Source organism: Malus sylvestris, chromosome 9, assembly GCF_916048215.2.
Source record: "Malus sylvestris chromosome 9, drMalSylv7.2, whole genome shotgun sequence".
NCBI classification, from domain to species: Eukaryota; Viridiplantae; Streptophyta; class Magnoliopsida; order Rosales; family Rosaceae; genus Malus; species Malus sylvestris.
In genome coordinates, this window is record NC_062268.1 from 9,194,551 (window position 1) to 9,771,266 (window position 576,716).

The window sequence follows — 576,716 nt, forward strand, 5'->3', positions numbered from 1 at the left end:
TTGCCTGTTAGTATGTCTGACGAATTACCTTCTGATGATCGGTTGCCTGCTGCTGATATGTCTAACGAGTTACCTAATGATAATGATTCTTCTAACAGTTTGGTACAAGATAGTGGCATACCTAACGTAAATTCTGACGATTCTTCTACTTATCAGTTGCTTCTACGAGCTAATCGTGGAAAACCTAAAGTACAATATGAGCATGATATGCATGCCAAAGCCAAATATCCTATTAATAATTATGTGTCTACTCATCGCTTGTCCAAACCATATGCATCTTACATATGTCAGCTGTCTAGTGTATCAATTCCAACAAAAGTGCAAGATGCTTTGTCTGACCCTAAGTGAGTTAATGTCATAATAGTTGAGATGGAAGCTTTGGAAAAGAATTCTACTTGGGATTTAGTTCCTTTACCAAACGGGAAAAAAATTGTTGGATGTAGATGGGTGTTTACTATTAAGCACAAAGCAGATAATTCTATTGACCGATATAAAGCCAGATTAGTTGCCAAGGGTTATACTCAAACCTATGGGATGGACTATATCAGGAGACTTTTGCTCATGTTGCCAAACTTAATACTGTGCGTGTTCTTCTGTCCTTAGCAGTAAACCAGGATTGGCCTTTGTTGCAATTTGATGTTAAGAATGCTTTCCTTCATGGTGATCTTAAGGAGGAAGTTTATATGGATCTCCCACATGGTATTGGAACATCTCCTGAAAAAGGTGTATGCAAGTTACGAAAGGTTTTGTATGGTTTGAAACAATTTCCTAGAGCGTGGTTTGAGAGGTTTACAAGTTCAATGAAGAAGTTTGGGTATATCCAGAGTCATTCAGATCATACTTTGTTTCTAAAGCGACAAAATGGTAAGCTAACTACATTGATTATTTATGTTGATGACATGATAGTGACTGGTGATGATCAGAAGGAGATACAACGCCTTCAAAGTACCTAGCTACTAAATTTGAGATGAAAGAATTAGGTGAATTGAAGTATTTTCTGGGAATCGAGGTTGCACGATCCAAACATGGTATTTTTCTATCTCAACGGAAGTATGTTCTTGATTTGTTAGTTGAAACATGTATGTTAGATTGCAAACATGTTGATACTCCGATTAAGCAGAATCATCGTCTATGCTTATTTCCAGATCAAGTTTCTACTCATAAGGAATGGTATTAGAGGCATGTGGGGAGATTAATTTATTTGTCACACATCGCCTTGACATTGCTTATGCAATTAGTGTGGTAAGTCAGTTTATGCACTCACCTAGTGAAGCTCATATGGATGCAGTAACTCGTATTTTGAGGTACTTAAAGATGGCTTCTGGCAGATGCTTGGTTTTCTCCAAGAATGGTCATTTGAACGTCGAAGGGTATACAGATATAGATTGGGCAGGTTCTATCACTGATCGGTGATCTACATTTGGATACTTTACGTTTATGGGTGGTAATTTAGTTACTTGTAGAAGCAAGAAACAAAAAGTGGTGGCTAGGTCAAGTGCAGAAGCTGAGTTTCGTGGTATGTCTCATGGTGTATATGAGTTGTTATGGTTGAAAAAATTGTTGAGAGATCTTGGGTTTAAACCCAAGGGTGCTATGAAACTTCATTGTGATAACAATGCTGCTATTGAGATTGCTCATAATCCAGTTCAACATGATCAGGCAAAATATGTGGAGATTGATCGACATTTTGGATGCTGGAATTATTATGTTTCCATTTGTGGGATATGAAGATCAACTTGCTGATGTTCTTACTAAGGCTGTGTCCACTGTTCTAAAAATCTTCGCCTAGCGCCGCCTAGGCGCTAGGCCCCAGCCCACTGCCCCGATTAATGCCTAGGCCCTAGCCCACCGCCTAGACCACCTAGGCACCCGTCTAGACCCGCCTAGGTTGCAACTCACTTAGACAGAAAATACATAACTTTCATTTTGCATTTTGTTTTTTTTCCAATAAATTGTAAGAGACTTGTTGCATACTTGAATGAACAAACATTATATCCTTATTTCACATGTTTTCATTATATTCCAATACTTCATGATATATATGCATTCTATTTTGTAGTTTATGATGAAATTATATATATTTCAAGTAGAAGCAGACACTTATTTACATGAAATATGATAGATTTACTTAAATCCGCCTAGTCCGCCTAGGCGCCCGTCCAGGCCCTGCCTAGCCGCCTAGGCGCTAAGCCCCAGCCCGCCGTCCGACTAGCGCCTAGCGACTTTTAGAACCTTGGATGTGTCTAATAGTGTGTTTTCCAACTCGCTAGACAAGTTGGGCATGCGTGACATCTTTGCACCAACTTGAGGGGGAGTGGTACGAGTTATATATTAGTTAAAGTGTAAATAGTAGTTTATTGTCCCATGTTGGTGAAGAACATATGTAATACCAATTGTAACTCCTACATATACTCCACTTTGGAAATTAATGAATAAATAAGAAATTACCAAATATTGTCATATATATTTTTGGTATTTACCATGTTTCAATTCACATTTATTTCCTTTAAAAATATGGTTTAAACCGAACAAAACCAAATTCAATCCAGTAGTTAACTCTTTTTGTAATAGCTAAATGATTGTGTATATTTAGCTCAAAATCATCTTGATAAGTGGTTCAATTCACTCATGTTTACAATCACTCATGTTTTTGTCCCTCGTTTGAGTAAGAAGTAACAGGGGGTAGAACGAGAAATTCTTATATATAAATGTTGTATAGTAATTGGTTTCTTGGACTACAATGTGAGAGGTCGATGGGAAAGTGGATTGTGTTACCTATATTAGTAGCTTAAAGTTGGAGGTTCAAGTTTCGCTAACAAGACATTGTACGATAATTATATAACTAACTTATTGATTATGAAACAAAGGACATGGTGGACGAGAGGAGGGAGAAACGAAGGAATGTATGAACTATGAAACAAAAGCTAGAACCAAAACCTACTAAAAATTGTTTTTTAGTTCTTAATTTTTATTTTGTGTACCATTCTCCACACTTTTTATTTCTCATTATTCTTCCCACCATCCTTCCTCAATCCTCGATCAACCTTCATCTTTCGTTGTATGTTCTCTCTGTTTGAAACGAAATAGTTATCGAACGACCTTTTAGAGTTTTGTTTGTTTCCGGTTTTCAAATTCCTAAAGAACAACTTATTCTAATCTCTCTCAAAGGCAGCAATAACTTTTATTCCTTGTACTTAACGTATCCATCAAAATTAAGCTTCATCACAAAGATTGATTATCTATAGAGATTTATGTTTATTGTACTCATCACCAATCATCATAAGCTCAAAATAATGATCTGAAAAACATGTGTTGATATGTTAAATTTTTGAAGCAAAAACCAGCAAAAAAAAGGAGGGAAGATGAAGGAGAAGAGAAGCTCGCATGTTGCTCCTCCATTCCTTCTTTTTATTTATTTCATTATTTGGATTAATAAACATTCAGTGATATAATTAATTACATACTCTTCTGATATTACACAAAGAAAGTGAAGGCAGTAGGATTTGTCTACAGATGAAGAGAGGTGTCAATAAGGTCTGAGTTGTCAAAACTTTTTGCAGAAGCACTTGCTGCGGCAGAAGCTGCTTTTGTGTTGTTGGGCCATGAGTTTGTGGAATATGGCTGCAAATTAAGCCCGAGAGAGAGCGAGTGATCTGCAGGAGCACTTGGCCTAACCGGAACGACGATATCGGATTCGAATGAGAACTTTGCAGGCTGATGATCAAAATGCCTTGTTGTACAAACAACCCGTTGGTAATTAGTCTCTGATAACTTCTCCAGAAGCTGCTGCTCCTCCCTCCTCTCCTTCACTTTCTGCAGCTGCCTGAACCTTTCTTGCAGTAGAGCAATGGAGGAAACTGAAACCAAGGTTGGATCAGAAGCACTTTGCCTGCCCATTGAAAAGCAGCTTTTGAGCTTTTGATCTCTGAAGCTTTGTAGGTGTAGGGTTTGGTGGTTTTTTTTTTTTTTTTGGTTTTGGCTATAATTGGTGCTGAAGGGCCAAAACGCAATGAATGTGTTTATATAGCAGATGGATTATATATATGAAGATTGGGTTTTTTTTATTTAAATTTTAAGACTTTGGATGATGTAATATAAATAAGAATCGGCTGCTTTTCTGCAAAAATCCAATGGGAAAGGTTTAAGATACTGGTCTAGAGAAGGCTGGGTTGGTGGAAGGGTAGGCAAAAGCACTTTTGGAAAAGCTAGAGTGCAAGAAAATAGTCCAAAATCAAATGGAAGTAAGCATTTGGAAGGGAGTTTTGGAGAATCCACTGTTAGGTCATGCTTTGTGTCCTCTTGTCTTTTAAGACACTGTTGGCATCGATGACTCCGATTTTATCTCTGGCTTGCATTTGGGGAAATATTGATTCTTTTTTGTACCTGCTTGTTTTAAAAATTCAGCATTTTAATTTTTTATTAGGGTTGCCACTAATCTATGATTTAGTGTTATTGCTCTTCACTTGTAAATAAGAGAGACTCGATTTACTTGAATGACGAGTTTATACATATTATAGATGACTCATTGTGTGGAGTATTCTCAAAATTATACTGGTACTACTGTATAGTGATATTCATCTCTAAAGAAATCTCAAGTTAACTCATTTAGATGACGAATTTGATACTAAGTTATTTTGGCTAACTCATTACGTGGGTAATTTCCCGAATGTCTACCCCTTAAAATATAATTTCGTTTCATAAAAAAACTGTTTTTGGTGGGGTTTTGAAGGTGAAGTTCATGGAATGAAGATGGGGATGTATATAAAAGACAATGATTAGAAGGAATATATATATTTGGAGTCATGGTGTTTTTGATGGGGACCCATTTCATGCACTTTGTATATGCAGATGAGGAGGGCTGGCATTCACTATATAATTAACAAAGCTCTAAATCAAGGTTTACATTTCTGTTTGTCTTTTATATTTATGGTCAAATATTTCACCGAAATTGAAAGAAGTAATTTGGTCAGTGAAGAGATTTTTTAGTGCATCGGTAACATGATTTGGTATACTTTTTGTAGTAATAAAATTAGTTTGAAACTTAAAAAAGAATTTTCAACCAATATAGTATGACACTTCGGACCATGTTCCCGGCACAACAAAAAATTTCTCTAGTTAGTGTTATAATATTAATCACATTCTTGCTTCTTTATAGAGTCTATGGGACTACGAGACCATATAGGTCATAAGTTCGGATTTATACAATCTTATATTTATCTTTCTCAACACATAATTGGTTGTCTTAATCTCTCTTATTATGTGACTAATCACGTGATGAGGAGGTTATCCAAAAAAACAAAAAAAATCACGAGATGAAGAGTATGTTTAAACTAAACTTAAATATAAACACGTAATTGTGTATAACGGGTGACACCTAAAAATCTCTCGAGATATGGGTATGTTTGAAGAGGATATGAAAATCAGGAAAGTTTCGCTTCTAGCATTTATCCTTGCTAGATTTGGAGGAATCTGGAGAATTTGTATTGTAAAATCACTAGCAGGTGGCATGTGATAGAGAAAACAGGTACTAAAAATACTATTTGGTCCAGCACCAAAACTAACCAAACAGGAACTAAAAGTGATAATTTCACTCTTTTACTATCGCTATACGTTTTTGTTTAACCATATTTGTTGTTTATGTTTGATTTATTTAGTCCAATAATCAGAAATAAGAATGATGCGTAGGAGAAAAATAATGTGCGGTTATCATCTTTCTGATTTTAAACTAAATTGCGAGAAAGAATATTTGAACCTGAATGTAGATAATAAAACACACTGCTTTAGCCAACTTGACTACACTCGAGTTTGCAAAGATTATAATAGGTTTGATTGTATAGTTTCAAAAGGTAAAAACAAAGTTGAGAGATGCATGTGTTGTAGGAAATGATGAATAGTGTAGTGTGGGTGGTTATGTTGCTTGGGATTGAAGGTTTGGTAATGCATGGAATAATTGAGATTGAAAAGATCCAAGCCATATAAATGGAGGACATGTGGGGGTCCAAAGCCAAAGCAAACCTCAGGGATTTTGATTTCCGTGAAGAATCAACTTTTGCCATAGAGGGGATGCCCTTCTTTGTTTTCTTCCCTTGAAACAACCAAGCACTTGAACCCAAAAACTAACTAATCATTATTATTCTTCGTTTTGAGAGACTTTTTAATATGTTCAGAATACAAGCAATACATCGTATGTTCTTAAACAAGTGGAGGGAAGTTATTGTGTTCCAACACTTGTATAATGATATATGATATATGTATCTATGTTCTGGACATTCTGAAAAATCTATCATTCCTTTTATTGAGAAAAAAATTAATTCAAGTATATCACAATTCTTTCATGAAAGATGGGTTTCTTAAATTAATGACACGATTATTTACTAGGAATTTGAATTAATCTGATTTTGAGTAAAATATAGATATTGAAATTATATACTATTTGGTCCAGCACCAAATCTAACCCAGCATGTGGAATATAAGGCTTCTATTATTGCGAAAAATAATAGGTTTTTAATTCAAGTGATATTTTAACTTAATTAAGAAAAGTGATCATTTCACTCTTTTACTATCACTATACGTTTTTGTTTAACCATATTTGTTATTTATGTTTAATTTATTCAGTTCAAATAACCAGAAATAAGAATGGTGTGTAGAAGGAGAAAAATGATGTGCGGTTATCATCTTTCTGATTTAAACTAAATTGCGAGAAAGAAGATTTGAATTTAAATGTAGATAATAAAACACATTACTTTAGCCAACTTGACTACGCTCAAGTTTGGAAAGATTGTAATAGGTTTGATTGTGTAGTTTCAAAAGGAAAAACCAAAGTTGAGAAAGGCTTGCGTTTGTAGGAAATGATAAGAATAGTGTAGTGTGGGTGGTTATGTTGCTTTGGGATTGAAGGTTTAGTAATGTATGGAATAATTGAGATTGAAAAGATCAAGTCTCTTTTTACCAAAAAGGAAAAGATCAAGTCTAATAAATGGAGGACATGTGGGGGTCCAAAGCCAAAACAAATCTCAGGCATTTTGATTTCTGTGAAGAATCAACTTTTCCCATAGAGTGGATGCCCTTCTTTGTTTTCTTCCCTTGAAACAACCAAACACTTGAAGCCAAAAACTAACTAATCATTATTATTCTTCGTTTTGAGATACTTTTCAATGTGTCCAGAACACAGGCTAAGTCACATGTTCTTATACAAATAGAGGAAAGTTTTTTTCTTTTTTCAAGTGTCCCTAGACTTGTATAATGACATAATATATGTGCCTGTGTTCCGAACACCATGAAAAACCTATCCTTCCTTTTATTGAAAAAAAAAGTAATTCAAGTATACCACAATTCTTTCATGAAAGATGGTGTTATTAAAGTAATGACACGTTTATTTACTTAAAATTTAAATTAATCTGATTTTGAGTAAAATATAGATATTGAAATTATATACATTTACTATTTACTAATACATACAATACAAAATACCAAAAACATGTTATATGATTGTCACACTACAATCCAAAATCTAATACTTAAAAGACTAGGAATCAATTTATTATGTGATATTAGAGGAATATTTTTGTTCACCATCATCAATTGATGACAATGCTCACAAACCCTATTTATCACCATTGAACAAGTTTGAATTTCGAGATCCGTGTAATAGATAAATACAAAACTCAAAATTTAAACTAATCAAACAATAAAAAGTAGAGTAGTGAACATGATCACCACTTGAAGGTAGTGAACAAAAATGCACCCGTATTCCAGATATTGATATATAACTCATAAAATGAATCATAAAAAAGTAGAAACTCACATCTCATAATTACAAATGCATCTTAATTACAAATGCAACTGAATAGATCATGGTTTCTTGTTGATATGGGCTACCAAGCAATAATTTCAACCACCCTGGTTTCTTCTTCTTGTTTTGAGCTATTTTAGTCTCCTTGTTCCTTTTGGTGCAATCCATAACTCCAACTATCTCCCTCTAAACTAACTAATTTTTTTATAAGTGATATTCCAACTCTAAACTGGATTAAGGAGAGAGGAGAGGCTCTGAACCAGGAACGCAGTGAGTTGAAGAGAAATGGCATAATCTCCAGGACAGTCCACCACTTGCTAATAACTCGCTTGAAAATACTTTTAAAATGATTGAAAACACTTTTAAAATGATTGAAAACACTTTTGATGAAAATGTTTTAGAAACCAATCCTTAGTAAAAATTCAAGTAGATCCTGAAAAAACACTTTAAGTGCTTCCTGCATGAATCACATATTTGGTGCTTCTTCCAAAAAGCACTTACAATGCTTTTGGAATCCAAAACCAATTTTATCAAAAAGTTTTCCGTCATTTTAAAAGCACTTCCAAATAAGACCTTAACTAACTCATTCATTCCTTCATGATATTAGTTCCGAGCTAGGCATATGTCAATTTTGGAGGAAGGATGACATGAACTTGTAAAACCTTATTCTCAGAGGAGCTTGCCTGAACTTCAATAGAGGAGTTGGGAAGAAACTTAAAAATTCATTCCAAATTGGACAATAGCAATCAGATTGCTGACACTTGATTCTGATTTCAGCCACTGCAGATTCAATTAGACTTATACAAACTGTTTCTCTGTTGCATGATACGATTGGCAACTCGGATTGAACTGTAGTACATTTGGGAACCAAAGTCGCCTAGTACAAGGCCGAAAGTACAAAGCTCAGCCTCCGAGCCATTTGTAGGAGTGGGGCGGGTTTCTGCCTCATATAGCTGGTGCCGGAGACTGGGGGAAGTTTAGGAGAGATGAGGAGACCCAGCAGCTGCATAACCTTCCCATCCTCGCATCAAACATAAGATGCCGGAAATTCTTCCACAACCGCCAGAAGTAGTAGGGAGGTAGGAGCTAATTCTTCCACTATACAAAATGATGGAATTACAAGAAATTCTTTATTGACAGTACTATGAAATACCAATCCACAAAGTATCTATGAGTTACAAAAAATCTCACGAAAAATGACTGCCGGGAAGGAAATACCAAAAAAGAATCCCTTTTACGGTTCTTTTTTGTATTTTGTCGGAATCCACAATACAGTTCATACCAATAAAATCAAAGGAAATACTAGGCAAAAGATCAGCAAAACACAACCGAAGGGGATAAAGCTTATTTTGTCCCTTATCGGAACCAAAATCAAGGAGTAAAAGATGAAAGGAAACGCTCAAGAACAAATATTTACAGTGCAATTATCGTTTGGGAAAACTAAAACGTTGAAGCTACACGGAGTCACAAAGATTCAAGAGATCAATGATACAGAAAGTGATCACACACCAACATTTTAGCATACTAGCACAATTAGAGGAAAATTAAAAAAGTGTTTAACTGGAGCAAAATGGGCTCAATTTTAGAAGGGCCTGAGTAATCCCTACACTAAATATTCCTAATCATATTAAAATGGTTAGGTCAAATTTAAATGATCATTTATCCTGAAAGTTAGGTAAAATCAGGTGGCACCTATAGATAACTTCTTGTTGATAATTCAGAAATAAAATGGTTCCACTCGCAGACCGTCCAAGTGATGATCCAAGGGATCATTTGGTTAGGTTTTTGCTTTTAGTTTCTTTTTCTTTTTCTTAAGATAAATAAAGAAGAGAGAATGAAAATAAAGCGGAGAGAGAGAGAGATAAAGGAAAAGACATCAAATGAGTTTTTAAAATAAAAAATAAACTATAACAGAAAACCAAAATGTTACCAAAAGGGCCTCAACGTATGTTATTGTAAAACTGAGGTATACATGTAAACGACTGTTGGTGTATGATGTTACGGCAGCAAAACAATGCAACATTGGTATCAAACAAGGTGTACCTTAAAATCTTCTTGCCCAGTATTTCTGAGGAAAGAGGAAACTTTCCACTATGGAACATTGAAGCTGCATCACCTGCAAGTACATATGCCAAGAATGTCTAGCTCTGAAATCCATTTTATAAACACTATGATAGCATGAATATTTTCTAGGCAAGTCAAACCAGCCAAATGAGCACCATAAAAAAGATATCAAGATAATCCATGTAATTAGGAAGCCTGCTATGCAGAAACACTCTAAACCCTAAACCAACTAACGCACTATACAGACGGTAAACCAATCATACCTATCCACACAAAAAGATAAATTAAAATAAATGGTAGATATCTTTCATGAATACTTTAGCTTGACTAACCTATGTCTTCCTAAGGAATCTGCTTCATGCAGACCAGAATTCAGTTTATCTTCTGAAAATGACTTGTCACTTCTACATATATAGAATAACAAGGCAATCGTCAAACTTATTTTTTTGGTGATTTTAGACAAATGATGCCACCAACCAAGCACCAAAAAATGTAATAGAAATCAACGAATGCTAATGAAGTTGAAGGCAAAGTGCCATCTACTTACCATGAATTGCATGGTCAAGCTGCAAAGTGGTCACAACATAGGAATATATACACCTCAGGCCAAAAACAGTGCCATTTCTTATTATTTGATAAATGAATCTAGATAATGAATTTTCTTTGCCTCCATGTGTATAAAGAAACCATGATCAATGTACATCCTTCAAATCTTTGTTAACAATTTGAGAAGTCACCACAGTCTCGTTTATTTTAGAAAGTTCTCTGGCCAAAATAACATACGTCTGGGTACTGATACTGCATTTTTCAGATTCAATAACATGAAGAAACTTCATGCATAAATCTGAATTCCCTTCCTTCAGTAACCCATCAATTAACACAGTCCAAACAATCTCATCAGTATTCCATTGTTTCTCTAGCATCCTTCTGAATAATGTTTCAGCTTCTTCCACTCGACTCACCCTGCAGAGGACACTAATAAGTGCCTTATAAGATGATAAGTGTACCTCAAATCCCCTATCTGCCATCAAACCAAAAATTTCCAGCGCAGAATCCACTTTCAAATTCATACAATAAACAAAGAACAGAGACAGATAAATCTTATTAGTGGGGCAGAACCCTTTATCTTTCATATGCTGCAGCAACTGATCCGCCTCATAATATCTACCATCTCTGCACAAGCCTCTCACTAAAATGTCATAGGTATGAACAGTTGGTTCACATCCATACTCTGACATCCTAGCTAAGAGATTACACAACACCTCAATAGAGGTATAGCTCTCCTCAGAGCTGCAACCATACATTTCTTCATGTTGGGACTCAAGGCCCACAACATTCTCTGTCAGCAACTGGCTTTCCCTTTGCAACCCCTTGACCAACACAGAATAAGTTCGGTAGTTGGGCTTGCAGCCAACATCAACCATTCGCCTAAGGAGCAGAAACGCATGATCTAGCTTGCCAAGTATAACAAATCCATCAATGAGTGTGGTATATGTTACCTCATCAGGAACCAATCCTTTCTGATCCATTTCTTTAAGTAACCTCTCAGCATCATCAGCCTTACCCTCACGACATAACCCAAAAATGAGTGAACTATATGTATACAAGTTCGGCAAGCAACCCTGCTTTCCCATTTCATGGTAGATTTGGAATGCAACGTCAGTACTGCCATTCCCACAGAAGCACCTAATTAGAGACGTGAAGGTAATGACATTTGGAGCCAGTCCTTGCTCCCCCATCTTTGTACATAATTTTTTAGCTTTTTCAATCTGATTATCATTGCACAAACCACTTATAATGGTATTGTAGGTTTCAATACCCGGACAGCAACCATCCTCCTCCATCCGCTCAAATAATGCCAATGCAGCATCTACCTTCCCCTCCTCACAATATCCAGCAATCAAAGCAGTGTAAGTGACCTGATTGGGACGAATGCCTTGTTCTACCATCTCATGGAAAATAGTAGATGCCTCTTCAGACTTACCTGCCTTGCATAACCCAGAAATAAGTTCAGTATAAGTCCATTCATCTGGTTCACATCCACTCCATTTCATCAAATCCAATAACCTCACTGCATTGTTTAATTTACCCCCATCAAGGTATGCATTGATAAGTGTGTTATAAGTAATCACATTTGGAGAGGGTCCCACCTTCAGCATTTTGCTTAAAAGCGTCATTGCCTTATTAACGTTACCTATCAAACAGAAAACCTTGATGATTCCATTGTGTGTTTGGGTATTTGACAAGGTACCATGTCTTTCCATCCAATAAAAAATCTTCTGAGCCATGCCATATCTTCCTGTCTCACATAATTCATTTATCAATGTATTGAAGGTAACCGTGTTTGGGACCAAACCGTCCTTCACAAGTTTGTGATAGAGTCCAACAGCAACATTGAGTTTTCCTGTCTGAGACAACCCGCTGATCAATGCTGTATACGTATGAACGTTAGGATGGCAACCCCTGCTCCTCATACTTTTGAAAAGCCCAATTGCTTCCACCAGTCGATTGGCCTCACATAGTGAAGTAATTGGGACAGTGTAAGTAAATACTGTGGGTTCAATCCCTTTCTCTACCATTTCATCAAGCATATCCAGTGCCTCATCCACCTTTCCCTCATTGCATAGCCCATTGATAAGAGTTGAATACGTAACCGAATTGGGGTCACAACCTGCCTTCACCATCTGATCATAAACGTCAAATGCCAAATTCACCTTACGATTTCTACAATGCCCAAGAATCAACGATGTATAAGTAAAAACATCCGGGAACATATCGAACTGAAAAATCCGGCTCAAAATCACCTCTGCTTCCTGAACCCTGCCTTTCTTACACAATATATTGATCATTGTATTAAATGTCAACAAACTTGGTCTAATCCCACTATTAAGCATCTGAGTATAAACATTTCGAGCTACACTAACCATCTCGAACTTTCCCAATTGTATCAAAAGCGTATTAAAACTAAACAATGTAAACTGAAAACCAAGTCTATTCAAATCATTCAAATACTCAATTACCCATTTGAGCTCTTCCTCCTTCCTACAAGCCTTGATCATTAAAATCCTCACACGATCCGCAGGCGCAAAAAGCCGCTCCCTCACAAGCCGATTAAGCATTGACGAGAAGCAGCCCATATCGTGTTTGTAAAAATGCCTCTTAGAAACCCAGTAGAAGAATCTCAACGCCGAGTCAGTGTTACGGTGGGACTCGATGATCTTCGACACGTGATGGGTTCTGAGCTCGGGTCCCAGCCAGCTGAGCTCCGAGCTCCGTTCCCATTGGGGGTCGCTCAAAATGTCGCAGATTCTGGCGACCAAGTCCGGGAAAGGTTTGGAGGGTTGAGCGGGTTCGGAGAAAAGCCTGGTTCTTGTTGAGAATTTGAGAAAATGGTTGGAACCCAATAGAGAGCGGAGGGTTTGGAGGGGCTTTAACATTTCGAGCTATGGGGAGGTCATGTGGGATTGCAGAAGAAGAGGATGGTAAAGTTTGGGACTTTTGCCGGTTTTCAGAGATATGGGGATTGAAGGGGGTTGATTGGTAGGGGGGAAGCGTGAGTCGACTCGGCGAGTTGGTGAACGTGGTCATTGGAGAGCCATAACCAGCAGCTTACTGGAGGTGGAGGGAAGTGGAGAGAAAGGTTACGCTGTTGAGTAAAAACTAGGGTTATTTCACTCGGAGACGGAAAAAGAGGGAAATATAACAGAAAGGCCAAATTGCAGTAATAGTTTCATAGTTTACATGAGCTTTCACTTTCATCCCTATACAAATTCTTACATTTTCATCTTTGTTGTTTTGATCTATTTTGACCTTAGTTTGGCCCCGCTAATTAAATTAGTTTTTCGGTCTAAGTTTGTGCACATCTTCTCATTTAACAAAAAATTTATCATTTGACAAACTAGTGTACGATGATGTCGAAAATGAAAAACATAAATATCTAGCATATATCAACCTATTACGAACGATTATTGCGATAATATTTTTCTTGAATATTAAGAATAAAAAAGAAGATTAACAGGCATATGACAAAAAACATTGTCGAAAATATTTGGGTCCCTCAATTCTCTAATAGGTAGTCTTGTAATCATGTATAGTAACTCTAGATATTATCTTCACTTGCTACTAATGAGAGAACATGAGGAGTGTACCTGCGAAAGACACTCTAACACTCAAGTTAGTGAGTCTTTAAGATGATTGTCGTAAGATTTAGAATAATTGGTACCTTTTCCCTTTTAATAGGTGAGTGACCTTTACATTTGAAGTATTGAGCTCCAAGTTCATGTTCGTTAATTTTCTTTATAATCCACTAATAACTCTATCATAAACACAAAGTGGTCACATAACAAATTACTGACTTGATCGTAGCTCCACTTCCCTATAGAGTGCACATGCCTTATTTGGTTGAGTAAAATATGCTCCCATGTTCCTTAACCCACAAACACGTAATCCATCATGAGTAGGTAGCAATTAACAAAAGAAAAGAAATAACAATAGGCATTTGACGGATTTGACCAACGGTGTTAACTTAATGAAATTACATAGGATGAAAATGTAAGAAAAAAAATACAAGGACGAAATTAAAAACCGAGATAAACTACAGGACTATTAGTGCAATTTAGTTGTGGTTATACATGGGCCACTCAGACGGTCAGACCCCTTGGTTGTGGTTATCATCTGATCCACCAACGCCATTGCAGGTTGCAGCAATGCTTCAGCTCACACCATCTCTCTCTCTCCTCCACAAACCATTTCTCTCTCCTCAAACCCTAAACCCCTTCTCGCTTCTCCAAACATGCAAAACCCTACAAGAAGCAGAGCAGCACCACGCCCTGTTCCTCAAGACCGGAACTTTCAGCCACCCTTCAGTCGCCTCCTGCTTCCTTTCTCTCTACGCCGACCCCAAAATCAACAACCTCGACTACGCCCGCTCCGTCTTCGACCAAATCGAACAACCCTCGTTGGTGTCTTGGAACGTCCTCATCAAATGCTACGTCGGAAACCAGCGGTCGCATGATGCCATTGTTTTGTTCTATGAATTGGTTCATGAGCTTGTTCCCGATCATTTCACTGTGCCGTGCGTGATTAAGGGTTGCGCTCGGTTGAATGCGATTGAGGAAGGGAAGCAGATTCATGGATTGGTGTTGAAAATTGGGCTGGGGTTGGATAAGTTTGTGCAGAGCAGTTTGGTGAGTTTGTACTCGAAATGTGGTGAGATTGGTTTGGCTCGGAAGGTGTTTGATGAAATGCGTGACCGAGATTTGGTAACTTGGAATTCGTTGGTGGATGGGTATGCGAGGTGTGGAGAAGTAGAAGTGGCAATGGAGTTGTTTGATCAAATGCAGGAGAGGGATTTGTTTTCTTGGACTGTTTTGGTCGATGGGTTGTCGAAATGCGGGAAGGTGGAGATGGCTAGGGAGGTGTTTGATAGGATGCCAAATAGAAATTCGGTTTCTTGGAATGCCATGATTAATGGGTACATGAAAGCTGGAGAGGTTGAGACGGCTCGTCAATTATTTAGTGGGATGCCGGCAAGAGATGTGATAACTTGGAATTCAATGATTGCAGGTTATGAATTTAATGGGAGGTTTATGGAAGCATTGGAGTTGTTTCAAGAAATTTTGAAAGAAGATGTCATGCCTAGTCATGCTACATTGGTCAGTGCTCTTTCAGCCGTTTCGGGATTAGCTATCCTGAGTAAGGGGAGATGGATTCATTCTTTCATGGTAAAACATGGATTTGAGTTAGATGGCGTGCTTGGTACATCCTTGATTGATATGTATTCCAAGTGTGGGAGCATTGAGAATGCTCTGACCGTATTTCGAGCTATACACAGGAAGAAATTAGGGCATTGGACTTCTATAATTGTCGGTTTAGGAATGCATGGTATGGCTGACCAAGTTCTTGAGCTATTTCTCGAGATGCGGAAGAATGGAATGCAGCCTCATGCTATAACTTTTATTGGAGTCTTGAATGCATGTAGTCATGCCGGATTGGTCGATCTTGGCCGTTTCTATTTCAATCTGATGACAAATGATTATGGAATTGAACCCACAATTGAACACTACGGTTGCTTTGTAGACATTTTATGTCGGGCTGGCTGTCTGGATGAGGCGAAGAATGTCATTGAAAGTATGCCCATGAAACCAAACAAAGTAATCTGGATGAGTTTGCTCAGTGGTGCTCGGAATCATGGAAATGTTGAACTTGGCGATTATGCTGCTCGTCACCTGATTGAAGTGTCTCCCGACACTATTGGATGCTATGTTGTTCTTTCTAACATGTATGCTGCTGCTGATCAGTGGGAGAAAGTTTCACAGGTAAGAGAAATGATGAGAATGAGAGGAGTCAAAAAGGACCCGGGATGCAGTTCCATAGAGCACAGAGGTGTGCTTCATGAGTTTATTGTGGGTGATAAATCACACCCTCGGACAGAAGAGATATATTCGAAGTTGAGTGAGATGAGAGAGAAACTGAAATCTGTAGGACATGTTCCTGACACAAGCCAAGTTCTGTTGTGTCTTGAAGAGGAAAAAGAGAAGGAAGCTGAACTGGAAAACCATAGTGAAAGATTGGCTATTGCATTTGGTCTCATTAATTCGGAAGCTGGGAGTCCTATTCGCATTATAAAGAATCTTCGTGTCTGTAGCGATTGCCACTCTGTCACTAAACACCTATCCAGTATCTATAATCGTGAGATTATTGTGAGAGATAATAGTCGTTTCCATCATTTCAGAAATGGCTCATGTTCTTGCAAAGATTTTTGGTGACTAACTTGTTTGTCTGCTGCATTGACGGCTGTGTTCAGCTGCTCACAGCCTTAAAGCAAGAAGCATCAGAATGCATCTACCTCTATGCTTGCGCTCTTAACATTGGAGCAGCTATCGGTATCATTTCTTCTGATTCAGGCATATTTTTACATGTTCATTTGATGTATTTTAGCATTATAGGCAGTCATGAATGTGCGCATTCATTTAATGATGCGACTTGTCCCTCACAAAAGCTGCCCCTCCTGTAACAGGGATATGACTCATAGGTCTTGCTTTCCCAAAATTCTGCATTGGCAAGAGACTCGCACTAACAAGATAGGGAATCTTCATTATACAGAGTCTGAGTTTATAATGAGAGATAATAGTTGTTCCCATCATTTCTTTCACCCTCCATTGGAGAAAGGCGTGTATACTAGGTGCCCTTGGTATTAGAGGCAATCTTCATTGTATACTGATTACCCCCGTAGTAAATGTAAACTTATAACGACAGTGATGTAAAAAATTCTGATTTTTCTCAAATTGACTGTTTCATACGTTCTCTTTGTGCTTTGATTGAACTGAATTTTTTTCTACTTTCCCCAACCTAAGTTGAAGAAACCTATGCCTGCACTCTTGAATTGGAATGGCCATTGTTGTCGGTTCTTTTGATTGTGGGAACTTCTTGTGTGTTTATTTAATATATAGCAGTACAGGCAGTCTTGATGCATGTCCGGATGCTGAAACTCTTGAAATTAGAATGCAACTGCAGTCCCTGTATTGGCTAGAAACTTGTGCACCCCTTAGATATATATTGGCTAGAGACTTGTGCACCCCTTAGATATATGGGCAGTCTACGTTATGCTGACGTTATAGTGAAAGGTAATAGCCATTCCCATTGTGCAAATCTTCATTATACTAAGATAATAGTGAAAGATGATCGCTCTTCCCATCATTTCTTTCACCCTAAGTTGACAGAATTCGTATACTTGGTGTCCATATAGATATAGTGTAGGCAATCATCATTGCAGAAATTTTATGCCCTAATTAAACTTAATTTGCCTGATGGTGACGGATTGATGAAGAAACCTGAGATCAATCTATGAGCTTATGGTTTCGGCATTGACTTTCTCTTGTATTTCGCTAGTTCGAAGCATCCTCCATTTGTTTCCTAGTTTAGATTTACTATATTGCCACAAAGCATGCATCTATTGATAGGAATTCTTGAATGTGCAGCACAATTAGACAAATAAAACGAAGGAGCTTGGGAGTTTTTTACTGCATACAGCGGTTTCAATACAAGCAGTTTCTAGTAAAATTGCATCAGAACTAATGGAGTCCACAACAAGAGAACCTCAACAAAAGCAGTAAGTTCGGGTAATGTTACAGATGAACGGCCATGACTTGAGGTTTCTTCACTTTCCAGGGACGAAGTTGGTGGCGTAAGCCCATGCGTTGTTGGCCACTGGGTCAGCGATGTGGTCGAAGAGGTTCTCCACCGGTCCCTTTCCAGTTACAATAGCCTGAACAAAGAATCCGAACATTGAGGTCATAGCCAGACGCCCGTTCTTAAGTTCCTTCACCTTCAGTTCAGCAAAAGCTTCGGGATCATCAGCAAGTCCAAGGGGGTCAAAGGCCCCTCCTGGGTAAAGTGGGTCTAGTCCTTCACCGAGTGGTCCTCCTCCAACTCTGTATCCCTCAATGAATCCCATGAGCACGACCTGGACAGCCCAGATTGCCAAGATGCTCTGAGCATGGATAAGGTTTGGGTTGCCAAGGTAGTCAAGGCCGCCCTCAGAGAAGATTTGCGATCCAGCCTTGAACCAGACAGCCTCGCCGAACTTGACGCCATTCCTTGACAAGATTTCTGGGAAGACGCATCCCAGTGCACCAAGCATGGCCCATCTGGAGTGGATCACCTCAAGCTCACGGTTCTTGGCAAATGTCTCGGGGTCTGCAGATAGTCCAGCAGTGTCCCATCCGTAGTCTCCGGGGAATTCACCGGTCAAGTATGACGGAGTTTGCTCGGAGAATGGTCCCAAGTACTTGGGGCGGTCTGGGCCGTACCTGTTTTGTCAGTTACAATGTAAACTTCTCAATGGTATATGATCATGTTGTTCTTGTAACAATGTTGCTATACATTGAGCTAAAATTTATCGTGTATATCATAAGCATGTCCGCTCATAAGCGCTTCTGTTAGAAGTGCTTTTATTATAAACATGTACAAGTCTTTGTTTAAAATCCAAGTGCTTTCCTACGAAGCACATAGCAGGTACTTCTCCAGAAAGCATTTATATTCACGCATGGGAATTTTAGTAGAGTTGCTTGGAAAGAAAGATAGGTTATGCTGACATACTAGAGCCAAGGTACTTACCATATGCTCTGGGGGGCACTTTTGACGGTGCGCCGCATGGAGAAGCGGCCGCCGCCAAGGCCGCCGATCTTTCGGACGAGCTCATTGGACTGCTTCAAAGCAGTCTGGCCAGCAAATGCTGATTGTTGGATTGCAGAGGTTGCCATTGCTTGCTGCTTTTTTTCTGTTTGAAGTTTTGGTGGTGTTGAGCAAGCCTGCCGAGATGCTTTCAACCAGGGAGAGGTCAGGGATGTTATAACGGGGAGTTGAAGATGATGTGGATTAGGATATGTACACGTCAGCGGCATCCTATTGGTTATCAAATAGATTTGGATTTCCGATCTGATTGTCGTAGAGAGTGAGAGGTTCTCTCTTTGCCACGTGGCAGACAGATGCTGCAATGTTTGTGGTTGGTGAACACAGGCCACAAGTTGACCAAAAGACAAATGTTTCGCAGGTCCACGGGTAAAATCATAAAATTACCTTGTGTTTTTGCTGGCTTGAGGTGAAAAAAATGGGAAAGGGATTCTCTTCGGATCCCTTCCACCTAATCTTTCTCATCAAATAATCCGGATTTTTAAAATTTGATTTAATGGCTAAAATTATTATAACTTTTAAAGTGAATCCTGTTTTTAACTGTTGAATCAAATTTCAAGGACCATGATTGTCTGACAAAGACAATTAGATGAAAAGGATCAAGAGAGGATCCTTAAAAAAAAATCTACCTTTAATTCGGACAGCGAAAATTATAAAATACGTTAATTTATAAATACGATGTGAAATTTAACTGGATGATGTGATCCACTTAAAAGGCGATGTGTTGTAAGACTCTTCAAACTATTTATTGGCTGCTATGAAAGAGTTGTATAGCTGCAGTAGTTTTTGACAAAACAGTAAAAATAGTGGCAGGCCAGAAATAGGTTGCCGTGGAAGAGGAGCATTCAAATTTACTTGACCTATGTAACTCAAATGGTTAAAAACATTTACGTTACTTCTAAGGTCCTATGTTGAAATTCACCCTCACTAATATCGCTTGTAACGAAAAACAACACATGATCTGATGAACTGCAAGCATTCTAGTCGATCGAATCGAAGGTTGATAAAAACTTAAGCAACCAAACTAGTAAATTAGAAGGGACAAGGGGGAGCAACGTGCGAAGAGAGTAAGAATTTGCTACCTTGGAAATATAGAATCAACTATTTCACATTGTAGAGATGGCAGACACGGTTTGTTGTTGTAAACTAAACCAAAAACCAATCAAGCAATAAACAAAATACAACGATTTCAAAGTCTCTCCAATATAGGAGTACCTCTTTAACAATGGAAGTTTTATTGATTACCAACACATACAAGAGAACTCCCAAACACAAGTGTTCTCAAGTATACATACTTATGCTTCCCACAACTTTCACACACAAAACTCTATCACACATTCATCTATTTATACTAATAGATGTCATAGGTTTACATAAAGTCCATAGAATATAGGAAACCAAATCCTATAGTAAAATCAAATCCGAAACCAACTAGGAAACACAAATCCAAATATCTTGCGTCCAAGATAACCTAATCCTTTTTAGATTAGGCATGTTGATTTAATGCCAAATCCAATAGTTTGTTTACTGTATTTAGTATTTGCAGCTCAACGGATATACAGCGCGAGAGGAGAAATTTCTGGGCGGAAACAGTATGATGATACAAACAAGATGAGGAACAAACAAATGGGAACGTATAATCTGCGCTGCAGATGTGAGAATCCAGCGTGTGAGCTCACCATCAGTGTCGAAGTTGTTCTTTGAAGGTGTGCTGAAAGGAATTTGAAGGCCCGAACAGAACCCCACGAAAGAGCAGCAAGAACGCAACAGATTAGCCACTGCAGTGCATTCAACCTCACACAGCTGGCTAGTCATTTTCCAAACTTAACAATGATCACCTGGATGATCAAAACAGCCGCCAACGCCATCAGAAACCAATGGCTGCGGAGGACAACAACTAGCACTTCCTTTTTTATTATGTCTATGGCACTGAACAGATTAAGGACCTGGCATAAGGTGAAAGTATTGAAAATCATGGTATTCCGGACACCTTCGTTCATGCTCGGTACTACATTTCCCATGAAATGTAAGATCAGCAAGATGGAAGCCTGGTACAAAACTTGAACTGCTATGTTTCCCCAGATGACTTTGGTTATAAGCGACTCGGTCCTCTTAACAGGTCTTTGAGTGTGTCGTTCAGTGCCTTGTAACTCCATCACCATCATTAGGCCACCAAGAAGGCACATGATCAAGTTCACCCAAATCAAGTGAACTGTTGTTAGTAGGGACTCTCCCCGAATGCATTGTTACGACTAGGGTCACTAGTAGCCCGGATATGCAAGTGGTGAGTTGAAGTTGAGAGAACTGCTGAATGTTATGGTAAGCACAAGCACCGGACTTCATATTCATGCTTAAGAAATATCCATTTTTGATTATAAGATCGGCGTTCTCTCTGGCCATCTCGGTGCTCTAGAGATCCTCTACAATTCATACATCAGCTTCTTTTAAGGTCAGAGCGTCACTGCTGGTTTGCCCTCCATAAAATCCAACTATGTGACCTTTTTTCTTTAACTGCTCCACCATGAGAAATTTGTCCTTGGGGAGAGAACTTCCCATCACATAGATCAAATCCACCTTATCCCACCTTTCCACGGAATTGAGCCTTCGGAAATCTTGACCTTCAATTTCCGTGAAATCTGAGTCAGGGGAGATCCCAAGCTCCAAAGCTCTAGCTCTCACTTTCGAGAGCTCATCCTCCGACACCAATTTGATGCTTACTCCAGCTTCTCTAAGAGCCTCCACGTCCAATTTAAGTTCTTTTTGATATGGACATCTAAGACCGACAAGTGCCAACAAAATCAAACCATCTTCTGTAGGATATTTGGCTTCTGTTTTCTTGTACGCGTATGCAATCGGTCTAAGACCCTTCTTTTCCATCTTCTCGATCACCTGCTTGAATTTTCTCTTCTGGTATCCAATATTATGACTTTCCCCTCTGTTATTATAGTAATGTGAACACATGCCTAGTATTGTTGATGCTTCACCGTCACAGTGAAGTTGCATAATCTGTTCATCATTCTCGATTTTCCTCAATACAACTCCTCTATACTTCTCATTAGAGCTCCATTGTTCAACAATTTCAAATTTTCGATCCAATAACTTTGCGTTACTACCCCATCTGGTGTTCAGCCAAGAAATGAGCCGATCATTTTCTGGTGACGTGGTAGCTGAAATCCCCTGATGGAAAGCCTCAAGAACTTGGTCAGTTTCCGAGTCCACTTCACCACTGCTTAAATCTTTTTCGCCGATCCGAAATTCCTCGACCTCCGTCCGGTTGCACATTAGATCTGTCGTTGTTTCAATGCAGATGAAATTTATGAGTCCCATGGTGACAGAAGCTGATAGATTCCGTGGATCTGCCTGATTTTTTGCCGCCTTCTCCTTCCATTGAAAAAGGGCAACTGCAATCACAAAAGGCATCCCATGTTGTATCCCTATTACCACGGTTGTGAGAACGCTTGCTAAGATGGAAACTTTTCTTTGAGGTTCCAATGAGATATTCTCAAAGATCCTCATCACAAAATTCATTGAAACTTTCCCTTTCAACTCTGGCCTCTCATTGTAGTTTTCATGCTTCCTGAAGAATAGTAGGCGTATCAACATCCCAACTGCAATCAGTATCGAGACACCACATGCAAGATAATCCATACAATCAATTGGTTTGTCCATCAAATCTTGTAGCAGTGTCTTTTCCTTTGGATTATGATCAGACAACGAGCTCAGCACCTCAGCAAAAGCTGTATTAGCACCAATGGATGTCACAATCATGCGGCCATGGCCCTTCACAACCTTTGAACCCGAAAAAAACAAATGGGTTCGCAATCAATTTTTGGGCTCAATACCTCATCCAGAACCAGTACCTCACCGTGATCTATGAACAAACCATCAGCAGGAACATAGTCTCCTTCCTTCAAATGAACTATATCACCCACCACAATGCCAGATATGGTAATTGGTGTAGGTTATGTGCTACTTCTTTCAACATTCACCGTCAATTTGCTCCTATCCAGCAAGTGCTTTGCCAGCTTTCTCTGACGGAGGTAGTTCCCCACAGAACGGAAAGCAATAAGTAAGAACGCGGCAATGAGTATGGCAACACCGTCATGCCAGCCATCCTTGACTCCTTGATTCATGAATTCGATGGTGAACGATAACCCAGCTGAGAGCAAGAGGAAAAAAATTGTGTACTGATTGAACGCCTCAAACAAAAAGTACAAGAAACCTTTGGCATCAACAGGGGACTTGGTAATGTTCCATCCTTCTGGATTTTGACCACCATCAATGGCACCTTCCTGAGATCAAATCTTGAATATAATCAACTGAAGTACAATCATTCTCGACCATGTACAAGATTATAGAAAAAGTGGTTATTTTCTACAGGGTTGCTTGCTACCTCAAAATGAGACCTGAGAAGTGGCAAGATGCCTTCAACACCACCAAGTTTGTGGAGTGAGTTCAAGTCATTCTCCCTCACTATTTCAGCAACCTTTTTCGAAAACCGTTCCTGGAGAGGGATGTCAATCACATGGTCAGAGGCAGTGGCTGGCGGTGCTGGTGCTGCTGCTAAAGGTTCAAAACTAGCTTCAAGCAGACGTCTGGTTTTCTTAATGTGTGATGAGAACAAAATGCCTAGAACAACATATCTCAGCGAGGTTCCCCTGCGTCTGATGGTCTGAATAATCAAGCCGACAGTAAGAGTGGCACCTTCAGCAGCTTTGATCCTCTGTATTTATCTCGAAGGCCATGTTTCCTTGTGCCACAAGAAAATTAGAGAGATGATCAGACAAGAAATTGAGAAAATTTGATCCGTTGGCGCGGATTTGCAGTTAATGAGACGTTTAAAACAAGATTGGTAAGACTCATTCCCTTATGTTAGATCTTGTAAGTAATGAGCATAGCTAATAGGAGGATTATGTACATCTCTCTTTTTTCCTTCATATTCACGCTTTATAAGCAAACAAATTTAACTCAAGTGGCTAAAAGTTTTGCCAATCAACTACTCAGTACCAGGTCTGATGGTATTCCTCTTCACTTGTAAGTGAGAGATTTTAGGTTCGAATCTCGTGAATGGCGAATTCGATACCAAATTAAGTTGGCTTAGCTGAACTCCCACTTCCCTTAGTATAAAATTATATCGATGTATTAAAAAAAAACTAAAAGTATTTATTATGTACCGAAAGTTTTTTATCAAAAAAATGGCATCACATACAGAGATCCCTATTTCTTTATGTTCTTTATTTGGTGTTTTACATCTAGGTCCAAAAATAGGTTGACATGGTAGATAGATAATTACACAGATATTATACCTATAAACGAGATATGAAATTCAAGTACAAAATACAAAAATATAATACCTACAAGTAAGATACATTAAGCATTGATACATGTTAATCATAAATATAAATCTTTCATATAGATAGATTAATACAATTAACCAGTGATCTAGATTGATTAAAAAAAATTATAAATGGGATTTGGAACAGAAGAACAAAAAATAACGAAAACAATAAATAATTAAGGAGATAATTACAAGAAATTAATTTTTATAATAAATCTTATCAATAAATAAGATAATGAAATAATCATAAATTTAAGAGATTTGACTTATTTTAAGAAACTGGATAATTTTTAATATTGGTTGAAAAAATTGGACAGACAAAAATACAAATGAGTAGCTAAGGAAGGATAGACAGATTCGTGTATGTTTATTTTGCCGTAAACAATATAACGGGAGTAGCGGTGGTTGCGCGCGGGATCCAAACCGAAAATGGAATCCCGAATTCCGAACCCGGAAAGGACAGAATTTTGAAGATTGAAATCAAAACAAATTTTTGAGATTCTCAAAACTTTATCGGGATTTCGGTACAGTTTGGGATATTTTACAATAAAACACAGATTTGTGCTCAATGTTTCAGTGAACAAATTTAGGGTACGTTCAATTGGAAAGTTAAGATATTTTAATGAATTTATAAATCTATAGATTTTTTATAGAGTTTAATTGATTTGTAGAAATTTTATGTAAAATTTTGATTCAATTCCCTCAAAATCTTATAGAAAATCTTATGGGAATAGATGAAATTTGTGAATGTTTAAAATACACTACAAAATCTCTCAAATTCCCTTAAATTCCTCAATTTTTTCATATTCTTTAAATTCAAATTCTAATTAAATACACTTAAAATGTTATAAACTTATTTAAAATTCTAATTGAATACACACAAATTTTTAAGTATTTTAATAAACTATCTTAAAATACTAATTGAATAAACATTAAATTTCAAATAATCATCTAACATCTTCATTACCCTAAATTCATTAAAAAAATTAAAATGACTCAAAATCTCAATTGCATACACTCCTTGTACTTACAGCAGCCAATAAATGCTTCCTTAATAAAAAAAATATTTACTTTTTCAGGGAAAAGATACCCAAATTCTTGTGTTCAATAACCCAGAAATCTTACGGCCCTTGAATAAATATAGTGAGTGAAAGATCAAAAACAGAAAGAGAAAAAAGAAAACCAAATTAAATAAAACCAGAAATCCAAATCCATATATATTAAAACCCTAGAAATCTCCAAGGCCAGAAATCCATACCCTAGATTTCGGAAGCTCGAGAGCCGGTCGATCGAAAAGGAGAGAGAATGGGAGAGAGAGAGAGAGCAGTGTTTCAGTGTGTGCGTGTACGGTTCGTCTGTGGTGTGGTCGAGATAGGGTATGGTGGCTGGCCGGAGTCGAGATTCAGAGAATGTGGGCGGAGGAGAGCCAGAGTCGAGACTGAGAGGGTTGAGATGGAGTTGACAGGGTTCGAGAATGTGCGAGTCTGTGAGAGAAAAGAATGATGAGATATGCTGGTTTGGTATCGCTGTGTTTGAAAAAAAATTAATAAAGTAGCGAAGTGTTTAGCAACGGTGAAATAAAGTAGTAAAGTGTTTGGTAAATCTTTTTATAAAAGTGTTTTTGAAAAAAAAAAGTAGTATTATAGTGTTTGGTAAACTTTTATGTAAAACAGATTGTGAAAAAAAATCAGTTTTTCAAAGCTGGGTTTTGCAGTTTGGTGTTTTTTGTTTTTTTCAACTAAAACTATGAAAAAAAGTTGAAGCTGAATGTTTAACAAACACAAAAAAAATCCCAACTTTTTTTTATACCCATGCTTTTTCAGAATCATCTCAGTACCAAACCTGTCTTGGAAAAACTTAAGAGAGCACATAAAATACAACAGGAAAATGCATGAATTTAACAGAAAAAAAAAGAAGTGATGAAAGAAATATAATATATCTAAATTACGAGTTAATGAATTTTTTTTGTCAAGTAAAAGAATGTGAAAATACATTTTTGTTTTGTATTACAACAAAAAGGTTAAGGATAATAACGTAATTTTATTTATACCCATCTAATCTATTTCTACATCCAACTTACTCTTTGCACCAATTTGATTTTTAACTAAACTATTAATATCTCTTTAAATCCAAATTTAATACCATATATATTCCAATAAACCCAATTCAATATGTGGATTTATTTTTACATCCATTTGATTTTTAGAAGCTAAATTTGATGTGTTTAGACCTAAGTTCTTTGCATGGTTTTCCACAACACAAAAGCTGATAATCCAATTGTTACCTGCAGGAACTTAAAGATGGTTATTAAGAAGTGGATCGATGAACTTAAAGATCAACCATGGTCCAGAGAGAAAAAAGCAAATGATCAACCTGCTTTTAACTGGGCATTAGACAACAAACTCGTTAACAAAATCCAAGATCAATATTTGTTTCCATAGAAGCTCTGTATCAATGCCCGTAGGAAATGCTTCCTTATGAATTCGTATGACCTTCGAGCCCGGTGGGTTTTCGTAACAAACTTGAAAAGGGAAGGAAATGTGGTTTTCGCTTTAGAACCGCAAGAAAGGAACATAGAGTTTGACTTCTCTCAGTTGTTTGCCAATTCAAACAGTTAATGGGTCCTTTCACACCGGACATTGTTCATCGTTGGCTGCTTTCGTTGTTGTTTTAGCGGAAGGTAGGATGCTTTCGTTGTATTTGTTGAAAAAAATTACAGTAAATAACTTCTACTCTCTAAAAAATTGAAATCAAATGAACAAAATATTCATAAATTGAGTTATACCTTGGTTGGAGGATTCAAAACTTCAAAATCACTATCCATCAATAAAAAAACTTAATTTTCTCTATAAAAGCTATTAGGGGGTGTTTGTTTTCCCTCACTAAAGTTCACTGGACTGGACTGGACTAAGGGTTAGTCCAGTCCCGTGTTTGTTTCCCATAGGGCTTAGAGTTAATGAGACTAGCTCTCACTCGTCCCGACTAAAACAGGGCCTAGCCGGTCTTTGCTAAGCTCCCCAAAAACCATGGGATTGCTAATCCCGTCTCCAGAACTTGCATAGGACGATCGCATGCAGCAAGTCTTGTGAACTACAAATCTGCAAGAATGCTTCTGGGCGACTCCGTTTGCCAACCCATGTCTAGATCTAAAACACAGCCTTACCCACTGCCTAAATCTCAACACCAAAATTCAAAAACACATATGCAAAACGATAACAACAACAATCCCAATAGCAAATTCTTCCTTATTCCCGAATATTCCCAGAAAATTTCCAAATTTTTTTCCTTTGCCCCAGAAAATTTCGGGAAGAATGGATAGAGAAGGGGAGAGAGTAGCTTTGGGACAAAGAGAAATGGAGAGACAGAGAGGGAGGGGAGAGTAGCACGGGGGACGATTTGCAAGAAAAATGATTTGAAGGATGTTGTCTTGCAGGAAAAAAGACGGAGAAAAGAAGTGATGGGGGACGAAACAAGAGGAAGAAAAGGGAAGAACTCTCCAGAGAGAGCAGTGGAGTGTCTGGCTGTGGACGAAACAAGAGGCTGAAAAGTGATGTGTATTATAAAATATTATTGAATTAATAATAAAATATTATTAGATGTGTATTATATAATATAATATTATAGTTATTAATTATCCTGTTTTTTAGTCCGACACTGCACCAAACGCTTCACTAAACTAGTCCAGCTTAGTCTAGTCTAAGCCAGTCCAGCTTAGTCCTTGAATCTAGTCCAGTCCGAGACAGTCCGGTGCAACAAACGCACCCTTAGGGTTTTAGCCAGAATAAACGTAGGTAAACAAAGAGTGATCGTATGGTTTAATTATAGTGTTTGGGTTTATTGATAAATTTGAGTTTTATTATTAATTTTATTTTGTACTTAATAGTAATTATGTAATAGGGTAAAATAGACAATGAATATTTAAAATTTAAGTTGGGTGTAAAAAGAGGTTAAATGAGTTTAAATAAAATTTCCCATAAAATTTTGCTTTTTTTTATTTAAGCCTCATTACAAGTGATTGTATCATGTCTAATTAAAAAAATAAAATAAAATAAACCTCTCCCTCCCTCCCCACTCCACGTTCTCTCTCACTTTCTTCCTCTCTGCTCCAAGTTTAAAAACAAAGTAAAATATTTCACACACACTTTGTGTGTGGGCATGTACTAGTATATATATATAAAAGAAGCATGCGTTTATTTTTTAAGTTGCATCTCATAAATCATTCTTATAAAATATTAGCCAAATCGAAAATATTTGAAGCATCTAATTGAGTTCAAAGAAATTAATGAATATATTTTTTTTAAACATATTGAAATTTTATCGTGATAATTAAATAGACAAACGGTTTTGGGGTGAATTGAATTTTACAAGAATGATATATGAATTGAAACTTATAAAATAAATGATTCATATTATTGAAGTTCAATATGGAGTGGGTTCTACAATTAATCTTGATTTTTATTTCGGTTCAGGATTACCAAACTAAACCATATGTGAGACTAATTCCCACACAGAAAAGTTCAGGATCGATTCGATTTAGAGTACTGAATGTTTTGGAATTTTCGGATCAGAACTTTTTCGATTCAGTTTCCGTACAGAATTAGGACGGTTTAGGAAAGGAAATGAGTTTTCTCTAGATCCCTTCCACCAAATCCACTCAATCAATCAATCAATCTAGACCCTTGAAATTTGATCAAACGATTATAAATAAGGATTTCTTCAAAAATTATAATAATTTTAACTGGTGGATCAAATTTCAAAATTCCAAATTAGATGATTGGTTAGATCTGGTGGTATGGACCCAAGAGATCCCTTTCCTTTAGGAAATTTGCTATTTTTTCCACCCCGCCCGAGGACGCGCTTGGCACGCGGTAGCTGTGGAAAATTGACCAGAGGAAAACAGTTATTGCCACGTTGCGGGTTTTGCTGAGATTTGAGATTTGTTGTAATATGTGCATAAATAAGACCAAAATTATTATCAATATTTTTTTCTTTTTTAATAAACAATATAGAAAAGTGGATTAAGTTTTATAGTGGTGTGGTTTAAATTTATTTTTTACGATAATTGAATTTAAGATCTTTAATTTATAAATGAAGAAAAATATCATCAAACCGTGATGTTAATGGTTAATAAATTTTTTTTAAAATAAAATAATAACTTAGAGGATGTGTTTTTTGGTCCAAATAAGAGAGAGGGGCTATGGCTATGTCTTCTCTCCTATTTGGTAAAAAGGCAAACGACCATTCTAACCATATTAAAACTAAAGAAAAATAACTAAAGTAAAAGTTATGGGTTAAACACACACAAAACAATTTTGTTTTGTTTTTTCTCTCCCTCCTTTCTATAACTTCCAACCAGTTAAAAACAAATCACTACTCTCATTAAAAAATAAAAACATATATTTCTCTCACACACAGTGTATGGTTTTTACTAGTATATTATTACACAAAATATGTTTGGTCACTCAAAGGTAAGTAGGAATTCTTACTGAAAAATTTTCGTGTTCGAATCACAAAGTTTTGTGTTTATGATCAAAACCGTTTATATTATGAATCATTTTATAAAGACAATATATGCAAAAAAATGAATTAAATTTAAGATCGTTTAGTCAATCTATTTTAGCAAATACAAAGACAGCTCGTAATGCTTCTATTAATTTTGTTCATTTATTTTTATACATTTCGATGACCAAACAACCTTATATTTAATTGATTTTTTGTAGAGGCAATCTTTATATTGTGTTTTATAATATGAACGGTTTTGATTATAAATACAAAATTCTATAAATTGGAAACAAATAATTTTGAGTAAGAACTCATACTCATCTTTTAAGTAACCAAATTTTGTTCTTCTACTATTCAACAACACATTATGTTACCTCATTAGTAACCGCTAATAAAACGCCATTGTTTATATTTTTGTTCTTGGGTCGTCAAGTAAATAACAAAGTTTCCTATTCTATTCTTTGTAAAAGTAAAATGAGTAGACGGTTGGGCGAACACGTTGTAATAATTTTCATTCGATGAAACACCAGGTGTCATATGTGATCGGAACGTGGAAAAAAATTATCGTCGCACACGTGGCAGGCAAATGGTGCTAGGTATGGGCAACGGTGATGACAGACAGGTAATCACGATTATTTATCCATAACTGTTTATAAACGGTTAATTACATCCATAACCGCGTACCCATTTAACCATAACCATTTACCCATCTTATTTATGCCTCTTTTTACCCGTTTACATGTTTTTTAATAACTTGAAAATTAAAAAAGAAAAAAATTTCATAACTGACAAAGAAACTCTAGCATATAAATTGGATTAGAGCGTGAGAAATTAAACTTTCATTTCAATTGGGCATGAAGCTCTAACCAAGAATAATAAAATATTAACAAAAACTAAACAAAAGTAGTTTTATGCCGAGAATCGAAGGGTATTGGAGAAGGAAGAAGATTAAGAAGAAGAAGGGAGGAATTTGCAGAGAGTTTTCCTTCATTTCATTTGCAATCATAATCTTGCTGATTATGCATCTTTGTAAAGTCAGTACAAAGCATCCAAAATCACCAATTCTGATTAAAAATCAAACAATATCCTAAAAAATTGAATTCAGTCATCACAACCCATAAAAATAAGAGATTTTTATATATTGTTTCATAAAAAAAAAAAATATATATATATATATATATATATATATATGTGTGTGTATATATATTAAAATAAACGGGTATCCGTTATAACTGTAGTTAATACCTATAATTATCAATTTAATTTTACAAGTAAACGATTATATCCATAATCGTTTATTTATCTAAACGATTACCTATACCTACTATAACTGCAGGTATTTTGCCTGCCTGTCCCTATAAGCTGCAATGTTTGTGGTTGGTGAACATAGGCCACAAGTTGACCAAAAGACAAATACTTGACAGGTCCACGGCAATGTATAATGGAAAATGATCCTTGTTAGATCTTTTTCTAGGAGATTTTGAGGATTTCATGATGGTGATCGTTCATCGTATATCGTTTCGTCAATTTTTGTTAAGTACTATTTATATTTAATTTAAAATTTAAAATTTAAAATTTAAAATAATTTATGATCGCACAATATTCGATAAACAATCATGATGACAGAATCGCAGATCCCCAAGAAAAGGATCCTTCAATTTATAATACACGTTGTGGAATGTAAAAGGCGAATGTGGTCCACTTAAAAAGGAAATGTGTCGTCGGACTCTTTGAACTCTTCATTCCTTGCTGTAAACCAGTTTGTAATGCTGCAGTAGTTTTTGACAAAACAGTAAAAATAATAGCAGGCCAGAAGTAGGTTGCAGTGGAAGAAGAGCATTCAAATTTACTTGACCTATGTAACTCAAATGGTTAAAGGGGTTTACTTTACACCTGTGGTCCTGTGTTCGAATTCACCCTCACTAATATCGCTTGTATCAAAAAACAACATATGATCTGATGAATTGCAAGCATTCTGGTCGATCGAATCGAAGGTTGATAAAACCCTAAGCAACCGAACTAGTAAATTAGAAGTGACATGGGGGAGCAGCATGCGAAGAGAGTAAGAATTTGCTATACCCTTGATATACAGAATCAACTATTACATAGTGGAGATGGCAGACATGGTTTATTTACTGTATTTAGTATTTGCATATTAACGGATATACAACGCGAGTGGAGAAATTTCCGAGCGGATACAGTATAATGATACAGAGAAGATGAGGAACAACCAAGTGGGAACGTAAAACCAAATGGGAATGTATAATCTGCGCTGCCGATGTGAGAATCCAACGTGTGAGCTCACCATCAGTGCCGAAGTTGTTCTTTGGAGGTGTGCTGAAAGGAATTTGAAGGCCCGAACAGAACCCCACGAAAGAGCTGCAAGAACGCAACATAATAGCCACTGCAGTGCATTCAACCTCACACAGCTGGCTAGTCCTTTTCCAAACTCAACAATGATCACCTGGATGATCAAAACAGCCGCCAACGCCATCAGAAACCAATGGCTTCGGAGGACAACAACTAGCACTTCCTTTTTTAATATGTCCATGGTATTGAACATATTAAGGACCTGGCATAAGGTGAAAGTATTGAAAATCATGGTATTCCGGACGCCTTCATTCATGCTCGGTACTGTGTTTCCCATGCAATGTAAGATCAGCAAGACGGAAGCCTGATATGAAACCTGAACTGCTATGTTTTTCCAGATGACTTTGGTTATAAGTGACTCAGTCCTCTTAGCAGGTCTTTGAGTGTGTCGTTCGGTACCTTGTAACTCTATCGCCATCATTGGGCCACCAAGAAGGCACATTATCAAGTTCACCCAAATCAAGTGAACTGCTGTTAACGGGGACTCTCCCAAATGCATCGTTGCGACTAGGGTTACCAGTAACCCCGATATGCAAGCGGTGAGCTGAAGTTGAGAGAACTGCTGAATGTTGTGGTAAGCACAAGCACCAGACTTCATATTCATGCTTAAGAAACATCCGTTTCTAATTATAAGATCGGCGTTCTCTCTGGCCATCTCGGTGCTCCAGAGATCCTCAACAATTCCTATATCAGCTTCTTTTAAGGTCAAGGTGTCACTGATGGTTAGCCCTCCATAGAATGCAACTATGTGACCTTTTTTCTTTAACCGCTCCACCATGAGAAACTTGTCCTTGGGGAGGGAACTTCCCATCACAGAGATCAAATCCACCTTATCCAGCCTTTCCATGGAATTGAGCCTTCGGAAAGCTTCACCTTCAATCTCTGTGTCATCTGAGCCAGGGGAGATCCCAAGCTCCGAAGCTCTAGCTTTCACTTTAGAGAGCTCATCCTCCGACACCAGTTTGATGCTTACTCCAGCTTTTCTAAGAGCCTCCACTGCCAATTTAAGCTTTTCTTGATATGGACATCTAAGACCGACAAGTGCCAACAAAATCAACCCATCTTCTGTAGGATCTTCGGCTTCTGTTTTCTTGTATGCGTATGCAATCGGTGTAAGACCCTTCTTCTCCATTTTCTTGATCACCTCTTCAAATTTTCTCTTCTGGTTTCCAATATTGTGACTTTCCCCTCTGTTATCATAGTAATGTGAACACATGCCTAATATTGTTGATGCTTTTCCGTCGCAGTGAAGTTGCATAATCTGCTCATCATTCTCGATTTTCCTCACTAAGACCCCTCTATATTTCTCATTAGAGCTCCATTGTCTCTGCTCAACAGTTTCAAATCTTTGGTTAACTAACACGGCATTACTACCCCATCTGGTGTTCAGCCAAGAAATGAGCCGATCATTTGCTGGTGATGCGGTAGCTGAGATCCCCTGATGGAGAGCCTCAAGAACTTGGTCAGTTTCCGAGTCCACTTCACCACTGCTTAAATCCTTTTCGCCGATCCAAAATTCCTTGACCTCCGTCTGGTTGCACATTAGATCTGCCGTTGTTTCAATGCAGATAACTGTTATGAGTCCCATGGTGACAGAAGTTGATAAATCCTGTGGATCTGCCTGATTTTCGGCCGCCTTCTCCTTCCATTGAAAAAGGGCAACTGTAATTACAACATGCATCCCATGCTGTATCCCTATTACCACAGTTGCGAGAACGCTTGCTAAGATGGAAATCTTTCCTTGAGGTTTCAAGAAGATATTCTCAAAGATCCTCATCACAAAATTCATTGAAACTTCACCTTTCAGGTCTGGCCTCTCGTTGTAGTTTTCGTACTTCTTGAAGAATAATAGGCGTATCAACATCACAAGCGCAATCAGTATCGAGACACAACATGCAAGAAAATCCATACAAGCATTCGGTTTGTCCATCAAAGCTTGTAGCAGTGTTTTTTCCATTGGATTATGATCAGACACCAAGCTCAGCATCTCGGCAATAGCTGTATTAGCACCAACTGATGTCACAATCATGCGGCCGTGGCCCTTAACAACCTTTGAACCCGAAAAAACAAATGGATTTTGCTCACAATCAATTTTCGAGCTCAATAACTCATCCACCACCAGTTCCTCACCGTGATCTATGAACAAACCGTCAACAAGAACACGGTCTCCTTCCTTCAAATGAACTATATCACCCACCATAACGCCAGATATGGTAATCGGTGTAGGTTCTGTGGTACTTCTTTCGACATTCACCATCAGTTTGCTCCTATCCAGCAAGTGCTTCTGCGCTGACTTTCTCTGATTGCGGTAGTTCTGCACTGAAGGGAAAACAATAAGTAAGAACGTGGTGATGAGTATGGCAACACCGTCATGCCAGCCATCCTTGACTCCTTGCTTCATGAATTCGATGGCGAACGAAAACCCGGCTGAGAGCAAGAGGAAAAAAAATGTGTACTGATTGCACGCCTCAAACAAAAAGTACAAGAAACCTTTTGCTTCAACTGGGGACTTGGTAATGTTCCATCCTTCTGGATTTTGACCACCATCAACGGCACCTTCCTGTGATTAAATATTCGAATATAATCAAATGAAGTACAATATTCTCGATCAAGTACAAGATTATGGAAAAAGCGGTTATTTTCTACAGGGTTGCATGCTACCTCAAAGTGAGACCTGAGAAGTGGCAAGATGCCCTCAACACCACCATGTCCCCGGAGTGAGTTCAAGTCCTTCTCTCTCACAATTCGAGCAACCTTGTTCGAAAACCGTTCCTGAAGAGGGATGTCAATCACATGGTCAGAGGCAGTGGTTGGTGGCACTGGTGCTGCTGCTAAAGGTTCATAACTAGCTTCACGCAGACGTCTGGTTTTCTTAATGCGTGATGAGAACAAAATGCCTAGAACAACATATCTCAGCGAGGTTCCCCTTCGTCCGATGGTCTGCATAATCAAGCCGGCAGTAAGAGAGGCACCTTCAGCAGCTTGATCCTCCGTATTTATCTCGAGGGCCATGTTTCCTTGTGCCACAAGAAAATTAGAGAGATGATCCGACAAGAAATTGAGAAAATTTGATCTCTTGCCGCAGATATGCAGCGAATGAGACGTTTAAGACAAGATTGGTATGACTTTTTCCTCCATGTTATCTGACACGCCCCGACCCTGATACTCCCCGAATACCAGGATAGACATGTGCTGGCCGACACCTGAGGGTGACGAAAGCCATTAATTGATACAAAAGCTAAGAATAAGAAATAAATAAGGGTTATGAATTTAAAATACAATGAATTAATAATTTAGGAACGTGTTCAGAGCATACAACTAAACCTAATCACTAAAAAGAATTTAGATAAAATTTAATGAATAAAGAAGTGAGTCCTACATCGAAAGGATTCGAAGATGCTGCTGCGGAAGTGCCTTCACGCCGGGATTAGGTGCCTTGATTCTAAGTCCTGAATGGGGGCGCAAAACAAAGATGAGTGGACCAAGTTCGTATATATATAATAATAATAAAACAGTTATCAAGATACTAACCCCCACAGTTTATATAATGAAAACTACTAGCATAATAAGTGATGGATTTAATAAAAATCCTAGCATGCCAAATATCTCAAAAGTCATATCGCGGAAACGCATCGTGGAAATCAAAATAGTAAACGTATCATAAATCGTCTCGTAAACGCGGTGTGCTGCTAGAAAGATCACTGAATAAATAATAACTCCCGGCCCAATGCCTGCACCTCAGTCTCTGTGCCCGTAGCTAGAGATAACTCCCTCCCGGCCCAATGCCTGTCTCCGTGTCCCTCAGCCTTTCGTTAGGGATTATTTCTCCCGGCCTACATGCCAACACCAGATCCTCGCCCCAAGTGGCATAGTGTCTACTAGGTACGCACAAATATTTACGCATCTCATAAATAACCACTTCATAGTATAAAGTCATCCATCGTCTATACTATAAAGAGGGGTTTCTAAAACATGTTCTAGCATCCTATCGTCATCCATCGGATAGTCTATCAGTTCATGGTTTTTATAAAAAATACGATATATTAAAATATAGCACAAACTAGGCTAACAGTTTATTTCCTCACCAAAACACGAGACGAAATCAATAAATTTCTTAAACAGGCTTAACATAAATCAATTCATAAATTTGTAGGCATGCTAATCATTTATGCATTTACTATAAAATCATGTAATTTTAGAAGGGGTCCACTCACAGTACTTAGTTGCCAAAAGCTGCGCCACTAGCGAAGACGGAAACGTCACAATAATTGCCCCTAAGCACATAAAGAGTCCAATAAATAAAACTATATAATAGCAATTGAATTTTGGAAAACGGACATTGGAACCGGATTCAGAACGTCGAATTACCCTAAGAAGGGTTCCGGACAAAAACCCGAAAAGTCAACCCTAAAGTCAACGTTGACCGGAGGTCAATGGTCAATTTAGGTCTAATGGGTTTTAGGCTTGAAATCCGGATTAGGGTTTAGGTTAAATAGGATTAGGATTTATTGGGTTTTAGAAACCTAGGGTTTTTGGGTTAAAAGGGTTTTAGGGTGAAAAGGCTTTAGGGTGAAGAAATGGGGTTTGGGCTTAAACCCAAACACACACACAGAGCACAAGGCCTTAGGCCTCACAAAAACAAACAGGGCTTTAGGCCCTTTGAATTAAACCGGCCCAAGGCCATTTTAAATAAGGCCCTAAACCTTTTGGGTCTTTAAAACAAATAACTAAAAATAAAAATCAAACGGGCTGGGATTTTGGGCTGAGGCAAAACGGGCTTAAGGCCCGTGGGGTTTTCTAAACGGCCTGAGAGGCCTGGTTTTGCCGAAGAAGAAGGCCGGAAAATTCGGCCGGAAAACTACCCAACTTTAAACGGCCATAACTTTATCACTACTCAACGAAATCAAGCGAGACAAAAACGAAAGTTGTAGCCCTAGAAGAGACGAAGAGAATGGTACCTTAAAAGACGTCTAAATCGCCTTTTTTGGGCAGAAAAATGCCTCGAAAGCCTCGGAGGTAGCCGGAAACTGGGTAAAATTCAAATGAGTATAACTTCTTCAATACTCAACGAAATTGAGTGAAACAAAAAAGAAACTTGTAGTACTCAGGGAGACGAAGAGATTAATACCTTTCAAGCAGGCCAAATCGCCGTGGTTTGGCCGGAAATGGCCTCGAAAGTCAGCGGAGTCGTCGGGGGGAACTTGGGTGTTCTCTGGGTGTCCCGGAGCTTCGCCGAGACGGGGGAGAGAGAAGAAAGTTCCAGAGATGATGGTGGTGTCGTCTTCGTTGATGTGGTGTGGAAGTGAGGGTGTGTGGTTTTGGTTCACGGGGAGAAGGAGAGAGTGCTGAGAAAGAGCACAGGAGAGATAGAGAAAAGAAGAGAGAGAGAGAGCGGGAAAACACACAAAAAAAAAAACAAGATGGGCCTCACGGGCTCACCAATTAAGAATTAAAACTATTTTTAAAATAAAATGGGGTTAGGGTGTTTCATGTTAGATCTTGAGAAAATGAGTACGTACGAAATTAGACTCCTCCTCCTAACTGGTTGTGAGTAACGAGCATAGCTAGCTCGCAGTACTAGCACGAGATCATGACTGACAAAAACTAACTATGAAATGGTACTGAAAGCGATTTAGTGAGAGGGAGGGGGGGGGTTTGGAAACAGGACATTGGGTGCAAGGGTAAGCGCTCTTAACAACTCGAGTTATAATGACTATGACTGCAATGCAAAGTTAGCTAGTGATCAAAGAAGGTTGAGGACTTGTGCAGTTGTTATGTGAAGTGGACGGTTTCAGTCTTATTTATAGAGGTGATGGCCCGGGTGAATTCACAGCAATACCCTCTTGCAAGGGAAGCTTCTAGGAAGGTAGACTCTAAATTACCTGGAAAACTCATCTACTTAGTTTTTATAAACTTAATGTGATGTCATAGGAGGCTTACGTACGTCATTTTTATTTATTCCTATCTATGAATCATGATACGATTATAGATATAGTGATCGATACGACACAACATGGTGATATGTAAAATTTTTGAAAACTAAGTATGATATGTCATGGATGTATTCTAAAAGCTGAATACTGGTATCTGATAAGTATCGTATCCGACAAAGTATTGGATACGAATTCGCAACCAAACTACTGTATTCATGTTTCATAGCTTTCTATTCGCGCTATATACGTAAGAGGTTTGTAACTTAAGTAGTTAAGAGCGTTTATTATATACTATAAGTCTGATATTAAGGGTAATGCTTATTTCTCTATGTTTTGTTTAGTAGTAAACGTTGTGATGGGAGTAGTGGTCGTTCGCCATTGAGGACGCGTTTGGGACGCGGTAGCTGTGGAAAATTGGCAAATGGGGAGACTCGTTCCATCTTCCATGCGCTCAAAACTCAGAAATACAAATGGATGTGTTGACAATTCTTGCCACATTGTGGGATTTTGCTCAGATTTGACGTTGTTTTTCTTGTAAAATATGTTCACGAATAATGCCAAAATTATTATTCTCACTTCATTTGATAAATCTTAAAAAAAGTTAAAAAAATAGAGAATCCAAGAGGAGGTTAGGAACGAGATTAAAAACAATTATTTCGCGTTAGATAAGTGATTTAGAATTTGTGAGATAAAACATGATGCTCGAAATGGGTTCTGGCCTTATATTTTATCTGGTAACATAGAAATTAGTTGATTCTTTTGCAATTTTTTTTAAATAAATGATTAATTAAAAAAAAAACGATTTTGATTACGAAATTATCTAAAATTACATTAAAATGGACGAGTATTTTTGTGTTTTTAAAAGTCTTCCATGTTCAGTTGGGAATATTAAGAAGTCAATACAAATCTTTGATTTGCTTACGTTTATTTGCTACCCTCGTTTAAACTTTAAAGTATTGAGCCGGCCATGTTTTTGTTTTTCTTTTAGAGTAATGTTAGGGAAATTAAATTTGTAAATTAAATTTTTTAAACTAAATGATATGGAAGTTGATGATTAGATTATTACTTAATCGTTGATAAATGTGCTTATTTTTTATTAGTGACACCTTATTTAGTTTGCTAATTTAGTTTACAAATTTAACCTTCCTAACATTATTCTTTATTTCTTTCACGGTGGAAAGGTAAAATTTATCACCAACAACACAAACTTACCAACCAAAAGTTGAGGCAAAGCAAAAAGAAAGTTAAAAAAACCAAGAATTCCACTGCAACCACCGCCGCAACAATACATCTCGGCCCGCACAATTCCACACCCCCAACCGAGCATCACCTCGCCGATCGCATCATCCAACCCTAATCATCTCTCCGAGCACAACCAAAAAGTGAAGAGAACCAGTGACCAAATGAAAGAAGCCCGTGGGATTCCACGACCAACACTGCAAACAAAGACAGACAGAGAGAAGTTGGTCGTGTTAGGAACACCTGAGTCAGTGGAAACACCGGAGCTCTACTCACCATCTCGATGGACCGCAACAAAACGACGTGAAGCATGACTGCAAATCGGAGCTTGGATGAACAAGGAGGAGGGACACCTGTGGGGTAAGAAGAAGAGGACAAATGGAATGGAGAGCAGGGGAAAAAGCAACGGAATAGAAGAAAGCAGGAGACGAAGAATGAGAGGAAAGAACGGCCGCCAAACTCGACCGCAGCTATGGTCGGTACCACTCGAGTTGAACGCAATTGAAACTACTCACACGAACGTTGAGATTGCCATCAAAGGGAGAGGTCTCTCACAGTGAGAACCGGCCATGTTTTAGTTCTACTAAACCACTAAACAAACGTCATTGCTTATATTTTTGTTTTGGGGTCGTCAAGTACATAACAAAGTTCTACATTTTATTCTCTATAAAAGTAAATAAACAGACACAGTACGCTATGATATCATAAAGAAAGTTGACTTTCCAACTTCAAAATTAACTAACAATTGGACGGAAAGGCTCGATCAATAAACTATTATGCAAGTCTTTGATTCCCCGACATGGATTCATACTCAAAACAGGTTAACTAACAAATTTTGGTAAGTGCATTGTTCTTCCTTTTTGTACAAGGGAAGAAAGTAGCATTCTGCTCCAAAATGCACAATGCAAAATGTATGATTGCTCAAGAACGTCTTGGCCTTGGCTGGGCATTTCTCAGTCTCAATGAACGCCTTCACCTCGCGATCTGTCAGCTTGTTCAAGGCTAAAGGCTCGACCATCTCTAGCTGTGTAATCATCCTCCTACAGCTCGAACAACCTCCACAAACGGCTCAGCATCTCGATCAGTTGTGTTTGAATTCTCAACCGGCATCTTGAAAGATCACTCTGATGAGGAACAAATCAGTTAAAGCTTGAAACAGCTGTGTAGTGTCTGCCCTGCCCTCCATATGCAATGCTCAGTAGTCGGATATTACTTTTTTACTTTGGATAAAAGATCTAGTGGTTAAATTACGAAATAACGTGTAAAATAATATTAATACAAATATTGTAAAGATATGGAGACAGGGACATACCTCCTCTTTTTTTCTTTGCTTAATATTGACTTGACAAATGATTCGATAGGAACAAATCATTACCTCCTTATTTGTTTCTTTATATATATATGGCAGATACGAGCGTCATCTGTTCGTAGGGTTTCTAAATTCTAGACATGGCGTTCTAATTCTAGGGTAACACGATATGCTACAATATCATAGAGATAGTTGACTTTCCAACCTCAAAACTAACTAACAATTGGATAGAAGGGCTCGACCGTTTAAACTATTATGGAAGCCTTTGATTCCCCGAGATGGATTCTTACTCAATACAGGTTAGTAAGTACATTGTTCTTTCTTTTTGTGTAGGAAGAAAGTAGCTTTCTGCTCTAAAATGCACATTGCAAAATATATGATCGCTCAAACTCAACATGTCATAAAGAGTTTGTTACTCAAGTAACTAGGAGTGTTTATTATGTAACGGAAGTCCGTTATTAAAAAATGACATCACAATTCACATATGGGGATGCCTATATTTCTCTATGTTTTGTTTAGTAGTAAACGCTGTGATGGGTTGAGAGTAGTGGTGCTTGGCCCTTGAGGACGCGCTTGGCACCGCGTTTGGCATGCTGTGGAAAATTGGCAAAAGGGCAGACTCGTTCTGTGCACTCAAAACTCAGGAGAGAAAAATACAAATGGATGCGTTGACAATTCTTGTTATTGTTATTGTTATTGTTATTGTTGAAATCAGCAATGAAACTACTTGGTGACAATTGGAGAAGATGAACAAATTACTCCGCAGCAATCAGCAATGTTGAGGATATCCACTAACCAATTTCCTGAAGCAAAGGTAGTATCTTTGCCAATTGATTGAATTTGTGAACCCCGAATTTGATACAAACGATAGGATTTTGAAACGAGTCATTGTTTATTACTGCAGATTACATCGTTCTTAGTGAATTGCGTTGGAATCTTGAGAAGCGGTTTGCTTCCAAAGATCATACCACTCTTCTACTGAATTGCAACAGCAAATTGAAAGATGTTGGCAAGCTAAAAAACTAATCTGAGGAACTTTAAAATAGAAAATAAGGTTTAAACAACGGAAATTTCCGAACATATTTGGTAGGAAAATAGTTGCTTATACATGTTACCCCAGTAAGTGAAGCTGAGTCTTTGTCATGAAAGATACATTCGGATACATGATGGTGCTCTTCATGATTTCTGATGAGAATATTACTTTGTGTGTGGGTTTGTGTATGTCAATAACTAAAATCTGCAGGACAAAAATACACTTGACGCCCTTGTTTCAATCCAAACTGTGTGGATGTGGGCGTGTTTGTGAGAGAGGTTATCTAATGAATCCTTTAATTGTTCAGGAAACCACATCTGCAATGAGAAACGAAATTCAGGAGCTTAGGACAAATGCCAGAATCTTTCAGCTCAGCCAGTGCACTGCATGTGTTGTGTTTGGCTCATACATTTGTGAGTAATTATGAGTTATGTGTTAACAATAATGAAGTGACATGTGTTTGCTTTCGGTGGAAATATCACATGGTGTGGGTTGCATGAAAGTTGCAGACAAAGTAAAAGCAAAAGTTTGGTAGACATCATCATGAGTAAAGATATAATGATTATGCTTGCTTTTACTTTAATGATGATGTTTGTTTTTTGCTTTAATGATGATGCAAGACACAATGATGATGGCTATGATGGCTTGGCCTTATATTGAGAAGGCTTGCCGAGTTAGGGAGAGAGAGAGAGCATTCGGCTCTCTCCTGAGAAGGCATCAGAGAGCATCCAAATGGGGAGATCATTCGGCTCTCCCATGGGAAAGCATGGGCACGGGTGAGAGAAAATCAAGAGAGTTAGAGTGAAAAGTATTCTAGTGAAAGAACTCTTGGGGTAGAGTGAGGCTATTGGAAAAATTCTATGAGTGGGTGTGCAAGGGATTTGGGATTGGGTTATGTTGATTTAACTCATGTGTACTTGTACTGTTATTCTCATAGTGAAGAGCAATATCTCTCCGGGGACGTAGGCAGGTTTTTGCCGAACCTCGTAAATTTCTCGGTGTTTTTATTTCTTGTATTTTATTCTGTTCAACTGAGTGTGATTTTGGTGAGGTTGTAATCTGAATCTCGTTTCCGCACTAATGAACGGACCAAGGCACAACAGCATGCACTTTCACCCTCGATCTCCCAGTTGTGCATTTATGTGTATCCACTCGTTCCATTAGTGTTGCCTTGGGGATAATGAGAAGGAGTGTCTTGTATGTGCTAATGAATACAAACACACAAGTAGTTAAAAAAAATCTTTGTAAGTGCATTTGTTTTTGTATAAGGGAAGAAAGTAGCATTGTGCTCCAAAATTCACAATACAAATTTGCAAGATGTACGATTGCTAAGTACTCAACAGTCTTGGCCTTATCTGGGCAATGGATTTCTCAGTCACAATGAATGACTTTACCTCCCGATCTGGGTGAAGAAATTCAAATGCGAGGATGAGGGGTTCACTAAGAAAATGAACTCTAAACGTAACAAAACTGACACATGTACATTCGTAAATCGATACCAGTACTTGACACAAAGAAATTAGCTAAAGATTTAGAAACTTCAAGAATCATGATTCTAATCTTTGATTCATTTCGGTTTTTTTGGGACTACAAAGCTCGATTTGTTTGAACTACAAAACCACGATTTCAAATTCATAGTTTTCTTATCTCACTACACAAACACAATCATGCATGCAAAACACAAAAGACAGAACTATGCATGTAGAGCACAAAAGACACAACTCGAGCAAAGAACAAAACAAAATTGAAAAACAGGTCCGATTACTACAAAAAAAGTTAAGCACTAGTTTCTGAAGTAGCAAATCAAATAAAACCGAACTTGTTAAAGGTGAATTGTAATCAGTTGGATGAGCAGAGCATTATGATGGCTAGGTCCTAGGTTTTTTGGACAATGGAGCAGAGAAGGTGGAAATATGACCATCAGTGCCCATGGTGATGGCGGGAGAAGGTTGGGGTTCTAGGATGGCTCCAACTGGTCCAACATGAGGAGCAGAAGGGGGACTTGGGGAGGGGCTTTCAGTGTTTGCTGCGATATAGTCGACTAGTGGAGCGACTAATCCTCTGGATCCAATGTCGGCATCGGCGGGCAAAACTATCTAGTGTTCTCCACCAATAACCAGAGACGGTGCCACAAAACATCTCTTGATCTTTTCCAGTCCCCTATCTTCGGACGTGATTGTTACTAACGTGTAGAGTTGGAGCTAAAACAAATAGACAAGCAAAGCAACAAAAATCAATTAATTATTCAATCATTACCAATCATAACTAAACTAATCAATCAATTGTTTAAGTTAGATGATTGAATAATTGATTGATTTTTGTTGCTTTGCTTGTTTATTTGTTTTAGCTCCAACTCTACACGTTAGTAGCAATCACGTCCGAAGATGAGTAACTGAAAAAGATCAAGAGATGTATTGTGGCACCGCCTCTGGTTATTGGTGGAGGACGCTAGATAGTTTTGCCCGCCAATGCCGACATTGGAGCCTGGGCATAAGTCACTCCGCTAGTCGACTATATCGCAGCAAACCCTGAAAGCCCCACCCTAAATCCCCATTCTGTTGGACCATTTAGAGCCATCATAGACCCCCAATCTGCTCCTACCCCAACTCCCCCTTCTGCTCGTCGTGTTGGACCATTTGGAGCCATCCCAGAAACCCAACTGGCTGTCGCCATCACAATGGGCACCAATGGTCATATTTCCACCTCTTCTGCTCCGCCGTCCAAAAGACTTAGGACCTAGTCATCGTAATGCTCTGCTCCTCCAACTGATTCCAATTCACCTTCAACAACTTCGGTTTTATTTGCTACTTCAGAGTGCTTAACTTTTTTGTAATGATCGGACCTGTTTTTCAATTTTGTTTTGTTGTTTGCTAGAGTTGTGTTTTTTGTGTTCTGCATGCATGATTGTGTTTGTGTAGTGAGATAAGAAAACTATGAATTTGAAACCATGGTTTTGTAGTTCAAACGAATCGAGCTTTGTAGCTGTTGACCCTAGAAACTACAAAGCCTACGTGGCGCGCAGGCCGAGTAATTAATGAGCTAACTACGTCATTCGGTGAATGCGGGGCGTGCCAACTCGTCGGCCGAGCTCGGCCGAGGAGTAAATTTGTTGATGTTGCGTTGGGTCGCGCTACTGACTTCTGCGTCTTGCGATTGCGGCCGAGAAAGGAACACGTCTCGGCCTCTTGAGCTCTCGAACCTGAAGACAAGGTTACTATTCTTACGAAGTTCGATATCAAATTCGGCTTTCAATGTGCCGAATGTAATAACTGTAACACCTCACTTTGCCGAGAAGGCTGATGAGATGACCTCGACCAATAAGGATTTAGAAACCCTTCTCGACCGAGACTTGGATAGGTAATCAATCGTTCTCGCCGCAGTGCTGTTGATGCCAACGGAAGATACTGCGAGACCGACTTACTCTACGGTGACAGAGCTATCTATGCCGACTTAAGATATCACCGGTTGCTTCCACAGTGCTGTTGATGCCAACGGAAGATGTGTCAGCGAAAAAGGAAAAAGAAAAATCACAAGTTGTGAGAGTTTGCGTAGGGCAATTTTGTATTGATTTGCAGGGCTCTTTCCGTTGCTGAATGTCTTGTATTTATAGTAGCAGAACACCGAGTCCGAATTCCAATCCTATTCGAACTAGGTTCCCTTCTCCGGATTAACATTACCTCGATCAGCCCTATCTCTGCTAGGACTACGAATCTAGTCCTTAACTGAGCCGGATTCGCCTTCTAGTTTACTGATCTCGTCGAGAGTCCCTATTGTATTAGGACTCGACTTGCATTCTGATTTAACCGACCTAGGCTTGGAAGCCCATGAGCTGAACGCTCCATGACCCTTTCGCCGTACGGCTTCCCGGGCCGAGAGTGATTCCTCCCTCGGCCCAAACTGTTATTTTGGGCCCAAACAGTAGCCCAAAAAAAAACCGAAATTAAACAAATATTAGAATCATGATTCTTGAATTTTCCAAATCTTTTGCTAATTTATTTGTTTCAAGTGCTGGTATCGATATACAATTGTATGTGTGTCGGTTTTATTATGTTTATAGTTAATTTTCTTAGTGGACCCTTGTCCTCGCATTTGAATTTCTTCACCCAGATCGGGAGGCGAAGGCATTCATCGTGACTATCCATCGCCCAGCTGAGGCCAAGACTGTTGAGTTCTTGAGCAATCGTACATTTTGGAAATTTGTATTGTGCATTTTGGAGCAAAATTCTACTTTATTCCCTCATACAAAAACAAATGCACTTACAATTTTTTTTTAAGTACTTGTGTGTTTGTGAATTAATAGACGAGGACTCGGAGTTGAGATTGAAACAGAAGGGCGAGGTAGCCTCATCAGCTGTAAGCTGAGGTGCTCCTCTCCGCTGTTTATCTTGCCGGGACATATGCCTGCCGGCCCTGGACTAATATGCGCACTGCTAATAATAATAGAGAAACATCCAAAAAACCAGATAAGACCAAGATGGGCGGAGGGAATAAATGCACAAAAATTCTTGAGCGGTTAGATATTTTGAGCGTTTAAACCGCTAGATTATCACTTTTGCATTTTTAAATAAGGAGATTTAAAATAACAATAATTAAAGATAGGGTAAGATGGAGATACCTCCTTTTCCTCGCCTTCATCGGTTGACACTGACTCCTCCATAAGTGCTTCTTCGATACGAACAAATCAACCATTACCTCTCCTTTATTTATACACCAGCATATACTTGCTAAGGTTTCTAAATTCTAGGTCTACCCTTCTAGGGGAGCACTGGAATTAATCAGCACCGTTGATTTCACATCGTGCGTCCAGTATCAAATGCCTCTTGGTTTGCCTTTATACGTTAGGACAACTAGACGAATTTATTTACAAAAGAACCGAGCCAATGGTCAATCCGCATGACCAATTCCTCCCTCTTCGTCATCGTCGCATGTTTAAATGTTAATTAATTTCTTCAGTGATGAAAGTGATACGGGATTAAGCTTACTGGAGCGGACGCCCAACTCCTCCCTCTACGCCGTCGTTTCCTGTTTTCTTCGTCTTCTTTTGACAGTAAACCAGGTTATCAGAGTCGACTGTTGCTCCAGCGGCTGAGGGAAGGTGGTGATCGGCTGCGACGACGGCACCGTCGCCTTTCTCCACCGCGGCCTCGCTTCGGTTTTGGATTCCAAGCTCACTCCACCTCCGTGCTCTTCCTTCGGCAGCTCAAGGTCAGCTTCCTCCCGTACCTATTTTGTCTTGATTTTACCGATTTTCTGTTTGTTTCTCGGGAAAATGTGTGTTCATTTTGCTCTTGTTATTGTTAGAATCAGCAACGAAACGGTTTGGTGACAATTGGAGAAGATGAACAGATTACTCCGCAGCAATCGGCAACGTGCCTCAAGGTTTTCGACGGCACGAGCTCAAGCACAACGAGCCCTGATTGCGTTGGAATCTTGAGGATATTCACCAACCAATTTCCTGAAGCAAAGGTAGTGTCTTTGCCATTGATTGAATTTGTGACCCCCGAATTTGATAGAAACGATAGGGTATTGAATCGAGTCATTGTTTATTACTGCAGATTGCATCGTTTTCTTTATTTACTTTTTGGTGACTTTTGTGCAATTGATGGGCGTGGATCTTGTTGGGCTTTCAAAGTAGAAAAGAGATTTTTACGGTAATTTTTAGGCTTAAAAAAAAAAAAAAAAAAAAAAGGGAATTTTGACGAAAAGTTCGCGGTACTGTTTACTTTAATGAAAAATTATATTTTTACACTAAAAGGTTAAATCTGGTTTATTTACTTTACCTTTTATTATATCTTTATCGTTAAAACTTAAAGTTTTCAAGTTATTTTTATTAATTTTTCTAAAAAAATAGCAGCAGCACTTTCAAAATTTATAACCTGAATAACTGTTTAAATTGCTCACAGCCTATTGGTTAAATGGAGAGCAAAGTTGTTTAAGAAGAACATTGCATGAGAAGGGCCTTGCTTCCAAAGTTCATACCGCTCTTCCACGGAATTGCTACACCAAATTGAATGATGTTGGCAGGCTAAATGTGTTCATTAAAAGTGAGGATGGTTTTGGGGGACATATATTTGATGTGGAGACTGCAATAAGAGGTCTGACTCTTCTTGTGGAGTTATCTGTCTCCTGCAGCGGCAACGAATTGCAAAGTTCTTGAAATTCCTTCGAATGTCTTTGAAGGTGGATGTTGGCAGGAGTGGCGGGAACCGTTGGTTGCTTTGTGTTGTCAATTGGGATAGCACGTCTGCAAGAACAAAGAAAGTTGTAAAACATTGTAGCACGGCTGGTATTGTACGTACTGTGTAGCAAGAAAACTTGAGCCTGAAATTTATCAATCTACCATCCAACCTATATTACATACAATACAAGTAACGTAACTTAAATCGACGGAAATTGAACAAGTAGCTTCAAATACAATATTAGGGATGTAATTGGTAGATTATTATAATTTAAGGACAGATTTTTCTGAAAAAATATTTGAAGGATCTAATTTTCAGATAGATGATAATTCAGGAACTAAATTAGCAAGTTCACCATATACAGCTAGATAGTACGGTAACTATTAAAGTCGCCGAAGAAGGGTAGTTGGCTAGTTGCTAACAATTAAAGTAACTAGTGCAGTTCATCAGAAAAATTGCAGCTAGCTAGCACAGTAACTATAAAAGTAACTAGCAGCTTCAATCGGACTTCGATATCTTTTGGTGGGCTCTACGTTCCGTACGTCTTTTCTGCAGAAGGGTAAAAGGATAGGGAGTTAAGAAACTTGGCGAGCTAACAGGGTATTGGTTTGGTTCTGGGCAAAATAATGGTACAGACGTCATCATCCCCCTTCTCCTATCTTGACGAGCAAGAGCGAGTTTCTTGCATCCCTTCCCCTAAACAAATTCTAATTTCAAAATTTACATTAACAGCAAAATATACATTCATATTTTTCTCGTGCAAACGATAAAACGGTGAATCATCTCACTATAAATGCGTTCTCTTGGGTGCGTTTGGTACGTGGGACGGGACGGGACGGAACGGGACGAGGCGTTCCGTCCCGCGTTTGGTGCGCCAAAAATGGATGGAACGGGCTGTTCCACGGGACAGATTTTGGGTGTTTTTGCGTTCCACCTCTCCCCCTGGAACGGGTTTGTTCCACGTCTATGGAACACAATGTTTTACCATTTTAAGACAAATATACCCCATGTCTTTTTCAAAAATTACACCTTCGTTCCGTCCCGTCCCGTCTGCGTACCAAACGCACCCTTATTTCCTTGTTTTTACACTTAGGTAGAAAATGAACCATCTTGGTTATCTTTTGTAGTGTATATTAATGTAACACATTCAAACTCGAATAAGGAAGTATTTATAGTGCCATCTACCAAAGTTATGACTCTTGTAAATAAACATGAAATTAGGTTGTGGCACGATTTGGCTCTTTTGTAAGTACAAGTCATGACGTTGTTTCTCTTTGTCAATTGACTGCTACCAAGTTATGACTTGAATGTAAGCAAGTTGGTTGGCAGAGTTAAATTATTATGGTCACTTTTGCAAGACGTATATCCTTCAGCCTTTACCAAACATTACCCCTCCTTCATACCACTACTGTCTCTTATCAGTATATTTATTGTATTTCAGACTTTTCAATCTTGTACATGGTTCAATAATTTGGACCCGGCTTCTCCGCCCTCCCACTTCCCATACACTCTCATCCCCTATTATTTTGTACGGTCACGGTTAAGCCACATTAACATTTTATATTGATTTTTTTATAGAGATAATAAAACAAAAAACAATAGTAATATAAAATATTTACGTGACTTAACCGCATAAATAGAAAGAGATGAGAGTGTATGGGAAGTGGAAGGGCAGAGAAGCCAGGTCCCAATAATTTACCAAGTACAATTATTTTTAGGTTATACTGTAATCAACAACTATTTTCCTCAGTCAATAAATTTTTTAGTTCACTCGTTCTTAAGTTAAATTTTAATGCAATGAGTTTGCAGTGCCACAATACCTCTCTTGATCTTTTCCCCATCTTCGGATGTTATTGCTACTAATGAGTAGAGTTAGAGCTAAAACAAATAGACAAGCGAAGCAACAAAAAGCAATCAATTATTCAATCATAACTAAACTAATCAATCAATTATTCAATCATCTAACTTAAACAATTACTAGTGTTGAGCAAAAATTGTACATAATATGTAAACAAATAATTCACTCGACACAATTTCACCCTCATTCAGTTTTCCGAAGAGGGTTTTATTAATTCGAGTTCGACCCATTCTAGGCTACACGCCTATTAATTACAATCTTTCTTTTGGGAAAGAAATACCCTTTGATTCCAATTCGAATAAAAATGTAACTTGAGGAATTTGATGTTTGTTTGATTTTGTGACTGCACATAGGTTGAACCCTAGATTGCCTACGTACCCTCTTGAGGGATCAAGTCACTCGTAGTTCATGGATTTGGTATTTATTTGGATTTGATGCCTTGTGCAGTTTTAGCTCATGCGGGCGAGGAGCATTTGAAAATTTGATATGGCTTCATGCCATTTGAAATTTTGATACAGCTTCGGGCCCTTTGAAACTTTTCTTTGGCTTCGTGCCATTTTGGTATTTGATGGTAGGAGTGAATTTAGTTTATATAAACCAGGGATTCGTTTCGACTTCACGGTTGCGTCTAAAACTTGATATTAGACTGCCTACGTATCCTTAACAGAATCAAACCGACGTAGTTCGTTAATATTTACGAATGAATGAACCACGTGAATAACATGGGGTGTGTTTTTCCCACTTGTAACTTACTTTTTGTCCACACTTTCCTTTATCTACTCTGCTTTTATTTGGCACAAACTAGTGATCAATGCATGCAAAGTCACTTAATAGCTCGCCAACTTTACCAGGTACTAGAGCACCATTGCTATTTTTCATCTCTCATGTTTTTGTTGGATTGCCTACTGTGATCAGTAGCTGTGAGAAGAGACCAAACTGAGTTTGAGACGAATTTAGCATCCAAGAACTGCATGAGTTTTGTACCCAAATACTTTGCGGGATTTAACACTTACGAAACGTTCATGGAGGTTAATGACCTGAGTTTTGCCGTTGTGGGATTTAATATCCAAGCTTTGCTCTTTGTAGAACAAACAAAACCTGAGAACTTGATCGTGGGTTAAGTATCCGATTCTTCATCGCAGGTGAAATGCTCTTTTGTTTTGTAGCATTTGTCAATTTTACTTACTTTTCCTTTGCAAACCATCTTTTCCTTTGCAAACCTTCTAGATGCCTGAGGAACCCTTTGTGTTCTCTCTTCCGTTAGTGACCTGAGAGCAATCTTTATTCCCGCTGGTGCTTGAAGTCGACGTCATTCTGGCACACTTTGTAACGCAGGAAGACTTAGGCTGATTTCGTTGCCGCCGGTCCATGCTTCTTGTTGCTTTTCCATGTCCGTGTTTGTTGCTGCAGTGTTCGACATCTTCAACTTTGAGAAGACAAAGCATGGCGTCGGGACTCTCATAGAGCTTTCAGGTTTGATTGGAACTTCACGGGGTGGTTTAGACCACTCCGAAGAAATTCATGGGACTAACTACAACGGCACGGAGCACTTAGATTTGATTGGAACTTCACGGGATGGTTTAAACCACCCCGAAGAAATTCATGGGATTGACGGCAGCGGCACGGACGAACTTGCTGGGCATAGAAATCACTGCATGGCCGCTGTTGGTGGCAGAGACGATGGTTTCTTTGCGGCTATTGGCGAAGAAGACAGCAAATGTCTCCGTTGGTGGAGAAGAAGAAGAAACGAGGACAGGTTTGGGGGGGGTCGGTGCGATTTGTTGGTGGTGCATGTTCCCACCAACATCTTCTTTGCTTCAGTCAAACAAGAAAAAAAAGAAAACCTCCCCCTTTTTTTTCTGCAAAAGACGACAACAACCTCTCTAATAAAAATCATGAATCCATTAAGAGAATGAAAAATACATTTTTAATCTTTCTTCTTTATATTTGGCTTCTTGTTGCTATTCCTTTTCGCTTTCTTTTGCTGCCTGTCTTTTTTTTTTGTCGATTTCCTTCCTCTTGTGCTTCTCAGTTTCTGCAACGTTTTCTTGTCACTCTACCCCGCTTCCGTTTTCTCTCCTCTTTTTTCCTCTTGCACTGCAACTATTATTTATAGGCATGGTTGGGAGGCTCTGGAGTTTTTACGTGGGGGAGTAGAGGCCTCCACTTTCCCTTAACTTCTCCCATTATCTGTGCAGCAATCTTCCACAACTGCAACCCCCCCACGTTTTGCAGAAAAATGAGGAGTTTTTTTTTTTGCTCACGTTTCTTCCTCTTCTGTAGGGAGATATATGTGTTTTGCTTTATATATTATTATTATTATTTTTTTTTTTTTGTTCAACAACCAGATCACTGAACGGAGATTCTTTTACCATCCTTGCATCAATACCAAGCACTTGCGGGTTCAACAACTTGTATTCTATCATCTAGTAAACGCCAGGCACTGCCCCGTAGTTTGTGAACTTCCAATACTTAAACGTCTTTGTAGTTCCAATGTGAATTTCTTGCCCGTTGTGGACATGCTTCACATCATCCTCCTTTTCAAGCTTCCAGTAGTTCCCCGTGGCTGTCATCCTCACTGAAGTGTCATTAGCGTTCTCCTCAAATAGAACATAAAAGAAGCTTTGTTGTATTTTTTTCCATAAGCAAAGTGTTCTAAGAAAAAAACACGAACAATTAATTGTATAAATAAACAAGAGGTAGTAAAAATTAGAGTATATATGCTGATATAAAGTTAGGATCTGGAAACTCTCTTCGCGCTGCGAGACGAGCTACTTGACAATCTCTTTCGTTGGTTGTGGCTTTCCGATGAGCTTGTTGAACAGATGGAAAATCAATAAAATGCTAAGCCCAACTTTTCCAGGTCGGCCACTGTGTATGACTTAGGGATACTTGTGGCCTTCCCAAGTAGAACGAAGCTGCGCCGCCGCCGCCGCCGCCATTATAACCTATAGAAAACCCTTTATTTACCCAAATTCAACACAATTAATTGAGAGCATATAAACTAGTTCAAATTTGACCTACACAACCTCATCATAATTCAATCCCAAAAACAAATGTAGTCTGGAAAAACCAAATCTTAATAAAAAGAAAAGAGAGCACTGAGCTCTTCTTAAACAGAGGAAAAACAACGGAAAGGTTAAATTGTAAATTTACTGTGACATCTGGCAAGCTGAAATGAATCCCTTTATTTTAGTGGGAATTTTTCATTACGTTAATATACCAAGTATCATAATAATAGTAACTAAACACATAAAAAGAAAAAAATCAACTACTTATATCTATAATGATTTGTGTATCGAACAGTGTTGGAAGGAGTAGGAGTTGGTGTGCCATTCGAAGTTCGGTTCTTCTCTTTGTCTAGGGATTTCTCTGAACTTCTTTTACATAGATTTTTTTTCAATAGATGGTGAGAGTGATTTTCCTAAATCACCGTCTCCGAATACACAAATTTTTATTTTTTATTTTTGAAAAAAATTCATTTTTTTTAGAAACTGAGGGTCCGTGAAAAACTAAATACTGCTAATTTATCATACAAGTTAGATCATGAAATTCAAAGTAAAAAGGCAAGAATTAATAGTCATATAAATTCAAATACTAATGGAGAAACATCCAAAAACCAAATAAAAATCTGCGTGTTTGGAGACGGTGAATTGGGGAAATCACTCTCACCATCTATTGAAAAAAATATGTGTAAAGAAGTTCAGAGAAATCGAAGAACCGAACTTCGAATGGCACACCAACTCCTACTCCTTCCAACACTGTTTGATACACAAATCATTATAAATATAAGTAGTTGATTTTTTTTATGTATTTAATTACTATTATTATGATACTCTTGCTAGATGTCACAGTAAATTTACAATTTAACCTTTCCATTGTTTTTCCTCTGTTTAAGAAGAGCTCAGTGCTCTCTTTTCTTTTTATTAAGATTTGGTTTTTCCAGACTACATTTGTTTTTGGGATTGAATTATGATGAGGTTGTGTAGGTCAAATTTGAACTAGTTTATATGCTCTCAATTAATTGTGTTGAATTTGGGTAAATAAAGGGTTTTCTATAGGTTATAATGGCGGCGGCGGCGGCGCAGCTTCGTTCTACTTGGGAAGGCCACAAGTATCCCTAAGTCATACACAGTGGCCGACCTGGAAAGGTTGGGCTTAGCATTTTATTGATTTTCCATCTGTTCAACAAGCTCATCGGAAAGCTACAACCAACGAAAGAGATTGTCAAGTAGCTCGTCTCGCGGCGCGAAGAGAGTTTCCAGATCCTAACTTCATATCAGCATGTATACTCTAATTTTTACTACCTCTTGTTTATTTATACAATTAATTGTTCGTGTTATTTTCTTAGAACACTTTGCTTATGGAAAAAAAAATACAACAAAGCGTTCTTTTACGTTAGGAGAATGCTAATGACACTTTAGTGAGGATGACAGCGACGGGGAACTACTGGAAGCTTGAAAAGGAGGATGATGTGAAGCATGTCCACAACGGGCAAGAAATTCACATTGGAACAACAAAGACGTTTAAGTATTGGAAGTTCACAAACTACGGGGCAATGCCGGGCATTTACGAGATGACATAATACAAGTTGTTGAACCCGCAAACGCTTGGTATTGATGCAAGGAAGGTAAAAGAATCTCCGTTCAGTGATCTGGTAATTGTTTAAGTTAGATGATTGAATAATTGATTGATTAGTTTAGTTATGATTGAATAATTGATTGCTTTTTGTTGCTTCGCTTGTCTATTTGTTTTAGCTCGAACTCTACACATTAGTAGCAATCCCGTCCGAAGATGGGGGAACTGGAAAAGATCAAGAGAGATATTGTGGCACCACTTCTGGTTATTGGTGGAGGGCACCAAATAGTTTTGCCCGCCAATGCTGACATTGGAGCTAGGGGATAAGTTGTTCTGCTAGTCGACTATATCGTAGCAAACCCTGAAAGCCCCAACCCAAGTCCCCTTTCTACTCCTCGTGTTGGACCAGTTGGAGCCATCCCAGACCCTAATCTGTTCCCACCCCAACTCCTTCTTCTGCTCGTTGTGTTGGACTATTTGGAGCCATGCCAGAACCTCGAACCTGCTTCCGCCATCACCATGGGCACCGATGGTCATATTTCCACCTCCTCTGCTCCACCGTCCAAAAGACCTAAGACCTAGTCATCGTGCTCTGCTCCTCCAACTGATTCCAATTCACCTCCAACAACTTCGGTTTTATTTGCTACTTCAGAAACTAGTGCTTAACTTTTTTGTAGTAATCGAACCTATTTTTCAATTTTGTTTTGTTGTTTGCTCGAGTTGTGTCTTTTGTGTTTTGCATGTATAGTGGTGTCTTTTATGTTTTGCATGCATGATTATGTTTGTGTAGTGAGATAAGAAAACTAGGAATTTTGTTTGTTGGGTCATCGTCTTGACTCTTTAGCTTGTTTTTGGATTTACCATTTTGTCTGCTGGGTCATCGTCTTGACTCTTTAGCTTATCTTGGCTTTATGTCTTTATCTTCCACACAACCAGTGTTATTTGAATATCTTCATCATTGCCTTTTTCCGACACATCTGAAACAATTTTTCATTATCATCCTCTTCTTGTTGTTGAACGTTAAACATTTTATCATCAGCATCACCTTTTTGACGTTTAGGTGCTACTACAGTTTCATCTTTCTTGGATACTTGCTCAGGTCCCACTACTGTTTCATCTTCTTCAGGATCTTTGTGTTTAAGCACTAATTTTTTTTTTTACGCTTTCGCTTTCTTGTTTTTGGTCCCTTCTTAGCTACTTGTTTTTCCATTTTCCTCTTTTTTGATGCAGGTGGAGGATCGACAAAGTCATTATCATCTTCTGAGCACTGTTCAACTGGCTCCTTAATATCTATGAAAGGTTAAAGAGTCATGTTTTTTTATACTTTGTTTGAAAATAACACACAACAGGCACATGCAAAATCACACATGTAGAATATATTTTCATATAAAGTACATGTAGAATCATGTTTTACATAAAAGTATATGCAGTATCAGCTTTACCTTCAAATTTTCATTTGCTTCTTTATAGATTTTTTCATGTAGAATTGTCAAATCCCACTTCATTGTTGTTGGCAAGCGTTCCTCCTTTCCTTATATTGGTTTGATGATTGTCGTGTGATCACAAATCCAATACTGTAGACAAAATAAAAGTGATAGATTTGTATATTTTTGTAAAATAAGACAAAAACTGACTTTTTTTTATTAGTTTTTGTTTGTTTATCAGTAAAAGTACAACAGCGCCACTAACGGTTGGTTGTTTGTCTCTTTTTCTCTGTTGTGTTCCATCGATTGATTCCACCAAGTATCTAGTTGTTTCTTTGGCCCAATTGTACTGATTTATGTTATCAATGGAGTTGCAATTCTTGGTCAAACTCCAAGGGAGTTTCCCTATTAAGCTCCCAAGCAGATTTGTGTGGAGCAAATATAGAATTATAAGGTAGGCTGCATCTTGATCGTCCTAGTATCAAATGCAACTTAAATTGCTTGTGCAATTTCTCTTTTACCAATTGTAGTCATTTCCGAGAAGTATTTATCAACAAATCTGTTTTCTTTCAGCTTTGGGATTCTTGAGTCTCTTGTTGACTGATGGGTTTCTCTGCCTTGGTTTGGAATACCAAATATGTGTTGGACATCATCAGCATTTACTTTGCAATATTCATTTTTGAATTTCAACATTCTGTTTTCAATGTCATACCAGTTCACTATATGTATTACATCCCAATCTGATTTCTTCATTTGTAATTCACCTTTTATGTAAGTTCACTAGTTTGCCAAAAAGTGACTTATATATGAATGCCAAGACTTTTGGTTTTTCTTCAAGTTTTAGCTTGAACTCTTGTATTAATTCTGCAAATGTCAAGAGATTCAGTCTTATTTGAGCATAGTAATCATCTGTTGCTCGACGCTTTACAGTAGGATATTTTGGAGCTGATTTCTTTTTGCTTACAAAATGTTTTACTTTTGACATCATCTTCATAAAAGAAAAATGAAACGATCATGAGGATAATACATTTGCCATTTGCATCTAGTTTGTCATTTATTTAACTTCATATTTTTTGATAATTTATTATACTTATAATTGTTTCATTTTTTATGAAGATGACGCCAAAAGTAAAACATTTTGCAAGTAAAAAGAAATCAGCTCCAAAATTTCCTGCTATAAAGCATCGGGCAACATATGAGAACTTAGCCTCTGCAGAACTAATACAAGCTCAAGCCAAAACTTGAAGAAAAACCAAAAGTCTTGGCATTCATATATAAGTCACATTTTGACAGACTTGTGAAAGCTTACATAAAAGGTGAATTACAAATGAATCAGATTGAGATGTCATACATATAATGAACTGGCATGACACTAAAAAAGGAATGTTCAAATTCAAAAATGGATATTCCAAAGTAAATGCTGGTGATGTCCAATGCATATTTGGGATCCCAAACCAAGGTAGATAATTCCCTTAGAAAACAATAGACTTAAGGATCTCAAAGCCAAAAGAAAACAGATTTGTTGATAAATATTTCTTGGAAATGACAAGAATTGATAGAAGAAAAATTGCACAAACAATTCAAATTGCATTTGATACTAGGATAATAAAAGGGGATTAAGATGTAGCATGTCTTATAATTCTATATTTGCTCAACACAAATCTGCTTAGGAGCTCAGCAGGGAAACTTCATTAGAGTTTGGCCAAAATTTGCAACTCCATCGATAACATAAATTAGTACAACTGGGCCAAGGAAACAGCAAAATACTTGATAAAATCAATCGATAAAAGACAGAAGAGAAAAAAAGACAAACAACTAACCGTCAGTGGCGCTGTTGTACTTTTACTGGTAAGCAAACAAAAACTAATATAAAAAAAATCAGTTTTTGTCTTATTTTACAAAAATATACAAATCTCTAACTTTTATTTTGTCTACAGTATTAGATTTGTGATCACACCACAATCATCAAACCAATAAAAGGAAAGGAGAAACGCTTACCAACATCAGTGAAGTGAGATTTAACAATTCTACATGAAAAATTTATAAACAAGCAAGTGAAAATTTGGAGGTAAAGCTGATATTGCATATACTTTTATGTAAAACATGATTCTACATGTACTTTGTGTGAAAATATATTATGCATGTGTCTGTTATGTGTTGTTTTCAAACAAAGTATAAAAAAAATATAACTCTTTAACTTTTCACAAATGGATAATGCAAAACAAATTGAGGAGTCAGTTGAACATCGCTCAGAAGATGATGATGATGACTTTGTCGATGCTTCACCTGCATAAAAAAAAGGAAAATGGAAAATCAAGTAGTTAAGAAGTGACCAAAAGCCAAGAAAGCTAAAGTGTAAAAAAAATTAGTGCTTCAACATGAAGATCCTAAATAAGATGGAACAGTAATGGGACCTGAGTAAGTAGCCAAGAAGGATGAAACTGTAGTGGCACCAAAACGTCAAAAAGGTGATGTTGATGATAAGATGATTGACTTTCAACATCAAGAAGATAATGATGATGAAATAACTGTTTCAGATGTGCCGGAGAAAGGCAATGATCATACAAATAATAAGGATGTTCAAATGACATTGGCTGCGTGGTAGATAAAAACACAAAGCCAAGATAAACTAAAAAGTCAAGACGATAACCCAGCAGACAAAATGGTAAATCCAAAAACAAGCTAATTCTACTTAAAATTTGTGTTTATATTTTATATAAAATCATGAGTTTGCCGTAAAAAAATATTAAAATACCATCAACTTAATGATTCTGATATAACTGATGCTACATACTAAGTCTGATATAACTCATGCTGCATATTAAGTCTGGTATAATTGATGTTGCATATTAAGTCTGGTATAACTGATGTTGCATACTAAGTCTGGTATAACTGATGCTACATACTAAGTTTGGTGTAACTGATGTTGGATACTAAGTCTGGTATAACTGATGTTGCATACTAAGTCTGTTATAATCGATACTGCATAACTGATATTGCATATTAATTTTTTGTATCATTGATGCTAGATACTAATTCTTGTATAAGTAATAATGCATGCTAAATTTTTTATATAAATCTATATAACTGATGTTGCATATTAAGTCTGGTATAACTGATGTTGCATACTAAGCCTCGTATAACTGATACAACAACAACAACAACAACAAAGCCTTTTCCCACTAAGTGGGGTCGGCTATATGAATCCTAGAACGCCATTGCGCTCGGTTTTGTGTCATGTCCTCCGTTAGATCCAAGTACTCTAAGTCTTTTCTTAGAGTCTCTTCCAAAGTTTTCCTAGGTCTTCCTCTACCCCTTTGGCCCTGAACCTCTGTCCCGTAGTCACATCTTCGAACCGGAGCGTCAGTCGGCCTTCTTTGCACATGTCCAAATCATCGGAGCCGATTTTCTCTCATCTTTCCTACAATTTCGGCTACTCCTACTTTACCTCGGATATCCTCATTCCCAATCTTATCCTTTCTCGTGTGCCCACACATCCCACGAAGCATCCTCATCTCCGCTACACCCATTTTGTGTACGTGTTGATGCTTCACCGCCCAACATTCTGTGCCATACAACATCGCTGGCCTTATTGCCGTCCTATAAAATTTTCCCTTGAGCTTCAGTGGCCTACGACGGTCACACAACACGCCGGATGCACTCTTACACTTCATCCATCCAGCTCGTATTCTATGGTTGAGATCTCCATCTAATTCTACGTTCTCTTGCAAGATAGATCCTAGGTAGCGAAAACGGTCGCTTTTTGTGATCTTCGCTAGATTGCTCCGGTCATTAGTGTGGATAAGTATATAAATGGATAGAGATAGGAAAGCAAACACAAGATGTACGTGGTTCACCCAGATTGGCTACGTCCACGGAATAGAAGAGTTCTCATTAATTGTGAAGGGTTTACACAAGTACATAGGTTCAAGCTCTCCTTTAGTGAGTACAAGTGAATGATTTAGTACAAATGACATTAGGAAATATTGTGGGAGAATGATCTCGTAATCACGAAACTTCTAAGTATCGGAGTGTGGTGTCGTCTTGACTTGCCTTATCTGTCTCATAGGTAGATGTGGCATCTTCTCTGGAAGTACTCTTCCTCCATCCAGGGGTGGTATCTTTAACTGGTGGAGATGCACAAGGTAATGTATCAATTTCACTTGAAGCTTACTTGTAGTCTCAGGCTTGGTCAATCGCGATACAAACCATGTAGTAGGAGTCCCCCAAGTCGCCGAGCTAGGGGGTCTGCTGAAAGAGGTGACAGACAAGGTAAGCAATCAGAGCTCCGACTGATTGTTCACCTTCTCCCCATCTTGCAGCAGCATGAAGGATAAAGAGAAGAAAAATGAGAAGAGATGATATGAGATACTTTTGCTTTTGAAGAAGTAACTTTCCACAGGCTTATTCTTGAACTGAGCTGGATGGTTTTCTGGTTTCCTCCAGAGTATAAGGCCGACTGAAGAATTTGAGGGTCAAAACAAGTCCATCAAATCTAGAGTACGTTCCACCCTGCTGATATGGGATACTTTTGCTTTTGACAGAGTAATGGGTGTATCGGCACGTGTGCTGTTACGCTTGTCTCCACATGCTTCCTTGTATCCTTCGCACTTGCCCTATCTGTTCCTCAAGCAGATGCGGAATCTTCCCTGGAAACATAAGATGTTGAAGATGAGTACTCGAGAGCAATGCCAGGTAAGTAATCAGGTAAGGGGTTCCAGGCAGTCAGTTCCTGGCTGGAAGCTTGATCCAAGTGCTGACTGATTGCTCTCTTTCTCCTTGTCTTGCAGGTAAAAACAAGGCCAAAGGAAAAGACAGGGCAAAAGCATGATATGGGATACTCTTGCTTTTAACCCTGATGATATGAGATATTCTTGCTCTAGTATAGCTTGTTTGCAGAGGTATTATCGGGGGGAAAGAAAGCTGAATATTTCGAAAGGCTTCGTTGGGAGTGCCCTCTCAGATATGATGAAGGGTTGAGCATTTTTGCAGGTCTGCCTGTCCGTTGGGGATGGAGGTCGACATATATAGGAGTCTCCCTAACAACAGGTAGTAATGCTATTCATTTACCCTGCTTGGTCATAGCACGGTAGTGGGAGCTGCCAGTTTCACATGTTTTAACTCTGTCAGAGCACTTTGAAAAAGTGGTCTGTGGTATCTGGCTCTCGAGATTCGGAGAACGATGCCTCTTTGATTTTTGAGAAAGCAATCATGCTGGGGGTCTGGCTCTCGAGATTCGTAGAGCAGTGTCTCTTCGATTTTTGAGGAAGTAATCATGTTGGGAGTCTGGCTCTCGAGATTCGGAGGGCGGTGCCTCTTCGATTTTGGAGTAAGCAATCCTGTTGGGAGTGTTGTCTCGAATGTGAGTAAAGGTTGGGCATGTTTGCTAGTCTACCTTGCCACGAAGCACAAAGGTTGACACACAGAGACTTTCCAATTATCCAGCAATGGTACTGTTCCTTTACCCTCTCTTCGCTTTTGAGAAAGTAGTCATGTTGGGAGTCTGGCTCTCGAGATTCGGAGGACGGTGCCTCTTCGATTTTGGAGCAAGCAATCTTGTTGGGAGTGTTTTCTCGAAAGTGAGTAAAGGTTGGGCATGTTTGCTAGTCTACCTTGCCACGAAGCACAGAGGTTGACACACAGGGACTTTCCAATTATCCAGCAGTGGTACTGTTCCTTTACCCTTGTGGGTAATAATATGGTAGCTAGACCTTCAAAATTTATGTGTCTAAACTTTGTTAGTGATGTTTCTTTGCTATTCTTTTACCTTTCTTGGTCAGAGCGATGTAGTGGGAGCTGCAAGCTTCACGTGCTCAACTTTGGCAAAGTTATCTGTGGTACCCATGAGCTATTGTTGCGTGTGGGAAGTGGGTGATTGAACAGTAAGATTCATGTGCTTTCTACTTCACCAGAAGTCTTCGACAGAATGCCCATAATTTCTGCAAAGCTGAGTGTGCGTGTGACAGGTGCTGACAAGGCTAGAAAAGTAGGTGCCTCTTCGATTTCTGAGATCGGCCCTCGTGGTCTCTGAGCAGCCCAGCTTTTGAGAAAGCAAGCGCCTCTTCGATTGATTCGGATAACGATGCCTCATCGATTTTTGAGAAAGCAATCATGCTGGGGGTCTGGCTCTCGAAGATTCGGGGAGCAGTGTCTCTTCGATTTTTGAGAAAGTAATCACGTTGGGAGTCTGGCTCTCGAGATTCGGAAGGCGGTGCCTCTTCGATTTTGGAGCAAGCAATCTTGTTGGGAGTGTTTTCTCGAATGTGAGTAAAGGTTGGGCATGTTTGCTAGTCTACCTTGCCACGAAGCACAGAGGTTGACACACAGGGACTTTCCAATTATCCAGCAATGGTACTGTTCCTTTACCCTCTCTTCGATTTTTAAGAAAGTAGTCATGTTGGGAGTCTGGCTCTCGAGATTCGGAGGACGGTGCCTCTTCGATTTTGGAGCAAGCAATCTTATTGGGAGTGTTTTCTCGAATGTGAGTAAAGGTTGGGCATGTTTGCTAGTCTACCTTGCCACGAAGCACAGAGGTTGACACACAGGGACTTTCCAATTATCCAGCAGTGGTACTGTTCCTTTACCCTTGTGGGTAATAATATGGTAGCTAGACCTTCAAAATTTATGGGTCTAAACTTTGTTAGTGCTGTTTCTTTGCTATTCTTTTACCCTTCTTGGTCAGAGCGATGTAGTGGGAGCTGCAAGCTTCACGTGCTCAACTTTGGCAGAGAACTTTGGCAAAGTTATCTGTGGTACCCATGAGCTATTGTTGCGTGTGAGAAGTGGGTGATTGAACAGTAAGATTCATGTGTTTTCTACTTCCCCAGAAGTCTTCGACAGAATGCCCATAATTTCTGCAAAGCTGAGTGTGCGTGTGACGGGTGCTGACAAGGCTGGAAAAGTAGGTGCCTCTTCGATTTCTGAGATCGGCCCTCGTGGTCTCTGGGGAGCCCAGCTTTTGAGAAAACGAGCGCCTCTTCGATTTCTGAGATCGGCCTTCGTGGTCTTTGAGCAGCCCAACTTTTGAGAAAGCAATCGCCTCTTCGATTTTTGAGATCAACCCTCGTGATCTCTAAGCAGCCCAGCTTTTGAGAAAGCAAACGCCTCTTCGATTTCTGAGCAGGCGCCTCTTCGATTTCCGAAGCTCCGTCGAGTGCAGATTTTTATAGAGGCTGACATTAAGTTCCAAAGCACACTTGAATCTCCACCAGTAGAAGCTTAATTCTTGCACTTCTAAGATCTTGATTTGTCAAACCTCTTCTCTCTTCAACACCTTTGAAAATGTCTGGCCCCTCCGACCGTCGTTTTGACTTGAACCTTGTTGAAGAGGCAGCCCCGCCTTCTCCAGACAACATATGGCGCCCATCCTTCGTCTCCCCTACTGGTCCTCTTACCGTTGGGGATTCCGTGATGAAGAATGATATGACCGCTGCGGTGGTGGCCAGGAACCTTCTCACTCCCAAAGATAACAGACTACTTTCCAAACGGTCTGATGAGTTAGCTGTTAAGGATTCGCTGGCTCTCAGTGTTCAGTGTGCAGGTTCTGTGTCTAATATGGCCCAACGCCTATTTGCTCGAACCCGCCAAGTTGAATCCTTGGCGGCTGAAGTGATGAGTCTCAAACAGGAGATTAGAGGGCTCAAGCATGAGAATAAACAGTTGCACCGGCTCGCACATGACTATGCTACAAACATGAAGAGGAAGCTTGACCAGATGAAGGAAACTGATGGTCAGGTTTTACTTGATCATCAGAGATTTGTGGGTTTGTTCCAAAGGCATTTATTGCCTTCGTCTTCTGGGGCTGTACCGCGTAATGAAGCTCCGAATGATCAACCTCTGATGCCTCCTCCTTCTAGGGTTCTGTCCAGTACTGAGGCTCCAAATGATCCCCCTCCGGTGCCTTCTCTTTCTGGGGCTCTACCGACTGCTGAGACTTCTCCTAAGCAACCTTTGTGAAGGCTCCGTGTTGTGTGTTTATTTTGACTCATGTATATGTACATATTTGTAGCTGATCGGGGATATCAATAAATAAGCTTTCCTTCATTTCAACGTATTGTGTTAAATACACCAAAGCCTTCTTCGCTAAGTTCTTTGAATTTTCTTTTGTTGAAGCTTGTATGTTGAAGCTTTCTGAGTGGAGCATGTAGGTTGGGGTAGTGTTCCCTTAATTTCCCGAGTGAGGAAAACTTCTCGATTGAAGACTTGGAAAATCCAAGTCACTGAGTGGGATCGGCTGTATGAATCTTAGAACGCCATTGTGCTCGATCCTGTGTCATGTCCTCCGTTAGATCCAAGTACTCTAAGTCTTTTCTTAGAGTCTCTTCCAAAGTTTTCCTAGGTCTTCCTCTACCCCTTCGGCCCTGAACCTCTGTCCCATAGTCGCATCTTCTAATCGGAGCGTCAGTAGGCCTTCTTTGCACATGTCCAAACCACCGTAACCGATTTTCTCTCATCTTTCCTTCAATTTCGGCTACTCCTACTTTACCCCGGATATCCTCATTCCTAATCTTATCCTTTCTCGTGTGCCCACACATCCAACGAAGCATCTTCATCTCCGCTACACCCATTTTGTGTACGTGTTGATGTTTCACCGCCCAACATTCTGTACCATACAGCATCGCCGGCCTTATTGCCGTCCTATAAAATTTTCCCTTGAGCTTCAATGGCATTCGGCGGTCACACAACACCCCGGATGCACTCTTCCACTTCATCCATCCAGCTTGTATTCTATGGTTGAGATCTCCATCTAATTCTCCGTTCTTTTGCAAGATAGATCCTAGATAACGAAAACGGTCGCTTTTTGGTATTTCTTGATCTCCGATCCTCACCCCTAACTCGTTTTGGCCTCCATTTGCACTGAACTTGCACTCCATATATTCTGTCTTTGATCGGCTTAGGCGAAGACCTTTAGATTCCAACGCTTCTCTCCAAAGGTTAAGCTTTGCATTTACCCCTTCCTGAGTTTCATCTATCAACACTATATCGTCTGCGAAAAGCATACACCAAGGAATATCATCTTGAATATGTCCTGTTAACTCATCCATTACCAACGCAAAAAGGTAAGGACTTAAGGATGAGCCTTGATGTAATCCTACAGTTATGGGGAAGCTTTCGGTTTGTCCTTCATGAGTTCTTACGGCAGTCTTTGCTCCTTCATACATATCCTTTATAGCTTGGATATATGCTACTCGTACTCCTTTCTTCTCTAAAATCCTCCAAAGAATGTCTCTTGGGACCCTATCATACGCTTTTTCCAAATCTATAAAGACCATGTGTAAATCCTTTTTCCCATCTCTATATCTTTCCATCAATCTTCGTAAGAGATAGATTGCCTCCATGGTTGAGCGCCCTGGCATGAACCCGAATTGGTTGTCCGAAACCCGTGTCTCTTGCCTCAATCTATGCTCAATGACTCTCTCCCAGAGCTTCATTGTATGACTCATTAGCTTAATACCCCTATAGTTCATGCAATTTTGTACGTCGCCCTTGTTCTTGTAGATAGGCACCAAAGTGCTCGTTCGCCACTCATTTGGCATCTTCTTCGTTTTCAAAATCCTATTGAAAAGGTCAGTGAGCCATGTTATACCTGTCTCTCCCAAAAGTTTCCACACTTCGATTGGTATATTGTCTGGGCCTATTGCTTTTTTATGCTTCATCTTCTTCAAAGCTACAACCACTTCTTCCTTCCGGATTCGACGATAAAAAGAGTAGTTTCTACACTCTTCTGAGTTACTCAACTCCCCTAAAGAATCACTCATTTCATGTCCTTCATTGAAAAGATTATGAAAATAACCTCTCCATCTGTCTTTAACCGCGTTCTCTGTAGCAAGAACCTTTCCATCCTCATCCTTGATGCACCTCACTTGGTTTAGGTCCCTTGTCTTCTTTTCCCTTGCTCTAGATAGTTTATAGATATCCAACTCTCCTTCTTTGGTATCTAGTCGTTTATACATATCGTCGTAAGCCGCTAACTTAGCTTCTCTGACAGCTTTTTTCGCCTCTTGCTTCGCTTTTCTATACTTTTCACCATTTTCATCGGTCCTCTCCTTGTATAAGGCTTTACAACATTCCTTCTTAGCCTTCACCTTTGTTTGTACCTCCTCATTCCACCACCAAGATTCCTTTTGGTGTGGGGCAAAGCCCTTGGACTCTCCTAATACCTCTTTTGCTACTTTTCGGATACAACTAGCCATGGAATCCCACATTTGGCTAGCTTCCCCCTCTCTATCCCACACACATTGGGTGATTACCTTCTCTTTGAAAATGACTTGTTTTTCTTCTTTTAGATTCCACCATCTAGTCCTTGGGCACTTCCAAGTCTTGTTCTTTTGTCTTACTCTTTTGATATGTACATCCATCACCAACAAGCGATGTTGATTAGCCACGCTCTCTCCTGGTATAACTTTGCAATCCTTACAAGTTATACGATCCCCTTTCCTCATTAGAAGAAAATCTATAACTGATGCTGGATATTAATTATTGTATAAGTAATAATGCATGCTAAAAACTTATATAAGTTTGGTATAACTAATACTGCATCATAAGTTTGGTATAACTGATGATGCATCATAAGTCTGGTATAACTGATGTTGCATACTAAGTTTAAGATAACTGATGCTGCATACTAAATCTGATATAACTTATGCTGCATACTAAGTCTGGTATAACTTATGTTGTATACTAAGTCTAGTGTAATTGATGTTGCATACTAACTTTTGTATAACTGATGCTGCATACTAATTTTTTATCACTGATACTGGATACTAATTCTTATATAAGTAATATGCATGCTAAAAACTTATATATGTAAGGCTTTTTAGCTAAAATGATCCTTCAGATTTTCATAACACATAAATTTAGTCCCTAAGATTTGAAATCAATAGAAGTGGTTTTTGAGATTGTCTACCATCAATCATTTTGGTCATTCCGTGCAATATTATGTTAAATAAGAATCAAAATAACAAATATACTCTCAATTTAATAAACAATAGGCCAAAATGATTTGACAAAATTAAGGGTATTTTGGTCATTCTATTCTTATTTAATGAAGATTTTTCAAGGAATGACCAAAATGATTGATGGTAGGCAAACTCAGGGACCAATTCTATTAATTTCAAATCTTAGGGACCAAAGTGAGAAGTTATGTAAATTTCAGAGACCATTTTGACTAAAAAGCCTATATGTGATAATGCACACCAACCCCCTCCCAAAACTTATGACAACTGATTCTGCATGATTCTATGAACTGATGCTGCATAAATAATCTTCGCCAAATACTAAACTAACTCATAATCCATTCCAATTCTAACAGATATATATTATAACTATACTGCAAAAAACAAAAGAAACTTCAATGAAAAATAAAAGCAACACAACAAAAAATCTTCGCCAAATCAAAATCGAATCAAAATCTTTTAAACTAAAAAACCGTGATTGTAAAAACAAAAAAAACTCAATGCGACCAATAAAAAACTGAAAAATTAGAGACTCTTTCAAAATCTAAATCGAAATAAATTCAAAAGCACAACACTTTGAAAAATCTAAATCGGAACACATAAAATTTAGAGAGATGAACTTGAGAGAAACACTTACCTTCGAAAAAAACTTGAATGATTCGAATAGAAATTATGACGAAAGATAATTGAGGGATAAACTTCAAAAACTTGTTATCTACAAGGTTCGCCACCATCATGAAGCATTAAAGAGAGCACTGAGCTATTATTTATTTATTTATTTATTTTGAGGAAAGCAAAATTGAAGATTTAAATTGGAAATTTACACCACACCAATTTCTTAACAAGAAAACAAGCGGAGCAGTGCCCGCTGCATTATGTTTGAGGGCTTGGTGCAAAGTGCAAACCGTTAGATTTTGTCCATGGATCGTGAGAGTAATTGGACTAGATTCACGGTAGAAAACGAAATATTTATTCTTACATTATATTTAGATAAGAAAAATAAACTTCAAATGTTGATAAAAATCAGAATTTATAAATTAACATACATGATACATCTTTGAATTTATAAATATAGAAATTTAAATTTCTGGGTGAAAAAAAACTTGTAATTTGTGACCTCAAATCCCAAGTTTAAATCCACATAAATATGCGTTCTTTATAATTAAAAGTTTAAAAATAACAAATCTTGTATTAAAAAATTATTGTCTTTTAAGCTAATCAAACAAAAAAACATAACAAATGATTACATAACAGTCAATCACCAATATAAAATCTCTAGCTATAATATCGCTATATATTTTCTAAATTAAGGGGGCAAATATTGGCTATATTTGCTGAAAACTCATTAAAATTCTATTTAGATGAAAATTACAGGTTCTTCCTCTTGGTAGTGGTGGTGGGTGGGCGATGGCGGCTCAGCTGCTGTAGTGAAGGCAACAATCTTTCAAATTTAGGGTTTCTGTTGTTGTGTACTTACTCTTTTTGAACTTTTTTTGTTGTATTTTTATTTGGACTTGGACTGCCTTTGGGCTAGTTTTGATGGCAAAAACCTTTCGCGAGGAGGAGAAACACTTAAAGGAGGACTTGAAGTTGGAGTGCTCTTGGAAAGCTCGTTGTTGGTCCACATTGGATTGGTGCAAATGACCCAATAACCGGGGAGATGGGTTGGGTTCATTGGATTACATAAGAAATGGGTTGGTTGGTTGGGTGTACGCTAAAACTATTTTATCGTATATTTAAGGATACCCTAATATTTAAGAAACTTTAACGAAAAACTTATGATACTGTTCATTTTAACAAAAAATCATATTTTGTACACTAAAAAGTCAATCCTGGTACTATTCACTTTACCCTTTATTTTGTCTTTATCATTAAAACTCAAAGTTTTTAAGCTTTTTTCATTAGTTTTCCTTAATATTTAATATATGGCATGAAATATTATTAATCTGATTGAAATTAACTTAACCGCTCTATGAAATGTGCATATAATGATTCTTAAACACTAATAATTTTTTTTCCTTTTAAAATAGGGGATAACTGGTGGCAAATCACGGTTAAGGTTATGAGAGATTTCACCTTAATGATGCCCACAGTCAAGCAAAATCCATCCCTTCCGGGTCAGGAGAGGCTATGAGAAATTTCATCATGACGATGTCCACAGTCAAGCAGACTCACCAGCTCGGAGCATCGAACCTGGAACTTCTCACATTTTTTTGTTTGTTGGGGAACCGCAGTTCGCGTCCTTACCACGGGCCATTTGTTGTGGTTGCCAACACTAATAATTGACCTTATATATTCTCATGTGTTAAATGTTCGTTGGAAGAGAAAAGAAAACTAAGAAAAATTAATTTCATAATATTATCATTTAAGTAGTGTCATTAAATTTGCACGCGGTCAAACATCTTAGTGGTTAGTGTTGGTTTTCCATCTATGCGTCTTGGGTTAAAAACTCTTACTTCTCACTTTTCTGAATTAATGTAATAGTTTCGAATTCTCCCTCTTCCATTTTATAGTAGTAAATTTTTTTATTAAAAAAACAGTAATGTCATCAAATTTGTAATGTGAAATTCAGTAGAAAGTGGGTGTAAGTTGAAAAGGGTGACAACTGACAATATAAACACATAAAATAATAACTTAATTAGTGGATTTAGGAGGAATTATTTCCTATGTGGTCCACAGACAATGATAGCGCAACGTAAGCAACGGTGCTGACACGTGCTGCACATGTAGCTGTTCACCTTGTGGCTCCGAAAAAATCACCATCTCCACCGTCGATTCTGATGACCACCAAATTCATCGACGGCCCAGGTGGTTTTGATTGGTCGGTCCAACTTGTCGCCGTCGTAGTCTTCCACCTGAATGAAATATTTCAATTGAGCCGTCCATTTCAGTCCATCGAAGCACCAAACATAGAACTTGAGAGTAACGTTTGCCTCTCCAATTCAGTCTCACCCCATAATCCACTCAAACTTCAGTCACAAAAAACATGACCAAAAGTAGGCTTAGCAAACTTGTGACGTTTATCGTGTTTGTATCGTTTTCGTGTCACATTTGTTATTTTAACGGTCGTGTTGTGTTAAATTTGTTATTTTAATGAGTTTTTAACAGGTGATTCAGTAACGATCTAATTCGTTAATAGGTTGTGTCATTTTGTATGGGGTTAACAAGTCATGCAAAAAATAGATCGTGTCATTTTGTATGGGGTTAACATGTCATGCAAGAAATTATCATGTATAATGTTTAGATCTGGCAAATAATATATTATTAGGTTCTTAACGTGTGATCCAATAACGATCCAACTCGTTAACAAGTTTTGACGAGCAACCCGATGACGACACAACTTGTTAGCAAGTTGACCCAAAATCTATTATTTTCTTATTATTTCGTATTAAATTAAAACATCATGCAAGAAATTGTTGAACCAAACAAAACGGAATTGCAGTGCAATTAGATAAATCTATATGATAAATATTTACATGTTTTTTTTGAAAATTAGCAATTATAATAAATTAAAAGGAAAATGAAAAAAATTAGAGGGTGTGGAATAATGATCCATCAAATCCATTAAGACTAAGAGACAGAAAAATAAAAGAGTGGGCAAGATTCAAGAAAGAAGGAAAAGATTCCCTAAAAAAAAAAAGGCTAAATCGCGAAAATAATTCCTGAAATTTGTATAACACATCACTTTGGTCCATGAGGTTTCAAATCAATAGAAGTGGTCCTTGAGATTGTCCACCATCCATCATTTTCGTCATTCCGTTAAAAACTCTGTTAAGTGTCCCCGGAGCTCTTGGCCGGAAGTTTGGGCAATTTTCAAAACTTTGTAATTCAATCGTTTCTTAACCAAATTTGACCCATAATATATCAAAATAAAGATAGAAAAGTGTAGAATAAGATTATACATATTTAGAAGCCCAATGGTTGCCGAAGATGGCCAGAAAATAGCCTCAAAGTTGACTGATCTGAGGGAAAACTGGAAAACTCACCAAAAATTGGGTAAAATTTAAACGTTCATAACTTCTTCAATACTGAACGAAATCAAGTGATTCAAAATCGAAAATCATACTTCTCGAAATCGAAAATCATACTTCTCGACGAGACAAAGAGAATGGTATATTTTTTAGCGGCTAACTCACCGTGGTTTGGGCGGAAAACGGCTCGAAAGTGACTGTCTTAGTCTCGAGTTAGCTACTTTCGAGCCGTTTTTCGGCCAAACCACAACGAGTTAGCCGTCAAAAAGGTATCATTCTCTTCGTCTCTTTGAGAAGTATAATTTTTGTTTTTGAATCACTTGATTTCGTTGAGTATTGAAGAAGTTATGAATGTTTAAAGTTTACCCAGTTTCTAGTGAGTTTTCCAGTTTTCCGTCGGACCAGTCAACTTTGAGGCTATTTTCCTACCATCAACAGCAACCATTGGGCTTCCAAATATGTATAATCTTATTTTACACTTTTCTATCTTCATTTTGATACATTATGGGTTGAATTTGGTTTAGAAACGATTGAATTATGAAGCTTTGAAAATTGTCCAAACTTTCGGCCAAGAGCTCTGGGACACTTAATGGAGTTTTTAACTGAATGATCAAAATGATGGATAGTGGACAATTTCAGAGATCACTTCTATTGATTTGAAATCTCAGGGACCAAAATGAGGAATTATGCAAATCTTAAGGACCATTTTCGTAATTTAGCCAAAAAAAAAAAAAAAAAAAAAAAAAAAAGGAAAAGCAAATGAGTCATCAGCTTCGAACTTTCTCTCACATTATTCTTTACTCTCTGTCTCTCTCACTCCTCTTTCTTTCTCTTTATTTTTTTCTCTAAGCAGCTCTGAAACAAATGCAGAGAAGAATTTATACCCCTCAAAATTCTCATTCAACTTCCGCACGGTAAGTCCCTCAATCCAATCCAGCTTTCTCTCTTACTTTCTGTTTGGTCTCCCAGAAAATACACACAAAACAAAAATCAATAAATATCGGATCTTACCGTCACTAGTCTTGCAAACCGAACTTGTATTTATTTTATTATTATTTTTTGTTTATTTTTGTGGAGTTTTATGCTAAAGTTCTTGAATTTTTGTATAATCTGTGTGTTTTTGTGAATGATTGAAGGTGTTAAAAGGGAAATGATTAGGGAGATGAGCAAAGAGCACCCACCCGAGCCTCTTGATTTCTTCATTTGGACTGTTGAGGTAAACCAATTTCCAAACGTTTTTCCATTTTATTTGTTCCCTTGTTTGGAATTTGGACATATCTCATTCAATTAAGTAGATCTTGTTTCATTGGTGTTGGATATTTGTTGTTTAATTGTTGTTTAATTTTCATATTCTGTCAATTTTGTTTTTTGTTCATACATTTTGATGGGGTTCTGTTGAATTACATGTGACAATTGTAAAGTGGTAGGTTTTGGTTTTGGTGATTGTAGAACTGAGCATTTTAATCTGCTAATCATCTTTAATACTCGAAATATTAGGAAAATTTTGGGTTAGTTATGTAATAGTATGATTTGAGACAGAGGCTCAGGGGAAAAAGGGTAGAGGAACCTAGGAAGACTTGGAAAGAGACTAAAAAAAGACATGGAGTACTTGGTGCTAGCGGAAGACTTGACAAAACCAAGCGAAGTGGCGTTCTAGGATTCATACTGCCGGCCTCACTTAGTGGGATAAGGTTTTGTTGTTGTTGTATGTAATAGAATGATTTGCCAGCAAGAAGTGACCTTTTGAAATTCATCGATTTTTATTTGAGTCCATCTCATGTTGTTACTACTGCGAATAAGTGCCTTCCTTCACTCATCGGTTCATCCTTCTCTAGCTACTACTCTTCTTTAGACTACACACGATTTTCTTTTTCCAGTGTATGGCTCTTTGGGGTGTCAAACCTTTGACTCCTTTGTAAGTTTATAAATTTGTATATAACTATCCCAAAAGTGATACAGAGCAAAATTTGGTTGCTGGTACAAGACCTTATTATCCTTTTCTGTTCACTTTAGTCAGTACCCTCCTCGCATTGGGTTATGGAAATTGGTTTTTCTGGTTGTAGAATGATGGGCTAAGTTTCTGTTTGCGCTGTACTATGTGAAGCAATGTCTGGTGATATGGATCAAGTCTGATAAATTGAAAAGAGGAAAATAAGTCTAGTTGCTCTAAGCTTTGTGCCCCGATCAATGCCTTATATACATCCTTCTTGGCCATCAATAAACAAGAAGATGTGTATGGCCGAGTCACATGCATTCTCATGTCTTTTTCCTATTGTGTACAGGATGTTGGTTTGTGGTTGGAAGAAATAAAACTGGGCAGTTACCGGCAAACTTTTAAAGAAAATGGTGTCAATGGAGAATACCTGGAAGGCATGTCAATGTTTACTACCGAGCAGATCCTTCGGTTTATAAGACGTTGCCACATGAAATGGGGAGATTTTATCACGCTGTGTAAGGAACTAAGGCGAATTAAAGGTTTGTACTTGCTCTCCTTTCTGTTTATGTATTCCCCAATCTGAACAAGGTTTAGGATAATCTCTCTGTCATATAGGGTTATCCAAAAGTAATACGGAGAAGCATGTATTTATTTTGATTGGGGACGTAGGTTGACTATGCATGCTTTGTTCATCTCATGCATTCATTCGGTCTACTGATAGCAATGACAATCTAACAGTACAAAAGTGGTATTGCGTGCCCCATTCAATAGCATTGCCAAACTCACTCTTGATATTGTTATCCTAGCAAGTTCAGAAGTTCAACCTATCCAGAGTCTCATTCCCTTGAGCTACATTTGTATTCCTTTTTCCTCTTAAATTTGATTGCACCTAGATTCCATCTCTGTGCTGAAACCATTTGTATGTCCAGTGGCTTGCCTAAAAGGGGAGCAAAAGGTCCGCAGGCCATGGTGGGCGCCGTCTTGCCTCTCAGTAGTATTCGTCAAGGTGGCAAAGCGTAACAGACAATCACGGGTTGTTTCCTTGAAGCTGGAACCGTAAAGAAAGATCTTCTTATATGTACCTATTTAAATTTTCATTTTTGCTTAGAGAACAGAAAAGTAGGACAGTACTTTTTTTTTCTTTTTTCGAATATGTCACGTTTACCTGTTCTTCTCTGGAGAACTCTGTTTATTATAGCTTTTTATGTATCTATCCCTGGTCTTTCGATCTTTATATGATTGTTTTGCTTTGAGAACCATGAGTCATTCAAGTTCTTGTTGCAGATTATTCTAATGCTACTGCTTCCCGCAAAACTAATGAAACAGAAAGTGGAGTTGGTAGTCTGATAATTTGTTAGTAACGAGTTTACCAACGAGAAACAGGGGATGCATGTGTGGATTCCACCCACTGTGAGAGAGGGCTGTATAGCAGCGACCGTAAATAATAACTGTCCTTCATACCTCCTCAAGTTTACCTTTTTGAGATCTTGGAAGTTGTGGGCGATCAAGGTTCAGGGTATGTTGAGGTGGATTTTGTGATAGGGAGCATATTAATTAAGAATCCTAAGAGTTCTTGGAATCCCTATTTATCAGTTAAGACATTAATTAAACTCAGATTAGGTGAGACATGGAAGACAAAGACAACATGGTTTGGTTCTGCTGTCTCTCCATTACCAAAAAAGGGGATGTTGAGAGATTTGGTCCACTGCTGAGTTGGATGTGGACTCACATCATCAACACATTGCCTAAGAGATTATGTCCACGTATGGAGAACTTGCATATCATGATGTATACCTGACGTGAAAAATAGCGAAAGGTAGGTGTACACCTGCAAGTTTTTCTTGTAAAGGGTGAGCACGGAAATAGTCGGCTGCTAGAATGCTTCGCTTGTGTTTGTTTTTGTCTAAGTTGTAAAAGTTATATCATTTCGAGCAATGGTGGTGTATGTGTCGACCGTGATGGTCTACCATGAAACTACTACAGTGATATGGGATAGTGGCTAAACATCATCAACTATCTAACATGCTAACAGATGTCGTCTTTTTCGACATATGAATAAGATGTGACTTAAAAGTGGGGGCTTCTCAACTCTTTTTGTGGAGAGCACTACTGAATTAAAAGGTACCAAATATTGATCTATTTCATGTAAATCATCAAAATTAAAAACATATCTCAATTTTTTTGTATTAGTTCGGACGTGTGAGCTCGCACATCACTGATTTTTGATAATGAACATGTGGTGAATTTTATTGCGAGGCATTTAACACGAGTGATTGACACCTAATATTCTCTAATCAGGTAATTATTTGGATTAGAATCATCTTTTATGGAAATAGCTAGTTAGGGTGAACTATTTTTGTAGGTGTAGATTCTGAGATAATATATAGACAAGGACCACATTCAAAGTGGTAGGTTAAAGATGAAAATCATAGCTAGAAGCCTAGAAGAGGGAGACCCTAGGATTCTCTTTTGGAAAGAATCCAGTCACAACTGATTACATAAGAAACGGTAGTTTCCAGTTAATCTGTGTCAATTCGTCCACTTCCAGTCAAACAGTTTGGAATATATCATTCATTGGTGTACTTGAGGTTAATGGAAAAGTATCCTCGCCGGATTTTTTTCCTAGAAATTTTGAGGATCTCATAATCGTGATTGTTCAATGTATATTGTGCGGTTAATATTTGTTAAGTACTATTTATAGTTAATTTTAAATTTTAAATTTTAAATAATTTTTAATCATACGATATACAATAAACAATCACAATTACGGGATTTTCAGGATCCTCATAAAAAAGATCCGGCAGGATCGTTTTTGGAGGTTAATTATATATTATGATTAGATGTTGGCGACAACAATACCATCTAATCCAGGTCAGCTGAATAGTGTAAAGCACATTCATTGTTCATTAAGACACCTTGTTAATTAATCACTCGTCTTTAGAGAAAAAATTTCGACATAATTGTCGTGTCGTACCCAAGTAATTTTCTATGGCCTAATCGGATAAATGGTTTCCGTGGTCATAACGTATTCGGATGATAGCCCCTGTGGTAAAAAAATTCGGATTTAAATCTCTGTGGTCTAAGTCTGTTAGAATTTATGCCCTTCTGTTAAATAATGTTGACGTGGCTACCACATATATGCCACGTGGCTGCCAAATGTTTGCCACGTGGAAAAAATAATAATTTTTAAATTTTTTTAAAAAACCTGAATTTTTACAAAAAAAAAAAACCCAAAAGCTCCCCCCGCCGGACTTCTTCTTCTTCTTCTTCCCGCCGGTCTCCCCGCGCGACCCCTCCCTTTCCCTCTTCCTTCTTCTTCTTCTTCCGGCCGGAGACCAGCTCCCCCCCCTCGCCGGAGCCCTCTCCCCGCGCGACCCTCCTCCCTCTCCCTTTTCCTTCTTCTTTTTCTTCTTCTTGCAGATCTGGGTTTTTTTTTTTTTGTAAAAATTCAGATTTTTTTTTAAAAAAATTAAAAATTATTATTTTTGCCACTTGGCAGACATTTGGCAGCCACGTGGCATATATGTGGCAGCCACGTCAGCATTATTTAACAGAAGGGCATAAATCCTAACAGATTTAGACCACAGGGGTTTAAATCCGAATTTTTTTACCACAGAGGCTATCATCCGAATACCTTATGATCACAGGGACCATTTATCCGATTAGGCCATTTTCTATATCGTGTGCGATCAACCTTGTGGGACACAAGGTTGGGCTTTAGATGCTTAGGCATTTTGGCGGATTTTGCTTGGACCACCATTTGCGCTTGCATCTCTAGACCGGTGGAGGAGGAATTTTGGGTCGGAGGGCAAGTTTCAGCTCTTCCCCTTGCCTTACACCAACTAGTAGCATGGTCTCATGATTAAATATCGAGTGATACATACTAAAAATGGATACAACAATATAAGTTTTTTCCTATTAAGTGTGGTCCTTTTTGTGAATCCTAAAACGTCAATGTGCTCAATTTTACACCAAGTCTTCAATCGTAGAACGCCAGTGTGCTAAATTTTGCGCTAAGTCTTCCGTTAGCTTCAAGTGCTCCATATATTTTTTATGATTTCTTTCACAATCTTCCTCTACCCCTTTTGTCTTGAGTCTGTCTCACAATCACATCTTTTAACCGGAGCATATAGGTCTTCAATTCACGTGTCCAAACTATCTTAACTGATTTTCTCTCATTTTATCTTCAATTACGGCCAATTCTACTTTACCTCAGATAGTCTCTTTCCTAATCCTATCATTTCTCGTGTGTCCATACATCCAATGAAGCATTCTCATCTCCGCTACACTCATTTTTTTCTCTTGTTGTTTTTTGACCGCCTATCAGTCCATGCCATAAAGCATCATTGGCCTTATTGCTATCCTATAAAAAAATTCTGTGAGCTTTAGTGGCATACAACGATCGCACAACACATCTGATGTACTCTTCCACCTCATCCATCTAGCTTGTATTCTATGGTTGAGATCTCCATCTAATTTTTTGTTATTTTGCAAGATAGATCTAAGATAACGAAAACATTCACTCTTTAGTACTTCTTGATCTCCAATGCTCATCCCTATCTCATTTGGCCGCCATTCCTACTAGAAATGGATTATTTCATTAATTGGAATTAGGAAAATAATCATTTTTACTAAATTTGGAAAACGTTTATGTTTTTAATTAAGATACTTTATCTCTACTAATTAATGAAACTCTCTTTGTCAACCAAAAGAGGGAGAAAAGACAATTTAGTCTTATAGCACACCAAAAAAAAATGATGGGCAATAATGTAATTTTACAAGTCCAAATTTTACTGTTTTTTATTGAAGCCTACATGTGATGTTAAAATATCTTTAATATTTAAAATTAAATTAAATTAAATTAAAAAAAAAAACCAGAAACAAAAACCTCCCACTCCCCCCACATCTTTCTCTCTCTCTCTCTCTCTCTCTTCCTCTCTTCTTCTCATTTTCTAAAAAAAATGTGTTCATACACACAAAGTGTGTAGGCAAATGCTAGTGTTTAATTAAGATATCTTATGTCTCACTTATTATTTAGGGTTGGTTGTTTAATTTATTAATAAAAAAAATGCCAATTTGGTTTCGTTTCCTAATCAACCTTTGTTAGATTGAAACCTCTTTTGTTTAAATATTTTGATCGAGATCCTTAACATCGTTTAAGAGATTTAACTCATAAATTTATGCATTTAAAGTCCCACAAAATATGAAATTTAAACAATTCAAATAATATTTTTAAAATAGAATAAATACTTAAAAATAAATATCAGAGTAATATTGGTCTTCACAAAATTATGGCAAGAAAATAATGAACCCACGTAATTATTAACATATTTTAAGAAATAACTACTGATATATTTTAAAACATAAAATAAATACATGTAATTAGCATGGGTACATTCAGTAAAATAAAAAATGGGTACAAATAAGTTAAAAAATATGGGTACAAATCCAAATAAAAATTTGAAAAATATGGGCACAAAAAGAAATTAATATATGGGTACACATTAAAACTGAAAAGAAATTGGTACAAATTAAAAAATGCTTGCAAATTAAAAATGGATACAAATTAAAAATAAAATATATGATAAAAATTTAGCCATAAATATAAATATACCAAATATAACATTTCTAACACTAAATGAATATGTTTAAAAATAAAAAATATTTTATTATTGAAATAATTAATGACATTTGTGTTTAGATGATGAGAATAAACTTGGAATTTGAATAAAAGTTAGAATTTGTAAATTAACATGCACGAATTCCCTTGTTTGGATTCATAAACATAGGAGTTTAGAATTTCCGCATGGAAAAAAAAATTGGAATTTGGGACCTCCAATTCCCAAGTTTAAATTTCATGTAAATAACACTATGTTTGGATGAGAGAAATAAACTTGGAATTTGGATTAAAGTCAAAATTTATAAATTGACAAGCACCAATTCTCTTGTTTGGATTCATAAACATAGAAATTTAGAATTTTTGCGTGAAAAAAAAAACTTGGAATTTGGGACCTCCAATTCTCAGGTTTAAATTCCACGTAAATAAATGTCATTTCTCAATTTCTATGATTGAAAGTTTAAAAATAACAAATTTCGTATTCAATTCCATTGTTTTTTTAGGTTAACCAAACAAGAAAATTCACAAATTCTTGAAAATAAAATCCTGTCATTTCAATTACCGTCATTTTAATCAATGGAGTAACAAAAAGAGGGATGTGAACCTAATTTCTCCTTTTATTTATGTGCCCAAGTTCTTGGTGATGTTAAAACAAGGCCAATTTCTAATGGGCACTGGAAGCAGCTTAGTAACGAACAAGTGCACGTTCAAACGTCCGGCGATGGTGACAGTGCTGTAACTATCGTTATGGAAGGAACGTCAGAATGCCGATGAGGGCTTCATCTGAGACGTGTTTTAAAATTCAGCAATGCTACCTGAATCCAGAGCTGGAGCCTACAAGGCTGATTCTGACAGGACTATATCTCGGATGTTCTTCTTTGTGAATTCATAGACGAGGAGTCGGAGTTGAGAATGAAACCGAAGGGCGAGGTAGCCTCATCAGCTAAGTTATCTTGTCGGGAAATCTGCATGTCAACCCCAGACCAACATGTGCACTGTTAGATACTCCGGCCGGGTTGTTGGAGTGGAAAAATTCGGGTCCTTTCAATTTTTCAACTAGTAAATCTTGTAATCCCACATCGAGAAGCCAAACACCATCTTCGCTTGCCATCAATGAGGGAGAAGGGACCTGCAATAAACACTCTAAAACTCAAGTTAGCCTTTGTTCAAAATGATTACATTACATTGTAAAGCGATCTCATACTTTCCTCATTTTCTCCACGTTTTGGTGGGATTCTAGGCCTTTTATAGGCATAAAAAGCTTGGGCTCCAATTCCCATTATCCTCCATGTTCTTTAGTAGTGGTTTGATTCATGTTGGTTTATTTTAGCCTCACTTCCCTATTTTTAGGATGCATGAAAAATGGCTAGTTACTTGACCTTAATATTGGCACCCACAGTTGCCCCTTTTTCTCTAGAAACACATATCATCTTGGTTTGTAGAGGAAAAATATTTCTTTTGCAAAAATTCACGTGATTTGAAATTTCATCATGAGTTTAGCCTTCGACTATGATTAAGTTTAGCCTTTGGCTATACGATCACATAGTCATATATTATCATTCGGCTATGATCACTTGGTCATAATTTAGCCTTTGGTTATGATCACTAATTTAACCTTCGGTTACGATCTCATGGTCATAATTTAACTTTCGGCTATGATCATACAGTCATAATTTTACCTTCAACTACGATTATACATTTATAGTTTAACCTTCGGTTACTATCATACAGTCATAATTTGGCATTCGGCTACGATCATACGGTTATAGTTTAGCATTTGGCTACGATCATAAGGTCGAACTTTAGCCCTTGACTACAATCATACGGTCAAAATTTAGCCTTCGGCTATGATCATAAGGTCAAAGTTTAGCCTTCGGCTACAATCATAAGGTCGAAGTCTAGCCCTTGGCTACGATCATAGGGTCAAAGTTTAACCTTCGGCTACGATCATAAGATCAAAGTTTAGCTTTCAGCTACGATCATAAGGTCGAAGTTTAGCCCTTGGCTATGGTCATAGGGTCAAAGTTTAGCCTTCAGCTACGATCGTATGGTATTTGACCATGGGTTTTGGGTTTTCAACCCTCAGTCTTAGGTTTTGGCCATAATTCGGTCTTGGGTCTTCGACACTCGGTCAAACGATCACCGATCATGAGGTTTGGAATTCGACCATACATTTGTGTATGACTAGCATGCCCCCAGAGTAATTGTATTTCAAATTAGTGGTAGTCTTAACAATGAGCATATATAAGATAGAAATTCTTGTCTAGCAGGCAACTTCCTTACTATCAGAGTGAATTTACACTGCAATTTCTTTGCTTAGAAGCTTTGTGTTCAGGCAATTGGTTCCCCTAGCGCTTGAGTATTTATATTGCTCCACAATTCATGTCTGGCCTTGCACGAGTTGCCAATTCCATACTTTTCTCAATGTCATAGCCATATAGAGAATAATAAATTAACTAGAGAAATTCAGGTTGTGGAGACCACAAACTGGTGTATAAATGTTAGCTAAATTGAAGATGTCAATTTCTGTTTCCTCCAGCAATGATATTGAAGCTTTGTTGAGAAGCACACGTGACACCATCTTCACTTAGCCCGCATAAGTGGCTTTTCAATATTCTCCGTAGCCAATGTCTTGACCATGCGAATGCTTTCAACAAATTTTTTGCTAGACTCAACTTGGTCAAGGAAAAGTTTTGTCCCTTCATGAGAATCATGCATACTCGTCCATATAAGAGTAATTCAACTCTGCATATTCACATATAAATTTTTGATAGGATCGTTCCAAGGTGATGAAATACACGAACATGCAGTGAAAAAAGATATTACATCAAATGTGATGGTGTTCAAATGAGGCATGAGGGCTTATCTTCCATGTGTATTCACATAAGAGCTTTGAATCCCACAAGGAAAAGCACAGCTGGGCACTCCAATTCCAATTAAGCATCAATCTCGAATTAATTGATATACACTGCACCTTCATATTTAGCATTATTGAGTCTGTAGCCTCTATACTAACAATACTCGCAGTCTAACACCAATTTTCATACGTACCTCTACATTGTGCATTATCTTTTAGCCAATTTTGCCAAATATGGATCATGAGCGAACATTACCTTGATAAATCTAACATTTTAAACCGTGGCTTGTCCCACCATTCAAACTTTTGGTATGCAGCCAAGAGATGCACACTAACACTAGCCACCACGCAATGACGATAATTCCATGTAGGTTGAAATTTCCTCTCGTCCAACCTTGTCACGGGACGATTCGGAATGGCCTAAGGTCTGCAACTTCAAACCCTCCTCCCAGTGTAGTTTGACCAGTGTAAATCCATTCCATTTGAATGCAAGGTCTCATCGCCAATAATACAGATCGAGAATAGGGGTCTCCAAACCCAACTTTCGGTGTGCATATTCTGCATGATTCACTTATCATGGAACTCACTTCGGAATAAAAGCACTTGAAAAGGTTTAGATTGTATTGCATCCAAGTATGGAAAGATAGTCGAGCCAACATAAGCTAGATATATATTCAATCCTTTGACAAGCTCCAAAAATCTAATTCAATAATGACCGACAAGTAATTTCTTTCCTAGCCAATTCATGAAACAGAAAGAGTTTAGAAGTTCCATACAAAACGTAATATGGACTACACACATTCTATTATGAACTAGATAAGAATATTCTTCATGTAGAATTTAAACGCGCTGAAAGATTTTTCTTTGTAAAATTGTAAAGCGATCGAGGATTGGTATGCACAATCTCTTTAACTTGTTATGACGAAAATATGTACCGAGAGAATTTGTATTTCATGCAAAATCGTAAAAGAGATACAGGAAATAAACTCTTCTCTATATTTGGGGTATGAATTCGTGCCCCCACTGCATAACCGGAAATATTTGCTCCTCGCTTTGTATAAATGTTTTTCAACCAGTGACTGAAAGCTTCAGTACAATCCCTCTGCAATTATAAGTGCGCCGGTCACCGTGGTTTGGTCTTGGCAGCCACAATGAGCATGTCGAGCATCCGACTTTGGGCTCTTTCTGGTGTTACATGACGATGCGGTAGCTTGGCTTCGTATGACCCTACCCCCTAATACAATAGAACCTTGTGCGTCACAGTTTGGGATCGTTTCCCCAAGCTAGAAGTGAAACTACATCAGTACCTCCAAAATTCAAGTGGTAAATATTTTTGACATAATAAAAGCGAGATAATTGGAGTCCAAGATTTCGACACAAAGTGCTTTCATGAACCTCCAAAGCCCAAAGTATTGCAACAATCATTTCCCACATTGTGCTATTGCAAGATTATATCATATACGTTGTGCTGCTATCAGTGAAATAATAGAGAGAGTGAATAAAAAGCTTCCCTGTTTTGGGTTTTTGGCCCGTGCCCCCATTGTGGCTTGGGTGGAAACCATGACTTCTCGATATGGCTTTTTTGTACGAATTCTCACATACGGTGCTAACTGTTGGAGCGGAAAATTTTGGATCCTTTCAATCCTCCAAATAGTAAATCTTGTAATCACATTGATAAGCCAAACACCATCTTCGCTTGCCATCAATGAGGGAAAGAGGGACTTGCAATAAACACTCGGACGCTCAAGTTAGCCTTTGTTCAAAATGATTACATTACATTGTAAAGTGATCTCATACTTCTTTTCTCCACGTTTTGGTGGGATTCTAGGCCCCCAAGTCCCATTATCCTCCACATTCTTTAGTAGTGGTTTGATTCATGTTGCTTTATTTTAGCCTCATTTCCCTATTTTTAGGATGCATGGAAAATGGCTAGTTACTTGACCTTAATATTTGCACCCACACGGGTGATCCTCTTGATATACTTTGTTCATCGGTGCTCTGGGAGCACTGCTCATCCCCCTCTCCTTCTCCTCATGTGATCAGGAGATAACTAACTGTTAGTTAATTTTGCATTAATACTTCCCTAATTTTCTCTGATAATCGGGTTGGGTTCTACGGCCGTTGCAGAAGAAGATTTATGATCAAAACAAACGACGCCGTAGAGGATTTAGTGAGCTTAATTCCGTGTCAGTGAGCTTAATATCAAAACATTTCACGATGAGTCCTAGTTTTAAATAGGGCTGGGCATTTAATAATAAAAAAAAAAAACCGAGGGAATCGCCCGAATCGCACTGATGGTTTATTTATTTATTTATTTTTTATTTTCGGTGGTTAAATCGAACCGCACCGACCATAATTGGTTTGGTAATCAGTTCTCAAAATTCCTATGGTGCGGTTAACCAAACCGACCCACATATATTTAATTTAATTTTTTTAATTATAATTATTTCGTGTAGTAATATAAATGGTTAATTATTTACAAGTTACTGTGTTTTCACCACATAAAAACAAAACCTTATTAGTTTAAGAGTCCATTTGGAGAATATTAGGGAGGACTATTTGAGCTCACTCATATTGGTACTACGTTATGTAGCTTTTGAAAGAAAAATTTGTTATGTATTTTCGTCTTCACACAAATCGAAAACCGACCAAAACCAACCTGCCACAGTTAGTTAACCGACCAGATCGGTTTTAGACCGACTTAGTCGATTTCGGTTTGCAATTTTAATCGAACCGACTAGCTCGATTTGACTTCGATTTTGGCCCAAAACCGACCCAAATTAACCCACACCCACCCCTAGTTTTAAAGATTGCAAATTGACCATTGACTGGTTCTTTTGTAAATAAATTGTTTTGGTTGTTCTAACATTAAAAGGGAAACAAAAGGACATTTGATTGTGGCCACAAGATTTACATTCAACGGTCACGATTAGTTTCAATCTTAACCTAGAAATCTACACCTAGAATTTGGAAACCCTAGGGACTGACGGCGCTCTTCTCCGCACTATATATATAAGGCAAAACGAGGTTTCTTTCAAAGCAGGCGTCCAGTCTATGAAAGAAAGGAGGTGTGCCTCTATTTTCCAGGATTTGTGTTTTTGGATGCTTTTTATTGGTGCATTTTTATTACTTTACTTCCTTGCTTGAATTAATTTTGGCTAAGATTATAGTTTTTAATTTTTTGATTTATGTTGCTTGGTGTATGTCTTGGTTCCAATTATATTCAATGGTTCTTAGTTCCAATTGTTCGCAATTACCTGCGAAGATGTACTTGATGGAGAACATCAGCTAATTCTACTTGCAGAGGCTAACATTAGAGCAAAGGGGTCGATCGCCCCACTGGTGGACTAGATCATGCTAATCCAGACAGCGATCTTCGAATTGAACTATTTTTGGACAAGAAACAACATTGGTTGTGTTACTTCCACCTCTTACGATCCGGCGACCTTGGTATTAAGATCTCTAAAATGAACTTACTGTTATGTGCTACTGCTAGCTATCTTATTACTATCATCATGACACTTACGAGGCATAAAACATAAAATTAAAAAAAAAAATAATTGTGAATAGTAATAGCTCTTGTCCTTAGCTACTATGCTCAAACTGGTGGACTTGCACAAATACAATTATTATTCAAAGTGAATAATAAAGGCAATTTTGTTGCCCCCTCCTAAAATAGGTAGAGATAGTATAAGAATACTCTCAAAAATATGACTTTTAATGAACTCTCCACCACCATATGTTTTTAAAACAATATTTTATAATATTGACACATTCATGATATTAATTATGATGTGACAGATAGAAAACCCATTTTAGAGAGGCTCTTTATAATTTCTCTACTTTAATTTCTTATCTTTCTTTTTTGAATTTCGTGCCCGCTAACTTCTAAGAAACTTCCAATAATTGAGTAATAATTTATTTTTTAACAGACTTTTAGCTTCTAAGAAATAACGATTTTTTTTTACAAATAAAATAAAAAAGCAACATTATTTCGTTAAAATATTAATGGTTTGAGAATCACCACGTACTGCCTTGAATCTAATTATAAATAAATAGATTTATTTTGTTTTCTATGTAGATATTATTTGAGTATTGCATATTTTAAGTTTCTTTTTTTTTTTTTTTGCCAAATTAGTCTTATCACTCTCACCATTTATCTACAAAAATCTATGCCCCTTGACAAAGAGAAAGAATCCACCATTCTCCCGATTAAGCTTTATTTGCCGTTGTGACAACTATGAGATAAATATGAAGTTTTTTTATAGTGTTCAACATCCAATGTGTCAAATATGAGAGAGTTTATAGGTTGTAATGCTAGTAGCAGCTTTTAACATGCTTTAGAAAGCTTTAAGTATTGACAACGCCAACACATTGACTTATTTAGAAATGTGAAATTTACCATTGTGTGGTACACATTCTACTCCTTGTAAAACCGCCAAAAGCTCTCCCTCAGTGAACCTCATGTCAGAATCAACTTCATCATCCACTAATAGAACAAAAAAGAATGTTTTGTTGTTTTCGGATTCATAACAGAAGTATTTTGTTATGAACACTTATGTTATTTTCATCAGAACACTTTTGTTATGACTCCGAAAACAAACATTCTTTTTTGTTCCATTTGTGGATGATGAGGTTGACTCTGACTTACTGAGAGGAGGAGCTTCTGGCAATTTTATAAGAAGTAGAACGTGAACCATCTGCACCATGGTAAATTTTACATTTTCAGATCAGTCAATGTGTAGGACTTGTCGATACTTAAAAACTTTTTAAAGCATGTTGAAAGCTGCTACTGACATTATAACCTTTAAAACATTCCTCAAATTCAAAACCTTTGGTCGTTAAACACTATAAAAAAAAACCTCATATTTATCTCATAATTGTCACAAGTTTTGTAAATTAAGCTGAGTCGAGAGAACGGTGAGTTATTTCTCTTTGTCAAAGGGCGTTTTAATCGTTAGATGTTTGTATATATATAGTGAGAGTGATAAGACTATTTTGCAAAAAAAAAATAAAAACTTAAATTATGCAATGCTCAAATAAGATATCCCTAGAAAACAAAATAAATAACTGTTTATTTATGATTAGGTTCAATGGAATATGTGGTTGTTCTCAAACCATTACTATTTCATCGAAACAAGGTTTTTTTTTTTTTTTTTTTTTGGTAAAAAAATTCGTTACTTTATAGAAATTGAGAGTCTATCCGAAAAATAAATGACTACTTATTTATTGGGAGTTTCTTTTGAAATTATAAAACATGAAATTCAAAAAATAAAGATAAGGAATTAAAATAGAGAAATTATAAAAAGACTCTCTTAAAATGAGACTCTCTATGAACTTTCTATCGCCTTACAATTAATGTTACTTAATGTGCCAACATTATGTCAAAAACATAAGGTGGTGAAAAGTTATATACGGAGAGTCACACTTTTGAGAGAGTTTTTCTAGAGCATCTCATCACTCTGAATAGTATATTTCTAGAGCAGCTTGTCTCTTGCAAGGAGTTTTTGGATACCAGTAAATTTATTTTATTTTATATAATTAACTTTTCATTTATTTTTAATTATAAATCTTATATGTATAAATATATTTTTATTGTTATTTTCGTCGGAAAACTTTTGTTATGAATCTGAGAATAATAAAGCATTCTTTTTTTTTTTTTTGTTCCATTAGAGATTCATATTATAACAAAATGACCTTTTAAGTATTTTAAGAATACAAAAGAGGAGGGCACTTACAAGATAAACTCTTGAATGCAGAATCCCTTGAATCGATCCAAGGCTGATACAATCACCTTATTTGATTGAACAATTAATGACATAAGTGTGAGACATACCGAGCGATCGCTCATTGCAACACTGTTTATATTACTTCCAATCTGATCTAGGGTCTGCCGCCTTGTGTTTGAGGTTTGATTCTGCAAGATGAACAAGCTCACAGAGGACGGAGTCACAGCAAACAACTGAAGGGCTTGACCGTCCACTCTGAACCCCAGTCCCGTAATTGAAGACTGGCTCTTGTCAGAATGGATTTCCACCTGAAGCTTGAACCGGGTGATTCGTTCTCGAGCAATATCCTCTTTAACGCAGTAAATTGAACCATTATGCAAGCCAATAGCTATAAGCAGTATCGGAGGTGCTTCCTCTAGTACTAAAAACGATGTAATCTGCTGTAATAAACAATGACTCGATTCAAAACCCTATCGTCTCTATCAAATTCAGGGGTTCACAAATTCCAATGGGCACAAATACTACCTTTGCTTGAGGAAATTGGTTAGTGAATATCCTCAATATTCCAATGCAATCAGGGCTTGTTGTGCTTGAGCTCGTGCCCTCGGACCGCATCCTATCCAGTTCGAAAACCTTGAGGCACATTGCCGATTGCTGCCGAGTAATTTGTTCATCTTCTCCAATTGTCACCAAATAGTTGCGTTGCTGATTTCACAACAACAAGAGCAAAATTAACACACTTTTTGTAGAAAGCCAAGACTCACAGTTTCTAAATATCTCTCATATATTGATTCAATGTAATAATCTTACAGTATGCAGCAGTGTATATATAGACAGTACACTGCTCTTGCAATTACAATTATATCCTTGTCTAATCTATCTATTTACATAAGAAACTTAACACACATCTAACTAATTTTACTTGACTCTTTACACCCCCTCAAGCTGAACTTGGAGGCATCGAAAGGTCCAAGAGCAAGCTTGGATTGCAAATACAGAAATCTGGATTTAGACAGAGATTTAGTATGAATATCAGCTAACTGATCATGAGAACACACATACTGGACTTTGAGAAGATTAGCAAGGACCAACTCTCGGATATAATGGTAATCAAGTTCAATATGCTTGGTTCGAGCATGAAAGACTGGATTAGACGCAAGAGATATGGCAGACAGATTGTCACACCAGAGAGAAGGGACTTGAGGAAGATGAAGGCCAAGATCTTTGAACACTTTACAAATCCATGTGATTTCAGCAGCGGTGTGCGCTAACGATCTGTATTCGGCTTCAGTTGATGAACGAGCAACCGTAGGTTGCTTCTTAGCACTCCAGCTAATAAGATTGGATCCCAGAAATATGCAATAGCCACTAGTAGATCGGCGATCAAAAGGGCAGCCAGCCCAATCAGCATCAGAATAGGCAGTAAGATGAACAGTCCCTTTCTTGAACCACAAACCATGACTCACAGTGGCTTTGAGGAATCGGAGAATACGTTTGGCGGCTTGAAGATGGGGTTCTCGGGGAGCATGCATAAATTGACAGACTTGATTGACAGCAAAAGATAAATCAGGTCGTGTCCAAGTTAGGTATTGCAATGCACCGACAATAGATCTGTATTCTGTGGGATCATGCAACAATGGACCGGTGTGATCAAGTTTATGAGAGCCAAGAGGAGTGAGACATGGCTTAGCACCAGCCATGCGGGTCTTGTGAAGTAAGTCAGAAATATACTTGCTTTGATGTAAGAAAAGACCATCAGCAGATCGCTGAACCTCAAGACCCAAAAAATAATGCAAGGGGCCTAAATCCTTCACAGGGAAAACAGTACTGAGTTTCTGAATGAAACGTTGACAAGCTGCAGTATTAGGACCTGTGACAAGTATGTCATCAACATACACCAAGACAATAACAGGAACACCGTCTTGGAGCACAAATAAAGAAGCATCAGATTGAGATTGATGGAAGCCCAAGGACTTAAGGACTGCAAATAATTTTTCAAACCAGGCCCGAGGGGCTTGCTTCAAGCCATACAAGGATTTGCGAAGCTTGCAGACATGATGGGGATAAGTGGGATCACTGAATCCAGGAGGTTGCTGCATGTAGACATCTTCTTGAAGGTCACCGTGCAGAAAAGCATTACTGATATCCAATTGATTGAGAAACCAGTCATGTTGAACTGCAAGAGAGAGAAGAATGCGAATGGTGACTGGTTTTGCAACAGGACTGAATGTTTCCTTGTAATCCAAACCAGCTTGCTGATGAAATCCTTTGGCCACAAGCCGAGCTTTGTATCGATCTATAGTGCCATCAGGATGTTTCTTGACCCGAAACACCCACTTACATCCAACAATATTTTGTTGGGAGGTAAAAGGAACGAGAGACCAAGTGCCAGTGGACTGCAGGGCATTGATTTCATCCTGCATAGCAGACCGCCAATGGATATGTTTAGAGGCCTGAAGATAAGTAGTGGGGATAATATCAACCGTATCAGGTAAAGGGTGTTTGGTGGCTGAGTAGGCCTTGGGTTTAGAGATACCAGCTTTAGACCTAGTGATCATAGGATGGGTATTAGGGACGGAAGAAGACTCATGAGTAACAGGAAGATCCTCTGGAGGTACTGAAACATCAACAGGTACTGGAAGATTTACTTGAGGTACTGGAACATCAACAGGTGCAGGAAGATGCACTTGAGGGACTGTAGAGGAACCAGATTGAGCAGCAGGTATGGTAAATTGTAAATTGACAGATGAATTCACTGGAGAATGATCAGTAAGAACAGGAGATGCACCAGGAAAGGCAGAAGATATACTCTGAAATGGAAAGGTAGTCTCATCAAAAAGGACATGCCGAGAGATATAGACACGTTGTGTGACTGGATCAAGACAACGATACCCCTTGTGTTGAAGACTATACCCAAGGAAAACACAGGATGTACTTCTGCTGGCCAACTTGGATGTAGTATAAGGTATGAGCCATGGATAACAACAACAACCAAAAATTCTGAGCCGAGAATAATCTGGAGAAGTGCCGAAGAGAAGTTCCCAAGGGGATTGCAGTACACCACCAAGGGGAAGTCGATTAATCAGATAAGTAGCAGTGGAAAAGGCTTCAACCCAAAACCTATGAGGCACTTGAGATTGCACCAAGAGTGTACGAGCAGTTTCAACCAAATGACGATGTTTCCGTTCAACACATCCATTCTGCTGAGGAGTATGAGGACAACTAAATTGTTGGAAAATGCCATGAAGTTTAAGAAAATGCTGAAATTGATGACTAGTAAACTCACCCCCTGAATCAGAGCGAACAACCTTTATTTTATTACCAATAGCGTTCTCTACATAGGACTTGAAGTCCACAAAGGTTGAAAATACAGAGGACTTGGACTTTAAAGGAAAATACCAGCTATACTTGCTGTAATCATCAACAATAAGCAAGTAATATCTATAGCCACTCACTGATACAACAGGAGATGGGCCCCAGACATCACAGTGCAACAGTTCTAGACTTGCAGTAGATACAGATTGAGGAGAACCAAAAGGAAGCTTGTGATTCTTTGCTAAAGCACAGTCTTTGCAGAAGAAGGCCAGAGAGGATGTGCCATGGACAACAACTTTATTGGTAGACAAAACTTTACGAAAAATAGCAGAAGATGGATGACCAAGTCTGTTGTGCCATATGCGAACATTAGCAGCAGTACTTACAAGGGCAGTAGGAGAATGAGAGACAGTGGAGAGAGCAGGTGAACCATGAAGCGGAAAGAATCCATCTTTAACTTGGCCCCGCAAAAGCGTCCTCCCCGTAAAACGATCCTTGACAGAGGATCCATTAATATCAAGAGTCAAAGAACAATCATTATCTTTAATAAACTGATAAGCAGAGAGAAGACTATGCTGCATTTGAGGCACATGAAGAACATTGTGCAGTTTAAAAGAGTGAGCAGGAGTATGTAAAATAGATGTGCCAATATGATCTATAGACAGACCTTTACCATCTCCGATGTACACCTTGTCTTCACCATGATAGGGAGTAGGAGATTGGATATTGGATATATCATTTGTAATGTGAGAGGTAGCACCCGAGTCGATGAGCCAAGAATTGGAGGACTTTGCAGTATAATGAGCACACATGGCAGCAAGTTTAGCTGGAGAAAACTTGCCTGAGATTTCTGGATTCATTCGGTCGAAGCAATCAAGAGCTTCATGACTGGTAGAACCACAAATTTGACAAGAAGTTTTGTGACCTGAAGAAGAAGCAGGACGATTGAATCCAGAATTATAAGATCCTCGATTGAAACCAGAGTTGAAATTACCACGATTGGAACCACGATTGTAGTTGCGATTAGAACCACGGGAAAATCCTCGGTTAGAGCCACGAGTGTAGCTTCTGGTAGAATTATACCGAAAAGAATTCTGAAGTGGTGATGCGCCAGGATTTGGAGCAACCAGAGCGTGTGGTGGTGGTGTAGGAAGGAGAGGCGCTTGGCTTTGCACAGAGAATGCATGAAAAGGCTCAGAATAAGAAGATTTCTTGCGACGCTCCATGGATAACTCCTTAGTGAGCAACAAGCCATGTAATTCATCCAACGAGGTAGAAGAAAGACGAAGTAAGATAGAATCAGTGAAAGATTCAAAATCATCAGTGAGACCGGCAAGAGTCGCAGCAATGAGATCACGATCGGTGACAGAGGCACCAGCGGCAGTGAGAGAATCTGAGATCTCCTTGATTTGTTGAAGATAGTCAGCCATGGATTGAGAGCCTTTCTGAATATTTTGAAGCTTCGAACGCAATTGATGAATGTGTGCATCCGAGACACCACCAAAACGCTGCTCAAGTTTGAGCCAGAGATCACGAGCGGAGGAAACACCGACGGTGAACGGAATGATTTCCTCAGAAAGCGTCGAATTGAACCAGATAAGCAGATTCTGATCTTTCTCATACCATTGCTCAAAATGTGGATTGATGGAGCGATCTGGAAGAAAGGGAGATGGACAGGGCTCAGTGCCATCAACAATCCCTAGAAGCTTGTAGCGACGAAGAATCGGAGCAAACAAGGCCCGCCACGGCAGATAATTGGATCGCCGGAGCTTGATCGGAACCATACTGCCAATGTTCTGAATCGTGAGAGAATGATACATCTGAGAGGTATTGAGATTTGGGGAAGAAGAATTAGGGTTTGAAGGAGGCACCGACTCAATTGGAGAAGAAGAATCAGAGGGAGACGCCATCAAGATGCAAGAAAAAGAAATCAAGAATCTGAATCAGACGCAAACAATCACGTCGGAGAAGACGATCAGAGAGGAGCGGAAGAGCGAAGAAGAAAATTGCAGGATCGAAGAGAGGCCGTGAGGCGGTTTGGCGATGGTACCATGTAGAAAGCCAAGACTCACAGTTTCTAAATATCTCTCATATATTGATTCAATGTAATAATCTTACAGTATGCAGCAGTGTATATATAGACAGTACACTGCTCTTGCAATTACAATTATATCCTTGTCTAATCTATCTATTTACATAAGAAACTTAACACACATCTAACTAATTTTACTTGACTCTTTACTTTTCACCTCCTAATCAGTCTCTAAACAAATTAAAATCCTAATATTAAAACATCAAAAGTTTAATAAAAAATTGCTAATTTTATCCGTACTATTATATTCAAAGCTATTTTATCCAATTTCTCATCAACTTAAGTCACTTGACACATTTTAGACTGTAATACCGTCATTTTCTTGCCTATAAGCCCTTAACATTTCATATGGGTTGCGAATTTAACTTCTAATTTACCCTCCAAAGTTAACTCCATACACTGTTTATTTATGAAAAAATTTCAATCGACCCTATAACGTGCAAGTAACGTGATTTGAATTGACAAAAAAATTGAATATAGTAGCTTTGAATCTTATATTAGGGATGTAATTGACAGATTTTTATAATTCAAGAATTGATTTTTCTGAAAAAATAGTTTAGGGTCATAATTTTCACTCAAGTGATAATTCAGGGACTAAATTGGTAGTTCACTCTTTTTTTAAATTATAATTTGGATTTTTTTTGGTAAAATATAATGTAGATTGTTGTTCACTTGATGCTTATACTCTCAATTATGATGCTATATTAGAAAAATCAGTTTCTTAGTATTTTTCAAAAAACGTAATAGGTTATTTGTATATGATAATGTTTGGACATCTATGGAAATAGCAAAGTTTGTAAAAAAAAATAACACGAGGCCTTATATGTATATTCTCATCTCTACCTAGCACGAGGCCTTTTGGGAGCTCACTGGCTTCGGATTCCATAGTTAAGATAGTTCACGCGAGAGCAATCCCATGATGGGTGACCCACTGGAAAGTTCTCGTGTGAGTTTCCAGAAACAAAATCGTGAAGGTGTGGTCGGGGCCCAAAATGGACAATATCGTGCTACAACGGAGTCGAGCTCGGGCCGGCATACGACAATTTCGGTACTAACATTTAGGTACATTAATTAGACTTTCAAGATTGAAGAATGTTAAATAAAATTAATAAATTAAAAAACTTTTTTTTGGTAATTTTTTTTTTTAATTTGTATATTAATATATTTAAATATTTAATGGGAGACATTAAATAAAGTGCATATTAATTATTTTGAATTAAGGACACATCAAGTGATTATAATCAATATGTAATCTAACACTAAGGTTATTTTAAATTTCAATCTTCTTAAATGATTAAAGTTAAAAAATCCCGATCGTTGGAATTTAGGTATAAGGTCCCTCTCTTGTATATGTTTTTTTTATCAAGTAGTGTAATATAGAGGTGAGGGCCTATCCCCATCTTAATTACGTGGAGAGCTGTCAGCTAATTTATAGAACCGAACGCTTAGGTGGCTTGACATTATTGGCTCCCATCGCAACAGGTGGTGGGTCAGGAGTCTACCTCTCCAATCCCCTACGTGTATAGATAGAAACTGCCAGAGGGTTAGGGTTTGCAGGAGGACATTACAATTTTCGTGTTTCAGGGAGGAAACAAATGAGGAACACTGATCACTCATTTGATATAATTGCTGCTTCCACAGTGACCGAGTCATGTACGGAGGCCGATCTCAATGAGCGAGGTGAATCGTTCAATCCGAATCCAGAAACGATCTTGATCAAGTATTTATTTAACAAGTTGGCCGGACGGGCAACGCCTGTGGAAGATGTGATCAGACACATTGACTCGCAAAAGGGCATGCCTCCAGATGCTAATCAAATTCCTCCAAGTAAGATTAACCCTCCCAAATGCAATTAAATAAAAGAAGAACCACATCATACATCGACCTTGACATACTAAAAACTGATTATTTCATTAATTTGGATTTGGAACATGATCATTTTGACTAATTTTTTCATTAATTTTTTTAGAACAAACGATATTATCTATATCACAATATGTTAGTAATAATGTGGTTCAAATTCATTTTTACGAGAATCGAATATTTAGAGTTGGTTGTTTAATTATTTTTGTTTCTAGGTCTTTTCTGTCATGGAGGAGAAAACCGATCAGCATATTTCTACATATGTGCCGAGGTAGTTCTTGGTGATGTTAAAACAGAAAGGCCAACTTCTAATGGGTACTGGAAGCTGCTTAGTAACGAACAAGTGCACATTCAAACGTCCAGTGACAGTGATGACGATGCTGTAACTGTCGTTCATGTTGGTAATGTACGGACGTGGAGGTATTATGGAAGGGAACTTAGGAGGCCCATGAGAACAGCGTCTGAGACGTGCTTTAAAATTCGGGAATACTACCTGAATCCAGAGCTTGAGCCTACAACGCTGATTGTGACGGGAGTATATCTTGGATGTTTTTTCAAAAAATTGTGTGTTTGTGAATTCATAGATGAGGACTCAGAGTTGAGACTGAAACAGAAGTGCAAGGTAGCCTCATTGGCTATAAGCGGAGGTGATCCGCTGTTTATCTTGCCGGGACATCTCCCTATCGGCCCTAGACTAATATGTGCACTGTTAGATGCTCCGAAGCCCCGAGTTGATCCTTTCGATACTTTGTTTGTCAGAGCACCTCCTCCCTCTCCTTCTTCTCCATGGAAGGAGGAGAGTGACGATGAATGGTGACTGACTTTTAGTTAATTTTGCACTCTAGTTTCTGTTATCATTATTTATTTTTTTATGGATTTTTACATTTCAGTTTGGATATCATTTTTAATCTATTAAGTTTGCATTCTAGAATGGATCAAAGTCGCCCTTCACGTTTGATACCAAAAATTAGTTTTGTCCTTGTCCTCTTGAGATTTGAGAACACAGTGCCATTTAAAAAGGAAATGACTATAAACGAGGACTGAGGACTAAAGAAATCACTAGCCTTTCCAATTTCCATAATCACAATGCCATTTACACTCTGTTTGGATAAAGAAATTTAAGATTACTAAAAAATTTTAAAATGACGGAATTTTATTTTATAGAAATTGTGAATTTTTTTGTTTGGTTAACTTAAAAAAACATGAAAATGAATATGAAATTTGTTATTTTCAAACTCCCAATCATAGAAATTAAGAAACGACGCCTATTTATGTCACAGCCTGTCCCGGATGTACTTTTGACGGGAATGTGAAATGACGGAATTACCCTTGACGGGTATTAAGGTATGTGTGTGTGGCTTGTTATTTGGACTAAGTAAATACTTCCTAAACTATTGGATTAAAAGTTACATGTATTTTTGTGGTTAGGGAGTTAAATAAAATGGATGGTGATGACTTGGGATGAACCACACATGTCAAACCTCTCTCTCTCTTCCTTCGAAACCGTACGGACCAAAGCACCAAATCCCTCAAAACTTCATGGATCGAAGTGGAGATTAGCACCATTGTATTCGTGAGTGTCCTACGAACTCAAATATACCATTTTCAGGTAAGAAACCCTTCGTTTTCACGTTGAAAACTTGAGTTCCGATTTGGGTACTATTCATGAACTTTTTTTTGGTTGATTTTTAGGACAATCCAAGCTCACAGTGAGCTTAGTGAGGTCCTAAGGAAGCTCGGAGTGCTTCGTTTGAAGGTTTTGGACGTCGGGATCACTGGGTTCGACTTTGGCCGGTTTTCTTGGAATTTCTACAGTGAGATTTCGTGATATTTAGAGCCTTAAAGTAGTATAGCGTGAAACTACATGTTTAGGGCTTCATTTTGATATAAAATTCGAAGAAAATTGTTGAGAAACGAGGGAGAACAAGGCAATTGAAAATTGCCCAGTTTTCCGGCCACCGGAAAACACAGTCCGGCGAGCTCGCGAGGAAGAAGACGCGCGTGGGCGCGCGTGTACCCGTGCTTGTCCTTGGCGCGTGGGGGCGCGTGACAAGCCCAAAATTAATTCTAAAAATTTTTCGACGTTCGTGACGTCGAGTAGGTCACTTTGGTATATTCATATACCCAATTTGAGCACCGTATGAGAAGTTATTGAGAATTGTTGGTTATATGCTTTAAATACGTTTTTATAGTATTCACCGCGGCGGCCCGCGCGGCGGCGCTTGGCCAATGGCCGCCAATGTCATTCTTAGCATGTGTTTAAGGTTCTAGGTTCAGTTTTGATAATTAATGGACGTAAATTGAGTAATTGAACCTAAGTTGGTTACGATTCGTGGTTAGGTGAAAACGTGAATTGACGATCCGACCGTTGGATCGTCACCAAACTTTGATACGTTGTAATACGTAATATTTCAGGATTATAGGAACTTACGGATTGGGAATCCGAGTTACGGATCTTCCGGAATTGGAGTTGTAAGTTCATAAAATAGAATGTTAACCGTCACTTAGTTTTGGACATTGACGGAGATCCGACCGTTGGATGGTAATGAAATTTTAGGAAGTTGTCCTAGAGGTATATTATGGACCTCTGGAAGTTATGGATTTGAAATTTGAGTTGCAGATCTTCCGGATCGAACTGCGTAGTGACGTGTTTTATATAAGTTATATATTCTATTGATATGATTTCTGAGATTGGATTTGATTATTGTTTTAGGCGCCGATCATCATGATGCCTTGACGTATTGTACTAGGGAGTTGTAGGGCGAACTCCAGGTAAGTGGGCAGTATTTTCTGTTTATACCTATATGCTATTGAAATTCCCAGAAATTGAGTTTTTAATGGAAATATGTTTCTAAAATGCCATGCATGCATAATATGAATGATATGAATGATATGAGTTATACGAATTGATAATTGATGCATATATATATGTGAATTGGTGTTGTGGACGCACAGGTAAGTATCAGGTGAGTTTTATGTTATTCATGTGAATCATTGATGATGTATATTATGTTGATAGCTCATAACCTGCAATCATGGTGTTAGTGCTTATATTATTCACCTCGCACCGCACACTCACCTTGGATCCAAGTAGGTGCATGTCGTACAAACCATGAGAGGGTTCCAACATGTCGTACAGACCATGAAAGGGTTCCGACTGATAGGTGACCTTAGATTGTGTACACAGATGATTGATGAGAGAAGCAGTAGAGCGTATTATTACACCATTCATGTTGTTTATACCATATTTAGGGCCTCGTATTTAGATCTCGTACAAATACTCAGGGGACTTAAATGTAATTATGGGATAAAGGAAGGGGCAGATATGTAATAAGTGAGGAGTCCTTATTCTATAAAAGGACCCCTCACCCTCACAATTAGGGAGAGGCCTCACTCTCACTCTCAGAGGCCATTTCTGAAGCCTCTCACCCCCTCTCAAAGCTTCCTCACACCCCCTAAGCTCTAAGCTCTCTCTCTCCCTCTTCAACAGAGAAATACAATACAATCAGTGTGGACGTAGCCCAAACCTTGGGGTGAACCACGATACATCTTGTGTCATTTACATTTCATGCAGATTCACGGTCGGATTTACGTTGTACCAAGACCATCCGGTTTTGTGCATCAACACATGTTGTACAAACTACTTCAGGTAGTTCCGACTTATCTGCAGTGTAGTGCCGTACAGGTCACCGAGGTGACTCCGGTTGGATTGGATGTTGAGCTATGGAATTAACCGTACAGGACCAACTGCAAGGTCTCCGGTTAATTCATCATTTCACCTGTTATATTGATGCATCTTTATTCTGTTGTTGACGCTTATAGCATGACATACTTTCTGGTTTGATAAAGATTTGTGAATTGAGATATTTGAAGATTTATATGCCTATTATATACTATTTTTTTCTGGGAAAGTATATAGGTTTTACAGTGAGGGGTTAGAAATGTTATTAACTGAAAGGTTTTCGAAAAACTTTGTTTTACTGACCCACTCAATTTTGTTTTGCGCCCCTCCAGGTTCTATATAGCAGAGCTTTGGTGGCCACGAGGAATCCAACGGTGTTCTGACAAAATTCACAAAAGTAGGACTCACCCTCGGGTGTTTCATCTTAGTAATTGTATTTTTAAAGCTTCCGAACTGTGTAAATGGTTACGTCACTCTCACGTGACGGCCAGCATGCCCTCCTTCAGGACGGGGTGTGTCAGTTGGTATCAGAGCCTAGGTTGCAGTCCTGGACATCTTGAGAATTCCCTAGTGTCTTCTGTCAGAACTTTACCGCCTCGTGGATAGCCACTTTGTTCATATGAGCTTAGCTTCCCCGATTTAACTTAGTTATGGGAACTACTAATGTGATTCAGTCTATTACCCAAAGGATTCCTCTTGAGATTGTGTATAAGTTGAATTTGAATTACTTTATGGAAATGAAAGACCGGAGGGAACAGATCGATGGCTTAATCGTTTGGGAAAAGGTGTTTCGAATTATGCAAAGTCAAGGAAATCTTCCTCCCGTCAGGTGGGTCGAGATGACTACCTAGTTTTTGAGTGTTGAAATGGCGTCCTGGTGGAGATAGGAGTCTTATACGATGTCACCGGAGGAAATAGCTGAATGAGAATTGTTTAAAGAATTGTTTAAGAAAAGGTTTATTCCTCCGGCATATATGGACGGTAAGAAACAAGAGTTTATAATTTGAAATAACGGCAAGAATGAGAATCAAAGGAAAGATGACCAAGGTAAAGGTCATGTGTCTTAAGATACTCAGAATCTTTCGGGCTTGATCATGGGCACGTTAAACATTCTTGGTTACTTTGCTAGAATTTTAATTAATTGGGATGTAGAAATTTTATGTTATTGACGATGTTGCCAAAGAAAGTAGAGAATGAGCACAATCGAGGAGTGTATATGTATTTCTGATGAAGAACAAGATGATAATATTGCACCCTTAAGAATTGTTGCTTACTTATCGAGACGACAGTGAGTTATCGTTATTGCGGGCTGCAGACCGTAATATCCATAACTTATTTGTTGGATTCGTTAAGCAAGTAAACAGGTAGGCCATTCTATGTTGGTTATGATTATTCAGGGTGTTCAGTGATGGTGGAAGATATAGTTATGCCTGTGAATCTTATCCCGTTAGACATTAAGGATTTTGACATGATTTTAGACGCAGATTGGATGCATTATAATCGTGCCAATATGGATTGCTACGGGAAATCAGTTACTTCCCAATGTTTTGGATTATCCGAGGTTACTTTTGTGAGTGAGCAAAGTGGAGTGAGGCGTACCGTTATTTCTGTTGTGAGAGCAAAGAGATTGTTATCAAAAGGTTGCCAAGGATACCTAGCTCATGTAGTGTTGCAAGATCGTACTCCTAGTATTGTGGATGACGTACGAGTGGTAGACATTTTCCTAATGTGTTCCCGGAATGATTTACATGGATTGCCATCAGACAGAGATGTGGTGTTCACTATTGAATTGTCTCCAAGTACAGACTTTATGTTCTAGATTGGTTCCCACAGAGTTAAAGGAATTGAAAATTCAGTCACCGGAATTGGTTGATAAAGGTTTCAGTCAACCTAGTACGTTACCTTGGAAAAACCCCAGCTTTGTTTATAAGGAAGAAAGACGGGACCTTAAGAATATATATGGCTATTAGGTAATTGAATCGGGTAACGAGTAAGAACCGTTATCCATTGCCACGCATTGATGATTGTTTGATCAGTTTAGAGATGCCTATGTGTTTTCTAGGAAAGAGTTGAAGTTTGATATACTCTTAAGTGAAAGTAAAGCATGCTAGTCAGTTTGAGTTGGTGTTGCAATGTTTGAGGGAACATCGGTTGTATGCAAAGTTTGACAAATGCCAATTTTGGACGAATCAAGTGACATTTCTGGGACATGTTATATCCACTTAAGGTATTTAAGAGGATTCTTAAAAAGGTAGCAGCGGTTAAGAATTTGGAACAACCACGAACCGTGACTGAGGTTTGGAGTTTTCTTAGCTTAACAGGTTATTGCAGATGGTATGTTAAGGATTTTTCAGTCGTTACCTTGCCATTGACGAGATTGACGAGAAAAAAGGTTAAGTGAGTGGGATGATAATTTTGAGCAAAGTTTTTAGCAATTGAAGTATGTCCTTACTCCTACACCTGTGTTAACAGTCCCAGATGATAGCGGAAATTATGAGGTCTAGATGATGCCTCTTTGAGTGGTCTTAGATGCGTGTTGATGCAATCGGGTAAGGTGATTGCCTATGCTTCACGGCAATTGAAACCATACGAAATGAATTACCCTACTTATGTTTTGGAGTTAGCAGTTACCACATTTACTTTGAAGATTGGGAGACATTGTCTTTATGGGAAGAAAAGTGCAAGATTTTTACGAATCAAAAGAGTTCCCAATATCTGTTTATTTAGAGGTATCTTAATCTTAGGCAACGAAGGTGGATTGAGTTGCTTAGTGATTATAATTGCACGATCAGGGTGATCATGCAATGTTGTGGCCAATGCTTTTAGTAGGAAGACCCCAGCGAGAATTAATGCTTGGTACGATTGCCATGTTCATCTTCTTGTGGATTTGAGATCTTCTGGAGTAAAGTTGGGAATGGAAGATCGAAAAGAAAATGTACTTGCTAATTTTCAAGTTAAGCCTATTTGGTAGGTCGTACTCGAGACTCAAGCGTTTGACGACGAAATTCAAGAATTTATTTAAAGCAAGGAATAACGGGAAAAAGGAAGACCTCAGAGTTAGAGAATCAGATGGCAAGCTTATGCAAGAGAACAAGGTGTTTATACCTAATGTTATGGAATTAAAGGAAGCAATTTTGGAATTTGCGTATCATTCAACTTATACAATGCATCCTGGAGGTACCAAGATGTACCATACCATTCGACCATTTTATTATTGGCCGGGTATGAAGAGGGAAATTGCAGAGTATGTAAGTAGGTGTATTGTTGTCAGCAAGTCAAAGCTGAAAGAAAGAAGCCTTTGATCCGATACAACCACTTACTGTTCCTCAGTGGAAATGGGAAAATATAATTATGGATTTTGGGTATAAGTTTCCACGTACTCAGAATGGATTTGATGGCGTTGGGTGATTGTAGATCGGCTTACCAAGTCAGCACACTTCACTCCAGTGAGAGAAAAGTATCCTCTAAATAAATTGGCTAAGTTGTTCATCACAAAGATTGGGAAGTATTATGGAGTTCCAGTGAACATTATTTCTGATCGAGATCCAAGGTTTACTTCTAAGTTTTGGATAGCTTTTTTAGGAAACCCTTGGTATGAAATTGCTTTACGGCACTGCTTATCATCCTCAGACAGATGGACAATCAGAGAGGACTATTCAGACGTTTGAGGATATGTTGAAATCTTAAGTGTTGCAGTTTGGTGATTCTGGGCACGATCGCCTAGATTTGATGGAATTTGCCTACAACAATAGTTTTCATTCGAGCATTGGTATGTCACCATTTTAGGCACTTTATAGTAGAGCTTGTCGTACGCCATTGTGTTGGTCAAAGGTTGGCGAAAGAGTGTTAGAGAGTCCAGAGATTTTGGATGAGACTACTCAGAATGTTCAAGTGATTGAGGTTAACCTGAAAGCGGCCCAAGATCGACAAAAGATTTTAGCAGATAGACATACTACTAATCGAGTTTATGATGTGGGTAACTTGGTATTCTTGAAATTGTCACCTTGGAGAGGTGTAGTACGGTTTGGAAAGAGAGGCAAGCTAAGTCCTAGATATATAGAACCTTATGAGATCACAGAGAGGATTGGTGAAGTTGCTTACAGATTGGAATTGCCTCGGGAGCATCTAAGGTTCATAATGTGTTTCATGTCTCGATGCTTCGACATTATGTTTCAGATCCTTCACATGTGATTCCTCCTCAACCTTTGGAAATTAATCCGGATTTGACGTATGATGAGGAACCAGTCACTATATTGGATTGGAAAGACAATGTTCTACGAAATAAGGCAGTGAGCTTAGTAAAAGAATTGTGGAGGAACCACTCAGCGGAAGAATCTACTTGGGAAACGGAAGATCGAATGAGAGAGAGATACGTATCCAAGGTTATTTTATGAGTATTATGTGGATTGGTTGGTTGTATGAATTTTGGGGACGAAATTCTATAAGGAGGGAAGATTGTCACAGCCCGTCCCGGAGGTACTTTTGACGGGAATGTGAAATGACAGAATTACCCTTGACGGGTATTAAGGTATGTGTGTGTGGCTTGTTATTTGGACTAAGTAAATACTTCCTAAACTATTGGATTAAAAGTTACATGTATTTTTGTGGTTAGGGAGTTAAATAAAATGGATGGTGATGACTTGGGATGAACCACACATGTCAAACCTCTCTCTCTCTTCCTTCGAAACCGTACGGACCAAAGCACCAAATCCCTCAAAACTTCATGGATCGAAGTGGAGATTAGCACCATTGTATTCGTGAGTGTCCTACGAACTCAAATATACCATTTTCAGGTAAGAAACCCTTCGTTTTCACGTTGAAAACTCGAGTTCCGATTTGGGTACTATTCATGAAATTTTTGTTGGTTGATTTTTAGGACAATCCAAGCTCACAGTGAGTTTAGTGAGGTCCTAAGGAAGCTCGGAGTGCTTCGTTTGAAGGTTTTGGACGTCGGGATCACTGGGTTCGACTTTGGCCGGTTTTCTTGGAATTTCTACGGTGAGATTTCGTGATTTTTAGAGCCTTAAAGTAGTATAGCGTGAAACTACATGTTTAGGGCTTCATTTGATATAAAATTCGAAGAAAATGGTTGAGAAACGAGGGAGAACAAGGCAATTGAAAATTGCCCAGTTTTCCGGCCATCGGAAAACACAGTCCGGCGAGCTCGCGAGGAAGAAGACGTGCGTGGGCGCGCGTGTACCCGTGCTTGTCCTTGGCGCGTGGGGGTGCATGACAAGCCCAAAATTAATTCTAAAAATTTGTCGACGTTCGTGACGTCAAGTAGGTCACTGTGGTATATTCATATACCCAATTTGAGCACCGTATGAGAAGTTATTGAGAATTGTTGGTTATATGCTTTAAATAACGTTTTTATAGTATTCACCGCAGCGGCCCGCGAGGCGGCGCGTGGCCAATGGCCGCCAATGTCATTCTTAGCATGTGTTTAAGGTTCTAGGTTCAGTTTTGATAATTAATGGACGTAAATTGAGTAATTGAACCTAAGTTGGTTACGATTCGTGGTTAGGTGAAAACGTGAATTGACGATCCGACCGTTGGATCGTCACCAAACTTTGATACGTTGTAATACGTAATATTTAAGGATTATAGGAACTTACGGATTGGGAATCCGAGTTACGGATCTTCCGGAATTGGAGTTGTAAGTTCATAAAATAGAATGTTAACCGTCACTTAGTTTTGGAAATTGACGGAGATCCGACCGTTGGATGGTAATGAAATTTTAGGAAGTTATCCTAGAGGTATATTATGGACCTCTGGAAGTTATGGATTTGAAATTTGAGTTGCAGATCTTCCGGATCGAACTGCGTAGTGACGTGTTTTATATAAGTTATATATTCTATCGATATGATTTCTGAGATTGGATTTGATTATTGTTTTAGGCGCCGATCATCATGACGCCTTGACGTATTGTACTAGGGAGTTGTAGGGCGAACTCCAGGTAAGTGGGCAGTATTTTCTGTTTATACCTATATGCTATTGAAATTCCCAGAAATTGAGTTTTTAATGGAAATATGTTTCTAAAATGCCATGCATGCATAATATGAATGATATGAATGATATGAGTTATACGAATTGATAATTGATGCATATATATATATATGTGAATTGGTGTTGTGGATGCACAGGTAAGTATCAGGTGAGTTTTATGTTATTCATGTGAATCATTGATGATGTATATTATGTTGATAGCTCATAACCTGCAATCATGGTGTTAGTACTTATATTATTCACCTCGCACCGCACACTCACCTTGGATCCAAGTAGGTGCATGTCGTACAGACCATGAGAGGGTTCCGACTGATAGGTGACCTTAGATTATGTACACAGATGATTGATGAGAGAAGCACTAGAGCGTATTATTACACCATTCATGTCGTACAGACTACTTTAGGTAGTTCCGACTTATCTGCAGTGTAGTGCCGTACAGGTCACCAAGGTGACTCTGGTTGGATTGGATGTTGAGCTATGGAATTAACCGTACAGGACCAACTGCAGGGTCTTCGGTTAATTCATCATTTCACCTGTTATATTGATGCATCTTTATTCTGTTGTTGACGCTTATAGCATGACATACTTTCTAGTTTGATAAAGATTTGTGAATTGAGATATTTGAAGATTTATATGCATATTATATACTATTTTTTTTATGGGAAAGTATACAGGTTTTACAGTGAGGGGTTAGAAATGTTATTAACTGAAAGGTTTTCGAAAAAATTTGTTTTACTGACTCACTCAATTTTGTTTTGCGCCCCTCCAGGTTCTATATAGCAGAGCTTTGGTGGCCACGAGGAATCCAACGGTGTTCTGATAGAATTCACAAAAGTAGGACTCACCCTCGGATGTTTCATCTTAGTGATTGTATTTTTAAAGCTTCCAAACTGTGTAAATGGTTACGTCACTCTCACGTGACGGCCAGCATGCCGTCCTTCGGGACGGGGTGTGTCAATTTACATGAAGTTTAAACTTAGGGATTGGATGTCTCAAATTCCTAGTTTTTTTCTACGCAGAAATTCTAAATTTTTATGCTTATGAAACCAAACAAGGAAATTGATGCATATCAATTCATAAATTCTGACTTTTATTCAAATTTCAAGTTTATTTTCTTTATGCAAACACAGTGTCCATTTAGAAATAAGAAATTTCTGTTTATTTTTCAAGTTAATGCAACAACAACAACAACAAAGCCTTTTCCCACTAAGTGGGGTCGGCTGTATGAATCTTAGAACGACATTGCGCTCGGTTTTGTGTCATGTCCTCCGTTAGATCCAATTTTTCAAGTTAATGCAAATCCATAAAATTGATTCTGCTGGATATGTCATTTTGATCTGCAAAATATATACATGACTTACTTCGAACTTTGGGAAACAAATCAACAGCGGCAACCCCTGCCCAGTCGAAAATATGCCTCATCCAAAGTTGCTCAGTTCCATCCCATTTTTCTATAGTTCCAAGCCCTCATAAGTCACAGATGGAAGAACTGCTGCTGATCAAGAAGCACATGTGGCCCATTGGTGGTTTTGCGGATCACTCCCTTCCCGAAATACTCGGCGATCACAGAAACCCCATCCTTTGAACTTTGAACTTGCTGAAGAACAAATCCTGAATCGTGTAAATCGAAAAAGGAAAAGAAAAGGAGGTATCTCCATCTTTCCCCATCTTTAATTATTGTTATTTTAAACCAACGACGATATATTTTACACTAAAAATAGATGGGAGTTACACCAAGCAATATAATGAAAAATCTAATTTGTTATAGAATTCGTCGAAATTCAAATCTAAGAAGTGAGAGGAAAACCCTTTCATTTGCTTTTTCCTCGGTTAAGAAGAACTCAGTGCCCTTTTTTCTTTTCTTATTTTCAGATTGGGTTTTTCAGACTGCAGTTGTTTTGGGTAAATATGGTTGAATTCTGATGAATTTGTGCAGGTCAAGTTTGAATTAGTTTTTATACTTCCAACCGTGTTGAATTTGGGTAAATATGGGGTTCTTTATAATGTTCAACGAAATCGACCAAGGGTTTAAATACGAGGGATGTTTTATAGGTTTTAATGGCAGTATCATCAGATTTCAACATGCTCGAGAAGGCCTTGAGTGTCCAGGAGTTCTACACTGCTGCTGATCTCGAAATGTGGGGTTTAGAATTTGAACCCAAGCCTGACTCTCTCCTGATTTACTATTTGTTCAACAAGCTCATCGGAAAGCCACTTCCAACGGTAGAGATGATCAAACACCTTGTCTCCGGGAAGAAGAATTTTCCGGATCCCACTTTTATACCGCCGGGTAATTTGTTCTATTTTTTGTTGTATACAGTTAGCTTCTTTATAATTTGAAATCTTGTATGTATGCATATATATATTTATTGTATTTTAACCGTTATTTAATCAGAAAACTTCTCTTTTGGATCGGAAAAGAACAAAGCGTTCTTTTTTGTTCCATTCGTGGATGAAGAGGCTGATTCTTCCCTGAGGTTCACTGTTCGGGGGAGCTTTTGGCGGTTTTCTAGTGAGAAGAGTATTAACCATCTTCCCAATGGTGAAGAGGTTCGTATCGGGACTGCAAGAACCTTTATCTTTTTTAAGAATATACAAGAGGAGGGTGGTTATGAGATGGTTGAATATAAGCTTCTGAACTCTAAGGCCCTTGGAATCGATCCAAGGCTGATACAATCAAGATCGTTCAATGATCTGGTATATTGAACACTTAATTAATTTCAATTTCAGTTATAATTATTATGTTTGAACAGATAATAATTATTATTAATGTTAGTTTATAGTTCTTAATTGTTTTATTGATATTGCTTCTCTTCTCTGTCTTATAGCTCCAACTCTACTCCATCGTTGCCATTACATGCCATGACGGCAATTTGGAGAAGATCAAGAAGGGTATCGTGGCCCCTGCGCTGCTTACTGGTGGAGGTCATCAGATTATTCTGCCTCCCGATGCCGACATTGGAGCCAAGGGATCCATTGCTCCGCTTATCGACCACATCTCAGGCAACCCAGACAGCCCAGCTCCAAGTCCCGCTCCTCAACTTGGATTATTTGGACTAGAAACGGTTTCCATTCTTGCACGCACCACGGGGGCTGCTGGGGAAGCTTCCACCTCCTAAGTCAGCAAAATTTTTTGTAGTTATCAGACATGTTTTTCAATTTTGTTTAGCTGTTTGGTCGAGTTGTGCCTTTTGTGTTCTGCATGCATGATTGTGTTTGTGCAGCGAGACAAGAAAACTATGAATTTGAAACCGTGGTTCTGTAGTTTTGTTATGTTCAGATGTTCATTTTCTCGGTGAACCTTCGTCCTGCCATTTGAAATTCTTCACCCGGATCTTTCTTTATCCGATGTTCAGTTTTGTTAATTAGTTCTAACATTGAGCGCATTGGAGAATTCGGAATCGGATCATTAGGGTGAATTGTGTTATGGTTGGGAGTCCCCATATGGAGGGCAGGGCACACACCACACAGTTGTTTCAAGCTGTTACTGGTATGTTCCTCATCAGAGTGACCTTTGGAGGTGAATATGTGCACTGTTAATTTTGTACTTGCCATCTTTAGATTTGAGAATATTGTAATCTCAATTCTCTGATGGCATGCATGTATAGGGTTAAAAACGAAATGGTTATCTGAACCCAAAAATGAAAACTAAAGGTTAAAAATGAAATGATCGTCAAACGGAACCTAATATGGTCATTCTACAAAGATAGCAATTCGGAGAACAAGGGTCACTAGCCTTTCCATAATCACAATGCCATTTACTCCCGACTTAGAAATAAAATATCAAAGAACAATGCCATCTACTCACAAATTTCGGTTTCTTTTTGGAGTTAATGCAGATCCACAAAATTGTTTCAGGATATACCATTTTGATCTGCAAAAAATATCACTAACTAGAAAATTTTAGGAAACAGAACAACGGCAGCAATCCCAGTCGAAAAATGCCGATTGAAGAAAAACCAAAGTTGCTCAGCTCCATCCCATGTTTCTATAGTTCCCAGCCCTCATAATTCACAGCTTGAAGAACTGCTGCCGATCAAGAAGCACCTGTGGGTCCATTAGTGGTTTTGCTGATCACCCCCTTCCCAAAATACTCGGCGATCACAGAAAAACCATCCTTTGAACTTTTAACTTGCTGGAAGAACCGATCCTGATCTTTGGAGTTCTGCTCTAGACTTCTTTTTGTTTCGAGAACAGATTTGTATTCAGGAGCACATACAGGACACTCCTTCTCATTATCCCCGAGGCAACGCTGATGGAACGAGTGGATACACATAAAATGCACAGCTGGGAGATCGAGGGTGAAAGTGCATGCAGTGCACTTGCTGAGCTGAAAGATTCTGGCATTTGTCCTAAGATCCTGAATTTCGTTTCTCATTGCAGATGTGGTTTCCTGAACAATGAAAGGATTCATTAGATAACCTCTCTCACACGCACACAACCACACATTGTTTGGATTGAAACCTAAAAGGGCATGAAGTATAATTTTGTTCGGCAGATTTTATTTATTGACAAAGATTCAGATTTTATTTATTAACCCACACACAAAGTAATATTCTTATCAGAAATCATGAAGAGCACCATCATGTATCTGAATGTATCTTTCGTGACAAAGACTCAGCTTCACTTTCTGGGTTAACATGTAAAGAACTATTTTCATACCAAACATGTTTGGTAATTTCCGTTGTTTAAACCTTATTTTCTATTTTAAATTTCCTCAGATTAGTTTTTTACTCGCTAAATACTATGCCAATTTCCTACAAAGAACATTGGTTACAAGAACGTTGAAAGATCAAGTCCTACTATCCCTAGATTTGTGATGCACATGTCATAGCTATTTAAATTACTAAGCATTTTTCCCTTTTTTCTGTGCAGTTTCAGACCTAACTAGAATCCCATGCAACATTATCTGATACACTGCTTTGACAAGATTACACTCGTCATTCGTGCCATTACAAAAGTTTCCAAGGAACACGTAAATAAGAAACATAAAATGTTAACCAACTTTTACTGGAAGCAAGCGAAATGAACAAAAGAGGTACAATAAATAAATTCACAATGACAGCTGCAGTAAGGACTAACCTGATACTTTTCAATTGCTCGACGGTCCTCTTCGATCAGCTTTGATTCTTGTTCAAGCTTTCTGGCAATGTAATCCTTAATGACAGAGAGTGTGAGACATGGATTTCTGGACAAAGTTTGAAGAACAATAATAGGAGGCAATATGTCATCCCTTTCTATATATGTCAAAACTTCCTTCACTTCTTTGGAGCAATCTTCTCCAAGTTCACCAAAATATTTTAGCAGATCTGCCCAAAGAGTGGGGTCCCCACCCTTCCCTGAATCCCCTAGTCGTTTGCAGCAATCAATCAAACCCTCATGGTCATGAGCTTGCATGTAGCAAGCAATCACCTCTTTATACAGTTTCAATTTTTCATAGAGATACAACAGGCCTTCCTTAAATGCATTCATTTCACAAAGAATTACGGCAAGGTCAACATCATAAAGTGGAAATTCCAGGTCAGATGGCCATGCACTCTTAAGAAGTCGTAGCCCTTTCTGTTGCTTTTCAAAACGGTCCTTTTCCTTGTTTGAATCTTTGGTATCAGCAATCAATTTCCCATTGGACTGGCTTCTTGATGTTGCAGCTGCACCTGATCTAGCCCTGAGATTAAGATCTTCACCATTGCTAGCTTGTGATATTGATGGGAAGCTCAAGTCAGTGGACAAGTACAACTCCAAGAGCGTGTTATGGATTTCTACTTGTGCAGGAGAGTCCTTGACCTTGTCGGTATATTTTTCAAGAAAATCCATAAGCCAGGGAAGATGATGGGTGAAGATGTTGAGAAAATCAACCGGAGATGGCAACATTGTCAGGTATGAACCATTAGCGGCTCCTCTCTTGGATGATTCACCATCCTCAGTGCACAGCCTCATGAGTATCTCAATTGTTTCCACAGGCTTGTGCTCTATAAGAATCTTACCATACTCTTTCACTGTCACTCCAGCTTGGCTTGGTTCAAGGCTTGAAATATATTGCAAAGCTTCCTCATATCGGCCAAGATCTTCAAGTAAGATCTTTAAGTACCATTCGTGCTTCCCAGCCTTTTTAGCAACATACATTGCATGCTCATGGTAGTTGGTGGCACGGCAGACTCTTATTGCAGTCTCCACATCAAATTTATGTTCCCCAACACCATCCTCACTTTTAATGAACACATTTAGTTTGTCAACATCTTTCAATTTGGTATAGCAATTCAGTAGAAGAGTGGTATGATCTTTGGAAGCAAGCCCCTTCTCATGCAATTTTTCCAAGTAATTTGTAAGGTTGTAGATTCGTTGTGCATCTAGAAACTTCTGTATCACATAAGAAGGCTCGAGGTGACCAATGGTATGGATATACTGTGCCATTGCCTCATCATAATCTTGCTTGCTATATAGATGATCCCCATACTTTCTCAGCACTTCTGCAGTTGCGGCAGCATCCGCTTGCTGACTTTGAACAAGGTTGATGGCAACAGTATAAAGATTCTTCTTAAAGAGCATATCTAACTTGCTCTCCATATCCTTCTCCCCAATGCACAAAGCTGATTTGTCAGCCATGATAAGTATTATGTTACCCCATTCACAAAGCATGTGAGAAACCTCTTTGACCGCTAGGCTGTGAGCGATTAAACGGTTCTTCAAGTCATAAATGTTGAAAGTGTTGCTGTTATTTCTTTGATCTGCAATAACACAAAGAAGGTATCCACGAAACCACCCTAAAAATTTCTTTTCTCCTTCAAAAGCCCAACATGGTCCACGCCCATCAACTTCATAAAAATACACGGCCTCAGGTCGACCAATTATCAACTCCTGTCACAATAAGTAAATAAATAAAATGCTAAGGCATACAAAAACATACACCAACGGAAAAAGGAAGTAGAATTGCGTACCAAGCGATCACTCATTGCAACACTGTTCATATTACTTCCAATCTGATCTAGGGTTTGCCGCCTTGTGTTTGAGGGTTGATTCTGCAAGATGAACAAGCTCACAGAGGAAGGAGTTACAGCAAACAACTGAAGAGCTTGACCGTCCACTCTGAACCCCAGTCCCGTAATTGAGGACTGGCTCTTGTCAGAATGGATTTCCACCTGAAGCTTAAACCGGGTGATTCGTTCTCGAGCAATATCCCCTTTAATGCAGTAAATCGAACCATTATCCAAGCCAATAGCTATAAGCAGTATCGGAGGTGCCTCCTCTAGTACTAAAAATGATGTAATCTGCAGTAATAAACAATGACTCGATTCAAAACCCTATTGTCTCTATCAAATTCGGGGGTTCACAAATTCCAATGGGCAGAAATACTACCTTTGCTTCAGGAAATTGGTTGGTGAATATCCGCAATATTCCAATGCAATCAGGGCTCGTTGTGCTTGAGCTCGTGCCCTCGGACTGCATTCTATCCAGGTCGAAAACCTTGAGGCACATTGCCGATTGCTGCGGAGTAATTTGTTCATCTTCTCCAATTGTCACCAAATAGTTGCGTTGCTGATTTCACAACAAGAAGAGCAAAATTAACACACTTTTCACCTCCTAATCACTCTCTAAACAAATTAAAAACTAATCCTAATATTAAACATCAAAAGTTCAACAAAATTCCAATTTTCTCTTTTCCTGTTTTTCCGTTTGTCACATTTTCCCGAGAAACAAACAGAAAATGACCAAATCCAGACAAAATGTTGCGAGAGGAGGCTGACCTTGAGCTGCTGAAGGAAGAGCGCGGAGGAGGAGTGAGCTTGGAATCCGTAGCTGAAGTTGAGGCCGCGGTCCAGGAAGCTGACGGTGCCGTCGTCGCAGCCGATCACCACCTTCCCTCTGCCGCTCGAGCAACACTCGATCTTCCCTTCCACCTCCTCGGGAATCGCGCACTTTCCCGCCAATTTCTCCTCGAAGAACTCGAATTTCCTCCACTGGTACATTTCGAGAAGCTCTTTTCGGTTTTTTCAGCAAATTTAACGAGCTCCCCGGATCGGACGGCGCTGATTTCTCGAGCTGAGATCGGCGGCCAAAAGCCGAATACTTGGCGCCAAAAACTCAGAAAGACAATACCTTTCTCTCTCTTCTCTCTCTTCTCTCTCTCTCTCTCTCTCTCTCTCTTACCCTGAAATTCGTCTTCCTCCTTTTCTCAGGTAATCGGGTCGGGTTGTACGGCCGTCCCAGAAGAATAACGGTATTTCGGATGAGCAAGAAAGCGTAAACGACGCCGTATGTGTAAAATTATTCAGTTTTCTTAATTTGGGCACATTCTTGTAGAAGCCCAATTTCCTTCAGACATGGGTGAGAAGTAAGGCCCGTACTGAAACTACTAAAACCCAGTGTAAAGTGATTTTCGCATATCGATTTTCTCATGACAAGATATTATAAACCTTGTTGTTTTTTTTACTAATAATTGTTTGATATGAAATTTTGATTTAGTATCTATTTCGACTAAATAGAAATTAGGTATCACTAGACCAAATAATGTTGAAGAACTCTTTAATTTCCAGTTCACCTCCTTTGTACCAAGCAAAACTTCGAACTTATATATGAAATTCTAATTTTCAAAATAAAACTATTATTAACACTCTAAATAAGTCATTTTACATCCTCTTTTTCTCTTAATTTTTATGAAGAATGAGTGCTTGACATTAATTTTTTTTTTTAAAGTGCTTAGTAATAATTATAAAGTGACGATAACAAATTTTTTTTATAAAAAAAATAATATATAATTTACACCATAAAAAGAAATAAATATACGATAATTGCCGAAAAGAAACTTAAGAAAATAAATGATGTCCTGCATGGGAAATAAATGGGTCTTTTGACCCAGCATCACATGCACATGACGCGAGCCTATAGGGACTGTCCTACCACCTGGAGTCGTTGCTTTGCAATAGATGAAGAAGCCCGACACAGGGTGGACGCGTTTTGGTTTTAAGGGACATTGATAAAACACTCTACCAAATTGTTGCTAAACCTTCCATATTAGGAATTTTAATCACTTAATTTTAATCTAATTAGGGTAATAATCTTTCAACTAAAAATTCATTACCATCTGTCCCTCAACTCATTAAAACGTGCAATTATGGTCCTTTTTGTCTACTTTGTTAGAACTTTCGTCACAATTGGTCATGTGTCATGCACGTAAAGCTAAATCAAGGGGCAAATATGAAAAATCAAATAAGAAAAATTGTATCAATGGTCCCTGAACTTTACTTCAACTGAAGAAATGGTCCATCAACTTTAACCTAATTGGAGCAATGATCCCTCAACTTGAACTTGATTGTAGCAATGGTTATTCCAACATAACTCATTTTGATATAATTATGACAGAGTTAACGAAAATGATCATAGCTACACGTTTTCGATGAGTTGAAAGACCAATTCTGATGACGTTGATGAAAGGACTATAGCTACATGTTCTGATGAATTGAGAGACCATAGTAATGAATTTTTAGTTGAGGAATCATTGCTCCAATTTGATTAAAATCGAGGGACCATTACTACAATTTACTCTTAATTTCTAATCCCCAACTTAAACTTGTTACGTCTCATCTCGTGTTCTCGTGTTGGTTTGTGCCGTGCTAAGAATCTTGACAACCTAACAATGGTAGTTATAATGCTTTTATTGGAGCTAGTTAACCTTAGTGTTTGAAATTTTCTTTAAAGTGACAAGCAAGATGTTTGATGAAATGACTTGTGAAGTTCATTATAGGAGCCTCTTTACACGCCCTCGTTATCACAAATGCATGCCTCCACCACCACAATTAAACAAGTTATATATGGTCTAGGGTTTACACTAATCTCGTATCGTGTAAAAAATTACCACACAATCACGGTCCATTACAAATATCGTCGATATTGTTTCAACTTAACCACCTATTACTAGGTGTTGAGTTTTATCACTAAATGTCTTGATAATATTAAGGGTGAAAACTCTCATATATTAGTCGTATATTATTTTGTCATAACTAATGTTGGATCCTATTCTTCAACACGTCGGCCTCCTCATGAGCGGTCTCACAGGAGGTCACAAGGGAAACCAATTCGCACATCTAGAACTGGTCAAGTCATTATACCGAAGCTGACACAACTTTTTGAGAGCTTAGTCATCATTTAGGGACTAGAGTTAATGCAACTTTTTGAAGGCCTAGTCATTTAATATCTTAAGCAGTTAAGCTGGAGCTAGCGCAACTTTTATAAAGCCAACTTAAGGAGGCAAATTCGAGCCCAATAAATCAGACTAGGAAGTGTCGAAAGAATAGCCTGCTTTAATACATGATAAACTTTTTAGGCTCAGCATGGTTCATCACCAATATCACTGATATTGTCCAAACTTAACCACCTATTAGTAGGTATTGGGTTTTATCATAAAAGGTCTTGATGATATTAAAGGTGAAAACTCTCATATATTAATTGTATATTGCTTTGTCATATGACTGATATAAGATCTTATTCTCCAACAACTTCACGCTTTACAATTACGAGTACCAGCGCAACCATATACCATTCTATATCTTACAACAAAATCACAAAAAACACATCCAGGTCAGATTGCAACATGCATTACAAGTGGATTTTACCACATCCAGATCAGATTGCAACATGCATTACAATTGGAATTTATCGATCTGTCGGGTCCTTGCGGCTAGCTCAGATTAAAACCCTGAAACCAGTCATGTTTCAGTTTCAGCCAGTACCATCCTGATAAGGTTGCCCTAGACTGCCACTCAATTACTTGATGCTACAAAACATGAGCCATGCAAATAGCTAACAAGGCCAAAAAACATCAAAGTCAGCCGCCATCCATATATATATATGTATATTTACATATGTAATGCAGTAAATAACAAAGGTTGATCAAGTTGAGTGGAAGATATACAGATAGATATGATATAGTTGTTGTTGTGATCTTATCAAAAGTGGGCCAAACTTTTTCTGCTTTCTGCATATAAAGCTTTCACATCCCTTTTGCCTCTGTGTTGTGTATTTCTGTAGTCCTGTGTTGCCTGGAAAATAACACAAGTTAAAAAAAGCTAGAGATGATTAGTTGAACGCATGTGAAGAAACCATAATTTTTTAGTCCTTTCATCTTCTTTTTCTTTAATTATTATGGTATCCCAAACATTTCTACAAGAGCAGGCAAAAAGTTAAATGGTAGACTTGTTTTCCGGTTTTAAAACAGTACTTTAAGTTTATAGGTTGAGTGATTGAGTACACGTAAGTCTATGACGCTCAAATCTTCACTTTCTGATGATCAAAAGAAAACAAAATTATATCTCCCTGAAACTATTTAAGTATTGTGTAAGTTGATTATGGTGTTGTCATGTTGGTATAATTATTTATGTAATTGTGACATTAAGACTAATAAGTATGCTGTGCCGTTTAAATAATCATGATAGGCATGATTATCCTGATTATTTTAATTATTTTAATTATTTTAATGGGATTAATGGATTAGAACAAGCAAGTCCCAAATAAAGCCAGAAGGGCATCGGCTTCGTTCAATTTAATTATGTTGGCTGATACCGACTAGGGTGTCGATATCACATACCTCAATCATATTAAGGGTACCATGTACTTATCATATTCTCTTTGATAAATTAACATATTAGCCAGTCCTAATCAGTATTATTCATAAGTCAAATATGTTGGCTATAAGCTTCACCAAATATATCCTATGTGAAGGGGTTTTCTGTGCATATTTTCAAGTCTCAAACTTAAAAGTTGGTGTAAAACACATCATCAACTTAATACCAGAAGAATGTTATGATCAACCCACTCACTTATGTATCTTATTCCTAATTTTAATGATATTCTATTACAAAAAGGAAGGGGGATATTATACTCTAAGAGCAGCTCCAGTGGTGACCTAAAAGTATAGAGAATTGGGTTGCATTGCCTCCAACCTCCAAAACCCACGTCCAACGGCCCAAAAAAATGAAGGCCTATTGCTGGGCTCCACCAAGCTTATTGAGTTGCCTAGCCAACGCATGCAAGGCCTTGGGCCTGTTGGCAAGAAGCGATGTCATCATCACATCAAAGAGCAGACATAGGGCCCACCAAGTGTTTCACTACAGAGCCCAATGGTTCTTTATAGCTGCCTTTCTCCGCTGTTGGATTTCCAACAGTTTTCACATCTTGATCGTTTGATTTCGAACGATATTTTTTTTTTTTGGAAATTATAGATTTGTGTCACGTGACACCTGACGCATTTGAATTAAAAAAAATAAAAAAATAGAAATCGACAATCAAGATTAATCCAAAGGTAAAACAATCCAACAAAATACCAAAAAATTTCATTTTTTTTTAACAACACACTTAACAAACTTACAAAGATCAACCATTTCCTTCATTCGCCTTTCATTTTTTTAATTAATTATGCTTGTTTGTAATGCTATGCTTTGTATTTAAAATTAAATTATCAATGTTAAATTGGGAGTTTTATTTTCAAAGAAAAAAACTTACTAAGTAGTAAGTATACACTTACAAGGCATAACAAAAAATATATATATACATATATTTGTAAATAGTAGCCACCCTTGCCCTTGCCCTTCCTCTTCTCAAACGGGTGGACTTGCCCAAACACAATTACTGTTCAGAGGAATTTTACTGCCCTTGCCCTTGCACTCCTAAAACGGGTGGACTTGCTCTAAAAAGATGGGGGTTGGGTTAGGCCGCACAACTTGATATCAAATTCAACATAAATACAATATGCACCGTTATTCATGTGAATCGAACTTGAGACCTTTTACTTACAAGTGAAGATAATTATCAATAGACCATAATACTAGTTAGTTAATTCCAACTATTAAACCAACTTGTGTGCATATGTGACTGACCTCGACACTACTATAGTAGTGTTAACTTTTTATACAATTAGTTAAACCAAACCCCATAAAGTTTAAGAAAAACTAATGAAAATGGCTTGAAAACTTTGAGTTTTAATGATAAGGACAAAATAAAGGGTAAAGTGAATAGTACCAGGATTGACTTTTTAGTGTAAAAATGTGGTTTTTCGTTAAAGTGAACAGTACCAGGTGCTTTTCGTTAAAGTTCCCGTAAGTTTATTGTGTTTTTACAAAACCTCTTCATGTTTAAGATATCACACTATGAACTTATGAGTTCATAATAATTTCTCATACATGTCTATAATAACTATAAAAAGTTGACAAAGCACCAACGATCAGAACCAGCTCATGCACACTTGTATAGAGTGGTTAACACTCATCTATCAGCTCATGCACACTTGTATAGAGTGGTTAACACTCATCTATTAGCACAACTATCTTAGTAGTAATTGCCTTTGGATTGCTCTTACTATTCACTCTATACAATAATTAACACTCTATACTCACTTTCCTTGTCCTTGTCCTCACCGTCGCCCTTGCCCTCGCCTGCATATGTCAACATTCATTATATCACTCGCCCTTAGTAGTTATGAATGTTCTACAATTGTAATTAGTATTTTAAAATAAAAGAACAATATTTGAAATTACTAAAAACTCATTAGGCAACTTAATTAACAGAAAGTTCCCATTCAAACGGAAAAAAAAAACCTCCCATGAATTTCTCCATTTCTGAATCTAGATTAGATTCACAGGATCACTTTTTTTAGTTTTGTTTTTCACTCAAACAACAATATTTTGTGTATCCTCCTTTTGAATAGGTCGCACCCGATCAACAAAACTTTTTGTTACTATTTTACCCCTGCTCTTGTTTTACTACCCAACTAATTTTTCTTAGTTAATTTTAATCTCAAATTAAAAAACATATATCAAAACATATTGATATGCAGTCCAACATCTCGTTTTTCACACGTTACTATTTTACCCTTGCTCTTGTTTTACTACCCAACTAATTTTTCTTAGTTAATTTTAATCTCAAATTAAAAAACATATTGATATGCAGTCCAACATCTCGTTTTTCACACGATACTATTTCAGATTTCTATTATACGCTGCATGTTTTGGATTCAATTTTTGACACTTATGATTTATACCATAGTGATCATGAGAGGTTATCGACTCTCAAAATAATATACTATCATGACGAAACCATTGGTTAATCTACGTATAAGAAAAAAAAAAGTTTTCCCACTTGATGTTGTATCATTGCCGTAATAAATTGGATTATTGGAGTAATACAAATTGGCTTTTGTGCTGATTTTAATATTACAAGGTACAGTTACAAATTCATTACTTTTTGTAAAAAAAGTTTCTTCGAAAAGAAAATAAAAAAGGGAAAAAACTCAACCACTAATCACGGAGAAGTGAACTGGGTCTTTAAATAGGGACCCACGTATCGCCACATAGGATTTCTGCACATGATGACGCATGTCCCACATCAAGTTAGTAATTTAGGGTGCGTTTGTTGCGCCGGACTATCTTGGATTAGACTAGTTTCAAGGACTAAACTGGATTGGTTTAGACTAGACTAAGCTGGATTAACTTAGTGAAGCATTTGGTGCAATGTTGGACTAAGAAGCTAGATAATAACAAATTCTAATATTATATTATTTAATCTATAAATTATTAATATTTTATTATGATCTTATCTTTTTCTCCATCTTTTCCTACCATTTTCGTCCCACACTCTCCCTCTTTTTTTCCTCCCAGACCTCTCGATTCCTGTCTCTCTCTCATTCTCGGTCTCTCAGTTCTTCGTCCCACCTTCTCCCTCTTTTTTTCCTCCCAGACCTCTCGATTCCTGTCTCTCTCTCATTCCCGGTCAAGCTCCTTATCGATTCCAGTCTCTATTTCTCTATCCTCCCTCCCTCTCTAGCTATGCGCTGTTCGAACAAAAACCTCATGGCTCCATTTTTCCCGACGAGTTGCAGGTTTCCCGACGTGTTTTCAGGCCAACCCTAGTTGAATTGGATGAAGTTAGCACCGCCAAAAAATTCCTCACCATCCCTGGACCGAGATCTTAGCTTTGCATGCTCGAATCTGTCATGGATTCGAAGAAGCCCAAATAGGCCGAGACTTTCAGACCATTTTCCAGCCACATTCGACCACCTTTTGGCCTCGATTCAGGTAGAATCGTAATCTTGTCACTACCAGCTTTAATTTGGTATATTTTATATGAATCTGCTTTCGGTTTCTGGGTTTTTGGCTTTTTTGGGTTTTCTGGGTCTCTGACTTGGAGATCTTATGGACAGATGATAGGGAGGTGGGGAGAAAGACAGTGGGAGGGCAAGTTCTCAGGCGTGGGGTGAGGCAAAGTGAGGGGAAGCGGGGAAACGGGACTAGCAATCCCCTCCTTTTTGGGGGCTCTCGCTAAGCCCAGCTAACGAAGGATTTAGTCGGCACGAGTCCGCCTTTATCCCACTAAACTCAATCACGGCTTGCACCAAACATGGGTTATTAGTCTTAGCCAGTCCAGTCCTAGCTAAGGAGGTCAAATAAACGAGGCACTAAAGTGCACTCAGTCCTACGGTTACGATTTCACTATTTATCCACAAACACCAACGCCTGGAGAAAAACAAACTGTAACTAGCTGCCACATGCCACGTGGCGAGCATGCATATGGAGATTAGATTTTCGCACCCCAAACACCAACGGCGAGATTAAATCTAGACCGCTGATAGCACTTCACCTCACAGAAGTCCAGCGTTTATTGTGAAAAAGTGGAACGAGAAAAGAGACTTCAAAAGACCAATCAGATGTTTCAAGTGTGGAAAAGAAGGACATCTAAGTAGCGGATGTGACAATAGAGCCGCTTCAGGATATAGATGTGATATTTTTAGTCAAACTAAAATTGACTTAATGGATATTAAAACTGCTGAAGATTTAGAGGATGATCCCTCTATATACTCGATAGTATCAGAAGAATTCGTTGATTTGAGTAAGATTAATCCAGAATATGAACCTGATGACAGTAACGATGAAGCAGACTCAAGATTAATATCGGAAATGACACCAGACACTACTCTAATGAATACCGACCATATGGATATTCAACAAATGAAAGTACTCATAAGACCAGATACAGATATACCATTAGACACTAGACTTTTAAAATATCCTTGTAGACATGAATGGAAAATAGGACCAGGAGACATTAATAATGTGTGCAAAGCATGCATGATATCAGTACAACTGAAAGAAAGAGCAAAATGTTTTAAATGTGGGACAGAAGCATGCATGCTGCATAGTATGTATAGAAACTTTATTCGAAATCACATTACGAGAAGAAGGCCCAAAAACTGAAAGGACGTACGATACAATACTGGAACAGAGGTTGCATGATATGGATAAAAAATGGACATTAACCCAGACAGTAATCCAAACCTTAAAAGAATGGAAAGAGACTTGCAAGAATTTGCGGGAATAGAAACCGTCGGGATTAAAAGATAAAGAATACGAAGCTCGTTTATTAGAATTCCAAAAGGAGATTCAAGCTAGACAGAATAAAGGAGTATCATTGAATATGAGTTCATTAGAGTCACCATTAAGTTGTAACAACCCAAATACGCTATCAGCACCTCAAGTTAAATAAAAAAATTTGGTCGATGGACAACGGGAAGTAAGTGTGATGGGATTAGTAGATACTGGAGCTACCAGTTGTGTACTTGATATGTCTCTAGTACCAGAAAAATACAGGAAAAGGGCAAAATATCCAGTACAAAATCAAGGAATCGATGGGAACTTTTTAACATATGAATACTTACTTAAACCTTTCACTGTAAGATTCTTCACAGGAAATTGTGGATGGAGTGAACCGTATGGATTGCCAATACACAACGTTTGGCTTAGAGATCTTAGAAGCATAGGACTACCAACCCACTTTATTATCGGAACCCAGTTTATCTTCCGTCATGGAGGAGGAATGACTGTAACAAAAGACTATGCCTTATTCCATAAATACACGACATCAGCTTTACTAGAAGCCAAATTTGATACCAATAGTTCAGCGGAATTACTACCAACCAAACTTGCAGAAGAACTTGAAAAACTACCACTAACATCAGAGTTGCGAGAGAAGCATGGTGGAACCCTTAAGAAACAATACCACAAAACTCAAAAAACCAAATTACTAAAGGATTGTAAATGCGAAGTGAAAGGAAGTTGTATGAAACAACAAAAACCAGACACAGTATATTTTGACACAATTGGATGTATACCTAAATTAGTAGAACTAGAATCGCCAGAATGGACTACCGAGATAAAAATTAAACCAGACGCATGGTTTATACCAAGAGCCTTATGTTACTCAGCTACTCTAGATCCAGATGATTTTGAAATTTCAAGTATTATAAAGAATTTGGAAAACCAGCACTTGTTATCAGATGATCTGAAAGAATATGTTCATGACAAATCAGTGATATGTAAATTAGAGATAAAGAATCCTAACTACTTGATTTCCGGAGGAAAGATAGAATTCACTAACATAGACATACAAGACATGGATCAACACTTGAAAGAGCTACTTGACTTAAAATTTATATCAGAAAGCACTTCACCTCACAGAAGTCCAGCGTTTATTGTAAGAAATACTGCGGAAGAACGAAGAGGAAGGTCCAGAATGGTAATTAATTACAAAAGATTGAATGACAATACCGAAAGAGATGCTTATGATTTACCAGATAAATCCATGTTAATAAACTCGATTCAACATTCAGAAATTTTTAGTAAATTTGACTGTAAATCAGCTTATTGGCAAATTCAAATGCATCCAGAAAGCAAATCATGGACAGCCTTTACCTGCCCTTCAGGATTATATGAATGGAATGTAATGCCATTTGGTCTCAAAAATGCACCATCAGTTTACCAAAGAAAAATGGACCAGATATTTAAACGTCTGAAAAAGTTTTGTTTAGTTTGTATAGATGATATTCTAATTCACAGTAAATCCAGAAGGGAACATTATTCTCACTTGAAAACCTTTTTCGCGACAGTTAAAAGTTCGAACGTATTAATCTCCAAGAAGAAGATAGAATTATACAAACCCAGGATAAGTTTCTTAGGATCGGAAATAGGCAAAGGAACTATCACCCTACAACCTCATATTACCAAAAAGATATTGGAATTCCCAAATAAGATTGAAGATACAAAGAAACTACAAAGCTTTTTAGGACTAGTAAATTACGCCAGAATTTACATTAAAAACTTATCTCAATTACTTGGACCCTTATGGGCTAAGTTATCTAAAAATGGACAAAAACACTTTAATAAACAAGATGAACAACTGGTACAGGAAATTAAAGAAAGATGTAAAAATCTGCCAGAGCTTTATCTGCCACTTGACTCAGATTACTTAACCGTTCAGACAGATGGATGTGAAGGTGGATGGGGAGCAGAACTAATTGCTAAACCCACTAAGATAAGTCATAAGAAAAATGAAAGAATTGCCAGATATGGATCAGGTAAATTTGCAGAAACCGACAAGTTATCTTCGGTAGATGCGGAGATATTAGCTATTGTATACGCACTCGATAACTTTAGGCTTTATACTTTAGGAAAAGAAGAAATCACGATAAGAACAGACTGTATAGCAATTGTAAAAGCATATCACTCTTTACAGGATGCTAAGCGAACGGGAAAAAGAAGATGGGTTAACTTCTACACTAAGTTAATTGAAGCAGGACCACGCTCGATCAAATTCGAACATGTGAAAGGCTATAAATACAGACCAAAATTCTTCATTCAAACTCACCAAGCAATCAAACCATATCTTTACTCTTAAACCATCAACAATCTTTATGAGCATTATTCAGTCTTTTCTACTCCTTGCAATTTTTATTTTATCACTTGAACTTCTATACCAGAAAAACCAGTAAAAATATCCAAGCATCTGAAGATCTTAACCTGAAATACTACCAAGCCCTTGAAGATATCGAAACCCTTCAAACAGAAATCTCAAGGCTCAGATACCAGAATCGCAGAAGAGCTGCAATCGGAAAGTATATGATATGACAGGTAAAAGAAAGAGATCGTGCACAGAAGAAATAATTACCAGAAGAATCATACAAGAAGAAGATAATTACAACAGATACCAGGAATACCAGATTCAGCAAAATACAAGAAGTAGACCCAACTAGGGGTGGGCAAACGGGTACAGGAACCGCGGGTAGGGGCGGGTAATTCAGGTTCGGGACGGGTCCAATATTTCTAAACACAAAACGGGGCGGGGCGGTTCGGGTATATGAAATTATCGGGGCGGGGCGGGTCTTAAAATAGAAGGGAACGGGCCCCCGGCCCGGCCCGTTTCTTTTCCTCATCCCTAGTCTTCTCGATCTCTATTCCCCGACACTTTACATTTCACTCATACCCGGCCCATTTCTTTTCCTCATCAGTCATCCTTAGGCTTCTCGATCTTTCTTTTCCTCATCAGTCATCCCATACCTCGAGACCTCCTCCTAACTCGCTCCCAGCCTCCCACCGTCCCAGCTCCATACCCCGCCACCATCATCGTCAGACCTCCATCTCTCCTAATTTGCTCCTCTCTTCCTCGATGCGTCCGCCGCCATGTCTCTCTCTCTCTGTGTGACGAACTCAAAGGGACGGACGAAGTTGAACAACTCGAAACGACGCCTCCTCCGTCTGAATTAGACCCATATTTGCAGCGCACGACTCTGCTCATAGTCCTCTTCAGTTTTAAGGTATTACGTTTTAGGGATTTAGGATTGAAAATTAAATTAGGGTTTTCTAGATCTAGGGGTTTTGTTGGGTTCTTGAATGGCTGCTCACTTGACACCACATTCCTCACAATTCTACTTGTGATTGTTATTAATGTGAATTTCTGCTTGTAATTTTGAATTAGGGTTTCAGGGATTTTAGGGATTTTGAATTTGGGTTTTAGGGATTTTAGGGCATTTCATCCAAATTTACTTTCAAATATATCATCTCATTTCATCCAAATTTTCAAATTTGACTGCAGAAGATAGGGAAGGTTTTGCAGTCATCCCGTGGCTGGTATTGATGATGCCTTCACTTCATCTCGTGGCTCCACCAAGACCCTTTTATTGATACAAAATTGTGTTCAATTATTTATTTCATCTTGTTTGCATTGATTGATATATATATCGTTGTGCTAATTTGAAATGTTTGACAAACTGTTTATTCATACCGTTGACAGAGCTCTTTACTCTGAGAATTAGGCTTGTTGTAGTGTGTTGGCTCATGTATGATCACACTGTTTATATCCCTAAAATTGTACTTGTGAAGATTTGCAACCTCTGAGAATTAGGCTTGTTGCAGTGTGTTGTAGCAAGCTATTTGTATTGTTTAAAATGTGGATTGCTTTGTTTTTAAAGGTTGAAATCTTTGTTGAAACCCTTCCTGCAATACTTTTAGTTGAAGTGATACATTATCTTTGATATATTGTATTGGGATATGATGAGATGTTTTCTATAGTCTTCTACTTTGGAACCCAACTGATGTAAGTACTAGTCTTCCTCTTTTTAGCATATAGTTTATTTCTCTTGTTTTCAGTTGGTTTCATATCATATTTAAACCTTAAAAATAAGAATGATTCAACATATATCAATAGAATAGGGATGGATTTAGTTGTTGGTTTTATTCGTGATCTGATGTGAATCTGTGCAGGTGAATTTGTGCAAAATCTGCACACTGCATGCAGTGTCACTGTGATTGTGCAGTTGCAAATTGCAATCTGAGCAGTTTGCAATTTGTGCTGTTAAAAAAAAAAAAAAAAAAAAGGGTACCCGTGGACCCGGCCTGAATAGGCCCGTTTCAACCGGGCCGGGTAATGTGCGGTTCCTATACTAGAAAATCCAATCCCCGCCCCGTCCCGGCCCGTTTCGTTTAAGCTCCGGTTCCTACAAACTTAGGTTCGGCCCGGCCCGCCCCGGCCCGTGCCCAGCCCTAGACCCAACAACAGTCATAAGATATAAGAAATTGCGGAGATAATCGCAGATCACCGGAGCTTCACTAAAAAAGGTTTAGTTGAAGCAATCCAGAGCATTTTATACAGCTGAAAATGTTTCCAGGAGCACCAACTCCAAGAAGGGGCCGAGCGCCACTTCAACCGGCTCTACCTATGTTGAAGTGTATTTTCGCCTCTAGAGTCAGCTAACATGTTCTTTATGATAGCTCTAAGCATTAGAGTAATTAGTCTTCTTTCTTTGATTTAAGGGATGTGATTAATTGGTAAGCTACCATGTTCTCTAGGAATAGCTCTAGGCACTAGAGTAATTAGTCTTCTTTCCTTGATTTAAGGGATGTGATTGATTGGTGCAAGTTGTTTTTTTGTAAGGTGTAGATTAGGCTAGCTTCTCTTTCTTCCCTCTCTTTCTTCTCACATATATCTGGACCCCTTGTACATTAAACTCATTAAATACATTACAAATTAAAGCCATAATTTCTATATGGTATCAGAGTAGGTTCTTTTGTAACCTGTCTCTGCCATTCTTGCTACTGCGATTTTTTTCTTTCAAAGTCTAAGTCATGGCTGAAGAAAGTTCTGTGAACCATGATGAGGAAACTCATCATAGTCTCTCTCCAAACTTCTCAGATGTTGAGGTTGACACCAATCAACGTTTATGTTCAGTTCTCTTAAACGAGTTCAATTATCTTCCTTGGTCCCGAGCTGTTTCACTAGCTCTTGGAGCCAAAGGGAAGTTAGGGTTTGTAAATGGAAGTGTGGAAGCTTCAGACCGTTCTTCCTCTACATACGATGCATGGCTTTGCAAAGATCAACTTGTCATGTCCTTGCTACTCAACACCATGGAGAAACATGTTGCTGAAATTTTTAGCTACTCCAATTCTGCACATGATCTTGGAAAGCTTTGCAGGATATGTATGGAAATCAAAACAACTATGCGCGGGTCTTCCAATTAAAGAAGGACATTGCCAGTGCTCAACAAGAAGGGAACGCGTTTGTTCAACACCTTGGGAGTCTCAAAGCTATGTGGAATAAGTTGGATGTATATCTCCCACATACCACAGATCCTACCATTCTCTTAAAATGAGCTGAGGAAGACAAAATTTATCAGCTGTTAGGGAGTTTGAGCTCTGAGTACGAGGACCTAAAGAGTCACATCTTGATGAGTCAAGACCCTACCTACCTTCAACAATGTTTGTGCAACTATCCAATGAAAAGAAGCAAGGAAGAAGGTTATGAATGCTGATTATAACCCCATATTGACTGAGACTCGGGCATATGCATCAAATTACAAGAATTTAGAAGCCAAGGTATACAAGGGAAGAAACACACATCTAAAATTGGAAAGATGATACAAGGTCCTCACAGCAATTTCAACCTCATTTCAAGGCACAACTTGCTAATGCTCACCCTCTTACTATTTCACAAGGATCCATGGAGTTCATTGCCAATCCATTATCATTGATCAATGAATTTGCAGCTTACCTACAAAGTAAGGGACACGAAGGAGGCTCACATGGTCAAGGCAATGAAGAGGGTAGTCACACATCTATGTTAGGACAATTTGCCAGCTTTCTTGCTGGAAATGAGAAAGTTCCAAAGGGAGAAGCATCAGGTATACTCAAAGCCTTCACTACTGCCCTATTAACTAGTACTGAAACTGATTGTTAGATAATTGATTCAGGCGCCACATATCATATGACAAACAAAGTTACAAATTTACATCATTTAAAAAAAATTTCAAGTCCCTCGCATGTGTCTATTGCAAATGGAAAAAATGTCTTAGTTTTGGGAAAAGGAGAAATAAACTTACTCTCTCAAAAAATACCTTCAACTGCCCTCTATGTACCAACCTTTCCTTTCCAACTTTTGTGAATTGGAAAGATCACCAACACTCTAAACTGCCATGCTATTTTCTCACCAAATAATGTGATGTTTCAGGATGTTCTCACCATGAAGATGATTGGTGAAGGGGTCTTCATAAATGGACTTGACTACCTGTGCAAGAATGCCTGTTTCACTCAAGCTCTTCAAGCCAAATCGAAGTCCATAGATGAAAACCAACTTTGGCATAGGAGATTAGCTCACCCCTCTGAAGTTGTCTTGTCTAAACTGTTTCCAAATTTTTGTTACCCTTATCCTACTTGTGATACTTGTCAATTTTCTAAGTTTACTAGGCTACCTTTTGGTAATTCAATGTCTAGGACAAGTAAACCTTTTGAAATGGTACACATCGATGTATGGGGACCTGCAACTGAATCAATGGAAGGGTTTAAGTACTTTGTTCTATTTGTTGATGATTTCTCTCGATCAAGTTTTCTATATCTTATGAAATCAAAGAGTGAAGTCCCAACCATTTTCAAAGATTTTCACATGCATGTTAAAAAACAATTTCAATCAAACATTAAGGTTTTAAGGTCAGATAATGGCACTGAATTTCTATCCAACAACATGCTTTAATACATAAGTTCTCAGGGTATCATACATCAAACCAGCTGTGTAGGGACTCCTCAAGAAAATAGAGTAGCCGAGAGGAAAAATAGAGATCTCTTGGATAAGACTCATGCTCTCATGATCCATATGCATGTTCCAAAGAAATTTTGGTCATTTGCCATACTTACTGCCACTTATCTCATCAATCGACTTCCAAGTCGTGTGCTAGGGTTTAAATCTCTTTATGAAGTTCTCAAGGGGAGGAAAATAGATTTGACACACTTCAAGGTGTTTGGTTGTGTTTGTTTTGTTCACATCCAAACCTTGAACTGTGACAAACTAGATGCTAGGGCAACCAAGTGTGTGTTTATGGGATACTCGGCCACCCAAAAGGGATACAAGTGTTTCAATCCAGTCACTAAGAAGTGCACAGTTTCAAGAGATATGAAGTTTAAAGAAGATTGTCCCTATTTTACAAGTCAGGATGAGGATTTAGTTGACATGTTCCCACTCCCTCAAAACTTTAATCATCCGATGTTGGAAGAAAGATCAGTCACTGTGAGTCCAGATTGTGAAGAGGTACAAACTGACCAAATTATTGCCAGTGAGAGTGAAGAAGAGCCCTACTCTAATCATTCTCAGTCCACTACAGAGTCTCAGGTGATTAAGAGAAACCCTTCTCGAATCAGAAAACCTCCAGCTAGGTTGCAAGACTATGTTACATATGCCTCACGGCATCCTATCACTGAATGTATCAGCTTTAGTAAGTTCTCAACATGTCATGCTGCATTTCTTAGTGAAATTGATAAACACTGTGAACCAAGAAGCTTTCAAGAAGCTTCTCTTCTCCCACAATGGAAACAAGCCATGACAGAAGAGCTTCGTGCACTGGAAGAGAATCACACATGGAGTCTAGTTCAATTACCACTAGAAAAAAGGCTGTTGGAAGTTGTTGGATCTACAAGACAAAATTCAAAGCTGATAGATCTATTGAGAGACACAAGGCTAGACTTGTTGCTCGAGGTTTCACACAAACCTTTAGAGTAGATTATAAGGAAACATTTGCACCGGTGGCCAAGATGAACTTAGTCAGGGTTTTACTTTCAGTTGCAATCAATTGTGGGTGGTCACTCTACCAAATGGACGTGAAGAATGCTTTCCTTCACGGAGAGTTGCAGGAAGAATTGTATATGCAGCCTCCTCCAGGCTATGATGGTATCAAAGGTAGCATGGTTTGCAAATTGCACAAGGCAATATACGGATTGAAACAATCACCAAGAGCTTGGTATGCCAAGCTTAGTTCTAGTCTGGAAAAGGCTAGATTCGTGCGAAGTAATGCTGATTCTTCGTTACTTGTAGCACCAGTGGGAAGTTGGTGGTCTTCATCTACGTTGATGATCTTATCATCATTGGAGATAGTACCGTGGAGATTGAAGCACTAAAACTCTCACTACATCAAACTTTTGCTATCAAAGATTTGGGAAGGTTAAAGTATTTATTGGGGATCGAAATGGCAACATCTTCAAAAAGACTGTTTCTACATCAACGGAAATATGTATTGGACCTTCTTTAAGAAGCAAAAATGCTTGACTGCAAGCCTGCTATCACTCTCGTTGATTGTAAACTGAACCTCAGCATAGATGGAGAAACCATGCATGATGTAACCTACTATCAATGATTAGTAGACAAACTCATAAACCTCACAATCACTCGTCCAGATATCACTTATGCTGAGAGCTTGGCTAGTCAGTTTATGCACTCTCCCATTGTTGATCACCTTAACATTGTTAAGAGAATCATTCGTTATCTCAAAGGTTCAATAGGGCAAGGAATTACAATGCACAACAATCAATCTACTGTCATTAGTGGCTACACAGATGCAGACTGGGCAGGTAATGCAATTGATAGGAAATCAACCACAAGCTATTGTACATTTGTTGGTGGAAACCTTGTCACATGGAAGAGCAAGAAGCAACATGTAATTGCTCGTTCCAGCGTAGAGGCTGAGTATCGAGCCATGGCAGCCACTGCTTGTGAACTCATTTGGCTTAAAGGGCTTCTTTCAGACTTAGGGTTTTCTAGTTCTACTCATATGTCACTTATGTGTGATAATTAGGTAGCCATGCATATTGCTGCCAACCCTGTGTTCCATGAAAGAACCAAACATATTGAAGTGGATTGTCATTTCATCAGAGCTCAAGTTCAAACTTAAATCATCCGGACCATGTTCACACAAAGCCATGATCAATTGGCAGATCTCTTTACAAAGGCATTGGCATCCACTCAGTTCCATCGATTATTAGGCAAGCTTGGCTCAGTTGACCTCCTCGATCCAGCTTGAGGGGGAGTGTTGAAGTGTTGAAGTGTTGAAGTGTATTTTGGCCTCTAGAGTCAGCTACCATGTTCTCTTGGGATAGCTCTAGGCACTAGAGTAATTAGTCTTCTTTCCTTGATTTAAGGGATGTGGTTGATTGGTGAGCTACCATGTTCTCTAGGGATAACTCTAGGCACTAGAGTAATTAGTCTTCTTTCCTTGATTTAAGGGATGTGATTGATTGGTGCAAGTTGTTTTTTGTAAGGTGTAGATTAGGCTAGCATTAGGCTAGCTTCTCTTTCTTCCCCCTCTTTCTTCTCATATATATCTAGACCCCTTGTACATTAAACTCATGAAATACATTACAAATTAAAGCCATAATTTCTATAACCTACCAGACAACAAAGAGCCAGATTTCCTCAAACCCAAACCAGAATTCCTCTATCTACCCAAAGTATCAGCAACCCAACCAGACTTGCACCACAAACACCCGAAGTCTAAGCTGCAGCAGTTAGGCAGTCTTCACCAGAAGCCCAAGGAGATGAATGGCAGAATCTTGACAACCTAACAATAGTAGAGTTATAATGCTTTTATTGGAGCTAGCTAACCATACTGTTTGAAATTTTCTTTAAAGTAACAAGCAAGATGTTTGATGAAATGATCCGTGAAGTTCGTTATAGGAGCCTCTTCACACGCCCTCGTTATCACAAATTCATGCCTTCACCACCACAACTAAGCAAGTTATATATGGTCTAGGGTTTACATTAAACCCTGAACACTTTTGACAAACCTTTTAGGCCCATCACGGTCCATCACAAATATTGTCAATATTGTCTCAACCAAACCACCTATTACTAGGTGTTGGGTTTTATCACAAAAAGTTTCGGTGATATTAAGGGTGAAACCTCTCATATATTACTCGTATATTATTTTGTCATGATCAATGTTGGATCCTATTCTCCAACATGCCGGCCTCCTCATAAGCAGCCTCACACAAGGTCACAAGGGAAACCAATTCGCACATCTGGAACTGGTCAAGTCATTATACCGAAGCTAACACAATTTTTTGAGAGCCTAGACATCATTAAGGGACTAAAGCCAATGCAACTTTTTGAAGGCCTAGTCATTTAATATCCTTAAGTAGTTAAGCTAGAGCTAGCGCAACTTTTCGAAAGCCAACTTAAGGAGGCAAATTCGAACCCAGTAAATCAGGCTAAGAAGTGTCAAAAGAATAACCTCCTCTGATACATGATAAATTTTTTAGGCCCATCATGGTCCACCACCAATATCACTAATATTGTCCAAACTTAACCACCTATTAGTAGGTATTAGGTTTTATCATAAAATGTCTCGATGATATTAGGGGTGAAAACTCTCATATATTAATTGTATATTATTTTGTCATATGACCGATATAAGATCTTATTCTCCAACAACTTCACACTTACAATTACGAGTACCAGCGCAACCATATACCATTATATACCTTACAACAAAATCACAAAAAACACATCCAGGTCAGATTGCAACATGCATTACAATTGGATTTTATCGATCTGTCGGGTCCTTGCAGCTAGCTCAGATTGAAACCCTGAAACCAGTCATGTTTCAGTTTCAGCCAGTACCATCCTGATAAGGTTGCCCTAGACTGCCACTCAATTACTTGATGCTACAAAACATGATCCATGCAAATAGCTAACAAGGCCAAAAAACATCAAAGTCAGCCACTATATATATATGTAATACAGTAAATAATTCAAAGGTTGATCAAGTTGAGTGGAAGATATACAGATAGATATGATATAGTTGTTGTTGTGATCTGATCAAAAGTGGGCCAAACTTTTTCTACTTTCTGCATATAATGCTTTCACATCCCTTTTGCCTCTGTGTTGTGTATTTCTGTAGTCCTACACCACATGTTGCCTGGAAAATAACACAAGGGAAATAAAGCCAGAGATGATTAGTTGAACGCATGTGAAGAAACCATAATTTTTGTGTCCTTTTCATCTTCTATTTCTTTAATCATTATGGTATCCCAAACATTTCTACAAGAGCAGGCGAAAAGTTAAATGGTAGACTTGTTTTCCGGTTTTAAAACAGTACATTAAGTTTATAGGTTGAGTGATTGAGTACACGCCTCAAGTCTATAACGCTCAAATCTTCACTTTCTGATGATCAAAGGAAAACAAAATTATATCTCCCTGAAACTATTTAAGTATTGTGTAAGTTGATGATGGTTATGTCATGTTGGTATAATTATTTATGTAATTGTGACATTAAGACTAATAAGTACGCTGTGCCGTTTAAATATTCATGATAAGCATGATTATTTTGATTATTTTAATTACTTTAATGGGATTAATGGATTAGAACAAGCAAGTGCCATATAAAGCCAGAAGAGCATCGGCTTCATTCAATTTAATTACGTTGGCTGATACCGACTAGGGTGTCGATATCACATACCTCAATCATATTAAGGGTACCATGTACTTATCATATTCTCTTTGATAAATTAACATATTAGCTAGTCCTAATCTGTATTATTCATTAGTCAAATGTGTTGGCTATAAGCTTCACCAAATATATCCTATGTGAAGTGGTTTTCTGTGCAAATTTTTAAGTCTCAAACTTAAAGGATTGGTGTAAAACACATCGTCAACTTAATACCAGAAGAATGTTACGATCAACCCACTCACTTATGTGTCTTATTATTCCTAATTTTAATGATATTCTATTATAAAAAGGAAGGGGATATTTTACTTTGAGAGCAGCTTCAATTGTGACCTAAAAGCTCAGAGAATTGGGTTGCTTTGCCTCCAACCTCCAAAACCCACGTCCAACGGCCCAAAAAATGAAGGGCTATTGCTGGGCTCCACCAAGCTTACGGAGCTGCCCAACCATCTCATGTTAAGCCTTGGGCTTGTTGGCAAGAAGTGACATCATCAAGACATCAAAGAGCAAACATGGGGCCCACCATGTGTTTCTCCGCTGTTGGATTTCCAACAGTTTTCACATCTTGATTGTTTGATTTCGAACGATAATCTTTTTTTCTTGGAAATTATAGATTTGTGTCACCTAACACAATCTAGCCCATCTGAATTAAAAAAAAAATAGAAATCGACAATCATGATTAATCTAAAGGTAAAACAATCCAACAAAATACCAAAAAATTTCATTTTTTTAACAACACACTTAACAAACTTACAAAGATCAACCATTTTCTTCATTCACCTTTCATTTTTAATTACTTATGTTTGTTTGTAATGCTATGCTTTGTATTTAAAATTAAATTATCAAAGTTAAATTGAGAGTTTTATTTTCAAAGAAAAAACTTACTAAGTAGTAAGTATAAACTTACAAGGCATAACAAAAAAAAAAATATATATATATATATATATACACACATATATTTGTAAGTAGTAGTCACCTTTGCCCTTGCTCTTCTCAAATGGGTGGACTTGCCCAAACACAATTACTGTTCAGAGCAATTTTACTGCCCTTGCACTCCTAAAATGGGTGGACTTGCTCTAAGAAGATGGGGGTTGGGTTAGGCCACACAACTTGATATCAAATTCAACATAAATACAATATGCACCGTTATTCTTGTGAATCGAACTTGAGACATTTTACTTACAAATGAAGATAATTATCAATAGACCATAATACTAGCTAGTTAGTTAATTCTAACTATTAAATCAACTTGTGCGCATATGTGACTGACCTCGACACTACTATAGTAGTGTTAACTTTTTATACAATTAGTTAAACCAAACCCCATAAAGTTTATGGTGTTTTTACAAAACCTCTTCATGTTTAAGAAATCACACTATCAACTCATGAGTTCAGAATAATTTCTCAAACATGTCTATAATAACTATAAAAAGTTGACAAAGCACCAACGATCAGAATCAGCTCATGCACACTTGTATAGAGTGGTTAACACTCATCGATTAGCATAACTGTCTTAGTAGCAATTGCCTTTGGATTGCTCTTACTATTCACTCTATATAGTGATTAACACTCTATACTCACTTTCCTTGTCCTTGTCCTCACCCTCGCCCTCGCATGCATATGTCAACACTCATTATATCACTCGCCCTTAGTAGTTATGAATGTTCTACAATTGTAATTAGTATTTTAAAATAAAAGAACAATAATTGAAATTACTAAAAGCTCATTAGGCGACTTAATTAACAGAAAGTTCCCATTCAAACGGAAAAAAAATAACCTCCCATGAATTTCTCCATTTCTGAATCTAGATTAGATTCACAAGATCACTTTTTTTTGTTTTGTTTTTCACTCAAACAACAATATTTTGTGTATCCTCCTTTTGAACAGGTCGTACCCGATCAACAAAACTTTATGTTACTATTTTACCCCTGTTCTTTGTTTTACTATCCAACTAATTTTTCTTTGTTAATTTTAATCTCAAATAAAAAAACATATTGATATGCAATCCAACATCTCTTATTTCACACGACACTATTTCAGATTTCTATTCTATGCTACATGTTTTGGATTCAATTTTAGCACTTATGAATTACACGATAGTGATTAGAAGAAGTTATCAACTTTCAAAATAATGAATTATCATGACGAAATCACTGGTTAAATTGCATTATTGGAGTAATACAAATTGGCTTTTGTGCTGATTTTAATATTACAAAGTACAGTTACAAATTCATTACTTTTTGTAAAAAAAGTTTCTTCAAAAAGAAAATAAAAAAGGGAAAAAACCCAACCACCAATCACGGAGAGGTGAACTGGGTCTTTAAATAGGGACCCACGTATCGCCACATAGGATTTCTGCACATGATGACGCAGGTCCCACATCAAGTTAGTAATCTAAAGTGCACTCAGTCCTGCGGTTACGATTTCACTATTTATCCACAAACACCAACGCCTGGAGAAAAACAAACTGTAACTAGCTGCCACATGCCACGTGGCGAGCATGCATACGGAGATTAGATTTTCGCACCCCAAACTCCAACGCCGAGATGAAATCTAGACCGCTGATTGTCCACAAGGTGGGGCCCATTTCTACTTGCATGTCAGCCACCTACTCTGGCGACAGGACAAGAAGACAAAACAGAACGTACGGGGTCCCACGTGGGTCTTCTGTACACCCACATCGGTATTTCCGAAAATTTGTTTTTAATTTTTAAAAAATTAGTTGGGGAAACAAAAAGAAAAAAAAATTAACTGAATGGACTATTTCAATATACATGGAGGACAATTTGGGGATTTCAGTTGGAGTCTGTTTCGAAAATCCAGGCTCATTTTCCATAAATTCCCGCAAATTTCTGTAACGACATGTTCCACTACACCCTGTAATTTTAAAAAAAAATTAAATTAAACATATTTTTTTTATAAAAATTCAGCAAAACAGAGAAGAAGAAGAAGACACCATTAGGATAAGAGTGAGATGCAGTAAGAGAGAGAGAGTACAGATACAGAGTGGTGGTGTTTTATATTTTTTTAATTAATTATTAAAAAAATGAAATTGTAGTGTTTTTTTTTTTTTGTTGTGTATATATTTATATAGTTTGCTGATTTTGAACCAAAGACAAGGCCCCTCTCTCTTGTATTCTATCCCTTCTGTCAGTTTGCTTTTCTTAAGAATGTGTCCTTTCTGTTTCAGAGAAGAACTGGAACATAATTGCAGAAGAAGAAGATAAAAATAGCAAGAGAAAACACCACCTAGAGAGAGAAAGAGAGGAGAGAGAGAGGAGGAGGAGGAGGAGGAGGGAGTGAGCAGAAGAATCAAATAATCTATGGCTGCTATGGAGGAGGAGGTGGATTACTGGTGGTGGTTCCTTTGACTTCGGTGGTTTCATCTTCTTCTCAAAAGGTTTGGTGGGTTTGTTTGTTTAGATCTTTTTTTTTTTTGCTCATTAATGGCTGCATACTTACCATTTCTTGCTGTTTTTGCTCCTTTTGTATGCTTAATTATGGCCAAAGTTTTGGCCTTTTGACTTGGGTTTTTCTATAACTGCATATCAAAATAAAAAATGATCCTGTAATTTTATTTTATTTTTTTTGAATTTCTGTGTTGCTTCAACTTCTGGTATGGTTTTTATGTTTCTGAAAATTTTGATGCAGGCAAAGGGTGTTGGTTTTTACTTGAGTTCTGTGATTTTTGCTTGGAAATTAAGAACCTATTTTTTGCCTATTTTTATTATTTATTTTAGAATAAAATTGAAATGGTCGGGTTCTCTTCTGGCTGCAAAGCATATGAAAATTTGACAAAAGATGTTTTCTGGGTTTTATTTGACCTTCAAATCTGAACAAAATTCACAACCACTGCAGTTTTTTTTTTTCAAAAGTTGAAACCTTCACCTTCTTCTCCTTCATGTTTTTTTTTTTTTTTTTGTCAAGAGAAAAAATTGAAGTAAAAATACTAGACTTGGTCAGGAAAATAATTTACTGCCTTTTTTTTTAAATCCTGGCTTGGTGGTTAATAATAATGATGATAAATAATTTAATAACAATAATAAATAAATAAATAATACGTATGCTGGTAATTAGAGAAATAAATGTTTGTTTTTGGTGTTGATTTTCTTGGGTTAAATTCACCATCCTCATTTTCTGTTGAAATGTTGCCTGCAGCTTGTCCTGTTTTCGAATTTGAGGTCGATATTTTCGTGTTGTGTTGGTATAAAATATGGATGGGGGGCAATTTGTGGTGACTGAATATGGTGACTAACAAATATAGAAGCTGCTTATGGTTGAACCAGCTAGATGACCTTTTTATTGGTCTCCCTTAATAAAGAGGTTTCTTACCCGAAATAGCGTTTTGGAATGCCGCTTGAAGGTTACATAAATCTACTCAGAGGCTTGTTTCTTTTGTTCACTAGCTTTGCATCATTTTCTGGTGTATGCTGACGAAGAAATCGATTTCTTCTATCGTCCATTAATTATTTTTGGGGTATATTTGGATTAATGACTAACTTTCTATATGCGTTAATCTGCCGTTGTTATTCCTATCTGTTTGCGCATTTTCGGCCTTTATAACAATATGTACTTGTATTTTACTTGTCTTATGCAGTGTTGCAATCTGAGATGGATTTTTCTGAGTCCACAAAAGTTGTGTACAATAGGATCCAGAAGATAGAGCCTGAAAATGTGTCCAAGATTATCGGGTATCTTCTGCTGCAAGATCATGGTGAGCGTGACATGATCCGACTGGCTTTCAGCCCTGATAATTTGATCCAGTCTTTGATTAACAAAGCGAAAGCTGAGCTCGGGTTATGCAAACTGGCAGTGTCTGCTTCAATCTCACCTCAGGTGAACCAAGTTCCTGTTTCCGACTTACCTTTACAATTCACTCCATACAGTCCACGACCGGTTTCATCTCCCACAACCATCGGAGCAGCAAATCCATATAGGGAACTGTCTGGTGATCAGCAACCACTGCAAGCCATAGAGTTTGTTCCACCAGGGTACTCAGATTCAGCGATTGAAGATTATCGCCTCCAAAATCAAATGCAGTTTCTGCCCGAGTTTTCAAGCAATTACTGTTATCATGAACCTGCATTGAGTGTGAGAACCAGTCGAAGGTCTCCAAGCTTGCCTGAATTTCCCCTTAAGGTATGCCATTACTTCAATAAGGGGTTCTGTAAGCATGGAAGCAACTGCAGGTACTTCCATGGCCATCCCATGCCAGAAAGCTTTTCACAGTTTTGCAGCCAAAACTCAAATGAGCTTTCAAACGATGATCACGTTGTCTCCCCTGGCTCCCTTGAAAAGCTAGAGATTGAAATAATTGAGCTTTTGAAATCTAGAAGAGGGTTCCCAATATCAATTGCCTCTTTGCCGATGATGTACTATGAGAAATATGGGAGAACTCTTCAGGCCGAGGGATACCTCACTGAGAGCCAGAGACATGGTAAAGCTGGCTACAGCCTGACAAAGCTTCTTGCTCGATTGAAGAACAGCATTCGCCTTATTGACAGGTAACTCTTTGTTAATTGCTAAAGTTTTTTCTCACATCATTTTTTTTGCTTGCTAGAAGTGCTTGACTCGAGTGGTTGTGCAGACCTCACGGACAGCACTCAGTTATATTGGCAGAAGATATCCCAAAATACTTAGAGTATGCTGGTGAGAAAACAGAACCTGGTGGGATTATTGCTGGTTCTCGACAGATATATCTGACCTTTCCAGCCGAGAGTAATTTCACGGAGCAAGATGTTTCCAACTACTTCAAGTAAGGACACCAAAGAAATTTCCCTTTCAATTTCTTAACTGTTCATTTGAATTTGCTTATACTTTGAATATTGGTTGACAAACTTCTGGTTGATTTTTAAGTTTATCTGTATTTTGTAGCAAATATGGGCCAGTTCAAGATGTACGCATCCCGTGTCAACAGAAGAGGATGTTTGGTTTTGTCACCTTTGTTTATGCAGAGACGGTGAGGCATATTTTGTCAAAAGGGAATCCTCATTTTGTATGCGGGGCTCGTGTGCTGGTGAAACCTTACAGGGAAAAGTCTAGGCTTGTTGACAGGTAAAACATTTTTATTCGTTCAAAGTCAAAGTGATTGTCATTTTTGCTGTTCTTAGTTATATTTTACTCAAACCAAAGTGGTTATTTTCGTCTGTCCTTAGAAACCAATGAACATCTCTGAGCCTTATTTCTGCTTGTAGTTACAATTATGTTTATGTAAGTCTTGATGTTGTTGTGGTCTGCATTGAACTTAGCCTCTGATTTTGTTCTGTTTTTCCTCTATAGCATGACTTACTTATGCATCGTATTGTATAAGCGTTGTATAAGACGCTTCCTCATATACATTTTTTTATAGGTGGGAACCGGGTGCTACTTGTAGTTGGTTTCCATTAAGTGTGTCTGAACTTTTCCAGCAGAGTTTCTCTTACTTATGAATTACTTACCAGCATTCTTAGCTTTCAAACTTATCTATACACCTATCGCTTCATTTCTCTCCTAACTAAAAGCAAATATAGCTTTTGTTCTCTAAAAGCAGAAATTATATCCACTAAAATTAGTTAAGACTAATTCATACCCTTAATTTCTTGTAATAGTCAACATTGTAGGTTTGGCCAGCTGGCACTTCTCCCTCGAAGAAAGTTGAAACTGCTTGCCTCCATTTTATACTAATCTGCTTTCGAAAATTGTTTTTCGTTTTCTTTTTCCCCTCAATTGCAGCCTAGCTTTTAATGCTTTATTAACGGTTTCTGAAGTATCTGCTTATGTGTTCCATGTCTTCTCCCCTATGGTTTTCTACTAATGTTTAAACTTCTGAAGTTTATGTCACATGTGCAGGAAGTTTTCGGAGAAGATGCAGCACTCCACATGCTACAATTCACATTTCATGGATGGAGATTCAGAGCTTCACCCAAGTAAGCAAATTCTTCAGATAAATGCAGTAAGTGTCTATTTTAACCTTTTTGGTTTTTGAAAGCACGTCTTAACTAATAGAATCTATGGTGTGCTTAATATAGTGCCCAGAGTTTGTGATAGCGCAAGATTTCTAAGGAAGCAGTTCATAGAGGAAAATGAGCAAGCACTCGAACTTGAGAGAAGGCGCCTCTCGGAGATGCATTTAGCAGCTAAGCCCTTATCCCATCATTTCTATTATGGCTACTCGATGGATGAGCTTAAGCATCCAGAAGGTATACTAAATGCAACTTTTCAATTCATGATTTGTCTTTGCCTAGCTTATTTCTTGTTTTTTTTCGCCCATTTTCGAGCTAATATTCTTCCGGGATATGTCACTGTAGCCCATGCAGAGCAAGTGGAATTCCCATCCTCAAAGGAATTTAATTATTTTCTGGATGTTTTGAATAATGGTTCCACCAGTGAGGACAAAATCAGGCACATTAATACTAATTACAGTGGTCAGGATAGGTATACACACCATTGCTTGTTCACGTTGAACTTGTAATACTTTAACCAATTTCTTTTTCATCTCGGTTATTTTCTTAACATTCTCTTCTTTGTTTACGCTTGCCATGCAGCGGTCAAGGAATTAACCTTCCAGAGAGCCCATTCGCGACTCAAATGGCGAGTGGCATATCAACAGTTATATAGGGGATTCAAACAAACAGTAAATTATAGAGAGGTAGAGCACCGGATTCCTAGACTAAGACTAATTCGTGGTTTCGATACAGCAGGAGAGGCCTTCATATTCTTCTATTTTCATTATACTTTTACCTCAATTTCATCGGTCCGTCAGCTAAGTAGAGAGAGAGTTCATACCAACTGAAGAAGAAGAGAGAGACACAGTAGACAAGTTATGTTCTTCCCCAATGTTACACCGGGCGAAGGAGATCGCAGAGAAGAAAAGACATAAAAGCTAATATGTGACAGGTTTTTTAAGCCTTTTTTTTTCTTTTTCTTCTTTGTTTTAATATAATCACAGAGGATGCAGCAAGGAAGAGATGGGTTTTTAGAAGTGACTGAGATATAGTTTGGTTTAGTTGAAGAAGAAGAAGAAGAAAGTAAGTAGTAGTAAAAATATGCAGGTGTGTGCAGAGTAAAGAAGAAAAGGTGTAGAGATCTCTGCGACATAAACAAATTCTAATAATTTATACAAAGTTTCTATTTACCTTAGTAAATATGTTTCAAAATTCCATGCACTATATGGATGATGAGATTTATACATCTAGAATTTTTCTACAGTGCTGTTAACTGCACTTTTAAAATGCGGATATGTTGTCAATATTGTTGATACTTCGACCATACAAGATGGTTAACCGCACTATAGAAAAACTATACTTAGCGTTGATATTATGATACTTTATTTTATTTTGGACTGAAGGGTAGGCCATATTTTGGTCCACCAACCTTGTATTCATAATTCATTCTCTTCCCATGATTAGGGGAATCAAAAGGTGGCATAATTAAATTATGGTAATTATGCTTAGTGGTTCTTGCATCATTTTGTTTTTCCTGCAATTAGTTTAACTTTTCTTCAGAATAAACATCTTTGTCTTGGTGTAGTTGTTATAAAGCAATGGAATTTATTGGTAGATTAAGCTTTTGTTAATGATCATTATTTTAATGAGTGATTAGGGTTTTGAAATTGCATGTCCTAAAAGTTGAGGGGATGTGATAGGAGGATTTTGAGGCTGGTGGTTGATAAATATGCAATGGCACCTTTCTCTTTCTTTCTGGCTTGAAGACAGAAATGGGACCTGGTTTTGATTTGTTTGATATTTGTAGGACCCTGTAATTATATGACCCTTCAATGTTAAGCTAGGGCACCAAAAGATATTGAGCTGTAAATTTGATATTTTATGTGAAGTCATGTAATATACAGCTAATCTTCATGAATCTCTAGTCCAAAATTGCTTAAAAATCCCAAGTGAAACAAAATTTCAAGGTTGTGAAAAGCTGTGTAGTTGTAACTTGCAAGTGATACTATAGGCTTATCACCTCCTTTTTCACACAGAAAAAGATCGATTTTCTATGGTGCTTCGGAGTATTAGATACTTCAGATTTTTTAGTTGTTAGATCTTTGGTCAGAAACACAAAAGTCAATATCTAATGGTTAAAAAGCTTGGAGTATCTTATAATTTAGAGCACTCTAGAATGGGTATCTTCTAAAATCGAATTTTCCTCGACAAGGCGCATGTAACTCAAATGGAGTGTTCACCGTTGCAATTGAGGTTGCGTTCTGTTCCCAAATGCCCCTTCCACAAATATTCCTCGGTCACGAAATCAGTCCCTCTTTTCATGTGGTACTTGTCATGCGATGCCTACTCTAGAAAAAAACGAGGATATAGCACAGTTACAAGACAGATTCTCTCGACAACAAAGATGGTGCTGCCTTGGCACATTAAATTCAAAGGTGGTCCATGATGTAAGCCCAAGACAAATTAGGGTTTTTAGGTGGCACTGATTATTTTGTCACATGATTGTGCTTGCTTGTTGGGAAACATTTACATTGAAACTATCGGATTGGTGAAACAGAGAATTTGTTAATCAACAAGAAAGCAGTCACGGCACTTCGTCTCCGCTGTTTACTGTCTACGGATTCTGCTCTGTTTCTCGTCTTGTACTTGGTTCTTCTTCCAAAGCTTTCTGTCAATTGGGACAACCGAGCAGAAAATTGTGCACACCGATGGTCCAACGTTTAACCTAAAAAAACATAAGGGTCTTGATCTTGTTTTTCACTCAACGGGCGGAATGATTCGAAATTAGATTCTCTTTTAATATCGAGAAGAGAAGTTAACGTGTTTGAACATACATCCATGGATATAAAATTTGTCAATCTGCGCAACAAATCTTTTTAATTTTCACAACATTGAAAAAACAGGAAAACTACTGCTAGAGTAGAAATTAGGAAGTGGGGTTTTTTTCTAATGTACTTTCATGCAACGGGGGTGTCAGTGTTTGAAAATTGTAATAAACGATAAAGCGTGATTAACTTGAAATACTGTCACGATACTCTTTATCATAAATGGTTTTGTACCGCTGAAGTGGCACAATCAGTACATTGCTATACATCATACATCATTAGGCAATTACTTGGTCCTTGGGCAACTTTGAAATTCAACAAAGGCGCAGTCGGATCTATTTGAGAAGATGAAAGTGTTGATCATAAATAGTGAATCTGAAAACATAAGTTGTACAGGGATCCATAGAAGTTGAAGTTCTTAGAATAGCAAGCTACCCCAAGCAGCGATGAAAGCAAAGCCACCGAAAGGAGCCAATGTCGAGTACTTTCTATCCTCAAGGAATGCCACAGTATAACACCTGCAAAATCACAATATTTCAATCAGTATTAACTTCTGAGAATGAGAATACAGTGCAAGCACTGCCATGAATATTGTTTCCTCGCAGAAAAGCAACCGGAAAAGGTCCCCTGGAAAGATGCATAGACTCCGCACTCAAGGCAGAACCCTCAACGTGCAGTTTGCCAAATGCCAAGCCTTGAGCGACTAGCAAACGAGGATTTCTTGAGTCCAGAAACGAAATATTGACACCCTGACCCTACACATCGCTACCATTGCAATAAGCACGTACGTAATGTCACTGTGCCAATTAACCGTTTGATACATTTTTCCATCCAGAACCCCCATTACTCATAGAGTATAGGATTATGCCATGCCGACAAACAAAAACGATTCTCAATCTTGCATATATCATACATAAAGATGTCCCTCTCTGGAAAAGTAAAATACACAAAGCCAACTGCATTTGTAGTTATATTAACCGTAGGCTAGTTCTGTGACTTCATTTGCATCCTAACAAATAACAAGGCAAGTGATTTTACTCGAATTTCAGATTCAACTAGCTTCATTTAGCAAAGAAACCTTGAAATGCGAATGAATGTTTTAACACGATAAACATAGTGTTTCAGTATAAACTTAACCAAGCAATTAGATAAAAAAGAAGAAGTGCAGAGGCATGGAACTTACGTCCCGGAGAATGCGAGTATTCCAGTAGTCAAAAGGCCTCCAAACTGCAAAACAAAGATGAAATTAGAATATGTACTCACAGACGAATTCGCAGACGAGCAACTGATTAACAAATATCACAAAACTTGAAATTGAGCAATCACCACACATGCCCGAATGTTAAGATTCAGACCCGCAGACGATGGTTTGAATTCAACTCAAAGTAAATTGATAAAGTTTTAAACTTTTTAACTCACAATGGTGGGGCGTTTCGTGATGGGGGCAGCAAGGAGAGCTGCTGTGTGAACCAAATGGTACAGAGACGCCGTCTGCCAAACCTAACCCATTATTTGCAACACAATCAAATCCCAGAAAATTCAAAAACTGAACATAAAACCATGAAAAATATGAGTTAAAATCAAATGGGAAATAGAGTATGAACCTCTTTGTAAGTTGGGTTTTGGGGTTTGAAGCCATGGGCGCCATATGTGCCCAACCCCAGTGCTGCCATTCCTGTTTTCATAAAATTCACAAATTGGGTTTTCTCAGATTTGATAGAAATAACAAAAAGGAGATTGAATTTATACAAATTAAGGGTTTATATATATATATATATATACATGCGAATAAATATTGCGATTTCATGGAGACTGTGGATCCCAAAAAACAGCAAAGATTAAAACTTTTCGAGTGTGGGATAGTAAAAGCGTAAATTAGAAATACCAGAGAGCGCGGCTACTTTATGCCACAGCTGAGGATCCATTGTTGTTTCTTCTCTTGCTTCTGTTTCAGTGCCTCTCTCACTTTCTCGTGTATGGGGATTGGCGGTGGTTCTGGAAACTGGAAAGAGGTTTGCCAGTAAGAGTCCCTGTTCCTAAACGGCGTCGTATTTAACTTTTTGTCCTTTTAGTTATTGAAATTAGAAGATCAGAAAAGGTAATGATTTTCGAGCTCTCGTTTTTTTATTCCTTCTTAAGCTCCTTCACTTATTTCCTTCCTAAGCCCCTTCACTTATTATTTCTATCTCGTAACTTTATTTAATCAATCTGATGACGAGAAAAATAGAGATGAAATCAATACAGAAAAACTCGAGTGACAAAATCAACTCCCCTGGAACACTTGGATGAGTGCGGGACATCTTTTGATCTAAAGCTTCACCCTCTCTCACCACTTGAGCTAACTCTGAGCACTCGAAAACAAACAAAATTTAAAGTCTGTTATCGACATGCTAATTTTTTCTCCGACTATATGGTCGGAAAAGCGAAAACAACGAAGCAACCATCACATCCCAGACCGAGATTTGCCAGCCTTGTCATCCTGCAAACTGAAAGAGCACTACAAGGAGCTCAGTCCAAAGTGGAAACCCTATCAGCAATATTGTTTAAGCGTTCAAAAATATAAACACAGAAAATATGATAAGATAAATGCAACAGATTGGCAAGAAAATTCAGATTAAAAGTAAAAAATTGCACCAATTAAATAACTGTTGATTTCCCAATCTGTCCTGAATAAGGTGTTACAACTCTCCTGGATAAGTCACAACTATGAGGGTAATTATGTAAAACAAAGCAGTCATTAGACTCTGAAACTGTTGTCACAAGTTTTACTGGGTAAAACATAGCACCCCGTAAAATCATTTGGGGTTTATGTTTCTCTGGCCACTTGCCAAAGGGTGACATATTTGTACAGTTAAAACCTACATGTTGTCTAAAGAATGCTAGAACGTAACAACTCCCGAGCAACTCTTGCTTCCCTGCTTTTAGCATGTCGCGCTTAAGCCTCAGGTTCCACTGCAGCGTGAAGAAGCTCGTCGGGAGTTGCAGCTGGATCAAGATCCCAGCACTTACCCGGCAGCTTACTCTGTTCTCCCATGAGTAGCCACGATGGCACCTGGTGCGAGAAGCGTAGCATCTCTCTTTTTGGAATCCATTGAATGGCTGCTTTGTCTGTATTGCTTTGGTATACTGTCTTGAATCCAGACAGTTTCACAAGGGGGGATACACAGACACCAAGATCTTCGGAGTAATCATCAAGAACTTCCACCATTACGTACTGGTGCCTCACTTCACCTGGAGTTGATCTGTCCCAATTTTTTGACCAGTTTCGATACATAGCCCAAATGTCTCCGCTTCTGGGGTATATCCGAACACAGCCTCCTCTGCCTGCTTTCTCCCGGCTCAAAACATGAGAGAAAATGTTAACTTGCTCAATGACATCAAGATTCCGTGCCCTAAAATTTCCACAGGATTTGGTAAACCCACAATCTAGCCAGTTCACGAACCCGAATTCACTATCAGTTTTAGAGTTCAAGTAAGTAATGACCAACTTGAATGGTTTTACAGAAACCACTTCACGAATCAGACAGTACAGGCGAGGCATACCATCTTCTTCATCATACAAAGCCCAAATTTGCTTTGGCTTGAAAGATTCTTCTGACCTATCTTTATCAAAATCATGGAAGTCGGGGTCAGGGACAGTTATGCAGAGAGGCTCAGTATTCTTTATCTCTAATTTATGTGCTTGTGCAACTTCTGGTTGACGCACTTCAGCCTCTCTTTTTGTGTTCTTTACAGCAGCAGCAGCAGCTGCCGCTTCTGATGCCAACTTAAACTCGTCTAATTTCTTCAAAATTTCAGTTCTTGCCTTTTCAAGCAATAACCTCTTAGTATCAAAAGCCGGTGCCATGGAGCAACGTCTAATTGGAAGTTCCCCTGAACTAGGAATTTTCTGATCATTTCCAATGCTCCCATTTCCATTGGCTAGTTTTGCTTCTAAAGCAGATTTTGATACTTTTTCGTCGAGCCCATTTCTAAAACTCGCTCCCACAGTAAGCTTCCTTTTCTTATCCCGTCCATTGCTCTTAGATTCAGGCGGCTCATTAAAGCTAGCAGGCACGTTCAGCTCCACTTTAGTCACAGCAGTTGTAACGGAACGTTTTCCATTCACTCTTGATTTCACCTTCTCTCTAGCTTTCTTAACATTTCCATTTGACTGATAAACAGTACCAGGGGATATAGCTGATGACCCATGAGGAGCTGCAACACCAGCAGAGGTTCCAGAATATGAGTTCCACTGAAACGACATGTTTGAAGTATATTCATACCCATGTCCAGAATGCAAACTTGAGACCCCGTTTCCTGGGAAAAAGGTGCCATTGCTTGGAACATACGTAACCCCATCAAATCCATGATTCGCATACCCATTGCTAGGCATATACGACCAAGGACAAGGAGTATAAGGAAAAGAACCATTTGCTGGGGCTGCCCCAGATTCCACAGCAATGAAAATACCTCGGCAGTTTTTACATGAAAGTCTTTTGTTCACATACTTACGGAGATACTCATACTGAACCTTGCAAGAAGTGCAGACGGTCCAGAAAGTGTCAAGCCTACCATGAGATGCTGATGAACTGGAACAATTGTTGAAACCTGGAACCCCACCAGCGTGAACTGAAGACAAATTGGGCTGATTAACTGCGGCTGCCAAGTGTTTATTTCTCTGAAGATCATACAATCTTTTCTTAGCAGTGTCGGACAACACAGTAACTGCTTCAGAAACAAGTTTGAAAGCCCCATCAGCTCCCACACATTTGTTCTTATCAGGGTGGAGCAAAACAGCCATCTTTTTGTACTGCTTCTTCACTGCATATTTACTTGCAGAAGGCTTCAGTCCAAGAATTTTATAATGATCCATTTCACCATAATATTTTGCCTCAGACGCAACATAAACATCAAATGTGGCCAGCATATGAGATATGCCCTCCAGTTCCGGGTACAGTGATTTAGCTTTTACTGCATAAGTGATGGCACCTGCAAAATCTTTCTCAAAAAATCGCTTCTCAGCGATCTCTTTCGCTTTAAGAGCCTCCTCCATGTTAACTTCCATGTAGGAGTAGAGATCACTTGAAAACCAAAAATCTCGAAACAAAATCTACAACCAACCCAATGTGCTTAACTGTAGAAATAGCTGAATTCTCATATGTAACCACATTTTCATTTCTGCAAAAGATAAAATCAAGAATCTTTATGAGTATCAAACTTCAATTTTCTACTTAGCACTGTGACTGGCTAAGCCATTCAAATTTCTCTCATTAAGACATTAATACACATAAATGCCGAAATCATTTACCAGGCTAAAACCAAATTAAATTTCAAATCTCAACCCAGAAGCAATGCTAATCAATTCAAAATTAATCCAATCACCAAAACGGCTTATAATTATCAGATTAACCCTATTTTACAGCGAAAAATTACGATCCATGCAACATAAATGCGAAGAAAATCGAGTTTAACTTTCCATCATTTTCCTCAGTTTTTTTTCTCGGCAGCCAAACACCCTAAACCAGCTATCAAAACAAAGAATCTAGCACTTCAAACCCACTAACAAGCATGCAAATCATCTCAATTTTCCAAATCAAGCCCCAAATTCCACTAAATTCCACAGCTTCACAACTATGCACAGAGATCGCAAACCAAAATCTAAAATCCAAAATATTATTAACCCAGATTAAAAATTCAGCACGAAACCAAAGTAAAAAGTAAAAAAAATTGACTCACTGAAACTCGAGCCGAATGAAGGTGAAGAAGAAAACCCAGATCGCCACGTGTGCTTGGGAGCTCGAGCAAAATCAATCAAGCTCAGCTAATTGCAAATCTCACTGTATCTAAAGCACAAATCACTGAGAGAGAAACTCATTTTTAACAACCCCAGAGTGGAAAGAAGGTTTACCAAACGGTAAAGTTTCTATTTTTAGGGTTTTTGCTGCGAAATCGGGTGGTTGGGTCGGCGGATTTGGTGCTGGCGATGGCCGAGTGCGGCGATCGACGGCGTGGAATTGGCGATTCCGTCGATATAGGTGTCGGAGATTTGGACAGGATTTATTTTTTGGTAAAAAGTTGGTTTGAATTTTTTTTTTTAATTTTCAGTGGGAGTAAACAGTGTGTTAATAGTATTTAATGGTGAGGGTTGCTATTCTGCGCTGCCATGTGTTAACGGCGTTACTTTTTTTCCGTTTGGATTAGGGGAGTGTTTGGTAGTGGGCAGAAGAAGTGGACTTGGATTAAGCTAATTGTTTAATCAATTTATTTGGCTGAGATTTGGTAAATAGCTTCATTTGATTATTACTAATTAATATGCTAAGGATATCATGTTTTTAGATCATATTTTGTATCACAGATTTTGACGTTAAAATTCAATTTTTATTTTATGATTTAATGAAAAAATTCAACATCAATCGTCTCATCGTGTAGTCTATAAATAGTATAACTTAAGTAGTTGGATTTTCTAGAATTATGAATAATCTTACAACAATCATATATGAAAAGGGAATTGTTATTGACACTCCAAAAATCTAATTGTGCACTCCAAAATTTCTATATTTAGTAAGAAAAATACTTTTATAAAAAGTCCCCAATTAAATTTTTGGAGTGCCAATAATAGTTCTCTGAAATTGTGCAAAATTATCTAATTTATGTAAGTATTGGGCTTTCCATTTCCGAAGCCTTATTGGGCTTTTATCTGGATCTACATTGTAGTTCTTTCCTTACCCTTGTTGTTATAATTACTTTTAATAATTACTTTTAATTCAAATCACTGAGCACCAAGTATTGTTTTTGACCCCGAATGACATGTTTTCTTAAATGAAAATTTCGAAAATTTCAAGTATTTTTCATCACTCTAATAATTTATAAAGATAAGTGTTAAGAAGATTATCAAAAGTGTTAACTTTTTATAGACTTTTTGTCACCTCATGTTTATGGCACAATATTTTATTAGGTTGACGTATAAATTGATGTTAAAATGCAAGGTGACAAAGAGAGTCCATGAAAAGGGTTTTCTTTTTCGAAGCCCTATTCAATTTTTTTCGACTTGCTTTCTAGTTATTTTTCCTTGATTTCAAAGTCCTGTCTTATTCTGATTCTTGACTACCTTGCATTTACTACAACGTGAGTATTAAAAGTAAAACAAGTTTTGATTACACAATAAAATTTATAATCAAGAACCTCAAAAATCAAGAATCATATCAATCACTTTCCAAATACACAACTTTCTTATGTAAGTAGAAAATGCCTAACCACATTCCATTGTTGGTGTTCCATTTGTTATTTGTAGCATCCACAGCCATCACATATCATGTTAGTTAGCATATCAAGTAGCTCCTGGTAACGTTTTCTTTACTTGTCTCTTTGGACAAGATTGCCACCCGTGTGTGGATGTGACATATACTACTTTAACTTCATCACTTTTACCTTACATGCTGGGTTAAAATTGGAATTATGCTATAAATAACATTTTTTACTACCTATCTCCCTTGTGTGTTCTAGGGAGAGATTTTTCAATGTGTCTGAAGAACAGGCAGTACGCCTTATGTTATTATACAAGTAGATGAAAGCTCTTGAAGAGTGTATAGTGTGAGTTTTGTGGATCATGCGCTCATATTTTTTAAGACTTACATCAAACAGATTTATTATTACCGTAACGTTTTAGTTCAATGATACAACATATAAAAATTTATCTTCACATGATATTTCATTATTGTACTGAAAAGTCACATGATGATAAACCGTTCCATACAACTTTCAGTATTCTTCAACATTTCACCTTTGTATGGGAAGACAAAATAAATAATGAATTACTGGTGCTCTTTTTCTTTTCTTTTTTCCAATTGGTATTATATTCTTCTTCTTTTGGCCCGTAAGTTTTGTCTGGTATTAAATTGAAATCTTCTAGGACAGATACCCAATCTCATCAAATACTATTATATCTTCTATAAAAAAAATAAAAAGAAAATTCATGAAAAATGTTTGAAAACTTTGAATTTTAATTAAAAAGACAAAAAAATGTTGTAAGTGAATAGTATCAAAAATGATTTTTTAAAGTAAAAATATTTTTTTCGTATACCAAGAGTGTTTTGTTAAAACTCCAAAATACAAAAGCTTTAAATATTTTGGTTTTTTACTTTCCGTGGATGATCATGATACAGCTCATTCACCATACCAAAGAGCAAAGACCCTATTCTTTCATTAAATAGTTTGATGATGGGTAGATTAGTAACGCAACATAGAGACAAACTTGGTTTAGACCGACTAACTGGCTGGTCCGACCAATTAAAATCAAAAGCTTATCAATAGTTTATCGACATGTCAATATTGATAAATTTTATCAATACATCAATTCACTAATAGAAATTCACACGATAAGTAACTAACAATATGACATCATTTTTTTAATTGACTAGACTGTCTAACTAGCAAGCTGGTCATTTGATCTATAACCTGCATTTTTCTCTACAACATGACTATTACAATGACACTAAAATAGACCCCACACCACTAACCTATGACAAGAAAATTTTCAGTTTGTCGAAAATATAAATCCGATACACCAAATATCATAATACAAGAAGTTGTATTTTTTTTTCTTTTAAATATTCAATCATTTGTATCATAACACTTAGTAAATTAAGTTGTATTCCTAATACACTGAAAAATTTCTCGCCCATTAATTTAAAGAAAAACTAAGGAAAAAGTTTTTGTGGAATGTCATCTTCGGATTTGAAAATGTGGTTAGGATGGTTGGAACCTGGAGTGAGTCAATGATCGCCTATTTGTTGGACCACCCAGTAGATTAGGCTCTGTTAAGTCCCAATCAACCATTTTTGTGGCCCATATCTCACTTTATAAGAGACACACGCTCTAAAACAATTGAATCACAATGCCCAATTGCCATTGGGAGAACTGGGTCTTTGTGGCCTACCATGCTAAAACTTAATGTTTTCTCACAAGGTTGTCTTTTGAACTCAAAGGGACTTCAACACTTTTTAGCATTCCGTTGCACAACTAGGGTTTTCTTTAAATATTTTTATGGTTATGTTGGACGCTTTCAAACTCTGAATTTGATTGATCTTACTCATCGTTCTACTTACTCTTACTACTGCGCTGATTCTAGTGACTTAACGTTTGATAAAATACCATATAAAGAAAAAACTAAAGAACAATCGTTTCCATATTGAGTTTCCATTTGGAAATGCATCTTTTCCATTTTTTTTCTTTTTCATAAATGGAATTGAATTTCCAGAGCAAAAAAAAAAAAAAAAAAAAACTGGAATTAAAAAATGGGCTTTGTACTATGGTTTAGTAGTATTTTTTTTTCACTTATACGTGAGAGATCTCAAGTTCAACTCCGCCAAAGGTGAATTTGAACCAAATTATTACTAGGCTATTGTGAAAATTAGTCCACACCCTTACCTTCTTAGTATAAATATTATTGTTTGTTGAAAAAAAAATGGCTTTGATTTAGGAATCTCTTTGTCAATAGGAATAAGAGGAAAAAGAGGATCCACTAAATTTTGGCATTAGCCCTTTTTTTTGTCAAGGCGTGCTTAGCCTCCCAAAGATTCTGAGTCCAATTTTGTTTGAATAAAATTACAACAAATATGTTGATAAACATAAAAATTAGGTACTACCAATGCCAAAAATTAAGCAATTAAAAATTAAAAATAAATAAGTAGGTAGGTTTCTACCATCTCGCTTTTTCCCCTTCCAAAATTATTAGTAGGAATAATCCAATTTAATAAAATCAGTCCAATTCCTTAAATTTAATTATTTTATTATCAATAATTATCTCTTCAATGATGTAAAAATCAAATTTATTCCTAATTATCTCTTTGATTATTTCTTTTTATTTTTATTTTTTGTTATTTCTTGTTCTTCCTCTTGCTTTATCCTATTTATAGATTTTATTTTAATTTTTATAATCAACTTATATTACAAGTTAATTGTATTTATCTACCTATATGACAAAAAAAATTTCATAGTCAACCTACCACAGATTAATGTGTGACAGCCCGTCCCAAATTATTTTTTTATTGACAGTGTGAAATGTCTATTTTACCCTTGGACGTTGTGACACACCCCAACCCGGAATGTCCACTAGGACTCCGAATTGAGCTGTGTTGGTCGACACCTGGAAGGTGACGAAGCTATAAAGTGTGATGATGTGGAAATATTGTGAATAAATTTAAACCTAAGAGTGCCTAAATACCAGAGTGCACTGGTGAGCGAGAATGAACCCACTTCACACGTGATGTTAGAGCATAAGCAAGTACAGAAGAGTGAATTAAGAATCGTAGCCTTGAATAATCTTCAATACTAAGAATCACCACGATTCCTCAACGATAAGAAAGCTCAGCTAAGAAGACCTGGGGGTGAAGACAAGACAAAGGTGAGTGGCCTAGTAATTAAAATTTTAATAGAAATCATATAAATTGCTATAACCCATCGCTACGACACCTGTATAATTTCCAGACTTAGAATATAAAAATATACATTTTTATACACATATATTGATACAAGTCATGCTTCACATATTTAATCATATGTTAACTTATCACATATTCATTACGTCTACTAGCTCATCACGTATTCACCACATATGTTAACTCATCACATATATTCATTATATATACTAGCATGTAAGTCGGAGTCACCTATAGTGACATATACGACATATTCATAACTCATCACATATCTCATCAATCATGGCTATCATATAAGTCGGAGTCACCTCTAGTGACCTATACAACATATTGATATCTCCTCACATATCTCATCAGTTATGGCTAGCATATAATAGTCGGAGTCACCTCTAGTGACATATACGACATATTCATATCTCATCACATATCTCATCAGTTATGGTTAGCATATAATAGTCGGAGTCACCTCTAGTGACCTATACGACATATTGATATCTCATCACATATCTCATCAGTTATGACTAGCATATAATAGTCGGAGTCACCTCTAGTGACCTATACGACATATTCATATCTCATCACATATCTCATCAGTTATGGCTAACATATAATGGTCGGAGTCACCTCTAGTCACATATACGACATATTGATATCTCATCAATTATGGCTAGCATATAATAGTCGGAGTCACCTCTAGTGACCTATACGACATATTGATTTCTCATCACATATATCATCAGTTATGGCTAGCATATAATAGTCGGAGTCACCTCTAGTGACCTACACGACATATTGATATCTCATCACATATCTCATCAATTAACTAATATAGTAAACTTACTTGAATTTACCTAAACTTACCTGAACTTACATGTGTGTCATGCGTACCTTTGCACTTCAGAGCGTTCACAGCACCACAATTATATATATGCAAACAATCCAACTCATTGTTTAAGTATTATTCAAAAGGCATGGCATTTTTAAAGCATAAATCATTTAATTGCGTTTTTCGGGAAAAATCATTTAAGGCATGGTATTATTCCAAACAACAGTTAAGTTTCCGTCAGGGTTGGCCGCTCGTGGGGGCGCGTCTGGCGATGCCCTTGCCGGCGCGTGGGTGCTCAGAATTTTTTTCTAAAAATATGGGGATGTTCCTGGGGTTGAGTAGGTATCGATGATATATTCAAATACCCCAATTTAGCACTGTATGAGAAGTTTTTACCTAGTTTTGTGTATGTGCTTTAAATAATATTTATATAGTTGTTTCGCATATAAGTGAGACTTATCTTGAGGACGAGCGCAGTCAAGAAAGGCTCGGGGGTTACGACCCTTCCACATATCAGTGAGTGGGCTTTTGGTTTTCAGTATATACTTATATAGTTGGTATTTTTCCCAGAAAATGAGTTTAAATGAAATTTATGTTTTGAAATGTCATGCATATGGTATCATGCTTAGACTATGAATTAGTTTAGTATGCATAAATGTGATTTAACGTTGTGGGCGCTCAGGTAAGTATGAGGTAAGTTGTAGACTGTTTATATGAAATGATGATTATGTGAGATGTGTTGAGAGCTCATAACCTGCACTCCGGTGTTAGTGCTCCCGCCCATGGTTAGGGCCATAGTCCTTCACGTGATGTTCACCTCCCGCACCATACGCTCACCTTGGATCCAAGTTAGGTGCGCAGTCTTGTCATACAGACCACTTTAGGTGGTTCCGACTCGTAGGTGACCTGCGATTATTCGCACAGTCTTCACGTGATCGTAGCAATAGAGCGTATTTATTTACATCTAGTCATGTCGTACATACCACTTTAGGTGGTTCCGACTCGTGTGTAGGCATACTTGTTGAGCTATAGATTCAGCCGTACATGCCACTTTAGGTGGATCCGGCTGATATGTTATTTCACCTGAGTTACTTATTATGTTATTTTGAGATATTTGACATGTCATACTTTTGAATATTACTATTCTGAGCATGGTTTTGAGATTTGTATATATATATATATATATATATGCATTCTATCTTCTAGGAAATTATACAGGTTTTACGGCGAGGGGTTAGAATTTTTGTTAAATGAAATGGTTTTGAAAAGCTTTGTTTTTGTCCACTCACACTTTCTGTTTTGTGCCCCTATAGGTTCTAGTTAGGTGTGCTTGTTGGTGGCTTACGAGGAATTCACGACAGCTCTAACAGATTATTGCCAACATAGGATTATCTTTGTTGTTGTATAATTAGTATTCGTCCAGCTGGACTGCACTTAGACTACTTATGCTCTAATTGTGAATTTGCACATTACCTTATCTAGTGCTTTATTCGCATTTCCGTTTATCAATATTGCTTCCGAACTGTGCACATGGTTACGTCGTTCTCACGTGACGACCAACATGCCCTGATCTAGGTCGGGGTGTGTCAAATGTGTCTTACTTGTAGGTATATTATGTTTTTTCTACATTTTAGTTAGGTTTCATATCTCACTTACAGGTATAATATACATTCATAAATTTGTCACTTGAGTTAGGGTAGAATGCTTCTTATATTAGTTTTTTTGTTATAAGATATTAATTAGATATTTTAGAGTTGAAAAATGCATAATATTAAAAGATTTTAATTGATTTTTAATATTTTTAGAAAACATTAAATGAGTATAAAAGAAATAAATACATATAATTAAATAACTGGACACATTCCTAAAAACACTCTATGATTTTAGACCTCGATCTAAAAGTCCCAATTAATAAATCAAATCACAATTATTTAGTAACCCTAGCAGGCTAGTAGTAAAAATATATAAAATAAAAAAATCACCTTTTTACGATATGAATACTACTATTACTCATTGGGACCCACTAAAGTTAAAAGCGCTAAAAAGTCAACGAATCACACATTCACAGTGTTGCAGAGGAACATGAGAGACGATGCGGACGCATCCCCGCCACCACCGGCGCCGAGCCTCCCGCTTCTCTCGTAGTAATCAACACAGAACAACGACAGCGAGAGCTGGACCTCGTCCCGCGTCCAGACTCGCTTGACCATTTCCGAGTCACTGAGTCGACTCAGGACAGGGCGCATGCAGACCCTGTAGAGCCTCTTGTAGCCGCCGAGGGCGACGACTACGGGTCTCACGGAGCAGGGTGGGGGAGATGACACGTGTCGGAAGCAAAGGTGTTCCCAGATGGTGTCGTTTCTGGCGACTGTGGACCAGAGGTGGCAGACGCAGGCGGCGACGCCAAGGGAGGGGCCGTCGAGGCGTTTGAGGATCTCGACGAGGATGTCAATGTGGTCGTTGATGAAGAACTTGGGTCTTTTCTCTTTACTGTCTTGTGATGATGTGTTTTGGTTTTGATGCATGGTGGTTTTTGGTGGTGGTATATGGTGTCGCTAACTAGCTAGCTGATGCAAAGTTGCAAACTACACTTGCACTACAGAGAGAGAGTGAGAGAGAGGAGATAAATAATGAAGAGAGACTAAAGGGTTTATATATTTATATAGGCTTATGCATGAAGGTGTAATTTGTAGTCATAAAGTGAGGTTTAGCCGTTACGGGGGTTTGACTTGTGCACGAGAGAGAGAGAGAGAGAGAGAGAGAGAGTTTTATTTTGGTTTTTGGTTAGGGTTGAGATTGTTTGATCAACCTGTCGTTAATACTGGTCAATATTCACAAGTTACTGTAAATTATTACTATATATCGACAACATATGATTTTAAAAATGGATGTTTATCTTAGCAAATGTTTTAAGTTATCAAATTTGTATTACTATATATCGACAACATATGATTTTAATAGTTCACTTATTAATAATATAGGACACAAACTTTGAACATCACGTCATTTGATGAATAAGTTGGATAAATATATTTAGGTATCGTTTGGTATGCAGACGGGACGAGACGGGATAAGACGGGACATAATGAAGAGGGAGCAAAGATGCTCTTGGATGGAAACAAGGAAGAAGAAGGAGACGGAGAGGTTATAATTTTGTGTTCCATTAATATGGAACGAGTCGTTCCAGGAGGTGAGGCGGAAAGAAAATTTATCCAAAATTCGTCCCGTGGAACAATGCGTTCCACCCGTTTTAGGCGCACCAAACGTGGGACGGAACATCTCGTCCCACTTCGTTCCGTCCCGTCTCATGTATCAAACGGTGCCTTAAGTCCCTCCCTAATAGCTAGTACTCTTAGCTATACTGTTCTGTTAACGAGTAAGTTTAATTAATAAAGAAAAGAAAAATGAAGGTTTGGGTTGGAGAAGGAGGAGGGATGCCTAGTAGAGTCTGTGTATCTTGCGTGGGTATCGAGGGAAGGGAGAAGGGGCCAAAGGAAAAGTTCCAAGGCACAGATAACTGGAACCGATGCTGAATATTGCTCGTCTCTTTTTTTTTTCTTTCATTTTCTGCTTTTGAATATTGTTTTTTGGGGTTAAGTAGCTAGATTTGTTGTTTGTTGTTTTTGTTGTTTTGTATATTGTTATTGTGTGTGCAGCTGTGAATACTTCAAGACTTTGGTTTTAAGCCCGTGTGAAAGTCTATGGTTATTGCTTCGCTGCGTGTCTTCGTCTACGTTAAGCCAAGTTGTGGACCATCTAGTAAGTATGGTAGCAGCTAGGGTTTTGTAGCGTGCGTGTGTGTGAATAATTCTAAGGACAAATAACTTCCTAGCCTCTAAATATAAAAAACAAACCCTATGAAGGGATCCGTACAATTATCAACGATCACTAATTCTTTGCATACTCGCGTACGATTGCCAATGATATATATTTTATAGTTTTTATTAAAATAAAGGCAGCAATATGCGATTAGCGGTGGCATTATGCCATTATGTAACATCCCACATTATCTAGGGAAGTGGATCCTATAAGCCTTATATGTATATTCTTATCCCTACCTAGCATGAGATCTTTTTGGAGCTCACTGGCTTCTGGTTTCATCGAAACTCCGAAGTTAAGCGAGTAGCGCGCGAGAGCACTCCTATGATGGATGACCCATTAGGAAGTTCTCGTGTGAGTTCCCAGAAATAAAACCGTAAGGGTGTGGTCGGGGCTCAAAGCAGACAATATCGTGCTACGGGGGAGTTGAGCCCGAGATGTGATGGGGGGCCGGGCTGGGATATGACAATTATCTTAACAAGATATATATATATATATATATATATATGTATGTATGTATGTATGTATGTATGTATTTCATAGTTGTAGTAAAAATAATCCACTCTCACTAAATTGAGCTCTAATAAGTTCATGACTCAACTACTTATAATTTGCTTAAGTGGTGGAGGCCAAATGGAAGGATAAAAGGAACTGCATGCTGCATCAGATTCAGATGATGGGTTTCTTCTTCTTCTTCCATGTAACACAGAAAAGTGATATTATATCACATAGGAGGATGTGTTTACAAGTTTCCTCTGCAGGAAAAATAATTGAGACGAGGGGCATTGGATACCAACCACAGCAAGAGCAGACTTTTTAGATGTGAGTCAGCAACTATCTGCTTGTCCTCATGAGGTTGGAATTTGGCTCAGAAAGGAAGCCCCCCCCAAAGTCCTCTTAGACAGGAAGCATATAACAAACGAAAGAAAAAAAATACCAATAAAATAAAAGGCTTTGAGATTTGACATTGGATTTTATAAAGATAGGAGGAGGACTACTACCCCACACAATTTCCTGCATTTTAGAGAGCTGCGTGTTTTGTATTGTGTTGTTGGACTCACTTGAAAGAGAGAGCACTGTTTTCTATTCTCTTGCAGTGAAGAAAGAATTTGATAAATAATTGCAAAACTACAAGCAGATCAAACCTTTAAGGCACATGAAATTTTCACAGTTTTTCACTCACTCCCCTGAAGTCTGTCATTTGTACTTTGTTGTTTGTAAAGTATGTGCCACATAAATAGGTCAACATTACTCTATTCTAAACTTGGAGAGGGGTGGCACTGTAGCTAAGCTACATTGCAATTGAGCCATGCATGTAAATGTAATTAGCTAGGGCCTATTTAAACGTATATGGTTTCTTTTTAAGGTTAACGGTTTTATTAGTGGAGCAAGTTCATTTTCATCAAATAGATAGTGGGTTGAATGCTATAATATGTAAGTACACTTAGTTGTATTGTTGTTGAAAACAAATGTATCCTTTTCTAATATTGCTTTAATTTCATTTTGTGGACAGAAATCAAAATTTTTTTTCTTGCACAAATATATGGTATTAAAAAACTTGAGTATAATTCTTTATTTACATGAAAAATTTCTCGACCTGTTATAACGCGCGAGCATGAATACTTGTGTATATTATTATTAGAAGAAAGGTTTTCCCCTATGGTTTGATCAAATCTTGCATTTCCCTACTATTTGACCAAATATTGCATTGGCACTCAGATCTATGACCCAATAAGTCGAGCATATCATAGTTGGAAAGTTAAATCAGAATGAGAAATGAAATTCATGCACCTTATATGTTTTTTACGAAAAATTAACAAAAATATTTCGAAACTTTAAATCTTAACCATAAGTATTTTAATAGCTTTATTTAATGATTAGAATAAGATCAAACATTAAACAGCCCAATTAGATTGCCCAACCAAAATAATTGACCGAGTTTCGATTTTGCTCTTTGACAATTTTCGTTCTACCGGTTTTCTTATTTTCAATTTTAAATTCTTCATAAGTTTCTCATACGGTAACGAAATCACGCAAAGACACATATTACGATTTTGTGTTGATGCCTTCTTTCTTCTAATACAAGACCCCACACCTTGAAATTTAATGTCTATGGAAATCAAGCTCTTCAAAGGTGACGTTTTTCCAGTGATTTTTGCCAATTTTCGACCAAACCTGATGAAATTAGTCCTCAACCCAAGAGAGAAGATCCTGTCCTCATAGGCTTCCTGTGAAGCAACAGAGTTATAGACTAAGAAAACACTCAAACAAACTTATAAAATAATATGTAATCTATTGGCATGTGGCACTACATCATCTATTGATCCTATACTGTTATCACTTTCTTTTTGTGTACGTGCCTCCTCAAAACTGATACTTTCAGATTTGGTTCTAGAAATAGTAGCGGCATTTAGTTCTGGAAATAATCGCAGTATTTAGTTCTAAAAATAGCGGTAATGTTTAGTTCTAGAAATAGTTGTAGTGGTAGTTTTCGGTTCTAAAAATAGTAGCAGTGACAATGTTCACTTCTAGAAATAGTTGCAGTGTTCAGTTTGAGAATAATGGCAGTACAATGTTCAGTTCGAGAAATAGTGGCACTACAATGTTCAGCTCTAAAAATAGTTGCAATAGTTTAACGGATTTACTAGGGTAACGCCCATTAAGGGCAAGGGCAAGGGCAAGAAGAAAAAAATGGGAGGGTTGCATTTGCTTCCAAGCCTTGAGTTTTAATATTTAGAGTTTGATATATGTAATTTGTGTTTTTTTTATTAAATAGAGTTATTAGGGCGTCAGGTAGTCGACAACCCGGATAAAGGAGGAGGGGGAGGGCGTCAGGTAGTCGACAGCCGGCACTCCATGATCACGTCGAATCCTTATTAGGGTATTTTCAGTTAAGAAATTTTTTTTAGAAAAGTCCTTTCCATTAAATCTCTTTTTTTATGCACACCTTTGTTAATTTATATTCATTAGATTGGTTTTAATTTATTCAATTGGAATGCGTTGTGTATGTAGTTGGAAAAATGAGTTGTGAAAATCATATTTTCCAATTTGAATCTCTCTGTCCCTCCCATCTTCAATGAAAGATTTTCTAAACAATGGCAAATGCTTTTCCAACAAAAAAGAGAAAAAAAAGAAGAAAAAAGGCAAATGCATGCACTTCACGTAATGACTATTGAGATTTTACACAATATGTACCGATGATGTTGGAGCTTATAACTTTTTGCTTTCTGTATAGATTGAAATAGGGGTGTGCTATCCACACACCCCAAATTACTTCTCACACACCCTTGTTAATTTCTGTCCGTTGATCTTTTTTAATTCATCCGATCCGACGGCCGAAAATTAAAAAGGTGTGTGAGAAGTAAAATGAGGTGTGTAGATATCACACCATTTGAAATATTATCGATTCTAAAGTTGAGGAGCAACGTGGCAATAGCTTAGCTACAGTCAATTATTTGCCCCTTGATTTTGCTTCATTTACACAATGGCCCATCAAATCTGTGTTGGGCTAGGGTTTGGGCTCCCCCTTTCTCTTCATGAGCTTTGTGTTGGGTTTCGGTAAGAAGCTCGGCCCTCAGTCAGGCCCTTAATGATTTAATTACATTTCTGCCCATCAAAGATTACAATCCGATATGGGGAGGATGGTGTATTTGGAAGGGCAATTTTGTCCTCTAGGTTTTGAGCGAATTAGGGGGTAGCCGGGTAGGCTTTCATTTGTTGTCGTTCAATGAGGGTTTCGGGGAGGCTATGAGAGAGAGAGAGAGAGAGAGAGAGAGAGAGGGAGGGAGGAAGGGAACAGAGACGGAGGTAGATGGCGATGGAAAGAGAGCGAGGGGGAGGGGTAGGGGTGATGGATTTCACAAGTGGGAGAGTGGGGATGGTCAGAGAAAACCATAGGGGTCGTCCGGATCTCGCGCTGCATGCTTGGATTTCCAAAGATAAGTTCGTTTTTTTTTTAATTCGATTCTTTACCATTAGCTTAGATTGTCATCATTTCTGCCTTTTTGTTGTGAATTATTTTCGAATTTTTTAGTACGTTAGGTCAGGTTTTGGGGGATTCCTCTCTCTGTTATGTCTGTTTGTTCTTTGTTCTAAGGTCAGTTGCTTTTTTTTTTTTTTTGTGGGTTTTCAGTTTGTTAATCTGTGATTCTGTGTTTAGATTTTTCTTTCGTATATGATTAAATCGGTATTGGGTTTTGGTTGTTGAATTTTTTTTTTTGGGGAGAATTTGTGTTTGGTTGTCGGATTTAATTTGGTTTTTGCTTTCAGGAAAAACTGGGGTTCGAATTTTGGGGTTTTTGATGTGGGTTTGGTTTCTTTTTCGTGGAATTTGTTGTATTTGTACCCTTTGGGTTTAGGTTTCATCAGATGGCGTTTGTAGTGTTTATATTGAACTGTCGACTCTTTTATTCTTTGTAGGTGAAATTGAAGGTCAGTAATCTCTTAAATTGATGAGGGGGCCACAATTCGTGCAAGGAAAAAGCCAGAGATATGCTACTATTTTGGAAGAGAACAGATAAAGAGATGGTATCCTTCCCTTCTCCTCTGGAAATGCATTGAGTACAAGAAGTGTGTGCTTGAAAATATAAAGATGCATGTCTTTTTATTTAAACTTAGTCCTCTCTAATGATGTGCAGGAGGCCTCAAATTCATATCTTGAAATATTCATGTCTAAAGTTCTGTAGATCTTCTGTTTTGGGTTTTTTTTTCCCCTATTTTAGGCCAAATAAAAAAATTAGTATGAAGTCTGGATAGTCATTTAGAATTTGGTGATATTGAGAGTTGATGAAGTAGGTGTTGAAGGAGGAGGGGATGGAGAAGGTGAAGGTACTGATGGAGTATGAAATTGGTGAATTTAAGTCTGAAGGCACTATCACCTTGATAATTTGCACCACTGATATGTAATAATTTTCATCAGAAGCAATATGTCGAACTACTGCTGCATTGTCAGAATGAGCAGTTGAAACAATCGAGTTTATTTAATTATGATTTTCCTTATTAATTTGACCATGAAAATTGTCAATTATTTTCTAAATATTATATGCTTTAAGTCATAAATTGAGCAGTTTGTGTTACCCCTGTTGTCATTTTCATGCTCATTATTTAATTGCGGACATTACACTAAACGTGTTCAATCTGTTTCATAATTTCTGATAAGTTCATGCCCATTGAACGCATCAACTTATTATACATATATATATATATGTATATGTATATGATATATGTGACTGCTTTAATCAAGACTTATTGAATGAAGACAGCAGCAAGGAAATTTGAGCCTTGGCCTGTAGAGATACAATTTTGCAAGGAAGCTAAGCTAGGTACCTTCTAAACTTATTGGATGTGAAGATTTGTATGATCAAATTTGTGATTAATGTAATTGGATTCTATTAAAGTTTTCATGATTTTATAGAATTTTTGGTTTAAATTTGTGGGTTTTTTCATTTAAATTGTAGGGTTTGGAGAATTCTTAGTCAAATTTATGGGTTCTTTTGATGCGAATTTATGTGAGATTAATCAACTGCAATGTCAGATATGATAATAGGTGGGCATGTTCATATGTTTTCCAATGTTGTTATTTACTCTCCTATCCAACTCTGAATGTTGAATTAGTCAACTATTAATGTCAGATTAATCAAAAGTTGGGCATCAGTTCATATGTTTTTCAATGTTTTATAAAAACGACGCAATTTTCACTTGGTTTTGAGTATGTGGTTTTTTAAGTAGAATAGTGGGAGATTCATTTGTAAAAATTCCTCAATGATCATCTTAAAGCGCTCTAATACATGCATAATCTGAATGAATATGTAAAGACTACTTGAGAAACTAACCGTATACAAAATATGAATGATTTTATTTGTTTCTGTCTTTTTATGGGTTTGTCTACTATGGCTATTATGAGTTTCTGGCTATTATGAAATTCTCAATTTTCATCTTATCGCTATGTCATCAATCCTCAATTGTTGCGTCGTCGAAATTTATTGTTTGATCAATTTAATAATTTGAAAATGACATTTGACAATTCGGTTGGAGAAGTATAAAATTTGACATAAGGCTTCAAATTGTCACTTCAACCATGAATTGTAATTTAACATTTCCTTTGAAGATGGTCTAACGGTCCATTTTTTTTTTTCAAGTCCAACAATAAAAAAAATCCAACAATTGAAATTTAAATCTAATGATCATAATAAAATAACAAATTTAAAATAGATCCACTTTAAAAAATTATTCCAATCCCATCACCCGGACAAGGCGTATAGTTTTAGCTTATATGAACTATCATTTATGTTTTTAATTACTATTCAAGTTTTCAATTTATCTTATGAACTATCATTTATATTGAAGTTTAGTTGATTGAATGGTTGGTTGGCGTGATACGTTTGGTTTTAAAAAAAAAAAATCAAAATATAATTTTTTTAGGTTAAAACATCTGTAAAATTAAATTATGATAACATAAAAAGTTATTGAAAATGTTCACAAAGCTAAATTTTATCTCTTAGTGAACCTGAATATTTGAGTTTGGGTCTAAAAGTTTGAGTTGGCCTTATCATGGACTTACACGTAAAAAGCCTAATAAATTTTGACCTAGAAACAAATGGATATTGAAAATGTAATGCCAACTACTTTATTGATAACATTGAATTTTTTTTAGTACATTGATAACACTGAATTTGATCAAGTAGAAATACAATACAAAGCAAACTTAGAACCTCACTATTGTACGTAACAACATATACTGAAGCACCAGAAATCTTCGACAAAAAAAAAAAAAAAAAAAAAAAAAAAAAATGGAAGCACCAGAAGAAATCATATAAAAACAAGACATTGGCCTTCAAGGCCCAAACACTTTTTTAACCGCTAGATGCATCAAGCTAGGTTCTGCGTCCCCTCCTCGCCCTTGTGGTTGTTGGCTTCCTCCTGCTGAATTTCTCCGCAAACCATTCATGCTTCTTGTCTGCCAACGTGTTTCCAGCAACCACTCCCACTATTAGTCCGCTAACAACTCCCGGCAAGACTACATACCAGTCAAACTCAAATGGAAATCCAGCCTCTTCATCTTCTTCAAAGCTTGATGGTGGCGCCAGCCTCGAGCTCTCATAACCCTCACATTTCTTGGACAAAGGCTTTCCACACAAACCTGAGTTTCCTTGGTATGAATCTTCTAGAAATGTACCGAATTGTTGGCCAAGTGGTATAGGTCCCCAAAGATGGTTATGCGACACATTGAAGTACTCAAGGAAAGTGAGTTGTGCCAAGCTACTGGGGATCCTTCCGGAGAGCTTGTTTTGAGAGAGATCCAACGATTCAAGAGCAGTCAAGTTCCCTAAAGATGAGGGGATGTGACCAGAGAAAGCGTTGTTGGAGAGGTTTAGCAACTGAAGTTCTCTTAGACTCCCAATGATACTTGCTGGAATCTCTCCTTCAAATCTATTACTTGAGAAATCTATGAGTCTCAAATCATAAGGGGTCCGATAATATGTCAACTTAACACCTTTTACAGGAATTATCATATCGTATGAAAATTGATAGTAATTTCCATATTTATTTGTGCTGACGTTCGATGAGACTTCAAAGTACCGGCTTCCATCGTTTACGACAACATATTTCATGAAATTCCAGTTCTCTATGTACTTAGAAGGGAACATACCTGAAAACAGATTGTTGGATAAATCAATGATGCACAAGTTTGGGAACTCATGATTAGTTGGAGGCTTCCTAATTATCCCATGAAATGCATTCGACCCCAAAATGAGACCCCTCAATACTGGAAGTACCCCTAACCAAGAAGGGAAGATGTCACTGATCTGATTGTTGCCAATGTCAAGAAACTCTAACCGAGTGCAATCGGCCATTGATCTTGGTAGCTTCCCCTGTAACCGATTGTAACCCAACAAAACCAATTTCAAACTATTTTTGTTAGCACAAAATGGAGGAATATTGCCATGGAAAGAATTATAAGTCAAGGCCAGCATTTCCAAGCTACTGGACTTCCCCAAACATCGTGGAAGCATGCCACTCAGGTTGTTGTTGCCCAAATTAAGAACTTGAAGATAATTCAAGTTGCAGAACAATGGTGAAACTTCTCCACTATAATTATTGTTGCCGACACTGTAAGATATGATAGATTGTGGTGGAATTGGCAATGACCCTTGTAACCGATTAGTGTCAAGACTAAAAAGCTGCAGATTTTTCCATGGAAGAGTGACTGGATTTTCTTCAAGGCATGTTAAGAAGTTATAATCGAGGTTGAGATTGACCAGAGTTTCTCTAGTTGCATTCCAGAGCCATTTTGGTATTTGGCCATGAATATTGTTATCATAAAGGTCTAGGGCTCCCAATTCGTATTGATTTTTCAAAAATTCTGGAAACTCTGTCAAGTTGCATTCAGCCAACTTTAGAACTTCAAACTTTGGAAGAGTAGCACTCGAACCAGATTTGACACGCACGAATAACTTGTTGTCCGATAAACCAAGTTTCTTCAACTTTTTGAGGTTGGAAAACTCATCAAACTCAACTAATCCACTCAAATTATTAGAGGAAAGGCCAAGAAATTCAAGATTTTTGAGGTGGAAAAGCGATTTAGGAATTACTCCTTGCAAATCGTTGAAGGTGAGTCGCAGAAAAGTTAATTGAGTCAACTCTAATGCGAGCCAAGATGGGATTTCACCAGTTATTGAATTGTCAAACAAGTCTAGAAACGCAAGTTGGGTCAGGTTAGCCACAAAATGTGGGAAATTCCCCTGTAAGTTAATATCCGAAAGATCCAAGTAGTTGAGCTTGGTTAATTTTCCAAAACAAGACAAGGAATCAGGAACTAAGAATTGGCCTGCGGAAACGTCATGAAATGAAGCCATCTCAAGGAAACTGAGCTGGGTAAGGTTTCCAAATGAAGATGGAACATGAGAATCAAAACCACAGTATGAGATATCAAAGTAATTTAAGGAATGAAGGTTTCCGATAGAACTAGGAAGTTCACCAGAGAAATTCGTCCATGAAACATCCAATGTTTTGAAGGAATTGGTCCTGTTAAAAGTAGGAAAATAACCATTTAGGTCTGTATTCGAGTATAATATAAGCTCTTCTAGGTTTGGTAGGTGGAAAATGCCAACTGGGAATTCCCCATTCAACCCACAGTAGCTTAGATTGAGAGATGTGAGAGAAGATGCATTGACCAAGATATCAGGCACAATGGAGTATATGCCTACATCATTAAGATGAAGTTGTTTTATGCTGGTCAAGTTTTGGACTAGGATTCTCATGTTGGACTTCCTAAGCTCCAAACCATTATTTTGAGACAGATCAAGGGTAGACAGTTTGGATAGCTTTGAAATTTCAGATGGAATTTGGCCAGAAAATGCAGACAGTGAAAGGTTAAGATAGGATATACTCGAAAGGTCATGGCCCAATCTTGATGGTACTTCAGAGGAATTGAAGTTGTTATCTGAGAGGTCAAGCATCTGCAAGTGAACAAGTCGGAAAAGGGTGCTGTTGGAATTGATAGAACCATAGAGACAACTGCTCTTGAGGTCAAGGTCAATGACACGGCCAGACTCCGCATGGCACTTAACACCATCCCACAAACAACAGTTACTCTGATTCTGATCTCCTTCTTGAGCCCAAGATGCAACCTTCGGATAAGCAAAAGGAGATGAAGAAGCTGACTTGTCTATCGTAAAGCTTTCCTTGAATTGTAACAAGAATGATTGCTCGTCAACATGGCAAAGTGTCTGTGTCTGAGTCTGCACAAATGAAAAATAGTGAGTAGCATTGAGTAATAGCAAAAGAAGACAATGCAAACAGGTAAACTTGGACAACCAAGATTCCATTTTCATGGCAGTGTGTTTTTCTGGTTATAGGAAATATTGTTTTATGGCTCTCGAATAATTAAGAGTGGAGAAGTTAACTCCTTTTATAGACACAACCCATGCAAAGCTTAAATAAATAAAAAAGCATGAGTCGATTGATGAATGGGTGGTGAATTGATGTCTCGATCAATTGAAGACTTGGAAGTCATGAATTCTTTTTCAAGATTCTTGGAAACGTTTGTTTTGACTCGAAGTAAGTACTGGTTTGGTACTGAGGTGCTTGTATAAAAAGTGGGTATAAAAAAAAGCTGAGCTCAAAAAGGTGTTTGGTAAACACTTAAAAACAGCTTATTTTCACAGTTTTGGGTGAAAAAAAAAGCTGAAAACGTGAAACAGCAAAAATGAGCTTATTCTCACATCACAACAAAAAATGTTTTTTTTTAAAGCACATCAATACCAAACCAACTTTGAGTCATTTGGATGTAACAACTCTAGCTAGCCTAGCCACTATAGGAAAGTTTTGAGAATGGGAGAATTAGTGCCACGCTAGAACATGTAACTCTTGAAGGTAGAATATATATTACTCATTAAAGAAACTTATCCATTTCAATCAATCCGCCCAAAAAATGGGAGAATTAGTGCCACGCCCTGATCTTGAGAATCCTCTAGAAACATGCTAACATTTGGAACATCAAAACATGATGGGAAAATCAATAAACAAGGCACCACAAAGTCCACATTAGATAATAGTCAAGGGAGTCTAATTTGGTTGAAGCTTCGTCCAACTTGTGTCTCAATTGTTCATGAATGTGACTATAACAAACACCGTCAAACACTTTGTGGTAATAGTCATAGGCGTATAATTTGGTTCAAGACTATAAGCCTTAATCAATTAGTAGCAAAAATATGGTTTCACACTAATCTGATGACGAGAATGTTTACGATGACAGTGAAAGAGTGTAATTTGGTTCAAGACTTTAAGCCTTAAAAGTGGATCCATGCATAAGACTAGAAGGGAGATGGAAGAGGCGGGGGAAAGGAGGTAGTAGGGACCCGCTGACTGGTGAGAGCTTCGACTACTGTTTTAATTTATAATTTTTTTTATTATAAAAAAATTTCAGTAAGCCCATATCAATTCCAGAACATTTTAAGTTTAAAACCGAAATTAGGCATAATCAAAGATGGACCATTTCATCAGCATATGTGAAAGGTCTCAAGACATACCAAGAAAAAGGTAGGCAACAAAAAGAAATTAAACGCAGAAACTCAACAAAATAAACAATTTAGAGGTTAAGCATCTAAGGTACAAGCTTAAAGATCATAGAAAATAAGAACTTACAGAGATTATCAGGCAATTTCTGGTTATTGAATTTGGGATTAAATGATTCAAATAAGCACTTGAAAGAGTGATTGATAACAAAAATCTGAAGTCAACACAACATGCATTCATCTACAGAGCTCAAATACACATTCACTAAACATAGTCCACCATCAATCCACACACATATTTGGTTAAAGGATAAAAGCAAGTTTAACCTGTTGTGCCACCACAGCATCTTGAGGATCATCCGTGAGGAGCAGAAAGCAAAGTTTGTACAAAAAGAAGTGTTGTTTAACATGTTAGGGTGCCTTCAACATATGAGATACATGCACCCAAAAAACATTATTAGTGATCCTTATGGATATTGTTTCTCTGAGTATTCCAATTCAGCGGCACTTGGCTGTTTCTCTTACTCTATGAACTGTTTTTTCTTTAAAGCAAATTCTGCTGATAAATAGATTATTCACAAAAATTATGAAATACAATTGTACATTAAGTGCTAATAATTTTCATAAATTGGCTAGTTAAATTTCCTCGCAACTTGAGTGATGTCTAAAATGAATGATGGATGAGGTTATAGTTTATAAGTTTCACATTTACATTTACCCACAATTTAAGTGGTATATTTAAATTTCAAATGATGCATAGGTTATCAAGTAGTTACATCATTATTTTAAAAATTCACATCCAATAAGAGTATAAATACACCTAATTGGTAATATCTTGAGAAAGAGATACCTAGCAATGGGTCGACTTGCAATGAACTAAAGAACTCGACTTTTTCTTATGATTACATCACCACCTTCAAGAAATACATTAATCAGTAAAATCAGAAGCGACAACACAAAAGAAAATCCCAAGTAAAGTTCTCATTAGCAGTGAAATTATTAGTATTGCACTAAACGATTTAGAGATAAGGAGATAATGATTTAAACAATATTATCTCAATCATCGTTTTGATAAAGAGAATATATTACTTGTCCAAAACTACCAATTAGACCACGGATCAAAACTAACTGTCAAAACCTTTCATAATAGTAAATTATTGTTCTTTCTTAAGATTCCAAATACTTGGATACACAATCTTTTTATAGTTTATATGGATACTTGACCCTCATCAGTCTTGTATACTCCCCTCGTGGCCATGAGACTTTTTTATGAGAGCATTAGACAGAAGGGCATGCTTTGAGTATTCAAAATTTTTCAATTTCTCAGTTTTCTCTAAACCTCATGATATGCTGATAATAGTTAAAGATGAATGAACAAAATTAAAAAAAAAGGTTAAGACCAAAGGAGAACTGAAATAGAGAAACGAAGAAAGAAAACCATAAATGGAACCCAAACGCAAAGAGAGAGAGAGTTAAACCCAAAAGCTTAACACAATCTCATTTGCATACCATTTGACCATATTAAGAAAAATATGAAATTTGCACCCCATTTGACCATATTAAGGATGCAGGGCACTCACATCGTTGTAGTAGTAGTCTTCTTTGTTATGCTTTTCCTCAAAACTGCCATAAAAGAACCCAGAAAGCATAACAATTTAGAAGCAGAAAAGAAAAGGTTCGAAATTGCCATTGGAAATGCAGAATGTACAGATGGAAACCAAATTGAATTATTATGCCCTCTCTCCTCCTCTCTCCTCCTTCCTCCATATACTGGTAGTTACAGTCATCTATTTAATTTATTCCCAACTTCATCAAAACAACCAAGAAGTATAAAACAACAAGGTTAATTCTCACTTTCTTTAAACAAAATGAATTCTACTTCTTCCCATCTATTTGCACATCCCTTCAACACTCTCAATTGATATTAAAATAGAAAACAAATTGTTGCAAGAAAGAAGAGGTTGGGGCAAGGTTTGCAGCCTTGTTGAGCACTTCTTCTTTTGTTTACAATGTAAGTTTTTTCTTCAAGGGAAATGGTACTGAATGTTTACAAGGGGAGTCGATACTACACAAGAACATGTAGCAGAGCTTCTAAAAATTACAAAGGATAGCGTTGTTGCAAAAGGAATGTAAAGGAATGACAGGAAATAATAGAGCATTTTGGGAAGTCTTGCTGTTTTGTTCAGAGAGTTGAGTGTCCTTTTCACTTGCTTTTCTTGCTGCTTTTATAGACTTCTTAGCCCGATTGTCCGAGTTTCCCTTTCTATCAAAATTTCAATCCCGCGTGATTGTCTTCGAATGGGATGAATCACCTTAAATCCTTCATTATTTACCAATTTTGCCATTGAAAAGGTTCCTTTTTGCTAAGGCCTTACTGCCCCATACCTCTTGTCAGCCAAAGTGTAGGGTTGTTGCCTATTAGCTGCCCCAACATGATCCTCTCCTCCGAATCCTTTTAGTGAGGATTTGAAGATCTATGAATCGTGTCCATTCATCGTACATCGTGCAATCATTTTTTGTAAGATACTGTTTGTATTTAATTTTAAATAAAAATATTTAAAATGATTTCTGACTACATGTATAATGAACGAACACTATTAACGGATACCCGAATCCTCGCACCATCATTTTAATATTATGTGGGCCGCCGCTTCACCAAAGCAGTTACTAGCCCAAAACAAATGCATTAAGGCCAAGATTAATTATAAACCCAAACACCGCCAGAGAGAAGGACACAGTAGGGACTGAGAGAGAGCGTGCGCAGAGACAGGAAGGCCGGAAATTGAGAAAGAAGGCCATGCTTGCAGAGAGCGACTGAGATTTGAAATCCATGCCTGCCTCAGCTGATTAAAAAGGTGAGAAGTCGTTTTCAAATCTTTGTGCTTCAGGGTTATGTTTACGAACTCTATTTATTTCATAGAGCTTCAGATTCGAAATTGTAATTGTGGTCAGCAAGAATTCGAAAAATACTTGAGCGATGCAGATGTCTAAGAAGTAGCCATGGATGCAGATGCATATGGCCATTCCGTGGCTGCTGCTGGAAAGAAACAAATGGGAAGTTAAAAAAATATTTTGTTCCCAACCCCAAGATCAAGTTTGATTGGCCAAGACAGCTTGGTCCGACGGATCCTGAGAGAACGATCCGTAAAGGTGTTTCAGGATTAGCGCTGTAGGGTTGTGTTGGGCCGGTGAGTTCATTTTCCTATGTCAAGGACCATTGTTTTTTGTTGGGATTTCTTTGTTCGCTTGAAAAGAGTCATAATCTAACCATTTGTAATGTGTGTACATCACTCAATTAAAAAAATGTCGTATCCAGTGCACAAGGCTCCCGCTTTACGCAGGGTCTGGGAGAGGTGAATGTCGGCTAGCCTTACCCCATTTATGGAGAGGCTGCTCCCAAGTCTCGGACCTACCGCTCATGGGCGAAGGCACTTGCCATCGCACCAAGTGCGACCTCTTTGTGTACATCAATCAATTAATGGAAAATAATCTATCTTCTAAGTTTCTTAAACATTGCCTCGGAAATTTACATTCGCATCCACGTTTAATGTAGTTATATGGGATACAATGTCTCCATCTACAACCTCCCGAGCTTCTATTCTCTCTCTCTCTCTCTCTCTCTCTCTCATGTCATATGCCCGCCATAGTTATCAACTTTCTTGCTTACAACTAAATTGTCAAATGCTCTGAAATCATACTATATTTCAGAGCCTTAAACTCCATAGATCAAAATTCCAACATCAGAAAAAAAAAATCACACGTAAAGATGGAGGAAGGCAAAGACAGGACAGAAGGGGGTTTGGGGCACAAAAGGGATCTTTATACACATCACATACACGTATCCACACAGAGTACACACACTTACCTACACTTACACATTTTATATACATACAGAGTACACACACGTGCAGTGTCACACAAACACTGTCATGCACTTATACACACACAACACATACAATATATACTCACACGTTTATACCTTTTTTTATCGCATGGAAAATATTGTTGTTTTTCCTCGGCAATACAATATACACTCACACATGTAGTACACACATTGTTGTTTTTCCTTATTTGATTATTGGGATGCCAAACTTTAAGAATTTGTGTATAATTTGATTCTTTGGTATACTCAGTTAATTAGCTAAGAATTGGTTTACATATATATATATATATATATATATATGATTTTGGACTGTGGTTTTTCTCTAACTGAATTTGTTTTGATTCAATGGGTTAGTGAGTTAAAACTACAAGAGGGTTTCTTTTGGTTTTTGGGCTGTTCTTAACTTTCTGTTTCCTGATTGAATTTGGTTTGATTCAATTGGGTTAGTGACCTAAATTGCAAAGGGGGTTTGTTTTGGTTTTTGAATGGCTCTTATTGGTTGTGTGCGAGGCTGGAGGAATTGAACTAAACCACGCAATGGACATTCATAATATGTGCAAGTAGGTATTACATATATAAATTGCTTATGTGCTTAATGGTTTGCATTGCTTGCTGTTTTTGCATAATGGTTTGAATTTGTGCTTAGGTTGGTTTAAAACCCAGGTTGTGTGAGTTATTGAAGATGCTCAAGCAATTGGAGTTTGTTTATTAGAAGGATGGTTAAACATTCTGTTTTATTGGGTACATGCACACATAGAATTCATCTAAAGGAAGGTTTAGGTTCTTTGAGGCTTTTTATCTGGTTATGTCAATTTGGAATAAAGGAAAGAGAAAAAAAAAACAAAGGGATTTTATTTGGGGGTTAATACTAAGATTGGGGTAATCAACATTTTATGTTTTCAAGTCGAAGTCATTCATTTTCGACAGGAAGTTTTCATTAGGATTGGGGAGAAATTCTGATGTACTACTTAATCTCACAAATTTGTAAAGCTAATCAAAAGTAGATTGAACCTGACTGTTTAATCAGTTTATAATAATTGAAGTTTTATTTATTAGAATTTTAGCCATTTTTATCAAGCCTCATGTGGAATTAAGGGTACTTTTGGAAAGGAAACTTCTTCATTAAGGTTGCCAAAAACCTTCTGGTGGGATTAGGGTGCATGCGCAGTAAAATTTTAGATTAAAATTCGTTTTTCTTTGGCATTTTTTATTTTTATTTTGATCTAAGAGTCTATATTTTTTAATTTTTCAAATCCAAAGATATAGAATAAAGATCCAATGGATGAAATTTAAATTCAACGTCAAAATAATAAAATAAAAATTTTAAGACGATCTACTTAAAAAAATTATTTTCCAATCCCATCACCAGGACAAGGTAAATACTTTTAGCTTATATGATCATTTATATGTTCAATTAGGGTTTAAGTTTTTAGTTTATGTTATGATTATCATCTATATTGAAGTTTTGGTTGGTTGAGTGGTTGATTGGTGTGATTTGTTCGATATAATTTTTTTTGTCGAAATTTAATTTTTTTTATATTAAAATATTTGTAAAATTAAATTAAGATAACATAACTCAAAGTTACAAAAAATCATTTCCGAAAAAAATAGGGTTAAAACAATTCCACCATAGTTAATATATTTTAAGTCATGAAATTTAGGTCTTGAGGGTTGAGTAATGTTTACTGTTCATAGACTTCAATTTTGTATTTTGGTAAACCTAAATATTTGAGTTTGGGCCCCTTCATTACTACGGTTTGATGGTATTACTCTTCACTTGAAAGTGAGATGTCTGAAGTTCGAATCTCATGGATAACGAATTTGATACCAAATTAGGTTGCTTATTGTGTAGCTTAACCAAACTCCCTCTCTTCCAAGTGTAAAAATATCGATGTACTAAAAAAAAAAATTTGAGTTTAGGTCCAAAAATTGAAGTTGGTCTTATGGAGGGTTTACATGTGAAAAGCCCTAATAAATTGTCTATACTAAAGCTCAATAAGGGAAAAAAACACTATTCTTAAGCACAATGAATGGACAGAAAAGCCCTTGTATCTCTATTACTTTTCAATGCTATTTTTTTTATGGGAATTGTTATTAGCACTTTAAAAATCACATTCTACACTTCAAACTTTTTATATTTGGAAAGAAAAATACACTGAGCACAAGGAAAAATTTATGGACAAATTGAGGAGGCAGGGCCTTTTTGGCCATTTTACTATGCTGATAAAAAAAGGAAGTGTTATTGGCACTTCAAAAATCTCATTCTATACTCCTCACAAGTGTATTTATCTGCATAGTAAAATGGCCAAAAAGGCCCTGCATCTTCAATTTGTCCAGAAATTTTTCCTTGTGCTCGTAAAACAAGTGATGCATTACATGTTATTATATAGGTGATAGAAAATTTTATTTTTTATGTTATTAATTTTTTAATATAAGAATCTTATGATTTATATAGAGACATGTAATTAATCACCTTGTGTTGCAGGTCATTGAAAAATCTCTCCAATTTATCGACTCACCGTTTTTCTAGATACTTCCCAGTTCCCACATCGTTTTTCTCACCGCTAAAACCCTCACATCGCTGCTTGCCTCTACTCTCCCTGTTTTTCTTCTTGCCTCAACTGCTAAAATCTCTTCGATTCTACCAACCGCCGCAACCGTTCAGACTTTCCCAAAGGTAAATTCTTTTCTCATCCTTACAAAATTTGATATTGATTTTGAAAATAATGAAAACCCCATAAAACAAACTGACTTTCTCAACCGAAGATTATGATATATGTTTCGCATTTGATTATTTAGGATAATTACATGCGTGAGGATTATTAAATGATATATTTGATAAATCCGTCTAATTTTTAGGTACGAGCCTTTAGATTATAACTCACTTTATGGTTTTGCATTAGCAGACATCTGTACTCACCTTCTTAAGCAAGTCTGGAGGAAATCTGCTCTTAGTTGATGCTTTGTCTCCGCCTTTTTTGCCTGCTTTAATTTGCTTTCTTCTGATTTCTAACTTAAAAAAATATTATGGTGAGGAGAAGGATAAATATTATGTGCCTACAAGAAACTAAGTGGGTTGGTAGTAAGGCAAAGGATCTAGAAAACTCAGGGTTTAAACTTTGGTATTCGGGCACAAATAGAACGAGAAACGGTGTTGGCATCATCGTGGACAAGACCTTGGTACAAGATGTTGTAGATGTCAAGAGGGTAGGAGATAGAATCATGGCAATCAAGATTGTAATAGGACAAGAACTTATCAATGTGATTAGTGCGTACGCACCTCAAGTAGGGTTGGATACGAGTTCGAAGGAGAAATTTTGGGAAGATCTTGGAGACTTGGTGCAAGGAATTGCTCAGACGGAGAAATTATTTATAGGAGGAGATTTAAATGGACACGTGGGCAGGGAGACAGGCAACTATGGAGGTTTTCATGGTGGCCATGGTTTTGGGGAGAGAAACGAGGATGGGGAAGCTATCTTGGATTTTGCAATGGCATATGATCTCTTCTTAGCCAACACCTTCTTTAAGAAGAGAGAAGAACATGTGATCACCTACAAGAGTGGGTCGTCAAAAACACAAATAGATTTTCTTCTAATGAGGAAAGGGGATCGTATAACTTGTAAGGATTGCAAAGTTATACCAGGAGAGAGCGTGGCTAATCAACATCGCTTGTTGGTGATGGATGTACATATCAAAAGAGTAAGACAAAAGAACAAGACTTGGAAGTGCCCAAGGACTAGATGGTGGAATCTAAAAGAAGAAAAACAAGCCATTTTCAAAGAGAAGGTAATCACCCAATGTGTGTGGGATAGAGATGGGGAAGCTAGCCAAATGTGGGATTCCATGGCTAGTTGTATCCGAAAAGTAGCAAAAGAGGTATTAGGAGAGTCCAAGGGCTTTGCCCCACACCAAAAGGAATCTTGGTGGTGGAATGAGGAGGTACAAACAAAGATGAAGGATAAGAAGGAATGTTGTAAAGCCTTATACAAGGAGAGGACCGATGAAAATGGTGAAAGGTATAGAAAAGCGAAGCAAGAGGCGAAGAAAGCTGTCAGAGAAGCTAAGTTAGCGGCTTACGACGATATGTATAAACGACTAGATACCAAAGAAGGAGAGTTGGATATCTATAAACTATCTAGAGCAAGAGAAAAGAAGACAAGGGACCTAAACCAAGTGAGGTGCATCAAGGATGAGGATGGAAATGTTCTTGCTACAGAGAACGCGGTTAAAGACAGATGGAGAGGTTATTTTCATAATCTTTTCAATGAAGGACATGAAATGAGTGCTTCTTTAGGGGAGTTGAGTAACTCAGAAGAGTGTAGAAACTACTCTTTTTATCGTCGAATCCGGAAGGAAGAAGTGGTTGTAGCTTTGAAGAAGATGAAGCATAAAAAAGCAATAGGCCCAGACGATATACCAATCGAAGTGTGGAAACTTTTGGGAGAGACATGTATAACATGGCTCACTGACTTTTTCAATAGGATTTTGAAAACGAAGAAGATGCCAAATGAGTGGCGAACGAGCACTTTGGTGTCTATCTACAAGAATAAGGGCGACGTACAAAATTGCATGAACTATAGGGGTATTAAGCTAATGAGTCATACAATGAAGCTCTGGGAGAGAGTCATTGTAGATTGAGGCAAGAGACACGGGTTTCGGACAACCAATTCGGGTTCATGCCAGGGCGCTCAACCATGGAGGCAATCTATCTCTTACGAAGATTAATGGAAAGATATAGAGATGGGAAAAAGGATTTACACATGGTCTTTATAGATTTGGAAAAAGCGTATGATAGGGTCCCAAGAGACATTCTTTGGAGGATTTTAGAGAAGAAAGGAGTACGAGTAGCATATATCCAAGCTATAAAGGATATGTATGAAGGAGCAAAGACTGCCGTAAGAACTCATGAAGGACAAACCGAAAGCTTTCCCATAACTGTAGGATTACATCAAGGCTCATCCTTAAGTCCTTACCTTTTTGCGTTGGTAATGGATGAGTTAACATGACATATTCAAGATGATATTCCTTGGTGTATGCTTTTCGCAGACGATATAGTGTTGATAGATGAAACTCAAGAAGGGGTAAATGCAAAGCTTAACCTTTGGAGAGAAGTGTTGGAATCTAAAGGTCTTCGCCTAAGCCGATCAAAGATAGAATATATGGAGTGCAAATTCAGTGCAAATGGAGGCCAAAACGAGTTAGGGGTGAGGATCGGAGATCAAGAAATACCAAAGAGCGACCGTTTTCCTTACCTAGGATCTATCTTGCAAAAGAACGGAGAATTAGATGGAGATCTCAACCATAGAATACAAGCTGGATGGATGAAGTGGAAGAGTGCATCCAGCATGTTGTGTGACCGCCGTATGACACTGAAGCTCAAGGGAAAATTTTATAGGACGGCAATAAGGCCAGCGATGCTGTATGGCACAAAATGTTGGGCGGTGAAACATCAACACGTACACAAAATGGGTGTAGCGGAGATGAGGATGCTTCGTTGGATGTGTGGGCACACGAGAAAGGATAAGATTAGGAATGAGGATATCCGGGGTAAAGTAGGAGTAGCCGAAATTGAAGGAAAGATGAGAGAAAATCGGTTTCGGTGGTTTGGACATGTGCAAAGAAGGCCTACTGACGCTCCGATTAGAAGATGCGACTATGGGACAGAGGTTCAGGGCCGAAGGGGTAGAGGAAGACCTAGGAAAACTTTGGAAGAGACTCTAAGAAAAGACTTAGAGTACTTGGATCTAACGAAGGACATGACACAGGATCGAGCACAATGGCGTTCTAAGATTCATATAGCCGATCCCACTCAATGACTTGGATTTTCCAAGTCTCCAACCGAGAAGTTTTCCTCACTCGGGAAATTAAGGGAACACTACCCCAACCTACATGCTCCACTCAGAAAGCTTCAACATACAAGCTTCAACAAAAGAAAATTCAAAGAACTTAGCGAAGAAGGCTTTGGTGTATTTAACACAATACGTTGAAATGAAGAAAAGCTTATTTATTTATATCCCCGATAAGCTACAAATATGTACATATACATGAGTCAAAATAAACACACAAGAGGGAGCATTCACAAAGGTTGCTTAGGAGAAGTCTCAGCAGTCGGTAGAGCCCTAGAAAGAGAAGGCACCGGAGGGGGATCATTTGGAGCCTCAGTACTGGACAGAACCTTAGAAGGAGGAGGCATCAGAGGTTGATCATTTGGAGCTTCATTACGCGGTACAGCCCCAGAAGACGAAGGCAATAAATGCCTTTGGAACAAACCCACAAATCTCTGATGATCAAGTAAAACCTGACCATCAGTTTCCTTCATCTGGTCAAGCTTCCTCTTCATGTTTGTAGCATAGTCATGTGCGAGCCGGTGCAACTGTTTATTCTCATGCTTGAGCCCTCTAATCTCCTGTTTAAGACTCATCACTTCCGCCGCCAATGATTCAACTTGGCGGGTTCGAGCAAATAGGCGTTGGGCCATATTAGACACAGAACCTGCACACTGAACACTGAGAGCCAGCGAATCCTTAACAGCTAACTCATCAGACCGTTTGGAAAGTAGTCTGTTATCTTTGGGAGTAAGAAGGTTCCTGGCCACCACCGCAGCGGTCATATCATTCTTCATCACGGAATCTCCAACGGTAAGAGGACCAGTAGGGGAGACGAAGGATGGGCGCCATATGTTGTCTGGAGAAGGCGGGGCTGCCTCTTCAACAAGGTTCAAGTCAAAACGACGGTCGGAGGGGCCAGACATTTTCAAAGGTGTTAAAGCGAGAAAAGATCGGACAAATCAAGATCTTAGAAGTGCAAGAATGAAGCTTCTACTGGTGGAGATTCAAGTGTGCTTTGGAACTTAATGCCAGCCCCTATAAAAATCTGCACTCGGCGGAGCTTCAGAAATCGAAGAGGCGCCTGCTCAGAAACCGAAGAGGCGTTTGCTTTCTCAAAAGCTGGGCTGCTTAGAGATCACAAGGGTTGATCTCAGAAATCGAAGAGGCGTTTGCTTTCTCAAAAGTTGGGCTGCTCAAAGACCACGAAGGCCGATCTCAGAAATCGAAGAGGCGCTCGCTTTCTCAAAAGCTGGGCTCCCCAGAGACCACGAGGGCCGATCTCAGAAATCGAAGAGGCACCTACTTTTCCAGCCTTGTCAGCACATGTCACACGCACACTCAGCTTTGCGGAAATTATGGGCATTCTGTCAAAGACTTCTGGGGAGGTAGAAAACACATGAATCTTACTGTTCAATCACCCACTTCCCACACGCAACAATAGCTCATGGGTACCACAGATAACTTTGCCAAAGTTCTCTGCCAAAGTTGAGCACGTGAAGCCTGCAGCTCCCACTACATTGCTCTGACCAAGAAGGGTAAAAGAATAGCAAAGAAACAGAACTAACAAAGTTTAGACCCATAAATTTTGAAGGTCTAGCTACTATATTATTACTCACAAGGGTAAAGGAACAGTACCACTGATGGATAATTGGAAAGTCTCTGTGTGTCAACCTCTGTGCTTCGTGGCAAGGTAGACTAGCAAACATGCCCAACCTTTACTCACATTCGAGAAAACACTCCCAACAAGATTGCTTGCTCCAAAATCGAAGAGGCACCGTCCTCCGAATCTCGAGAGCCAAACTCCCAACATGACTACTTTCTTAAAAATCGAAGAGAGGGTAAATGAACAGTACCATTGCTGGATAATTGGAAAGTCCCTGTGTGTCAACCTCTGTGCTTCGTGGCAAGGTAGACTAGCAAACATGCCCAACCTTTACTCACATTCGAGAAAACACTCCCAACAAGATTGCTTGCTCCAAAATCGAAGAGGCACCGCCCTCCGAATCTCGAGAGCCAGACTCCCAACATGATTACTTTCTCAAAAATCGAAGAGACACTGCTCCCCGAATCTCGAGAGCCAAACCCCTAGCATGATTGCTTTCTCAAAAATCGATGAGGCATCGTTCTCCGAATCAATCGAAGAGGCGCTCGCTTTCTCAAAAGCTGGGCTGCTCAGAGACCACGAGGGCCGATCTCAGAAACCGAAGAGGCACCTACTTTTCTAGCCTTGTCAGCACCTGTCACACGCACACTCAGCTTTGTAGAAATTATGGGCATTCTGTCGAAGACTTCTGGTGAAGTAGAAAGCACATGAATCTTACTGTTCAATCACCCACTTCCCACACGCAACAATAGCTCATGGGTACCACAGATAACTTTGCCAAAGTTCTCTGCCAAAGTTGAGCACGTGAAGCTTGCAGCTCCCACTACATCGCTCTGACCAAGAAAGGTAAAAGAATAGCAAAGAAACAGCACTAACAAAGTTTAGACACATAAATTGTGAAGGTCTAGCTACCATATTATTACCCATAAGGGTAAAGGAACAGTACCACTGCTAGATAATTGGAAAGTCCCTGTGTGTCAACCTCTGTGCTTCGTGGCAAAGTAGACTAGCAAACATGCCCAACCTTTACTCACATTCGAGAAAACACTCCCAACAAGATTGCTTGCTCCAAAATCGAAGAGGCACCGTCCTCCGAATCTCGAGAGCCAGACTCCCAACATGACTACTTTCTCAAAATCGAAGAGAGGGTAAAGGAACAGTACCATTGCTGGATAATTGGAAAGTCCCTGTGTGTCAACCTTTGTGCTTCGTGGCAAGGTAGACTAGCAAACATGCCCAACCTTTACTCACATTCGAGACAACACTCCCAACAAGATTGCTTGCTCCAAAATCGAAGAGGCACCGCCCTCCGAATCTCGAGAGCCAGACTCCCAACATGATTACTTCCTCAAAAATCGAAGAGACACTGCTCTCCGAATCTCGAGAGTCAGACCCCCAGCATGATTGCTTTCTCAAAAATCGAAGAGGCATCGTTCTCCGAATCTCGAGAGCCAGATACCACAGACCATTTTTTCAAAGTGCTCTGACAGAGTTAAAACATGTGAAACTGGCAGCTCCCACTACCGTGCTATGACCAAGCAGGGTAAAGGAATAGCATTACTACTTGTTGTTAGGGAGACTCCTATATATGTCGACCTCCATCCCCAACGGACAGGCAGACCTGCAAAAATGCTCAACCCTTCATCATATCTGAGAGGGCACTCCCAACGAAGCCTTTCGAAATATTCAGCTTTCTTTCCCCCCGATAATACCTCTGCAAACAAGCTATACTAGAGCAAGAATATCTCATATCATCAGGGTTAAAAGCAAGAGTATCCCATATCATGCTTTTTCCCTGTCTTTTCTTTTGGCCTTGTTTTTACCTGCAAGATAAGGAGAAAGAGAGCAATCAGTCAGCACTTGGAATCAAGCTTCCAGCTAGGAACTGACTGCCCGGAACCCCTTACCTGATTACTTACCTGGCATTACTCTCGAGTACTCATCTTCAACATCTTATGTTTCCAGGGAAGATTCCGCATCTGCTTGAAGAACAGATAGGGCAAGTGCGAAGGATACAAGGAAGCATGTTGAGACAAGCGTAACAGCACACGTGCCGATACATCCATTACTCTGTCAAAAGCAAAAGTATCCCATATCAGCAGGGTGGAACGTACTCTAGATTTGATGGACTTGTTTTGACCCTCAAATTCTTCAGTCGGCCTTATACTCTGGAGGAAACCAGAAAACCCTCCAGCTCAGTTCAAGAATAAGCCTGTGGAAAGTTACTTCTTCAAAAGCAAAAGTATCTCATATCATCTCTTCTCAGTTTTCTTCTCTTTATCCTTCATGCTGCTGCAAGATGGGGAGAAGGTGAACAATCAGTCGAAGCTCTGATTCTTACCTTGTCTGTAACCTCTTTCAGCAGACCCTCTAGCTCGGCGACTTGGGGGACTCCTACTACATGGTTTGTATCGCGCTTGACCAAACCTGAAACTACAAGTAAGGTTCAAGTGAAATTGATACATTACCTTGTGCATCTCCACCAGTTAAAGATACCACCCCTGGATAGAGGAATAATACTTCCAGAGAAGATGACACATCTACCTATGAGACAGATAAGGCAAGTCAAGACGACACCACACTCTGATACTTAGAAGTTTCGTGATTACGAGATCATTCTCCCACAATATTTCCTAATGTCATTTGTACTAAATCATTCACTTGTACTCACTAAAGGAGAGCTTGAACCTATGTACTTGTGTAAACCCTTCACAATTAATGAGAACTCTTTTATTCCGTGGACGTAGCCAATCTGGGTGAACCACGTACATCTTGTGTTTGCTTTCCTATCTCTATCCATTTATATACTTATCCACACTAATGACCGGAGCAATCTAGCGAAGATCACAAAAAAGCGACCGTTTTCGCTACCTAGGATCTATCTTGCAAGAGAACGGAGAATTAGATGGAGATTTCAACCATAGAATACGAGCTGGATGGAAAGAGTGCATCCGGCGTGTTGTGTGACCGTCGTAAGCCACTGAAGCTCAAGGGAAAATTTTATAGGACGACAATAAGGCCAGCGATGTTGTATGGCACAGAATGTTGGGTGGTGAAGCATCAACACGTACACAAAATGGGTGTAGCGGAGATGAGGATGCTTCGTGGGATGTGTGGGCACACGAGAAAGGATAAGATTGGGAATGAGGATATCCGAGGTAAAGTAGGAGTAGCCGAAATTGTAGGAAAGATGAGAGAAAATCGGCTCCGGTGATTTGGACATGTGCAAAGAAGGCCGACTGACGCTCCGGTTCGAAGATGTGACTACGGGACAAAGGTTCAGGGCCGAAGGGGTAGAGGAAGACCTATGAAAACTTTGGAAGAGACTCTAAGAAAAGACTTAGAGTACTTGGATCTAACGGAGGACATGACACAAAACCGAGCGCAATGGCGTTCTAAGATTCATATAGCCGACCCCACTTAGTGGGAAAAGGCTTTGTTGTTGTTGTTGTTGTTGTTCTGATTTGGATTTTGAAATTGAGACTCCTAGCTTTGCCCTCGTCAAGAAAATTTTAACGTATCATTAGTAAAATGCAGGTGCAGAATGAACGACTAATCAATGTGGGAAAATGTATATAACTGTAGCTTAGAAATCTTTCCTTTCGATTGCACATATGCTCTTGATGCAAAGTAAATAAAATGTAATGTAACTTGAAGACTTATTTTACCATGTTGGTATTGCTGTTTTGTTAATTTTTGAAATATTTAGAAATGAATGGGTTGATTTGTGATTTTATGGAATTTTTAGAAGTATCTATTATGTGTATAGTGATATATGTGTTTGTGATATATGGAATTTTCATAAATGATTCGTATTTGCTATAAACTACGAATTTAAAACCCACAGCGGAGCACGACACTTTTGCTAGTTTTGACCTAGAAGCAAATGGAAACGGGAAATGTAGTTCCAACTACTTAGTTGATAACACTCAATTTGATCTAGTAGAAATATTATAGAAAGCAAACTTATAGAACCTCATTATTGTATTACAACATAACAACATATGCTGAACCACCAGAAATCATAAAAAACATGACAGTGGCCTTGAAGGCCCAAACATTTCTCTAGCCGGTAGACACATTAAGCTAAGTTCGGCATCCCCTCGTAGCCCTTGCAATTGTTGGCTTCCTCCTCCTGCTGAATGTCTCCACAAACCATTCATGCTTCTTGTCTGCCAATGTGTTTCCAGCAACCACTCCCACTATTAGTCCGCTGACAACTCCCGGCAAGACTACATACCAGTCAAACTTAAATGGAAATCTAGCCTCTTCATCTTCTTCAAAGCTTGATGGTGGCGGTCGCCTCGAGCTCTCAGAACCCTCGCATTTCTTGGACAAAAGCTCTCCACACAGACCTGAGTTTCCTTGGTATGAATCTTCTAGGAATGTACCAAATTGTTGGCCAAGTGGTATAGGCCCCCAAAGATGGTTATACGACACATTGAAGTACCCAAGGAAATTGAGTTGTGTCAAACTACCGGGGATCATTCCTGAGACCTTGTTTTGAGAGAGATCCAGCGATTCAAGAGCAGTCAAGTTCCCTAGAGATGATGGGATGTGACCAGAGAGAGCATTGTTGAAGAGGTTTAGCAACTGAAGTTCTCTTAGACTCCCAATGATACTTGCTGGAATCTCTCCTTCAAATCTATTACTTGAGAAATCTATGAATCTCAGATCATAGGGGGTCTTATCATATGTCAACTTAACACCTTTTACATGAATTATCATCCCGTAAGAAACTTTATAGAAAGTTCCATATTTATTTGTGCCGTCGTTGGATGAGACTTCAAAGTACCGGCCTCCGTCGTTTTCGATAACATATTTCATGAAATTCCAGTTCTCCATGTACTTAGAAGGCAACATACCTGAAAACAGATTGTTGGATAAATCAATGATGCACAAGTTTGGGAACTCATGATTAGTTGGAGGCTTCCCAATTATCCCATGAAATGCATTCGACCCCAAAATGAGACCCCTCAATACTGGAAGTACCCCTAACCAAGAAGGGAAGATGTCACTGATCTGATTGTTGCCAATGTCAAGAAACTCTAAACGAGTGCAATTGACCATTGATCTTGGTAGCTTCCCCTGTAACCGATTGTAACCCAACAAAACCAATTTCAACATGAATGACGTTGATTTCTCTAAAATTATGGGAGAGCCATAGACTTCCCTTTAATTATAAACCAAATTGCCATGATAATGGAGTGACGGTGATAGAAGGGTTTTTTTTTTTGTGCATTATTTAACAGTTTATTTTTAGTTACGGTTCTGGAACTCGATTTCATCTCACTTTGCTCCATATAACTCAAAAGTAGCCATTTTATTCCCTGAAACTCAAAGTCACTCCACTTTGCCCCTGGAACTTGATTTTGATTCCATTTTGCCCCCTGAAACTTGAAAGTCGTTTCCATAAAACTCAAAATTCACTTTACATTGTCTTAGATCTATTAAGTTCTTATGTGGTTGATTTGTGTGCACTAGGCTAATCAATTTCATTTTTATTTTTTTCATCTCTTTAATTTCTTTTAAACTTAATATTGTCTGATTGTTGAATATATGTTAACGCATAGTGGAGATTTATAATCAAATTTATTGTACATGTGGCATAGACTTATTGAGTGTTGGGTCTCACATATGTTTTAGGAAGCAACCTATAAGTTTAAAAGGAAGAAAGAGTCCACAAGTCAAAGTGTAACGAATTTTGAGATTTAAAGAGTAAAGTGGCAATTTTTTTGTTACAAGGGGCAAAATAACATCAAAATAAAGTTTCAGGAGGCATAGTAAAAAATAAGCTTATTTATTTTTGCTATTTCTCGATGCTACTCAATTATTTTTTTTCTTTGTATAGATACAGACACTTTGCCACGATGACGAAAAACATTATTATCTTTCAAAGTTAATCATTCATCGAGTTGAGCAAAAATATTGTTCAAAAGTGTAAGTCTTAATTAATAGTGGGACAAACACTAATCCTTTGACGAGAATGTTTGTGATGATAGTCAAAGGCGTGTAATTTGGTTCAAGCCTTAAAGCTGGTACAAAACAAAGGTAAATAATTATTAATGTTATTGAGGAGAATGTTTCTGGTGACAGTCAAAGGTGTGTAATTTGGTTCCAACAAAGACTTTAAGCCTGAAAAGTGGGAGTAACCAAATGTAGATGGATTAGCATTTTAGCAACATGAATTAATGGAAAAGTATGAGTGGAACATGAATTCACCTTGATAAACACCAAATAAACTAATGGAAGAGGGTCCATGCATTATGCATACGACCAGAATGGAGATGGAAGAGGAGGGGAAATCAAATATATTTTCAACAAATTTTGTTCAATATAGATTGCATGTTTGGTTAATAAGATCCAAATGGTAATTTATACATCCCTTCCAAGAGGCGCATATCGATAGATTGCCTTTCTTACTTTGAAAATCTTTCTTCAGTTGCAAAATATTTCAAGTTCGACCAACATGAATGACATTGATTCTCCACAATTATTTTGGTGTGGGGGGGAAATGCTAAAGAGATTCTCTAAAAAATGAGACTTTTAATGGACTGTTTGTCACCTCACAGTTTAGTCAATTTTCATGCTAACATTATAAAACATTGTGCTAAAAATATAAGGTGGTAGACAGTTCATGAAGAGCCATAGACTTCCCATAGCATTTCTCGTATGTGAGAGCCATAGACTTCCCTTTAAACATAAAACAAAATTGCCATGGTAATGGAGTGGCAGTGGTCGAAGTTTACTTTTTGTATATTGTTTAATTTTTCTGTTACTCGATACTACTCAATTATTTTTTTCTTTGTACAGAATCAGAAACTTCCCCACGATGCGAAAAAAGTTGTCATTTTTCAAAATTTCATCATTCATCGAGAAAATATGATTCAAGACTATAAGACTTAATTAATCAATAGGACTAACACTCTCAAGGGATTAGTGTTTGTGGTAATAGTCAAGGGTGTGTAATTTGGTTCAAGACTTTACCAAAGGTTAGCAATATGAATTAGTGGAAAAGTAGTAGTGGAACATGAGTTCAGCGTAGAGTCAGAAGGGAGATGGCATTGAAGAGGTGGAAAGGAACCGACTCCGGTGAGAGCTCCAACTACCGTTTTAATTATTTTTTTTTACAACTTTGAAATTTGCTAGGTAAGAATAGATAATTATTAAGTGCAAATAGTAATTTTTGAAAATTCTTTTTTATTATCACTAACCTCTCCGCACGCACGACATTTTTGTATAACGGGCGCTACGCGCCACTAAAGATGTATTTTGTTAATTTTTTTTTTTACATTGAAATTGTCAAGATATAAATGTATTGTGCAAAAGAAACTTTTTCTTTACCATGCACGTTCTAAAAAGTTGTCATGTTTTTCGTTTTCACTTTGTGTAAAGTAATTATTTAAATGTTATTCATGCAAGTGTCAAACAACATGAGATTTTGGATGCAAGTTTCTACCTAAAGTCCATGAACAATAGTGATTGTCATTCACCATTTTAAATACAAAGAATGAAAGAAAATTCATGAAAACCGAATAAACAGTGTATATGCAAGTGATCAAGAAAAATAGAATTTAATATAAATTATTCTTTCTTTTGGTCAATTTGAACATATGAAGACAATAAACAATGTTGTTCTATAAAAGAGAAATTAAGAGAAAACAGTCAATAGTGAGAGCCAGAACTAAAATTTAATAGAATCCCACGTTGCCTCATAGTCGATCAAACTTTTCTAATTCGCCGCGAAGTGAAGTGAACATAATCCTGATTCTTGAGAAAACCAAATTCAATTAAATGACAGTTAATATGTAGCCACAATGGATTGTTGTTATCAAATTATTAACTTGACTAAACAACCAAGTCATCTCCTTTTTGCCTCACAAACATAAGCTGATGAAGCTAGCAAGCAAGTACAATTTGTCAAGCTTAATAGCCTTTACGCACATAAAATACCTTTTCCAAAACGCCTTAATATATATTTTTTTTAAATTGAATAACTTCAATGCTTAAGCCATAGGAAGCTTATAGAACAAAATTAACATGAACAATGAATAAAATGAGAGGCATATTTATGAACAGTAGGAAAAAAAGGAAATCATCAGCGCTAAATTCCTCAACTTAACTATGTCGAGAGTTATTGGACTGAAATAATACCAACCATATGACAAGGAAACAAATAAAAACCTGTAAATTCATAAATCACAATTTTATCAAATATTATTCCAATGAAAGTTGTAAAATGCAAATAAATCCATTTAACAATGTTTGTACCATATTTGACCAATCCCGAAACTACTGAGTACCACGGTCAACGTTATACCGTCAAGGACCTAGAAGAGTTTCCCTCCAACCAGGAGGCCAATCACAGCGCGACACGTGTCGACATCAGAAGCCAATCATAGCGCGACACGTGTTAACATCAGAAGTCAATCACAACACGACACGTGTCACTGTTAGAATGAAACTAGAAACTCATTTCTATAAATAGAGATCATTTTCTCACAATATTTCCTAATGTCATTTGTACTAAATCATTCACTAGTACTCACTAAATGAGAGCTTGAACCTATGTACTTGTGTAAACCCTTCACAATTAATGAGAACTCCTCTACTCCGTGGACGTAGCCAATCTGGGTGAACCACGTACATCTTGTATTTGCTTCCCCATCTCTATCCATTTACATACTTATCCACACTAGTGACCGGAGCAATCTAAAGAAAGGTCACAAACTTAACACTTTTTGTTGTACCAAAGTCCTCACTGATTTTCCGTATCAACATTTGGCGTCGTCTGTGGGAAACGACACTTATTCCCACTCTCTTCAGCTTTGTCAAGCTGGTTTCCACCATTCGTACACTCTTTTTTGACCAGGCATCCCTCTCCAGCATAGGAAGCAAAGGAAGCCACAGCATACAGAATGACACCCCTCTTGCACCTAGTGCGAAGCAACGAAAGAATGAAGGAAAGAGGGTTACTCTTCAAGCTAAAGTCATGAGCTAGAAGCTCAGAACAACAAGATAGCAATGAAGAATGAGGTTCTCCAGGAGCAGTATGAGAAGCTCTTTGAGACGTTCCACGAAACTAGGCGTACTCAAACATGCGAGCTCGTTACCCCTGTGGATATCAATCATCACCTAGGTGCCCCCCAATCCTTCGACATGGGTATCCCTGATGAGGAGCGAGCTAATTGTCAAAACATTGATCAACATGAGACTTCTCTCAACCCAGCTGCTTCGACCCGAAGCAAGAGAAGTGGAGGAGACTTCCTAAAGCAACGTCGAGAGAATCCCCTCCACATATGCTCGAAGATCAATGACCTAAGGGTTCCTGAAAGACTCGGTCCCCTTCTACGACCCAGGCCAGCTGCTAATCTAGGGAAGGAACGACAGGTCCTAGAGGAACATGAAGGTACAGGAGACTCTGAGGTATTCCGACAAACTTGCCCTAGAAGTCAGTATGGCGAGTCCAAGGAAAAATCACATGCCCTTGCTCAAACTTTCCTACTTCCAAGAGGCGATGGAGACTTACGAAAGAAAATCCCAGTGGTACATGACTCCACTTAGGACCCTCTTGTCCTATAGCTCTTTGAGGAAGTAAACAAGTTGAAGGCCGAACGTCAGGCCGAGATACCTGACTGGAACCAACCCAGGCCTGGCCCTCTCACAAGGAGGATCATCGACACCCCCTTCAAGCGAAGACAAAACAAAAGCTTGGTTTACAACTCTATACTGGAAGGGAAGACCCAATTGAACACCTTAACCTCTTTGAGTCCACCATGGCATATCGGATGCACACCGATGAAGAACGATGTCTTCTTTTCCCCTCCACCTTTTCTGGTGGAGCTTTAAACTGGTATTGCCGTCTTCCACCTAAGACAATAGACTCATTTGAGGAACTGAGGAAACTGTTTGTCTCTCAACACATCTTCCAGACCGATCGCTTGCATTCTGCAGATGACTTGTACACTATTCACCAGAAGCCAGACGAGTCATTACGTATGTATGCTGGCCGCTTCAGCCATGAGTATTCCCGTTGTGCCGAGGCAGACGACAAGACTGCCCTCAAAGCCTTCACGACAGGCCTACGTGACTGTTTCTTTAAGTACATGATCAATGCCAACACTTGGAAGACTTACTCTGAGGTGATGACACATGCTTACAACCATGCCTCCGCCGAGGCAAGGACATATCAAGGGAAACCCCCCACAGCCACCCCTTATCAGCAAGTAGGCAGTGGAAGTCAGATCTAACCAAATGAGAAGACCTCGTCCTTCCAAACGGCAACGGTGCCTCCCCCTGCCTTACTTAATACTTTGCCAAGTCAACAGACATATTAATCTTAGGGCAAAAGGAAAGATTTCCATCCTCATCAGTCTCATTTTAGTAAAATGAGTAAGGGACACTACCGCGATAACCAAGAGTATCGCCATGATAATCCCCGACCCCAGGCAGTCAACACAGTGGGTCAAACACGTGTCAGGACAGCCCCTACGCCGAGGTATGAGGCATACACACCCTTGAACGCCACATGCGTGGCCATTTACCCCATCATAGCACATTTGATATCGAAGCCAAAGCTGAGGCACCCAGATTACAAGCCCACGAAGAACACGGGCATGTTTTGCTGCTACCACGAGCATAACAGCCATGACGGCAAGAAATGTATCACCATTCGCGATCATGTTGAAACTTTAGCACATGAAGGAAAAATTGATCAATTCCTCATTCACCCTCCAAGGGGTAACCGTAATCAACGCCAGATGGATGTGATATATTCCATAAGTGGTGGCATACCCATATCTAAATCTTCCAACAGGGTCATGAAAAATAGTGAACGAGCTTCAAGGTCTGGCCACCAAGTGTTTTACGTGGAAGACATCAGGGGAGGTAAGTATCAAAAGCCTAACTGGGATTTAATATGTTTATACCATGAGGAAGAAAGAGGTATCATCTACCCTCACAACGACCCATTGATTATGGAAGCTCACATAGCCAACTTTGAAGTTCAATGAATCTTGGTAGACACGGGGGCTTCGGTCAATATCATGTTTGCTGAAGCTTTCAGGGCACTTAATGTAGCTTAACACTTGCTCGATCGCTCGATTTCCCCTTTAATAAGCTTCTTCGGTGATATCGTGCAACCTTTGGGGAGCATACACTTACCTTTCACCATTGGTACATGCCCTTACACAGCTACCATTACCACTAACTTCCTGGTGGTTGATTGCCCAACGACATACAATGTCATCTTGGGACGCACATGCATCAATGATCTCAAGGCCATGGTATCCACACATATGTTGTTGATGAAATTTCCAACCCCCTATGGCAATGGTTACATCAGAGGAGATCAACTTAGTGCATGATCATGTTACAACACTTCGGTCAAGCAACATCACATGCCTGTGCCCAAGGAAACCCTTTCTATACATGACCAAGTCATAAAGACCAGCCTAGACGAAGCCAACTTGGATCTTCACGGTGGCAATAGTCAACCCGACGATCCTCGAGATAACTCTTTCACCCAACAAGCACAACCCGTTGAAGAGTTGGAGAATGTCTCTATCTCAAAAGATTATCCGGATTGCATGGTGAAGATTGTCACCACCTTGTCACCACCCATTCGGTTGGCATTGATCTCTTTTTTACAAGAGAACACTGAGGTCTTCGCCTGGTCATACGAGGACATGCCAAGCACCTCTCCCGATATCATCTGTCATCGCTTAAGTATTGACCCCAAGACTAAGCCAGTGAGACAGAAATGAAGATCCTATGACGCTGAACGGTATGAGGCAATGAAGGCAGAAGTTGAAAAACTCAAAAGCATAGGCTTCGTCCGCGAAGTCAATTATCCAACGTGGGTTGCAAATGTTGTCCTTGTTAAAAAGAATCTGACCAAGGAAAGTTTCTTGCTCCAAAAGGTCTTGTGGAAAATGTGTGTCGATTACACCGACCTAAACAAAGGATGCCCGAAGGATAGCTTTTCTCTTCCTCTCATAGACAGACTTATAGACTCTACGACAGGGTGTGAACTCCTAAGCTTCATGGATGCATACTCAGGATACAACCAAATCCTCATGAACCCTCCAGACCAAGAACACACAACCTTCACTACTGACAAGGGACTATATTGCTATAAAGTCATGCCCTTCGGCCTAAAGAATGCAGGAGCAACTTATCAGAGACTGGTCAATTCAATGTTCGCCGAACAGATTGGGAAGAGCATGGAAGTTTACGTTGATGATATGCTAGTTAAGAGCAAACATGCTGACCAACACATCACCAACCTATCTGAAACTTTCACCATTCTGAAGAGGTATCGAATGAGGCTGAACCCCAACAAATGTGCCTTTGGCGTAGACTCTGGTAAATTCTTAGGCTTCATGATAAGCCAACGAGGCATTGAGGCTAATCCCGAGAAGATCAAAGCAATCCTCGACATGAAGGAACTGGTAACTTCAAAAGACATCCAAAGCCTTACTGGCAGGGTGGCAGCGATAACTAGGTTCATCTCTAAGGCCATAGACAAATGTGCTCATTTCTTCAAAGCACTTAAAGGAAGTAAGAAATACATTACATGAACTGATGAATGTGCTGAGGCATTCAAGAACCTCAAAGACTACATGAGTAAAACCCATTTGCTCTCCAAACCTGACGTTGGTGACACTCTCATTATCTATTTGTCAGTATCGGCTTCAGCAGTAAGTTCCGTTCTCATTCGAAAGAATGGTAATGTCGAACGGCCTGTCTACTACGCTAGCAAGGCCTTACAAGATGCGAAGACACGATACTCTAAAATTGAGAAATTGGCTCTAGCATTGGTCTTGTCTGCTTGAAAACTTCGCCCTTACTTCTAAGCACACTCCATCATCGTGCTTACCAATCATCCTCTTCGACAAATACTCCAAAGTCCTGACACTTCTGGGTGAATGATCAAATGAGCGATAGCATTGGGTGAGTTTGACATCTCCTACCAACCAAAGCCAGCTAAGAAGGGCCAAGCAGTGGCAGACTTCATCGCCGACTTCACATATCATGTTGACATTGTTTCTACACCTAAAGAAGTGGTTTCATTACCCTCGGGAGCTCAGAAAATAGAACCAATAGCCCCAGCATGGAGTCTATATGTTGATGGCTCGTCCAACCAACATGGTTGTGAAGCAGGACTAGTCCTTACGACCCCTGACAAAGTGGCGATGGAGTATGCTCTTCGTTTCAAATTCAAGGCGTCGAACAATGAGGCCGAATATGAAGCCCTCCTAGTAGGTTTACGTTTGGCCAAACACCTTGCGGTTAAACGAATTGATATCTTCAGTGACTCCCAATTGGTGGTTAACCAGGTCACCAATAACTTTGACGCTAAGGATAGCTTCATGGCTGCATATCTGGCACAAACACAATTGTTGCTTAAGCACTTCCACTACCAGATCACCCAAATTCCTCAAGCGGCAAACAGTCATACAGATGTTTTGGCTCGCCTCGCCTTAGTGGTGGAAGACAAGATTGGGAGAAAAATTCAGGTCGAATTGTTGGCAGCACCAAGCACCATGGCTGCGGAAGTGTGCAACTTACAACAGAGGGATAATTGGATTACCCCAATTTATAGATTCCTTGCTCATGGCACCCTTCCAAATGACAAAGTCCAAACTAAGCAGATTCGATACAAGGCTACTCGTTACTTGATCATTAATGACCAACTCTACAAGCGGGATTTTAACCTACCATACCTAAGATGTCTTACGCCCGCAGAGGCGGAAACTGTCATTCGGGAAATACATGAAGAAGTCTGCAGAGATCATGTTGGATCTTGATCCCTAGCACACAAGGCTTTTCGCCAAGGATATTATTGGCCAACACCCCACCAAGATGCCATCAGAATATCCCGCTCATGTGATAAGTGTCAACGTTACGTAACTATTCTTCACTCCCCTCCTGAGCCGTTCACTTCTATGATCAGCCATTGGCCTTTCGCCCAATGGGGACTTGATTTGATCGGCCCAATACCTGCAGGGAAGGGCAAGGTTCGCTATGCAATCGTTGCAGTTGACTGCTTCACAAAGTGGGCCGAAGTAGAACCCTTGACAACCATTACTGAGGTAAAAATAGAAGACTTTGTATGGAAGAACATCCTTTGCAGATTCGGCATTCCCAATGCGATAGTCACTGACAACGGGAGACTGTTTGACAACATAAGTTCAGGATGTTCTGCTCTAAGTTCAACATCAACTTATGTTTTTCCTCTCCAGCTCATCCCCAGTCTAATGGACAAGTTGAAACCATCAACAAAATAATCAAGCGAACTTTGAAAACCAGCTTGGACAAGGTTAAAGGTTGTTGGCCAGAATTTGTACCCCAAGTTCTTTGGTCATACCGCACTTCATATCGGACATCATCAGGAGAAACCCCATTCTCACTTGCCTTTGGTACAGAGGCAGTTGTCCCAGTTGAGCTTGAGCAAGCAACGTTCCGAGTTCAGAACTACGTGTAAAGCGAAAATGACAAACAACTTACCCTCAACTTAGATCTAGTCAAGGAACACAGAAACCATGCTCACTTGAGGAATGTCGCCTACAAGCATCGCATCTTCAACTACTATGACTCGAGGGTCAAACCTCGTTCTTTCAAAGTGGGGGACTGGGTATTGAAGAAAAGATTACTCTGCGACAGAGTCCCGAGTGAATGAACACTTAGTCCAAACTGGGATGGACCGTTTGAAGTTGTTGGCATCAGTCGCCCTGGCTCCTACAAGCTTAGAAGCTCCGATGGCAAGACCATTGGCCATCTATGGAACGTTGATCACTTGAAGTACTATTACAAGTAAACTCGCATTGTACAAGTGTTAAGCTTCAGCTGTTCAGCATCTTATGTAACGAAGACTATTTGACATGAATTCAATAAAGAGGTGATTTAGACAACTCGGTCATAATCCTCTTACATTCCTAGCAATGAAACACTTGGGTTCAAAGCTTCAACATGAATGCTTCCAACATGAAACAAATTCTAAGTATATGTCAACAAGACTATACAAATAAACGAACAGCTTCACAATATATTCGTTCAATCATACATTCCAACACATTTGTACATAAGCCAACTGTGCTTTGAAAAGGTTCAACATACTTTGTATCATTCGACACATGCTACAATATGCCTAGACACCTTGCCTTTATTCTCACCAGGTGATGAAATGTGAAGAAGGAACTCATCTTCATGCCACCAACCAGGTGATGAAATGTACAACCCGTACTATAATATCATTTGGCAACTTGCCACTCATGCCACCAACCAGGTGAAGAAGGAACTCATCTTCATGCCACCAACCAGGTGATGAAATGTACAACCCGTACTCTAATATCATTTGGCAACTTGCCACTCATGCCACCAACCAGGTGAAGAAGGAACTCATCTTCATGCCACCAACCAGGTGATGAAATGTACAACCCGTACTCTCCCTCATGCCACAAACCAGGTGATGAAATGTACAACCCGTACTCTAATATCATTTGGCAACTTGCCATTCATGCCACCAACCAGGGGAAGAAGGAACTCATCCTCGTGCCACCAACCAGCTGATGAAATATGATGAAAGGTGATGAAGGAACTCACCTTCGTACTACCAACCAAGTGATGAAAGCAACTCACCATTCATTCCACCTACCAGAAGACGAGTGGTACAACTTGTACATGTGAACTCCTAGCATTCACAAATAATAAAAAACCCTCAAGCTTGACAACTTAACTAGGGGAGCACTTATGCCCAACAAGAGTTATAGTCACCAACAAAGCCTTATTGCAAGCCAACAACAACTTCAGTGCATGGCATATGAAGATCAAGCTATTCAGCACTCTTGCATCTGCTTCAAACATTTCCCCACTGTAACAATGCAAACACTACAACTCGTAGAAAGCTTCACACACTCTTGATGAAGACAGTGTGAAGCAAAATTAATTTATGGTGCCAACAAGAGCTTCATCAATGGAGGGCAACCACAATTCTTAAAAACTTCACACACTCTTGATCAAGACAGTGTGAAGCAAAATTAATTTATGGTGCCAACAAGAGCTTCATCAAAGGAAGGCAACCACAATTCTCAAAAACTTCACACACTCTTGATCAAGACAATGTGAAGCAAAACCAATTCAGGGTGCCAACAAGAGCTTCATCAATGGAGGGCAACCACAATTCTCAAAAGCTTCACACACTTTTGATCAAAACAGTGTAAAGCAAAATCAATTTATGGTGCCAACAAAAGCTTCATCAATGAAGGGCAACTACAATTCTCAAAAGCTTCACACACTCTTGATCAAGACAATGTGAAGCAAAATCAATTTATGGTGCCAACAAGAGCTTCATCAATGGAAGGCAACCACAATTCTCAAAAGCTTCACACACTCTTGATCAAGACAGTGTGAAGCAAAACCAATTTATGGTGCCAACAAAAGCTTCATCAAAGGAGTTCAATCACAATTCTCAAAAGCTTCACACGCTCTTGATCAAGACAGTGTGAAGCAAAACCAATTTATGGTGCCAAGAAAAGCTTCATCAAAGGAGCTCAACCACAATTCTCAAAGCTTCACACATTCTTGATCAAGACAATGTGAAGCAAAACCAATTTATGGTGCCAACAAAAGCTTCATCAATGGAGAACAACTACAAATTCTCAAAAGCTTCACACTATGTTGATCAAGATAGTGTGAAGCAAAATCAATTCATGGTACCCAACAAAAGCTTCAACTCCAAAGCTTCACCAACAAAAGCTTCACCCATAAAAGCTTCAACACAAAAGCTTCACCCATAAAAACTTCAACACAAAAGCTTCACCCACAGAAGCTTCAACACAAAAGCTTCAACACAAAAGCTTCACCAACAAAAGCTTCATCAACGGAGGACAACTACAAATTCTCAAAAGCTTCACACTATCTTAATCAAGATAGTCTGAAGCAAAATCAATTCATGGTACCCAACAAAAGCTTCAACTCCAAAGCTTCACCTACAAAGTTTCAACTCCAAAGCTTCACCTACAAAAGCTTCAACACAAAAGCTTCACCCACAAAAACTTCACCCATAAAAGCTTGACCCACAAAAGCTTGACCCACAAAAGCTTGACCTATAAAAGCTTCACCCACAAAAGCTTGACCCACAAAAGCTTGACCCACAAAAGCTTGACCTACAAAAGCTTCACCCACAAAAACTTCACCCATAAAAGCTTCACCCACAAAAGCTTTACCTACAAAAGCTTGACCCACAAAACTTGACCCACAAAAGCTTCACCTACAAAGCTTCACCTACAAAGCTTCAACACAAAAGCTTCATCTACAAAAGCTTCACATTATCTTGATCAAGATGGTGTGAAGCAAAATCAATTCATGGTGCCTAACAAAGCTTCAACCTCAAAGTTTCACCTACAAAGCTTCAACACCAAAGCTTCACCTACAAAGCTTTAAATTTTTTTTTTCCAGAAATTCGAAAATTCAAAAATTCAAAAATTCGAAAAAAAAAATTGCCTAGGCCTCCTCTTCTTTGGGCCTAACAAATTTCATAACAAATATATATGAAGAAGGAGTTTTGGGCTACCACTTAGAAAGGAAATGCCTCATTCGTCAACTCCCTCGATCGGAGACTTAGGGGACACCTACCATATGCTACTGCACCTTGATACTCAAAAGTCTCACGACCATTCAATGACTTGGATTTTTCAAGTCTCCAACCGAGAAGTTTTCCTTACTCGGGAAATTAAGGGAGCACTACCTCAACATACATGCTTCACTCTCAAAGCTTCAACATACAAGCTTCAACAAAAGAAAAATTCAAAGAACTTAGTGAAGAAGGCCTTGGTGTATTTAACACAATACGTTGAAATGAAGTAAAGCTTGTTTATTGATATCTCCGATAAGTTACAAATATGTACATATACATGAATCAAAATAAACAAACAAGAGGGAGCCTGCATAAAGGTTGCTCATGAGAAGATTCAGCAGTCGGCAGAGCCCCATAAAGAGTAGTCACCAGAGGGTGATTATTCAAAGCCTCAGTACTAGACAGAACCCTAGAAGGAGGAGGCACCGAAGGTTGATCATTTGGAGCTTCATTACGCGGTACAGCCCCAGAAGACGAAGGTAATAAATGTCTTTGGAACAAACCCACAAACCTCTGATGATCAAGCAAAATCTAACCATCAGATTCCTGCAGTTGGTCAAACTTCCTCTTCATGTTTGTAGCATAGTCATGTGCAAGCCTATGCAACTGTTTATTCTCATGCTTGAGTCATCTGATCTCCTGTTTGAGACTTATCACTTCAGCCGCCAATGATTCAACTTGGCGGGTTTGAGAAAATAGGCGTTGGGCCATATTAGACACAGAACCCCACACTGAACACTGAGAGCCAGAGAATCCTTAACAACCAACTCATCAGACCGTTTGGAAAGCAGTCTGTTATCTTTGGGAGTGAGAAGGTTCATGGCCACCACCGCAGCGGTCATATCATTCTTCATCACAGAGTCCCAAACAGTAAGAGGACCAGTAGGGGATAAGAATGATGGGCGCCATATGTTGTCTTGAGAAGGCATGGCTGCCTCTTCACCAAAGTTCAAGTCAAAACGATGGTCAGATGGGCCAGACATTCTCAAAAATGATAAAGGAGAAATGAGGTGCAATAAATCTCTAAAGTAAGGGGAAAATTCCTACAAGCAATAACTCTCTGAATGTACTTCTTGCACACAATTGGTGCCCTTATAAAAAAAAGGGCAACATGGTCGTTGGTTCAAAAATCGAAGAGGCACCACTCTCCGGATTCCGAAGAGGCACCACTTTCCACACACATCAGCTTCTCGGGTATTACAGATAACTTTGCCAAAGATCTCTGACAAAGTTTAGACACATAAATTTTGAAGGTCCAGCTACCCTACTATTACCCACAAGGGTAAAGGAACAACACCACTGCTTGATAACTAGAAAGTCCCAATGTGTGTTAACCTCCGTGCTCCGTGGCAAGGCAGACTGGCAAAAATGCCCAACCTTTACTCACATTCGAGAAAACACTCCCAACAAGATTGATTGCTCAAAAATCGAAGAGGCACCGCCCTCCAAATCTCGAGAGCCAGATTCCCAATAGGATTACTTTATCAAAAATCAAAGAGACACTGCTATCCGAATCTCAAGAGTCAAGACTCCTAACATGATTGCTTTCTCAAAAATTGAAGAGGTACCGCTCTCCGAATCTCGAGAGCCATACTCCCAACAGGATTACGTGCTCAAAAATCGAAGAAGCACCGCACTCCGAATCTCGAGAGCCAAACTCCCAACATGATTGCTTTCTCAAAAATTGAATAGGCATCCCTCTCCGAATCTTGAGAGCCAAACTCCCAACAAGATTACATGCTTAAAAATCGAAAAGGCACCAACCTCCAAATCTCTAGAGCCAGACTCCCAACATGATTACTTTCTCAAAAATCGAAGGGACACTGCTCTCCAAATTTCGAGAGCCAGACTCCCAACAAGATTGCTTTCTCAAAAATTGAAGAGGCACAATTCTCTGAATCTCGAGAGCCAGATCCCCGACAGGATTGCTTGTTCAAAAACCGAAGAGGAACCACTTTCCGAACTTCGAGAGCCAGATTTCCTTGGATAAAGTTTATCTGCAATTTTCACACACAACATCAACTTTCCAGATAACACAGACCACTTTTTCAAATTGCTCTGACAAAGTTAAAACACGTGAAGCTTGCAGCTCTCACTACATTGTTATGACCAAGAAGGGTAAAGGAATAACACTACTACTTGTTGTTAGGGAGACTCCTATATATGTCGACCTCCATCCTTCATAGCTAGGCAAACCTGCAAATAAAAAAATGCTCAACTTTTCTTCACATCCGAAAGGGCACTCTCAGCAGAGTCTCTCGAAATACTCAACTTATTTTCCTCCTGATAATACCTTTGCAAACAAGCCACACCAGAGCAAGAGTATCTCATATCATCAACGTCAAAAGCAAGAGTATCTCATATCATGCTTTTTCCTTGTCTTTTCCTTTGGCCTTGTTTTTACCTACAAGACAATGAGAAAGAGAGTAATCAGTCAGCACTTGGAATCAAGCTTCTAGTCAGGAACTGACTACCTGGAACCCCTTGCCTGATTACTTACATGGCATTGCTCTTGAGTACTTATCTTCAACATCTTATGCTTCCAGAGAAGATACCACATCTTCCTGAGGAACAGATAGGGCAAGTGAGAAGGATACAAGGAAGCATGTGGAGACAAGCGTAACAGAACACGTGCCGATACATCCACTACTTTGTCAACAGCAAAAGTATCCCATATCATCATGATCGAACGTACTCTAGATTTGATGGACTTCTTTTGACCTTCAAATTCTTGAGTCGGCCTTATACTTTGGAGGAAACCAGAAAACCCTCCAGCCCAGTTCAAGAATAAGCCTGTGGAAAGTTACTTCTTCAAAAGCAAAAGTATCTCATATAATCTCTTCTTCATTTGCTTCTCTTTATCCTTGGTGCTATTTACGACACAAGAAGAAGGAGAACAATCAACCGGAAGCCGAAGTCGAACCTCTGATCCAGGTTGCTTGCTTGGAAGTCTGATTGCTTACTTTGTCTGTTACCTTATTCGGCAAATCTCCTAGCTCGGAGACTTGGGGGACTCCTACTATAGGGTTTGTATCGCACTTGACCAAGCCCGAAACTACAAGTAAGCTTCAAGTGAAATTGATACATTACCTTGTGCATCTTCATCAGTTAAAGATACCATCCCTGGATGGAGGAAAAGTACTTCCTGATAAGATACCACATCTACATATGAGACAGATAAGGCAAGTGAAAATGATACCACACTTCGGTACTTAGAAGTTTCGTGATTACTCAATGGCTTGGATCTTGCAAGTCCCCAACCGAGGAGCTTCCCTCACTCGGGAACTTAGAGGAGCACTGTTTGTACCATACTTGACCAATCCCGAAACTACTGAGCACCGGTCAACATTATACCGTCAAGGACCTAGAAGAGTTTCCCTCCAACCAGGAGGCCAATCACAACGCGACACGTGTCGACATTAGAAGCCAATCATAGCGCGACACTTGTTAACATCAGAAGCCAATCAAACACGACACGTGTCAATGTCAGAATGAAACTAGAAACTCTTTTATAAATAGAGATCATTCTCTCACAATATTACCTAATGTCATTTGTACTAAATCATTCACTAGTACTCACTAAAGGAGAGCTTGAACTTATGTACTTGTGTAAACCCTTCACAATTGATGAGAACTCCTCTACTCCGTGGACGTAGCCAATCTGGATGAACCACGTACATCTTGTATTAGCTTCCCTGTCTCTATCCATTTACATACTTATCCACACTAGTGACTGGAGCAATCTAGCAAAGGTCACAAACTTAACACTTTCTGTTGTGTCAAAGTCCTCACTGATTTTGTGCATTGACAAACAACAAATTGTTTCAACCATTTGACTACCCGCAATGTAGACGAAGAAATCTGATACTCATATGATTTTTAATATTATGTGGGCCGCCGCCTTCACCAAAGGAGTCACTAGCCCAAAACAAATGCTTTGCACAACTGGGCTTCCTAAGTAAGCCCAAGATTAATTATCAACCCAAATACTTGCCAGAGAGGAGGAGAAAGGAGAGAGAGAGAGAGAGAGAGAGAGAGAGAGAGAGAGAGAGAGCGCAGAGACAGGAAGGCCGGAAATTGAGAAAGAAGGCCATGCTTGCAGAGAGTGAGATTTGAAACTCATGCCTGCCTCAGTTGATTAAAAAGGTGAGAAGTCGTTTTCAATCTTTTGTGTTTACAAACTCTATTTATTTCATAGAGCTTCAGATTCGAAATTGTAACTGTGGTCAGCAAGAATTCGAAAAATACTTGAGCGATGCAGATGTCTAGGAAGTAGCCATGGATGCAGATGCATATGGCCATTCCATGGCTGCTGATGGAAAGAATCAAATGGAAAGAATCAAACTCTATTTTTTTCCTGAATGATTGTTGTTTTTTGTTTGTTTGTTTGCTTGAAAAGAGTCATAATCTAACCATTTGTAATGTGTGTACATCAATCAATTAATGGATAATAATCTATCTTCTAAGTTTCTTAAGCATTGCCTCGGAAATTTACGTTCGCATCCACGTTTAATGTGGTTATATGGGATACATTGGCTCCACCTACAACCTCACGAGCTTCTACTCTCTCTCCCTCTCTCTCTCTCTCTCTCTCATAGTTATTAACTTTCTTGCTTACAACTAAATTGTCAAATGCTCTGAAATCATACTATATTTCTGAGCCTTAAACTCCATAGATCAAAATTCCAACATCAGAAACAAAAAATCACACGTAAAGATGGAGGAAGGCAAAGACAGGACAGACGGGGGTTTGGGGCATAAAGGGGATCTTTATATTTTCGCAAAAATATTTTGTGCTTTTTAGCTATAGATTATGAGTTTTCATGAATGTATATGCTTTAATATAGCTGTTATAGGAGGAGTTTTCGACTTACAAATTCGTCTCATCTTCTTGATATATGTTTTATTTTTCTAACTATTAGTTTTTGGTGTTTTGCAAGCTATTACCTATTACAGAATCTTTATTGTTTGGATAGGTTTGTGTTCCTCATTCTTTATATATACTTTTTCTCTCTCTTTTTATGAGTAAAGTTTATGCATATTCCGACTAAGTGCTTTGGTATATGCCTTACCCTACTGTAACTTTTTATACACGCTGCATATACTTACCTTTTTTGATATGCACACACACACTGCATACGCATACAATATACACTCACACACATCACATACACTTATCCACACAGAGTACACACACTTACCTACACTTACACATTTTATATACATACACAGTACACACACATGCAGTGTCACACAAACACTGTCATGCACTTATATACACACAACACATACAATATATACTCAGATGCTTATACCTTTTTCTATCGCTTGGAAGATGTTGTTTTTCCTCGGCAATACAATATACACTCACACACGCAGTACACACATTGTTGTTTTTCCTTATTTGATTATTGGGATGCCAAACTTTAAGAATTTGTGTTTAATTTGATTCTTTGGTATACTCAGTTAATTAACTAAGAATTGGTTTACATTTAGATAACATACATATATGATTTTGGACTGTAGTTTTTCTCTAACCGAATTTGTTTTGATTCAATGGGTTAGTGAGTTAAAACTACAAGTGGGTTTCTTTTGGTTTTTGGGCTACTGATTGAATTTGTTTTGATTCAATAGCCAGTGAGTTAAAACTACAAGTGGGTTTCTTTTGGTTTTTGGGCTACTGATTGAATTTGTTTTGATTCAATAGGCAGTGAGTTAAAACTACAAGTGGGTTTCTTTTGGTTTTTGGGCTACTGATTGAATTTGTTTTGATTCAATTGGGTTAGTGAGCTAAATTGCAAGGGGGGTTTGTTTTGGTTTCCGAATGGTTCTTATGGGTTGTGTATGAGGCTGGAGGATTTGAACTAAACCACGCAATGGACATTCATAATAATGTGCAAGTAGGTAGTACATATATAAATTGCATATGCGCTTAATGGTTTGCATTGCTTGCTGTTTTTGCATAATGGTTTGAATCTGTGCTTAGGTTGGTTTAAAACCCAGGTTGTGTGAGTTTATCGGTTTAATTGGGGGAATGAAAAAATAAAGTTAGCCTTTCATTGAAGATGCTCAAGCAATTGGAGTTTGTTTATTAGAAAGATGGTTAAACATTTTGTTTTATTGGGAACATGCACACATAGAATTCATCTAAAGGAAGGTTTAGGTTCTTTGAGGCTTTTTATCTGGTTATGTCAATTTGGAATAAAGGAAAGAGAACAAAAAAACAAAGGGATTTGATTTGGGGGTTAATACTAAGATTGGGTCAAATGTCAATCAACATTTTATGTTTTCAAGTTGAAGTCATTCATTTTCAACAGGAAGTTTTCATTAGAATTGGGGAGAAATTCTGATGAACTACTTAATCTCACAAATTTGTAAAGCTAATCAAAAGTAGATTAACACTATATAATTTGGTTTGAAACTCAGGTTTGAATCTGTGCTTAATGATTTGCATTGGTTGCTGTTTTTGCATAATGGTTTGAATCTGTGCTGAGGTTGGTTTGAAACTCAAGTTGTGTGAATTAGTTTATCAGTCTAATTGGGGGAATGAAATTCTAATATGATATGCTAACGCCACTCAGGTTGTGTGAATTAGATATCTATTTAACTACGACATTCTAAGAAAGAATATTTTTGAGATATTTTTAGTTGTCCGGTCGTAGCCAAACAGTAATATTGAAATGCACCTAAGATCAAAATAATAACTCTTTAACAGCTTAATGATACTAATCTTGGTTAAACGGTGCCAAATATGCGTACTACCAATCAAAAGTTTTCAACAGCTGTGTAGGTGGAATTACAAGTTTCATATGACTAGGACCTGCTCGAACCATACTTAGATATATCACAAGATTCTCGTGTTTATCAGCTGCTCACTTACTGTTTTTGCCACAGATACCATGTCCAGAATGATGCTTGGATCTAGGCCTGCACCACCCCGTTTGGTCAACCCGCAGATGTGCCCTTGCCTATTGACGGAAATCGAAACAGCCGAGTTCATTTGTGATTCCTCTTCTGAAGTGGCATCCACAGTATAGTGCCTTACCTCTGAAAAACATATCCACATGATTCAGTACAGGGCAACAAAGCATTTGCAATTCGCTAAGGGACAGAAGAGATGGTTAAATTTTGTCACCTTTGTTAATGTAACTATGACAGGGACCTTAGATGCGTCAAATTGCAGAAATTCCTCATCGCTTACATCAACCTCTGGTTGCTCATCGCCTGATGCACCAGCTGCAACATTTACTCTTGGGATGCCTGTATCGCCCAGAGCGGCCTTTGGGAACATCAATTTCTTTTCCTTTCGTTTTTTCACTTTATTTGGAAACAACAATTAAGTGCACCTTAACTGTTTATCAATTGCCACCACCTCCTCATCTGGGACGCAGGCAGAAGCTCTGCTAACCTGGAAGAACAGCTTCGACTTCGGTGATTGACCTTCTTCTCTCGATTCATGGTCCCTCACCAACCTCAACAACCTCTGCAACTGGACTGCCATTGTTTGAAACCGGCGACCGCAATACCAAAACAGTTTCCAAAATAGATCTCTCCAACTTGCAGATCACAGCCACACTAACCCACTTCAACTTCACCCCATTTCTTAATCTCACTCAGTTCTACCTCCATCAAAACAGTTTCCGAGGGCATATGCCATCTGCCATTGGCAACCTCTCTAGGCTGACAATCTTGGACTTGGGCAACAATTTATATTCGTTCGTGGTTTTTTTTTTTATTGGAGTGAAAAGCTATTAACAGAAAAATGTATGTAGTTGGAATTCTTTTCGATTTTGTTTTCGGTGTATGAGTTATGAATTTCCATGTTTTCGGTACTTATATGCAGCTGATTGCTTTCCTCGCTTTTTATCCGTACCGTTTGGTTCAAAGAATGAAAACACGCATTCCTGCTTTGTGAACTCTGTTTCGTTATCTCTTCAATCCCTGCTTTGCAATCTCCGTTGTTCACCCCGCCTTCTCATCTCCGTTGGTATTTCCACCAACCAATGAAGTGGCCGGAGTTTGAACATGAAATGCCCAGGAGGCCGCCCACTGCAAGGTAACTTTTCTGGGTGAAATGTCAATGTGGGTTTGACCTAATTACTGCAATTGATAAATTATTGGTTTTGGTTGATGGTTTACCTTGCGCTGGGTTTTAGTTGATGGGTTTTTCTTATGGGTTTTGCTTGCATTTGGTTTTGGTTGACGGCAGTTATATTTGATCTCCGTTGCACACCTCGCCTTCTCATCACTGTCGCACACCTTACCAGAACTTGAATCAATGGTAACGTATAAATTGTATGGATTTCGCGCCTATTTTAATCTTCGTTAACAAAATTAGTGCTTAAGTTGAATAATTCATACTCTTTTGATATTGGGAATCATGATCTGATTTCTCAGTCCTATGCTTCTTTGCTGTATAAGATGAGTTTGGTTATATTACTCAAAAACGGGATTTTTTTTTCTTTTCAGTGAGAGAGTGAAAATCCCTAGCCTTTAGATTTTCAAGTATTTTGTCAGCAATAATAATTTGTTTTTGCAGCTTTATATGTGTGTCTGTCTCGGGGATCTCTTAATTTGCTTATGTAGCTTTTGTAATATGATGATCTCTTAATTTACTTTTGCATATCTTCTTTGCTTCCTCTGCTAGCTCTATATGTGATTCTATCTCCAAATAATTATTCCATATTTCCTATTTTTTATAGGAACCAAATCATTGAATACACATGTAAAATTAAAAGGGTTTTAGGTTTTGGATTGGTTTAAATTTTTTATTGTTATTGGTTGTATTGATGTCAAATATTTGATGGGAAGTTTGAAATGGAGAACTTGGTTGATTGGGACCAAGAGAATCCGACAGCTGCAGACTCTGATTTACTGGCTTAGAAATAGAGAAGTTATTTCTCGGTTCACTTCCGCAGCGTAAACCAACTTCTCAGTTCAGTTGTCAGATATGAGGTTTCTTAGCTACCTCTTTTCTGTAATGAAACATTTGAATAGTACTCGCCGGGATATCCAATTAATTAGGTCATTTTTTGTTTAATTGGGATTCTTAAATTTGATATAGGGATTTTAATTTGATTGGGTTTTGGATGGCATTGTAAATTGTTTCAGGTATCTTTAGCAAAATAGGATTTTTTTTTGGGGATTCTAGAAGTTTAGTTGAACGCTAATATTAAATTTCTAACCCTTGTGGTGTCTCTCTCTATTTGAGTTTGAGTTGGGGATGGTGAACAATGAGCAATTCAGAGATTTATTGCAGTGCAATTTGTCATTTCCACGGACCACCTATAATACTGGCTTACATTTTTCTTTGCCTATAGTAGTATTATTTTTATTTCCAAGATCTGAGTTTGTCATTCAGAAGAGATGCTTCATTCAGAAAATTGAAATTTCCCAAATCTTTGTTAATAGTTGTATCCCTTGTAGAAGGATTTAATTTTCTTGGATGTCTACTTTTGAGCTTTAAGTTTTCCATGCATGCAGCATTACTAGACCAAAAAAAGCGCAGTGTCGTGGAGTAATTAGGACTGTTTCTGTTCCTTTTTTTTTTTTTTTATGTTGAATTGACAAGTGGTTTTAAAAAATGGATAATTTTTTTACTAGGTTTAGCTTCTGTGTTTGGTTTGAGAGTAAATTCAGAGAGCTAAAAGGCAGTAAAGTTTGAATATTTACGTTAAATGTTGTTTTGGGTTTGGATTAATTTTGTTTGTTTGATATTAGAAATTGAGTGATTGGGAATTCACACTTTTCTCCCTTTTGAATAGCGTTTAACTCATTTCTCATTTTCTATTCGGTTTCTGAGAAAATCGAGGGAAAAAAGGATAGAAGATTAATGAATTCATTGAATTGAGTGCTTTAAGTCCATTTATGATTGAAGTTATTCCCTTTGCTTTCATTTCTGTTTTTGTTCTTTTGGGTTTCGAGCACGTTGAGGATGGTAAAATCAATTATTTTGATTTTGGAAGTCTACTTTGTTTTTCAGCTTTAGTGCTTGAGAGAAGCGAAAATGTGATTTCATGTATGGTGGTTGTGGTTGTATTTTTCTGTTATTTGAAAGGAATTCAGACAGAAAGAGAAGGGAGAGGGTAGGTTTGTTGTCATTCTCAATCACTCCAAGACTTGAAGTCAAGTCGTCTCCCTCTGCAGTAAAATCTAAGTTTTGAGAGTTGAACCAGATGATGGGAATTGATCATTACCACACATTGCTGCATTCAAAATTATCCATCGTGCGTGCTGGCAAAATTTAGGTTTCAACATTTGATATCTAAACTAAACTATTGCTTCTCTATGAAGTCTTGATAAATTTTTAAGCCATGAACTTCATTAGAAAAGTTCAGTGAAAAATATGAGTTGAATTACAAATAAGCCTTCTGAACATAAATGTGCACTCAAATGTGTTGTGTTACACATAATTTACCGAATATTATCTCATGCCTTGTGACTTTCTTGTTTCTCCTTCTATCGTCTCTTATTATTTAGCTATGCAATGTTGCTTGACGATCTATTTTCAATGTTATTAAACGGTTCATATTATTAAGCAATTATATCGTACTTTGAATTTGAACACATGTTAGGGTAAAATTGGCAATCCCTGACAAAATGGCTGAGTCTGTAATAGCTTAGACTTGTTACATATTTACAATTGTAATAGTTTTAGTCTAGGGAGGTTTCTCACACTTTCAATGCGAAGATGTTACCAAAACGTGATACTCATTCAGGTACGTTTGCATGCATGCATCCAACTACATTCATCTATATCCATATATTATTGTATTTGGGTTAGGACTTTTATTCTTGTGTGGTTTATCTTTTTAGAATGACTTATCCCATCTATATTAATTATTAAATCATGTTTTCAAACTTATCTGATTGTGTGTTTGGTGAGAGTCATTGAACTACATGGATTGCTATCTTTATCAGATAGTGTAGTCCGTATCAATTGAAAAGGTGTGCCGCATATTTATGTATTTATAAGGGAGGTCAGGAACTGCTTTTAAAAAAAGAGCGATATATGCATAAAAAATTGTTTTTTATTCAAAAGATTTTTTCAGAAGCACTAGCTTGGGTTTTGTTTGCATGGAAAATCAATTTAAATATTGTTGTTAGCTTGTGGTTCGAATAGCATGAGGTTTTAAGAGAAAATATTATTTTTCATGCTGTTTTCTTTGAGGTTTTAAATTGAATATCAATTATGAAAACGAGCTTTGTGTTTTTCGTAATTGATTGTTTTTCAAACAATCACTTCATCATATAAACATTCTGCATGATCGAGTTAGCATCCTGAAAAGTTCGAGGGAAAAGTGATTGACGACTGCGTTAGGGTTGTGCCACTTCAACTCGAAGATTGAAGAAAGATCGAGTAGCAAAGCTCGGAGACAAAGCTGCCAACTGGTATGAGTGTCTAGTTGATGAGTTTTGTAAGTCTTTATGTATTCTTTATTTCTTAGTGCTTCCTGGCTTGGTAGCCCGAGGATTTTCCCAGTGGTGGGTTTTGCCTCGTTAAATCCTACATCATGTGCGCACTTTTTATTTATCGTTTTAATTCCATATGAGTATGATAGTTTGATATGTGATATGAATGTGGATTTAATTTGAGAACTGAAAATTAAATTGAAAATTAAATTGGATTTTTAAATTGGAACCTATTCACCCCCTCTAGGTTAAACTAGTACCCATCTTAGAACTTTCAATTGGCACCAGAGCAGGTCACTAAAAATACCTAGTGAGATCCGTGGGTAGTCTAGGATGAATCGTACTATGGGTTCAGTTTCTCATCCACCACATTTTGATGGTGACAACTATGCTGCGTGGAAGGCAAAAATGAAATCGTTTTTGTGGGCACAAGATGACAAGGTGTGGCTTGCTGTTGAAGAAGGTTGGGAACCTCCGACGATTGAAGAAACCAAAGGTAAAGGAGAGTCCTCTGTGTCTATATCTAAGCTTAAGCCTAGGAAAGAATGGAGCAATGATGAGCGTAGCTCTATCACTTTTAACCAAAGGGCTTTGAATACTTTATTCACAGCCGTTTCGCCTAAACAATTCAATTACATAAGTAAGTGTACAACGACGAAAGAAGCTTGGGACATTCTTGAAGTTACTCATGAGGGTAACTCAACTGTTAAAGAATCCAAACTTCAACATCTCATCACAAAATTCGAAAATATCACAATGTCTGATGATGAAAGTTTCTCTGACTTTTATGCTAAGCTTAGCGTAATTGTCAATGGCTGTCACAATCTTGGTGACAGTATTCCTGAGCATAGGATTGTGAAAAAGATCTTAAGATCACTTCCTATGAGGTTTCATGCTAAGAGGACAGCGATTGAGGAATCGAAAGATCTAAACACCTACAAGCTTGAGCAACTAATTGGGTCTCTGCAAACATACGAGTTAGAGCTTCCTGATTCCAAGAAGATGAAAAGCATTGCTCTCAAAGCTGTCAAAGAAGAAGAAAGTGATGGCTCAATTGAAGACTTGTCCGAAGATGAATTGGTTGAATTAACCATGCAAATTAGAAGGTTTCTCAAGTCTCAAAATTCCAAAGGTCGTGAGCAACGAACCAACTCAGGTTCGAACTCAAAAAACTTTCGTTCTCTAGATGTCTCACATGACAAAGCCTCTAGATCATCTAGAACTAGTGAACATAGGAGTTCTAACAATAGGGTTCAGTGCCATGAGTGTCAAGGCTATGGACACATTGCTTCTGAGTGTGCAAACACTATCAAGAGAAAAGAGAAGAAGAATAGGGCAATGAAGGTCACTTGGAGTGATAGTGATTCAGGGGATGCATCTACGTCGGAATCTGAGAAGGATACGATTGCGTTTATAGGAACTGTTGATGGATATGACACAGAAGGTTCATTTGTTGAAGAACCTGACTTGGAAGAAGTATTGAGAAAATATTCTAATCTCTATGACATCAGTGTGCAAGTAAAGAAGGATAACTCTAACTTGAAGAAGAAACTTGCATTTGTTGAAAGTGAAAAGAAAGAAGCTGAAGTTGAGCATCAATCGCAATTGGACAATGGAGAGAAACTGCGAGAGTCGCTGTTAGAGAAGATTCACATTTTACAAACCACAATTAACACTCTCTTGTCTGATAAGAAAGCTCTTGAGGACGAAGTGGTTGAGATGAGAAGAAAAGTTCAGGAGTTGAGCATAGGTTCGGGGAAAATTGACAAGATGCTTAGCTATGGAAAACATTTTGGAGACAAAGGAGGTCTAGGATTCGAGTCTACAAAGACTACAAGTTCTTCTTCTGTCACCAGATTTGTCAAAGCCTCTGATATTCCTAGGTTGAAAGTAGGTGACGATAAATGTTTAGGTCTTACTCCCGAAACATCTACAATCTTTGCACATGTGTCAAATCCTGTCAAGACTTCAATTAATCTTAACAAAACCAAGCAATCTAGGAAGTTCATTCCTATATGTCATCTTTGTGGGATTCCTGGTCACATCAGGCCTAAGTGCAATAAGCTTAGAAAGAAAAATTCTTATTAAGAAAAAGTTTCAAGGAACTTTGAAAAAGAAAATCTTAAGGAACAATTTGTGACTTATTTGAAAGAGATTAATTGGATTGCAAGAATTATATCTGTTCCAAGTATGGTAGTTCCAAAAGTGAGATAAGTTTGGAGAAGAAAAGAGAATCAAAGTGGTGTACTTGTCAATTTATCTCCACCTTCAAGTTGTTTATATTGATTAAGCTCTCTCTTTGCAAATGTTTTCATTAATGTATGCTTGCATGTTCATATAGTAGAAATACTGCATTTTTTTGTCTTTCTTCTTGTTAAAAAAAATAAAAAATAACAAATAAATAAATAAAAAAAATAAATGTACAAGGAAAAATGGAAAAGTATGATTTCATATGAGTTCTAGCTTTGTTCACTTGATAACATGACCCTAGCATGATATGTTTGACTCTGTTGTGGACAATAGCCTCTTGTTGATAATATATCAATGTTAATGAGTTGAACATGTTTAACTTGAGTAAAACCCGCACCCATGTGAGCTTTTGTGCCTAAATATAGTGTGTGCATTTTTCATACACTCTTATTTTTTTATGTGTGTGATCTTATGTGTTTTGCTGCTCTAGAACTTGCTTTGAGACCTCTCAAAACTTTGTATCATATATTATTCTATTTTGGAGATGATAGTAGGCATTAGGACTTACCATCATTGCCATATATGCCAGTGCCTTACATATTTTCCCCTAGTTAGCCCTTTTGAGCCTATATGTAAGCCTTTTGTTCTTAAACCTACATTTCTTACCTAGCCTCTTATATTAAAAATTCCCTACCCTACTAAGAAGATAGTAGAGTACGTTTTTCAAAAGAGAGAGTTCAAGGTTATTTAAAGGTTGAAGATGCAAATTTTGTGAAGAAAGCCAACTACAAATGAAGAGCAAAAGAAGAAAAGGTGAAAAGAAGTCACTATGAATCACAAGTGAGCTGCCAACATTATAAGAAATCAAGTGTGTCATTGTAAATGAAAATGAAGAATCATCATAAATCAACTGTGCAGTTATAAGTCGTTCATCCAACCACTCAATTTACTGCCAAGTTGCTTGGTTAACTGTTGCATGCTTCTCTCGGTTTCATTTCCAACTACTCTATTAGTTTCTTAGACTTTGTGTTTCCTATATCCTTCATTTCTTTAACCGAGTACCTGAAGCCCCATTACACCTTTAACAAAGACCTACTTGATCCAAAGAAGTTAATTTTTGATGTGTGGAGATGAGATCAATCTGCAAGCCTATGGTAAAGCATTCACGTAATGATCTTTTGAGCGTATACACTTACCCCAAAACACTTTGAATGAAAATTTGAGCGTATATCTTGTGAGCTTAAGGGTTAAAGTTAAGTTGGTCCTGTAAGACTTAATTACATTTGTGTAGTATCAACTTTTGGCTATACTTGCAACTACACTCATACATATTATGTTTTAGGGACAATGTTAGATTGTGAATGAGGATTCAGAACCACATGTGTTTTTGCACCATTTCATTCTTGTTGGAACAATTATATGCTTCTCATACAAATGTTTTTTTTTAAAAAAAAAAAAAAAAAAAAAAAATCTTATCATTTGTGTGTTGCATTTCATTATTTTTTTAAAGCATTTGTTTAGGGGGAGCTTAACAATATGAAAGATGCATTTCTTTTCATGTTTATCTTTTCGACTATTGCACCCGTATTCTTTTCCCTCTTGATTTCGTCCCCACTTTTATTCTTCCGAAGAGGTTCTAGTTCACAGAAAGGAAATCTTTCTCCATCACATTTTGTTATGTTCCACTTATCTTCCGCTGATTGCACTTGATGGTTACCTCTACGGCCTTTGACCTTTCTAGACAAAAAGGGGGAGAAGTAGGAAGTTTATATTTAGGGGGAGAAGTAGAATTTCGAAAACCTTTATATTTAGGGGGAGAAGTAGAATTTCGAAAACCTGGTTGTTTTTTTGTTGCTTGCTTTTATAGATAAATGCTTTCATTTTCAGCAACGTATATCTTTTGTACGTCACATGTTTTGTTGTTTGAGTGTGTGCAGGTTATAGACTTCAACGGTATGCATGGTTATTAATTTTGTTAGTTGTCTGTAATATTGTGATTGAGAGTTTTGTCTAGGAAATGCCAAAGGGAGAGTTAGACGAGATATTTTAGTTAGGGGGAGAGTTAGATGAGATAGGTTTTAGCTAGAAGTTTTTAGATTTTAGTTGTGAGGGTTCTATTATGTTCTTTTTATATTTCTTAATAAAGTCTTCCTTTTATTAACGTTGTGAAAAGTTGATATGGTTAAATGATTATCCTAATATCCTTGCAACATCTATCTTTTGTACGTCACGGGTGTTTCGTTTAACTGTGTGCAGATTACAGACTTAAGTGCAAAAGGTTTAAGATTTCTAAAATATCGTAATTAAGGGTTTTGTCAAGGAAATGCCAAAGGGGGAGATTGTTAGGGTAAAATTGACAATCCCTGACAAAATGGCTGAGTCTGTAATAGCTTAGACTTGTTACATATTTACAATTATAATAGTTTTAATCTAGGGAGGTTTCTCACACTTTCAATGCGAAGATGTTACCAAAACGTGATACTCATTCAGGTACGTTTGCATGCATGCATCCAACTACATTAATCTATATCCATATATTATTGTATTTGGGTTAGGACTTTTATTCTTGTGTGGTTTATCTTTTTAGAATGACTTATCCCATCTATATTAATTATTAAATCATGTTTTCAAACTTATCTGATTGTGTGTTTGGTGAGAGTCATTGAACTACATGGATTGCTATCTTTATCAGATATTGTAGTCCGTATCAATTGAAAAGGTGTGCCGCATATTTATGTATTTATAAGGGAGGTCAGGAACTGCTTTTAAAAAAAGAGCGATATATGCATAAAAATTGTTTTTTATTCAAAAGATTTTTTCAGAAGCACTAGCTTGGGTTTTGTGTGCATGGAAAATCAATTTAAATATTGTTGTTAGCTTGTGGTTCGAATAACATGAGGTTTTAAGAGAAAATATTATTTTTCATGCTGTTTTCTTTGAGGTTTTAAATTGAATATCAATTATGAAAACGAGCTTTGTGTTTTTCGTAATTGATTGTTTTTCAAACAATCACTTCATCATATAAACATTCTGCATGATCGAGTTAGCATCCTGAAAAGTTCGAGGGAAAAGTGATTGACGACTGCGTTAGGGTTGTGCCACTTCAACTCGAAGATTGAAGAAAGATCGAGTAGCAAAGCTCGGAGACAAAGCTGCCAACTGGTATGAGTGTCTAGTTGATGAGTTTTGTAAGTCTTTATGTATTCTTTCTTTCTTAGTGCTTCCTGGCTTGGTAGCCCGAGGATTTTCCCAGTGGTGGGTTTTGCCTCGTTAAATCCTACATCATATGTGCACTTTTTATTTATCGTTTTAATTCCATATGAGTATGATAGTTTGATATGTGATATGAATGTGGATTTAATTTGAGAACTGAAAATTAAATTGAAAATTGAATTGGATTTTTAAATTGGAACCTATTCACCCCCTCTAGGTTAAACTAGTACCCATCCTAGAACTTTCAACACAAGAGAGCAAATGTGTCCTTAACAAACTTAGAAATAACCCACATCTCCATCCCTATTGCAGAAGGAGAGTCCAATGGAAAAAGTTGCTTAGCTTCCTCAAACCCTTAACAATTAATTTACAGTCATATCATAGTTGTAAAATCAGTGCAATATATGACATATATACTTGGCCAATTGCTCTCTTAGCTAGAAGTGAACCATTGCGTAATATGTGGTCTGATATAGGCTGGGAAACTTAGCAACAAATGCTTGGTAGGTTTTCCTTATGACATTATGAAATTATCAATTTTCATCTTATGCTATGCCATCAATCTTCAATCGTTGTATCGTCTAAATTTAACGTTTAATCAGTTTATAATAGTTGAAATTTTATTTATGACAATTTTAGCCATTTTTATCAAGCCTCATGTGGAATTAAGGGTACTTTCGGAAAGGAAACTTCCTCGTTAAGGTTGCCAAAAACCTTCTGGTGGGATTTGGGTGCATGCGCAGTAAAATTTTAGATTAAAATTCGTTTTTTTGGCATTTTTTATTTTTATTTTGATCTAATGGTCCATATTTTTTAGTTTTTAAAAAACAACGATATAGAATAAAGATCCAACGGATGAAATTTAAATTCAACGTCAAAATAATAAAATAAAAATTTTAAGATGATCCACTTTAATAAATTATTTTCTAATCCCATCACCAGGACAAGGCGAATACTTTTAGCTTATATGAACTATCATTTATATTTTCAATTAGTGTTTAAGTTTTTAGTTTATGTTATGAATTATCATGGATATTTTGGTTGGTTGAGTGGTTGATTGGTGTGATTTGTTTGGTTTTAAATTTTTTTTTGAAATTTAAATTTTTTTATATTAATATATTTGTAAAATTAAATTAAGATAACATAACTCAAAGTTACAAAAAATCCTTTCCGAAAAAATAGGGTTAAAACAATTTCACAACAGTTAACATATTTTAAGTCATGAAATTTAGGTCTTGAGGTTTGAGTAACATTCATTGTTCATAGACTTAAATTTTGTCTTTTAGTAAACTTAAATATTTGAGTTTAGGGTCACTCAGTACTATGGTCTGGTGATATTCCTATTCACATAGAAGTGAGATGTCTTAAGTTCGAATCTCGTAGATGGCGAATTTGATACCAAATTAGGTTGTTCATTGTGTGACTTAGCCGAACTTTCCATCCTCCTAATGTAAAATATCGATGTCCTAAAAAAAAAAAATTGAATTTGGGTCCAAAATTTGAAGTTGGTCTTATCGAGAGTTTACACGTGAAAATCCATAATAAATTATCTATACTAAGGCTCAATAAGGAAAATAAACAATATTTCTAAGTACAGTGAAAGGACAAAAAAAGCCCCTGTTTCACTATCATTTTTCAGTGCTATTTTTTTAGCTGCATAGTAAGATGTCCAAAAAGGATCCCTTCCACCTAATCCTACTCATCAAATAATCCGAACCCTTAAAATTTGATCTAACGGTTAAAATTATTATAACTTTTAAAGTGGGCATGTGTTTTTAGCCGTTGGATCAAATTTCAAGTGCTTGGATTGTTTAATGAGGATGATTAGGTGGAAGAGATCTGGAGAGGATCCCTTTCCTTTCAATTTGTTGAGAAATTTTTTCTTGTCCTCGTAACACAAATGGTACACTACGTGTTATTAAATAAGTTATTTTTTATGTTATTAAATTTTTAATACAAAAATCTTACTACTTATATAGAAACACATGATGAATCATCTCGTGTTCCAGGCATATTAAAAAATCTTCCCAATTTGTTAACCCGCCGTTTCTCTAGATACTTCCCAGTTCCCACATTGTTTTTCTCACCGCTAAAACCCTCACCGCGCTGCTTGCCTCTACTCTCCTCGTCTTCCTCCTCGCCTCATCTGCTAAAATCTCTTCGATTCTACCAACCGCCGCAACCGCTCAGACTTTCCCAAAGGTAAATTCTTTTCTCTTCCTTACAAAATTTGATATTGATTTTGAAAATAGTGAAAACCCCATAAAACTGATGAAATTGAGGTTCCACCATAAAACCAATTGGCAATATAGGGAGTAGCCCAAGATCATATAAGTACATAACAAACCTTGTCCCTCACCAATGTGGGACAACTCTCAACACGCTCCGCACGTGTGACGGATTTTCAAGCCTACACGTGGACAACAATTGGGTGACGTGGAACGCGTGTGGCCGTTGGGCTTCACACGTGGACAACCTTACTCTGATACCATGATGAAATTGGAGTTCCACCATAAAACCAATTGGCAATATAGGGAGTAGTCCAAGATCATATAAGCACATAGCAAACTTTGTCCCTCACAACTCTCATAAAAAACAAACTGACATTCTCAACCGAAGATTATGATATATGTTTCGCATTTGATGAATACGTCTAATTTTAGGGAACTTTAACGAAAAGCACTCGGTACTGTTCACTTTAACGAAAAACCATATTTTTACACTAAAAAGTCAATCCTGGTACTATTCACTTTACCCTTTATTTTGTCTTTATCATTAAAACTCAAAGTTTTCAAGCCCTTTTCATTAGTTTTCCTCTAATTTTAAGGTAGGAGCCTTTAGATTAGAACTCACTTTATGGTTTTGCATTAGAACTCAACTTCTTAAGCAAGTCTCGAGGAAATCTGCACTTAGTTGATGCTCCGTCTCCGTCTTTTTTGCCTGCTTTAATATGCTTTCTTCTGATCTCTAACTTTTTAAATTTTTTATTTTTGTTTTATTAATTTGATTCGGAAGATTTGCAGAGAATAGCTTCAATTGATTTGGTTTTGTTCAATTTAATCTCATTAGTTTCATTCCAATTCAATGATTTTGTGTAGCGCTGAGTTTTCTGTTGGAGTTTAAATTTTCTTCATAGTTCATTCAATTTTGTTTTATTTTCTGATTTGGATTTTGAAATTGAGACTCCTAGCTTTGCCCTCATCAAGAATTTTTTATTGATTCCAATTGATAAATGTTACCAGGATGAGAAGGGGATCACCAATTTGAAATCAGCTCTTCAGGTATGCATTCATTCCAGATTTAAAACATCACTTCCATTTAGTATGTTGTTTATCGTTTTTTTTTATCAAAACATCCGTTCGTTTAGTTGTTAAAATCTGCTTTTTTGAGTTGTACATAGAACTCTTAACGTAGAATTAGTAAAATGCAAGTGTATAATGAATGACTAATCAATGTGGGAAACTTTTGGAAATGTATATAACTTTAACTTAGAAATCTCCCATTTGGATTGCACATATGCTCTTGATGCAAAGTAAATAAAATCTAATGTAACTAAGACTTATTTTACCATGATGGTTTAGATGTTCGGTTAATTTTTGAAATATTTAGAAATGAATGGGTTGATTTGTAATTTTATGGAATTTTCAGAAGTATCTATTATGTGTATAGTGATATTTGTGTTTGTGAATGCAGTTAAGCTGTTGGTAGCTTTTGAGTATCAATTGATTATTATGTACTATTATTCAAACTCTCTCTCTTTATTTGGGAAATGATTCATATTTGCTATAAACTACGAATTTAAAACCCACAGAGAGCGCGACACTTTTGCTAGTTTTGACCTAGAAGCAAATGGAAACGGGAAATATAATTCCAACTACTTTGTTGATAACACTGATTTCGATCAAGTAGAAAGATTATGCAAAGCAAGCTTATAGAACCCCATTATTGTAATATAACATAACAACATATGCTGAAGCACCATAAATCATAAAAAACATGACATTGGCCTTGAAGGCCCAAACATTTCTCTAACCGGTAGACACATCAAGCTAAGTTCAACGTCCTCTCGTCGCCGTTGCGGTTGTTGGCTTCCTCTTCCTGCTGAATGTCTCCACAAACCATTCATGCTTCTTGTCTGCCAATGTGTTTCCAGCAACCACTCCCACTATTAGTCCGCTAACAACTCCCGACAAGACTACATACCAGTCAAACTCAAATGGAAATCCAGCCTCTTCATTTTCTTCAAAGCTTGATGGTGGCGGCAGCCTCGAGCTTTGAGAACCTTCACATTTCTTGGACAAAGGCTTTCCACACAAACCTGAGTTTCCTTGGTATGAATCTTTTATGAATGTACCAAATTGTTGGCCAAGTGGTATAGGCCCCCAAAGATGGTTATGCGACACATTGAAGTACTCAAGGAAAGTTAGTTGTGCCAAACTACTGGGGATCCTTCCTAAGAGCTTGTTTTGAGAGAGATCCAACGATTCAAGAGCAGTCAAGTTCCCTAGAGATGAGGGGATGTGACCAGAGAGAGCGTTGTTGGAGAGGTTTAGAAAATGAAGTGCTCTTAGACTCCCAATGATACTTGCTGGAATCTCTCCTTCAAATCTATTACTTGAGAAATCTATGAGTCTCAGAACATAGGGGGTCTTATAATATGTCAACTTAACACCTTTTCCGAAAATTATCATCGGGTACGAAATTTGATTGTAAAATCCATAATTATTTGTGCTGAAGTTCGATGAGACTTCAAAGTACCAGCTTATCTTGTTTGTGACAACATATTTCATGAAATTCCAGTTCTCCATGTACTTAGAAGGCAACATACCTGAAAACAGATTGTTGGATAAATCAATGATGCACAAGTTTGGGAACTCATGATTAGTTGGAGGCTTCCCAATTATCCCATGAAATGCATTCGACCCCAAAATGAGACCCCTCAATACTGGAAGTACCCCTAACCAAGAAGGGAAGATGTCACGCATCTGATTGTTGCCAATGTCAAGAAACTCTAACCAAGTGCAATCGGCCATTGATCTTGGTAGCTTCCCCTGTAACCGATTGTGACCCAACAGAACCAATTTCAAACTATTTCTGTTAGCACAAAATGGAGGAATATCACCGTGGAAAGAATTATACATCAAGATCAATATTTCCAAGCCGCTGGACCTCCCCAAACACCGTGGAAGCATGCCACTCAGGCTGTTTCTGGCTAAATCAAGAACTTGAAGATAATTCAAGTCGCAGAACAATGGTGATACTTCTCCACTATAATTATTGTTGCCGACCAAGTAAGACATGATAGATTGTGGTGGAATTGGCAATGACCCTTGTAACCGATTATTCCGAAGATTAAAATACTGCAGATTTTTCCATGGAAACGTGACTGGATTTTCCTCAAAGCCTGTTAAGAAGTTCATATCGAGGTCCAGATTGACCAAAGTTTCTCTAGTTGCATTCCAGACCCATTTTGGTATTTGGCCATGAATATTGTTACTAGAAAGGTTTAGGGCTTCCAATTCGTATTGATTTTTCAAAAATTCAGGAAACTCTGTCAAGTTGCATTCAGCCAACTCTAGAATTTCGAACTTTGGTAAAGTAGCACTCAAACCAAATTTGACACGCACGGATAACTTGTTGAACGATAAACCAAGTTTTTTCAACTTTTTGAGGTTGGAAAACTCATCAAACTCAACTAATCCACTCAAATTATTATCGGTAAGGCTAAGAGATTCAAGATTTCTGAGGTGGAAAAGCGATTTAGGAACTGCTCCTTGCAAATCGTTGAAGGTGAGCTGTAGAAAAGTTAATTGGGTCAAGTCTACTGCAAGCCAAGATGGGATTTCACCAGTTATTAAATTGCCACGCAAGTTTAGATATGCAAGTTGGGTCAGGTTAGCCACAAAACGTGGGAAATTTCCCCTTAAGTTAATTTGCCGAAGATTCAAGTAGTTGAGCTTGGTTAGTTTTCCAAAACAAGACAAGGAATCAGGAACTAAGAATGGGCCTGCAGAAACGTTATAAAATGAATACATCCTAAGGAAACTGAGCTGGGTAAGGTTTCCAAATGAAGATGGAACATGGGAATCAAAACCACAGAATGAGATATCAAAGTAATTTAAGGAATGAAGGTTTCCGATAGAACTAGGAAGTTCACCAGAGAAATTTATCCCTGAAACAACCAATATTTTGAGGGAATTGGTCCTGTTAAAATTAGGAAAAGAACCATTTAGGTCTATGTTTGATTGCAATCTAAGCTCCTCTAGGTTTGGTAGGTGGAAAATGCCTACTGGGAATTCCCCATACAACCCACAGTTGCTTAGATCGAGAGATGTGAGAAAAGATGCATTGACCAAGATATCAGGCACAGTGGAGTATATGCCTACATCACTAAGATGAAGTTGTTTTATGCTGGTCAAGTTTTGGACTAGGATTCTCATATTGGACTGCCTAAGCGCCAAACCATTATTGTAAGACAGAACAAGAGTGGACAATTTGGATAGCTTTGAAATTACATATGGAATTTGGCCAGAAAATGCAGACCGTGAAAGGTTGAGATAGGATAGACTGGAAAGGTCATGGCCCAATCTCGATGGTATTTCAGAGGAATTGAAGTTGTTATCTGAGAGGTCAAGCATTTGCAAGTGAACAAGTCGGAAAAGGGTGCTGTTGGAATTGATAGAACCATAGAGACAACTGCTCTTGAGGTCAAGGCCAATGACACGACCAGACTTCGCATAGCACTCAACACCATCCCACAAACAACAGTTACTCTGATTCTGATCTCCTTCTCGAGCCCAAGATGCAACCTTCGAATAAGCAAAAGGAGATGAAGACGCTAACTTGTCTATCGTAAAGCTTTCCTTGAATTGTAACAAGAAGGAGTGCTCGTCAGTGTGCAAAGTGTCTATGTCTGTGTCTGCGCAAATGAAAAACAATGAGTAGCATTGAGTAATAGCAAAAGAAGACAATGGAAACAGGTAAACTTGGACAACCAAGATTCCATTTTCATGGCAGGTTGTTTTTTTCTGGTTATAGGAAATATTGTTTTATGACTCTCGGATATTTAAGAGTGGAGAAGTTAACCCCTTTTATAGACACAACTCATGCAAAAGCATAAATAAATAAAAAAGCATGAGTCGATTGATGAGTGGGTGGTGAACTGATGTCTCGATCAATTGAAGACTTGGAAGTCATGAATTAATTTTCAAGATTCTTCTTCTTTACCTGGCCGCCAGGAAACGTTTGTTTTGGCTCAAAGTAAGTCATTTGGATGTAACAGCTCTAGCTAGCCTAGCTAATATAGGGAAGCTTTGCGTATCTATTAGGCAACCTCAGCTGAAGTCAAGTCATCATTTGATAAAATCAGGCCATCCCCATCACTTGAAGACTTGAAGTCATTCATCGTATGCATGTAATAACTTGCAAACTCGATCGTTTAGTTTTATTTGTACGCTCTTATGATCTTAAAGAATGTGAACATAATATACTTTGAGCAGATAAAATCAGGTGATCATCATCACTTAAAGACTTGAAGTCAAGTCGTTGTTTGCATATGTGACTCATCACAACACTTATTGAAGACTTGAAGTCAATTCATCGTTTGCATGTAATAATTATTATGTTCACCTTTGAACAAAAGAAAAAAAAACCGTCTCACTGTAAGACTGAAAATTTATGTACTCATATCTAAAAACAAAATCTTAACATATACAAGTAAAAATTTTCTAAGCTAGTTACAAATACCATACCATTATTCATCCGACCCTCTTAATTATATACTAATCAGAAGGATCTAATGGGCGTTTCGATCACCATGGCACGTAAGTTACAGAAATAAAAAGAAGGGGTGTGATATTCACACACCTCTTTTTACTTCTCATACACCCTTTTAATTTTTGACCGTTGGATCGGATGAATTGAAGAAGATCAAATGATAGAAATCAACAAGAGGTGAGTGAAAAGTAAAAAGGGATGTGTGGATAGCACACCCCTAAAAAAATGCAAATATGATGAGGAGAGCTACTTTCCAACAGAAAGAAGTAAAGCAAGAAGCAAAAGAAGACGGCTGTGGAGATAGTCTTTATGGCAAGTGAAACATTTTATCTTTGTCAGAAGCACAATTTGAGAATGAATCCGTCATTAATTACTCTTGTTACTATTCTCCAATAGGCTTTTTCATGTTTTCACTCAATCTTCAAGAAGATGTATTACGTCAGGTTGAGTCCTCTCCATGTTAGGAATATAATAGAACCTATATGTAATTAAAGGTTTTACTTTACTTAGCTGTTAAGCTAATTGTACCTATTTATATGATATTGTATTCTTTCGGATAGTAAGATGAATTCATTCAATCAATACACTTCTCTTTCTAGAATCCTCTCTCTCTCTCTCTACCTTTACCCTTTCTCTCACAGAATCATAAGTTTCTACATGGTATCTTCGCCGATGTCTAACGACCTCGATCCACCGCTTCCGTCTTCTTGAATTTTCTCACCCTTTCTCTTCTCCCAAACAGATCTTATCTGCCTGAACTTCTTCAATTTCTTAAAATTTCTTCTCCAATCTTGCTTCTCTGATGGCGACTGGTGTGAATTCTGCGAATCTTTCTTCTTCGGCTGGTTCTTCTGGCTCTAATGTCGCGCCCAATGCGTCCAATCCGTCTCTTTCTTTGATCACTGTTCAGAATATCACTGGCATGGTTGCAACGAAGCTCACTCGCCACAACTACATTACTTGGCGTAGTCTCTTTCTTCCTGTTCTGAAACGATTCAAGCTTTTAGGGCTTGTTAATGGAACTGATGTGTGTCCTCCTCTCTTTGTGACTGATTCGTCCGGATCTCAAGTTTCTAATCCCGCATTTGAGACTTGGTGCGATCGTGATCAAATCTTGATGATTTGGATTAATTCAACATTATTTGAAGATCTCCTTCCATTGACGGTTGGCATGGACGATTCCAGATCTCTCTGGCAATCTCTCGAACGTCGGTTTTCTGGTGCATCTCGTACTCACATTCACAGCCTTCGTTCGAAGATTCAGACTATCCAAAAAGGAGACTCTTCCATGACTAATTACCTCAACTCTCTTAAGGAAATCTCTGCTAAACTTGCCGCGGCTGGCGAACCGATTTCTGACTCAGATCTTGTGGCTTACATTCTTTCTAGTCTCTCCACTGAGTATGAATCATTTATTAATTCTATTGAAACACGATCTGACTTTGTCAATCCTGATGAGCTGCATGGATTACTCCTGAGTAAAGAGATTTCTCTTCTGAAACGCAAAACCAGAGAACCGTCTTCTTCTTCAGCACCGTTTCATGCTTATACGGCTCAACCTGGTTCCAACAATTTCAGAGGCCGTGGTCGATTTCAGAATAAAAATCGCTACAATTCGAATCGCAATTTTGGAGGCAATCGTCATTACAACAACACTTTTGGAAGTCTTCTTGGTCCTGGTCCTAATTCCAGATCCACATTCTCTGGTCAGAATTTCAACAATTCCTTTTCTAGCCGCTCTCTTCAGTGCCAATTATGTCTCAAATTTGGTCATGAAGCTCTCAACTGTGAGAAGCTCCTTCAGTTTGCATCTCAAAGATCAAATCATGGACCTCCTGTTGGCATGACGGCTGCGACTTCTCCTCCACCGAGCTATTGGTTGATTGATAGTGGAGCCTCTCATCATGTGACACCTGATCAATCCTCTCTTAATTCTGCAATTCCCTACAATGGCAGTGATCAGCTGTTTGTTGGTAATGGTAAAGGTCTGTACATTTCTCATACTGGATCTGCCTTAATTCGTACTTCCAATGCTACATTTAAGCTCAATGATGTGTTGTTGGTTCCCAAAGCATCCCATAATCTGTTATCCGTTTACAAATTTGTCTATGACAATTGGGCTTATTTGACTTTTGATTCTTTTGGTTATATCAAGGACCTAAGAACTGGGAAGATGCTTTTCCAGGGCCTCTGTGAAGGTGGCTTATATCCTTTCTACTGGACTGCATCCAATAAAACCTCAGGCATTGCTCTCTCACCTACGGCATTGATGATAGCTAAGGCAGATGTTCATCTCTGGCATAAAAGACTCGGTCACCCATCGAGCTTAGTTTTACATAATGTTGTCAATAAACATCAGCTACCTGTTATTGGTTCTGTCAATTCAGGATCCATTTGTACTGATTGTAAGATGGGGAAGGCATCTAGATTACCATTTTCTACTTTGCCTTGTACTTCCACTAGGCCTTTTCACTTACTGCATACAGATGTTTGGGGTCCTTCTCCCTCTCTTTCATGTACTGGTTTCAAGTATTACCTCATTTTGGTAGATGACTACACTAAATACAACTGGCTTTATCCTATGGTTTATAAGTCTGATGTTTACTCCACTTTCAAGACTTTTGTTCTCAAAGTTACAAATTTCTTTTCTTGCAAGATTCAATGTCTCAGGTCAGATTCAGGGGGTGAATTCTTAAGCAAGAATTTTCAGACTTTTCTCAATGAACAGGGTATTACACATCAGTTAAGTTGTCCGCATACACTTGAACAAAATGGCTGCGCAGAGAGGAAGCACCGACATGTTGTTGAAATGGGTCGGACTCTTCTCTTTCAGAGTGGAATGGCACCAAAATTCTGGGTTGAGGCTTTTCAGACTGCTGTCTACATTATAAATAGACTGCCTCATCAAGCATCTCCTACTAGCCCTTGGGAAAAACTTTTCAATGCTATCCCTCAGTATCACACTCTCAAAGCCTTTGGCTATGCGTGCTACCCATGGCTGCAGCCCTATTCGTCAACTAAACTTGATCCGAAGAGCAAGTTGTGTGTTTTCCTCGGCTATAGTCTCAATCATTGTGGCTATCATTGCTTTGATCCTGTGGCTAACAAAGTGTACATCTCACGGCATGTTACTTTTGATGAACACCTGTTCCCGTTTAAGCATGGCTTGTTCTCTGTCTCTACTTTACCCCAGCATACTTCACCTCTCAGCTCTTCTCCTATTACTGTCACTATTCCTGTCTCCTTTTCACCAAGGCCTTCACCGAGTACTTCGCAGCTTGTTAGTCCTACTGGTTCATCACCCCATCAAGCATCTTCTGTACCTGACAGTAATCCACATCAAGCATCTTCAGTACCTGACAGTAATGCATCCACAGCTGCTCAGTCCACTCCCTGTTTACCATCTGCTACTGTACCTGCCCCTGCTCTACCTAATTCGCACCCTATGATTACGAGAGCTAAGGCTGGAATTCATAAACCAAAGGTCTTCATAGCAACCAAACATTCCCTTCCAGTCTCTGTTGATTCTATTGCTTGTCTTCCTTCCACACCTACAACCTTTTTCCAAGCTTCAAAAAATCCCAACTGGATGCAAGCTATGAAGGATGAGTTTCAAGCATTGAAATCCACGGGCACTTGGGACTTGGTTCCATTTCAGTCTCATTTGAACTTGGTTGGTTGCAAATGGGTCTTTCGACTCAAACATAAATCTGATGGCTCTATTGAACGGTATAAGGCTCGTCTTGTCGCCAAAGGTTTCCATCAACAAGAGGGTCTTGACTTCTCTGAGACATTCAGTCCCGTTGCAAAGCCTACTACTATCCGAATTCTCTTATCCATTGCTGTTTCCTATGACTGGTTTGTCCATTAGCTTGATGTAAGTAATGCTTTTTTGCATGGTACATTAAAGGATGATGTCTACATGGTCCAGCCTCCTGGTTTTGTTGATCCGTCCAAACCTACACATGTCTGCAAACTCCAACAGTCACTCTATGGTTTAAAACAGGCACCTCGTGCCTGGTATGATGCTTTTCACAAGGCTATCCTCTCTTTAGGTTTCTCCTCTTCACATTCTGACTCCAGTCTGTTTATCAAAAAGGATTCTACCATTACTTTCATCTTAGTCTATGTTGATGATATCATCATCACTGGTAGTTCTACCACAGTTTGTCAATCCATTATTACTCAGTTACAAACTATGTTTCCTGTGAAAGACTTGGGTGATATTCACTACTTTCTCGGTATTGAGGTTCACCGATCCGCCAAAGGTTTATTTCTGCATCAGTCCAAATATGCTCTTGATTTGCTGAAGAAATCTGATATGATTGGTGTCAAGCCTTGCTCCACTCCTGTTGGTTCTGCGAAACTGGATCACTCTGGTTCTCCTATTTCTGATCCTTCCTTTTATCGCTCTACTGTTGGAGCCTTACAGTATCTAACATGGACTCGGCCTGATTTGGCTTTTGCTGTTAACCAAGTATGTCAACATATGCATTCTCCTAGGACAGTCCACTTACAGGCAGTTAAACGGATCCTTCGATATTTGAAGGGTACCCTTCATTTCGGTCTTTGGCTAACAAAAGGTCCTCAATACCTCATTGCGTGGTCTGATGCTGACTGGGCTGGTTGTCCTGTTGACAGAAGATCCACTAGTGGCTACTGTGTTTTTCTTGGACCGAATCTCATTTCCTGGAGTGCAAAGAAGCAATGCACTGTTGCTCGATCGTCTACTGAAGCTGAGTACAGGTCTCTCGCTCATACAACTGCTGAACTCAGTTGGGTTTGTCAAGTATTGCAGGATCTTTCCTTTCCTCTTCTCAAAACTCCTGCGATTTTCTGTGATAATAAAAGTGCCATTGCACTAGCCTTCAATCCTGTCTTTCATGCTCGGACGAAGCATGTTGAAATCGACTATCACTATATTCGTGAGAAGGTTCTCTGTGGCAAAGTCAGTGTGCATCATGTTGCTTCTCTTCTTCAAATTGAAGATATTTTCACTAAATCTTTGCCCTCTGATAGATTTGCCGAATTGGCTTCCAAGCTTTCAGTTCGTCCTCCTCCCTTCACCTTGAGGGGGTGTGTTAGGAATATAATAGAACCTATATGTAATTAAAGGTTTTACTTTACTTAGCTGTTAAGCTAATTGTACCTATTTATATGATATTGTATTCTTTCGGATAGTAAGATGAATTCATTCAATCAATACACTTCTCTTTCTAGAATCCTCTCTCTCTCTCTCTCTCTCTCTCTCTCTCTCTCTCTCTCTCTCTCTCTCTCTCTCTCTCTCTCTCTCTCTCTCTCTCTCTCTCTCTACCTTTACCCTTTCTCTCACAGAATCATAAGTTTCTACACTCCAAACCGCAGGAGATAGTTGCCCATCATGCAAAGTGACTTTTTCTTCTTCTCACCAATCTGTTCATTTTCTTTCCACCATACTAGTCATCCACTAGCGTTGTCTCCAAAAGGGAAGCATTTGATGATATGAGAGATAGAGATGGAAAATTACATGAGTCTATAGGCTAGGGTTTAATATTTTTATTTTTCTTTAATCATCAAGAAAAAAAAGGTCATTGGATCATCGTGGTTTAACTTGTTTTCTATACCTTGTATTGTTTTGTTTTTCATCAAAGTCACTCATTGATTTAACCAGGGTTTAAAATTTCTTCGATACAGTCGATATTTCCATGGAAATATCTAAAAAATCATATAAAGATATGGAGATGGGGGGGTGAAGTCTAAACTTCACCTTGTATTGGAGAAACTCTTAACTTTATGATAAAATCGACATATATTGTCGATATTTTTTATACATCTATTAAATATCGAAAAAAATCTTATATTTCGTCTAAACCAATGTTTAAGAATTCCCAATATTTCATTTTAAATTTTCATTATTTCCATAGAAAGCAACCGATTCGATATGTCTATCAATATTTCCACAAATTTGCTTATCAATATTTCAACCGATTCAATATGTCTGTCAATATTTCCACAAATTTGCTTATCAATATTTCCACAGTTACTGATATTTTAAGCAATGAGGAGTTGATTAGCATATCTTTGTGCTAAGAATCTAGAATTAAGCCAAGAAACTTTTTCATCTCTAGCACAAACATACTCCAACTCAAGTGTTTTGATCTGGAAGGTTGCCGATTTATGCAACCTTGCACCATAAATGACAAAAGGGCAATCTTCTTGACAAACAGCCCTAATTCTAACCTTGTCATTTCTTTTAAACCACACACGTCTCCCATTAATTACACTGTAATTAATGATAGCCTCCTTCAATTGTGGTTTATTAGGAAAAAGCATACCATTTTAAAAGTCAGGATTTTTCAAGTCTGTACCTCTATGCCACTCTCTAAACTTTGGTGTAGGCTTATTCTGCTGCCTCTTTCTCTTTCTACTGGTTACCTCATCAATTTCATCTAAGCATTGGTTTTAACAGATACAACAAAAATACCTTTGGTTGAAGCTTCCTCCAGCTTGTGTCTCAATTGTTCAGGAATGTGACTATAACAAACACCTCCAAACACTTTGTGGTAATAGTCAAAGACGTATAATTTGGTTCAAGACTATAAGCCTTAATCAATTAGTAGCAAAATTATGGTTTCAGACTAATCCCATGACGAGAATGTTTGCGGTGACAGTGAAAGGCGTGTAATTTGGTTCACGACTTTTAAGCCTTAAAAGTGGATCCATGCATACTACTAGAAAGGAGATGGAAGAGGCGGGGAAAGGAGGTAGTTGGGAGCCGTCGACTCCGGTCAGAGCTTCGACTACTGTTTTATTTATTTTTATTTTTTTACAACTTTATTCTTTAAAAGGGTAAAATGAAACCTTTGAATTTTGCTAAGTAATAACAGATAATTATTAAGTGTGTTGTAAGCATAATTTACTGAACAATTATGGCGGCTATAAAGAGAGGGGTGCGGCAATTGTAGAGAGAAAGAGAGAGACGTGTAATTGTGGGGTGTATTCTATTCCACTCCATTGTGCCTTTATTTATAATAGTAGGGAAGGTTAATTCCTTACCCTTTTAGGATTACAACTCTTAATAGGTAATCAACTCCTAACAAGAATATAAGAGATATTCCTAGATACACTAAGATTTACACAGTCACATTCCTAATCTAATAGAACTCTCCCTCTTGAGTGTGTAAATACTCAAGTAAATGTCGCATCAGGTCTTTAGTGATGGAGTAAGTACAATTGATGAAGTCGTCAGCACAATGAGCGAATGCGAGTCTCAGATCAACGGAAGAATGCATAAAAAGTAAAACTCACAAAACCTTGCTATGATAAAACTCAAAGTGGGGGAAAACCCATAGTCTAAGGAGAAAAGTGAGAAGTTGCATTAAGTCAAAACTATATGTCTTTTAGACGCAAGTAGAAGAACTCACAAGGGTATGATCAACTCGGGATGGGTGCCTCATTAAAACCTAGTTAGGTAGCAAAAACCCAGTGGGAAAAATGCTCCTAATCGTAGGAAAAAATAGTACATTAAGATCAAGTAAGTATACTTCTGGATACTCCCCCTGAGTTTGACATAACTTCCAAATGAGAACTACAAGCATCGCATATAAATAGTTAGGCATACCAATCCCTCGGACAAACTTCTGGAAGGTTAACTTCAGCAGTGACATCGTGTAGAAGTCGACAAGGTTGTTTGGGATCGGCTTGCATGACTTCAATCTCCTGATGCTTTGCTAATGTAGATGTAGACGCAATATGTCTTGACGTTGACTTCGTTGATGTATTATGTCTTGGTCGGGTGGATACATACAACATAATCTTCATGGATCATCGTTGGGACTTAACAATGGATGAAAACAACAAGTACTTCAAATATGCTCAACAAGAACTCCTAACCATGTCTCACTTGTGGCGTAGTGAAGTAAGGTGAGTCTTGGAATGATTATAAGATTTCGCAACTAAGGTCATATTGTGGACCTCCAAGATATTGCGATATCCCTAACGGTAAAGACATAACCATTCAAGGATTTTGCTTTGTGCAGGTTTGATAAGTAACCTGTGTGAGCATAACAACAAGGCAAGCATTATTTCAAGGATCAGGAGGGATGGATCAGCTAGAGATGTGTTGGGATTTGCCCTCATAGTACCTTTAGGGTACGTCTTTAATACCAATTCAGTGGTTGCATGTAAGCGCGGTGCTGCATCTCAACAGCGAAGGAGATGTCCTGTCTAATATAATGAGCTAAGTACAATGAAGCGCAAATTTGAACTTTAGATATGGAATTTCGGATTCCATAACCTCTTCAAGGGTCTCATTTGCATATAACGTATGGACGATCATAGGTATACTCAAAAGTAACAAATTGGGGTGTAGTTTGATTGGTAAACCAAAATACTGTCAGAACAACACTTGAACTTCAAGTCAAGGCATAAATGAGTTTTCCTAAGATCTTTCATCTCAAATTCCATCTTCAGGTGCAAGGCAGTTTTCTTAGTGAGATTTGTGTCAACGACATAAACTATAACTCTAGCAATTCGGAATAAGACTTCACGCAAGAGCATTCATTCATATCCCTGACTGATCAAATAATCACGTAGACGGGTATACCATATCCGTCAGATTGTAAGTGAACGCCTCAAACTATTTAAGAGGGTGTTCCGTGGTTTTGGAACTATTTGAACTAGTCCATGTAATTCTTTGGGAACTTACATGTAAATCTCTATATCTATATCCCCATGGAGAAAACACTAACCACATTTCATAATGCTGCTATCAATCATAGGACGTTTGAGAGAAACCTTGCACCGTAAAGCATGCATCACATCGCACTATTTGATTCATCTCATAACGCTTCATTTCCCACTTGTAACATAACAGGGTTACCTTGGGTAGTGTAGGAATGATAGGTCCAATACATATTTTGGTAAAGAATTTGACCTGGATTGTAATTTCGGTTGTCCAATTAGTTCTACGTTGTCACTTAATCAACGGAATACAGTTCAATAATATCCTCGTTTTTCATTTATGTCGGTAGCTACCATATAAATGAAAACATCATTGATGGTAATCTCATTTCAATTCCATTTAGCTCATCCAAACTAGTATACTGGACCAAGAACTTCATGTATCGGGAGTAATCTGGATTAATCTCATGAGATGAAAATGATTTGAGACATCGATCAAGTATGGATTCATTTTGTGCCATATCTTCACGTTCTAGGGAAGTGAATCTTATGAACCGAGTGATTTGTCGTGCTCTAGGTCAGGACAGATTGATTGGCTATCCATCTGTGTACCAGACCGTCCAACATGAGCGTTCAAACAGTCCAACAAAGATGACACACCTTCCAGGGATGTTGACTTAACGTCCGTTAAGTATGTATATCCTTGCAGGCATGTTGACAGCTGGTATTTGATCTCGTCACTTTAGCTAGATCAGAGGAATGTGTCTGGAGCAACATTCTGAAAGCTAGAATTCATCGCACATCCTTATCACACTTGTGCGGTACGAGGATCGAGATGTGACATAGTGGGCAACATCCCCGCAACTTCACGTCATTATACTGGAACGTTGACGTTCTTACCTCCCCCTAACGGTGGGAAAACTGTCTCATTAAAGTGACAACCCACAAATAAGCGGTAAAGAGATCGCATGCAAGGGCTCGAAGAGAGCTAGTGTGAATGAGAATCATAATCGACAAAGATTCACATTATTCGTTGAGGACCCATGTTGGTACGTTGAGACAACCCAACTTGGCACATGGAATGCACACCCAAATGCATGAATACGAAAATCGTCAGGTTCGTACTCAGTAACAAACTATAACGTCAAATATGTTTGGTGGCAATGGGCCTCAAAGCGGACCAACATAGCTGCGTTCAAGATTGCATAGCCCTAGGCAGAAACCGAAAAATTGGTACGTTTACCAAAATCCAAGCGATCATTTAAATTGCGCTTTATGATCGCTAGGCGAGGTTATTTGGGGGTGAACATAGGAATTCGATGTTCAATTATAAACCCAAAATACATTTAATACTTTATTGAAAACCGTCGATATAAACTCTCCGGCATTATCCAGTCTCCCGGACTTTAAGGGATAAGTATGGTGGTGAACCCTTAATCAACTAGAAGGTTTAGCAGCAATGTGTGTGGACAAACATGTGACCAGTTTGTCGATTCATCAACCAAAGCCATAAGTATTTATATGGTCCGTATTTTAGTTGGATTAGTCCACATATATTCCCTTGAATCCACTGTGAAAAGAGAGTCGTTTCGGATCTTTGCGATGGATGAAATTAATTTCCCTAATGAGCATGCTTGGCAAAGTGTGCTTGTAGGCACAAGATCCTTACTTCGGGTAAAGAGATGCGTCGTAGCATCATTGTTTGACCTAAGTGTCCCAAATGGTCGTGCCAAAATAAGTAAACTTCTCAATCACCCAACTCCAGGTCGGCCACATGTGGAGTGTGCCCCAGTTGGGAGACAGCCCATTGGCCCCAAATCAAAACTTCAGGCTCATTTTTAGAGGTGGTGCAAAGATATTTCACTCTATTTTCCATCAGTGGTTTCATTCATGATCATTGTGATCTCGAATATCCTTAAAAACGCAACGACATGGAAAATTTAAGGTCCTTTAAATGGTAATTCAGTACCATTCATACAACGAGGAGTGTGCCAATGCTCTTAATCAGGTTGGATAGACCTAAAGTCGTTGTTAAAGATGTGATTTAGGTGTAAAGTTAGTCTGCTTATAGTATCACACTCATCCAGACAACTAACTTCCCCACATTCCTACCTAAACACGTGTTTAATTGAATTGGTCACGTGTATTAAGAAACATGATTCAATTAACTCATATTCGAGGATAATATCAATAAGATTATCGATAACTAAAACATACATCAAACTTGAATCCAAGAGCATGGAAAAATGTTCACAAAGTAAACCAAAATTACTAGGATGGATTCAGCCAATAAGGCCATTCATGTCAAAATTCTTTTTTTCCAACGATATTTGGTGAAGCAAAATTATTCTCACATATTAACTACGAGAATAGTACTTCTCAACGACATTGGTAGGGGCACGAATATGTGCATAACCAATGATCTATTCCATCGAGATAGAAGTAGATTCTGTAGGGTTAAGGTTTGGAAATATTATCCCTTATTCTTGAAGTTTTAGGTTTTAGGTGCCAAGGATCATGCTTTTGGCATGATGCCACACCTTGGCATGCCCTAATTCTACCATATGTTTGTGGTAGTAATTAGATTCGAGAATTTGGTAAACTTTTGCTTTCTATACTTCTGCTTCAGGAGTGAGTTAGAAACATGGAAGGATGAGAAAAATATTCTCTAGTCAAAATTTGATCAGATTTATAAACTTCATAATTGTACTCATTCATGGACGTAATCATGGTATGCTTCAAGCAATGTCTTTCATGATTAGACGGTCCGTAGGAGCGAGCCAAAGAGCCATGGAATCCACGTTTAGGAAGTACTTCCGTTGGTAGTGCTTTGGGCATAGGTCTTCAAATAAAGATCATGGCGGAGGCTTATTCAGCTCTTCCATTCCATTGTTAGCTAAGATGGTTTCTTAGCTTTTTGATAGTCAAGTGGAGATTCACGTCTTGTACATCACATAAAGTGGTTTCTATTAGAAACATCCAATAAGGGAAATCGAATTTGTGACGGTTCGACAAACTATTGAATTGGAGGGAACAAGATTGTGATTGGTGTTATGGGAATAAATCATCCATAAGCATCAAAGTTAGAACATTCGAGTTCTAAGACATGGTTTTCATGAAAAACGTCGGGTTTTCATGGATGTATTGTTTTGTGAAAACTTCAGGTTTCAAAGGCACTAAATTTGAAACTACAGGTTCAATTTAGTTTATGAACATTTAGTTCATAAAAGAGAGGTTCATTCAAGAACACATAATGCAATATGCTTATTTAAGTGTAGTGGATTTGAGGTTCTTCAGGAACTAAAGTGTGAGCGCTTTGGGACTAGGGCTGGGCACGGGCCGGGCCGGGCCCATTTTTGAAGGGACCGGACCAGACCCGGAATTAAAGGAGACGGGGCGGGCCGGGCCGGGTATTAAAATTCTGAAAACAGGAACCGGACCTTACCCGGCCCGGTTGAAACGGGCCGGTTCGGTCCGGGTACACGGGTCCATTATTTTTTTCCTGTTTAAAAATGTTTGCTGCACACAAATTGCAGTTTGAAAAAACTGCACAGATTGCAGTTTTTACACAGAACATATTTCACATATTGCAGTTTGAAAAAACTGCACAAATTCCACAAATTTCACAGATTCCATAAATTTCACAGATTCCACAAATTGCAATTTGAAAAAACTGCACAGATTGCAGTTTCTCAAACTGCACAGATTGCAATTAAAAAATGCACAAATTACAGTTTGCATTTTGCAGTGCACAGATTGAAAAAAACTGCACAAATTCCACAAATTTCACAGATTCCATAAATTTCACAGATTTCCACAGATTTCACAGATTCCACATTCCAGAAATTGCAGTTTGAAAAAACTGCACAGATTGCAGTTTGCATTTTGCAGTGCACATATTGAAAAAAAAGAGCACATATTGCAGTTTGAAAAAAATTGCACAGAATACAGATTGCAGTTTGCACAGACACAGATTTCACAGATTGCACAGATTGCACACATCCGCAATAAATTTCAAATTCCAACGCCCAAGTTCCGACAACAATTCTCATTGAATCTGTAAGCAAAAATACAATATAAACATGACATTTTTAAAGTCCAACATCATATTATCCTCATTGAAATTTAAAGTTCATTCATTTGAGTTTAAAATATTACCGCAATTCCTTTTCCTTTATTCGTTTAAGGAGCTTTAGGAACACTTGGTGAGATGGTTGAACTTGTAGAGATAGTATTTGCTCTTTTTCTTTTATATTCTACAATAAAGAACAAACGTTAATTGTGAACCAATTAATATAAAGTTATAAACCAAACTATTAAAAACAAAATAGTTACATTCTTCACACTCTTGATAAATTTCAAGCTCCGCAGGACTTGCTTCATACTCAATGCTGCCCATTGGTTCACTTCTTATCCAGTTTCGGAGGCACATCAATGACTCCACTGTTTGAGGAAGGAGACATGATCTACAAGGGTGAATTACTCTTTTTCCTACACTAAATGCACTCTTACTGGCAACTGTTGACACTTGAATTGGCAAGACATCTTTCGCTATCAAAGCAAGTGTGGGATATGTGCTCCTCCCCTTCAACTTCCACCATTTCAAAACGTCAAATTGTGAACCTTGTGGTACTTTCTCTACAGTGTCAAGGAGATACCTATCCACCTCATGTGCAAACACAATATCCTCGGTGTCTTCTAGTTCCTTCTCCCAATCATCCATGATTTGACTAAATATTATTGGATTTTCCGTTGGCACACTAGAAGATGATTGTTTTACCCTTGAAGAAGAAATGTCAAGAACTAAATCTTTTCTACCCTTTTGTTGTGTTTGTGAACCGAAAGCTTGGAAAGCATATTCATCACACATCGCCTTCAACAATGTCTTCACTTCATTACTTTTCTGTTCAATCTCTTATTCAGGAAGTTGTAACTGCTTTCGGCACAAGTGCATGTAGTGCCTCAATTTGAACCTTGGGTCTAAGACAAGGGCAACTACAAGTATTTGATTAAGGGACTCAATTGAACCAAAATACTTTCGATATTTGGCTCTCATGTTGAATGCCATATCACGTAGCACCAACTCTACAGGTTTTCCAGTTTGCATATATTCAGGTAAAAAAAGCTTGTCAATCTCGTTTTCCACAACAATGACATCATGAACAGCTGTATTAGATGTGTGATACTTACTTGCACTAATTTTCAAAGTTATAAGATAGAAGGCCTTCAAAAATTTCACAAACACTTCTGCACTATCCCAATCTTCCTCCTTAGGTGGTTCAACCCTCCTTTTACCCGCCACTTCTTCTCCTTCATCATTAAGCACCTTTTCACTGAAATAGGTGGTGTATATATTGGCTTCATCATCTTCGATCATCCTTTCAAATGCTTTTTGAAACTTCAAGCAAGATTCTAGCATCATGTATGTGCTATTCCACCTAGTAGGCACATCCATAACAACTAGACCCCTACTATCCAACTTCTCACTCTCCACACATTTCTTGAAATAACTTAACCTTCGGGGACTTGACCTCACAAACTGCACAGCATTTCTAAAAGCATCCACACTTGTATCTAACCTTTTCAACCCATGTTTCACTACTAAATTGATAATATGAGCTAAGCACCTCACATGCATAAACTTGCCATTCATAATCATTTTACTATTAGGCCATTTCTGCATTTTACGAACAACATACTCAACTGCCACCTTATTAGCCGATGCATTGTCAACTGAGATACACATTACCTTTTCAATCCCCCACTCAACCAAACATTGCTCAATCATCTTCCCTATTTCTTTGCCTTGATGACTTGAAATCAAACAAAAGTTTAGAATCCTTTTGTGCATATTCCAATCATCATCCACAAAATGAGCAGTTAGCACCATGTAGTTCAAGTTTTGCACACTTGTCCATGTATCAGTAGTCAAGCTCACTCTATGATTGTGTATCTCCTTTTTTAACTGATCTTTCATGCTATCATACATATTGAATAACTCCCTCATCATAGTTCTCCGAGATGGAACATGCAATCTAGGCTGGACTTTGCACATCATCCGCCTAAACCCTTCACTCTCCACAATACTAAAAGGTATCTTCTCGAGCACAATAAATTTAATAATACCTTCCACACTTTCTTCTTGGCTCCACCCTTTAGCAACAAGCATGTTTTTGACATTGCCATCCCCAGAAGGTCCAGAACTGCCTATAACCTTTTGCAACTCATCAGTTGGTTTATATGACTTGCAATGTTTATTGAGATGTTTAATGTAAGTACTAGTTCCACCCCCACTAGTATCACATGCAAAAAAAGAGTTACAATGGTTACACGTAGCCTTCAATACTTATACCTCCCCCTTCTCTTTCTTTCCATCCTTTTCTACTTCTTGCATTTCCCAGACCGTACACTTAGTGAAATGATCCCAAACCCAAGATCTCTCAGAAGAAGATCTCTCTAGTGAAGCTATTATAGTTGGTTGTTTTGTCTTTGGAATAGGTGGTGCTTTTCTTTTTCTAGAGGATGAGGGGTTTGGGGGAGGCATTGATGGTTTTGACTGTATGGGTTGTGCTTGTGTTGGTTGTGGAGGACATGGTGATGTAGCCGTAGATGATGCTACATTAGTACTACTAGGGGTACTTTGACTTTGAGATTGAGACATTATGTAAAAATCTGTAAAAATCAAATAATGGAACTATATTCATTAATCAAATAAAGATATTTCGAAATAATTACTCTCTGGGATGGGAAACAGAAGCAGGAAGCACAATTAAACAGAGTGAACACACAACACACAGATTGTTGACCGACAAAAGACCAAAAAGGTTGAGAAGTATCATCATGTTATTAATTTGTGCAGTGTGTGACTGTGCAGTTACAATCTGTGCAAATTTGTGCAGTGCAGTTTGCAATCTGTGCAGATTGTGCAGTTTGCAATCTGTGCAGTGCAGTTTGTGCAGATTGCAATCTGTGCAGTGCAGTGCAGATTGTGCAGTGCAGTAAGTTTGTGCAGATTGTGCAGATTGCAATATGTGCAGTGCAGTTTGTGCAGATTGCAATCTGTGCAGTGCAATGCAGTTTGTGCAGATTGCAATCTGTGCAGTGCAGTTTGCAATCTGTGCAGATTGCAATCTGTTTTTACTAACAAAAAGGACTTGAGTCCTCATATGTGCAAACTCCAGCAAAGAAACACTTAAGAAATGCCCTGCACTCAGGTAAAAACGTGTCATTCCCAAGTCAATCCAAGCAAATACCAACAAAAAGTACAATGAAATTATGAACTAACCAAGGTCCCCGCTAGAAAAGCCGTTGGATTTCTCACTCCAAGCGAAAATCGTTCAACTGAAAACCAAAATGCACTGAAACATCACTATCCAATACCAGAATTCAAGCTTAATGGATGTGCTATTGAATGTGTTAACGGTTGAAAGTATAAAAATAAACTATTGAATTGTTAATGTCCAAAAGTGGTCTTCAGGTCAATAATTTTGGATTCATTATGTGACAGCCCGTCCCAGAAATAAATTACGGATGGCGTGAAAATATGATGTTGCCCTTGGACGTTGAATTTTTCGTGGTAAGTGTGTGTGGTTAAAATTATGGAAGTGGACCAAATAGGTAAGTTTTTATTAATTTGGAACCATTTGCAAGTGAGGAGGTAATTGGTTTTGATTGGGTGTACAATTTTGGACCACACAACCCTATCATTTCTCTCTCACTCCCGTACTTTCTCTCTCTCATAGAACTCTCTCTCTCCTCCCTCTCGGTTTCTCTCTCTCCTTCGAACCGTACGGACAAAGAACAAAACCCTTGCAAACTTTGCAGATCGAGGATTATAAAGTCACCATTGTTTCGTGAGGACCCTACGAGCACATCCATACCCAATTTAGGTAAGAACTCGTTTGATATCACGTCGAAATCACGAGCACCGAATTAAGCACTGTTCACGAACTTTTTATTGGGTGGTTTTTAGAACGATCCAAGTTCACAGCGAGTTCTAGGAGGTTCCCACGAAGCTCGGAGTGCTTCGTTGCGTCGATTTGGACGTCGGGATCACGAAGTCCCAAGGTGACCAGTTTTTGGGAAATTGCTCCGTCGAGATTCAGACTATTTTAAAGGTTTTTTTAGGTATGGACTTCTTCCTCTCTTGATTTAGAGCAAGTAGAAAGAAATTTGGGTCAAAATGGTGAAGAAATGGCCAAGAAAACCCGAGTTGCAGGTTTACCCAGTTTCCGGCGCCGGTGGCACTGTTCTGGCATCGCGAGGTTGAAGGTGATGCGCGTGGGCGCACATAGGTCCGTGCCACCCACGACGCGTAGGGGCGCGTGCGACGCTAAAAAAATTATTTTAAAAATTCCTCGACGTTCATGACGTCGAGTAGGTCACTGTGGTATATTCATATACCTAACTTGAGCACCGTATGAGAAGTTGTTAAGAATTGTTGGTTAGGTGCTTTAAATAGCGTTTTATAGTTATTTCGCATATAGGTGAAAATGTGAATTGACGATCCGACCGTTGGATCGTCACCAAACTTTGATACGTTGTAATACGTAATATTTGAGGATTATAGGAACTTACGGATTGGGAATCCGATTTACGGATCTTCCGGAATTGGAGTTGTAAGTTCATAAAATAGAATGTTAATCGTCACTTGGTTTTGGAAATTGACGGAGATCCGACCGTTGGATGGTAATGAAATTTTAGGATGTTGTCCTAGAGATATATTGTGGACCTCTAGAAGTTATGGATTTAAAATATGAGTTGCAGATCTTCCGGATCGAACTACGTAGTGACGTATTTTATATAAGTTATATATTCTATCGACGTGAATTCTGAGGTTGAATTTGATTATTGTTTTAGGCGCCGATCGTCATGACGCCTTGACGTATTGTGCTAGGGAGTTGTAGGGCGAACTCCAGGTGAGTGGGTAGTATTTATGTTTATACCTATATGCTATTGAAATTACCAGAAATTGAGTTTTTAATGAAAATATATTTCTAAAATGCCATGCATGCATAATATGAATGATATGAGTTATACGAATTGATAATTGATGCATATATATATGTGTGAATTGGTGCTGTGGATGCACAGGTAAGTATCAGGTGAGTTTTACGTATTCATGTGAATCATTGATGATGTATATTATGTTGATAGCTCATAACCTGCAATCATGGTGTTAGTGCTTATAGTATTCACCGCACCGTACGCTCACCTTGGATCCAAGTAGGTGCATGTCGTACAGACCATGAAAGGGTTCCTACATGCTAGTCGTACAGATCACTGAGGTAATTCTGACTGGTAGGTGACTTAGGTTATGTGCATAGATGATTGATGAGAGAAGCACTAGAGCGTATTATTACACCATTCATGTCGTACAGACTACTTCAGGTAGTTCCGACTTATCTGCAGTGTAGTGCCGTACAGGTCACCGAGGTGACTCCGGTTGGATTGGATGTTGAGCTATGGAATTAACCGTATAGGATCAACTGCAGGGTCTCCGGTTAATTCACTATTTCACCTGTTACATTGATGCATCATTCAATCTGTTTTTGAAAGTTTTTAACATGGCATAATTTCTGGTTTAAGAAAGATTGATGATTGAGATTTATGAAAAGTATTATGCTATTTTATGGGAAAGTATATAGGTTTTACAGCGAGGGGTTAGAAATGTTTTAAATGAAAGGTTTTTGAAAAACTTTGTTTTACTGACCCACTCAATTTTGTTTTGCGCCCCTCCAGGTTCTAGATTGCAGAGCTTTGGTGGCCACGAGGAAAATCCAGCGATGTTCTGACATAATTCACAAATGTAGGACTCACCTTCGGGTGTTTCATCTTAGTAATTGTATTTTTAAAGCTTCCGAACTGTGTAAATGGTTACGTCACTCTCACGTGACGGCCAGCATGCCCTCTTTCGGGACGGGGTGTGTCACATTATCTTATTCATGGACTGCAGGTCACTTTTAATTAATTCAGTAGATTGGGGCCAAACAGGGTCGATCGTAAAAGCAAAATAATGCTAAAATAATAGCGTTGGGTCGAAAATACCATAGCCCAAAAAATTGGGTTGGATGCCGTGAGCAAAGGGGTCGGGTACGGTTGCAAAAGCAACCCATGAGGTGGTTTTCAGGCCACGGGTCGAATGGGTAAGCCCAGCGACAACAGTTGATGGCTTTGGGCTGGACAGGGGGTAGGGGGCACGGATTAGGCCTAGTAAATTGCTAGCCATAGGTTTGCATAGGAAGCAAGCCCAGCGAAGCTAGCTTGCGGGTTTGGGTCACATGAAGCCCAGCTGAGGCTGGGGCCTAGTCCAATGGGCTGTGGCACAAGCCCAGCAACCAAGAAGGTTGCGGCATGCAATTCGAGGCAAGTGGGACGAAAGCCCAGTATAGCTGTAGGTATACGGGTCAGATCTAGGGTCTTCGAGCCCACGGTGTAGTCCAATCCAGGCCAAAGCCTGGCAGTGGTGCAAGGACACGAGCCTAATGGGAAGTGTTCCGTCGGAGGTGGTGCGGTGGGTGCACCACACCATGTCCAATTTCCCTTTTTTTTCCGACATGGGTAGGGTTTTACAAACCTTAGATTTGCTTCTAATTTATTTTAGGGTTTTTATCACAAATAGTCCCTGAAATTGACCCATCCCATCAAGATGGTCCCTGAAATTGAAAATCGATCAATATAGTCCCTGAAATTGAATGCAACAAATCAATGTGGTCATTCCGTCATAATTCCGTAAAAAAATTTGTTAAGTGCTGATGTGTCAAGTAATTGGGTCCCACAAATCTAATTAAATATTATTACATAAATTAAAAATATTTAAATAATACACAATAATTTTTATTTCTATATAATTATAAACTAAAAAAAAAAACAAAAGAAGATTACTGTTTATCTTCTTCCCCACCCCATCCGAGCAACACCCAACTCCCACCCCACCCCCACCCCACCCCACCCCCACCCCACCCCGTCGCATCGACAACACTAGAGAGGTTTCAATTTGGATTATCGGCGCCGATGAGTGTAGTTGTTTCAATTCGGATTATCAAGCTCTCCCTCCATATCGTTTTCTTTTGGGAAATATTTGAGAGAGTAGTTGTTTCAGAATTTTCTTTTCATAAGTAGGCGACGTGGTGAGGTGAGGTGGGTGGTGAAGCTCGCCGGATTAGAGGAATCACCGTCGAGTACCTCCGGTGCTCCGTGAGGTTTTTTCACGATTTTGGTCCTTAAACCCTTCAATCTTGGGTGGAAATGGCAGATGGAGGGTTGTCGAATAGATTACAACTTGTGGGACCCAATTACTTGACACATCAACACTTAACATAAATTTTGACGAAATGATCACATTGATTTGCAGCATTTAATTTCAGGGACTACATTGATTGATTTTCAATTTCAGGGACCATCTTGATGAGATGAGTCAATTTTAGGGTCCATTTGTGATAAAACCCTTTATTTTATATACATTGACTCACAAATTTCACATAGCCATATAATTGTGTAATGCATGAAATAAATATATATATTGACAAATATACGAACATATACAATATATATATATATCGTAAGGAAAATATAAACATAGAGGGGTTCATGCATCATGGAAAATGTGTTCATGCTTCACGGTCGTTTCAAATATCTTACTTTATTTTAAGCGTACTTGATTGGCAGAAAACAACAAAAGCCTTTGAATTTGTAGAAGATCATTCTCTGAAAGCTAGAATTTCATCTCCAATGCGTTGTATCACGTGCAACACAAAAAAAAATTAAATTGAATCAATAGCATGTAGATCAATTCAATAAAATAATAAAATAATCATAAAAAGAATGACTAAAACGTAATACTCCCCTGATTGAAGAATAAACTCTCTTTAGTGTAGTGTCAACAGCGTGCTGATAATGTGTTGTAAGCATAATTTACTGAACAATTATGGAGGCCATAGAGAGAGGGGTGCGGCAATAGTAGAGAGAGAGACATGTGTAATAGTGGGGTGTGCTCTATTCCACTCCATTGTGCCTCTATTTATAGTAGTAGGAAAGGTTAATTTCTTACCCTTTTAGGATTACAACTCTTAATAGGTAATAAACTCCTAATAGTAATATAAGAGATATTTCTAGATACATTAAGATTTACACAATCACATTCCTAATCTAATAGGACTGCAACAAAGTGTAAATAATAATAAAAATTATTATTAAGGAGAGGAGGGTTTGAAACTATTTCAATAATTTGGGAATTGAGAGTTTTAAACTCGGAATGCATGGGTAGAGACCAAACACCCTATCCAATAGGATATTTGAGCACTTGCAAGTGCAGATGGTAAATCCCAAGTCTTATAGTGGTAATAATACCTTCTTTAGCATTTGTTTTTCACTCTTTAGTTGACAAAAAAGAATTTTTATAGTATCGATATGGATAAACATTACTCTTCTAATATATGCATAATTCATTAAAATTCACTGAGAATAAAGGAAAGGAAATAACCATTTCAACCCACTCCCTCAGTTATATACTAATTAGAAGGGTATCTTTGGCGTTTCATTCACCACCATGGCAAGTGAAACACGACTCCACCTACAGGAATAAAAAAAATTGCTAGTGTGATGAAAAGTGACAACTTTTTTTCTTACCAATGTGAAACTTTAATTTTTCTTTTTCAAGATTTGAAACATTTTATTTTATTTTTATCTTTTATAGTTAAAATTGATCCATATTTGGTCTTACATCAGTCTCCTCCACTAGAAAAATCTCACCCTTCATCTTAAAAACAACTAGGATTGATATGAATCTTGACGAGTCAATAATTGCTTCAATTAGAGGAACCCATTATTCTTGGTATTTAGTTGGAATCACAATGGCACCTTACTTGAAAACAACTAGGGTTGATATACATGTTTATTGAGCTTCTAGATGATACAAATGATATATATGATTACTAGTATGAATATGAGCCTTAAACCTTATTAGAAGTATTATATAGAACTTGTATGTTTGTATGTCAATATATTTAGTTGTCATGTGAAATTGATAGTGTGTGCGCTCACATTGTAAATCATAGGTGTTGAGGTAGACGATAAGATGTGTGGTGATCGGTTGCACTCAATGGTACAAAGATGGTCTTGGTTGGTATATCTACAATAGGGAATCATATGTTTTCAAGGGTGATCATGATTGGTACATCCGCGATGGGTGATCACTGCCGCACGATTAGACTATACATTTGGTTCTACTTGGTATATTTGCAATGGGGGACCACATACACGTTCTAAGAGTGATCATGTTTGGTACATCCGCGATGCCTGATCACTACCTAAAGTTAGGATACGGTTCTGCTTGGTATATCCATGAAGGGGCCCGTACATATGATAGTGATCATGCTTGGCATATCCGTGATGGGTGATCATTGTCTGCACAATTAGACTATGCCTATGGTTTTGCTTGGTGTATCCGCAATAAGGGACCATACGCATTCTAGGAGTGATCATGCTTGTTATATCCGTGATGGGTGATCACTGCCTAGAATTAGGATACGGTTCTGCTTGGTAGGTCCGCAATGGGGGATTGTACATATAATAGGGGTGATCATGCTTGGTATATCCGTAATGGGTGATCATTGCCTGGACGATTAGACTATGCCTATGGTTCTGCTTGGTATATCCGCAATGGGGGACCATACGCATTCTATGAGTGACCATGCTTGGTATATCCGTGATGGGTGATCACTACCTATAGTTAGAATCCGGTTCTGCTTGTTATATCCACAATTGAGGATCATACATATGATGGGGGTGATCATGCTTAGTGTAAATGCGATGGGTGATCACTGCCTACCTAGGGTTGTGAGGATTAGTTGTACTTGGTTAATTTCGATAGGAGGGCATATTTTAGTTGGATTCCGTGGAGTGGTCCAGAATCCCAGTTCTTGTTTGTCTCCATTAAGTTAGTCTGAAAACCTAGATTCAAGTGCATAGGAATTGCTCATAGTGGATATTATGTTTGTAAATTAAAGTTATCATGTTATTGCTTGGAATCCAGGTAGGGAATTATGGTTCCTTTATTAAATTCGTGGAATGATATATGATTTTGTTCACTGATTAACGTAGTTAAATGTTAATATTTTGCATCTTTGATTCATTGGATCGCTTAATTGTTGTGATTGTGGATTGTCTTGGAAAATATTGTGATATGGGTGAATAACAATCTTGTTTCACATATGATTTCGTTATGTAGACGAAAATCTAGCAAGGCATACTCAATTATTGGCTCCCTTGTGTGATTTTGGAACTCTATGTTCTTGCCAGTTAATGCCTTGAGAATTTTAGAGCTTAAAAGAAGGGTGAATTACGAATGGTTTGATCCCGTTCTAGGGTATGTAGGCAGTCTAACATAGATGTTCGATGATCAAGTACGTGGTGACGTCGCGTGTCGATCCTTGATGTAGCTCGAGATCAGAGGGTGACATATAGACTCTTGCATTTGATCCCCTATAAACACTCATGCACATCACCATCTAAAAAGGAAACAACCATCTTCACCATATTCCTTTCCGGAATTGGCTGTGTCTTAAAAAGTTTCTCTCAGTCCTAAAAATTAGGATACGAATCGTTGTATTGTTTGCAATAGCACTAAGCTCAAACTAGGAAATATCAGAATAGAATTATTTTTACTTTCTAATTTATTTATGTTCAATGACTTCAATCTCGACAAGTCTTTAATAGAAAAACCATGCCTTATCTTATTTACCTACAGAAATACTTTGTGCACAAAAGGGATCTTTATATTTCCGTAAAAATACTTTCTGCTTTTTAGCTATAGATTTTGAGTTTTCATGAATGTTTATCCTTTAATATAGCTGTTATAGGGGGAGTTTTCATGAATCTTTATTGTTTGGATAGGTTGGTGTTCCTCATTCTTTATTTGTACTTTTTTTCTCTCATTGTATGAGGAGTAAAGTTTATGTATATTCTGACTAAGTGATTTGGTATATGCCTTACCCTACTGTAATGTTGCATCTCTTTAGGAAGTCATTGACACATTAGATACACAGGTGTTTTGAGTCCATTTTTTGATACACAAAGATTGCATCTCTTTAGGAAATCATTCTTAACTTCAATAATGATTTTGGTATATGCCTTACCCTACTGTAACTTTTTATACACGCTGCATACACTTACTTTTTTTGATATGCACACGCACACTGCATACGCATACAATATACACTCACACACATCACATACATTTATCCACACAGAGTACACACACTTACCTACACTTGCCACTGTTCTAAAAATCCCCGCCTAGGCGCTAGGCCCCAGCTCACCTCCTCGATTAATGCCTAGGCCCCAGCCCACCGCCTAGACCACCTAGGCACCCGTCTAGCCCGCCTAGACACCCGCCCTAGACCCGCCTAGGTTTCAACTCACTTAGACAGAAAATACATAACTTTCATTTTGCATTTTGTTTTTTTTCCAATAAATTGTAAGAGATTTGTTGCATACTTGAATGAACAAACAGTATATCCTTATTTCACATGTTTTCATTATGTTCCAATATTTCATGATATATATGCATTCTATTTTTTAGTTTATGATGAAATTATATATATTTCAAGTAGAAGCAGACACTTATTTACCTGAAATATGATAGATTTACTTAAATCCGCCTAGTCTGCCTAGGCGCCCTCCTAGCCGCCTAGGCGCTAGGCCCCAGCCCGCCGCCCGACTAGCGCCTAGCGACTTTTAGAACCTTGACACTTGCACACACATTTTATATACATACACAGTACACACACATGCAGTGTCACACAAACACTGTCATGCACTTATACACACACAACACATACAACATATACTCACACGCTTATACCTTTTTTTATCACTTGGAAGATATTGTTGTTTTTCCTCGGCAATACAATATACACTCACACACTTGTGCAGCACATACACTCACACACGCAGTACACACATTGTTGTTTTTCTTTAATTGATTATTGGGATGCCAAACTTTAAGAATTTGTGTTTAATTTGATTCTTTGGTATACTCAGTTAATTAGCTAAGAATTGGTTTACATTTAGATAATATATATATATATATATATATGATTTTGGACTCTAGTTTTTCTCTAACTGAATTTGTTTTGATTCAATGGGTTAGTGAGTTAAAACTACAAGTGGGTTTCTTTTGGTTTTTGAGTTGTTCTTAACTTTCTGTTTCCTGATTGAATTTGTTTCGATTCAATTGGGTTAGTGAGCTAAATTGCAAGCGGGGTTTGTTTTGGTTTCCGAATGGCTCTTATGGGTTGTGTACGAGGCTGGAGGATTTGAACTAAACCACACAATGGACATTCATAATAATGTGCAAGTAGGTATTACATATATAAATTGCATATGCGCTTAATGGTTTGCATTGCTTGCTGTTTTTGCATAATGGTTTGAATATGTGCTTAGGTTGGTTTAAAACCCAGGTTGTGTGAGTCTCAAGCAATTGGAGTTTGTTTTATTAGAAAGATGTGTTGTGCCTTGGCCCGTTCATTAGTGCGAAAACGAGATTCAGATTACAACCTCACCAAAATCACACTCAGTTGAACAGAATAAATTACAAGAAATAAAGACACCGAGAAATTTACGAGGTTCGGCAAAAACCTGCCTACGTCCCCGGAGAGATATTGCTCTTCACTATGAGAATAACAGTACAAGTACACATGAGTTAAATCAACATAACCCAATACCGAATCCCTTGCACACCCACTCATAGAATTTTCCCAAGAGCCTCACTCTACCCCAAGAGTTCTTTCACTAGAATACTTTTCACTCTAGCTCTCTTGATTTTCTCTCACCCGTGCCCATGCTTTCCCATGGGAGAGCCGAATGCTCTCCCTCTTGGATGCTCTCTGATGCCTTCTCAGGAGAGAGCCGAATTCTCTCTCTCACTTGTGTTCTCCTCTGGATGCTCCCTCACTTCTCACGGCAAGCTCACTCATTTTATCTCCAATGCAAGCAATTCCTTGCATTTAAATAAAGGCCATCATCAACCACCACAAAACAAAGTTTACGGGGTCATGTTTCCAAAGTCCACAAAACATGCTTCCACAAAACATGCTTCCCCAAAACATGCTTCCACAAAACATGCTTCCCCAAAACATGCTTCCAAAGTCCACAAAGTTGAGAGGAAATGGTTGCCAACTCATAATTATATGAGCCAAACACAACAAGATGGTTAAACATTCTGTTTTATTGGGAACATGCACACATAGAATTCATCTAGAGGAAGGTTTAGGTTCTTTGAGGCTTTTTATCTGGTTATGTCAATTTGGAATAAAGGAAAGAGAACAAAAAAAAAAAAAAAAACAAAGGGATTTGATTTGGGGGTTAATACTAAGATTGGGTCAATCAACATTTTATGTTTTCATGTCGAAGTCATTCATTTTCGACAGGAAGTTTTCATTAGAATTGGGGAGAAATTCTGATGAACTACTTAATCTCACAAATTTGTAAAGCTAATCAAAAGTAGATTAACATTATAATTTGGTTTGAAACTCAGGATTGAATCTGTGCTTAATGGTTTGCGTTGGTTGCTGTTTTTGCATAATGGTTTGAATTTGTGCTTAGGTTGGTTTGAAACTCAGGTTGTGTGAATTAGTTTCTCAGTTTAATTGGGGGACTGAAATTCTAATATGATATGCTAACGCCACTAAGGTTGTGTGAATTAGATATCTATTTAACAACGACATTCTAAAAAAAGGATATTTTTGAGATATTTTTAGTTGTCTGGTCGTTGCCAAACAGTAATATTGAAATGCACCTAAGATCAAAATAATAACTCTTTAACTCTTTAACAGCTTAATGATACTAATCTTGGTTAAACGGTGCCAAATATGCGTACTACCAATCAAACGTTTTCATCAGCTGTGTAGGTATCGGAATTACAATTTTCATATAATTAGGACCTGCTCGAACCACCTACTTAGTTGGAATTCATTTTTCCAACTGGAATCTCTCTCTCCCTCACATCTTCCAATGCAAGATTTTCTTAACAGTAGCGAAGAACAATACTTGTTACTTAAAGATGAGTAGCAACTTCTACTCGAAACTCACAGAATTTTATGCTTATGATTAGAACCGTTCATATTATGAATCACACTGTAAAGATCATCTTTGCAAAAAATAAATTAAAACTAAGGTCGTTTAGTCAATCTATTCTAGCAAATACATAGACAGTCCGTAATGCTGTTACCAATACCGTTCATTTGTTTTTAAACAGTTTGATGACTAAACGACCTTAGTTTTAATTGATTTTTTTTGCAGATGCGATCTTTATAGAGTGATTTATAATATGAACGGTTCTGATTATAAACATGGAGTTCTATAAATTGACAACGAACAATTTTGAGAAATTTTGAGTATGAGTTCTTACTCATCTTTGAGTAACAAAATATTGTTCAATAGCGAATGCATGCAGGTCATGTAATCACTTTTGAGATTTTAGACGGTGATGTTAGATCCTTTAACTTTTGGCTTTCTGTTATCTAAAATTGAGGAAGGATTTGACTGCTTTGCCCTTTGATTTTGCTTTATTTACACACTGCTGCCACCAAATATGTGTTGGGCTAGGGTAATTACTAAAAGTTAGGAGGGTAATATTGTTCGTAGGTCTGGGTGCCCTAGGCCTGATTTAGGCCTATTTTGAGTTGCTGGTTTTGGACCATGTGTGGGCTTCGGAAGTGGGTTGTCCAATGTGTTGGGCTGCGTTGCACAGAAGGAGTCGAAATGACTCATTTGCCCGCTTCAATCCAGATCCAACGGACAGGATCTGGAGGCATTTTAATTATTCTACGTTGAGGGGTGGTTGCTATCGACGTCTTCGGAGGCATGGTTGTCAGAGGGTTGATGGGTTACAGGTAGAGAGAGGGTTGACGAGAGGGGTTCCAGGTGGACAGAGTGGGGTTTGGGTGTGGGATTACAAGGAGAGAAGGTGAGAGGGTGGGTGCGGTCATGATCGATTTAGGGGTAAGGTTCTGGGATAGGGACGCATGTTTGCTGCACACAGAGATGGGGGGAGGTATGATTGCCCGGGGGTGTAGGGTTGGTTATTTCCACACCAAAAATCATCATCCTTTTTTCCGTAAATAGAATTAGTACTAGCTGAACAGAGTTCATCTCTGCAACTCCTTCTCCATTACTGCATTCGAATTTTCGACAATGCTGAGTAATTCAAACGTTTCTTCTGTTCGACCATGTTTATTTAATTTAATTTGAATTCTTTCCGGTTTTGTTTTCGGTGTATGGGTTATGAATTTCCATGTTTTGGGTACTTATATGCAACTGATTGCTTTCCTCACTTTTTATCCATACTGTTTGGTTTAAAGAATGAAAACACGCATTGACCTGACAAAACTTACACTATGTTTGGATGAAGAAATTTAAGATTACTAAGGAATTTTAAAATGACGGAAATTGAAATGACGGGATTTTATTTTCTAGAATTTGTGAATTTTCTTGTTTGGTTAACCTAAAAGAACAATGGAATTGAGAATGGAATTTGTTAATTTTAAACTCTCAATCATAGAAATTGGGAAATGACACCTATTTACATGGAATTTAAACTTGGAAATTGGAGGCCCCAAATTCCAAGTTTTTTTTTCACGCGAAAATTCGAAATTTCTATGTTTATAAATCCAAATAAGGGAATTGATGCATGTCAATTTATAAATTCTGTCTTTTATCTAAATTCCAAGTTTATTTCCTTCATCCAAACATAGTGTTAAGAGTTGTGTACAAATTAGTAATTAACTTTGCAATGTGGATGGCTGGTGTTTTGTTGTACTCTATACAAGGGCTCTTGATTGTTCCTAATGGTTTTCTCTTGCCTAATAATCAGGTGAACATAAAGGTTCATGTGGATTTACGTGTTAGTGATTGGTAGGTTCCAGAAGCACCAAAGAGAGAATTGTAGAGAAAATGAAAATAACAGAGGAAAGATAATGCAGTTTTCATTCATATCCCAAAAGGGTATCACAATGGGGATTGTATACCCACATCAGACACTACAGACAAAGGAGTTAGGTACACAAGTGTTGAGTCACTATTTTCAATTACTCCACTACTAGATAAGGAATTAATAGAAGGAAATTGGCATGGTGGGTTAGAATCCTAACAGGGCACCCCCTCTAAGATAAAGCATGTCCTTAGGCGTTGAAGTATGAAAAACGGCTCACAATGGAATCAGCATCTTCCCAAGTAGCGTCGTGTTCTGGTAAACCCTGCCACTTGATTAACCAGTAAGTGACAGCCGTGTTGCCTCGTTTGAACATTATGCGTTGTAGGATTAGCTTTGGAAATCACAGGAATGAGCCATCTGCGGTGACGGGTGGCAGTGTTGCTGAAGCAACAGCATGTGTACCGATTTTAGGCTTGAGCAGTGACACGTGAAAATTGGGATGAATGCGAGACTGAGGGGGTAGGTCCATAGTGTAGGCAACCTGTTTGACGCGAGCTATCACCTGGAAGGGTCCGTAATAGTGAGGAGCGAGTTTGTGGCAATGATTCTTGGACACAGAGGTTTGCCGATAAGGCTGGAGTTTGAGAAAAACCCAATCACCTATGTTGAAGGTCCTTTCCGATTGATGTTTGTCAGCTTGTTGCCTCATTCGATGTTGTGCCACGATCATATTCTCACACAGGTGCTTGAGGAGAGTGTCTATGTCTCATAGAGTGACGTTGACTAAGTGGACCAGAGAAAAACCTGGGAAATAGGACGACACCGATGGTGGAGGGTAGCCATAGACGGCCTGTAATGGCGTCATCTTGATTGTCGATTGAAAGGTTGTGTTATACCACCATTCAGCCCATGGAAACCATTTAATCTAAGTGTTTGGTTTGTCCATCACAAAGCTCCGCAGATAGTGCTCCAATGTTCTGTTAAGGACCTCTGTTTGCCCATTGGATTGAGGATGATAGGCCAAGCTTTTGCAAAGAGCGGTTTGTTAGTGTTTGAAGAAAGCAATCCAAAATTCATAAAGGAAAATTAGGTCACGGTCACTTACAATGGGTGTCGGCATCCTGTGCAACCAAAAATCTTGAATGAACACCTCCGCAATGTAGGGAGCTGAATATGCGTGCTCGATAAGGATGAAGTGCTCGTATTTGGAGAGACGATCAACCATAACCAAGATAGCATTCCGGCCATGTGTCGAGGGAAGACCTTCCACGAAGTCCATGGCGATATATATCCATATTTGTTTCGGAATGGATAGTGGCTGCAAGGGACCTGGTGGCTTAATGGTTTCATAATGAGTGCGTTGGAACACATCACAGGCAGCCACAAAGCTCTTGACATCCTTTTTTAGTTCGTGCCAATTGAAGTTATTAGTAAGGAGCTTGTAGGTGCGCAAGAACCCGGAGTGCCCCGAAGAAGGAGAAGCGTGGAATTCCTTGAGAAGTTGGAAACGCCATGGGGATGTAGCTGGAACAAAGAGACCAGATTTGTAATATAGGAGGTTGTCTTGTAGCCGAAAGGAACCGTTACCGTGAGGATCTTGTTGCAAGGTCGTAATGATGTTGAATGCATGAGGGTCTGCTACATATGAGGCTTGAATTTTAGCCACACAATCAAAGATCGGTTGCGAGAGTCCCATCAAGGATAGAAGTTCGAGTTGGCAGGACAAGGCATCAGTGTGGCGTTCGAAACCCCAGAGCGATAAGCTAAAGTGTAGTTGTACCCAAGGAGTTTCAGCAGCCATTTTTGTTGTGCGGGAGTGGTGATGCGTTGGTCTAAGAAGTATTTGAGTGTTTGATGGTCCGTGAGGATGGTGAAAGGGTGGCCAATTAAATAGGAACACCACTTTTGGACAGCATACACCACGGCCATCATTTCCTTGTCATAAACCGAGAATGAGTGGTGTTTGGGCGCCAATGGTTTGCTTAGAAACTCGATCAGGTGGGTATCTTGGGATAGCAAGGCCCTAATGCCGACATTGGATGCGTCACACTCCAAGGTGAAAGATTTGGTGAAGTCGGGAAGAGCCAGAACTGGGGTGGTTGACAGAGCTTCATTGAGGGTCGAGAAGGCTGTTTCTGCTGCCGGAGACCATAGGAAGTTGTCCTTCTTGAGTAAGTTCGTGAGGGGCTTTGCAATGAACCTAAAGTGGCAGACGAAATTACGGTAATAGCCGGTAAGGCCCAAGAATCCACGCAAAGCTCGAACGGTCGAAGGAGTTGGCCACTCAATAACAGCTGCTATTTTGGTGGGGTCCATCGTAACTCCAGAAGCATAAATTATATGACCCAAGTAAGCAATGACATTCTGTCCAAACATGCACCTAGGTGGTTTCAACAGAAGTTGGTGCACTTGGAGAATGTCAAAGATAGAGGCTAAATGTGAAACATGGTGGTTCAATGAGTCACTGAAGACCAATATATCATAAAAAAAACACAAGAACAAATTTCAAGAGCAGAGGCTTCAAGATTGAGTTCATTAGTGCTTGGAATGTGGCAGGGGCGTTTGTAAGGCTGAACGTCATGATGGTGAATTCGTAATGGCCCTCATGGGTGCTGAATGCGGTCTTGTGTATGTCCGGTTTGTACATATAGATTTGGTGGTAACCGAAACAGAGATCCAATTTGGAAAATATGACCGCACCGTGCAACTCAGCCAAGAGCTCATCAATAATGGGAACGGGGAAGGAATCCTTAATGGTTGCTGCATTAACCTCGCGATAATCCATACAAAAATGCCAAGAAGAGTCGCCTTTAGCCACCAATAAAGCCGGGGAAGAAAATGGACTCATGCTGGGATGGATGAGACCTACAGAGAGCATCTCTTCTACTTAGCGCTCAAGTTCCGCCTTTTGGGTATGCACGTAGCGGTAATGTCGGACATTAATCAGTTATGTGCCCGGCAACAAGAGGATCTGATGATTAACAGCATAGTGTGGGGGCAAGGAGCTTGGTGGTTGAAAGAGATCTGGGTACTAGTTGATGAAAGCTTGAATGTGTTTTGGGGTTAGTGAAGGAAGTTGGTCCGCTATGATGAGGCTGGAAATGTAAGTGAGTGCACAGAAGGCAGATGCCTCAGAAACAGGGTTTGCAAGGGCGAGCGAGGTGGAAGTCCTAACCAACCGATAATTCGTTTCGTGGATGGAGAATTCCATGACTTTAAGCAGAAAGTTCCAGCCAATGAAGCCCAAGGTTTCGAGCCAATCCATTCCTAACACCATGTCGCAACCTGTCATTGCGAGCAGGTGGAAGTCACTAGTGAAATTGTAGCCTTTAAGGCGAACAGAAACATGGGAAACCACCTATTTTGTGAGAAAGCAGCGGCCGGAGGCCACCATGACCGGCTCGGTGTGCAAAGTATCAATCTGGAGTCCCAAACGAGTCGCCACTTGGGGATTGAGGAAACTCTGATCGGCGCCAGAATCAATAAACACCTGGATTGGTGTATGACCGATGAATCCCTCTAGTCTCATAGCCTGACCATGGGCACGTTTCGTGGGTGAAATGGCATTAAGAGCTATAGGTTGCTCCAAGGTTGTTCCACAACAGTGGTAGGTGGTAGAATCTGGTATTCAGGGACCGGGGTAAGATCCAAACATTCATCATCCGCCAACAACATGAAAATATGGGATTGTTTACACTGATGACCCGACCGGTATTGTTCATCACAGTTGAAGCAGAGACCTTGCTCCCGAATATTTCGTATTTCTGGTTGGGTGAGCCGTAGAATCGGTTTAGCGGGGTTGGGTTTGTTGGTGGTGGAAGGAGGTCGTGGTTGAACTGGTGGGGTAGTGGGGTTGGGTGAGGGGGAAAATGGTGGTTTAGAGTAGTAAGTGGATGAACGGTTGTTCCCGGAACGTACCACGGATCAACGACCTTGTTTGTGCTCATAGATACGAGCTAGTTCAATGATGCGTGCAAGGGAGGACAGGCTCAGAGTAACAACATCATCCTGTAACTCGTCCTTGAGGCCCCTTGAGAACGCCCCGAGGAGCTGCGCATCGGTCTAGTCTAGAGTACGACATGAGAGGTGGTTGAACTAGTCTAGAGTACGACATGCGTGCAAGGGAGGGTTAGTTCTGGTGAATGGTGGTGGAAGATAGCGGGAGGTGGAAGGACGATTCATAGGTTGAGTGGTGGTGTGAATGGGAAGGATGAGGGTCCCGCGGTCATGTAGGATCCGGAAGGTTGGGATGTGGTTAAGGGCTCGAGACCCCAGGTCGGTGGTGGGATAGGAGTGTAGATAGTGTAAAAGGGGGTGAGACCGAGAGAAATGGGAATAGAGTCGATCGGAATTTGTGGGTTGGGTTAGGTTGGGATTCGGAGAGCACGAACTTCATCTAGGATCGTCTGTTGCAGTTGGTCCTGGCGGATCCGGTGGAGCAAAAGATCGGCGATGGAGTGCTAAAGTTCATCATAGCGGCCGTTCAGTGACAAGATGGACTCATGAAATTCCTATAACTGGTCGATGATCTATTAGTGCTGAAACTCACGGTCCAGCTCGTCCTCCGTCACCTCAGCTACCGTGCCTAAGGCTTTACTTTTGCCCGTGGATGCACATCTGGGCTCTGGATACCAAATGGTAGGTTCCAGAAGCACCAAAGAGAGAATTGCAGAGAAAATGAAAATAACAGAGGAAATATAAAGCAGTTTTCATTCATATCCCAAAAGGTTATCATGATAGGGATTGTGTACCCACATCAGACACTACAGACAAAGGAGTTAGGTACACAAGTGCTAAGTCATTATTTTCAATTACTCCACTACTAGATAAGGAATTAACAAAAGGAAATTGGCATGGTGGGTTAGAATCCTAACAGTGATGTCATCCGTTTTGGGATGTGAGTATCTTCTTATCTTAACTCTCACTTTGCAACGCGATTGACCATCTCTTCAATCTCTGTTTCGTTATCTCTTCAATCCCTACTTTGTGAACTCTTCAATCTCTGCTTTGCCATCTCCGTTGTTCACCCCGCCTTCTCATCTCCGTTGGTATTTCCACCAACCAATGAAGTGCCCAGAGTTTGAACATAAGATGCCCAGGAGGCCGCCCAGTGGAAGGTAGCTTTTCTTTTTTTACTTTTCTAGGTGAAATGTTAATGTGGGTTTGACCTAATTACTGCAATTGATAAATTATTGGTTTTGGTTGATGGTTTACCTTGCGCTAGGTTTTAGTTGATGGATTTTTCTTATGGATTTTGCTTGCATTTGGTTTTGGTTGATGGCATGTATATTTGATCTCTGTTGCACACCTCGCATTCTCATCGTCGTCGCACACCTTACCAGAACTTGAATCAATGGTAACATATAAATTGTATGGATTCCGCGCCTATTTTAATCTTCGTTAACGAAATTAGCGTTTAAGTTGAATAATTCATACTCTTTTGATATTGGAAATTAGGATCTGATTTCTCAATCCTATGCTTCTTTGCTGTATAAGATGAGTTTGGTTATATTAGTCAGAAATGGGTTTTTTGTTTTGGGTTAAACTTTGTTTACTACCCTCATGTTTCATGGTTTTCAACATTTAGTACATCAAGTTTTTTTTCATCCCAAAGTCATATTAAAGTGTTAATTTTGGGACAGTCTCATACATCCGTTAGTCAAACTGTTAGTTCTCCCGTTAAGTGATGACGTGGCGCCCAGGTGGACAATGATTGGGCGCCATGTGTCATTAAAAATATTAAAACAATTAATTAAATAAAATTAAAAAAAAAAAAAAAACCATCCCTCCCCCTTCCAAACCCAGAAGAAGAAGAAGAAGAAGAAGAAGAAGAAAAAAAACGAATCTACAACCCAGAAGAAGGAGGAAGAAGAAGAAGAAGAAAAAGGAAGAAGGATAAGAAAAAGAAGAAAAAAAAAACCGAATCTGCAACCCAGAAGAAGAAGAAGGAAGAAACTAAGTTGTTTACTAAAATGTTCAGGAATCGGAATAGGAATGAAACTCGCGGGTGACAAATTCGATACCAAATTATGTTGCTCATTGTGTGGCTTAGCCGAACTCCCCCTCCCTTAGTGTAAAATATCGATGTACTAAAAAAAAAAAATGAGTTTGGGTCCAAAAATTGAAGTTAGTCTTATGGAGGGTTTACACGTGAAAAGTCCTAATAAATTATCTATACTTAAGCTCAATAAGGAAAAAAACCATTGTTCCTAAGCACAATGATATGATAGAAAAGCCCCTTCTTCACTATTATTTTGGGGATTGTTATTAACACTCCAAAAATCTCATTTAGCATTCCAAACTTTCTATAATCAGAACGAAAAATACATTTGTGAGGAGTGTAGAATGAGATTTTTGGAATGCTAATAACAATTCCCATTATTTTTCAGTGCTATGTTTTTTAGCTGCACAGTAAATTGGCCAAAAAGGCCCTGCCTCTTCAATTTGTCGAGAAATTTTTCCTTGTGCTTGTAACACAAGTGGTACACCACATGTTGTTATATAAGTGGTGAACAATTTTATTTTTTATGTTATTAATTTTTTGATACAAAAATCTTACTATTTATATAAGGGAATTGTTATTGACACTTCAAAAATCTCATTCTACACTCCAAACTTTCTATATTTGGAAAGAAAACTACACTTGTAAGGAGTGTATAATGATATTTTTGAAGTGTCAATAACACTTCCCTTATATAAAACACATGATGAATCACCTCATGTTTCTGTCACTTTAAAAAATCTTTCCAATTTGTTAACCCATTGTTTCTCTAGAGACTTCCCAATTCCCACATCGTTTTTCTCACCACTAAAACCATCACCGCGCTGCTTGCCTTTACTCTCCCCGTCTTCCTCCTCGCCTCATCTGCTAAAATCTCTTCGATTCTACCAACCGCCACAACCGTTCAGACTTTCCTAAAGGTAAATTCTTTTCTCTTCCTTACAAAATTTGATATTGATTTTGAAAATAGTGAAAACCCCATAAAACAAACAGACTTTCTCAACCGAAGATTATGATATTGTTTCTAAGTGGCTTGCCTTTGGAAAGCAAAAAACAAACTGAGCAATTATTGTTGGTATTCAAAGTTTACTAACTCAATACCAAAATATGTGGGTGATAAGTCTACAAACTCTATCACACCTCTCACTTTGCACTCTCAATAAAATTGGACAAAGAAATAAAGAAATGAGGGAAGCTACAAGCTTTGGCAAAACACTTGGACTTTGATATATGAAAAGAGAGTTTACAAACTCAATAGCTTACAAGCTGAAAATGAGAAAGGAATTGGAATGGAATTGATTGATATTCTAAAGCCTAGCAAGAAGGCCTATTTATACAAACCAAAAATTGATAAACAATACAACAACATGCAATGAATGATGGTGTTTACCATCTTTACACCCTTACACACACATGCAACAACTTTGGATAGTCTAGCACACATATGCAACTATCTTTCCAGCTTGCAAACACAACCTTTCGGCTAGCACACAGCAGCTCACATCTCTGCTGTCTTTCAACACACTTTCAGCTAGCACATGGAGGAAACTTTAGTCTTTGTAGTTGCAGCAAGTGTGAGTACAACCTGTAAAGAAACTAACAGCTAGCAGCTGTCATTTACAACCTGTTTTGATTTGAATTTCCAACACACCTCCTCAAATCAAAACGCCTTCATGCCTAGCATTTCACGCAGCAACTGGAATGGCTCAATTGGCAGGGGCTTTGTGAAGATGTCAGCCACTTGTTCTTTGGTGTGACAATAAACAAGTTCGATTGTCTTTTGCTTCACATGGTCCCTCAGAAAATGGAACCTGGTATCAATATGTTTGCTCCTTTCATGTTGAACAGGATTCTTTGCAAGCTTGATTGCAGACATGTTATCCACATGAATCACAGTCGATTCCACTTGTGGATGACACACTGACTTTAATAGATTTCTTAACCAAATTGCCTCACACATTGTTGAGGCTACAACAACATACTCGGCTTCACATGATGACAAAGCAACAATTGATTGCTTCTTTGAAGTCCATGAGAAAGTTGTTGATCCTAGAAAAAACACATAGCCAGTTGTGTTTTTCCTTTCATCTTGGTCACCTCCCCAATCACTATCTGAATAACCAAATAATTTTGTATCTTCACCAAAATTATAAAATAGACCATAGTTCAGAGTACCTCTTATGTACCTCAAAATTCTCTTGGCAGCCAGCCAATGAGACTCCATTGGTGTTTCCATGTATCGACTCACGAGTCCAACTCCATAAACTATATCAGGTCTTGTGATTGTAAGGTACCTTAGGCTTCCAACCAAGCTTTTGTACACGGTTGAGTTTACAAACTCACCTTCTCATTCCTTAGACAACTTCAATCCAGTTGCAACTGGAGTGTTGACAATATTGCACTTATCCATATTGAATTTCTCCAATATATCTCTCATGTACTTTTGTTGAGAGATGTAGATACCGTCACTTTCTTGCTTCACCTCTATGCCAAGAAAGTATGACATTAATCCATTGTCAGTCATCTCGAATTCACTGAACATGGATTGCTTGAACTCACAGAACATTGCTTCATTGTTTCCTGTAAACAACAAGTCATCTACATAGAGACAAATAATTAAGAACTCCCCTTTTGCACCATTCTTCATGTAAACTGAATGCTCGTATGGACATTTCTGAAATCCATTTTGGTGAAGGTAGTTGTCAATCCTTGAGTTCCAAGCTCGTGGTGCTTGCTTCAGGCCATACAAAGCCTTCTTCAAACGATACACCTTATCTTCTTTTCCTTGTACTTGAAAGCCTTCTGGTTGTTCCACGTACACTTCTTCCTCAAGTACTTCATTAAGGAAGGCTGACTTGACATCTAGTTGATAAATTTTCCATTTATGATGAGCGGCAAGAGAGATTAGCAATCTTACCGTGTCAAGTCTTGCAACTGGAGCATAGACTTCATCATAGTCCACTCTATACTTCTGTTTGTAGCCCTTTGCTACAAGCCTTAATTTGTACCGATCCACACTCCCGTCTGCAGTGCGTTTGATCTTGTACACCCACTTGACACCAAAAGCCTTTTGATTTGGTGGGAGCTTTGTCAACTCCCAAGTGTCATTCTTCTCGATGGCATAGATCTCTTCTTCCATGGCTTTCTTCCAACAATCTTCGTCCATAGCTTCATTGAATGAGAGAGGCTCGTGGTCTGCATACAAGCAGAAAAAGTTGGTTAACATGTGGTACAACTTCTGGTTCTTCAAAATCAGTGGAGACGATCTTCTCTTTACTGACTTCTTTGTTGTTCCACTTCCATGCCTCTTCCTCACTAAAGATGACATCTCTACTAACCACTAGTTTGCCAGTTAGTGGGTTGTAGAGCTTGTATGCCTTGGACTCTTCACTATAGCCCACAAACACACATTTCTCACCTCGATCATCGAGCTTTCTCCTCTTGGCTTCTGGAACTTGAGCATATGCAACACACCCAAAAACTCTTAGGTGTGCAACACTCGGGTTGTATCCACTCAAAGCTTCTTGTGGTGTCATCCTCTTGACACTCTTTGTTGGACATCGATTCAACAAATAAATTGAACAAGCTACAGCTTCTGCCCACAATTATTTTGGCAAATTCTTCTCCTTAAGCATGGACCTTGTCATGTCAAGTATGGTTCGATTCTTTCTTTCGGCTATCCCATTTTGCTGTGGGGTATAGGCAGCAGTCAATTGATGCCTAATTCCTTGCTCCTTGCAGTATGCTTGGAAAGCATTGGAAATGTACTCTCCACCTCTATCTGATCTCACAGCCACAAGCTTGTGGTTGCTTTCAGCTTCTGTGAGTGCCTTGAACTCCTTGAAGATTCTTAGGGCAGCCAACTTCTCCTTGAGAAATAAACCCAAGTCTTCCTACTAAAATCATCAATGAAAGTAATAAAATACCTATTGCCTCCATAAGACATGGGATCCAATGGACCACATATATCTGTGTGCACCAACTGCAGTGGTGCCTTTGCTCTCCATGTATCACCAACGGGGAACGATAGTCGTGCTTGCTTGCCAAGCACACAACCTTCACATACTTGGCGTGTGGCTTCAATCTGGGGTAGACCACGAACCATTCCTCCACTTGACTTTAGGCCATTGAAATGAAGATGACCAAACCGAAGATGCCATTTCCATGACTCATCTTCCATTACACCGATGTTGCAACTCCCAATCTTTGTGTTCAACTTCAACGGGAACATTCGATTCTTTGACATTTGAACACGTGCAATAAGTTTTCTCCTTGCATTCCTGAGAGTGAGAAACATATCCTCCATATGTATAATATACCCTTTCTGGAGCAGTTGACCAATGCTCAGAATGTTGCTCTTCATACCTGGTATGTAGTAGGTATCAGAGATGTATTCTTCTCTACCATCCTTCTGGATAATTTTGATCTTTCCTTTGCCTTCAACTGGCAACTTTGAGGAGTCACCAAGACTCACAGATCCATAATGCCCATCTTTGAGTTTGGCAAAAAACTCTTTCTTTCCACACATGTGGTTGCTTGCACCAGAGTCCAAATACCAAACATCTTGTTGGCTACTGATATCATGGTGTGCTAGTAAGACTGTAAATTCCTCACCAGCATTTCCACTTGATTCTGCCATGTTGACACGTTCACCATTTTTATATGAACATTCATTGGTATAATGTCCATATTGCTTACAACTGTGACACTGGATATGCGCCTTTCCTCGAGTAGATCTCCACTCCTAAGACTGACCTCGATTTTGTGCATAGCCTCGACCTCGTCCTCGGGCTCGTCCTCGGCTACGGTTGGATGAACTCCCACGACGTGAGTTCCACTGTCCACGACTTCCATTTGGTTTGTCAATATTCAACTTTGACTCCAAAGCTTGCTCTAGCGTCATGGGGCTTGCATTCTTCTGAATACGTTGCTCGTGAACTAGGAGGGATCCTAGTAGCTCATCTGTGCTCATCGCCTCCAAATCCTTGGATTCCTCAATGGCAGTCACCACATGCTCAAACTTAGATGTGAGTGACCGGAGTATCTTCTCCACAACTCGTACTTCATCAAGTCTCTCGCCATTTCTCCTCATCTGATTTACTATCACAATGAGCCTTGAGTGATAGTCAGAGATGCTCTCCCCTTCATTCATGTGAGCAGTTTCAAAATCTGCTCGAAGTGACTGTAACCTCACTTTCTTGACTCGATCTACTCTTTTGTAGATTGTACTGAGTGTGTCCCATACTTGCTTGCTCGTTGTTGCTTCTGCAACCTTCTCGAATGTTGAATCTTCTAGGCCTTGGTATAGAAAATACAGCGCCTTCTGGTCCTTCTTTCGTAAGTCCTTGAGAGTGTTCCTTTGTTCTGCAGTATATGCAGCTTCTTGCTCATCAGTGGGTACAACATACCCATTACTGACAACTTCCCATAGCTCCTGTGATCCAAACAATGCCTTGAATTGGATGCACCATCTTTCATAATTTTCTTTCTTCAATGTGGGAACCTGGAGCTGCACTAAGTTGGACGCCATAATTGCTGCACTTGCCAGAATGGTATTCCGGCTCTGATACCAATTGTTGGTATTCAAAGTTTACTAACTCAATACCAAAATATGTGGGTGATAAGTTTGCAAACTCTATCACACCTCTCACTTTGCACTCTCAATAAAATTGGACAAAGAAATAAAGAAATGAGGGAAGCTACAAGCTTTGGCAAACACTTGGACTTTGATATATGAAAAGAGAGTTTACAAACTCAATAGCTTACAAGCTGAAAATGAGAAAGGAATTGGAATGGAATTGATTGATATTCTAAAGCCTAGCAAGAAGGCCTATTTATACAAAACAAAAATTGATAAACAATACAACAACATGCAATGAATGATGGTGTTTACCATCTTTACACCCTTACACACACATGCAACAACTTTGGATAGTCTAGCACACATATGCAGCTATCTTTCCAGCTTGCAAACACAACCTTTCGGCTAGCACACAGCAGCTCACATCTCTGCTGTCTTTCAACACACTTTCAGCTAGCACATGGAGGAAACTTTAGTCTTTGTAGTTGCAGCAAGTGTGAGTACAACCTATAAATAAACTAACAGCTAGCAGCTGTCATTTACAACCTGTTTTGATTTGAATTTCCAACAATTATAAGATTTGACCAAGTAAATGGTTTGGCATTTGATTATTTAGGATAATTACATGCATGAGGATTATTAATGATATATTTGATAAATACGTCTAATTTTAAGGTAGGAGCCTTTAGATTAGAACTCACTTTATGGTTTTGCATTAGAAGACAATTTGTACTCAACTTCTTAAGCAAGTCTGGAGGAAAATGCTCTTAATTGATGCTCTGTCTCCGTCTTTTTTGCTTCCTTTAATATGCTTTCTTATGATCTCTAACTTTTTAAATTTTTTATTTTTGTTTTATTAATTTTCGGAGAATAGCTTCAATTGAGTTTGGTTTTGTTCAATTTAATCTCATTAGTTTCATTCCAATTCAATGATCTTGTGTAGTGCTGAGTTTTCTGTTGGAGAATATATTTTCTTCCTAGTTCATTCAATTTTGTTTTATTTTCTGATTTGGATTTTGAAATTGAGACTCCCAGCTTTGCCTTCATCAAGAAAATTTTATTGATTCCAATTGATAAATGTTACCAGGATGGGAAGGGGATCACCAATTTGAATTCAGCTCTTCAGGTATGCACATTCGATTGCACATATGCTCTTGATGTAAAGTAAATAAAATGTAATGTAACTTAAAGACTTATTTGACCATGTTGGTTTAGTTGTTCTGTTAAATTTTGAAATATTTAGAAATGAATGTGTTGATTTGTGATTTTATGGATTTTTCAGAAGTATGTATTATGTGTATAGTGATATATGTGTTTATGAATGCAATTAAGTTGTTGGTAGCTTTTGAGTATCAATTGATTATCATATACTATTATTCAAACTTTCTCTTCTTTTTTTTGGGGGGAAATGATTCATATTTGTTATAAACTACAAATTGAAACCCCACTTTTGCTAGTTTTGACCCAGAAGCAAATGGAAACGGGAAACGTAATTCCAACTACTTAGTTGATAACTAAATTTGATCAAGTAGAAATATTATACAAAGCAAACTTATAGAACCCCATTATTGTAATATAACATAACAACATATGCTGAAGCACCATAAATCATAAAAAACATGACATTGGCCTTGAAGACCTAAACATTTCTCTAGCCGATAGACACATCAAGCTAAGTTCGGCGTCCCCTCGTTGGCTTTGCGGTTGTTGACTTCCTCCTCCTACTGAATGTCTCCGCAAACCATTCATGCTTCTTGTCTGCCAATATGTTTCCAGCAACCACTCCCACTATTAGTCCGCTAACAACTCCCGGCAAGACTACATACCAGTCAAACTCAAATGGAAATCCAACATTTTCATCTTCTTCAAATCTTGATGGTGGCGGCAGCCTCGAGCTCTCAGAACCCTTGCATTTCTTGGACAAAGGCTTTCCACACAGACCTGAGTTTCCTTGGTACGAATCTTCTAGGAATGTACCAAATTGTTGGCCAATTGGTATAGGCCCCCAAAGATGGTTATGCGACACATTGAAGTACTCAAGGAAAGTGAGTTGTGCCAAACTACTGGGGATCCTTCCTGAGAGCTTGTTTTGAGAGAGATCCAACGATTCAAGTGCAGTCAAGTTCCCTAGAGATGAGGGGATTTGACCAGAGAGAGCGTTGTTGGAGAGGTTTAGAAAATGAAGTGCTCTTAGACTCCCAATGGTACTTGCTGGAATATCTCCTTCAAATCTATTACTTGATAAATCTATGAGTCTCAGATTATAAGGGGTCTGAGCATATTTCAACTCAACACCTTTTATAGGAATTATCATCGAGTATGACATTTGAAAGAATTCTCCATATTTATTTATGTTGTTGTTCGATTGGACTTCAAAGTACTGGCTTCCCTTGTTTGCGACAACATATTTCATGAAATTCCAGTTCTCCATGTACTTAGAAGGCAACATACCTGAAAATAGATTGTTGGATAAATCAATGATGCACAAGTTTGGGAACTCATGATTAGTTGGTGGCTTCCCAATTACCCCATGAAATGCGTTCGACCGCAAAATGAGACTCCTCAATACTGGAAGTACCCCTAACCAAGAAGGGAAGATGTCACTGAGCTGATTGTTGCCAACGTGAAGAAACTTTAACTGGTTGCAATCGGCCATTGATCTTGGTAGCTTCCCCTGTAACCGATTATAACCCAAGAAAACCAATTTCAAACTATTTTGGTTACCACAAAATGGAGGAATATCGCCATGGAAAGAATTAAAACCCAATACTAGCATTTCCAAGGTACTGGACTTCCCCAAACACTGTGGAACCATGCCACTCAGGCTGTTGTTGTTCAAATTAAGAACATGAAGATAATTCAAATTGCAGAACAATGGTGAAACTTCTCCACTATAATTATTGTGGCTGACCATGTATGACGTGATAGATTGTGGTGGAATTGGCAAGGACCCTTGTAACCAATTAGTCTGAAGATTAAAAAGCTGCAGATTTTTCCATGGAAGAGTGACTGGATTTTCCTCAATGCCTGTTAAGAAGTTAAAAGTGAGGTCGAGATTGACCAAAGTTTCTTTAGTTGCATTCCAAACCCATTTTGGTATTTGGCCATGAATATTGTTCCAAGAAAGGTCTAGGGCTCCCAATTCGTATTGATTTTTCAAAAATTCTGGAAACTCTGTCAAATTGCAATCAGCCAACCTCAGAATTTCGAACTTTGGAAGAGTAGCACTCAAACCAGACTTGACATGCACGGATAACTTGTTGTAAGATAAATCAAGTCTTTTCAACCTTTTGAGGTTGGAAAACTGATCAAACTCAACTAATCCACTCAAATTATTAGAGGAAAGGTCAAGAAATTCAAGATTTCTCAAGTGGAAAAGCGACTTAGGAACTGCTCCTTGCAAATTGTTGAAGGCGAGCTGCAGATGAGTTAATTGGGTCGACTCTAGTGCTAGCCAAGATGGGATTTCACCAGTAATTGAATTGGCACCCAAGTTTAGATACGCAAGTTGGGTCAGGTTAGCCACAAAACGTGGGAAATTTCCCCATAAGTTATTAAACTTAAGATCCAAATAGTTGAGCTTGGTTAGTTTTCCAAGACAAGACAAGGAATCAGGAACTAAGAATGGGCCTGCGGAAACGTTATAAAATGAATACATCCCAAGGAAACTGAGCTGGGTAAGGTTTCCAAATGAAGATGGAACATGGGAATCAAAACCACAGTTTGAGATGTCAAAGAAATTTAAGGAATGAAGGTTTTCGATAGAACTAGGAAGTTCACCAGAGAAATTTGTCCCTGAAACAACCAACGTTTTGAAGGAATTGGTCTTGTTAAAAGTAGGAAAATAACCATTTAGCTCTATGTTCGAGTCTAAACTAAGCTCTTCTAGGTTTGGTAGGTGGAAAATGCCGATTGGGAATTCCCCATACAACCCACAGTAGCTTAGATTGAGAGATGTGAGAGAAGATGCATTGACCAAGATATCAGGCACAGTGGAGTATATGCCTACATCACTAAGATGAAGTTGTTTTATGCTGGTAAAGTTTTGGACTAGGATTCTCATGTTGGACTTCCTAAGCTCCAAACCATTATTTTGAGACAGATCAAGGGTAGACAGTTTGGATAGCTTTGAAATTTCAGATGGAATTTGGCCAGAAAATGTAGACAATGAAAGGTTGAGATAGGATAGACTTGAAAGGTCATGGCCCAATCTCGATGGTATTTCAGAGGAATTGAAGTCATTATCTGAAAGGTCAAGCATCTGCAAGTGAACAAGTCGGAAAAGGGTGCTGTTTGAATTGATAGAACCATAGAGACAGCTGCTCTTGAGGTCAAGGCCAATGACATGGCCAGATTCTGCATGGCACTCAACACCATCCCACGAACAACAGTTACTCTGATTTTGATCTCCTTCTCGAGCCCAAGATGCAACCTTCGGATAAGCAAAAGGAGATGAAGAAGCTGACTTGTTTATCGTAAAGCTTTCCTTGAATTGTAACAAGAACGAGTGTTCGTCAGCATGGCAAAGTGTCTGTGTCTGAGTCTGCACAAATGAAAAACAGTGAGTAGCATCGAGTAATAGCAAAAGAAGACAATGCAAACAGGTAAACTTGGAGAACCAAGATTCCATTTTCATGGCAGTGTGTTTTTCTAGTTATAGGAAATATTGTTTTATGGCTCTCGGATAATTAAGAGTGGAGAAGTTAACTCCTTTTATAGACACAACTCATGCAATGTATAAATAAATAAAAAGTAAGAGTCGATCGATGAGTGGGTGGTGAATTGATGTCTCGATCAATTGAAGACTTGAAGTCCTTCATTGTTTGCATGTAATAATTGCAAACTCGATCGTTTAGTTTTATCTGTACACTCTTTTGATCTTAAAGAATGTGAATGTAATACTTTGAGCAAATAAAATCAGTGATCGCCATCACTTGAAGACTTGAAGTCAAGTCGTCGTTTGCATATGTGACTCATCTCAATGGCAGTGGGAAAACGACTTGAGCTTCGACAAATTCCAGCGACGACTCCGCCGAGCTAACCTACAAGAGTCTGCCATTAAATGTTGTTGTTACTTATTGGCATTGGGTATCAGGCAATTGTCTCAGTTGAAGTCAAGCTATTAAGGCCAAATTTGCCTTGTCCCACATGATAAGTCATCGTTAATTAGTAATTACCATTCATGTTCTTGTCATGATAAATATTAAAAGTGACATCAAGAAAAAATAGAAATTGCATTTATAATTCAGTAATACAAAAGATCAACACAAGGGTTACATCAATAGCATCTTAAAATCTATAGTTCCTCCGGCCACGGTAACAAAGGGCCAACAAAAGGGCCGAAATTACTCGTCCCATCTCCTTCTTGCGTCTAAGATGCAACATGTTCTGATACCATGAAGAAAGTTGAGGTTCTAACATAAAATCAATTGGCAATATGAGGAGTAACCCAATCTCTTATAGCCCTTGCAAGGTTTCTCTTTCACTAATGCATGACTCTTTTACCTAAGCAAAAGAATCTGCAGAAGTAGACTTGTTAATCGCAAACCATTCCTTGGATTGCAACATCGCAGAGCACTCATCAATAGAGTCAAGTCGATTATTGTACATCTGTATGATTGAATCGATCGAGTTAGCTAGCGGGTTTAATTCCGTGTTTATCACGCTAGCATCTATCTGAGTAAACAAATTTTTATTTTTAGATACGATACAAACGCCCCTAATTTGTCTATAATATTTTACAGACACTAAGCCATCTATAAAGTTCGGAAGAAAAAAAAAGTTACATTGTATATGTCTAATTTCAATCATATATGTAGTGCTCACATATGTACATGTGTTATATATTACAGATACGTGTTATATTATTTTGCTTAGGGTGAAGCGCCGATTTAAGTTCCTGAACTATCACTTCAGTGAAAATTAAGTTCCTAAATTATTCTTTTGGTAAAATAAGTCCTTAAATTCATTGCAAAGCTATTTTATCCAAATTTTCGTTAACTTAAGTAACTTGACACACTTTGAGTGTAATACCTTTTTTTTTCTCGCCTATAAGCCCTTAACATTTCATATAGGTTACGAATCTAACGTCTAATTTACCTACCAAAGTTAACTTCATACATTACTTCTTTATGAAAAATTACCAATCTACCCTCCAATGTGTATCACATGCAAGTAATGTGACTTCAATTGATGGAAAATTGAATATAGTAGTTTTGAAAGTAATATTATGATGTAATTGGCAGATTTTTATAAGTCAATGACTGATTTTTCTGAAGAATACGTTAGGGACCTAATTTTCACTCAGGTAACAATTTAAGGACTAAATTGCCAATTCATCCTTTTGCTTACCTATAAGGGTTTTTTGTCACAAATGGTCCCTGAAATTGACTCTTACCATCAAGATGGTCCCTGAAATTGAAAATCAGGCAATGTAGTCCTTCCGTCATAATAGGTGTCGCAAATCAATGTAGTCATTCCGTCATAATAGACATCAAAATAGGTGTCGCAAATCAATGTAGTCCTTCCGTCACAATTCCGTTAAAAGTTATGTTAAGTGTTGATGTGGCACATAAATGAGCCCCACAAGATTTACAGATTTTTATCACAAAAGGTCTCTGAAATTGACTCACACCATCAAGATGGTCCCTGAAATTGACCCACATTATCAAGATGGCCCCTGAAATTGAAAATCAATCAATGTAGTCCTTGATATTAGATGTCGCAAATCAATATGATCTTTCTGCCACAATTCTGTAATAATTTTTGTTATGTGCTGATGTGGGTTTAATAATTAATTAAAATAGTTGTCTAAATACATTTTTGCACAATGAATTTTTTTTTATTATAGTAAGGCGTACTCCGAAGAGAGATATCTTCCATAAATTCTCAAAGGCACAAGGCTTAACCAAGGCCTAAGAGGGGGCGTGGAAATAGTTTAATAGACGCACCTCGGGTATAACCTCATTATCTCAAGGCAGACCTCCCTGTTCTTTGCATCACCATACCACCAGGGAAGCGCCAAACAAGCTCTCCAAGATTAAGGTTGTAAGGATGTTGATCGCCTAAATGTTAATGGTGATGTCCCAGAAGTCGTTGCCAATCGCCCAAGCCGTCACCAAAGGTGATCTCTCAATTTGATGAAGGGTGTTGAAATGTGTAAAGATCGGTATATTGAGATTAAATATATATATATATATATATATAATATAATAGAGAGTGAGAGAGGTAGAGAAATGTGGACTGGGATCGAAGGTGATTGCAAGACTGAGTATTTGGGTTGACAACTTTTTTATTAACTATTAAATTATTAAGACTCTTTGTAATTTTTTAAATTTAATTAGACTTGTATAACCCATTTATGTGTCACATCAGCACATATAGAATTTTTGACAAAATTGTGACCGAAGGACTACAATGAATTGAGACACTTAGGGACTATATTGATCAATTTTCAATTTCAAATACCATTTCGATGTTCCGGGTCAATTTCAATGACTATTTGTAAGGAAAAAAATGACCTATAGGGCCCATTTATATGTCACATTAGCACTTAACAAACTTTTTAACAGAATTGTGACGGAAAGACTACATTGATTTGCAACACCTATTTTCAGGGACTACATTTATTGATTTTCAATTTCAAAAACCATCTTGATGGTGAAGGTCAATTTCAAAGACCATTTGTAATAAAAACCCTATAATATATTACAAACACGCGGGTGATTTTGGAGACTCGCAACTTTTATTGCATCTATGGATTGGATAGAGCACGACAAAACAATACCACACTACACAAAGGATGTATATCAGAATCCACCAGATTCAAGTTCAACTCCATAATAACTTAAACAACTTAAATATGGAGATCAGATTTACAAGGACTAAAAAGAACTTTATTCCCTCCTCCTCGTGCGTCTTGGCTGCCTCTATTGGATTTTTTTTTTTATCAAGCTAGAACATACACTCAAGACTTCACAAGAGATATGCAAGATTTGGATAAAAATGAAGAATAAAAGAAAGCTTAAGTTTTTGTGGAAGATGGTCTTGAACCAAAAAAACCCGAAAGTTGGTCTTTGGCTTTTTTGTTGATTTCAACGGAGAGATATTTTTCCCAAGAGAGAGTTTCTCACTTTTCAATACAATCTTAACTTCCTCTACACACTAACACCTTTATGGTTCGAGCCATATTGACTTCCTAGGCACAGAAGCAAAACACCAACATGACCTTCACAAAGCCACAAAGTCACACTGAAATATTACACAAAAGGATATATGATGTTCTTATAAATTTATAATTACAACTAAACATTAATTAGTATATTTAACACTTCCCCTTAATGTGAAGTTGTTGAACTTCCAAGAGTGTTCTCAAGTATTGAAATCTGATCTTTGACAATGTTTTGGTAAAGATGTTAACAACTTGCTCCTTTGTTCTGCAATAGACTAGATTGACTTCTTTTTCTTCAACATCGTTCAAATGTTAGATTTAGAAAATGTAACTGGAAAAGTTTAAGTTATATACACCTTAAAAGTTTTTGTTTGTTTGATGCATTCTCTTTCATTTATCTTCCTTCCCTCCCCTCGATCCCCTCTACCCTTCTAATGCAAATAGTAGTAAACTTGAAAACAGATCCAAAACAAAATCAAATGTTGGGTGTAGTCCCCTCTATCCGCTTTTTACATTTTAAAGTAACCTATTCAACCAAATGTAAAATAACCGGATGTGGACCTTCTTTGTGTAATATTTCGCGCTCAATATGCATCAGTGTGTCCCTCCACAAGCAAATGATTATGTTTCGTTAACATAAACCCTTGCAATCGAGGATTTTAGTTTCTTTCAACAAGTATAATCGATATGTTCTTTGGAATAGGAATAGACTCTGCTTAGATCAAGCCACATCTTCCTCATATATATCTTAAGTTTAATGAAAATTTTAGTTTTTTATTATAAAAAAGAATTGTATAATGCTTGTTTTTTCCCCATAAAGGAACCTACTTGTCTTCCCATTTACTGTTAACATATATTTACCATACAAATATCATAATCGAAATTGTTTATTCTCTTTATTATCATTTCAAAATTATTCAATTTGGAAATCTTTTAACCATTAATTGTTGGAATTTAGGATTATTTTATTGTTTGAATTTGGGCTTAGCCCGTTAGTATTAGGGTTAGGTTAGTTCTCTACATATATGATGTTTTGTAGCTTGTAGAATAAGAAGTCAGCCACAATGTAGCCTCATAGGGTTTTGTAGCCGTTTTGGCATTCTCGTTCGTTTAATAATATTCTTATTTTATAGTTTTGTTCATCGCACACTCTGATATTCAACTTTTATATGGATAAAACAAATAAACAGTTCACTATGAATATGCTACTTGTTACTAAAACCGTTGATTGACTTGGCATGAATGGGTGACTAAAAGATCTCTGAATTGAAGGATTTTTTTGCAGATGTGATTATGATAAAGAGAATAAACAATTTTGATTATGATGTTTGTACGGTGAAGATACGTTAATCGTAAGTAAGGGGACAAGCATTATCTAAAAAAGTGTATGATAATACTTGTATCTCTTGGGAGATGAGCTCATTCTCCCATTTTCAAATAAAGTATCTTTACTATAGAAGTTTCATAATGAGAATCATTCAATTTCTTAACCTTCATTTGGTACTGTTGATTTGTTTGATACATTTGGATCTAAACAATCTCTGATTCAAATTATTTTTTTGTGGAGATGATTTTCTAATGAAGTTTATAATATTGAAAGGTTCCATTTATAAAATTTATACGGTAAAGATTCATTATTTGTAAGTGAGAAAATAAGCTCATCCCAAAAAGAGAACACAAGTATTATTCTTCACAAAACATACGCAAAAAAATATGGGGATGAGTGACGAGTCATTGAAGGGTGACAAAAAAGAAATGAAAAAGAAAACCAAACAAGGAAACGATGAAGTCAATAAAATGCCGATCTTGACCACTTGAAGGTTTGGAAGTCATATGAGTCGTTTGCAAGTAAACATCTCAAGCTAACCTACAAGAGTCTGCCATCAATGTTGCTGTTACTTATTGGCATTGGGTATCAGGCAATTGTCTCAGTTGAAGTCAAGCTATTATGGCCAAATTTTCCTTGTCCCACATGGTAAGGCATCACTAATTAGTAATTACCACTCATGTTCTTATCATGATAAATACTAAAAGCGACATCAAGAAAAAATAGAAATTGCATTTGTAATTCAGTAATACAAAAGACCAACACAAGGGTTACATCAATAGCATCTTAAAAATCTAGAGTTCCTCCAGCCACAGTAACAAAGGGCCAACACAAGGGTTGCATCAATAGCATCGAAACCCAAAATTGCGTACTCCTTTGATGACAACAATTACTCGTCCCATCTCCTTCTTGCGTCCAAGATGCAACCTTTGGATAAGCAAAGGACCTGCAGAAGTAGACTTGTTAATCGCAAACCATTCCTTGGATTGCAACAAGGCAGAGCACTCATCAATAGAGTCAAGTTGATTATTGTACATACGTATGATTGAATCAGTCGAGTTAGGTAGTAGGTTTAATTCCGTGTTTATCACGCTAGCATCTATCTTAATAAGCAAATTTTAATTTTGAGATATGATACAAACATCCCTAATTTGGCTATAATATTTTGCAGACACCAAGCCATCTATAAAGTTCGGAAGAAAAAAAAAGTTACATTATACATGTCTAATTTCAATTATATATGTAGTGCTCACATCTGTACATGTGTTAAATGGTACAAACACGTGTTATATTATTTTGCCCATAATATATTATAAACACATGGGTGATTTCGGAGACCTGCGTTAATATATATTACATCTATGGATTGAAATATAGCAAGACAAAACAACACCACACTACACAAAGGATATATAACAGAATCCACCAGATTCAAGCCATAATAATTTAAAGGGTCATTTTGGTTCCGATCCCTAATCAACCTAGTTGATAGAATGAAATTTTATTTGTTTCAATAGTTTGATCAAGGTCCCTATCATCATTTAAGGGATTTAACTCATGCATTTATGTTTGACAAAAAAAAAAAAAAAAACTTCATGCATTTATGCATTCAATATCCCACAAATTATGAAATTTAAACAAATCCAAATAATATTGTTACAAATATAACAATTACTTAAAAATCAAGAATAAAGTAATTTGTTCTTCACATAGTTCTAGCAAAAAAAAAAACGTACCTGCATAATTATTAATATAGTGCAAGAAATAACTTTTGATATATTTTAAAACATAAAATAAACACATATAATTAGCATGGGTACGTTCATAAAAAAAGTATTGGTACAAATTAAATTAAAAATATGGGTACTTATTAAAAATCAAAACTATGGGTACAAATTAAATTGAAAAGATGGATACATATTAAAATTCAAAATTATGGGTACAAATTAAAACTAAAAAGAATATTGGTATAAATTAAAAAAAGGATACAAATTACAAATAGAAATATATGAAAAAAAATACTAAAAAGATTATATTTGAAAATGATTACTAATTTTAATTTTTAAATTGACATATAATGACTTGTAAATAAGTTAAGTTAATATTCAAATAATGACATGAAGAAAAGTCAATGACCCTTGATAAAAAAGAAAAAGGAATAAGGTTTCGATTAATGAGAATGAAAAATGAGGGATGAGAACCTAATTTATCCTAACTTAAACAACATAAACATGGAGATTAGATTAACATGGACTAAAAAGCACTTTATCCTCTCCTCCTCGTACGTCTTGGCTGCCTCTGTTGGATTTTTTTATCAAGCTAGAATATACCCTCAAGATTTCACAAGAGATGTGCAAGATTTGAATAAAAAAAGGAGAAGAGAAGAATAAGCTAAGCTTCTGTAAAAAATGGTCTTGAGCCCAAAACTAGAAAGTTGGTCTTTGGCTTCTTTGTTGATTTCAGCGGGAGAAATATTTTCCCCAAGAGAGTTCCTCACTTTTCAATACAATCTTTACTTCCTCTACACACTAACACCTTTATGGTTCGAGCCATATTGAATTCCTAGACACAAAAGCCACAAAGTCACAATGGAATATTACACAAAAGGACATATGATGTTCTTACAAGTTACAATTACAACTGAACATTAATATATTTAACACTTCCCCTTAATGTGAAGTTGTTGAACTCCCAAGAGTGTTCTCAAGAATTGAAACCTAATCTTTGACAATGCTTTTGTGAAGATGTTAGCAACTTGCTCCTCTGTTATGCAATAGACTAGGTTTTCTTTTTCTTCAACATCATTCAAAATGTTAGACATAGAAAATGTAACTGGAAAATATTAATTATACACCTTAAAGTTTTTGTTTGTTTGATGACCCCCTCTACCCTTCTAATACAAATAGTAGTTAAACTTGAAAACAAATCCAAAACAAAACCAAATGTTGTGTGTAGTTTCCGCGTGTGATGTTGAAAGTCCTTTCATTATTTCAAAGTCGATCTTATACCATCTGTTTTTTACATTTTAAAGTAACCTAATTATCATCTCAACCAAATGTTAAATAACCGGACGCGGACCTTCTTTCTGTAATATGTCGTGCACAATATGCATCCGTGTGTCCCTCCACAAGCAAATGATTATGTTTCGTGAGCATAAACCCTTGCATTTGGAGTTGTCTTCAAGTGTCGAAGAATTCAAATTAGGACATTTATCTGATCTTCACTAGGAGCATGCTCAACATGCTCAACATGCTCACCACACTCACATCACAAATCTCATGTCTCATATGCAATGTCAGGTCATGTGTGTGACAAAGTAAATTAACTACCCTCCAACTTATAGTACCGCTCTTTGTTTGTTGGAACGTGATCGGGATATTCTCCTATATGTTTATTCTACAGAATTGGAACATTTGCAGGCTTGCAATCGAGGATTTTAGTTTCTTTTAACAAGTCTACTAGATATTTCCTTTGGCATAGAAATAGACCCTGCTTAGATCGAGTGACATCTTCCTCATACATATCTTAAATTTAATGAAAATTTTAGTTTCTGATTAAAAATAAAAAATAAATAAAATAAGTTGGAACTGCTTGTGTTTTCTCATGAAGAAACCTACTTGTCTTCCTACGTACTATTAACGTATCTTCACTTTACAAACATCATAATCGACACTGTTCATTCTCTTTATTATCATCTAAAAATCATACATGCAAAACATCATTCAATTCGGAGAATTTTTAACTATTCATAAGCATAAAATAAATAATAAACAGTTCACTATGAGGATGTTACTTGTTACCAAAACCGTTAATTGGTTTGCCATGAATGGATGATTAAAAGATCTCTGAATTGAAGGACTTTTTGCATATATGATTATGATAAAGAAAATGAACGGTTCCGATTATAATGTTCGTACGGTGAAGATGTGAAGATATGTTAATCATAAATGGAGGGACAAGTAAGTTCTTCCATGGGGCAAACACAAATATTATCCAAAATGTTGGAATTTTGTTGAGTATTTCATAATACATATTCATTGCAACCGTTTCTTTTCCTCCCATTCACTATGCCATATTATAGTTTTTTATTTGATATTATTGCATGGTCGTTTCATCACTTATAGCCTTATTTCTAGCTAGGCAACTCATTTCATTCATATTATAATTGAGAGTTAAATGGGGGAGTGATACATTGTGAATTGCCATCTTGATTAACCCATTAATTGGGTAATTATATAGTCTAACGTTTTAGACCATTTTGTTTTCATATAAATATATTCTCATCTATTCCTTTCCAAAAAAAAAAAAACACTGAAGCCATCCTTTTGAATCATCACTCTTCAAAGTGATATATCCTTCAAGTTTAACATACCAAGGGAAAGAATCGAGTTGTTCATTCGATCCAAGTATTGCGAATGTACGCTTACGAGGATCATAGGTTGTTGTTGTTGAATTCCATATCGACCGTAGAAAAAGAAAAGTAACAGTTTAAATAACCTAACACCACTCTAACTAATATTGAGGTATTTTGTGATAAAACCCCACACCTGACGGATTGTGCATGTGGTAATTACCAAGTTGGAGACAATATCAGTGTTGTTGGAAGTGGAATTTCGGCCTGTCTATCTACTAATTCTACATCCTATCAGAGTCAAGGAGCGGGCTCATACTATACTTCCACAAGATGGGTGGGTCCCCTTGGCCCCGTGCGATGATGGTGAGTCTCGTAGCCCCGCATGTAGGGTGAGTCCCCTTGACTTCACGTGGTTGTCGATGTGTTGTGACCCACTAATTGGGTCCCACGTGATGGAGCAAGTTGAATCCCACATCGGCCATAGAAAAAGAAAAGTAATAGTTTAAATAACGGAAAAATTAGTTTTCGGTCCTTAGTTTCTAATGTCCATTAACTAAGACTTTATCAATTTTTTAGATTTGATCAAAGTCCCTATCATTAATATATTAATGAATTACATGTAAGTTACATAATTTTTATAAAAAAAAAATAGTAATTGATTTATAGTTTTAATACTCACGCCCTTATTAAACTCCTAATTAATTTTCAATTCAAACATTTCCCAAATAAAAATAAATAAATTAGAATAAGTTTGTACCCATTAAATTTTTATAAAAAAATTTCAATTTTTTAAGCTTATATGTATCAATTCTTAAATATATCAATTTGTTAAAAATGTACCCTTTTTTTAATTTAAAATGTACCCATTTTTTTTATATAAAATTTCATTCAATCTTTTCTCTAATCCATTTTTAAACTTATATGGATACATTCTATTTTCGTTAATTTGAGAATGTATCAATGTCAAGTTTAATAGAAGAAATTTAATAATGTTATTAAGGCTTTTTTTTTTTGGTGCTTTTGAAAAATGTACCCATGCTTTGGTACAATAATTTTTTGGTTAGTTTTGATGAACGTACCCATGTACACACACACACACACACACACACATACATAAATACACATACACAATATATTGGAGAGTATAAGTCATCTTTAATATTTTTAATCCCATAAAATATGGGTTTCATTTAAAATCTCATTAATATAAATAACTACAAATTTTATTTTTAATTTAAAAATATAATAACCTACATAAAAATACATTATTACATTAATGTCAGGGACTTCAATCAAAAGTTAAAAACCACCAAGGTTTCAATCAAAGAACATTAGTAGTTAAGGACTGCATCCAAAATGTCCCTTTAAATAACCTAACACCACTCTAACTAACACCGAGGCCTTTTGTGATAATACTTCACACCTGACGAAATGTGCAGGTGGTAATTACCAAGTTGGAGACAATATCGGTGTTATTGGAAGTGGGACTTCGGGCCGTCTCTCTGATAATTCTACAGTTGCATCCTGGAGGGTAGGGTGTCATAACCTGTTACACCGTGACATTGTCTTAGAGGGGTGAAATAGACTCTTAAGGATGGTGAATTTACACGTCTCAACCTAAAATCTTGTTCTAATCAAGGATCAATGAAGAGCGTTCTCTACCTCAGAAGATAAGTATCTTTTCATATTTGGTTTCTTATATTTAATAAATTGTGGTGAGAAAGTTGTGATATACTATATTAATCTTATGTGATTTAATTGTAGGAGAAGTAACATCCGAATCCCCAATATTTCCAACACAAAAAAACCTTTATGGCAACACTTATGTCCCCCATTTGAGAGATGAACTCATTCTCCCACTTAAAAATAAACTATCTTTCACTGTAGAAATTTCATAATCAGAATCGTTCAATTTCTTAATCTTCATTTGAAGATCATCCCTACAAATATCATTCGAATTAGATATTGTTTAGTTATCTAAATATAACAAACAAATCAACAGTTTATCATGAATATGTTACTTGGTACCTACACCGTTGATTTATTTGATACATTTGGATTTAAACGATATCCAATTCGATTGATTTTTTTGTGGAGATGTTTGCAAATGAAGATTAAGAAATTGAAATATTCTAATTATAATATTTCTTTTGAAAGTGGAAAAATGAGCTCATCTCAAAAGAGAGAACACAAGTACTATTCTTCACAAAACAAACCCAAAAAAATATGGGGATGAGTGATGAGTCATTGAGTAGTGACAAAAAAGAAATGAAAAAGAAAAACCAAATAAGGAGACGATGAAGCCAATAAAATGCCGATCTCGATCACTGGAAAACTTAGAAGTCATATGTGTCGTTTGCAAGTAAACATCTCTAGCTAGCCAACAAGAGTCTACCATTAGTTAGTCTATAAGAGTTTACCATTAGCTAGCCTACAAGTAAACATCTCTAGTTGTTGTTACTTGTTGGCGTTACGTCTCAGCCAATTGTACTAAGTTGAAGTCAAGCTATTAAGGCCAAATTTGCCTTGTCCCACATGATAAGGCATCGCCAATTAGTAATTACCACTCATGTTCTTGTCAAGATAAATACTAAAAATGACATTAAGAAATCTAGAAATTGCATTCATAATTCAATAATACAGAGGACCAACACAAGGGTTACATCAATAGCATCCAAAAATCTAGAGTTCCTCCGGCCACAGTAACAAAGGGCTAAAGCCCCATCGAAACCCGAAATTACGTACTCCTTTGATGGACAACAATTACTCGTCCCTTCTCCTTCTTCCAAGATGCAACCGTTGGATAAACAAAAGAATCTACAGGAGCAGACTTGTTGATCGCAAAACTATTCCTTGGATCGCACCAAGGCAGAGCACTTATCCATCATGTGTGGTGCTCCCATATTTACATGTATTATATATGTTGTGCGGAAGCGTCAAATATGAAACCAATAGGCTAATACGGTAAAATATGACAAGACAAATAATCCAAAAGACACAAGGATTTATACTGGTTCGGCGTAAGCCTACATCCAGTTCCGAGACGGCGAGGAAATTCCACTAATATCAAAAGGAGATTACAAATAGAGTTTTAACTCTCAAACCCAAATCCCACATACACCCAATAGCTCTCACTAAAACAAAGAACAAATGGAGAAAATGGAAACATATACCAAATTCCTTCTCTCCCAAAAGCCACAACATGTAGCACAAATATCTTTGATTGAGTTATCACTAACCAAGGGGGAAAGCAGCAACTCTATTTCAAATGGGAGAGCCGAATGCTCTCTCCTCTGCTCACTGATTAGAGCTGTCAACAAACAACTCCCTTTTTTCTCCTCTACTGCCGCTCCCACTTCACCAAAGGCATAACCAAAAACATATAATAAACAAAAGGAACAAAACCATAATTGCCACATATTCTTTGCCTTTGTAAAAGCCACAAATCAAGGGCTAGACATCATAATGATGTCCCCCTTTTCCTTATTCTATTTTATTAGCCGAAAGGTATTTTGGCTTGTTGTCCACTTGGTCACAAATCCAACAATCTCCACCTTGACCAAGTTCCGAAAGCATCACAGAGAATCGAATCAACAATCACCATAAGCACCCAAAGTACAAACTAAAGACAACGGAAACTAAATCAAATTCCCCAAACTTACCAGTGCTCATAACAATTTCCACCTCGACTCAAACTGTACCAAAGCCAACGAAAGTGAACATTTCTCTACCGTCTTCTCCAAATTTGCAAACCATAAGTGCCTTGATTAAAAAACAAAAGTGATTCAAACGAAGAACTGAAATTCTTCAATATCACCGACAAAAGATCAAGCACACCATACCAAAGTTGGACACACAACGAACTCCACCTGCTCACAAACACCATGGTCTTAAACTGCACCAATAGACTCATTCACATAGCATGGCACATTCTCCAAGTCAAAACTGATTACAAATTTGGCAACAAGGTCTCATATACCACATACAAAAATAAGCCCTTCACTCAAGTTTACCATCATCACATGAGCACCAACAGGACAACCAAATTTTAAATTCAAATAATCAGCAGGAGATCCAAAACCATACCTCAACTGGAGTCTTCAAGAAAACTAATTGCAGATGATGGAGACCAACAGACCAAATAGCAGTGGCAAACAAATCCAACCAAATGTCCATAGACCAAGGTTAGAAAGCATATGACTTGCCTTCTACAAGAGGGTTCCACACAAATGTTCCGCATTAGGTGTCTCACTATCAAAACCTTGCAGAACTCAACAAATTGGTCCTCACTGAATACAATTTTACCAAAAGGCAAAACCATACCAATATCCAAAACAAACAAAAAACAATGAAGAGGCAACTGACAAAACACAAGCACAACATAACAAAAGAATCCTTACAAACTCTTAAATCTCCATATGTAGCGAAGAGATTCAAGAGTACCCACAACACCAGATTCCTTTTTTTTTTTTTTTTTTTAATATTTCAGATCTGGTGTAGCCAACTGTCATCATAGAACAAAGTCGAAGTCGTCATCGACGACATTCGCACTCGCACCAGCATTATCTTTCAGTTTTGGGCAATCAACTTTCCAATGCCCTTCCTTGCGACAATAGTTGCATGTGTTGTTTCTGATCTTAGACTTCGATCTCAAATTTCCTTTATTACTACCTGAACCATATTCCCTATCTCTGTCTCTTGCTATCAAAGCCTCAGAATGAGAATCATTCAAATTTCCAAATACTTTGTTCTTTAACTCTCTTGAATTCAAAGCGGCTTTTACATTCTCCATACAAATAGAATCTCTCCCATATAACAAAGTTTCAACAAAATTCGCATACGAAGGAGGTAAAGAACACAACAAAATCAAAGATTGATCCTCATCATCAATTTTATTATCCATACTTTTCAAATCCATAATAACCTTATTAAACTCATCAAGATGGTTTTGAATAGGTGTACCTTCAGTCATATGGAGAGTGTACAAACGTTGCTTCAAATACAAACGATTGGTGAGGGATTTGGTCATGTATATACTCTCCAACTTAAGCCACAAACCAGCTGCAGTAGTTTCATTTTCCATCTCACGAAGAACTTCATCAGATAGTGATAACATAATTGCACTATGTGCTCGATTCAAAGCGTCTTCTTTTTCTTCAGCAGACCAATCTTGTGGCAAGGCTTCCACACCCTGTAGCGCCTTAAGCAACCCTTGTTGAACTAGCACAGCTCGCATCTTAACCCGCCACAGGCTAAAATCATTCCTCCCATTGAATTTTTCAATATCATATTTCACCGACATATTCGAAGGTTTCATAGACATATTAGTACAAAGCCCCAAGTCGAAACTCAGAGCTCTGATACCACTTGTTGTGCGGAAGCGTCAAATATGAAACCAATAGGCTAATACGGTAAAATATGACAAGACAAATAATCCAAAAGACACAAGGATTTATACTGGTTCGGCGTAAGCCTACATCCAGTTCCGAGACGGCGAGGAAATTCCACTAATATCAAAAGGAGATTACAAATAGAGTTTTAACTCTCAAACCCAAATCCCACATACACCCAATAGCTCTCACTAAAACAAAGAACAAATGGAGAAAATGGAAACATATACCAAATTCCTTCTCTCCCAAAAGCCACAACATGTAGCACAAATATCTTTGATTGAGTTATCACTAACCAAGGGGGAAAGCAGCAACTCTATTTCAAATGGGAGAGCCGAATGCTCTCTCCTCTGCTCACTGATTAGAGTTGTCAACAAACAACTCCTTTTTTTCTCCTCTACTGCCGCTCCCACTTCACCAAAGGCATAACCAAAAACATATAATAAACAAAAGGAACAAAACCATAATTGCCACATATTCTTTGCCTTTGTAAAAGCCACAAATCAAGGGCTAGACATCATAATGATGTCCCCCTTTTCCTTATTCTATTTTATTAGCCGAAAGGTATTTTGGCTTGTTGTCCACTTGGTCACAAATCCAACAATATACATATACATATATATATACATACATATATATATACATACATATATATATATACATATATATATATATATTGCCTATAATATATTACAAACGCACGGGTCATTTCACAGACCCGCGTTAACTTATATTACAGATATGGGTTAGATATAACAAGACTAAACAACATCACACTACATAAAGGCTAACAGAATGCAACAGACTCAACCCCATAACTGTTTGAGAAAATGTAGAAATATAGATAATAATCCGAATGATGACTTTGAGGTACGACTTGAATCGTTTCCTTAAAGTGTTATTTGCCCCCACTCGAATGAATTTGCTAAAGGGTTCTTGGCAAATCACTTCCAGGATACAACAAAGTATGGAATATTCGATTAGCAAAACCGAATTGTATTCCCTTAGAAATAACTAGAAAGAAATTGTATGAATGTGATAAAGAGAGAAAAGAGAGCAAAGAAATTATGTAGACAACAAATTTCTGAATGAATCTCTTCTACTAATGTTACCAATATATATAGAGAGAATTGCACCTTTAGACATATCCTTTGATTTTGGGTGTGTCCTCTCACCATGAGATACAACTGAACATTGCAGCAATGTTTCTAATGGATATGTATTGGAAGAAGCATCAATCATGTTCCAAGTCATATCTTTTGTTAAAATGCATGCATGAAATAAACATGTTGGATGACTAGTGAAGTTAGGCTAGTCAACATTCTTTGTGTAAATTAGGCAAGTTAGGCAAGTTAGGAAATTAGGCAAGTTAGGCAAGTTAGGAAATTAGGCAAGTTAGGCAAGTTAGGCAAGTTAGGCTTATGTTCTCTTTCTTTCCCTATATATATGTTTCATCTTGTAATTGTTTTGATATGAAATATACATCCAAAATTCAACATGGTATCAGAGCAGGAATTCTAAAATCCTGACTCTGGATTTTTTTCCGTTGCATTTTTTTCTTCACGCTGCGATGGCGGAAGACAATTCCTTTGAAGCTGACAGTTCTTTGGCTACTGCAGCAGGTTCCGACGTTGAGGTTAATCCAAACCAACGTCTCAGTTCTGTCTTGTTGAATGAATTCAACTATCTTCCATGGGCTAGAGCCATATCTCTTGCACTGGGAGGAAGATCTAAGCTTGGATATATCAATGGTGCTATAAAGGCGCCTGCAGCCACGTCTCCTACATTTGATTCATGGCTGTGTAAAGATCAATTGGTTATGTCATGGTTACTTAATTCTATGGAGCGTAGAATTGCTGAAATTTTCAGTTATTCAGAATCATCCATGCATCTATGGGCTCAAGTCAAGGAAATGTATGGGAATCAAAACAACGCTACTCATGTTTTTCAGCTTAAGAAAGACATTGCAAATCTGCAACAAGAAGGCAAGTCGTTTGTTCAACACCTTGGCAGCTTGACAAGTATGTGGAACGAACTTGATGTTTATCGACCTCATACCACAGATGCTACTGTCCTAATAAAGAGAGCTGAGGAGGATAAGATCTTTCAACTTTTGGCAAGCTTGGGCACAGAGTTTGAAGATCTTAGAAGCCATGTACTTATGAATTCCGAGCTGCCATCTTTCACAGGTGTATGTGCTATCATTCAAAGAGAAGAAGTAAGGAAAAAAGTGATGAATCAAATATGCCTGAAACTAGGGCTTATGTTTCTAATCATAGTCGCACTAAAGGAAGGCCTTATAAAGGTAAAAGGCCTGACTTGAAATGCAACTATTATGATGCTGTTAGACACACTTGAGATAGATGCTGGATTCTTCATCCAGAACTGAAGCCAAGCTCATTAAAGGATAACAAGGGCCCCCAGAAAAGCTTGAATCATTCATCTCACCGAGCCAACCATGCAGCTGGTTCTTCAATTGAGGGCATGATAAACTTTACAGAAAATCCTGCCGTATTGATCAACGAGTTCGCAGCCTATCTCCACAAGAAACAGTTGCACAATGACTGTTTGGAAACCTCTATGTCTGAAAGCAAAAATCACACTGCTTTATTGGGAAAGTTCGCTGGATTTCTTGCAGAGACTGACCGTGTTCCACAAAATGATATGCCAGGGAATGACACTCCAAGGTCACATACAGAATCCTTATCTCAAGTTTCCTAGCCACTACCTCCACCAAAAGTTTCAACTCAAAGAAATCCCACAAGAGATTGCCATCCTCCATCTAGGCTTGTTGATTATGTTACCTATACTACAAGATATCCCCTTGCAGATTTTGTCACTTCCAAAAAATGTCCAGCCTCTCATGCTATTTTTCTCAGTGCCCTAGACGGTACTCATGATCCACAAAGCTTTCAAGAAGCAAATGAACATGATATTTGGAAAACTGCTATGAAAAATGAACTTCAAGCTCTCCATGACAATGGAACCTGGAGTGTTATTAAGCTTCCTCAAGGAAAAAAGGCAGTGGGCAGTCGTTGGGTATATAAAACAAAGTTCAACTCTAATGGAACTATTGAGAGACATAAAGCTCGCTTGGTGGCTCGTGGTTTTACTCAGACATATGGAGTGGATTATAAAGAAACTTTTGCTCCAGTTGCCAAGATGAACACTATGAGAGTATTGTTGTCCGTTGCAGTTAATCCATCTTGGCCTTTATATCAAATGGATGTGAAGAATGCATTTTTGCATGGTGAGCTAGAAGATGAAGTATACATGAAGTTGCCCCCAGGTCACCCTCAATTCCATGATCCTGACATGGTGTGCAAACTTCATAAATCTATCTATGGTTTAAAACAATCTCCACGAGCATGGTATACAAAACTTAGCTCAGTACTTGAAGAAGTTGGCTTTCACAAAAGCAATGCTGATTCCTCACTGTTTGTTCGAATTGGTTTAGTAGGCAAATTGGTTGTTTTGATTTATGTTGATGACATCATAGTGACAGGTGATAATATTGAGGAAATTAATTCTCTTAAGCATGCCCTCCGAGTTCGGTTTGCTCTCAAAGATTTGGGAACTCTCAAGTATTTTCTTGGCATTGAAATGGCCACATCTCAAAAATGACTCTTTCTAAATCAAAGGAAGTACGTTCTTGACCTTCTAAAAGATGCTGATATGGTGGATTGTAAGCCTGCTCGGACTCCCCTTGACCGTAAACTCCAGCTCGACATGCAAAGTAAGGCACCCACCAATCTCATTGATTATCAAAAGTTAGTTGGGAAGTTGATTTACCTCACAATTACACGTCCTGACATTTCCTATGCCGTAAGCATTGCCAGTCAGTTCATGCATGCACCCACTATTGGTCATTTATGCGTTGTTAAAAGAATACTTCGTTATCTCAAAGGCTCGTTTGGTCGAGGTATATTGATGAAAAGGAATGGTAACACTACCATCATGGGGTACACAGACGCTGATTGGGCTGGCAACTCTCTTGATCGTAAGTCAACCACTAGATTTGCACATTTGTGGGTGGAAACTTGGTTACATGGAGAAGCAAAAAACAAAGCGTCATAGCTCGATCAAGTGCTGAGGCTGAGTATCGAGCAATGGCATCCATTGTGTGTGAGCTCATTTGGCTAAAAGGTCTTCTATCAGATTTAGGGTTTCCAAGCAATCAGCCTATGTCCTTGTTTTGTGACAACCAAGCTGCTATGCACATTATTTCCAATCCAGTTTTTCACGAGAGAACTAAACATATCGAGGTTGATTGTCATTACATTCGAGCACAAGTTCAATCGAAGGTTATTAACACTCATTACACATGTAGCCATGATCAATTGGCTGATATTTTTAAGAAAAACCTCCCTACTACTCAATTTCAGTGTTTATTGTTCAAGCTTGGCTCAACGGACCCCATTGATCCAGCTTGAGGGGGAGTATTGGAAGAAGCATCAATCATGTTCCAAGTCATATCTTTTGTTAAAATGCATGCATGAAATAAACATATTGGATGACTAGTGAAGTTAGGCTAGTCAACATTCTTTGTGTAAATTAGGCAAGTTAGGCAAGTTAGGAAATTAGGCAAGTTAGGCAAGTTAGGCAAGTTAGGCTTATGTTCTCTTTCTTTCCCTATATATATGTTTCATCTTGTAATTGTTTTGATATGAAATATACATCCAAAATTCAACAATATGTCTGATGCAAAAGGCGTAAAAAGAATGCATATGTACGGGATGCATTATGTCTTTTTGCTAATTATAAAAAGGTGTACCGTTTCATTTCAAAGGGTGAGATTATTGGGTTGAATCCCATCCCATCCCGTCAAACATTGCTGGTGCACTGCACCAATATATATATATATATATTAATTATTGAAATCTCTAACAATCCTTCCCAATTTCAATAATATATAATAAATGATATTACAATACTTCTCTATTTTAAATTAATCACAAGCATACCAATATAACCATGCATACAATAAAGGTGTCTTTCGAATTAAACCTTTAATTAGTGTAAGTAATTCAAAGCTATAACGAATGCGATGGTGACCTAAGTTTAAACCAACTATTCTTATGTTAAAACCAGAATCACTACACACATGACCATGTCTTATTTCCTTAAAGAAATTCCTGAACCAATTAAGCATTATTATGGCCTTGTGCTTCATCCTGGTTTCATAAACATTTACAAGAGAAAACCCAACTCTTGGCAGAAGTGGCACCACTTCTTATGTTTATATAGGTGAGGTTCCTTCCCATGTCCCTGCTACTATAGACATAACTGCAAATAACCTCATTAAGAGATAAAACTCATCCTCCTAAACGTAGCAGTCTTGCACTAATCCTCTTGGAATGAGCTATATATTAATTTTCAGTGCTTTCACAACCACTTAACAATAACTTGTTATTACCAATTAAACTTTTAAACTAGTGATGTTCTAGACAAAGTCGGGTTACCATTATTGCTGGCTAATTTTCAATAAAGGGTTTTAGCCCCATTCCACTAGATGTACTAACTACCAAAACTCTTGAAAGTGCTTTCGTTAACGGATCCGCCAAGTTATTACTTGATTTAACATAAATAATATTAATAACTCCATCAGTTATTAATTGCTTGACATATTCATGTCTCAAGCTAATATGTCTAGACTTTCCATTGTATACCTTATTGTATACTCTAGACAAAGTAGCTTCACTATCACAGTATAAAGAAATGGATGGCATTGGTTGTGGCCACAACTCTATTTCCAATAACAAATTTCTAATCCATTTCGCTTCTTTACCTACTGTTGTTAATGTTATAAATTCAGATTGCATAGTTCAATGTGCTATACATGTTTGCTTCTTCGAAGCCCAAGAAATTGCTCATCCGGCAATTGTAAAAATCTACCCTAATGTAGACTTATTATCATTAGCACTTGTTATCCAACTTGCATTTGAATATCCTTCAAGTACTGCTAGAAACTCAGAGTAAGTTAAACTCAGGTTAATAGTTCTTTTAAGATAACCAAAAATTCTATTTATTGCTTTCCAATGAGCAGTACATGGATGACTAGTGTATCTAGAAAGTTTACTTACTGCAAATGTGATATCTGGCCTGGTACAATGCATGACATATATTAAACTTCCAATTACACTAGCATACTCAAGCTGTGCAACGGACCTACCAGAATTATTAAGCAAAGTTTCAATAGGGTCATAAGGGGTATTTGCTTCTTTTATTTGTAGATGCTTAAACTTACGAAGCAATTTTTCTATATAATGTGACTGACATAAAGCATAACCCCTATTATGCTTCTTTACTTTAATTCCCAAGATAGTATCCACTTCATTCAAGTCCTTCATTTTGAATTTTGAATTTAGATACTCTTTAGTTTCAGATACACCTTGCATGTTTGTACCAAAAATTAGCAAGTCGTCAACATATAAACATATAACAACACCATAATCGTTTGTGAATTTAGAGTATATGCATTTATCAGCATTATTATGTCTAAATCCATATGATTAAATGACAATATCAAACTTTTCATGCCATTGTTTTGGTGCTTGCGTCAATCCATATAACGACTTGACTAATTTACAAACTTTCTTTTCATTCCCAAGGAGAACAAACCTTCTGGTTGTTCCATATAGACTTCTTCATCTAAATCACCATTAAAAAAGCCGTTTTCACATCCATTTGATGCACATGCAAATTATATAAAGATGACAATGCAAACAATATTCTAATTGATGTAAGCCTAGCTACTGGTGCATATGTATCGAAATAGTTTATTCCTTTTTTCTGCTTAAAACCTTTGGCAACCAGTCTGGCTTTAAATGTCTGAATAAACCCGTTTGTATTGTATTTTGTTCTAAATACCCATTTACAACGTATTGCTTTTGATCCTTGGGGCAAGTATGCTAAAACCCATGTTTGATTAGATATTAATGATTCAAATTCATCATCTATAGCCTCTTTCCAAAATGTTGCATCTCTTGAAGTCAATGCTTCGCTTAGACTTTTAGGATCATCCTCAACATTCAACAATATGGGTATTTTCTTATGAACCTTTGTTCTATTTCCTTCGACTAAAAATACAATAGATTGAGATGAAATAAAATCAGAGCCTAGAGTCTTTTCTTTTCTTACCCTTTGGCTTTTCCTTGGTTCATTAACAGTTTCAAACTGTTTTCTTTTCTCACCTTCAGAATGACTAGTAGACGGATTAGAGAAAGATGTTTGATCATTCTCCTTTCCAGACACTGAGTAGTCATTATAGAATTTATTTTCTATAAATTCGACATCTCTAGACTCAACTATTGTGTTCGAGTCTAAATTAAGCAACCTATATGCCTTTGAATTTTCTGCATATCCTACAAATATGCTTTTAATTCCTCTTGGACCCAACTTGGATCTCTTAGGATGGAGTGCCTTATAAAAAGCTACACAACCCCATACTCTCAAATATGACAAATTTGGTTTTCTTCCTTTCCAAATTTCATATGGTGGCACATATGTCTTCATAGATGTAATTCTATTGTGTATATGGTATGCAGTAAACAATGCTTCACTCCATAAATATTTTGGAGTATTAGTATTAATCATCATAGAATTAATCATTTCAGTGCGTGTCCTATTTTTTCTTTCTGCCAAACTATTTTGTTGTGGTGTATAGGGTGCAGTTATTTGATGTACAACACCATGCTCTTCACAAAAATTATCAAATTCATGTGAAAAATATTCACCACCTCTATCACTACGAAGGCATTTAATTTTCCTTCCCTTTTGATTTTCAACTTCAGCCTTATAGCGCTTAAAACACTCAAAAGCTTCATCTTTATTAGACAATAAATAAACATAAGTAAACTTAGAACAATCATCTATAAATGTGATAGAATATCTTTTTCCTGCTCTTGTTAAAACATCATTAAATTCACATATGTCAGAATGTATTAAGTCTAATAAATTTGTATTTCTTTCGGCAGTTGGAAAAGGTTTCTTAGTCATTTTTACTTGAATACATGTTTCACATTTATCATTATAATCATCATTGCAAGCAATTAAACCAAGTGTGCGCATGTATTTTAAAGATCTAAAATTTTTATGTGCTAAACGTAAATGTCATAAATGAGAGGAAGATTTAACAATATAAGCAGAAGAATTCACTTTATTATTAATATTTAGTTTGAACATCTCATCACAAGAATACATCTTCCCAACAAACATCCTATTTTTCGACATTATTAACTTGTTGGACTCTAGAACGGTCTTTATACTGTTCTTACATAATAAATTTGCAGACACAAGATTCTTTCTAATTTCTGGAACATGTAGTACATTAAGCAACGTCAATTTCTTCCCAGAAGTAAATTGAAGTTCAACGGTTCCTTTTCCTACAACTTTGGCGGAATTATGATTCCCCATTAAACTTCTTGATTGTCCGTTGTTGCTTCATATGTCTTGAATTGTGCCTTGTCATTGCACACATGTATAGTAGCCTCTGAGTCGAGCCACCAATCAGAGGATTTTATTGCCACTGCCATATTCAGTTCGGTAATCATACCAATATGCATCATTGATACCATTTCAACAATGTTATCAATTCCAGAGTTTTCCACCATATTTGCGCTATTGGTCTTATTGGCATATTCCTCACTTGCTTTTCCGTGTCTACAATCACGAATGTAATGGTCTTTCTTTCCACAATGGTAACAGACACCATTTGCATTCTTTTTATTGTTGTTGGAATTGGTCTTCTTAAACTTCCCTTTGTCAATTTTGGCTTTGAAGTTCTTTTTATATTTGTTTCCTTCGACAATGTGAACTTTAGAGAAATCTTGATTTGCAAAATTTTTATCACGATTTCGAGTTTCCTCTTCAATTTGAATACCCTTTTGCAAATCCTCCAAACTAATATCTTTCATCATGTGTAGAAGTTTCTTTCTATAGTTATTCCATGTTTGGGGTAATTTTGCCATAATGGCCCCAATTATCATAGGATCCGGAATAACTATTTTAAGTTCACGAAGCTTTGAGACTAAGACCAATAATTCGTGAACTTGGTCTTGGATGGGTTTGTTATCAAACATAGTGAATTCATAATATTTGAACATTAAAAATTTATCGGTACCTCTTTTTTCCGTTGTGTACTTGTGTTCAAGTGTTTCCCAAATTTTCTTTGGATATTGAATGTGTGCATACAGGTCATATAAGCGATCAGATAAAGTGCCTAAGATGTGTCCTCGACATACCAATTCATCTTCTTCACGCTTCTTTCGATCGGCAACTATATTGTCCGAGTCTTTGTCACTTGGTTCACAAATAGGCTCCAATTTCGGGTCCAACACATATATGACATTTAGAACAGTAAGCATGAAATGCATCTTGTCCTTCCATCGGGTGAAATTTGATCCATCAAATTTGTCTAACTTGTAGACATCTTGATTGATAATCTTCAAAACCATGTTATCAAATTTGTTCTCCAAGATGAAAATAACACTTTAAGATTGTTTGAGAAAATGTAGAAATATAGAGAATAATCCGAATGATGACTTTGAGGTTTGACTTGAATCATTTCCTTAAGTGTTATTTGCCCCCATTCGAATGAGTTTGCTAAAGGGTTCTTAGCAAATCACTTCCAGGATACAACAAAGTATGGAATATTCGATTAGCAAAACCGAATTGTATTCCCTTAGAAATAACTAAAAAGAAATTGTATGAATGTAATGAAGAGAGAAAAGAGAGCAAAGAAATTATGTAGATAACAAATTTCTGAATGAATCTCTTCTACTAATGTTACCAATATATATAGAGAGAATTGCACCTTTAGACATATCCTTTGATTTTGGGTGTGTCCTCTCACCATGAGATACAACTAAACATTGCAACAATGTTTCTAATGGATATGTCTGATGCAAAAGGCGTAAAAGAATGCATATGTACGGGATGCATTATGTCTTTTCGCTAATTATAAAAAGGTGTACTGTTTCATTTCAAAGGGTGAGATTATTGGGTCGAATCCCATCCCATCCCATCAAACATTGCTGGTGCACTGCACCAATATATATATATATATTATTGAAATCTCTAACAATAACAACTTAGACAACAACTAAACATGGAGATCAAATAAATTACTATAGTCTAAAGTTAAGGGGATTTTGGCACTGTTCCTAAGCTATAGTGAATATCCTCTGATTTCGCAATATTTACATCTCTACCACGGACCAGAATTTGGATCTTTTTAGGGCTGTTGGTTTTGGGCCCAAAGTGGGCTTCGATGGTGTATTGATTGGGTTAAAGCCCAAAACGTCAAATGCCTATTTTACCTTGTCTACATTCCAAATTCGATGGCCGGATTGGAAATTGCTTGTCTATTTTGGTCATTCTTGATTTGGGAGGGTAGGTGGGATTGAGGGAGTAGGTGAGGGATATGCCAGTATTGCAGGGAACGAGGATCCTCTTTGTGAGGATCTCGATGATCCTCCAATCACATACATTCATTGTACATCGTACAGTAAAAAATCATTGTAATTTTTTTATATTTAAAATTGAATATAAATATACCTGATGAAAACTAACTGTACGATGTACGATGAACGGACGTGATTGAAGGATCCCCAGGGTCCTCACAAAGAGGATCTGAAGAGGATCTTCATTCTATTGCAGGGAGTGAAGGAGGAAATTGAGGGAGGTTTTCACTGACCCGATTGAGTGAGGGATTTTGTGAGGATTCCACTGATTTGATTGACTGAGAGAGAGAGAGAGAGAGAGAGAGAGAGAGAGAGAGAGAGAGAGAGAGAGAGATGGCGGGATTTAAGGAGCAAGGCCATGCCTATAGAGACTCAACCATAACTATGGTCAACAAAAATCATTTCCAAATTGTAAGTGGTCATTTACAACAGTGGTAGAAAGGTATTGAGTCATTTACAACAATAACACCTAATTTAACAAAATTTATCGTTTGACAAAAAAGAAATCATTTCCAAATTGAAAGGTAATTTTACAGTGTCATTGTTTATTACCGAGCAGCCGCTGCAAAGATTATCACTTCCCTCCCTAACATTGTGTAATTATTTGAATGCCTTAATCTCTTGAATGCTTCTTCTTTGCTTTTTCATCCATTTTTGGTTTGGAACACATTTTGTAATAGTGAAACAGGTATTGGATTGATTTTAGTAGTTAGGATTATTTTGTTAATGTTGATCAGACCCAAACCTTTGTGCCGATCGAAGTCATTGCTGCTGGGTTAGCTAAGGTATGATTGCTAGCTTTGTCTTGGAGCTTTAGTTTGCATTGACCAATCTACCTAATTTCCTGTATTGTTTTTTGTTTTGGTTTTTACCAAGGTTGAATGCTGGATTTGGGGACTCAAAAAGTGAGAGAGGACAAAAGCCAGTAGCTCGGTAATTAAGTGTTCTTTTTATTCCTAGCTTTTTTTACTGAGTAGAGGCTTTCTTTTCCTGAAAAAAAACCCTGAATCCGTTCAATTTCAAACCTTGAATCCATTCACTGAAACACAAAATATAAGAATTAGTCGTTGAAGTTGTAAAGGGGTTGTGATGGTGCAATAGGATTATTTATCATGTTTCGCGATTAATTGGAAAAAAAGGCCGACTGAAATTAACTTCGCAGCAATTTGTTTTGCCCTGATTGAAATTGAATTGGTTGAATTATGAATAATTGGTTTGGCTGTGTATTTGATTTATTAACAAGGCGTGCAGTTTATTCAAATTGCTTATTTGTAGAAGAATTTGACAAGGTCTGTGGAGCTGCGGGTTGTGTTATGCACTGTAATCCGTTAAAGGTGACTGGACATGATTAGAAGAATATGTTATGTAGTATCGTTTGAGAAAGGAATAATGGATCATAGCTAGCTGAGAGTATTGTCGAATATAATTTTAGGCAAGTGCTCAAATTATGAGAGAGATTAGTGAACATTGGTTTCTATGGTTATGAAGTATTGAGGGGAGGGTTAATATTTTTGTAGCTTAACATTCCTTAATCAGCAAAGGAGACTTCTTTCTGGGAAATTTAAACCCCCGTGATCTCAGGTTTACATAAAATAGGACTTATGGAATAGACTTCATAGTTGTACATCAATGGTATCATGACACTATGAAATAGGACTTTAAATTTGTTGCTCTAACTTTGATGGTCTTCTAGATTAGTGTTATTATTACATTTTGGTCACTATCATCTCTCCCAGTCATGACTTGGGTACTACCGAATAGGTTTTTGTGTATCTGTTTATTTGTTATTGTCCAAATAGCAATGTAACTGTTGAATAGGTTTTTGTGTATCTTTGCTACTCCGTATGAATTAGCTTGAGGTTGCTTGACAGCGACGATGAATTACCTTGTGGTACCTTACAAATAAACCTCTCTCAGTCATGACATATTTTGTGATTTTTTTTTCTTTCTTCTATTTGTTTGTTGATATAATACTTTAGGTAGAGCATGTTATGATGTTTCCAATTTGATAAATAACATTAAGTCATAATGAATTCAACCATTGTATGAAAGCATATATCATTTGCATGTATTTAGAATTCATAGATGTAGGAGAAGGTACATAGGAACTTAAAATGTCTAGAACAATGATGAGATTAAGGAGTTCTTCTCAACATACTTTGTTACTGATTTACGAAACTTCGCACATCTCGTTGAAACCGTTCATATTATAAATCACACTATAAAGATCTCATGGGGAGTTTTAACGAAAAGCCCACGGTATTGTTCACTATAACGAAAAACCACATTTTTACACTAAAAAGTCAAACCTGGTACTATTCACTTTACCCTTTATTTTGTCTTTATCATTAAAACTCAAAATTTTTAAACCATTTTCATTAGTTTTCCTTTTATAATATGCATAACTTTGATTATATACACGAAGTTTCATAAATCAGTAACAATACAGTTTAAGGAAGTATTCCTTCCCAATCTTAAGGAGTCAAGCTTTCGTCTTTAATGTGATTCAAATGCCATACGTAAAACATGTGGATACCACCAAAGAAGAAAATTTGAAATTTTAGAGGGCAATAACAATTCTCTGTTAATAATCTTATTTATCATTTCTCCGGAAAAAATTAATCAAAATCATCCATTACTCTGGCAAATGTCCAACCATCCCCCCAAACTTCAAAGCAATCCCAAATGGTTCACCACTCTCAAAAGCTCTACGTGGGATTCAATGCACGACGGTGCTCGCTTGTTGCTCGACGATTGTAATTGCCGCAGTGAATCAGAGAGTCAGAGCTCATTGCCCGCCATTTTCTTCATCCTCTGCCCCTCCATCAAGGTTAGTCGGTCAGAAGTTGATTTGAACTGTCGAATCAATCCAAGAATTTAACTCCAGAAAGCCCAATTCATCAGCTTTCGAGTTTGCCCACTTCGATTCCGAAAGAACCCACCGTTACAAACCCCACAATTTCTGGGAAATTGGGGAAAAGGAATCGGAATCCAATTCATATACCCCACAGAACGATCCCTTTACCCAAAGGGCAGGACCTTGATTTGCGTAGAGCTGATGTTGCTCTGGCGTTCTATAGAGAAATGCGGCGTTGTAGGATTTCGCCAAATGTTTATACTCCTAATATGGTTATGGCTGCTTACTGTAAATTGGGAAAACTAGAGGACGCTGTTGAGGTGCTGGAGGAGATGGAGAGCATGGATTGTAGCCCGAGTGTGGTGTCATACAATACACTGATTGCAGGGCACCGTGATAAGGGCCTTCTGAGTTCATCTTTGAAGTTCAAAAACTTGATGGCGAAGAATGGATTGCATCCGACTGTGGTAACTTTTAACACACTTATTGATGGGTTTTGCAAGGCAGGAAAACTACAAGAAGAAAATAGAGTTTTTAGTGAGTCAAAGCCGCGAATGTGGCTCCTAACACGGTAACTTACAATAGTTTGATAAACGAGCACAGCCGGGCAGGTAATAGTGAGATGGGCAATAGGCTTTCCGAGGAGATGTCAAGGGACCTAGCGAATGCTGATATACTGACTTATAATCAAGGTCTAAAATATCGATGTTATCGGTGAAATATCGCCGATAATATCGTTTTTTTTAGAGAGCGATATTTTCACACTTATCCACTTAATTATCGTCAATATAACGCGATATTATCGATAATATCGCCGAGGTTCCGTCGTCGCAATTGCAGCCGAGGCTCCATCATCGTAGTTGCCAAGATTCGCGCCTTTCTCTGCAATCCACGCTCAGACCCATCAAAATGAGCAATCCCTTTTTTCTGGATCCCAAAACCCACTCGGGTTTGATGGATCCTCCGCCTCGTACGGCCTAAACAAGGCCTCCCCTTGCCTGATGGTGCTCGTCAGGAGATGAGAAAGGGAGGAAGAACAGTCCACAGGTGGTGATGGTGCTCGCCGAAGTGTGCGCCACTATGGTGGAAGTCACGGTGGGGTGTGGGTGTGGTGTGTCTGTGCTCCGGGAAGGAGAGTTGCAGAGATGGGGGAGAAGAAACAAGGAGAGGAATGATGGAGAAGGTTCGAGGGATTGGGGAAGGGGGAAACAAGAGGAAGTGGGGTGTGTGTGTGTCTATATGCTCTGGGAAGGAGAGTTGCAGATAAGAGATGGGGGGAGAACCGGAGAAGAAACAAGGAGAGGAATGAGGGAAAAGGATCGAGAGATTGTGGGTCTGTGTGTGTGTGTGTTATCCGAGAGAAAAAAAAACATCCAAATAGTTCATATAACATTTATAACCCTATATATAAATCTAAACGCTATATATATATATTATATGTATAAATCTCAAACTTTTGACAACTTTTGAAAAGACAAAAAGTAGTGGTGGTTTCATACTCAAAACCGTGTGCCACTTCCAACTCTTTCACTTTCCCAGAGGTGGAGTATCAGATCATCGCACCTTTTTTGATCCTTCAAAAATTGAAAAACCTTTATTACACCTTTTCGTTTCTTTTTCTTCCCTTAGCCCTTTCAAAGCCTTTCCAGAGCCCTTTCAGAGCTTTAAACTGAATAAATGGATCTGCAGCTCGCGCCACTTCAAATTAAATGTTAAATACCTTCTTTCTCTCTCATTTATTCATAGACGGCAAGTTGCAGATGATTGTCGAGGTTTTGCTGCTACGTACGACATTGAAAGTTCCAGATTTGTTACATTTGTGTAATTATTATTTTATTGTTGGTCCACGCAGATTCTATTTGGCCTTTACACAAAGGGTTCCATATTTAAGGTAAGTTTACAAACTTATATTTATATTATTGTAATTTATATAACAACAAAAAAAATTGTGTGGACCCGTGCATGTGATCTAAGAACCAAATAATACTTGCATGTTAATTTTTTGAAGTAATTAAGTAATGTTGTATAATTATTCCCTAGGATAATTTTAATATGTTTAATGTTATTTATTATTTTATTATCAAATTGGATTATTATTCATTAATATTAGGTTTTATTATTCCATATTATTTTTATAATTACTTAAATTCTTACAATCATTTTCTTTACTTCCTATTTAATTCTTCTGTAGAATAACTTTATTATTTAGGTTCTCTTATATAACCGTCACAATTATATTTTTTGGCCAAAAAATAATTGCCTAATTTCCATGAAAAATAAATACAGGTACGTTTAAGATGTCTAGTGGAGTTACTAAACGTGATCCAGCTTGGGAACATGGAGACCTAATAGATGGAAACAAACATGGCACAATTTGCAAATATTGTGGTCGGGTAATGAAGAGTGGCGGAGTGACACGACTTAAGTACCATCTTAGTGGATTAGATCCAGGAAATAATGTCCAACGATGCGATAATGTCCCCCCAGAAGTGAAGGCATTCATCACCACATTATTAAAAAATAAAAAACACTAGAAGGAAAAGAAAACACATGGAATGGAAAATATTCGAGCTGGGCTACGAGGATAACTCATTGGCCATGCGGTTGATAGTGATGATGATGACAATGAGGACGAATGTGATGATGACATGGGACCTGAAGAACGACGCAATTTCAAACAAGCATTACGTGCCTCCAAACAATCAGCATGGGAAAGAGAACACCTTCATAAAATTCCTAATAGAGCACAAGGTTCCGGGACAAGTGGTGGTGCACAAATGAGACGGGGAGCAAGTGTTAGAGAATCACAACCAACACCACCAATAGCCCCAAGTTTATATAAGTCATCCAAAGCACGTCAAAAGAGTGTTTGGAGTTATTTCACTGGAGATAATGTGAAGGAGGGAATGGGGCGTCTAATTAGCAAGTTCTTTATCTATGAAAATGTCCCTGCTGAGAATGCATCATCACATCATTTCAAAAATATGGTATTGGGATGTCAACAGGTCGGTGTTGGAGTACAACCTCCCACTCCCTATGAGGTAAGAAACAAATATTTGGAAATTGAGTATAAAGACATTGGCGAGTATGTTAACAAGTTGAGGTCAAAGTGGGAAACTAATGGTTGCATAATCATGTGTGACGGATGGACTGGCCCGACCAGATTGTCTATCATAAACTTCATGGTATACTCCAAGGGAAAGACAATTTTTTTTAAGTCCGTTGATACTTCAGACCATATAAAGAACTACAAGTATATTTACAAATTATTGAGGGATGTAATCATGGAGGTGGGAGAGCGTAATGTTGTCCAAGTCGTGACCGACAACGGTTCTACATTTGTCAAAGCTGGAAAAAAGTTAATGAAGCATCATAATATGTTTTGGACATCATGTGCAACACATTGTATTGATCTCATGTTTGAGGCAATGGGGAAGAGAGAGAATATTGCTAATGTCGTAAAAAGAGTTAGAACGATCACAAATTATATTTACAATCACGGTTGGTTGTTGGTAAAGATGCGTGAATTTTGTAAAGGAGAAATTATTCGTTTATCTACCACTCTATTCGCCACCAACTATATTGCATTAGACAGCCTACTTAAGAAGAAAGCAGAGTTGAAGCAAGTATTCACTAGTGACGATTGGGCCAACCACAATTTCAGCCGCTCAAATGCAGGTCGTATGGTGGAAACTATAGTGCTTGATCATGCTTTTTGGACTCAATCAGAACATGTGTGCCAAGTGTTTGAACCTCTTTACAAAGTTTTACGGATCGTTGACACAGAAGTGTATCCTACTATGGGGGCAATATATGAGTTGATGCGTGTAGTGAAGGAAGACTTGGAAAGAAAACATGGTGCAAGGTGGGTCATAAAGATAATTGATGACCAATGGTATAAAACATTATACCACGATTTGCATGCGGCAGGTATAAATTATGTCATAATTTGCAATTCATTTCTTTAGTTGCATAAGTATTATTTCTCTTATTAGAGTATGTGTTTCTTTGAATAGCATATTATTTGAATCCTCGATACCAATACAGACCCGGTGTTAGAGATGATGGTACCCTTATATGTGTTGTACATAATGTATACTCTAAATTAGACACTGCATCACCAGCAGTTGACCAATTTGGAAATGAGGTACACAATTACTTAAATTATAATAATTACATTGTTGGATTAAACTAACACGATTTATTGAATTCAGCTAACATGGTTTAAAGATGCAAGAAGAACTTTTGGAGAACCAATATCAGTTGCTGCTCGAACAAAAATGTCTCCTAGTGAGTGTAAACATATTTCACTATCAGTTTATAATAGAATTTGTTGGAGTTATTAGGCTTATCAACATTGTCTTTCATTATAGCTGAATGGTGGATCATGTATGAGACTGATGCACCAACTGCGAGAAAGTTAGCAATCAAAGTATTATCACAAACAGCTTCCTCATTTGCTTGTGAAAGAAATTGAAGTACATTTGCACTCATACACACAAAGCAAAGAAATAGATTGGCTTATAGTAGGTTGGAAAAATTAGTTTATTGCTACTACAACATAAAGCTTCAAATTCGAGATAAGGAAGCAGAAATAGATCATGTCGACCGTGGTGACCCACTAGATGTGTTTGATATTGTTGCTGAAGATGATGATACAGAGGATAACCAACTTTATCAATGGATTAGACCTCTTTATTTAGATGATGATGAAGGCAACCCAGCTCTAAGAGTTGCTGAAGAAACACGTAATGAAGGGATAAATGTAGAATGAGTATTAGAGGAGGAGGTATGATCTAGCAGCGCTGACTCTTTGGAAGAACTTTTGCGCTCAAGACCACGAAACACTGGAATTCCACCTTCTTCCAATCCTACACAACCACAAGATCATGCTGATACTAATGATAGTTCTAGTACAAGATCAGGAGACTCACCTACCATCGAAGGTGTGAATGATGAAGGATATAGTGGAGCTGAAGGTAGTGGTGGATATGGAAACTATGTTGGAGCACCTCCCGGATTTATGAGCCCCTTCATTGGTGAGACAAACTTCACGCATGCAACACAGGATGAGGACCATGGCAGTAGGCGGGCAGGACCAAGAATTGGTGTCATAGAGAAGGACTATACTCGTAAAGAAAGAGGCAAGGGGACTTTATCAAGTCAAGAAGATGACTCGTTATCTATAACTTCGGACTCTGTTGGAGTGGGAAGTAGTAACTATGGTTATACTCATAACCAACCATTTCCCTACCCTTCATATCTCATTCCTGTTGGGATGGAATCGAGCGACTCATGGAAAGAATCCAAGACTCAATCTTCAAATAATTTTGCCTATGGACAACGTCAACCAATCTCTGATCCATATGGGTGGCATGTTAACAATTACATGCAAAACTATTTTGGGGATTTATCATTTGATGACTACTCTTCACAATACACTTACTCTGCACATAGAAATGATGAAGATAGTGAAAATTTTGTACCTCATAGGAACTCTATGTGGTACTAAGTCACTCATGTATCTTACCATGCAATGTATAAAGTGTAAAATATTGTACTAATTTATTATATATAAATGATTATGGTGTGTTTAAACTTATTTCATTAATTACTACATATTTTCTACACTCACAATGTTTGTCAGCTCGCTATATAATCAACTTAAATTAGTTAAATCTATCATGCAATGCATTTCCTTCCAATTTTTTGTGATAAAGGAATAGATAATTGACTAAATAAACATCCTGCAAAGTTTCAATAAAAATTTCCAAGTTTTTCTTACAATTTCCGTGGTTTTTATTCAATTTTTATCAATATCGATAATATCCCGATATTTCCATCGAAATTTCCATGTTTTTGGACTACCGATATTTCCGATATCATCGATATTTTAGACCTTGTTCATAATTCACTGATATTGGGACTCTGCAAAGAGGGTAAAACAAAGAAAGCTGCGTATCTGGTTAAAGAACTCGATACAAAGCACTTTGTCCCAAATGCATCAACCTTTTCTGCCCTTATTGTCGGGCAGTGTGTGCGAAAGGATGCAGATCGTGCCTTTGAGTTATGTAAAAGCATGATAAGAAGTGGTTATCATCCTGATGAGCAAACTTTAAAGTCGCTTATATCAGGCTTCTGCAATAACAGGGATTTTGACGGGGCAATCCAAGTCTTGAAGGAAATGTTCGAGAGATGTATTGCTCTTGATTCAGGTATCTTATCTGATTTATGTCTAGGACTTCATGGATGTGGGAGAGAAGAATTGGTAAAGTCGTTATGTGGTGAGATGGAAGATAGACAGCTCATGCCTCAAGGTTGTGATATGGTGAAAATTAGGGACACTTTAGATGCGATCCCTATCTATTAATATTATTTTATTGAAACCTTGTTAGTTTTTAGTTTTTGATTGAGGTCCCTGGTATTAATGTAATAATGTAAATTACTATATTTTTTTAATTAAAAATTAAAAATTGAAATTTGTAATTGTTTATATTAATGAGATTTTAAATAAAACCCATAATTTATGGGATTTATAAATTATTCTCTATTATATTGTGTGTGTGTATACACATATATGTATGGGTACATTAACCAAAATTAACAAAAAAAGTTATTGTACCAAAACATGGATACATTCTCTCAACGAAAAAGAATGTACTCATATAAGTTTAAACATGGATTAAAAAATTTGAATGGATTTTATATTAAAAAAGGGTACATTTTACATATAACAAATTGATATATTTGAGAATGGGTACGTTTAAGATTAAAAAAATTGAAAAATTATATGAATGGGTAAATTTAAGATTAAAAAATTAAGAATCTTTTTATATATAAAAAAAACTAATAGGTACAAACTTAATTTAATTTAATTTTTTATTATTTTGGAAATGTTTGAATTGAAAATTAATTAGAAGTTTAATAAAGGTGTGAGTATTAAACCCTAAATTAATTACTAATTTTTATATTAAAAAAATTATATAATAAACATGTAAATTCATTATCACATTAATACTAGGGGTTTGAATCAAAATTTGAGAACTAATAAGGTGTTAGTCAATAAACAGTAAAAACTAGGGACCGGATACTAATTTTTCCTGAAAATTATCTACTCTGGAGTAGAGGGTTTGGACTGAACATTCTTCTTTTCCGAAAACATGTAAACTTGTTTACTGTTTGTAAGGTCTGCAGTGTTTCTATTAGACATGTTGATTGTAAAATTTGTTGATCCGGTACTCAACCACAATATATGGTATACTGTTGAGTTTGAAAGGCACCACGGAAATCGAAACAGCCGAGTTCGTTTGTGATTCCTCTTCTGAAGTGGCATCCACAATATAGTGCTTACCTACCTGAAAAACATATGCACATGATTCAGTACAGGGCAAAAAAGCATTTGCAATTCGCTAAGGGACAGAAGAGATGGTTAAATTTTGTCACCTTTGTTAATGTAACTATGACAGGGACCTTAGATGTGTCAAATTGCAGAAATTCGTCATCGCTTACATCAACCTCTGGTTGCTCATCGCCTGATGCACCAGCTGCAACATTTACTCTTGGGATGCCTGTATTGCTCGAAGCAGCCTTTGGGAACATCAGTTTCTTTTCCTTTCGTTTTTTCACTTTATTTGGAAACAACAACTAAGTGCACTTTAACTCTTATCAATTGCCACCACCTCCTCATCGGGGACGCAGGCAGAAGCTCTGCTAACCTGGAAGAACAGCTTCGACTTCGGTGATTGACCTTTGCAACCTCTCTAGGCTGACAATCAATTTATATTCGTTAGTGTTTTGTCTTTTTCTTTTTTTTTAATTTTTTTTATTCGAGTGAAAAGCTAAAAACAGAAAAATGTATGTAGTTGGAATTCATTTTTCCAACTGGAATCTCTCTCTCCCTCACATCTTCCAATGCAAGATTTTCTCAACAATAGCGAATGCATGCAGGTCACGTAGGGCTGGTTTGGTATTGCTGTGCTTTGAAAAAAAACTGCTGTGAGAATAAGCGGCTGTGCTGTGAGAATAAGCGGCTGTGAAATAAAGCAATAGAGTGTTTGGTAAACTTTTTTGTAAAAGTGCTTTTGGAAAAAAAAAAAAGCAGTCTGATAGTGGGTCTTTTCATTAAAGGAGCACTGTAGCTCCGTGTGCTTTGAAAAAAAAGCCAGTTTTCCAAAGCTGCAAATAGCAGCTTCAGCTTTTTCCTTTGATTTCAGCTTATTCTCACAGTAGCTTCCAAAATAAGCCCTTTTTTTTACAGTTTACCAAACACCTAAAACCCTTACAGCTTTTTTTCATGGGTGTTTTTTTTTTAAGCACCTCACTCTCAAACTAGGTCGTAATCACTTTTGAGATTTTAGTCGGTGATGTTAAATCCTTTAGCTTTTGGATTTCCGTATAGGTTGGAATATTATAACCTAAATATAAGCTTTTGTCAAATTCGAACCCAAATATAAGTTTCAATATAATACAAAAGTTATATTGTGGCGCATCAATGTAACAACGAAATATAAAATTTTCCTTCTACAATGCAGGGTTTGAACTTTGAACTTAAAATTCAAACTTGAGCGTACAAATTGGAGGAGAAAATGTGAAAACTCAATCATTTTTCGATCCACATATGAGAATATAGGCACGTGAATACGAATTTTAGGATTAATCTGTAGGAGTATACATCCATGTGTTTTATAACCATTTCTCTTTTTAATATAATACAAGCAGCTAAACCTGCACGATGCCGCGGGTACAAAACTATGTTACACATGTAGAAAATTTTGAAAAAGTATGTGCTAAAGAATAGTGTTTATATATATATATATATATTACATGAGAAAATTGAGAATGCTGATATACCCTAGCTAGGGAGTGCTATTTACAAAATGTATAGAGATTACCTTCAACCCTCTGTAACCATATAGAGGTATTGAACGATTGATAACCATGAAAACTCATTTGTATTCTATAAACAACATAAATGTACCAGGTTAATGAATTCCATTAAAAAAATCTACCAAATGAAAAATTCACTTGGTATTTACTATAAAGCCAAACCACCAAGGAATTGGAACTTATTTTGTAAAAAAAAATTAACCCTTCCTCGGGTTGAACCAGCTACAACTCTTGCCATTGGCAACCTCAAGCATTGTGGCAACTCTTTCTGTTCTCATCATAAACATCTGATTCTTCCAAATCCTTCCACCTCCATCCTAGAATTCGTCCCCCGTCACCACAAATACCAAGGATAAGCTAAAATTGGAAAATATTCAAACCCCAGAAGCTCTAGTTTCCTAAACGCCACATACATCTGCATTAGAAAACATTGGAGTAACGTAATACTTAATTCGGTATAAAAGTGAAAAATTTAAGTCTTCGGTATAATGCAAGTGGTAGACATGGCAAAATTACAATTTGAGGGCAAAAAAATAAAAATCTCGTAGGATTGCTACAGATACTATCAATTGTAGTCAACCAATTTACTAATATTACGATTTATCTTATGATATTTATCTTGTTTTGTTAGATATGAAATTTAATCAGTAATCAGTAATATAATTTCATATTTATTTTATTAAAGCAGATGTAAACTCCTGTAAAACCACCCTTCTCTTAAACCCCTGAAGACTAACTCTTACATCATTTATAGTGCAAAATTTCATGAATCAAATAAAGATTGTCAAAATTTAAGAATTTTAACATCAATTACAACATGAAGACCCAAAATTTAATCCAAATCAAAGTTGAAGAATCTATTAACCCAAAATTTGACAATATATAGACCCAAGAGGCGTAGAATCAAAATATACCTAAGATTTGGTGATTGGATGACTGTGAAGGCCTCAAACAATACAGGGAAGCTAGCAGATTCGCCGGAAAACCTCGCCGGAATCTGGGTTACGGATTGAGCTTCAATCTTCTTCAAACCTTCACCAAATCGTACATGAAAGCCATGAAATCTTGACCTAGAAAGTAAGAATGGGCTCAGACTTGAGTTCGTGAGGTCGAAAGGATGAGAATGGTGATTGTTTTGGGTGTACCTGGGTTCAGTGGGGCGGGGGGGGGGGGGGTGGTGTTGGGGGTTGGGGGTTATCGGGATGTTGAGGGAGCGAGAGAAAGAATGATGATCAGCAGAGAGAAGAAGATTCAAAAATATGGATGGACTGATTTCTTATCACACTGCCCAAAAAAAATGAACGGTCCCAGATCCAATCAGATATAAATTTGACTAATATTGAAATTACACAATTACAGCAAGGGCGTTTCCGGAAGTACACTGTTCGTATGAACAGCTCAGCTTTAGTATATATTAAATAAATTTGCTTGAGGTTTTTTTTTTTTTTTTTTTTTTTTTTGAAGCAAGGATTCATTACCAAGGCACAAAGGTCAGCCAGGAACAAAGAAAGCCAAAGAAGGCTAACACAACTGGGAAACCAACATACCACAACATAACAAGAGGCACGGGATTAAACAAGACGCTGCCAACACTTAATCCCCAAAAAATAAGAACCTAAACTAACCACTCGGAGGGCAAGGCAAACCATCCTTGTTTAAAATTCTAACAAGTGAAGATGGGGCCTGTCTGCCCACACAGAGTTGCACATCTCTGGAGTAAAATTCTTTACAACGAAGTCCATCGCATAATTTGCTAATCTTAGAATCCAAGACCAAGAGCAAGCTTGGAAAGTTTTCCCAACCACCCATATACGATTTCGGATTAGGAAGATTTCCGAAGCGCAGCTCAAAGAACTATCATGCAGACATGAAATAACCTGTTTCGAATCTGATTCTATCACCACCCGGGGGATATTTAGACCCTTCGCCAAATGGCACCCCTCCAGAACCGCCAAGTACTCAGCCACCACATCAGAAGAAGCCGGAACCCCCACCCTTTTGACCTCCAAACATCTGCACCTCGAGTCTCGGACCACCAAGCCAACCCAAGCCGAAGAAGCACCCTGCCTCCAACTCGCATCCACATTAATCTTCAACAAGGGACAAGGAGGAGGACACCACGAAACCGTACCTTCTCGGCTGGGCAAAGGCTGGGGAACAAGACCAGAGTCCCTGTACTTAGCAACAGCAAAAGCCTCCCATGCGCTGGAAAGATTGAAAATGGTTTGTGATGGAGATGGGGTACTGCTGTTGAACACCGCATCGCATCTGACTTTCCAAATAAACCAACAGGAGAAGGCCACCTGAGACAAAAATCGAGACTTAGACTCATTGGACTCCAGCTGGAGCGCAAACAGGTGATAGAGCTAGCCATCAAAGGAGGTAATTGAGGCGCCTTTAATACGAATACAGAGGGGACCACCGAACCACACTGGCTCAACAGATTCCGAATGATCTAGACAAATAGGACAAAACGGATTATCAGCACACCTCCTCCTAAACAGGTTTTCCCGACTAGCAATGGCACCCCTTATGCAGCGCCACACCAAGATTTTCACTTTTGGAGGAACCTGAAGCTTCCATATACCAGCCCACACCGCAGACTCAACAGAACGGGAGGAAGAAGGACTATCAATCCGCCTGCCAGGAGTTGGATAGTCCAGAAGAATAAACTGAACATTTCTTTGCCCAAACACATAGTGATAAGGACTTGGAAACAATGTGATCCAAACAAACAGCCAGCCGAGAAAAGGTGAACAAAAAAAGACTCGAAAGACAAACAATTAATTTACAGCCATAGTTGTAAAATCAGTGCAATATATGACATATATACTTGGCCAACTGCTCTCTTAGCTAGAAGTGAACCATTGCGGAATATGCGGTCTGATATAGGCTGGGAAACTTAGCAACAAATGCTTGGTAGGTTTTCTCTATGGCATTATGAAATTATCAATTTTCATCTTATAACTATGTCATCAATCTTCAATCGTTGTGTCGTCTAAATTTAACGTTAAATCAATTTATAATCATTGAAATTTTATTTATGAGAATTTTAGCCATTTTTATCAAGCCTCATGTTGAATTAAGGGTACTTTTGGAAAGGAAACCTCCTCATTAAGGTTGCCAAAAACCTTCTGGTGGGATTAGGGTGCATGAGCAGTAAAATTTTAGATTAAAATTCGTTTTTTTTTTGGAAGTTTTTATTTTTATTTTGATCTAATGGTCCATATTTTTTAATTCTTCAAATCCAACAATATAGAATAAAGATCCAAGGGATAAAATTTACATTTAACGTATAAATAATAAAATAAAAATTTAAAGATGATCCACTTAAAAAAATTATTTTCCAATCCCATCACCAGGACAATTATTTTCCCTTAGCTTATATGAACTATCATTTATATTTTCAATTAGTGTTTAAGTTTTTAGTTTATGTTATGAATTATCATCTATATTAAAGTTTTGGTTGGTTGAGTGGTTGATTGATGTGATTTGTTCTGTTTTAAGTTTTTTTTATGTTACAATATTTGTAAAATTAAATTAAGATAGCATAACTCAAAGTTACAAAAAATCTTTTCCAAAAAAGTAGGGTTAAAACAATTCCACACCAGTTAATATATTTTAAGTCATGAAAATTTTTCTTGTGCTCGTAAAACAAACGGTACACCACGTGTTATTATATAAATGGTGAAATTTTTTTTTTATGTTATTAATTTTTTAATACAAAAAATTTACTATTTATATAGAAATAACCTTCGGGCACATTAAAAAATCATTCCAATTTGTTGACCCCCCATTTCTCCTGATACTTCCCAGTTCCCATATCGCTAAAACCCTCACCATGCTGCTTGCCTCTACTCTCCCCGTCTTCCTCCTCGCCTCATCTGCTAAAATCTCTTCGAATCTACCAAACACCGCAACCGTTCAGACTTTCCCAAAGGTAAATTCTTTTGTCTTCCTTACAAAATTTGATATTGATTTTGAAAATAGTGAAAACCCCATAAAACAAACTGACTTTGTCAACCGAAGATTATGTTATATGTTTCTAAGCGGTTTGCCTTTGGAAAGTACAAAACAAACTGAGCAATTATAAGATTTGACCAAGTAAATGGTTTCGCATTTGATTATTTAGGATAATTACATGCATGAGGATTACTGAATGATATATTTGATAAATACGTCTAATTTTAAGGTAGGAGCCTTTAGATTAGAACTCACTTTATGGTTTTGCATTAGAAGACCATCTGTACTCAACTTCTTAAGCAAGTCTGGAGAAAATCTGCTCTTAGTTGATGCTCTGTCTCCGTCTTTTTTGCCTGCTTTAATATGCTTTCTTCCGATCTCTAACTTTTTAAATTTTTTATTTTTGTTTTATTAATTTGATTCGGAAGATTTTCAGAGAATAGCTTCAATTGAGTTAGGTTTTGTTCAATTTAATCTCATTAGTTTCATTCCAATTCAATGATTTTGTGTGGCGCTGAGTTTTCTGTTGGAGAATAAATTTTCTTCATAGTTCATTCAATTTTGTTTTATTTTCTTATTTGGATTTTGAAATTGAGACTCCTAGCTTTGCCCTCATCAAGAAAAAATTATTGATTCCAATTGATAAAGGTTACCAGGATGGGAAAGGGATTACCAATTTGAAATCAACTCTTCAGGTATGCATTCATTCCAGATTTAAAACATCACTTCCGTTTGGTATGTTGTTTATCATTTTTTATCATAACACTGTCATGCGGTGTTACTGTCCGTCCTTTTAGTTGTTAAAATCTGCTTTTTTGAGTTGTACATAGAACTCTTAACGTAGAATTAGTAAAATGCAGGTGCATAATGAATGACTAATCAATGTGGGAAACTTTTGGAAATGTATATAATTGTAACTTATAAATCTCCCCTTTGAATTGCACATATGCTCTTGATGCAAAGTAAATAAAATGTAATGTAACTTAAAGACTTATTTTACCATGTTGGTTTAGCTATTATGTTAATTTGTGAAATATTTAGAAATGAATGGGTTGATTTGTGATTTTATGGAATTTTCAGAAGTATCTATTATGTGTAGTGATGTATGTGTTTGTGAATGCAGTTACGCTATTGGTAGCTTTTGAGTATCAATTGATTATTATGTACTGTTATTCAAACTCTCTCTCTTTATTTGAGAAATGATTCATATTTGCTATAAACTACGAATTTAAAACCCACAACAGAGCGCGGCACTTTTGCTAGTTTTGACCTAGAAGCAAATGGAAACGGGAAACGTAATTCCAACTACTTAGTTGATGACACTAAATTTGATCAAGTAGAAATATTATGCAAAGCAAACTTATAGAACCCCATTATTGTAATATAACATAACAACATACGTACGTTGAAGCACCAGGAAAAAAAAAACATGACATTGGCCTTGAAGGCCCAAACATTTCTCCAGCCGGTAGACACATCAAGCTAGGTTCGGCTTCCCCTCGTCGCCCTTGCGGTTGTTGGCTTTCTACTCCTGCTGAATGTCTCCACAAACCATTCATGCTTCTTATCTGCCAATGCGTTTCTAGCAACCACTCCCACTATTAGTCCGCTAACAACTCCTGGCAAGACTACATACCAGTCAAACTCAAATGGAAATCCAGACTCTTCATCTTCTTCAAATCTTGATGGTGGCGGCAGCCTCGAGCTCTCAGAACCCTCGCATTTCTTGGACAAAGGCTTTCCACACAGACCTGAGTTTCCTTGGTACGAATCTTCTAGGAATGTACCAAATTGTTGGCCAAGTGGTATAGGCCCCCAAAGATGGTTATGATACACATTGAAGTACTCAAGGAAATTGAGTTTTGCCAAGCTACTAGGGATCCTTCCTGAGAGCTTGTTTTGAGAAAGATCCAACGATTCAAGAGCAGTTAAGTTCTCTAAAGATGAGGGGATGTGACCGGAGAGAACGTTGTTGGAGAGGTTTAGCAAATGAAGTGCTCTTATGCTCCCAATGATACTTCCTGAAATCTCTCATTTAAATCTATTACTTGAGAAATCTACGAGTCTCAGATCATAGGGGGTCTTCTGATATGTTAACTCAACACCTTTTACAGGAATTATCATACTGTATGAAATTTCATAGTAATTTCCATATTTATTTGTGCTGACGTTCGATGAGACTTCAAAGTACTGACTTCCATCGTTTGCAACAACATATTTCATGAAATTCCAGTTCTCCATGTACTTAGAAGGCAACATACCTGAAAACAGATTGTTGGATAAATCAATGATGCACAAGTTTGGGAACCCATGATTAGTTGGAGGCTTCCCAATTATCCCATGAAATGCATTCGACCCCAAAATGAGAGCCCTCAATACTGGAAGTACCCCTAACCAAGAAGGGAAGATGTCACTGATTTGATTGTGGCCAATGTTAAGAAACTCTAGCCGAGTGCAATCGGCCATTGATCTTGGTAGCTTCCCCTGTATCCGATTGTAACTCAACCCAACGAATTTCAAACTATTGTTGTTAGCACAAAATGGAGGAATATCGCCATGGAAAGAATTAAACTTCAATTGCAGTATTTCCAAGCTACTGGACTTCCCCAAACATCGTGGAAGCATGCCACTCAGGCTGTTGTTGCTCAAACTAAGAACTTGAAGATAATTCAAGTTGCAGAACAATGGTGCAACTTCTCTACTATAATTATTGTAGCTAACAATGTAAGACGTGATAGATTGTGGTGGACAATGGCGGATCCACAGTGGGGTCAATGGGGTCGCACGACCCCTTGGAAGCCATGGAAACAACCTTAGAGACCCCTTGGAGTTGCTGGTGCGACCCCTTGGCTGCACACCAAGTGTTCGACGAAAGGTCCTCAGCTGGGCTAGTTGAAGAAGACAAAGGCGCTCGCGCGCCTATTTTTTTTTTCAAACAACCTGGGCAAAACGACGTCGTTTTGCCCCAGGAAATTTTTTTAAATGACCTGGCCAAAACAACGTCGTTTTGGGCCAGGTCTGAACAAAAAAAAATGCCCAGCATGTCCTGGGCAGGTTTGAACAAAAAAAAAATACCAAGCGTGTCCTTTTCAGCCATATTTTGCACAGATCCGACGCCCTTCTTTCCAAAACCCCCAAATTTCTTTTGTTTTCTCCTCCTCCAACCCTAAGTTCCAAACTCAATCCCCCCCCCCCAAACCCTCAACTCCATCTCCTCCCTTGCTACCGCCATTAAGGTGCCTTTGTGTTGCCGTCGTCGTCACTGTGGTGGTGGTGCCACCAGCTTTGCTCTTTGTATTTGCTCATTGTTATTGTGAAATTTCACAATTCAAGTAAGTTATAAACCCTATGTATGATAGATTTAATTTAATTGAAACCTAATTCATATTTATTTTTATTATATTGGTGGTTTGGTTATATTGTGAGTATTTATTTTGAATATTTTGTATATGTAGAATATATTTAATTTAATTGAAATTCAATTCATATTTATTTTGATTATATTGATGGTTTGTTTATATTGTGAGTTTTTATTTTCATTATTTTGTATATGTAGAATGCAAGATGAGATATTTAATTTAATTGAAATCCAATTCATACTTATTTTGATTATGTTGATGGTTTGTTTATATTGTGAGTATTTATTTTGAATATTTTGTATATGTAGAATATATTTAATTTAATTGAAATTCAATTCATATTTATTTTGATTATATTGATGGTTTGTTTATATTGTGAGTTTTTATTTTCATTATTTTGTATATGTAGAATGCAAGATGAGATATTTAATTTAATTGAAATCCAATTCATATTTATTTTGATTATGTTGATGGTTTGTTTTCATTGTGAGTATTTATTTTGAATATTTTGTATATGTAGAATTATTATGGAACGGTTTTTTAAGAGAAAGTCGTTATCTGGTTCGGGTAGTTCGAATAATGTTGATAGTTCAAATACTGTTGGTAGTTCAAGACAAAGTCAGTTAGATGGTGTTTTGGGTAATCTTGAAGCGGATCCTGGATTGAGAACTCGAATAATAGATTATGATGCTAATATGAGATATGAGGTCCGAAGATCATATCTACAAAAAGGACCTTGTCAACCTAGAGGTCATAATTTCCCAATAACTAATATGTCGGGAATTAATCGACACTTCATTCCCCAATGGTTTGATGAGTTTGATTGGTTGAAGTATAGTATATCTAAAGATGCGGCATTTTGTCTCTATTGCTATCTCTTTAAAACCAATTTTGCACAAGTGGGTAGTGAAGCTTTCAGTGGAGATGGATTTAAGACTTGGAAGAAAGGGAGAGAAAGATTTAAGATGCATGTTGGACCGGTTGGGAGTGTTCATAATAAGGCTAGAGAAGCTGCTACAAATTTGATGAATCAAGCTACACATATTGAAACGGCAGTGAGCAAACACTCCAACCAAGCTCGTAAGGCTTATCGCACATGCTTGAATGCATCAATCAAGTGCACTAAGTTTTTATTGCGACAAAGTCTTCCTTTTCGTGGCCATGATGAAAGTGCCACTTCAAGCAATAGGGGAAATTACTCGGGAGCTATTGCAATTCCTTGCAGATAATAATGATAAAGTTAGAGAAGTTGTGATGGAAAATGCTCCGGGGAATCTCAGATTAGTAGCTCCTAGCATTCAAAAAGAAATTGTGAATTCATGTGCCCTTGAAACACTTGATGCTATCATGGATGGTCTAAAAAGATAGATTCTTTTCAATATTGGTGGATGAAGCACGTGATGTGTCGGTGAAAGAGCAAATGGCTATGGTGTTGCGTTATGTGGATGACAACAGGCATGTAATTGAAAGATTTGTGAGTATCCAACATGTTACCAACACTACTTCAAGTTCACTAAAGGATGCTATTGACACATTATTTTCTCGCAACGGTTTGAGCATTTCCAAGCTACGAGGACAAGGTTATGATGGTGCTAGCAATATGAGAGGTGAGTTGAATGGCCTTAAAACAAAGATATTGAGAGAACAACCTTGTGCATATTATGTTCATTGCTTTGCTCATCAACTTCAACTAGCTCTTGTTGTCGTAGCAAAGAAGAATATAGACATTGCCTCTTTTTTTGCAACGGCTAATAGTGTGGTTAATCATGTTGGAGCATCTTGTAAGCGGCGTGATTTACTTAGAGGGCAACTTCAAGAAGAGCTTGTGATAGCTTTTGAAAATGATTGTCTTATAACGAAGCGAGGCTTAAATCAAGAAACTGGTCTCAAACATGCCGGTGACACACGATGGAACTCACACTATGGTACCTTGATTAGCATCATTTCCATGTTTTCATCCGTGGTTCATGTGCTTCAAATGGTTATTGATGATAATCCCAATGAAAGTGCGGGTGAAGCAAATAAGTTAATGAGAGATATACGTACTTTTGAGTTTGTGTTTCACCTTTTCTTGATGAAAGTCATATTGGGACTCACAAATGATTTGTCACAAGCATTGCAAAGGAAAGATCAAGAAATTGTGAATGCAATGGCTTTAGTGAAGTCATGCAAGGAAAAGCTACATTGGATGAGGAATAATGAGTTCGATGCATTGGTTGATGAAGTATCTTCTTTTTGTGAAAAACATTATTGATGTTCCTAACATGGAAGAGGCATTTATACTTCCAAGGAGGTCAAGGCGTAATGCTCCAATAAAGACAAATCGTCATCATTATCGTGTGGAGCTCTTTATTTATGTCATTGATGAGCAAATTACGGAGTTAAAGGATCGCTTTAATGAGGTAAATACCGAGTTGCTTATTTGTTTGGCATATTTGAGTCTGAAAGATTCATTTGTAGCTTTTGATAAACCAAAGTTACTTCGTCTTGCTCAATTTTATCCTCGAGACTTTTCGGATGAGGATCGTTTGGCACTTGAAGATCAACTTGAGATTTATATTCATTATGTGCGTTCCAGTAGTGATTTCTCTCAATTGGAAGGGATTGGTGATCTTGCAAAAAAAATGGTGGAGACAAGGATGCATCAAGTATTCAATTATGTATATTTGCTCATTACATTGTCTTTAGTTTTATCAGTTGCAACTGCTTCAGTGGAGAGAGCATTTTTTGTCATGAATATTGTTAAGGGTCCACTTAGGAACAAAATGGGAGATCAATGGTTGAGTGATAGCTTGCTTGTTTATATTGAGAGAGATATTTTTGCTTGTATTGAAAATGAAACTATAATGCTTCGTTTTCAAAATATGAAACCTCGTCGTGGACAATTATAGCTTGTAATATTGTTTCTGTTATGAATTATGAATGAAAGTACTATGATTTCATTTTCAACATGTTTTCCATCCTAAATTTTTTTTTTGGACTTTTACACTACGACCCCTTGTGGTAAGATTCCGGGCTCCGCCACTGGTGGTGGAATTGGCAATGACCCTTGTAGCCGATTATTCTTAAGATTAAAAAGCTGTAGATTTTTCCATGGAAGAGTGACTGGATTTTCCTCAAAGCCTGTTAAGAAGTTAAAATCGAGGTCGAGATTGACCAAAGTTTCTCTAGTTGCATTCCAAAGCCATTTTGGTATTTGGCCATGAATATTGTTACCAGAAAGTTCTAGGGCTCCCAATTCGTATTGATTTTTCAAAAATTCAGGAAACTCTGTCAAGTTGCATTCAGCCAACCTTAGAACTTCGAACTTTGGAAGAGTAGCACTCAAACTAAATTTGACACGCACAGATAACCGATTGTACGATAAATCAAGTCCCTTCAACTTTCTGAGGTGGAAAAACGACTTAGGAACTGCTCCTTGCAAATCGATGTAGGCGAGCAGCAGATGAGTTAATTGGGTCGACTCTAATCCGAGCCAAGATGGGATTTCACCAGTTATTGAATTGTCACCCAAGTCTAGATACGCAAGATGGGTCAGGTTAGCCACAAAACGTGGGAAATTTCCACCTAGGTTATTATACGAAAAATCAAGTAGCTTAGCTTGGTTAGTTTTCCAAAACAAGACAAGGAATCAAGAACTAAGAATTGGCATGCGAAAACGTCATGAAATGAAGCCATCTCAAGGAAACTGAGCTGGGTAAGGTTTCTGAATGAAGATGGAACATGGGAATCAAAAAAACATGATGAGATGTCAAAGTAATTTAAGGAATGAAGGTTTCCGTTAGAACTAGGAAGTTCACCAGAGAAATTTGTCCATGAAACATCCAATGTTTTGAAGGAATTGGTCCTGTTAAAAGTAGGAAAATAACCATTTAGGTCTATGTTTGAGCCTAAACTAAGCTCCTCTAGGTTTGGTAGGTGGAAAATGCCAACTGGGAATTCCCCATTCAACCCACAGTAGCTTAGATTGAGAGATGTGAAAGAAGATGCATTGACCAAGATATCAGGCATAGTGGAGTATATGCCTACATCACTAAGATGAAGTTGTTTAATGCTGGTCAAATTTTGGACTAGGATTCTCATGTTGGACTTCTTAAGCTCCAAACCATTATTGTGAAATAGATCAAGGGTAGACAGTTTGGTTAGCTTTGAAATTTCAGATGGAATTTGGCCAGAAAATTCAGACCATGAAAGGTTAAGATAGGATAGACTCAAAAGGTCATAGCCCAATCTCGATGGTACTTCAGAGGAATTGAAGTTGTTATCTAAGAGGTCAAGCATATTCAAGTGAACAAGTCGGAAGAGGGTGTTGTTGGAATTGATCGAACCATAGAGACAGCTGCTCTTGAGGTCAAGGCCAACGACACGGCTAGACTCCGCATGGCACTCAACACCATCCCACGAACAACAGTTACCCTGATTCTGATCTCCTTCTCGAGTCCAAGATGCAACCTTCAGATAAGCAAAAGGAGATGAAGAAGCTAACTTGTCTATCGTAAAGCTCTCCTTGAATTTTAACAAAAAGGAGTGCTTGTCAGCGTGGCAAAGTGTTAGCGTTTGTTTCTACACAAATGAAAATTTGTGAGTAGCATTGAGTAATAGCAAAAGAAGACAATGAAAACAGGTAAACTTGGACAACCAAGATTCCATTTTCATGGCAGTGTGTTTTTCTGGTTATAGGAAATATTGTTTTTATGGCTCTCGGATAATTAAGAGTAGAGAAGTTAACTCCTTTTATAGACACAATCATGCAAAGCATAAATAAATAAAAAAGCATGAGTTGATTGATGAGTGGGTGGTAAATTGATGTCTTCATCAATTGAAGACTTGGAAGTCATGAATTCTTTTTCAAGATTCTTCTTCTTTACCTGGCGGCCAGGAGACATTTGTTTTGGCTCAGTTACTCAAAAGTAGTCAATTTACTTTTTGAAACTCAAAGTTGCTCCACTTTGTCCTCTGGAACTCGATTTTGATTCCATTTTGCCCTCTGAAACTTGAAAGTCGTTTCCATAAAACTCAAAATTCGCTTCACATTGTCTTAGATCTGTTAATTTCTTATGTGGTTGATTTGTGTACCAAGCTAATCAATTTCATTTTTATTTTTTTCATCTCTTCAATTTCTTTTAAACTTAATATTGTCTGATTGTTGAATATATGTTAACGCATAGTGAAGATTTATAATCAAATTTATTGCACATGTGGCAGACTTATTGGGTGTTGGGTCCCACATATGTTTTAGGAGGCATCCTATAAGTTTCAAGAAGAAGAAAGAGTCCACAAGTTAAAGTGGAACGAATTTTGAGATTCTGAGAGTAAACTGATAATTTTTTGGTTACAAGGGGCAAAACGAAATCAAAATGAAGTTCCAAGAGGCATAGTTAAAACTAAGCTTATTTAATTTTTCTATTTCTTGATGCTACTCAATTGTGTTTTTTCTTTGTATAGATACAGACATTTTGTCACGATGAGGTAAAAAATTATTTTTCAAATTCCATCATTCATCGAGTTGAGCAAAAATATGGTTCAAGACTATAAGTCTTAATTAATAGTGGGACAAACACTAATCCCTTGACGAGAATGTTTGTGATGATTGTCAAAGGCGTGTAATTTGGTTCAAACCTTAAAACTGGTACAAAACCAAGGTAAATAATTATTAATGTTATTGAGGAGAATGTTTGTGGTGACCGTCAGGCCTGTAATTTGGTTCAAGCCTGAAAAGTGGGAGAAACCAAAGGTAGATGGATTAGCATTTTAGCAATATGAACTAATGGAAAAGTATGAGTGGAACATGAGTTCAGCTTGATAAACACCAAAGAAATTAATGGAAGAGGTCCATGCATTATGCATACGACTAGAAGGGAGATGGAAGAGGAGGGGAAATCAAATATACTTTCAACAAATTTTGTTAAATATAGATCGCCTATTTGGTTAATAAGATCCAAATGATTTATACATCCATTCCAAGGGGTGCAAATCGATAGATTGCCTTTCTTACTTTGAAAATCTTTCTTCACTTGTAAAATATTTCAAGTTCAAGTAACATGAATGACGTTGATTCTCCACAATTATGGGAGAGAAATGTTAAGGAGACTCTCAAAAGTGGGACTTTTAATGGATTTTCTGCCACCTCACATTTTTATGTCAATTCATGTGCCAACATTATAAAACATTATGCTAAAAACATAAGGTGACAGAAATTTCATGAAGAGCCATAGACTTCCCTTAGCATTTCTCTTATGTGAGAGCCATAGACTTCCCTTTAAACATAAAACAAAATTGCCATGGTAATGGAGTGGCAGTGGTCGAAGTTTACTTTTTGTATGTTGTTTAATTTTGCTGTTACTTGATGCTACTCAATTATTTTTCCTTTGTACGGACTCAGAAACTTGCCCACGATGACGAAAAAAGTTGTCATTTTTCAAAACTTCATCATTAGTTGTCATTTTTCAAAATTTCATCATTCATCGAGAAAATATTATTCAAGACTATAAGACTTAATTAATCAGTAGGACTAACACTCTCAAGGGATTAGTGTTTGTGGTGATAGTCAAGGGCGTGTAATTTGGTTCAAGACTTTACCAAAGGTAGATAGATTAGCATTTTAGCAATATGAATTAGTGGAAAAGTATTAGTGGAACATGAGTTCAGCGTCGAGTCAGAAGGGAGATGATATGGAAGAAGTGGGGAAAGGAACCGATTCCGGTGAGAGCTCCAACTACCGTTTTTATTTTTTATTTTTTTTACAACTTTACAATGGAAACTTTGAAATTTGCTAGGTATGAATAGATCATTATTAAGTGCAAATAGTAATTTTTTAAAATTATTTTTTATTATCATTAAGGTAAGAAGAAAGTTCGAAATTATTACAATAATTTGAGTAAAAAAGTTGTCATTTTCTAAATTTCATCATTCATCATAGTAACTGTTGTTCGTGGGATGGTGTTGAGTGCGATGAAGAGTCTGGCCCTTGAACTTGGCAGCAGCTGTCTCTATGGTTCTATCAACTCCAACAGCAGCCTCTTCCGACTTGTGCACTTGCAGAGGCTTGATCTCTCAGATAACCTCTTCAATTTGTCTCAAATACCATCAAGATTAGGCTGTGACCTTACGAGTTTAACCTATATCAACCTTTCACATTCCTTATTTTCTGGCCAAGTTCCATCTGAAATTTCGAAGCTATCAAAGCTATCTTCCCTTGATTTGTCATTCAATGATAAATTTTTCGCTGAATATGGTGTCTATATATCTCTGACAAAAGCCAAACTAAGAAGCCTAGTCTAAAACATGACCAACTTAAAACAACTTCATCCTGGTTGGGTAGAAATATTCTCCACTTTTCCTGATAACTTTGTCAATGCATCATCCCTTACATCTCTCTTTCTTGCCAACTGTGGGTTCTACGGGGAGTTCCCTGTTGGTGTTTTCCACCTACCAAACTTAGAGGTTCTTTATGTTTACAAGAACTTAGAGCTAATAGGTTATTTTCCTAACTTTAACAGGACCAATTCCTTCAAGAAATTGGACATTGGGGAAACAAGTTTCTCCGGTCCAATGCCTACACCCGTCGGAAATCTTCGTTTCTTAACTATATTTGGCATCTACTATTGTAATTTTGATCCCAATGTTCCATCTTCACTCAGAAACCTTACTCAATTTTCTCTGCAAATTAAACCCAATTTGAATGTTACTCTTCCAAAGTTTCAACTTTTGTGGTTGGATTCATGCAACTTAACAGAGTTTCCTGAGTTTTTAAAAAACCAGGACGAGTTGTACAATCTTCACCTTTCTGGCAACAATATTTATGGCCATATACCAAAATGGTTCTGGAATGCATCTAGAGAATGTTGAATTTGGGTCTATCAAATAACTTCTTAACGGGCATCGAGTCATTTGACCAGAATCCACTCATTCTTCCATGGAAACATATGTTGTTTTTTGAAATGACGTCCAACTTGTTACAAGGTTCACTGCCAATTCCACCCCAATCAATCATAATTTATGATGTTGTAAACAATGATTATAATGGAGAGATTTCACCACTATTCTGCAGCATGAATCTACAAGTTCTTGATTTGGCTAACAGCCACCTAAGTGGTATGCTTCCACAGTGTTTGGGGAACTCCAGTTCTTTGAAAGTACTCAACTTGCCGAACAATTCTTTTGACGGAGATATTCCTCAACTATGTCCAAACAAAAATAGTTTGAGGATGGTAGATTTAAGTTACAATCATTTACGGGGGAAGCTACCAAGATCTTTGGCCCGTTGCACTCAGTTGGAGTTTCTTAACCTACGAAACAATTGCATCAGAGACATCTTCCTGTCTTGGTTAGGGGAATTACCAGCGTTAAAGGCTCTCATTTTGGGTCATAATGAATTTCATGGAATAATTGGGAAGCCTGCAACTAACCATGAGTTTCCAAACTTGTGCATCATTGATTTATCTCACAACGGTTTTTCCGGTATGTTGCCCTCTAACTACTTGGAGAATTGGAATTTCATGAAATTTGTTAATGAAACCAATCAAACTTATTTTGAAGTCTCTTCGACCAACCCAAGTGATGTCTCTTATATATATGAATACAAGATCACAATTTTTGCAAAAGGGGTTGAGTTGAAATATTTGAAGACCTCTTAATCTTCTGAGACTCATAGATTTGTCAAGCAATAAATTTGAAGAGATTCGAGCAGGTATCATTGGGAAACTAAGAGGCCTTCATTTGCTAAACCTCTCCAACAACACCCTCGGTGGTCTCATACCCTCATCTCTTGGGAACTTGAGAGCTCTTGAATCATTGGATCTCTCTGGAAACCAGCTCTTAAGAAGTAACCCCAGTAATTTGGCTCAACTCAACTTCTTTGCGTATTTCAACATATCCCATAACCATCTTTGGGGGCCAATTCAATGATTTTGTGTAGCGCTGAGTTTTCTGTTGGAGAATAAATTTTCTTCATAGTTCATTCAATTTTGTTTTATTTTCTTATTTGGATTTTGAAATTGAGACTCGTAGCTTTGCCCTCGTCAAGAAAATTTTATTGATTCCAGGATGGGAAAGTGATCACCAATTTGAAATCAGCTCTTCAGGTACGCATTCATTCCAGATTTAAAACATTACTTCCGTTTAGTATGTTGTTTATCATTTTTTATCATAACACCGTCATGCGGTGTTACTATCCGTCCTTTTAGTTGTTAAAATCTGCTTTTTTGAGCTTTACATAGAACTCTTAACGTAGAATTAGTAAAATGCTAGTGCAAAATGAATGACTAATCAATGTCGGAAACTTCTAGAAATGTATATAATTGTAACTTAGAAATCTCCCATTTGGATTGCACATATGCTCTAGATGCAAAGTAAATAAAATGTAATATAACTTAAAGACTTATTTTACCATGTTGGTTTAGATGTTCTGTGAATTTTCGAAACATTTAGAAATGAATGGGTTGATTTGTGATTTTATGGAATTTTCAGAAGTATCTATTATGTGTATAGTGATATATGTGTTTGTGAATGCAGTTAAGCTGTTGGTAGCTTATGAGTATCAATTGATTATTATGTACTGCTATTCAAACTCTCTCTCTTTTTTGGGAAATGATTCATATTTGCTATAAACTACGATTGAAACTCACAGCGGAGCGTGATACTTTTGCTAGTTTTGACCTAGAAGCAAATGGAAACGGGAAACGTAATTCCAACTACTTTGTTGATAACACTGAATTTGATCAGGTAGAAATATTATACAAAGCAAACTTATAGAACCCCATTATTGTAATATAACATAACAACATATGTTGAAGCACCAAAAATCATAAAAAACATGACATTAGCCTTGAAGGCCCAAACATTTCTCTAGCCGGTAGACACATCAAGCTAAGTTCGGCGTCCCCTCATCGCCCTTGCGGTTGTTGGCTTTCTCCTCCTGCTGAATGTCTCCACAAACCATTCCTGATTCTTGTCTGCCAATGTGTTTCCAACAACCACTCCCACTATTAGTCCGCTAACAACTCCTGGCAGGACTACATACCAGTCAAACTCAAAAGGAAATCCAGCTTCTTCAACTTCTTCAAAGCCTGATGGCGGCAGCCTCAAGCTCTCAGAACCCTCACATTTCTTGGACAAATGCTTTCCACACACACCTGAGTTTCCTTGGTATGAATCTTCTAGGAATGTACCGAATTGTTGGCCAAGTGGTATAGGCCCCCAAAGATGGTTATGCGACACATTGAAGTACTCAAGGAAAGTGAGTTGTGCCAAACTACTGGGGATCCTTCCTGAAAGCTTGTTTTGAGAGAGATCCAACGATTCAAGAGCAGTCAAGTTCCCTAGAGATGAAGGGATGTGACCAGAGAGAGCATTTTTGGATAGGTTTAGCAAATGAAGTGCTCTTAGACTCCCAATGATACTTGCTGGAATCTCTCCTTCAAATCTATCACTTGAGAAATCTATGAGTCTCAGATCATATGGGGTCTTATCATATGTTAACTCAACACCTTTTACGGGAATTATCATATTGTATGAAGATTCATAGAAATTTCTATATTTATTTGTGCTAATGTTCGATGAGATTATAAAGTACCGGCTTCCCTTGTTTGCAACAACATATTTCATGAAATTCCAGTTCTCCATGTACTTAGAAGGCAACATACCTGAAAACAGATTGTTGGATAAATCAATGATGCACAACTTTAGGAACTCATGATTAGTTGGAGGCTTCCCAATTATCCCATGAAATGCATTCAACCCCAGAATCAGACCACTCAATAGTGGAAGTACCCCTAACCAAGAAGGGAAGATGTCACTAATCTGATTGTTGCCAATGTTAAGAAACTCTAACCGAGTGCAATCGGCCATTGATCTTGGTAGCATCCCCTGTAACCTATTGTAACCCAACCCAACCAATTTCAAACTATTTTTGTTAGAACAAAATGGAGGAATATCACCGTGGAAAGAATTAAACATCAAATGCAGTATTTTCAAGCTATTAGACTTCCCCAAACACCGTGGAAGCATGCCACTCAGGCTGTTGTTGCCCAAATTAAGAACTTGAAGATAATTCAAGTCGCAAAACAATGGTGAAACTTCTCCACTATAATTATTGTTGCGGACACTGTAAGACATGATAGATTGTGGTGGAATTGGCAATGACCCTTATAACCGATTATTCTCAAGATTAAAAAGTTGTAGATTTTTCCATGGAAGAGTGACTGGATTTTCCTCGAAACCTGTTAAGAAGTTAACATCGAGGTAGAGATTGACCAAAGTTTCTCTAGTTGCATTCCAGAACCATTTTGGTATTAGGCCATGAATATTGTTACCAGCAAGGTCTAGGACTCCCAATTCGTATTGATTTTTCAAAAATTCTAGAAACTCTGTCAAGTTGCATCCAGCCAACCTTAGAATTTTGAACTTTGGAAGAGTAGCACTCAAACCAGATTTGGCATGCACGGATAACCTATTGTACGATAAACCAAGTGCCTTCAACTTTTTGAGGTTGGAAAACTCATCAAACTCAACTAATCCACTCAAATTATTACCGGAAAGGCCAAGAAGTTCAAGATTTCTGAGGTGGAAAAGCGACTTAGGAACTGCTCCTTGCAAATCGTTGAAGGAAAGCAGCAGAAAAGTTAATTGGGTCAGGTTAGCCACAAAACTTGGGAAATTTCCCCTTAAGTTAATATTTGAAAGACCCAAGTAGTTGAGCTTGGTTAATTTTCCAAAACAAGACAAGGAATCAGGAACTAAGAATTGGCCTGTAGAAACGTCATGAAATGTATTCATCTTAAGGAAACTAAGCTGGGTAAGGTTTCTGAAGGAAAATGGAACATGGGAATCAAAACCACAGTTTGAGATATCAAAGTAATTTATGGAATGAAGGTTTCCAATAGAACTAGGAAGTTCACCAGAGAAATTTGTCCCTGAAACATCCAATGTTTTAAGGGAACCGTTAAAAATGGGAAAATAACCATTTAGCTTTATGTTCGAGTATTAAATAAGCTCCTCTAGGTTTGGTAGGTGGAAAATGCCTACTGGGAATTCCCCATACAACCCACAGTAGCTTAGGTTGAGAGATGTGAGAAAAGATGCATTGACAAAGATATCAGGCATAATGGAGTATATGCCTACATCACTAAGATGAAGTTGTTTTATGCTGGTCAAGTTTTGGACTAGGATTCTCATGTTGGACTTCCCAAGCTCCAAACCATTATTTTGAGACAGATCAAGAGTAGACAGTTTGGATAGCTTTGAAACTTCAGATGGAATTTGTCTAGAAAATGCAAACAGTGAAAGGTTGAGATAGGATATACTCGAAAGGTCATGACCCAATCTCAATGGTATTTCAGAGGAATTGAAGTTGTTATCTGAGAGGTCAAGCATCTGCAAGTGAACAAGTCGGAAGATGGTGCTGTTGGAATTGATAGAACCATAGAGACAGCTACTCTTGAGCTCAAGGCCAATGACACGGCCAGACTCCGCATGGCACTGAACACCATCCCACGAACAACAGTTACTCTGATTCTGATCTCCTTCTCGAGTCCAAGATGCAACCTTCGGATAAGCAAAAGCAGATGAAGAAGCTGATTTGTCTATCGTAAAACTTTCCTTGAATTGTAACAAGAACGATTGCTCTTCGGCGTGACAGAGTGTCTGTGTCTGCGTCATCACAAATGAAAAACAATGAGTAGCATTGAGTAGTAGCAAAAGAAGACAATGCAAACAGGTAAACTTGACCAAGATTCCATTTTCATGGCAGTGTGATTTTTTGGTTATAGGAAATATTGTTTTATGGCTTTAGGATAATTAAGAGCAGAGAAGTTGACTCCTTTTATAGACATTTGGAACATCAAAACGTGACGGGAAAATCAATAAACAAGGCACCACAAAGTCCACATTAGATAATCAGCGGAAAGATAGTTTATAATAAATACTAGTTCACTGTTGAAAACTAAAAACAATTAACAATTAAATTTCATTTATTCAATCATTCAAAAGAAATTTAAAAATTGAAAACTAAAAATCAAAGTGAAATAATGTAAACACTCCATTTTTCTAACCATACACACATCTGTTTAATTTTGGATCCTCTCTGAGGCAATTGGTCGGGATCCTTCTGACCGGTGTTTGTGAGCCGTTAGATTTTTATCCAACGGCTACAATTATTATAATTTTTAGAGAGCCCCCTGTTTGTAACCGTTGGATAAAAATCCAATGGCCCACAAACACCGATCAGGAGGATCCCGACCAATTGCCTCAGAGAGGATCCAAATCCCTATTGTCAATGATAATTACTCCTCACAATCAAGTAAAGAGAAACTTGTAATTAATGGTATTAGACATTACTTGTATAGTTTGTAATATAAAAGATCTCCTTACGGAGCCAATTGAAGATAATGAGAATCAGAAACTTTACAGAAAGGAAAAAACCATCCCAACCGACCACGGTAAAGTGAAACACGACTACAAGTCTCCACCTACAGAACAACGTATTGGAGCATTGTTGTGCTAGGATAGCACCAAAACTTGTGGAACCAACTCAAGCTAACCCACAGGAAATTTATCAAATGAAAATGCAAGAACAAAATATAAAAGACACAAAGATTTTAACGAGGTTCCTCCACAGTCAGTGTAGCTGGAGTACGTCCTCGGAGCAGTAGGAGCTCACCCAATAATCCACTATCAACCAAATGGGAGTTTACAAAGTGTTGGCAATCTCACAACCCAAAAGCCCAATACACCCAATAGCTCTCACACACCAAAGAAACAAATAGAGAAAGAAATATCGTGATTAATTTCTTCTCTATACAAAGCTCAAAGCTATTACAACAATAACACTTTGATGGAGTGAGAACTATCCAATGAAAGGAACAACAACTCCTTCTCTCAAAATGGTACTGCAGCAGTACCTTCTTTCTCTCCCTCTCTTCTCTTCGGCTCACCAATTTTCTGCTCACTTAAAAAACTAAAGGGCAGCAACTTCCTTATCATAACATAGTCATTCATTCAAGTCACCCCGTGACTTCCCATGGACCAAGAAAACTTTAGACAAAGTGCTTTTCTTTTCCCCAAAACAAGGAAGAAACATCATAATGTTGTCCCTTTTGGTTTGTTTATTCTAAAGTATATGGCCACTTGGCCACATAATCCAACAAGCATATCTAAAGGTGATGTCAAATTCTAAACATAAAATTTAAATTTGACATCCTATGTAACACTTTGATATCTTTTAAAGTTTTTCTCTATACCAAATATGTCAAATTCAATTATTATTTTTTTACGTTATTTTCTTTTTATATTCTAAATTTTACTATAGAAATAATTCACGATAAAAATTCACATTAATTTAATACAAATACAAATATTGGCCTGAAAGTAGTAGGATGTGTAGAAATGCAGTTAACTAAGCTCCAAGGTCATCAATGGTGACAGTATGATCGAAGAAGTAAAGAGAAGTTTAGAGAGAGAGAGCAAGAAATGAGATAATTCTTTGACATATTTCTTCACTACTAAGAATACAAGAGTAATCTTTCCTTTTATACTAGTTACATTGCTTATTCCCTAAGCAACCTATTTCACAACAAACACAACTAACTTAACAGCTACATTGCCTAATCTACTGACACATGGCAGCATCTTGATCCTTGCTTGAAGCTCGATCTTTGTCATCCTTACATCCCCCCTCAATCTCATGCTTGTTAGAATCGAGCATGAGATTGGAACAGTGTTCTTGAAACAATGAAATAGACAAGCCTTTGGTGAGTATTTCAGCAAATTGTTCTTTAGAGGACACATGCTGCACAACCAAATCACCTCGAATCACCCTTTCGAACAAAATAATAATCTATTTCAGTATGTTTAACTCTAGAATGTAACACTGGATTGGATGACAAAGCTATTGCACTGATATTATCACAAAACATCAATGGATGAGCATAAAGAGGCACATGAAGATCACATAGTAGTTGTTTGATCCATGACAATTATGTAGCTGCTATAGCTTAAGCTAGATATTCAGTCTCAGTAGAGGATCAAGAGACTGTATGTTGCTTCTTGGAAGCCCAAGAGATAGAACTAGAGCCAAGATAAACAATGTAACCAGATGTAGACCTTCGATCATTGGGATCTCTTGCCCAATCTGCATCACTATAAGCTTGCGGAGATAGTTTTCCAGGTTGAAAATGAATACCACAGTGAAGTGTACCACTCAGATACCTAAGAATTATCTTAACAGCTACAACATTGCAATATCAAGTTTTCCAAATTGACTGTAAATGCAATATCAGGTTTTCCAGATAGTTTTCAGATTGACTGTAAATGCAATATCAGGTATTGTGAAGGTCAAATATTGCAAGGTACCAACTATGCTCCTATATTGATATGGAATGTGATATGGTTCTCCATCTCCTTTAACAGGCTGTGATATGGAAGGCAAGGTGTAGCACAGGGTTTGGAGTTGCTCATGTCCACTTTAGCTAACAAATCTCTGATATACTTTTGCTGAGAAATAAATAAGCCATTAGAATGATATGAAATCTGCATTCCCATAAAATAGTTTAACTGGCCCAAATCCTTCATGTCAAATGCTTTGGTCAATTCCAAAATGACTTCAGTAATATCAGAAAAGCTACTCCCAGTAAGAATAATATCATCAACATAGAGCAACAGAACTACAATGCCAAGAGAGATGTGTTTGACAAACAAAGATGTATCTGCAAGTGAGGCCTGAAACCCTAAACCTGGTAGAAAACTGGTAAAGTTTTCATTCTAGACTTTTGGAGCATGTTTAAGGCCATACAAAGACTTATTAAGTTTGCAAACAAAGTGAGAAGGATGGTGAGAACTAATAAATCAAATCGCCATGCAAGAAGGCCATACATATAGACTTCCTCAATCAAATCGCCATGCAAGAAGGCATTTTTAACATCAATTTGCCTTAAAGACCAATTGAATTGAGATGCAAGGGCTAAGATAAGTCTAACAATAGTTGGCTTTACAACTGGACTAAATGTTTCACTGTAATCAATTCCTTCCTCTTGACTGTACCCTTTGAACCAAGCCTAGCTTTATACTTTGCTATAGAGCCATCTGGATGCTTCTTGATCCTATAAACCCACTTACAACCAACCAAGTTCTTATTAGGTGGAAGAGGAACCAAATCCCCAGTGTGTTGAGTATGCAAAACATCAATTTCATCTTGCATAGCTGCCTTCCATTTTGCAACCTTATTAGCAGCTTTGAATTGATAAAGGTTCTCCAACTGAATTCTCAGAAGTTGAAACATAAGCTACAAAAGCTTTCTTCTTGATAATGCCACTTTTGGATCTTATCTGCATTGGATGTAAATTCACAGATGGTACTGGAAGAACAACTGTAATATTTTTTGGTTGAAAATCAGGATCCACAAGGACTGAAGACTGTGTAGGTGCTGAAGAACTGGAGATAGTATTATGTGATGAACTCAAAGACTCTGAGGCACTAGGTATAGGGTCTAGGATAAGGGAAGGAGAATGAGATAACTCTAAGGCTCGCATTGGTGAATCCAAAAACTCTGAGGCATTGGTTGGTTCAGAAAAAGACTCTGGAGTTCTCGTGGGTTGAGTGTATGGGAAAGATGCATGAGATGCAGGAGTGACATGAGAAACAATAACATTTTGATTTGTATTAGTGGTGCAACAGATGGTGGTGTGACAGATACAGAAGTAAAAGATTGTGAGGATTTTGAAACTAAGATTTTGTAAGGAAAATTAGTTTCATAAAAAATAACATGTCTTGAGACATAAAACCTGCCTAAAAATGGGTTGAAACAAATATATCCTTTGCATTGACCTCTGTCAAAGAAATGCAAGGATTTGGAGAGCTCAACACTTCAGTTTTTGAAGAAGATGAAGACCCTGAAATTGCATTTAAGTTTGATTGGTACATGGTTCTTCCTTGAGTTTTTTGTGGTCTAATTGTTGGATTCATTGCCGGGAACGCTTTTGCAGACAAGAAGCATGAATGGTTTGTAGAGACATTTAGCAAGAGGAGGAGGTAGTCAATAGCCAAAAGAGGGAGGAGGGGCAAATGACTTAGTCCTTATTGTAATTCATGTTGCAGTTGTTGGTAGTGTCTGTTGTACTATTATGTGTGGTCTAGTTCATGCTGGTATCTTACAATAAGTGGGTTAGAATAAGTTTGTTTAACTTGCTTGGTTTAGACCTTTTTGGGTTAGCTTTAAAGGGGTTAGGTTTCATGTCTCATCCTCTTTTACTTGTATCTTTTGTGTTTTCATTTCTGAAGGGGGTAAGGTTTATGTTCCTCGTTCTTTTTCATGTTCTTTTTCTCCTTTTCTTTGTATTATGAGGGGTAAGGTTTATATTCCCCCTAACTAGATGTAACTTTTTTTTTTCATTACCAATACAATTTCCCTCATACCGCCGAGGATTTTTTTTTTTTTTTTTAACTTGCTTGGATTTTTAGTCTTTCTTAATTTACATTTTTTTTTTTGGGGAAATCAAAATTAACTTTTTGACAAATTTTGTTCAATACAGATCGCCTGTTTGGTTAAAGAGATCCAAATGGTTTATGCATATGTCACGGGTTGATAGATGGCCCTTTTTTTCTTGATAACATATATGGCCCTTACTACTTTGAAAATCTTTCTTCACTCATAAAATTAACAATGTTGTTTGTACCATACTTAGGGCATCCTTATTTAGATCTCGTATAAATACTCGAATGACTCAAATGTAATTATGTAATAAATGAATGGGTAAATATGTAAAAAGGGGAGGAGCCCTTAGTCTATAAAAGGGTCTCCTCACCATCACAATCGAAAGGGCTCTCTCACCCTCAGAAGCTCATCCTCACATACAAAGCTCTGACCCTCACAATCCTCTCACAAACAGATAAATACAATATCAGTGTAGACGTAGCCCAAACATTGGGGTGAACCACTATACATCTTGTGTTCTTTACTTTCTTGCAGATTCACGGTCGGATTTACGTTGTTCCAAGACCTCCGGTTTTGTGCATCAACAAATGTACAAAAAATAAACTTCGATCACTGCCACTCTATTATTTTACTTTAATCTAAAGTAGTTTTCCAAAATGGCATTATTCATCCTGTTTATGAAAATGTGCTTTGATGTTGACTGAATTACGATCGTGCCATTGCGTGTGTGCTCGTTGTGCTTCAGCTGGGTTAGGGCTTTATTTTTTGGCTGACACATGCCATTGAAAAGGTGTAAGCCCTGAAAGATCAAATGTTCTTCTTGCCCTCTCTACATTCCAAATCCAATGGATAGATTGGAAAATGACATGGGTCTTTGGTCATTCACGATTGGGGGTGTTTGGGTGCGATGGGATTGAGGGAGTGGGTGAGGATTGTGGTGGTGTTGCAGAGGGTGAGGGTTTATCAATGGTATGGCCTTGCACAGCTTCAAGGATAGAGAAAGCGAGAGAGAGAATAAGAGAGTGCTTGCTGTTCGGGCTAGAATGTCCCTCGCATTACTCCCTTTGTCTTGCCTGTCAGCCAAGGTTTGCTACTTGTTTTTCTGCATCATGAGTTTGGAATTAATTTGAAATGTGCTTTTATGGGGCCTTTGGTAGGCTTTCAAGCTCACAATCAAAACTAAGGAAGATCTGAGCATGCCACTATTATCTTTGTTTAACAGATTGTCTTTTTAGTCTTTAGATAAGTTGATTACTTGCGCCACAATTTACTTAGACTTCTGAGTTCAAAATGATTGTTTACAGATGGGTTAAGTCCATAAAAAGTTCTTTTCTATGCCTTGTAAACAAGGGCTTGTTGATCATGTATCATATACCTAGAGAAAATAATATTTAATAAACAACTGATTGAATCACATTATTGCTAGCTCATTATGAAGTTAAGCCCACCCCTCCCCCTTAGTGTAGATAATATTGTTTGTTAAAAAAAAAAATTTAAACAACTGATTGAATCACATTATTGCTGGCCCATTGTAAGGCTAAGCCCACCCCATCTCCCTTAATGTAGATAATATCATTTGTTCAAAAAAAAATTCATTTGACAAATAATTTAATCACATTATTATCCGCGTGCGAAAGATCTTTTTTATAATCGGCATTACAACCTTTTAAGATGAAAATTGCATTATTCCAACTTGGAACTTGCCACTCTTGTTCCTTAAAGACTTAAAAAGTAAACTGTATGATTTTTCCTCTATTTTAGGTCATGTGTCAATGAGTACCCCACCATTTAGACAACCCTTTTTTCAATTATTACAGTTTTCTGTTAATTTTAATTAAATGTCTCACTCCATAACTTCAAGACCGTTCTTCAAATCAACGTAACACATCAATCAGGATCCTCATATATATAAATAGTTGATTTTTCAAACTTGTTTAAATTTGATTAGTTCAACCTTCTCATCTTTTGAGATTTCTATGGAAGAATAATCCTCCGAATGCCAAAAAATCTTTTGGTATAGCCAACTGATACGACAATCTTCATTCCTAACTTATATTATATGCATGTTGACTGTTGGGTAACCCATATCCATGAAGTTTATTGATTCACCAAGCACCCACGCACGTCCAACTACAACCAAACTATTGTGTTTAGTTTATGATTCACTAGTCTTCATGCACGCGCTCACGCGCATGCAGAAGGCATTTTTTGAATCATGGCATGTTGCGCGTGACTTACACGTTTTAAATGTATTTATATGTGTAAATTGACAAAAGAAAAGTCAAATATATGAAGTATATGAATAATCTTAGATCATGCTAGAACAAACCCCTCATAAATCAATTAAAGCAGTTGAATCCACATAATAAAATCGGTCTCTATTAAATTTATATTAAGAATAGAGAAAATAATATTTAATAAACAACTGATTGAATCACATTATTGCTAGCCCATTGTGAGGCTAAGTCCACCCCATCCCCTTTAGTGTAGATAATATTGTTTGCTCAAAAAAAAAAACAAATAAACAACTGATTGAATCACATTATTGCTAGCTCATTGTGAGGCTAAGCCCACCCCCTCTCCCTTAGTGTAGATAATATCGTTTGTTAAAAAAAAAATCATTTGACAACTAATTTAATCACATTATTATCTGCGTGCGAAAGACCTTTTTTATAAACGGCATTACAGCCTCTTAAGATGTTTTGAACGTGTTTAAAAATAGAGAAAATAATATTTAATGAACAACTGATTGAATCACATTATTGCTAGCCTATTGTGAGGTACTAATTATAAAGAATAGAGAAAATAATATTTAATAAATAACTTATTGATTCACATTATTGCTAGCTCATTGTGATACTAAACCCAGCCCCCTTCCCCCTTAGTGTAAATAATATCGTTTGTTCAAAAAAATATATATATCATTTGACAACTAATTTAATCACATTATTATCCGCGTGCAAAAGATCTTTTTTATAACTGGCATTACAACCTATTAAAATGTTTTGAACGTATTTAAAAATAGAGAAAATAATATTTAATGAACAACTGATTGAATCACATTATTATTAGCCTATTGTGAGGTACTAATTATTTGAAAGAAAAAAAAATTGTACAAAAAAATTTAATTATTAAAAAAACACTGTTAAAATGACGAAAACATCACTACCACATTTGATGCATTATTTTGGGTTGATTTTGAACTTTTTTATTTTGGGGGTATTTTTGTCCACTTATTTTTTGTGAAGCTTGTGACCCCAAAAACACTATTCACTTTAGGCTTGGCATTATATATAGAGATGAAACTGGAATTTGAATACAAGAGAGCAAACGTGTCCTTAACAAACTTAGAAATAACCCACATCTCCATCCCCATTGCAGAAGGAGAGTCCAATGGAAAAAGTTGCTTAGCTTCCTCAAATTCTTTTCCTCGAGTTTGGTTGTGCCATTTGATTATTATTTTTATTTAGGTAAGAAATTAACTTAATTAGCTCCTCAATAGATGAGATTAAGGAGGGGTTTCTTCTCAGCATAATTTGTTACTGATTTACGAAACTTCGCACATTTGATGGAAACTGTTTATATTATAAATCACACTATAAAAATTTCATATTTTATTATTATTATTATTATTATTGTAGATATGACCTTTATAATGTTATTTACAATATGCATGAAGTTTCGTAAATCGGTAACAAAACATTTTAAGGAAGTACTCCTCAATCTTAAGGGTCAAGCTTTCCTCTTTAGGACGTGTTTACTAATCCGTAATCAAATTGAGATGAATTGAATTGAGGAAGAATTGGATTGAGGAAGAATTGGATTGAGGATGAAATGAAATGAGGCGGAATCAGAATCAGATTCCTGTTGAAGTTGTTTACTAAAACTATCTGGAATTGGAATAAAGTTTCATAAAGCTATTTACTAATTCAGCAAAATCGGAATATAAACCAGTATGATTACTAAAATGCCCTTGTCCCAAATCAAATATTTTATATACTTTTTTTTTAATAAAATTTGATATAGTATATAATATTAAGAAAAAATTAAATTGCTTTTTTATTTCATAGACACAGTAAAATGATTTTTTTTTAATTTTTTTTTTATAAATTTAAGTATTTACTTTAATATCTAAATTTTCTCGTTGAAGTTATAGTTTCTTCTCTTCGACATATGTATGGAGTTGTGCATAATGTGAGTCTAGGGTTAAGGATAATCTTGGAAATAATGAAAGTAAGTGAGGGCATAAGGGGAAAAAATCATTCCGATTGCTTGAAATTGGATTCCATTTTTTGTGTGGGCCCCACACACTTTTGATTCCTCTAAATTTTAGTAAACACATGTATAATCCGTAATTAGAATTAGATTCTTTATTATCATTCAAATGCCATACAAAAAACATGTGGATACCACCAAAGAAGAAAATTTGAAATTTTAGAGGGCAATAACATTTCTCTGTTAATAATCCTATTTATCATTTCTCCGGCGAATGCCATACATTTCCCGTTGCTTTTGCTCGACATGGGATTCAATGCACGACGGTGCTCGCTTGTTGCTCGACGATTGTAATTGCCGCAGTGAATCAGAGAGTCAGAACTCATTGCCCGCCATTTTCTTCATCCTCTGCCCCTCCATCAAGGTTAGTCGGTCAGAAGTTGATTTGAACTCTCGAATCAATCCAAGAATTTAACTCCAGAAAACCCAATTCGATGAACAAATTCGCAATTCGTCAGTTTTCGAGTTTGCTCAATTCGATTCCGAAAGAACCCACCGTTACAAACCCCACAATTTCTGGGAAATTGGGGAAAAGGAATCGGAATCCAATTCATATACCCCACAGAACGATCCCTTTACCCAAGGGGCTGGACCTTGATTTGCGTAGAGCTGATGTTGCTTTGGCGTTGTATAGAGAAATGCGGGGTTGTAGGATTTCGCCAAATGTTTACACTCTTAATAGGGTGATGGCTGCTTCCTGTAAATTGGGAAAATTGGAGAACGCTGTTAAGGTGCTCGAGGAGATGGAGTGCATGGGTTGTAGCCCTAGTGTGGTGTCCTACCATACACTTATTGCAGGGCACCGTGATAAGGGCCTTCTGAGTTCGTCTTTGAAGTTCAGAAACTTGATGGCGAAGACTGGATAGCACCCTACTGTGGTAACTTTTAACACACTTTCTGCCCTTATTGTCGGGCAGTATGTGCGAAAGAATGCGGATCGTGCCCTTGAGTTATGTTTGTCACATCCTTACGTTGTAAAGTCAATTGAATTTCATCACTTCCAATCTCAATCATTATGTCCTGGTACTGGAGGAAATAAGGAATGGCAATTAAGTTCAGGCCATTCCTTCTTGTTTTGTTGCTCCAAAAATCCGGCTCAAACTCTTCCGATTAGACCCGATTCTCGGGTTTCTGCTCCAGGTGGCACGGCACTTGTGTAACTGCAAGTCGAGCGTTTGCAAATACCAACTATGGAGAGAGATCATATCATACAATAGAGACCTAGAATGCAAAAGACACCAAAATAATAACTCTTTAACAGCGTAATGATACTAATCTTGGTTAAACGGTGCCAAATATGCGTACAACAAATCAAATGTTTTCGTCAGCTGTGTGTTAAAAGTATCGGAATTACAATTTCCATCTAGCTAGGACCTGCTCGAACCACCTATTTAGATATAATCAGAGATTCTCACTGCGTCATTATTCATCTTCACCAGCTTCAGCAGCAGCTATCTGGGAATCCAATGTGTTTTATCAGCTGCTCGCTTACTGTTTTTGCCACCGATACCATGTCAAGAATGATTCTTGGATCTAGGCCTGCACCACCCCGTTTGGTCAACCCGCAGATGTGCCCCTGCCTATTGACGGAAATAGAAACAGCCGAGCTCATTTGTGATTCCTCTTCTGAAGTGGCATCCACAATATAGTGCTTACCTACCTGAAAAATATATGCACATGACTCAGTACAGGGCTAAAAAGCATTTGCAATTTGCCAAGGACAGAAGGGATGGTTAAATTTTGTCACCTTTGTTAATGTAACTATGACAGGGACCTTAGATGTGTCAAACCGCAGAAATTCCTCGTCACTTACATCAACCTCTGGTTGCTCATCGCCTGATGCACCAGCTGCAACATTTACTCTTGGGATGCCTGTATCGCTCAAAGCAGCCTTTGGGAACATCAGTTCTTTTTCCTTTCGTTTTTTCACTTTATTGGAAACAACAATTAAGTGCACTTTAACACTTGTTCCTTGCTAGCCACACTAAATTTAATGTGTAAAAATTAAGATCGACAAAGAAATTATGAAAACACTTTAGAGACTCTGAGTTGTCAAATATACCTGCTGCCATCACAAGATACAAATCGTTATAAAGACTGGTTTGCAAGAGCACTAAGCTCAAACTAGGAAATATCAGGATAGAATTATTTTTACTTTATAATTTATTTATGTTCAATGACATTATATAAGTAATGTATAAAGAAAATCAAGTACCTTTATAGCAGCACCTAGGGCATCTAGAAGATTCCCATCTGAACTGACAACAAGGCCGTCAATGTAAAGATCCCAACAGATCTTTCCTTCCACAACTACCAGAGAGGAGAGATCAATTCCAGCACCTGAGACAAACAAAGGCACCTATATTTTCAACTGCGCAATTGGATGAGAATCCATTGCCAAAAGAGAAAACAGACCAGATCCACTTTCACCACCCAAGAGGCAACATCGAAGAGCCACCGAGAGTTCTGCTGACAGCTCCTCACCCCCTCTACCCTGCAGAAGTAAAAAAACAACAGCTTTACAATAAGTATAAATGCATTGGTCCTACAAAAGCAAAATAGATATTCATTCTCTGCAGTGGACCAGCTATTCGTACCAAAAGGAGAAGTTCAGATTCTCTAATGAACAACGAACAATAAACTGAGATATAGTGCCTTCGTATTTTATCAGAGCGTGAATTCAACAAAAACAGAGTAGTAAACCGTCTACAGGATCGTGAAGAAAGCAAGATGTCTATATAACCTCAATTCACAAAGTAGAACATGAGAAGGAAGCAGATAATAAAAGTGTTAACCTCAAACATTGGTGCTGCAGTTGGACTGCAATCAACATTTATAAAGACCTTTCCTTTGTCGGGTTGCAGTGCAGTTGGCCTTCCAAGTTCAGCCTGCACTCGGTCAACATTACCAGCAAATATGATAGTATGAACAACAGGGGCAGCTCAAATAATTAGACTAACAAATTACCTAAATTTGATCAAGGACATTCCAATAGCATGTAAGAGTAAGTATGCGCTTAAGATCAAGACCGCAGTTATACCTTCACACTGGCAATGACATCTGTAGCACCCATCCTGACCCTTGCCGAGCCATTTGGCTGGGCAACGGCCACAAAGAACGGAAATTATAACGAAATACGTAAAATTTCATGTCACACCAAAAAATAAAATCCATTATTTTTAGTGAAACATATGACAGATATTAACCTGGGAAATGACTCCAGTTTTGACATTGATGGGCCGAGGCGTCAGTCTTTTTCGGCCATCAGAACGAATGTCCTGAGCAATGCCACCCTCTATAAAATGATTTTCTTTCTCCTATGGATAATCCCACCATTTCTGAACACATGATATGGAAAAACATTTCTCATCTAATTAACTTCATAAATATCAAGAAAAAATAATTATTACAGCAACATAATACGTATATAAAAATAATAAAAGCAATAAATTCAAAACTAAAAATAAAGGCGGCAAACGTAAACAAATAGCTCAAAGTAAAGGGCAGCCACTTGGAGTGAAAAATTGTGAACTTTTCAACGATTACTAACAAGCAATGAGGACTAATTACGGGGCAGAGACGATGCTAATGAGTGAGAGTCGGAGTCGGCGACGGCGGCGGCGATGCTGCGGCTGAGAGGAGATGCAGAGGGAAAGACTGTTAGCGGGAACTGCATCTCTAAAAACGACGAGGTTTTAATGGAAGGAATGTTCCCCCATCTTTTATTCTGTGAGACGCTCTAGTTAAACGCCTCGTGTCCTGAACTAAATCCAACGGACGATATATGCTCTACGTATTACTTTTCTCAACCATCAGATTAGTGGACGATGACGTGGCGCGCGCACATCGCCGGTGAGGGGATGAGACCCGTACCCGTTTCATCCAGAACATCAACTGGCCCTAACCGAAATTTCCCAAATCTTCACCTGCTGAAAAATTAGGGTTTTTCATTTTCTAGGGTTTTGCATTCGGTTCGGTGGTGAAATTGAACCGATGGGTCGGTCCCGCGCGGTCTCTCAGGCCGCCGTCGACAATCACAATCAGATGTCAGTGCAATTTTCACCAATTCGCTGCAAATTTTCAGGCTTTATCAGATAATTAAGCAATTCAAATTTCCCAATTATGTCTCACAGAAAGTTGTTTATTTGTTGGATAATTTGCAGTAGGGGAAAAAGAAAGAGAACGGCTTCGGGGGCGGAGGTGGCGGAGAACAGCAGCACAGCTCAGAAACCTGTGGCCCAAGAAATCAGCGAACCCAAAGGTGCTTTCTACCTTTGCAATTACTGCAACAAGGATATTTCTGGGAAAATTTGGATAAAGTGTGTGGTGTGTCCAGATTTTGACCTTTGCATTGAGTGCTTCTCTGTTGGAGCTGAGCTTACACCTCACAAATGCAATCACTCTTACAGGGTTATGGTCAGTCCCCCTGTACATTTTCAAAGTTGCTTTCTTTCTGATATCTTAGGCTAGTTGAAATTGCTTGAAGAAATTTTGAATTTTTAAGCTTTGAGTATAGCTAGAGCGGAATTTAGAATCCGGAAATGGAAAAAAAGGCGAGACTGGGATGACCTTAGAGTAAAATGCATTAAAAGGGAAAAGATTGATTCGGTTTTCTGACCCGAATTGAGGCTCTATATACTGCCTGCAAATAAGAATGTTTTCCTTAGAATGCAAGCAACAGCCCCATTTAGATTCACCTGAAATCTGTATGTAGTAATTTTTCGAGCTTGTTATTTCATTTGACTATATAGGAGATGCTTTCAATAAAGCATGGACTATTAATTAAGCATGCATTTGCGGACTTTTTGGTTTTTAAACAGGACAATTTGGCTTTTCCACTTATTTGTCCAGACTGGAATGTAGATGAAGAGATGCTACTGCTCGAGGTATTGAATAAACTGATTTCTTCTTTCAGTTATTATGATAAACCCGAATTGGTTGAGCGCCCTGGCATGAACCCGAATTGGTTGTCCGAAACCCGTGTCTCTTGCCTCAATCTATGCTCAATGACTCTCTCCCAGAGCTTCATTGTATGACTCATTAGCTTAATACCCCTATAGTTCATGCAATTTTGTACGTCGCCCTTATTCTTGTAGATAGGCACCAAAGTGCTCGTTCGCCAAATGAGTGGCGAACGAGCACTTTGGTGCCTATCTACAAGAATAAGGGCGACGTACAAAATTGCATGAACTATAGGGGTATTAAGCTAATGAGTCATACAATGAAGCTCTGGGAGAGAGTCATTGAGCATAGATTGAGGCAAGAGACACGGGTTTCGGACAACCAATTCGGGTTCATGCCAGGGCGCTCAACCATGGAGGCAATCTATCTCTTACGAAGATTGATGGAAAGATATAAAGATGGGAAAAAGGATTTACACATGGTCTTTATAGATTTGGAAAAAGCGTATGATAGGGTCCCAAGAGACATTCTTTGGAGGATTTTAGAGAAGAAAGGAGTACGAGTAGCATATATCCAAGCTATAAAGGATATGTATGAAGGAGCAAAGACTGCCGTAAGAACTCATGAAGGACAAACCGAAAGCTTTCCCATAACTGTAGGATTACATCAAGGCTCATCCTTAAGTCCTTACCTTTTTGCGTTGGTAATGGATGAGTTAACAAGACATATTCAAGATGATATTCCTTGGTGTATGCTTTTCGCAGACGATATAGTGTTGATAGATGAAACTCAGGAAGGGGTAAATGCAAAGCTTAACCTTTGGAGAGAAGTGTTGGAATCTAAAGGTCTTCGCCTAAGCCGATCAAAGACAGAATATATGGAGTGCAAGTTCAGTGCAAATGGAGGCCAAAACGAGTTAGGGGTGAGGATCGGAGATCAAGAAATACCAAAGAGCGACCGTTTTCGTTACCTAGGATCTATCTTGCAAAAGAACGGAGAATTAGATGGAGATCTCAACCATAGAATACAAGCTGGATGGATGAAGTGGAAGAGTGCATCCGGCGTGTTATGTGACCGCCGGATGCCACTGAAGCTCAAGGGAAAATTTTATAGGACGGCAATAAGGCCGGCGATGCTGTATGGCACAGAATGTTGGGCGGTGAAACATCAACACGTACACAAAATGGGTGTAGCGGAGATGAGGATGCTTCGTTGGATGTGTGGGCACACAAGAAAGGATAAGATTAGGAATGAGGATATCCGGGGTAAAGTAGGAGTAGCCGAAATTGAAGGAAAGATGAGAGAAAATCGGTTACGGTGGTTTGGACATGTGCAAAGAAGGCCTACTGACGCTCCGATTAGAAGATGCGACGATGGGACAGAGGTTCAGGGCCGAAGGGGTAGAGGAAGACCTAGGAAAACTTTGGAAGAGACTCTAAGAAAAGACTTAGAGTACTTGGATCTAACGAAGGACATGACACAGGATCGAGCACAATGGCGTTCTAAGATTCATATAGCCGATCCCACTCAGTGACTTGGATTTTCCAAGTCTCCAACCGAGAAGTTTTCCTCACTCGGAAAATTAAGGGAACACTACCCCAACCTACATGCTCCACTCAGAAAGCTCCAACATACAAGCTTCAACAAAAGAAAATTCAAAGAACTTAGCGAAGAAGGCTTTGGTGTATTTAACACAATACGTTGAAATGAAGGAAAGCTTATTTATTGATATCCCCGATAAGCTACAAATATGTACATATACATGAGTCAAAATAAACACACAAGAGGGAGCTTTCACAAAGGTTGCTTAGGAGAAGTCTCAGCAGTCGGTAGAGCCCCAGAAAGAGAAGGCACCGGAGGGGGATCATTTGGAGCCTCAGTACTGGACAGAACCCTAGAAGGAGGAGGCATCAGAGGTTGATCATTTGGAGCTTCATTACGCGGTACAGCCCCAGAAGACGAAGGCAATAAATGCCTTTGGAACAAACCTACAAATCTCTGATGATCAAGTAAAACCTGACCATCAGTTTCCTTCATCTGGTCAAGCTTCCTCTTCATGTTTGTAGCATAGTCATGTGCGAGCCGGTGCAACTGTTTATTCTCATGCTTGAGCCCTCTAATCTCCTGTTTGAGACTCATCACTTCAGCCGCCAATGATTCAACTTGGCGGGTTCGAGCAAATAGGCGTTGGGCCATATTAGACACAGAACCTGCACACTGAACACTGAGAGCCAGCGAATCCTTAACAGCTAACTCATCAGACCGTTTGGAAAGTAGTCTGTTATCTTTGGGAGTGAGAAGGTTCCTGGCCACCACCGCAGCGGTCATATCATTCTTCATCACGGAATCCCCAACGGTAAGAGGACCAGTAGGGGAGACGAAGGATGGGCGCCATATGTTGTCTGGAGAAGGCGGGGCTGCCTCTTCAACAAGGTTCAAGTCAAAACGACGGTCGGAGGGGCCAGACATTTTCAAAGGTGTTGAAGAGAGAAGAGGTCGGACAAATCAAGATCTTAGAAGTGCAAGAATGAAGCTTCTACTGGTGGAGATTCAAGTGTGCTTTGGAACTTAATGCCAGCCCTTATAAAAATCTGCACTCGACGGAGCTTCAGAAATCGAAGAGGCGCCTGCTCAGAAATCGAAGAGGCGTTTGCTTTCTCAAAAGCTGGGCTGCTTAGAGATCACGAGGGTTGATCTCAGAAATCTAAGAGGCGTTTGCTTTCTCAAAAGTTGGGCTGCTCAAAGACCACGAAGGCTGGTCTCAGAAATTGAAGAGGCGCTCGCTTTCTCAAAAGCTGGGCTCCCCAGAGACCACGAGGGCCGATCTCAGAAATCGAAGAGGCACCTACTTTTCCAGCCTTGTCAGCACCTGTCACACGCACACTCAGCTTTGCGGAAATTATGGGCATTCTGTCGAAGACTTCTGGGGAAGTAGAAAACACATGAATCTTACTGTTCAATCACCCACTTCCCACACGCAACAATAGCTCATGGGTACCACAGAAAACTTTGCCAAAGTTCTCTGCCAAAGTTGAGCACGTGAAGCTTGCAGCTCCCACTACATCGCTCTGACCAAGAAGGGTAAAAGAATAGCAAAGAAACAGCACTAACAAAGTTTAGACCCATAAATTTTGAAGGTCTAGCTACCATATTATTACCCACAAGGGTAAAGGAACAGTACCACTGCTGGATAATTGGACAGTCCCTGTGTGTCAACCTCTGTGCTTCGTGGCAAGGTAGACTAGCAAACATGCCCAACCTTTACTCACATTCGAGAAAACACTCCCAATAAGATTGCTTGCTCCAAAATCGAAGAGGCACCGTCCTCCGAATCTCGAGAGCCAGAATCCCAACATGACTACTTTCTTAAAAATCGAAGAGAGGGTAAAGGAACAGTACCATTGCTGGATAATTGGAAAGTCCCTGTGTGTCAACCTCTGTGCTTCGTGGCAAGGTAGACTAGCAAACATGCCCAACCTTTACTCACATTCGAGAAAACACTCCCAACAAGATTGCTTGCTCCAAAATCGAAGAGGCACCGCCCTCCGAATCTCGAGAGCCAGACTCCCAACATGATTACTTTCTAAAAAATTGAAGAGACACTGCTCCCCGAATCTTCGAGAGCCAGACCCCCAGCGTGACTGCTTTCTCAAAAATCGATGAGGCATCGTTCTTCGAATCAATCGAAGAGGCGCTCGCTTTCTCAAAAGCTGGGCTGCTCAGAGACCACGAGGGCCGATCTCAGAAATCGAAGAGGCACCTACTTTTCTAGCCTTGTCAGCACCTGTCACACGCACACTCAGCTTTGCAGAAATTATGGGCATTCTGTCGAAGACTTCTGGTGAAGTAGAAAGCACATGAATCTTACTGTTCAATCACCCACTTCCCACACGCAACAATAGCTCATGGGTACCACAGATAACTTTGCCAAAGTTCTCTGCCAAAGTTGAGCACGTGAAGCTTGCAGCTCCCACTACATCGCTCTGACCAAGAAAGGTAAAAGAATAGCAAAGAAACAACACTAACAAAGTTTAGACACATAAATTTTTGAAGGTCTAGCTACCATATTATTACCCACAAGGGTAAAGGAACAGTACCACTGCTGGATAATTGGAAACTCCCTGTGTGTCAACCTCTGTGCTTCGTGGCAAGGTAGACTAGCAAACATGCCCAACCTTTACTCACATTCGAGAAAACACTCCCAACAAGATTGCTTGCTCCAAAATCGAAGAGGCACCGTCCTCCGAATCTCAAGAGCCAGACTCCCAACATGACTACTTTCTCAAAATCGAAGAGAGGGTAAAGGAACAGTACGATTGCTGGATAATTGGAAAGTCCCTGTGTATCAACCTTTGTGCTTCGTGGCAAGGTAGACTAGCAAACATGCCCAACCTTTACTCACATTCGAGACAACACTCCCAACAAGATTGCTTGCTCCAAAATCGAAGAGGCACCGCCCTCCGAATCTCGAGAGCCAGACTCCCAACATGATTACTTCCTCAAAAATCGAAGAGACACTGCTCTCCGAATCTCAAGAGCCAGACCCCCAGCATGATTGCTTTCTCAAAAATCGAAGAGGCATCGTTCTCCGAATCTCGAGAGCCAGATACCACAGACCACTTTTTCAAAGTGCTCTGACAGAGTTAAAACATGTGAAACTGACAGCTCCCACTACCGTGCTATGACCAAGCAGGGTAAAGGAATAGCATTACTACTTGTTAGGGAGACTCCTATATATGTCAACCTCCATCCCCAACGGACAGGCAGACCTGCAAAAATGCTCAACCCTTCATCATATCTAAGAGGGCACTCCCAACGAAGCCTTTCGAAATATTCAGCTTTCTTTCCCCCCGATAATACCTCTGCAAACAAGCTATACTAGAGCAAGAATATCTCATATCATCAGGGTTAAAAGCAAGAGTATCCCATATCATGCTTTTTCCCTGTCTTTTCCTTTGGCCTTGTTTTTACCTGCAAGACAAGGAGAAAGAGAGCAATCAGTCAGCACTTGGAATCAAGCTTCCAGCCAAGAACTGACTGCCTGGAACCCCTTACCTGATTACTTACCTGGCATTGCTCTCGAGTACTCATCTTCAACATCTTATGTTTCCAGGGAAGATTCTGCATCTGCTTGAGGAACAGATAGGGCAAGTGCGAAGGATACAAGGAAGCATGTGGAGACAAGCGTAACAGCACACGTGCCGATACATCCATTACTCTGTCAAAAGCAAAAGTATCCCATATCAGCAGGGTGGAACGTACTCTAGATTTGATGGACTTGTTTTGACCCTCAAATTCTTCAGTCGGCCTTATACTCTGGAGGAAACCAGAAAACCCTCCAGCTCAGTTCAAGAATAAGCCTGTGGAAAGTTACTTCTTCAAAAGCAAAAGTATCTCATATCATCTCTTCTCATTTTTCTTCTCTTTATCCTTCATGCTGCTGCAAGATGGGGAGAAGGTGAACAATCAGTCGGAGCTCTGATTGCTTACCTTGTCTGTCACCTCTTTCAGCAGACCCCCTAGCTCGGCGACTTGGGGGACTCCTACTACATGGTTTGTATCGCGCTTGACCAAGCCTGAAACTACAAGTAAGCTTCAAGTGAAATTGATACATTACCTTGTGCATCTCCACCAGTTAAAGATACCACCCCTGGATGGAGGAAGAGTACTTCCAGAGAAAATGCCACATCTACCTATGAGACAGATAAGGCAAGTCAAGACGACTCCACACTCCGATACTTAGAAGTTTCGTGATTACGAGATCATTCTCCCACAATATTTCTTAATGTCATTTGTACTAAATCATTCACTTGTACTCACTAAAGGAGAGCTTGAACCTATGTACTTGTGTAAACCCTTCACAATTAATGAGAACTCTTCTATTCCGTGGACGTAGCCAATATGGGTGAACCACGTACATCTTGTGTTTGCTTTCCTATCTCTATCCATTTATATACTTATCCACACTAATGACCGGAGCAATCTAGCGAAGATCACAAAAAGCGACCGTTTTCGCTACCTAGGATCTATCTTGCAAGAGAACGGAGAATTAGATGGAGATCTCAACCATAGAATACGAGTTGGATGGATGAAGTGTTAGAATGCATCCGGCGTGTTGTGTGACCGTCGTAGGCCACTGAAGCTCAAGGGAAAATTTTATAGGACGGCAATAAGGCCAGCGATGTTGTATGGCACAGAATGTTGGGCGGTGAAGCATCAACACGTACACAAAATGGGTGTAGCGGAGATGAGGATGCTTCGTGGGATGTGTGGGCACACGAGAAAGGATAAGATTGGGAATGAGGATATCCGAGGTAAAGTAGGAGTAGCCGAAATTGTAGGAAAGATGAGAGAAAATCGGCTCCGGTGATTTGGACATGTGCAAAGAAGGCCGAATGACGCTCCGGTTCGAAGATGTGACTACGGGACAGAGGTTCAGGGCCGAAGGGGTAGAGGAAGACCTAGGAAAACTTTGGAAGAGACTCTAAGAAAAGACTTAGAGTACTTGGATCTAACGGAGGACATGACACAAAACCGAGCGCAATGGCGTTCTAGGATTCATATAGCCGACCCCACTTAGTGGGAAAAGGCTTTGTTGTTGTTGTTGTTGTAGTTATTATGATAAACTTAATTTATTTTTCCCCTGTGAAACTAATAAATTTTGTCTACTATCACTTTTTCTTTGATCATGCTGTTTAGGGTATTGAAATGTATGGATTTGGGAATTGGACTGAAGTTTCTGAACATGTTGGAACGAAAACCAGACAACAATGTATTGATCATTATAAAGCTATATATATGAACTCTCCATACTTTCCTCTCCGAGTAAGACTAGTGTTCTAATTAATGCATGTCCACACGCCACACGTGATACACACATAAATTATATAAAAAGCAAAAATTCTTACAATAGTTTTCATGATATCCCCTTAGGACATGTCTCATGTTATGGGAAAGAGCAGAGAGGAGCTTCTTGCTTTGGCTAAGGGGTCTGATGAAATCAAGAAAGGTTAGTTCACATTGAGTCCATATTAGGTGAGGCCTGAAAGCGGTTATGCTTTGGTGTATGATTTATGATTTAAGATGCCTCAATAGTTTAAGATCAAACCATTCAGTAGCTTAAGTGATCTTATAATAAGCAATTTATATTCAAAGGATCCACGAATTGTTTTCCAATGCTCTGTTTCATCTGTTTGTCATAGATAGTGATAATCCTTTGAATTAATTAGAATGTCTGTCTCATCTTTTTCTTCTTTATCTGCAGAAGTTCCCATGCTTGTGGAGATTACATTGAAAGAAGTGTCCCTTTTCTGCAGGAATCAAGTATGGTTATTTTTTATTATATTCTGTATCTACGTTAGTATCAAGCGCTTGTTCCGTATCTTCTTGTCTAATTTTGTTTCTTAATTTTCTTGATCAGATGTGAAGAATCAAAGAAGAATCCAACTTCCAAATCATCGTCCCACTCAACTGCTGGTACACCAACTAACATTCTTGAGGCAGTTTTTAGCTCTTGAGCAATCTCATTTTTGTCATATGTGATTACACATGACTGGAAATGTCTGATCTTCTGTTTTGCATCAGATGTTGCCAAAGGGTTGGTCCCAGGTGCTGTAAAGAAGGCATACAATAAAAAGCAGATTAAGGACGAGACTAAAGTCAGTAAAGTGGAAGGTATGATTTTATGGTTACTTTCTGTTTCACGATTATTGCATATGTTAACGTACGCATATCTACTTTTACATGTCTTTAGAATTTCAGTGACTTTCTTTAAGCATTGGTAATGTATCTCTGTAAACTTTATTGCCCAGAAGTTTTTTCCACACAGATTATTTGTTGTCACTTAAATATTCATGTTGTACATGATATATATTTATATACTTATGTATTTATCATGTAGTTGGTTTAAAGCTCAATTTTATGTTATGTTATCAGCAGAAACTCAGGTTGACCGAAGCGTTGGATAAAAAAAACTAAGGAGTTTAGTGGAAGAGGGACCTTCTATGACAGAACTAAGTGGCTATAATTTCAAGAGGCAAGAGTTTGAAATTGAATATGACAATGATGCTGAGCAGATTCTGGCAGATATGGAATTCAAGGATACTGACACTAATGCTGACCGTGAATTGAAACTACGAGTTTTGCATGTCTACGCAAACCGGTATTTATATGGCTACTATGATAGATTAAGGCTGATGGGTCTATTTTCAAATTCAAAGCAATTATGAGGAGGGGAACAGTTTAAAGTTTTAACAAAATGAAGTGATTATTTTCTTTACGTTCAGAAAATTTATACAGAACTTTATTTCGTTGTCATAATTATTGCAAATGCTAGGCAGCAAATGTCACAAAAACTTTCATACAAGTAATACTGTTATCTCATCACTAAAACGAGTTAGCCTTGCTGTCTGATTTTCTTTTTTTTTTTTTTTTTTTACCCTTGATATGCACAAATAATATGTGGGAATTTGGCAGGCTTGATGAGAGGAAACGTAGGAAGAATTTCATACTTGAAAGAAATCTGCTTTACCCCGACCCTTTTGAGAAGGGCCTCGCACCCGAAGAAAGAGAAATATACAAGCGCTTCAAAGTTTTCATGCGGTTCCACTCAAGTGAAGAGCACAAGGAATTGCTTAAGAATATCATTGAGGAACAACAGATTGTCAAAAGAATACTGGATCTTCAGGTCTGATGCATGCCTCACACCTCGCTTCTTTTTCCTATTACTTTATTTCCCTCTATACAGTGGGTTGCTCTCGTTGAGTAAATAACGGGAACAAGACTACATTATGTTTGTCACATGCTTTTACATGATTCTAAGTAAAAGATACCATGGCTTCCCACGGTTAATACGACTAGCTTAAATTACCCCATAATCAGCCATTCAAACTCAGTTATACTTTCCCATCACCACACCCAAAAAAAGGTCCCAACCCTCCAGTTTGGCCACTTGCTCATTTTGTTCGTTCTCTAGGGCATATAATAATAAGTGATCATGTTGCATGGCGTATGCTCAAATTATCGGCATTAACTATGCAGGAAGCTCGAACTGCTGGCTGTAGGACAGCTTCTGAGGCCAGTAGATACCTTGAAGAGAAGAGGAAGAAGGAAGCGGAAGAAAGTGCCCTAAGGACTAAGGAAAGCTCTCAGGCTGGTAAAGGTTTGCTGATCAGCCCTCGGGGATCTTTTAAGGGATCCACCGTTCTGCATCCTGTCAGCAAGGACACATACTTAACCACGCAAGCTATTTCAAGCTCCGTGGATTATTGGGATATCACTGGGCTAGTCGGGGCTGATTTACTGTCCGAAACTGTAAGAATGCCAGACTCAACGTGATTTTGTATTTATCCTTTATACGTGAATTGTTCTTTATGATACGATCAATGTGGCGTAATACATGCAGGAACAAAGACTTTGCAGTGAAATCAGAATCCTACCTTCACATTACCTGAACATGCTGCAGACCATCTCCACAGAGATTGTGAATGGCAATGTTAAGAAGCAAGCGGATGCCCATCGCCTGTTCAAGGTTCAACCAAGCAAAGTCGATAGGGTTTACGACATGCTTGTGAAAAAGGGAATGGCTGAAGCATAGTTATGTCTCCGGTCTCGTTCTTGTAAACCTGTACAGTTCTGTTTGTTAATTGAAAGGGAAAATCCCATTCGTATCATCTCGGGATTCCTGAGAGAAAATTAATCCTTAATGCTCATAAGAATTCGGCGCATGAGAGACTATACCGTGCCCAAAAATGATTTAGATATTTTTATACAAGCGATAATAGAGACGGGATATCAAACATTGCCCTTTATTACGCTGGTTTTAACGCGATAATAGGGACGAGATGTCAAACATTGCCCTTAAATATGCTGGTTTTAACGCAGCCTTTTAACTTTTTACATATTTTATTTATTTATTTACCATCGTATTGAATAAATTAACAGAAGTAACATATATGATTAAACAGAAATGTGTTTTAGAAGAAAAAACAATGCCGAAAGAACCAGAAACAGAAAGGCAAGCCTGCAAATATTACAAGAGCAAGCAACTAGAACCTGAACAAAACTAAACTAGACTAGACTAGAAAAGAAAGCTCTCCTCGTTTGTTTTGTGTGTGGGGCCAGGTCAACATAATCTCTCTCCCTCTCTCTCTCTCTCTCTCTCTCTCTCATAAATCATTCTGCAGCATATCTGATGATATCACTAGCCAAGTCAAAAGTACACTTCTTATGTCAGTTTCCTTCCTCCATTACATTACGTTACATAAACCCACGGCCTACAGGCCATGGACATCACAACACAATCTCCATTTTGCTTTCCTCCCTCCCTACTCTGCGGATCTGCCTGCCTTGTTTCGTCATTCTCATCATCTCCCTATTTATTTAACCATTAACTATGTTTTGTTTTGTTTTTAAATACCACGTATCATTCTGAATTATTTTAACGTAAAAACTATTCAACTAGTCAAAATGTCAGAAAGTAACTCGATAAATTGTATCAATCAACCTTCCTTAATATGCATCTACCTACACATTTAATCAAAAAAATAAGCTTAATGGATTGTTCATATCAACCTGATTCAATACACGTCAACTTACTCCTTTGGTAAGAAAAAGGCATGATGGACTGTTTAGGAACCTAAACTAATACATATTTGATTAACGCATAGTGTGGCAGCTGATCTGTAAGTACCGCACCAATCAATGACTCTATCTCATTCAATTTTAATCAAATACATTATCACATTTCATATGTGATACTCTAATGTCTGATAAATCTAACATTTACTCTATACCAAAGTTACGTTTAACCCCCTACACTAATCAATCTGCTGCACCAAAGTCCCAAAGGTGCAGCGTCGTACCCCCGGAACACGCTGCGACATGTCGTTCATCGCATACGAAAGCGTTGACTTCCTCAATCATCTCCATGAAACTGTACAGATAGGCCCCTCTCTCCCCCTCCCACACCCTCACCACCCCACCGCCGCACATTAGCGCGTACCCTTCGTTCATGCACCCCATCACCGCCATCTGCGACGCCCTACTCACGCTAAACCTACAGACCTCCTCCAGCGTGTCAGTCCGGCGCACGCTAGCCAAACCCCTCCTCCCCACTATAACGAACGCCGTCCGGCTCACATCAGCCGCAGTCACAATTATCCCTCTCCTGTACTCCTCCTCGCTCAACACAAACCCTTGATTCCTCAGATCGAAGACAATCACGCGCACGCTCGTGCACGCCACGGCCGTTTCGTGACTCGTGACTCGGACTCGGCCTACGAACTCGGTCATCTCCGTTAGCATGTGCCACCCCATCACGGCCTCCGGATCCGTCAATGTCCCGCCGACGAAAGTCAACTGTTCAGTCAAACAATCCCAAATGTGAAACGCCCGACCCGGAACACCCGCATAGAGCCCGACCCACCATCTTTCGGATCCAGTGAAATCAACCAAAACCCCATCATTTACCACGTCGCCCAAGTGGGCCCTACGAGTGATCTGCGGGCCGTTGATGATCGCTACGTGGATGTCTCCGTCCAGCAATGCGAAGGTGAGAGTGGTGTCTGTTATGACGATGCCGGTAACGGCGCGGGAGAATCGGCCGAGGCGGTCGCGGGGATGGGGCCGGAAGGTGCTGACATGCAGGCGAGTGGCAAGGTTGAATAGGCGGACGGTGCCGTCGGCGAAGCCGCAGGCGAGATGGGCGTCGGAGAGGGTGAGGCATCGGCAGGTGAGGCCGTCGGGGTCTTCGACGTCGGACGGATCGAAGTGGAGGGTCGTGTGGGTGGACCTCCGGGTTCGGAAGTTTGTGGCCGTCCGATGCCAGTAGACGTACTCGTCTCGCCACCTGTCGCGAAGGAGAATTGTCCGGCCCCAGATACGGCGGCTAAGGCGACGCCAGAGAAGGTCGGAGCGCGAGACGGCGCGCCACGTCGAACAAACCTGCACTCGGAAAGATGTCACGTACGCGATCAGTTTCAGTAAGAGTAGGTTACAGCTCGTTCATGCATGCACGTTATATTGAATGGAAAACATGAAAACTAAAACGCATATGAATTCTCTATTTTTTGTGCATGCAATAAAAATAAAAAAAATTAATAAAATATATGCTTTCTAATTATATGTGGAGAGATGGGAATGCATGCATGAGTAGGTAGTGTTATTATGGGTATTTAACAGAGGTTTCAGATTTGATGGGTATGTGTTTTAACCAGTTAAAGGAATGACTGTAATAATACAATACATGAAGGAGAAACCGACTAATTCAACTTTGAGCATCTCCGAAGAAGCCATAAAACCACTAAAATTTTATTAAAAAAAAAAAAAAAAACTCCATAAAATCATCTCCAGGATAAAATTTTAATTTTTTGTTAAAATAGCAAGAGAACAGTGTCAAACTCTTTAAATGTAGTTAGGGTTCTTGTATTAAATGTTAAAAATTTAATAAAACTCAATGATAGACTCGTGACCAAAGAGTAAAGAAAGAGAAAATGTGATTTTAGAAAATGAGTGAATTAGATTTGAATTGTTAATAATAAATATTTAAAGTCTGTTAAAATAGAGTGTTATTGACATAAAAAATTAATTGAGTAGCTACAATAATTTTATGACACTATTCACTCGCTAGTTTAACAAGGATTAAAACTAGTAACCAACTTGGAACGTAAAGTATCATTCATTTTGTTTAACCAATTATAGAGATAGGATTCAAAATTCTTCCAAAGTGCAAAAGAAATTTCACTGAACTAATATTTTAGTTATAATAGCTAGGGAACAATGCCAAAAAGCTATTTTAACCAGTTAATGTAACTTAACATCTTAAACAACACTTTGTATTTTAACATATCTTTGATATTTTATTAGTTCTTCAGGTTAAAAATTCTCTAATAGTTGGTAAAATTTCGTCGTGCCAGGAAGTGGGGAAAATATAGCGATTAAAGATTTAGATCTCTTAGTATTTGTACGTGGGTTGAGGTTTTTGGGCTGTTTGCACATATTAGGGCAAATTAACTACGGGTAGAAAGTATCACCATGGACTGAAGAGAAGCAAATGCAAAACCCTAGCCCCACGGAGGAGACAGTTGAAGCCATGCGCGTAAACCCTAGAGAGAGAGAGAGAGAGAGAGAGAGAGAGGGAGAGAGTGAGCGGGCCTAAAAGGTGGAGCCCGATGGAGAGTATGTAATAGTAGAATAGGAGCCGGGGAGTGTAAGAGAAGAGTGACGAGGAAAAGACATCAGTCAGAGAAGGTCTAAATAAAGAAGTGGCAGCTGTGTGGTGTACAATTTTCGTCTGCAAATCTCTCATCTCCCTCCCTCCTTCGGAGGATTCTCTCATTTTTCTTTCCTTCTCGTTACAAATCACGTCATAAGAATAGGAGCCAGGGAGTGTAAGAGATGAGTAAGGAGGAAAAGACATCAGTCAGAGAAGGTCTAAATAAAAGTAGCAGCAGCTGTGTGGTGTACAATTTTCGTCTGCAAATCTCTCATCTCCCTCCCTCCTTCGGAGGATTCTCTCATTTTTCTTCCCTTCTCGTTACAGATCACGTCAACATTTTATATTAATTTTTTTATAAAATTAATAAGATAAAAAACAAAATGTAAGAGGAGGAGGATGAAAGAGAATAGGAATAGAGAATCCTATTTCCTCTCCTTCTATATCTGTGTGGATTGTTGCTACCTGCTTGCCTGCTGGATGAGCTTTTTATTAGACTTGGATTCTCTGCCCTCCAATTTCAGTGCCCTCTTCGTGCCTTTTTGTTTTTGTGATCAACCACGTCAACATTTTATATTATTTTTTTTTTTATAAAAAAATAATATAAAATATTAACGTGGCTTAACCGTGACCACACAAAACAGAAAGGCACGAAGAGGGCACCTAAATAGGAGGGCAGACAATCCAAGTCCCTTTTTATTTGATGTCATGGATACTGGAGACTAACACCTCTCTCTCTGCTCTCTACATTTTTATTACCCAATCCAACGTCTTACAACATATAATATATATATATATATATATAATACATATATGGCACCTCCAGTTACAAGACTGCTCTATCAATTTGCATTCCACAAGATTATATGTGATTTTCTAGTTTTACTAGTTACAATAAATACATCTAATTTCGGTTATAGAAATTCGAACTTTGACTTAGCAGGTAATCAGACTATTGTTCTAACTAATTTAATTAAACTCAGCAGGACGATTTTATACTAGAACTTTTGATTCCATGGGAAACAATTTGTGTACCTAGCTAGAGACCATGAAATGGACAAAGATCGACCACCTAGAAAACTATGAACAAACATATACATATATCTTGACATAATAAAAAAAATAGGATTGCAAATTTTGCGTGCTTCCCCACACATAGTTGCCTTTCAATTCCAAGAAACGTGTAGCCAAAGCCTGTCTTGTCAAAAAGCAGAGAACTTTTCACCCCTTACCCCTACTTTCTTTGACTCCTCTAAATCCCACCCGTGCGTGTACCACTCACGTTTTCCCGCTCTAATTGGATCTTCTTTCCTTTTCTATTTTCTTTTTTGGTTTTTCTTGCTCTTGGAGACCCCATCATGTTCTTGTTCTTGGGTAATGGTTTCATGCTTATTATGTAATTTGTGATATTATTTTATGTTCACAAAAATATTGATCTAAATCACATCGAAATCTATCATGAGCGAGATTCTGTTTTGCAAAATCAAGAAATATGTTAACGCTCATTGTTTGCCACTGACATGCACAAAACGAGATTGCGCTCTTAAATAAAAACACAACTTAATATAATATGTAAATTTAAATATATCAGCAGACATGTCAAATTGTGAGACAAAAGAATACAAACTTCGTTACAATGGTTGTAACTTCCTTCTTAATCTTAGAAGATTATACTTATTCAAGCATATTTACCCATTCACACAATATGTTTAGCAATAAGGGTGAAATTACTTTAAATTTAACATACTATAGGTTAATCAATTTCATCACTCTAGCTAGGCTCCAAAACAATTTTCAAACGTTCAAGAAAGGACAAAGCAAATAAGAGTCACCAGAAGCAAACATAGAGAAATAGAAGTCACCAGAAGGTATTGCATTGGAAGTAGCAAGAGACATGCACACCTCTGGAGTTGACCAGTAGACATCACCTTGTAAACCAAACAAGCATTGGGCTCCAAGTACTCTTTCTGTTTTTTTTTTTTTTTTTTTTTGGGAAACTTGGTCTCCATATACTTTATGACATATGCAGTTGCATCAGTTGCATGCAAGGTTTTTTTTGACATGGCCCTTCAAAACCCATCATCTGTCAGGATCTCGACATCTCAACCCGCTACTCAATCTAAAGCTTCTTCGAACTTTTTGCATTTTCTAGGGCATGAAGTTCTGACTTGAAATTCCTTTTTAAGATTCTAAATCATTTTCATCCATAATTTGAAAGAGTATTAGAGTAGAGAATTTCTTTGATGGATGTGGTTTTTCATTAACCCACTAGTCTTTCGAGTTCAAATTTTTCATCTTACATTTTATTCAGGTTAGAAAAGTGGTAATATTAGATGGTAATACTGTTTTTATCCAGTACCATTCTGTTTTGTTACTTTTTAAATGTCAAAAACATAATCTTGTAAATTCCAAAAACATAAAATAATCTAAAAAAAGACCCAGCGGTAATAGATCCCTGGAATCTTGTTCTTGTGGACTTGCATAACAGATTTATAATATTAATTATAGAAAAAGATAGAAACAGAAGATGAATTTTTGTACGTTACTGGCATGACTATTGTTGTACTTTGAACTCCAATTTAGTCTGAATTAAAGTGGGCTATAATATTCTTGCATATAGTACTAAAAAACACCAAAACAAAAAAGAACATTAATGGCTATGGCAGCGAAAATATAACTGCAAGACAAACGTTAGCTAGATATAGAAACGTAAAGTTTTATGTACAATCCAATCCATCCAGTCTATCAGCTCCCCAAATTTTGCTATATAATTCCAATTTCCAAACACTGCTAAGTGATAAAACCAAGCTTTAAAGGTCCTTATCCGAGAGAAAAAGAGGAAGAAAGGCATCCCAATAAAAATTTGTAGAAAAGTTCAGTCAAAAAAGTAGAGAGAGGGAGAGGGATTGCTAGAGCTCATAAGGGCAAAAAAAGGGGAATTTAAAGCCAAAATAACTCTTTTTCGTTAGATTTGGAAAGGGAAAGAAGTGAAAGGCCAAAGAAGCCAAACACAAACCTCCTACTAGTGAAAGGGACATTAAATTATTTTTGCATAGAAGAGCATTGAGAGCATGACCCTTCAAAAAAGCAATTACTTTCTGAAGCAAAAGAGTTTCTTCTCTCGAATGTAGCTGAACCAACTAGTATACCAGAACAGTGTGTTTTCCTCTCGGCGCTCATGCTCGAATCCTTCGCTCTGTAAAAAGGTGCCACTATACTATCTAGAGGACTAGAACAAAACCCAGAACCCGTTATACTCGTTTATTGGTAAATTCTCATGTTTTCACAAATAAAGGGAAAAATAAACCCATAACCTTTTTTTTTAAATATATTTAATTTTTAGGGGAATCATCAATTGAATTAATTTTGGTCTGGCAGGTTTTTCTAGTGTATTTATGCATATGATGCTCTTTGACTAGACTAATATTTTCTCCATTTTGGAATAAGAACCATCAGTTTCTCAGTAAGACCTAGCCGGATTCTAACGCTGCGTACCATGCCAAAGATCTCCCAAAATAATCAGAATTATATAACAAGCACACAATTTTTCACATATTTCACATTGCAACACAACTAGTTAATCAAAAGATTTCATGTGTTAATAGTTAATTAGCCAGAAGAACAAAAAGTATGAGTAGAGTATTAAAGATTGTTTAAGCTTATCAGAAAACGTACCTGAAACACATTAGCAAGGGCTGGAGCAGCCGCAAGTCGTCCGACGGAGCGAGAGGCTTCAATGGCAACTTGGGCAGCGAGGGCTTCCACAAAAGGCTCAGGCCAGACCTCGTTTACGGAACGTCGTCTGGAGGAGGATGGCCCTTCGAGATCACCACCTCTTCGTACACTGCTAGGACCAGCTGCATTGGCACTGTCGTTTCCATTTCCGTCATGGGATGAGGAGGAAGACGAAGATGATGAAGTTGATGATGGAGCCGAACTGTAAGAGGTAGACATGAAAATGACAAAGAAAGAGGTGGGAGAAGAAGACACAAGGACAAAAAGGTAAAGGTATGGATAAAGACACAATTCAAGCGAGGGACCCAAAAGAAGGTCTGTGTGATTATTGGATATTTATATGCAATTTCACACTCTCTCACCCTCTCTCACTCAATAAAATAATTTAAAACATAATCAATGTTTGCATCCACCTCGTATATGGGAGACCATATTTCATGACGGGGGACATTATTGTGTGGGCGTATTCGATCGGTGCAATATAAATCATTTTAGGTGCACCTATTTTTCCAATCAAATGTGATTAATATATTTTTATGTTAATAATTTTATAATCAATGATCATAATCATTCTTTTTTTAATCAACATTTAAAGATCATTCAGCAAAAAACAAAAAAACGAGTTAAAGATAGTTAATCAAAAATACAGAAAAAAAAAATGAATTCGCTTGAAAAATAATAAAGTTGTTATTTTATAGTGCAAATTAATGGATTGAGAGTGTACATTTTCTTTAACAACCAAAAAAAACTAATGTTAGACAATAAAAATAATGTATCATTTTAATTTTCCCTTTCCGCACTTATCTTCTTGTTTTTGTCATATATTCAATCTTCGTTAGGAAAGATTTTTCAGTGTAATCGTCACACGGGATGGTACACCACTGTCATTACATAAAAACACATGGTGTATCACCTGTATTCCCGTCACAATAAAAAATTTCTCCTTCGTTAGGGGGAGAAAATTGCATCGGGAATATAGGAATGCTAAATTCACTTCACATTCACAGTAATAAATTGATAGTGAAGATAATCAATTTATGACATAATATTATGGAAAATGAAGAACATTTTCTTGTTTATTTTTGTGAGTTAATAAGGGGGCCGGGTCCAACCTAATTAGAGAGGGGGTGGGAGGTTGATTTAATTTCCCGGCCTGCAAAGAGGGCGGTGGGGAAGGGGTGGGGGTTTCTGAAACCGCAGGGCTTATTAAGGATTAGCCCTGGATTTTTCAGTAGATTTTTTTGCCCTAGCTCCCCTTGGTCCCTTTTGGTCACTCTGCATCCTGTTCAAGTAAGATCGTGTCTCCCTGTATCTGTATCAATTGCAGATGATTGTCAAGAAAATGGGCATTGAATAAAAAAAAATTATTTTGTTTTTGGCTCCTGAGGATGATTTTGCAAGGAGTGCATGGTAAATACCATTGTTATTAGGGAGTAGTAAGTAGCAACTGGCGCTGCTGTACTGGAAACCGCTGTTCATATATTAATAACTAGTAGGTCAAGTTAGTTACAACTCCGATGAACTTTATTATGCAAATTGTTGAATTCATATTAAAAGTAGTAACTGTTTATCATTTTGAAACACGTAATAACTAATAAAAGTGATAGAACCATCGACCAGTATTCAACCGATGCGTGGAAGTTATTTTGTTATTCAGATTGTAAAATATATAAAAATCTGTTTGTGCTTCATCAAATTAAACTTTAATTACGATTTCACACCCATCCTTCAAGGTGTTGCTATTTATGCTCACATATTTCTTCCTTTGATTAATTATGGTAACAACCAAATCATTAACAAACTTAGAGAGGCAAAAAAAGCATAGAAAAACATAAGATATAAAATAAAAGATTAGGTGACAATGATTAAACATCTAAATTGTGGGAGTTGAAAACTTAGAGCCTTCGAATCAATAGAGATTATGGACAAGGACTCGAGGTTTGATGTTGTGAGCCTGTCAGTTGTGAACTTGTGAGGGGCCAAGAGAGGAAGGAAGATATAAGAAATTTTGGTTTTGGATGGATTATTGTTTTGTTTGTGTTGTAGAAAAATGAATGTTAATTAGTTTTGTACAACAAACAAACTATCTCTTCATATTATTGAAATGTGTTTCATTGTTTCAAGTTTAAATATTTCTTTTTTTACACGGTTAATTTTGTCAAATACATTCTCAAATATATGGTTTTTTTTTTGTCGAAATATGGTAATTAGATTAGTTCATAAAGTAAAGTGCTACCTTTTAATTCATAATGATTCTTTTACGTATAAAATTACATTACTTTTTTAGTTTAAATTAATTACATAAATTACCATGATCAACGGTATATTAGTATAGTTTTCTCTCAGACCATTTTGTAATCAAATCTATTTCTTCGATCAAAGAAAACTTTTTATCCCATAGTCAAGCCTTTATTTTAAAATCCGTTGAATAGTTTGATTGCAATATTTGTAGAATAAATGATAGGAGAAGGTAATCAACACTCGAGTACGAGTTGAAAACTTGAAAAAGATTTTTAGATTCGAGGAAGTTGGTGCTATGATGATACAAAGTTTTATAGATTCCAAAAAATTAAGGGAAGCGTGACATTTTGTCCGCCATTCTCGTACTACGACCACTGCACCTCTCCTGCTCTGCATGTGCATATAATAGGAGATGATTAACATCAACGTGCCATGCACAACTTGCTTACTAACTCTTTGTAATTTTGGATATAAAAGCCATATTAATAACGTAGATCTCAAATCTCACAGCATCAACAATAAAGTAGTCAAATAAATATTCAAACTCGTAACTAAACTCTTGTGATGAGCTATATAGGCAAAATTAAGCTCCAATAAAGTTGTCAATTAAGTAGGTAAACTTTGCCTACTCCCTCAATCTAGGCAATATTGCATATTTCTATATATGGATAAATTTTTTAGTGTGTCAGGAACACAGCCTGGTACATCAAATATCACAGTACAAGTGGTTGGATTTTTTTTCTTCACATATTCAACCACTTGTATTATGACATATTTATTTATAATAAAGTATTCCATGTGAGGCGGAAAAGACAAAAAAAAAAAATATATATATATATATATATATGTAAATATCAAAGGTGAAAGAAAATAATAAAATAAAATTTTGCTTGCTTAGTTTGTCTATTCTATTGAAGTGATACATTTTGTTTATAAACAACTTATCACGTCAATCATTATAATATAATTTTGTCTATTATATTTATTTACATTATTGGAAATGCTCTAACAATAATGATAACAAACTAAATCGAAACCGAACATAAATTAAATAGATTTTGGCAGTATATCTTTAACTTAATTTCACCTCATAAGCAAATTTCACAAATGTCATTTACACATTTTCCAGAAAGTTAATATGACGGCATGCAGTGGCGAAACTTGGACATGATTATAACTATAATTGTATTCGGTCCTCACAATCTCCTAGCGAGATCAGTCAACTTCTTAATCTCCTTTGTTCAAATCACTCAACAAAGCACGCTTTTAGATGTTTCAAAACTATAAAATTTCTCATATAACCATTTACCTCAAATTAGCTCAATTAATCAAAAAGACAACATGCTCCGTTTTCTAACTACGCCCCGAGGCACATCAAACAACTATATTTGCCAAAGACAAATTATATATCGATTGAGAAGATTTTTTTTTAATTTTTATTTGAGTAAACAAAAAGAAAAGATGGGCGTGCAAAGACGCAGAGGATAAGAGCGTGGGGAAGAAGAAGAAGGAGGAGGGAAGGGTTGGGTCGAGGGGAAAGACAGGAGAGTGCTTTTTGACTAGAATGGCATGCTTATGTCTAATCATCTGGCGCAGTCTCGATGGAATATAACTGAAAGATCTTTTTTAGCAAAGTACAACTGTCTATGTCACTTGCTTCCCCATCTGTCTGTGTCTTTCTCTCTCTCAACTTTTTTGGGAAGAAAAATACAGATTAAAAACAGCTGGAGTAGGAGAGTACGCTGCTACTGCTATTAATTTCTAGGTACTAGATACTAGGGTTATAGTAGGGTTCCTGCCACAGTCAGTCTTTAACTATCATAACCATATATCCTCACCTCTCTCTCTCAATCCTCAGCCACAGGTAGAGAGAGAAAGAGAGAAAGAGAGAGAGAGAAGGAGGGAGGGAGAGAGAGGGGGGAGGGGGGGAGAGCGAGACAGCCCATATCACTGGCTGGCCTGGCTTCTGCTACCTTCTGCATGCCCATCTGCAAGCCCTTGTGCTTTCACATTTCAGAAAATTTATGAGGAGGATTAAGTCCTCTCCTTTTTTCCTTTTCCATCGTTCCCTTCTTATATGAACTGTTATAATTAAATTACGTTAATATTTTATATTAATATTTTTTTTTTAAAAGACGAAATAAAAAATGTAAGAGGAGAAGATGAAAGGGGATGAAAAGAGAAGGTGAGAGAATCCAAGTCCAATTTAGAGCAAGTCCAACAGGGGCTTAAACCCGATGGACAATGGATTGCACAGTGCCCAATTGTTGGGGCGATCAAGTCCAGCGCATGCGGGTTTCAGCGTCGAAGGGGGCCCAAGCGAAGGGACCCGGCGTGAATCGCTGGTCCGAGAGCTCGAGGTGGGGGTGATGCAACGCTGACGTCAGGGTGACATTACTCATAATATAAAATTAATAAAAAATTAATAAAAATCTGAAGAAAAAAAATTGATTTAATTTTTCAATAAATATGTTATCATTATCTTCTAACTTACACCATACTTTTATATTTTCTCAAATACTTTGGGTTGTAATTGTAAACCAAGTTGTAACCACAAGGAAGAATATGCAATATTACGCTTGAGAGAGAGAAGAGAAGATAGAGAGAGAAGTAAAACTTTCATATATTGTATTTTTTGAATGAATACAATCTAATCTGTTCTAAGACTATATATTCTCTATATAAAACTTGATGTTTAAGTCACAATATAACTAACTCTAACAGCGTTGCTAATCTCTTGACAAGTGTCTTATTATATCACCATTAATACTATCCTTAACAGTAATTTCTTATTTAATGACACGTGGTACAACTAGACAGATTAAAAATCATATCTAAAATTACAAAAAAAATTATTTTTTATTATTTTATAAAATAAAAAATATTAATATTTTATTGCCTATTGCCATGACTATTCAGTGTAGATATGAAGATGCAAAAGACAATTACTGTTCATCGAAGGTTATTCAATAGTGACTTATCCTAAGGGCCTTTGCAACGATGAAGTTGCTCATGCATCCTTCTATCAACCTCATTATAAATATGGACTTTCCATGGTTGGACCCATGTCCCTTCCTCCTTTTTCAACCGGAGTAGGATTTTCTTTCCTCCTCTCCTCTCACACTTTGTTTTCTATTTTATTGTCTTTATAAAAAAAATCAATATAAAATGTTAACGTGGCTTAATCGTAACCATTCAAATAAGAAGGAAGGAAAGGAAAGGAAAGATAAATTAGGAAAAGAGAGAATCCCCTCCTTTTCAGCCATGTCCCTCCTCCTTTTATTATCCCTTTGGTTATACAAACTACCCATCATTCGTTCATCATCAATCGCTACAAGAACAGTGACTATTAGAGCAAGTCCAACCATGGTAGATTCAATATTCACCTCCCATCCATTTCTTCAGGCCATGGCTCATGGAGTCTTTTGCAGTAGCCATGTTGATTGTAGCCTCAAGTTTAGATCTATGACAGTTACTATTCATGACGGATTGAAGTACCATAACCATAGTATCTATTTTAAATTAATTTTATCCGTTGAATAATTAGTGAAAAGCATTGTCATAGTAGTTACTATTCACAATAGGTGAAAAGTAGTAAAGCGAAGTCAAGACAATTAAAGAAAAATTAATGAAAACATTTTCGTTAAAGTTCATTTTAAATAAAATAAGTCTTAATGAAACACTTTTGTTATTGGTCAATTTTAAAGTTAAAGACATTTTTTACCTAAAAAATCATTCATGGTACTATTTATTAACATTTTTATTTTGTCATTTTAATTAAAACTAAAAAATTTTAGAACTTTTCGTTAGTTTTTCTTTAAATAAATAAATATTAATTGTCACACAAGTTCACTCCTAAACTCAAGTCTACCAATTGGGTGAAAATTGTTCTTAGTACCTACAAATTAGAGGTGGATATATAAATTGCCCCAATTAATTTTTATTAGAGGCAGAAATACAGATGTACCTCTTTTAAAAAGTTATTAGATTAGATGAAGTCCACACATTAGTAAGGAACTCTCACAAAACGTATATATCTAACCAAGTCCCAATATTTTGCTTCTGAGCACGCAAATTAAAAACAAACATCTTTCCTCCCATACTGTGAATGTCTATGTCGCCCTTTTTATCATCATTTGCAATAAAAATAGAAAATTAATTAAAAAAATCAGTAAAATAAAAATAACTAATTAATCCAGAAATAAATCACACATAAACAAACACTCATAAACCCTACAAATGAAAATCAATGGCTGGTAGAGAGAATTACTATAGATATATGAACCAAGTCTTGAATCTCTTCAAAACTATATTTGTTTTGGGCATACAGAATGAATGATTTCACATGAAAGTAGGAACTAGACTTGGGTTCTTCAAATGTTCTCGTATGTTCTCGAGATGATAGTTGAGCCGACTATGGTGGTGAGAGTAATTAAAAAAATGAATGCAAATGAAAAAGGGGGATATGAAGTATATGTTCAGACGTAGAAGAGTGCGACGATACGTATAAGTGGGTGTGTGAGTTATTGGAGAATTAGGATTTAGATTAATGCTTTTATTTTTTTCACACCACCTCTAAAAGAAAAGAAAAAAATACAGATGTTCCCCCCTAATGGAAACTATTAAATTAAAAAAAAAATATTAAGGATGCATTTTTTCACCTCTACACGACTTTAGTTTTAATTAATTTTTTGCGGACGATCCATATAGAGTGATTTAATATGAATAGTATAGATTATAAAGACGATGTTTTATGAATAAACAACGAACAATTTTGAATAGGAACTCCTACTCATTCTTTAAGTATTCAAATATTATTCTTCCTATTTAGTCTAAAAGATAAAAAATAAAACACAAAAACAGTAAAGATAACAAAGCATCTTGAGGAGGAACGCCTCCTCGTTCGATGCTCATTTGTAATTTTATTTTGTTAATTTTAATAATGGTAGAATTTTTCCTTTAAACTCGATGTAGGCTATATAAAGCCGAACCAACATATATCTTTGTTTCTCTCTTGGTTTTTTTTTATTTTTTTTATTTTTTGACAAATAATAAGATAATTTACACTAAATTCATTTAATTACGCAGAGTGAGAATGAACACGAAATCTTAAGTGCATAAACAAATGTTTGTAACTAACTAAGCTATAAACCACTTGTAAGGATCTTATTATTTTGAATTTCTAGTTTTTGTCATTTCTTTTTTGCCTTGCTTGATATTGACCTCATATCCGTCTCCTAGCACTATTCTTTTTCAACTTTGTTTTTAATCATCAGCAACAAGAAGAGCAAGAACTATGATTTTACTTAACTTTCATACAAACTTTTCAAGGTGCGGTTTATTATCATGTTATTTGTTGATGCTCAAATATAGGAGGTGCAGTCAATTTGGATTTAAGAGGATTTTAAAATATTTTTTTTTAAGTAACAGATTTCAATGGATTTTAATAGATTTTATAATTTTATATGAATTTTAACAGATTTGTGTGGATTTTCATTATAGATTTGTATTATCTTCTTTCATGGGTTTTTTAGGATTTTTTAGGATTTCAAAAGATTAACACCTGAAACTCTTGTCAACTATTGTTGCAGTCACCTTGTTTGTCTCTCCACATGTCCATAGTAACAATTACTGGCTTTCAGATGATAGTTGGAGACTAGTTTTCTAAAACACGTCCTACTGTTTAGGTCTCTATACATTTTGTTACATGAACTTAGAGCAATTTGCATACATTTGCATAGCCTTTTTCTTTATTTGGGGTTCAAGTAATCCATTATTTGGGGTTAATTTGTCTTATTTCAATATGATTCGCTGCTCTATACAAATCAAAATGACCAAATCACAGTACCAAATCAAAATCATCTATTAGCTGTACAAAACGAAATGAAAGAAATAAGAATCCAATTCTGTAACAGGAAATGGGTAATTTCCAAAGGAGTCAAATTCACCTTAGCAGCCAAGCAAAACTCCAAATTCCACCGGTTAGTTATTGGAAAAGCCACCAAATTAACAAATGGGTTTTTGCAGAAAAGCTTCCAGCTTTCAAACAATGGGTGAAGACATTCCAATTCCTTGGCTCGCTGTCGGCACTGTCAAACAACAGATATGGTTTTCCTCAAAGCTTGGGTTTATCAGTCTCGGAGGTTTTAGCACTACGTTTGCAGACTGAGTACAACTATACAGAAGAGAAAAGCAATACCTCGAGGGATTGAGGACTTTAAGCTGAGAGAGGAAGTCTAATGAATGTGAAAAGAAATACGAGGGGGGAGGGTTGGATTCTTGATGGCATTGGTATTTATAAAATCCACTCTCAAATCCATCAAAATTCTCTATTTATTAAAATCCTAGCAAATTTTCATTGGGATATGTTATCTACACATATTTTTTTACTTTTTACACACTGTTTGTTAATTTCTGTCGTTGATTTTCTTCAATTAATCTGATTCAACGATCAAAAATTAAAAAAATATGTAAGAAGTAAAAAAGAGTGTGTGGATATCACATCTCATTTTTATATTCTCACTACACTTAGATTTGGTAGACATTTTTAAAAACATAATTGACTATCCATGAATTTGATTGTATTCTTTAAAATCTTCTTAAATCCTAATTTGACTACACAATGATTTCAAATTCCTTTAAAATCATCTTTCAAAATCATAATTGACTACACTCTAATTTTAGAATTGATTAAAATCCTATCAAATCATAATTTGACTATACCATCTTTAGTTCAAGATAGATTATATTCACACATCTTAAATTACTTTTTCTATATTTTTTTAATTTTTTAATATTTTCTACACATCACTAGCATTTGATAAATAAATATTAAAAAATTAAAAAAATATAGAAAAAGTAATTTAAGATGTGTGAATATAATCTCTTGGGTCAATTACCAGGATTTAAGAGAAAGGACAGACGGAGTAGAAGGGGAGGAGGAGCCACTATTTGTGGTGCAAGAAGAGGGGAGAGGAGAGGAGGTTCATGTGTGCGGCAGCTCTCTCGCAAAGGGCAAGCCCTGTGCGTGAAGGGAGAGTCGAGAAAGTTCCCTACACTTTCTGGAATGCAACCATGTGTCGTATGGTTGTAAGTCCTTCCTCTGGGCATAGGAAAACATCCCGGCCCGGCGGCCCCTCCTATCTGTGAGAGAGTTTCCGGTAGCCCTAAACAATAATTTATGAGAAGAGGGAGGGAGACTTGGGTGGCTTCATTTTAGACCAAAAAATTGGAAGCTCAGAGTCTAGAGAGCATTGCCATAGTCAGATTCCTGCTATGTCTGGTGTTTTTTTGGGTTTTTATGCGAGTACAAGATACAACTATTCGATTTCTTAAACGTGAGACACGTCTTAGATTTTGAGTATGAAATTGATTTTTAGAACCGATTGTAGCGAAAAAAAATCGATCTACTTTCGTTGGATATTTTGGCTTAAATTTTTTGATTCCCAACACTCAATTAAATGATTCTAATTGTTATGGAAAAGTCTTGTTGGAAAGTGGTAAGTTGTCTTTTTTGTTGGATTAGAACTTTGTTTTGAAATTGTAATACAATCGTGATATAATATGGATCCGTTGTTGGTTTCTTATGATGATTCTAATAAGAGTCATTGAGATTGATCTATTATAAATAGCGACCGTTACTCTCATAATATGTTATTGATCCAAAGACTTATTGTTAGGAAGAGTGTTGATTTTTTTCAAGAGAAGAAAATGTGCACCGTTTAGAGGATGCAATGGCTTCTTCTGTTACAAATTCTGCAGGTATGTTTGTCTTTCGAATTGCAAAAACGCATTTCTAGTTTGTTGATCATGTCTGGTAGTTCTATGGCTTAATCTTTGATCTTGGTTGCGGTTGGATTAATCTTACATGTGGTATTTGAGCCATAGGTTATGGCCATTGAATTCGAAGGTTATTGAAACAAATAGAGAGAAAAACATGCATGGGAAAAACTGCTGGGATTCGAACCTACTACCTGAAATCAATTTTAGGGTTCCGTTAACATAAATTAAAATTATAAAGAGACAATTAAGTTTTCAAATTGTTGATGGATTTGTAACATGAAACTTATGAACCAAGATTTAAGAGAAAGGACAAGCGGATTACGAGGAGGGAACGAGGAGTCACTATTGTTGGTGCAAGAAGTCGGGAGGAGGTTCTTGTGTGCGGCTACTCTCGCACAAAGGGCAAGCCTTGTGCGTGGAGAGAGACTTCCCTACACCTCCTGGAATGCCACCATGTCGTCCATGACCAATGATACAATGTAATTGGTTGTAAACCCTTCTTTGGGGCATGGGACCAACATGCTAGCCCGACCTATTTGTGAGAGTTTCCGGCAGGCCGAATCTAGAATTTCCGAGAAGAGGGAGGGAAAGTTGGAGGCTCTGTGTCTAGAGCGCATGTTTGGTGTCCATAGAAAGATTTCCACCATTGCGGTCCAATATTACACATTCAACAATCTCACCAATACTGTTCACAATTGAGAGTTGTTAAAATTGTTTTACCGTGAGTAAAATCCACAAAGTCATGTGATGATTCAATGATTCACCAGAATAACCACGACATAACAGAAACATTTTAGTATTTCAATATCTGCATTGACGAGAATCAATGGCTAAACCGGGGAACAAGAACAAGACATGAGCATGCAAAAACCGCGGAGCAAAATTTATGTAACTTTACCAAGTGTCAATCATCACTGAGATCACCCCACCTGACATTGTGCTTCGCAGCAAGATAATGCGGTCCTACAGGTCCTCTACTGCCATAGGGGTAGAGCTCGGGAACAATCTTCTTCTGTTCAAGCTCCTTCAACAATGGCGTGAATAGTGACCAAGCAGCATCCAGCTCGTCACTTCTAATGAACAACCTTCGTTCCCCTTCAATTGCATCTAGGAGTAGCCTCTCATATGCATCTGGTATTTCTTTTGGATACCTTCACAAAGCAGTCATACTCTTAATAATGTGTTAATTATGCAAGTGATTATCATGCAGAAAAGTTAATGAATTAGGGAAAAAACTTTTACTAGTATAAGCATCACCATTTGGTTAAGCGTTTACTAAAGTTTAGTGGAGATTTAAGACCATTTCGTACAGCCTAATGCCTACAAGAGTATTGTACCTTGATCGGTAAAGCAAATTCAGGTCACTTCGATCCAGTCTCATGCCAAGACCAGGGACTTTGTTGTTGATCTTCAGATATATGGCTTCATCAGGTTGTACACGAAGCACTAGCTCATTTGTAGCCTTATCTAAATCGGTTCCAAAGTTCCTCTTATACAAGTTTCCCGGAACATGTCTGAATTGGACTCTGATCTCTGCTCTGGTTAAGTAATCATAGCGAAGAAATAAGGTTGTTCAACTATTTGCATCTCACAATATGAGGGAATACAAAAATAAATGATCCTTAGGGAGATTAGACATTTCGACATACCGCTTAGTATGGAGAGCCTTTCCTGCTTTCATCAAGAAAGGAACTCCATCCCATCTGGCATTGTCAATAAAGAGAGCTGCTGCGGCAAATGTAGGGGTGAGGCTGTCTTTTGGCACAGTTGGGTCATCTATATAAGCAGGATACAATTTACTGCCCTTGCTGTGACCCTTGTATTGACCAATGACTACGTCTTCAAGCAGCAGTGGCCTCATTGACCGTAGAACCTTAACCTGAGTTCAGATCATCTCCCCCAATCAAATATATCATGATCAACTCAAAGGTGAGAACATTAAGGTAGGATCTCCATAACATTCTGGGATAGAATTTCTTAAAAAACAGAATTTTGACATAAATGAGATCGGAAACAGAGAAATTTACCTTTTCGTTCCTAATGTCTTCAGCATCTAGGCTGACTGGTGTTTCCATAGCAAACAGTGCTAATATTTGCAGAAGATGGTTTTGCATTATGTCCCGTATGATCCCATACTTGTCAAAATATCTGGAAACGAGGGTAATCACGGTCAGGTGATTGAATAATTTAATGCCATACAACATTGTAGACGAAGAAACTCACCCTCCTCTTCCCTCTGTGCCAAAATCTTCAGAAAAGATCAGTTGCACATTACGAATGTAGTTACGAGACCAGACAGGCTCAAAAACAAGATTTGAGAAGCGAAGCACTGATAGATTCTCGACAAGTTCCTTGCCCAAGTAATGGTCAATCCTGAAAAGTATTACTTATAAGCTCAAACTTCGTTCGTTAAAATCAAATAAATCTGAGTATTCATAAAGCATGAGATTTATTCACCTAAATATTTGGTCTTCAGCAAGGTATTGCTTTAAACATTTAGTTAGCTCCGCAGATGATTCCGAATCACGGCCGAATGGCTTTTCAACAATTACCCTCGTCCACCCATTTGCTGAAGAAGCTTTAACGCTAGCACATCTGACCACATCCACAAATATGTTTGGAGGTATTGATAAGTAAAACAACCTATTTGACTTGCTTCCGGCCTGCAAATGAGCACCATCCAAGATATCAAGCCGTTTGTAAGAAAATGTTAGTTATTGTCAATGTACATCAATATCTGTCAGAAAGATGGTTGTTCATGCCATCTACCAGACCACCATTATATATATGTATATATATTCAGATTAGTATTTCATCTAGGAGTTCCTTGTCAAAGGTCGGTTCTCGGATATAAACTTTTATTGATAGTCTTAATAGATTTGAAATCTATTTAAAGACAATTAATCTGTACATTCAAATAATAATAAGGTTTCCTGCAAGATTTAATTTTCCGCCATCTGTCTTAAATCCCAATTTACATCAACTTATCTAGTATTCGATGAGTTTTCTGCATGTACAAAAGTAGCTCATATTAAACATACAAGAGAAAAAGATCTAGTACGCATTACCTCCTTCTCAATCATCTTGCTGTCCAATTCTGCGAAATCTTCCTCGGAATTATATTGACCAGCATGGTAGAAGCATCTTTTCAAGAACTGATCCATTTTGTCCTCACAATTTTCCCTGCAAGTCATTTATGCACGCCAATTTGTAGATAACACAAAGAATTCATGTAACCGCCTGTTCACCTTTGCTTAGCAAGACAACATACCTCTTATCTATCCTGCAAGTCAAGGTTCTGCTAATCATGTTCCTTAGCTCTTCATCAGTCATTTGAGTTCGAGCATAACCAAACACCATGAAATTCTACACAAAGATATAAGCATATAGAACGTAGTTAGCCATTTGTTTGGTACGATCACCAAGTGAAAACTGATGACATGATGAAGACTGTAACCTCAGGTAGACAATCTTCATAATAAAGAGCGAAAAGCGCTGGAAATATCTTCTTCTTTGCAAGGTCTCCAGAAGCACCAACAACAGTTATGCTTAAATTAGATGCTACATTTTCTGAATCCGAGATGGGAAAGGATTTGCCACGAGGCTCGGTATATTCTTGTCCCAGAGTATTTCCAGCTGAACAAATTCCAAATACCAATTTTACATTGAGCAGTAATAAACCCAACAAAGAAAATTAACCTAGTAAATGAAAGCACAACAGATCGCAGACAGCTAAATGGAGCACCAAGATGAAAAATATGTGGATTCGAAATCCGAAAAACACTATAACTTCCAAAGCAAGTTACTTTGCAGTCACTAATTGTAGTTTTTATTGCTAAAATTGTATCTATACGCATTCAATCCAGGTTAAGTAGAACTCTAGAAGAATGATTTCCAGTTGTCAAAAGTGCTTTTCTGAAACTGGTCAAAAAAAGCATCATACATAATTGAAATTAGATATTGTCTGTCAATAAAGAATGTTTCTTGTGGTTTAATCACAATCCTAAACAATCAATCAATCAAAATATAATATTTTGAAAATTCACACTTTGGAAGCAAATCAAGCAAATAAACAAACTTTTTACTCAAACAATTAAACAAAGGGCCAAAAGGAGTAGCAAAAAATCAACAGAAAACCAAGAAACGAACCGGCATTGAAAGACACAGCATTGAGCGGATGCCCATTTGAGGATTTGAGCTGAAAGTGCTTTCTGGCGAGGATTCTGAGGGGAATCTGAGAAACCCATCTGGAGGAATGGGATTCTCTGAGCAAAGTGATGAACTTTATGAAGTGAGGTGTCTGGTTTTTGAATGAAGAGGGAGGGAATGAGGCTGAAGAAGATGAACAGGTACTCAGGTGAGTTGCCATGCAATAGGGGAAGAGATGAAGCTCAAAAAAATTGAGGAATAATTTCAGAGGAGTATTTATAACTTACCTTTTGAGATAATGTTTTGTTAAATGAGTGATATCCGTGCACACTTGGTTGGTTCAGAAAATCTCACATATCAGATCCATGCTTTGTTTACTTGGTTAGCAAAAGTATATAATATTATTTTGCACTTCTTGGTGAGAGAACATATTGGGATTATTAATATTAACCACTCTCCAAAGAGTTAGCAAATTTTTATTCAAAAGTGTTAGTTGTTAGTTTCATTGGAGATTGGCTAGAGATGCATGCATTTGATTAGAGTGGTCCTATCACACACCCATTTTTACTTCTCATACATTAATTTTTAGCCGTCTAATCAAATGAATTGAAAATGATCGAGGTACAAAAATTAATAAAAGTATGTGAAAAATAAAAAGATATGTGTGAGTAGCACCACCCTTAATATGCACAAGACAACAAGCTATAGAAAGTGGAATGAGCAAACGGAGTGACCCACTTTGTCTAAACTATATTTTGTAAACCATATAATGTGATTGTTGATGATTTGATTACTATTTAAGTATTAGTTAACGTATTTATTTTCTATTGATGGCAAATCATATGATCTGCAAAGATGATCTATGAAGTGCAGCTTAAAAAATAGATAATTAGGATCGTTAAAACTCAATCTGAAGTGAGTTCCATAGCCAATCTCCTTTTTTTTTTGAAGAAAATGGAGATCTATCCCCTTAATAATGAAAATGAAACTTGTCTTAAAATTTTAGGATCATTAAAATTCAATGTGAAGTGAGTTTCGCAACCAATCTTTATTTTTTGAAGAAAATGGAGATCTATCCCCTTTACAATGAAAATGAAACTTGTCCAAAAAATGGGCCAACTCTTAAATGCTTAGACATCAAGGATTGTTGACCCCATTTTGGAAGTGACATATTTGGCCCATCCCTGGCCTCAGCCCCACACAAAGCCCATCCCTAACCAGCCTATAAGTTTGAATTTGTTCTTACACAGTTAGGATTAGGATAATGTTAAGGAGATTAAATTTGTAAATATAATTTACAAATTAAATGATATGTCATTAATAGGAATGAACATTTTTATCAACGCTTAAGTAATAAACTAATCATCAACTTCCATGTCTTTTAGTTTCTCTATTTTTATTAATTAATTTAATCTCTCTAGCATTATTATTACCAGAAAAATGGGTTTAACACATGGCAAATCCAAGTCATCACAATGTGAACACTCATTTGTGGTCAACAAACCTCCAGGCTCCGGACTGTCTTCACACGGAAGATTCAATTCAACCACTCCAAATTACTAATCTCGAAAACAATAATTGAATAAACCATACGGTTTTGGAGGTCAACCTTAATATCTAAGTCAATCCTAAAATAATTAGACATCCAAAATGATTAAGGATTTAGAATTTCTTTGTAGCACAATACGTTACATTTTTTTCATTATAAATGAATATTTTAATGTTTTGAATTTGTCTAGTTTTACAAGGATGATTTATAAATAATATTTTAAAAGATAGACGGTTCGGATTATCAAAATACATTACGGAGTGAGTTCCCACAAAAACACGTGTAAAATGTTGTGTAAAAAAAATGATGTCACGAATCCGCATTTTTAATAATAACTTTGAATTGGTCGAGTAGTCCATTAATATTATTTTTCTTAGTGGAATTTCAACAACGATTTTAATATTCCATCAAACATTAAAGTTCTTCCAAAAGAGCATAAAATGTTTTGAATGCTTTGGATTAAGGAATGGTTTCATAATTTCTTACCTTTGAGATAATTATTTACTTTCATTGCATGCATGCCTAACCATATGCCGAAATTGAAGATATGCAATCTTGAACCAAGCTAAAACTTCAATCTCCGGTCATTTAGTATTACGGTCTAGTGATATTCTTTTTTCTTTGTAAGTGAGAGATTTTAGGTTCGATTCTCACCAAATATGAATTTGAACTATATTATTACTAGCTCATTGTAAGGCTAAGTCTACCCCCTCTACTTAATATAGATAAATATCATTTGTTAAAAAAAACAAACTTGAATGTCCCATCCTCAAAATTAACCCTTGAAATTACTAGTCATCTACTTAGGCCATCTCCAACCGAAGGGTTTAGAGAGCCAGAGTGTCGAAAATAGTCTGAAAACCGTCTCTAACCGAGGGTTAGATCAGAGGGCTCGTGGGCCCCATGGAATCTGAAAGGTCCAAAGGGCTGGCCCAATCCAGCCAGCCAGACCGGGGCTGGCAAAAAATTCAAAAAATCCTGTCAGATATAACTGACAGGAATTCTTAAACAAAAATTTGATTCCAATGGCTAGCTGACTAGCTGTTGCATTCATTTTTTTTAAAATTTTTTTATAATGAATTTAAACCTTTTTTTCCTATAAATACCTAAGTCATTCCTACACCATTTCTCACATAATTTTCACCATTCCATGCTATCTCACTTCATTCTATTTTTTTTCCTATAACTTCTATTTTACAAAATTTGTTTCATATTTTTTTTGAAATTCCATTTTTTTCCTATAACTTCTATTTTACAAAATATGTTTCATATTTTTTTGAAATTCCATTTTTTTCCTATAACTTCGATTTTACAAAATTTGTTTCATATTTTTTTTTAAATTCCATTTTTTTCCTATAACTTCTATTTTACAAAATTTGTATCATATTTTTTTTTTACAAAACTTTACATAATTTGTTTCACTTAGAGGTTGGATTTGAATTTAAGTTGTAGTTTTTAAATAATAAATTATGTTTGGCCCTATGACCATTTGACTCTCGGTTGGAGTCGGTTTTTTGTGACAGGGCTAAAACGAGCCCTATGGCCATTGGACTCTCTGTTGGAGATGGAGGCAAATATGGCCATGTATTGTTCATTAAAATATCAATTTCTTGGAGGGCCAGATAGCTAAAACGAGCCCTCTGGCCAGCCCTCGGTTGGAGATGATCTTAATTTCTTGGAAAGCCATAGAGCTAAAACGAGCCATCTGGTCAGCCCTCGGTTGGAGATGACCTTAATTTCTTGAAAAGCCATAGAGCTAAAACAAGCCATTTGATTAGCCCTCGGTTGAAGATGACCTTACCCACAAAATGTTAAATTAAACCAACTGATCAAATTCAACCATCTTTTAGTCAGAACTTTTACTTTACGTGGGAAAAAACTTTTTAACGACCTTTTCAATTGTGTGGCACCAATAGAGAAAGTCACCACCTCAAATGATGTATCCTTTAAAGTGAAAATTCCAAGATCAAATTAAATTTTTTCGCCTTCACAAGGCAAATTTGGATGATATAGTTTTGCTGTCACGATAACATTTTGTGCTAATAATACAAGAACATACATTACATATTATTATATTATTAGCACGAAGCGTCACCGTAATAGTGTATTTACATCGTCAAAATTTCTTTCCTTAATGAGATAAGTAATAAGACAGCTAAAAGAACCACCATAAAATTTCAATTTTTGTTTTTGGAAAGACCATTGACTTAGTCTTGGTCATCAAAATTAAATATTAAAATGGTAGTTGACTGACATAGGGTCTATATCTGTGAAGGGCACCACTGCAAATTTGCAAAATATCAAAATAAGTTCACACACCAAAAGGTTATTATATTCGAAAGAGATTCTCTCCTGAGATCTTCAATTATGATCATCGGATTAAGTGATCTGAATTTTTTAAATTTCATCCAACGATCTACTTGTTTTGATTTCTTAAAAGGTGTAATAATTTTTTATTGTTAGATGAAATTTTAAAGGTTCGAATCATTTAATCCAGTAACTTTGGTGAAAGAGATATTTCCGGAGATATCCCTTTCCTTTATATTCACAACTCTACACTTATATAAAGCACCCAAAAGCTTCCTTGTCAAGTGCAAAACCAAAAGCTCTCTACTCACTCTCTGTTCACTGCTATCTGATTTGATCACATTTGTCCACCATCTCATCGCGATTTCGGAAAACCCTTCGAGCAATTTCTCCGAAATCCATGGATTCTATCAAGATTTCAAGCATCCAATCTGCAGGCCAATTCAAATTCAACCAATCCCACAAAGTGATCAAGTTTTTACTCTCGGTCTCAGTGTTTTCAGTCTTGCTCTCTTACTCTTCTTTGATCTCCTTCTTTCTCGACTCCTTCAATTCCTTCACATTTTCTATAAATTTCGATAAGAACTACATGTTTTTACTTTGCAATGGGCTCTTGGTGTTCATTGTGAAGAACTCCGGTCTCATTGGAACTTCTCCACCAGGAAGTTCCAATCTCACCAATGAAGAAAACGATCTCAAGAGTGTCGAAAGCCGGCAAAAAACAGTTGAATTGGCAGAAACCAAGGCAACAAAATCTCCAAAAGCAAAGGAAGAAGTTGTCAACGTCGAAATCGAGCAAGTGAAAGCAAGAGCGGATGAAATATTGGTGTCAGTGGAAGAAGAAAAACGGGTTTTGATTTCTGCTGAGGAGGAAAATGAATACTGCAGAAACAACTCTCTTGTGGTGGACGATCATGATTTGTATGAAGAGGAAGGGGTTGAAGTGCTGAGTGCAGAGGAGTTGAACAAGAAGTGTGATGATTTCATTAGGAGAGTGAAGGAAGGAATTAAACTTGAAGTCCAACAGTCAATCATGTTTTGATGTTTCCAGTGAGATCATAAGAGCTAACAGCCTAGTTTTATTAATTGTAAAAGACTACTTTTATTTTTACTTGATGAATTTTGGGGGTATTGTTTCTTCTGTATTATCGTTTGAATTCTGTTGAAACCATAACGTGGGTCCAGTGAAATACAAAATGCCATGCCCCGGCTAAACAAGATAAAATTATTTGTACCATATTTACTTATCACATTAGATACAGAGATGTGACAAGTTTATATAAGTATGTTAAGTGAATCAGAAGATTGTGGTTCAGTGGGAGAAATGTCGTGGAAATAAAGTTATTTGTATCACATTTGCTGATATAAAGATGCGACGTGCTTACTTAAGTATGTCAATTTGATACATATTGTTTTGCCTAGCTGTTTCTCTGGCTGCTTAATCGTCTTTAGTGTATATATTTGTCTATCTTTCCATATATAAGATGATACTTCACATAACGAAGAATTTTAGCTTAATATACATTGTTAACCTATTTCTGTAACACCTTTAAGTTAAGGGCATAATAATTATCTAACAAACTTCACCTCTAATAATAAATGGCTGATCCGCAAAATGTTCCACATCAAACAAATGGTTGGAGATTGGATAAGGACTTGGAAAAGTATTCACATCCCAGTCCACGTCCACGTTCTTAGTTGAAGATTGCAACAAGTAACCAAAAGTCATGAATCAGTAGGAAAAATTCTTCGTATAAATCCAAGGACTTCAATTAGTTGCAAGGACAGGCCCAAATTTGCATTTAGAAAAAAACCAAATATAATAAAATATCCTTGATTTCAATTTTTTTCCATTGAATTTAATTTCGTGTAATTTAATTTTAATTTAATTTTATGGATATGTTTGATTCTTGCTCTTGCTTTATGTTTTTGCAATGTTTATCCCCAGCTTCGGGAGAGATTTTTCAATGTGACCGTGTTTGGACCCGAATTTACACTATCGGACCGAACAATCAAGGTCGTTGAATGAATGGGGTCTAAACCGTTGGATTTCATATTTTTCTAGATATTACTATTGGATTTTCGTAGTAATTATCTTAAGTATATTTTTGGAAGTAAAGGAGATCAATGTCAGTTCAAATTGTTATGCGACTGGTTTGAGAGCCAACGTGGTGGGTTAAAAGATTATCTTCCATGCACTTATGGAGATAAAGATGGTGAAAAAGGATAAGGGCCAAATTTGCTCGAAACCGAATATGCGTGCAAATTACCTCGGTAATGATGGTATCTGATGAGTACCAAAAGATAAGGAATGGCGGGGTGATCAGATGAGATAGATAAAGAATATTCCTTGTGTGTTTCTATTTGATCAAAACTAGAATTGCAAATTGAATTTGTGTCAAGTAGATAAAGATGAGAAAGGATGGAATTGCATGCAACGTGTGGGGTCAAGGTTAAGGCGATGCAATTCCATTGGTGCATGGTTGCACGGTTCTAGCAAGAAGGTCACGAAAAAATTTGGGTCACGATTGACTTGCACAAAAATCGTGTGCGCGCCAGAATGCGTGAAACGTGAATTACGTGAGCACGACCCTATAAATACATGAGGCTGTGGAATGTTAAAAGGGACCTCCAATTCAACACACAATTGCACTGCGCAAACTCTCTCAACAACTTTGAGATTTTTTATTTTCTCTTTTCGCTGACACATCTTCCGTTGGCATCAACAGCACTGTGAAAGCAACCGGTGATATCTTAAGTCGGCATGTATAGCTCTGTCACCGTAGAATCAGCCGATCTCGCAGCATCTTCCGTTGGCATCAACAACACTGCGGCGATGACGGTTGATTACCTATCCAAGTCTCGGTCGAGAATGATTTCTGAATCCTTATTGGTCGAGGTCATCTCATCAGCCTTCTCGACGAAGTGAGGTGTTACAAGTTATTACATTCTGCACATTGAAAGCCGAATTTGATATTGAACTTCGTAAGAATAGTAACCTTGTCTTCAGGTTCGAGAGCCCAAGAGGCCGAGACGTGTTCCTTTCTCGGCCGCAATCGCAAGACGCAGAAGTCAGACGCGCACCCAACATCAACAAATTTACTCTTCGGCCGAGCTCGGCCGACGAGTTGGCACGCCCCGCATTCACTGAAGGACGTAGTTAGCTTATAGATTACTCGGCCTGCGCGCCACGTAGGCTTGGTAGTTTTTAGAGTCAACATTTTGGCACGCCCAGTGGGACCCAGTGCTAAAACTACGAAGTTCACATGATCTATCTCGATTAGGCTTCATGGGAAGAGTGTCATCTCCTATTAAAGAAGCAAAAACAACTCCTCGAGAGTTTGGGAAGAATTTCTGAAAGGCAAAAGGCTGGGGGGCAAATTTCTGCTCTGGCCACAACCAATATTCGGCCTAAGAAAATTGTTAATTTGGTTGAAGAACAAAGGCCACCTATTTTGTTGGTCGAGACCGAAAGTGTGGTAGGCCTAGAAGAAAATGTTCAAATTTATGAGCCACAAATTGACTCAGAAAATGATTCGTTAGAGGAGCGCTCCAATGACGAATAAGGTCGCAACATTGGCTTAGCCCAAGAAACCACGACAATTGATATGATTATTGGCAATAAAGCCGATATGGAGAAACCTCGTTCGGCTAAGATGTTTGAATTAAAAGCCGAAATTATTATGCCCGGGGGGCATAGTAATTGTTCAATACATTTGGCAGCCGATGATAAAAAATATTTCGCCGAGTCAAAAGTATTTGGAGATGATTCTTTATTCGGCCTAGAGCAAAATCAATTTCAAAATTTTGTTATTACAAGATCTCGACTTGGACTAAAGCATCGTTGGCCTCCTCCTGACTATGGTTCGGCTATTTTTATTTTCATTTAGAAAAAAATAAAATAAAATAAAATTCTGGCCGAATAGTTATACACCCAATTCCCCTCGGCCTGCTTTACAAAATTATATAACCATACATACCGAGCTCGGCGGGGTGTATTGTTGCCGAGTATGGTCTTTTCTCTCAGCCTAGTTTTCTCGGTGGCCCAACCAAGTCATCCACCAATTATGGGATGGTCGAGGTGGTCTATTAAGGTGCTTGAAGTCGGCGACTCCGAGGAGCAAATCAGTTTCCTTAACCATTCGGCTTACGAACCGAAGCTCAAGGAAACTGGGGGGGGGCAATGTTTGGACCCTATTTTACACTATCGGCCCGAACAATCAAGGTCGTTGAATGAATGGGTTCTAAACCGTTGGATTTCATATTTTTCTAGATATTACTATTGGATTTTCGTAGTAATTATCTTAAGTATATTTTTGGAAGCAAAGGAGATCAATGTCAGTTCAAATTGCTATGCGACTGGTTTGAGAGCCAACGTGGTGGGTTAAAAGATTATCTTCCATGCACTTATGGAGATAAAGATGGTGAAAAAGGATAAGGGCCAAATTTGCTCGAAACCGAATATGCGTGCAAATTACCTCGGTAATGATGGTATCTGATGAGTACCAAAAGATAAGGAATGGTGGGGTGATCAGATGGGATAGATAAAGAATATTCCTTGTGTGTTTCTATTTGATCAAAACTAGAATTGCAAATTGAATTTGTGTCAAGTAGATAAAGATGAGAAAGGATGGAATTGCATGCAACGTGTGGGGTCAAGGTTAAGGCGATGCAATTCCATTGGTGCATGGTTGCACGGTTCTAGCAAGAAGGTCACGAAAAAATTTGGGTCACGATTGACTTGCACAAAAATCGTGTGCGTGCCAGAATGCGTGAAACGTGAATTACGTGAGCACGACCCTATAAATACATAAGGCTGTGGAATGTTAAAAGGGACCTCCAATTCAACACACAACTGCCCTGCGCAAACTCTCTCAATAACTTTGAGATTTTTTATTTTCTCTTTTCGCTGACACATCTTCCGTTGGCATCAACAGCACTGTGAAAGCAACCGGTGATATCTTAAGTCGACATAGATAGCCCTGTCACCATAGAATCAGCTGATCTCGCAGCATCTTCCGTTTGCATCAACAACACTGCGGCGAGGATGGTTGATTACCTATCCAAGTCTCGGTCGAGAAGGATTTCTGAATCCTTATTGGTCGAGGTCATCTTATCAGCCTTCTCGGCGAAGTGAGGTGTTACAAGTTATTACATTTTGCACATTGAAAGCCGAATTTGATATTGAACTTCGTAAGAATAGTAACCTTGTCTTCAGGTTCGAGAGCCCAAGAGGCCAAGACGTGTTCCTTTCTCGGCCGCAATCGCAAGATGCAGAAGTTAGACGCGCACCCAACATCAACAAATTTACTCTTCGGCCGAGCTCGGCCGACGAGTTGGCACGCCCCGCATTCACCGAAGGGGGTAGTTAGCTTATAGATTACTCGGCCTGCGCGCCACGTAGGCTTGGTAGTTTTTAGGGTCAACAGACCGATACACGGGGTGATACACTACATGTCATTATACAAATGGTTGGATATGTATGCTAAAAAGTTAATAACTTAAAAAATAAAATTTCTCACCACTTCAATTAAAACACGTGGTGTACTACTTGTGTTTTTATCACAATTAAAAATTTCTACAGCTGTGGAGAAGATACCAAGCAATTGCGCACTTGACTCTTGGTTTCCAGGTCTTTCAGAACAAGACAATTACTCCCGAACAAATTGTCCAATTCGTGCAAGACTTCAAATTTGTCTGATCATACCTTAAATAAGACGCAGTCTACCAGTCAATAATGTGTATGTAAGACATGGATGTATGTGCTGTGCTTCGTCAAGCTACTAGAAACTCTCTTCGTCATTAGGTTGTCGCGTTATCAATAGTTCGTTATTTTAATCAGACAATATGGTCCAAAATGACACATTCTAACTCGAATATTCAAATGAATACCGAAATCGAAGTATGGTGGCGAACACTTGAAAAGTGACAAAACCATAATATGCTAATAATTTAAATCTAAATATATGTCTTTAAACAAAACACTATTTTATAAATTCATATTCTAAATTCAAGTCTAAATTAAATATATGTCCGACAACGCAAGTCTGACAATAAAACATTATGTTATAATTCTATACTCCAAATTAAGATCTAAATATATGTTCGACAACATACATCCGATAATACAACACCACTTTAATAATCCATAATCCAAATTTAAATGGAGAATTAATCATGTTTTGTGCCCTCCATCGAAACCTTGATGCTACAATCTTTATAAACTTTAGTTGCATGTGTACATGATGAGCTGTCCAGTTATGTCCATGGTTGGAACAAGGTGTGCATATTTTCTATACTTTTTGGTGTTGATTTAGCAGGCACAAACTGACCATCCGACAAAGCTTAGAGATCTTGACATCTTAACGAGCTTAATTAAGTGCCTAATGCGATGCACAACATTCTCATAAGGTGAGCATACAAGTCACAAGAAACAGACACAAACTGCACCACCAACTAACTATGCATCACCATTTACTAACATGATATCTATTTCATCAAAATCGTCTTATTCTTGTCTGATTTTCTCGTCATGTGATGTTATCGTCAAAGAAAATTGTAGTAATGATCCCTCAATTTTAACCTATTTAAAGCAATGATCTCTTAACTAAAAATACATGACCATTTATCATTTAATTAACTCATCAAAACATACAATTATGTTCTTTTCGTCAACTCTGTTAGAATTCCGTCAAAATGAGTCATATTGGAAGGACCATTGTTACAATTGGGTTAAAGTTGAGGGGCCATTTCTCCAATTGGGTTAAAGTTGAGGGACTATTGCTACAATTTTTTTCATTTGGGTTTTCATATTTGCTCTTTGATCATTCTCACATGTGTGACCAGTGACTCATTTTGACAGAAGTTTTAACGTATTTGAAGAAAAGGACCATATTTGTACGTTTTGATAAGCTAAGAGATCAATGGTAACGGATTTAGTTGAGAGGCAATACTCCAATTGGGTCAAAACTTAAGGACCATTGTTACATTTTCCTCTTACCATCACACACAATATTAATGAGGTCTATTTCTCATGTCACCTAATATTACCGTCAACACAATATATAATTTCATTATGACCCACATTTCCCCTTTTGAATTGAGAAACAAAAATGATGGGAATCAGAAAAGGATGAAAAAAAGGGCAGAGGGAGCATAATGAGAGTGAAATAGACTTGGCACTCGACTTGGTTTCCTTTGAGGCAAGCACTCACAAATATTGCAATTAAACACAACGGTGGAGTGGGAGACATTAAACACGACAACCCCAATCAGACGTTTTCTTGTGTGGCTTCATACAAAATAATGCCATGGCCACATGATTAGTTAGTTTAGTACTATAACGTCTTCACTCAGACTCAAGGACGTCTCGTGTTTGAATCACACGGATAAAAAAAAAAAAAAAAAAAAAATATATATATATATATATATATAATATTATGAATTCGATATTAAAACATAATTCATTAGAACTTACCCAATGACTTAATATACATTGTAATAGTACTTTTTTAAATATCCTATCGTTTATGAAAAAATTAAAACTACAAATTTGAAATTTTCATTGACTTGGTAGTCCAGTCCAATGAACAAAGATCCTTTCCGGATCTTTGTGTCCAAAGCTTAAGGAGCATGTGATCCGAGTTGTTGAAGAGAGAAATGAGTCTGAACCCTTAATTTATGTGACGTGAGCCAGTAGAAATGACTAATTAGGACCGTAAAGAAGACATTGAATTGTTGAAAGTATTGCCTTGTCGTTTGGCAACGAAGGACATTGAACTTTATACAAGGACCTAGAGAGACTTTCAAAATTTTAGTGACCCCATTCTGCAAGAATGTGTGATGAGAAAGTCTTTGTTCATATGCCGTGGTCAGTGGTGTGTTTGAAACTAATGATGTAACCTGCTGAAGCTTTAATTGAAGAATATTTACAAAGAAGCAGCATTTTTTTACCATCATCGAATTTTTTTTTTACACGGCGTCTGTTTTTTATTTTCATTAATATTAATATCGTATGTTCTATAAAAGACATATCAACATTTCATTCATTTTTTAATAAAAAACTGACGTCCGTTTCATAGCAATACACATTCCGACAATACATGATTCAAAAGTAGACGGAAACTGCATTTAAGTAGGATATCAAGACAACATCAAAATTTTGAGGAAATTAGAAACGTCGCGTCTGCAATCCGGCTATCAAGTCACTGTCAATGCAGAACATTAAATTGAGGTCGGTGAACTCCATTTGTCCCGATATACATTGGAAGGTGACCTATCTTAGAACGCACCTTACAATTTACATTATTTCCCGATAAGAAACTGATTTCTTTCAGCACGCCATTTTCGTTCCCTGCACTCCTATTTTTATTTATGATCATTTGATTAATTGATTTAGAGGAGGATCGAGAGATATAAATAAATATGCGTGTGCAGAAGACGAAAAAAGTGTGTAGAAATAATTTTTCTCATATGTATTATATTTTGGCTTAAAGGTCAAAATGGTCTATGTGTTATAGTCATATGGTCAATTTAGTCTCCGTGTTTTCAATTTGGTCAATTTAGTCATTGTGTTTATCTCTGTTAGCCAATTAATAATATTTCATTCAATATATGTTAAAAAATTCATAAGAAAAATTATAAGAGATATAATTTACAAAAAATGCCAATTATTAATGAGAAATAACACATATAAGAGAAAAAAAAAACTTCAAATTTGAAAAATTATTAAGGTTATGACATAGAAAAGAGAGGGAAATAACGTTAGGAAATTTTTATTAAATATTTTAAATCAAATAAATAATTATATAACTAAGTTTATAATAATTTATGAATTTTTTTACAAATATTAGATGGAAATTTCCTTAATTGGCTCACGAAGATAAACACAATGACCAAATTGGCCAAATTTGCCAAATTGAAAACACGTGGACTAAATTGCCCCAATGACTAACACACATCGACCATTATAACATTTAAGCCTTATATTTTTGGAAACAAGTCAACTTTATTACTAAACAAATTTACAAGAAAAAGGCCGGCTTACAATAAGCACACAACATGGATACAGCTCCGAAAGTGCAGCGAAGCGAGCCCAAACGAAGGTTAAAGCCCAAAACAAAAGAAAAACCGTGACCACCGCAGCTGTTGGAAGGACATCAACCGAACAGCCGGAACCAGCGCGACCAACAATTGTCCGAAAACAAGCGAAACAAAGCCCTCGAGCTCCAAGTGGATAGAAAGAAGACTCCAACATCCTCCAAAGAGCACCACTGATACATCTGAAGAGTAAATAACGCCGAAAGATTGACACCCATCCGGACAATTTGAGCAGACCGGGGTTGATAAAAATTCTGTATTCATGTTTCTAAATTTTGTTTACAAATGTTCGAGAGTGAGCTTATTAATTTTAAGCACTACAATTTGATGCCTTCCACACCAACGCATTTCATACATAGAGTTGAATCTTATGAACAAAGACGACTACGATTCGCTGATGTTAGTGGCTGCAGCAATCGCAGCACATTCGTCAATCACTGGCATCTTCCTAACATGCTCGAGAAGACTCGTAAGTTCGCTATGAACGTAATTAAACCTGTCCTTGGAGATCAATGACTCTGTCAACAGGGTATCAGCAAGCCCGTGGAATGCCCGAGCACACTCATCGCTGCTGATTTGAGCATTTTGATCATCCAAAGAAACCAGGGAACTCTCTAGCCGCCAACGGAGCAGAAAATATTTTTCAGGGAGTTGAAAGTAATTCTTCATTACTAGTACGCGAAGGGAATGCCTGCATAAAATCCCAGAATGCTCAAATTCCTTGCAGGAACAGTGAATCTGCTCATCATCCATCCAAATGACAAGGCACTCTCCATCCAATTTCTTGTAGTGTCTCAGAAGAAAGGATCCATTCCCCAAGTCTGTTGCTGCATATTGCTCAGACAGAACAATTTCGCGTTGTAAGACATTGAAAGCATAAGGTGTAAGAATATTCCGTGCGTGTTCTTCAAGAGGCATGCCGGTCTTGACATGCATATATTGCATCCCTTCTCTGGTCTGGTTCTCAAAGTTGGCAGCAATACTAACCTTCAAGATCCCAAAACAGAACTTAATGACGCAGTTATCGAAATCTGAACGTACATGCACCAAAAGATCGAATAAACCTTACCTGCTCAAAGAATACTTGCAGACATGTCTGTCCATTCAAAATTCGTTTCAAGAATGACTCCAAAGACGATGAAAACTCCGCTGTCAGTGTACGAGCGAGAAAGTAACTTCTAATGTAAGAAAATGCCCAGGATGCTCGGTAAGAATACAACAAAGCTACATGTTTATCAGATACAAGGCCAAACCGAGCAACCAAAATGTTCCATTGATGCTCGAAATCTTCAACATTCTCCAGATGAGAAAGCATATCAAACTCGGCTTTAAAGTTTGCATACTGTGATCCAATGGGCAAAGAGAACCAACTGGATATTTTGGATAAAATATGCCATATACATATTACATGTTTTGAATTTGGCAATTCGCTTGCTATAGCATCTCTGAGCCCCGAGTCTATATCGGTAAGAATAGTCTGTGGATGTCTTCCTCTCATAAATCGCATAAAAGCCTGTTCAAAAGAAGAAAATCATAAGGAAATACAAGAAGACTGATGAGGTTTGACCAAAGAATTTACATCCACGAACCTGTAAAGCCCAAGCAAATGCATGAGAACTTTCATCTTGTAGTAGCACACATCCTAAGAAAATTGCCTTGCCATGATTATCGATACCAAACCATACTCCAAGGAGCAATCCATAAGTGACTGAACGATACGTAGTGTCAAAAGCAACTACATCACCAAAAACATTGTATGCGCGAATGGAATCGCCAAATGACCATGTGATATTTTCAACCTTTTCATTTTCATCTACAGAATAATCATAGACAAAATCTGGATCCCTCTCAGTCATAGCCTTGCAGGCCTCAAGAAGTTCGAGCATATCATTCTCTCTTTTCTCATTGAGCAGAGCATCATTCTCTTGAACAGTCTTCTTACAAGTCCTAACAAAATTTCTAACATCTTTCTCTATGAAGGGCAACTGTCCAGGTTGAACCCCCTTTTCTAGCTCCAACACTTTTACTATCCGGTTTACAGGAAACCCAGCTTTGGAGAGTAAAAGAATTCGTTCTTGATCAGCCTCTTGTATTTTACGATATGCAGGAAGTAAGCGCACTTGGTCATCTTCCAATAACTCATGATTATGAACGTTACTAAACTGTGAAACATACCATTGCGAAAAACCATCAACAATTTCCTTTGTCAAATACAACTTTGCATCGCATCCACATCGTACTGATTTTCGCTCCCTAGGATGTTCCACATTGGCCTTTTTTCTCGGTTGATTAAATCCAGACCGGTAACAAACAAAATCTCGTCTATATACTCCTAAGTTTTGGCTTTCTGTCGAGCGCGCTTTCCTAATTGAAAACCCATTCTTCCTGGCAAAGTTGCTGTAGTATTCAAAAGCATCATCATCAGTTTTGAATATTTGACCAACATATGGAGTGAAGACAGCTTCTGATGATGACGAAGACTGAGCTATTTCACTCTTCACATGCTGAGAGCTTACTGATGTCAACTCATCTCCTTCATACTTAATGTAACACTTCCAGTCTCCACATGGGCACTGTTGGCGCCGAAGCCACATGTTCGAGGGCTTCATCGCCATCCTTAAAGAAACACAACAAGTTTTTCCAGTAACCTTTAGCCAAACAAACTGCAAACGAAGAAAAAAACGAATACTTGGAACAAAAAGTTAGCATTTGATTCAGACTGTATAAACAAGGAAAAATACATTTATACATAATTCATCATGCGATTTTAGTCCCAAAAAACGCAGCGGAGAAAGGCGGAGAAAGGGGAAGTCTTTCCTTAAATTCCATATCCTTCCTAAAGAGTTAACACTACAGAGTCTAGCTGAAGATAGTGAATTCTAAATCAATGAACAAAAATGAAAATTTGGCATAAACTAACAACGAATCGAAATTCCACAAAAGACACATATCATGATCCAAAAAGGTAGGTAAATTAAATGAAAAAATTAAAAGAAACTCAGCAACAAGCATGAATTCAAATTGTTCTATACCCCAAAAAAATTGATCTTTAAGACAGTGAAACAGATAAAAATAAAAAACTTACAAATTTAATACAAAAAAGGAGCTTACCGGTAACAAAAATTGCCTTCAAAATCTCGAACGGCTCAAATTATTCAGGCCAAGACAATGTGGAGTCGCAGAGCGTCTGCAAGTGTTTAGGTCCAGAAATTCAAAAAATTACACAATTATATAAAAAAAAAAAAAAAACCCAGAAGTTAGAGTGGCAGTGAAGAGGTAAAGGTTCGAACTTTGAGCAGGAAGTGATGAATTGAGAGAGAAAATAACATACCCGATACGGAAATGCGAGCGAAAGTATAACCCCTTTTTGTGTTTTTGTTCGCGCTTTGGGTTCTTCATCGTCTCTCTCTCCGCAGAGGAATTTCAGTTGTTTTTGGTGAATTTGAGATAATATTATAAAACAAGCAAATGGGCCCAATTGAAATATGTTAGTTGTGGGCCCACAGAAAACGTTAGCAAAAGTTGATTTGTGTTTATCTGATATTACAGGTGTAGACCAAAAAGTATGGAAGGCCTAAACTTAAAATAGAATATTAGTGTAGAATATTGTTTGTAATGACAAAAATTAATAGAGTGTAAAATTTAGAACCATGTTTAGAATTAGTCTATGAATTAAAATCATTGTTCTAAAAATTCCCGCTTAGCGCCTCTTAGGCGGACGAAAAATAATAGAGTAAAGTTTAAAATTTAGAACTGTGCTTAGAATTAGTCCATGAACTAAAATCACTGTTTTTAAAACCTCCGAATAGTGCCGCCTAAGCCTCGCCTAGACGCTAGGTGGCTGGCCACCGCCTCGGTTAGTGTCTAGGCGTTTGAAAATTAAGGAATAATGCCTAGACCTGCTGAGGCACCCGCCTAGACCACCTAACCTGCCCAGACTCACCTAGGCACCTGCCTAGGTCATGACTCACTTAGATAAAATATATAACTTTAATTTTACATTTTATTTTTTTCAATAAATTGTAAGAGACTTGTTAAATACTTAAATGAACACATTATATGCTTGTTCCTTATGTTTTCATTATGTTCTAATACATCATAATATATATGTCATTTTATTTTGTAATTTATGATGAAATTATATTTTTAAGGATAAACAATCACTCGTTTACACAAAATATAATAATGCCAAATATTTTTTAAAACATTGACTAAAATTTTGATATTTTACGTCTCTAAATTTAACAAAACATTTCTCATTGGCTTTTGATCGATGCCGTCAAACTTTCCATCCTAAAAGACCACGTGCCACACAGTATATTGGGCCGAACACCTCTTATGTCATGCGACGAGGAATTTGAAGGCATATTTTAATCCACGATTTCAATTGATAACGTTTTCAATCACTTAAGTTATAAGTTTTTTTACACAAACGCCACAAACTTTAATAAAGAGTTGCGATTTTCACTCTCATTTTCTTCAATTTAACCTCTCTACTTTTTACTTCCATTCTCATTTGCTTAAATTAAAATTACCAGGTGACATGAAGAGCTTGAATTTCCCTGCATTAAGTACATAATTATCGAAAGCTACGCTGGATATTAGCAAGTTCACATAATTCCTTGCACAAAATTCCTTAAATTAGACAAAATTTGATTGATACAAAAGGGTTAACCAAATCAATAAGGGACTCGTTTAGAAGTGTTTTTAAAATGGTTGAAAGCGCTTTTGGTAAAAATGTTTTTGCAGCCAATTTTTAGTAAAAATGCAAGTGAATTTTGGAAACGACGTTAAGTGCTTCTTGCATGAAGGACATAAGTGTTTTTGGAATCCACAGAATTTTCTCTAAAAGCGCTTTCAGTCATTTTAAAAGCACTTACAAACAAACCCTAAATTACTGTACAAAAATGCCGAAACTGAAGCTTCCTAGTTGATCAAGGGCAGTCCTCCCCACTCATGATCCGCTTCAGAATCTTACATTGTCAACTATGCTCAATCTCAATCAGTACCAAGTGCTTACTAGTCGATTACCAGTAATCCCCGCACGAGCACTTGCCATCTGCAAAATGATGAAATCTGTTTGAGTCTCGCAATACTATTTGCCTACCAACAATCTTCGATATATATTTGAAGGCGGTGTGGCAGTCACCACAAACACGGAGGTTTTTCATAATCCTTATAGGCAACTGTGACGGGCGAGTAAGAACATATGCAACCGCAAGCTTCTCGCTGTGATAGCTCAGGAGTTCTTCCTTGTTCTCCTGTTCAAGATCATAAAGCGCAAATTTCGTTTCAGGCACATATCCTGCATCCCTCATTTTTCCATTGAGTTCCTTCAGTTTATCGTATATTAAATCTTTCTCCGGGTGTGATTTGTCTCCTGCTACAAACACATGAACACCATCCTTCATGGTGACCCAACTACACCCTGCTTCCTTCTTTGCTGATGCCTTCCTCATTGCCATCCTCGCCTTGGCCACATCATCCCACTTCCCTCCAGAAGCATACATATTAGCAAGAAGCACGTAGTTTGTAGCGTTTTGGGGTTCCAACTCTAATAGCATTTCAGCAGCCCTTCTACCTAGTTCGGTGTTGCGACCACTAGCTCGGCCACAAGCCCCTAAAACTGTCCTCCAAATAAGAACATTAGGCTTCATTGGCATTTTGTTGATGAAGTCCTCTATCATATTAAGTTTTCCTGCCCTGCCAAGAAGATCAACCATACATGAAAAGTGCTCCATCCTAGGAGCCAGTCCATGTACTTTGGTCATGGATTCGAAATGGTGAAACCCTTCATCCACCATTCCTGCATGGCTACAAGCTGATAAGACCCCGACAAAAGTAACATGATCTGGCATCTGACCTTGTTGCTTCATTTGCGCGAAAAGTCTCAGAGCTTCTTGTCCCTGTCCATTACGAGCAAAACCTGATATCAGTGAATTCCAAGAATACGCATTCCTCACTGGCATTGATTCAAAGAACCTTGAAGCATAATCAATCCTTCCACATTTTGAGTACATGTCAACAAGTGCACTTCCAACTACAACATCAGATTCCAAACAAGCTCTTATCCCGCACGCATGAACTTCCATTCCACGTTCTAATGTCGCTATGGAGGCACAAGCACTGAGAACGGTAGCAAAGGTAAATGAGTCTAATCTCTGACCCCTTTGCATCATAAACCAGACCAAACCCATGGCTTTGGGCAAGAGCTCATTGTGTATGTATCCAGAAATCATGGCATTCCAACTTATTTCATCCCTTCTCTCAGACATTCTAGAAAATATCCTTTCACAGTCATCTATCCCTCCACACTTTCCATAGAAAGTAATTAGTGCATTCTCAATAGCACAGTCCTCGATAGCATTGTATTTTAAGACTACAGCATGAATCTGCTGGCCCAGCTCCGGAAGTGAGAGAGATGAAACTGCTGAAAGAATGCTCAAAAGTGTTACTCTATTAAGCTCCCACCCAGATTGCATCATGTCCAAGAAATATTGTACAACTTCTGAAACTGATGCCTCTGAACCAGCTAAAGCCCCAATTATGGAATTCCATGACACTTGGTCATACTCCGGCATTAAGAAGAAAACATTTCGGCATTCACTAAGATACCCAGTGTCGGAATATAATGCAAGAAGAGCATTTGACACTGAAACATCGAAATCAAGTCCCAATTTAAGTGCTTCACAATGTATCTGTTGTCCCAACATGATCCAGACCAAGCTTGCACATGAACTCAAAGCACTAATTAATGTAAAATTTGAAGGCATCAACTCTGATCTCCTCATGTCACGGAAGTTCATGACTGCATCTTCAAAACGCTCATTCTGGTCAAGACCAGAGATTAGAGAGTTCCATGAGATTAAGTCTTTGTCAGCCATGTGCCTGAAAACTGAGCAAGCGTCATTAATAGCGCCACATTTAGCATACATATTAACCAGTCCATTACCTATTGCAACTTTTCTGTAAATTAAACCAGCCCCGATTACGTATGCATGAACCTCTCTTCCCCTTCTTTTCCCTTCCTCCAAAACCAAAAATTCAGGAAAAGAACTTAAAAGAACCACAAGCGAATCAAGGTTTGTTCCAACCAAGTCCTTCATCTCCATGAAAACTTCAGTGGCTTCTTCTCCTCGCTTCTGCCTCACCAATGCAACCATCAACCCGTTCATTGACACTGCATTCCTCTGACTCATCTGCTCAAAAATATTCCTAGCATAATCAATTAACCCAAACTTTGCAAATCCACTAACCAAAGCACTACCCACATACAAGTCCTGTAAAATTCCAGATTTCTTAATCCTGGTCAGCATTTGCTTAAGCAAACTCAAACCCGAATCAGCCAAAGAACAAACTGCAGTTATTAAGCTACCAAATGTGTACTCATTAGGTTTCAAATTGAAACCTACACCGTCCTTTTGCATGCTCGAGAAAAGCTTGTATGCAGAGACTGCATCACCTCTTTGGCAATAAACTGAAATAATTGAGTTCCAAGATATTGAATTTCTAATCTTTATCTCGCAAAAAACCCGGTAAGCATCATCAACAGGCCCCAAACATTTCCCATACATTGACATCAGCACATTAGCCATTACCATATCAGAAGCATGATCCGTTTTAGATATCAACCCATGTGTTTGCATCCCAAACTTAAGCTTGCTAGGACCAGACTCCTGGCAAGCTCGAAGAACGCTACCAAAAGCGTAAGGACTAGGCGAAAAACCGCCAGAAACCATCCGTTTAAAATGGGCACACGCCTCATTTGGCATGCCATTCTGGGTATACCCCGAAATCAAGCAAGCCCAAGTAACCGAGTTCTTGTCAGGCATTTCCTCGAACAGCATGCCTGCTTCCACCAAAGCACCGCTTCTGACGTAAACATTGATAAGAGTATTGCACAAAAACAAATCATTAGCAAAACCAAGTTTGCAAATCTGCAAATGAAAGTTCTGCGCGTCGTTTGAGGTACGCGAGTCCCTGAATCGAGTAGCAAGATACCCATATGCACCAGTGCTGGCATGATCCAAATCTTGGGTTTTAATCTGCGGCTCGGATGATGTGTACTGATCAGCCAAGCTCTTGAATGGGATCAAATGGCGAGTTGGCTTTTGAGATTGGAAGAAAAGGGAGGCGCGCGGTGGGCTTAAGACGGCAGGGGAGGCGGCGGCAGATGTTGTGAGAGCAGGGTTTGAACGGTGGGGAAGTTTTCTGTGAGAGCGAGAGGGAGTGAAGGAGAGAAAGCAGCGAAACATAATAGTCTGGTGAGGACGAAGGTTGTGCTTTCTTTCATGGATTTTCGCGCGATTTGGTGGAAAGGTTGAGACTTTCAAACAGAGTCGCCGTTTCTTAACTTCGTTTCAGGCTCCATGACTGCGCGCGCTCTGTGCACTACCGTTGGGTCTAACGATTTAAACGGTCACCCAAAATAAGAGAGCAAAAAGAAGTTTTGAAATTTCATGTTGAATTTTGTGAAATATAAAATTTCATGTTACAAATGTTGATATTGATGAGATTTGATTGAAAACAAAAACTTATGAAGCTTGGACTAATTAGATGGTTTAGTAGACTTTTAAATTGGTGCTACGTCAGATTATGATAGCGTTTTTCAAGTTTTTATATTTTAAGTATTGATGTACAGTAAAAAACACAATAAAATGACATGATTTCGAGTTTCGGATTTTCATGATTTGACTGACTTCTTCATTTCAGGCCAGTTTGGAAGTAACGAACTTCTTCGTGGCTGCCGGAGACAAAAGGGTTCCGATCGAAGACACGAACATTGTGTGGGAGAAGCTCATGTCTTGGTGCCAGTATGTCGAAATGGTGTCCAACTTTCAGGCCACAACATAAAGCATGGTTGAATTTGAAGTACGTAGACAACATTAGCATAGTTCAATTTCATCAAGAGCACAAGAATCTCTCTTTTACCAAGGGTTAGCATATACACTTTAAATTAACATAAGTTCCAAGCATCAAACTGCCTTCACCTGACCTATTCAGATATCCGAAACCACCCCTCTCCAAATCTCGACTTGATGTTGTATACAGGCTAGAGAGAGCGGGAACACGAAAACTTTTGATAAAGAATGATGAGGATGCAGATGAATAAAGAGATTGATCCCAGGAAGTCTTCCGCTGAACTTGGTCTGTATTTGCTTCAAAAATCTTGGTGTCGACCTTGAAGCAAAAACGTTATTACTTACTCTAAAATCTCTAATTAATATTGCAGCTTACCGAGCTTGCCAGTGAAAAATTAGTATCCTCCAGCCTCTGAATAATTGTTGGTCCCGACGCTGACTGATACAGCCATTTAGTTATGGACATGCCACGCCGGTTTAAGTGTCAGTCAACTGAAGTGGGAGTGTTGCCTCTCTGTGTGTAATATACATAGCCCAGAAGGTTTATCTGCCAATCTGGTGAACCTGCGGAAATTCTATGAGTATTATAAAGGCTGCTCTCTCTGCTTCTCTCTGATAACATACAGTGCCGTTCATGATCTTCACCAGATTCTTGCTCATTTGTAGGCCTAGCCCTTCCTTTGAGACTCGATGGCTGTTGTGAAACATCTCTTGAATTAGATCGTCTGGAATTCCTGGTGCTGGATGAGTGATACTGCAATGTTAACCACACAACTGAAGTTAGCAGTCTTAATTTAGGCTGTCAGATGGCGGGTTCCATAATGAGCAATATGAAGTGAGATTTACCGGAACTCCAGATGAACAATGTGCATTTTCATGCCTATACGTTCCTTCTTTGGGGTTACTCTGAGCCCAATGGACAATCCTTCCGATGCAGGGGTGAAAAGGAGTGTGTTTGTCAAGAAATCAGACAGAATTTGTTGTAGCCTCAAATTGTCTCCATACAAGAGCATGGATGACACCTCGGCTGGTGAGTCATGGATGACCTTCACTTGCCGCTCCTGACTCAAAACCATAACTTGATATATGACAACCTCCACAGTTTCCCCAAGGTTAAATTCACTAGAATTTAATTCCATGTAGCTGCAAATAGAATTGAAATTAGTGCAAACGATAAGGGATTATTCTTCTTCATGAATCAGGATCAATATGAAAACAAGTTACGAAGTTTCTTTTATTGCCATTCCAAAATATAAAAGTAGGCGCTACAATCTAAATCTGATATTGAAGGAAGAAAACTGATAGGGTCACAACTTGATCTGGAAAAATGAAAAAAAAAAAAAAAAAAAAAAAAAAAAAAAAAAAAAACAACATACCATTCCTCGATACTTTCGAGATCAGTGTCATCAACAATCTTGGCCAATTGGTCCTGACACAATCTTCTCTTCCTAAGTAACTGCTTCTGCTCTTCATTTAAATCAGAAGACCCCATCAGATTATGCATAAGCATAATCCCACTTAGAGGCTTTTTGATTTCTTGACGAACATATGCCAGTTTCTTAATACTATCAGCTGCAGCCTGCTCTGATGCTCTCTGCATCTGCATAGCATACATAAGCTCTGGACTAGCCACATGTAAAAAGAACAAAACCCCAGTTATCTTTCCCAATGCATCAATTCGTTTGTTGGCAGAAAGTAATGCTTCAACATAATTACCCTGCTGATCGTAAAACCCAAAATGCAATTTACTAACATTCTCGCCTGTTATTACCCCATTTAGTAGAATGCTAAGCTTGGTTAAAGTGTCATGACCCTTAACACGACAACCAAAATTTTTCACAGTGAAAACTTCCCCAATGAGCATCCGATCAACTGCTTCTTCCCTTCTCAAGCCAGACAATTTTTGCATAGCGTCATTCCACTCCAAGCAACGAAAATTCTCATCAGTCATAAATATAGGAGGAATCAGTGCAGATGGGCTTCGAACAATCCCAACATAATCACCTAGCAAACGGGTATACTTGTCCATACCCAGTTTTTCTTTGGTAAGATCTTGGCTTACAAAGCAAACCCCAACTACATCTTCCTTTATATCTCGGCTACAACATGAATTGACCACCAAGATTACAAAACTGTTACTTTCTTGATGGCCAAATGTTTTCAGTTTGATTTCAACATTTTTCTTCTCCACACCTGCCATTTTACAACCACGTCAGACAAATTGCAGATTAGACAAAGGAGAAGGAACCCAAGAAGTGTATGAGGGAAAATGTATATAAGGTAAAAGAAAAGCACACTACTAAGTTATTACATATCCGTCTTTATTTTATAAACTTCGTATGCAATGGCTATGTAAAGAGTGAAACCAAATTACTACTTACAAAGGGTATTATTAATGTAAAGAGTGGTGTGGGTCAGGGAGCAACCCATGCAGAACACACAACCAAAGCTTATGCAACAAGGGAATCATCCGGTTTGACTTTTGTGAAAATTCACGAAGTCAGAAGCTTGAAGGAATACAAAAGGAGACATCCCAGAAAAAAAATGCTCTTAACAATTAGAACACCATATTGCTAATTATACAACCATTCACCATTATCCATTTGACAATATGTTCAATTTATCACAAAAGACACTTAAGGTAAAGCAACATCCAATGACTATTCTGATTTATGAGCATCTCCGAGTCACCTATTGTGGTCTATGTATCATCTAGAGAAACATAATCGCAAATCAGTCCGCAGCTAGTGTCAATTTTTCTATTTACAAAGTAAAATACCTATAAAGGAGTGACATGGATGATGGATTTCTTTCTATTTCTATATACATATGGAAAGTGAAAAAATCATCATATAATAATCCAGAAAATGCAATAGAAAAGAACAAAAAGGGAGGTTTGTGATGATTTTAAAATCTTTTATACTAGGTAATCTAGTATCCTTAAATTGTCAAAGGATGAATAGTAGGGTCACCTTGCAATGCGAATGAGAGCATGTCCTTCACCACTTCAATTGAATCATCTCCAACAATATCAACTAACGGCATACCAATAGCTTGCTCAACAGCTAACCCTGTTAGCTCAGATGCTTTTGTATTCCACCCATTTATAGTACCGGAGGCATCAACAGCAAAAATGGGAACTACAGCTGTCTCAATAAGTCGAACCATTTCATTTGTGACAATGCGCAGTTCATCCACTCTCTGTATCCTATCATCAACTGATGGAGCCTTCACAATCACTTTGGAATCATCCACAGGCTCGTCAGGTAATGATCCTCTCAGTATTAGCTGCAAAGAATGGATGACATCCATTTCAATATCTTCCCAAGGCACGCTTCGTCGCTTAACCACCTCCAGGAAAGCCTTGAATGATGACCTTGGATGCATTTTTCTTCCATCATCCTTGTCATCAGGATCATGTTTTGCTCCACCCCATTTGATTTCCTTTGCGGTGTGGGACCGAAACCAAAAAAGGAAATCCTTTGAGGTAATCTTAATAGCAGCCATTCCGCAAACTTCATCGCCAAGGGCTGAAGCACCTAGATAACCAGCCTCCATAAGGCTATCAGTAGTTAAGCCTGTGCTCCCACTATGGTACTTGAGAAGCCATTCAGCAATATCCTCAATTTGTGCTTCTGTCGGGGTAACGCCAAGCAACCATAATTTCTTCCTGTAATATAATGCAGCTCCATCACACTTAACAAGGTCCATCACATTAGGCGATTGAGTAACAATCCCTACAGGGGAATCCCTCATAAGCATGTCACAGAGCAGAGTCTGTATTTTTAATATATGTTTCTCCCTCGACTGAGCAGCCAGCTCCACTTCTTTGCTGATCTGTACACCAAAAACTTGTATCAAGAACTCACAGGCATATCTTAAAGGGAATGGAACAAATCTAGGGCTTGTGTGATGGCAAACCACTAAGCCCCATAATTTTCTTCTTCCCTTCGGCTGATCACTGTCCATCTCATCAACATCGTCGTTGATTGTAACAGACATCACAAGAGATGCAATGGAAGACATACTTTTCATATACAGTGCATGGCAACCATGAGGAGATCTCAATGTTGATCCACAAAGACTCAATGGTTGAGCTAATTTCTTGTCCTGGATTACTTTAACTGGAGGGGCTAAACAATCACATATCATCCTAACCTTGTTCCTCATAAATAAGAATCTAGAAGCATGAGGTATATCCGTGGCTGGGAAATGAAAACCCAGATAAGGTTCCAGGTCAGGTTGATGGCACTCAGCGATAACTTCCCCGTGTTCATCTTCATGAAATTTATACACCATTATGCGATCATAACCCGTCAAATCACTAACTTCCTTAACTATAACATCACATAACAATGATATATCCCCACTTGGCAAGGACTGCAATTTTGAGATGGCTTTGGCTGCAAGCTTATAAGATTTCAATGCTCCCGCAGCAGTCACTGGAACATCAGCTGGACTTACTGGTTCCAAATCTATTACTAAACCAACGTCAACTCGATGTAGAATTGCATAAAAGGGCTTACCGGAGGTCTTAGAATGCACCAATATGGGGTTGAGAAGATTAACTTCCCCAAACTGGGCTGCTTTGTGCAATGCAGCAGCACCTGAGGACTGAAAGAGTGTCTGCACATCCGCTCCAAAAGTCAAAGCTTCTTGCTGCTCGATATTTGGAACAGCATGAGGGGCCAAGTCCAACATTTCTGGGGCATTTTCACTATAGGCAAGAACAGTGAAGTTTTTCTCATCAACAGCAATCAAGCAACCAAATGGTTGAATAAGGCTTCCTCGCTGCATGCTTCGGAGATAAGCAGATACAGTGCTGGAGGGGATTTTGCTAGTGGAAGATGAGATATTGCAGTCAACTGAAGCAGAGTAATCAAAAAACTGTTGAGATTCTCGAAAGTCTATGTCAAGCTTCGCATCAACGGGCGTCTGCGAAAATAAATGAACCCCAGGTTTTGATTGACTAGAGCTGCTTCTAGAACTATTCATCTTGTTCAAAGACGCCGACGACATCTCTCTACCCTCCATTTGTTCTTTATTTCTTCCCCAAGTAGAGCTAATTTCAATCAACCCCAGCCGCGAAAATCAAGTACTTCAATACCACATAACCAAAATTCAACAACCCCTACATTGAAATAACAAACTATGAGCTCCCAAAAACAATCAAGAAGTTATCAAAACCCCCGAAAACAAAATCCAAAACCACAGCAAAATTACCTACTCACTTGAATCTCCCGGACCCGAAAACCTTCACGAAAGTGGAAAGGAGAGAAACCCACCACCATTTCAATGTAAAAAAAGCAATCAAACTTTTCCGATTCCCGTAACTCCAAGAAAATCTACACAGAAAAGGTCAATAATTCACAATCCTCATGATCCCTAGAGCATCTCCAAAGTGGGTTGCTAGCATACACTTCACAAAACCTCCATACAAACTAAAAAACCAGAACCCAGATTAATTTAACAGCTTCAAATTGTTCTAGCTTCTTCAAAATGTTTAAAAACTGAAAAAAAAATTGTACCTTTACAGTCACTAGTTGACATTCCTCTCTCTCCCCCACAAACTTCAAATCCCCAAACCAAGATAATATAATACCACACAGAATTCAATAAATATACTAAAAAACAAGATAACATATAAAACCAAAACATTTATATGCATATATATATATATATATATATATATGAAACAGTGGGAAAGGAGGGATGGAGTGTCGCTGACCATCAAAATTTACAGGGCACGGATCAGGCAGCCACGTGAAAACCGACCTGGGTTCTGCGGCTCCGGACTCACCCTTGAGAGAGAGATTCACAAAGAAATTAAATACGCAAAAAGATTCCAGCTTTTGTGCTTTTAACTTGTACTAGATTTTTTTGGTAATATTTGGTGAATTTCTTTACTGTTTATCTTCTCCTTCTTCTTGTAGTTTTGCCTGTTAGTTGGGATTAGGTAAAATAGTAACTGGTGGACTTTTTGACTGCGAAAGTTTTTACTTGACTTGCGTTTTACGGCTTAATAAGTGATTAACTTCTAAGCAAGTTGTGTTGTTGTGGGTTTAGTGGGAATGGGCTTTTGTGTTAATCATGATTACAATACAAATTAGCAAATAATGGAGATATGGGGCCAAATTAGCAGTTGGTGACAGTCTGTGCGCCAAGCCATCATTGCATCTTTGATTTATTGGATTTGTTTTTCTATGCTTGTTGCAAGTGGAAAGCAGCATAAAGAACTTCCGCTTCTGAAAGCTTTATTATTTGTATCATTCCACAATTAAGTTAGGGAGACTAATTATTTTATGCGTAAAGGTTAACATATATGCTATATAAAGAGCAGATTTATACAATCTGATGCGGATTCGATCTCCCTTTTTTTCATATTACAATTTAACCAACTAACATTATCGTTTATCAAAACGAAATGTCAAACTAAAGGAAAAAATGGGGAAAATCTCACAAATCCATGTGAAGTGAAACATGTGATTGTGGGGACTCCAACAATTGTGGTCACTCGTCCTTCCCTCCGGAAACCAAGCACAAATTTGCTACGAATTTGCAAAGTTGAATTATGCCCCAAATACACGGCGATTGAACATGGTTTTGACACGTGTCAACCAATGAGGAAGGAAGAAGCTCGAGGTCAAGTCCCCCATTGGAAGGGCTAAAGAATTATTAGTGGTGTTGACTGTTCTTTCTTATATCAATTTTATTTGTTTCCCACTCATTGAAGTGTACAAATATGTTGAGCTAATGCTTGTTTCTTAATCCTTATATTAAATAAAGGAAAGTGATTTTCCTATTGACACAAGATGTGAAAAACGGGCGCGCATAAATTATTTCCCTAGATAAAGCATTTAACACAATTGTAGCATAGCATTCTTTCAATTGACGATACAAATCTTTGTTTTGTCAAAACCCTATTTGTAACATGACTTGTTCTCTTGTTCTTATAGCACTCGCCAAGTCATGAGTGTCGTAGAAACATGGAGATATATCCCCGATGACACTCGGAGATATATCTCCGGTGACGCACAAGTGATTCTCGTGTCGTTGGTTTGAGAATACACACCACCACACAATCTCAACCACATTACCAGATAATTACATGTTTGAGAACCCATACTTCCTTTGTGAGATGCCATAAAGTAATAAGCCTAGCAGAGAATGGAAGAAGAGAAAGTGAAACTTATGATTTTTATCGAGCAATACAAAACATCTCACAGCTATTTATTCCATTGCCTATCACGCAACAAAAACGAAATCCAGATCTTGCCAGTTACAACAGATGGTTAAAAACGACGTTGAAAAGTAATGTCTATCTATGAATGATACATCTGAGCAAAACTCAAGCACAATTGGTGGTCTCTCTTGTCCCCCCAACCTCCCCAACCCTTGAACCCGGCTTGGTACCCTGGCTGATTCTTAAAGACTTGCACTTCCCAGTCCGAGTTGATGTTTGCAACCTTATCTATCTCCTCCACATCAAAGTTCACCATGCCGTTGTCAATACATGTTTTTGCCTCCCCCTGTCCCTGGTGCAAACCACACTTACCAAAGTGTACTGCACTAGTCCGAGGCCCTCGTAATGTGAAAACAGGATTACCAAATGAGGGATAGACTGTTGCCCACATTGTTATATCCCAATTGTATTCATCAAAGAAACAAAATTCTGAAGACTTCTTGTGAATTTTCCTCCAAACAGTCCTGTTAAATGTATATCCCACGTTTCCCATTCTCTCTGCAATCAAACTATCCCAACCTTCTCCTTTTGCATTCACATTACACGGTGCTAAGTTTGCAGCATAGCAATGAGGGCATTTATGAGGCTTCAATTCCGTGAGTATCTGCAAATTACGATATGCATTGGGATATATATAATGGTCCTCCTCTATGAAAAGAATATGACCATTGTGATCCTTGGTCTCCTTCAATCCATCCCACACTGTGTTCATCATCCACCACCAATGATGCTTTAATGACACGATCTTTGGAGATCGGTGGTTTCCGTACTGATCAGGAGTCCCCTTACAGTGTTTCGCTTTCGCATCATCCTTTCCCTTACAGTCTGTAGATGATACCCCTGGAAAACTATTGGGAAAGACGTGGGGCGAGTAAGGAGCAAATATCTGTTTCACCTGGCAAAATCTGATCCCTTCCACAGCCTTGTTCATTTCTTCAAAGAATCCATCATGACTAACTATTAGTAAAGTTTCATTTATACCTACAACCCGAGACAGACTATCAACAGCTACTTTGAGATACTGCGGCCGGTTGTGCACATAAAGAACTATAGTTATATGATCCTTGGCTAGACTTGGATAGAGATCTAAGTTCCTAGGGGGCATCTGATTTCTCCTTTCCAACTGAACTGACAATTCAGTCTGCTTAGGGAGGCTAAGTATTTGTCGAACATGTGAACGACTACCACTCCTTATTGATACTTCATCAAAATCATCCGAAGGCGGTGTGACAAAATTTGAACTCGAATTAAATCTCAGGAGGAACATCAGCAGGAAAACCCCTAACAATGTAATCGAAACCACTGGCAAGAAACGGCGAAAAGCCGCTTTGTCCTTCAGACGCTGTTTCTTGATGATAGCCATAGAATCAAGACCAGATATGGCAACAAACACAGTTCACATAACTGTTACAGACACAATATTCATATCTTCCCAGACTTCAGAAACCAGATATGCAAAAAAGGGGAAAGCCAAATACTTGCAACTAAAGAACCAAGTCTTTAATTCTCGCAAACAAGAGCATCCAAGTCTTTAAACTTCAAAACAACACCAACCCATTTGAGAACAGACGGAACAAGCAAAAGGGTAGGAGTCAAAAACCTCGAAAACAATCTGTGCGTGCGCAGATCAAATCAGCCAAAACTTGATCTAATTGCAGCCATGGGAGTGAAATCCGACTTCCAGTTCCTGCACCTCCGAGCTTCCTTCTGCTGCAACTAAAATTTGGTAGAACAAATCAAAACTTGGAAAGCAAGAATCAAATCACGAAACCCACATCCGAAAATTGGAATCTTTGAGCAGCAAGATTGATTGCAGAGGTTGAAATGTCTATGGTATCGATGGCTTTGATTTGTCAGTTGAATGACGACTTGAAGAAACAGAAGGGAGAGGGGACCGGAAAGGAAATTTCCAAATAATAAAAGGAAGACATTTGGCTTTGAAAAGTGGAGAACTGGTCTGTATGGTTTTATGGGGTAGGGAGATGCCGGGTCGCAACCAAAAGCCGGAAACTTCAAGGGACTGCTTTGACTGCAAACTGCGCAACAATTTGGTAAACCAACGGGATCCTCTCCGGATCCTTTTGGAAAAGATTCTGAAAATTCATGAATCGTATCCGTTCATCGTACATCGTGTGGTCAGTTTTTATCAAATGTTATTTGTGTTTAATTTTAAATAAATGAACATGATTCATGGATTTCTGGAATCCTCACAAAGAGAATGCGAATTATTTGGTAAATGGGTATGGGACCTATATTGCAATTGGGTTGTAGGTTTGGTCCAGTCAAATTTATGACTAATGAGTAATGAGTATTAATTATGGGTGCAATTGTTAGGTCATGGCTGTGTCAACTTGGTAGAATTGGTAAAGTATTTTTTTGTTTTTTCTTTTTGGGTTAAATGTTATAATTGGAATTCATTTAGAAGTGTTTTTTAAATCGTTGAAAGCGTTTTTAGTGAAAATATTTTTTGTATTAATCCTTAGCAAAAATGCAAGTGAATCTTGAAAAACATTTGAAGTGCTTTTTGCAATAAGCACATAGGATGTGTAAAAGTGTGGGCAAAGGAATAAAGGGATAATCGGTGGAAGAAGTCCATGCGTTGCATGACTATCAAGGTGTACCTCCACCCAGTTCGAAAGGGTAGAAAGAAGATCCGTCCTGCCCAAAGCAAAGAAAGTTAGGCGTGTTCGATCTCCTCGAACCCCTACAGGACAGGCATCAAGGGAAGTTCTCGAGTGCGACCACCCCGAGCAAGAAAGAGTAGGGCGTTTTCCTTTTTTTTCTGTCGTAGGTGAGATACTACAAGTTCTTAAAAGTATCTCAAAAATAGTAGGGCGTGTTCGATCTTCAAGTTCTTTTGGAACCTAAAAACATTTTATCTAAAAACATTTTTAGTCATTTTAAAAGTATTTCCAAACGAATTTTTAGTAAGTTGAATACAATTGAGTGGAAGATCAGATACTATTGCTCTAATTTTCTCAAAGAAGTAATGAAAAAACAAGTTACCACACTAAAGCACCAAGTTTACTTTCATACATGTATTTAAACGAGTGCAATTTTATGGTTATTGGAGTTCAAAGTTTCCAACTTTATCTTCATACATGCATATACATGATTGCAATTTATGGTTTATTTGAACTACTTTTAGTGTTTGTTTGTGTATTATAGAAGGTTTAAAACGCTTTTGATTATAATTGGTAGAAAAAACTTAAAAGTGCTTTGAGGCCATAAAATCACTTTCTAGATAAACACATGACAAATGACTATTTGGAAAATACTTTAAAGTGCTTTTTCACGTAGCACTTGCATTTGTAATAAAGATTTCAACATGTTTTAAAAAAAAAGAAACAGTTCTAATTACTAATGAGCAATGCTTTCCATAAAAGTAGTCTCAAATGAGTCTTCGTGAGGAGAAATTATTGTGTGTAAATGGGTCACTTGAAGTTGAGACTTGGGGCACGTTGGTCGTGTGTGTGTATGTATATATGGAAGGGGGGGGGGGGGTTAGACACACAAGAGGAGGCCGCACAGTTTCAAGATTCATGCAGATTTAGGTAAGAAAATACTCTCTCTCTCACACACATTTATTTTACTTACATTGAAATATAAATTAATCCAACTTCATAAAGTTTTGAAGTTTTTCTCAATGGTGTTAGGTGGTGGAGATGGAGAAGTCAATAAGGGATCAGGGAAGAAAAAGTTCATAACTAGAGAACAAGAACCAGAGCAGTAAGTTTTCCACTCTTCATCAGTTAACATTCACCTTGCACCCGAGGCTCTGAGTTCAAATCTCCCATCTCCCAATATTGCCTATATAAAGAAAATTAAGAGGAATTGACTGTATGCAATTTTGCAGGTACTGGCAAACAGCAGGAGAAAGGGAAGGTGAAAATCCCATGATGACCCCCCTTCCATATATCATCATATTTGGCATGTCAACCCCTTTTGTAATCTTAGCCATTGGTTTTGCTAATGGCTGGATTAAGGTACCAGTTCGATGATAACCGATTGCGATCAACTGCAGCCTGAGGAGCAGCAATCAGCAACACGAGTTTTTAAACCATTTGAGTTCTCAAATGTTTTGCATGCATAGTTTTTTTTTTTTTTTTTTTTTTTTTTTTTTTTTGGGGTTCCACTTTCATGCTACGTAGCATTAAATTCTATGAGCACTGGCCTTTTTCACCAATTTGTTTGGTATATATTAATCAAAGACTCAGTTGAGTACTTTTGTTACTGTTCTTGGCTGGTAAATGGGAAATACACTTGCAGTTTTATATATATATTTGGCAGCGACGCGCGGTCCAGTTGAAGGATATAGAAACTAAACATCGAGTCGCGATTATGCATAAATTGTTAAAAGTTGCACATTATAATACAAAACGAACACTTCCATTACATTTTGGCAAACCGTCCAAATTTCATGGGTTACATGAACTGTTTCTCAACCCTAGTAAGTCACAGCAATCTTCTAAACAATATTACATCTATGAAATATTTTCTCCTCACAAAATAAAGATACAAAAAATTACTGATTTGTTCTTCTCAATGGCTTGTATAACACCGTTGTGACAAATTTTGTATGAAACCTACGTGTAGCGCTGAGTGCAAAAAACTCGCCGCCAATTTGGTTCTGTATGTGCAAATGGTTCAATTGTGAAGGACGAGGCATTGGTGATGACTGGTCACCGTTGTTGGAGGATGATGGCTTGTTTAGAAATGATTCTTGTAGTTGTGGGGGTACTTCCAGCGGAGGTTTACTGAAATCATCTTCGCTTAAGAGTCTGTTGTCGTAGCTTGAAGGTGGAGATGGAGGAGGTTCGAACTTTTCCAGATGCTGAGGCAATTCTGAAATACATTCCTGTGTAGAGCATTTTAGGAGTGAAATCACTTAGCCATGAAAAGAGCTTTAGAAAAAAGCACTTATGAAGACTTCCTCAATTTCTATAATCCAACTGATCTATGATAGAATGAAGTATGTAAAGTGATACTCCTAGAGAGTGCAAGGGTAGGAAAAAAAATTGAATTTCATCTGCTAGTGCAGAAGAAATGTTATCAGCAAGGCGGATTGACAATGGACTGACAAGTCCTAAGAAAATGGACGTGCCACATATGATCGGGAAATTATGTGCATATTATCTTTTGGTAAAATTTGGGGTCCAGATATAGGCTAGGATCATAAGGGGTTCGGTGAATATTCATAACGTCATCCTGCGGTGCAAGTAAAAGCAAGTAGAAATCCCAACACGGTGATACAGAAGATTCATTTTGCTTTCTAGAAGCGTAGAAGTTCTGACCACTAAAATTCTGAGAATCAGAGTAGGTAATCTTGCGTTAGGTGTTCAGTGCAAGAGAGAGTGAGTTAAGGTGAATTGAATGGTCTGAACGAGTACAATGTTTTATAGTTTACAGTGTAGTTCTCACTGGTACGAAATTGTAAAATGATCAAAAAGCTGTTTCTTTGCTCCTAAGACTGCTGATCTCCACTCAAATAAACTAAGACTTCATCCCTAAAAACTTTGGTATTTATCCTAAGTGAAAGGTAAAACTGTACAGGTAAAGAAAACAAGGGCGGTGAGCAAGAGGCCTAGTACAGGGACATAACAGTTTGATCATTTGTAGACCAGAAACCATTCACATTACAAGTCATAACATTACCTGCAAGTCCAAGATATTATACGCACTCCCAGAATTATCATAAACCCACGGCAAGTCTGGAGCACACATCAAACACCCGTCAACAATGAATCGGTATTGGTAGAGACCTGATGGAAGCAACTTTACGATAAAGAAATCATTGCCTATACTCTGCAAGAGCTCCCTGATATAAGGACATAAAAGTTATGCATAATGATGCTAAAAACAGAAAACAAAGTTTGGAAATTTAAGGATGAAACTGCTATACAATTTAGTACCTGGTCTCCCAATTGTCCCATGATCCTGTGATAGCAACTTGCCTGCCACCGTGATTCCATGAGATCTTCGCCCGCATCAATTTCTCATCGTGTACATTACGATTAAATACTGTATGTTGCGGTAATGCCTCGGCAGGTCTTGGTAAAGGTTCCCCAGGATACTGCAAATGCAGATAATATTTAGAGAGCTCCATCCCTGTGTTCATGTGTGTTTTATGCAGGGAAAACTTTGTTCGCCTTTATACAACACAGTAAATACTAGTGGAAAGACAAGTATCTGAAATGGAACAAATTCACTTGCAATTATTTTTCTATTTGGAAAAAAATAGAGATATTGAACTTTAGCAGAAGGAGACATTTTCTTGAAGGGATGTGATATCCACACACCATTTTTTACTTTTTTCACACCCTTTTAATTTTCGGTGTCAGATGAAGTGAAGAAGATCAAATGACAGAAATTAACAAGGGGTGTGGGAGAAGTAAAAAGGGGTGTGTGGATAGCACACCCCTTCTTGAACCAGATATCACAGGTGAATAAATTCCAACTTATCCTAAATAGAGTCAATAAATAAATAATTTACACCCATAAGTGCATTTCATTTAGACATTGATCAAACAACTAGTGGCTAGATTAAGGTGAAATGAAATGTCAAATCCTACTTGTTTTTTTACAAATATTCTTAGTCCATTGCTTCTTTAACTTGAAAAATCTACCTAGTAATTGTCAAAAGATCAAACAGTAAAAGAAAGATTAGTGATTTCCGCACTCTTCTTTTCTCTGCACTCCTCCTTGCAGTTTTTCTAGCCTTTGGGTTGAATATATCAAATGTGCGACTCGATAAACCGAAAAAAGCAAAAGAAGAGTGATGGAGTCTGAGCCAAAAAAGCAAAAGCACGCACACATGAAATTCTTCAAATATTGAAAAACATAAAAGAACTCACTTGGGAAGTGAAGAAAAGCGATGGAGTCTGAGCCATGGATTCTTCTACATATCCATCACTGTACTCTTCAAAGTTGTTAACTCGAGAAGGGCCTTCTCCACCATCTCTGCTACCACTGGCATTCCCCATTACTGAAAACAAAGGAAACCCAGTTCAGTTTTCATCTGTTCAAAGGAAAGAACAGACCATAAATCAGAAAGAAAAAAAAAAAATCCTATATTCTTTGATGCAGCTTGGAAAAGCAAAAAAGGAATAAGAACCAACAAACCCAGAAACAGAAAAAGCAAAAAGAAAAGAAACCCAAGTGACTGACTTGAGTTTGGTGACTTACCCATTTTTTAAAACAGGTTGCAAACACACAAGAAACCGAATCAGGAGTTGACAGAAACTCAAGCAAAGTTTGCATTTTTTCTGAAGGTTTCTTTTCTTGATGTCTAATGGAATGGACAGCACAAGATGCTCTGTTCTTCTCTCTCTCTCTCTCTCTCTCTCTCTCTCTCTCAAATCACTGGCTCTGATTGTTGGAAAGGCAAACAGTGGACAAGGACGAGTGAATTTGATTCTCCAATGAGTTTGGAAGATCCAACGGTGGAGAACTTCTTTTTTGTTTTAAAAAAGCAGAAAACTTTGCCTTGTTGTGTTGTGTTGTGCCGTCTATGGTGTGTCAGCTGTTTGATTTTGATATTAGGGTTTAGCGTGAGCTTGGCACTTCTGGAATAACACTCTTGATTAATGCTTATGGGGTCACCCTTCTCATTCTTTTGACTAAACATCCATGTGTTTGTAGTTTTAGATTGAACTGCTTCCTTTAAATGAGGAACAGTTTAAGTTATAGAAAAAGACTCTATTTTCTGAACAATTGCCACACTATTTAATGTGCCGTATAACTTTATTTTTAATTGAGTAGTGTTATCAACGCACTAATTTTTATTTCTCACACTTCTATTAATTATCTGTCGTCGGGTCGTATGAATTGAAAAAGATAAATGATAAAAAATTAACAAGAGTGTGTGAAAGGTAAAATTGAGTGTGTGAATAGTAATATCCTAAGTTTTACACTTTTAGTTGCAATAAAATCGTCATTAGTCAAACACCGGTGTGTTGATGATAAAAAATAAATAAATATATGTATGTTTTGAAGTCAAATATGTGTACATTTCAATTCGGCATGGGTATGTTTCAATTCAGCAAGGATACATTTTAACTTGGTGTGAATACGTTTCAATTTTGCTAGGTATGTTTCAATTTGAAAATAAATTGTGTTGGTAGTTAGTACGTTTCAATTTGAAGATAAAGAATAAGAAATAACCATTAACCACAATAGTTACCGTAGTTAAGAAAAACGTTATAGAAAATTTATGTATAAAACAAATTTACAAATAATTTAGAAATATTGAAATTTCTTATATACTTTAGATATATCTGGTTATTAAATTCTGTGAATTTATCTCCACTCTCAGTAGATATAGTTGAATCCTTAAGTTGAGAAATGGATGAGTTTCCATAAAAATATAATATTATTGACGAAATTTTTGACATAGAAACTAATTTTAAATGAATTCAAAGAGAGAATATAGCTAGGGTTAATCAAAAGTGAAAGCATTTTAATAAAAAATTAAAAAGTAACAAAAGTTTAATCTAGAAAAGTCTAAAATGAGGCATTTAATTCTAATTTCTCTTATTTATGAGCATTTAAAAAAAAAAATCATCGTTGAACTGTTACCAGCATTGATTCGTGCTGGATTCCCCGATTTCTAGCTTACATAGGAGTGACTCATCTCAACATGCTATGGGTACTTCGGACTCGAAGCCTTGATTCGGCCGGAAAATTGCTAAAACCATGACTGAGGACGGTACACTTAACTTCGTTGAGGCATTTTGTTAAGCACCAAGCGAAAACCATACAGATTTATGTCGAAATCTACCGCATTTTGCTAACACTTGCCGGGTGTTGCTAAAATTCCAGCTGGCATCTGTCGACCTTTGTTGACATATATATATTAATTTATGCCTAGGAACCTTACTGAGGCATGATGCTATTTGTTTAGAATCCCTACTGAGGCCTATCAATTGCCCTCAATATACACCGATTATGGCTATCTAGAAATGTCGAGTGAAGCATTTTGTCGAGCACATTGGTGTACACTATGGGGTCCCATACCAGACTTCTATAGGGTCTCCGATAGACTTTTCAAACTATTTTTCATGCATTCCTATGGTTCTTGGTGTGCATATTTCTCTCAACTTTTAAATGAACGTGTCTTACTTTGAATCCCCATCAATTAAAGTAGAATATTATCTAGGAAAAAAAAAATTGTCATGCACTCTTTCTTCATCCATGTTTTTCACTACACAAAAGTTTTTAAAATGCTAATAACAACTTGAGTTTTCCAATATTTGTAAGTACCTTTTGAAAGCATTTTGACCTTACATTTTAAGAAAACATAATCAAAATTCACAAGAAAGAACTAAACATAATAAAACAGAAAATCTTTACTTAACAAATTAAAGCCAAGTCTAAACCTTTATGTACCTCCCAATCACAGCAAAATAAAAAATTATCTTCGAGTTTTAACTCCCTTGTCTTGTATAGTTGAGACCACTTGGAACATTATTATTTGGTTAATTTAGTGATTAACTTTTCACCTGCTTACTTTCTCATTGCTTTTACCAATCCACGTTTGGCTGGTGGTTTTTATGTCCCGTGCATTGAATCAAGTATAGGGTTAAACAAATCATAATAAAAAATTACTCAGCGTCAATCGTTTAAGCTCGTGTTTGACGTCAATTGTTGGACCAATTTAGATGTGACCATAAATCACATAAAAACACAACACCGTATCGAGATTCACTCAAAGTTTGGTACATCCGGCACTTGTGTTGGTAAGAAATCAAATCAGTCACATGAAATTTTTGAAAAATATGGCATACTAAGGTTGCTTTTTATTAGCAAATTCATTGAACACTCCACCCTATTGTACAAAAGGCTCTTCCTAGCTACAATGGTTCTAAGAGTTTAGATCTCTCTCCATGTCACTTGTCTATAACCTACCAATCAAACAATCGAATTATATGCCCACTATATTATAGCTAAGGTGGTAGTTGAGCATGATTTGAGTAACCCCCAATGCTTTTTTAATAAGCCAAAGACACATGAAAGAGGGGAGATTGGAGGAAGTGGGCATCACATAAGGCGAGAGATGTGACACAGGAAGAGAATCTGATGCCTGAGATCAGTATCTATATAGACTATATAAAAATATCCCATATGAGTTTGCGTCACAAATTGCTTGTCACTTAAATTGATATCAACCTCTTTTTCTTGGGCCATAAAATGATATCAACAAATTGCAAATACAAGAGTTTTCACACTAAGCGTGTGTGTGGGCAGATCTTAGCCGTCCATGCAATTTATAATTCTAAATCAACACGCATAAAGATTAATTCTAATCGTTGAGGTGTGTAAGTCTCACAATGCATCAACAATAATACGTCCACTCTACGTGAGAGATGGATTCTCAAATTTTCATCATTCACATAAATGTATCGAAAATAGTTATGTGTTCCATTTCATTGCCACATGGATGTGCAAGAAAGAAAATGAAAATTCAAACAACCGCAAACCAACCATGTGTGAACATGAATGTTAGTTGGCCGTGAAGTCGCTTTACATGTCAATTGGGTACATAGAAAAGCTAACTAAGAGTAATATGTAGACGAAAATGAAATGAAAATAATCATATCCAATCCATCATTTTTTGAAAAACTGATCATGTGACTAGCAATTTAAAATTTTACAGAAGGATTTCATACATATAAATGGAGTTTCTGGTCAACACCACAACATTATCGCTTCGATAGAAAGAGAGAGAGAGAGATATATATATGTATGAACATACATGGCTGTTTCACATACGGATAATCAAAACTTATTAACAAGGTCAACAATTTCATTTTGAATAATTGCGTTTAATCATAGAATAAATTGAATTGGTTATTGTAATGAATATTGATGCTCGGAAGTTGAATTAAGGAACAATGTGATGAAGATGACACATGCAGGTGTGATTGGTCAGTAGGTGGAGATGCTACGTGAAAATGATACTTTTGGCGACTCTAGAACAAGGCTCAGTGAAGACACTTCCTTGGCAACGCTCCTCAATCGAAGATTGTGGAGACTCTAGAACTAGGAAGTTTTGTGATGAAGTACTTTTGTTGATGCACGAAATTGGATTAACGTACGGTGTGGTGCAGTTAGTGAAAATATATTCATGGACATGAACGATTACATTCGAAAGAGAGTAGAGGTTATCCTTTATAAATGTGAAATTGGAGGAACTTTGTTGAGCTAACCAACGTGTGATTTGACTAGGCTTAATGTAATGTTGTCACTTGTTGCGTCGTGATGACTGGTCTCCAAGTTGAAAGAAATTCTCCTATTAGTTATATGAGCATATATATCCAATAAGTGGTTGCCACGTGTCGTGACTCCACTTGCATGGGGTTGGTTTGTGTGCTTTGGAAGAGATGCTTAAGTAGTGGGGATGCTTTGGTAGGTTCATAGTTCTTTTCAGGTGATTGGTGTTCAATAGTTTCAGGGCCAATTATATATAATACAAACAAACTTTGATTTTGCAAATAGCTAACCTAAAAGTTCTTCCTCACTCAGGAACTTCAGCAAATATTGTACATCGTAATCTTTCTTGTTTTACTTCTCTTAATCAGCAGTTTATGTGCTAGCATTCGGATCATCTTTTGACTTTTAATTTGGAAGCAAAAACTATAGATGTTAACATATATACTAGAGTTGTAGGTGTGGCTCTGGATTGAAAGCAAGATTGTATTATCCGAATTTTTTTTATAGAATTACTATGAAACATTCATGGAGACCTAGATATGGTCCCCTCCACGCTCACAGGCTCACAGCTCAAACATTCTTCAAGTTACACAGATCTCCAACACCAGTGCGTCAAGACAAAAACTTCTCAAACCCCCAAACACATTTTTATTTGAAACAAGTTATTAAGAATATCAAGGTTGTTCTCAATGTCTTGTAGTTAGGAACTAGGGTTTTCATACATGTGAAACTACTGCTTTATTGTACAGCTACCAACGTGCAAATGGGCGACAAGTGGCACCATCTTCGTTGCCCTTAGTTTATTTGTCGACTGCTTGCACAATATTTACTTTCGTTTTAATCTTCACGTTGATATTGGAGGTTCAAGGAAAATGGGGGAGAAAGATGAATTCAAGTGGTCCACAACGAAATATATGCATGGTTTGCTTAATGCTCATGGTCATAAAAAACTAATTAATGAAACAAGAGGTTGTAATTCTTAAAACGAATAATGATTCTCATCAAGGGAAACCTAAGTTGTAATTCTTAAAATGTATGCTGGAGGTTTTTGCTTTTAAATTGCATACTATTTTTCTTCTTCATCACACCGTTATTTATTTATGTCTCGTAATTTTCTTTTATACTCAATCGATTATAAATAAAATAAAAATGTGCATGAGAGGAAAATAGGCATGTGGAAATCACTTCTTGAATTAATAGGTTAATTAACCTTACAGTGGTAGCATTTTTCTCAAGGGTATATATATGTATGGTTACATATAAAACGCAAAGCTTGCATATATGTAAAATTCAACCCCTAATTAAGACATGATCATTTCATGGCATGGATGAAAGTCTAGGTCGGTCATACAAATCCCTCACACTCTCACACGCGATGCATGACGAATCATACTGGCTATAGGTTCACATGGTTAAGAATCTACACTCATCCAGTTGAGGTCTTTGCTTGCTTTCCCCTTTCAATACCACTTGTGGCATACCAAAAGGCATATTTAAGCAATGAAAGTGAATTTAACCCAGAAAAAGCATCAATCGATGATTCAGTTTGAGACGGCTGATGATTCAGTTTGATATGGCCGACTAAGGCCATTTCGTCCCACCGGCATATAGGCGAAAATGGGGCAAGCATGTATAGTTGGTAGAGATACATAGATGGCCCATATGGTTAAATCACACTTGAAAAATCATCATTAGTGCCACAACACCCAATAAACATAAAATTAAAGTATGAATAACTGTTAACACTAATAAAGCTATACGCATCACCAACACCAAGAATGTCAACATCATCTTATGATACTTATCTATCAAAACCAAAGATAAATTAATTATTAATTATTTATAAGTTTAATAATTATTTTCCTATTTGTTAATTATTAGGAAGAGTAATGCTAGGCAAACTAAATTTTAGAAATTAAATGATATGTAAGTTGATAATTGGTTTATTACTTAAACGTTGATAGACGTACTCATTTATATTGGTGACACATCATTTAGTTTCAAAATTTAATCCCTAAATTTAGTCTTCCTAGCATTACTCTACTAGGAAATTGAGTATATAAGGATTTGGTTTTACTACTAGAAGCAGTGTTAATGAATTTGATAATAGTGTACGTATATGTTTCTTTTCTATATTTACTTATGTTTTACAAGAATTTTCTTGCAATTTAAGTATAGGACTGAACATGGGATGTAGAGATCACCACAAAACAGCTATATATTGCCAGGTGATTCCCTGAATGGCATTTAATTCCAAATCGTTTTGACGAGGAAATGTAAGATCCATATGTATGCACATATATATATATATATATATATGTCAGCCCCTCCTACCAATAGGTTTCAGAAGCCAAGGAACAAACCATGCATATTGGACGACAAACCATGCGTATTGGACACAAAGTGGACATATACTATTTGTCTCTAACTTTACTAGTTTAGTTGACAAACAACGAATGTTACACTAAACTTAAAATAAATTACAAGAGATGGATTCGAATTCAGGTGCAACATATATTGTTCTAGCCAACTTAACTAAACCCATGTTTGTATTAATTTAGTAATTTAATAAAACTATTTAGAGATCATACATGTCTAATAGAGGTGAATCATATTGCAGAAGATATCGCTTTTAATGTTTTCAGTCCATTTATCAACTAGGAATTATCTACCACATTTTCTTTCTTCTCTTTTTCCTTTTACGACTAAGTGATGACCATGTCTTTTTGTTTTAATTAGCCCCTTACCTGCTTAATCCAAATGACTTTGGTTGAGCTGGCACGGATGAAATAACTCCTTGCGCAACTGGCCCTGTAGCCACAGACTCGAATCTATGACTTGTTCATGAAGGCCACTAGCGTTAGACCAGCAGCCACTGATTTTGTGAGATTTTGCATGTCAGCTACTCTTTTGGGACTTTGCATGTTCAGTGTACATGCTTGATTCATGTTACTGCCCCAAGGCATGATTTGAGTGGTAGCTACTCTTCCTATAAATTGCTGCAAAAGAAAATGGTATCTGTTGATGAAGTCCCAGAAAAGTGTGAAAGCAATCTGCAAAAAGTGGGTGTTTTGAGTGAGCTTAGTTTGAACAAAGCAGCTGATCATCATCAAGAAAAACAAATTTCTGTGAATGCTTTGTTTGTGTGGCTGGTTTAGAGGAGAAAATGAGCATTATCTTTGATCAAAGTCAGGTACAGTACTTCCACTATCCATTAATCTTGGAGTTGATGAAGAGAGAAATATATACTAATCAATCTTGGTTCACTAATTTAATTATTAATAAGAGAATAATGTTAGATAAATTAATTTTTTAGACTAAATTTACACATTATGTGTTGTGCAATAGAAAATAAGCATGCTAATTAAAACTTAGAAAACACTTAAACCCAGTTTTTTAGGTTTAATGGGGACTATTGGGAACTGTGTTCTGGGTCTGTGATGAGAGAACAACCCTTCAGAACTACAACTTCTCCATTTTTATAATAACAAAATACATAATATATTTGACTTCTCCTTACCTACTTGCTTCCTCTTTGCAAACTAGTTGAATTAATTTACTTGCTGCTGCCTCTTTCCTCAAATCTCAAAGCACAGATAACAGCTTAATTAGTTTCATATATACTTCCTTCCTGTTCATACATTTGTCATACAACTATTTATATCATCTGCAGTTTCTGCTTCAAATCCCCAATTCAACACTTTCCTTTTTAGGGTTTTGTTGAAAATATTTGAGTAAGGAAAGCCCAAAACTTTGAGCCTTTCATTTTTTTGCCCTATTTTGATTATTTTTTATTATTACAAAAGAGGATTTCGAACTCTAGATCTCTAGCCTATTAATTTCTACTTAGCACTCTACCCACTTTTGCTATTGGGCTAACTCCTGTGGCTTTTTCATTTTGATTTTTACCTACTATTTTTTTGCTTATACTGGAGTTAAAAACAGCAGACTACCAGCTTTCAGCAATATATAATTTTGTTTCCACAATTTACCCTTTAGTATTCTTCTGTACACATTTCTACCAACTTATATTTACTGTACAATATTCAAATCCAACAAAAGGGAAAGTTTTCTCTCCACTTACCCTAATTTTTCCTTCCAATAATTACTTGCTCAGGCTTGAGTAATTCATGGAGTTGAAAAACCTACTTGAAGATCAAATGCCTACGCCTTTGTGGTTCTTCAGATTCCCACGGCCATTGTTGCTTTTTCTTGCTCCATTCCTTGTATTGGTTGGATTAATGGGGTTTGGATTCCTCTCCATCTTCCTAACATCTATGGTGCTGATTTTCTCGACTGTTGTTTTCACATATTCCAAGCAAAAACCACTTCATCTGGTTGAGAATAAGTTAGCTGAAGAAAAAATGTTCATTCCTTGCTTGGAAGAAGTATCAAAACATCAAAGTGCTTCCCCACAAGAGAAGGATGCTCCAGAAGCACCACTGAGCTCACCAGATTTGATATCAGAAAGTGAATGCGTTGATCACCTATCAACCAGTGATGATTCTGAATTAGTAGGCTGGTCGTTTGGAGAAAATGTGACTCGGAGCCCCGATTTCTCAGACGGCTCAATTTCCGACGAGGATAGCCTCATCGAAATAGCCCTCCCGGGCGGATACTATGTCGATCACCAGGAGCATGACTCAGTGTTTAACCTGCAGCAGAAAATGCCAGGTTTGTCACACCAGTCCATTTTTAAGCAGCATACTCTATTGGAGCTCTTGGCTGAGATCAATGAGATGAATGAGGAAGAAAATTTGTTCGAAATCGACTTATCCATGGGATCCATCAAGTGTTCAAGGTTTGAGATTGAAGCTTGAGAGTTGCCTTTTTTTTTTTGTCAATTTTATGACCATTTTTTTGTTTTTGATCCTCCATGGATTTGGTTGAAGATAAAGCTTAAAATTAGCATTCTGCTTATGTGCAATTGGCCACTTAGTGTTATATTGTTGTGCACAGTAGGCTGCTTCTGCTTTTTGACAAGCTTTGGATTCCCATCAAAGCACTTGTACTATGGCCCTTTTCTTTTCTCCTAATGCACACTAGTTAAAGTATTAAAAGTTTAATTGAAGGTTAAAAACATTTTATTTTGCTGGAATTCCCCTTGCTTTTCCTTTTCTTCTCAGCTTCTTTTTGCTGTCTCTGACTCTCTATGGCATCACTGGTCACCATTTTAGATCTCCTTTGATTGCTTTTGTGGATTCTGGAGGACAATATTTTCAGGATGAAGATTAATATCCTTTTGTTAAATCAATATAAATATACGTTAACTAGATATTGAGTTGACTATTAGCATCTATGCAATTACTGCATCAACAATTATCAATTATAAACTGGATCAGATCTTCAGACTAAGTATTATGAACTTGATCAGATCTTCAGACTAAGTATACTATATTATTATTGTGAACACAAGTATATTTGACAAGGTCTAGTTCTTAGTTGCCACGAGTTGAAGTCGTTATTACGGACATCGAAATATCGGTGAAATAAACATTCACTAACACATTAAGTTTTGACATGTCAGGGCTTACGTGACATGCACCATGTGTTTCACAAATCGTACATGGCACATAACTCATCAAAATTGGACAAGTTATCAAAAGAGACACGTGTCAACACTTGACGGAAATGAATTCATTGATTTTAATTTAAATTAAACAAAATTAATTTAAATCAAATGAAAATACCAAATTGGGGAAGATTGATTTATTTGATTAAATAAAATATTAATTGATGGAGTCAAATCACGAAACAAGCCACAAATCAAGTCTTGGTTCTTTTGTCAATTAATCAAGTCCACAATCAAGGTTAATTAATCAAGACTTGGAAAGCCTATGAATACGATGCTCCAAGACAAAGAAAAGGTCAGAAATTCATCCAAACGCCCAGACGCTCGAACTCCTAAACTTCCAAATTCCAAACACTCAGGACTCTAAAAACCTATGCTTTCTTTGTCACATCGGTGAAGAACCATCAAGCATCACTACACGTGCCAGTTTTTCCATGTCACAAGCCAAACCCTTGCGGCATCCATTTGTTCGAGATCAAGTCATTGCGACGCTTGGATCAACAATCCTACACATACATCCTACGAACCCGGAGATCGAATCAGAGGATCAAAGTTGTAACAGAGATTGTAACCCTACATTTATATTAATACAAAAACATTATTTTGTATCCGTGTTCTTGTTTGATTTGTTGCATGAATTTCTCGTTTATAGTTATTTTTGAGAGATATTATGATGGAAAAAGGGATCTTGCATATGCTTATAAGTAATTGGGCTACTCCCCATATTACCAATTTGTTTTATGGTGGAAGCTCAACTTCTTCATGGTATAGGCTGTCTAATGTGTGAAGCGCAGTGGCTACATGTGCTCCACATCACCTGATTGGTGTTGTTTACGTGCTAGACTTGAAAATTTGCCACGCGTAAGAGGGCTTGTTGAGAATGAATCTCACATTAATGGGAGGATGAATCTTGCATGTGCTTATAAGTAGTTAAGCTAATCTTCGTATTGTCAATTAATTTTATGGTAAAACCTCAACTTCTCGAATAATTACATGCATCAAAATGTATATTTCTTTCTATCTATCTCTTCTCATATCAAGTATCCAAGTATAACCTCTTTTCACCTTAGTTTTAATCGTGTTTCAAGTATATTCTATGGTCATTTGTTTTTAATTTGGCACATAGTGAAGAAGAGGCATGGATGCCCATATAGCACCTTATCCAAATTGATTCCTTCTCATCTCCTGCTAAACTTAGATCAGAAGCTTTGGAGCCTTAGACCTCTTTATCCTATCCACAAATAATATTTCTAAATTTTTCCTTTGATCATATAGTAAATGTTATGCTGATGCTATTGCTATTGCTATTATTGCTATTCTTGGTAAAAACTTTGCTTTTTAATTCGCCACTGTTTTAAAAAATTATTGTTAATTTGTTAATTAAAAGCTTGTATTAGATTTTAGATCGTATAATCTTTTTATCATTCACAAATTCCTCACTGATGAGTCCATATTATACTATATATTTTACTCTAATCTTAGTATTAATTTATTGATTTTTTGGGTAGAATTTTGATACTTTGTTATATATTTTCAATGTAGGACATTCGACTTCCTCTAGAGCAAAACGTAACCAAACGGATGAATTTTGGAGTGATTCTAATTCGAGGATGTTCGTGGGTCTTTCAAGACGATTGTGTCAAAATTCCAGATTTTTCTACCAAGCCGTTGACTGTGGCAAAGAAAAGAAGACACAGTGCGCAGCTTTCCCAAATTGACGTTTTTGGACGTTTTAAGTATTTTGGAGGTATTTTGAGGAAGATTCCTTCTGAGTATTTGTAGGGGACGTCTTTAGCTTTCAAAAGAGACATTTTGGGACCAAATTGGAGTTGATTTGGTCGGTCAAAAGTGTGATTTTCTGAGAAGTCCGAATTTTAGTTCAACTAGGAAACCTTTTATTTTCTGTTTTATCATTTAATTATGTTTCCTAGTTTTATTCTAAGACCTTTTCAAGGTAGGGTTTTATTTTCTAGTAGTATAAATAAGACTTTTTAGCCATTAGAAGAAAGTGAACGTACGTGGAGAATTTAGCTAGGCTTTGACGCTTTGTATTTTCAAGGTGTTTTCTATCCTTTTTCTATTTCAATAAAATTCCTTGTGTTTTATGGTTGTTCGTAACTAATTTACGTTTGCTAAGGTGATGGCTTGAGCCTTAGCATGAATATGTAGTTTTTATTTAATTGCTTATGATATTATACATGCATACTTTGAATTATTAATCACTATGCTTTAAACTGTTTCTATATCTTAATGCTTAGCTACCATTAGGATGTTTAGATAAGTAATCAGATGCAATTTGATCGAAATACCACCGGGGAATTGAGTATTGCTTCTTGTGATTGATAGTTGTAATTTCACCTAGGATGAATACCACGTCTTAGGGGTTGCATGGTTTTTCAAAGGGTTTTCACAAAGCGTAATGAGTCATGCATGTTTATATTTGATCTGAATACCATGGACAGATTGCATGTTTGATATACGTTATAGCTTGAATACCACGAGTAGAATATGCATTAGGAAAACCTAACATTCAAAGTTGCATGGGTAATTTATAAGTAATTAGTAAATCTACATAGGATTGTTTAGAGGACGGCGGAACCCTAGGCTTTTACAATTTGGTTTTCAAAACGTTTTCCTTTGTCTTCTTTACTTTGCTAATTTCTTTATTCATTTTAATTAAATTCGTTTTTATTATTTTTAAATTCAAAATCAACCTCTTCCAATCTTTGTTTTCAAATAGTTAATTAAGAATTAGTTTAAGCATAAATTATTCATTCAATCCCTGTGAAAAATGACATTGCTTGAGCCGTTTATACTACAACTACCCTGTTCTCTTGCAAGTATTTTTAAGTGTTTTTATTCTTATTTTTGCAGGCTATAGAAATACCTATCACTCACATACTCTAATGCTTTTAACATTTTATTATGAGAATGTGTTGATTTTGGTGCCATAGTCGAGCTCAAAAGATGACGATATTTGATCGTAATGAAAAACCAACTGGTTAAAAGAAGATATGAGACCATCTTTAACATTTTAACAAGTACAACTCGATTAGATGTTAAATCAGATTTGGATAAAACATAAACACGTATTCAATAATAACATAGTTGAGAAACCATTGAAAATAAGAATTTTTCGTGCATAAAAATAAATGATATATCGTCATTTAATATTACGGTAATTGTATCTTGTAAATGAGAAGTTTTAGGTTCAAGTCTTACCAAAGACGAATTTGAATTACATTATTACTAGTCTATTGTGAGGCTAAGTTCACATCTTTTTCTTTAGTGTAGATAATATCATTTTATTCAAAAATAAGAAATAAAAAATTGTCCATATATTTTGTTGGAAAAGATGACATCTACACATTAGCCACGACTTTCACTAACGGCTAAGGCAAGACTACGTCTGCGATCAGGTAGATTCAACGCTATAAATTTTACTCACTTTTCAATTTGTTGGACTCACAATCGTTGATTCGTATGGACTATAGACAAATGGAAAGGGATGCAATATTAGAAGGGGTGTTGTTTGATATGGACTGTATAGCTATGGATTTTCACTTTGTAAAGTTGGGGTTTGTTCCGCCGGATGGAAACTTTGCTTTTCATGAGGTGATTTCATTTGCTACCAAGCATGGTGGCAAACTCCTTTGGGATGAGATTGGCCGGAATTTTTTTTTTAATATTCTGGCAACTGAAGTAAACTTTGTTACTCGGCTTTAATAAATTTCTATTTTTTTTGACAAACACAAACCAAAAAAAAAAAAAAAAAAAGTTCGACTCGGCTACAGCCTGGAGTTAAAGGCGCAGCGGCCGGCTGAAGAATCTCAAAACAGACAGTGGCTTACGTGTCAATTTCACATCCGTCCAGATCACAGTCCCACGCCCTAATCCAACAACCCAAAAACCCCCCACCTAACCCACAACTTATCAAGAAACAAACGGTACAAAAATATCCACGTGTCGCGGCGGATGCGTTATTACACCGCCAGATCGAACGGACACCAGCGTCTGTCTGTCTGTCTGTCTCTCTCTCTCTCTCTCGCGCCTCGCCCCGACGACGAAGCCCTCCGAAACTGCCGGAATGGCCGATTCGGACAACGACTCCGGAGGTCCCAACGACAGAAGCCAAGCTCAGAGCGGAGAGCTGTCGGCGCGTGAGCAGGACCGCTTCCTTCCGATCGCGAACGTGAGCCGGATCATGAAGAAGGCGCTGCCGGCGAACGCGAAGATATCGAAGGACGCGAAGGAGACGGTGCAGGAGTGCGTGTCGGAGTTCATCAGCTTCGTCACCGGAGAGGCCTCCGACAAGTGCCAGAGGGAGAAGAGGAAGACGATCAACGGCGACGATTTGCTATGGGCGATGACGACGTTGGGGTTCGAGGAGTACGTGGAGCCGCTCAAGATTTATTTGCAAAAGTATCGGGAGATGGAGGGTGAGAAGAGCACTATGGGCGGCGGTGGCAGAGAGAAAGATAGTAGCAGCGGAGGCGGCGGTGCGGCCTCTGGTGGTGGCGGAGGCGGCGGTATCAGCTCTGGGATAAGTGGGGGTGGGTATAACGGGGGGTATGGTGGAATGGTGATGATGGGTCATCATAACCATCATCAGGGACACGTGAGGGGTTCTGGTGGAGGGTATCAGCAGAACCATATGGCTATGGGAGGTGGAGGGGGTAGGAAGAGTGGTGGTTCGAGTGGTGGTGGTAACGGTGGAGCTTCAGTCGTGAGGTGACTACTCTCGTGTCAAAGGCAGGTGCTTTTCTTGGTGGAGTTAATTAATTAATAAGTATGCTGATGATAATTACTAATTAGTGTTAATCTTAATTTAGATGGTCAACTTTTTTGTGTGTTTTATTATATACATGCAGAGAGACTTTCATAGAACAATTGCATCAACACTATAACGTTCCAAATCACTAATGACTATGAACTCGTTCCATCTAAGTCATCGTCCTACTTGCATGTAATTGTAATTGTGCATGTAAGTGTAATTGTGGGAAAGGAAGATTATAGAGCTAAGTACAAATGTATTTACCTAAAGCTAATTGAGAGAGAGAGAAGAAAAGGTGTGTGTTTGTAATTGTAATATTGTATCATGTGGGGAGCTGAGCTTCTTTAATTTCATTGTTTTCATAAAACACAATTTAGTTGTAGGATATTTGGTTGGTTCTAAAGTCTAATCTGTTTTATAATTAAAATCCATTTCATGGGATTTGTTTGCATGGAAATGGCTTTGTATTTGTGTTCCGTAGAGGAAAGGCTACTTTGAACAATGACCCAAATACTAGGCACTCTGTGTACCAAATATAGAAACATCCTATATATGTACTTGTTTCCACAATTGAGTATTTCGTGGCTGTCCAAAGACATAGCGTCTCCTTCACACTTACTTGCACAATTGTCTTTCCTGAACGATACCTTCACCAAAACCCATGTGGAGTATGTTGAGAATGAATCTCATGTTGATGGCAGAAGGGACACTGCATAGCTTATAAGTAAGTTGAGTTACTGCTCATATTATTACTTGATTTTCTGTTAAAACCTCAACTTTCTTCAAAATGTGACTATATGCAATTTAGGATGACTTGCATATAACTCAAGTAATGGACGCTTGTCCTCGCCTATTTACGAAAAATTCAACTATATTTCAAAGTATCTATAGAATACCCTGGGCATACTAGAAAGTCCTGCCTATATATATTGTTTTCAATGGATCCTTGTGCCTTGGTTGTGCTTCTATTGTTGAGACATGTCGAGCCCTGGTAGTAGTGCTTCTAAGTCATTCGTTCCGTCCATCATGCTAACTAGTAGTGATAGATGAATTGGGTTTTCAAGAGGGTGTAGTCAAATTCGGATTTGAAAGGATTTTAAATCTTTTTTTAAGAGGTAGATTTTGTTAAGATTTGTAGAATCTGGATTTCATTTCAGGATTCTGATGGATTTCTTTTGTGGAGTTTGATCGGTTTTTTATATTTTTGCCCTTTTTTCACACAAAAAACAAAACAATAAAATAATAATTGAACGTCAAACTGCTACCAATCCCTGCGTGACGTCTCATCAACAAGAGAGGAAGGAAAGACCGAATCAGAAAAAGCAAAAGTGTTTCCCATGTTTATGCAGAAGCCAAACAAGCAGAAGCTCTAAATGCACTTCTAACTCGGTAATTGATATGCATCCAAACTTCCAAAGTCCAAATGCTCATTAGACAAGACGGCTCCCGACCGAAAATTTGAAATATTCCTATTCTACCAGGTGATGGCGGCGTAGGAGACATCTGTTTAGAAAATTATGGAGGAGTGCAATCCGGTCGTATATATGCTCATTGGACCAACGCAGTAAAATTTTATAAAAATTTTAAGGGAGACTGGAGAGATCGCGGTGGTGCTGCTGGGAGGAGGGGTGACGAGTGGATGTGGGTTAGGTGATGGTGGCTGATGTGGACAACCGCCGATAAGGTTGGGTGGGAGAATTTGAGATTCCAATGAAGTATTTGGGGAAGGGTGGACTTAACTAAAATTCACCAAAATCCACAATCTAACGAAATCTCATCAAATCTGCAACTTTAACTACACCTAAATTTGTATGCACTTGCTTAAAGTCCACCAAATTCCTGTTTGGCTACAGATGGGTTTACATGGACTTTAAAAAAGGTAATGCAAGTAGACTAACTTTTTAAGGAAAATTAATGAAAAAGTTTTGAAAACTTTGAGTTTTAACGATAAGGACAAAATAAAAGGTAAAGTGAATAGTACCCAGTTTGATTTTTTTGTGTAAAAATGTGGTTTTTCGTGAAGGTGAACAGTACCGCGGGCTTTTCGTTAAAACTCCCAACTTTTTAAGGTAATGTTAAGTAAACCAAATCTTTAACTAAATTTACAAACCAACTGATGTGTCATAAACAGTGGCAGAGCTAGAAATTCATGCCAGGAGGGGCCTGAAAGAAATTAGAAAAAAAATTAGTAATATCATGGAAAATTTGAATCAAACAAGAGTGATGGAGCTTTAAAATTTGTATGAAAAAAAATTAGTATTGAGAGATGTCATAGTAAATAGAACTTGTGTTGACATCTAATGCAACATTGATAATAACGTTATAACTAGTTGTTTAGGCCCAAAATATTGGTTTGGGCCGAGATTTATTCTCGGCCCGGAAGGCCTTACAAAAAGGTTATCGTGGATCGTTTAGTTCATGGGCTTTCCAACCTAGGTCGGTCAAGTCATGCTGCGAGATGAGTAACTGAATCTTGGCGCAATAAGGAGTCTCGGCAAGATATAGATATTGATAACCTGGAAGTGAATCTGGCTTGATAAAGGACTGGGTTCAAAGTTATAGTGAAAATAGGACTGGTCGAGATGGTGTTTGATTAGAAGAAGAAATCCTAATCCGAGTACGGTTCTAACTTGATCTAGAAAGTACCTGATGCTATAAATAGAGAGGGTTGTGCATTGTTCAAACCCCCTCAAATTCAACACACAACTGCCCTGCGTAAATTTTCCCAACAACTTTGAGATTTTTTCCTTTTCTTTTTTCGCTGACACACCTTCAGTTTGGATAAACAGCACTGTGAAGGCAACCGGTGATATCTTCAGTCGGCATAGATAGCATTGTCACCGTAGAACCAGCCGGTCTCGCAGCATCTTCAGTCGGCATAGATAGCACTGCGTCGAGGGTGACTGGTTATCTATCCAAGTCTCGGTCGAAAAGTATTCCCGAATCCTTATTGGTCGAGGTCATTTCATTAGCCTTCTTGGCGAAGTGAGGTGTTACAGTTTATTAGGCTCGGCACATTGCACACCGAGTTAGTTTATGATTGGATACTCTCAAGTGGGATTTAGAGTTTGGCATTCCGACGGTCGAACCACGTTTATTGTTAAGACGTATATCTGCTTCGAGTACTTGTGCCCTTACACTTTGGTGTCGATTCGGCGTGAGTTTACTCTGACAAATACCATCATTGTGACCGAATCTGACGACTACGATTTGTGAACTTCGTAATAATAGTGGCCTTATCTTCAGGTTCGAAAACCTAAGAGGCCGAGATGTGTTCTTTCCTCGGTCGCAATTGCAAGACGCAGAAGTCGATCGCGCACTCAACACAACATCAGCATATTTTTATTCCTCGGTCGAAGCTCGGTCGACGAGTTGGCACGTCCCGTATTCAACCGAATGACGTAGTTAGCTCATAGATTACTCGGCTTGCGCGCCACGTAAGCTTGGTAGTTTTTAGGGTCAACATTTTGGCATGCCTAGTGGGACCCAGTGTTAAACTACGAAGTTTATGCCAATTGAAACGCGATCGGTTAAAAAGAAAACAGCTATGGGAAAATTAACAACCGATTTGCCAATTCAGAACATGGGACAAAGTGTATCATAGGCACAGAATCCCCTTGGTGCCATGACACCTGAGTCCAATAGCGCGACTTGCCGAGAAAATGAAGTTGGTCTCGGCGGTCAGCTTTGCAGTCTAGAAATCCCTAACAAAAACACATGCGTTCTCAATGAATGGATAGTGGAAGTCTGTGATGAGGATGGTGGTGAAAGCTCTGATCCACCAACAAGATCGTTTTTTCGAAGACGACTTGACGAACAGTCTAGGGCGGTTGAACAGACATTTAGTCGAGGAATCGATAAACTGCACAACGGGATACGCAGTAACAGTGAGGTACAAAATAGATTGCTTGAGATACTGGTTAGCAAGGTCTGTGACGACAGGTCATTCGATCTTTCCCGACAATTGCCACCAAGGAATAATCTGTTGCTAATAGTACAGGCCAAGCAAATTCCTACTCGGCTCAAGCCAATTGACTTAGAAAAAAAAGGAGGATCGAGTAGCAGAACAGATGGACCCGACCAGAGAGTGGAAGTAACTTTCGTCGATATAACCGAGGTCCAGCGGATGATTGATTCGGCCATGAAAAAGGGGCCGAAGTTCCCTAAATTCATCCATCCATATCCAGCTTACGTGGAACGGTTCGAATATCCTAAAGGTTTCAAAATTCCAGATTTTAGTCTTTTCGCTAGAGAATCGTTTTTATCCTCGTTAGAACATGTGGCTCGTTTCACCGCGCTATGTGGAGATGTCAACAATGATTTTCACAAGCTGCGACTGTTTAACTTTTCATTGACAGGTTCAGCATTTGCTTGGTATATCAACCTTCCACCTAATTACATCCAAAGCTGGGAGGAATTGGTCGAGAGATTTCACGAGCAATTTTATCGGCCAGGGATGGAAATGTCAGTTTCTTCGTTAGCAAGGATGGCTTAAGCAGCTGATGAGTCACCAATTGATTATCTTACCAGATTTAAATCGGCCAGGAATTGGTGCCGAGTACCTTTCCTTGAAGTCAAGTTTGTTAGACTTGCTTTGAACGGACTCGATGTAGAATACAAAAAGAAATTTTTGAGGGAAAACTTTCGGGATATGTATGAATTAGCCCAGCATGTCGAGCAATATGGCTATTTGCTCCGAGAAGAGAAGATGTCGAAACCCCCCATCTCAAGGGACGATTTACAAAAACCCTACGGTCAATTACGCGTCAACCAAATGTGAGGAATCTTATTACATCAGCGTGGATGCGGCCAAGATAGTAATAGATAAACCATACGTGTGCAAGGCATTGACTCAAATTAATTCTAAGGAGGTTAAAACCCGCTCGGCCACTGAAGAAACAGCAAAAACATCAAAAGTTTATACCTTTGATATCACAAAGGCCGAAGCAATTTTTGATCAATTGCTATCAACGAAGATCATTAAACTTCAGCCAGGGCATAATATTCCCAAGGCCGAAGAACTTAAAGGAATGACATATTGCAAATACCATAACTCGACAAAGCATGCAACAAACAATTGTGTCATATTTCGTGGTGATATCCAAAGTTGAATTGACAAAGGCAAGTTAAATTTTCTTGAAAAACGCATGACAGTTAACACGGATCCATTCACTTCAGCGACAGTCGGCATGGTAGACGCCCGTTTGCCTTAGAGCAAAGGAAAAGAGAAGGTCGAATTTGCCCTAATACAACACATCCGAAAGCAAAGCTCCCAGCCTCGACTCAAGATCGACCTATTTTCCAATGCACCACTTACCAAGCTCTCAGGACCAGCCATAGTTGAACCAATGTCAAACTACAACGACGAAGAAAATGGCGGGCTAATAGTACCACATATCCTAAAGAAAGGTTCCCAACCTCGACTCAAGATCGACTTGTTTTCTAATGCACCACCCACAGAACTTTCAGGACCTGCCATAGTCGAGTCCATGTCAGACTCCAGCGAAGATGGAAATGGTGGGCCGATAGTTCTGTGTAGCAATTGTAAGGCACACATTGTATTAACCGAGCCTAAGAGGAAACTACCTCCGATGCAGATGTCGACATCACAACACTAATCGATAATTACAGCAAAACCTTCAAAGGAACCTAGTGAAGGCCAGTGCTAGAAAGTATTCGACAGGCTCGGCTCAAGCAAATAGACAGATGGTCCTACATCGATCAGACGACGCCTTGATTTTGACGCATCATTTTACAACGAGGATTATTATTCCCGCAATTCCAGTAGTTCGAGCTCATCAGCAAATCAAAAAACCTTCAGGCCACCTGAACCACGTGACTAACGTTGGTATAGCTACAATTCTCCCACCAGCATGTATACCGCGCTCTCTAAATCTCAGAAACTTCGACGTCAGCGTATAGATTGCTTGGCTCGACGGCAAGCGGCCCAACCTGTTTCAACCACTAAATGGCAGCCAAAAGAGACTGCAGGAAGCGGAGATGATCGGCCAACCCCAACAATCATGGCTGAATTACAAGGGCAGAAGGAAACTAATCGGGACTTTGAAACTACCATTGAAGCAGTCGAGAAGCGAATTAAACTTCTTCTTTGGCCAGGGGAAATAAAAGATCGTTTTGAGCAATTTAAGAAAGAGGCCGAAAGCCAACTGCCCCCGTTACCTTTGAAAGAACCACTAATCAGAGTTAGGATGAATCTGCACCTCCCATTCATCAGCGAATCATTAGAATATATGAAAGAGTTTCACAAGAAATATTCCGCCAATGACTTGTATGGGTTGCCCAAGGCCTTCTAAGAAGCTCTTGACCTGGCATTAACTTGCCCCGATGCTGAGCAGATCATCTAAAAACCACCGATCCAACAATAAAAGCTAGATTCCAGCACATTCGAGAGGCTAGGGTTCTTGGCTTCGAGGTCGACCCATACACGGATATTGACACAGCCGAACTCTCTTTTTCTCTTGAAGACCTTCAACACCTTCGATATCACTTCGAAGTTTTTTCGGCTGTCTCCTTGTTCGGTTTAACGGTCGATGAGACGGAGCAGGTGGCACTTCTGGACGCTTACTTGGACACCAGGAATGCCCGTATCGCCTAAAGTCCGACACCAGATGCATGCAAGCCTGAGGATGACAATCAACAGGATACAACGTCAGATTGTGTGGCACAAGCACCTGAATATGTTAAGACACACAGCGAGCCGGCCGTGAATACTCCAACACACGATGATACAGTCCTCACCACTCCGGAAGATGACGACCAAGATCTAATGGGCCCTTCAGTCCTTGAAAATATGGAAATCAGCATGGTCCATGTTCTTCTTGCCAAATTTCAGCTGACTACGCACCAACCAAGTTCCTTAGACGGTGATGTGGTCACCGAGGAGGCAACACAAGTTGATTTCGTCATTACTACTTAAGACGAGTCAACTAACAACGACGATAAACTTAAAACAACCTTGGATATTCTGTTTCCCCGTTCTTCCTCGACTAATCTTCAACATTTAAAACCGCTGTATGTCACGGCCCATATTGAAGGCTACCCAATCTCCAAGATTTTCGTCGATTGCGGAGCAACAATCAATATCATGCCTGTATCCGTCATGAAAGCATTACGACGATCCACTGACGAACTCATTCCTTCAGGAATAACCATAAGTAGCTTTGTCGGTGACAAGTCTTAGACTAAAGAAATACTCCCTCTAGAGGTAAACATCGCAGGTCGCAATCACATGACCATATGTTTTATCGTCTACTCCAAGACCGAATATAATGCTTTGCTTGGTAGGGATTTGATTCATCAAACGAATTGCATTCCTTCTTCTTTATACCAAGTTCTTATTTTTTGGGATGGTAAATCGGTCGTGGTCCACCCAGCTGATACTCAGCCGTTTGAAACCAACATGATTTAGGCCCGCTATTATGATGATCACGTCGGCTATATTACCCTACAAGGTTTTAATGAAGATGGACGGCCAACTCGGATCTTAGTCCAAAAAGCCATCGAGGTTGGTGCCGAGACTGTCCACCAGGATTCGGTGAGACTCGGTTTGGCCAATTTACTCCCCACCACTGATGATTGACATCAAAAGCGAGAGGCGTCGGGCCATAGTTTCATCCACGATGGAACGCCTGCTGGCCCATTGGTATGCTACTTCCAAGCACCCGCATTTGAGCATCAACTTAATCGAATTTTTGGCAGAAGAGGATAACAGCCTGGTACCATCGTTGGATAAAGTTCAAGCCACACCGACCGAGCTCGATGACAGCCGACCCTAAGTTAAGGATCCTCTAGAGGAAATAAATGTTGGAACGGCCGATGATCCTCGGCCGCTATTTATTAGTGCGTTATTACCCCATGCCATGAAAGTTGAACTTCATCAATTGCTTCACGAGTTTAAAGACTGTTTTGCTTGGAGTTATCATGAGATGCCGGGTCTCGACGTGACCCTTGTCGAACATGAATTACGTATCAAACCTAGGTGCAAGCCTGTTCGACAACCTCCTCGTCGATTCTCGACCGAAGTACATCTTGGTATAAAAGATGAAATTATTCGATTGTTAAATACCAGGTTTATCTGAACTGCTCGATACGTCGAGTGGTTAGTGAATATCGTACCAGTGCTCAAGAAAAATAGGGCTCTACGCATTTGCATTGATTTTCAAAATTTGAATCTGGCAACACCCAATGATGCATATCCCATGCCAATTTCAGATTTGTTAATCGACGCCGCGGCTAATCATCACATGCTGTCATTCATGGATGGACATGCCTGTTATAACCAGATATTTATTGCCGAGGTCGATGTTCATAAAATTGCTTTCCGTTGCCCAGGGGCACTTGGAACCTACGAGTGGGTAGTCATGCCATTCGGTCTAAAAACGCTGGTGCTACATATCAATGCGCAATCAATACCATTTTTCATGACCTGATCGGCACTACCATAGAAGTGTATATTGATGACATTATGGTCAAATAAAAAAGTCACCGAACGCATATTGATGATCTTCAACAAGCTTTCCTTCGCATGCGATGACATAACCTTAAGATGAACTCGGCCAAATGCGCATTTGGCGTGTCGGTTGGTAATTTCTTAGGTTTTCTTGTCCATCATAGCGGCATCGAGGTCGACGCGAACAAAGCTCGTGCAATTATTGACGCCCCATCACCGACGACCAAAAAACAACTCTAGTCTTTGCTCGGGAAAATAATTTTTCTTCGCTGATTCATAGCTAATTCTGCTGGCAAAATGACGGAATTCTCTATGCTTTTGAAACTTAAGGACTTAGACATGTTTGAATTGCGTGAAGACCATCGAGCGGCTTTTACGCAAATCAAGGTTGCTCTTGCGACTCCGCCTATCCTCGTACCGCCTCGACGCGATAAACCCCTTAAGCTTTACATTTCAGTGGCCGAAGAATCCATCGGTTGCCTCCTCGCACAAGATACTGACGCTGGGTGAGAACAAGCTATTTTCTATCTCAACCGACACCTCAATCCTCCAGAGATCAATTATTCACCAGTTGAGAAGCTTTGCTTGGCTTTGTTCTTCGCCGCATCAAAACTCCGACATTATATGCTCCCATCCGTCACGCAGGTCATCGCCCAGACAGATGTTATTCGATATATGCTTACTCGGCCAATAATCGAAGGTCGAATCGGGAAATTGACACTGGCACTATCAGAGTTTAGTTTGCAGTACGTCCCACAAAAAGCTGTCAAAGAACAAGCGCTTGCTGATTTCTTAGCCCACCACCCTTCTTCATATGGGTTCGAGGGCAACGATGTTGAAATCGGAATGGTGGAAGCACGTGACAATTATTAGATGATGTATTTTGATGGTTCCAGCATGTCAACATCGACCGGTGTGGGGATCGTACTCCAGTCTCCACACCAACACCGTTGGTTCTTTTCCCTTAAGTTGGATTTTTATTGTACTAATAATCAGGCCGAGTACGAAGCCCTTGTTATCAGCCTTAGCGTACTTCATGATTTGCACGCTACTTGCATCCTCGTCTTCGGGGATTCAGAGCTTGTGATTAACTAACTTAATGGAACTTTTCAGTGCATGAATTGCATTCTGACGCCCTATCACATGGTGGCCAGTTACTTGGCCAAGTCGTTCGACGGTATCATGTTCAATCATATTTTCTGTGGACGGAACACCGTCGCAGACGAACTAGCTCAGATAGTATCCGGAGCACAACTCTTGGGGGGCAAGAGTGGACCAATGATACCTGTTTTACGGTAATCGTATCCGGTTTTGGTTAATCAACAAGTCCTTTAGCAAGACCAAGTCATCCGTACACGGGTAATGTCATTACCTTCGTTGTTGGAACAGGAGGATCCTGTATATGTTTGTGCGGTCGAGATGCTACCAAACGACTGGAGAAGGCCAATTATGCAATACCTTGATAATCCCGGAGGCAAACACGACAAAAAGACAAAGGTCTATGCCACAAACTATGTCTTATACCAGAATGAGTTGTATTGAAAAGGCGAGGACGGTTTATTACTGTTATGCCTCGACCCATAAGAAGCCGCCCAAGCAATCACAGAGGTACATGAAGGAATTTGTGGAGCCTATCAATCAGGACGCAAGATGCGTTGGCTACTTCACCGACACGATTACTTTTGGCCAAGCATATTGAAAGATTGTATCGAGTATGCACGAAGATGCGTCCAGTGTCAAATTCATGGACCCATCCAAAGGGCCCCAACCGAATTACTTCATTCGGTCACCAAACCTTGGCCGTTCAAAGGATGGGCAATGGACATGATCGGCAAAATCACACCATCCTCTGGAGCAGCGAAACATGCATGGATACTCATGGCAACAGATTATTTCACTAAGTGGGTCGAAGCAAAATCATACGTCGAATTAACATCCAAGGAGGTTTGCGATTTTGTGACCAGGTTCGGCGTACCAGAAACGATCATAACTGATAATGGCACAGTTTTCACTGCCGAAAGGTTCAAAGAGTATACGGCGAGCTTAAAAATTCAGCTTGAGCAGTCCATACCATACTATCCACAAACGAATGGACAAGCCGAAACAAGTAATAAGGTTTTGATCGGTATTCTCAAAAAATTGATAAAACAAAGACCTGGCATGTAGCATTTAAAATTGAATGAAGCCTTATGGGTATACCGGACTTCACCCCGGTCGGCAACGGGGACCACCCCATATGCATTAACCTATGGACATGACGCGATGTTACCAATCGAGCTAAGTGTAAATTATTTACGCGTGATCGAGCAGAGTAGTTTGTCCAACGCCGAATACAACCAGGCCATGTTACAAGAGTTAGAAGATTTGGAAGAAGATTGGCTTGACGCTTACAACCCTCTAGTGGCACAAAAGAAAATTACCGAGCGAGCGTATAATCAAAGGGTTAAACAAAAAATGTTCAGCGAGGGGGAATTAGTTTGGCAAATTGTCTTACCCATGGGAATTAAAGACCTTAGGTTCGGTAAATGGTCACCGAATTGGGAAGGACCGTTCGTTGTCCATAAAGTCCTCGGCAATGGGGCATACCATCTTAGAGATTGAATCGATTTTATTCATAGGTTGCCAATTAATGGAAAGTTCTTAAAGAAATATTACCCAGTCACATGGGAGATGCAAGAATAAAAACTCGTTTCATTTCATTAATAAGCTGGTTTACAGTCAAATCATTTTAGGGTGATGAATGAAGAAGAGTTCCAAGAAGGGCCTTCAGCTCCAGCCACCGCACCTTGCCCATTATAACCTTGGCCTGCTGGTTCTTCTTGTCCATCTTCAGCTGCTCGACTCGCTTCGCGTTCGCCACATACTCGGTTAAACAATATTTGCCGCTCGACTCGAAGTCCTTTGCAAGCTAAGAAGCAATAGCCGACCTTCATTTTGCCAATTTGGCCATTTGACGGTCGAGGTCGGCCAAGGCTTCCCCTTTCGCCTTTAAAGTATCGATCTTCGGACGAAAAGTGTCTTGGATGGCCATGGCAGCTTTCAAATCATTATCAGCCCGAAGAGCGTTCTCGATGACACTAAAGTATTCCCAAACTCGCTCCAAGGCGAACAACGCCTGAACGACAGCCTCGATGCTTATTTGACCATCTGTTTCGAGGTCGTTTAGGCATGCACTCAATAAATCAAGACTTTTGCACTCAAGGACTTGTGATGCCGAAAGAGATAAAACTCATTGCAGCCGAACCAGAACAGCTGAATCGGCAGGTTCAGTTGTAGTAGCCAAAGGGCCAGCTGCTCCAGAAGTGCTTGACAAGAGAGCTTTAAACTCGACTTCCCATGAAGACTGCACACACAAAAATCAGTTTAAGCACAAGGAAATCATGAAAGAATATAGCAAGAAGGTTTTTGTTTTAAACCTGCCGAGAGGAGACTTCGGCCATATCTTCAGGTTCGTTGCTTGAACCTAAAAAACCTAATGGCCGAGCCCAGTGTCTTAGACTGCTTCTCAGTTCACGCGGCTGATGGAGGTTATCTACGTTCGATGGCCACTTCGGCAGCTAAGAAATATAGATAACCCTTTTCGGCGCGTAGAAATTTCGATGAAAAGAATGGGTAGGCACCTGACATTTGGTATCTTCCTGGTTTAGAGTTATTAGGCAGAAAAGTAACCAAATAAAAGCGGTAGGGGTACTTACAGGCCGAAGTGGCTTATTGCAGAGGAATGTTGAGGTTCTGGTCTTGCGGATAAACGGGTGTTTCTGCCATCGCTTCTGGCTCTACGGCAGGTCGTTTGCCACTATCAGCCGCAGAAGGGCTGACTTGGACAACAGCCTAGAACATAGGGGGAGGTGGATTACGTGGTTGAAGGTGACTCGTTAGGGGAATCTCATCGCTCATGTCGCTGTCTTCTATAACGATTACAGTGTGTTTTGGATTTTCGGGAAGATTTTTCTCGGCCAAGGGGGCCGCCCCTTCCAAGACAAGCGCAATAGCTGGCCCCGAAGCTGCAGATGCCTCAACTTGTGGAGCAATAACTGGTCCAACGACTTGAGAAATAGGTCGTACATGGGCGGTTTCTTTGGCCAGAATTGGCCGTTTCTCTGTCGAAGCTTAGACGACAGGGGTAGAAGGGGAAACACTAGGAGCCGTCGCTCCCGTAGTTTGACTGGAGATAACATGAATCTCCTATTCTCCTTTCCTCACCAGCTTCTTGACTCGTTTTACGGGTTGAGGGTGTTCGATGGCCGTCTCGACCTCTTGACGAGGCTGTTTGCTCAGCAAGGCTTGCGTGGCAGTCATAGCCCTTTTGGAAATGGTCGATTTTTTTCTAGCCGCGCCGCAATGACAACTTTTGCCTTTTAAAGCAAAAGCAAATTAGTAGAGTTCAAAGTCGAAGGAAGAAGGTAGAAATAGACCGTTACCTTGAGATTGGGGGGCAGAAGCCTTATTGGGTCGATCGTCGAAGATCTAGTTCAGAACGTCTTCGACCAAAGCACTAAAAAAGTTTTAGGTATACTCTTCCCACCAATCACCGAAAGTGTCAATGCTAAGGGATTCTGGAACTGTTGGTCGAAGGCGGAATTTTTGGCACTGTTCTTGAAACTCCTTTTTGGCATCCTTGCACTATTTCTCTGAAGAGCCAGATATACGTCCTCGGATTAGCAGGGAACGAGAGGTAAGAAGAGGCACTGTGCAACCCTGAAGATAGCCGAGTTGTCGAGCAGTGAATTGGGATACTTCCCAACTTGCTCGGTACGCGTTACACCAAAGAGAAAGGTCGCGGGTAAGCACAAACGACCCCTAGGATTGGCGGAGATCAACATCATCATCTGCACTCCATGCTGATGTGAGAAGTTTGATCGACAAAGGATATTCTCGACGATGGCAGATCAAGTATTCATCGTCGGAAGGGTATCAAGGCCGAAGAAGTATCTAAACACGTCTTCAGCTTGGTGATGAGGTATTGGTTGAAAAGCCACTTGAAGGCCGAACGCTTCAGTAGTTGAGAAGCTGGCAAGCTTTGGCCGAATGGTGGCAAAATAAACTTACAGCCAGAGTTGGAATACCCAGAGGGGGCCATTCTGATGTGGGTCGATCTTGTGATGGGTCATCTGGGCCAAATAGAGCAAGAGGTGGGCAATAATGGCTGGACTAAGCGCCAGGGTGTGACCGCTAGACAGGGCTTCGGCCACTGGCATGTTCTCGACCAAGCATTTGTTGGACTTGGTACAACAAATGAATTTGTTATACCAGTAGAAGAGGAAGGCTTCGTGTTCTCCCTGCCGTAGGTTCTCCTCCATTCGGCCAGCAAAGTGGAGGTAAAGGGTGTTATAATTGAGGAAGTTCTTATAAAGTTTCTGAACTTCTTCCTTTGAGGGTTCTTGACCCTCTCTGCTCAGCGTTTCGATGGCCCGATCGTTGAAAAGTGTTTTCAGGTCGATGGTCGATGGGTACCCGGAGAGGGTAGCGTTAACCGGGATGCCAAAAGGGGAAGTCCCTAGGATCACTATAATGTTGAGGATAGTAGGACCCATGGGGCCGAGGGGAAAGACCATAGTGTTGGTGGCTGAGCACCAGAAGCTTGAGGCTGCCATAAGAAGCCCCTTATCCACGATGAGCTCCATAGACGAAAGACAAATGGCATCATAAATGCTAAGAGCTTTCCATTGCTCGCCGAATATCTTTCCCATCCGTGCAACCCAGGTTGCCCAGGTCGTAGTGGTCGAGGGCCAGGAGCCTTGGGGTTTTGCTGAATCCCACCTCAACCATTCAAACCCTTGGAGTAGGGGTGTTAGACACTACTCCTTGAAGAGTTTGGTGATAGCTGGTGGCACTGCATCCTTAAAAAGTGGACCAAGGATTTGGTGGAGGGTGTTCATGTCATTCTCAAAGCGCAGAGTCTTGATTGAGCGTTGGTCGATGATTGTCCCGCATTTGTCGCATTCCTTAGAAAGCTTGGAGATGAAGGAGGCCATTGGAATGGTTTTGAAGGCTTTCTGGGAGAAAGTCAGGGGATTTTCTTTTAATCTTTTGAATAAGAGAAAGTTTGGAAAATTTGAAAACTTAAAAAATGAATAATAGAAGGCCTTATAGACTTGTGGAATGAAAGACCAAACGGGGAGAGTGATCGGGAAGATCGCTAATAATTATGGAGTGATGAAGAATATTAACAGACCCATGAGAAAGAACCAAAAAAATCGCAGATTAAGGGGTCATGATGATATCGTGACGACGTCATTTTATGAAGAAATGACGTTTTGGTGTTCGCACGATCTCGAGGGTACCGAAAGATTCACAAATTGAGATTGCATGATGGCATACGGCGACAGGTATAATGATTTGAGGACGTTTGGACATCCGCACGTCATGAGGAATTCAAAAATCTCGCGGATCAAGGGGGTAATGATGAAATGACACTTCAGGTCATGCTGAGAAGATGACACTTGGTGAGATATCTGACGAGAGCAAGATCGTGCAATCGTGCTTCATAAATGCACCTCGGGAGATAGAGCCTGGTGTCGCTTCTTCAAGGTCAGGGCTCGGCCAGAGACTTCAGGCCGAAAAAGTCTTCAGAAGCGATGGGGCAATGTTTAGGCCCAAAATATTGGTTTGGGCCGAGATTTATTCTTGGCTCGGAAGGCCTTACGAAAAGGTTATCGTGGATCGTTTAGTTCATGGGCTTCCTAACCTAGGTCGGTCAAGTCATACTGCGAGACGAGTAACTGAATTCTAGCGCAATAAGGAGTCTCGGCAAGATATGGATATTAATAACCCAGAAGTGAATCCGGCTTAATAAAGGATTAGGTTCAAAGTCATAGTGAAAATATGACTGATCGAGATGGTGTTTGATTAGAAGAAGAAATCCTAATCCGAGTAGGGTTTTAAATCGATCTAGAAAGTACCTGATGCTATTAATAGAGAAGGTTGTGCATCGTTCAAACCCTTTCCAATTCAACACACAACTGCCCTGCGCAAATTTTCTCAACAACCTTGAGATTTTTTCCTTTTCTTTTTTCCCTGATACACCTTCAGTTTGGATAAACAACACTGTGAAGGCAACCGGTGATATCTTCAGTCGGCACAGATAACACTGTCATCATAGAACCAGCCGGTCTCGCAGCATCTTTAGTCGACATAGATAGCACTGCGTCGAGGGTGACTGGTTATCTATCAAAGTCTCGGTCGAAAAGGATTCCCGAATCCTTATTGGTCGAGGTCATCTCATTAGCTTTCTTGACGAAGTGAGATGTTACAGTTTATTAGGCTCGACACATTGCACGCCGAGTTAGTTTATGATTGGATACTCTCAAGTGGGATTTAGAGTTCGGCATTCTGACGGTCGAACCACGTTTATGTTAAGACGTATATCCGCTTCGAGTGCTTGTGCCCTTACACTTTGGTGTCGATTCGGTGTGAGTTTACTCTGACGAATACCATCACTGTGACCGAATCCGCCGACGACGACGATTTGTGATCTTCGTAAGAATAGTAGCCTTGTCTTCAAGTTCGAGAACCCAAGAGGCCGAGACGTGTTCCTTCCTCGGTCGCAATCGTAAGACGCAGAAGTCGGCTGCGCACTCAACACAACATTAGCATATTTTTACTCGTCGGCCGAGGACGCAGAAGTCGGCTGCGCACTCAACACAACATTAGCATATTTTTACTCCTCGGCCGAAGCTCGGCCGACGAGTTGGCATGCCCCGCATTCAACCGAATGACGTAGTTAGCTCATAGATTACTTGGCCAGCGCACCACGTAGGCTTGGTAGTTTTTAGGATCAACACTAGCTCAAACTATTATTACGATATTTTTCTTTTAATATTATTGAATCTTCCTCTTGAATATATATACCTTATTTTATATGAACTAACAAAAAAATAAGCTATTATTACGATACTTTTTTTTAAAATATCATTCAATCTTCCTCCCGAATATATATACCTTGTTTTATATGAACTAACAAAAAAATAATTGGTTTAAAAGAAATCAGAATGTTAGCAGAAGGGTAGTTATATATGGTAAAAAAATACAAAAAAGTAGCTTTCTGTCAACTGGCATCGACCCCAGGACCTAATGAAACCTTTAAAACCTGACATACCAACACACCACATGCACATTACTACAAAAATTACTACATAATCAATATAAATTTATTTCCAGGATGGGCCCTGGACTACCCTAGTCTCCATGTGGCTCCGCCACTGGTCATAAGTAAGAAATAACATGGTAATTAACACTTACTTAATAATTCAATCATTAACAACTAAATCATTTAGCTTAAAAATTTGGTCGATCTAGTATTACCCTTTTAGAAGGTTTTAAGTTGTTCAAGGCATTTTACATCTCCCCGAAGATCGAGCCAAACCAAAAACTACAAGGTTTTGTATTTGCTTATAGGTCAAGGTTTTCTATTCCTTTTAGCTAAAGGATATTAATTCCTGTTTTTATGGTTGAAAAAGGATATTAATTCCTTAATGCTTATAAAACACCCTCTTTTACTACCGTCGGCATTCACGCATGCATTCGCAAAAGAGAGAAAAAAATCCGCAACCCAAACTCCATCATAACCAAAACGGCCGTGGCCGTCGTCAGCCATTAGGGTTTCACTTGCCTGACCTTGTCATCCAAAACATCATCCAAGTCCTTCCCGCTAAAGCTGCTGTCCAGATGAGCTTTCTTTCAAAGAAAACTAATGAAAAGAGCTTGAAAACTTTGAGTTTTAACGACAAGGACAAAATAAAGGGTAAAGTGAATAGTACTATGATTGATTTTTTTGTGTAAAAATGTGGTTTTTCGTTAAAGTGAACATTATCGGGAGTTTTTCGTTAAAGTTCCATTCTTTCCAAGCAATGGGACCTCGTGTGGTGTTCGGGCTCCATATTAGATTTCGATGAGGGTCGTGATGACGAAAATCTTGATCATGATCAACACAGAAAGTTCATCAACATCTTGAAGAAATGCCTGGAACTCTTTGAGAAGGATGAGCAAAGGAAAGATACATTAGATAAACTTAGGGTTCACATGACAGGGTACTTGTACAAAGAGGACGCCAATATCGTAGATAAGTTGTTGAGTTGCTCATTTGAGAGAAACATCAAAGAGTTAGACAGAACCCTAGGTAGATTATTTCAGAGCGATTGGGACTCGATGCAAAACTACTACTGCTTATCTCGAATGAGTTTTCTTGATGCAAAATCTTTAACTACTCTCAGTTTGAGGTACATGAGAATAAAGAATATGCACACAAGTAATGAGAAGACTATGCATAGAAGCCTTCTTCCCTCTTTGAAAACTATGAGCTTCAAAGCCGTGCGCTTCGAAAGTGATGCTCTATTTTTCTTAATTCAGGAGTGCCCTTCCATTGAGTATTTGTCTTGAACTTCCTCCTATTTTGAAAAAGACGATAACATTAATCTTGTGAGTTCTAGTCTCAAGTTCTTGGAAGTTAAGCATTGCAATGCTCGGGTTATTGTAGTTTGGGATGCTCCGAATCTTGAACCTTTTACGTTTATTTCATCGAGCTTTTCGCTCCTTGAGAGTATAATGTTGTATGATTCCTGCAACTCGAAGCATATTGTTGTTCATGCTCAGCACCTAAAACGATTACATATATATGGAAGTCATGATAGTTTGAAAGCCACAATCACTGCTCCAAATCTAGTTTCTTTTGACTTCTCTGGTTATTTGAAGTCCAAAATTTCTCTGAAAGCTCCAAGTTTAAGGGAGACCACCATCTCACTGAACGAATTTTGGGACGAAGACAATTTACTCAACGCCTTCAATGGGCCATGGAAATATTTCCCTACACTGGAAGATTTTCTAAAAGAGTTTGCTTGCTCCAAAAATGTAACCCTCATCGTTTGCAACTGTAAGGTACGTTCGTATCTGTTTTTTCTTTCATCAGTTTAAGTAGTGCAGTATCTTTACAAGTTGAAAACTTCCAATTTTTGGATTCCTAATTTGTTAATTGTGAATTTGGTGTAGGTAATCTTTCCAGATGAATTCAGAAACACCTTCTCTTCCCCATTGCCTGGTCTGATATTGTCCCTCCAGCTCATGGCCTCTAATCCTCCAAGAACTGAGACAGAATATTTTGACTTGTTAAACTCCTTGTGTTGGGTTGCTCCTTCTGCAAAGACAATTTTTCCACAGTTAATTGATCCCCTGCTTGTTTTGTAGCCATATGTTTGGACGAGGATTTGCAAATACCAAAAGATTGAGGATATACCCATTACCTGAAAATTTAACTTTCCCCCTCCAAACTCTTTTTTTTTAGCCTATAACCCGTCATATCATATTTATTTGAATAAAACCCAATAATTAGAATCCAACTAAGCAACTTACCAAATTAAGTGTGCGTGTCAGTTTTATATTTTTTGGATTCCTAATATACCCTCATCTAAGCCAGTATGGAAAGGTCTTGTAATTACGTTTTAATTGATCACGTGCATTGAATTTGGCAAGATATTGTAGCCATGAAATCTGGTTCTAGATATAGGAACTGATTTGGAAATATTTTTAATTTCAACAATATATTTCAATTTGAATATACCTAATTTAGTGTTTAATTTCAACAATATCTATTGTTTAATTTTATAAAAGTAGTTTACCTACTGTATAATTATATATATGAAAATAATTTACCTAATATGAAAATAACTTATCTACTGTTTATTTTATATGAAAATAATGTGCCTATCTTTGAATTTTTACAAAGTTAATGTATCTTCTTTTTTAATTTTTAACAAAATTAATTTACCTACTTCTTTTTATGGTATTATTAGTATACATAATGTAGAATATATGTCCGTATATAGTTGATCTAATTAGGTTTTGGATTGGGGGAGTTCATACAAAATTAAAACGTATGAGAGATATGGTGGCATGATTTTGTAAATAAACACAAATGCATGGACGCCTTTTATTCAACATGACATCATATTCAAAATTTGGGTTTTATTTAGAAGTTATATATCATACATGTGGGTTTTTATCAAGAATTTAAGAGTTGTAAAGGTCTAAATCTAAGGAACCCATTATATAGATGGATTTGAAATGTATTAATTGCATGGTCACATACAAAGACATAAACAAAACATTTACAACAAAGAGTAGTTATTTGTGAATCCGTCTTCGATATCTGCATTGTATCTACTTATCTACTCAGTTTATATCCCTTGAATTTAGATTTTTTCTGGATGTCTGTGTCTGGAGCCGACAGATCAGGGTCTCCAAGCCACTCAATTTAAGTCATGTCGTCCTTATTAGTTCATTCCACTGACTGACCTCTTACAAAATCAAGGTCTTCAACAGCCCATATCTCTTTCTCGCTCTCTTGAAAGGCCCAAACTCTAATCCGTCAAAGACCCGAAGAGAATCTGAATTGATATCCCTTTATATAATCTTTCTTTTATTTTTTGGTCAATCTTTCTGTTTTGCATGCATGACTGTGTCTAAAATTCCTCGGTATGTCATAAAGACATGAAATTCTCAACCCAAACAATCAAAACAAGAAGAAGAATAAGTAGAGAAATAACTTTGTAGTATAAAGGTATACATGCTGTAACTCAATTATAGTTGGTGGCATCTTGGCATATCAATGAAGCAAGGTTGATTGGGCTCCGTAGCCAAAACTTAATGAGCATAGATTGTTGTTATCTTCAACACTCGTTTGGTGGTTAAAATTGAATAAGGACCAATTCCAAACTAACTATAGAAAGTTTTACCGCTCAAAATAAAACTTAGAATACACGATATATTAGAATATTATCTAATTTAAGAACTCCAGTCTTAACATTAGTAACTTTACCAAACAACAATTGCGTCATCGAAGGAGCCCTAGATCACTGTGTAGCCCATTCATAACAATTTAGCAAGATTATGAAATTTTGACGAGTTTTATGAAAACCTTTGTTGCTTTTTCTTTTGGTTAAACAAAAGGGCAAAAACCCGACAAGAGAGAAATTACAAGATAATGTGGCGAGGTTGAGAAATTCTAGAAATATTAGACAATAATAATTGCTTTAAAAAAGATGAAGCTTGCTCAAAATAGACCGTATCCAACATATGCGAGAGACTCAGTTGGCTAACTCTTCAGTAACAAAATCCTTTTAATTACTAATATCCTTGTATTTAAAAAAAAAAATTATCAAGTATCCTGTGGTGTGCCCCCATACATCACTCAACTTCAGCAAGGTCCTACAATATATACCTACACTACACCCACTAAACAAGCCAATAATCACCTACTTTAATTTCCTTTTTTCTTTTTCTGTACAGAAGTTCATTCCCTTCAATCTGCAGCTGAAAAAGTTGATTAATATATTCATAGTGCGAGGATAAATTAAGTTAATATATTCACACACAAATAGAAAACGCCAACAAAAGAAAAATTAATTTCACTTGTTAGAGAGAAGACAATGCAACCATAAAAAATATGTTTGAAAATAAAATGCTAGCTATCATAATATTATTGAATCTTTTTATACGTTTATTTATTTTGTATATTTGTATTTTTGTTAAGGAGATCAAGCGTCGGTGTCCATGTAGTCCAACCTCTCACAAGTTTCTTTCTTCAAACCAATCTGGCTTTTCTGGAGTATACTTCTGCCGACACACGTTGTTAGCTTAATTTAATTCCTTTTTGTTTGTTTGTTTTGGCTAATCAGGATTATTATATAGCTTAATCACCTCCTGGATTAGCATAATTACTTGCTTGGCCGTATGCATGAGGACAATGATGCTGCCATTTTATCTACTTTATATTCAAAATTATATCAAAATAATTATGTTTTGACATCCCATTTTTCAAATTTAGGGACCCATAGGAAGAATAAAAGTCCTTAATTATATTCAAATCTATGATTCTATGTTATTAACCAGCTTGATCTTTGGAAAATCATGTATCAACTAATTCAATCATTTCTCTCTTATTAATCTAAGTGCCTGACCCATGGCTTTCATGTTTAACCAGTATGGTTCAATCACAGCTTCAAATTCCAATCATTGCTCTTTTTAGGAACTTAAACATCCTCTAGGCAACATTGTTGTTAACTCTGGTGACTACTAGCTAGGTGATTACCCTTTACCTACACTTATAGTATGCAACTGCGACACCTTAAACCAATAACACGATACTGTTTATTTTAACTTTTTCACTTGACATCATGTTATTAGCCCGGAATGCTATGCACGCGTCTCTTTGTAAGAGTGCTAGCATTAGTCGTCCACGTATTTGTAAGGCATGATGAGAAGAACTTTCATACAACAAATACGTAAGTATAATTGTATTTAAGTCAATCATGCACTATTGTGTGCGAAAGTTAAAATGCATGACAATGTGTAATTAACTAAACATACCACCACAGTTACATTTTCATTGTAAGTTTCTTTCTAAAATGAATCATTGTTATACATGTGAGCGTGAGTGACTGATGTTACCATATATAATGTGCGTTCTATACGTAAAGGTAAGGTATAATCTCATAAACTCACAATTATATAAATGCAATTATCATCCCAAGGGCCCACTAATACATTATATGCCCTCATCCATCCATCCCTACCTAAACCAAGCTGGCAACATTTTGAAGGACCGTATACACCACATTAAACACCACTGTACAGCACTAGCTACTACATTGCTTGCCCATCACTCATCACTTATCGCATATAACCACACACCTCCTTCCTTCCATTCATCCCCTCTACATTCCACCATGCAGAAACCATCAGCCATCACCGCCACCCTAGCCCTCTCTGCCCTCTTCCTCTTCCTCCTATCCTCAACGTCCCAAGCGCACAACATTACGCGCATACTCGACAAGCACCCCTCCCTCACCACCTTCAACCACTACCTCAGCCTTACCCACCTCGCCACTGAGATCAACCGCCGCCAGACCATCACCGTCCTCGCCCTCGACAATGCCGCCATGTCATCCCTCATTTCCAAAGGACTCCCGATTTACACCATAAAAAATGTACTCTCCCTCCATGTTCTCGTGGATTACTTTGGCTCCAAGAAACTTCACCAGATCACCCACGGCACCACCTTGGCTAGCAGCATGTTCCAGGCCACAGGGGTGGCGGCCGGGACCTCCGGGTACGTGAACATCACCAACCTCAAGGGCGGTAAAGTCGGGTTTGGAGCTGAAGACAATGATGGTAAACTCAACTCCTTCTATGTCAAGTCTGTGCTGGAGATGCCGTACAACATCTCTGTCTTGCAAATCAGTCAGGTATACGTTTAATTTTGTCCACTGGACAGGTACAGCTAGTGGACGTTGCCATGTTACTCCACCGACATATAACATGAAACAACTACCTTTTTTCAGGTACTAACTTCCGCTGAAGCCGAGGCGCCAACTGCCGGACCAAGCCAGCTGAATCTAACGGCCATCATCTCAAAGCAAGGCTGCAAAGCCTTCGCCGACTTGCTCAAAGCTTCCGGAGCCGACTTCACCTTCGAGACAAACATCGACGGTGGCCTGACGGTGTTCTGCCCGACTGACTCCGTCGTCAACGCATTCCTCCCCAAGTACAAAAAACTAACGGCGTCCCAGAAGCTGTCGCTGCTGCTCTACCACGGTGTCCCGGTCTACCAGTCCCTCCAGGATCTCAAATCCAACAACGGCCTCGTCAACACGCTGGCCACAGACAAGGCGAAGAAGTTCGATTTCACGGTTCAGAGTGACGGTGAGGTTGTCAATTTGGAGACGGAGGTGGTGACGGCGAAGATCACGGGGACGGTGATCGATCAGGAGCCGTTGGTGGTTTATAAGGTGAACAAGGTATTGCAGCCAACGGAACTGTTTAAGGCGACGGTGGCTCCCGCACCGAAGGAGGTGGATGATTCGGCTGAGGCACCATCGGATGATTCGGAAGATCAGACGGCTGATAGTGAGAAGAATGGAGTTGCGGGATTGGACGGTGGGAGATTGGTCGCGGTTGTTTTGAGTTTTTGCGTCGGGGTTTTGCTTTTGTGATTGGTTTGAGAAGGGTATTATTTTTGTGATTGATTTTTATTTCTTTAATTTAATCTGGTGAATAATATGTTGTAAAGATGTATTGTGTTATTACAATTATTTTGCATGTTATACCATTTAAACACAAAGAGAATATTGTTGTGAAGTGAAATTAAGGTGTATAATGATTTGCAAATTTCGTATTAAAGATTATGTATGGGTATTGTGAATGCAAATTTCGTACAAAGTTAGATTGACGAAATCGCAACTGCAAAATAATAAACACCATAGCCTAATTGACGAACCCCAAAAGATCAGGAGAGGTTGTCAGCCAAAGGATCTCCGATGCGTAAGTCAAAATAGTAGTTTGAGAGAATCTGAATAAAGAGAATTAATTATGAGTAGTAAGTGTGGGTTATTGATTTTCTTGTTTAACTTGGTTATTTATAAACCTGAAGCCTTGTAGGAAACTGAGCGAGGAGATTGCAAGCCATACTAGGCATACTGCTATGTTTTGCTAGTGATGGTGCAGACCAGTCTCCACAGACAGCTTAAAAATTGTTCTAGGGCTCCATGGTTGATTGGAGCGTAGTAGTGTCGGACACCCAAATGGGAGACTCTAAAGAGTCGGCTTCCTTGTGTGAGTGTTTTCTTTTTAAAAATAAGTACTTGTATAGTTTTGAAGTGTTTGATGGTCCGCTAGTACCACGCAGTTGGTCATAAACAATGCTGATGTTTCCTTGCTAAAAATAAGTGCTTGTGCAATTCTAGAGCATTTAGAAGTCCTTAAGCAGCACGAAATTGGTTATACATTTATTGTCTCTAAAAATCTCTGAAGTGTTTGAAGGTTACGCAATTTTGTAGCTACTTTATAATCAACTGCATGTTGAAAAATATAAAAGAAAGTATTTTAGAGATTTGTTTTGATCTAATTAGGGATCTGATTTGGTCTAGATTTATTGGTCTTGTGGACAAAGGTTTGGTTTAATTTACTTCCTATTACTGCTCCTTTGTAATCTTATAAATACCTCCTTCTGGACTGAAGTTGTATTTGACAAATGTGAAATTGCAAGAGAATTTTAAATTTATCAAAAAAAAAAAATATTTTCACTTTGGTATTAAACTAGAGTTCAATTCTTGGTTGAACTTTGCTGTGAGCGTTTTCACGTCTTTTGTGTACCCACATGCTATGAAGCTGAGAGTGAATATTGTCTATGATAGTTAGATGAAAAGGAAGGTAAAGTTGTTTCAGCTGCTGTGAAAAAAAGATTAAGGAAAATTTTGGAAGGAAAAAAAAAAAGCTGGAGAAAAGAGATGAAAAACGCGGGTGTATTTGGGGGCGCTCAAGTTCATTCCTCACTCCGTTTACAAGCTGCTCGAGAATATGCCGATGCCGTGGGAGCAGAGCCGGAAAGTCAAGGTTTTATACCATTTGACCGGCGCAATCACGTTCGCGGACGAAGTGTCGTTGCTGTCAGCTATTAGAATGGTACAAGGAGCATGGCCCTGCGTCATATCCAGTTAAAGTTCGTGTGATATATCAGAAATTGTTCAAGTGTTTTCTGTTGAATGAGCTGCATCAGAAACCAAGGCTCAAAAGAAGACTCACATGTTTCCGTCGCTTAGCTACCAAATTTTTCCAGACTACAGAACTTGATTGAGCTGAAACTACCAAAATTTTCTAGACTACAGAGGCCAAATGAGTTCACCACCTATTGGACACAAAGGTTGAGACTCGGCATCCTATCAGGCTCTACTCTCGGTACATGGACAGGGTGCATATGTTGTTCAGCTTCACTCATGAGGGAGCTCGAGACCTTATCCAGCGATATCTGACTGAGCATCCGGATCCCAATAATGAAAATATGGTCGGATTTAATAATTAGAAGTGCTGGCCAAGAGATGCTATAATGAGGCTCATGAACCATGATGCCAATCTTGGGAGAAGCGTTTTCTTCGATATGAAGAACCGTCTCCCTTGAAGCATCACAGCTTTAGAGTGGGAGATACAGCAAGAATAATCCAAATTTGCTCTTCAGCATGTGTCGTTTTGAAGTTAGATACTTCCCTAGGTAAATGAATCGAGAAGCATTTAGCAGCACAAAAGAATTGCAGAATAAGAAGACAAAGAAGAGGCCTGCCGTTGCTTTCTTACGAGTTGATGATGGACACATGAAGGTGTTTGAGAATCGTGTGAGGCAGATCCTTATGTCCCCAGGGACCACAATATTCACAAAAATTGTCAACAAATGGAAAAGGCCCTTATCGGTCTTATGACTTACTTCTGTGAAACGACTGTGCATACACAAAGGCTGCTTGATTTGCTGGTTAAATGCGAAAATAAATTCAGACTCGTATTAAGATTGGATTGAATTCGAAATGCGTAGCAGGTTTCCACTAGTCATGTTTTACACAACAAAAGAAATTGAAGGGCTTGCCGTGTTATCTATGGGTCACATATTGATTCCACAAAGTGACCTCGGATACAGTCAACAGACAGATTTGGGTGTGACACACTCTAGGAGTGGAATGAGTCATGAAGAGGACCAGCTGATTCCAAATATTTCCCGTTACGTACAACCATGGGAGAGTGAAATTATAGGTTCTCAACGTGTTTGGCAGAATATGCAATGAAATTAGGCAGGAAGGTCAGACACAAAATCGGCGTCTAACCCTAGAAGATTTGAAAGAGTCACGGGATATGGGAATACCGCGCATATGTAAGTACTTTGTTCCAGAAGGACCGGCAGACTTTGGCTTACGACAAAGGGTGGAGAGTTCGCACAGAATTTAAGCAGTACCATGTCTTGGAGAAAAATCCTCTCTGGTGGACACACTAGAGGCATGATGCAAATTGCTGGTTACTTGCACGGTGTAAGCCCACCCGACAACCCTCGGGTTAAGGAAATTCGACGCATGGTCATGCCACCACAGTGGGGGACGCACCAGCAAGTTCATCTGCCATCAGCTCTTTCTGAGAATGATTTCCTCAATGATTTAGAGCCATTGGGGTGGATGCACACGCAGCCAAATGAGCTTCCTCAGCTTTCTTTCCAGGATGTCGCATGGCTGGAGAACACCAAGCAAGAGAATGGGGAGAAGTGCAACATTTTAACCTGCAGCTTCACTCCAGGTTCTTGCTGGTTGCCTGCATGTAAGCTTACTCTGGCGGGTTATGAGTGGGGACGTAGTGCTAATACAGGAGACAGCGGAAGCAAAGTTAATCCACAAGGATACCTTTCCAACCCATTCTGAGAAAGCTCAGATGATTCTCAGCGACTGGTTTCTTGGATTCTTCAAGATTCCTGATAATGGCCCGTAGAACTACAACTTCATGGGGGTGAGGCATACAGCAAGCATGAAGTATGACATGAAGCTTGGGATGCTGAGGGAGTACTATCACCAGGACCACTGCCCGATCCATTTCCTTGAGATCTGCAACATGGAGGAAGGTGCCACAGTAGAGGGAGGTCGTGACGATCACTTCGAGTAAATCCTTCTCCGTTCTTTTGTCCTAATCACTGCATGTAGAAGTAAGTATTTTACTGGATATTGAAATACCTCAATTTAATATATGACTTTTGTTCTTAACGTTTGTTAGTCTTCCTTACATATTCAACATGAATAAGAGAGTTAATTTCTCTAAACGTCTTTACATATAATAAAGTAGCAACACGCTTCATAGCTTTTCACGGTGACATGATTTTTGCTTCATGATTCAGGCGTTATAAGGCTGTTTATGGTTCGTAACTTGGTATTACTATAATTTCACAGCACTTTTATATATTTGTTTCGTTGATTATGTAACGGTAACATGTATTTGAAGGATGTTGATTTTCTTTTCTGTTTTACCTAATTGTTGATCTTTCCCTCTGCTTTGTGTACAAGACATAGTATTCGATGTCTTTGAGTTTGAGTCTATGTTGCAGGAACTCTTGGTTTAAGGGCTGTCTTTACCTGGTCCTCCTATATATTCGTGTTTTCGTTTTCTACCAAACAAGTATTCATTTATTCTATCTATATTTTACTTTGCAGTCTCTGGAAGTTCTTAGCTTTAGTATGGACATGAAAGGACTTCAACTTCGTTTCATAGAATTTAGTAAATAATCTTGTTATTTGATTTCATCAAGTAGTGAAATTAGTTTTTTGGTTGTTGTTGGAACCGTATGAAATGACTTGGTTCATTCTCAAATTTAGTTGAAAAATAAGTTGAAGTCTGACTCCGTGATCAATCTTAAAACCAAACCTACCTTGTACTTGGAGGACTTACATGCCACGGAATGCTACAGTAACGGTATACTTTTGTCATCGTATGGGACACTATGATAAGGGTTCACTTTTGCCATATGAGTTGTTCTCCTGTACTTGAGCTTGAAATGACAGTTAAAGTTTGGGATAGCCTGAAATGCTGAATAATTAAGCCGCCCAAATGCCAACCCTTTTTTAAAATATTTTAATGCCCTCAGAATTTGGATGAGATAGTAGTTTGCCAATGCCATTAAGCCAATGTTAAAAGTGCAACACCAGCCCAAATAATAAGGACTGGCCCATGATGAAGAAACAAAGGAGAAAACATGCATATGCTAGAATCTTCTAGCATGAGTGTGTTGGTGGGAACAAGCTAGAATTGTCTAGCTATTATAACAATTGTGTGGCTGCCATGCAAAGCCCAAAGGCGGTGGGCAATTGTAGTCGGCAAAACCACACCTATAAATAGGTGTGTGTGTGTGTTGCTAAAAAATCAACCAACAAGAAATCAAGTAGTAGTAGGCAACCAAGTGAGAGTGAGAAGCCAGAATAGTCTTGTAGGAGTGTGAGTGATCTAGAGTGTGTCTCTAGAAAGTGAGTGAGTGTTATTGCTTCTAAAGTTGTGTCCTTGTGAGTGTTGTAATATTTTGTGTGTGTAATACAAGTAATTTGTTTACTTGTGTTGTCTCTCCAACACTTGTGTTAGAGTTGTGTACTCTAGTTTTTTCCCAACAATTGGTATTAGCGCGGTACGATCAGGGACCATCTTTAGTGAAGTTTTTAAGAATCGTGAGAAGTTTAGTACTTCGCAAGATTATTCGTTAATCTTGTTCGGCTTATCGAAGTTTTGCCAACACGATGGGAGATCTTTAAGTTGTTGGAGGAATCAAGAAGTTGAACAACAAAAATTACAACACATGGGCAACGTGTATTGAGTCTTACCTACAAGGCCAAGATCTTTGGGATGTCGTCGGCGGTAATGAAGTTACGCAGCCGGAAGAAGACACCAATGACAGTTTGAGGAAGTGGAAGATCAAGGCAGGTAAGACTATGTTTGCCTTAAAAACCACAGTTGAAGATGACATGTTAGAGCACATATGGAAGGCCAAGACACCAAAAGAAGAGTGGGACACCTTCGCCACACTCTTTTCAAAAAGGAACGATACAAGACCCTAGCTTCTCGAGAATGAGTTGTTATCAGTGGCCCAACGAGACATGACGATTGCCTAATATTTCCACAAGGTAAAGTCTATTTGCCGTGAAATTTCTGAGTTAGATCCTAGTGCTGCCATTGTAGAATCCAGGATAAAAAAAATAATTATCCATGGATTGAGACCCGAATATATAGGCTTCGTTGCCGCTGTACAAGGATGGCCGACCCAACCATCACTTGTTGAGTTTGAGAATTTGCTTGCTGATCAAGAAACTTTGGCAAAGCAAATAAGAGGGGTCTCGTCAAGAGGTGAGGATGAAGCGCTCTACACCGAAAGTAAAGGCAGCTTTAAGCGGTGTGCTGGTAGTGGATCTAAAAGAAATGATGACAAGGCAACAGGTCATCAAGGAGGAGGGAGTTCTCGACCACGGGGAGCTCTGAAGTATCACGGCAACCATGCTCAGTCCCAGAATAATAAAAGGTTTAAGGGCAAGTGCTACAATTATGGAAAGAAGGGCCACATAGCGAAGGATTGTTGGTTCAAAAGGCCTGCAGAAAGTAACGTCGCCAACTCAGAAAAGAAAAATGAACATGATTGGGACGTCATTGAGTCTCTAGCCCTGGAGGAAGAATGGTACGCTGAAGCATCCGTTACTATGGAGAAGCAAGAGTCAGCTCTCACAGTAGCAAGTCCGGAGTTGATTGACTACCAGAACGATTGGATCGTGGATTCAGGTTGCTCAAACCATATGACAGGTGGTGAGAAAAAGTTACAAAGTCTGACTAAGTACAAAGGAGGCCGCTCAGTGGTGACGGCTAACGACTCAAGGCTACCGATTGCTCACATCGGTAAGACAGTAATTGAGCCCCAATACAACACTAACCATGTGCCGCTTCAAAATGTCTACCATGTTCCAGGTATGAAGAAAAATCTGCTTTCAATGCCACAACTAACGTCATTGGGAAATTATGTCTTGTTTGGTCCACGAGATGTGAATGTGTATCAACACCTTAAGATCTTAGTGACACCAACAATGGAGGGACAACGACTGCAGTCAGTCTATGTATTGTCAACAGAAACTGCATACGTAGACAAGACAAGGAAGAACGAGACAACAGATTTATGGCACATGAGATTGGGTTACATTAGCTATCACAAGCTAAATGTGATGATGAAAAAGTCAATGTTTAAGGGGCTACCTCAGCTTGACGTGAGAACAGACACAGTTTGTGCAGGATGCCAGTATGGTAAAGCACATCAACTACCATATAAAGAGTCAAAGTTTAAAGCAAAAGAGCCGTTGGAGTTGGTTCATTCCGATGTGTTCGAGCCTGTCAAGCAACCATCGATAAGTGGGATGCGATACATGGTCACATTCATTGATGACTTCTCTAGGTATGTGTGGGTTTTCTTTATGAAAGAAAAATCTAAAACATTTTCAAAATTTAAAGAGTTTAAGGAGACAGTTGAAGGAGAAGTGGGAAAGAAGATTCGTTGCATACGCACGGATAATGGAGGAGAATATACCTCGAATGAGTTTTCCCAGTATCTAAGAGATTGTAGAATACGTCACCAGTTCACATGTGCTAACATGCCACAACAGAATGGCGTAGCGGAAAGAAAGAACCGGCATCTTGCAGAAATATGTTGAAGTATGCTCCATGCCAAGAATGTTCTAGGAAGGTTTTGGGCAGAAGCTATGAAAAATGCAGCTTAAGTGATCAACAGGCTTCCTCAACCAAGGTTAGAATTTGTCTCACCCTTTGAAAAACTGTGGGATATGAAACCTACATTTAGTTACTTTCGAGTATTTGGCTGTGTGTGCTACGTATTTGTTCCAAGTCACCTACGTAGCAAGTTTGACAAGAAGGCAGTTCGATGTATCTTTGTGGGATACGACAGCCAAACAAAAGGGTGGAAATGTTGTGATCCTACGAATGGAATGTGTTACACATCACGAGATGCGGTGTTTGATAAAGCATCTTCTTGGTGGTCCTCAGAAAAGGAAGGGTTGCCTGATTCGAGAAAGATAAAAGATAAGTTGCAGCAAAAGATGGATGAGCAAATTGTTCAAATCCAGTCGAGACCAGATGAGTTTAAAGATTCACTTGATGGTGATGGTGTTGAGCAAACAGTGCCCCAAAATCCTTGGCAAGCTGACGTATAACAACAACCAGAAGAAGATAGACCTAGTGAAGTGGAAATATCAACTCCACAATCACAACTAAGGAGGTCAACAAGAATCAGGAAGCCAAATCCTAAATACGCCAATGTAGCCATAGAAGAAGAATGAGCTGAACCTAAGTGGCTCAAAGTTGGGAGAAGAGGTCACTGCAGCGGAGCTAAATCAAGCTTGGAATCCAGTGCCAAAGCAAAGAGATGTGAAACCCATATCATGCAAATGGATGTGCAAGAAAAAGCTTCGTCGTCAACTCAACATGGGTGAAAGAATGAGCTGGTGTTGAGGGGGAATGTTAAAAGTACAACACCAGCCTAAATAATAAGGACTAGCCCATGATGAAGAAACAAAGGAGAAAACATGCATATGCTAGAATCTTCTAGCATGAGTGTGTCGGTGGGAACAAGCTAGAATTGTCTAGCTATTATAACAATTGTGTGGCTGCCATGCAAAGCCCAAAGGCGGTGGGCAAGTGTAGTCGAAAAAACCACTAGGTGTGTGTGTGTGTGTTGCTAAAAAATCAACCAACAAGAAATCAAGTAGTAGTAGTAGGCAACCAAGTGAGAGTGAGAAGCAAGAATAGTCTTGTAGGAGTGTGAGTGATCTAGAGTGTGTCTCTAGAAAGTGAGTGAGTGTCATTGCTTCTAAAGTTGTGTCCTTGTGAGTGTTGTGATATTTTGTGTGTGTAATATACAAGTAATTTGTTTACTTGTGTTGTCTCTTCAACACTTGTGTTAGAGTGTGTACTCTAAGTTTTTCCCAACAACCAAAGACGGGGATTTTTATTGATATTATGACACAAATATGCCGACAAATTTGTAGCACCGATGAAGCCAGGCAAACAAGGGATTCGAATTTAAGGGCACGATTAGCATACCTCAACTGAAAACAAAGGCCACAGGTCCTCAACTAACCTAATTAAGCACTTAAGTCTTGACCTTTAAAGAAGAAACTATGTGAGTTGCAACTTACTAGTCCGATAAATGGACACTATAGGACCACAAACTCCCAATAAATACTACAATTCACATAAATAATTCTTCTTAGGTTTTCAAAAAGCGATTAGTGGACCATATATAACAGACATGTATCTGATGAGTATATCTTAATTACACGTTAGAATTTTGTGAGTATATGTTGAAGTGGTTGTTTTGTGCGACAATCATTTGTTTAGGGCATCAGACTCAAATGTATGAAACTAACGTGAAATTGAATGAGACCAAATACAGTTACTCCTGCTCTTTTATAACATGTGTCGGATAAGTAGCGTCGTCCTGATAGTTAGACCCTTTAATATGAGAGGCTTTGACACAGTCAACTAGTCTGGTTGAGACAATCACCATTGGCCTTTGATGCGTTCGAGAAATGAAAAGTCTGTGATGTATCTGTAGGCAGTTGAGACTCTTTGGACATGGGAATAGTCTTTATTGTGAAGTTCACACAGTTGGCTGCATTTACCGTAGCAGCTCAATAGGTCAAGCATCAACCAACCAATTCCTCCATAAAGTTACAATCTAAAGCTTAATTAATAATTACGAATTCTAATTCATCACCTAACTAAATCATCTACAACCACCCAAGTTAGACCAGTGTGAAAGGTGAGTGGAGAAATAATAGGAGTAAACTAGAGATTTAGAATTCGAAACTCTCAATTTTAACTTTAAAAAGTACGTACACTATTACAAAAGGGCCTTATAGTGTCAGTTGTTGCGTTGGTTTAATATAATATAGTGACGCATAAGAGAGTTGCGACACCCACTAAATATGACGTCGGATTTACAAAGCCTGCGTCGCTTTTAAACCGACGTAAACATTTAATGTCGCTTATAACCGACACACATTTTAATAATTTTAAATACTGGCGTCACTTTAAATAAAACAGTGTCGTTTTTAAGCGACATAAAGTATGGGTGTCGCATATAGAAGAGACACTAATTGTTGTTTTTATATATTTTAATTTCTGCATCGGTTCTGAGCGACATATATTTTATTTTTTTAAATATTTTGAAACCCGGTGTCGGTTGTAAGCGACAGATTGATGGTCTTTATATACCCTCCCCCGTGTTTTCTTCTTCTTCTCTTGCATTTATCTCATTCTCACGATTTACAAAGCCTTCTGGTTCTCTCTTTCACCATTATTATTTCTTCTTCTCTTTCACCTTCCCGAGTTCTTGCAAGTTCATTCTTCACAACGGTAAGTTTTTCTTGCTTGTAATATTTTTATTTTCTTCTCTTATGTTTAATTTTTTGATACAATTTATTTTTGTAGGGAATTTATTTGAGTTGGTTGAGTACATAAAGAATTGATCGAAGACGGAATTCTTCTATAATTCAGGTTTCTATCACTAAATTCCTTAATTTTTAAATTGTATAATACACAAGTTTATTTATTTAAAAATTGTAATTTAAGTAGTTAGATAAATTTCTACTATTTTTGTTAAATTAATTAATATTTAGGCGAATTAATTAATTTTGTCACTTGAATTGTTATGAGAAAATGGAATGAATATTATTTATAAGCATTTATGTTAAATTAACAACATTAAATATAACATAAACTTATAATATTGAGTAATTTAAGAATATATTATGTTAAATTAATTTTTTTTGCACTCTAATTGGTATTTTAATTTGTTGTTATTTTGATAATTTTTTGTTGTTATTTACTAGAATGGATTAGATGAGAATAATTTGAATTGTTATGAGAAAATGGAATGAATAATATTTATAACCATTTATGTTAAATTAACAATATTAAATATAACATAAACTTATAATATTGAGTAATATAAGAATATATTATGTTAAATTAATTTTTTTTGCACTCTAATTGTTATTTTAATTTGTTGTTATTTTGATAATTTTTTGTTGTTATTTACTAGAATGGATTAGATGGGAATAATTTGAATTGTTATGAGAAAATGGAATGAATAATATTTATAAGAATCTATGTTAAATTAAAAATATTAAATATAACATAAAATTATAATATTTAGTAATATAAGAATATATTATGTTAAATTAATTTATTTTTTTTAGCAATTTGAATTGTTATGAGAAAATGGAATGAATAATATTTATAACCATTTATGTTAAATTAAAAATATGAAACATAACATAAACTTATAATATTTAGTAATATAAGAATATATTATGTTAAATAATTTCTTTTTTGCAATTTGAATTTTTATGAGAAAATGGAATGAATAATATTTATAAGTTTTTATGTTAAATTAACAATATTAAATATAACATAAACTTATAATATTTAGTAATATAAAAATATATTATGTTAAATTAATTTTTTTTGCAATTTGAATGGTTATGAGAAAATGAAATGAATAATATTTATAAGCATTTATGTTAAATTAACAATATTAATATAACATAAACTTATCATTTTTAGTAATATAAGAATATATTATGTTAAATTAATTTTTTTTTACAATTTGAATTGTTATGAGAAAATGGAATGAATAATATTTATAAGCATTTATGTTAAATTAACAATATTAAATATAACTTTTGCACTATAATTGTTATTTTAATTTATTGTTATTTACTAGAATGGATTAGATGAGCATAATTTTGATAACTTTTTGTTGTTATTTTAATTTTTTTTTCACTATAATAGGTGTTGAAAATTAAAAGATTGCAATCGTGATAGAGTTCGAGGGTTGAAAGATAGAAATTAAAAATTCTAATAGTTATGCCTACATGATAGGGATTGCAAGATTGTAGGCATCTTAGTGTCACTGTCAGCGTAATATTTTACCCTCGTAAACTGGTAAAACATGGACAAGAGTTGGTTGACGATACCGCGAAATTTTGAAGCGTATACAGCTGGAATTAATTTGTTTTTGGATCAAGCAGTTGCAAATGGTGTTGGTCCTGATAAGTTTAGATGTCCTTGCAAGCAGTTGCAAATGGTGTTGGTCCTAATAAGTTTAGATGTCATTGCAAAAGATGTTGTAATTGATATACTTTTGTTAGGAACACTATTATTGAACATCTCATATTGCATGATATGGATAAAGATTATAAAAATGCTTGCTGGCGACATCATGGCGAGCAAAACATTGGAGAACAAAATGTGTCAATTGGAGAATAAGAAACAGGAGATGAGGTGATTGGCATGCATGACTTTTTTAATGATGTATTTGTCCAACCATTAACAGAAGAAGGTGTTGGGCCGTTTACTGAACCGTCTATTAGGGAAGGGTGTCCAGAAGAGGTGGAGACTTTTTTTAGGTTGCTTGAAGAGGCAGATCAAGATTTGTGGCCAGGGTGTAAGGAGTTTAAGAAATTAGAAGCAGTTGTAAGACTGTATCAGATCAAGTGTTTATCGCGAATGCCAGACGAGATCTTCACAACTTTACTGGAGTTAATTAAAAGAATGTTGCCTGAAGGGGATTATTTGCCTGAATCTTGTTATAAGGCAAAAAAACTTATAATTGACTTGGGTCTGACGTATGTGAAAATTGATGCATGCCCCAATGATTGCATGATCTATTGGAAAGATACTTCGGATTTGACGTGTGCTCGGTTTGTGGTGAATCAAGATATAAAATTACCAACACAGCGGATAGGTCGAGAAAAAAGATCGCAGCTAAGGTTATGTGGTATTTTCCTTTAAAACCACAATTGCAATGATTTTTTATGTCGAAGCATACGGCTAAACATATGAGGTGGCATGCAATTGAATGTCCTAAAGATGAGTTTATGAGACATCCTTCAGATTCTTCAGCATGGAAGCATTTGGATAATTTATATCCGGATTTTGCGTCAAAAATTCAAAATGTTTGATTAGGGTTGGCCAGTGATGGATTTAATCCTTTTGGAAAAATGAGGAATGACCATAGCACATGGCATGTGGTGCTTTCTGTTTACAATTTGTCGCCTTGGATGTGCATGAAGCAACCAAATTTGTTGTTGTCTCTTTTAATACTAGGACCGCGCAGTCCTGGTAAAGAGATTGATGTATACATGCGTCCACTGATTGACGAGTTGAATGAGTTGTGGGAGGTGGGCACTCCAACTTATAATGGTATTCCAACCAAAGTTTTACGATGAAGGCTGCTGTCTTATGGACTATAAGTGATTTTCCGGCTTATGGAATGTTGTCAGGATGGAGTACACATGGCTATAAAGCCTGTCCACATTGCATGCATGATAAAGAATCTATTTACTTGCCGGCGAGTCGTAAAATTTGTTATATGGGGCATCGACGCTTTCTTGAAGATAATCATAGGTTTCGAAGGCAAACCACAGTTTTTAATGGTCGTCGAAAGCATCGTAGTGCACAAAGGCAGTGGACTGGTTTACAATGTCTCGAAGAACTTTGTACATTGAGATTTACTTTTGGAAAACCAAAGAAAAATGCTTTAGTTGGGCAACGCAGAAAAAGAACTTCGAGCAGTACAAGTGGTAACAGTCAGTGGAAGAAGAAATCTATTTTTTATGAACTACCTTATTGGAAACATCTGTTGATTAGACACAATCTTGATGTTATGCATATCGAGAAGAATATATGTGACAGTGTGGTGGGAACATTGCTAGGTATAGAAAAGTCTAAAGATGGATTGGCTGCACGTGCAGATCTTGAAGTCTTGAACATAAGACGCAGTCAACACCCATGTAGAGAAGGAAATAGAACATTTCTACCTCCAGCTTTGTTCACGTTGAAAAGAGAAGAAAAAACTGCGTTTTGCAATCTGTTGTCTACTATTCGGGTCCCCGATGGATATTCATCAAATTTATCGCGATGTGTGCACATGAATGAACAAAAAATACGTGGGTTGAAAAGTCATGATTGTCATGTTTTAATGCAGCAGTTACTCCCGTTTGCAATATGCCTGGTTTTGCCTAAAACTGTTACTATGATATTATTAGAGTTGAGTGCAATTTTCAGACAGTTGTGTAGTAAGGAGTCTGAGGAAGGATTCAAGGAACTGAGTTCAAGAATTGCCTTGACATTATGTCAACTTGAAAAAATATTTCCTCCTGCATTTTTTGATATAATGGTGCACCTTCCAGTTCACTTGGCAGATGAAGCAGCTTTTGCAGGGCCTGTTCCCTGTAGATGGATGTATCCAATTGAACGGTAATTAATAAATTTTTATAAATTTTTTACAATTGTAATCATAACTCTAATTTATAATTATAATTGTTTGTGTTTCGTTTATAATTATAGGTATTTGCAAACGTTGAAGCGCTATGTTCGTAATAAGTGTCATCCTGAAGGTTCTATTGCTGAAGCATATTTGGTGGATGAGTGCTTGTCCTTCTATTCCATGTATTTTAGAGGTGTCGAGTCTCGTCGTACCCGTAGAGGCCGAAATGAATATGGTGTTGGACGTGGAGTGTCTCGTGGGTTATCAATTTTTGACTCCAAATGATGTTATATAGGTTCAGGAGAACATGTGGAGCTCGATCTAAATGTTCTTAATCAGTGCCATAGATACATTCTAAATAATTGTGATGAAGTGAACCCATTTAGAACGTAAGAACGTTTAATCATATGTCTTAATGTTTTATTGATTTTCTTAACTTTGAAAAATTAATTATCTAAATTTGGACATAATTGTGTAGCCAACATGAGGAATTCTTGAAAACTAAACATCGTCGAGAAAGGTTAACTATGCGACAAGGAGCTAAGCAAGAAAGAATTTCCAAAATGGTTCAAGCAACATGTGAGTTGATATAACAATCACATTATTTATTTATTGTTTTGCATTTTAATTATAACATGTTATAGTTATTCTGTCAATTTTTATCTTCATACTTATTACAGATGAATTCAAGCTATCATGCTAATGACATGTTGATATCTCAAGACTTACATTGGCTAGCTAATTATCCTAGAAGGGTTGTGAGTAGATATAAAAGTCACATTGTTCATGGGTTTAGATTTCATATAAAATCAGTGGATGATAAGCATAAGAATCAAAATTGTGGTGTCTTTGTACCTGTAAATGTTCCTGGAGCAATTGGGCAAGTGAATTGTTATGGTAGAGTTGTAGATATGTTCGAGGTTAAATATTGTGGTCCTACTGAGGCAGGAGATAGGGGTCGAGCTGTGATGTTATTTAAGTGCGAATGGGTTAATAGTGAAAGTCCACGAGGAATGAAGACCGATCAATATGGATTTACTAGGGTGAATTTCAATCAATTGGGATTTAAAGAGGATCCTTTCATACTAGCATCACAAGCATTACAAGCATTTTATGTGGATGACACAATTGAAAAAGATTGGCACGTAGTTGTTCGAACCCAGCCGAGGGATTTGTTTGACGTACTAGAGGATAGTGATGCTATTGATGATTATGCCATACCGAACTTGGATGATCAAATTCTTGATAATGAAAATTTTCATACAAGGGTTGGCGTGGAAGAGACTCCTTTTCTTGACTCATTAGCGTTGCCTATCGAGTTCGTTAATCATGCCAATGTCGACGATGAGCTAACAGATGATGACGGAGAATAAATATGTTAATTATTTTATGTATTAATTATACTATCTTTCATTTCGTATGTTATGATATCTTATTATAAAATTATATTTCTGTTTTTTATTAAGTATTATATATAAGTTAAAACTTTTTTTTTTTTAATATTGGGTTATACTTTTTTGTTTTTTAGCTTGTTTCATGTCGCTTTTAACCGACGGCATATGTCATATGCGTCGGTTTAATTGAAATATTTTGGGCGGCACTTTTCCCGGTTTTTTTCATTCAGTTGGCGTCAGTTTTAACCGACCAACCTCAGATTATTTCGACTCAATGAAAGCTTATTTCGACACAGACTGTCATGTTACGTCGGTTTGATCCGACGTAGTGTTAGCCTATTTCTACGCAATGTCAGTCTATTTCGACGCAAGGTAAAAACCTGTTGTGAATTATATGTATTAATGCGAAAAAAGGATGATTATTTTTTCTTATTTACAGTTCACAAAATTTTTGAGTTGTTAATTACACTATTTTTCTTTTTATTTAACAATTTTATACTTCTAAAAACTATAATAATTATATATATATATATATATATATTAAATTCTTTTATTTAACAATTTTATACCCCTAAAAACGATCGATCTTCAATTTGAAATATTTACACTAGTGGATACCACAAAATCTTATGTTATACTTAATGAAATTATGAATAAACTCTTTAAGTGTTAGTGAATATATCGTTTTGATGGAATACGAATTCTACGAAACTAATTTCAACAATCCAACCGTCAAACATGTTTGTATATAATTCGAGATCGCATACGCCAAAAATTGCAAAAAACAAACATTCTGAGATAAAGTAACGGGAAAAACTTATTCGACGGTTATTAACGAAAAATCACGATTTAACGATTATTTTAACTCCGATTTTGATGATTTTTTATATGTACACTCCTTCACCCTATATAAATACAGTGAATGAATGCGATCTTCAATTTGAAATATTTACACTAGTGGATATCACAAAATCTTATGTTATACTTAATGAAAGTATGAATAAACTCTTTTAAGTGTTGGTGAATCTATCGTTTTGATGGAATACGAATTCTACGAAACTAATTTCAACGATCCAACCATCAAACATGTTTGTATATAATTCAAGATCGCATACGCCAAAAATTGCAAAAAAAAAAAAACATTCTGAGATAAAGTAAGGTGAAAAACTTATTCGACGGTTATTAACGAAAAATCATGATTTAACGGTTATTTTAACTCCGATTTTGATGATTTTTTATATGTACACTCCTTCATCCTATATAAATACAGTGAATGAATGCGATCTTCAATTTGAAATATTTACACTAGTGGATATCACAAAATCTTATGTTATACTTAATGAAAGTATGAATAAACTCTTTAAGTGTTAGTAAATATATCGTTTTGATGGAATACGAATTCTACGAAACTAATTTCAACGATCCAACCGTCAAACATGTTTGTATATAATTCGAGATCGCATACGCCAAAAATTGCAAAAAAAAAAAAAAACAATCTGAGATAAAGTAACTGGAAAAAACTTATTCGACGGTTATTAACGAAAAGTCACGATTTAACGGTTATTTTAACTCCGATTTTGATGGTTTTTTATATGTACACTCCTTCACCCTATATGAATACAGTGATTGAATGCGATCTTCAATTTGAAATATTTACACTAGTGGATATCACAAAATCTTATGTTATACTTAATGAAAGTATGAATAAACTCTTTAAGTGTTAGTGAATCTATCGTTTTGATGGAATACGTTAACTCTGAAACTAATTTCAACGATCCAACCGTCAAACATGTTTGTATATAATTCGAGATCGCATACGCCAAAAATTGCAAAAAAAAAACATTCTGAGATAAAGTAACGGGAAAAACTTATTCGACGGTTATTAACGAAAAATCACGATTTAACGATTATTTTAACTCCGATTTTGATGATTTTTTATATGTACCATAACGTACCATAAGTTTTGTACGTACCAAAATAAGGATAATACAACGTACTAATAACTTGGTACGTACTAAATAAAAAATTGCATAACGTACCAAAATACTAATACATACCCAGATTAATACAAATTGGTACGTTATATTTAATATTTGTGCATGTTATATTTCATAATTGTATGTTAATATGATGTTTATATGTTTTTATAATTTAATACAACAAATTATTTGCATAAGAAAAATTCATTTTAAACGAATTATGATAAGATAAGATAGGAAGTTTGTGGTGATTTTAGAATATTTATCATACTATTTTATGAACTAGTTGGTCAATTATTTACAATAAAAATCATATTTTTAATTAAAAATTAACAGAAGAATGTTTGATCAAAAGTTTAAAAGTTATAGATGTTTGATTAAAAAATTCAAATTTATGGCATCTATATCAAAATGATCATAAAATTATATTTATGTTTTTTATTAAGTATTATGTATAAATTAAATTTTATTTATTAAAATATTATATGAAATAACATAACTGCTTATTTTTTAATTTTGGGTTAAATTTTTTTTTTCTCCTCGTTTCCATTTTTTTTGTAGTTAAACTCTATTTTTTTTATGTTGGGCGGGAATTTTCCCGGTTTTTTTTGCACAGGGAAATGGATTGGAAGAATTAGGGTCGTATTGGACGTGCGAATGAACCGAGGCATCGAAATAATAAATGGTTGAGTCAAAATAATAAGTAGTGGCGTCGGTTTAAACCGACGCAACCATTTATTATTTCGATGCCTCGGTTCATTCGCATGTCCAATTCCGAGGCCACTGCAATGACTGTCTGTCAGAAGAACGTCGGTTAAAACTGACGCAATTGTGTTCTATTTCGACGCTAGGCAAATCTGTCAGAATAACGTCGGTTTTAACCAACGCAATATGACCCTATTTCGACGCCAGTATCCTTGTAGTCAAAAGTGTGTCAGAGGTTGTGTCGGTTTTAAGCGACGTAATGTTTGCATAATTCAACGCTAAGTTTTTTTTTGCATATTTAAGCTTCTACGACCTATTTCCGTGTGTTTCCTTTTCATTCTCTCATTTCACTCCCTCTCCTTTTCCATCTTCTTTATTCCGCATTTCTTCCGTGATTCCTTTACTTTTGCTATGGATAGTAGTAGTGATCATCAACGTTGTGAGGAACTTCATGTGGAAGAGGAGGAGGTCGAAGCTGGTTATTTTTCCATACTATTATTAGTTTCGTTTTTTTTTTTTGGTTTGTTTATTCTACTATTATGCTTAAACTGAAAATTTACATTTGTTTCCTACTTTTTTGGTGTGTTTTAATTGTGGTTTTTGTATGAACAAGGAACATCTCAACGGAGGTGAGGACCCTCAATTCCCAAATGGACGAAACAGCTTTGTTCGTTTGATATGTCCGGAAAATGCATTAGTGATAATTCTAGTGCATTTTCAAAATATGTGGCATCGGAGGTTAGAGACCACAGAAATCTCCCATTGGCAAAGCATTGGCGTAAGATTAAGGATGTAGATAAGGAAGCTTTCTGGAATGGAATTAAGGTATAGATATTTTTATTTTTACTAGAAAATAAAAGAATAATTCAATGATTGTTATAATATTTGACTTGGTTGATTTTTTTTTTTTTTTTTTTTTTATGGATGTAGGGAAATATTGTTTTTGAAGATGCAGATATACCAAAAATGCCCTTGATCCGCTTTATGACGCTTAAGGTTGCTAAGCATGCACATAAAGAGTTTAGAAATAAGTTAAAAAAAGTATTATACCGAGAGAGCAGCAGAGGAGTGTCGCCAGCCTCCTCCTGATGTGAATCCTACCCAGTGGGGTAATTTATTGGCATACTGGAGTGGAGATAAAACAAAGGTAATCGTTATGTAGTTTATTTCATTATAACTATAAATTTGTCTAATAAATTTTTTATTTTTATTTTCAGGAGGTTGCTGAAAAAAAAACAAGATTAATCGGCAAAGGAAAGCAATGAACCATACTACTGGTACAAAATCTTTTGCAAGAAAGCGGCAAGAATATGTATGGATTGTACAATTTGAAGAAATGTTATTTTAAATATTCTATAGTTGTTATAAATTTTAATTTTAATGAGGTTTGCTTAAAATTGTTTGTGTGAAATTTTATTTTTGGTAAAGCGGAAGAAGCATGGGAAAGAAGCCAATCCTATAACCTTTTTTCGTGAATGTCATACACAAAAAAATGAAACTTGGATTGATGAAACATCGGAGCGTACAGGGGTAATTTATTTTACTGTGTTAGTATTTCATTGTTATTAATTTTTTATTATCTATAGCTTATTTTTCTGTTTTACGATTGAATTTTTATTTTTAAAAATTGTAATGCAAGGCAACAATGGAGAGCAATATGCAAACTTTGATTTAGTTGGGGCAAGAGGATAATGAAGATCTTAGGACCCGAGTGTATGTTGATACAACGGGTCCTAAGAGGTATAATAGAGTCAGAGGATACGGTCATGGGGTGACTCCTGATATGGTGTCCTATGCGTCTTCTTCATCTTCAACATCAATTTCCTCCAAGAGGTCATCTAACAGTGCAATGGCATTGCTGATGACTCAAAATAATGAGTTGAAATTGAGGGACGAAAATAACAATAAACGGATTTCGGACCTAGAGAACAAGCAAAGTAAGATGTTTGCGTGGCTTTTCCAAAGATTTCAGCCACAACCACAACCACCGTATAGCCTAGGAACCCAATAGTCAGGCCAGAGTCAGCCTCCTCCTCCTCAATAGTCGGGTCAAAGTCAGCCACCCCCTGCATATCCGTATGCTGGCCATAATCAGCAACCTCCGTATCCTATGTATCTAATGCCTCTGCAGCCCACGACATACATGCAACAGCCTTCCATGCCTTACATGCAGCAGCCTCCCTATCAAGTGCCAGTATATCGACCTGAGATGGTTGCTCCTTGTCCTGAATTTCCAGCTGGGGGGTTTGCTGAAATGCTTGCGGGTGTTGGATCTGATGTGGACTTGTCGAGGATGTTGGCATCAGATATAGGACCTCAAGGACGAGAAGGATATGTGCCACATTTAGGCGCAGATTCGGTTCAATAGTTTATTTGGTTCGCTTTCTTGTCAGCTAAATATGACACTTTAATCGTTCTATCTTTTTTGTTTTTTTATGCTATGTTTGTAATGTCGAATTTAGTAGTTGTTATGACGGATGAGTTTTTGTATATTAAGTGGAACGTTAGATGTACAATATTTGTGTATTTTGGCACTATTTTTCTTGTTAATTATTTTCATTAATGTTTATTTTGGCCTTGGAATTTATTATTATAATTATATAAATTTTTTCTGTTACAATTAATTGAAGACGAATGCAGTTTGTTGGTTTTTTTTTATTATTATTAACAAAGGTGGTGTCGGTTAAGACTGTTATTAGTTTGCATATTATATTTATTTAATTGTTATATGACGTCGGTTTATGGGATGTTAAATTGATTTAATTTTATTTCGGTGTCGCTTAAAAGCGACAGTAGGATGGATATTTTACAATTAAATTGCTAATGAACGTCGCCTTAAAGCGACGTAACGTGTACGTATACGTCGCTTTAAACCGACGTGAATTTTAGTGTTGACACTGTTTAGTGGCGGTTTAAGCCAAGAAACCGACGCTAAAGCCCTTTCGTGACGCTAGCAATAGTGTCGCTTTGATAATGCGACATTACATTGTTTTATGTCGGATTTTTGCCAAATTTCCGACAGAAATCGGATTTCTCGTCGGTTTTTGCTCCGACGGTGATAGCATATATTGTAGTAATGATACAACCGTTCATAACGTATACCATTACAAAAAAAGGTAAAAGAAAATATTACAGTAACTAACGGTGGTTCCAAGAGGAAACCATGGGCACTCAATCTGGCTAATTTGTGATTGGGATGGGATGACTCCATGCATGCACATGCAATGCGTTTTGGTTAATTTATCCTTGTTCTTTAATTAATTGCAGTGGTTAATCACAGGGAGCATTGACCAAGTGCGCTCGCCTAAACCAAACTCACATGAATGTTGAGGAAAAGGAAGCATGCGCATGAAAATGGGAAAAAAGGAGTAGCCGATGCGTTCATAACTTTATATAGTATTTTCGAGAATTCCACTGTATTTTAATGGATAATATGAACCAATAAATTGAGGATTGAAGGGGGCGTGCTCATAGCTTTATATATATATATATAGTATTCTCGAGAATTCTATTATACTCTGGTTTATGACATTCACTAAATGAATGAAACATTAGATAAGCAGCCAAGCATCCATCGATCAAAGAACTTAACCGTCAAGGAGCGTGGTGTATACTATCTTCCTTAGTGTTCTTTGCTAAGTAAGACCAATAAAACCAAATGGAAAATGTTGACGTATTATGCAGACACGTGCTTCGTCATGTTGGCTAAAGTAATGTGTTACACATGCACTCAAGTTCGAATTTCTCTCCTCATAATTTATATGAATTTATTGTCTAAAAAAATGAAAATATTGACGTATTATATATGTGGGACAAAGTTGCAATGCTATATTTCCATCTGGGAGGCCAGCTGTGTGCAAACTAAATGGGGAAAATAAGAAAAATAGACTCACTATCTAGTCTTAAATTGTATGATTCAAACTCAGCATTCCAGGAGCTGGCCCAGAGCATAGCCAGCCATAGAGACTGGAGAGTGATCCGCTTAATGACTGCGACGACTCCGCGTTCTCTCAGCCCCCAAAATTAGTCCAAAGTATGGAAACTTTGGACTCTACAGCTTTGGAGTTATGGTTATGGAGCCTACGTAGATTTGGCTTAACATGCCAAGACATACGTGGCAAAAATCCTATTATGTCTTTTAAAACAAATTAATTGGCAATACAAATGATAGCCAATGCAAGGTCATCTCTTTTATTAATGAGGAATTCATTCTAAACAACTAGTTAACTCAAGCAACGAATGAGTGCGAGTTTAATTTTCTAAAACCAATGAAATAATGAGCGCATGGTTCATCTCAACCGGAAAAGAAGTAATTTAACAATCTCTAACGGTCTTAAGAAAATTTAAAAGAGCTCAAAACTTACCATTGAAAAGTTAACTAGCATGAACATTGAACAATGTCATTAACACCCACAAACATTTTACAGCCAAGGTCAGTCCAAATTATGATGCGTATACAATTGTTAATTCGTCACGAAGCTTACTACAAAAATATCGTACTATAATTTGAACAAATTTATATAATATATGAATTATTGCACGTAGTGCATTAGATCGAATACACATAACATAATTTGAATGAATCGATACGCACCATAAATCATGGTAGATAGTGTATCGGATGGGATAGATCGATTTACTTTCTTTCCACATTTTCCCTTTTCTTTCTTTCCCAAAGCGCAAAAGTCCTCCCCACCGTCCACAAACAAAGCACTGCTACTAGTCTCAAGCGCACAGTAGACACAGTTGTAGTTGCATGTCGTTTTGTACTTGTCCAAAATCTCTCTCTGTCTCGTGCCTTAATAAGCTTTCACCTGCTCAACAACTTTCAACACGCACAGAGAGTAACTCTTATTTCTATCTTCTTTGTTCCAGCGTATAAGAACTTTCCCAGATCCCCACCGGACCTCACTCACCTCCCACCCCAAAAATAGCTACTCTCTCTCTCTCTCTCATCACACATGGGACCCACTCCCCAACAACACCAAACTCCCTTGAGCAGCAACTGAGAGAAGAGAAACTCCAAACACCATTCATTCCCCCTCTATAAAATCCCCCCTCCCCCCAGCCCCTACCAAAGATTCAATCTTTCAGCATCCAAAAGCATCAAATTCCGGACCAAAGAATACCCGGATTCTGAAATTCTCAAACTTTCAACCAAAATGGCTAGACTTGGTCTGATTTGCCTCGTCCTTGCTGGGTTCCTTCTGGTTTCTGCGATAGCTACCGAGAAATCCGATGATTTGGGCAGAGACACAGATCACTCTGCTTCCATTGCGGCAGAGCCGTCGTCGGATTGTGAGAGCATGGAAGAAGGCGTGGTGGCTGAATCTCCATCTTTGCGGCGTTTGGGACCTGCTGAAAAGAGTGAAAAGAAAGCTGATAAGTCGGTGGCCGGTGGAGGTATTATTATTGGCGGGCTTGTCACTACCATTTTTGCAGCTGTCTTCTGCTACATCAGGGTCACCAGAAGAAGGAGCGGAGTTCGGTGATTAATTAAGGTTTTCCGATGGATTATATGAGATTATATGAGGATTAGTGTAAAGGGAGGATTTTGATCCACACAGATACACGGTGACAAACAGAATTAGTGAATTAGTGATTTAGTTTAGTTAAATTTATTTCATTGGTTTTGTTAGTAAGGGTGGGTAGTTAGTATTTATTCTCCCTATTATCTTATTTATCAGTTTATATTTGAATTGTAATTTGAATTTCAAATGTAATTGTTTAGATGAGATAGGACTCCCATGAAACGACGTATATCAGCATTACAGAATGACAATCAGAAAGTATACATGGTATTCGAGCCTTGATTTGTTTTTGAAGGCAGATTTTTTGCCCTCTTATCTCCATCTTTTTTGTTGATATAGTCACGGCTAAGTCACGTTAATATTTTATATTACTATTTCTTTTAATCTTATTATCTTTATAAAAAAAATATATAAAATGTTGACATGATTTAACAGAAATCACATAAAACAGAAGGACACAAAAAATGAAAGAACAGAGAATCTGTCTCCTTTGTTTTTTTTCCAAGGCTTCCGCAACCTCCTCTTCCTCGATCACCATTCCCAATATTTCTACCTTGTTTTCTATCAAACCATCTAAAACCAATTATCTTCCATGGGGGGATAAATTTTTCTAAGTACTCGCCACATATGCTTACATGAAGTTCCCCACTAATAAATATTTGACACATGTGTCACTATTTTTTAAGTGACTGTTAGGGTTAATGATTTTATTAAAATACCTATTTTATCCTTATATTTATTCTCAGAAAATAATTAAAAACGAAAGAAGAGGATGAGATTCTTCCGTCTGCCATCAGCAATTGATAGATCGGGATTGGCGACGCCAGATCTGAGTTGGAGTCACTGCTGACAATTCCTAGGTTCCATGTAGAAGTAAGAGTGGGAGAGAAAAAGTGGAAATAAAAAAGGAGAAATTCAAAAAGAGAGAAAGGATGGATGAAGCTAGTAAAATCATCGGCCGGTGATGAAGGTGGGTGCATTGGGTAGTTGATCAGTGTCGTAAGATTGAGGGTAGCAGTGAGTTTCTGATTTTTTTTTTTTTTTTTTTGAGGTTATTTTGAAGCAACTGTCATTTTTTTTAGATTTAAAAGACTTAAAATATAAAGGTGTTAAGTGATTATTGGTGGAACTCCATGTCAGCATATGTGCCAGGTATTTAGAAAATTTTCTACCATGGGAGAGTCAGGTGAAGCCATTTTTAATTGGCCAGAATTTCTAGCGTTTTGTTGATGGATTGTATCCATGCCCTTCTCTGGTCATCACTACCACTGCTCCAATTGCCTCTACATATTTTAATACTTCTACAATTCTTCCACCAGTGATCACTACTTCTCCAAACCCCGAATATCTTGCCTGGTATCAAACTGACCAAACTCTTGTTAGTATGCTTCGAGCCACCCTCACTGAGGCGATTCTTTCTTTGACCATTGGGCTTTCTACTTCTCGTGAAATTTGGGAGCATCTTCGTCAAAAAATTTCACAACAGTCCTTTGCTAATGCCACTCACCATCGATTTCAATTGTTTTCACTTCAAAAGGGGACAAAGTCCATTGCAGATTATCTTGGCAAGGCGAAGAACATTGTTGATCAGTTGGCGTCCATTGGACAACCTGTTGCCAATGAAGATTTGGTGTCTTATGTGCTTCGCGGTTTAGGACCGGAGTACAGTGTGATGGTGGTGATGTTGACTAATTTTCCTCCCTTCCCGCAATTCAATGATCTGCGTTCTCGATTGCTTTTCTTTGAGTCACAATAGACTGTGTTTGCAACGCCCGTATCTGCTCCTTAGGCGTTCTATTATGCTCGAAATGGTTGGAATGGTCCCTCAGGGGACCGTAATAATGTTGGTGGGCAAGCTCATTGAAACCCTAGTGGTAATAGTGGTTCTCGTGGGTTTCGCAAACCTGGTGGCAATGGTTGTCAAGCACAAGAACCTGCCATTGGTGGGGCTCAACGTGGTAACTCCCCTGCTCTTGGACTTCTCGGTCCTTCTCCTATTCTCATGGCCTTCAGTGCTGGGCTTGCCAACAATATGGTCATATTGCTATACAATGCCCTCAAACTGCTTGTGGAGATGATGACTTATCTCGAGCCTTTGTGGGAATGTATGTTGCCTCCTTTATTGATCCTTATTGGTATCCGGATACCCGTGCAACCCATCATATGGCCAGTGATGCTCGTTCTATGACATATGCTACTGGGAATGGTCAACATGGTCAGGTGATTATTGGTAATGGTGATGCTCTCCCTATTGCGCACACTAGTAATATTTCCTTTGAGTCGGGATCCTTTATTTTCCGTTTGTCTCAAGTTTTATATGTCCCTGCGGTTCGTAAAAATTTGTTGTTTGTAGCATTACAGAAGTTACTGAGAATCAGAAAATTTACAGGTTTATTAATTATGAATGTGAATATTATTCTTAAATATGGAATTTCGATGAAAATATCGATATGTTTTAGTTTCTGCATTTGAATAATCTAAGTTTTTTCAAGTATAAGTTGAATGAGGGATTCTTCAGTGCCATCAAATTTTTTCTCAACATTTCTCTTGTCACGTGAGTCGTGACTAAGTCTACAAAATATTTTTAGAAATCTTTCTAGAAAGATAAAGATTTTCACCGCCATAGCATGTTCGACTACTAATAGATCGTGGTTATGTATCATTAACCGGAGACACCATGTTATGAGTGAATATTTTTGTGCAAACCGTTCTTAGATGAAAGGTGAAGCTGTTTTCTTTCGCTCTAAGCAACGAAAGAAATTCTCATAAATCTGCTCTGAAATCTTTACCCGATAATATGATGATATAATTTTAATTTTGAAATCACTTGTGGTCTGCAAAAGAAAAAAAACTAAAAAAAAACATGATTGTGTCATGGCTCATGGGGTTCCAAATTAAAGTGTTTGATTGCATCACGGACATGAAAAACTTGAGTCCTTCAAGAAAGTGGGATTTTTATGGCAAAGCACATGATTTTGTATATAAAGTTAAGGGTCGTGGGGTCGGTGATTGACACGTATTTATAAACTTAACTTTTCTTAATTTTATTGTCATAAATTTAATATGTGTCAAATAACGACTGTGGTCACAGAAATACCAAATCTATTTTGGGTGCAGAAAATTTGACCTCGTGCCTGTGCTATGCTGCAACCGCCTTTGCCAATATTTGGGTTGTTGGAACTACATATTCCTATTTTCCTCCTACTTTTTCTTAATGTTTTTTACTTTATTAGTTTCTTAACCAAGTTATATTAGTTTGATCAGTATGTATGTAAATAGGAATCTTTTTTTGCTTATATTGGTTTAAAGTAGAATATTGCTCGTATATAGACCATGAATTTACTAATTTGATATTTGTAATTGCCTTCATGCATACCTCAACCCCGATTGATACATCTCCTCTTTTAAAATGGGGATTTAGGAGCATTGATTTGAATTTAGATGACGAAAGTGATAAACAATTTTGGCTATTTCCTAAACGTGTATATTTCTCTTTCTGTTTTGCATATTTTCTTTTTCTGAATCACTCGTCGAATTACAATAAAAAGAGCGAGATATACTTTGATTGTAAGCAAAAATTTCGTATAAATTGTACATTATACTTACAAATACTTTGACCTTTGAGCAAGTCACCAAAATATTGAATAGGGGAAGGTTGGCGTTTCCCAACCTTCATTCAATACGAGAGAGTTCACATATCTCTTGGGGTTGACTGAACTTTAACAAAAAGGGATAACAAAAACGAATGAGGATCCTCTTTGTGAGAATTCTCCGATCACATCAGTTTATCGTACATCGTACGGTTAGTTTTCGTCAGATACTGTTTATATTTAATTTTAAATAAAAAGATTTACAATGATTTTTTTACTGCACAATATATGATGAACATATGTGATTGGAGGAATTTCGAGATCCTTACAAAGAGGATCCGGAGATGATCCTCATTGAACAAAAACTACTCAAGCAATTGTGATTGGACCACTATCGAACAGATACAAACTTCTAGTCAAGTCCAACTAATTTAGTGAAGAAATTGTTGGGAGTTAACAATTTTTGGGAAATTAGGGGCTTCGCATGTGCTTATAAAGATTGAGCTACTGTCTATATTGCTAATTGATTTTATGGTAAAAACTCCAATTTTCTTCATATTATCAAAGCAAGTTAACCTATGTGTGAAGTCCAACAGTCATACGTGTTCCACATCACTCAATTTGTGTTATCCACCTGCTAGGTTTAAAAATTCGCCCTATGTGAAGGGCTTGTTGAGAGTTATCAATCCCACATTGAGGAAATGAGAGACCTTGCATGTGCTTATAAGAGATTGTGCTACTCTATTCCCCATATTATAAATTGATTTTATAGTGAAACCCCAACTTTCTTCATTCACCATGTGTTAGCTCAGAGAAAGACCCATATCCAAGTAGGATTCAAGACATTCTCTCTCATTTAATTTTCTATAAAGTAGTGAGCCATATGAAATTACAATTTCATCAAAATACTAATTTCTTGTTCTGTGGTTTGGACGAGTGGGTAAGGTTAGACCTGTAAACGGGTCGGGTTTATTGGGTTTGGGTCGGGTTCAATCCGACCCGTTAAGCTAACAGGTCATCCGAACCCAACCCGTTAAGCTTAACGAGTCACCCGAACCCAACCCGTTTCACCCGTTAACCTTTTTTTCTTTCCCACGAATAAGTTGCTTTGACAGCATAAATGTAAGCCAATCCACAACTTCCCTTCTTGACCTCCATTTAAAGTTGGCACTATTGGAGCTCTCAATTCCGTGCACTTGCAAAAACTCCTCAGAAACAACATAGAACATGTGCCTAACACTCATCTCAGTACCCACAACTGCAAGAATGGATTCTCCAGAAGAATCCTTCAAGAAATAGTGAACCACACGGTTGCCCCTCTCCTGCGAAACAAAGTGCTCTTTCCACTCCACGAAAAAGTGACCATTTCCAGGGATTTTGACCGAGCGCACAAAGAGGGCTTAACGAAACACCAGAAACCTACTTCATGTTCTATTAGGACTGTTGAAATTACACAAAAGTCCTTACTAACGGGTCTTAACGGATGGTTAACGGGTTTCGCGGGTTCACCCAAACCGACCCGTTATTTAATGGATGATTAACGGGTTAACCCATTAACCACCCGACCCGTTAACCACCCACCCGAATACTAATTTTAATGGGTCGGGTGAGAAATGCCAGGTCTAGGTAAGGGGGCCGTCCGATTGTAGGCACAAAACACCCCCACAATCGTGTCTACAGCCAGACAACCACATACTCTAATTGTTGCCAATTGTGTCTCCAGCTGGAAATCCACATACTCTGATCGTCTAGACAGTAGAATTATTTTGAAAAAAAAAAATCAGCCGATGACTTCGCCACGTCAATCACCATTCGGACAGTAGAATTGAACTTCAACTAAAACCTTCTAAGCACTTGAATTAAAGCCCATCTCAAATTCATATGAGTTGGGCCTCCCTCATAGGCCCATTAGCTTGGTCTCTTTGCCATAAAACAGTTAGTTGCATTCAACTATAACTGTTCTCTGTTTTTCCCTCCACTGCAACACTCACAAATCCCGAAGCATTCCTCTCTCTTTCTCTCTCTCTCTCTCTCAATAACCAAGCTCGAATCGTAACAGCAATGGCGCCTCCCTGCACTCGCTGGCACGCAGCAGTCTACTTCTCCATGGCTGTAATCTTGGCCTTCATCGCAATCTCCATGACTCTGCGGTCACAACCCAACAACGAGTCCTCCCAATCCAGACCCATCAGCCGCTTCGTCTACCTCGGCGCCTCAAGAACTCTGAGACGAGCTGGCTTCACCGTCATCGCCACCCTTCTCCAGCTCTCGCCGGAACTCTTCTTCTCCTCCGCAACCACCACCCTCTTTGCCATCAAAGACTCCGCCATCTCCAACTCCTCCCTCCCGCCACGCCTTCTCAAAAACCTCCTGCGGTACCACACTTCTCCTCTCAGGCTTTCCTTCGAACACCTTGTGAACATGACTCAGGGTACTTGCTTGCCGACCCTGTATCAGAACAAGAAGATCGCAGTAACCAAAATTGATGAGAAGGAAAGATCGGTGGAAATCAATCACGTGTTGGTGTCGCACCCGAATCTGTTTCTTGACGGACCAATTTCGATTCACGGTGTTCTTGGCCCGTTCTCCGCTTTGGATCCGAGAGATGTTAATCAGGGTTGGGATATTATCCAATCGCCTGCCTGTGATGCCAATTCCAATATGGTTTCTGATGTTCCTGATGCCAAGAACATGGTTGAATGGTCCCGGATCATCCGATTGCTGAGCTCGAATGGGTTCGTTTCTTTCGCTGTCGGGCTGAACTCTGTTCTTGATGGGATTCTTGGAGATCATAAGGGTTTGAAGTCTGTGACAATCTTTCTTCCGCCAAGCTTGGAGCTTGAAGCGTATCCTTCCCCTTTGCTCGAGAAGATTGTGAGGTTTCATATTCTGCCTCAGAGGTATACAACCAGAGAGCTCGAATTGATGCCTGCCAGAACACTGCTCAGGACCCTGCTTCATGATCAGCCTCTTGAGTTCACTGGGACTCTGGATTTCATGAAAGAATTGGTCGTTAATGGAGTGAAAATCGTGGCACCTGATATCTTTTCTTCAAATAGGTTTACTGTCCATGGGATCTCCCGAGCTTTTGAGCTGGATCATCTGCCTACTCCAGTGAGATAACGTGGCTTCTAATCAACGGGTGCCTGTAACAGTATAACTCCGTCTCATCCTCCTCAGCCAATTCATATATGAAATCATGCAAAATCCAAACCTTACAAATACTTCTAGTTCTAGAGTAACTTGAACCCTGAATTACGATGAAGGATGAACCGCTGTACTTTTGTCTTTGGTTTGTGAAGCAGTATGTGATAAGAAGTGTAAATCCTCAATTGATTCAGTGCATAGTTAAATCACTGACTCAATAAATAGTTAGTTTTCAGCCTCCTGTAACTGTTGGTTTGGTGCATGCTTATTTGTTAGATGAATGCTATGAATCAAAGGCACAGAACACAAACCAGAATCTGTTTAAAACACAAATCTTGCAGATCTGCACATCATTCATAAAAAATAACGAAAGACAGAATGACAACTCAGGAAAGTAAGAAAAAAAGGGGGGGGGGGGAATATAGATTATCCGTCGATCAATCAGTTACTCCACACAATCTGAGTATTCCAACAGGCATATTAACCAGAAAATATAACGCTAAAAATGAGGCGAACCATTTCTACTTTGTAACAAATTGCTAACCTCTGTCCAAGTTGTCAAATCCAATGCTTGAAGACCGATAGAATTTTAAGAACCTGTAACTAGGTCGACTTAAGAAACCAGGTGTCGATATGAATGATAACCTTCGGCATTAATCATCACCAAACCCACCAAAGAAGATTGTATCATCAATGTTCATGGGTCAATTCACATTCAGCATGCCTATAAGTCCAAGCTAGTTTCTAACAAGTAGAATGCCCCTAATTGCACATATCATCAAGATCTTACATAAAAAAGAAAGCCGGTGTTTGTGATTTCAACTAGACAAAGAAATTGCGGCATCACTGGTCGTGCTTGGTCAAAAATGAGGGTTTTGATCAGATAAAACAGAGAAACCTGCCCGAAATGATGAGACTTGAGAGCAAAGCAAAGCATACATCACATTGAAGCCATTCACTCTCATTACCATACTTTTCCACAACAGTTCCAAACTTAATCTACATCCATTCGAGTTCTTCCGCAGTTGCTTAATTCGTTTTCAAATCACAAATTCAAATCATAAGTAGCTCACTAACACCAGATCCTAAAGAGAATTACTAATTCACACACCAACAGGAATTCGAAATCAAAAACAAATGCAATAAACATCTAATAGAGAATTACCAAAAGGAAATCAAGGTAAGCGCTTAACTTTCATAATAATCCTTGTCATTCTCAATCCAGTCAATGTAACATTAAGAGCACCAAGAAACCTCGAATTCGAAAACAAATCCAAAATCTCCCTAATCTCCTCATCCCCACATTCGTCCACAACCACCACACACAACCCACCGGCCCTCACCGTCCTCTCCATCTCGGCCGCGAACCGGTTCGGAAACAATGCCTCGGCAAAATGAGCACTGAAACCCAAATCAAACACATTATCGAAATAAGGCAAGTTGTGGGGATCGGCCCGGCTCACCAGCGGAGGCGATTCGAGGAGCTCAATACCGGTGACGTCGGCGACACCCAACTGGGTCAGCGCCATGACCTCATGGCCGGCGCCGGCGGAGGCGCAGAGGACCTTGGACTCGTTGTGCAGGAGACCCATTTGATAAAATGCGCGAAAGAAGTTGGAGAAGGAGCGGACCTTGTTCTGCCAGGTCTTGGTGGACCAGAGGCGGTTGTTCTTCTTGTGGAGAGGGAGGATCAGGCGCGGCGAGGCGTCGCAGGAGGATTTGGGGAAGCGGAGGTGGGGCTTGGGGGGAGAACCTGGTGCGACGCAGGTGTCGGGGGTTTTGAGGAGGAGGAAGACGAAGGTGACGGTGCCGATGAGGATGGCGGCGTAGGAGAGCCTCTTCAGGAATATCTCGATGTGCCTCTCCATAACGGAGGAGACCGGAAGCAAGCTTTGTATCGATGGCGGGTCTGAGTAGAAAACTGGATCTCCGTTTGCTGGAAGTCGTTACACTTGTCGCCTTCTTCGGCTGTTGAATTTTCTGAAAAGCCCTCGCGTTTGATAAAATTGCATCTCTGGCCTCTTCTTTTTGCCTCGATTTGAATTTGGCCACCGTAATTTTATCTTTTTATTGAAATAGCTATTGTATTTTATTTTCCTTGCATATATTGAACGAGCTCACGTCATCGTGATGTTTTGCTCCGCTGATGACATTTTAGGTGTAAATTTTCTTTACGTAACATAATATTACTGAACTAAGATACCACATGGTAGTTTACAACACTACATTTGGCGTAATCTATTTCTCCCAAATATCAAACTTAATCAAATTCTACCGGATAAGAGACTTGTAACTTAAGTAATTATCAGTGTTCTAAAAATCGGCCTAGGCGGCCGCCTAGGCGCTGGGCAGTGGCCGGCCGAGGGGATTAACGCAAAATCGGGACAGGGATTAGGCAAAGCAGCTGCATTTTTCTGGGTTTCTTCTGGTTTTCGTTCAGTTTGGCGGAAGAGGAAGACGAAGATGAAGACGTTCTCTCTCTTCCTTTCACACCACGTGACCACACACTCTTCTTATTTAATTTTTTTTCTTAGTTTCTCTCCAATCAAATTTGTACAGCTAGCATCAAATTGCTTGCTTTGTGTAAAAAGCCATAGGCTGTCAGTTCGGTTTGTGTGTCAGGTTGAAGATGTCACCATTAAGTCTTGGTGCAGATTGCAAAGTTCCCATGCGTCCACATCCACATATTTGACATAAATTAATGGTAATGATGTGTGTGCCCTTTCCACATCCACATATTTAACAACTTTATTTCTCTTTATATTCAACATAAATTAATATGATCTCTAAAAAATATTATTATGAACCACCATATTGACATCAGCATTTTATGTTTATTATGAACCATCAAACCCAATATTATTACTTTTATTTTTAAAAAATTAGATATAATCATTCAAAATGTTTTAAGTTATATGGCATATCTGCTTAATGTGTTTTTAAAATTTGAATTTGTTAGATACTTTTTTTGTATTTTATCATTGTTTTATTATCTTATCCATGAATTTTATACAAGTATAATTTTTTGGAAATGTTAATATGCACTTATTTACAAGATATACAAGAAATTTACCTAAATCCGCCTAGGCGCTAGGCGCTAGGCACTAGCCCGCCGTCCGACTAGTGCCTAGCGTTTTTTAGAACCTTAGTAATTATTTACTCATTCATACGATATTCTGTATTGATCTATATTACATCAAAGGAAAAAAAATCACATCTACCAAATAGAAAATTAAAAACCAAAATACAACCTCATTCCCACAAACACAATGTCGTGTCTAGATCTTATTACAAACTTGGGTTAATCTCTGTTTACTACCCTGAAGTTTCGTGGTTTTCAACATTTGGTACATGAAGTTTTTTTCATCCCAGAGTCATACCTCAAGTCTTAATTTTGGGACAGTTTCGTACATTCCGTTAGTTTTTCTGTTAACTGATGACGTGGCGCTCACGTGGGCAATGACTTGGCGCCACGTGGATATTAAAAAAATTAAAAATAATAAAATAACAAAAAATTAAATTTAAAAAAAAAACTCCATCTCTCTCTTTCTTCCCCCTCTTCGCCCTCTCTACCAAACCCTAACCCCAAATTCCAACCTCCCACACTTCCTGCAATCAACCCTCATCGTCAGCCACACTCCAATCCAACCCCATTGCCTTCTTCTTCAATCATCGTCACTCTCCCCGCGATCGCGACTGCAACTGAATTGCTCCCGACGTAAAACCACCGATCGTGATCGTATTTTGACATCGTCCTCACCAGATTCTCCATGAAGAACACCGTGTCATCGTCGCCAAAGACGAACCACCTCACATTCGACTCGCCGCGATCGACGACCTCCTTGACCATGCGCACCACGCGGATCGCGGAACGGCGCCCTCCATTGAAAGTGTACGGAAAGCAGGAGGTATCACCGGAGACGACGACATGAGCGATGGACTTCTCACCGGATGAGTCGATTGGTGCACGATCAAGAAACGCGAAGGCGTGGATGGAGGCGGGGGAGCACCAAAGGCGGAGGTATGGCTCACGGCGAGACCAGGAGCTGGAGGAGGACGTGACGGCGAAAACGAGGTGGCTGCGTGTGGTGGGGGAGGAAGTGTAGCGGGAGAGAATGGCTGGCAGAGTGTGGAGGAAGAGGAAGTAGAGGTTGAGGAAAACAGAGAGGAATAACATGAGGGCTTTGAAGTGGGCGAGGGTTAAGGTTCTGGGCATTACAGACAGGAAGGGGAAAAAGATATCGATATCGGATTGCTTTGCCGGCGGGGTTGGTTTTTCGTTTGATTTTCTGGTACATTTAAAAAGTTACAGCGAAGATGATGAACTAGTTGCAATCGAAGGCGATGGGGTTGGATTGGAGGGTGGCTGGCTATGAGGGTTGATTGCAGGAAGTGTGGGAGGTTGGAATTTGGGGGTTAGGGTTTGGTAGAGAGGGCGAAGAGAGGGAAGAAAGAGAGAGAGAGTGTGTTTTTTTTTTAATTTTAATTTTTGTTATTTTATTATTTTTAATATCCACGTGGCACCCAGTCATTGTCCACGTGGTGCCACATCATCAGTTGACAGAAAAACTAACGGAAAACTTAACAGATGTACGAAACTGTCCCAAAATTAAGACTTGAGGTATGACTCTGGGATGAAAAAAACTTCATGTACCAAATGTTGAAAACCACGAAACTTCAGGGTAGTAAACAGAGATTAACCCTACAAACTTACATAAATACATCCCATAATTCCATATTTCCAGCACATGACACTATCACCATCACTTTCATACATCACATGTCTACTTCAATCACTTACCTTTTTCCAAGTAAGGAGTGAAGAAATGAATATCACCAAGTCGATCATTAGTTGGTGAATTCCCATCATACACCAAATGGCCCTCTTTCCCTTTCCATTGCCCGCGGGCAAACGCACACCATCCGTGAGGGCCGGGATGATGGCCTGAGCCTAGACCATCATCCCACTTCTTCCACAACAATGTTTCTGTGTCCAATGCATAAACCTCGGCTGCAAATTTTCCAGCACCCAAGTGGCCCAAGTCACTAGGGTCCACTTCCCCGCCGTATATGATTATGTATTTACTAATTGCTACGGTAGAAAATACTCTCCGAGCCGTTGGTTTCTTGCCATTTGTCCCAACTTGGGCCCACTCACCATGGGCTGGATCAAGGATGTGTACATCATCCACTTCCTCTCCAGCGAAGCCATACACAACCCATATTTTTCCTTGGACCTCTAGCAGGCCCGCCCCACCCCTCCTCTTCAAGTTGTCACCCGGATTTGGGTATTGGATCCACTTTTGATCAACGACGTTGTAGGCCCATAGATCATTGAGCGGCCGGCAACACCACATCCGCCAAAGATGTATACGTGGTGGTCATCGGGGGTGACTGAGTGGTAACTCCGGTGAGGGGGCCCGGTGTCCCCACTTGAAATTAGAGTCCACTTGTGCGTGGATGTGTCAAAGGAATAGAGCTCATTATGTTCATAATCCCTACCTCCAAATACATAAATAATTTCTCCAACAGCTATTAGTGTCACACCAACACATGGCGGTGGGACATCCCTGGTTCCTTCAATCACATACCACGTCTGCTACTTGACGTCGAACACATGGAGCTTGTTGTCTACCGGGACACGTGGTGTGAATTCGCCTTCGAAAACATAGGCCTTCTGTCCTACTAGGGTAATGGCATGTGAGCTTCTAGCTCCAGGACCAGTCCCCTTTTGATCAAGCTGACACAATGATACAGTATTACTAATTGGACAAATGCAGAAGAAACTTTCGGGGTTTTGATGCATCTAACCAAGTAAATGGAAACAAGCAAATAATATGTTAAAATTGGTGGGGAAATGGAAGTCATGCTAGCATCAAAGTCACATGTTGCCACAAACTATATATCAATTGGGATCACACTACATGTTATACTTTGACGACATATATGAGATTCTGTGTTATTATTTGGTATATACATTGACATAATGAGTGAGATATTCATTTGATGTAAACATGTAAAAAGTCTTATCTCAAAATCCCTCAAACGGTAAATATAGAGTAATGAGTTAGAATTAAGATAAGTCAAAAGCTTGATTCTGTTCAACATCACCTAAAAGAGTGTATCTAAAGTCTGATCCAATCTATTAAAACATATTATAGTTGTGACCTCTACATCAAATCATGAAGATTTTCAAGTATTTTCATTGATTTTATGAAGGATGGAGATAACCAAGATAAGCTAATCATGTAAAAAATCCAATCTTTAACCCTAAAATTATATAGGAAGATTTTAGGTAAATTTTTGAGTGAATTATAAAGGATTTTGCTGGAGTTTAACTGATTTTTAGAAATTTCATATAAAATTTTGAGTGGATTGTCTCAAATTTTTCAGGAAGAGAGATGAAATTTATGAATACTTAAAATACACAACGAAATCTTTTTAATTTTCTCGAATTGCCCAACTTTTTAAAATTCTTTAAAATCAATTTATAATTAAATACACCTACAACGTTATAAACTCTTTTAAAATCTTGATTGAATATACCTAGACTTTCATATGATTACTTAATATCCTACTGAATATATACCCCCTAGTTTTGTAAAAAGAACTAAAATATTTCAAAATCTCAATTGACTACCCCTGATTTAATTAGGGTTTATCAAAATCCTTGAAATGAAGCTGATGATCTAAAATAAAATAGATGAAAGAAAGTGGTGAAGGGAACATACCTTGATCCATTTGCCTTGAACCAGAGACATGGCTGGAGTGGAAGAATAATGGAAGAGAGGAGTGTAGGACTAAAACTGAGTTTTGCTGGGTTTCTCAATTGCTTGGAAATCTGTTGGAACACACTCACTCGCACGCACACACGTATAACTCACCAATCACCATGCCAATTTGTGCCTTGATAAGGCCATTTTTTGTGTGCTCCTAATTAGGTTAAGTTGCATTTCTTGCCCTTGTAGTTGATTCATTTTCCAATTTGGTTCATATCACTTTTATATTCACCATTTTAGCTCTGTAGTTTAGTATAGTTTGCAATCGAGTCCAAATGTTAATTATCTCGAATTAGTACATTAGATTCGATGGGGAAATAATATACAATTACAACATGTGTGAAGGCATTTTTTACTCTCCAAACCAAAGTTCCAAATCATTTGCAATCAACCCAATACTTAATCATTTTGTCTGTTTCTCTTAATTCTTAACAATTATAGACTTGAAGGACTTAATTTCTAACATGACGAGAAATTTCCAAAATTAAAATGATTAGGGGCCAAATTGAAAAATGGGTTCCAATTCGAGGACCAAAAATGTGATTATTATTATTATTCTTATTATTATTATTTTGCCCTGGTAATGAATTACCAAAAATGTGGTTTGACCTTGAGATTAAAGGCATGGGATGTGCCTTTTTGATATTTTATGTAAGAGAAAATTGTAGCAATTATCCCTCAATTTTAAACCAATTTGAGCAATATGGTATTTCAATTAAAAATTCATGATCATTAGTCTCTTAACTCATCAAAATGTGCAACTATAGTCCTTTTCATCAACTCCGTCAAAATTCTGTCAAAATAAGTCATGTTGGAAGGATCATCCATACAATTGAGTTAAAGTCGATGGATCATTGCTTTAAGTGGGTTAACATTAAGAGACAATTTCTCTAATTGTGTTAGAGTTGAAGAACCATTTCTCCAATTGGTTTAAAGTTAAGGAACCATTGCTATATAATTTTCTCATTTGATTTTCCATATTTGCTCCTTGATTTAGCCTCACATGCGTGGTACACGACTTATTTTGACAGAAGTTCTAGCATAACAATATCAAATTAACAATTATAGATTTGTAGGACTTAATTTCTAGCATAACAAATGTTACTTTTCCAAAATTAAAAGGATAGGGACCAAATTGAAAAATAGGTTCCAATTAGAGGACCAAAAATGTGATTTGACCTTGAGATCAAAGGCATGGGATGTGCCTAGACCTGGCATTTTGGACTCAACCTGTTAACCCGATCCGTTAATATTAGTATTTGGATGGATGCTTAACAGGTCGGGTTGCTAACGGGTGAACCCGTTAAATTGAGGTCACTTTGGGTCAATCCGTTAGACTTGTTAGTTGATGATGTTTTAGTAATTTCAGTAAAGTCTTAACAACAAAAAATAAACTTTATGCAAAAAATAATAATAATAATTGTTAATGGGTGAAACAGGTGACCCGTTAGCTTAACGGGTCAAGTTCGTGTGACCCGTTAACTTAACGGGTTAGATTGAACCCGACTCAAACCCAATAAACCCGACCCGTTTACAGGTCTAGATGTGCCGTTCCCATATTAAATTTGAAATGGATTTGGATGAAATATCATTTTTGGTTGTGGAAAAAAAATCAATTAATCAAATTGCCTCTTATATTTAAATATTTTGTGAAATCAATTAATCAAATTGCCTCTTATATTTAAATATTTGATCAAGGTCATCTTTACCCATCATGGAGACTTGGATGAAGAGGTATACATGGATCTTCCTCTTGGATTCACTAGCACTTTCGATATGGCAAAGTATGTAGGTTGAGAAAGTCCCTGTATGGATTGAAGCAATCACCAAGGGCATGGTTTGGCAGGTTCACTCAATCGATGAGAAATTATGGGTTCAAGCAAACTCAGGCTGACCATACCTTATTTCTTAAGCATAATAGACGTAAACTTACAACCTTAATTCTTTATGTGGATGATATGGTGATTACAGGTAATGATGTCGAGGAAATTCAAAAACTTCAAAAGTATCTAGCCAAGGAATTTGAAATGAAGGACTTGGGTATTCCGAAATATTTCTTAGGTATTGAAGTTGCAAGATCAAAGCATGGCATTTTTCTTTCTCAAAACAAATATGTTATAGACTTATTAACGAAGACTGGGATGTTAGCTTGTAAACCTGCAGACACATCAATTGAGCAAAACCATAGATTGGGAGACTATCATGATCAAGTTCCGACTAACAAGGAAAGATACCAAAGATTAGTTGGGAGGTTGATTTATTTGTCTTATACACGACCTGACTTAGCCTATGCTGTAAGTGTGGTGAATCAATTTATGCATAGGCCAAGTGAAGCCCACATGGATGTTGTACAACGCATTCTTAGGTATTTGAAGGCTACTTCTGGAAAAGGCTTAATGTTTTCCAATCATGGACATCAAGAAGTTGAAGGATACACTGATGTAGATTGGGCTGGGTCTGTAACTGATCGTAGATCGACTTCTGGATACTTTACATTTGTTGGAGGAAATCTAGTTACTTGGCGCAGTAAGAAGCAACATGTAGTGGCTAGATCCAGTGTTGAAGCTGAATTTAGAGGTATGGCACACGGCGTGCAATAATTGTTATGGCAAGATTTTGTTGAGAATTGGGTTTCAATTCTACAAAGCCATCAAATCTTTATTGTGATAACAAAGCTGCCATTAGCATTGCTCATAATCTAGTTCAACATGATCGTACTAAACATGTTGAAGTGGGTAGGCACTTTATTAAGGAGATGTTGGTTGATGGTACCATTAACTTGCCTTATGTGAAGAGTGATGACCAGCTAGCAGATATTATAACGAAGGCAATGTCAAGTAGGATTTTCCATCTTTCACTCAACAAGTTGGGCATTCGAGATATTTATATACCAACTTGAGGGAGAGTGTTAACTGAAGCAACCATTGTTGACTAAAGAATTAGGAAATCATACATGAAATCCATTGTACTTAATAGAGTAGTTGTAAGCAGTAAATTTAGATATAGGCAGTAGTTTCATAGCAGTTTTTTATGACTTCTTGTACTGGTTTCATACCTGATCATCATTGCTTGTATTCCTATATAAATCCTCCGATTGGGAGATGAATATATCAAGAAATTAACTCTATTTTGGCATATTATCAGACTAGAAGTCAACGTTTCTACTGAGGATCACCGGTAGCCAGTAGGTTTCCCATATCCCGGCTGTTATAGTACAGGTGGCAACTTTTTCCAGAGGATGTAGTTGTAGCCAGCGCAGTAAAACCGACATAGTCCCTGTCCGATTTTGCCAAGCATATTTTTGCTATATTGTCAAAGAGTTTGTTTTCCTTAACAAAGGGTTGAGCTGCATAGTCCGCATATGGCATCCACTGAAAAAATATTCCCAGAATAACACATTAGAATAGTTTTGAATCACGTTAATGATACCTTGTGACACTTGGAAGACTTGGTCGCATCCTCTACCACTAAATAGTTTAAACAAGATTAACGATTATACTCTATGGGGGATTTTTTCTGTCCCGGGAAATTACCTGGGCTGCCTTAACCTCCAAGTTCTGCAATTGGATGTCGAACGATGTTGGGGTCAACATGCAAACAATGAACAAATCTGACTTTTGAAAGAATGACTTGTGGCTTTGCCTGTAGAGAGATGGAGAGAATACAAAGAGGGGCTTCTGTAGAAGTATATACAACGCTTATTTAATCCGAAGGCAAGTTTCTTACCTAAATGCTAAAACCTCCACGAACTCTGTATCAATTCCTGTCTCTTCTTTAACCTCTCTAACAGCAGCTTTGCAGATATCCTCACCCTGTCGATGGATACAATTTTTAATCCATGATGATAACGTATTTGAATATTATTATGAATTTGCTATAGTTGTGCTGGTGTTTTTACTCACTTCATTGACAACCCCAGTTGGCATCTTCCACACATCTGTATTGCTGAATCTGCCACTTAACTCCTGAACCACAAGCACCTACCCGAGCGAACAATTTTAGTAGGCAAAGATAGATTGCGGCAATGCAAACATGATGTTGTAGGAACAGACTTCAATATAAGAAACTTACAGAACTATGTCAAGGTGAACTACAAGTGCTTTATCAGAAACATGACAGCCAATCCTATTTTCTGATTTAGAACTGTTAAATTGTCTATGCAAATACGAACGCAATATGCATCTGTCATGTATATTAAAAGAAATTTTCCTTTTAAGTTTTCGATTACTATGAATATCATTACTCTATCTCTCTGGTTATCTAATCTAAAAGCTAATAACCACCACTGTAAAGTACATAAAAGGACCAATTCATGGCTTGAAAATCTCTTTTAAATAGTAGGTAGAGCGAACAATGTTAGAAACTTTTCACTATTTTCTCGTTAAACAGAACCACGAAAGCAAAATGTTAAAAATTTGAACTTTCATTTTTACATGTCATATATGTTCAGAACAAAAGGGAGCCTAGATTCATGTGCAGAAGGTATACCTCTCTGTTACCGTTCATGACAAAAGCGCCAATGCCCACTCTGTGCGAAGCATTTGCAGGGAGTCTATCATCAGTTTCGGGAATCCAACGTACAAGCATTAAGTAATCTGATTCAGCATGGTGGTACCTAAATCCTTCCTGCACAAGTAACAAAAGAAGCCCGAGTGTTGTCGGACATCAGAGAACAAAACAGCTATACTTAAGTATGCAGCCAGCCCGAGTGTTGGTGCCGGATTGTGCGATTATACTAATACCTTTTGTCAAGAACATTGAAAAGAGAAAAGGATAGTTGATAAAAACAATAAGACTACTAGACAAGTTACATTCCTAACAGCTTCAAATAATTAATCAAGAATATCTTTGAGGTAATTCAGAAGAGCTAGGCCAGTAGAATCTCTTGTACCTTAACTGCGGCATCAACAAGATTTGACAGTTCGATAGGCAATTTGATCCAAACGCCCTTCTTCCCCTACAAAACACAAAGTAAACAACCTTCATCGTCAGCATCAAGTGAAACACAAGACATTTAACGAGATCGAAGAAAGGCAGGGCCTTATTTATGTTTTCATAAAAGTATAAATTTATAAAATTTAGTTAATAACAAGGAAATTTAACTAAAACTGGTGTTTTTGTTTGAAATTAATGAGGAGGTTTAGGTTCAACACACCATGTTTGCTTATTTAATTTCCAATTTTTACAAATTTCTTTTCGTAAGTATAAATTTATAAAATTTGGCTAAATGATCAAGAAGTTTAATTAGAAGTAATATTACTTGTTTGTTTAAAATCAACAAAATGTCCTGAGTTCAAAATGCTATGTGCGTGTTTATTCCTTTTCAATTTTCACAAATTTCTGTTTGATTGTTAATTTCTTTTTAAATACTAGCTAGTAGCTATGTGGGTTGCAATTTTTTAACATTCATTCCAATTCAAGTCTAACCTTCAACAAAGAGTAACGTGTAGACCAAATCTGCAAATCACATGACATGTCATCAAAGAGTTTAAAAGTTCAGATAAAAGAAGAACAAAATTCATCATCTATTTACTTGTAAGCCCTGAGTTTTTTTTATTTCCTTCTCTTGATACAAAATAAATTAGATTTTCTGTGTTTCTAAATTATTTTGAATTTGAAGTGTTTTGTTAAGTATAATTTTATTGAAGTCTTATGTGTGAAAATAAATAGTCATTTTTTTGTTGCATTGCCCGGGCCTAAAAAATCTCAGGATCAGCCTGAAGAAAAGAAAAGCAACGAATACAAACCTTTTGCCTCCATTGCGATATGGAAGCCTGAAGCAAGGAAGTGAAAACCGCAGAATCCATAGGTTCGGTCACGTCCACAACAACTCCTCCATATGAATTATCAACTGCAGCAAGCAACTCAACCTGTTCGACTTCATTTTCAGGCACAGCTTGTTGTGCAACGGAGGATGAATTCGTTGAAACCGACATGGCTTGAATCAAGTGTGGAACTTTATCTTTTGAATCTGAAGGAATAAGCGAAAGTCACACTTCAACATTTATTTCGACCAACCACTACAATTCCTCAGAAATAAAACTCATGCGTTTCAATTGCTAGAAAACAGAGGATGACGAATAAGTAGTCACTCCATTATTTGACAGTTCCATGTGATTACGTTAACATGATTTTTTTATTTTAATTATTATTAGAATTTTGATCATAAATAGTTTTTGAAATTAAGAATCGATCAATGTAACCTAAAAATTGGTGTCACAAATCAATGCAGTTATTCCGTAACAATTCCGCAAAACTTTTAATGAAAGTACCACGTTGAATTGTGACATTCATTTTCAAGTTACATTGATCGATTTTTAATTTCATAGACCAGATAGACTTGTCAATTTCATGGATCATTTGGGATAAAATCATAAAACCCTTACTATTAGTAAGGGAGGGAAAATCCAAAACTATTACAATAACGGTAAGAGCAGTTTCAAACTCAGATGTATGAGTAGAATTCCTATACCCTATCTACTAAAATATTAAACCACACATGTTTACATAATTTAATATTGCTCGAATAAAAGAATATAAAAATAAACTTGAAGCCCACCTTTGTGAAAGCCAGGCAAGGATGGTGAAGAAGGTGAAAGAGTTCCAAAGCAAGGCCTTTTTGTTAAAGAATGATGATGAGCAACAACAGAAGACGCAGAAGAACCTTTGTCTGCAGAAGAAAGATATGGCAAAAGCTTGGTGGTGGCTCTCAACCTCTGCATCAACATATATATAAAACGCGTGTGTATACATATAAAAAAACGCGTGTCAGTTGGAGAAGGTTTGTTTCGTCTGTTCTCAAGGATGGGCAAAATACCGTTCTCATTTAAACTTCACGGTTATGATTATGGGTAACCGTTTAGATAAATAAATGATTATGGGTATAACCGTTTACTCATAAAATTTAAATTGGTGGTTATAAGTATTAACCGCGGTTATAAACGGGTAACCGTTTACCTATTTATTTAATATATATAAAATTTGGTGAGGAAGGGAAACTTGGGAAGGCTTTCGTGTGGGGAATATTTTTCCTACCCGGTTTAAACTTTAGTGTACATAACTCCCTTGTTTGTTTTGTTTAGAATTTTAAATTACCGATTTATAACATAAAGTTAACATAAACGGTGTACGTAACTTCTTGGAATAAATGGGTAACCGTTTAACCATTTATTTTATATATGTAAAATTTGGTGAGGAAGAGGAACCGGGGAAGGCTTTCGTGTGGGGAACATTTTTCTTACCCGGTTTAAACTTTGGTGTACGTAACTCCCTAGTTTGTTTTGTTTAGAATTTTCATTACTGATTTATAATAACATAATGTTAATATAAACGGTGTACGTAACCTCCTGAGAAATGAGAAAGGTATCATGAATATTTTACTGAATTAGTTGTTTAGAATTTTGAAGATATATTGCATATAGAAACATTTCAATATTACAACAAGCCATATAAGACATTCATCCAAATACGTAACTCCTTAGTTTGTTTTGGATGAATGTCTTATGTGGGGAACTTTTTGTTATTATAACCAGTTTAAACTTTATGAAAATATTACCGATTTGGTTGATTTTTTGTTTTATTTTTTCTCTAAGAAAAAAGATAAACGGGTTAAAAAAGATAAATGGGTAAATAAGTATTAAATGGTTACGGTTAAATGGGTATGCGGTTATGAGTATGATTAATCGTTTATAAATGGTTATGAGCATATGTATAACCGTTTAGACAATTACCAAACGGGTAAACAGTTATGCGAGTATAAGCATAAACGGTTATGGATAAATAACCACGGTTACTCATCCACCGTAACCGTTGTCCATCCTAGTTGTCCCACCTCTCTCTCTCTCTCTCTCTCTTTCTTTTTGTTTCTCTCTTCCCCTTATTATTTCTTCTTTCTTGCTCTAAAATAAGAACAAACGTGATGCCTTGTATTCATTTCAGAAAATAATTAAAATAATTATAAAAAAAAGGCAAGCTGTCAGCACCCTTTCCCATCCCCATCCCCCGCCCCCCTTCCCGTCACCTCTCTCTCCCTTTCTCTTTCTTTCTGTTTCTCTCTTCCCCTTATTATTTCTTCTTTCTTGCTACAGAATAAGAACAAACGTGATGCCGGCAATCTCCGGCTGAAAGATCGAGATTGACTACAGCCGATCTGAATTGGAATCACCGTCGACAATCTCTGGGTTCCATGCGGAAGTAAGAATCTCTGGGTTCCATGTGTAAGTAAGAGTGAGAGAGAAAGAGAGGAAAGGAAAGAAAGAGAGTCGAATGGAGAAAAGGGATAATGACGCCTGAAAAATCGCCGGCCGATGAGACTGGTGGGTGTGGGTGGTTCGGCGGCGTCAGGCTCGTGGTCTTCTGATATCTTAGTTATTGTGAAACAATTGGAATTTTTTTAATTTAAAAGAATAAATTATACAGGTGTCAAATGTTTATTTGTGGAACTATAGGTCAGCATATGTGCCTGGTATATGGAAAAATTTCTCATGGCAAAGGGGAGGCATCTGCTCATTGTTCTCTTGAAACTTGCGTGAATATGTTGTAAAAATACAATTGGTGAAACAGTTGGCATTCAATGTAAAAATCTTCATTAATTAGTATAAAATTAAACGATATTAATTTGTATTTTAGAGAATTTTAATAAATATTTTTAAGTGACAAATTTCAAAGAATTTTAATAAATTTTACCATCTTATATGAATTTTGATAGATATATGTGAATTTCTATTATAAATTTGTATGGATATGTTTCAGAAATTTCTTGAGAATTAATTATTAGTTGACTCCTATAGTATAAAATGAAGAAATGAGCATAAACGTTTATATATATTGACATGGAAATATAAACCAATCAAATATGTGTTTCCCTTTGTCGTTTGAATTGTGAATTAACTAACCAAACCAAAGATCAATGACTCAGTAACAATTCGGTTGCAAGAGTTACCTTATATCATTCTAGGCATCTCAACAAAAGTAGGATAGATGGTTGCTACGATATATCTTAAAGATAATACAAGTATATAATTGTATCCTTAATCTTTGATTTAAAAGACGTGCAATAGGTTGCCGACTTATAATTATAAATTCTGGTTTCATAAATAATAGTTAAAAACCCTCAATTGCTCCAGCCGACCATATACAATTAACATTTAAAATTTAAGTTTGGTGTAAAAATAAGTTATATGGGTTCAAATAAAATTTCTTATGCAATTTTCATCTTAAGAGGTTGTAATGCCGGTTATAAAAAAGGTCTTTCGCACGCGAATAATAATGTGATTAAATTAGTTGTCAGAAGATTATTTTTATTTTTGAATAAATGATATTATCTACACTAAGGGAGAGGGGGTGGATTTAGCCTCACAATGGGCTAAGATTCAATTAGTTGTTTATTTGTTTTTTTTTTTAACAAACGATATTATCTACACTAAGGGGGAGGGGGTGGGTTTAACCTCACAATGAGCTAGTAATAATGTGATTCAATTAATTTTTTATTAAATATTATTTTCTCTATTCTTACTATAAATTCAATAGAAACCAATTTTATTATGTAGATTCAGTTGCGTTAATTGATTTATGATAGGGTTTCTTCTAGCATGATCTAAGATTATTCATTTACTTCAAATATTTGACTTTCCTTTTGTCAATTTACGCATATAAATATATTTAAAACATGTAAGTCACGCGTAACATACCGTGATTCAAAAAATGCATTATGCATGCCCGTAAGCACATGCATGAAGGCTAGTGTATGGAAATTGAACATGTATAATGTAACTTTTTTTTTTTCCAAACTTTATAAATGGCTTAGTGTTTGTAAAATATTAGAGGCAAAGTAGGGACGTTTGTATCATATCTCAAAATTAAATTTTTGTTGGCATAATCTACATTTTGTTTGTGCAACCAAAAATAAGTACTGTAAATGGACAGAAAACAAGTTGTAAGACTCGAATGCAGGCAGAGCATGACTAGAATATTTCTGGTGATAATCGATTGATGACTGATCGAATGAAAATACTTACGCTGATAGAAGTTAGCGTGATAAACACAGAATTAAACCTATTAGGTAGCTCGACTGTTTCAATCATACGGATGTACAATAATCGACTTGACTCTATGGATAAGTGCTCTGCCTTGCTGCAATCCAAGGAATGGTTTTGCGATTAACAAGTCTGCTTCTGCAGATTCTTTTGTTTATCCAATGGTGGCATCTTGGACGTAAGAAGGAGAAGGGACGAGTAATTGTTGTCCATCAAAGGAGTACGTAATTTCGGGTTTCGATGGGGCTTTAGCCCTTTGTTACTGTGGCCGGAGAAAGTCTAGATTTTTGGATGCTATTGATGTAACCCTTGTGTTGGTCCTTTGTATTATTGAATTATGAATGCAATTTCTATATTTTCTTAATGTCACTTTAAGTATTTATCTTGACGTGTTAATTACTAATTGGTGACGCCTTATCATGTGGGACAAGGCAAATTTGGCCTTAATAGCTGGACTTCAACTAAGAACAATTGGCTGGTACGAAATGCCAACGAGTAACAACAACTAGAGATGTTTACTTGTCGGCTAACTAATGGTAAACTCTTGAGACTAGCTAATGGTAGACTCTTGAAGGCTAGCTAGAGATGTTTACTTGCAAACGACTCATATGACTTCTAAGTTTTCAAGTGACGAGATCGGCATTTTATTGGTTTCATCGTCTCCTTATTTGGTTTTCTTTTTCATTTCTTTTTTGTCACCACTCAATGACTCATCACCCATCCCCATATTTTTCTGGGTTTGTGTTGTGAAGAATAATACTTGTGTTCTCTTTTTTGGGGTGAGATTATTTTCCCATTTACAAATAGATAAATATTATAATTGGAATATTTCAATTTCTTAATCTTCATTTACAAAACATCTTCACAAAAAATCTTCAAATGAAGATTAAAAAATTGAACAATTCTGATTATGAAATTTCTACAATGAAGGATACTTTATTTGTAAGTGGGAAAATGAGCTATCTCTCAAGTGGGGGACATAAGTGTTGCCATAAAGTTTTTTGTGATGGAAATATTGGCGATTCGGATGCTATTTCTCCTACAACAAATCACATAAAATTAATTTTAGTATATCACAATTTTATCACCACAATTTATTAAATATAATAAACCAAATATGACAAAATACTTATCTCTTGTAGGTAGATAATTCTCTTCATCGATCACTGATTAGAACAAGATTTTAGGTTGAGGTGTGTAAATTCACTGTCCCTAACAATTGATTTTGCCCATATAAGACAATATCTTGGTGTAACAGGTTATAGCGCCCTACCCTCCATCATACAACAACCTATGATCCTCGTAAGCATACACACGCAATACTTGAATTGAGTAAACAACTCGATTCTTTCCTTTGGTATGTAAAACTTGAAGGATATATCACTTTGAAGAGTGATGATTCAATAATGGATAAAAGGATGGCGTCAACGGCTTTTTCTTTTTATATTTTGGAAAGGAATAGATGAAAATATATTTATTTGAAAACAAAATGGTCTAAAACGTTAGACTATATAATTACCCAATTAATGGGTTAATCAAGATGGCACTTCACAATGTATAACTCCCTCATTTAACTCTCAATTATAATATGAATGAAATGAGTTGGCTAGCTAGAAATAAGACTATAAGAGATGAAACGACCATGCAATAATATCAAGTAAAACACAATAATATAGCATAGTGAATGGGAGGAAAAGAAACGGTTGCAATGAATTTGTATTTTGAAATACTCAACAAAGTTCCAACATTTTGGATACTATTTGTGTTCACCCCATGGAAGAACTTACTTGTCCCTCATTTACGATTAATGTATCTTCACATCTTCACCATACGAACATCATAATCAGAACCGTTTATTCTCTTTATCGTAATCATATATGCAAAAAGTCCTTCAATTCAGAGATCTTTTAATCATTCATTCATGGCAAACCAATTAACGATTTTGGTAACAAGTAGCATCCTTATAATGAACTGTTTATTATTTATTACGCATATGAATCGTTAAAAGATCTTCGAATTGAATGATGTTTTGTATGTATGGTTTTTATATGATAATAAAGAGAATAAACGGTGTCGAATTATGATGTATGTAAAGTGAAGATACGTTAATAGTAAGTGGGAAGAAGATTAAAATTAAAAAAAAACCTGGTGTTAGATTAAATATTGATTTTAGTCCCTAATGTGTCCTTAATTCAAAATAATTAATGTGCATTTTATTTAATGTCTCCCATTAAATATTTAAATTTATTAATACACAAATTTTAATTTATTGTTTGACCAAAAAAAAGTTTTTTAATTTATTAATTTTATTTAACATTCTTCAAACTTGAAAGACTCAATTAATGTACCTAAATGTTAGTATTGAAATGTATGTACCTAAATATATGCACCGAAATGTATTAATATTAAATTAATGTACCTAAATGTGTGTACCGAAATGTATGCACCGAAATGTTAGTACTGAAAATGTATTATATTGAATTAATGTACCTAAATGTTTGTATCGAAATGTATGTACCGAAATGTGTGTACCTAAATATATATACCGAAATGTATTATAATGAATTTAATATACCTAAATGAAAAAGATAAAGTACATCGAAATATATTGTATAACAAAAATTAGATCCAAATGTTCACAACAAAATATATTACGATGAATGAAATGAAAATAAAAATTATAATGAAATAAAATTAATACATTAAAAATTAGAAAGAAAAAGATAAATAATTAAAAAAATCAAAATATAATTAATAAATGAGGTTATTAATGCATCAAGGGACTAAAATTAGATTTTGATATTACTCATGGTTTTAATCAAAAAGTCATCTTTGCCAAGGATTAAAATGAAGTTTTCTATTTTTTTTTTCATGACAAAACACAAGCATTTCCAACTTTTATTATAATCAGAAACTAAAATTTTCATTAAATTTAAGATATGTATGAGGAAGGTGTGGCTCGATTTAAGCAGGGTCTATTTCTATTACAAAGGAAATATCTAGTAGACTTGTAAAATAAAAAACTAAAATCCTCAATTGCTAGCCTGCAAATGTTCCAATTCTGTAGATTAATAAACATATAGGAGAATATCCCAATCACATTCCAACAAACAAAGAGCGGTACTATAAGTTGGAGGGTAGTTAATTTACTTTGTCACACACATGACCTGACATTGCATATGAGATGTGAGTGTGGTGAGCATGTTGAGCATGCTCCTAGTGAAGATCAGATAAATGTCCTAAATTGAATTCTTCGACACTTGAAGGCAACTCCAAATGCAAGGGTTTATGTTCATGAAACATATATCATTTTCGTGTGGAGGGACACACTGATGCATATTGAGCTTGAAATATTATAGAAAGAAGGTACACCGGTTATTTAACATTTTGTTGAGATGATAATTGTTGAGAAAGAGTCACACATTGATGGAAGGAAGGACTTTGCATAAGCTTATAAGAGGTTGGGCTACTCCCCATATTGCCAATTGGTTTTATGGTGGAACTCCAACTTTCTTCAAGGTATCAGAGCAAGTTGTCCCACCTGTGAAGCCAAACGGCCATATGTGTTCCATGTCACCCCGTTGTGTAGTCCACGTATTAGGCTCAAGAATTTGCCACACGTGAGGGGACGTGTTGAGAATGAGTCCCATATTAATAGGAGGAGGGACCTTGCATGAGCTTATAAGAGGTTGGTGCAACCCTAACTTTCTTCAATAATTTGGTTACTTTAAAATGTAAAAAGCAGATAGTATAAGATCAACTTTGAAATAATAAAAGGACTTTCAACGTCACATGCGGGAACTAACGTTTGGTTTTGTTTTGGATCTGTTTTCAAGTTTAACTACTATTTGCATTAGAAGGGTAGAGGGGATCGAAGGGAGGGAAGGAAGATTAATGAAAGAGAATGCACACAACAAACAAAAACTTTTAAGGTGTATATATATAACTTAATCTTTTTCAGTTACATTTTCTAAATCTAACATATTGAATGATGTTGAAGAAAAAGAAGTTAACCTAGTCTATTGCTGAACAGATGAGCAAGTTGCTGACATCTTTACCAAAGCATTGTCAAAGATCAGGTTTCAATACTTGAGAACGCTCTTGGAAGTTCAACAATTAAGTGTTAAATATATTAATGTTCAGTTGTAATTATAAGAACTTCATATATCCTTTTGTGTAATATACCATTGTGTTTTATTGCTGAATCTGCCACTTAACTCCAGAACCACAAGCACCTACCCGAGCGAACAATTTTAGTAGGCAAAGATATATAGAATGCGGCAATGCAAACACAATGTCGTAGGAACAGACTTCAACATAAGAAACTTACAGAACTACTTAAAATGATGTCAAAGTGAACTACAAGTGCTTTATCAGAAACATGACAGCCAATCCTATTTTCCTTTTAAGTTTTCGATTACTATGCAAATACGAACGCAATATGCATCTAGCATGTATATTAAAAGAAATTTTCCTTTTAAGTTTTCGATTACTATGAATATCATTACTCTATCTCTCTGGTTATCTAATCTAAAAGCTAATAACCAACACTGTAAAGTACATAAAAGGACCAATTCAGGGCTTGAAAATCTCTTTTAAATAGCAGGTTTCAGAGCGAACAATGTTAGAAATTTTTCACTATTGTCTCGTTAAACAGAACCACGAAAGCAAAATGTTAAAAATTTGTGTTGAGCTATATATTTTCACAAACAAAATATATTAGCAAAGTCTTACTAAAAATGGGGAGACTTCAAGATAAATAAAGTCCAAAATGTGGACTGACTAGAAATAAGGCTCACATTATGTGTGTGTGTATATATTCTTATATATACTATATTTATATAATATATATAAGAAATAAAGAGAGGAAAAAATAACTCTACACCTGCACACGTGGACCTCAACGTATGCCAAGTCTGAAGGAATTTGTCATCTACATGGCAACCGGGTATAGAGAACGTGTGTATCTAGAACCCTCTAAAACTCCCACGTTCTCCACTCAAGAGATGGTTTTCTCTCTGCATCTCCACACCCCAGGAAAATTGCATCCCACTAAACTTCAACTGCCGTGTCCACTGTTCGCCTATAAAAAGCATTGAACCAAAGCAAAAGGACAACATAAAAAGGGAGGAGAGACTCTGCAGAAATTGTGAGAGAAATTGAGAGGAAAGAAGCAACGAAGTACTGCGGAAGAGAAGATGAAGTAATTCCATTACCAGCGATTGAGAAGCAAACTACAAGCAATTGAGAAGCAAACTACAAGCAACAATCAGAAGGTACAAAACTATGTTTCTTTTCTCTTCATTTTCTCTTCAGTACATTTATTTTGCAGGCAAACATTGTCGTTAAAAACCTTGGCCAGCAACAACAATTTATGCTAGTAACCGTCGACGTTAAACAAAAACCCAAACGGAAGTGGCAATCACGTCTCCAACCGTCGTCTCCGGTGATTTTCCAGATGGAGTCCGTGCACTATGCAACTTAGAAAATAGATTTGATCATGCAATGTTGCATAGTGGCGGTCTTCCAAAAGAAATCTATGCATCATGCGGCTTGAAAGAGATGGGTTGGTGATGCCGTGTTGTATAAAACCAGAAGAACCCAAAGGAAGTCGCGTCAATGGAGGAAGGGACCAACAGCCGTTGCTGACACCTTCGACTTCTCTACAACCCTTCGCTGTCATCAACACCCTGCAACGTGTGATGCCCAACCAAAGATCTCTGCCCAACTGGAGCGTCATTCGTGAGTCCTGTGACAACAGCCTCCTCATTCGTCTCAGCCAATGGCAGTGGAAGGCAGTCCTAGGTATCCAAGATGCTGCGAAGCAACATGGAGCAGCAAGCAAATCACGAGGGACAAAGACGTAGCCATAGCGTAGAAAAAAAAAAAAAACTGCAGTCACCGCTTGGAGAAAGAGGACTGGAAGTGGAAGAAAAGACTTGATCCCAGTAAGGAAGAAGATCGTCGAGTCGTCATTCGAGTAGCCAAAGACGTGCAGTCCTGGTTCGTAAAAAAATAACCAAGGGACAACTTCAAAAGTTCTGGGCACCAAGTCGCAGATGATGGTTATAAGATAGTGGACAGACATAGTGTTTCCATTGCTTCGTCATCACTCCCACAAATGGCGAAAGTATGAAGAAAGAAAGAGCTAAAGGCAAGCGAAGATACAACAGTCCGTGCTAAGCGACAACGCATCTGCCAAGCAGCGATGACCGCAACATTCCTCTGTTATTGTAATAGAGAGTGTTATGCTCCTTCCTTGGTGACAAGTCCTGGAGAAAGTCCAGCTAACAACTGCGAGTTCTTCACAAATAGCATAAAAGAGTCATCCTGCCCTTTTTGTTTGAAGTACTCACTTGGGGAAATAAACCATTAACTCTGATGATTGCAGCAAATGAAAGGAGAGTGACCTCTACTGATCGACGTTCTTTTATTTTCTTCTCGTACAAATATGAAAAGTGAAAGAGTGATGCAGATGAACAAAGCACTCCACTGTGATTCCAAGGACCAAAGCTGCTGTTTTGTTGTATGTCTTTTCTAAAGATCCCATTAAATTTGGTACAACAAAACAAAGAAAGCTACAGTAGAGACTAGAAAATAGAGAAAGAAAGAAGAAAGAAAGAAGAAAGAAAGCATCTCGTTCATCGCATAAGTTTGACAGCAAGCATCAATAGTGAAATAAAAAAAAGGGAAATGATCTCTTCCTACAATTAGAAAAGTCTCAACAAAAGCATATTTAAAAATGAGGCTAAACTAAATGTAAGAGCAAGTCCACCCTTGTGGATTGCTCGGGGGACAGGCACCAGGAAAGGGCTCGAGGCCCGGTGGACAACCCTCCAGCCTTGGAGAGCCCGAGCACAAAGGGGTAGGGAATTGACAGGCCTGCAACCCGAGGGCCAGGCATTTTTTTATTTTTTTTGTGTCAGCCCGAGGGCCTGCAGCCCCATTTCCATGTTTTTTTTATTTTGTATTATTTAAACAAACAAAAAAAAAACTAATATTTTATTACCTATTGCCAGGGGGAAGGGCTCCAAGGGTGGAGATGCAAAAGGTAATTACTGTTCATTAATGGTAGTTACTATTCATTAAAGGCAATTACTGTTCAATATGGTGGATTCAATAATGGATTGCCAGAGGAAAGACTCCAAGGGTGGAGTTGCTCTAAAGAAACAAGGCAAAGACCCCTGAATGATGTCAGTGGCTGCCTTTATGCCTTTTGTCCAAGAAATAAAGGAGGATGGAAGCTACAGTGGAAAGAAAATAAATAAAAGAACACACCTTCATACTCCTCACGTGGGCATTCTGAGCATGGCCTCATTAATTGAATATGAAGACAAAAGTAAATGAAAAGGAAGGCAAATAAAAGAAGGAAAAGTTGCTCATCACGTGGGAATGTTGCTCATGTGGAGAAGAAGTCAAGTTGTTGAAATTGAAAGACAAGTCCTATTGGAACTTGGAAACCTTTAAAGTCACATAAAAAAAAAGGAGTAAAGCTTGCTGTCAGACAGACTTGGGTCAAATGGGTTCAAAATCTCATGTTTAAATGGATTTGAAAGTTCAAAAGAAAGATATAAAAAAAGGGGGAAAAGATAAGAAGTTTGCTGTGAACAAAATTCTCAAATTAATTGGGAATTGATGCTTACGTGGAAACCGAAGGGAAATAAAAAAAAAAAGTCATTTCAAAGACTTGGCTTCAAGAAAATAAACAAGTTGCTGTATTTAATTCTTCTCAAAAGTCTATTGGATTCCAAACTTAAAATAAATAAAAGGGAAGGAAGAAAAGAAGTGTAGCAAGACAAGTCGTCAAGTCCCACTTTATGTCTTCAAGTCCTGAGCTGCTTAAGGAAAAGAAAATCAAAGTCCTATTTCATGAAGCCTATTAGGCCATTACCGAAGGTCATATATGGGTTTTAAATAAATCCAATCGGCTTGTCATTTTGCCAAGTTTGAACACAAAGTCATGATGAGTCTCAAAAAAATTACGAACTACGCTGGTTTGATTCCGTTAAGGATACGTAGGCAGTTTGATATCAATTTTCAGACACAACCATGAAATCAAGTTATGAACTACGCCGGTTTGATTCCGTTAAGGATACGTAGGCAGTCTGATATCAAATTATAGACGCAACCGTGAAATCAAGACGAATCCCTGGTTTATATAAACTAAATTCACTTCTGTTACTTTGACCAAGTAATTACAAATTATACGAAGAATAAAAGAGAAGCGAGTCGGTTCAAATTACGAATGACACGAAGCCGTTTCAAATGGTACAAAGCTGTTTCAAGTTACAAATGGCACGAAGCCACATCAAATTTCAAATGGCATGAAGCCGCGTCAAATCCCAAAAGGCATGAAGCTGAAGAAAAATCTCAAATGGCATGAAGCCGAATGAAACGCTCCAACGGCTTAAAGTCCTCGTTTGCATGAGCTAAAACTACATAGGGCATCAGTTGCTCCTCGCCCGTATGAGCTAAAACTGCACAAGGCATTAACGCTCAAATAGCTTAAAGTCCTCGCCCGCATGAGCTAAAACTGCACAAGGCATTAATGCTCCAATGGCTCAAAGTCTTCGCCCGCACGAGCTAAAACTGCAACAAGGCATCAAAACCAAACAAGTACCAAATACCAAGGAACTACGAATGACTTGATCCCTCAACGAGGGTACGTAGGCAATCTAGAGCTCTACCTAGGTACAGTCACAAAAATCAAATAAACATCTAAATCACCAAGTTACGATTTATTCATATTAGAATCAAAGGGTATTCATTTCCCAAAGGAAAGGTTGTAATTAATAGGCGTGTAGCCTAGAATGGGTCGAACTCGAATTAATAAAACCCTCTTCAAGAAATGAACGAGGGTGAAATTGTGTTGAGTGAATTATTTGTTTACATATTGTGTACAATTTTTGCTCAACAATTTAAATTTTCATTTTTACATGTCATATATGTTCAGAACAAAAGGGAGCCTAGATTCATGTGCAGTAGGTATACCTCTCTGTTACCGTTCATGACAAAAGCGCCAATGCCCACTCTGTGCGAAGCATTTGCAGGGAGTCTATCATCAGTTTCGGGAATCCAACTAACAAGCATTAAGTAATCTGATTCAGCATGGTGGTACCTAAATCCTTCCTGCACAATTAACAAAAGAAGCCCGAGTGTTGTCGGCCATCAGAGAACAAAACAGCTATACTTAAGTATGCAGCCAGCCCGAGTGTTGGTGCCGGATTGTGCGATTATACTAATACCTTTTGTCAAGAACATTGAAAAGAGAAAAGGATAGTTGATAAAAACAATAAGACTACTAGACAAGTTACATTCCTAACAGCTTCAAATAATTAATCAAGAATATCTTTGAGGTAATTCAGAAGAGCTAGGCCGGTAGAATCTCTTGTACCTTAACTGCGGCATCAACAAGATTTGACCGTTCGATAGGCATTTTGATCCCAACGCCCTTCTTTCCCTACAAAACACAAAGTAAACAACCTTCACATCGTCAGCATCAAGTGAAACACAAGACATTTAACGAGATCGAAGAAGGGCAGGGCCTTATTTATGTTTTCATAAAAGTATACATTTATAAAATTTAGTTAATAACAAAGAAATTTAACTAACACCGGTGTTTTTGTTGTTTGAAATTAATGAGGAGGCAAAACACCATGTTCCAATTTTTACAAATTTATATTCATAAGAGTATAAATTTATAAAATTTATCTAAATGATTAAGAAGTTTAATTAGAAGCAATGTTTTTTGTTGTTTAAAATTAACGAAATGTCCTGAGTTCGAAATGCTATGCGCATATTTATTCTTTTCAATTTTCACAAATTTCTTTTTGGTTTTTAATTTCTTTTTAAATACTAGCTAGTAGCTATTTGGGTTGCAGTTTTTAAACATTCATTCCTATTCAAGTCTAACCTTCAACAAAAAGTGATGTGTAGACCAAATTTGCGAATCATTTGACAGGTCATCAAAAGGTTTAAAAGTTCAGATAGAAGAAGAATAAAACTCATCATCTATCTATTTGTAAACCCTGAGTTTTCTTGGTTTCTTTCCCTCGATATAAAATAAATTAGTTTTTCTGTATTTCTAAATTATTTTGAATTTAAAATGGTTTTTTTTTAAATATAATTTTATCGAAATCTTATGTGTGAAAACAAATAATTTTCTTATATAAAATTAGGCCACATTTTTTGACGTTACTAAAAAATCTCAAGACCGGCCCTAAAGAAAAGAAAGGTAATGAATACAAATCTTTTGCCTCCATTGCGATATGGAAGCTTGAAGCAAAGAAGCGAAAACCGCAGAATCCATAGGTTCGGTCACGTCCACAACAACTCCTCCATATGAATTCTCAACTGCAGCGAGCAACTCAACTTGTTCAACTTTATTTTCAGGCACAGTTTGTTGTGCAACGAAGGATGAATTCGTTGAAACCGACAGGGCTTGAATCAAGTATGGAACTTTATCTTTTGAATATGAAGAAATAAGCGAAAGTCACACATCAACATTTATTTCGACCAACCACTACAATTCCTCCGAAATAAAACTCATGCGTTTCAATTGCTAGAAAACAGAGGATGATGAATAAGTAGTCACTCCATTATTTGACAGTTCCATGTGACTACGTTAACATGATTTTTTTTTAATTATTATTAGAATTTTGATCACAAATAGTTTTTTAAATTAAGAATCGATCAATGTAATCTGAAAATTGGTGTCGCAAATCAATGAAGTTCTTCCAAACAATTATGCAAAACTTTTAGTGAAAGTACCACGTTGAATTGTGACATTCATTTTCGGGCTACATTGATCGATTTTCAATTTCATAAACCAGATAAAGTTGGTCAATTTCATAGATCATTTGGGATAAAACCATTACTATTATTAAGGGAGGGAAAATCCGAAACTATTACAATAACGATAAGAGCAGTTTCAAACTCAGATGTATGAGTAGAATTTCAGTACCCTATCTACTAAATTATTGAATCATAGTATGTTTACATAATTTAATATTGCTCGAATAAAAGAATATAGAAATAAACTTGAAGACCATGAAAGCCAGGCGAGGATGGTGAAGAAGGTGTATGATTTTTGAATAAAGACAGCATGTATTTCATTAAAGCCATGAAAAGGCTAGATAGTACAAGAGTAAGAGGCATTATCTCTTAATTTTAACCTAATTGGAGCAATATGATCTTTCAACTAAAAATTCATGATCATTGGTCTTTTAACTCATTAAAAAGTGCATCTATTGTCATTTTCGTCAACTTCGTTAGAATTCTGTCAAAATAAGTCGTGTTAGAAGGATCATCGCTACAATTGGATTAAAATCGAGGGATCATTGCTCTATGTGGATTAAAGTTGAGAGACAATTTTTCCAATTGTGTTAAAGTTGAAGAACGATTTCTCCAATTGGGTTAAAGTTAAAGGATCATTGCAATAATTTTTCTCATTTGATTTTCCATATTTGCTCCTTAATTCAGTCTCACATTCGTGGCACGCGACTCATTTTGGCGGAAGTTCTAATAGAGTTGACGAAAAAAACAATAAAAAATTAACAATTATAGATTTGTAGGACTTAATTTCTAGCATAACAAATATTACATTTCCAAAATTAAAAGGATAGGGACCAAATTGAAAAATAGGTTCCAATTAGAGGACCAAAAATGTGATTTGACCTTGAGATCAAAGGCATGGGATATGCCGTTCCCATATTATATTTGAAATGGATTTGGATGAAATATCTTTTTTGGTTGTGGAAAAAAAAAAATTCAATTAATCAAACTGACACTTATATTTAAATATTTTGTGAAATCTGTTAGAGATTTCAAAATAATAATAATTATTATCTAGAAAGTTTGTTTACTGCAAATGCGATATCTGGCCTGGTACAATGCATGGCATACATTAAACTTCCGATTACACTAGCATACTCAAGCTGTGCAACAGACCTACCAGAATCATTAAGCAAAGTTTCACTATGGTCATAAGGGGTATTTACAAACCTTCTTTATTGTCCGTTGATGCTTCATATGTCTTGAATTGTGCCTTGTCATTGCACACATGTATAGTAGCTCCTGGATCGAGCCACCAATCGGAGGATTTTATTGCCGCTGCCATATTCAGTTCGGTAATCATGCCAATATGCATCATTGATACCATTGCAATAATGTTATCAATTCCAGAGTTTTCCACCATATTTGCGCTATTGGTCTTATTGGCATATTCCTCACTTGCTTTTCTGTGTCTACAATCACGAATGTAATGGCCTTTCTTTCCACAATGGTAGCATACACCATTTGCATTCTTTTGATTGTTGTTGGAATTGGTCTTCTTAAACTTCCCTTTGTCAATTTTGACTTTGAAGTTCTTTTTATATTTGTTTCCTTCGACAATGTGAACTTTAGAGAAATCTTGATTTGCAAAATTCTTATCACGATTTCGAGTATATTAATAATAATAATAATTATTATTATTGAAATCTCTAACAAAATCAAGTTTAACATCACCTGGAAGGACTTGTCATTTTCTTTTAATATTTCTATGGGATTTTTATTTGTTATTTTTTTATGGCATCACCTTTTCTTTTATTATATGAAAAAAGAGAACAATACCCTAAAAAATATTTAATAACTCAAGATTCTCTGGATGTCAAAGGCATGAGGCAGCATGTTTTAAAACCATTGGAGACAGGTGTTTTAGTCCCTTTCATAGCAGGTTAAAAGCTCTAATAAGCAAAAGTGCTTTCTAGAAAAGCAATTTTCAAGTGGCCGCAAGAATGGCCTGTTAGGGGGACTGGGGGAGTGCTTATGTAGAAAGAACTACTATGATCATATGCACTTTCCCTTCCTACAAAAGCGCTTTTCTGAAATCTGTTTTATTAGAAGCACGTCGAATCAGTAATGTAAGGTGTAAACTGCAAATGAATCTGTAACAATGGCAAATGCAAGATACAATAGAACAACTTGTATATTTTATATTGAAGCAAATAGCAAATCCATTAGCTGGTTCCTGACCTACGACGATTCGAAGAGCAATACAGCTTGCAGTAAAAAACCATCAACATATAAATCGAATCTGTGACTTAGCACACAAGTAATTAAGCTTATCATTGTATAAAGCAATGTAAACAACAACAATCTATACAGGAACCATTATTTAGATAGCTAGGAATCTACACCAACTGTTGTTGCAACTATATACACACACACACACTACTGGTGATCTGCAGTAGAAACATTGACCTCGTCCAAAAACATATTTGGAGTAGAGGTACCATTTCTATTGCAGTTCACCGCTAGTACACACGCACACACACACACGCACACACACGCGCACACACACACACACGCACACACACACATATATATATATATATATATATATATATATATATATATATATATATATATATATATATATCTACTGAGGATCACCGGTAGCCAGTAGGTTTTCCATATCCCGGTTGTTATAGTACAGGTAGCTTCTTTTTCCAGAGGATGTAGTTGTACCCAGTGCAGTAAAACCGACATAGTCCTTGTCTGATTTTGCCAAGCATATTTTTGCTATATAGTCAAAGAGTTTGTGTTTCTTAACAAAGGGTTGAGCTGCATAGTCTGCAACTGGCATCCACTGGAAAAAATTCCCAGAATAACACATTATAATAGTTTTGAATCATGTTAATGATACCTTGTAACACTTGGAAGACATGGTCACATCCTCTACCACCAAATAGTATAAACAAGATTAATGATTATACTCTATAGGGGATTTTGAGTCCCGGGAAATTACCTGGGCTGCCACAATCTCCAAGTTCTGCTCTTGGATGTCCAAGGATTTTGGGGTCAACATGCAAACAATGAACAAATCTGACTTTCGAAAGAATGACTTGTGGCTTTGCCTGTAGAGAGATGGAGAGAATATAAAGAGGGGCTTCTGTAGAATTATATACAACACTTCTTTAATCCGAAGGCAAGCTTCTTACCTAAATGCTAAAACCTCCACGAACTCTGTATCAATTCCTGTCTCTTCTTTAACCTCTCTAACAGAAGCTTCACAGATATCCTCACCCTGTCGATGGATAAAAATTTTAATCCATGATGATAACGTATTTGAAAATTATTATGAATTTGCTATAGTTGTGCTGGTGTTTTTACTCACTTCATTGACAACCCCAGTTGGCATCTTCCACACACCTGTATTGCCGAAGCTGCCACTTAACTCCTGAACCACAAGCACCTACCCGAGCGAACAATTTTATTAGGCAAAGAGAATGCGGCAATGCAAACATAATGTCGTAGGAACAGACTTCAACATAAGAAACTTACAGAACTACTTAAAATGATGTCAAGGTGAACTATAAGTGCTTTATCAGAAACATGACAGCCAATCCTATTTTCTGATTTAGAACTGTTAAATTGTCTATGCAAATACGAACGCAATATGCATCTAGCATGTATATTAAAAGCTATGAATATCATTACTCTATCTCTCTGGTTATCTAATCTAAAAGCTAATAACCACCACAGTAAGTACATAAAAGGACCATTTCATGGCTTGAAAATCTCTTTTAAATGGCAGGTTTCAGAGCGAATCACGTCGAATCCAGAACGAAATCGCGCTAAAGCTAGGGCGTCACCCGTAAGTGGCGCGCTGTGTGGCCTGAGCACAGTGATAAGTGAGCAAGGGTCGCTGTATCTCCATCGGCACCCGGATGCAGTGTTAAATGAGCAAGGGGGCTATAGAAACTTATTTTCGAACGACTCCACTCAAAGTTGTTTGGGAGCATATGCTCCTATCAACTTTACACGGGACACACAAAAGAAGTATGTTGATGCACAAAATCAGCGAAGACTTTGGTACAACAGAAAGTGTCAGGTTTTGTGACCTTCGCTTGGTTGCTTCGGTCACTAGTGAGGATAAGTACGTAAATGAATAGAGACAGAGAAGCAAACACAGGATGTACGTGGTTCACCCAGATTGGCTACGTCCACGGAGTAGAGGAGTTCTTATTAGTAGTGAAGGGCTTACACAAGTACAAAGGATCAAGCTCTCAATTTAGTGAGTTCTTGTGAATGATTTAACACAAAATGGCATTAGGCAATATTGTGGGGGAATGACCCCTATTTATAGAAAAACTTGTAACTTTGTCACATTGACATGTGTCATGTTATGATTGGTTCTTGATGTTGACACGTGCTGCGCTCTGATTGGCTTCTAATCTTGACACGTGTCGAGTAGTGATTGGCCTCCTGGTCGGAGGGGAACTCTTCTGGGTCCTTGACAGTATAGCGTTGGCCGGTGCTCGGTAGTTTCGGGATTGGTCAAGTATGGTACAAACAGTGCTCCCCTAAGTTCCCGAGTGAGGGAAACTCCTCGGTTGGGGACTTGCAAGATCCAATCCCTTGAGTAATCACGAAACTTCTAAGTACCGAAGTGTGGTCTGATCTTCATCTGCCCTTCTCTGGAAGTACCTTTCCTCCATCCGGGAATGGTGTACTTAGCTGATGTTGACGCACAAGGTAATGTATCAATTTCACTTGAAGCTTAGTTGTAGTTTCGGGCTTAGTCAAGTGTGATACAAACCCTATAGTAGGAGTCCCCCAAGTCGCCGAGCTAGGAGATCTGCCGAAAGAGGTGACAGACAAGGTAAGCAGTCAAACTTCCAAGTAAGCAACCCAGGATCAGAGGTTTGACGTCGGCTTCCGGTTGATTGTTCTCATTCTCCTTGTCTCTCATTCAACTGCCAGGATAAGGAGAAGCAAATGGATAAGAGATGATATGAGATACTTTTGCTTTTGAAGAAGTAACTTTCCACAGGCTTATTCTTGAACTGTGCTGGAGGGTTTTCTGGTGCCCTTCAGAGTATAAGGCCGACTCAAAAATTTGAGGGTCAAAACAAGTCCATCAAATCTAGAGTACGTTCGACCTTGATGATATGGGATACTTTTGCTGTTGACGGAATAATGAATGTGGTATGGAAAGGTGTCGTGCTGTAGTGATCTGTTTCAGCTCACCGTTGAACCTTCTGCTTCAATCTTTTGCATGGCAGAAGTGGTGTGCAACCTTTGCACTTAAATGGTCCTTCAGAACATTCCTTCATAGTGACTCATCCACGCTTGGCAGCTTCAGTGTAAAGAGCCAATATCTGATCAACTGTCATGAGGTATTTGCCGGTGGAATTCGTGACCTTGACAGCAGTTGAGGATGAGTACTCGAGAGCAATGCTAAGTAAGCAACCAGGCAAAGGCTCCAGGCAGTCAGTTCCAAATTGGAGGTTTGATTTCAGGTTCCGACTGACTGCTCTCTTTCTCCTTGTCCTGCAGGTGTGGACAAGGACAAAGACAAAGACAGGGAGAAAGCATGATATGGGATACTCTTGCTTTCGACCCTGATGATATGAGATACTCTTGTTCTTGGTGTGGCTTATTTGCTGAGGTATTATCGGGGGGAAATAAAGCTGAGTATTTCGAGAGGTTATGTTGATGGTGCCTTTTCGAATGTGAGAAAGGGTTGAGCATTTTTGCAGGTTTGCCTGTCCGTTGAGGAGGGAGGTCAATGTATATAGGGATTTCCCAATAACAAGTAGTAATGCTATTCCTTTACCCTTCTTGGTCACAGCAATGTAGTGGGAGCTGCCAGCTTCACGTGTTTTAATTTTGTCAGAGCACTTTGAAAAAGTGGTATGTGGTATCTGGAAAGCTGATATTACGTGTGGAGATTCCAGACAAGCTTTATCTAAGGAAATCTGGCTCTCGAAGTTCTGAGAGTTGTGCCTCTTCGGTTTTCGAACAAGCAATCCCGTCGAGGATCTGACTCTCGAGATTCGGAAAGCGGTGCTACTCCGGTTTTTGAGAAAGTAATTATGTTGGGAGTCTTTTCTCGAATGTGAGTAAAGGTTGGTCGTTCTTGCCAACCTGTCTTGCCACAAAACACGGAGGTCGACACACATAGGGACTTTCCAGTTGTCAAGCAGTGGTGCTGTTCCTTTATCCTTATGGGTAATAGTAGGGTAGCTGGCACTTCGAAATTCTCGTGCCTAAACTTTGTCAGAGATCTTTGACAAAGTTATATGTGGTACCCGAGGAGTTGATGGTGCATATGGAGAGCGGTGATTGATCAGTAAGATTCACGTGCTTTCTACTTCACCAGAAATCTTCTACAGATTGCCCGTAATTTCCGCAAAGCTGATTGTGTATGTGACAGGTGCTGACGAGGCTGCAAAAGCAGGTGCTTCTTCGATTTCTGAGATCGGCCCTCGTGGTCTCTGAGCAGCCCAGCTTTTGAGAAAGCAAACGCCTCTTCGATTTCTGAAGCTCCGTCGAGTGCAGATTTTTATAGAGGCTGGCATTAAGTTCCACAGCACACTTGAATCTCTACCAGTAGAAGCTCATTTCTTGCACTTCTAAGATCTTGATTTGTCTGACCTCTTCCTTCTTTAACACATTTGAAAATGTCTGGACCCTCCGACCGTCGTTTTGACTTGAACCTTGGAGAAGAGACAGCCACGCCTTCTCCAGACAACATATGGCGCCCATCCTTCATATCCCCTACTGGTCCTCTTACCGTTGGGGATTCTGTGATGAAGAATGATATGACCGCTGCAGTGGTGGCCAGGAACCTTCTCACTCCCAAAGATAACAGACTACTTTCCAAACGGTCTGATGAGTTGGCTGTTAAGGACTCTCTGGCTCTTAGTGTTCAGTGTGCAGGTTCTGTGTCTAATATGGCCCAACGCCTATTTGCTAGAACCCGCCAAGTTGAATCATTGGCTGCTGAAGTGATGAGTCTCAAACAGGAGATTAGAGGGCTCAAGCATGAGAATAAGCAGTTGCACCGGCTCGCCCATGACTATGCTACAAACATGAAGAGGAAGCTTGACCAGATGAAGGAATCTGATGGTAAGGTTTTACTTGATCATCAGCGGTTTGTGGGTTTGTTCCAAAGGCATTTATTGCCTTCGTCCTCTGGGGCTGTACCTGGTAATGAAGCTTCAAATGATGAACCTCCAATGCCTCCTCCTTCTGGGGTTTTGTCAAGTACTGAGGCTCCGGATAACCACCCTCCGGTGCTTTCTCTTTCTGGGGCTCTACCGACTGCTGAGACTTCCCCTAAGCAACCTTTGTGAAGGCTCCCTTTTGTTTGTTTATTTTGACTCATGTATATGTACATATTTGTGGCTTATCGAAAATATTAATAAATAAGCTTTGCTTCATTTCAACATATTGTGTTAAATACACCAAAGCCTTCTTCATAAAGTTCTTTGAATTTTTTGCTTTTGTTGAAACCTGTATTGTTGAAGCTTTGTGAGTGGAGCATGTAGTTTGAGGTAGTGTTCCCTTAATTTCCCGAGTGAGGAAAACTTCTCGGTTGGAGACTTGAAAAATCCAAGTCACTGAGTGGTTGTGAGACTGCCGAGTATCAAGGTGCAGTAGCATATGGTGGGAGTCCCCCAAGTCTTCAGGCGAAGAGAGTTGCCGAATGAGGTGTCTAGCTAGTAGTCAATGTCATGAGTAGGAAAACTTCACTTGTTTCTTTTCGAAGTGGTAACCCAGGGCTCTTTCTTCATATATTGTTTTTTGTTATGAAGATGTGTTAGGCCCAAAGAAGTGGAGGCCTAGGAATTTTTTTTTTTTTTTTATTTTTTTATTTTTTTATTTTTTTTTTACTCCCTCCCTTTTTCTTGTGTCATTTACATGGGTGTATTCGAATGGAGCTGAATGAGGGGTAGGGTATGACTCATTATCATGTGCCATGATTTTGTCTTCCTTTAGCTTCTCTTTTGCTTTGCTTTAGTCTTCCTTTAGCTTTTCTTCAATATAACACCATTTTCTGTGGCTCAGATCGCAAAACCATCTTCATGAAAGTTGTTCCTTAGCTCGTGAACTACAACATATCCGAATTGGAGATCCATCGGAGCAGTACAACTCCAGAAATTCAGGTATGATGAGTGATTGTTCGTCATTTGTATATCAACGCGTCAGACTTGTTGTGAGCTTCAAAAACTCCATTTTCTCTTGCTCAGATCAACATACTTTCTTCATCGAAGTTGTTCCTTAACTTGTGAACTACAACATATCCAAATTTGAGGTCCCTCGGAGCAGTATAATTCCAGAAATCCAGGTATGATGAGTGACTGGTTATTATTTTTCTGTCAACCCGTCAGATTTGTTGTGAGCTTTGAAACTCTATTTTCTATTGTTCAGATCAGCATGCTTTCTTCATTGAAGTTGTTCCTCATCGTCTCTTTCATAACATATCAAAAATTCAGAATGAACTAATGGTTAAATATTTCCAGATCTTCGAAACATCACAGCAGCTTCGAAATCTGCAAGAATCCGACTGTCATGCTTGGAGCTTCAACACTTTAATTTCCGTGGCTCAAACAGAAATGGTTCCTTCTTGAAAGTTGTTCATCTGCTCAAGAACTAGAGGGTGTCCAAAATTCAGCTCCATTGGAGAGAAGCAGCAGCTGCAAAAATTTGATAGAGAAAAGGAGGCGAAGCTTTGTTGGATTTCTAGGCTGGGGAAGATTCCAGTTTTTGTAGCAACTTCAGTACTGGTGAATTGCTTGTATTTTTGTCCATAACTAAATTTTGGACTTTGAATTATTATTTGATCTATCATAATATGTTTGGGAACATATATAAGTGAATAAATAAGAAGGAAGATTTTGGGCCCTTGTGGGTGTAAAACAAAAAATGTTTAGGTTGTGTGAACAAAATTTGTTTATTTGGAGCAAGGTTTTGTGTTGGAGCTTTGTAGGTGAAGCTTTGGTGTTGAAGCTTTCTAGGTGAAGCTTTGATGGTGAAGCTTTGTAGATGAAGCTTTGTAGATGAAGCTTTCTAGGTGAAGCTTTTTTAGGTGAAGCTTTGTAGGTGAAGCTTTTTTAAGTGAAGCTTTGGGCCCTTGTGAAGCTTTGGAGGTGAAGCTTTTCGAGTGAAGCTGTTTTGGGTGAAGCTTTGTGGGTGAAGCTTTTGAGGTGAAGCTTTGTGGGTGAGGCTTTGGAGGTGAAGCTTTTCGGGTGAAGCTTTTTTGGGTGAAGCTTTGTGGGTGAAGCTTTTTAGGTGAAGCTTTGTGGGTGAAGCTTTGGAGGTGAAGCTTTTTTAAGTGAAGCTTTGGGCCCTTGTGAAGCTTTGGAGGTGAAGCTTTTCGGGTGAAGCGTTTTTGGGTGAAGCTTTGTGGGTGAAGCTTTTGAGGTGAAGCTTTGTGGGTGAAGCTTTGGAGGTGAAGCTTTTTTGGGTGAAGCTTTGTGGGTGAAGCTTTTGAGGTGAAGCTTTGTGGGTGAAGCTTTGGAGGTGAAGCTTTTCGGGTGAAGCTTTTTTGGATGAAGCTGTTTTTTTTTTTTTTTTTTTTTTTTTTTTTTTTTTTTTTTGGCGCTTGACACGGTCTTCATTTGCTTGTTTTGTAGTGACTGTGGAAGACGGATTGCTTTCTGATTGAGAAGGGTTCCGGCATCGCTTTGCACCATCTTCATGTGGGTAATATAGGAACTTCCTTATGTTTTGATCATGCATGTAGTGATAGAATTTGTTTCTTCTTATTGTAGATGTCAGAGCCTGGAAGTTCTAGTGATGAGGGCTCTTCTAGCTTTAGCTCTAAGTCTGAGTCTGCAATGTCGGAGTCTTCAGGGTCTTTGTTAGAGTCCGGTACTAGAGAAACATTGGATGATCTTCCCAACCATCAAACTTTAGCTATTGCTAGTTCTTCCTCCATGGCGTTGGGTGAGGGGGTTGTTTTTGATGCCATACCCATAGTTCGCTCTGAGTTCACAGCAGACCATCTAAAGAATAACTTGTTAGATAATGAGAAGCAGGTTGAGGCGCTAAGGCAGTCATGTAATATCCCTCGTAGTGTAGGGATACGTTTGGTACATGATGAAGAATGGCCTTCTGAGCCTCCCCAGGGTCATGTTATGTTCTACACCCAGATATTACTGACTTTAGGGGTGAGACTACCTTTACATCCGTGGTTGCAAAAGATGTTATCTTTGATCGGATATGCACCTGGGCAACTCAATCCTGGTTTCTGGGATACTTTGATTGGATTTTATATCATTTGGATGGAGTGTGGGTTGTGTGAGCCTTCCTTCCATCAGTGGCGTTACTGTTACAAGATGCGCCCAGCAAAATCATGCACTGGTTATGCCGAGTGTGCATGTCGAAGTGAGAGAGAGCGTATTGTGTATGGTAAGAAAAAGGCATACTACACATGGAAAAACCGTTGGTGCTTTCTGTATAATGATTGGGAGTATGATAAGGGTGTCACGCCTGAGCGACGTGTGCTTACTCACTTCCAGACTGTAGGTTGTAACGTATCAACCGTTCGTACTATTTGCTATTTGTTGTGGTCTTTTCTTGCTTCTAACACTTTGCTTCATGTAGTGACGCGGGGCACCATCCAACTGTTTGGGCAGGAGCTATCTGACATAGAGAAGGTGTTGAGGGTGCCCAAAGAGGATAGACACTTAAGCAAGCTACGACCCTTATTTCGTCGGTACGGTTTTCAACCCTTAGTTTCCGAGAGCCAGGGACGATCGAGTAAGTTGTATCCTTCATGTAAACTTAGCTCAATTCCTTACTTTATTTGGAAAGTTGTATTTCTTATTTTGATTTTCCTTATGCAGTGGAGAAGGTAAGCAAGAAAACAGGGACTAGCACCCATAAAAGGAAAGCACCAGTGTTAGTTCCTTCGGAAGACATCCTACCGCATAAGAAAATTCATAAGTTCCGAGGGGAACCATCCGTTAGACCTAAGTCCCAAGATGGGGTCCTTAAGGGGCCTGCCTTTAGGAAGACTGGAGTCGAGACTGTTGATAATGCTACTGCCGTAGTTGCAGGAGAAGGGAGCCGACTGTTGCCTCATCCTCTTACTATGGAGCACACTGTCCAGGAAAGTGATCCTGGTTCCCGCCATGAGGGGAAAGGCAAGGAAAGAGCTGGCAGTGTCCCGTGGAAGGACTTGAGGGTTGCCACGCGGCCAAAGGATTTTGGGGATATCAACAATTGCTTGGCAGGGCGTCGATTCGCCTTCGATGAGCTCGGAGAGCCCTTAGCTAAGGATGAATCGGATTGCGACCGGATGTTGAAGCTGTCTTCATATGTGAGTGTTACTTTGTCATTTCCTTACTTTTTCCTCTTTATTATCATTATTTAGGTAGTGATGATCGTCTTGCCATGCAGGTCATGGCCGAGTATCACGACAGACTGCAAGAGGTTGAGCGGTACAAGGCAAAACTGAAGGAGAATAAGCAGCTTGTGGACGAGGCCCGAAGGAATAAGGGACTTTTGACTCAGGCTCTCCAACTGAAGGATGAAACCATGGAGAGCTTGAAAAGGCGAAATGGTGAGAACCTAAGGCTTAAGAAATTGTTTGAGGCAACTAAAAAACAGTTGGAGGTGGCTACCTTGGAAGTATCCAAGGTTAGGGGAGAATTGGATGGTGCCTTAGTTGAGATTTCTGAACTGGAGAAGAGCATTCCAACTGAAAGGGAGGCTGCTGTGCAAGAATACTTAAGTTCTTCGACCTTTCATCTTGCTATTAAACCCTACTGTGCTCAAGAAGCTCGCTTTGAAAAAAGGAAATGGATGGCCGTCCTTGATCGTTATGATGATGGGAGCATTCTTCGAAAATACCACGAAGATATAGATGAGCATCATCGAAAGGGCGAGACATTTGTCCTTGCTGTTGATCCTAGCAGCGAAGATGAGTCTGATAATGAAGGTAGTGCTGATGCACAGACTCAGCATGGTGAAGAGGATCTTGGGGATGCAGAGGATGATGGTAGGACGCGGAATGATACTGCCAGGGGTTCGGCTTCAGATGAGAATGAATAGCAGTGTCTTTACTATCTGCATGTATTCTGGATGTAGTAGTCTGATGTGTGTATAACATGTGCCCATGTTATAAGCTTGAGAGTTTTGGATTTTAGGTGTTTATGAGTGTTTGCACTATTATTAATGCATGTTTGGCTATGTATGAATAGATCTATTGTTTGGATATAAGCCATTGTTTGGTTGTTCCTTTCTTTGTATAGTCTTGTCGACACATACTTAGATTTTGTTTCGTGTTGGATATATCTGCTTTGAGGTTTCAACACTTGAGTGTTCCCTTGCTAGGAATGTAAAAGAGTGAGGGCTGAGTTGGCTAAATTACCTCTTTATTGAATTCATTGCCAAATGGCCTTCATTACATAGGATGCCGAACGGCTATAGCTCAACACTTGTACATCGTGAGTCTATTTGTAGTAGTACTTCAAGTGATCAGCGTTCCATGGATGGCCAAGGGTCTTGCCATCGGAGCTTCTAAGTGTGTAAGAGCCAGGGCGACTGATGCCAATGACTTCATACGGTCCATCCCAGTTTGGACTAAGTGTGCCTTCACTCGGGACTCTGTCGCAGAGTAATCTTTTCTTTAAGACCCAGTCTCCTATTTTGAAAGAACGAAGCTTGACCCTAGAGTCATAATAGTTGGAGATGCGCTGCTTGTAGGCGACATTCCTCAAGTGAGCTTGGTTTCTGTGTTCCTCGACTAAATCCAAGTTGAGGGTGAGTTGTTTGTCATTTTCACTTTGAATGTAGTTCTGGACTCGGAATGTTGCTTGCTCGAGCTCAACAGGGACAACCGCCTCTGTGCCAAAGGCAAGTGAGAATGGAGTTTCTCCTGTTGAAGTCCGATATGAAGTGCGATATGACCAAAGAACTTGGGGTACAAATTCTGGCCAACAGCCTTTAGCTTTGTCCAAGCTGGTTTTCAAAGTGCGCTTGATTATTTTGTTGATGGCTTCAACTTGTCCATTAGACTGGGGATGAGCTGGAGAGGCAAAGCATAAGTTGATGTTGAACTTAGAGCAGAACAACCTGAACTTCTTGTTGTCAAACTGTCGCCCATTGTCAGTGACTATCGCATTGGGAATGCCGAATCTACAAAGGATGTTCTTCCACACAAAGTCTTCTATCTTTGCCTCAGTAATAGTTGCCAAGGGTTCTACTTCGGCCCACTTTGTGAAGTAGTCCACTGCAACGACTGCGTAACAGACTTTGCCCTTCCCTGCCGACATTGGGCCGATCAAATCAAGTCCCCACTGGGCGAAGGGCCAAGGGCTGATCATAGGAGTAAGAGGCTCTGGAGGGGAATGAGGAATAGTTGCATATCGTTGACATTTGTCACATGAGCGGGATACTTTGATGGCATCCTGGTGGAGTGTTGGCCAGTAATATCCTTGGCGAAAAGTCTTGTGTGCTAGGGACCGAGATTCAGCATGATCTCCACAGACTCCCTCATGTATTTCCCGAAGGACGATTTCCGCCTCGGCAGGCGTAAGACACCTTAAGTATGGCAGGCTAAAACCTCGCTTATAGAGTTGATCATTGATGATCAGGTAGCGGGTAGACTTGTATCGAATTTGCTTAGCCTGGACTTTATCATTTGGGAGGGTGCCATGAGCAAGGAAATTATAGATCGGGGTGATCCAACTATCCCCCTGTTGTAAGTTGCATACTTCTGCGGCCATGGTGCTTGGTGTTGCCAACAGTTCGACATGAATTTTTCTTCCAATCTTGTCTTCCACAGCTGAGGCGAGGCGAGCCAGGGCGTCTGCATGACTGTTTGCCGCTCGAGGAACTTGGGTGATCTGGTAGTGGAAGTGCTTGAGCAAAAGTTGTGTTTGCGCAAGATATGCTGCCATGGAGCTGTCCTTAGCATCAAAGTTGTTGGTAACCTGGTTGACCACTAATTGGGAGTCACTGAAAATATCAATTTGTTTAACCCCGAGGTGTTTGGCCAAACGTAATCCTGCCAGAAGGGCTTCATACTCGGCCTCATTGTTTGATGCCTTGAATTTGAAACGAAGAGCATACTCCATTGCTACCTTGTCGGGCGTAGTCAAGACTAGTCCCGCTCCACAGCCCTGTTGGTTGGATGAGCCATCAACATACAGACTCCAAGCTGAGGTCGTTGATTCTACCTTCTGAGCTTCCGGGGGTAATGAAGCCACTGCTTCAGGTGTAGAAGCAATGTCAACCGGATATGTGAAGTCGGCAATGAAATCTGCTACTGCTTGACCTTTTTCGGCTGGTTTTGGTTGGTAGGAGATGTCAAACTCACCCAATGCTATCGCCCATTTGATCATTCGCCCAGACGTGTCAGGACTCTGGAGTATCTGTCGAAGAGGGTGATTGGTAAGCACGATGATGACGTGTGCTTGGAAATAAGGGCGAAGTTTCCGAGCAGACATGACCAATGCTAGAGCTAATTTCTCAATGTTGGAGTATCGTGTCTCCGCATCTTGTAGGGCTTTGCTAGCGTAGTAGACAGGTCGCTCAATATTCCCATCCTTTCGAATGAGAACGGAACTTACGGCTGAAGCTGATACCGATAGGTAGATAATGAGAATGTCTCCTACCTCGGGCTTGGAGAGTAGAGGGGCTTTACTCATGTACTCCTTGAGGTTTTTGAATGCCTCGGCACATTCATCAGTCCATGTAATGTACTTCCTACTTCCCTTAAGTGCTTTAAAAAAGGGAGCACATTTGTCTGTGGCCTTAGAAATGAACCTGGTTAAGGCTGCCACCTTGCCAGTAAGGCTCTGGATGTCCTTTGAAGTTACCGGTTCCTTCATGTCGAGGATTGCTTTGATCTTCTCGGGATTAGCTTCAATGCCTCGTTGGCTAATCATGAAACCTAAGAATTTGCCAGAGCCTACGCCGAAGGCACATTTGTTGGGGTTTAACCTCATTCGATACCTCTTCAAAATAGTGAAAGTTTCAGATAGGTTGGTGATGTGTTGGTCAGCATGTTTGCTCTTGACTAACATATCATCAACGTAAACTTCCATGCTCTTCCCAATCTGCTCGGCGAACATTGAGTTGACTAGTCTCTGATAAGTCGCTCCTGCATTCTTTAGGCCGAAAGGCATGACTTTATAGCAGTATAGTCCTCTGTCGGTAGTGAAGGCTGTGTGTTCTTGATCCGAAGGGTTCATGAGGATTTGGTTGTATCCTGAGTAAGCATCCATGAAGCTTAGGAGTTCACACCCGGCCGTAGAGTCTATAAGTCTGTCAATAAGAGGAAGAGGGAAGCTATCTTTCGGACACCCTTTGTTTAGGTCGGTGTAGTCAACACACATTCTCCACAAGACCTTTTGAAGCAAAAGACTTTCTTTGGTCGGATTTTTCTTAACAAGGACCACATTTGCTACCCATGTCGGGTAATTGACTTCGCGGACAAAGCCTATGCCTTTGAGTTTTTCAACTTCTGCTTTCATTGCCTCGTATCGTTCATCGTCATAAGATCTTCGCTTCTGTCTCACCGGCTTGATCTTGGGGTCAATACTCAAACGATGACAGATGACATCGGGAGAGATGCCTGGCATGTCCTCGTATGACCAGGCGAAGACTTCAGTGTTCTCTTTCAAAAAAGATATCAATGCTAACCGAAGGGGTGGTGACAATGTGGTGCCAATCTTCACCATGCGATCTGGATAATCTCTTGAGATAGGTACCTTCTCCAACTCTTCAGCAGGTTGGGCTTGCTGGGTGAAAGAGTCATCTCGAGGATCATCGGGTTGATTGTTGCTATCAGGAAGATCCAAGTTCACTTCATCTAGGCTGGTCTTTGTGACTTGGTCATGTACAGACAGGGTTTCCTTGGGTCCGGGCAAGTGTTGTTGCTTAACTGAAGTGTTGTAACATGATCGTGCACTAAGCTGATCTCCTCTGATGTAGCCGTTGCCATGGGGGGTTGGAAATTTCATCAACAGCATATGCGTGGATACCATAGCCTTGAGATCATTGATGCCTGTGCGCCCAAAGATGACATTGTATGCCGTTGGGCAGTCAACCACTAGGAAGTTAGTGGTAATGGTAGCCGTGTAAGGGCATGTACCAATAGTAAAGGGTAAATGTATGCTCCCTAAGGGTTGCACGATATCACCGGAGAAGCTTATCAGAGGAGAAATCGAGCGATCGAGCAAGTGTTCAGCTACACTGAGCGCCCTGAAAGCTTCGGCAAACATGATATTGACCGAAGCCCCTGTGTCTACGAGGATTCGTCGAACATCAAAGTTGGCTATGTGAGCCTCCACGATCAATGGGTCGTTATGAGGGTAGATGATGCCTCTTTCTTCCTCAGGGTAGAAACATATCGGATCCCAGTTAGGTTTTTGATACTTCCCTCCCCTGATGTCTTCCACGTGAAACACTTGGTGACCAGGCCTCAGACTTCGTTCACTGTTTTTCATGGCCCTATTGGAAGATTCAGATATGGGTGTGCCGCCGCTTATGGAATATATGACATTCACCTGGCGTTGGTTACGGTTATCCCTTTGAGGGTGAAGAAGGAATTGATCAATTTTTCCTTCTCGTGCCAAAGCTTCAATACGATCACGGAGGATGATACATTTCTCGCTATCATGGCCGTTATGCTCATGGTAGCAACAAAACGTGCCCGCGTTATTCGGGGGCGTGTAATCTGGGTGCCTCGGCTTTGGTTTTGGTATCAGGTGAGCTATGCTGGGGTAAATGGCCGCGCATGTGGCATTCAAGGGCGTGTATGTCTCATACCTTGGGGTAGGGGGTATCTTGACGCGGGTTTGACCCACTGCATTGACTGCCTGGGGGCGAGCGTTATTGTGGCGATACCCTTGGTTATCGGGATAGTGTCCCTTACTCTTTTTACTGAAAGGAGAGTGGTGAGGATGGAAATCCTTCCTCTTGCCTTGAAATTGATATGTCTGTTGATTCGGTGAAGCATTATGCAAGGCATGGGGATGTGCCACTGCTGTTTGGGAAGTCGAGGTCTTCTCATTTAGGTGAGTCTGGCTTCCACCTCCCACTTGTTGATAAAGGATGGTTGTAGGGGGTTTCCCCTGATATGTCTTTGCCTCGGCGGAGGCATGGTTATAAGCCTGCGCCATCACCTCAGAGTAAGTCTTCCAAGTATTGGCATTGATCATGTATTTAAAGAAACAATCACGTAGGCCTGCCGTGAAGGCTTTGAGGGCAGTCTTGTCATCTGCCTCGGCACACCGGGAGTATTCATGGCTGAAGCGGCCAGCATACATACGTAATGACTCGTCTGGCTTCTGGCGGATAGTGTACAAGTCATCTGCAGAGTGCAAGCGATCGGTTTGGAAAATGTGTTGGGAAACAAATAGTTTCCTCAATTCCTCAAATGAGTCTACCGTCTCAGGTGTAAGACGACAATACCAATTTAGAGCTCCACCAGAGAGGGTGGAGGGGAAGAGAAGACATCGCTCTTCGTCGGTGTGCATCCGGTATGCCATGGTGGACTCAAAGAGGTTAAGGTGCTCAATCGGGTCCTCTTTTCCAGTATAAAGTTGCAAGCCAAGCTTTTGCTTTGTCTTTGCTTGAAGGGGGGTGTTGAGGATCCTCCTTGTAAGAGGGCCAGGCCTGGGTTGGTTCCAGTCAGGTATTTCAGCCTGACGTTCAGCCTTCAACTTGTTTACTTCCTCAAGAAGTTGTAGGACAAGGGGGTCCTGAGCGGAGTTATGTGTCACTGGAGCTTTCTTTCGTAAATCTCCATCTCCTCTTGGAATTAGGAAGGTTTGATCAAGGGCATGTGATTTTTCCCTGGACTCGCTGTACTGGCTTCCAGGGTATGTCTGTCGGAACACCTCTGAGTCCCCTGTACCCTCATGTCTCTCTGGGACTTGTTGCCCCTTCCCCAAATTGGTGGCCGGCTTGGGCCGTGGCAGGGGACCGAGTCTCTCAGAAATCCTTGGGTCATTAATCTTTGAGCTTATATGGATGGAATTCTCTCGACGTTGCTTCAGGAAATCCCGACAATCGCGAAAGACGGCTTTCGATCCTTCTGCCCCTTCAGTAAAGAGGTGTCTCCCTCCACTTCTCATGGTTCGGGTCGAAGCAACTGGGTTAAGAGAAGCCTCATGTTGATTATCAAGTCGAGGGGTAATCTGTTCCCTATCAGGGATATCTATGTCGAATGCATGTGACCCTCCATGTTGGAGGGCACCCAGTTGATGGTTGACCTCCACGGGGGCAACAAGCTCGCGTGTCTGAGCTTGCCTAGCTTCGTGGAGTGTCTCGAAGAGCTTCTCATATTGCTCCTGGAGGACCTCATTTCTTATTGCTATCTTGTTGTTCTGAGCTTCCAACTCATCGACTTTAGCTTGAAGAAGAACTCGTTTTCCTTCCTTCTTTCGTTGTTTCGCACTATGTGCAAGGGGGGTGTCATTCTGTGTGCTGTGGCTTCCTTCGCTTCCCATGTTGGAGAGGGATGCCTGGTCAAAAGAAAGTGTACGAATGATAGAAACCAGCTTGACACAGCTGAAGAGAGTAGGAATAAGTGTCGCTTCCCACAGACGGCGCCAAATGTTGATGCACAAAATAAGCGAAGACTTTGGTACAACAGAAAGTGTCAGGTTTTGTGACCTTCGCTTGGTTGCTTCGGTCACTAGTGAGGATAAGTACGTAAATGAATAGAGACAGAGAAGCAAACACAGGATGTACGTGGTTCACCCAGATTGGCTACGTCCACGGAGTAGAGGAGTTCTTATTAGTAGTGAAGGGCTTACACAAGTACAAAGGATCAAGCTCTCAATTTAGTGAGTTCTTGTGAATGATTTAACACAAAATGGCATTAGGCAATATTGTGGGGGAATGACCCCTATTTATAGAAAAACTTGTAGCTTTGTCACATTGACATGTGTCATGTTATGATTGGTTCTTGATGTTGACACGTGCTGCGCTCTGATTGGCTTCTAATCTTGACACGTGTCGAGTAGTGATTGGCCTCCTGGTCGGAGGGGAACTCTTCTGGGTCCTTGACAGTATAGCGTTGGCCGGTGCTCGGTAGTTTCGGGATTGGTCAAGTATGGTACAAACAAAGTACTTTGATCCTATTAGACGGGGAAGGTGAAGAAACTAGGACAGAAGGGTAGAGTTCAAGAGAGCAAAATGCGTTTAGGAATGTGAAATATAGGAACCTTGACGGGAAAATCTATGGAAGTAGTAGAAGTTATGGTGAGGAGAAGGATAAATATTATGTGCCTACAAGAAACTAAGTGGGTTGGTAGTAAGGCAAAGGATCTAGAAAACTCAGGGTTTAAACTATGGTATTCGGGCACAAATAGAACGAGAAACGGTGTTGGCATTATCGTGGACAAGACCTTGACACAAGATGTTGTAGATGTCAAGAGGGTAGGAGATAGAATCATGGCAATCAAGATTGTAATAGGACAAGAACTTATCAATGTGATTAGTGCGTACGCACCTCAAGTAGGGTTGGATACGAGTTTGAAGGAGAAATTTTGGGAAGACCTTGGAGACTTGGTGCAAGGAATTGCTCAGACGGAGAAGTTATTTATATGAGGAGATTTAAATGGACACGTGGGCAGGGAGACAGGCAACTATGGAGGTTTTCATGGTGGCCATGGTTTTGGGGAGAAAAACGAGGATGGGGAAGCTATCTTGGATTTTGCAATGGCATATGATCTCTTCTTAGCCAACACCTTCTTTAAGAAGAGAGAAGAACATGTGATCACCTACAAGAGTGGGTCGTCAAAAACACAAATAGATTTTCTTCTAATGAGGAAAGGGGATCGTATAACTTGTAAGGATTGCAAAGTTATACCAGGAGAGAGCGTGGCTAATCAACATCGCTTGTTGGTGATGGATGTACATATCAAAAGAGTGAGAAAAAAGAACAAGACTTGGAAGTGCCCAAGGACTAGATGGTGGAATCTAAAAGAAGAAAAACAAGCCATTTTCAAAGAGAAAGTAATCACCCAGTGTGTGTGGGATAGAGAGGGGGAAGCTAACCAAATGTGGGATTCCATGGCTAGTTGTATCCAAAAAGTAGCAAAAGAGGTATTAGGAGAGTCCAAGGGCTTTGCCCCACACCAAAAGGAATCTTGGTGGTGGAATGAGGAGGTACAAGCAAAGGTGAAGGCTAAGAAGGAATGTTGTAAAGCCTTATACAAGGATATGACCGATGAAAATGGTGAAAGGTATAGAAAAGCGAAGCAAGAGGCGAAGAAAGCTGTGAGAGAAGCTAAGTTAGCGGCTTATGACGATATGTATAAGCGACTAGATACCAAAGAAGGAGAGTTGGATATCTATAAACTAGCTAGAGCAAGGGACAAGAAGACAAGGGACCTAAACCAAGTGAGGTGCATCAAGGATGAGGATGAAAAGGTTCTTGCTACAGAGAACGCGGTTAAAGACATATGGAAAGGTTATTTTCATAATCTTTTCAATGAAGGACATGAAATGAGTGCTTCTTTAGGGGAGTTGAGTAACTCAGAAGAGTGTAGAAACTACTCTTTTTATCGTAGAATCCGGAAGGAAGAAGTGGGTGTAGCTTTGAAGAAGATGAAGCATAGAAAAGCAGTAGGCCCAGACGATATACCAATCGAAGTGTGGAAAGTTTTGGGAGAGACAGGTATAACATGGCTCACTAACCTTTTCAATAGGATTTTGAAAACGAAGAAGATGCCGAATGAGTGGCGAAAGAGCACTTTGGTGCCTATCTACAAGAATAAGGGCGATGTACAAAATTGCATGAACTATAGGGGTATTAAGCTAATGAGTCATACAATGAAGCTCTGGGAGAGAGTCATTGAGCATAGATTGAGGCAAGAGACACGGGTTTCGGACAACCAATTCGGGTTCATGCCAGGGCGCTCAACCATGGAGGCAATCTATCTCTTACGAAGATTGATGGAAAGATATAGAGATGGGAAAAAGGATTTACACATGGTCTTTATAGATTTGGAAAAAGCGTATGATAGGGTCCCAAGAGACATTCTTTGGAGGATTTTAGAGAAGAAATGAATACGAGTAGCATATATCCAAGCTATACAGGATATGTATGAAGGAGCAAAGACTGCCGTAAGAACTCATGAAGGACAAACCGAAAGCTTTCCCATAACTGTAGGATTACATCAAGGCTCATCCTTAAGTCCTTACCTTTTTGCGTTGGTAATGGATGAGTTAACAAGACATATTCAAGGTGATATTCCTTGGTGTATGCTTTTCACAGACGATATAGTGTTGATAGATGAAACTCAGGAAGGGGTAAATGCAAAGCTTAACCTTTGGAGAGAAGTGTTGGAATCTAAAGGTCTTTGCCTAAGCCGATCAAAGACAGAATATATGGAGTGCAAGTTCAGTGCAAATGGAGGCCAAAACGAGTTAGGGGTGAGGATCGGAGATCAAGAAATACCAAAGAGCGACCGTTTTCGTTACCTAGGATCTATCTTGCAAAAGAACGGAGAATTAGATGGAGATCTCAACCACAGAATACAAGCTGGATGGATGAAGTGGAAGAGTGCATCCGGCGTGTTGTGTGACCGCCGTATGCCACTGAAGCTCAAGGGAAAATTTTATAGGACTGCAATAAGGCCGGCGATGCTGTATGACACAGAATGTTGGGCGGTGAAGCATCAACACGTACACAAAATGGGTGTAGCGGAGATGAGGATGCTTCGTTGGATGTGTGGGCACACGAGAAAGGATAAGATTAGGAATGAGGATATCCGGGGTAAAGTAGGAGTAGCCGAAATTGAAGGAAAGATGAGAGAAAATCGGTTATGGTGGTTTGGACATGTGCAAAGAAGGCCTACTGACGCTCCGATTAGAAGATGCGACTATGGGACAGAGGTTCAGGGCCGAAGGGGCAGAGGAAGACCTAGGAAAACTTTGGAAGAGACCCTAAGAAAAGACTTAGAGTACTTGGATCTAACGGAGGACATGACACAGGACAGAACACAATGGCGTTCTAAGATTCATATAGCCGATCCCACTCAGTGACTTGGATTTTCCAAGTCTCCAACCGAGAAGTTTTCCTCACTCGGGAAATTAAGGGAACACTACCTCAACCTATATGCTCTATTCATAAAGCTTCAACATACAAGCTTCAACAAAAGAAAATTCAAAGAACTTAGCGAAGAAGACTTTGGTGTATTTAACACAATACGTTGAAATGAAGGAAAGCTTATTTATTGATATCCATGATAAGTTACAAATATGTACATATACTGGAGTCAAATTAAACAAACAAGAGGGAGCCTTCACAAAGGTTGCTTAAGAGAAGTCTCAGCAGTCGGTAGAGCCCCAGAAAGAGAAGGCACCGGAGGGGGATCATTCGGAGCCTCAGTACTGGACAAAACCCTAGAAGGAGGAGGCATCAGAGGTTGATCATTTGGAGCTTCATTACGCGGTACAGCCCCAGAAGATGAAGGCAATAAATGCCTTTGGAACAAACCCACAAATCTCTGATGATCAAGTAAAACCTGACCATCAGATTCCTTCATCTGGTCAAGCTTCCTCTTCATGTTTGTAGCATAGTCATGTGCGAGCCGGTGCAACTGTTTATTCTCATGCTTGAGCCCTCTAATCTCCTGTTTGAGACTCATCACTTCAGCCGCCAATGATTCAACTTGGCGGGTTCGAGCAAATAGGCGTTGGGCCATATTAGACACAGAACCTGCACATTGAACACTGAGAGCCAGAGAATCCTTAACAGCCAACTCATCAGACCGTTTGGAAAGTAGTCTGTTATCTTTGGGAGTGAGAAGGTTCCTGGCCACTACCGCAGCGGTCATATCATTCTTCATCACGGAATCCCCAACGGTAAGAGGACCAGTAGGGGAGACGAAGGATGGGCGCCATATGTTGTCTGGAGAAGGCGGGGCTGCCTCTTCAACAAGGTTCAAGTCAAAACGACGGTCGGAGGGGCCAGACATTTTCAAAGGTGTTGAAGAGAGAAGAGGTCGGACAAATCAAGATCTTAGAAGTGCAAGAATGGAGCTTCTACTGGTGGATATTCAAGTGTGCTTTGGAACTTAATGTCAGCCCCTATAAAAATCTGCACTCGACGAAGCTTCAGAAATCGAAGAGGCGCCTGCTTAGAAATCGAAGAGGCGTTTGCTTTCTCAAAAGCTGGGCTGCTCAGAGACCACGAGGGTCGATCTCAGAAATCGAAGAAGCGTTTGCTTTCTCAAAAGCTGGGCTGCTCAAAGACCACGAAGGCCGATCTCAGAAATCGAAGAGGCTTGCTTTCTCAAAAGCTGGGCTGCTCAGAGACCACGAGGGCCGATCTCAGAAATCGAAGAGGCACCTACTTTCCCAGCCTTGTCAGCACCTGTCACACGCACACTCAGCTTTGCGGAAATTATGGGCATTCTGTCGAAGATTTCTGACGAAGTAGAAAGCACATGAATCGCACTGTTCAATCACCCACTTCCCACACGCAACAGTAGCTCATGGGTACCACAGATAACTTTGCCAAAGTTCTCTGACAAAGTTGAGACACGTGAAGCTTGCAGCTCCCACTACATCGCTCTAACCAAGAAGGGTAAAAGAATTGCAAAGAAACAACACTAACAAAGTTTAAACACATAAATTTTGAAGGTCTAGCTACCATATTATTACCCACAAGGGTAAAGGAACAGTACCACTGCTGGATAATTGGAAAGTCCCGGTGTGTCAACCTCTGTGCTTCGTGGCAAGGTAGACTAGCAAACATGCCCAACCTGTACTCACATTCGAGAAAACACTCCCAACAAGATTGCTTGCTCCAAAATCGAAGAGGCACCGCCCTCCGAATCTCGAGAGCCAGACTCCCAACATGATTACTTTCTAAAAAATCGAAGAGAGGGTAAAGGAACAATACCACTGTTGGATAATTGGAAAGTCCCTGTGTGTCAACCTCTGTGCTTCGTGGCAAGGTAGACTAGCAAACATGCCCAACCTTTACTCACATTCGAGAAAACACTCCCAACAAGATTGCTTGCTCCAAAATCGAAGAGGCACCGCCCTCCGAATCTCGAGAGCCAGACTCCCAACATGATTACTTTCTCAAAAATCGAAGAGAAGGTAAAGGAACAGTACCACTGCTGGATAATTGGAAAGTCCCTGTGTGTCAACCTCTGCTTCGTGGCAAGGTAAACTAGCAAACACGCCCAACCTTTACTCACATTCGAGAAAACACCCCCAACAAGATTGCTTGCTCCAAAATCGAAGAGGCACCGCCCTCCGAATCTCGAGAGCCAGACTCCCAACATGATTACTTTCTAAAAAATCGAAGAGACACCGCTCTCCGAATCTCGAGAGCCAGACCCCCAGCAGGATTGCTTTCTTAAAAATCGAAGAGGCATCGTTCTCCGAATCTCGAGAGCCAGATCCCCGACAGGATTGCTTGTTCGAAAATCGAAGAGGCACCACTTTCCCAACTTCAAGAGCTGGATCTCCTTGGATAAAGCTTGTCTGTAATCTTCACACGCAACATCAGCTTTCCAGATACCACAGACCACTTTTTCAAAGTGCTCTGACAGAGTTAAAACATGTGAAGCTAGCAGCTCCCACTACCGTGCTATAACCAAGCAGGGTATAGGAATAACATTATTACTTGATGTTAGGGAGACTCCTATATATGTCGACCTCCATCCCTAACGGACAGGCAGACCTGCAAAAATGCTCAACCCTTTCTCTTATCTGAGAGGGCACTCCCAACGAAGCCTTTCGAAATATTCAGCTTTCTTTCCCCCCGATAATACCTCTGTAAACAAGCTATACTAGAGCAAGAATATCTCATATCATCAGGGTTAAAAGCAAGAGTATCCCATATCATGCTTTTTCCCTGTCTTTTCCTTTGGCCTTGTTCTTACCTGCAAGACAAGGAGAAAGAGAGCAATCAGTCAGCACTTAGAATCAAGCTTCCAGCCAGGAACTGACTGCCTGGAACCCCTTACCTGATTACTTACCTGGCATTGCTCTCGAGTACTCATCTTCAACATCTTATGCTTCCAAGGAAGATACCGCATCTGCCTGAGGAACAAATAGGGCAAGTGAGAAGGATACAAGGAAGCATGTGGAGACAAGCGTAACAGCACACGTGCCGATACATCCACTACTCTGTCAAAAGCAAAAGTATCCCATATCAGCAGGGTCGAACGTACTCTAGATTTGATGGACTTGTTTTGACGCTCAAATTCTTCAGTCGGCCTTATACTCTGGAGGAAACCAGAAAACCCTCCAGCCCAGTTCAAGAATAAGCCTGTGGAAAGTTACTTCTTCAAAAGCAAAAGTATCCCATATCATCTCTCCTCATTTTTCTTCTCTTTATCCTTCATGCTGCCTGCAAAATAGGGAGAATGTGAACAATCAGCCGGAGCTCTGATTGCTTACCTTGTCTGTCACCTCTTTCAGCAGATCCCCTAGCTCGGCGACTTGGGGGACTCCTACTACATGGTTTGTATCGCGCTTGACCAAGCATGAAACTACAAGTATGCTTCAAGTGAAATTGATACATTACCTTGTGCATCTCCACCAGTTACAGATACCACCCCTGGATGGAGGAAGAGTACTTCCAGAGAAGATGCCACATCTACCTATGAGACAGATAAGGCAAGTCAAGACGATACCACACTCCGGTACTTACAAGTTTCGTGGCTACGAGATCATTCTCCCACAATATTTCCTAATGTCATTTGTACTAAATCATTCACTTGTACTCACTAAAGGAGAGCTTGAACCTATGTACTTGTGTAAACCCTTCACAATTAATGAGAACTCCTCTATTCCGTGGACGTAGCCAATCTGGGTGAACCACGTACATCTTGTGTTTGCTTTTGTGTAAACCCTTCACAATTAATGAGAACTCCTCTATTCCGTGGACGTAGCCAATCTGGGTGAACCACGTACATCTTGTGTTTGCTTTCCTATCTCTATCCATTTATATACTTATCCACACTAATGACCGGAGCAATCTAGCGAAGATCACAAAAAGTGACCGTTTTCGCTACCTAGGATCTATCTTGCAAGAGAACGGAGAATTAGATGGAGATCTCAACCATAGAATACAAGCTGGATGGATGAAGTGTAAGAGTGCATCCGGCGTGTTGTGTGACCGTCGTAGGCCACTGAAGCTCAAGGGAAAATTTTATAGGACGGCAATAAGGCCAGCGATGTTGTATGGCACAGAATGTTGGACAGTGAAGCATCAACGTACACAACATGGGTGTAGCGGAGATGAGGATGCTTCGTAGGATGTATGGGCACACGAGAAAGGATAAGATTGGGAATGAGGTTATCCGAGGTAAAGTAGGAGTAGCCAAAATTGAAGGAAATATGAGAGAAAATCGGTTCCGGTGGTTTGGACATGTGCAAAGAAGGCCTACTGACGCTCCGGTTCGAAAATGTGACTACGGGACAGAGGTTCAGGGCCGAAGGGGTAGAGGAAGACCTAGGAAAACTTTGGAAGAGACCCTAAGAAAAGACTTGAGTACTTGGATCTAACGGAGGACATGACACAAAACCGAGCGCAATGGCGTTCTAGGATTCATATAGCCGACCCCACTTAGTGGGAAAAGGCTTTGTTGTTGTTGTTGTTGTTGTATATATGTTCAGAACAAAAGGGAGCCTAGATTCATGTGCAGAAGGTATACCTCTCTGTTACTGTTCATGACAAAAGCGCCAATACCCACTCTGTGCGAAGCATTTGCAGGGAGTCTATCATCAGTTTCGAGAATCCAACGTACAAGCATAAAGTAATCTGATTCAGCATGGTGGTACCTAAATCCTTCCTGCACAAGTAACAAAAGAAGCCCGAGTGTTGTCGGACATCAGAGAACAAAACAGCTATACTTAAGCATGCAGCCAGCCCGCCCGAGTGTTGGTGCCGGATTGTGCGATTATAAAAACAATTAGACTACTAGACAAGTTACATTCCTAACAGCTTCAAATAAATAATCAAGAATATCCTTGAGGTAATTCAGAAGAGCTAGGCCAGTAGAATCTCTTGTACCTTAACTGCGGCATCAACAAGATTTGACCGTTCGATAGGCAATTTGATCCAAACGCCCTTCTTCCCCTACAAAAAACAAAGTAAACAACCTTCACATCGTCAGCATCAAGTGACACACAAGACATTTAACGAGATTGAAGAAGGGCAGGGCCTTATTTATGTTTTCATAAAAGTATAAATTTATAAAATTTAGTTAATAACAAGGAAATTTAACTAAAACTGGTGTTTGTTTGAAATTAATGAGGAGTTTTTGGGTTCAAAACAGCATGTTTACTTATTAAATTTTCAATTTTTACAAATTTCTTTTCATAAGAGTATAAATTTATAAAATTTGGCTAAATGATCAAGAAGTTTAATTAGAAGCAATGTTTTTTGTTGTTTAAAATTAACAAAATGTCCTGAGTTCAAAATGCTGTGTGCATGTTTATTCTTTTCAATTTTCACAAATTATATTTGGTTGTTAATTTCTTTTTAAATACTAGCTAGTAGCTATGTGGATAGCGGTTTTTAAACATTCATTCCAATTTAAGTCTAACATTCAACAAAGAGTAATGTGGAGACTAAATTTGTAAATCATATGACATGTCATCAAAAGGTTTAAAAGTTCAAATAAAAGAAGGACAAAACTCATCATCTATCTACTTGTAAGCCCCGAGTTTTTTTGGTTTCCTTCTCTCGATATAAAATAAATTAGTTTTTCCGTGTTTCTAAATTATTTTGAATTTGAAGTGTTTTTTTAAGTATAATTTTATCGAAATCTTATGTATGAAAACAAATAATTTTCTTATATAAAGTTAGGCCACATTTTTTTACATCGTCGCCCGGGCTTGAAAAATCTTAGGACCAGCCTGAAGAAAAGGAAAGCTGTTGCAGTCATATTTAGAATAGGAATGTGATTGTATAAATCCTAGAGAATCTGGGAATGTATCTTATATTCTTATTAGGAATAGATTACCTATTAAATGTTGTAATCCTAAAGGGAAATGTTTTTATCTATCCTACTACTATAAATAAAGGCACAATAGGGTGAATCAAACACACCTCACAATTAAATCAATCTCTCTTCTCTCTAACCATAGCCGGCCCCCTCTCTCTCTCTAAACCCTAGATCATTCAATCAAATAGGCCTACAACACGTTATCAGCACACTCTTGTCAGAAGCTGAGGAATTGACGCATCGTAGGAGGAGGCTATCGTCCACCAAATTCAAAGGTTTATTTGTTTTCTGCTAATCAGGTACGCTTAAAATAAAAGAAGATATTTGAAACGTCCACGAAGCATAAAAACATTCCCCATGATGCATGAACCCCTTTATGTTTATATTTTCCTTACGATATATATATATATATATATATATATATATATTGTATATGTTCATATATTTGTCAATATATATATATATATATATATATATTTGTTTCATGCATCGCACAATTAAATTGTTATGTGAAATATATGAGTCAAATTATATAAAATAAATTAGAAGCAAATTTGGGTTTCCTAAACCCTAAGGGAAATTGGACATAGTATGGCTCCACCATTGTGGCACAATATCGGCAGCAGCCCTCTGGGCTTTGCTGCACCTATTTGGACCCTTAGGTCTTCAGCCTGATTGACTGGCATGGGCCTAAAGCCCCAGTTCTACCTCTAAGAAGGCTCGCAGCTTTCCTGGATCCATACCAAACTCACGGCAAGCTTTGCTTGATGGGTCCTTGTCCCACTTGATTGGGCTTAGTTTTTCTTGTGGCTCGCAACATAGGAAGCCAACCTATGCCGCTGGGCTCCCATACGAACCCACACACCAGCCCACGGGGCTGGGCTTTATCCTGCAACTTAGGCTGCTCTTAATTTCCCTCACCCAGGCCCTTAGCCTACAGTCCACCCCCGAGGCCTTAGGGCCTTGCCTACTCACGACACCCAGCCCGTCTTTGGGCTATGCTATTTTTTTCGACCCAATAATATTATTTTAATGTTATTTAGCTTCTACAATCGACCCTGTATGGCCCAATTTATTGAATTAATTAAAAGTAATTTGCAATCCATTAATCTGATAATGAATCCAAAATTCTTGACCTAAATATCACTTTTAGACATTAACGATTCAATAATTTATTTTTATACTTTGAACCTTGACATACTTTCGTAGTAACGAAACTCTCACACTTGAGTTCCAAAGAACCTCAAATCCACTATATTTAAATTAGTATATTGCATTATGTGTTTCTTGCAGGAACCTCTCATTATGAACTAATTGTTTATAAAACTAAATTGAACCTGTAGTTTCAAATTTAATGCATTTGAAACCCGAAGTTTTCATTCAAAACATACCACATGAAACCTGTAGTTTTCATGCATAAATTAAACCAATACATGTCTATAAAACCTGTATATTCTACGATTTATGTCTATGGCTTACCATATGACTACTCACGTTTTTCCCTCTGTTTTAAGGACATGTTGAACTTAAACAAGCTCGATTTCTCCGCTCTATAAGTCTCTGGAAGAAACTATCTGAAGTGGGTTCAAGACGTGAAGCTTCATCTAACTGCAAAGGGCATTGAGCCACCATCGAGACACCTATCGCTAAAAAACCTGTTGACGAAGTTCAAAAGGCTATTGCAATGATCTTCGTTCGAAGACACATCCATGATGCACTTCAGATTGAGTATCTCGCCGAGGAGGACCCACGTACCCTCTGGCTTGCTCTGGCCGACCGTTTTGATCACCAGAAAGACATATACTTGTCTGATGCAAGGCATGACTGGCAACATTTTCGCTTCCAGGACTTTAAGTCCATGAATAAATACAACTCTGAAGTTTGTAGAATTCGTTCACTGTTGAAATTCTACAAAATGGAACTAACTGAATTAGATCTCCTGGAGAAGACCTATTCAACCTTCCATGCCACTAATATTGTCATGCAGCAACAATACAGGGCACAGAAATTCACCAGGTTTTCGGATTTGATCTCTATTTTACTTCTAACTGAAAAGCAGAACCAACTTTTGATGAAGAATCATCAATCGCGACCAACTGGCTCGAACGCCGTGCCTAAAGCGCACGCGACCTATTCTAGCAGCCATAAACGACGAATGAATCGTTGTGGCTATGGCAATGGGCGACAAGCCCAACCATGGTCCCAAGGTCAACAGAGTGCCGCACCTAAGGGGAAAAATGTGACCCAGCAGCGTCCACCACTAGCCCCTAAGGCCCTAAACTTCAAGAACAAGGGTAAAGCTCTCGTTCAACGCGTTTCTACTAAATTGGACATATGTTATCGCTGTGAATCAAGGGATCATTCGTCACGCGTATGCCGAGTTTCCCCTAAGGCTATTGCTAAGTATCATTTCCGTCGTGAGTCTAACTTTGCACATGTGGATCATCCGGAAGATGCAACTACATTAATGGAGATATTAGATTTTCAGGAGGCATCAGCTCATATGGATGAATAAATTAGATATGTTTTTAGGGTGTTCACCCCTAGTGGCCGGCCCTACCCCCTATTTTTCTAGGTTTATGGTTCTCGAATTCCTTAATTGAATGAATGAACTTATATTTATACATGTGACCAATTCAATCAATTTATTTCTAGGTATATCTAATGGGGAAATTAGTTGTCTGTCAGATAATGCAACCATGCACACCATCTTGCATGAACGACACTATTTTACTAACTTAATACCCAAGAAAGCTCATTTGATAACTCTCTCAAGCTCATCCAACCTGATTGAAGGATACGGAAAGACACATATCATGTTGTCTAATGGTACAATCTTGACCATTAAGGAGGCACTCTATTCTCCACGTTCCGGAAAAAAGTTGCTGAGTTTTAGAGATATTCGAGATAATCAATATCATATTGAAACCACTGAAGATAATGGTTCTGAATTTCTTTGTATCACTTCATACGAATATGGCCAGAAGTGTATTCACGAGAAGTTGGAATATCTGCCGAGTGAATTGTACATCACAACCATTCGCGGCATAGAAGCCCACAGTGTGGCTGACCCTATGCCTAAGTTCAAGGACACTTTGTTGCTTTGGCATGACCGTTTGGGACATCCTAGAAGTGACAAGATGCGACGTATCGTCAAATCTTCACACGGGCATACGTTACATCCCTATGTTGGATTCCCACCATGCAAAGCGTGTTCTCTAGGGAAGTTAAATACTCAACCCTTCCATACAAAGATTATTCACGACCCCCCTAAATTTAGAGGATTCAAGGGGACATTTGTGGGCCTATCTAACCAACCTACAGACCATTTAGATACTTTATGGTGTTGGTTCATGCATCGACAAGATGGTCACATGTTTGCCTATTGTCCACACGCAACGCCGCGTTTGCTAAACTCCTAGCTCAAATAATTAAGCTAAGGGCTCACCACCCTGATTATCTGATTAAGTCGATTCAATTGGATAACACTAGATAGTTTACATTACAGACTTTTGACGATTATTGCATGTTAGTAGGAATTGATGTGGAACATCTTATACCTCATGTTCACACCTAAAACGGCCTGGCAGAAGCTTTCATAAAGCGCCTTCAATTGATAGCTTAAACTTTGGTTATGAGAACCAAACTGCCGGTATCTGCCTAAGGCTATGCAATATTGCACACAACTATATTGGTCTGCCTGAGGCCCACCGCTACTCAACCACATTCACTGTTACAGTAGGTCACTGAATATGAACCTGACGTCTTGCATTTACGGGTGTTTCAGTGCGCCATTTATGTGCCAATAGCGCCGCCACTACATACCAAAATGGGTCCTTAGAGAAAAATCAGAATCTATAATGGTTATGATTCACCATCAATTGTTCGCTACTTAGAACCCTTGATAAGAGATCTCTTTATCGCATGTTTTATGGATTGTCACTTTGATGAGACAGTTTTCCGGTCGTTACGGGGAGATAAGCATGCTAACGTTCCCGTAGAACGTCGCGAATTGTTGTGGTATGCTCCCACTATATCTCATTAGATCCCCGCACTGCCTAGTCTGAAACCGAGGTGCATCGAATTATAGATCTTCAGAGCATTGTTCAAAGCATTCTGGATGCTTTTAATGATCTAGCAAATGTGACAAGATCACATATACCTGCTGCAAACACACCTGCAAGGATAGATGTAGCCCGCGTACGTCAATAACCTGTCTAGGAAGGCCAAACCGTCCCCGAATATAGGAAAGCTGCACCTTCCACGCGGCAAGGTACATTGACGGCTAGCCAATCACCTACTCCGACCTTGAAGCGTGGTAGACTCCTTGGTTCAAAAGATTCACAACTCTGGAAAATGACCCTAGTTTAAATCTGACCATTGTGATGATCGTCGACGATGCATTCGCGTACTCAGTAGCTACTGACATCATGCTTAGCGATGACATTGAACCACGTTCCATCTATGAATGTCGACATAGAACCAATTGATCAAACTGGAAACAAGCAATCCAGGTCGAACTCGATTCGCTCGCAAAACGTAAAATGTTTAGACCTATCGTTCCTACACCACCACACATGAAACTAGTTGGCTATAAGTGGGTTTTCGTGAGAAAGCATAATGAGAAGAATGAAATAGTGCGATACAAAGCACGTATCGTAGCGCAAGGCTTCTCTCAGCACCCTGAGATTGATTACGAGGAGACGTATTCCCTCGTAATGGACGTTATAACGTTCCGCTACCTAATCAGTTTGGTAGTTTCCGAAAAACTGAATATGCAGCTTATGGACGTGGTAACCACGTATCTCTATGGGAATCTAGATACGGAAATTTACATGAAAGTTCCAGAATGACTTCCATTGACTGGTTCAAATAGTTCTAAACCACGAAACACTCTCTCAATTAGGTTAAGGAGGTCATTATACGGATTGAAATAATCCGGGAGGATGTGGTATAACCGTCTGAGTGAATATTTAACAAGTCAGGGTTATGTGCCTATGCGTGTTCATAAAGAAGTCACATTCCGGATTTGCAATTATTGCAGTTTATGTCGATGACATAAACCTCAATGGGACTCCCGCAGAGCTTGAGGAAATTACTGCACACTTGAAATTGGAATTTGAGATGAAAAATCTTGCGAAAACTCGATACTATCTCGGCCTGGAGATCGAGCATTGTTCGGATGGAATCCTAATACATCAATCAAACTACACCCAAAATGTGTTGCGTCATTTTAATAAGGATAAAGCAAAACCTTCAAGTACACCCATGGTCGTTCAGACTCTAGATGCTAAACGAGATCTCTTCCGTCCAAAGGAGGATGATGAAGAGATTTTGGAACCTGAAGTTCCTTACCTAAGTGCAATTGGGGCTTTATTGTACTTGGCTCAGTGCACTAGACCCGACATCTCATTCGTTGTGAATCTTTTGGCAGGATACAGCGATGCGCCCACACGCAAACACTAGAATGGTGTTAAAAACATTTTCTGCTACCTCAAGGGTACTACGGATTTAGGCTTGTTCTATACCAGCGAATCTCCGAGTGTTGTCGCCCCCTATGGTCCTCGGATTGATTCTCACCTTCTTGGTTACGCAGATGTTGGATATCTGTCTGACCCACATATAGCACGTTCTCAAACGGGTTATGTCTTTACCCTTGGAGACACTGTTATATCTTGGAGGTTTACCAAGTAAACGCTAGTTGCGACTTCGTCTAACCATGCTGAGATTCTCGCCCTGCATGAAGCATCGCGCGAATGCTTCTGGTAGAGAAAAGTTATGGGACATATTCGAATCACTAGTGGTCTTACATTAGTCATTGACCTTCCTACGACGATCTTTAAAGACAATGCGGCATGTATCGAGCACTTAAAGAAAGGATACATCAAGGGAGACAACACCAAGTACATAGCGCCGAAGTTCTTTTACTCACACCAGCAGCAGAAGCAGCAACATCAGAACATTGAAGTCAAGCAAATGCATTCCCAGGACAACCTAGCCGATCTCTTCACCAAGTCATTGCCTAAATCTTCATTTCAGAAGCTCGTCTAAGGAATCGGTATGCGTAAATTATCTAAGTTGAATTGCATGTAGTTCTCTTATTTAGAAGTTATGTCTATCTAGAAGCATACTCATATGATCTTAATATACTTTTTTTTCCTACGATTAGGAGCATTTTTCCCATTGAGTTTTACTACCTAACGAGGTTTTAATGAGGCACCCATCCTTAGATGATCATACTCCGTTGAGTTCACTACTTTCGTCTTGTTTGACGTTTGTTTTAGACATTATGCATACTTCTCACTTTTCTCCTTAGTCTACGGGTTTTCCCCATGCCTTGGGTTTTACCATAGCAAAGAGTTTTTGTGAGTTTTACTACAAATGCATACTTCACTTAAATTTGAGACTCACGATCACCCATTGTGCCGATAACTTCATCAACTATTCTAAATTATCTGCTGAAGATCTAATACAATGGTTTGTTGAGTATTTACACACTCAATAGGGAGTGTTGCAGTCATATTTAGAATATGAATGTGATTGTGTAAATCCTAAAGAATCTGGGAATGTATCTTATACTCTTATTATGAGTAGATTACCTATTAAATGTTGTAATCCTAAAGGAAAAGGTTTTTACCAATCCTACTACTATAAATAAATGCACAATGAGGTGAATCAAACACATCTCACAATTAAATCAATCTCTCTTCTCTCTAACCATAGCCGCCCCCTCTCTCTCTAAACCCTAGATCGTTCAATTAAATAGGCATACAACAAAAGCAACGAATACATACCTTTTCCCTCCATTGCGATATGGAAGCTTGAAGCAAAGAAGCGAAAACCGCATAATCCATAGGTTTGGTCACGTCCACAACAACTCCTCCATATAAATCCTCAACTGCGGTGAGCAACTTAACCTGTTCGACTTCATTTTCAGGCACGACTTGTTGTGCAAGGGAGGATGAATTCGTTGAAACTTGCACGGCTTGAATCAAGTGCGGAACTTTATCTTTTGAGTCTGAAGAAATAAGCGAAAATCACACATCAACATTTATTTCAACCAAACCATTACAATTCCTTAGAAATAAAACTCATGCATTTCAATTGCTAGAAGACAGAGGATGACGAATAAGTAGTCGCTCCACTATTTGACATTTCCATGTGCCTACGTGTTAATGATTTTTTTTAATTATTATTAGTATTTTTATCACAAATAATTTTTGAAATTGAGAATCGATGGGTGTCGCAAATCAATACAATTCTTCCGTAACAATTCAGTAAAACTTTTAATGAAAGTACCACGTTGAATTGTGGCCCTCATTTTCGAGGCTACATTGATCGATATTCAATTTCATGGACCATCTTGATGGAGGGTCAATTTGATATATCATTTGGCATGAAACCCTTACTATTATTAAGGGAGGGGAAATATCCGAAACTATTACAGTAACGGTAGGAGTAGTTTCAAACCCAGACGAATGGATAAATTTTTAGTTGTGAGGGGAAAACATATGGTACACTACCTGTTTTTATGCAAGTGGTGGAAAATTTTAATTTTTAAGTTATTAACCTTTTAACATATATAACCTACCATCTACATAGGAACACGTGATGTACCACCTCGTGTAACGGTCACACTGAAAAATCTCTCAGACGTATGAGTAGAATTCCAATACCCTATCTACTAAAATATTGGACCACTATGTTTACATAATTTAATATTGCTCGAATAAAAGAATATAAAAATAAACTTGAAGCCCACCTTTGTGAAAGCCAGGCAAGGATGGTGAGGAAGGTGAAAGAGTTCCAAAGCAAGGCCTCTTTGTTAAAGAATGATGATAGGCAACAACAGAAGACGCAGAAGAACATTTGTCTGTAGAAGAAAGATATGGCAAAAGCTTGGTGGTGGCTCTCAACATCTGCATCAACATATATATACGTACTTAAGAATCAAAACGCGTGTCAGTTGGAGAAAGTTGATTCGTCTGCTCTCACCTGTTAATGGAAGCAAAGGATTTTATGCTTTTTCTGCTTTGGCTGCGAAGAAGCAAGGATTTAAATATCGATATTATCGACGAAATATCGCCGATAATATCGTTATTTTCATATAACGATATTTTCAACGTTTACAGTTAAGTATCGTAATAATATCGCGATAATATCGCTAATATCGATAATATCGCGATATTAGCGATATTATCGCGATATTAGCCATAATATCGCCGAGGATCCTCCGTCGTCGTCGCAACGGCAGCCGAAAATGAGCAATCCACGCTCAGACCCTGAAAATGAGCAATCCCTTTCTTCGGATCCCAAAACCCGCTCGGATTTGATGGGGGGGGAGAACCGGAGAAGGATCGAGAGACTGAGGGAGAAGAAGAAGGATGGAGAGACTGAGGGAGAATGATGGACGGAGAGACTGAGGGAGAAGGATCGAGATCGAGGCTGAGGGAGAAGGATAGACGGACGGAGAGACTGAGGGAGAGAAGGATCGAGATCGAGGCTGAGGGAGAAGGATGGACGGACGACGGAGAGACTGAGGGAGAGAAGGAGAGACTGCGTGTGTGGTGTGTGCGTGTGTGGTGTCTGCGTGTGTGGTCTGTGCGTGTGTTGCAGAGAAGAAGAGACTGAGGGAGAGAAGCAGAGAGAGGGAGAGCCTGGAAAGTGGAGAGAAAGAGAGGACTGAGAGAGAAGATAGATGTGAAGGATGGGGAATCGGGATGGAGGGGAGGTCACACCACACACGTGGTGCTGAAATGGGGAAGCATGCTGCACCTTTTCAAAGTTTCAATTTCAACCACCCACCCAACCATGATTTTTACTTTTAATTTTAAAAAGTTAAATATAACAATTCAAAATATCTTAAGTTATATGACTTAATGTATTTTTAAATTTTAGATTGGTTGGATATTCTTTTTACATTTTATCATTCGATTTATTTGTGGGCTAACGAGGGAAACCAAACTAGCACATATGAACAAAAACTCGTCATCGTAGAGCTTTGGCTTCTATTCAAATTAGTAACATGAAAGGAAAACCAATCATACAATTTAGTCTAAATGGTGGAAGTGACGTTTCTACGTCAGTCTTATATTTACTACATCATCAATGTAATTAAAAACCTATAATTACCTAAGTAGAACCGTTCATCTCATTTTGGCGTCTTCGATTACCAAAACATAATCATGTACTATGCCTATATGATTTTGTATTAACACGTTGGATAAAAATATCACTCAAAATTTTGATATGGCTTTCAAAATTGACCAAACAGTTTTCTTTTTTCTCGAAACTAGATGATGTAAAATGTGATTAACCAAATTATTATTATTTTAAAAAAAATAAAGAAAAATTAGTATCCGATCCCTAGTTTCTAATGTTCATTTACTAAGATCTTATCAGTTTTTATATTTTGATCAAAGTCTCTAGCATTAATGAATTACATGTAAGTTACATAACTTTCATAACAAAAATTAGTAATTTATTTAGAGTTTTAATACTCACATCCTTATTAAACTCCTAATTAATTTTCAATTCAAACATTTCAAATATATAAAAAATAAAATAAGAATAAGTTTGTACCCATTAATTTTTATAAAAAAAAATTGATATGTACCCGTTATAAGAATAAGTCACTCATGTATCTTACCATGCAATATATAAAGTGTAAAATATTGTACTAATTCATTATATATAAATGATTATGGTGTGTTTAAACTTCTTTCATTAATTACTACATATTTTCTACACTCACAATGTTTGTCAGCTCGCTATATAATCAACTTGATAATGTTAAATCCATCATGCAATGCATTTCCTTCCAATTTTTTGTGATAAACTAATAGATAATTGATTAAATAAACATCCTGCAAAGTTTCAATAAAAATTTCCAAGTTTTTCTTACAATTTCCGTGGTTTCCATGTAATTTTTATCGATATCGATATTTTATCGATATTTCCGTCGATATTTCCGTGTTTTCGGACTACCGATATTTCCGATATTACCGATATTTAATACCTTGCGAAGAAGAAATGATGAATTTTCTTGGTTCCTTCTGTGCTGCTTCTGCTGGTTTTTGGGACTTTGAAGTTTGAACGTTTGGTCTTTTGCAGTTTTTGGCACGGTATTTGGTAAACGTGTCAACTTCCAAGAGAGTAATATAATGGTATTAAGTCAGATTAGTAACACACGGCAAAGGTGCTGCATCTGCACATTGTTTTCTTGAAACTTGCTTGAATATGTTGTAAAAATACAATTGGTGAAACAGTTGGCATTCAATGTAAAATCTTTAATTAATTAGTATAAAATAAAACAATAATCTACATTAAGGATGTCGTCAATTTGTATTTTAGAGAATTTTAATGAATTTTTTTAAGTAACAGATTTCAAGGAATATATGTTAGGCTTATAACTCATAATTAACCCCATGGAATATGCAGCACACAGGCCACTTAATATTATGCTTATAAAAACTTGGAGAATCACGTAATTTGTTCAAACAAGAAAGAAACTAAAGCCCATTAGAAATCGGGAAACAATTATATAGTTTTCAATCACTGAGTTTTAAGATATCGTGAAAAAATTTAAATACCACACAACTATTAAGAAGAAAACTAATGAGAAGTATCACAAATACTAAAAGCAACGGTAGAGAGCAAAATCTCATAATCTTTACTCTTTCAAGCCACAAATTAGCCTTCTTAAAATACATGTGGAGAGGGTACAAATTAAGACAAACATGATATCGTTGCTATTAAAACAAACGTTATTGAGAATAAAAACTGAATTAAATGCATGCCAATATCACATAGACAGAACTGATGCAAAAGAAAATTATATATGCCAATAGATATGAGAAACTGTCTAAACAAAATGTATTGGCATAGTGAAAGCAGCATAGCACCCAAAAAGAGACCATGAAGGAGAAATGTAAGAGGCAACGATATGGTTTATATATTTGCCATGCAAAATGTTATATCTATTAATGCAACTCAAAGAGAATAAGGTAATTAACGAGAATGATCTTACTTGTCAAAACTTCATCCTTTATATTCACCAAAGATTAGAACCTTTGCTCCCGGACTAATGAGAGGCCATAAGAAAAATATAGGTGATAGGCAACTTTGTCTACCAACATATGGAACAATATATAGATGATAGGCAAATGGCAGAAGTTGCAACCAAAATCTACTCTTAAGATTGTTGGAAATATACGGCAATTCGGATACTACTTCTCCTACAACAAATCACATAAAATTAATATTAGTATATCACAAATTTGATCACCACAATTTATTAAATAGAATAAACTAAATAAGATAAAATACTTATCTTTTGTAGGTAGAAAACGCTCTTTGTCGACCCTTTATTAGAATAAGATTTAGGTTGAGGCGTGTAATCATTGTCCTTAAGAGTAGATTTCGCATCTCGGAGACAATGTCTCGGTGTAGTAGGTTATGGCGCCTACCCTCCAGGATACAACAACTTATGATCCTCGCAAGTGTACACTCGCAATACTTAGATCGAGTGAATAATTCGATTCTTTCCTTTGGTATTGAAGTGAATAATGTAAAAGGACTCGGAAGCAAGACGAATCAAGGGAGGGGAGAAGAGATAAATTCTTTTTCATTCCTCTTCGCTTTGTAGGAAAGAAATTATATATATAATTGGATTAACATTGGTCATTTACTATGTATATAATGTTGAAGAATAATTGTCACATTAATAACCAAATAAATAGAAGAAAGGTTGTGAAACTGCCAACTTCCTATTTCTTCTGAAATTATGAGTAATAATGCCAACGTTATTGGCCAGAATTTTAATTCAATCAATCAATGGATTTGAAGGAAAATGAATTGCCACAATGACCATGATTTGTATTTTGAAATACCCTACAAAATTCCAACAATTCCACATGATAGTGTAATATGTGCCTTATCGAGATTATCTGATAATTTAGTGCTGAAAACTTCATTGTAAATTCATTAATCTTGCAACAAGGAAACATGAGAACATGCAAATGGTATGAGTGATAAAATACTCATTTAAATCTCAAACCTAATTTTTGTGTCATGGTTTAAACGTGTTTTGACAAGTTTCATGCATGGTCATAGGATGGCAAAGGGCAAAGACACACGAAAAAAAAATGCATAATCGATACAGGGTATACTTTTTGGTGTGGTTTTGGTTTGATTTGGTTTGGTTTATTCATAAAATTGTATCGAAACCAGTAAATAACGGTTTAAGCAGTATAGTTTGGTTTGATTGGGTTTAACAGTAGAGAAATCAAATCACTATTAGATTGTTGCTCTAGCTTAAGTAGAAAGTCATAATTTAGAGTTTCGCCTTTCATTTCGAGTCAAGTCAAAGAAACCCGGTGCCATGATGGGTAGCTTTGTCTGCCGAAGTTTCTTGAGAAGAAATGCTAAAAGAAAAAACCCAGCACGTGCTGAGAAATTTTTATGTAAGGAGATTAGTAATTTTATGTAAGAATATTCTAAGTTTTTTGGTAATTTTTAAATAACTTCACCAAAACAACGTCATTTTGGGTCAAAATCATAAAAAATAAAAAATAAATAACAAGCACAGCCATGTGATAAATGTGGAGCCAAAAATAATTAAAAAAAAATATGAAGGCGATACGTGGACTTTTGGATGAAAAAAAGATAAAATTACCCGTAAGGCATATCGGGATTCCCACACACATGCAACGGACGATAATAGCTCAATTGAGGTCAAAGGTGATCAAAATGGTATTCTTTTAAAACCCTATCATCACTCCTCATCAAATCCTCACCTACAAAGTAACTCCGAATTATTATTTTCAAATTGGGATTAATTGTTAATTGATTAATTGCAAAATTAATTGATTAATTACCAAATTAATTACAAGATATTATTTGACATAATATCTTGTAATTAGGGCCAAATTTCTACCATAAGTGGCTGGTCCCTATTTCTACAAACAGGGCCGGCCACACCCCTATATATAGTCATTCATTTCTCCAAAAACCTAAGTTTATTCTTTCCCAAAAATTCTCTAAACACTTTCTATCTCAAATTCTAACTTTGGCATCGGCAATTCTTCGGCCAAAGCCCCCCTCATTCATCATGGGCACGTGTGGCTCTTGGCCTTGATCTTAGGTGTTATTGTTTTGCAGGGGCATTTTCGTCAAAGGAGAAGGTAGAAATTTGCATCCACAAATTGGTGCTTTCATTGAGAGTTTGATTCACACGTTCGAAGAAGACTCTCGCATCCAAGGTTTTCCATTTTTTTTGTTCATTCATAGATTTTTCGTACATTTTTATTCATAGAATTTTTTATAAAAATTCTTTGAATAAACGTAAAAGAAAAGTACAATGACAAGAAATTCGGAAACCACGATGAACGGAACTTCATACGTTCAAGGATTTTGATCACAGTGATCCACAAGGCTCAACGCGACGACAAGTGGAGTGGCACCACCCTCATGAGGCACCATCGTCGTAGCAACCATGGCAGTGACCCTCGGCGAGCCCACTACCCACGGTGAGCAGGCCACCACGCAGCAGCAGGCCCAAGCCCATGCCACAAGGCAGCCAGCCCAGACTCAACAGGCTCAAGCAACTGTCGCAATTAGAGCAACCCACACCTTGCTGGCCCAAAGTCGATGTGAGCCCAGTACGCCCTAAGGCCAAGCTGCGTTACTCCAACCCACACGGCCCAAGCCTAAAGCGACCTGGCCAGAACCGCGACCCAGTACGAGCTTAGCGCACTCCCAAGCTGAGCCTAGGCCCAGCACCCATGTGGGTTACATGCGAAGAAGCCCACTCCCATTGCCTTCCCAGTAATCCAAACCGATCCAAGACCGGTTTAATCGTCCCGACTTCAGATTTCTGGGTCGGTGGTTGAACCGTGGGCATTTTTAACCTATTTCTCCGTAAATTTGACATTTCCCAACTCAAATCTCGGGTCCAGAGTCAACTACACTTCTACCACCTATAGAGAAACCTACCACCCAAGCCTTTCCATCTTGCATGGCGAACAACACTTATCCCGACAAGTTATAAAGTTGACAAGCTCCCTTACGCAATAGACGACCTTGGTAAATCAGCTTTTGCAGTGTAACAAGATGCAGCAAGCCCAAGACAGGTGTCTCGAAGTAGAACAAGGGCAGACGACAAATCTTTCCAGTGGTAACCCGGCAAACAGCCCTTCAACCAGCCACGATCCGAGCGTTTTGGCAATTTACGCTCCCGCCTAGGTCATCAGGATAGTGTATACTCTCGTCTTAGCACGTGGAGGAGTGTGTACTCCCAATTAAGCCCACGAACAAGCATACGTTCACTATTGAGGCCACACTCCGATTATCAACATGGACAACCTTCCAGGCGAAATGTTCATTCACAAGTAGGCTCGCAACGAGTTCTCCATCTCACATCGGAATAGGCAGCACGGTGGACGGAGAGAAACAGTTACTCAATCCGGCTCAAGTTCAACCGGTAGCCTACGAACAGCCCGCTTGCTTGCCAAGAACGCACCACATGCACTGCAGACTCGACATAGACGACCCAAACATAGAGAAGAGTGACCTAGACTAATAGGTCAGGATCGGGGGTAACCGAAAGTTCCACTGCCCCAGCAGAGGCAAATTCAAAAAAAAGTTCAGAGGCTTCTAATTGCACGATTACGTAATTTCCAACACAACGAGGCTACTGACGATGCGCTTTGACGAGACATAACCAACATAAGCAGGTCACCATTCACGGATGAGATCGAGTAAACAGATCTACCTCGCGGGTTCACTATACCTCACTTTACTCCATACAAGGAAGACGAAGATCCAGATCGACATCTTAAGCACTACTATAATACCATGATCCTCTACATGAACAACGACGCATTTATGTGCAAATTTTTTACCACAACTCTACAAGGCAAGGCGTAAGACTGGTTTCACACCCTACCGCTACAATCGATCTAGAGTTTCAAAAAACTTTCCTTAGTTTTCACTAAGGAATATTCGTCTAACCGCTCAATCAAAAGGATATTTGACCATCTCTTCAGCATCGTAAAAGACCATTGGGAAACAATTCGCTACTATGTCAAGAGGTTCAAAGCGGAGAAGACCAAGATTGTTAGCTGTAACGAAGACATAGCAACAGCAGCATTCAGAAATGGGTTTCCCACCGAATACCCTTTATTCGAAAAATTGATCATGGGAGAAAAACTGACCCTGACAACTTCATATGCTTTGGCAGAGAAGCATGCACTATGGGATGAGGCCAAGCAGTCTAACAAAAATGAGTCGAAAAATAAGTGCATGAAGCGTTCCTTGACCAGAGAAGAGTCAGCGCCCGAAACATTCACCAAGTTCACAATTTTAATAGGCCAAATTCTTCGTAGGCTTAAGAATGAACCTTGGTTCGAACTGCCGCCACCTATGAAAGGCGATCTTACCAGGCTGGATCAAACAAAGTATTACGCATTCCATCAAGGACCAGGCCACACTACCAACGGATGCCTGAAGTGGGAGCAATACCTTGAGAAGCTGACAAATGAGGGCCGGTGCGACGAATATCTTGACAGGTCAACGACACGGCCTGCACAAGTAGGGGAAGTTTCCATCACCCCCTAAACCCTGTTAGGTCTTTTCCAAATAAGTTTAAAGTCTCAAGCAGGTCGACGAACAAAACCTCGCAAGCCGAGGATTATCTAGTTTGTTATGCAGTTTCTACCTTTCAACACAGTTATCAATTTCTTTATTCTCAATAAAGATTCAAGAAGTTATTCATAAGCCTGGCTCAACTGCTGTTTACAACAACTGCTCAAACCCCTATCTGGGTCTGCTCTCCAGTAAGAGAGGATAAACTAATGGCTCTATAGTGCAAGAGGGTAAACTAATTCACTAACACCCATTTGGGTTTGCTCTCCAGTGCGAGAGGATAAACTAATTCCTCGACACCCATTTAGGTTTGCTCTCTAATGCGAGAGGATAAACTAATTGCTCTCAAGTGCTATAGGGTAAACTAATTCCCCAACACCCATATGAGTCTGCTTCAGTACGAGAGGATAAACTAATTGTTCTCCAGTGCAAGAGGCTAAACTAATTCCCCGACACCCATCTGGTCTGCTCTCCAGTGCGAGAGGATAAACTAATTGTTTTCCATTGCGAGAGGGTAAACCAATTCTCTGATACCCATATAGGTCTACTCTCCAGTGCGAGAGGATAAAATAATTGCTCTCCAGTGCGAAAAGGTAAACCAATTCCCCGATACCCATATGGGTAAGCTCTCCAGTGCGAGAAGGCCACACAACTTAAAAGATCGAATACTAGAAGACCAGCTAAACAACAAATGGTCAGGTGGCAACAGCCACTTCGCACTCAACAGTTCGCTCATTCAACACTTCGTCTTCAGCAACTCCGATCTTGGCAGCTTCGTCCTTGATTGTTCCATCTACGGCAACTAAGAAATCAAACTCAAGTAGTTTCCTTATTCTTGGCAAACAACCCAGACGTGGCAGCCCAAACCATGGCCCATGCCACGCCACTTCCTCGACCTATGTTGAGCCAACCTTTGGCTTCAGTCAAGCTGAGTAGCATAAGTTGTGGCCCCTGCCACACTATCTCTTCAACCCATGCCAAGTTAACTCCTAGCCCCTACCAGCCGACATACCACACCAACCCGACGGCTGCCCTGTGGCAACACCACCCAAGAAGAAGACAAAGAAAATTAAGTTTTTCTTACATTGGTGCGGCGCGGATAAAACAAAGAAATCAACGGAAGACAGTTCTTTGCACGGTCAAGCAAAGAAGAGTGTTAGGGGAGGAAGAACAAAAATCATCTAGCTTTCTCTCTTTCTTGTAGGGATAAATAATTGCCCTCCGAAGTTGATTTAATCCCCTACTTAAGGTAGGCTTAAATAGGCTTTGGAGGCTATTTATTTCCCTTTCCTAGAATAATATAATTTCAAGTCCAAGTGGGAATCTGCATCAAAGTTGAAGATCTCTATACCTGCTGCCCTTTCCTACAAGCAGCCTAGCAGGTGTGGGGGCATTTGTGGAGCCAAAAATAATCAAGAAAAATATGGAGGCGACGCGTGGACTTTTGGGTAAAAATAACAAAATTACCCTTAAGGCACATCAAGATTCTCACGCACATGCAACTGACGATAACGGCTCAATCAAGGTCAAGGGTGATCAAACTGGTATTCTTTTAAAACCCTCTCATCACTCCTCATCAAATCCTCACCCATAAGGTAACTCCCAATTTTTTTTTAAATTAGGATTAATTGCCTAATTAATTGATTAATTACCAAAATAATCACAAGATATTAAGGCCAAATTTCTACCATAAGTGGCCAGTCCCTATTTCTCCAAATAGGGCCGGCCACACCCCCTATATATAGCCTATCATTTCTCCAAAAATCTAAGTTCATTTTCTCCCAAAAATTCTCTAAATACTTTCTCTCTCAAATTCTAACTTTGGTATCGGCAATTCTTCAGCCAAAGCCCCTTCATTCATCATGGGTGCATCGAGCTCTTGACCTTGATCTTAAATGTTATTGTTTTACAGGTGTATTTTCGTCAAAGAAAAAAATATGAAAATTTACATCCACAATAAACCCTTCGGATCCACCACGTGAAAGAGCATATAGTAGCAGCACCATTTTCAATTCAAAAGTTCAAAGCATTCAAAAAATAAAAAATAAAAGCCAAATGACTTTTAAGTAAAGTTAACATTGCACCAATTCCAACCCAATCCCATTTCCCACGTGAAAGAGCATTTAGCAGCGGCACCATTTTTAGTCCTAATTCAAAGCATTTGAAAAGGAGAAATACTACCACTTAAGTATTCTTCTTCACTGATAAGTGAAATATCTTAGGTTGTTAATGATGAATTTTATGGAGCCAAAAATAATAACAAGGCGACACGTGAATTTTTTGGTAAAAAAGGACAAAAATACCCTTGAGGCATACCGGGATTTCTACACGCGAGCAGCGGACAATCATCCGTCAATCAAGTCAAAAATGGCCAAAATAGGTAACAATTTCAAAGATATTCTCATCCATCCTCATCTTAGGTAATTATTTTATAACCTACATAACATTCCATTTAAGTGGAGGTTAATTGGCTAATTAATGGATTAAATTAATCCATTAATCACCAATTAAATCATCCATTACATCCCCAAAAATACCCTAGGGCCGGTCATGCTCTATAAATAGGACTCCATTTTCTCTAAAAAACTAGGTCCACACTCTTGCAAAACTCCCAAAAAACTCTCCAAATACTTTTCTCTCTAAATTCTAACTTTGGCATCAGAGATTCTTTGGCCAAAACCCCCCATTCATCATGGGCACATGAGGCTCTTGGCCTTGACCTAAGGTGTTAATTGTTTTGTAGGTGCAATTTTGTCCAAGAAGAAGAAGCCGGAAATTTGCATCCACAAATTTGAATCATATTATTGTTAGCTCATTGTGAGATTAAGCTCACCTCTTTTTTTCTTAGTGTAGGTAATATTGTTTGTTCAATAAAAAAAATGTTAAGGACACTGTCTCAAAGTGGGATCTCTATGGACCCTTTGCCACCTCACAATTTAACGTTAGTCTTCGTGTCAACATTATAAATTATTATGCAAAAAACATAAGGTGAACATTGTGCAAAAAAATACAAGGTGGCAAAGAGTTCACAGAGAGTTCTACTTTTGAGTGTCTCTTTAGCATTTCTCTTTAAAAAAAAAAATCCACTATGCAACAAAATGAAAGATCAATGGTCAAATAATAGCTTAATTGTTTACATTAAGAAATATGTTTTTTCATGTATTGTATTGACAATGAAACTATCATAACACGGTTTACAGAGTATGAAAACTTTTTGTGGACAAATTTAATTTTTGTAACTTGTAATGTTTTTTTTTTTTTTTTTTTCTGTGGGAAAACTTGTAATGTTGTTTTCACAAAAATTATGAATAAAAAGTTGTAGTTGTAGTTTATTTTTTTTAATGTCATTTTGGTCTTTTTCTCTTGAGCTTTAAAATTGGGACCACTCGATGTTAAAATCCTGAATCCGCCACTTGTTGTGGAGGTCATACCACATCGGATTTCAACAATCCGAACCATCAATTTTTTGAAGTTACACCTTATAGATCATCCTTGTAAAATATTAGCCAAATTCAAAATATTTGAAGCATCTAATTGAGTCAAAGAAATTGACAGAACACTATGTTCTAAGAAACTTAAATTTTATCGTGACAATTAAATGGGGAAATGTTTTTGAATTGAACTGAATTTTTTCAAAGATGATCTATGAGTCAAGACTTACAAAATAGAGAATTCGAATCATTGAAGTTTGATGTAAAGTGTATCCCACAACTAATCTTTTTTTCTTCTTCTATATATATAATGAAGATCGCTTTCTTTAAAGGACCTATCGTTGTTTATATGTTAATTGTCACTAAATAAAACAAAATTATGTAACCAAAGGGAAATTTAAAAAAAAGGCACAGATCAAATAAAACTCGAGACTGGAAGTTGTGGCAAGTTAGGTGGGTAATTAGGAAGAAATATGATATAGAAGTGATGATTGGTCTAATACAAAATCACAGCTCTCAAGTCACAAATGAGAGAGTCCAAAACCAGCAAATGGGGGGTGGTCAACCTATCCCCGCTACCCAGTAGCCCAATTTTTCAAAGTTGTGTTCCGCTTCACAACTTCAAAACAAACATCTCAGTGTTCCAATTTGTGAAACGATTTGTAGCTGAAAATTATGTGATCGAAAAGCGTTTGTTATAGCATTCGAGGTTTTGTGATCGAAATGCTCCATTGAACTCAAAACCTTATTGACAAAGGTGAAAACTAAATGTCACGATCATTGATAACCTATCCCCTAATTGAAAATTAATTGTATTTATTCAAGGCTATAACCATGTAATTTGTACAAGAAATAATGTTCTACGTTTTGTTACTTAGAAAGAATGCGGTGATTAGCGTATATTTCGCAAAGCTAAATTTTTTCGTAAAACATTGCCAGGTTTTGCTCCTTTTTTTTCGACAATTAGGTAAAATAAACATATTTTGACAATTTGTTACAAAAATAATCAGTGTTTATTATGTCGTTATTATCATCATTGTATTGATATTATGTCGTCAATGTAACATCCCACATCGCTCAGGGGAGTGATCCTTAAATGTATATTCTCATCCCTACATAGCACGAGGCCTTTTGGGAGCTCACTGGCTTCGGGTTCCGTCGGAACTCCGAAGTTAAGCGAGAAGGTGGCCAGAGCCCAGGGGAGTGATCTTTAAATGTATATTCTCATCCCTACCTAGCACGAGACCTTTTGGGAGCTCATTGGCTTCGGGTTCTGTAGGAACTCCAAAGTTAAGCGAGAAGGGGGCCAGAGCACTTCTAAGATGGGTGACCCCCTGGGAAGTTGCTCATGAGTTCCTAAAAACAAAACTGTGAAGCAATGGTAAGCCCAAAGCGGACAATATCGTGCTACGGTGGTGGAACGGGCCCGGGATGTGGTGAACCCAGGCTGGGATGCAACAAATGGTATCAGAGCCAATCCCTAGCCAGAAGTGTGCCGATGAGGACGTCGGGCCCCTAAGGGGGGTGGATTGTAACATCCCACATCGCCCATGGGAGTGATCCTTAAATGTATATTCACATCCCTACCTAGCACGAGGCTTTTTGGGAGCTCACTGGCTTCGGGTTCTGTAGGAACTCCAAAGTTAAGCGAGAAGGAGGTTAGAGCACTCCGAGGATGGGTGACCCACTCGGAAGTTGCTCGTGAGTTCCCAAAAACAAAACTGTGAGGGAATGGTAAGCCCAAAGCGAACAATATCGTGCTACGGTGGTAGAGCGGGCCCGGGATATGGTGGATCCGGCCCGGGATATGACAAATGGTATTAGAGCCTAACCCTGGCCGTGGTGTGCCGACGAGGTCGTCAGGCCCCTAAGGGGGGTGGATTGTAACATCCCACATCACCCAGGGGAGTGATCCTTAAATGTATATTCCCATCCCTATCTAGCACAAGGCCTTTTGGGAGCTCACTGGATTCGGGTTCCGTAGGAACTCCGAAGTTAAGCGAGAAGGGTGCCATAGCACTCCGAGGATGGATGACCCCCTGGAAAGTTGCTCGTGAGTTCCCAGAAACAAAACTGTTAGGGAATGGTGGCCCAAAGCAGACAATATCGTGCTACGGTGGTGGAACGGGCCCGAGATGTGGTGGACACAGGCTGGGATGTGACAGTCAATATGTCATCGATATATAATTAATATGTTCGCATTAAATAGTATGATTGGATATGCTCCTATATGATACAAAGTTTGTGGCTACGGCTCGGTATGCAATCAAGGCTCCTTATGTGGCAACGGCGAAGGCTATAGCTGTGAGCTGGCTATTGCTTTGGGCCACCAATGGGTGATAATTGAATCTAATTCTAAGGAGTGAATTTCTTCCTTATCAACTTCGTTGGAAACTGGCAGATGGGAAACCTTTCCTACCTTGGCGAAGTTTTGAGGTTAAGGGACTCTTTCCAAGGCTGTCGCTGATCTTGGGTCCCAATACCAGCCAATTTGGCGGCGGACAGGTTTTTTAATCCAAATTCAAAGTATTTAATTCCTCTACACCTGTAAGTGAAAGATCTTAGATCGTCGAATTTGAACCACATTATTGTTAGTTCATTGTAAAGTTAAGCCCACATTCTTTCTCCTTACTGTAGATAATATCGTTTGTTCAAGAAAAAAAAATGTTAAGGAGATTGTCTCAAAATGGGATCTCTATGGACTATCTGCCATCTCATAGTTTAACGTTAGTTTTCGTGTCAACATTATAAATCATTGTGCAAAAAACATAAGGTGAACATTGTGCAAAAAAACATAATGTGGCAAAGAGTTTTACTTTTGAGAGTCTCCTTAGCATTTCTCTTTAAAAAAAAAAAATCCACTCTGCAACAAAATGAAAGATCAATGGTCAAATAATAGCTTAGCTGTTTACATTGAGAAATATGTTTTTTCTTGTATTGTATTGACAATGAAACTATCATGACACATTTTCAGAGTATGAAAACTTTTCGTGGACAAATTTAATCTTTGTAACTTGTAATTCTTTTTTTTTTTAGGGAAAACATGTAATGTTGTTTTCACAAAGATTATGAATAAAAAGTTGTAGTTTGTAGTTTATTTTTTCAATGTCATTTTGGTCTTTTTCTTTTTCTTGAGCTTTAAAATTGTGACCACTCGATGTTAAAATCCAGAATCCGTCACTTGTTGTGGGGATCATACCACATCAGATTTCAACGATCCGAATCATCTATTTTTCAAGTTACATCTTATAGATCATCATTACAAAATATTAGCCAAATTCAAAATATTTGAGACATCTAATTAAGTTCAAAGAAATTGGCCAACACTATGTTCTAAGAAACATTAAATTTTATCGTGACAATTAAATGGGAAAATGTTTTCGGATTGAATTGAATTTTTGTAAGAATGATCTATGAGTCGAGACTTACAAAATAAAAAATTCGAATCGTTGAAGTTTGATGTGGAGTGTGTCCAACAACCAATCTCTTTTTTTTTTTAATAAAAAAAAAGTGAAGATCGATTTCTTTAAAGGGCCTATCGTTGTTTATATGTTAATTGTCACTAAATAAAACAAAATTATGTCACCAAAAGGAAATAAAAACAAATTTGGCTCAAATCAAATAAAACTCGAGACTAGAAGTTGTGGCAAGTTAGGTGGGTAATTAGGTTAAGAAATAATATATAGAAGTGATGATTGGTCTAATACAAAATCACAGCTCACAAGTCACAAATGAGAGAATCCAAAACCAGCAAATGGGGGGTGGTCAACCCATCCCCACTACCCAGCACCCCAATTTTTCAAAGTCGTGTTCCGTTTGGATCTCCACAACTTCAAAACAAACATCTCAGTGTTCCAATTTCTTTCCTTATTGAGAAACGATTTGTAGCTAATTATGTGATCGAAATGCTTCATTGAACTCAAAACCTTATTGACAAAATGAAAACTAAATGTCACGATCATTGACAACCTATCCCCTAATTGAAAATTAATTGTATTTATTCAAGGCTATAACCATGTAATTTGTACAAGAAATAAGGTTGTGCGTTTTGTTACTTAGAAAGAATGCGGTGATTAGCATATGTTTCGCGAAGCTAAATTTTTTTTGGTAAAATATTGCCAGGTTTTGCTCAAAATTTTTTTTTTGGACAATTAGGTAAAATAAATATATTTTGACAATTTGTTACAAAAATAATCAGTGTTTATTATGTCGTTATTATCATCATTGTATTGATATTATGTCATCATTGTATCATCAATATATAATTAATATGTTCGCGTTAAATAGTATGATTGGATATGTTCCTATATGATACAAAGTTTAATCTTTAGCAAAACTAAAAATTGAAATGACCACATGAACATTAGTCGTATTGGTTGGGACTAGGTTTCACATCAAGCAAAGCAAAATCCTCACTCCTCACATAAACTTGTGTCGGATATTTTTCTGTTTTTTTTTCTCTCTTTGGAGTAAGAGAGCAGAGCCAATCAGAAAATACCAGAGAGACAAACTGCCACGCCATAGGAGAAGCCAAATGTTAGGAAGTCCAACACGCACCAACCAACTGAATGGCGCCAGTTGAAGGGACGAAGATCCTTATTTTCCCAGTTTTTGTCGTTAACCTCAATTCTCTCAAATGTCCCAGAACAAAAAACCAAGCACTGTGACTTAAACGCAGAGAATTGGGAACTCTGACACGCCTCATCACTTGGACTACGCCCACGTTCTTTGTTCTTCCTTATACCTCCCAATTTCTCCTCTCCATTTCATTTTTCTAATATAGTACTGTGCTTGTTGACTGGTTTTTCTCTTCTGTCAAAACCCCATCAAGTTTTTGCTCCGCAGCTGCACTTTCAAATTTCAACGGTTCTGAAGGGATTTGGAGTTCTGATTCTGGTTTAACTGCTTACCGAGTAAGTACTTTTGATGCTTTTATCTGGGTTCTCTTTGGTTTGTGAGGAAAGTAAATGGTAATTAGAAAGTTCTGTGCTTTTTGTTGTTTTGGTTGAGGAGTTGACTTCAATGTATTTCTTGTGAAGCTTGAAGAACAAAGGAAATGCAAAGTATAAAGATGTCAATTTTTTTTTGTTTTAGTTCTTTCTTGCAGTTTCTGACAGTGATGAGTTGATTTAATTGGTTTTCAGTAATCAAATTATTAAAATGTGAAGAGTTTTATATGAGACTCACTTGTCCTTGTTTTCAAAGCTGTTTCAGTTTTGATTGAATTCAACTGTACATCTGATGAAGTTTATTCAGTTCTCTTGATTTAGTTAGGGTTTACAACTATTAGCATTATCATTATCTAAGGATCTTCAGATCCAAATTTATCTCTTGATGATTATATATGTTCATGTTTTTCGGGTTCGGTTTTCATTTGTGCTTTGAGGAAGATCTGTATGTTGTTTTGCTTCATTGCCAAATTGGGATCTGTGCACTTTACAAATTCACAATATTGTTCATGTTTATATTTTCATTGTGTTCTGCAGGTATCTGCATTCATAGATGGCTGCAGTACTTGCTACAAACAGATGCTATTGGCACAATGTGGAACTGATAAATCAAGGGAAAACAGCAGATGGTCTTGGTTTCTCAAGTTCAGTTTCAGTTCATGAATCCCTTAAGTCTGGGAGACCGACAAGTAATATACCTCGTACTGATCAGTCTCTTAAGTTTCAAGTGCAAATGCGACAGGCTGATTCATCCTCAAGATTGGGAGTCAATGGACGAGCTGTGAAAATGGTACCAGCTAGTGAGGTATCCCCATCCAAAAATAAGGTTGAGGTAGTGAATGGCACAAAGCAGGTTGTTAATGGAGCAAGTATAGTTAGAAGAAATGCTAGTCCGGGCTTGGTTAAGACACAAAAACCCCGACCAACTAAAGAACTTCCCCCGATGGAGGAGCTAAAGGTTTTGCCTTCGGATGAGGGCTTCAGTTGGGCCAATGAAAATTACAATTCTTGGCAAAGGAGTGCAGATGTATGGTCATTTGTTCTGTCATTACGGGTGCGTGTCATGTTGGACAATGCAAAATGGGCATATGTAGGAGGATTCACAGAAGATAAGCAGGTTGGTTTTGGGACTCTTCTGTGGCTACTCTTTTTCCCCTGCAACTTATCTCATTCCAGGCCAAGTCTCCCTTCAGTTTGTTGGTTTTGTGGACTAGTTTCTTTTGTTCCGTTTTAAGTTTTGTACAAACTCTCCCATTCAGAAAAACAGAAGGCGAAAGACTGCATCATGGCTCCGGGAGCGTGTACTGCAGCTTGGCCCAACTTTTATCAAACTTGGACAATTATCTTCGACAAGATCAGATCTGTTTCCGCGTGAGTTTGTGGACGAGCTCGCCAAGTTACAGGTACATAATATAGGCATTATCTTCTTCAACACTTATTATGTTAGTTTATAAGTAGGCTCTCAGCATTTGCATAATAATGTTCGTGATAATTTTGCTGATTTTTCCTTATGTGATTGTTATGAAATTATACAGGATAGGGTGCCGGCCTTCTCACCAGCAAAAGCAAGAGCCTTTATTGAGACTGAACTGGGAGCTCCCATCAACGTATTGTTCAAGGAGTTTGAGGACCGGCCAATTGCTGCTGCTAGCCTTGGTCAGGTGCTTAGTTCTTAACTAGTTTTCATTATACGATGTCGGGCTGCAATGTTTGAATTCTTAAAACATCAAACAACACAGAATTTGAGTTTAATTATATTAATGTCAAAAGAACATATTCATTTTCTCCTCCACATAATACCTATATGAAATTTTTATTCGAGATGATTGCACGCACTTTTCCTTGTTTGGATATTGATGAGTTGTGTCTTTAGGTCCATCGTGCTATCTTGCATAACGGAGAGAAAGTTGTTGTGAAAGTTCAAAGGCCCGGTCTCAAGAAGCTTTTTGACATTGATTTAAGTAAGTACATACGTTGGATATAAAGCTAGGCTGACAAGCCTTACATGCATCTCATACTTCTTAGATGATGTTTGATATCACTAATTTGAACTTAGTAGTTTTAGTTATATCTCTAACCTATTTCTTCTTACTGCCAGAAAATTTGAAGCTAATTGCCGAGTATTTCCAGAACAGTGAAACCCTTGGTGGTCCAACAAGAGACTGGATCGGTATTTATGAAGAATGTGCCACGTATGCAATACGCATTTCTTAGTTGCTGTGTTAACCATTTATTGAAATTTCGTATCTACATATAATGCGAGTTCTGATGCTTCGAATTATATCTGGCCTTCATGGATTGCAGGATTTTGTATCAAGAAATTGATTATATAAATGAAGGGAAGAATGCTGACAGGTTTCGCAGGGACTTTCGCAATATAAAGTGGGTTCGAGTACCTGTATGTTTCTTGCCACAGAGCTACAACAATTAAAACTGCACTCTTTGTACTGTCTTTCTGAGTTATATCTTGACGATGTTTCTTTCCCTTTTGTAGAATGTCTTTTGGGATTATACCGCCATGAAGGTGTTGACATTGGAGTATGTACCAGGTTTCACTCTATACTAATGTTTTTGTTTTGTCCGGATCTTGTGTTTTTCATAAAAATCACTCGGTAGATTAATGTGGTCCAGTGTCAATTTTCTTTTGTTGGTAATCCTTAATGAGAAGTCTTTCTTCTGTTTCAGGCATTAAGATAAATCGGCTAGATATGCTAGATTCACAGGGTTTTAATCGTGCTCAAATTTCATCACGCGCTATTGAAGCATACCTGATCCAGGTCAGGAAATGCGTTCTTCTATCAACCAGCTGACATGACTACGCTCTTCTTGACATGAATGCGATGACTATTTTGTACTGAATGGATGCATCTATTCCTTGACTGTGTCTGTTTTGTTTTGATTACCATAATTCACTGTTAACTATCTTAGCCAAGTGTTTGATTAGCTGGACTTTGCTATTCATGCAGATACTCAAAACCGGTTTCTTCCATGCTGATCCTCATCCAGGAAATCTTGCCATTGACGTGGATGAAACGCTGATCTATTATGATTTTGGTATGATGGGAGATATTAAATCTTTCACCCGGGAGAGACTGCTTGAACTTTTCTATTCTGTATACGAGAAAGATGCAAAAAAGGTGTGCTTTCTATGCCATAATCTGAAGGAAACCGATTAAAATATAAACACTAATCATCTATTATTTTTGTAGAAAGTGTATTAACTATTCATTTTCACTTTGCTTATTAAGCATTAGGATGGCCCTGAATCATGCATTTGAATTCATTAGGAACACAAAATATATCGTCATGTCTGGCCTTGCTGCAAAGGTTTAATCTCACAAAAGCCACTCGCAGGTTATGCGATGCCTCATTGATCTCGGAGCACTTCAGCCTACCGGAGATTTGTCATCTGTATGCACCATCCCAGTACTCATTATATGTTTTAAAGGGAGAAGTCACTTGAGAGAGTGATTTTCAGAAACATTTAGTGCTCTGTCTTACACTTTCTTCCCCCAATCTCTAGGTACGGAGATCCGTTCAATACTTTTTGGACAATTTGTTAAGCCAGACACCAGATCAGTCGCAGACGTTTTCTGCAATTGGGGAGGTATGCATATACTGTTTTTTACTTGTTAACTTGTCTCATTTGTGTACACGATTGCGTGCTATTAAAGAAGATGCCCAGTAGCACCATGGCTAACCAAGCTACTGGTTTTAGCTCTTATAAAAAGGGCTAGAAAAAGGGGGAAACAGTGGAAACGGGTTCTTCTACCAGACAATGAGATTGACTGCAATTCAGTTACAAAACGATGTCCTGGTGATGGTTACATGTGTTTTGAGCTGATGAAGATGTCAAGTCATTTTATCTTTTCGTTCTAAATATTCTGTTTTTAATCTAAAGTTGGTGACGGGGCTTTTCTTAATCACAGGATTTATTTGCAATAGCACTAGATCAGCCATTCCGATTTCCATCCACGTTTACTTTTGTCTTAAGGGCATTCTCAACCCTGGAAGGTACAACATTAAAACTTTTCAATCTTGATTCTATATTCTCCCGAGTTAAAATGGATTTTGTTTTCGGTCCAATGACATTATCTGATAAGCATAAGTTAATATGTGTTTCAGGTATAGGCTATATTCTCGATAAAGATTTTTCCTTCGTGAAGATTGCTGCACCTTATGCTCAGGTTAACAACTATAAGTTACTATTTGCGCGTGACAATTTCGTGTGTTCCTTAGCAATGGTTTGGAAGTACATCGCTGATATTATACGCTATATGCAGGAGCTTTTAGATTTAAGACAGAAGCAGCGTACGGGGACACAGCTTGTAAACGATATAAGGAAGCAAGCAGATGACGTACTGCAACCTAACTCTCTTTCCTTCCTTTAGTTCCTTGTTCTTGTTTCTGTTAAGCAAATAAATTTGCTTCGTTCGATTTCTAGTTCAGGAAAATAGTAAAAACCAACATGTTTCTCAGTATTGGGCCTATTGGCACTAAGCGTTCTTGTGCATGTAACTTTAGGCTAGAAGCTATACCATGTCGATGCCATACAGAGTTCAGCGAATAGAGGAGTTTGTGAAAGAGCTCGAATCAGGGGATCTGAAACTCCGAGTCCGGGTACTTGAGGTATGCAATCTTAACTTTTATGTATACAAACACAACTGCACAAGTTCAATTAACATGAGTAAAACTACATTTTGGCAGTCGGAAAGAGCTGCACGAAAAGCAACAATACTACAGATGGCGACAATGTATACAGTCTTGGGAGGTACCCTGGTGAACCTCGGGGTCACTTTGAGCAGTCAAGGCAGCCAAGCTTTCGCAAATGGATCATTCATCGGCGCAGGTAACTTGTTACTCAAGAAAACTTTGATATAAACACACCTTCCTGTCCATTTCGTTGCATTCATCAAAGCTTTCGACACTTTGCAGGAATCTTCTTCACGCTGTTAGCTAGGTCTATGCAGAGGGTGAACAAACTTGATAAATTCGAGAAGATGATCTAATGTCTCAACCGAAAATCTAGAAACTCGTCTTGCCATTGCAGTACAGCGTCTATCTCGTTTCTCGTTCATCCCTCTAATTCTTCATCAGCTTCATATAGGCCCGTTTTTTTTTTTTTTTTGGATGCATACACAAGAGTTGTATGCGTTGTATACCATACACACAAACATGAAAATAGTAAAGAGTGCCTCAGAAATCTGTGCCCTGTATATGTATAAGCAATTGGTGACTGTACAAAGAGGCGACAAATTTATTATAAATTTTTAATTTTTAATTTTTTTAATTTTAGAAATATTAAATACAAGAACTTCTTTGTAGGGATTGCCATGCAATGTGTACGTTTAGTTGGGCAAGGTGTGTTATCCGTTGGATGCAGTAGGAAAGTATCTTTAAGATGCTAGAATATCTTAAATATAATTAAGAAATATTCCTAAAGATATTATTTAATTAATAATATCTTTGAATTATCCCAAGAAATTCTTGATTGGATTTGAGGGTGATTTCTTGCTTAATTAAGTTAGCCTTCAATAAGGAAAGCTTCAAAGATATGATTTGGTTACTAATCCTATCTTTAATACAACTTTTTTTCTTGGCCATGGGCATAAGAGTGAGTCGTATTCAGCAACTCAAGTCTTCTTGAAGGTTGAGTGGCGTATGAAACGGATGTGGGCCTCATCAATTTAATGAGGCATTATTATGTCCTGCAATAAAAGCTTACATGTCAGCTCAATGATTTTCTAGATTATTTTTTACTCCACAATATTCTATAACGATTCAGATCAACAATCTAACAAATATAACATATAAGAATTTCATTCTGATAACGTGGTATATTAGATTAATAATATGAGCGAAAAGAAATATTTTAATTTTTACTTTTTAAGAATTTTATTGACAATTTAAAATTTTCATGATACAACATTATTGCTTGTAAAAACACAAAAGAGAAAATACGCATGCAAAAATATATGAAGATAATTTTAAAATGTCAATATCAACTTCGACTACGATATTCCATAAGTTAGAGAAATCTATCGCATACAAGCGTAACGTGTTGAGTGGACCAAGTGGCATTTGGCTTAGAGCAACCATACTTTCAACGACATAAATGTGAAATTAAAAAAATAAAAAGGCAGCACGTCAGTGCTGGCTGAAGTAAAAGTAGCAGAAAAGGGACAAACGACATTTGAATTATTGTAGTCAACAAGGGTTGCACAAACTATGTAATATAATTTGGTGGTTGGTGAACTTTTACCCAATCTTTCTTCATCCCCCAAATTTTGCAATGTTTAGCATTTCATATATGTGTGGTGCTATTCTTATGCATATTTTTACTTTGCACATATCTCTCTTTCAAATTTCAATGTTAAAACGAATAAATTAAAGAAGATGAACTGCAAAAAATTATCAAAAGTGTGTGGGAGGTAAAAATAGGCTCCTGAATAGCATTATCCTTTCCATCAAAATGCACGGCAACAATGAACTATTAACTACCCAAATTTCATTAGTTTTGTCCTAAATGTGTGCAAACTATTATTTATGCATGTGACAGCCCGTCCCGGAATTTTGTAATGTTATTGGTCTCGAATGTGGAAGTTACTAAAATACCCTTGGACGTTAAAATGTGTTGTGTGTATTGTGTACTTAGGTTTTGGATCTATCCATTATTTTCCTAAGTTTTTAGAACTAAGGGTAGAGGTCGCACTTGGTGCGATGGCAAGTGCCTTTGCCCATGAGCGGTAGGTATCGGGTTCGAGACTTGGGAGCAGCCTCTTCATAAATGGGGGTAAGGCTAGCCGACATTCACCTCTCCCAGACCCTGCGTAAAGCGGGAGCCTTGTGTACTGGGTACGACATTTTTAGAACTAAGGGAACAAAAAAAAAAGGGACTTAGTTTGTTGGTTTTGGTTGGTGACCCACATGGACACACACTCTCCCTCTCTCCCGTTGACACTCTTTTCCATTTTCCGTACAACGTTCGGACCAGTTTCAAAACCCCTTGATCACTCACGGATTGAGGCTAAAGTTGGTGTCTTTGAGTTCTTGGCAAGCTAAGGATCACAACCATACCTTTCTTTGGACGTGAAACCCTCGTTTTCCTAAGAACCCGAGATACCCAGTTTGGTGCACTGTTCATGCACACGTAAATGTGAAGGTTTCAGTGGTTTTTTAGCTTCTAGGAAACTTTAGGACTTCTCCACAAAGCTCGGAGAAGAAAAACGAGGTGAATTGGACGTTGGGAAGTCGAGATCGACGAGTTCAAAGTTTGGCCGGATTATCAAAGGATCTCTGACAAATTCTCGAGTATTTCAGGTCCCAAATTTGGTAAGGTTTTGTTCCTTGTGTTGTAAGCTTCATTTTGGTGAAAATTTCGTGGAATTTAGTGCAAAAATGAGAGAGATATGAGGTTTTACATATCTGTCCAGTTTCCGGTCCATTTCGTTGCATTCATCAAAGCTTTCGACACTTTGCAGGAATCTTCTTCACGCTGTTAGCTAGGTCTATGCAGAGGGTGGACAAACTTGATAAATTCGAGAAGATGATTTAATGTCTCAACAGAAAATCTAGAAACCCGTCTTGCCGTTGCAGTATAGCGTCCATCTCGTTTCTCGTTCATCCCTCTAATTCTTCATCAGCTTCATATACGCCAGTTTTTTTTTTTTTTTATGCATACACAAGAGTTGTATGCGTTGTATACCATACACACAAACATGAAAATAGTAAAGGGTGCCTCAGAAATTTGAGCCCTGTATATGTACAAGCAATTGGTGACTGTACAAGGAGGCGATCAATTTATTATAAATGTTTAATTTTTTAAAGTTTAGAAATATTAAATACAAGAGCTTCTTTGTAGGGATTGCTATGTAATGTGTCGACGTTTAGTTGGCTAATATGTGTCGTCCGTTGAATATACTTGAGAAATAATCATGAAGATATTATTTGAAATAATCGTGAAGATATTATTTAATTAATAATATCTTTGAATTATCAATTCTTGATGGGATTTGAGGGCGATTTCTTGCTTAATTACGTTAGCCTTCAATAAGGAAAGCTTCAAAGATTTGATTTGGTTATCTTTTTTATTTTGTTTTTTTTTTATGTACATTGATATTTTTATAATAGGGAAAGCTTCAAAGATATGATTTGGTTATCTTTTTTTTTTAGTACATTGATATTTCTACAATAGGGAAAAAGAAAGTTTGGCTAAGTCACACAATGAACAACCTAATTTGATATCGAATTCGTCATCCACGATATTCAAATATAAGACCTCTCACTCCCAAGTGAAGAGAAATATCACCAGATCGTACTACTGAATAACGATAACATGAGCGAAAAGAAGATTTTTTATTTTTACTTCTAAAGAATTTTATCGATAATTCAAAATTTTCATGATGCAACACTTAATGCTTGTAAAAGCACAAGAGAAAATATACACATGCAAAAATGTATGACGATAATTTTAAAATGTCAATATCAGCTTCGACTAGATATTTTGAACCATTGGCTACGCTCCATAAGTTAGAGAAATGTATAGCATACAAGCGTAATGTGTGGAGTGGACCAAGTGGCATTTTGTTTTTTGGCTTAGAGCAGCCATACTTTCAACTACATAAATGTGAAATTAAAAAAATAAAAAGGCAGCACATCAGTGCTTGCTGAAGTAAAAGTTGCAGAAAAGGGACAAACGACATTTGAATTATTGGAGTCAACAAGGGTTGCATAAACTATACAATATAATTTAGTGGTTGGTGAACTTTTACCCAGTCTTTCATCATCCCCAAATTTTGTAATGTTTAGCATTTCATATATGTGTGGTGCTATCCACATGCATATTTTTATTTTTTACATATTTATTTTAAATTTCAGTCGTTAAAGCGAATAAATTGAAGAAGATGAATTGTAGAAGATTATCAAAAGTGTGTGGGAGGTCAAAATAAATGTGTGAATAACATTATCATTTTCATCAAAATGCACGACAACAATGAACTATTAGCTACCCAAATTTCATTAATTTTGTCCTAAATGTGTGTGAACTATTATTTATGCAAGTAGCGGATTGTTTTAGCTTATTTTTATAAATTCATTGTGTGTCGAGTTTAAACTTTTTTTTTTATCTCATTATAATGTAGAGAAAAAAATATCGTTTGTGTTATATATATATATATATATATATATGGTAGTAGTGAGATATGTACTCATTTGGTCATTGGTGGTTGACTTGACCATCTATATTTCAAAGTATACCTAGAAAGGTAGTGTTATTTACATACTCATTTTTACTTCTTAAATTTCTCTCAATTTTCGGTTGCCGGATTAAATGAATTGAAGAAGATCAATAACAAAAAAGTAATAAGAATGTGTATGAGATAAAAATAGAAATGTGAATATCACTATCCATCTACAAAGTCAGCAGTCATGTTCATACTAAATCATTTCACAATTCAATATTTTGTCTCTTTTAATTATAACTAACTTGATTTCTTTTTTGTTCATAAATCATAGTCCAAATTCAATTACTTATTTCGGGGTGGACATTGTTGAACACTTGAACTCATCACTACCAAAATCAACTTCAACTCCATAATACTATTATTTCTAGTTTAGTCCAACTAAGTTAACAATGATTGCCACCAACTTAGCTTATTAAATTATTACTAAATCAACATACTCAAGTTGGTAAAAGTTTAGCCGCTATATACATAATACATATAGATATAATGATAAGGTATCATAGTCTTGCTTTCTGTCGATAACAAGCGAGGCTAGGACGGCTTATACACTTTGTCATAACATTGAAACGAGTAACTGGGATTTCATCACATACTCCAAATTACTCAATGCCTTTTTGCTTAATTGCGATCATCACACGCACATACTAATTTCTTTAACATAGCTATTATTCTTTTTAAGAAATGATTTTTGTACGCTTATTTTTTTTTTCTTCTGTACTCTCTTGTTTATCTTCATCACCCGATTCTCCTTTATCTTATTTTTATTTAAAATAAAAACAAAGAAACATAAATGTGCAAAGAACGAAAAAAAATGTGTGCGAAAATACCTTTTTATTCTTTAAACCAAAAAATGATGCAGGAGTTGTATCCATTACAAAATATAATATTCTCCTATACGATTATGTAAAATTAATATATGCATCATTTTTACCGGAAAAGGATCACAGGGATCCTATAATCGTGATTGTTCATCGTGCGATTCGTTTTTGTTAGGTATTATTTATATTTAATTATAAATTTAAAATTTTGAAATGATTTCTGACTACACGATATACGATGAATGGTCACGATTACGGGATCCCTATGATCCCTAAGAAAAGGATTCGGCGAGAATCAACTAATTAAAAATTAAAGCGTAGGTTAGTGAGCCATCTTTCTTACCAATTAATTAAAAATTAAAACCATCTGAATTTGAGGTAGTTGGCGGAAAGGGATCTCCGGATCCCTTCCTCCTAATCCACCAAATCAAAGATATTGTACCATTAAAATTTGATCTAACGGCTATAAATAGAGATATATTTTAAAAGTTATAATAACTTCAGCAAATGAATCAAATTTGTATAACACGAATCCACTGATTTGATAAATTAGGAGGAAGGGATCTGAAGAATATCCCTTGTGTAGTTTGCAGCAAAATTTAGAGCTCTCCTTAGTTGACCATTTTGTATTTCCCCCCGCTCACAACAAACAAAATAATAGTTATAATAATTATAGTAGGTCTCACATCTACGATCTTTGTCAAACTTGGCTCCTTAAGCGCACACACATCTAAATGGACCAAATCCCCACATAAACAATTCATAAAAAACATTACTTGTTAAGCATCTCTTGTTTTTTGATACAAATGATATCGAAAGTGGAACTTAATAATGCTATTAACCACTAGAACTATAAATCATTTGTATTAAGTACACTCTCTTAATTATATAACCAATGGACTATGGGTCTGTTTAGTTTTTTCTTTTACTAAATGTGTTGTCAAGACTCAAGATCACCTTATAATAATATTAACATTTATCCAACATAATAACATTATTAATTTTTTACAATTCTTAATATAAAAATAACATTAGGAGTTTTTAGTTCTTATTACCCGCTAACGTATGTCACAATTGACATTTTTTAGAAACCCATTCTGTAATTTACTTCAAATATTTTCATAGTTGTTTTAAATATTCAAAGAAATAAACAACAAAAACTGCCCCAATAAGTGGGACTCTTTCATTTTTTCAGAAAATCTTTAAATTCAATATTTTCATCTGAACATTTTAATCAGGAAGTTTTAACGAAAAACTCGTGGTATTGTTCACTTTAATGAAAAATCATATTTTTACACTAAAAAGTCAAACCTGGTACTATTCACTTTACCTTTTATATTGTCCTTATTATTAAAATTCAAAGATTTCAAATCATTTTCATTAGTTTTTATTTTAATCAGGGCATTTTTGATAGCTACACATCAAGTAAAAGCCAAAAGGGGAAACAAAATTAAAAAATGATTAAAGTGGCCCTTCATTCTTCAGGGGTATTTTGGTAATTCCACCTCCAAAATTCATGTGCTCGGCAGCTCGTCAGCTCTCTCCCCTACTATATAATAACAGCAGCCGTGCTTTTGCATTTGCAGCAGATCAGCACCAATTCAGAGACTTGCAAGTCAGTCTTCTTCTTCCTCCCACCGACTTCCCGAACCCAAAAGGTAGCAATTTGCTCTCTCTGGTTCTCGATTTTTTCTCTGATCGCAGCTCACTACTCGCTCCATTCATCCGTGCGATCGTTCTTAACGTTGCTTTGTTTTTCTTAGCATTTGCATCGTTGGATTGATTAGGATCTGTGATTTTGTCGATAATTTTGAAGAACTGTGATGATATTTTGTGCATGCTTTGTTTGTTTGCTGATGATAGATCTAGCTCTGGTGAAAAATCACGCACTTACTGTTTGGTTCCAGAGGAAAAAGAAAGAACTTGGCATTGGTTGTAGTGTTGTGGAATTGAATTGGGTGGCTGGTTTTTTCTATGATTTTCCAGAATGTTTCATACTAATACTATGTTTGGAGTAGGGAAATAAACTTAGAATTTGGACAAAAGTCAGAATTTATTAGTACCCTTGTTTCAATAGCCAGAACAAATTACTTATTTTAAGTGGTACATGGAACATTGCTCTTTTACTTTCTGGAATTACCGTTTGATTGTTGGGGAATTTATGAGAACAATAATGATTATAATAAGTTTATGTAAAAAGAAAATAACAAGCAAAGCCGTTTGTTATTTTTTGTCAGTTTTCCCTCTAAATTTTGAACATTTAATGGTTTATTTCGATCCTTCATTTTGTTATACGTGTAATTCAACATGGAACTCTGTTATGGATTCTATTTTGTTGCTCATTTTGATTCACTAACTGAGTACCTTGTAATTATTGCAGATTTCCATTTGCTTGTAACAATGGCTCCAGTTTCTGCAGAAGCATGTTCCGATTCAATCAACCCTAGAGGTTTTTGTTTACCTGTTTTTTTCTTTCTAAAGTCATAGGATTTTGTTAATTTCGTGGCGAAGGTGATGCAGTAGAATCTATGGTGGTTGCAACAAATAATCACTGTATTTGAAAATTAGATTTATTTGGAACACTGGTTTTCTAAGTTTCAAATTTGTTTCCATGTTTATTGATCATAATGTAGATGTTTGCATCGTTGGTATTGCAAGAACACCAATGGGTGCATTTCTTGGGGCACTTTCATCTGTACCAGCCACCAAGCTTGGGTCTATAGCTATTGAGGGTGAGCAATATCTCCTACTTCCTTAAGCGGATAATGTTTCTCGTTTTTTATCTTATACTTTTTAATATTTAGCATCGTCTGATTTTTCATATTCCCCTTTGTCAACCTGCAGCTGCTCTTAAGAGGGCAAATGTTGATCCAGCACTTGTAGAAGAAGTTTTCTTTGGCAATGTTCTCAGTGCAAACTTGGGGCAGGCTCCTGCTAGACAAGCTGCATTAGGTGCAGGAATCCCCAATTCAGTAATCTGTACCACTGTTAACAAAGTCTGCGCATCAGGGTTGAAAGGTGCAGCACCTTCGCTGTTTCTACTTTGTTTTCTCTTTCAACAATGAATTTTCATTTTCGGTAGGAAAAATGATATTAGAATAACACAAATTTGATTTCGGTTATTGCAGCTACTATGCTCGCAGCACAAAGCATCCAGTTGGGCATCAATGACGTTGTTGTGGCTGGTGGCATGGAAAGCATGTCAAATGTGCCCAAGTATCTTGCCGAAGCAAGGTTAGTTACTTCGTCCGATTCATGACTCTTTTAGACTTTAAAATGAAACTTCAACAGGCACTGATGGGATACAAAAATAAAAATCCAGGAAAGGATCTCGACTTGGACATGATTCTCTTGTTGATGGAATGCTGAAGGATGGTCTGTGGGATGTCTATAATGATTATGGCATGGGAGTGTGCGCTGAATTATGTGCTGATCAGCATTCAGTTACAAGGGAGGACCAGGTAAAATATAAGCCCTTTGGTGCATTCTAATATAGCACATTCACCATCATACAAGATTATTCATATATTTATTTGTGGCCAACTGCAGGATAACTTTGCTGTTCAGAGCTTCGAGCGTGGTATTGCTGCCCAAGGCTGTGATGCCTTTTCATGGGAGATTGTTCCAGTAGAAGTTTCTGGAGGAAGGGGAAGACCATCCACCATTGTTGATAAAGATGAAGGTCTAGGCAAGGTAATAATAAATCGTGCTTGTATCAGTTAGACACCTTAGCAAATTTATGTTTTTCTTGCACAATATAAAATCTCCATCAGTACACCCTGCTAACATGAATGCCAGTTTTTAGAGTAGATAGTTTCAATGCTTCACAGTAGAGATATCACTTTTTTATCTTTTGCACTTTGTTTAGCCAGAATTCTTATTTGTATATAGAGGAAGAAGGGGTGGGGAAGTGCATTCTACAAAGTTTAATCTACGACTTTATTTTTGCGTTAAATCCATCGTTGCTAAGTGATCGTAAAAAATATCTCATATTATAGGAGTCTAGGATATATCTGAATCACATTCTCTGAGTTCACCCATCTCAGATGTCCTTATTCTTTGCTTTGTTATGATGTCAGTTTGATGCTGCCAAATTGCGGAAGCTGAGACCAAGTTTTAAGGAGAGTGGAGGTTCTGTGACTGCCGGAAATGCTTCTAGTATCAGGTTATTAGTTTATATATTTCTGTAATTGTTATTTAATCCCCTTCATCTAATAATTTGTTGTTTACATTCGTTTACTTAAATGAGCACAAAAGTCATTTCCTAAGTTGTCATTGGTTTGATTTTTAATTGATGGAACCACCTTCATTTCGGTTTCACATGTCTTACAATGGAAGTGTTTCTGAAATTTGAAATTCCTTTTATCAATAGTGATGGTGCTGCAGCATTAGTTTTGGCAAGTGGGGAGAAGGTATTAAAGCTTGGGCTACAAGTGATCGCCAAGATCAGTGGATACGCTGATGCTGCTCAGGTACTGTACAAGTTTTTGTTTATCTGAACAAGATTGTAGAGCTTGGAAGTTGAAAGTGCATTTTTGTTTTCATTACCATTCATACCACTATGCTTACCTGAGATAAACTGCACAGGCACCAGAACTATTTACAACAGCTCCGGCTCTTGCAATTCCAAAAGCTATTTCAAATGCTGGCTTGGAAGCTTCTCAAATTGACTTCTATGAAATTAATGAAGCCTTTGCCGTAAGCTATCGCAGTTTGTGGCAATCTTTTTAAATAGGGTAGCATCTCAAGGCTGCCAATATTAATTGGAGCGATTTTATGTGTGCAGGTTGTGGCTCTTGCAAATCAGAAACTTCTTGGACTTAACCCAGTGAGTTCTCTTTCTCTCTCTCTCTGATTGAATGCTTAGAATGAGTTGCATTTAACTTTTTGTTGATGAAGCAGTCTCAACTCCTTCCGTCAGGCTTTTAGTAGCACAGGAATTCGCATTTGTTCGTCTTGCCTTAACTCATTTTCCGTTCTCATTTCAGGAAAAAGTTAATGTGCATGGTGGAGCTGTAGCGTTGGGACACCCTCTTGGTTGCAGTGGAGCTCGTATCTTGGTCACTCTTTTAGGGGTATATTTCACTTCCTATTCTTTTAAAAGAAAAGATAATATTTAAACTTGAAGAACGAACAGGCTCTGATTTACTTTTGCTACTCTCCCGCACCTCTCCTTTCCGTTCTAACTTACCTGGAATTATTTAACTATCGAACGATATCTTTTCTTTCAAATCCCTTATTCAGAGTGCAACCCTATTGTAGGTGCTCAAGCAGAAGAACGGGAAATACGGTGCTGCTGGTATTTGCAATGGCGGAGGAGGTGCATCTGCTCTTGTTTTGGAGCTTTTGTAAGCTAGTTTCAAGTCACTAACTGGTAATATTGGCGCGTTTCATGTCATTTTTTCTGATACTTGATGGATATCTTCTAAATGTGAGTTAGCTTATCAGTTTACATGACTCGTGTTTCAGTCCAGAATCGCTGAGGTCAAACCTTCTTCGTGTGAGAGATGAAACCGCCACAAGCAAAGTTCCCGGTTGTGCAATTTATTCTGCTTTTGTACTTGATTTGCTTCCCCAATAAATTACAAATGTATTTAGATTTTAGAAGAAGTATATTTCCAATACAGTTCAGTTTCACCATCCCTCTCTCTCTCTCTCTCTCTCTCTCTCACATGCTGTACATGTTTTGGGTTGGATGCGTGGTACCGAGCAATGATGTGGAGCTAATGGCCTGTACTAAATTGTACAAGTAATTCAGCGCTTATGATATGAGAGGATGATGAGTTTATACTTTATTGTCTAACAATGATAATCAATTTACGCATTTTGTTATACGTGAATTGGTTATACAGTTATACTACACATAATCCTGAACTATACTATATAAGGATCCTCATCGGATCATTTTCTTAAGAATTCTGAGGATTTCGTGATCGCGATCATTCATCGTATATCTTACATAAATACGTAATGAGTTTGATTCTTAATTTTGATGGACCGTTGCTGTGACGTAGTTGATGAATGATCAGATCATGAAAATAGTCCTGTAAATATTCGGGTAAAATCTTTAAATTTTATTTTCACAACTGTTAAGACGTTCAACTGAAGAGATTTTTCGATGTGATCAGTATATGGAATGGTGCATCACGTGTCATTATACAAATAGTTGGATATATGTGCTAAAATGTTAATAACTTAAAAAATAAAAAATTTTACCATTTTAATTAAAACACATGGTATACCATTTATATTTTCATTACAATTAAAAATATTTCTATCGAGGAAAGGTATACTGTATACACACAATACGAGATGGAGTCAAATTTAATATCGTGGGGAAACAGACAAAAGCTGTATGGGATGCATAGCTGGAAGCACCACACACCATCCAATCTAATTGGTTCTTCAAACAGTCGGCCCCTATTCGTCAAGAGATTTTTCAGTGTTCCCGTCACATGAAGTGGTACATCAAATGTCTTATATAAATGGTGGGTTATGTGTGTTAAAAGGTTAATAACTTAAAAATTAAAAGTTTCCATCACTTGCATAAAAATATATTATGTACTATCCGTATTCCCGCCACAACTAAAAATTTTTCTTATTCGTCCCATCCTGCTCAGAGATTTTTAGTGTGCAAGAACTGGTTTCTAATACAATTGAATTGGTTGGAAATTTAAGAAAAAATTTCAACTTGTGACACTTATAATTTATTTAAAAATATTTTTAAAATGACTGAAAGTATTTTTATAAAATTGATTTTAGATTCTAGAAACATTTTAATTATTTAAAAAAAACATTAAATCTGTACTTCTTGAAATAAGCATATTAATAACTTTTCTACGACTCACTTAAATATTTATTAAAAATTAATTTCAAAAATATTTTTTCAAAAACACTTTCAATTGTTTTAATAACACTTCAAATGAGCTTTAGTTGTTTTAATAACACTTCAAATGAGCTTTAGTTGTTTTAATAACACTTCAAATGAGCTTTGTGTATCAAACCGTGATTCCAACCCACTAAAAAATTTTCGTCATCGGACCCACCTCACACACACCAGTACACAAACCCACGCCGCGCCCTCTTCTCTCTCTCTCTCTCTCTCTCTCTCTCTCTCTTCCTTCCATTGAACCTCACCTGGAAAAAGCAGACTCGTCAATTCATCATCTCAAATCCCTTCAATACTCGGACCACCTCAAATCCCTACAACCAGAGAAAATCAGTCGCCGTTTTTTGTCGTTACTCTCACAAATCTCAGAGCAGAAAGTTATGGGGGTAAGCAAAGTGGTCGACTTTTTTGTCCTCTAATTCATGAATTGAATTTGCATCGGTGTATGTATATGGTTCCGTGTTTGATCTGAGACTCTTGAGTTCCTGTGGAGCGATTCCTTCCCTTTTTCAGCTTGCTGGTGTTGTTGGAATTTACCATATTGTCCCCCCTCCGATGCTTTCTACTTCCTCTTCATCCTTTTGGTTTCTAACTGTTAAGCAGAAGCTTGTTCTGTATGAATATGATGTATCTAGCTGGTGTTTGCTATCTGGGGTCACGTTTGCTTTCTGGGTTTTTATATGTTTTAATATTTATTGATAAAGTTTGTATTTTTAGCTTCTTGTTTGTTTTATACCAAACCGACTTTGAGTATTTGAGAATCAAATTGGATGTTGTATGTGTTTGTGTATGTGTGTAGATTCGGCTTAGACCGATAAGCAGCGTATCCGATTGCTTCCTTGTGTGCGAAACTTTCTCTGTGTCTGTTGTGCTGAATGGTTAAGTGTTGCAGTTTAGTGGATTAATGGGTTACTCAATGGTTTGAAACATACAATGGGTTCTTACTTGAGCGTGAGCCTTGCTCAATGGGTAAGGTTGTTCTGTTGCTTCATGGATGTTGCAGGTCTTTTTCGCCAAACGGGCGCCCAGCAAGTAGGGGTGATGCGGCGAGGCTGCGTATATCTAACCTCCTCAGACCACAGAATGGTCGGAGTTTGGTGCACTTGACTGTTCTGTACTTTACTTATTTGGTTTTAGTGTAAACCAATCTGATACTTGTTGGACTTTAGAAAAAAGAACATTTCTTTGTGTTCCCTTTAGGCATGTATAAAGTTGATAGCAGATATCTTACAAGATTGTCGAATTTCAAACCTCTTCTTCTTTTTGGAATACCTTCATATTGAAGAGTAATTACAGGCATCGGCGTTTGTAAACCAATGCATTAATACATATTACTTTCTATATCATGGTGTTGTATTCTCATGCATTAGGATTAAGGTAACAGTAGTATGATTAGCTGTTTTTTTTTACTGATGTGTGGGAGCAAACCTTCACCTCAGTCTTAATCATCTTCGTTACGTGGATATTGTTTGTCTCCATAATTTCATGCAAGCACATCTGAAACATTGAACTTTGCACACAATTGTGTTATTTATATATCTCAATTCAGTACGCATAGACTTTGGATGATTGACTCCCTTTATCAAAAATATGTAAATCTACAGGAAAAGGGTGTACCGCTGCCAAAATTTGGTGAATGGGATGTCAATGATCCAGCATCAGCTGAGGGATTCACTGTAATCTTCAACAAGGCTAGGACTGAGAAGCAGACAGGTGGTAGACCTGACTCACCATCAAAGGAGGACCACGCATATAAGCAAGGAGCAGTTCTTGGAAAGCCTCCATCTGTAAGTTGGACTCATTGGCCTTATAGTTCTCCGTGGAATACCATTATCTCTTTTATGCTTGACGCTGTTTGTGTTTACATAGTCATATCTTTTCCTAGAGCATGAATGGTGGTTGAGTTTGAGAACAGAGAAGATTTAATTGAACCATAACAAGCATTTTATGCACAATACATTGGAATCCTTACATCTTCATCATCACATTTTGCGTGACTATGTTTGCATATAATCCCTTAATTTCAGAATTAGATTGCTCAAACTCAAACTATTAACTACCCTTTTTTTCCTCCCAGGAAATAGCACACCCATTGATTTTATAAACGTATCTGTTTCATATTTTATCTTTTCGCTTGGTAAAACTCTCATCTGGTTTTGTTAAATGATGTCCAACTAAGCTGGCACCAAAAAAGTAAAAAGAAAGAGGGAAAAAGAAAAGAATGCTGCCAGTTGATCTTAAGCCACCCTAATGTGATGATGAAAAAGATGATAGCTTGAAAAGTGATACAATGATTGGATTTTTTACGTTTTTTTCTGCTTTGATGTGTAGAAAAAATGGTTTTGCTGCTTGCGTTCGGAGTCGTGAGGAGGTACCAGCCATGTCATAAATTTTACAGAAGATACTACTACGTATTTATGCCCCCCACGACGATGTATATTCCAGAAGACTGGAGCTGTGTTCAGAAGCCATGATTGGTCCCTCTGGAATCTGTTGTCTGTCGTTTTGAACATTGGTAGAAATTGTGGGCTTATTTTGGGAGACGAATGATTGAAAAATGATACTGTTTTACGTTTATGCATACTGGTGAACTATGATTGCATGCAGCCTCCTTTTCTTGAATCAATGCTTGATGCTGAGTTAATCGTGACTGTTTCTTTCCTGTTCTCGGTTCGATTTGAGTTTCTATGTCGTGTAACCGCGTATTTGTGCGCTGTGAAGCTTTGTATTTTCTCGTCAGTCTTTTTCCCCCTCGAAATCTCCCTCTGGGAAGTTCCAAGCTTTTACGACTCCATTCATTTGCAATTTTGCACGAAAATTGCTCCTCTCAGCAATTCGGTGATCGATTTGGTTGTAGATGAAATTCAAAATCTGCAGTATTTCCAATGGATGCACCACAAAGCCATTGAGGAAGCCTCAACGGACTGATGCAACAGAACCTAATCTTCCAGCTCCCTCTCAAAAAGCACAGAGGGCCTGTTTTGGGGAAAAGGATCCTCTGGGAATCCTAGGCATCCCGTGATCGTAATGTACGATGAACGATCACAATCACGGGATTCCTAGGATCCCCAATAAAAGGATCCGGCGAGGATCATTTTCCTTGTTTTTGGTGCTTCTACAACGGCTAAAAGAGTGTTTGGACAACTAAAGCACTTTGGATAATGTTTGATACAAAACATACAAGATCTTTCTGAGAAGCAACTCCTTCAAGAAGCACTTCCAATTAGGTTTTTAATAATTATTCCGGCGTGATTCTAATGCGAATCCCCAACAGCACACTGTTTCGATCTACACTGATTTTCAAGATCCGAGCTATCAATCATTCCGGCATCTCTCCGGAAGATGATTTCTATTTTTTTATCCAATACTTTAGTTTGCACCCAATAGAACACGGACATGAGTCAATACCATTACTAAAAGTGTTTCTAGCAAAACGCATTTAAGCAGAAGTATTTCCTACAAAAGCAATCCCGTACGGGCTCAAACTAACAGCCAAAAAACTGCTTCAAGTACTAACAGCAAAGTGTCTTTACCAACTCCAATCAAACATGTCAGCTAAATCTACCATTGTGCAAGGCAACTCAAATTGTCCAACAATAAGCAAAAATACACATCTTCAAAATATTAAAGCCGAAGCCAATGGTACATTTTTCTGTTTTGTAACATTTCAGTATCTAAATATTCTTTCCATTTTCTAACATTACAACCAGTAAATACCCGAAAACAAGTTCGCAACTGACTAATCTAAACTCTAGAAGATCCAAGCTTGCGTTCAAACAAACGTTTCAGAAGAAAAACTTGGAGGCAGCTAGCTCCAATAAGCGCTGCCGATTCTATCAATGCCTTGTGTGTTGCTCTGCGGCTCATTCCTTCATTCACTGCACGAAAATCAAAGATTCGGGGACCTTAGCTTCGTGTGCCCGTATGTGACATGCAGATGCAAGTGCAAAATCATGTACTTCTTGAAGTACTATAGTTTATGCATAAGAGATTAAAACTACACAGAATAATAAATACCTATTGCTTGGCGGTCAGTCTCAGCTTCTAACCAATGTTGTTCGAATTGGATGTTATAGAGGGCTTCCTCCAACTTTTGAATCTGCTCCAGCAAGGGTGTGAAATGCTCTGCATACATTCAAATAACATTCCGTGACCATTATTCCAATATAAAGAAGACTCACCTAGAAGGAAAAAAAGGCGGCGGAACTTGAATAACAGTAAAGTGGCCTCTCACCGTCTTTAGCATGCTGGTCATGGTATGTGAAGTGAGCAGCATGTACATCGAAGTCAATGGTTTCGTGGTAAGGAGACTTGTTCGTGAAGCAGAACTGGTGAACACCTTGGTTCTGAACCACTAGCTCATACTTCTCGCTCGTCTTGCCGCGTATGTCATGAATTTGTTCACCACCAGGTCCCTTTATCTGACATCGGCAACATAGTTCAAAAGTATAAGAAAGATTTTAGAAACAGGAACCACTATCATCATTATCGAACAAAAAGCAGCGTCCTAATCGAAAAACCAATTGGGGGATGATCTTAAATTCCTAAACTAGCAATTGGGACTCAAAGTACCAAGTTACCAACAATAACAACATTATATTCCCTCTCCCGCTCTATTCATCTCTTCTTTTCTGATACAATCGATATCGGGGGAGTAGAACCGAACGCAGGACATCAATGCAGGCTAAACCATAAACGATCTCAACCGATTGAGCCACAAGTCCCGCTCTATCTCCCGGCTTACGACGGCAACAGATAATTCTACCCTCTTAACGAATGCAATCATAAACAAAAATCCACAATCTTTATCTTCTATCAAAATTCAACTTGCCAAGGCAGAAAAAGTAACACAAATCAGCAGAAACCATCGAACTTTCTCCACAACAAGATCAAACAGACGAAAGTATGACAAAATCACACAATTGGGAAAAACAAACAAATATGAAACATCATAGTATCATTCATTCATACCACGAGATCAACGCCGTCTTCGGTGTAATGCCAAGTCGAATCTACCTTGATTACCACAAAAGAGACATGGATGGTGTCTCCCATGTACTTTGCATCATGGGAGAAGCACTCTTCCCTGTCAATCACGAACCTTAACCCTAACGACCCTTCCAACTGGCACAAAACCAGAAAACCCACCAGCACCAAACTCAGCGCTACGTGTCCCCCGCACCAGAACTCCATCTTCTTCCCTGCAAATCCATCAATTTTTCAGCACACAAAGTCAAACAATCGCCCAGTTTTTTTAGCCACAAATAATCGTTACCCAGATAGATATTTAGAGATGCAAAAACACAGATCGGGAAGAACACGAAAAATTACCTCGGAAACTGCTTCTGGTTTTCGTATTTGGCAGAGGTTTCAAGTTTGGGATTTTCGGATGAACTGGGATTTGAAAAGTGCCCAACTCGAACTTGGGCTGTCTGACAACGGCAGTTCTGGTTGGACAAGCATAAAAGGACAATCAACGATGTCGTTTTGTTTTTTGTTTTTGGGCTTAAGCCACGTGGCCGGGGTGTGATTCAATAGCTTTACCAGTGGCCAATGGGAACGCTCCACGTTGGATGATGCTTTCCAGGTGGAAAAAAGCGAATTTCGCTTGCGTGGTCCGTGATGTCAAAAACCCCCAAAAATCTTTTTTTATTTTTTTATTTTCGTAGTATGAATTTAGTGATAGAAGAAAGAGAGAGACCAGTCAAAGAGAAGCGAAGGGCTTGAGGAAGTCGTTTGTGAATTTTTTTATTTATTTATAGTAATATGAAGAGAGAAACTTGTTCTTTAAGTAATACAAATTGTATATGAAAAGATCTAAATCTCATACGATTCCTATATATAATCTATTAAGAATTAAACAATCATATTTCTAATTAAATTAGAATTGCAACATTTATTTATTTCTTTTTATTATAAATTTTATTTATTTGTAGGTAAGTTAGTGTTATGATTGTCGCCCTTTTTTCCCTTTACTTCACATTTTCCTTTTTAAATAATTAAAACATAAAAATTATAGGTAAGAACTATCGTAACTTTTTATCATTGCATTACACTTTTGGTATGACGTACCAACCCGTGTTTTAAGTACATTAAAAAATCTCTCCTGATCCTCGAAGCATGTGCACCAACATCAACTAATACAACATATTTGTGCATGTGTGTGTGTACATTTAGTGCTCGGGACGTCGTTTTGATCTTATAATCACAGCAAAAGCATCACATTGAAAACTGAATATAGTTTCTCTAATCAGATTCAAATGTTAAGTACATCCATGTACCTTCGATGATTCAGCCCAGATATCTAAACGGGAGTTCAGAGATGCCTCATTTGTTTCCCACATTTACATTTGCGTGCGGTCAGAGTGCATATCCTTCGTTAGCACCTACGTGCAGCGTAACCAAAAGCATTCACACGGAACTAAGGCCTGATTTGGTACTAAGATAATTCTGAAAAAAGCTAGTATCAAAAAAAGCTGGGAGCTATTTTGTGTTTGGTAAACATTCAGCTTCAGCTTTTTTTCATAGTTTTGGATGAAAAAAACCAAAAACAAGAAGCTGCAAAACCCAGCTTTGAAAAACCGGCTTTTTTTCACATCTGTTTTACACAAAAGTTTACCAAACACTATAATACTTCTTTTTTTTTCTTTTTCAAAAGCATTTTTACAAAAAAGTTTACCAAACACTCTGCTGTTTTATTTCATTCTTACAGCACAGCAGAATCAGCATTTTTTTAAAGAAAACTAATGAAAAGGGCTTGAAAACTTTGAGTTTTAATGATAAGGACAAAATAAAGGGTAAAATGAATAGTACCAGGATTGACTTTTTAGTGTAAAAATGTGGTTTTTCGTTAAAGTGAACAGTACCAGGTGCTTTTCGTTAAAGTTCCCTTTTTTTAAAGCACAACAATACCAAACCAGACCTAAGCTTTAAAGTTCGTCATCCCTACAGCGGATCAGATGGCTGCAAAATCCTTCCCTCTTCAATAACTAACCTCTGGTGAAGCATACATTGATGCTCGGCAAATTGCTTAAACAAATCATGTAGCTGCTTGGCTTGCTCGTACTCTTTCGTCCCAGAAACGACAACCTTCAATTCGTTGCAAGTTCCGGCTTTGCTCTGTGATACTCTCTGCAGAGTCAATAAGAATGGTGCTTTTAGAGGAAACTCGGTGCTTTTATACTAGTTGTTTTGTATTCTATCGGGTTTTGGCATGCTTCTCCCACTTTCTCCGAATGGTGTGTAACATGAGGTTCCGTTATGAAACGATTTAACCGTCATGATACACGGAATTATGTGTTTTGATGCAGATACAGTTGATGATTCCAATCAATGGTTAGTCAATAAAACAGTCTAGCTATTGGGGGCGCAGCGTCATTCTATGGAACAAATCACGGGATATACTCTTAACACAGAGAATGACATTTCACCGTTATAATCGTTACTTACAAACACAAGAAGAATTATAGGAAACTGACCTGAGATGTAAACGCGAAGGTTTCAGTCAATGCTTTCAGCGAGTCGTGTAGCGGTAATTTTTCAGTCACGAACCAAGGCCTGCGGAGAAATACTAAATGATTAAAATTTTAGCTTAGATATCTAATTACTAAATTTGAACGAACACCATTTTAAGACAAGTTTGCGTGATTTATAATTATTGGAAAGAGACACTTACACTATTGGCGTGTTTACGTAACGGTAATGAAAATATGAGGAATTTGAATTGAGGAGTTGGAATGAGGAAAAGTCAGAATCGGATTCCGGTTGAAGTTGTTTACTTAAATGTTCTGGAATCAGAATAGAATTTCATAAAGCTGTTTACTAATTCAGCAGAATCGGAATACAAACCTGTATGATTACTAAAATGTCCTTGTCCCAAATCAAATATTTTATATACTTTAATGGGTTTATAAAGAATAGTCTTGGAAATAGGAAAAGTAAGTGAAGATATAAAGGGAACAAAAGTATCATTCCGATAACCCAAACAATCAGGAATTGGATTACCACCTATATCTAGGGAATCCAATTCCACCAACACAAGGAATTGAATTCCAAAATTTGTGTGGGCCCCACTGCTTTTTTTATTCCTCCATGTTTAGTAAACACCGGAATACTCCGTAATCGGAATTCAATTCCACATTCTTATTCCAATTACGGATATGTAAACACGCCATACCT

The 576,716-nt window shown here is 38.0% G+C and overlaps 41 protein-coding genes, 9 long non-coding RNA genes and 9 pseudogenes across 83 annotated transcripts in view; 30 read left to right on the forward strand and 29 right to left on the reverse strand.

Annotated features, from left to right (window-relative positions):
- Positions 1-8,494: 8,494 nt before the first annotated feature.
- On the reverse strand, positions 8,495-13,551 carry LOC126583301 (pentatricopeptide repeat-containing protein At5g65560-like). Of its 4 annotated transcripts, XM_050247639.1 has the most exons (4): positions 10,404-13,551; positions 10,189-10,260; positions 9,836-9,908; positions 8,495-8,890 (listed from the first exon to the last, which is right to left on the reverse strand). In XM_050247639.1, the coding sequence occupies exon 1, from the start codon at positions 13,291-13,293 to the stop codon at positions 10,549-10,551; it is 2,745 nt and encodes a 914-aa protein (XP_050103596.1). In that variant the 5' UTR covers positions 13,294-13,551; the 3' UTR covers positions 8,495-8,890; positions 9,836-9,908; positions 10,189-10,260; positions 10,404-10,548. The 4 variants fall into 4 exon arrangements, with proteins under 4 accessions (XP_050103596.1, XP_050103593.1, XP_050103594.1 ...); XM_050247636.1 differs by lacking the exon at positions 10,189-10,260; XM_050247637.1 differs by having other exon boundaries at positions 9,836-10,260.
- An 876-nt stretch (positions 13,552-14,427) lies between these two features.
- LOC126582191 (pentatricopeptide repeat-containing protein At5g48910-like) lies at positions 14,428-17,142 on the forward strand. Its single transcript, XM_050246224.1, has 2 exons — positions 14,428-16,740; positions 16,875-17,142. The coding sequence occupies exon 1, from the start codon at positions 14,488-14,490 to the stop codon at positions 16,621-16,623; it is 2,136 nt and encodes a 711-aa protein (XP_050102181.1). The 5' UTR covers positions 14,428-14,487; the 3' UTR covers positions 16,624-16,740; positions 16,875-17,142.
- A 707-nt stretch (positions 17,143-17,849) lies between these two features.
- Positions 17,850-19,188, reverse strand: LOC126582192 (chlorophyll a-b binding protein 151, chloroplastic). Its single transcript, XM_050246226.1, has 2 exons — positions 18,974-19,188; positions 17,850-18,666 (listed from the first exon to the last, which is right to left on the reverse strand). The coding sequence occupies exons 1-2, from the start codon at positions 19,117-19,119 to the stop codon at positions 18,015-18,017; spliced, it is 798 nt and encodes a 265-aa protein (XP_050102183.1). The 5' UTR covers positions 19,120-19,188; the 3' UTR covers positions 17,850-18,014.
- A 1,047-nt stretch (positions 19,189-20,235) lies between these two features.
- LOC126583826 (calcium-transporting ATPase 12, plasma membrane-type-like) lies at positions 20,236-38,016 on the reverse strand. 4 transcript variants are annotated; one of them, XM_050248350.1, is made up of 6 exons: positions 37,387-38,016; positions 36,473-37,285; positions 35,638-35,707; positions 34,920-35,461; positions 32,309-34,818; positions 20,236-20,842 (listed from the first exon to the last, which is right to left on the reverse strand). In XM_050248350.1, exons 4-6 carry the CDS (start codon positions 35,268-35,270, stop codon positions 20,596-20,598), a joined length of 3,108 nt encoding a protein of 1,035 aa, XP_050104307.1. In that variant the 5' UTR covers positions 35,271-35,461; positions 35,638-35,707; positions 36,473-37,285; positions 37,387-38,016; the 3' UTR covers positions 20,236-20,595. The 4 variants fall into 4 exon arrangements, with proteins under 4 accessions (XP_050104307.1, XP_050104306.1, XP_050104305.1 ...); XM_050248349.1 differs by lacking the exon at positions 20,236-20,842 and having other exon boundaries at positions 31,949-34,818; positions 37,387-37,603; positions 37,778-38,016; XM_050248348.1 differs by lacking the exon at positions 20,236-20,842 and having other exon boundaries at positions 31,949-34,818.
- Positions 38,017-46,644: 8,628 nt separating this feature from the next.
- On the forward strand, positions 46,645-48,135 carry LOC126634604 (uncharacterized). The gene is made up of 3 exons (XR_007627396.1): positions 46,645-46,977; positions 47,074-47,238; positions 47,676-48,135. It is a non-coding gene; the product is annotated as an uncharacterized LOC126634604 (long non-coding RNA).
- A 23,368-nt stretch (positions 48,136-71,503) lies between these two features.
- LOC126634603 (uncharacterized) lies at positions 71,504-73,929 on the forward strand. The gene is made up of 4 exons (XM_050305134.1): positions 71,504-71,651; positions 71,874-71,953; positions 73,020-73,212; positions 73,603-73,929. The coding sequence occupies exons 2-4, from the start codon at positions 71,888-71,890 to the stop codon at positions 73,731-73,733; spliced, it is 390 nt and encodes a 129-aa protein (XP_050161091.1). The 5' UTR covers positions 71,504-71,651; positions 71,874-71,887; the 3' UTR covers positions 73,734-73,929.
- A 12,952-nt stretch (positions 73,930-86,881) lies between these two features.
- LOC126633765 (vacuolar protein-sorting-associated protein 11 homolog) lies at positions 86,882-87,604 on the reverse strand. Its single transcript, XM_050304328.1, has 2 exons — positions 87,402-87,604; positions 86,882-87,316 (listed from the first exon to the last, which is right to left on the reverse strand). Exons 1-2 carry the CDS (start codon positions 87,519-87,521, stop codon positions 86,882-86,884), a joined length of 555 nt encoding a protein of 184 aa, XP_050160285.1. The 5' UTR covers positions 87,522-87,604.
- Positions 87,605-93,854: 6,250 nt separating this feature from the next.
- Positions 93,855-95,036, forward strand: LOC126634602 (uncharacterized; annotated as a pseudogene).
- Positions 95,037-105,180: 10,144 nt separating this feature from the next.
- Positions 105,181-107,134, forward strand: LOC126634601 (uncharacterized). Of its 3 annotated transcripts, none has more exons than XM_050305132.1 (4): positions 105,181-105,482; positions 105,707-106,124; positions 106,230-106,531; positions 106,663-107,134. In XM_050305132.1, exons 2-4 carry the CDS (start codon positions 105,893-105,895, stop codon positions 106,951-106,953), a joined length of 825 nt encoding a protein of 274 aa, XP_050161089.1. In that variant the 5' UTR covers positions 105,181-105,482; positions 105,707-105,892; the 3' UTR covers positions 106,954-107,134. The 3 variants fall into 3 exon arrangements, with proteins under 3 accessions (XP_050161089.1, XP_050161090.1, XP_050161088.1); XM_050305133.1 differs by having other exon boundaries at positions 105,771-106,124; XM_050305131.1 differs by having other exon boundaries at positions 105,182-105,482; positions 105,887-106,124.
- Positions 107,135-107,571: 437 nt separating this feature from the next.
- Positions 107,572-112,076, reverse strand: LOC126634600 (vacuolar protein-sorting-associated protein 11 homolog). Its single transcript, XM_050305130.1, has 5 exons — positions 111,577-112,076; positions 111,188-111,367; positions 110,770-111,099; positions 108,917-110,689; positions 107,572-108,227 (listed from the first exon to the last, which is right to left on the reverse strand). Exons 1-5 carry the CDS (start codon positions 111,796-111,798, stop codon positions 107,871-107,873), a joined length of 2,862 nt encoding a protein of 953 aa, XP_050161087.1. The 5' UTR covers positions 111,799-112,076; the 3' UTR covers positions 107,572-107,870.
- A 10,334-nt stretch (positions 112,077-122,410) lies between these two features.
- LOC126633716 (uncharacterized) lies at positions 122,411-129,833 on the forward strand. Of its 3 annotated transcripts, none has more exons than XR_007627143.1 (3): positions 122,411-122,902; positions 124,703-126,320; positions 126,647-126,994. It is a non-coding gene; the product is annotated as an uncharacterized LOC126633716 (long non-coding RNA). The 3 variants fall into 3 exon arrangements; XR_007627141.1 differs by lacking the exon at positions 126,647-126,994 and adding an exon at positions 129,718-129,833 and having other exon boundaries at positions 122,430-122,902; positions 124,703-125,077; XR_007627142.1 differs by lacking the exon at positions 126,647-126,994 and adding an exon at positions 129,704-129,833 and having other exon boundaries at positions 122,430-122,902; positions 124,703-125,064.
- LOC126633717 (uncharacterized) lies at positions 122,979-124,214 on the forward strand. The gene is made up of 2 exons (XR_007627144.1): positions 122,979-123,461; positions 123,740-124,214. It is a non-coding gene; the product is annotated as an uncharacterized LOC126633717 (long non-coding RNA).
- A 4,968-nt stretch (positions 129,834-134,801) lies between the features above and the next one.
- Positions 134,802-140,026, forward strand: LOC126583163 (zinc finger CCCH domain-containing protein 18-like). Of its 5 annotated transcripts, none has more exons than XM_050247469.1 (9): positions 134,802-135,308; positions 136,062-136,266; positions 136,501-137,407; positions 137,491-137,658; positions 137,778-137,957; positions 138,714-138,808; positions 138,911-139,081; positions 139,190-139,316; positions 139,427-140,026. In XM_050247469.1, the coding sequence occupies exons 2-9, from the start codon at positions 136,254-136,256 to the stop codon at positions 139,497-139,499; spliced, it is 1,734 nt and encodes a 577-aa protein (XP_050103426.1). In that variant the 5' UTR covers positions 134,802-135,308; positions 136,062-136,253; the 3' UTR covers positions 139,500-140,026. The 5 variants fall into 5 exon arrangements, with proteins under 5 accessions (XP_050103426.1, XP_050103425.1, XP_050103428.1 ...); XM_050247468.1 differs by having other exon boundaries at positions 134,802-135,303; XM_050247470.1 differs by having other exon boundaries at positions 134,806-135,303; positions 138,732-138,808.
- A 1,810-nt stretch (positions 140,027-141,836) lies between these two features.
- On the reverse strand, positions 141,837-143,788 carry LOC126582687 (uncharacterized). Of its 2 annotated transcripts, none has more exons than XM_050246859.1 (5): positions 143,537-143,788; positions 143,256-143,326; positions 143,071-143,142; positions 142,835-142,878; positions 141,837-142,169 (listed from the first exon to the last, which is right to left on the reverse strand). In XM_050246859.1, exons 1-5 carry the CDS (start codon positions 143,574-143,576, stop codon positions 142,070-142,072), a joined length of 327 nt encoding a protein of 108 aa, XP_050102816.1. In that variant the 5' UTR covers positions 143,577-143,788; the 3' UTR covers positions 141,837-142,069. The 2 variants fall into 2 exon arrangements, with proteins under 2 accessions (XP_050102816.1, XP_050102814.1); XM_050246857.1 differs by having other exon boundaries at positions 143,071-143,151; positions 143,537-143,763.
- Positions 143,789-144,279: 491 nt separating this feature from the next.
- On the reverse strand, positions 144,280-147,752 carry LOC126582686 (uncharacterized). Its single transcript, XM_050246856.1, has 2 exons — positions 147,370-147,752; positions 144,280-146,811 (listed from the first exon to the last, which is right to left on the reverse strand). The coding sequence occupies exon 2, from the start codon at positions 146,696-146,698 to the stop codon at positions 144,587-144,589; it is 2,112 nt and encodes a 703-aa protein (XP_050102813.1). The 5' UTR covers positions 146,699-146,811; positions 147,370-147,752; the 3' UTR covers positions 144,280-144,586.
- A 6,959-nt stretch (positions 147,753-154,711) lies between these two features.
- On the reverse strand, positions 154,712-155,548 carry LOC126583927 (F-box protein SNE-like). Its single transcript, XM_050248472.1, has one exon. The coding sequence runs from the start codon at positions 155,418-155,420 to the stop codon at positions 154,950-154,952; it is 471 nt and encodes a 156-aa protein (XP_050104429.1). The 5' UTR covers positions 155,421-155,548; the 3' UTR covers positions 154,712-154,949.
- Positions 155,549-160,426: 4,878 nt separating this feature from the next.
- LOC126583928 (uncharacterized) lies at positions 160,427-162,617 on the forward strand. The gene is made up of 3 exons (XR_007609885.1): positions 160,427-161,241; positions 161,972-162,035; positions 162,171-162,617. It is a non-coding gene; the product is annotated as an uncharacterized LOC126583928 (long non-coding RNA).
- An 843-nt stretch (positions 162,618-163,460) lies between these two features.
- On the reverse strand, positions 163,461-314,724 carry LOC126634473 (receptor-like protein 6). 2 transcript variants are annotated; one of them, XM_050305004.1, is made up of 3 exons: positions 314,670-314,724; positions 265,131-265,880; positions 163,462-165,593 (listed from the first exon to the last, which is right to left on the reverse strand). In XM_050305004.1, the coding sequence occupies exons 2-3, from the start codon at positions 265,707-265,709 to the stop codon at positions 163,587-163,589; spliced, it is 2,586 nt and encodes an 861-aa protein (XP_050160961.1). In that variant the 5' UTR covers positions 265,710-265,880; positions 314,670-314,724; the 3' UTR covers positions 163,462-163,586. The 2 variants fall into 2 exon arrangements, with proteins under 2 accessions (XP_050160960.1, XP_050160961.1); XM_050305003.1 differs by lacking the exon at positions 314,670-314,724 and having other exon boundaries at positions 163,461-165,593; positions 265,131-266,214.
- Positions 170,455-217,656, forward strand: LOC126634481 (uncharacterized). 5 transcript variants are annotated; one of them, XR_007627351.1, is made up of 4 exons: positions 170,455-170,917; positions 174,098-174,289; positions 216,739-216,777; positions 217,511-217,656. It is a non-coding gene; the product is annotated as an uncharacterized LOC126634481 (long non-coding RNA). The 5 variants fall into 5 exon arrangements; XR_007627352.1 differs by lacking the exon at positions 217,511-217,656 and adding an exon at positions 216,917-217,286; XR_007627353.1 differs by lacking the exons at positions 174,098-174,289; positions 216,739-216,777; positions 217,511-217,656 and adding exons at positions 203,576-204,737; positions 206,739-206,781.
- LOC126634475 (receptor-like protein 34) lies at positions 182,852-218,994 on the reverse strand. The gene is made up of 2 exons (XM_050305006.1): positions 217,435-218,994; positions 182,852-183,018 (listed from the first exon to the last, which is right to left on the reverse strand). The coding sequence occupies exon 1, from the start codon at positions 218,914-218,916 to the stop codon at positions 217,552-217,554; it is 1,365 nt and encodes a 454-aa protein (XP_050160963.1). The 5' UTR covers positions 218,917-218,994; the 3' UTR covers positions 182,852-183,018; positions 217,435-217,551.
- LOC126634482 (uncharacterized) lies at positions 237,786-238,853 on the forward strand. Its single transcript, XR_007627356.1, has 3 exons — positions 237,786-237,822; positions 237,906-238,060; positions 238,793-238,853. It is a non-coding gene; the product is annotated as an uncharacterized LOC126634482 (long non-coding RNA).
- LOC126634479 (pentatricopeptide repeat-containing protein At4g26680, mitochondrial-like) lies at positions 293,807-332,927 on the forward strand. The gene is made up of 2 exons (XM_050305009.1): positions 293,807-293,982; positions 332,282-332,927. Exon 2 carries the CDS (start codon positions 332,352-332,354, stop codon positions 332,781-332,783), a length of 432 nt encoding a protein of 143 aa, XP_050160966.1. The 5' UTR covers positions 293,807-293,982; positions 332,282-332,351; the 3' UTR covers positions 332,784-332,927.
- On the forward strand, positions 293,875-300,379 carry LOC126633766 (pentatricopeptide repeat-containing protein At4g26680, mitochondrial-like; annotated as a pseudogene).
- Positions 301,212-301,753, reverse strand: LOC126633767 (uncharacterized). The gene is made up of 2 exons (XM_050304329.1): positions 301,453-301,753; positions 301,212-301,364 (listed from the first exon to the last, which is right to left on the reverse strand). The coding sequence occupies exons 1-2, from the start codon at positions 301,606-301,608 to the stop codon at positions 301,212-301,214; spliced, it is 309 nt and encodes a 102-aa protein (XP_050160286.1). The 5' UTR covers positions 301,609-301,753.
- Positions 308,307-309,597, reverse strand: LOC126634477 (receptor-like protein 11; annotated as a pseudogene).
- LOC126633769 (receptor-like protein 7) lies at positions 313,201-315,103 on the reverse strand. The gene is made up of 3 exons (XM_050304330.1): positions 315,086-315,103; positions 314,018-314,780; positions 313,201-313,784 (listed from the first exon to the last, which is right to left on the reverse strand). The coding sequence occupies exons 1-3, from the start codon at positions 315,101-315,103 to the stop codon at positions 313,201-313,203; spliced, it is 1,365 nt and encodes a 454-aa protein (XP_050160287.1).
- Positions 316,971-318,065, forward strand: LOC126633770 (receptor-like protein 7; annotated as a pseudogene).
- Positions 319,262-322,930, reverse strand: LOC126634476 (receptor-like protein 19). Of its 2 annotated transcripts, XM_050305008.1 has the most exons (2): positions 320,189-322,930; positions 319,262-319,300 (listed from the first exon to the last, which is right to left on the reverse strand). In XM_050305008.1, the coding sequence occupies exons 1-2, from the start codon at positions 321,330-321,332 to the stop codon at positions 319,275-319,277; spliced, it is 1,170 nt and encodes a 389-aa protein (XP_050160965.1). In that variant the 5' UTR covers positions 321,333-322,930; the 3' UTR covers positions 319,262-319,274. The 2 variants fall into 2 exon arrangements, with proteins under 2 accessions (XP_050160965.1, XP_050160964.1); XM_050305007.1 differs by lacking the exon at positions 319,262-319,300 and having other exon boundaries at positions 319,914-322,926.
- LOC126634474 (receptor-like protein 7) lies at positions 321,363-322,960 on the reverse strand (annotated as a pseudogene).
- Positions 332,928-333,164: 237 nt separating the features above from the next.
- On the reverse strand, positions 333,165-335,253 carry LOC126634478 (uncharacterized; annotated as a pseudogene).
- A 531-nt stretch (positions 335,254-335,784) lies between these two features.
- LOC126634480 (transcriptional adapter ADA2-like) lies at positions 335,785-346,516 on the forward strand (annotated as a pseudogene).
- Positions 346,517-347,517: 1,001 nt separating this feature from the next.
- LOC126583158 (transcriptional regulator STERILE APETALA-like) lies at positions 347,518-354,046 on the reverse strand. The gene is made up of 2 exons (XM_050247460.1): positions 353,708-354,046; positions 347,518-348,762 (listed from the first exon to the last, which is right to left on the reverse strand). The coding sequence occupies exons 1-2, from the start codon at positions 353,984-353,986 to the stop codon at positions 347,641-347,643; spliced, it is 1,401 nt and encodes a 466-aa protein (XP_050103417.1). The 5' UTR covers positions 353,987-354,046; the 3' UTR covers positions 347,518-347,640.
- A 10,362-nt stretch (positions 354,047-364,408) lies between these two features.
- On the reverse strand, positions 364,409-368,218 carry LOC126583306 (glucose-6-phosphate 1-dehydrogenase, chloroplastic-like). Its single transcript, XM_050247644.1, has 10 exons — positions 367,940-368,218; positions 367,248-367,426; positions 367,062-367,156; positions 366,859-366,973; positions 366,248-366,453; positions 366,014-366,163; positions 365,818-365,938; positions 365,440-365,669; positions 365,128-365,328; positions 364,409-364,941 (listed from the first exon to the last, which is right to left on the reverse strand). The coding sequence occupies exons 1-10, from the start codon at positions 368,157-368,159 to the stop codon at positions 364,695-364,697; spliced, it is 1,764 nt and encodes a 587-aa protein (XP_050103601.1). The 5' UTR covers positions 368,160-368,218; the 3' UTR covers positions 364,409-364,694.
- Positions 368,219-372,055: 3,837 nt separating this feature from the next.
- LOC126634082 (uncharacterized) lies at positions 372,056-373,202 on the forward strand. The gene has a single exon (XM_050304562.1). It carries the CDS (start codon positions 372,196-372,198, stop codon positions 372,835-372,837), a length of 642 nt encoding a protein of 213 aa, XP_050160519.1. The 5' UTR covers positions 372,056-372,195; the 3' UTR covers positions 372,838-373,202.
- Positions 373,203-381,101: 7,899 nt separating this feature from the next.
- Positions 381,102-384,336, reverse strand: LOC126583904 (putative protein FAR1-RELATED SEQUENCE 10). Of its 3 annotated transcripts, none has more exons than XM_050248448.1 (5): positions 384,226-384,336; positions 384,006-384,081; positions 382,484-383,510; positions 381,964-382,407; positions 381,102-381,881 (listed from the first exon to the last, which is right to left on the reverse strand). In XM_050248448.1, exons 3-5 carry the CDS (start codon positions 383,507-383,509, stop codon positions 381,279-381,281), a joined length of 2,073 nt encoding a protein of 690 aa, XP_050104405.1. In that variant the 5' UTR covers position 383,510; positions 384,006-384,081; positions 384,226-384,336; the 3' UTR covers positions 381,102-381,278. The 3 variants fall into 3 exon arrangements, with proteins under 3 accessions (XP_050104405.1, XP_050104403.1, XP_050104404.1); XM_050248446.1 differs by having other exon boundaries at positions 382,484-383,557; XM_050248447.1 differs by having other exon boundaries at positions 382,484-383,582.
- A 1,157-nt stretch (positions 384,337-385,493) lies between these two features.
- Positions 385,494-389,583, reverse strand: LOC126582197 (putative pentatricopeptide repeat-containing protein At5g09950). Its single transcript, XM_050246236.1, has one exon. The coding sequence runs from the start codon at positions 389,147-389,149 to the stop codon at positions 385,922-385,924; it is 3,228 nt and encodes a 1,075-aa protein (XP_050102193.1). The 5' UTR covers positions 389,150-389,583; the 3' UTR covers positions 385,494-385,921.
- Positions 389,584-389,729: 146 nt separating this feature from the next.
- On the reverse strand, positions 389,730-395,707 carry LOC126582195 (phytochrome C). Of its 7 annotated transcripts, none has more exons than XM_050246232.1 (6): positions 395,484-395,707; positions 394,987-395,100; positions 392,728-394,886; positions 391,132-391,948; positions 390,602-390,898; positions 389,730-390,509 (listed from the first exon to the last, which is right to left on the reverse strand). In XM_050246232.1, exons 3-6 carry the CDS (start codon positions 394,787-394,789, stop codon positions 390,299-390,301), a joined length of 3,387 nt encoding a protein of 1,128 aa, XP_050102189.1. In that variant the 5' UTR covers positions 394,790-394,886; positions 394,987-395,100; positions 395,484-395,707; the 3' UTR covers positions 389,730-390,298. The 7 variants fall into 7 exon arrangements, with proteins under 7 accessions (XP_050102189.1, XP_050102186.1, XP_050102191.1 ...); XM_050246229.1 differs by having other exon boundaries at positions 394,979-395,100; XM_050246234.1 differs by lacking the exon at positions 395,484-395,707 and adding an exon at positions 395,284-395,331.
- A 1,243-nt stretch (positions 395,708-396,950) lies between these two features.
- On the reverse strand, positions 396,951-399,024 carry LOC126583274 (alpha-1,6-mannosyl-glycoprotein 2-beta-N-acetylglucosaminyltransferase-like). Its single transcript, XM_050247608.1, has one exon. It carries the CDS (start codon positions 398,359-398,361, stop codon positions 397,078-397,080), a length of 1,284 nt encoding a protein of 427 aa, XP_050103565.1. The 5' UTR covers positions 398,362-399,024; the 3' UTR covers positions 396,951-397,077.
- On the forward strand, positions 398,981-401,272 carry LOC126633771 (uncharacterized). The gene is made up of 4 exons (XM_050304331.1): positions 398,981-399,049; positions 400,507-400,552; positions 400,655-400,727; positions 400,855-401,272. Exons 1-4 carry the CDS (start codon positions 398,981-398,983, stop codon positions 400,997-400,999), a joined length of 333 nt encoding a protein of 110 aa, XP_050160288.1. The 3' UTR covers positions 401,000-401,272.
- A 99-nt stretch (positions 401,273-401,371) lies between these two features.
- On the reverse strand, positions 401,372-404,520 carry LOC126634179 (SNF1-related protein kinase regulatory subunit beta-2-like). 3 transcript variants are annotated; one of them, XM_050304674.1, is made up of 5 exons: positions 404,184-404,520; positions 403,853-404,016; positions 402,911-403,071; positions 402,654-402,816; positions 401,372-401,856 (listed from the first exon to the last, which is right to left on the reverse strand). In XM_050304674.1, the coding sequence occupies exons 2-5, from the start codon at positions 403,979-403,981 to the stop codon at positions 401,524-401,526; spliced, it is 786 nt and encodes a 261-aa protein (XP_050160631.1). In that variant the 5' UTR covers positions 403,982-404,016; positions 404,184-404,520; the 3' UTR covers positions 401,372-401,523. The 3 variants fall into 3 exon arrangements, with proteins under 3 accessions (XP_050160631.1, XP_050160630.1, XP_050160632.1); XM_050304673.1 differs by having other exon boundaries at positions 403,853-403,983; positions 404,184-404,519; XM_050304675.1 differs by lacking the exon at positions 404,184-404,520 and having other exon boundaries at positions 402,911-403,187; positions 403,853-403,972.
- Positions 404,521-412,339: 7,819 nt separating this feature from the next.
- Positions 412,340-413,307, forward strand: LOC126634393 (uncharacterized). Its single transcript, XM_050304902.1, has one exon. The coding sequence runs from the start codon at positions 412,340-412,342 to the stop codon at positions 413,027-413,029; it is 690 nt and encodes a 229-aa protein (XP_050160859.1). The 3' UTR covers positions 413,030-413,307.
- A 4,467-nt stretch (positions 413,308-417,774) lies between these two features.
- LOC126633736 (nuclear transcription factor Y subunit B-3-like) lies at positions 417,775-418,958 on the forward strand. The gene has a single exon (XM_050304306.1). It carries the CDS (start codon positions 417,869-417,871, stop codon positions 418,514-418,516), a length of 648 nt encoding a protein of 215 aa, XP_050160263.1. The 5' UTR covers positions 417,775-417,868; the 3' UTR covers positions 418,517-418,958.
- A 21,690-nt stretch (positions 418,959-440,648) lies between these two features.
- Positions 440,649-442,160, forward strand: LOC126583063 (fasciclin-like arabinogalactan protein 2). The gene is made up of 2 exons (XM_050247362.1): positions 440,649-441,262; positions 441,359-442,160. The coding sequence occupies exons 1-2, from the start codon at positions 440,744-440,746 to the stop codon at positions 442,007-442,009; spliced, it is 1,170 nt and encodes a 389-aa protein (XP_050103319.1). The 5' UTR covers positions 440,649-440,743; the 3' UTR covers positions 442,010-442,160.
- Positions 442,161-443,378: 1,218 nt separating this feature from the next.
- LOC126633772 (pre-mRNA-processing-splicing factor 8A-like) lies at positions 443,379-444,891 on the forward strand (annotated as a pseudogene).
- A 1,608-nt stretch (positions 444,892-446,499) lies between these two features.
- On the forward strand, positions 446,500-450,277 carry LOC126634292 (uncharacterized). Its single transcript, XR_007627271.1, has 2 exons — positions 446,500-446,709; positions 450,064-450,277. It is a non-coding gene; the product is annotated as an uncharacterized LOC126634292 (long non-coding RNA).
- A 20,640-nt stretch (positions 450,278-470,917) lies between these two features.
- On the forward strand, positions 470,918-472,274 carry LOC126583309 (fasciclin-like arabinogalactan protein 21). The gene has a single exon (XM_050247649.1). The coding sequence runs from the start codon at positions 470,943-470,945 to the stop codon at positions 472,002-472,004; it is 1,062 nt and encodes a 353-aa protein (XP_050103606.1). The 5' UTR covers positions 470,918-470,942; the 3' UTR covers positions 472,005-472,274.
- A 694-nt stretch (positions 472,275-472,968) lies between these two features.
- LOC126583310 (uncharacterized) lies at positions 472,969-474,104 on the reverse strand. The gene has a single exon (XM_050247650.1). It carries the CDS (start codon positions 473,894-473,896, stop codon positions 473,204-473,206), a length of 693 nt encoding a protein of 230 aa, XP_050103607.1. The 5' UTR covers positions 473,897-474,104; the 3' UTR covers positions 472,969-473,203.
- A 1,071-nt stretch (positions 474,105-475,175) lies between these two features.
- LOC126634407 (nitrile-specifier protein 5-like) lies at positions 475,176-478,873 on the reverse strand (annotated as a pseudogene).
- Positions 478,874-480,666: 1,793 nt separating this feature from the next.
- LOC126633773 (uncharacterized mitochondrial protein AtMg00810-like) lies at positions 480,667-481,407 on the forward strand. Its single transcript, XM_050304332.1, has one exon. It carries the CDS (start codon positions 480,667-480,669, stop codon positions 481,405-481,407), a length of 741 nt encoding a protein of 246 aa, XP_050160289.1.
- A 378-nt stretch (positions 481,408-481,785) lies between these two features.
- LOC126634339 (nudix hydrolase 2-like) lies at positions 481,786-485,535 on the reverse strand. Its single transcript, XM_050304856.1, has 8 exons — positions 485,367-485,535; positions 484,555-484,778; positions 483,699-483,764; positions 483,296-483,433; positions 482,710-482,787; positions 482,534-482,619; positions 482,341-482,449; positions 481,786-482,178 (listed from the first exon to the last, which is right to left on the reverse strand). Exons 1-8 carry the CDS (start codon positions 485,533-485,535, stop codon positions 481,969-481,971), a joined length of 1,080 nt encoding a protein of 359 aa, XP_050160813.1. The 3' UTR covers positions 481,786-481,968.
- Positions 485,536-502,231: 16,696 nt separating this feature from the next.
- On the reverse strand, positions 502,232-536,390 carry LOC126634340 (nudix hydrolase 2-like). Its single transcript, XM_050304857.1, has 8 exons — positions 535,327-536,390; positions 534,359-534,582; positions 526,628-526,693; positions 526,269-526,406; positions 503,000-503,077; positions 502,824-502,909; positions 502,631-502,739; positions 502,232-502,471 (listed from the first exon to the last, which is right to left on the reverse strand). The coding sequence occupies exons 1-8, from the start codon at positions 535,493-535,495 to the stop codon at positions 502,262-502,264; spliced, it is 1,080 nt and encodes a 359-aa protein (XP_050160814.1). The 5' UTR covers positions 535,496-536,390; the 3' UTR covers positions 502,232-502,261.
- On the forward strand, positions 509,181-510,641 carry LOC126634348 (uncharacterized). The gene is made up of 3 exons (XR_007627299.1): positions 509,181-509,315; positions 510,223-510,378; positions 510,465-510,641. It is a non-coding gene; the product is annotated as an uncharacterized LOC126634348 (long non-coding RNA).
- LOC126634342 (uncharacterized) lies at positions 510,665-511,934 on the forward strand. The gene is made up of 2 exons (XM_050304859.1): positions 510,665-510,940; positions 511,021-511,934. Exons 1-2 carry the CDS (start codon positions 510,713-510,715, stop codon positions 511,672-511,674), a joined length of 882 nt encoding a protein of 293 aa, XP_050160816.1. The 5' UTR covers positions 510,665-510,712; the 3' UTR covers positions 511,675-511,934.
- LOC126634343 (uncharacterized) lies at positions 519,439-526,223 on the forward strand. The gene is made up of 2 exons (XM_050304860.1): positions 519,439-521,481; positions 526,039-526,223. The coding sequence occupies exons 1-2, from the start codon at positions 520,687-520,689 to the stop codon at positions 526,117-526,119; spliced, it is 876 nt and encodes a 291-aa protein (XP_050160817.1). The 5' UTR covers positions 519,439-520,686; the 3' UTR covers positions 526,120-526,223.
- A 14,767-nt stretch (positions 536,391-551,157) lies between the features above and the next one.
- LOC126634324 (protein ACTIVITY OF BC1 COMPLEX KINASE 7, chloroplastic) lies at positions 551,158-559,174 on the forward strand. Of its 2 annotated transcripts, none has more exons than XM_050304816.1 (18): positions 551,158-551,553; positions 552,127-552,706; positions 552,849-552,992; positions 553,125-553,250; positions 553,463-553,550; positions 553,688-553,781; positions 553,894-553,987; positions 554,084-554,138; positions 554,275-554,366; positions 554,556-554,726; positions 554,944-555,000; positions 555,113-555,196; positions 555,519-555,603; positions 555,715-555,776; positions 555,873-555,947; positions 556,114-556,218; positions 556,297-556,438; positions 559,071-559,174. In XM_050304816.1, the coding sequence occupies exons 2-18, from the start codon at positions 552,143-552,145 to the stop codon at positions 559,142-559,144; spliced, it is 2,112 nt and encodes a 703-aa protein (XP_050160773.1). In that variant the 5' UTR covers positions 551,158-551,553; positions 552,127-552,142; the 3' UTR covers positions 559,145-559,174. The 2 variants fall into 2 exon arrangements, with proteins under 2 accessions (XP_050160773.1, XP_050160772.1); XM_050304815.1 differs by lacking the exon at positions 559,071-559,174 and adding an exon at positions 556,525-556,870 and having other exon boundaries at positions 551,167-551,553.
- A 3,953-nt stretch (positions 559,175-563,127) lies between these two features.
- Positions 563,128-567,289, forward strand: LOC126634327 (acetyl-CoA acetyltransferase, cytosolic 1). The gene is made up of 14 exons (XM_050304819.1): positions 563,128-563,307; positions 564,030-564,098; positions 564,283-564,381; positions 564,494-564,667; positions 564,778-564,883; positions 564,972-565,110; positions 565,199-565,342; positions 565,729-565,814; positions 566,022-566,121; positions 566,237-566,347; positions 566,436-566,477; positions 566,638-566,724; positions 566,912-567,023; positions 567,119-567,289. Exons 1-13 carry the CDS (start codon positions 563,166-563,168, stop codon positions 566,999-567,001), a joined length of 1,389 nt encoding a protein of 462 aa, XP_050160776.1. The 5' UTR covers positions 563,128-563,165; the 3' UTR covers positions 567,002-567,023; positions 567,119-567,289.
- Positions 567,290-568,661: 1,372 nt separating this feature from the next.
- LOC126634345 (protein NOI4-like) lies at positions 568,662-571,182 on the forward strand. 2 transcript variants are annotated; one of them, XM_050304863.1, is made up of 3 exons: positions 568,662-568,924; positions 570,143-570,325; positions 570,870-571,182. In XM_050304863.1, exons 1-3 carry the CDS (start codon positions 568,919-568,921, stop codon positions 570,903-570,905), a joined length of 225 nt encoding a protein of 74 aa, XP_050160820.1. In that variant the 5' UTR covers positions 568,662-568,918; the 3' UTR covers positions 570,906-571,182. The 2 variants fall into 2 exon arrangements, with proteins under 2 accessions (XP_050160820.1, XP_050160819.1); XM_050304862.1 differs by lacking the exon at positions 568,662-568,924 and adding an exon at positions 568,956-569,624.
- Positions 571,183-572,124: 942 nt separating this feature from the next.
- LOC126634344 (transmembrane emp24 domain-containing protein p24beta2-like) lies at positions 572,125-574,003 on the reverse strand. Its single transcript, XM_050304861.1, has 5 exons — positions 573,870-574,003; positions 573,510-573,739; positions 572,773-572,959; positions 572,556-572,663; positions 572,125-572,416 (listed from the first exon to the last, which is right to left on the reverse strand). Exons 2-5 carry the CDS (start codon positions 573,729-573,731, stop codon positions 572,283-572,285), a joined length of 651 nt encoding a protein of 216 aa, XP_050160818.1. The 5' UTR covers positions 573,732-573,739; positions 573,870-574,003; the 3' UTR covers positions 572,125-572,282.
- Positions 574,004-575,548: 1,545 nt separating this feature from the next.
- LOC126634350 (uncharacterized) overlaps positions 575,549-576,716 on the reverse strand; it is a 2,557-nt gene continuing 1,389 nt past the window's right edge. Inside the window, exons 1-3 of the long non-coding RNA XR_007627302.1 lie at positions 576,715-576,716; positions 576,013-576,095; positions 575,549-575,667 (exon numbers count right to left, since the gene is read on the reverse strand). The exon at positions 576,715-576,716 is cut by the window's right edge and continues 1,389 nt beyond it. This is a non-coding gene — a long non-coding RNA (uncharacterized LOC126634350). The remainder of the gene's footprint in view (positions 575,668-576,012; positions 576,096-576,714) is intronic.

Coding starts and splice junctions, on each gene's coding strand:
- LOC126583301 (XM_050247636.1), bottom strand. CDS start 13,293: ATGTTAAAGCCCCTCCAAACCCTCCGCTCTCTATTGGGTTCCAACCAT.
- LOC126582191 (XM_050246224.1), top strand. CDS start 14,488: ATGGGCCACTCAGACGGTCAGACCCCTTGGTTGTGGTTATCATCTGAT.
- LOC126582192 (XM_050246226.1), bottom strand. CDS start 19,119: ATGGCAACCTCTGCAATCCAACAATCAGCATTTGCTGGCCAGACTGCT. Junction 18,667..18,973: donor AGTGCCCCCCAGAGCATATG/GTAAGTACCTTG, acceptor CTGACAAAACAG/GTACGGCCCAGACCGCCCCA.
- LOC126583826 (XM_050248349.1), bottom strand. CDS start 35,270: ATGGCCCTCGAGATAAATACGGAGGATCAAGCTGCTGAAGGTGCCTCT. Junction 34,819..34,919: donor TTCTCAGGTCTCACTTTGAG/GTAGCATGCAAC, acceptor ATTTAATCACAG/GAAGGTGCCGTTGATGGTGG.
- LOC126634603 (XM_050305134.1), top strand. CDS start 71,888: ATGATTAGGGAGATGAGCAAAGAGCACCCACCCGAGCCTCTTGATTTC. Junction 71,954..73,019: donor TCTTCATTTGGACTGTTGAG/GTAAACCAATTT, acceptor TATTGTGTACAG/GATGTTGGTTTGTGGTTGGA. Junction 73,213..73,602: donor GGAACTAAGGCGAATTAAAG/GTTTGTACTTGC, acceptor TTGTATGTCCAG/TGGCTTGCCTAAAAGGGGAG.
- LOC126633765 (XM_050304328.1), bottom strand. CDS start 87,521: ATGTGCCTCAAGGTTTTCGAACTGGATAGGATGCGGTCCGAGGGCACG. Junction 87,317..87,401: donor ACCAATTTCCTCAAGCAAAG/GTAGTATTTGTG, acceptor TGTTTATTACAG/CAGATTACATCGTTTTTAGT.
- LOC126634601 (XM_050305132.1), top strand. CDS start 105,893: ATGGCAGTATCATCAGATTTCAACATGCTCGAGAAGGCCTTGAGTGTC. Junction 106,125..106,229: donor TCCCACTTTTATACCGCCGG/GTAATTTGTTCT, acceptor TTATTTAATCAG/AAAACTTCTCTTTTGGATCG. Junction 106,532..106,662: donor CAAGATCGTTCAATGATCTG/GTATATTGAACA, acceptor TCTGTCTTATAG/CTCCAACTCTACTCCATCGT.
- LOC126634600 (XM_050305130.1), bottom strand. CDS start 111,798: ATGTACCAGTGGAGGAAATTCGAGTTCTTCGAGGAGAAATTGGCGGGA. Junction 111,368..111,576: donor TCTTCCTTCAGCAGCTCAAG/GTCAGCCTCCTC, acceptor TTGTGAAATCAG/CAACGCAACTATTTGGTGAC. Junction 111,100..111,187: donor ACCAATTTCCTGAAGCAAAG/GTAGTATTTCTG, acceptor TTATTACTGCAG/ATTACATCATTTTTAGTACT.
- LOC126583163 (XM_050247469.1), top strand. Junction 139,082..139,189: donor TGAGCTTAAGCATCCAGAAG/GTATACTAAATG, acceptor ATGTCACTGTAG/CCCATGCAGAGCAAGTGGAA. Junction 139,317..139,426: donor AATTACAGTGGTCAGGATAG/GTATACACACCA, acceptor CTTGCCATGCAG/CGGTCAAGGAATTAACCTTC.
- LOC126582687 (XM_050246857.1), bottom strand. CDS start 143,576: ATGGATCCTCAGCTGTGGCATAAAGTAGCCGCGCTCTCTG. Junction 143,152..143,255: donor AAAACCCAACTTACAAAGAG/GTTCATACTCTA, acceptor ATAATGGGTTAG/GTTTGGCAGACGGCGTCTCT. Junction 142,879..143,070: donor TCACGAAACGCCCCACCATT/GTGAGTTAAAAA, acceptor TTTGTTTTGCAG/TTTGGAGGCCTTTTGACTAC.
- LOC126582686 (XM_050246856.1), bottom strand. CDS start 146,698: ATGGAAGTTAACATGGAGGAGGCTCTTAAAGCGAAAGAGATCGCTGAG.
- LOC126583927 (XM_050248472.1), bottom strand. CDS start 155,420: ATGCATCAAAACCAAAACACATCATCACAAGACAGTAAAGAGAAAAGA.
- LOC126634475 (XM_050305006.1), bottom strand. CDS start 218,916: ATGAACTTCTTAACAGGCTTTGAGGAAAATCCAGTCACGTTTCCATGG.
- LOC126634473 (XM_050305003.1), bottom strand. CDS start 266,084: ATGAAAATGGAATCTTGGTTCTCCAAGTTTACCTGTTTGCATTGTCTT. Junction 165,594..265,130: donor TTCCATCTTCATTTGGAAAC/CTTACCCAGCTC, acceptor TCATTTGGAAAC/CTTACCCAGCTCAGTTTCCT.
- LOC126633767 (XM_050304329.1), bottom strand. CDS start 301,608: ATGTTCCCAAAGGCTGCTTCGAGCAATACAGGCATCCCAAGAGTAAAT. Junction 301,365..301,452: donor TCATAGTTACATTAACAAAG/GTGACAAAATTT, acceptor TATGTTTTTCAG/GTAGGTAAGCACTATATTGT.
- LOC126633769 (XM_050304330.1), bottom strand. Junction 313,785..314,017: donor TTCATGGACAAATTTCTCTG/GTGAACTTCCTA, acceptor ATAATAACCTAG/GTGGAAATTTCCCACGTTTT.
- LOC126634476 (XM_050305007.1), bottom strand. CDS start 321,332: ATGTCTTACAGTGTCCGCAACAATAATTATAGTGGAGAAGTTTCACCA.
- LOC126634479 (XM_050305009.1), top strand. CDS start 332,352: ATGAACAAATTCGCAATTCGTCAGTTTTCGAGTTTGCTCAATTCGATT.
- LOC126583158 (XM_050247460.1), bottom strand. CDS start 353,986: ATGTCTACCTCTTACAGTTCGGCTCCATCATCAACTTCATCATCTTCG. Junction 348,763..353,707: donor CCCTTGCTAATGTGTTTCAG/GTACGTTTTCTG, acceptor TTCCGAGTGCAG/GTTTGTTCGACGTGGCGCGC.
- LOC126583306 (XM_050247644.1), bottom strand. CDS start 368,159: ATGGCAACTCACCTGAGTACCTGTTCATCTTCTTCAGCCTCATTCCCT. Junction 367,157..367,247: donor ATGAAGATTGTCTACCTGAG/GTTACAGTCTTC, acceptor ATCTTTGTGTAG/AATTTCATGGTGTTTGGTTA. Junction 365,329..365,439: donor AAGGCTCTCCATACTAAGCG/GTATGTCGAAAT, acceptor TTACTTAACCAG/AGCAGAGATCAGAGTCCAAT.
- LOC126634082 (XM_050304562.1), top strand. CDS start 372,196: ATGGATTCTATCAAGATTTCAAGCATCCAATCTGCAGGCCAATTCAAA.
- LOC126583904 (XM_050248448.1), bottom strand. CDS start 383,509: ATGGCGATGAAGCCCTCGAACATGTGGCTTCGGCGCCAACAGTGCCCA. Junction 382,408..382,483: donor CATTTGCTTGGGCTTTACAG/GTTCGTGGATGT, acceptor TCTTTTGAACAG/GCTTTTATGCGATTTATGAG. Junction 381,882..381,963: donor TGCAAGTATTCTTTGAGCAG/GTAAGGTTTATT, acceptor GGGATCTTGAAG/GTTAGTATTGCTGCCAACTT.
- LOC126582197 (XM_050246236.1), bottom strand. CDS start 389,149: ATGTTTCGCTGCTTTCTCTCCTTCACTCCCTCTCGCTCTCACAGAAAA.
- LOC126582195 (XM_050246235.1), bottom strand. CDS start 394,789: ATGGAGGGTAGAGAGATGTCGTCGGCGTCTTTGAACAAGATGAATAGT. Junction 391,949..392,727: donor GCTCTCATTCGCATTGCAAG/GTGACCCTACTA, acceptor GTAAAATGGCAG/GTGTGGAGAAGAAAAATGTT. Junction 390,899..391,131: donor CTCGAAAGTATCGAGGAATG/GTATGTTGTTTT, acceptor TTCTATTTGCAG/CTACATGGAATTAAATTCTA.
- LOC126583274 (XM_050247608.1), bottom strand. CDS start 398,361: ATGGCTATCATCAAGAAACAGCGTCTGAAGGACAAAGCGGCTTTTCGC.
- LOC126633771 (XM_050304331.1), top strand. CDS start 398,981: ATGCCGGGTCGCAACCAAAAGCCGGAAACTTCAAGGGACTGCTTTGAC. Junction 399,050..400,506: donor GCAAACTGCGCAACAATTTG/GTAAACCAACGG, acceptor GGGGGGGGTTAG/ACACACAAGAGGAGGCCGCA. Junction 400,728..400,854: donor AGAGAACAAGAACCAGAGCA/GTAAGTTTTCCA, acceptor GCAATTTTGCAG/GTACTGGCAAACAGCAGGAG.
- LOC126634179 (XM_050304673.1), bottom strand. Junction 403,072..403,852: donor CGCTTTTCTTCACTTCCCAA/GTGAGTTCTTTT, acceptor CTGCATTTGCAG/TATCCTGGGGAACCTTTACC. Junction 401,857..402,653: donor ATAATATCTTGGACTTGCAG/GTAATGTTATGA, acceptor TGCTCTACACAG/GAATGTATTTCAGAATTGCC.
- LOC126634393 (XM_050304902.1), top strand. CDS start 412,340: ATGGAGTTGAAAAACCTACTTGAAGATCAAATGCCTACGCCTTTGTGG.
- LOC126633736 (XM_050304306.1), top strand. CDS start 417,869: ATGGCCGATTCGGACAACGACTCCGGAGGTCCCAACGACAGAAGCCAA.
- LOC126583063 (XM_050247362.1), top strand. CDS start 440,744: ATGCAGAAACCATCAGCCATCACCGCCACCCTAGCCCTCTCTGCCCTC. Junction 441,263..441,358: donor CTGTCTTGCAAATCAGTCAG/GTATACGTTTAA, acceptor ACCTTTTTTCAG/GTACTAACTTCCGCTGAAGC.
- LOC126583309 (XM_050247649.1), top strand. CDS start 470,943: ATGGCGCCTCCCTGCACTCGCTGGCACGCAGCAGTCTACTTCTCCATG.
- LOC126583310 (XM_050247650.1), bottom strand. CDS start 473,896: ATGGAGAGGCACATCGAGATATTCCTGAAGAGGCTCTCCTACGCCGCC.
- LOC126633773 (XM_050304332.1), top strand. CDS start 480,667: ATGAGAAATTATGGGTTCAAGCAAACTCAGGCTGACCATACCTTATTT.
- LOC126634339 (XM_050304856.1), bottom strand. CDS start 485,535: ATGTTGATGCAGAGGTTGAGAGCCACCACCAAGCTTTTGCCATATCTT. Junction 483,434..483,698: donor TTGTTGATGCCGCAGTTAAG/GTACAAGAGATT, acceptor TTACTTGTGCAG/GAAGGATTTAGGTACCACCA. Junction 482,788..483,295: donor TCATGAACGGTAACAGAGAG/GTATACCTTCTG, acceptor TCGCTCGGGTAG/GTGCTTGTGGTTCAGGAGTT.
- LOC126634342 (XM_050304859.1), top strand. CDS start 510,713: ATGGAGCACACTGTCCAGGAAAGTGATCCTGGTTCCCGCCATGAGGGG. Junction 510,941..511,020: donor TGTTGAAGCTGTCTTCATAT/GTGAGTGTTACT, acceptor CTTGCCATGCAG/GTCATGGCCGAGTATCACGA.
- LOC126634343 (XM_050304860.1), top strand. CDS start 520,687: ATGTATGAAGGAGCAAAGACTGCCGTAAGAACTCATGAAGGACAAACC. Junction 521,482..526,038: donor GATGCGACTATGGGACAGAG/GTTCAGGGCCGA, acceptor TACGGGACAGAG/GTTCAGGGCCGAAGGGGTAG.
- LOC126634340 (XM_050304857.1), bottom strand. CDS start 535,495: ATGTTGATGCAGATGTTGAGAGCCACCACCAAGCTTTTGCCATATCTT. Junction 503,078..526,268: donor TCATGAACAGTAACAGAGAG/GTATACCTTCTG, acceptor TCGCTCGGGTAG/GTGCTTGTGGTTCAGGAGTT. Junction 502,472..502,630: donor TGGAGATTGTGGCAGCCCAG/GTAATTTCCCGG, acceptor AATTTTTTCCAG/TGGATGCCAGTTGCAGACTA.
- LOC126634324 (XM_050304816.1), top strand. CDS start 552,143: ATGGCTGCAGTACTTGCTACAAACAGATGCTATTGGCACAATGTGGAA. Junction 553,251..553,462: donor CTGCTGCTAGCCTTGGTCAG/GTGCTTAGTTCT, acceptor TTGTGTCTTTAG/GTCCATCGTGCTATCTTGCA. Junction 555,777..555,872: donor TTGCTGCACCTTATGCTCAG/GTTAACAACTAT, acceptor CGCTATATGCAG/GAGCTTTTAGATTTAAGACA.
- LOC126634327 (XM_050304819.1), top strand. CDS start 563,166: ATGTGCTCGGCAGCTCGTCAGCTCTCTCCCCTACTATATAATAACAGC. Junction 564,668..564,777: donor CTGCGCATCAGGGTTGAAAG/GTGCAGCACCTT, acceptor CGGTTATTGCAG/CTACTATGCTCGCAGCACAA. Junction 566,725..566,911: donor TCTTGGTCACTCTTTTAGGG/GTATATTTCACT, acceptor ACCCTATTGTAG/GTGCTCAAGCAGAAGAACGG.
- LOC126634345 (XM_050304862.1), top strand. CDS start 569,472: ATGGGTTCTTACTTGAGCGTGAGCCTTGCTCAATGGGTAAGGTTGTTC. Junction 569,625..570,142: donor CCTCCTCAGACCACAGAATG/GTCGGAGTTTGG, acceptor GTAAATCTACAG/GAAAAGGGTGTACCGCTGCC. Junction 570,326..570,869: donor TTCTTGGAAAGCCTCCATCT/GTAAGTTGGACT, acceptor TTTGATGTGTAG/AAAAAATGGTTTTGCTGCTT.
- LOC126634344 (XM_050304861.1), bottom strand. CDS start 573,731: ATGGAGTTCTGGTGCGGGGGACACGTAGCGCTGAGTTTGGTGCTGGTG. Junction 572,664..572,772: donor TGACCAGCATGCTAAAGACG/GTGAGAGGCCAC, acceptor GAATGTATGCAG/AGCATTTCACACCCTTGCTG. Junction 572,417..572,555: donor GACTGACCGCCAAGCAATAG/GTATTTATTATT, acceptor ATTTTCGTGCAG/TGAATGAAGGAATGAGCCGC.